Raw genomic sequence first — 576,716 nt, 5'->3', positions numbered from 1 at the left:
GGTTCAAATAAACGTTGTGGAAACGTTGATACAACCACACGTGATAACGATGTAGAAATGTTCTTTAAAACTCATACACAATGTTGTGATAAGGTTGTGGTCTGGTAGTGAAAAACACAGCACTGTCACAACGTTGTGACATAGTTAGATATATTAGATATTAGATATATCTATTGCTTGGTTTAAATAAACGTTGTGGTAATTATTGTATTACATTTATTTGTGTTTTCAGTTTTATTATTATTGTAGTATTCAAGCCTAGATCTTATTCTTGAAAAATGTAATATTAGTTTGGTTTACTGGTTTGATAATTGGTCCTAAAGTGTTCCATTGCACACTCCTCGAGTAGTATCAATGCTTGCGCACCTGTCAGAGAGCTTAGTAGTGTGAAGGAGAATAAGAGAGAGTGGAGAGATCATTTATAACTCGTAGCTGGAGGGGATCTTCGAGATCCTGAGGTAAATTTAATTATTTTATTTTTTATGATTTAATGTATTGTTATCCATAAATTTTATTAAGTAAAGCGATTTGTCATGGTTAAATACTTCTGAGGTATTAACAAATGGGGTTTTATCATCCCAAATTTAAAGACTTTCAATTTGGTCTCACTCAAAGGGGACAAACATTTAATTAAGGTTCAGAATTACTGTATATGAATTTCTAATATAGATAAGCAAATAGAATACACATTTCGACTGTCATTCGTAGTTAGCTACGAATGTACAGTAGCAATGCCACCTAGCTATAGCTGTACTGAATGCCAGTCACACATATCGGTGTGTGAGAAGGATTTAGCTAATGAGTTATTAAAACAGTTTTTTACCTTACTTATAGCTATCTTTCTTAAGAGGAATTACGGTCCTAAAACACGAATGAGGTATTACTGATAAACGAATATTGTTATTATTTTGAATACTGAATCGTGTCTGGGGAATACAAGAAAAAAAAAGTATTTTGGCTGTTACTTCAGAAACTTTGGAAGTAGCTAAAGTTAAACTTCTCGCATGCCTGCCTACTAACATCACTGTTGCTAGGGGAGGGTACAGGTAACCATGTAAAAAGTATTTCACTGTTGTCAATCAAATGTTTCAAAGCCGTGATTGGGCAGACAAAATACAAGTGGATGGCCAAGAACGGGATTGGTTACTTTCTTTGACGTCACTGTCACTCTCCCATTGGGGCGAGAGTACGACAAGCAGTAAAAAAGCTGTTATTGTTGTTTTCAAGATGGCTGTCCTCCCTCCATGTATTTCTTTAGTCTGGAATTAATTGTTGTGTATTTAATCTTGATCAAATTAGGTTACAGTGTTATTTCAAGCTTAAAGTAATAAGTTGCTTTTCCATTTAAATTAATTAGTCAGTTCTTATATTACTATTGTTGATATAGCTTTTGAGTTTTAATTATTTCCAAGTAAACTCTTTATATTTAGAAATTGTATACGTATGTTTCTATAGACAGGTCGTTGTGTATATAATAATAATTTCCCAGCTGCTGTAATGGTTTTATTTAATCTAATCACATCAGTTAGAGGTGCTGTATTGTTATCATATATCTACGTCTACTCCCCAATGCTAGATGAGGCCAGAGAAAATATTCCAACCTCATGGTTAGATAGGCCTCTCAGTGTTCTTTTTTTGTAGTTTTTAAGTATTAAAGCGGCCGTCCTAAAGAAGAAAGAAAAAACCTCCAAATTAGCGACTGTATATTGATTTATATTGTGTAGGTGACAATACTTCCGTGGCAAACAGCCATAAGTATTTTGAAAAACGATAACCATGAACATGTCACAGAACAACCACATTTTACATAAAATAGGATTTTTGTCATCATTGTCATCCTTTTTCTTATATGTTTGTTTTTTTGTTCTCAAGCAATAATAAAAAACACAATAAATCGACTGAACACAAAAAAGATATACCCCTAGTTATCGAATTATTTGTCTACACAATTTCACATACAATGACCTTATTCTACATCTTTATTTTTTAACATATTGAACATAATACAAACATTTAATCAAATAAGCTTATAATAAAAGTATAAAATATCAGGAAACTGACATGACATCGTATATGCAAAATGTTTATGGAAAACCACATGATCAAATCTACAGAATACAACAGAAAATTAGAAGTTACTACAATAGATTGTAATGGATATAATAACACTATGTAACACAATTTTTGTTCCTGGGTAGTACGTGTTATTTCCTAATTGCTTATGCCTCAAAAGTATAGAGAATGGCTATTATTCCCCACAAACTTTGCTTTTGTGACCAGGACAGTGATATTTCAAAATATCACTATTTCAATGGGAAAACGGGCAAATGTGTGCCTTTTCGTTCACATAAAGTCAGAAAAAAACAACATATGAATCCAAATTAACATGTATTTATACTAAAGTAATACAAAAATGACTACAAAAGATTTAGAAGTGAGTAGTTTTTCGAGATTTACGATTGTACTGCATTTTATATATCCTGATGGTTTTTATATATATTATTTGTTAGAATTAAACAGATGTAGAATATTTAGGTTGCTATATGATAGGTGTTATTTTATTCTGAATACACTACAGCAAAAATTATTATTTGGTGGTTTGCGCAATATTATGCTACTGTTTCTGCTCATTGAGATCTGTGTATTTTAATTTAGTAAACAAAAGAAAAAACTTGTGCCTAAGGAAATAGGGTATGGAGCGAAGAAATCTCGTCTTGGACATTGTTTGAACACTTGGTGAACCCAGTTAAACTTTACCGGCTTACACTGTTATGCTGTCTGCTTGTGCACACGCATTTGCCTTTTATTCTTGGGGGCGTAAGGGACCAGAGTTCGGGTAATCGAATACACAAAAAGGTTGCACTGTGTATTCAAATAGGAAACTATGTCCACTCCTAATCCTAATAATAAACACTATTAAAACAATATTCATAATACAAAAAAATAACAAACATATTTAGAGCGTTGTCGCTTGTGTAGCCTCTCCCAAATCGGCGCCAATCTTGCTGAGTGATACCAACGAGTCCTGGAAAGATTCTGAATGGCATTTTTGACCTGAACACATCGGATCCCAAATAAAAAAGTTAAACAATTTGATTACGTATCTGGATATCCATGGGGGCATCTTACTGTGAGACTGGATATGATCTAAACGAAATGTTGAATTCACAACAAATAAAGCTGCTGTTCTATCTGCAAGTCTGAGAAACTGACGCCAAACAAGGCAAAACGTTATTTTTTTTTTCTCTGTCATAATCAAGCCTCCACCCTAAATGTTCGTCTTCTTTTTTTTTTTTCATAATTACATTCTTTATGATTTATTGATTTCAGCGCTTTCCTTCTGGCTTATTTGTTGCTTAGTTGTAGAAAACCCAATTTTTAAAAGGTTTGCCGCAGGAACGAGTACCAACACAGCACTTCGGTACGCAGTCTCAGATTCTGACTGTACAACACAAATGACTCACGGCGGGAAAGTTAGGATTATTTAATAGTTATGTTTTTAAAAAATGATTTATAAATAAATTTTCAGCTTTTTGACACACTGTCCCATTTTCCTGGATTCATGAAACGGAAGCCATATGCACTATACATATTATACTCGTTAAATGTAACCGGCCCAGTCAGAACAGAAAATAGGAGGCACATTTTTACACAGAGTATTGTGAGGGTCTGGAATCAACTGCCCAGTAATGTTGTTGAAGCTGACACCCTGGGATCCTTCAAGAAGCTGCTTGATGAGATTCTGGGATCAATAAGCTACTAACAACCAAACGAGTAAGATGGGCCGAATGGCCTCCTCTCTTTCTTATGTTCTTATAACTACCACCCAAACTGCGCTCTCTACTGGCCACGGGCCACCGGGCCATGGTTAATGTCAAACCCTGAATATCTGTTATCTCTCTGTCCAGCTCTGTCCCCCTGTCCAGCTCTCTCTCTCTCAGGGTCCCTGTCCATCAGACCTGCTGAGACTTGTGAAAAATAAACTCTATTTTAATTTAAATAAATTCACAACTTTAAAGTACTTGCTGAAAAGTAAAGCATATTTTAATGAAAAACTGAAAGCTATGAAAGCATCGATCTGATTAGTCTGTTTTGCTTCGTAGTACTGTTTTGATTTGTTCTCATGGTCCTTCGTGGGGCTGGGGGGTAGGGTTTACCATCGGAGAGGGAGAGGGAAGCCTTTGTATTGTTAATTTTTGTGTATTAATAAATATGTGTATGGCTCATGCATTTCATTAACCTTATTGTAAGTGTTGTAATTTATGAAGTTATACATTTAGGCATGTATGATATTATATATATATATATAATATATTATATATATGAGATTATATAGGATATTATATATATATATATATATAATAATTATGGTAAGTGAATTTTATTCACTTACATCCATAACACAAAATATTAATATTACTATTGACAATGTAATTACATTAATGTTGCCTTAAAGTGTGTATATATATATATATATAATATTATATATATATATATATATATATATATAATATATATATAGATATATATAATGTATATATATATATATATATATATATATATATATATGTATGTACACATGTCTAATGTTTCATATTACAACAGTCATGTTTACAGTAATGTCTTCAAGAAGTTCTGTATCCAGTAGTAATAATAGTTATATATATATATATATATATATATATATATATATATATATATATATATATATATATATATATATATATATGGAAAAAATTAAGAGACCACTGCAAAATTATCAGTTTCTCTGGTTTTACTATTTATAGGTATGTGTTTGGGTAAAATTAACATTTTTGTTTTATTCTATAAACTACTGACAACATTTCTCCCAAATTCCAAATAAAAATATTGTCATTTAGAACATTATTTGCAGAAAATGACAACTGGACAAAATAACAAAAAAGATGCAGTGCTGTCAGACCTTGAATAATGCAAAGAAAATAAGTTCATATTCATTTTTAAACAACACAATACTAATGTTTTAACTTAGGAAGAGTTCGGAAATCAATATTTGGTGGAATAACCCTGATTTTCAATCATAGCTTTCATGCGTCTTGGCATGCTCTCCACCAGTCTTTCACATTGATGTTGGGTGACTTTATGCCACTCCTGGCACAAAAATTCAAGCAGCTGGGCTTTGTTTGAGGGCTTGTGACCGTTCATCTTCCTCTTGATCACATTCCAGAGGTTTTCAATGGGGTTCAGGTCTGGAGATTGGGCTGGCCATGACAGGGTCTTGATCTGGTAGTCCTCAGTCCACACCTTGATTGACCTGGCTGTGTGGCATGGAGCATTGTCCTGCTCGAAAAACCAATCCTCAGAGTTGGGGAACGTTGTCAGAGCAGAAGGAAGCAAGTTTTCTTCCAGGACAACCTTGTACTTGGCTTGATTCATGTGTCCTTCACAAAGACAAATCTTCCCGATTCTAGCCTTGCTGAAGTACCCCCAGATCATCACCGATCCGCCACCACATTTCACAGTGGGTGCGAGACACTGTGGCTTGTAGGCCTCTCCAGGTCTCCGTCTAACCATTAGCCAGCCAGGTGTTGGGCAAAGCTGAAAATTGGACTCATCAGAGAAGATGACCTTACTCCAGTCCTCTACAGTCCAATCCTTATGGTCTTTTGCAAACCTCAGCCTGGCTCTTCTTTGCTTCTCATTGATGAAGGGCTTTTTTCTAGCTTTGCACGACTTCAGCCCTGCCCCTAGGAGCATGTTTCGAACCGTCCTCGCCATGCACTTCACCCCAGCTGCCGTTTGCCATTCTTTTTGTAGGTCACTTGATGTCATCCTACGGTTGCTGAGTGATATTCGAATGAGTTGGCGGTCATCCCGGTTAGTGGAGAGTTGTTTTCGCCCTCTGCCGGTCTGTAGCTTTGTTGTCCCCAATGTGTGCTGCTTGACCTTGTTCTTATGAACCGCCTTCTTTGAAATTTTAAGGATGGAAGCAACCCGACGCTCACTGTATCCCTCTGCCAGTAAAGCCAGAATTGAGCCCTTCTTTTCCTCACTCAGAACTTTTCTTTTCAACTCTTTGGGCATGGTCAATAGTTATTTGTTGATTCCCTCAGGGTATCCTAGTTTTTGTATTACTCAAGCCTTTTTAACAAGCTTATTGACTTGATAATTGGGCTTAATTGGTCAGGGTTGGCCACCCCTGGTATACAGCATGAAAATATGTAATTCAGCTTGAAATAATGGCTTGTATCTCATCTTATTTAGGGGCAATCATGACATCCCAATCAGGAATTAAACTTAGAGTGGAAGAATGTATTTAGGATACCCTTAAACAGGCACTTGGGAAGTGCAAGAGAAAGGTAAACCTTTATGTGAGCACTCATCTTTAAACAAGCCATATTATTAAAATTGTAATGGAAAATAACCATGTAATAATAATAATAATAATACATGAAATGAAAGACCTATCATATTTTCTTTAATGTTGTACATACTTTTAAAACCTTCATTGACAAATTGAAAAATGACATGTATGACTGTCAAGTTACAGTATCGTTCAGAATTCGACAATTGAGTGGGGACTCACTTCAGTTATTTGCGATGAATTGTGTTCTCAGGGCAGATCTGCCCAGTGTTGCCAACTCCACAAAGCAGCCAGTCAAACTGCAAAAAGTTACATGTCGCCAATTAGACATTCTAAAGTCACCAAAAATGTCGCTAAAAATATTGTTTTTTCATATGTCTGACATAGTTTTTCAAAGCGATAACAAGATTACAACCTTTAAACATTAATGGGAGGAGAACGCATAAAAAACATCTTTGCATACAATTCAGCTTTACAATAACTGCAATAGGTTGGTTGAGTTGTCTTCAACAGGTTTTATCCAGCCTTGAAATTGCAAGTTTTAGAACTGTATGTTAATACCAGCTAAACACTTTATTTTAGATACCTGAAAAGCCACAGCAGTCATCACAAGATTAAGAGAAAAACATGTGATCACGTTCATGTAGCGCCCATTTTTAAATGTCACTAAACTTCACCCGCAGAATACTGCAGATTACAACAGCCCAGTGCCACTCTGCAAACTTGCGGCTAATAACAAATAAAATGACCCAGAGATATAAAAAAATATATAAAATGTTACCTTCATTAATGTATTTATGGTGTTGTTATTGTGTTTATTATGTCTGATTTAAACTAATATATTATGTTTATATGTCTGTTATTATTATTATTTATTATTAATTTTCTTAGCAGACCTTACCCAGCAATTTAGTTTATGTGTTCAGGTTATATTAGTTAATGTGTTATAAACTAATATAACCTGGACCACTACAAGCAATTATCTCCCTTGAGGCTCCCCGCTCCTATTTACTTATACAATGACATGCGGTGAACATTAACATGTGACGATTCCCTGAATGCCTACCTTGTTAATGTTCACCGCACGTCACTGTACTTATGTATGCAAGTTATTTACTCATTCCTGGTGTATAATCAATGTTAAATAGGTTTGTTAAAAAGTAAACGCTGTGCTTGTCTTACTTTGAAAACATTATTGCTTTATTTAAGTAAAATGTATGTATTGAATAGTGTATTATTTCTAAAGACATTTCGACATGCTTCCTCATCACAGAAGCCATACATAATTATATTGATGGTTGTATGCATAATGCAAAACTATGTATCTTTTTAAAGTTGTATAAATAGATTTGAGAATATTAACTAAGTTAAAATACAACGTTGTAGCAACGTAGCTGGGAACTCCATTTTTACGTTGTCACAATGATATAATACTACGTGGTCACAATGTCTCCACAACTTGAAACTATGTTGTCACAGCGTAATTTTTATTAGAATTTTCATTACAATGTTGTAGCAACGAATCTGGGAACTTCATTTTTACATTGTGAACTTCATTTTTACATTTTTACAACGCTGCGGCAATGTAATATTGTTAGCTGGGTTGCAGCTTTGCAGGTAACGTTTTTTTTTACGAATCGTAATCGTAACCAGGTGGTGCATGTGTATTTTCTGTGACGACGCTGGAGAAAACGATAGGTTGCGGATGCAACCCCGGTTCCCTCAAAGAGAAAATAAGCATCAGCGTATGGGACATTGCCGTCAGGCAGTAGGGATTGGCTGAGCTTTATAGCAAAGCTGCTGATAGGCCTCTGCGCGAGCTGCCGTGTAAGCCCGCCCCCCTGAGAGCTTACTATATGCAGTGCGCAGAGACTCTCTTCCTCTTTTGCTCTTCGGGCTGAGAAGGCTTCCAGAGCAACCTCGTGGGTTGATGGTTATTTTCTCTTTCAGGGAACCAGGGTTGCATCCGCAACCTATCGTTCCCTTTCAATTCGAAAATAACCATCAACGTATGGGAACAGTGTACCCAAAGCAGTCGCGAGGGAAGATACTCGGCAGTAGGACAGACTTACGTCATAACGAAATTGCGTAGGTAATACATCTAGGTATATGCGGAGCTGCGCCTCAGCGTCTATGCTCGCAATGACACCTGGCCTAAGGTGGGGTATTAAACACTACATTGGCATCCTGAGGTGCCATAGAGTGTAGTACAGATGCTCCAAATAATGGAGCAGAGGAATCCAGCACGTTTAATCTGTAAAACCTCATAAAGATATGTGGTGTAGCCCAGCTGGCTGCCGCACAAATGACACTGGCACCCCTCTAAAGAGGGCCCAGGACGTTGCCATGCCCCTAGTGGAATGCGCCTTCAACTGGCCTGGTGGTGGAAGGCCTGCAGACTCATAGGCTAATTTAATAGCATCCACTATCCAGTGGGAAAGGTGTTGTTTTGACAACGGCTGACCCAAGGTCTTAGAATCATGGCATATGAACAGTTGTTCTGTTTGCCTCACGGTCGTTGTATGGTCTATATAACATCTCAATGTCCGCACAGGGCAGAGCATGTGTAACCATTGTTCCTCTGGAGAGAAAAAGGGAGGAGGATGGAACGCCATCAACTCAACCGGCTGGTTCATGTGGAATGGAGATATAACCTTTGGTAAAAAGGCTGGATTTGGGCGCATGGAGACCTTACAACCGTCTCCTGCGAAGCGAATACATGAAGGATGCACTGACACGTTTGGCTGACACTACTGACAGCAAAAACACATTTTTTATAGACATGAGCTTCATATCCACTGTGTGGAGAGGCTCGAACGGTGCCTTGGTAAGGGCTTCCAGCACCACGTCAAGGCTCCATGATGGTAAATTGGTCGTTCTTGGAGGTCGCAAGCTTGTTGTGCCTTTAAGGAACTGAGATGCCAGAAAATGGCATCCTGGTGATAATCCGTCAATTTGTACATTGCAAGCTGATATGGCGGCTAAATACACTTTAAGTGTAGAGGGAGACATCCCTTAATCCAACAGTTTTTGAAGAAACTGTAATATCACTGCCATAGGACAAGAGATTGGGTCATGGCCCCCCGCCAGACACCAATCTTGGAACAACTGCCACTTGTACGTATACTGTGACCTGGTAGAGGGCGCTCTAGCCGCCGTCGAAAGCCCTAAGGTTGACAGGCGCTCCCGTTCAGGGGCCAAGCCCATAGCTGTATGAGCTTGGGGTTCGGGTACCAAAGCCGCCTTTGGCCTGGGACAATAGGTCTGCTCGCAGTGGAAGCTACCGCGGTTGACCATGTAGTAACTGCACCAAGCTCGGGAACCATATTCTCCGAGGCCACCGAGGAGCGATCAGAATCACTGTCGCTTGATCTACTCTGACCTTCTCTAAGAGGGTGGGGAGCATCGGAATCGGTGGAAACGCATATAGGAGGACTGGCAGCCATTCATGAGCCAGTGCGTCAACTCCTAGGGGGCTGTCGGGGTCCCTCACCGAGTACCATAGGGGGCAGTGCGTGGTCTCTCGCGAAGCGAAGAGATCCACTTGCGCTATGCCGAACCATTCCCAGATGCGCTCTACCACTTGAGGGTGGAGACGCCATTCCCCTGCAAGAGGGCCTCCTCTGGATAGGCGGTCTGCTGCGTAATTGGCTCTGCCTCCACTGCTCTGAGTTCCAGAACATTGATGCGGGTTGACCTCCAGGGTCCTGACCACACTCTACGGGTCCCTGAGCCGTTCTAGACTGCTCCTCAACCTTGGTTGGAAGTGTCGGTCATAACCACTTCCCTCGGGAAGATGGGATCCAGACGAACTCCCTGGCGGATGTTTGACGGAACTTTCAACCAGTGTAGTGCTTCCCAGCAGGTTCAGGATACCGTCAACCTGCGGTGTTTGTCTCTCTTGAACCAGGCCTGTAGAGGTCTCTGGTGTAATAAGCCCAAGGGAAGGGCTTGTGAGGCGGCAGCCATCAGCCCCAGCATGCGCTGGCACAGCTCCATGCTGATTGTTTCTCTCAACCTGAACAGGGAGAGACACCGTTCCAGCGAGGCAACTCTTTCTGTCGACAAGGTCGCTTCCATGGACATTGAGTCCAGGTGTAGACCCACGAATTCGGTCTGTTGGCTTGGTACGAGGCGGCTCTTCTCTGAATTGACCTTCAGACCCTGCCGCTGAAGATGGTCTGAACCATCACTGTGTGCTGTGCCAGCTGCTCCTTCGACTGCGCGCAGACGAGCCAGTTGTCCTGATAGTTCAGCAGTCGGACACCTTGAGCCCTCAAAGGAGCTAAACTGGCATCCATACATTTGGAAAAGGTTCGAGGAGCTAGTGACAGACCGAATGGGAGAACACAAAACTCGTACACCCTGCTCTGGAATGCGAAACGGAGATACTTCCTGTGACCCGGGCAGATGGGAACGTGAAAGTACACATCTGTCAGGTCCACAGTGGCAAACCAGTCGCCGTGTTGGACTGACTGGATGATGTGCCTGTACGTAAGCATGCTGAACGATAACCGCCGTAGGTATCTGTTCAGTACTCGCAGATCTAAAATAGGGCAGAACCTGCCGTCCTTTTTGGGCACTAGGAAGTATTTGGAATAGAACCCCTGGTCGATCAGAGCAGGGTCTACTTGTTGAACGGCACACTTCCTGAGCAGTGCCTGTATGTCCGCATTCACAGCCAAGGACTGAACTGAGTCCTTCACTGCAGTTACGACCACCCCCCTGAAGGGGGGAGGCTTTAACGGGAACTGAAGGGTGTACCTGGTGGAAATGGTCTTGTGCACCCAGATGTCGTTGGCGCACTGTTGCCAGAACTGGAGGTGTGGAACAGTATAAGGGTGGGCTAATAGCTGCCTGGGTGTCTCAGGGCTGCTTTGGCTGTGCTCGCTCACGAGGGGCCTGCCACCTCTGTCAAGGCACTGCGTTGTAGTGATGAAGTGCCGAGCGTCGAGCAGGTGGCGTCGAAGCGCTGAGCACCGAGCATCGGAACGCCGAGCGTCGAGCACGTGGCGTCGAAGCGGCAAACGTCGAGCACGTGGCATCGAAGCGCCGAGCGTCGGAACGCCGAGCGTCGAAGCACGCGTCGAGCAACGATGCACTTTGCTTCGAGCACCAAGTCCCAAGCGCGAAAGCGCTGCACCAAGCGCGGAAGCGCTACACCAAGTGCCGAAGCGCTGACACCCCGCAGAGTGAGTACCGAGCGTCAAGACGCTAGCACAAGACGCCTAAGCGTCAGCTGACCCGCAGAGCGGAGACGCTAGTGCTGGTACAGTGTCTTATCTGGTGTTATATACTTACCTTGGTGCTAAGGGAAATGTGATTGGTGGTTGTCTTCTTATGGTGAAAAAAGTTTTTTTTTTTTTTTTTTTTTTTTTGGGACGCTGCAGCAAGTGCTTGGTGTACTGTAGAGGGCTGTAGGGCAAACCGTACAGCTACCATGCGGTGGGGAACACACAGCAGTGGAAGATTATAGCGGGCTGCAGAGCAGACTCCACACACACATGGTTTAGACAGGCAAGACCGAGGCTGCAATACGCGCGTGGCCAAGCCAACGACGCGCGTCCTAAGAAAAAAAATATACATATATCTGAAATATAATATATATACAACCCAAAAACACAATAAATAATAATATTATAAATAATAAGAGAAGACGAAGACCACGAGGTTAAACAAAAACGCGATGCTGAAGCAAAGCGTGAAAGGATATATAAGTAATATATAAAATATATATACACAATTATATAACCAATACCAGTAATAACATAACTGAAATAAACTCGGAGAAGGGGCAAAAACCAGCTTCTGAAGCCTAAGCTTTGTGAGTACAATCAGTCACAAGCTCAAGTACCTACCGCTACCGATGCTGAAGACAAAAGAGGAAGAGAGTCTCTGCGTGCTGTGTATAGTAAGCTCCCAGGGGGCGGGCTTACACGGCAGCTCACGCAGAGGCCTATCGGCAGCTTTGCTATAAAGCTCAGCCAATCTCTACTGCCTGGCGGCAATGTCCCATACGTTGATGGTTATTTTCGAATTGAAAGGGAACGTGTTATGTGCCCCAACCGTTAAATGCAGGAATAAAAACAAAACAAAGCAAGACAGTGCATATGTTACAGCCTTATGTTTCAAGTACTCATGGTTTAGTTTTGCTAAGGTTATTGTCCACGTTGTTAAAAAAATTAAGCAACGAGAGTGACTCGTGTCATCTGTGGCTTGATGTGTGCCTCGTCCTGTGTGATGCACTTGTCTACGTTAACCTATTTCGCTACAATATTTTAAACTTTCTTTATATGATTTAATATGATAATACAAATTTTATAGGAGTATGTGACGGAAAGATGAGTTCTGGTGATGAATCTTCCTCCCAACCTGTGAGGGCGCTAAAGAACGAGAGGAGAAGTATCTGGAAGGGGTGGCCTGACAGTTCGTTTCGGGGTCAGGGAAGTGGGTCAGCCTGGAGGGAAGCGCGACGCTGTTGTAAGACCGTATTGATTTGAGAGGTAAACGGGAGGCAGCTGCAAGTAATAAGGCAGCTGCAACCGTTTATCTCGATATCATGCGGGATTACATATAGGGGCCAGGGTAACGCTGGTCTTCTCCTTCGTTTGGGTTAACGCTTGGAGAGAGAAGGATCGAGAGAGGAGCTCTCGTTGTAAAGAGGAATTGCGTGTTTGTTTTGTAATTGTCTGCGTTTTGCACCACCAGACAGTTAACTCACCTATCCGGAGCTGTCGACCAGGGTCAGCACAATCCGGATCACCACTGCACGGAACCGTCACAAAATACAGTGTCTTCACCCACCACAAGCACGTCTGCACTCACCCAGGACTGGTGACCGTGTGTTCGTTTTGTTCGGGACTGTGCCCTATTATTGCTATCCCCGTGCTTTACACATTGTTGTGTATAGCCAGGGATTTATTATTTAACAGTCACCAGACCTGGATTATAAATAAAAGCACCTTTTCACTGGAAACTGTTGTCTGCCTGTCACTCCTGCATCACATCACTGCTATACCTGTTCCCCTCCACTAGCCACTTTGCCACGTGTGGTGTCAGAACACGGGACTATGGACCGCAACGCGCTGGCGGAGCTGCTGCAGGCACTGGAGACCAGACGGGATGCAGAGGAGAGACGGAGGGAGGAGCGCTATACGGCGCTTATTGAACGGGTAGGGCTGATCGTTGCAAATAATGGCAGTCTCAGCCACACACGTAAACGTGGCAGAAAAAGGGAAAAAGGAACGGATTGGTGATGTGTTTCCTTTTCATACTGAAATGTTTTCCCCTCTGTTCTGTCCTAGAAAAACAAATAAGGAGAGATGAACCGCGAAATGGGAGAGAGCGTCTTTGAGACAAGGCTGGGGTCTGGTGGGAGAGTGCTGTAATGGTAACAAACGCCAGTCGATGGGAGTGGGAACGCAGTGTGACCGAGAGAGCGAGGTTACTGGGCCGACTAGGGCAGAGGTTATTCCAGCCCCTCTCAATATACCGGACCCGTGGTACTCAAGCGCATACCTAGTGTGGGGCCAAAAGAATGACCCGTCACTGGTGCACGCTTGGGGGCAGGTCCGGTCCATTGAAGGTAAGGATGTTGATGGCGCTGGGCCGCTAGTATATCCACATTTCAGTATAAAGGGGCAATTACTATATAGGGTAAACCTAGCCGCGGGCACAGGACAGCCTGTAACACAATTATTACCGTCTTGTCGGACCGAGTTCATGAGGCTGGCGCATGATATCCCTTTTGCGGGGCACCTCGAAGCCGAGAAGACGAGGGAGCGAATATTGGCTCGATTCTATTGGCTCGGTCTTCATACTGATGTGTCGAAATATGTAGCCACATGCCCAGACTGCCAGCGAGTAGCGCCAGGTCGAGTGCGCCCCACTCCTTTGATCCCACTGCCGATTATTTCCACTCCGTTCGAGCGCATTGCAATGGACATAATGGGCCCGTTGCTACCTTCTGACTCTGGGTATATGCATATATTAGTTGTGGTGGATTATGCAACGCGATACCCAGAGGCAGTTCCATTGAGGTCCACTAGTGCAGCTGCAATAGCCACCGAGTTAGCGCAGATTATGGCTAGAGTAGGGATCCCCAAGGAGATTTTGACTGATCATGGAACCAATTTTTTGTCCAATACGTTACAGCAGGTGTACAAAATATTAAAAATACGTCCCATCAGGACGTCCGTTTATCATCCACAATCGGACGGTTTGGTTGAACGTTTTAATCAGACCTTAAAGTCGATGCTGAGGCGATTTGTAACACAGGAGCAGAAACATTGGGCATCGCTTCTTCCCTACCTCCTTTTTGCGGTGAGAGAAGTGCCGCAGAGTTCAACGGGGTTCTCCCCCTTTGAGCTCCTGTACGGCCGGCAGCCTCGCGGCATTCTCGACCTGCTGAGAGAGGGGTGGGAGGAGCACAAAGGCTCGTCCAAAAATGTAGTGAAGTATGTGCTCCTACTACGAGATCGGCTGGATTTGGTCGGTCGTTTGGCCCAAGACAACCTCAGATCGGCTCAGCACTGACAACAGCAGCATTACAACAAAAATGCACGGATTCGAACCTTTCGACCAGGGGACAAGGTAATGCTGCTACTTCCCTCATCTGAATCGAAACTGTGTGCTAAATGGCAGGGGCCGTATGAGGTGATTCGGGCTATAGGGAAAGTAAATTATGAAATTAGACAGCCCGATCGCCGAAATGAACGTGAAATTTATCATGTCAATTTGTTAAAGCCCTGGCAGGCAAGGGAGGTCTTATTTATAGCCCCAGGCAATATGGAGGATGATTTAAGTCCCTGTCCAGAGACCCCAAGCACAAGAGCGATTTCTATGGGGGAACAATTGGTTCTGGATCAGCAAAGAGAGCTGCGTAAGCTTACTGAAGAGTTCAGCGATGTTTTTTCTGACGTGCCCGGCAGGACAAACTTAGTTGAATATGACATTATCTCTCCACCAGGTGTCACAGTGCGAGAAAGACCGTACCGGATCCCGGAAAGTCGACGAAGTGGCGTTCGCAAAGAGGTATGGGATATGCTCGAGCTTGGGGTGATTGAGCCTTCCAGGAGCGAGTGGTGCAGTCCGATCGTCATAGTGGCTAAGAAAGACGGCACCAACCGCTTCTGTGTGGATTTCAGAAAGGTGAATGCTATTGCTAAGTTCGATGCATATCCTATGCCTCGGGTCGACGAACTTTTAGACAGACTGGGAAAAGCGAGGTTTATTTCCACTCTGGACCTGACGAAGGGATACTTAGCTCCAGAGAGAAAACCGCATTTTCAACACCAGAAGGGCTGTTCCACTTTAAAACCATGCCGTTTGGGCTACATGGCGCGACCGCTGCCTTTCAGAGACTGATGGACCAGGTTTTACGCCCACATCATGAATATGCAGCAGCGTATATTGATAGTCCGGCTGACAGCTAACTTGAGGAAATGTGCGTTTGCCAAAACAGAGACTCACTATTTGGGATTTTTAATGGGGAATGGAAGGATGAGACCTGTAGTCACCAAAATCCAGGCTTTGGTTGATGCAGCGATCTCCAAAACCAAGACTGAGGTGAGGTCACTACTGGGCTTAGCCGGTTATTACCGCCGCTTCATCCCCGAGTACGCCACAGTGGTTAACTCGTTAGTCGACCTCACCAAAAAGAGTGCTCCAAATTTAATTAAATGGTTAGCTGAGTGTCAGGGAGCGTTTGATACTATTAAGCGTACACTTTGCCAGGCCCCCACTCTTATCACACCGGATTTCACCAAGAGATTCATCCTCCACACCGACGCATCGGATGTAGGTTTGGGTGCAGTCTTGTCCCAAAAAGTAGCTGGAGTAGAGCACCCGATATTATACCTCAGTAAAAAATGTTACCTCGGGAACGCAACTACTCCGTAGTCGAAAAAGAGTGTTTAGCCATTAAATGGGCTACTCACTCTTTACGATACTACCTGCTGGGACACTCATTTGATCTGGTCACAGACCACGCCCCGCTCAAGTGGTTAAGCACAATGAAGGACAGCAATGCCTGGATAATTCGGTGGTATCTGGCATTGCAGCCCTTCATGTACCACATGGTACACCATTTAGCCGAGTGTTCCTTCGGCTCCACTCTGAGGGTGGGATATGTGACGAAAATATGAGTTCTGATGATGAATCTTCCTCCCGACCTGTGAGGGCTCTAAAGAACGAGAGGAGAAGTATCTGGAAGGGCTGGCCTGACAGTTCGTTTCCGGGTCAGTGAAGTGGGTCAGCGTGGAAAGAAGCGAGACTCTGTTGTAAGACCGTATTGATTTGAAAGGTAAATGAGAGGCAGCTGGAAGTAATAAGGCAGCTGCAACCGTTTACCTAGATATCATGCGGGATTACATATAGGGGCCAGGGTAACTCTGATCTTTTCCTTCGTTTGGGTAGAACGTTTGTAGGAAGAAGGTGCGAGTGTTTTGTGATATACGTGTTGTGTTTGTTTATTAACTGTCTGTGTTTGTTTCACTGTAGACAGTTAGAGCACTACTCCGGAGCTGTCGCAAAGGGTCAGCACTGTCCGGAGCACCCCTGCACACCACCGTATCTGTGTATTCACCACGCACCCTCACGTCTGCACTCACCCAGGACTGGTGACCGTGGGTTCATTTTTGTTCTGGACTGTGCCCTGTTTTGTTATCTCCGCGCTTTACACTTTGTTGTGTATCGCCGTGGAGTTATTATTTTACGGTCACCAGACCTGGATTATAAATAAAAGCACCTTTTCACTGGAAACTGTTGTCTGCCTGTCACTCCTGCATCACATCACCACTACACCTGTTCCCCTCCACTAGCCACTTTGCCACAAAAACAAACAAACATAACAGTAGAGTGCAACAACTCGATGGTAGCAGTGAAAAACTGACAGAAGTTAGTTTTTTATATGTACAATGTAAGAACTAAGCTTATACACAAATGATTTTGGGAAACTTAATTGCAGTGTCTGTTGTTTAATTTCGGAAGTTTAAAGGTCTTGTGCATACGTGAGTAGTAAAGGCATCACAGCACCTGTCACTTTTGTACCCCCTCAATATATTTTACCTTTGTAGACGTGCTGTGTGTGTGGAAGCGCTGGTCAAGGACGGAGAGACCAGCGGGAAACAACGAACAAGCCAGAGAGTGACAGCGGGGAACCCTTGGGCAGACCCCAAAGGCAGGGAGCCGCCAGAGTAGGACGGTGATCCGGGTTGTGCGGGTAGCGGCGACCGTGATAGCGCTGCCGAGTGCAGCACCTTTTATTTGTAGTTTTATTACAGTTTTATTTTCCCTTGTTCTTTTCGACTTCTGTTGTCTATATTAGTTTGAGCACCCGCCCGCAGTTCATTCAATTTACCAGCTTTGGTATTTTCGTGGTGCTGTTTATCATTGTTGACAGGCAGCCCACGGACAACAGTGCCCTCTGCGGGTAAACAGTAAAATTGCTGAAAATAAAACTGGGCACCTGGGCGGTGTTCCAAGTACAACTGTTCTGTCTCGTGTGTCAGTGAATTACCCACCACCCTTCCACATGTGGTGTCAGTGGTGGGATTCACTGGCATTGCCCGTAAAAGCAGTGCACCCACCGAGCCAGGACACAGAAGCTATGGATGCCACCCAATTTGCAGCCCTGATGGACCTCCTGCGCCAGACTCTCACTGCCGCGTTGCAGGGGCGGCTAGACCCGCAGCTCCAGACCACTCCATCCAGAGACCCACTAAAATGACGGCCGAGGATCGACCTGACGCCTACTTGGAGGTGTTCGAGGCTATGGCGATCTCAGCCGGGTGACACCAAGTCCAGTGGGCTAGCTATGTGTTGCCCCAACTCACCGGGGAGGCTCAAGCAGCTGCGAGGACGCTGTCCCCGGAGCACATGCTGGATTACCCCCTGCTGAAGGCAGCCATCCTACAAAGTGTGGGGGCCACACCAGAGGGCTACCGGAAGAAATTCCGGGAGGAGCAGTTTGCGGCGGGGGAGCACCCCCGAGCCATTGCCCACCAGCTCAAGGGTTATGCCATGGGCTGGCTGAACCCGGACGCAGTCACCAAAGCCAGGTTGGTGGAGCTGATAGTGGTGGAGCGGTTTCTGGAGTGTCTGGCCCTGGGACCTCGGCTATGGGTCCAGCGACAGGCACCAGATACTCTGGATCGGGCGGTCGAACTGGCGGAACAGTACCAGGGGAGGAGCGCAGCTACCGGAACGACCCCTCAACTGGCCCCGGAGAGGGCGAGGGGACTGAGGGAAATGGATAGTCTAGGATTTGGTCGGGGGGTGTTGGCGGGAGCTCCCGGCCCGGGAACTGGGGCAGGGTGGGGATACCCATGGGCTGCTGCAGTGTCAGACCAGGGTCTCGCGCGGACCCCTTATCGGCTTTTATGGCTCCATTGTTTCCCCCTGTTGCCAAAACTTTGGGGAGAGAAACCAGCCCACTGAGGTGTTGAACGTGCAGGGAGGTGGGTTACCTCGCCCGGGACTGCCCCGTGATGGAGTGTGACCTCAGCCGACCAGGTAGGCACATTCAATTAGTCACTTCAGCACACAGGTTTTGTTATTCCTGTGACAGTGGATGGTACAAAAACCCAGGCTCTCCTGGATTCAGGGTGTGGTCAGTCTTTAGTATAGGAGAGCCTAATCTCACCGGGGCATAAACGTATATTGGGAGGGGTGCATATTAAATGTATTCATGGGGAAGTCTGCTCCTATCCCAAGATCAATGTGTGTATGACTATTGGCCAGCAGGTGACACAGGTGCAGGTAGGATTATGTCCTCGATTGCCGGTACCAGTAGTTCTGGGACGGGACTGTGAGCAGTTTAAAGATTGGTTGGCTGCCCTGACAGCCCCGTCCTCTTTATTGGCTAAGAAAGAGGAAGTAATTGAAGAGATTTTTCCCTTTCGCGATCCAGAATGGTTTTGCCATAAATTTAAACCCTGTAAAACTAAACGGGAGCGCCGGATCGCTAAGAATGAGGGCAGGCAATGGAGGTGGGGGCAGTTGGTGAAGAGTGCGGGGGGGAGGTCGCAGAGCCAGCGCAGGGGTCTGGCTCGGCTGCCTCTGATCAGGATCGACCTGACCCCGAGTTGGAAGCCATGGGAGCTGATTTCTTAGCTCGCTCCCGTGACTTCCGACTCGAGCAAGGGCGTGACGACGTGATGGGCAGGCTCTTTGACCAAGCAGCGGTGGTTAATGGTCGGGTTGTCGAGCCCAGACGCGCCGCCACGTACCCTCACTTCAAAATTAATCGAGATCTGCTGTACCGTGTTGATAAATTACCCCAGACCGGTGAAGTGCATTATCAGTTGTTCATTCCTCAGCCCTTTAAGGAGGATTTGTTGCAGCTGGCTCACGCTATTCCCCTGTCTGGTCATTTGGGAAGGGATAAAACTAAAGCAAGGCTTGTGTCACGGTTCTTCTGGCTGGGGCTGGATGGCAATGTCGAGCAGTTTTGTGAGCATTGTGGGGAATGTCAAAAGGCCAGCCTTAGAGCCGTTCCACGAGCCCCACTGGTGCCTTTGCCCCTAGTGGAAGCTCTGTTTGAGCGTATTGGGATGGACATAGTTGGGCCATTAGAGAGGAGTGCGGCAGGATACACCCACCTACTTGTCATTCTGGATTACGCTACGCATTATCCAGAGGCTATTCCCCTCCGATCTATGTCCACTAAGTCTGTTGCCAACGAGCTTAAGGTTTTCTCCCAGGTGGGGATTCCCAAGGAGATACTAACCGATCAAGGCACCAATTTTATGTCCCGGCTAATCCGCGGAACATGTAAGCTTTTGGGAATTAAGACCATTAGGACCTCGGTGTTTCATCCTCAGACCAACAGTTTGGTGAAACGCTTTAATAAGACCCTTAAGAGCATGTTGCGCAGGTTTATTCGTAGTGATGTGCGTTACTGGGACCAGCTGATTCCTCCCCTTCTCTTTGCAATCAGAGAGGTTCCCCAGGCTTCCACAGGGTTTTCACCATTCAAGCTGCTGTATGGGTGGAGACCCCGGGGCGTGCTCGATCTGGTCAGAGAGATGTGGGAGGAGCAGCAGGACAATTCGACCAATACCCGGTTGCGCACATTTCAGCTGGGTGATTTCTGTTATTACAAGGTTCTGAGTCAAAGCTCTTGGCTAAGTGGCAAGGACCCTTTCAGGTTACACGCCAGGTTGGGAAGGTGGACTATGAGATCTGCCAGCCGGAGCAACGGAGAGAGAAACACATTTACCATATCAATCTCTTAAAGCCTTGGTTGCAGCCAGAGGCGTTGTTAGTGGCGCATGCAGATGACGTCACAGACCTGGGACCTGATCTTTCTGTGTTGGCAAGAAAAGGATCGGTACAGATTGCTGAGAATCTGACACCAATGCAAAAATGTCAGGCTCATGGTCTGGTGGCAGAGTTTCCTGACGTGTTCTCTTCTGTCCCGGGGCAGACTCGAGTAGCCCATCATCACATTGATATTGAGCCGGGGGCGCTAGTTCGCCAGAGGCCGTACCGTATACCTGAGCGTAAAAGACAGGTAATAAAAGCGGAAATTGACAAAATGCTGAGACTGGGGGTAATAGAAGAGTCCCAAAGTGACTGGAACAGTCCATTCGTTCTAGTTGATAAGCCAGACGGGTCAACTCGATTTTGCATTGATTTCAGACGAATCAATGAGAAATTGAAATTTGATGCTTATCCGATGTCCCGGATAGATGAGTTGCTGGAGTGTCTAGGCACAGCTCATTTTATGACGACACTGGATTTAACGAAGGGGTACTGGCAGATACCCCTGACTCCGGAATCTAGAGAGAGGATGGCGTTTTCGACTCTCTTCGGGTTGTACCAATTTAGGACCATGCCTTTTGGGTTGCACGGAGCACCCGCCACTTTCCAGCGGATGATGGATCACATCTTGAGGCCCCATCAGCAGTACGCCGCTGCTTACATAGATGATGTGGTTATCCACAGTGAGTACTGGCCGAGTCATCTGTGTAAGGTAGCGGCGGTGCCATTAATGCAAAAATATAAAAAGCGTTTTTTATTTACATCAAATGTTTAGGACAAGATGGAAGTGCAATTGAAGTGCAAGCATTTCAGTTAATCCAGGGCTATCCTGGGAGCTATGTGACCGAACCACACATCAAAATTAAATAAAAGTTGAGGCAATTAATGTACATGCAGCATCCCAGCTAAAAATAAGCAGTGATTAGGTTCAGACAATTTATTGCACCTGAAATCGGACCAGATAATGAATACATGATTTAACCAGTATTTAAAGCATTTAAGACATTTTGAATGCTGGAATAGATATAACAAGAAAAAAGGTCAAGTATACACGTTAACTTCACTATAACGAACCCCCCGTGGGACCAGGAGAAATGTTTGTTATATATCAGGGTGTTCACTATAATAGGGTTTGGCATTTTTCTGTATCAGAATAACGACAAAATGGCAAATTTCAATTGAACATCAATACGTAGTACTTTTATGAAGATTCCTTCAAATTGATCAACATTTAAACGGTATTATGACAAGGTAGTTGTGTCACATGTGTAAATACATTGCAAGACAGAGAGACATGGGTGTTGGAGTTGAAACACCAGCACAGGCCCGCAGGATTTATTAAACATAAAACTGAAAGTAAACAAACTGGTCATATGAAGCTAACCAAGTGTGCCATTGGGAAGTGTGAGTCAGAGTATTTGGGGAATTGAGTAGGGGGCGGTCAGATCAGACTACTAGTTGCTAAGGTGAAAGCCTTGGCTGACTGGTCGGTTCCTACAACCAAAACCCAGGTGCGCTCTTTCTTGGGACTAGAGGGCTATTATAGAAAGTTCATCCCGAGCTTCACTACACTCGCTGCTCCCTTGACAAACCTCACCCGGAAGGCTGCCCCAAATACGGTTCAGTGGACGGAGTCATGCCAGAGGGCCTTTGTTGCCTTGAAGCGGAGGCTGTATAGTAAGCCAGTGCTATGCAGCCCGGATTTTGGTAAGAGGTTCACCCTGCAGACGGATGCGTCAGAGACAGGTCTCGGGGCAGTGTTGTCGCAGGAGGTTCGGGGAAGCAAGCACCCAGTCCTGTACATCAGCAGGAAGCTCCTTCCCCGCGAGAAAAATTATACCACCATCGAGAAGGAGTGTCTAGCAGTAAAATGGGCAGTCGAGTCACTCTAGTACTACCTCCTGGGGCGACACTTCACCCTGGTTACAAATCATGCCCCCTTAGCATGGCTTCACCGGATGAAAAATAGCAACGCCAGAATCACACGGTGGTACTTGGCCTTGCAGCCCTATGCCTTCAGGGTAGTCCACCGAGCAGGAAAGTTGCATCAAAACGCAGACTTTTTCTCTCGGGAAGGCATGGGGGTGTAAGATTTTCGAATGAACCGGTGGTGTCATTCTGAGGGGAAGGATATGTAACAGGGAGAGATCTGTGATGACTCTGCTGGCGTGTTCACAGGGCTGCAGGAAGAGGGCAGCAGTCATCCAACAACCGTCTGTCATGGCAGTGACACGGGGAGGTAGGAAAGTGGGTGTGTGGACTTTCCCCCTCTCTGAATGGCTGAGAGGTGCGTCTTGGGAGATTGTTGGTCCTATAAAATAATGCTCTGCTGTTTCCTCAGGTCTGCCTTTGTAGACGCGCTGTGTGTGTGGAAGCGCTGGTCAAGGACGGAGAGACCAGCGGGGAACAACGAATAAGCCAGAAAGTGACAGCGGGGAATCCTTGGGCAGACCCCGAACTATTGTTTAGAGTAGGCAGGGAGCCGCCAGAGTAGGACGGTGATCCGGGTCGTGCGGGTAGTGGCGACTGGGATAACGCTGCCGAGTGCAGCACCTTTTATTTGTAGTTTTATTACTGTTTTATTTTCCCTTGTTCTTTTCGCCTTCTGTTCTTTATATTTTTTTATGCACCTGCGAGTGCGCCCGCAGTTCATTCAACTTACCGGCTTTTGTATTTCCATGTTGCTGTTTATCATTGTTGATAGGCAGCCCACGGACAACAGTGCCCTCTGCGGGTACAACAGTAAAATTGCTGAAAATAAAACTGGGCACCTGGGCGGTGTTCCAAGTACAACTGTTCTGTCTCGTGTGTGAGTGAATTACCCACCACTCTTCCACAATGTTTCACACAAAATTCCTCGCTCCTATCAGGATTTGGCATGCAGCACACAATTCCTTTGTCCTTACCCCCTAAAACTGTCCCCTCTCTCAGTTTAGCCAATGGATAGCAACTGTAGGGCTTGATTGCCCCCTCCGTTGCATTTGTTATGTTCATCTCAGACTAGATTTTATGATCTAGCAAGCATTTCATGGTTGAGCACACATTCCACTTCTACTTCTACCCTCCTCCTAGCCCCGGACAACTGACCTAACCAAATGGTGTACTGGAACATTCTGCTCTTCCCCCCTCCTTTCACAAATTCCTCACTAAACATGCAAAACCGCACCCAATGATTGTTGGTTGATCCTGTTATCCTGTTTGGTTCCTTCAACCAGGTTATTGTTTTTATTTTTAAAAACCTCGTGAGGATGCGTGACTGATCAGCTGCTGATTATTTAACTAGCTGACAGTCACGCACCCTCATTTAATCTCGTGCAGACTGTGCCAGAGGGGTAATGAGGTAATTAATTAATAGCTAGTTAACCCCTCGGCCAGAATATAAAAGCCTGCATCTGTCTGCACTCAGGTTTGTGTGAGTTAGAGGAGATATGTAAGTCTGTGGAGTAAAGGAATCAAATGCTATATGTGCTGGCTAAAAACCAGCACGATACTTGTTTTGGTGCTGTTTATTTGCAACATGCCTTCTTGTTTGTGTTGGTTTCGTTTACATCTTTTATTTTCTGTTTATCATTTAATAAATATACTGAGTGCCACAGTTCAGTTTTCATCCGCCATTACGTGTTTTGTTTTCTGTGTTCTTCCGGGTCTGACGTCACCACTACAGTCATCCTGGTCACAGAGCCACAAATGCATTAAAAGAGCTTGATCGTCAGTATATAATATTATAGGCTATTACATGGAAAAGCGTATGCATTAATCTTTTGACATCTCAACAGCATTCTATGACAATAGCCTGAGCCATTATCATGCAGAGAGCTCCCGTTTACACCACAGTTTCATAATCAGCATTCACTGAGAATTAACCTTAGGAGATGTGGCCCTCTGGTGGGTATTACAGCCTTCCCATAGTCTTGCCTTTATAGCGGTCTCATTATTTTCAAAATAAGATCTAAAAACCTATTTAAAGTTAATTTAGAAGTTAACAAATGTTACCACTACATTCTTTGGGTTAATAGGATTAATCCATAAGATAAGACCATAAGAATAATTTTAAGAAAATAAGACATAATTACAAAAACGGGTCATCTTGTTCTGTTAAAACTGAAGATATCATTGTTAAGGTAATGTAAACATCTTTATAGCTGCTTTTGCTACCAGGTATATGTGTTTAGAGCTGTATAATCTAACGGATTGACTACTGAGAAGGTGCCTTTACCATGACACAGACTCTGTAATATTTGTGAGTAAACCCAGCAATTGGAATTCTCCGTTAGGTGATTATCTAGGGTAATTGACCAGCGAATGTAAAATACATGACAGAATTTGTTTCAGGGGGGCCCAAAACATACAGCTATAAAACAAAGGATGGAAAAACCTGTCTGAAAATTAAGGCCATAACCCTTAATTACTAAAATTCCAAAATCGTTAATCTCTCATCTATGAAAGATTTGGTTCACCTCCTAAATAAATCTCGATTGAAGGGACCCAAATTCATTGAAATAATTGTTTCATCTAGAAAGAGACCACACCAAGAGTATTGAAATCTGATTACACCACCCTGCCCTATGGATACTGAAGGAGGTTTTGATGTATGCCTTTCCATCCCTTTCACTGCTATCATATCAGGGGGCCTTCTATTTCAGGGAAAAGCTATTTTGTGAAAAAACTTTTACAAAACTCTTCACAGATTCTGTCACAGGTTCCTGAGAATATACTGTTATAGCTGCTGGCAAAAATTATACAATGAATTAGCTTGTAAATTTCCCAATTTAAAATTTGTTGAAGGTATACCACCCTCTCTCTGTGATGATTCCTTATTCCCCCCTAACAAAGTCAATTTAATCATTATTGACAAATTGATGGAGGCGGCTAGTGAAAATGACAAAATACAGAAAGCCTTTACAAAACACACTCATCATAGGAATTTATGTATATTATATCTAGTTCAAAGTTTGTTTTTTCAGGGTAAAATGAGTTGTGTATAAGCACATCTTTGTTTTAAACCTTCGTTGACCCCTACTGGATCTCCAACATAAAGACGTGAAGTCTCACTTCTAGCCAGTGCTAACACTACCTAACTTTGACAAACCCTTCACAGTTCACACAGATGCTTCAGACACTGGAATTTGGGCAGTGCTAATGCAACAAGACAGCAGCATGCTAGTAGGACCTGACGTAGGGCTGAAAAACCATACTCCACTTCAGAGAAGGAGTGTTTGGCCATGATATGGGCAGTGGAGAATTTCAGGCCTTACATAGCAGTGACTGTGTTCACTGTGGTAACAGACCACCCATGCACTGCAGTGACTAATAAACAGCCCAGACCCATCAGGACGTCTAGCTCGCTGGTGCTTTAGACTTCAAGAATTTGATTTAAACATTATCCATAGACCCGGAAAGCAGAACTTGGTTCCGGATGCGCTTTCCAGAAACCCTACACAAGAAACAATGGAGACCACTGATGTTCTGCAGAACTATGCCTTGATATGTAGTCTTAACCCACATACCCAGGGACTTGTTGTTTTGGAAGATAAGAACCAGCTAAGATCTTTACAGTTACAGGACCCCATTACTCGACCCATTCTAACTGATTTTGAATTTTGCGAAACTAAAAATGGTGATAAAGGCAAAAACAATGATTGTAGAGAGAAAAAAAACAAGTATAGTCCTAAAATATATAGATTAGCTCTGCACTTTAAGGTTTGGAGCTCTTGTGAGACTGATGTCAAACTCCACCTCCCAGAGGAGGAGAGGCAGTGTGTGTTGTGTGTGTGTATGAGAAGAGAGCGGAACAAGTACAGCATGGCGGTTAATAGTTGTGCAGGGATATGGGAACTCTTACAATAATGTGCATATATTGGCTATCTGCGGCTTGTGTAGTCGATTGTGATGATGGAGTAACAAAGTACGTGTTGGAAAATAAACTGAGGCCTTTCCAAATATCTGCACTTCTGCGTATTCACTCAAGGACTCTTTCCTACACTGTTACTCTGGCAGAAACCTTAAAAGTGTCACCCAGACAAACTTAAACCTTGGACAAAGTGATTGCATTTTTCCTGAACCTGCAAAACCGCAACAAGCTGGTAGGGTAGCCGCACACTCCACTAGAGGGTTGGCTACATCTTGGGCCTTTTTCAAAGGTGCCTTGATGTCTGGCTAGCTGGGCTATGCCGCATAATTTCTCCAGGTTTTATCATATTAATGTGATAGACCCTGCTTTGCCTTCTGTAGGCACAAGGGTCCTTGAGGGTGTAAGTACATACCGCTAACCTCTGGGTTAGACAGTGTTGTGCATCCCTCATATGCTGCTGTTCCTTCTCCCTCACAATGGCTTTGGTATACATTATCCCGTACCTAATGTAGTGGTGGTCGTCTTCGAATTGAAAAGGAACGTTAGGTTACTTACCGTAACCCTGGTTCCCTGAAAGAGAAGATGACCACCTCCCGCGCTGTCGCTTCGGTCGCCCTTACGTGTTCGATGGAAAAGAAGAGAGTCTTCCGGTCAGTGACAGTTTTATTCCCTCGGTAGGTGGGATCGAGTGCGTTATCCCAGGACGGGGTCTTTCGGCAGCTCTGGTATAGAGACCTCAGTAATACCTACCCGAAAGGCAGGAATATCCCATAACTAATGTAGTGGTGTTCATCTTCTCTTTCAGGGACCCAGGGTTATGGTAAGTAACCTAACGTTTTCAGTTTTATACAATTATAATTTATGTGCTGTGTACCGTTGCTATGTGCACTGCGTGGATACAAGTGCAAACCCTAGCCTCGTTTTATCTTCACATTTTCATAGCTCAATAGAAAGATTACCTTTATTTCTTTATTTGGCATGAGATATGTGTTACTATAGAAAATAGGAGATGCACGGCAATGCGAAACAGTACTATTTGGTATAATAATAATTATTATTGTTGTTTGCTTTGCTTAATTTTAATTACTTTCTGGGTGTATATGTGTATCACATTGTTTTATGAGCACTATTAATTTTTCTTTATTTTTTATTTTTTCTTCCCCTGTAAAGTCTCTCTTTTTTTCTGCAAACGTGGTTGTTTAGGGTTTGCACACATCGGTGTATGGAAATTTCCTTGCATTGGGGTGTGTGAATCTTTGGCAGCAGCTGTATATTATCTTTATGCATTATTTATTATTTTGATTGGGCCTGGGGTCACTCACAGTTGTGCAACTTGTAATTTGTATAATTGATTAATTGCAGTTCAATCACTCAATGTTTTAATTTTCACTGTCACGCTGCCTATTTCAGTTATGTTTTTTATTTTTATTTTTTAAAAGAATACAGTACATGCTCATTGCTTGGTGTGCTGGTGGGCATTTATGGTATAATTGTAATGGATACAATATCATCTTGTAATTTTAAGTAGATTAGGAATAGCAGAGGACCTAATACTGATCCCTGTGGTACACCACTGGTTACCACTCTCCATTCTGAGGTTTTTCCTCTAATCAGTACTTTCTGTTTTCTACATGTTAACCACTCCCTAATCCATGTACATGTGTTTCCTTGAATCCCAACTGCGTTTAGTTTGAGAATTAATCCTTTGTGCGGGACTGTGTCAAAAGCTTTCTGGAAATCTAAATAAACCATGTCATATGCTTTGCAATTATCCATTATCGGTGTTGCATCCTCAAAAAAATCAAGCAAGTTAGTAAGACACGATTTCCCTTTCCTAAAACCATGTTGACTGTCTCCCAGGACCCTGTTACCATATAGGTAATTTTCCATTTTGGATCTTATTATAGTTTCCATAAGTTTGCATATAATAGAAGTCAGGCTTACTGGTCTGTAGTTACCTGGTTCAGTTTTGTTTCCCTTTTTGTGGATCGGTATTACGTTTGCAATTTTCCAGTCTGTCGGTACCACCCCTGTGTCAAGAGACTGCTGCATGATCTTGGTTAGCGGTTTGTAAATTACTTCTTTCATTTCTTTGAGTACTACTGGGAGGATCTCATCTGGCCCAGGGGATTTGTTTATTTTAAGAGCTCCTAGTCCCTTTAACACTTCTGCCTCAGTTATGTTAAAGTTATTTAAAACTGGATAGGAACGGGCTGACATGTTGTCAGTATCTTCCTTTGTAAAAACTTGTGAAAAGTAATCATTTAATATAGTTGCTATTTTTTTTTCTTCATCTACGATTTTGCCATTTGTATCTCTTAAACATTTAATCTCCTCTTTGAATGTTCTCTTGCTGTTGTAATATTGGAAAAACATTTTGGAATTGGTTTTAGCTCCCTTAGCAATGTTCATTTCTATTTCTCTCTTGGCCTTTCTAACTTCCTTTTTGACTTGCGTTTGCAGTTCTGTGAACTCTTTCTGCGTACTTTCTTTTTGGTCCTTTTTTAATGCTCTGTAAAGTGCCTTTTTTCGCTGAATATTTTTTTTAATTGATCTATTAAACCATTTTGGCAATTTAGTTTTACATTTAGATTTGTCTACTTTAGGGATGTAATTGTTTTGCGCCTCTAGTACTACATTTTTGAAGAACAACCATCCTTCTTCTGTGGGTGTTTTCTCTATTTTACTCCAATCTACTTCTGTTAGTCTCTGTTTCATACCTTCATAGTTTGCTTTTCTAAAATTGTAAACCTTAGCTTTAGTCATTACTTTTGGGGTTTTAAAAAACACTTCAAATGAGACCATGTTGTGGTCTGAGTTTGCCAGTGGTTCTCTGACCTCTGTTTTAGTTATTCTATCTTCGTTATTTGAAAAGACTAAATCAAGGCATGCCTCCCCTCTAGTCGGTGCCTTGACAAATTGTGTTAGGAAGCAGTCATTTGTCATTTCCACCATTTCAATTTCATCCTTCGTGCTACCCACCGGGTTTTCCCATTTTATATGGGGGAAGTTGAAATCCCCCATTAGTATGGCTTCTCCTTTGCTACACGCATTTCTAATGTCATTGTATAACAGATTATTTTGCTCACCGTCTGAATCTGGCGGTCTATAGCATGCTCCTATTATTATGCCCTTTTGAATTTTTGTCCGTTATTCTGACCCATATTGATTCGGTTTTATTTTCTTTGTCCAGGTTTAACACCTGGGCTTCAAGACTGTTTCTTATGTATAGTGCTACCCCTCCTCCTCTTCTGTCCTGCCTGTCTTTCCTATACAGTGTATACCCACAAATATTATATTCGTCCCCATCACTCTCAGACAACCAAGTTTCTGTAACACCTATCACATCATAGTTACTTGTTAGTGCAGTAGCTTCAAGTTCTAGAATTTTGTTTCTGATACTTCTAGCATTTAGATAAATACATTTAATGGTTGTCTTACCTGAGTTGTTGTTCTTGTTTTGATGCGGTCTCCCTTCTGTTTTTTTTTTGTTGATTTCTCCCCCTTCCTTTCTAGTTTAAATGCTTCTGAACCTGCTCGAGGATCTTTTCTCCAAGTAGACTGGTTCCCTTGTTATTTAAGTGCAGTCCGTCCCATCTATACAGATAGTCCTCGTTGTAGAATGTGGTCCAATGATCAAGATAGGTGAAGCCTTCCCGTGTGCACCACATCTTCAGCCATGCGTTTTGATTAATTATTTCCAGTTGTCCATATGGTCCTTTGCAAGGTGCCGGTAGTATACCAGAAAATACCACAGTTTTGGTTTTCTCTTTTAATTTCCTTCCTAGCTCTCTGAATTTGTTTTGCAGGGATTTTGGTCTGTCTCTTCCAATGTTGTTTGTACCGTTCTCAATATGGAGTCCCCAACAATCATGACCTCCCTTCTTTTTGCTGTCTGGTCACCACTGTCAATAGGGTCCTGGATGTTGTTCCTTCTTTCATTCTCTTGTTGTTGGTTCTGCTCATCAAAATTCTGAAGTGACTCAAATTTGTTGGTTGTTTTGATTTCTGGTTGTTGTGTTTGACGAAGTTTCTTTTTTTCCCTGCTTCTGCCTACCTGAACCCAGCTGTTCTGACCTTCTATCTCCTTGGTGGCTTTCAGTCTGTTAGGGGTGATGCAGACTTCCATGAATTGTGGGTGTGCCAGTTCCTCAAGATCCTGTTGCTGTCGCACTTCTTCCAGCTCCATTTCTAGCATACTTACTAGTATGCAAGTCCTGGATCGCGCGACACTTTACGCACACTTGGTTTAGCTCCGTTGGGTTTTCTCGGATTTCCCACATCAAGCAGGTGTCACAGATTACTGGCTTGAAGACCATGTTGAATTACTGTCTTTCCTATTATTATAGCTCTCAGTTGTTAGACTTGGTGTTGGTAATAATAGTACTATTATTACCTACCCATACAGAACTTCTTAATGACATTTAACTGATGCACATACTTTGTATATGTATCAGTTAAATGTCATATATACCGTATTACTTTAATTAAAAGATGCCCTCGTATTGACGCCGTGAATAAAAGTCGCTGTTAATAAAGAAACATTAAGGTATTTTTTTCTCCCCCTACTAAAAAAAACCCAAAAAAACACAGTAAACAAATAAATGCCTAACATTGATTATGTACATGTAACGCCCCTGAAGAGATTGGAGCCTCAAGCACGTAAATTACAAACTAATGTACACACACATAGTAAGTACATTTTATTTTTTCTGTAGTACATTGCTGAAAGAAAATGCAAGATAAACTATGCACTGAACAGCAGTCCTTCCGAAGTTCTTATTTGTTTTACTGTTTTGATTTTAGTTCAATTGTAATTCCCGTACTAATCCTATACAAACAAAATCAATGTGCTTACTTTAATATCTATGAGAAGATTTAGTTTCAGTTTCGCTTGTTGAGAAATTATAGACAAGTTTCAGTGAGAGAAAAATAACCGAATAGGATATATTGTAGTTTGTACAGAAATCAAGCTGATGTCCTGAGGTAATTTTTGGTGCAGAAAAACATCTACGTCATACTCTTGGACTTAACTGCCACACTAGCATTGTCCCACCCCAAACCAATACACACTCCTGATTTTCTGATTCAGCACTCCCCTGGCCTTCCAACTCCGATCTAATAGGGTCTGGTAACTGTCACTGATAAATGTACGGTAGTCATAGGCAGTGGGGAGGTTAAACCTCCCCAAAATTAATTGCCCAAACGCTCACAAGAAATTGCTTTGACCAACACAAAAAATATTTATGAGAGAAGATCGATTTGTTTTTTCCCCACAAGCGCGCAAAGCAGGTCTAGCAAACATATTTCTTGTTTTTCTACTGCGCAACCGCCAGACCGCAAGGGCAGCTGGGATATCAAAATCAACACTGTCGTGTAGACACAGGATTTAGGTGCATTTCAATGTCATTGGAAGAGGCAATGCTTGGCTGGTTTAATGTCAATTCTTCCTGCTGAATTGAGCCCCCCATACCATTGCAGGAGGCAGCCTATGAAAAATCTGACCCCTTTTCACTCATTCCTTTGCCTGGAACATGCTCTTCACAATTTCTACACTTATTCAAATTGTTGTTATCTATACAAACAGCTTGATCCGACTCTGATTTTACAGAACTTTTGGCAAAATATTTTTGTAGCATACTGTTTTGCTTAACGCACCTCCATTTTGTGAGAATTTTATAACTGATGCTACAGTCAGAACATACTTTCTTCGACTGTTTGAATAAATGCTACCTTTCAGAACACTGTTTGTGGTGCCAGATTATGAATGTTAATGATGCTTTTTCTTTAGATTTTTCCAGTCATTCACTCAATTTTGGGTCTGGGTCTTTTGAACTTCTGAAAAAGTGTCTGCAAGGAAAGTAGAAAACCAGATCTGCCTGCTTACTGTACTCTATATATGAAAATGTATTTTAATATTCTGATTAAAATGAATGTTTTTGCTTACCAAAGACAGTTTTCAGATACACAGGTAAACGAGGCTTTGATGGTCCTGTTGCAGTATCACCAAGGTCCAAAATACAGGATTTAGTTGCATTTCAATGTCATTTGAGGATACAATGCTTGGCTGGTTAAATTTTTCTTCCCGCCAATCTGAGCCTCATAGATATTCAAAGGTTTATGGTAAGAGTGCAGTTATTTTCTATTTTTTTGCAAATGTGCTTTATGAAATATGTTGAATGCCTCTTGATTATAAGTACGATAGTAAGTGCGTGTTTAGAAGCTTAATAGTTCGTATTAACAATTGATTTAAATTGGTCTGAAGTGATGGAAATGGTGTTCGAAATTGGTGTAGGTACTGTAGGACTGCAGAACAGGTTAACGGATTTAAGTTTTAAAAAACAGTGCAGCTTGTTATCCTTACTGTTTTTCTAATTTGCTTAAATAGGCATAACATGATTTTAAAGTACAAGCTAAAAAAAAAAAAAACTGTTGAATATATATGTAGTGGTTTCGAGGTCTATTTTGTGCTATAAATTCTACAAGTTCTCAAAAAGAGGCAGAAGAATCAATCCAGTTTACAGCTTTTATTTGTATCGTCAGTCATCATATCCAAGATGCTGAAATAGAACTGCATCTTCATGCTCTCTTCTGCAGTAACATGCAACTGAGTTTCTTGATTTTCATCAATTCTGGTGGACACTCGATGTCTTCACATTTCTTCATATTCTGCTATGATGCCCAAGGTGCTGGCAAGGGCTTTAGCTTTTGAGAGAAACTCTGCCCACCTTTCATTATTTCTCAAGTCTTGGATGTTGGTTTTCAGGCTGCTGATCATATTGTTAGCATTAAGGATGTCAAGGTTGGAGGACTGTAGCACCTTGTTAAGTTTGTCTATATCTCCCATCACTCGATTGAGCACAACCAGGCACATGATGAATCTGAATTTATTATGCACTCTGTGAGCCCAGTCACTGTGCCTCTGAGTATTCCATCATCAGCACTTCCCTCTATTGTGCAATATAGCTGCTCCACAATGCCAAAAAAGTCAGAAGCAACTTTATTTCAGGCAGTGGGCATGGCAGTGTGGCTATATGGCGTTGGCATTTTTAGAACCTATTCTTGCTTGAACACCCTGTACCTTCCCCTTCATATTAGTGCCACCATCATATCCTTGACCAACAACACCTGACAGATGAAGCCCATGTTCCTCAAAGTACTAATGAGTAGGTCACTCAAATGCTCTCCAGTGACATTATCTGTGTCAACGAGGGACAGCAATTGCTCTTTGATGACTGGCCATTCTTCCTCCTTATGGAACACATATCAAACATATATGGCAACCTGCTCTTTTTTCTGTAGTCTCATCCATAAGAACAGGAAAAATTGGGCTTCCTTAACTTCCTTTAAAATTTCTGCCTTGATTGCTTTTGCTATTGTACTTATTTCATTTTGGATCTGAGGGCTCAGATATGTGGCATTCTTTGCAGCTGTGTCCAGGTGTCCTTTCAAAACTTCATCATCACTTTCTGCTAGGAAATGCACTAACTCTTTAAAAACTCCTTTGTTTATGGAGGCTTCACCTTCATGGTGACCACGGAAAGGAAGTGACAACTTGCCTAAAAAGCGAATAACGTTAAAGAGTCGGGTCACAACTGTTCTGTTCTCTTCTATTTTTTTTTTTTCTTTTGCTGTCAAGATGCTGTTTATTTGCATCACTGAGCTGGCAGTCCACTGGTTTGTTTTTTATAAAATCATGATGAGCCCTGATGGACATCATAGTGCCTTGGAAATTTCATGGCCTTTTAAACCACGATCCTTACCACCAAGTGCATTTTTCCAGGAATTTAATCCCTCCACTGAAAAAGTGAGACAGGAACGGTTGCCGACAGTACCAGGAACAGGAAAAAGCCGACAGTAGAAGCAGAAAGCCTTCTCATTCTTCAAACTGTACTCCAGCCAAATAAATTGTTCATACCTAAAAAGCAAATAATTTGGGTATTCATTTTTGATAATGTTCCATGCATGTTTTTCTATTTTGAACAAATACAGTACACATGTGCACAACATATCTAGACATTTTTCAGAGAAGGGTGAACTGCAACCTTGGAATTTTCAAAAATCATTAAGTTTACTGTGTTTACTATTTTGGGGGTTTTGCCCGAATGGTCCTGTAATAAATTATTTTTTAATAATTTAAGAATGTGTTGTTGTCACAAAGACGGCTGGTGTGGGTGGCGTCAGACCAGAAACAGGAAAATAAACAGAGAGGTGGAGTTTGGTTGAGCTGAGCGAATGCTTTCGCTCAGCATTTAATAAATAAACAGAACAGAAAATAAACGGTGGTCAAACAGAAACACAAGGACACGGCACATTCGCCAAAATAAACAGACAAACAAAACGGACTAAACAAAACATGGTGAGCAGATATTTTATGATTAGTATTATACTTATTATTCTCTTTACCTCCGTCTCCTATCCCGTTCTCCACTCATCGAACACCCAACCCTGAGTGGGTGAAAACATGTTGCTTTTATGCAGCTGTACCGAGACTCGATTGCTAATCAATCATTCAATTGCAGTCTCGGTACAACTGCACATGAATTAATAAAGTGCAATTCCCCGTGCTTACATATTATTACTTTTTACTTGCACGTGAAGTGCTGTGCAATCCTCAAGCCTAAATACAAATATACATTTTAAACACTTGTGTTACACAGACCCGTTTATATCCCTTGTACCAGTGACTATACACCAACTTTTAACACACCACATGCAACATATAACAGATAATATACACAGGGGAGGGCACTTTGTCACAATTGTACATTAACTTATTTATATTTTGCATTCTATCATATCAAGACTTTTATTTTATTTATTTTAGATTATTATTAATATTATTTTTGTTATGTTTCAGTTGTAGCATACTGTTGTAGCAAACTTTTAGTACACTAGGTGCTTAGAATAGAAAACGCCCATCATGTTAAAAATATTGATAAAGGGATTTCCAAAGGGATTTTTTAAAAACAAATCAAAGCACAAATCAAATAATAAAATCACTCATTTCAGTGACTGGCTTTTCAGGTAAACCAGGGTGCTGTGATTCGTGTTGATTTTTAAAAAAAAAATATCCATCTGTAAAAAATAATTATCACGGCCACAACCCCCTTCTGCAGCATGGAACTACATTTTGTAAGTGACCAAAAATGGTGCCCCTACCTTAGGAATCCACTTGTTGATCTATGCGTGGAGGGTTAATGTCCAAATATTTTTTATACATTACTCCTGCTGTGAAATCTGTTCATTCCGATAAGTAAGTTATACCAGTATTTCCTTATTTCTGTGGCTTGTTGCTTATATATGGCCTAAATTAAGCAAATCCTATTTAAAGTATATATATATAAACAAACACTCTACCGGTCAAAAGTTTTAGAACACCCCCATTTTTCCAGTTTTTATTAAAATTTAAGCAGTTCAAGTCCAGTGAATAACCTGAAATGGTACAAAGGTAAGCGGTAAACTGCCAGAGGTTAAAGAAAAAAGTTTAGGTTACCAAAAACTGAAAAATAATGTACATTTCAGAGTTATACAAAAAGGCCTTTTCAGGGAACAAGTAATGGGTTAACAACTTACAGCTGTTCTGCAGCAATGGAAGTAAATTAAGCTTTGAAAGTTGATGCTAACAATTCTTACAGGTTTCCCAACTTTTGTTGATTACTTACAAACCCTCTGTCTGTATAAAAGCAGTGTTGGAACAGACTGTGTTACTATACCCTCTTAAGCATTATTTAGACAGTATTGTACTGCAGGAAGTAGTATATTGCTATCATAATGGTGAGAAAAAGGCAATTAACAAAGGCAGACAGACCATTATGACCCTTAAGTGTAGGTCTTTCCTTTAGAGAAATTACAAAGAAAGCCAAGGTGTCAGTGAGTACAGTTTCCTACACCATCAAAAGGCACTTGGAAACTGGAGGAAACTCTGACAGGAAGAGGTCTGGCAGACCCAAAGCCACAACAGAATCAGAAGACAAGTTTCTGAGAGTCAACAGCTTGCGTGATCGGCGGCTCACAGGACAACAGCTTCAAGCACAGCTTAACACTGGTCGAAGTAAGCAAGTCTCAGTTTCAACTGTGAAGAGAAGACTTTGAGCTGCAGGTTTCGCAGGTCGAGTGGCAGTAAGAAAGTGTGGCAAAGTGGCTGGTAAGAGGAACAGGTGTAGCTGGATGCGAAGCAGAAGTGATGAACAGACAACGGTGATTCAGTGAACAAGTGCTTTATTGCTCTTTTTCAAGGTCTGGCGACCGTCAAATAATAAATCCCCGGCAATACACAACAATGTGTAAAGCACGGGGATAATGAAAACAAGGGCACAGTCCCGAACAAAAACAACGTCACAGTCACCAGTCCTGGGTGATCGAAAATGTGCAGGTGCTCAATGCAGTGATGCTCCTGATAGTGCTTTCCTTTCGACAGCTCTGGAGGTGTGCGTTAACTGTCTATTAGTGCGACAAAGACAGACAATTACAGACAGACAGAAAATAACAACACGTATAACACTCTTCACAAATACTCTGAGAGCTCCTCTCAGTTCTTCTCTCCTAACGTTAACCCAAAAGAAGGAAAAGATCAACGTTACCCTGGCCCTATATGCAATCCCGCATGGCATCTAGGTAAACGGTGCAGCTGCCTTATTACTTGCAGCTGCCCCTCGTTTACCTTTCAGGTCAATACAGTCTTAAAACAGAGTCTCGCTTCTTTCCAAGCTGACCCACTTCCTGGTCCTGGAAACGAACTGTCAGGCCAGCTCTTCCAGATACTTCTCCTCCCATTCTTTCGCGCCCTCACAGGTCAGGAGGAAGATTTATCACCAGAACTCATATTTCTGTCACAATCAGCCATACTGTTCTATGTTTAAAAACAAAGTTGGTTTAAAATGTAAAAGTCAACTGTTAACTGTTGGCGGGTAATGCATTTTTATTTCTCCAGGGGGCTACTCTGATTGGTTGGATATATCAACCATCAAAATAGCACTCTGGCGAATTTTTTTTTTTTTTTAAATTGCATGGGGCGACTGGGGCGACTGCCACACTTGGCTATATCTTGGCTATGCTAGAGTTTGGGTACAATAAATTCAAGGGGAAAGGTGTGGAATAGCCTCCCCAAACGAAAGACTTATGCGCCGCCTATGACTGTAGTCAAAGAAGGTTAGCCATACATGCTGCTACATACAGGTAGGCTACCGTATTACAGAAAATAACCAACAGCAATACTTGTAAAATGTCATCAATCATGTAATAAAATATTGAAGCATTTGAAAATCGTAGTATTATTAATAAAGGTCGCCCTCATATAACAGCCGTCTTCTTTTAAGCAGTTATTTTGATAAATTTAAAATAAGCGATGTGGCGCCAAATTGAAGTAATATGTGTGTGTGTGTGTGTGTGTGTGTGTGTGTGTGTGTGTGTGTGTGTGTGTATATATATATATATATATATATATATATATATATATATATATATATATATATATATATATTAGGTTGTGTCAGGTTAACCCGAAAACTGAAATCGATAATTGAGCACCAAAATATCAAATCGATCGATAAAAATTCGATAGAGTTGTTTTTGTTTTACCTACAATACAAAATAAGACACCTCTATATTATACTCTTACAATTTTTTAGTATCTTCGCAGCCCTTCATGTTTAGAAAAACATCTGCATCTCCCAGCAATGGGTGATGGCAACTGGATGAGGGTCAAAAGTCAAACTAAAATAAAAATGCATTATAAAAGAAGTGTGTATATATGGTTACTCAGGTACACAAAATATAAACTTCCAAATGAAAAAATATGTAAGTTAATGCACAGTAAGTTACTTACTGTGTGTTGTCCTTAGGAAATGTCCAACTTGCCCACAGAATTGTAAATCCAAAAATAAACAAAAACTATGTATATCCAATCCAGTGTCCTTTCAAACGTATGTGTTTTAAATGTTGTTTGCCAGGGGTAATGCAGCAGCAGCAGAGGTTTGTTGAAGAAACGTTGTCATTAGTGGCTGTTTAGGACACCAAAGCCCAGCCATTTCTGATCCCTCCTCCTTACCGTTTATTTTGCTGCACTCGATGGGGTAGTGTTTTTCCAAATGGCTTCTCACGTTCATTGTATTTGAATTGTAGGGGAGTTCGCGTTTGCATAATTTACATACAACATTTTTTTTTATTTTCAGTCTGTCCTCCAATCGTCCAAAATCCAAGAGGATACCAGTATTTGCTTTTCATACTGGGTGGTGTAACAATTGTCTGCTCAGAAGCACTTCTACCCATCGTGTTATCACTTTTGTCAGACATCTTTCAATTATGAAAATGAACCGGAAGAGAATTAATCAGTTTCACACTGCACTTGAGGGTATTATTGTCGGTGTTTACAGTAGCCATCTTGGTGGCGTCCTGTAATTTAAATGCCAAGATAGGAAGTTCGGTGCAACATTTAGCTGATAAATTTCAGAAATGTAATAAACTTTGCCATTATCGATGATCCAGTTTTATTATCGATTATCGTAATAAGGAGGAAAATCGATAAAAATATCGATTTTTGATTTTATCGTTGCAGCCCTAATATATATATATATATACCATTTCAAGCTTTCTTAGGTCTGAAAGCAGGTTTATTGTGTATGTAGGAGCATGAGTATCTGAGTTGTACTCAACCTGTGCAAGATGCACAGTTCTGATATTGCAGTTTTTTGGGTGTGTGTACATCTTGTTTGGGGAGGTGTTATGGGGTGGGAGACTCCTCTTCCATAGGAGTTGAGGTGGGACGTGTTCGGTCTTGAGGTTGTCGTGGAATTTTTTTTTTTCACACAAACACCTATATATCCTTGCTTTTTGCAACTCTTCAGTACTCTGAAAGGGGGGTATGTTTACTTATCCAATATTTATTTATTTTTCACCCTTATCAGTGAATGGTAAATAGAAGGGTTTCTGCGGGCAAGCGCCCTATTAACTTTATCACCTGGAATGTCAAAGGCCTCAACCACCCAATTAAAAGAAATAAAGTATTAAGCCATCTTTTACATCTAAAAGTGGGTATAGCTTTCCTCCAGGAAACTCATTTTCTACTGACCTATTTTGTATTCGTAGGGGGCGGGTGGGGCAGCTGTTCCACTCTAAATATCATTCCAAATTCAGGGGGGCAGCAATATTAATTAATAAAGATATCCCTTTTACTGTTGACCAAGTAATCGCTGACTCTAATGGAAGGTATGTGATTGTGACAGGCAATCTCTGTAATACTCCGGTGATTCTGGCCAACATTTACACTCCTAAATTACTTTCATCTTTGCCAGACATTCACACCCACCATTTAATCCTTGGAGGTGATTTTAATTGTGTGCTCAATCCTTATCTTGATCGCTCATCTACAAAATCTGCCTCTCCTTCCAAATCGGCCTTAGCCTTATGTTCCTTCCTTTACCCATGGAGATTTGTTTCCTACAGCTAGGGACTACTCTTTCCTTTCTCCTGTCCACCACTCTTTCTCCCGCATAGACTATTTCATTGGTTAAAACTTGCTCCTATCACAGCATTGTGATCTCTGACCATGCCCCTGTATCAGTAGAGCTATCCTTCTCTGACTTATTTTTCTCGTAAGACCTGGCAGTTTAACCCTGAAGTAAATTTTAAAAATGATGGTGATTAAGTAGATTCAAGAAAATGCAGAGTTCTTTTCTTCAATCAGTTGCCAGGTTTATTGAAATATGCAGGGAGTCTGGTTCCAGGTACAGGACAAACAGAATACTCATCATTACAATGTTTGCATGACATTAAATACCCTTCTGTATAATGGTCCACCTCCCCTTTCTCTGACACTTAACCAATTGCAAAGGTCATTTAATTTATTGTGTGTGTGTGTGTGTCTGTGTGTAGGTTAGTGTGACAACCTCTGAACTCAGTGCATTCTTCACACTCCTGGAGACAAAAGTTCCATACATCTGCCTTTTGTTATCTTCTTGGGACCCCCTTTGATCCTAGTGGCATTATCTCTTTCGATCTCTCTGAAGTCTTTAGAGCTTGTGCTAATTGTAGTCCATAGCATTGTTATCTCGTTAGCTTGCAGTCAATGTTGGGCAAGAGCTTGTAGACGCAACACCTCTATCAATGGTTAGCAGTACATGCAATTTGAACCAAACAGTCTGCTATCTGCAATATTAGTCTCTTTTCAGAAAAGAACACCAGTATAGCTCTGCCAGTCCACATGCGTAGCAAACTCCTAATCAATTCTCGATCCATGTTTTCCAACAAACCCCCTCTTGCTTTCCGATGAAGAATTTGTCCAGTTTATTTCTTCTGAAATCATTTTTTTTGTTGAAACTAACTCCAGCCCAGAGATCTCCAATTCCACTTTATGGGAAGCTCTCAAAGTCTATCTGCATGGGCAAATAATCTATTACACCTCTAGAATAAAAAAGCAAGAATCTGCCAGACTTTCTGAACTTGTCTGAAATTATCTCTCTCCCAGAGATAAAACAAACCATCAGATCTATGCAAAAAGGCAAATCCCCTGGTCCAGATGGATTTCCTGTGGAATTTTACAAGAAATGATCTGCTTCTCTTTCCCCACTGCTTTCTTATGTTTTAAGAGATTCAATCTCTTCATGGCTCCTCCCTCCTACACTTTCTCAAGCTTCTATGTCTTCTTTTTGGTCAATTTTCCCTTCTATCCTGACAAGTGCCCCAGTCCCTGCCAATAACAAACATCCCCATAACATGATGCTGTCACCACCTAGCTTCACAGTAGGGATGGTGTTCTTGGGTGATGCACCATGTTGGGTTTGCACCAAACATAATGCTTTTCATTTAGGCCAAAATGTTCAATTTTAGTTTTGTCAGGCCACAAAACTTTTTTGCCACATGGCTACAGAATCTCCTGAGTGTTTTATTTGCATACTTCAAAAGGGATTCAAGGTGGGCTTTCTTGAGTAATGGCTTCCTTTTTGCCACCTACCATACAGGCAAGATTTGTGGAGTGCTTGGGATATTATTGTCACATTCACACTTTGACCAGTCTTGATGATAAAAGCCTGTAGCTCTTGCAAAGTTGCCTTTGGCCTCTTGGTAGCCTCTGATCAGTCTCCTTCTTGCTCGGTCATCCAGTTTGAAGGGATCTAGGCAGGGTCTTGGTGATACCATACACCTTCCACTTCTTAATACTTGTCTTGACTGGCCTTTCATATTTTTTTATACCCATCCCTTGATCTGTGCCTTTCAACAACTTTGTCCCGGAGTTCTTTTGAAATGCACTACCCAGTAGCAGGAATCTACAGGAACCGTTGAATTTATCCTGAAATCATGTGAATCACCACAATGTAACACAGTTGGAGGCCACTTAACCTGGTAAATGACTGCTTCCTAATACAATTTGTCAAGGCACTGACTAGAGGGGAGGTATACCTTGATTTAGTCTTTTCAAATAACGAAGACAGAATAACTAAAACAGAGGTCAGAGAACCACTGGCAAACTCAGACCACAACATGGTCTCATTTGAAGTGTTTTTTAAAACCCCCAAAGTAATGACTAAAGCTAAGGTTTACAATTTTAGAAAAACAAACTATGAAGGTATGAAACAGAGACTAACAGAAGTAGACTGGAGTAAAATAGAGAAAACACCCACAGGATGGTTGTTCTTCAAAAATGTAGTACTAGAGGTGCAAAACAATTACATCCCTAAAGTAGACAAATCTAAATGTAAAACTAAATTGGCAAAATGGTTTAATAGATCAATTAAAAAAAATATTCAGTGAAGAAAGACACTTTATAGAGCATTAAAAAAGGACCAAAAAGAAAGTACACAGGAAGAGTATACGGAACTGCAAACGTAAGTCAAAAAGGAAGTTAGAAAGGCCAAGAGAGAAATAGAAATGAACATCGCTAAGGGGGCTAAAACCAATTCCAAAATGTTTTTCCAATATTTCAACAGCAAGAGAACATTCAAAGAGAAGATTAAATGTTTAAGAGATACAAATGGTAAAATCGTAGATGAAGAAAAAAAAATAGCAAATATATTAAATTATTACTTTTCACAAGTTTTTACAAAGGAAGATACTGACAACATGCTCCACATGTCATCCAGTTCCTATCCAGTTTTAAATAAATTTAGCATAACTGAGGCAGAAGTGTTAAAGGGACTAGGAGCTCTTAAAATAAATAAATCCCCTGGGCTGGATGAGATCCTCCCAGTAGTACTCAAAGAAATGTAAGAAGTAATTTACAAACCGCTAACCAAGATCATGCAGCAGTCTCTTGACACAGGGGTGGTACCGACAGACTGGAAAATTGCAAACGTAATACCGATCCACAAAAAGGGAAACAAAACTGAACCAGGTAACTACAGACCAGTAAGCCTGACTTCTATTATATGCAAACTTATGGAAACTATAATAAGATCCAAAATGGAATATTACCTATATGGTAACAGGGTACTGGGAGACAGTCAACATGGTTTTAGGAAAGGGAGATCGTGCCTAACTAACTTGCTTGATTTTTTTGAGGATGCAACATCCATAATGGATAATTGCAAAGCATATGACATGGTTTATTTAGATTTCCAGAAAGCTTTTGACAAAGTCCCGCACAAAAGATTAATTCTCAAACTGAACGCAGTTGGGATTCAAGGAAACACATGTACATGGATTAGAGAATGGTTAACAGAAAACAGAAAGTACCGATTAGAGGAAAAACCTCAGAATGGAGTGTGGTAACCAGCGGTGTACCACAGGGATCAGTATTAGGTCCTCTGCTATTCCTAATCTACATTAATGATTTAGATTCTGGTATAGTAAGCAAACTTGTTAAATTTGCAGACGACACAAAAGTAGGAGGGGTGGCAAACACCGTTGCAGCAGCAAAGGTCATTCAAAATGATCTAGACAAGATTCAGAACTGGGCACACACATGGCAAATGACACTTAATAGAGAAAAGTGTAAGGTACTGCACACAGGAAATAAAAATGTACATTATAAATATCATATGGGAGATATTGAAATTGGAGAAGGAATCTATGAAAAAGACCTAGGAGTTTTTGTTGACTCAGAAATATCTTCATCTAGACAATGTGGGAAGCTATAAATAAGGTTAAAACAAGATGCTCGGATACATTGTGAAAAGTGTTGAATTTAAATCAAGGGAAGTAATGTTAAAACTGTACAATGCACTTGTAAGACCTCATCTTGAATATTGTGTGCAGTTCTGGTCACCTCACTATAAAAATGACATTGCTGCTCTAGAAAGAGTGCAAAGAAGAGAGACCAGAATTATTCTGGGCTTAAAAGGCATGTCATATGCAGACAGGCTAAAAGAATTGAATCTGTTCAGTCTTGAACAAAGAAGACTACGTGGCGACCTAATTCAAGCATTCAAAATTCTAAAAGGTATTGACAGTGTCGACCCAAGGGACTTTTTCAGCCTGAAAAAAGAAACAAGGACAAGGGGTCACAAATGGAGATTAGACAAAGGGGCATTCAGAACAGAAAATAGGAGGCACTTTTTTACACAGAGAATTGTGAGGGTCTGGAATCAACTCCCCAGTAATGTTGTTGAAGCTGACACCCTGGGACCCTTCAAGAAGCTGCTTGATGAGATGACTTTATTAATGACAAGGATCTCGACTTTTTGTGCCTGACTGAAACCTGGCACAAACAAAATGACAAATTTTTGCTTAATCAGATTGTACCCCCTGGCTTTGGGCTGTTTGAAAAATGCCGCTCTGTGTGCCGTGGTGGTGGGCTTATTTTAGTTTATAAGCTAGAATTTAGCCTGAGTCCTATTCTTACTCCCAATTACACTTCAGTCGAGTGCCTGTCTCTAAAAGTCTCTGCTCCCTAGCCCTTGGTTGTTATTACTGTCTACAGACCTCCTAAACACAATGCTGCCTTTCTAGGTGAATTTTCTGATCTGTTATCTTAGTTGTGCTTTAAGTTTGACAAGATTGTAATTCTAGGTGATTTTAATATTCACATTGACTCTGATCACTGTTACCTAGCATGAGGTTTTCTAGCCTTCCTGGACTGTTTTGGCCTTAAGCAGACAGACCATGCTCCAACTCACACAAAGGCCACATACTGGATTTAATTATCACTATCTGTCCTTCAGCTTCTTTCATGAGTAACTTAGATTTAGGAATATCTGATCATCTGGCCGTTTTATTTGAATTGGAATTCATTGTCCCTCTTTCTACTCCAAAACGTACAGTCAACTTTCGAAACTGTCGCTGTTGATCATGTTTCTTTGAATTTGTTCTTTCTTCACTCTGTCTTTCCTATTCCTAATACATTGGATGAGAAGGTACAGTCTTTGAACAGCTCCTTAGTTAATACCTTAGACTCCCTGGCCAGGGTCAAGCCTAGGTACGTCTCCTACACCTACCGTGCGCTGTGGTATAACATGGAGCTGCACTCTCTTAAGGCTGGCTGTCGTAAAATTGAGCTATGCAACAGTTTTTTTAGTCTAAGGTTGACAATATCCGCCTCTTCAGACTCCTGCACAGTCTCTCGGTCTGATTGGCTTTGCGGGGTCCTCTATCCTGTTTTACACCTGTCACTCTTAATTATCTTACAGACCTGGCCCTTAAAATGAAAGCCACCTGTTGTCTGTTGGGTCCTATCCCCTCTGTTCTTTTTCAGTCCTGTTTTGAGCTGCTCTGCCCCTTGGTCTTAATTATTATAAATGAGTCCTTGAATTCTGGTGTGGTTCCGGTTGCTTTTAAAACTGCTGCAGTAATGCCTGTGCCTAAAAAACCCCATATGGCCTTGGATAATATTAATAATTTTCACCCCATTTCAAATTTGCCCTTTCTAGCTAAGCTTCTAGAACGAGCTGTCACTAGACAATTAAACCGGCATCTCATTGCTAACAATCTTTTTGAACTCTTTCAAATCTTCATAGCATGAGACTGCCCTGGTCAAACTCACAAATTATCTGTTAATGACTGCTGACTCAGGTGCGTTATCAATTTTAATCCTCTTGGATCTTAAGTGTGGCATTTGACGCTGTAAATCACAAGATCCTACTTGATAGATTAGAGAGTTTATTTGGTCTCTCTGGCACTGCCCTGAACTGGTTAAGATCATATCTAACAGGATGTCAGCAATTTATCTCCCTGGGTGGGTTTAGTTCTGAGGTTGGGCCAGTAATTTCTGGTGTCCCGCAAGGCTCTATTCTTGGCCCCCTGTTATTTAGTATTTATGTTTCCCCTCGGCTACATTTTAAGGTCTCATGGCATACACAGACACAGAGGATACTCAAATCTATATTAATTCTAAACCTGATATCAGTGTAGTTGTCTCTGCCTTAACTGCCTGTATCTCTGATATAAAAAGTTGGATGTCGCAACATGTTTTACACCTTAACTGTGAGAAGACTGAAGTAATGCTATTAGGTACTCCCCGCCAGCTAAGTAAAACCAGTACTTTAAATCTGTCTGTTGATGGAACCATGCTTGAGATCAGATCTAAGATGAAAAATTTGGGTATGATTTTCAATCCTGGGTTAACTTTTGAATCGCAGGTGTTGAATACTGTCAAGGTTTCTTTTTTTCACCTTATATATATTATATATATATATATATAGAAATATTGCCAGACTGCGTTCCATGCTATCTCTACCTGCAGCTGAAAAACTGGTTCATGCTTTTGTTTTCTCCAGGATCGATTACTGTAACACCCTGCTTGCTGGGGTGTCTAATAGCATCCTCACTAAAATTCAATTCGTTCAAAATTCTGCAGCCAGAATTTTGTTTCGGTCCCGCTTAAGAGATCAAATTTTATTGCTGACATATAAGGCTGTTCATGGGCTAGCTCCGTATCTGTCAGATCTTTTATCTTTTTACACTCCCACTCGCAACCTCCTCTCTGCTGATCTCAGACTGCTGTGTGTCCCGCAAGCTCGCCTGTGCTCTATGGGCAACAGTGCCTTCTGTTGTTATGCCCCCAAATTATGGAACTCTATTCCACTAGAGATCAGGGACTTGGCTTCTTTGAGTGTTTTTAAAGTTAATTAAAAGACTTACTTTTTAGAAAGGCGTTTTTATAATTTTTATGATTATTTTATCTTCTTGTGTTTTTTATGCATAATCTGTTTATTTATTGTAGTACTATTAATTGTGCTTGTGACTGCTTTTAAGGGCGCTATACAAAATGAAGTTTTTTATTATTATTATTATTATTATTATTATTATTATTATTATTATTATTATTAATATAATAATATCACGTATCTGTTTGACTTTATGACGGTGAAATACGCCAAAAAGTGCACACACACACACACACACACACACACACAAAGCAACCCTTGCACATACACATACACACACACAAACAAAACAACCCCTGCATGCACACGCACACACTATCCAAATTCTCTCCCCTCCCCTTTTATATTTGTAATTAATTTAGAATAATTTGTAGATTTTATTTTTCACTTTGACATTATGGACTTTTTTTGTGTTGATCAATGGCAAAAACTCCTAATTAAATCCATTTTGATTCCATGTTGTAACAATGTGGAAAAGTCCAAGGGGGTGAATACTTTTGAGATATATTATAAAAATGCAAGCTCAACAAACATTGTTTTTAGTCTTGTTTTAAAAACAGATAGTCTCAGCTTCCCTCACATGTGCTGGTAGCTCAATCCAAAGTTTGGGGGGTCTATAACAAAAAGCCCTTCCTCCCCATTTAACATACTTTATTTTAGGGATTACCAGCAATCACATGTTCAGGGATCTAAGGTTATGATTGGGGATATATGGGGTAAGCAGTTCTCCTAAATAGGATGGTGCAAAGTTATTTAGTGCCTTATAAGGTAATAACAGTATTTTAAAATCAATTCTAAAATTTACAGGAAGCCAATGCAAAGAAGCCAGCACTGGGAATATATTTGCTATTTTTTTCTTCATCTACGATTTTGCCATTTGTATCTCTTAAACATTTAGCCTCCTCTTTGAATGTTTGCTTGCTGTTGTAATATTGGAAAAACATTTTGGAATTGGTTTTAGCCCCCTTAGCAATGTTCATTTCTATTTCTCTCTTGGCCTTTCTAACTTCCTTTTTGACTTGCGTTTGCAGTTCCGTGTACTCTTTCTGCGTACTTTCTTTTTGGTCCATTTTTAATGCTCTGTAAAGTGCCTTTTTTCGCTGAATATTTTTTTTAATTGATCTATATAACCATTTTGCCAATTTAGTTTTACATTTAGATTTGTCTACTTTAGGGATGTAATTGTTTTGCGCCTCTAGTACTACATTTTTGAAGAACAACCATCCTTTTTCTGTGGGTGTTTTCTCTATTTTACTCCAATCTACTTCTGTTAGTCTCTGTTTCATACCTTCATAGTTTGCTTTTCTAAAATTGTAAACCTTAGCTTTAGTCTTTACTTTTGGGGTTTTAAAAAACACTTCAAATGAGACCATGTTGTGGTCTGAGTTTGCCAGTGGTTCTCTGACCTCTGTTTTAGTTATTCTGTCTTCGTTATTTGAAAAGACTAAATCAAGGCATGCCTCCCCTCTAGTCAGTGCCTTGACAAATTGTGTTAGGAAGCAGTCATTTGTCATTTCCACCATTTCAATTTCATCCTTCGTGCTACCCATCGGGTTTTCCCATTTTATATGGGGGAAGTTGAAATCCCCCATTAGTATGGCTTCTCCTTTGCTACACGCATTTCTAATGTCATTGTATAACAGATTATTTTGCTCACCGTCTGAATCTGGCGGTCTACAGCATGCTCCTATTATTATGCCCTTTGAATTTTTGTCCGTTATTCTGACCCATATTGATTCGGTTTTATTTTCTTTGTCCAGGTTTAACACCTGGGCTTCAAGACCGTTTCTTATGTATAATGCTACCCCTCCTCCTCTTCTGTCCTGCCTGTCTTTCCTATACAGTGTATACCCACAAATATTATATTCGTCCCCATCACTCTCAGACAACCAAGTTTCAGTAACACCTATCACATCATAGTTACCTGTTAGTGCAGTAGCTTCAAGTTCTAGAATTTTGTTTCTCATACTTCTAGCATTTAGATAAATACATTTAATGGTTGTCTTACCTGAGTTGTTGTTCTTGTTTTGACGTGGTCTCCCTTCTGTTCCTTTCTAGTTTAAATGCTTCTGAACCTGCTCGAGGATCTTTTCACCAAGTAGACTGGTTCCCTTGTTATTTAAGTGCAGTCCGTCCCGTCTATACAGGTAGTCCTCGTTGTAGAATGTGGTCCAATGATCAAGATAGGTGAAGCCTTCCCGTGTGCACCACGTCTTCAGCCATGTGTTTTGATTAATTATTTCCAGCTGTCCATATGGTCCTTTGCAAGGTGCCGGTAGTATACCAAAACTGGTATTTTCTGGTATTCTCCTTTAATTTCCTTCCTAGCTCTCTGAATTTGTTTTGCAGGGATTTTGGTCTGTTTCTTCCAATGTTGTTTTTACCGATGTGGACGACTACTACCGGGTCATCTCCTGTTCGTTCTAGGAGCCTGTCCACATTCTCAGTGATGTGCTTGACCGAGGCTCCCGGAAGGCAGCACACTGTTGTAGTAAGGGGGTCCAAACTGCGAATTGAACTTGCTGTGTTTCTCAATATGGAGTCCCCAACAATCATGACCTCCCTTCTTTTTGCTGTCTGGTCACCACTGTCAATAGGGTCCTGGATGTTGTTCCTTTCATTCTCTTGTTGTTGGTTCTGCTCATCAAAATTCTGAAGTGACTCAAATTGATTGGTTGTTTTGATTTCTGGTGGTTGTGTTTGACGAAGTTTCTTTTTATCCCTGCTTCTGCCTACCTGAACCCAGCTGTTCTGACCTTCTATCTCCCTGGTGGCTTTCAGTCTATTAGGGGCGATGCAGATTTCCATGAATTGTGGGTGTGCCAGTTTCTCAAGACCCTGTTGCTGTCGCACTTCTTCCAGCTCCATTTCTAGCATACTTACTAGTTTATGCAAGTCCTGGATCGTGCGGCACTTTACACACACTTGGTTTAGCTCCGCTGGGTTTTCTCGGATTTCCCACATCAAGCAGGTGTGACAGATTACTGGCTTGAAGACCATGTTGAGGGTTTTTTTTTTTTTTTTAAGTTTAGTTTCTTCTGCAGCTGTCAACCTGCTTTCAAACTGCTTCTAAACTGCTCTGCACTTTTCCACGCCTGTACTTCTCCCACTCGCTGTCGCTGGGAAGACTGCCTCATTTAACTGTGTTGTTCTGCTGTGCTGATGGCTCCTCCCCTCGCTCGTGTCTCAGAACATAGCGGTGCGGAGGCAAGGAAACCTGCCTGTGTATGTTTTGAAGGGAGAGGGAGTAGTAGGGAAGCACATCCTACACCGGAACCTACTGAAACCTTGCACCTTTATCCCAGAGGCCCCAGAAGACATTCCCTCTAGCACCCAGCTGGATCAAGAACCCACAAACATCGAATCAGAGACAGTGGGTGGACTGGAAAGGGGAGGGGGACCACGAAAGTTATAATGACCCAGGTTCTACAGATAGTTCACATAGAAATTACCCAGAAATCCCAGAAAGAGCAGTAAACAATCCAGGGACCACACTGCTGAAACATACCCAAAGATCCACCCTAGTTACAGGTTTCCTAATAGGGTCCCTGTAGCAGGGGGAGATCTATGCTGACTAGGCTGGCGTGTTCAGCTGCAGGAACCGCCTGCGAGTCATGGCAGTGACACAGGGAGGTGGGAAAGTGGGTGTGTGGACTTGCCCCCTCTCTGAGTGGCTGAGAGGCGAGTCTTGGGGAGATTGTTAGCCCTATAAGTTAACGCTCTGTTGTTTCCTCAGGTCTGCCCTTTTAAACGCGCCGAGAGTGCGGAATCGCTGGTCCAGGACCAAGAACCAGTGGCGAGAACAAAACGGAGTGTTTCAGAGCGAGACAGTGAGGGCGGGGAACCCTTGGGAAGACACCTGAATATTATAGCCGAGCAGGCTAGTTAGCCGGCAGCGTAGGTCGGTGATCTGGGTCGCATGGGCAGAGGCAACCAGGATATCGCTGCAAAGTGCAGCACCTTTTCTTTGTAGTTTTGTTACCGTTTTATTTTCCCTATTTCTTTGTGCCTTTGATTTGTGCATTATTGTTTTGAAGCACCTGCGAGTGCGCCTGGACTGTTTACCATTGCTTGGTATTCCCATGGTTCTGTTTACCATAGTTGGTAAGCAGACCACGGACCCACAGCACCCTCTGCGGGCTAAAGAAACCCAAACACCCCTGAAATAAAACTGGGCACCTGTGCGGTGTTGTCAAGTTCACTTGTCTGTATCCTGAGTCAGTGAATTACCCACCACCCTTGCACAGTCCCTGACACAGCAGGCCCTTCAGAACTCATAGCTAGTGGAAATGATGGGAACGTGACAGACTAACTGCCTTGACGAGGAAGTTGAGACCCTGAAAGACACACCTGAACCAGACCGCTCTACAGAACCTCGCCCTGACCTGAAACTCCCGGAGGGTACAAAGGGCACCTGTCAGACTGTCATTATCATCCCAGATGCTAAAAAGGGCAAACTATCGCCCACAAGAGTACAAGAAGAAAGTTGCAGGAGGAAAATAAATTTGGGAGCAATATAAGAGAAAACAGAGACTGATCCAAACTCTGGACTGAAATAACAATAACAGTAGTAAAGAAATATTATTTAGTTTGTTCCAGTCTATGTAAGATGTTAGTGGCTGTGCAGCCATTTTGTAAACCACAGGAGGGTGTAACAAGGGTAGTTTTAAATTATTTATTATTTCTACCTGGTGCTACTATAAGAATATTAGAGAAGGTGGATTAGTGTATTGCTGTTAATATCTGGCTGGTATCCTGCCCTTCGGGCCATTCATAATTACTGCCCTGAGCAATCTGGGAAAGCAAGATCCTCCCAGCTTGCACAGGCACCGATAAGCAGACCCACGAGTCTGGTATCAAGAGCTAAATGCAGCGCCTGTCGTTCCTGTAAAACTAGTGAACACCTTGTTAAACAACCTCTTGAACTATTTATTTGTAGGGAATAAAAACACATTGCGACAAGTGTTCAAAGAAGTACAGTCCTGAGGTTTAGATAGGGACAGAAACGAAAGCTTTTGTATTGAACCAGTCCCCATACCTACCCATTCCTTAGCTTTCAACTATTATTAGACCTCACCAGCTATTATACTAATGCCTTTAGCATTAATTATCTGGAATTTGGTCACTAGATTAGATAAACACCAAGTTAAAGGAGTAAATGCAGGAAGGGTTGGTAAATATTCGTTACAAATGCAATAGCAACCATTCTGTCAAAACCAGTGAACTGATGAATTATGGCTCTAACAATTACAATACTCCTCCTTTGTAAGGCCTCTTCATAGTGCAGAACCAGTTACAAGGTGGGATAGTCCTGGCTCCTATTTGCCCTATAATATCACTCTCCTCACACTTTCATCCTCACTATAAGTCAAAACACAAATATCACTGTTTTGTAACTATGGGTCCCAACTGTAGCTCTATAAAGGGGGTGCACTGTACGAAACTAAAAATGGTTCATACCTAGCATTCACAAAACCAAAACAGTTTAGCAGTGTGGCAGAGCAAAGCTCTGCCCTTTAAATTGGCAGAGATGGGGTTAACTTCCCCTACCTGCCTGGGTTTATTATGTTCAGGTGGCTGGGGTTGATTAGTTGATTAGGTTAATTAACGATCAATCAGCGCCCAGCCACTTGATATAAAAGGAGGCCTCTGCTTCTCATTTGGGGAGAGGGAGCTGAGGAAGCAGGTTGGGTTTTTTTTTTTGGTTGTTTGGAGAGCTTGAATCCAGTGAAGGCATTGCCCAGCCTGGAGATTGTTATTTTTGTAAATTTTGCTTTTTGTCTTTCTTTGTGTTTAAATTGTTTTGTTTTGGCCCTTGTGCCCTTTCATTTTGTGTTTATTTATAATAAAATAGTTATTTTTTTGAACTGCAGTCTGTCTCTGGGCCTCTATCCACTCGCCAGCCTGCCACAAGCAGATACTCATTTTTAAAATGAATCCTACTCTAAAACATAAAACACTACACAGAGGGCTGTCTGTAGGTTGGAGATGTTTCATATACTGTAAATCAATCTTGTTAGGAAGTGGTAGGAAGGAATAAGCAATAAAGCTCTAAATCAAGCACTAAGTAGTAAGGAGATGTGATAGGTACCTGGCTAAGGGGTTGTCCATAGGGGCTACCAGGAAGGCCTGCTCACCATGTCTGCCAAACCTTCCTGGCTTTACAGACAGTTTTATTTAAAAAAAAAAGAAAGTATAATATATATAAGTATATATTGTCAGTTACATTATTTATTCTATTTGATTAATTATTTGTAAATTATTTCTAATATATTCAGTCAGATTCCTAACACCCCTCGGGAGTGTGATTATCTCACATTATTGTTACACTTTACACTGTGTCATTCTTTGAAGTTTAATTGATTGTGCGATACAGATACTACAGTTGTGATAAATCACAACAATATACTTTAGCACCATGTCTATACTATCTTATTACAAGTCACCAAAATCTGATAAAAATCTTAAATTACCATAGATTATGTGTGATTTTTGCATCTTAAGTTTATTAACTGATTTAGGGCCCTATTTAGCAGATAATTTATAGGCAATAGCAATTTTTTTAATGTAATTAACACATTTTAATAGTATAAAACTAACAAGAATAAATGTATAAGCAGATACAGGTAGGTGTAGGTAATTGTTGTAGCTTTATACTGTCAAAATAGACTCTGCACGCAGTTAAACGAGGCAGTCTTCCCAGCGACAGCGAGTGGAAGCGACAGCGAGTGGGAGAAGTACAGCGTGGAAAAGTACAGAGCAGTTTCGAAGCAGAAAGGAGAAATTGCATCTTGAATTGCTTTAATCAGAAAACAGAGGACATTGGGGAAACACAGCCGCGTGTGTTTTTCTGATAACAAACAAGCTGAAACTCGGAGCAGCTGATTCAAATTCAGCGCCGTTTTGAGACACGGGCGAGGGGAGGAGCCGACAGCACAGCAGAACAACGCAGTTAAACGAGGCAGTCTTCCCAGCGACAGCGAGTGGAAGCGACAGCGAGTGGCAGAAGTACAGGCGTGGAAAAGTACAGAGCAGTTTCGAAGCAGTTTGAAAGCAGGTTGACAGCTGCAGAAGAAACTAAACTTCAAAAAAAAAAAACCCTCAACATGGTCTTCAAGCCAGTAATCTGTGACACCTGCTTGATGTGGGAAATTCGAGAAAACCCAGCGGAGCTAAACCAAGTGTGCGTAAAGTGCCGCGCGATCCAGGATTTGCATAAACTAGTAAGTATGCTAGAAATGGAGCTGGAAGAAGTGAGACAGCAACAGGATCTTGAGGAACTGGCACACCCACAATTCATGGAAGTCTGCATCACCCCTAACAGACTGAAAGCCACCAGGGAGATAGAAGGTCAGAACAGCTGGGTTCAGGTAGGCAGAAGCAGGGAAAAAAAGAAACTTCGTCAAACACAACCACCAGAAATCAAAACAACCAACAGATTTGAGTCACTTCAGAATTGTGATGAGCAGAACCAACAACAAGAGAATGAAAGGAACAACATCCAGGACCCTATTGACAGTGGTGACAAGACAGTAAAAAGAAGGGAGGTCATGATTGTTGGGGACTCCATATTGAGAAACACAGCAAGTTCAGTTCGCAGTTTGGACCCCCTTACTACAACAGTGTGCTGCCTTCCGGGAGCCTCGGTCAAGCACATCACTGAAAACGTGGACAGGCTCCTAGAACGAACAGGAGACGACCCGGTAGTAGTCGTCCACATCGGTACAAACAACATTGGAAGAGACAGACCAAAATCCCTGCAAAACAAATTCAGAGAGCTAGGAAGGAAATTAAAAGAGAAAACCAAAACTGTGGTATTTTCTGGTATACTACCCGCACCTTGCAAAGGACCATATGGACAGCTGGAAATAATTAATCAAAACGAATGGTTGAAGACGTGGTGCACACGGGAAGGCTTCACCTATCTTGATCATTGGACCACTTTCTACAACGAGGACTATCTGTATAGACGGGATGGACTGCATTTAAATAACAAGGGAACTAGTCTACTTGGAGAAAAGATCCTCGAGCAGGTTCAGAAGCATTTAAACTAGAAAGGAAGGGGGGAGAAATCAACAAAAAAACAGAAGGGAGACCGCATCAAAACAAGAACAACAACTCAGGTAAGACAACCATTAAATGTATTTATCTAAATGCTAGAAGTATCAGAAACAAAATTCTAGAACTTGAAGCTACTGCACTAACAGGTAACTATGATGTGATAGGTGTTACAGAAACGTGGTTATCTGAGAGTGATGGGGACGAATATAATATTTGTGGGTATACACTGTATAGGAAAGACAGGCAGGACAGAAGAGGAGGAGGGGTAGCGCTATACATAAGAAACAGTCTTGAAGCCCAGGTGTTAAACCTGGACAAAGAAAATAAAACCGAATCAATATGGGTCAGAATAACAGACAAAAATTCAAAAGGCATAATAATAGGAGCATGCTATAGACCACCAGATTCAGACGGTGAGCAAAATAATCTGTTATACAATGACATTAGAAATGTGTGTAGCAAAGGAGAAGCCATACTAATGGGGGATTTCAACTTCCCCCAAATAAAATGGGAAAACCCGGTGGGTAGCGCGAAGGATGAAATAGAAATGGTGGAAATGACAAATGACTGCTTCCTAACACAATTTGTGAAGGCACCCACTAGAGGGGAGGCATGCCTTGATTTAGTCTTTTCAAATAACGAAGACAGAATAACTAAAACAGAGGTCAGAGAACCACTGGCAAACTCAGACCACAACATGGTCTCATTTGAAGTGTTTTTTAAATCCTCAAAAGTAAAGACTAAAGCTAAGGTTTACAATTTTAGAAAAGCAAACTATGAAGGTATGAAACAGAGACTAACAGAAGTAGATTGGAGTAAAATAGAGAAAACACCCACAGAAGAAGGATGGTTGTTCTGGCAAAAATGTAGTACTAGAGGCGCAAAACAATTATATCCCTAAAGTAGACAAATCTAAATGTAAAACTAAATTGCCAAAATGGTTTAATAGATCAATTAAAAAAAATATTCAGCGAAAAAAAGGCACTTTACAGAGCATTAAAAAAGGACCAAAAAGAAAGTACACAGAAAGAGTACACAGAACTGCAAATGCAAGTCAAAAAGGAAGTTAGAAAGGCCAAGAGAGAAATAGAAATGAACATTGCTAAGGGGGCTAAAACCAATTCCAAAATGTTTTTCCAATATTACAACAGCAAGAGAACATTCAAAGAGGAGATTAAATGTTTAAGAGATACAAATGGCAAAATCATAGAGGAAGAAAAAAAAATAGCAAATATGTTAAATGATTACTTTTCACAAGTTTTTACAAAGGAAGATACTGACAACATGCCCCACATGTCATCCAGTTCCTGTCCAGTTTTAAATAACTTTAGCATAACTGAGGCAGAAGTGTTAAAGGGACTAGGAGCTCTTAAAATAAACAAATCCCCTGGGCCGGATGAGATCCTCCCAATAGTACTCAAAGAAATGAAAGAAGTAATTTACAAACCGCTAACCAAGATCATGCAGCAGTCTCTTGACACAGGGGTGGTACCGACAGACTGGAAAATTGCAAACGTAATACCGATCCACAAAAAGGGAAACAAAACTGAACCAGGTAACTACAGACCAGTAAGCCTGACTTCTATTATATGCAAACTTATGGAAACTATAATAAGATCCAAAATGGAAAATTACCTATATGGTAACAGGGTACTGGGAGACAGTCAACATGGTTTTAGGAAAGGGAGATCGTGCCTAACTAACTTGCTTGATTTTTTTGAGGATGCAACATCCATAATGGATAATTGCAAAGCATATGACATGGTTTATTTAGATTTCCAGAAAGCTTTTGACAAAGTCCCGCACAAAAGATTAATTCTCAAACTGAACGCAGTTGGGATTCAAGGAAACACATGTACATGGATTAGGGAGTGGTTAACATGTAGAAAACAGAAAGTACTGATTAGAGGAAAAACCTCAGAATGGAGTGTGGTAACCAGCGGTGTACCACAGGGATCAGTATTAGGTCCTCTGCTATTCCTAATCTACATTAATGATTTAGATTCTGGTATAGTAAGCAAACTTGTTAAATTTGCAGACGACACAAAAGTAGGAGGAGTGGCAAACACTGTTGCAGCAGCAAAGGTCATTCAAAATGATCTAGACAAGATTCAGAACTGGGCAGACACATGGCAAATGACATTTAATAGAGAAAAGTGTAAGGTACTGCATGCAGGAAATAAAAATGTACATTATAAATATCATATGGGAGATATTGAAATTGGAGAAGGAATCTATGAAAAAGACCTAGGAGTTTTTGTTGACTCAGAAATGTCTTCATCTAGGCAATGTGGGGAAGCTATAAAAAAGGCTAACAAGATACTCGGATACATTGTGAAAAGTGTTGAATTTAAATCAAGGGAAGTAATGTTAAAACTGTACAATGCACTTGTAAGACCTCATCTTGAATATTGTGTGCAGTTCTGGTCACCTCGCTATAAAAAAGATATTGCTGCTCTAGAAAGAGTGCAAAGAAGAGCGACCAGAATTATTCCGGGCTTAAAAGGCATGTCATATGCAGACAGGCTAAAAGAATTGAATCTGTTCAGTCTTGAACAAAGAAGACTACGTGGCGACCTAATTCAAGCATTCAAAATTCTAAAAGGTATTGACAGTGTCGACGCAAGGGACTTTTTCAGCCTGAAAAAAGAAACAAGGACCAGGGGTCACAAATGGAGTTTAGAAAAAGGGGCATTCAGAACAGAAAATAGGAGACACTTTTTTACACAGAGAATTGTGAGGGTCTGGAATCAACTCCCCAGTAATGTTGTTGAAGCTGACACCCTGGGATCCTTCAAGAAGCTGCTTGATGAGATTTTGGGATCAATAAGCTACTAACAACCAAACGAGCAAGATGGGCCGAATGGCCTCCTCTCGTTTGTAAACTTTCTTATGTTCTTATGTTCTTATGGTAAATAGGGCCCTTTGTGTCTGTTTGGTACAGGTAACTTTAAAACCTATTTGCCTTTCAGTGGAGATAATTAAGTCTCCTGTAAACTTTTCTATCAGACTTTTCAATTGGGATATGACGTTTTTCCAAGGACATCCCTCAATTTGTATTAACTTGTGCAAAAGCATGTGCCACACATACAGCATTGCTGGTAAAATGTGCAGAAATTACCTACAGGTAGGAAGATAAATGTCTGCACATCCCATTATCGTTAAGTACCTTGGCAGGACACAAAGAAAATGTGAAGATCCTGTCTAATATTGATCAATCAAAGTTCTACTGGTATAATTTTAAAATAAATAACGTTTTTAAATGTAATGTTGTTGGAATCACCTTTTAAAGAATAGTAATCTGCTCCAATGGACACTGAAATTTACCTGTGAAGATAACTTATTGGTAATTTAAAGTTCCACACTGAAAACATGGACAAAAGGAAATTGGGCAAAATCAATAAGAACACTCGCTAGAAGTAATTGTTGATGCATCTGTGGGAGAATTCACTGACATGAGAGACAGAAAGTTATTTTGAAACACCACTGGGGTGCACAGTAGATGGTGCTGTTATGCTGTGGTCTCAAATACCGACAACGGTAAATGGGGTAGCATGCAGTGATTAGGTATATTTCGTTTCACAGTCCCGACTGCACTCGCAGGTGCTGAAAATAAACCACAACCAAAAGGCGAAAGAAAAAATGGAAAATAAACACATTAACAAAACTACAAATAAAAAGGTGCTGCTCCTTGCAGTGTCCCTCAGCCTCTGCTCTCTGATACAGCTTGGGTTATAGACATACTCTCCTGATCCCTCACTAACACTCAAAAGGTTGTTGTCCAATATTCCCCAGCTAAACTGACCACATCCCATTTGGGTACGTAATAAAGTAATAATAAATCATACAGAATGATGTACGCATCAGACAGTCAGCACAGACCTTGCCCTGTCACAGGATCATTTTAAAACTATCATAAACACAAACAAAATGAGCAATCTCTTCATAGTTTAAATATATTTCTTTAACTTTTCATTATTTTAATCTAGCGAGTCCCACCAACTTTAAAATTCCACAACAACCACACAAGCAAAAAATTCATCTGACTAACTCTATGCTTGTTTAAAAAATGTCACATATCTCATGTGCATCCCCTGCTTTCTATTTAAATGATGATTCCCCTGAGTTTTCAGATAGTTCAGAGGGAGTGGTGGGATAGCTGTAGTGTTCATAGACAGTGTCCAGATGTTCTGTCTCAGTATCTGTTTGGGAAATGGGAAGTCATAGGAAAAAATAAGTCAGGTTACCACAACCAGGCTTTGCTTTCCTGTGTTTCTCTTTCAATTGATCACCTTTGGAAATGTTTGGTATGGAAAGTTTTTGGCATTTGTTTTCATAATAACTAGCGTTTAAAATGATGCACTATGAACAGCATTTTTATCCCCACGGCTAAGTAGGCCTCAAGATTAAGAGCATTTTTGAAATGTCTAAATAAAAACTTTGAAAGATCCCCAAGATTAACTAAGAACATAAGAAATTCAAGAATGAGAAAAGGCTTTGGTACCAGCATGGTCTGCTAGCACTCAGGAGAGGAAAAACAAAACCCCCTAACATAGTTCCATATTCAAATACAAGAGCTGACTTTTTCACTCATCTTGCTCATCTGTATATTTAATTGAAGTGTTACAAGCCCCTACAGTGTTTACAGGAAACACATAACTTTACCTTTCTGTGTCCTATGTTGTGTATAACGCAGCATTCTTTTCAACATCTTTCAGATTGTTTTTATATTTATTTCAATCAGACATAGTACCGATAATAAGTGGCATATTATGGGAACAGAAAACCAGCACTGTTGCAGAAGGAGTGTGATCTGGATACTTTCTCCTGGCGAATGCTCCCGTGTAATATTGAAAAATGTATTCCTTAGTTGATTTATGACCCTTGATATATTATTACAAATTTCAAAAGAGACTAGGTGCACACAACAGCACATTGGATATAGGCACTGTAACTCTTAAAAAATGTGGACTTCAAGTTTGAGAAAACTCAAGTAATAATATATATATATATATATATATATATATATATATATATATATATATATATATATATATATACACACACACACACACACACACACACACACACACACACGCTGGTGCCTGACCACGGACAGTAGTAAGTCGGGATTAATGAATAAATAAAACTTATTATAATTATAGATTAATTTTCTTACCACCTACATTCTGTTTAGGTGGTTAGACAACTAAAAAATGATTGATACATTTGTTATTTGTTTTAAATGTTTATGTAATTCTTTATGTTTTATTAAACAAGCAAAAATAAGTAAATGTGCACCAATCTGTGTTTATCAGAATACCTAATTTATTGATGATGCCCTATACCAATTTTGTTCCTACAAACACATTTTAAGCCATGCTAAAATGCAAATGTGTGTCCTTAGATGATTTTAAATCAGTGCCAGGAACTGTGTATGACTGGATACCGGATTGCTGAAATATTGTCCATTAAGGTGTCCACATGATGATGAAAAAGAGTGGTAAGTTTGTACCAATCAAGATGATTCTTGTGTGTCTACCAAATGTTTACAATTTGTGTACCAAGTCCATATAAAAATCCCCCAAAAAATTATTGTTTATCCAAAGATCTAGATGTGTTTTTATGTTTCGCTAAAATGATCTACAGTATTTTAAACAGTATATTCAACAGATTTAATAAAGAATAAATCTGTGAATTACAAGCCTTTCATACTGTATTGTACTCTTTATATATGAGATTGTGTTGCCTCTGGTGTGTATGATCATGTCTCAGCAGGTGTTGTGTTTCCCAACAACAAATTGCATCGCGTCCGCTGTAAGGAGGCCTTTGGCTAAGTGACCAAACTTCTGATACCAGGGTCAGAATGGGAGAGAAAAAGTATATGAGGGAGTCTCCAACCCAGAGAAAGCGAGCAGATGGTAAAGAATGAAATTATTCCAGACACAGTTCTACATAATCATCAGATTGTGGACAGAATACATGAAAATGTCTGTTTTGAAGCTTTTCATAGGTCCCATACTCTTCAGGGTTGTGTAACTCACATCGCACGACGCCCAGGACAACAAGTTATGTGCGACGGACAAGTTTTGCTGTTATACTTTGTCTGTTGGACAAGTAGTTTTTATTTATTTTATTTATTTTTCCTATGTTCGCTCTGTTGCTAGAAAGACACTCCGGGTATATTTGTAGAGAGTCACACAAGTTTATGACAACTGAATTGTGGAAGTCTAGCACCAAAGCACAAAAACTTTAAAAACTGTTTACGTCCCATCCGTATCACGCCCAACCACTAACTAAAATCATGCAACAGTCTCTTGACACAGCAAAAAAGCGAAACAAAACCGAACCAGGTAACTACAGACCAATAAGCCTGACTTCTATTATATGTAAACCTATGGAAACTATAATAAGATCCAAAATGGAAAATTATCTATAAGGTAACAGTATCCTAGGAAAGAATCAGCATGGTTTTAGGAATGGAAGATCGTGTCTAACTAACCTGCTTGATTTTTTTGAGGATGCAAAATTGACAACGGATAATTGCAAAGCATATGACATGGTTTATTTAGATTTCCAGAAAGCTTTTGACAAAGTCCCGCATAAAATGTTAATTCTCAAACTGAATGCAGTAGGGATGCATTATACTATCATATGTGAGATACTGAAATTGAAGAAGAAATCTATGAAAAAGACCTAGGAGTTTATGTTGACTCAGAAATTTCTTCATCTAGACAATATGGGGACCAGATATATGCTTCAAGATGCTCAGATATATTGTGAAAAGTGTTGAATTTAAATCAAGGGAAGTAATGTTAAAACTTTACAATGCATTAGTAAGACCTCATCTAGAATATCGTGTTCAGTTCTGGTCACCTTGCTACAAAAAGGATATTGCTGCTGTAGAAAGAGTGCAAAGAAGAGCAACCAGAATTATTCTGGGTTTAAAAGGCATGTCATATGCAGACAGGCTAAAAGAACTTTATTCAGTCTTGAACAAAGAAGACTACGCAGCGATCTGATTCAAGCATTCCAAATTTTAAAAGGTATTGACAGTGTCGACCCAAGGGACTTTTTCCGCCTGAAAAAAGAAACAAGGACCAGGGGTCACAAATGGAGATTAGACAAAGGCGCATTCAGAACAGAAAATAGGAGGCACTTTTTTACACAGAGAATTGTGAGGGTCTAGAACCAACTCCCCAGTAATGTTGTTGAAGCTGACACTCTGGGATCCTTCAAGAAGCTGCTTGATGAGATTCTGGGATCAATAAGCTACTAACAACCAAATCAGCAAGATGGGCCGAATGGCCTCCTCTCGTTTGTAAACTTCCATATGTTCTTATGTTCTGATTGGCTAGCTATGGATGAAGCTGATCCTCCATTGGTTAAAAAGAAACCCAAAAATGACTGCCAAGAGAGCGTCTGGCAACGCAGAGACTAATCTTAAGTTAATATTTGTTTTTTGAAAATTAGCAAAGTGATACTGCTTTCTTAATACATGAATCTGACCTTTAAATGCTGCAATCTAGTAGAGTTACAAAAGAAACCCCCCACAGCAGATTAGCAGATTAGAAAAAACAATTGTGTTGTGTAAATTTATAACACTTCATAGTCAACGTACTTTTGGGATGTTTTTAAAAAAATTAAAGTTTATTTTAGAAAAAAATGTAATTACTTTTTTCTTTCGATTTTAGTGTTGCTAACCTTTGATATTTATCATATTTACTTTTTTTTTTTTTTTTTTTTTTTTTTAGATCAAAACGCTATATTTAAAAAAACATTTTTTTTTTTTTTTTTTTAAACTAGATTTGAAACTAAGCGATATTAGTTATTTATTGGACAGGCACAATCCAATCCATTTAAATAAAATCCGACAGGTGCCAAGGTTGCCCATATTGTTTCTAACTTGTATCAAAAACATAAGCCAAGTTAGTAGAAACTATTGGCCAACCTTGACCCCCACTGATTTTACAGTTGTGCCTTTTTGCTTTCTGCTGGGCAAGGTTGCCCCAGTGGTCTCTTGAAACATGGCATGTGTTTTTGATATCTCCACTTTAAATGGCTTGGCTCTTTTGATAACTTGACATTTTTTCACATTTCCAATGTGCTTTTGTTTCAGATGAGCTAGACCTCAGTATCAATCTAGGGACTGCTACTCTGCATATGCGAAAGGGCTGTATTCTAGGCTAGGCTAATTTCTGGATGCCATGCTGAAAAGGGCAAGCAAATACGTATAATGTCGGCAGAGGTTTTTCCAAACAACTCCATTTTATGCTAAGTCACCTCAGCCGTGAGGAATCTCAGCTCCTTCTCAGAAAACTTTTATTTTCTTTTCTGTGCGTCAAGCGGACTTTGCTGCCCTTACTCTAACATATATATATAAGTAATCGATCCTGCAACCCACACAGTTCGTTGCCCCTTTAATTCAGACCCAAGACACCAGAAATTGAGTTTAAGCGCTTACGCGCTATTTTTAATACACAAAATAAAACACAAACAAAATAAACAAAACAAACACCTAGCTCTTTCTTGAGCACTAACTACTACTCACAGGAACCTAATTAACTCACAGGACGGCTAAGCCGTTTACCTGTCACACAAACAAATCATTGTACTTTTCTTTTGACTGCTCGGAAACAGAGCACACCTTCTGTCTCCCTCTACTCAGCAGTCCAGAGCAGTTTAGCTACCTCAAATACCCTGCACCTGGGTTTAATTTAACAATAGCTACCAGGTGCAGGGGATAATTAATAATAAAACAATTAATAAACTGTACATACACATGTTTTCTGCAGGGAGGATATTAACCCCCTCCCTGCTGTATTACTAATATATATAATGTAGTATTTCTCATACAGCAAAACTACAGTTCTTTGTACTAATAATTTAGGCGTATGCAGCTGCAATTATTTGCGCCTATACTTCCATAACACCCTTAGAGACATATTTTAAGTCACATGCATATGTCTATTTATATTGTAATTATACTGCTGTTCTTATTGCTAATGTTTGTATGTAGTAACTTTGCAAATGTGTAGTGGCCACAGTCCCAGTTAGTTGGGAGTTTTGCTGTAATAACTGGCAAAAGTTAAGGACTCCAAGTGTGCGTTAGATGTTAATAACATTTTTGTTTTCCTTTCACAAAAAGTGGTGCAATTTGTATTTGAGTCTTTGCTAGGGTCATAGTCTTAGTTCAATGCAATGAGAAAAGACTCTCCCCTACACTTATGAAAAAACATTGTGAGTTACTGAGAAAATAAAATGAAAAAAAATCACATATGCTGACTCATGGCCTTGTTTTTGGCTGACGCTTATTGTTACTACATTTAGCAAATGACTAAAAATGGCAAATAGACTGAGCCGATGGGGGTGGGTTTCTAGATTGTGTGTGAAAAACAATCCAGACAGCTGGATTTTCTTGAGGGTGCCATAGGTTTTGAAAATACTACAATTGTGATCTATAACCTGGGAGCCAATTTCAGCCTAGATTGGCCTAATAAGGACCATTAAAGAGTCGATTTCAGTTCAAGTGTGAATAAAGGGATGATAAGATTAAAGTATTGTTCAGTATGCTAACAACCTTCCTAATCTGATTGTAGTTAACCAAATTACTTAAATCTTAACCTCTTGTGCACTTCTATTCATTGTCTCAAATGTGCAATTTCTAAAGAAGTACATGTTACAGTAAACAATTTTATTTAAAAAATTGTATGCAGTAGAACATCTGGTTAAAAGAGACCTTTGATATAAATGCTTTTACCTAGTGTTGCACATGCTTGGTCATTTCACCGGCAGGGAGAAATTGTCCACACCCCTCAATTACTTCTTTCCTGTCAAACAAAACAGCTGGTACCCCTACATTATGTACTGACATGCTTTCAGACAGTAATCTGCTTTGACCCAGAAGATACTGATAAGGTGAAATAACCTAGGATGTTTCAGTGTAACAGATGACCTGAAAACAAGGCATAGAAACTGAGAACTTAGTTTAACCTAAAGTAGTACCATGTTTTAAACAGAAAATATATGTCTGCGATAGCATGTTTTTCTTTTAAAACTACACATTTAAACTAATGTAATTTTTGGATCTTCCCCACCTCTCCATCTCAGATGCTTTTAATATTGCAAATGGAAGTACCTTGAAGGGTTTTGGACGAATCCCATGAAATTAGCTCTCAGCTCTCATTATTGTTTAAGTTATGGGCCTATAATGGGAGAGGTGCCTGTGACAGAAAAAGGTGCACTGAACAGGGGCCAAAGCTTTCAAGACATCTTCTTCATTCTTGCTACACACAGAGAATTGCTCTTGTAATTTAATAATGTGTCAACATATTATCTACTGGTGACCATAGTTGTTAATGCAATAGGAGGTAAATGTAGAAAAAGTCCAATGACAGTGTCACCCGGATGGCTTGTAGGTGACGTCAGACCAGTAGAAACAGACAATACTGTGGGTGGAAATGCTGGTGCACGTATTTAATAAATGAAACGATTGTAGCAAAACAAAACACTGAATACTAAATAAAAGGAGATGTGGCCAAAACAAACAGACAATAAACAAGCAAGTTTCGTGCTAAATTTGACCATATTCTCTTGTATATTTACTCACGTTGTCACATGAAATAAGTTAGCGTTTGCCTTTTTGAGCATTTCTATGCATGCGCAAATCTTAGAGCTTAAAGGCAAGGTTCTCTGTGTTCATCGAAAATTACAGGACGCAATTAGTGTTTTTTCTTTTTGAGAAACAAAAACAAGTTTTGCATTGCAGACAGTAATTTTTGTTTAAATATGTTATTTATCGAAGTGTATTGCAGACAGTATTTATTTTTTTTTTTTAAGGTTACATTTATAGTAATGTATATTTAGATTTAATTTGTATTATAAATACATTTTATCTTCAGGAAATTGCTTGCTGTATTTTAGTTTTTTTTAACAAATAAATATTTTAAAAACATTACTTTATCGGTACAATTTATATCTATGCATAGTTAAAATCACTACTTGCCAAATGTGTATTTCCTTTAAAATAAATGTCGTTTGTGAACAAGTCATACTGTGGTGTAAGCAAATAAGTGTTTAACAAGTGTTTATGTAAGCTCACTTTAACAGTTATACTATTTTCATGGGAAATTGCTTGGTGACTTTGAACCTTTTCAATAAACTGAGTGGTAAAGTGGGACAAACACTTTTCTTCATGTAGAGAATAATGTTTTTGACGATGTAATTAAGTTTACGTGGGATATCTAAACCTGTTAATATAGAAATCATACACAGTTTTAGTGGAAGATGGTGTTTTAAGGTGTATATATAATTTGAGAAATGCACAAAACGATTGGCTTCCTATACATACCGTCCTAAAGTGCAGTTATATTATTTATATGAACATATGTAATCCGAGTTGACATACTGTACAATACTAATAATTCAGATCTCTCCAATTTAATGTAGTACCCTGTGCAAATCTCTGATCCTCACTTCTACAATAAAAGTCCCCAACAGTCACTGTATTTCAGGAAAGATAAATCGTCAAAGGTATTATACTTTTTACTTGTAGATTATTATGTGAAACTCCATGTGAGAACCTGCTCTTAACGTTATCTGATTTGTTTTAATTATGTTTTACACCAGATCTGATTAATCAAAAATATATATCATGAATATAATGTAGATATCATACGGCATTCATTGCATACCATACAATAATACTATATATATTTCTCCATAACAAAATAATTAAAAAACACACTTTAATAAAACAATCCACACAATACATGTACACAATCCAAAATATACAATACAAAACAATATATAGAAAAAAAACAAAGGTGTAGGGGTGGTTAACTTGAAGCTACTGCACTAACAGGTAACTATGATGTGATAGGTGTTACAGAAACGTGGTTATCTGAGAGTGATGGGGACGAATATAATATTTGTGGGTATACACTGTATAGGAAAGACAGGCAGGACAGACGAGGAGGAGGGGTAGCGCTATACATAAGAAACAGTCTTGAAGCCCAGGTGTTAAACCTGGACAAAGAAAATAAAACCGAATCAATATGGGTCAGAATAACAGACAAAAATTCAAAAGGCATAATAATAGGAGCATGCTATAGACCGCCAGATTCAGACGGTGAGCACAATAATCTGTTATACAATGACATTAGAAATGTGTGTAGCAAAGGAGAAGCCATACTAATGGGGGATTTCAACTTCCCCCAAATAAAATGGGAAAACCCGGTGGGTAGCGCGAAGGACGAAATAGAAATGGTGGAAATGACAAATGACTGCTTCCTAACACAATTTGTGAAGGCACCCACTAGAGGGGAGGCATGCCTTGATTTAGTCTTTTCAAATAACGAAGATAGAATAACTAAAACAGAGGTCAGAGAACCACTGGCAAACTCAGACCACAACATGGTCTCATTTGAAGTGTTTTTTAAATCCCCAAAAGTAAAGACTAAAGCTAAGGTTTACAATTTTAGAAAAGCAAACTATGAAGGTATGAAACAGAGACTAACAGAAGTAGATTGGAGTAAAATAGAGAAAACACCCACAGAAGAAGGATGGTTGTTCTTCAAAAACGTAGTACTAGAGGCGCAAAACAATTATATCCCTAAAGTAGACAAATCTAAATGTAAAACTAAATTGCCAAAATGGTTTAATAGATCAATTAAAAAAAATATTCAGCGAAAAAAGGCACTTTACAGAGCATTAAAAAAGGACCAAAAAGAAAGTACACAGAAAGAGTACACAGAACTGCAAATGCAAGTCAAAAAGGAAGTTAGAAAGGCCAAGAGAGAAATAGAAATGAACATTGCTAAGGGAGCTAAAACCAATTCCAAAATGTTTTTCCAATATTACAACAGCAAGAGAACATTCAAAGAGGAGATTAAATGTTTAAGAGATACAAATGGCAAAATCGTAGAGGAAGAGAAAAAAAATAGCAAATATGTTAAATGATTACTTTTCACAAGTTTTTACAAAGGAGGATACTGACAACATGCCCCACATGTCATCCAGTTCCTATCCAGTTTTAAATAACTTTAGCATAACTGAGGCAGAAGTGTTAAAGGGACTAGGAGCTCTTAAAATAAACAAATCCCCTGGGCCGGATGAGATCCTCCCAGTAGTACTCAAAGAAATGAAAGAAGTAATTTACAAACCGCTAACCAAGATCATGCAGCAGTCTCTTGACACAGGGGTGGTACCGACAGACTGGAAAATTGCAAACGTAATACCGATCCACAAAAAGGGAAACAAAACTGAACCAGGTAACTACAGACCAGTAAGCCTGACTTCTATTATATGCAAACTTATGGAAACTATAATAAGATCCAAAATGGAAAATTACCTATATGGTAACAGGGTACTGGGAGACAGTCAACATGGTTTTAGGAAAGGGAGATCGTGCCTAACTAACGTGCTTGATTTTTTTTGAGGATGCAACATCGATAATGGATAATTGCAAAGCATATGACATGGTTTATTTAGATTTCCAGAAAGCTTTTGACAAAGTCCCGCACAAAAGATTAATTCTCAAACTGAACGCAGTTGGGATTCAAGGAAACACATGTACATGGATTAGGGAGTGGTTAACATGTAGAAAACAGAAAGTACTGATTAGAGGAAAAACCTCAGAATGGAGTGTGGTAACCAGCGGTGTACCACAGGGATCAGTATTAGGTCCTCTGCTATTCCTAATCTACATTAATGATTTAGATTCTGGTATAGTAAGCAAACTTGTTAAATTTGCAGACGACACAAAAGTAGGAGGAGTGGCAAACACTGTTGCAGCAGCAAAGGTCATTCAAAATGATCTAGACAAGATTCAGAACTGGGCAGATACATGGCAAATGACATTTAATAGAGAAAAGTGTAAGGTACTGCACGCAGGAAATAAAAATGTACATTATAAATATCATATGGGAGATATTGAAATTGGAGAAGGAATCTATGAAAAAGACCTAGGAGTTTTTGTTGACTCAGAAATGTCTTCATCTAGACAATGTGGGGAAGCTATAAAAAAGGCTAACAAGATGCTCGGATACATTGTGAAAAGTGTTGAATTTAAATCAAGGGAAGTAATGTTAAAACTGTACAATGCACTAGTAAGACCTCATCTTGAATATTGTGTGCAGTTCTGGTCACCTCGCTATAAAAAAGATATTGCTGCTCTAGAAAGAGTGCAAAGAAGAGCGACCAGAATTATTCCGGGCTTAAAAGGCATGTCATATGCAGACAGGCTAAAAGAATTGAATCTGTTCAGTCTTGAACAAAGAAGACTACGTGGCGACCTAATTCAAGCATTCAAAATTCTAAAAGGTATTGACAGTGTCGACCCAAGGGACTTTTTCAGCCTGAAAAAAGAAACAAGGACCAGGGGTCACAAATGGAGTTTAGAAAAAGGGGCATTCAGAACAGAAAATAGGAGACACTTTTTTACACAGAGAATTGTGAGGGTCTGGAATCAACTCCCCAGTAATGTTGTTGAAGCTGACACCCTGGGATCCTTCAAGAAGCTGCTTGATGAGATTTTGGGATCAATAAGCTACTAACAACCAAACGAGCAAGATGGGCCGAATGGCCTCCTCTCGTTTGTAAACTTTCTTATGTTCTTATGTTCTTATGGGAAGGAGGGATATATTTACAGAAGGTGTGGTTTAATTCCATGGAGGTTTTTAAGGAATATATCATTATCAGTGTCATTCATATGACCAGCACCCCACCTAAAAAGCCCAACTTGATTAAATGTCAGGATGCCGAATTCCATCCCCTTGCAAAATCCAAAACTACGTTGTTCACCCCGTTACGTTTTCTATTTATTTTTTAATTTTTTACATTTACATTTTTCCAAAGACGTGGCTAGGTGATACAAGGCGATTTTCTCTTTGGTAACTTCCAAAGTTCCTGTGTGTGAATATATGCACACAGACATACACACCCACCATTTTGGTCAAACTATTTTAATAGTAAGCAGCAAAAATGTCTGTTCTCAATAATTTAAACATGGAATCATGCTTTGACTGTGTTACAATAAGCTATTAGTGTGATTTCTTTCATACTTTTTGAAAATGTATGAAAGTGTATTTCATCGTTCGTTTTATTCTAGTGCAGTTCTAAATCACTCAGTGAAGAATTTCACTGCTTGAAATAGGAAAACTAACTATACAAATTAAGCGTCTGATACTTGACCGGCACTTCAAAACTGACTGATAGCTTTAAACACTCTCTTATGATAGCAGTATATAATTGCACATCAAAATAAATCGCAAGACAAATGCATAATGGTTTCTGATACAGTATGTCAACAAGTACAAATTACACATGTATTTATTTCTCTTTCGCTGTATTATTTGTACCTAATATAAATATCCGGGACGATTACAAATTTAAAATGACAATTCTGGTGAGAGTTTGTCACGTCTTTGTAAACTGGGAATTAAACTTAAACACCTATTAAATAATAGATAATATGTCATATTAAAAACTGTTATCACAAATATAATTACACACAAAAATAAATCGTACGACAAATGGTAAATTTGTGTTTATGTCATTACCCATATACAAAATAATGCATGCATTGTATTTATTTCTCTTTTGCTAATACTTGCAAATATACTGCAAGTACAAACCTATAATGTAAAGTAGCCAGCGATTAAATAAACTGTGTAAACTACGTAGATAAAGTTAACCTATTATTAAATAATATGAAAAACATGTTATTAATATCACAAAGCGTGTTTCCGATGTTTACCACATATACTGTAGCTTTAATAAAGATCCTGACAACATTAAGAGTAAAAATTTACTAGTCACATTGGAAACATCGCAATAAGTACACAGACAGAAAGTTGACTTTAACCTTGCCTTTAAGCTCTAAGATTCGCACATGCGTAGACAGGCTCAAAAAGGCAAACGCTAACTTATTTCACAGCTAACTTATTTCCCGTGACACCGTCTTGTTCTTACTCCCAGAACACCCAACCCTGAGTGACAGAGCCTTGCCTCTTATGCAGCTGTGACTGGGCTCGATTGCTTGTTAATCATTCAATCAAGTCCAGGCACAATCGAGGGGCACAAAGACCCCTAAGCAGTAAAGAAAAGGTATCCCCGGGCGTTGACGAGCAGGCATCTTCAGGCACTGCTGACTTGGCAGCCCTAGACGTTGCAGGCTTGGCAGCCCCAGGTGTTGCTGGACTGGGCAGGACTTGACCCTCAGGAAGTAGCTTCAGCCCCTCTGGTGGTGAAGGGGGGAGCAGCAGGTTGTCTCCCCCTGGCGGCAGAGGTGGGAGCAGCAGGTAGTCTCTCCCTGGCAGCAGAGGCAGGAGCAGCGGGTAGTTTCCCTCTAAAACTAGAGACCGGTGCGGCTCTCCCTCGGTTGCTGGGGACTGGTGCGGCTCTCCTCTAGGGCCTGGTGTGGACATGTCTACTGCCTGTACAGCTGGAGTAGGTGTAGCGCCTCCTGATGGGACTGGAGATTGTGGAACCCCTCCCATATCTGCAGCCAGGTAATTGAGTACCATAGCTGAGATATGTGGGAGGGATGCTGGGTGATGTTTCTGCTCCCATTCCTCTCCATCTCTGGCCCACATCAAGTTGATTACCATTGGGAGGTCCTCGTTGATACTTCCCTCAGGGTCCAGTAGCCAGTCCCATATCTCCCTCGTGGGCATTGGATGGTCGTGTTCACCCCCCCCCCCCCCCCCCCCCCCCCCGACCCTAACACCAAAGACATAAAACACCCGTGCACAAATACATACATTTTAAACACTAATAACACCACACCCTGTGCACCAATACATACATACAAACATTTAAATTACAAAAAAAAAAAAAACACAAAATCCGTACAGGACTGGTGTGTACCTCGTCACAGACAGCAATACAAATATCATATTGTACATGCAAAAACTTAACCACTGTAGTTACTGCTTCCTCTATAGTTCCTACAGGTTATTTACCAACAACAAAGACTATATGCAATGTCAGTGTCACAGGGCAAACCAGCACTAAAAAACAGTGAATATGGCATTTAGAACAATAGTAATGTGCCTGTATGTGTGCATGTTTCTTTAAGTGTAAGGTATTTTTTGTTGCATGTTGTATTTTGTATGACCTGTATAGGTAAACATTTTACACTAGGCATGTCTTATTTTATAACTCTTGTAATTGTAATATATAGAGAGAGAATACTGCATGGGATAGTATGTAGTATGGAAATTTAACGCCCACCTGAGGAGTGGGATGCCACTTAAACCCTAAATGCAAAGCCTGAGGGGTTTATCAATCAATTAATCTATCTTTATTTTATATAGCGCCTTTCATAGTGGAACACCATCACAAAGCATTTTGCAAGATAGAGAATACAAGAAAATCCATAATACTTCAAATACAGAGAAATTCATTATACATGACTGTGGCAGGGTAGCCACAGAGGGAAGACTCAGAGTCAGGAAAATGCAGTGAAACAAAATAAAATTAACCAAACCAAAACACAAAATAAAAAAGGCACAAGGACCAAACAAAAGATACAAACACAAAAACACTGGAACCAAAATAAATCAAATTAAACAAGTATTGAGAGGAATGGTAGTTCCTCGGACAAGTTAGAAAAACTTGTTTGAAACTACCATATGTCTCTACAGCTCCAAGAGTTTTGCTGTTTTCACCATGTTGCAGTGACAAAACTAAATCACTTAGAATTACCATCTGTACTAGTACCAACAGACTGAAACTTTCTTACATCAAATGTGAAAAAAACATAAATATCTCTTTTACACAATGATATACAAGTCAAACTAAGGTAAAATTATTATTCTTCTGTTTACTTTAAGTGTTCCACTGTTCAAACAGAAAACTGGACATCTACCAATCATGCGATTCCACATGTTGGTCAACATCAAAATAAACCAGGGAACACAAGCAGTTTGATATCCACACCATTTATATTAAACAATCTGTTTTAAAACAGCACATATCGCAGAAAATATATAAACATATGCAGCTGGCTTTTTCAGCTTATATATATATATATATATAAAAAAGTATTTTTTACACGTGATATGTTTGTTTTTAAAACATATACATATATATATATATATATATATATATATATACACACACACAAACATACATACCTGGGTTTGAACTTGTAACGCGACATCCTTGAAGAGAACACGACCTTAGCTCGCTGCGCCACTGGGCAATTGTTGAACTGTCTTAATTGTTTAACCTTACATCCATGCCTGATCAGCTTTTGCTACAAAAACGTTTCTGCTCGATTCTAGAAATGCTCTATTTCCTATTTGAAAAAAAATCTAGTTTCCCATTTGGTAAACTGTAGTGCTCCAGGCAGATTGTTCCCCCAAGTACTGATCTAGGATCAGTGAGAGAAACAAAAAACGAAAAATACCTTGTCATTAAGTCTAGATAGAATAAGAACATAAGAACATAAGAAAGTTTACAAACGAGAGGAGGCCATTCGGCCCATCTTGCTCGTTTGGTTGTTAGTAGCTTATTGATCCCAAAATCTCATCAAGCAGCTTCTTGAAGGATCCCAGGGTGTCAGCTTCAACAACATTACTGGGGAGTTGATTCCAGACCCTCACAATTCTCTGTGTAAAAAAGTGTCTCCTATTTTCTGTTCTGAATGCCCCTTTTTCTAAACTCCATTTGTGACCCCTGGTCCTTGTTTCTTTTTTCAGGCTGAAAAAGTCCCTTGGGTCGACACTGTCAATACCTTTTAGAATTTTGAATGCTTGAATTAGGTCGCCACGTAGTCTTCTTTGTTCAAGACTGAACAGATTCAATTCTTTTAGCCTGTCTGCATATGACATGCCTTTTAAGCCCGGAATAATTCTGGTCGCTCTTCTTTGCACTCTTTCTAGAGCAGCAATATCTTTTTTATAGCGAGGTGACCAGAACTGCACACAATATTCAAGATGAGGTCTTACAAGTGCATTGTACAGTTTTAACATTACTTCCCTTGATTTAAATTCAACACTTTTCACAATGTATCCGAGCATCTTGTTAGCCTTTTTTATAGCTTCCCCACATTGTCTAGATGAAGACATTTCTGAGTCAACAAAAACTCCTAGGTCTTTTTCATAGATTCCTTCTCCAATTTCAATATCTCCCATATGATATTTATAATGTACATTTTTATTTCCTGCGTGCAGTACCTTACACTTTTCTCTATTAAATGTCATTTGCCATGTGTCTGCCCAGTTCTGAATCTTGTCTAGATCATTTTGAATGACCTTTGCTGCTGCAACAGTGTTTGCCACTCCTCCTACTTTTGTGTCGTCTGCAAATTTAACAAGTTTGCTTACTATACCAGAATCTAAATCATTAATGTAGATTAGGAATAGCAGAGGACCTAATACTGATCCCTGTGGTACACCGCTGGTTACCACACTCCATTCTGAGGTTTTTCCTCTAATCAGTACTTTCTGTTTTCTACATGTTAACCACTCCCTAATCCATGTACATGCGTTTCCTTGAATCCCAACTGCGTTCAGTTTGAGAATTAATCTTTTGTGCGGGACTTTGTCAAAAGCTTTCTGGAAATCTAAATAAACCATGTCATATGCTTTGCAATTATCCATTATCGATGTTGCATCCTCAAAAAAATCAAGCAAGTTAGTTAGACACGATCTCCCTTTCCTAAAACCATGTTGACTGTCTCCCAGTACCCTGTTACCATATAGGTAATTTTCCATTTTGGCTCTTATTATAGTTTCCATAAGTTTGCATATAATAGAAGTCAGGCTTACTGGTCTGTAGTTACCTGGTTCAGTTTTGTTTCCCTTTTTGTGGATCGGTATTACGTTTGCAATTTTCCAGTCTGTCGGTACCACCCCTGTGTCAAGAGACTGCTGCATGATCTTGGTTAGCGGTTTGTAAATTACTTCTTTCATTTCTTTGAGTACTACTGGGAGGATCTCATCCGGCCCAGGGGATTTGTTTATTTTAAGAGCTCCTAGTCCCTTTAACACTTCTGCCTCAGTTATGCTAAAGTTATTTAAAACTGGATAGGAACTGGATGACATGTGGGGCATGTTGTCAGTATCTTCCTTTGTAAAAACTTGTGAAAAGTAATCATTTAACATATTTGCTATTTTTTTTTCTTCCTCTACGATTTTGCCATTTGTATCTCTTAAACATTTAATCTCCTCTTTGAATGTTCTCTTGCTGTTGTAATATTGGAAAAACATTTTGGAATTGGTTTTAGCTCCCTTAGCAATGTTCATTTCTATTTCTCTCTTGGCCTTTCTAACTTCCTTTTTGACTTGCATTTGCAGTTCTGTGTACTCTTTCTGTGTACTTTCTTTTTGGTCCTTTTTTAATGCTCTGTAAAGTGCCTTTTTTCGCTGAATATTTTTTTTAATTGATCTATTAAACCATTTTGGCAATTTAGTTTTACATTTAGATTTGTCTACTTTAGGGATATAATTGTTTTGCGCCTCTAGTACTACGTTTTTGAAGAACAACCATCCTTCTTCTGTGGGTGTTTTCTCTATTTTACTCCAATCTACTTCTGTTAGTCTCTGTTTCATGCCTTCATAGTTTGCTTTTCTAAAATTGTAAACCTTAGCTTTAGTCTTTACTTTTGAGGATTTAAAAAACACTTCAAATGAGACCATGTTGTGGTCTGAGTTTGCCAGTGGTTCTCTGACCTCTGTTTTAGTTATTCTATCTTCGTTATTTGAAAAGACTAAATCAAGGCATGCCTCCCCTCTAGTGGGTGCCTTCACAAATTGTGTTAGGAAGCAGTCATTTGTCATTTCCACCATTTCTATTTCGTCCTTCGCGCTACCCACCGGGTTTTCCCATTTTATTTGGGGGAAGTTGAAATCCCCCATTAGTATGGCTTCTCCTTTGCTACACACATTTCTAATGTCATTGTATAACAGATTATTGTGCTCACCGTCTGAATCTGGCGGTCTATAGCATGCTCCTATTATTATGCCTTTTGAATTTTTGTCTGTTATTCTGACCCATATTGATTCGGTTTTATTTTCTTTGTCCAGGTTTAACACCTGGGCTTCAAGACTGTTTCTTATGTATAGCGCTACCCCTCCTCCTCTTCTGTCCTGCCTGTCTTTCCTATACAGTGTATACCCACAAATATTATATTCGTCCCCATCACTCTCAGATAACCACGTTTCTGTAACACCTATCACATCATAGTTACCTGTTAGTGCAGTAGCTTCAAGTTCTAGAATTTTGTTTCTGATACTTCTAGCATTTAGATAAACACATTTAATGGTTGTCTTACCTGAGTTGTTGTTCTTGTTTTGATGCGGTCTCCCTTCTGTTTTTTTGTTGATTTCTCCCCCCTTCCTTTCTAGTTTAAATGCTTCCGAACCTGCTCGAGGATCTTTTCTCCAAGTAGACTGGTTCCCTTGTTATTTAAATGCAGTCCATCCCGTCTATACAGATAGTCCTCGTTGTAGAAAGTGGTCCAATGATCAAGATAGGTGAAGCCTTCCCGTGTGCACCACGTCTTCAACCATTGGTTTTGATTAATTATTTCCAGCTGTCCATATGGTCCTTTGCAAGGTGCGGGTAGTATACCAGAAAATACCACAGTTTTGGTTTTCTCTTTTAATTTCCTTCCTAGCTCTCTGAATTTGTTTTGCAGGGATTTTGGTCTGTCTCTTCCAATGTTGTTTGTACCGATGTGGACGACTACTACCGGGTCGTCTCCTGTTCGTTCTAGGAGCCTGTCCACGTTTTCAGTGATGTGCTTGACCGAGGCTCCCGGAAGGCAGCACACTGTTGTAGTAAGGGGGTCCAAACTGCGAACTGAACTTGCTGTGTTTCTCAATATGGAGTCCCCAACAATCATGACCTCCCTTCTTTTTGCTGTCTGGTCACCACTGTCAATGGGGTCCTGGATGTTGTTCCTTTCATTCTCTTGTTGTTGGTTCTGCTCATCAAAATTCTGAAGTGACTCAAATCTGTTGGTTGTTTTGATTTCTGGTGGTTGTGTTTGACGAAGTTTCTTTTTTTCCCTGCTTCTGCCTACCTGAACCCAGCTGTTCTGACCTTCTATCTCCCTGGTGGCTTTCAGTCTGTTAGGGGTGATGCAGACTTCCATGAATTGTGGGTGTGCCAGTTCCTCAAGATCTTGTTGCTGTCTCACTTCTTCCAGCTCCATTTCTAGCATGCTTACTAGTTTATGCAAATCCTGGATCGCGCGGCACTTTACGCACACTTGGTTTAGCTCCGCTGGGTTTTCTCGGATTTCCCACATCAAGCAGGTGTCACAGATTACTGGCTTGAAGACCATGTTGAGGTTTTTTTTTTTTTTTTTGAAGTTTAGTTTCTTCTGCAGCCGTCAACCTGCTTTCAAACTGCTTCTAAACTGCTCTGTACTTTTCCACGCCTGTACTTCTCCCACTTGCTGTCGCTTCCACTCGCTGTCGCTGGGAAGACTGCCTCGTTTAACTGCGTTGTTCTGCTGTGCTGTCGGCTCCTCCCCTCGCCCGTGTCTCAAAACGGCGCTGAATTTGAATCAGCTGCTCCGAGTTTCAGCTTGTTTGTTATCAGAAAAAACACACGCGGCTGTGTTTCCCCAATGTCCTCTGTTTTCTGATTAAAGCAATTCAAGATGCAATTTCTCCTTTCTGCTTCGAAACTGCTCTGTACTTTTCCACGCTGTACTTCTCCCACTTGCTGTCGCTTCCACTCGCTGTCGCTGGGAAGACTGCCTCGTTTAACTGCGTTGTTCTGCTGTGCTGTCGGCTCCTCCCCTCGCCCGTGTCTCAAAACGGCGCTGAATTTGAATCAGCTGCTCCGAGTTTCAGCTTGTTTGTTATCAGAAAAACACACGCGGCTGTGTTTCCCCAATGTCCTCTGTTTTCTGATTAAAGCAATTCAAGATGCAATTTCTCCTTTCTGCTTCGAAACTGCTCTGTACTTTTCCACGCCTGTACTTCTCCCACTCGCTGTCGCTTCCACTCGCTGTCGCTGGGAAGACTGCTGACGGGCAAATTGACGCAATTATCCTAGAAGTCTAGAATGGAAACTGTACCTAACCCTAACCCTCGGCTTAACCTTAGCCATAACCTTGTACTATTATATTCTGAAAATCGTTTTCTGTGTTTTTCTCTTACTGATCCTGGATCAGTACTCAGGGGAACAATCTGCCTGCACTTAATGCAGTTCCTCGTTTAACACATTTTGACGGGTACATTTTAAACAGCTTCGATATAAAAATGAAACGCAAACTATCAGATACAACTCAAAATATTTATTTATGAACATCATATCTAACATTTGCATAGCAGAAACACCGTATTTAAATGAAAAAAATAAACATAAAAGGCTTTATTTTCGAAATTCACGCATATAATGCATGACGTAAAAATATAAACATTTCAAAAAAAGATAGTGTAAACAGGTGTAAACTGAAATGTGCCTACAAAGTTATAAAAACGAAGTAATTATTTACAAAAATAACAAGCTTTTTTTTTTTTTTCACATTAGCCTACTGCATAGCACAACTTCAAAAAATGAACTATAAAAAATATAACAAAAGAAAACATTGTGTAACCAGCTGTAAACTGGTTATATGTAGGCCTACATACAGAACTGTAAAATCGAAATAATTACTTAAAAAAAGAAAACAACTTTGTTCACATTGTGTAACGGGAATGGGCAAGTAGCAGGCCTTATTTTGCGTTTCTTTAAAAAAAAAAAAAAAAAAAATCAGTCCTGGATTAGTCGTTCTCCAACAGCTGTTTATTGAGTTTACCGTATCATACGGTCTGTCTATGTGTCTCAAGGCAAAAGAAAAGAAAACGATTAACTAAGTGGCCCTCCTTCAATACCACACCTACATACAAAGGAAACCAATTCATTTGCTAGACAAAAATAATATAAAACAGTATATACGTCCATAAAAAATAACGGTTATTACTTTATACAGTGTTCATTCACACACATAGAACACACACATTCAAATGTGAACTGCACGCGCATCTACCGCTAGCGGTTGATTTATAAATATACTTTTTAACTGTTTTCTCATTGTAATTTTCCATTTTTACAGAACATTTACTATTAAACAAAAAAGTATTGTATTTTATATACATTGATATTTATTTGCGTTAGTTTTATTTGCTAAACAGATTCGAGAACAATAATAAAAAAACTAAAAACTAAAAACAAACCTTTCCCACTACATATCACAGTATACAAACACAATAATAACGATATGTACAATAAGTAAACCAATTTATAATAATAATAATAATAATAATAATAATAATAATAATAATAATAATAATAATAATAATAATTACCAGACAGATACAAGAGCAACATGGGGGGAAAAAAATGAATAAATACATTTAGAAATAAATATGTTTAAATAAATACATGTAGAAATGAATACATATTCATATTGTGACGGGCACGGTTTGACTGACTCGCCTTTGCCACCTTTTGGCACCTGCCACCAGTTTTCTATATTGGTTAATGCGTAGCAGAGGATGCTAGGAGTGAGAAATATGGTAGGGGAAAGATGAATTACACTATGTAACACAATTTTTGTTCCTGGGTAGTAAGTGTTATTTCCTAATTGCTTATGCCTCAAAAGTATAGAAAATGGCTATTATTCCCCACAAACTTTGCTTTTGTGACCAGGACAGTGATATTTTGAAATTGACCTATTTCCAATGAGAAAACGGGCGAATGTGTCTTTTCGTTCACATAAAGTCAGAAAAAAAACATATGAATCCAAATTAACATGTTTTTATACTAAAGTAATACAAAAATGACTACAAAAGATTTACAAGCGAGTAGTTTTTCAGGATTTACGATTGTACTGTAAATCACTTTCACAAATCAGCTCCTAAATGTAGTCTCCCATCATGTTCTCGTTATACTGTCCTTGGTAGTGGCATTCAAAGTCCAGTATATCCTGGTGGAAGCGCTCGCCTTGCTCCTCCGAGTACGCTCCCATGTTCTCCTTGAATTTATCAAGATGAGCATCAAGGATATGGACTTTGAGGGACATCCTACAGCCCATTGTGCCGTAGTTCTTCACCAGAGTCTCAACCAGCTCCACATAGTTTTCGGCCTTGTGATTGCCCAGGAAGCCCCGAACCACTGCGACAAAGCTGTTCCAAGCCGCTTTCTCCTTACTAGTGAGCTTCTTGGGAAATTCATTGCACTCCAGGATCTTCTTTATCTGTGGTCTGATGAAGACACCGGCTTTGACCTTTGCCTCAGACAGCTTAGGGAAGAAGTCTTGAAAGCACTTGAAGGCTGCCGACTCCTTATCTAGAGCTCTGACAAATTGTTTCATAAGGCCCAATTTGATGTGCAGTGGTGGCATCAGCACCTTCCGGGGGTCCACCAGTGGCTCACACTTGACGTTGTTCCTCCCCACAAAGAACTCGGTCCGCTGTGGCCAGTCCCGCCTGTGGTAGTGCGCCTTGGTGTCCCTGCTGTCCCAAAGGCAAAGATAGCAGGGAAACTTGGTAAAACCACCTTGGAGACTCATCAGGAATGCCACCATTTTGAAGTCTCCTATGACCTCCCAGCCGTACTCATCATACTTCAAAGCGTCCAACAAGGTCTTGATGCTGTTGTAATCCTCTTTGAGGTGCACCGAGTGAGCCAGGGGAAGAGACGGGTACTTGTTACCATTATGGAGCAGCACGGCTTTGAGGCTCCTGGATGAGCTGTCAATTTTAAAAATTAACAAATTTTATAACATAAAATTCCGAGCAACAATTGTCCATCTTACCTTCCAGAGTTTTTTTGCAGTGCTCGCAGGTGAAATGAGGTGCCCAGAGTTTGTCTTGATCCCTGACAGGCATGCCGAAATATGCCTTGTAGGCCTCACACATCTTAGCAGATGCTTCCACGGAGTACTTTTTTGCTCTTGTCTTGATAAATTGGCCGCAGACATAGCAAAATGCGTCTGCCGGATGCTTGCAGCCTCTTGATGCCATCTCAGAAAAATGCATATATGTATCCACTTATGCAGCTGGAACTAAACTGAACTGGTGGGCTTAAGGCCCCTGTATTTATACTACTATTTATATTACTGGAAAGTTCTAGAAGATACTCCAAGTTTACTCAGCACTGAATCTATCTGGAATGTTCTGGAAAATAGGTAAATTTCAAAATATCATTGTCCTGGTCACAAAAGCAAAGTTTGTGGGGAATAATAGCCATTTTCTATACTTTTGAGGCATAAGCAATTAGGAAATAACACTTACTACCCAGGAACCAAAAAAATAATAATTGTTACATGGTGTTATTATTGTTGTGTTTCATTATTAGTTTCTGTAACGTTCCGATGTTGCTAAGTGCATTATCCTGTAACTCATTACCCTTCCGATGTTATTTGTGTAATATGTGGATGTCACCTTGAGAGACAGAGTAGTGCTCTAGCGTGGGGAAGGTCTGTCTGTGTGTATATCGGTGTGTGCGGATGGTGTTGACATGCTGTTAGCTGCATAATAAACTGCATTAAACGTGAGATCCTTTTGTGTGTCTCGCCACTAATTCTCCTGCTCGCTACAGTATTATAAATGTATAAAATATTTAAGAAATGTATTTTTCTAGATTGCTATATCACATTAATTGGTTTGGCCGATACGTTTATCCACAGCAATTGACGTACCTATATAAAAAGTAAATAAACTAGCTGTTTTTCCACCATCGTGTTGCCGATTGCAGACGAAAAGATGTATTGTACATTCAGAAAGGAATACCATTTAATGGTCCTTATTCATCACATACCTACGGAAGCGTATTGCTTGCCACCTTAAAAAAAAAAAAAAGGAATCCAGGAAGTTAGTCTTTTTTTTTTTTTTTTTTTTAGGTGGCAGCATTACCCTTCGGGGAAAAAAAAGTCCGAAAATTAACTTTGTAGTCTTTTGAACAAGTACTTTGTAGTTTTCATTGGGCCAATGAGAACGGGAGTCTCTTGTTCGATTCAAGCTTAAGTTGGTCAGTACTCGAGAACTTGTCTGAAACGAGCTGTTCTGCATAATCTTTCCAGAGGTTGATAGCCCCTAAATATACTCAAAACACTGTGTATAAATAGTATTTGTAGAATCAAAACAGTCTAGATTTTCTGAATGTCACAAAATATTGTATTTGTTTTTAATGAGAAACCTCATGGTGGACGTGGGGTTGAGTTAGTTTCCCCCCCCCCCCTTTTAAACATACCGTAGCCTATTTAAGAATATCACTGAAATCTGAATTGGTCAAGTATGTTTTAATTATCCCTAGGTAGCTAGCAGTAGAGAAAAAAGCCTGGGTTGCAGGTAGAACCACATACACGCAAATGTTTGCAATAATCTGAAGGCCAATTAAACGTATGCAGGCCTACTTAATTTGAAAAAAATGTGCTGTAGTTTACAAAGTAAATGTGCTGTAGATTACTGCCTAAGTATGTATGGATACGTTATGTGGAGTAGGCCTACCACCAGGTCTGGGAAAACTGAAATTAGGGATAGATAGCTGATACAGCGAAGGAATGAAATGTTTTCAAATGTAACGTATTTTTTCATAAATAAACATTACATATTTTCAGTAAAATTCAAACGCGTTATTTTTGTTTTGTACATTAACAAATGTAATTAGTGAAGTGGCGGCCTACAAAACTATATATATATATATATATATATATATATATATATATATATATATATATACACACACACACACACACACACACACACACACACACACACACACACACACACACACACGGGTGTAACTTTCTTTTGAACATGGGGGTGGGGGGGAATTCTTGAAACCATCTGGCAGTCCTTGTGGGGGAAAGATGCGTCTGGAATAGTATTACGAGTATTATAGAGTTATGTAATAAAGAAATTAGTATTATAGAGTAGAATTTATATTACGTAATGAAAAAGGATAAATCATATGCAGATAGTCACGCAAACATAAAATTATACTTCTGCTATACTATTAAAAGAACATGTTTCAATACACCATTTCAATGTTCTGAAACCCCAAAGTGAGGTGTTAAGTGATAAATGGATATGTTATGGATGTGTTTCAAAGCACTACTTTTGTCCAAGTGAACTTTTAAATGTTGAAATGAAACACCAACTCAGGTGTATGTAAGGAACTGGTGGCTGCCTATAAATGCATATAACTTTATAATATGCACATGTCCCAGCATGCATTGCAATAGAACAACTGAAATGATTAATATTCATGTTTTTGGGGGGTTTAAATGAGTACAGGTAAACTAATGTTGTATTTAAATCCCACATTATCAGTGTCCGGGGTTTCGCTGTGGCTCGTCACTCTCCTAATTTGTGAATATTTTTGTAAAGTGAGGACAAAAAAAAATGTGGAATCGTCACTAGTGCCGATCGTTTCTGTTTTACTGTAAAGAATCCCCTTTGTTAAAGTCACACACAACGCCTCTCCTCAAAAAAAAAAAAAAAGGATCGCTAAACCAGTCACTGCTGCTGATCAGATCAGCGTCTCAGCCTCTATTCATTGACTCTGCAATGTTCTCATGGCGTTCTCAGATCGCTTTGAGTCTGTAGGAGGTGCTGCTGTAGCTTTCAGCCTCACATTATTCTTTGCAATCTGACAGTTTCTGCTGCTGCGCTTTCAAGACTACAGAGAGCTCTGCTCAAACCATTGCAACCGCAGTGAAAGCGGAAAGCTTGTGCGCGCGAATTAAAAAACAAAACTGTTAGCCAATACTATAAAATGTCGCAGAAGAAAATCCACTCGTTTTTTCAGCGCGGCCACAGCAAGAGTGAAATAGAACAAACAGAACAACAAGTTGTAGAAGATGAAGACTTGGATTCGGAACACCAGAAAGAACAAACAAAATTCACAAGCGTCAGATAAAAGAAAAAAAACAAGCAGCAAAGTTTCAGCTTATTGGAAAACTCTGTTTCCATGGGTTGTAGATAATATTATAACTTTTTTTATTTTCTTTTTATTGTAAAAGACATACAAGTACATGAAAATAGTCAGTAAACAATTACATTTTTAATGTTATTGTATACCATAGACTGGTAGAATTTAGCTGAAGCGTTAACAACATTCTTTAATATTGTACTTTCTTAGGAAACCTGAAATGAATATAGAAATAAGTTTGTTGATTATGAAATATTGACTTATTTGTGTACCATTACCTTATGAAATGTTGCAAAAAATAAAAAAATAAATAAATCCTGGTATAAGTACTTCATAATGCATTCTGTGTCTATATGTAGCTTTTCTGGGCAAATAAATCTGGTTCTTGAGTTTTAAAGTTCTAAAAGTTTCCAGATATAAATGACCATTTTATTTAAATTGTAGATCATTATTAAAATGGTTTAATTAAATAACTGTTTTGGTCAATACAGTGATTTAAGGTATACAATAAAAACAGCATTCATAACACCCTTGAAGACTTGAGCTGTGAGTAATGAATATCTGGAGTGACTAATGTTTTTAGAAAGGATTAGTCACTAGTGACTACAAAAATCTAGAACCCAGGGGAAACCCTGATCAGTGTAACAATAAATAGTCAAATGAAAGTGTTTCAATAGTTTGCATCATTCAGATCTATGTGCATGTTTGTAAAGTGGCTGGAAAATATATCCTACAATTGAAATTGAACAATAAACAAATGCATAAAAGACTAGGAGATGTTAGGTAGAGTTTAATGTTGTTGTCATGGGGCATTTTATTTACTCAGTGAACAGACTAACCTGGAGGGTTGGTATGAGTGCCAAAAAAATAATAAACCTCAATAATGTTATGACTATGAATTATAACTAATTCCAATTTCTCCTTCCAGTCTCTCTACATTCTCCTCCCAAATGAGCTGTCCCACTGTTCCCTAAAATCGTCTCCTTCCCCTTGTACTGTTTTACCTCAATAATGCTGAGCTACATTTTATTCTGTTTACCAACATATGAACCCTGATAATAAAACAACCATGTAGCAGATTAGAGTATATATAGACTATATACAGGGCAGACAAACACTTGCTGACAGGACTTTTTTTTCTTTACACAATTACCACTGGTCAGTAGTATTCATCTCCACAGGGGAGATACACCCGGGTAAACAGATAACTAAAATAACACATAGAGACAACAACGAATAAACGTTGCGGGCCCAAGCAGTGCTACCGTGCGTGGTGGTAAAAATATTAAAATCCCGTCAGGCAGGGTAGTACTGTCGACTACGTCCAGTAAATTGTATTTACCGTCGGTCCAGAGGAGATGGCGATGGAATAAAGAGCTCTCAGCAGCCTCTTTATTCTCCCTCTATCGGCAGAACTCAGAGCTTGCCGGTCGCCCCGAGCGCTACCGATACAGAGGAGAGTCTTCCAGACGACGTGACAACAAAAAAAATAAAACAATACTATCTGGTATCTACACTAAAACAATGGGAATTTAACAAGGGTAAGTACAAGGCATATAAAAAATAAATTAGAATTTATAACCGTGTTGGCTATATTAGAAATCAAACCTCTTTCGCTACACTCGTTTTTGTTTCTTCTCTTTCCCACGATCACCTCATACTCCCTCTTTTTCGCGCTCCTGCTCAGCCACGCCTCCTCATACTTTCTTCGTTCTGATACTGAGCATCAACATTGTTTTCTCCTCTGTCTGCTCTATAATTTATAGTAACCGTCACATACATTATTGGGGGGGACGGACTGAGCTCCTTTAAATATTGGGTGGGACGTCCCCCCCAGTCCCCCCCAGTCCCCCACGTAAATTACGCCCATATATATATATATATAAACAAACAGACAGACAGACAGACACACACACACACAAGTTAAATGTAACCGGCCCAGTCGGGCCTGTAGTGCTTCATACCTACCGGCCCCGGGGTTAATGTCGAATCCTGCTGCTAGATTGTGCATGCTTATTGATTCATTAGTGAAACAGCTTTATTTTGTGCGGGGGCGGTCCGGTCCGGTATTTTCGTATCTCAAAAGGTGGCTACCCTAGCCTGAGGTGATGGTACGAGCGTAGCTTGCAGACATTCTTTGCTATCTAAAAGTAACGTTTCCTCTTCCTTGAGTCGGTCACTCTGACTGCTGTCTAGATATTTTATTTTATTTTGTTGATACAACCGATTTAACCATCAATCATTTGAACTCACGTCGTTTACTTTCTCAACGAAATACCAGTTTGTCCATCTAACGTTAGTTTTCGCCACGGCCGTTAACTTTTGTGATTGTCTTTCCACTTCACAATCATCTTCTACCACTCATGCTCTTTTTGCCGGTCTGAAGAAATGAGTATTTTTTCCAGTCTTGTCCATTGCGACTAAAATTTATCTTTCTCCTTCAAATTCCCCGCCTACTCCCCTCCGAATCCACTCGACCACTCAGTGACACCAGAGGCGGTAGTTCACTCGACTTGCCTCACTCTATTGTCGCTACTGCTGACTGCAGACTTAACGTCATGCATGAAAATGCAAATACACTACTTGTTTCGCCCTTCCAAAAATAGGCTTGTATTGAGACGATTTATATGCAATTTTCGGGATTTTATCTTGGGCGGCTCGAAATAACGCTTAGGCTGTTCGCCCAAGATTTTACATAGCAAAAAAACCCACTGAATACTGAATAACAACAACACAACCCTGAATAACAACACAATACTGAATAACACAGCAGAAATCCGTTTTGACTGAAAGCCACATGGGAGCCAGTGCACTAACTATTAATAGAAAAGACAATATAAAACTAACTAATATGTAATTCTTTAAAAAGCCACTATTATTCCTACATACACATCTAAATTGTACAGAATTAATTCCTAAAACCTTGAGTTATAATTATCTTTATTCTTAATACAGTTGTCCTGGCATTTATTTGTTAACATACAAATTATTATAATTTTACCTGTTAACTATATACTTATCCCTGTCTAACTACATGCACACAGAATGATATCCATAGTCAGACATAACATAATGCATCACACCTAAACCCAAGCCTTTGTAGCATTGTCTTGGAAAAGTCAACTACCAAGTCCAGTTAATCCAGTTGGGTTGAAAAAATTGCCCCAACTTTCCAAACAATAAATGGAGTTGAAACGTTGCTCTCACAAATACCAGTAAGTTTAATAAAAAAATAAATCAGATGCTCAGTTGTCCTTTCTTCCATTTGCCCTGGGTCCAAATTTGGGGTCTTAATTGCCTTGTTCAGGGGCCAGGACATATTATGGGAGACTGGTATTATTGAGAAGATTTCAGAATGTCATTTAATGGAGGCTTTTTGAATCACAGACAAGATTCTCTTAAAGCAAAGGATAGTTAACAGTTAGATTAGTTACTGGGCATGAAGCAACCATTGCCCTTTGTAAATGACTTAATTTGAGATGTGTGCACCCCCATGTAGAAGGAATCACAAACCAGGACTGAAGTTGTGATCTACACCTGCTCCTTGCCAAATCCCCTTTACACCTATGTCATTGAAGGCCAACAGATGAATGTCAAAACCTCTTTAACCAAGTCTACCTTATTGTGGAAGGCATCTCCAGGTGCCTTGCCAAGGCTGACAATACTGTGCATAGGCTTGGTGTCTAATGGAATGCTCCTGCCTTATTATGTTTCTTATGTAATGTTAAAGTACCTTTTAAGGTTCTTTAAGAAACATGGCAAGTGTCCATATTCACTTTTTAAATAAGGTCAGGTGAGGTTTGTCACCTTATGAAGGCTGAGGTTGAGGCCTAGACAAGCTCTGAAGGCACATTTTATTGGTATAGTAGTAAACCATACAAAAATCTTGAGACCTACAAACACAGACTAGATTCCATTCCAGGCCAAACGTAAACAGGTGGCAATCTCAGAAGTCAGGTATTGTTCAGTCACTTTGTTATGATTGCAATGCAATGTCATTAATAGTTTTGAAGAGGCTGGGAGATTTCCTGAAGAATATATATAAAGAAAAAAAAAAAAAAAGAGGTCTTGCAAGACCAGTCCCTTATGCGGAGTCTGACATTGAAACAAGGTAGTATTTTTAAGCCTACCTCAATGTAGTACCAACAGTGAGAAGTTAGTAAGTTTTGCAGCCTTTCTGCAAATATTAGATTGAACTGACTCCATTGAAAAAGTACTACATTAAGATGACTCTAGTCACTGTAGCATTTACTATAAACAATTATCTCCCCCCCCCCCCCCCCCCCCATTGTCTTTGCTGTAGATACCATTCTCACTGGTGGCAGATGTAAGCAGCTGAACTTTAATTATGATAATGTTGTATTCTGAAACACTTTCAATCATCATTTTGCAAGGTTTTCAAAGTTTTAAATATACTTTGGGGTCATGTAAAAATGGGTATAAAATAACTCCTGCACTCAAATAACAAAGTACCCCTTTGTCTGAGAGACTGAGAGTTCATTGTGGAAGCAGCCTTACACCACATGCTCTTGAGGCAGCAGACACTGTAATTCCAAAGTCTCGACTGCTGTTTTCGTTTTGGGCTGTGCGGGTCCCAAGAAAAGCCTCCCTTTGTTTAATGGAAAATCATTCTGAAACTCTATGCTGAGGGTTGCAGGGTGAGTTTGAGTAAAGAGACCCTGTGGTACATTCTTTCTCTTACTCCTTCATTTCATCCACTTATTTAATCTAATTTAACTTGTCCCAAAAATCTTGCTTACAAGTTGCATATAAGGATAAATAACCCTTGCAATATTTCTCCTTGCACATGGAGGTATTAATCAGACACGTATTTCAAAATCATATGATCTCAGTGCCATACTGATGCCTTTAAGGTGAATGTAACACATTCCTATTACAAAGTGAAATTATGTTTTCTGGCATCATCCCAATGAATGTTAAAACCTATAGCACATAAAATAGAGTGCCAAGTTTTAGTGACTGAGGAGCCAAAGAAGAAATGCAGTTTAAATGAACAAGTGGTATTGCACCTTCACAACCCCAGTGTTTCCACAAACACTTCTCTGATGCCCAAGTCCTTGGAGTGATAGTATGCATAGAGGAGTGGATGACAAGGACGGAAAGATATTCCCGCCCACCCTTCATGTACTAGCCAGCCCTGCTCATGGAGTAAGCCAAGGGGCCATAAATCCATCAAACACAGACTGGAAAAGAAAATCAGTGTTTTCTGCATGCAAAGATAATCGGTAGGATGAATAACAAAATAATAATGAATTAATTAATTTATCTACAAGTTTATTACAAAATATTGATTTCATAGTTTAACACTTAATCATATCAAAAAAATGTTATAGATACACAAAATACACATACATAAAATATGTAAATCATAGTATTTACAGAATCATAAAATAAACATATTTTCTGGAGGATGGACATATTCTGGGTGTATTCAAAGGGGGCTCAAGATCACCAGGGACCAGAAATTTAAATATCTAAAAATGATCTGGTCAGTTCTGTGTTTTCTTTAGCAGCAATAGCAAGCTGATCTTTCAGTTGTTTGTTTTCAGGAACTAGGGCTAAAACATCCAATGGCTATTGTGCCCTTAAAAAAAAAAATGTCCATTAGACTAATGGCATTTCATTGTTCATATTTTAAGACACCATCATTCATGCAGAATATCGAGATACCAACAAGCAATGAAACACAATGTGGAGATATCAGCTTTCCGAAAGAGACCCTGTGACAGAAATACAATGATTATGGGTTGTAAATCTCCGGCCCAACCTTTGAAGGCACTAAGCAGCGAGAACAGAGTTCCCTTGACAGGTTGGTCTGACAGTTATTTCCCAGGGTTCAAGGGAAGTCGGCCAGACAGGAAGAAGGGTGAGAACATTGACCCGGAAGGGAAACTACATGGCAGCTGCCGACTGGAGAGGCGGTTGCACTTGTTTACCAAAGGGTCATGGGTGACAGCATAAAAAGGGATGGAGAATCATAATCAGTTCCTTCGCTTTGATTGGCATGGAGAGAACCGAGAAGGACTGTGAGAGACGACGTTTAAGAGTATTGTGAAACAGTATTGAGTGTTTTTTGTTTGTCTGTGTGTAATCGTCTTGTTGATAACACTACACTACACAGCTAAAACGATTCCGGAGCTGTCGCTGGGGGCCAGCACAAAAGCCAGAACATCACTGCACTACTGTTATAAAACTGTATAAACTGTATCACCCACCCTGAGCACTACTTCACTCCCCTAGGACTGGTGACTGAGTGTGTATAATTGTGGGGCTTCTCCCCGGGCTTCTCTGGCACTATGAGGCTTCTTAGAAACTGTAAGTTGTACTCCCTACACATTCAGTAACATAGTCACTTGTTTTTCCACACTTATATTGTTTTCTGTGACAAAATGTCCAAGTCTCTCGACATAAGTATTCCATTGTTCCACATTTTCATCAAAGGCATCAATATGCCTTATGGTAGCTGCCATCTTACACTCTCTCAATCCTGCTGCCCTTGTGGATATTCAAATTCCTTTTAGAAGCTGTGTAATACACTTTTTTAAAAATACAGAATCTTGATCAAATACCTTGTCGCCAGTTTGTATTATGTATACATTAACTAAATTACTATTGCACTAGTAATAATACGACATAGTAGGTGGATGTTGAATTAACATGCTCTCTTTTTCCATTACCTATCTTACTAACGCTCCCCAGGCCGTAGTGCACAACTAGACAACATTAAATACTGCCCCCAAGTGGCAGTAGGTACAAAACGCATAATCAGTTCCAAATACATAACAGCCTAATTTGCCATGGTCAAAGTTAAAATGCATGGTCTTATGGATTCCAGTCAGTGTTGAAAATTAGTAAGCACAATAAATACAATACATTTTACTAGATTTAAGAAATGTGATTTAAACCAAAATACTATTGTTATAATAATATATTATTATTACTGCTGTCAAGCAAAACTAAAAATACGGTAATATAATCTTATTAATTTATGACAATTTTCACAAATCTTTCTATCTTTCTTGTTGGTATCTAGCCCGTGAGTTCTTGGGCGGCCTCTTCCTCTTTTGCCACCGATCATTCCAAGCCCTTCTCAAGCGACTTGCCTCGCATGATGTGATCAAAGTAGGAGAGCTTTTGCTTTGTTATCTTGGCCTCCAGTGAGATTTTCGGTTTGATCCATTCCAGAACTGCTTGGTTAGTTATTCTGGCTGTCCACGGAATGCGTAGTAGACGTCTCCAGCACCACAGTTCAAATGCATTGACCTTTCGCAGCCATATGTTGCTATTGGGAAAACTATCGCACTGACCAATCTGCATTTGGTTGCCAGGCTGATGTCTTTGCTCTTCCAAATGTTGTTCATACTGACCATTGCATTTCTTCCAAGTGCTTGATGTCAGGGGTGCAGTCGCCATTGCGATCAATTTTGGAACCAAGAAAGATGAAATCTTCAACCACTTCAATTTCTTCATTGTTGATCTTGATATTAACGTTCTCATTTTTTGCTGTTGTCATGATCTTTGTCTTCTTGATGTTCATGTACAGTCCAACCTTCTCACTTTCTTCTTTGACTTTCATGATCAGATGTTCGAGATCCTTCTTGTTTTCAGCCAGCAGGGTGGTATCGTCGACGTATTGGAGGTTGTTGATGTTTCTGCCACCTATTTTCACGCCAATCTTGGACTCATCCAGGCCTGCTTGTCGCATGACAGCTTCTGCGAACATGTTGAAAGCTGCTGGTGACAGGATGCATCCTTGGCGTGTATCCTTTCCGATCTTGAACCAATCCGTGTCTCCTTACGGCGTTCGGAATGTAGCTTCTTGATCTTGATAGAGTGATCTTATGAGCTCGGTCAGGTGTGGTGGTGTGCCCATTTCCTTCAGGCAGGTCCAGAGTTTGTTGTGCTCAATTACATCAAACGCCTTCGAATAATCGATGAAACACATGTAGCGATCTTTCTGATACTCCCTGGTTTTTTCCATAATCCATTGAAGGTTGGCAATGTGATCATGAGTGCCTCTGCCTTTCCTGAAGCCAGCTTGCACATCTGGCATTTCCCCATCGACGGTTGTACTCAAGCGTTGTCGGATGATCTTCAGAAGGATTTTGTTTGTGTGTGGTATCAGGGCTATGGTGCGGTAATTCGAGCAATCCTTCGTGTCACCCTTCTTCAGAATTGGGATGAATACTGATCTTTTCCATTCTTTTGGCCACTCACACATGCTCCACATGCTTTGACATAACGCTGTTAATGCTGCCGCTGGTATGGGCTTGAGCAGTTATGCTGGTATGCTGAAGATTCCTGGGGCTTTTCAGTTGGCTGAATGCTTCATTGCCCATACGACTTCTTCCTCCAGAATATCTGGCTCCAGTTCTAGTGTCTTATTCTCCTCCGCCAGATGGTTCTAATGTTCACTTTTGTATAACTTCTCTGTGTATTCTTTCCACCGATCGAGTATTGCTTGCAATTCCTGGCCATTGCTTATATGAACACAGCTACATCTAAAAACGAAGGTACAGGATTTAAATGTTTTGATTTTTTTGTTCTTTTTTTTTTTAAAAAGGACAGAATTCTTTTTTTTGGATGTCAAATAAATACATATATTCTTACCTTGGTGCACACACACACATTTATATATATATATATATATATATATATATATATATATATATATATTATACACACACACACACACACACACAACACACAAACACACACACACACACGCACATACATACATACATACATACATATACACACACTACCAGTCAAAAGTTTTAGAACACCCCCATTTTTCTAGTTTTTATTGAAATTTAAGCAGTTCAAGTCCAGTGAATAACCTGAAATGGTACAAAGGTAAGCGGTAAACTGCCAGAGGTTAAAAAAAAAGTTTAGGTTACCAAAAACTGAAAAATAATGTACATTTCAGAGTTATACAAAAAGGCCTTTTTCAGGGAACAAGTAATGGGTTAACAACTTACTTCCATTGCTGCAGAACAACTGTAAGTTAAGCCTTGGAAGTTGATGCTAACAATTCCTACAGGTGTCCCAATTTTTGTTGATAACTTACAAACCCTCTGTCTGTACAAAAGCAATGTTGGAACAAACTGTGTTACTACACCCTCTTAAGCATTATTTGGACAGTATTGTACTGCAGGAAGTAGTATATTGCTATCATAATGGCAAGAAAAAGGCAATTAACAAAGGAAGACAGACAGACCATTATAACCCTTAAAAGTGTAGGTCTTTAGAGAAATTGCAAAGAAAGCCAAGGTGTCAGTGAGTAGTTTCCTACACCATCAAAAGGCACTTGGAAACTGGAGGAAACTCTGACAGGAAGAGGTCTGGCAGACCCAAAGCCACAACAGAATCAGAAGACAAGTTTCTGACAGTCAACAGCTTGTGTGATAGGCGGCTCACAGGACAACAGCTTCAAGCACAGCTTAACACTGGTCGAAGTAAGCAAGTCTCAGTTTCAACCGTGAAGAGAAGACTTCGAGCTGCAGGTTTGACAGGTCGAGTGGCAGTAAGAAAGCCATTGCTAAGATGGCAAAATAAGAAGAGGCTTGCCTGGGCCATGAAGCACCGCCAGTGGACTACTGAAGACTGGAAGAAGGTCTTATGGACCGATGAATCAAAATTTGAAATCTTCGGTTCATCACGCAGGGTTTTTGTACGCCGTCGAGTAGGCGAAAGGATGGTTCCTCGGTGTGTGACACCAACTGTCAAACATGGAGGAGGAAGCGTGATGGTCTGGGGCTCTTTTGCTGGATCCAGAGTCGGCGACTTGCACTGAGTGAGTGGCACCCTAAACAAAAATGGCTACCACAGCATTTTGCAGCGCCATGCAATACCCTCTGGTATACGTCTAGTTGGTCAGGGGTTCATCCTACAGCAAGATAATGACCCAAAACATACCTCCAGGCTATGTCAGAACTACCTTAGAAGAAAAGAACAAGACGGTAGGCTTCAAATCATGGAATGGCCAGCACAGTCTCCAGACTTAAACCCCATCGAGCTGGTTTGGGATGAACTGGACAGAAGGGTGAAAGCAAAGCAACCTACAAGTGCAACACATTTGTGGGAACTTCTGCAACAGTGTTGGGAAGAACTTTCCGAAACAATATTTGATTTCCATTGTAGAAAGAATGCCACGAGTGTGTTTGGCTGTTATATCTGCAAAAGGTGGCTACTTTGAATAAAAAATTTAGATAAAATTAAATTAAAGTTAAACAAAACAATTCCATGATTTCTTTTTTTATCTTCAATTGTTTATTTGTGCTATGCTTTAATTTCAGAGTACAAACTCTGTAAATGCATAATTTTCACAAAAATTGAAAAATTGAAACTTTTCTAACTCCACACGATTTTGAAAACTGGTGTGTGTGTGTGTGTGTGTGTGTGTGTGTGTGTGTGTGTGTGTGTGTATATATATATATATATATATATATATATATATATATATATATATATATATATATATATATATATATATATATTATGCCTGTTCCCATTAACTACATTTAGCTACATTTAACTGGTTGAGGATAGCTGGTCGGACTGGACTCTGGAGTATGGGCATTCTTTGCAGGGGCCATCATTTTTTTCTATGAGGAAAAATATATAAATATATACGGTTACCTTTATAAAAGTATAATGATGATGATTATTATTATTAATTGTATTTCAATATTATGATTATGGTAGTTAAAAACACAAACACTTTCACCAACTGTACAAACCATCCAGCAAAAGCAGCAGATTTCAAATAATTTTGATTTATGCTATTGCTCACTCAATAACAAATGTCAGGATTCCATAGGTGGAATTCCGCCCCAGGATTTAGTTATTACTAAGGAGATACCCGGTGTCTGTTATCGTGTGACCCTGAGCAAGTCACTTAACCTCCTGGTGCTTAGTCTTTCGGGTGAGATGTTCTTGTAAGTGACTCTGCAGCTGATGCATAGTTCATACATCCTAGTCTCGTATCTTGTAAAGCCTTTGTGATGGTGGTCCACTATGAAAGGTGCTATATAAAAATAAAGATTATTATTAACTGAATTTTGTGCATTGATAAAATAAATTAATGAATTCAAAAAGGCATAACTGACTTATTTAAATTGCCTGTGCTGTTTTCCCCTGACACTTAAAGATAACGCTGGGTTAAAAGTGCCAGCATTTGAAGAGAAGTGGGGGTTTCCTGTAGTTGTTAGAACATAAGAACATAAGAAAGTTTACAAACGAGAGGAAGCCATTCGGCCCATCTTGCTCGTTTGGTTGTTAGTAGCTTATTGATCCCAGAATCTCATCAAGCAGCTTCTTGAAGGATCACAGGGTGTCAGCTTCAACAACATTACTGGGGAGTTGATTCCAGACCCTCACAATTCTCTGTGTAAAAAAGTGCCTCCTATTTTCTGTTCTGAATGCCCCTTTGTCTAATCTCCATTTGTGACCCCTGGTCCTTGTTTCTTTTTTCAGGTCAAAAAAGACCCTTGGGTCGACATTGTCAATACCTTTTAGAATTTTGAATGCTTGAATTAGGTCGCCGCGTAGTCTTCTTTGTTCAAGACTGAACAGATTCAATTCTTTTAGCCTGTCTGCATATGACATGCCTTTTAAGCCCGGAATAATTCTGGTTGCTCTTCTTTGCACTCTTTCTAGAGCAGCAATCTCTTTTTTATAGCAAGGTGACCAGAACTGAACACAATATTCAAGATGAGGTCTTGTACAGTTTTAACATTACTTCCCTTGATTTAAATTCAACACTTTTCATAATGTATCCGAGCATCTCGTTAGCCTTTTTTATAGCTTCCCCACATTGTCTAGATGAAGACATTTCTGAGTCAACAAAAACTCCTAGATCTTTTTCATAGATTCCTTCTCCAATTTCAGTATCTCCCATATGATATTTATAATGTACATTTTTATTTCCTGCGTGCAGTACCTTACACTTTTCTCTATTAAATGTCATTTGCCATGTGTTTGCCCAGTTTTGAATCTTGTCTAGATCATTTTGAATGACCTTTGCTGCTGCAACAGTGTTTGCCACTCCTCCTATTTTTGTGTCGTCTGCAAATTTAACAAGTTTGCTTACTATACCAGAATCTAAATCATTAATGTAGATTAGGAATAGCAGAGGACCTAATATTGATCCCTGTGGTACACCACTGGTTACCATACTCCATTCTGAGGTTTTTCCTCTAATCAGTACTTTCTGTTTTCTACATGTTAACCACTCCCTAATCCATGTACATGTGTTTCCTTGAATCCCAACTGTGTTCAGTTTGAGAATTAATCTTTTGTGCGGGACTTTGTCAAAAGCTTTCTGGAAATCTAAATAAACCATGTCATATGCTTTGCAATTATCCATTATCGATGTTGCATCCTCAAAAAAATCAAGCAAGTTAATTAGACACGATCTCCCTTTCCTAAAACCATGTTGACTGTCTCCCAGGACCCTGTTACCATATAGGTAATTTTCCATTTTGGATCTTATTGTAGTTTCCATAAGTTTGCATATAATAGAAGTCAGGCTTACTGGTCTGTAGTTACCTGGTTCAGTTTTGTTTCCCTTTTTGTGGATCGGTATTACGTTTGAAATTTTCCAGTCTGTCGGTACCACCCCTGTGTCAAGAGAATGCTGCATGATCTTGGTTAGCGGTTTGTAAATTACTTCTTTCATTTCTTTGAGTACTACTGGGAGGATCTCATCCAGCCCAGGGGATTTGTTTATTTTAAGAGCTCCTAGTCCCTTTAACACTTCTGCCTCGGTTATGCTAAAGTTATTTAAAACTGGATAGGAACTGGATGACATGTTAAATAGTAAGTAATACGGTTCGAAAAATGTAGCCCTTACATCCCCATGTGCTGCTACAACTGTTTAAATAAAGTACCTGTCATTTCTTGTCATTGTTAACACCCTGACAAATTTTTACACTTGTAACTTAAAAATCTATTTCAAAACAATTTTCAAAATGGCCTCTGAGTGCACATAGGTAACACAGCAATAACTATCCATAATGTGGTACGGAACAGAAAAGCCAGGGTTGTTGTGTTTTTTTTCTTTTTTTTTCACTTTTTTCTCTTCCAGCAGTGATTTAGAGGTCAGATATCAAACCCTAGTGCATTAGAGCGGACATTTTGAAAAGAGCTTTGAAACATACTTTGGAAGGATGTTAACAATGAAAAGAAAAATGACAGGTACATAATTTAAACAGTTGCAGCAACACATGGGGACACATGCTAATTACTCTTTACCTGGTTAAATACAGCTATCCAGATATTAGGGTTGCCACCTGGCCCCATAATTCCGGAACACTGAGACAGAACAGGATTTTGAAGTTGCCTAAACTGAAGGAAATCAACATGTGAACTGAGCCCTAAACCTTTGCTAAATTGATTCTGGTGATTAATTATCTTGAGGCAGCATGACAATACAGTAGCTTTTAACAAATGAAATAAATAAATAAATACATCATCAATATTTATTTATTTTATTAATAGTTTTAAATATATATATATATATATATATATATATATATATATATATATATATATATATATATTATATTTTAAAGTTTCTTTATAGTTTCTAATAGTATATCGCCTTCTTCCACTGCAATCATTAATACTGAACAGCTGTTCCCTATTCCCGACACCAGACAGCGTGAACACTGGATCAGTTGTTATTTAATTGGGAGAGTCAATGTAAATTAGGGCTATATATTACTAATTAATAGGATATAGATAGCATCTTTTAAATATTGAGAACTGAAATATTTTGTACAAAAAAAATATCTTGAATAAACCTACACACATGTTTATTCCAGATTTTTTTTATTTTGTTAGATTTGTATTATCACAATGATTCAGTTAATTAAGAAGCAGTACAAATTAAGCAAGTGCTTAGTGCTCAATTCACGTGTTTATTGCTTTCAGTTTAAGGGCAACTTAAAAACCATGTCCTGTCCCAAAGTGTTCCGGAATTATGGGGCCAGGTGGCAACCCTAACAGATATAGAATGAAATGCTGTAGCCCTAATATATAAAAAAAAAAAAAACACACATTTATTAAAAAGTAAAGAAAAGTGAAATACTGTTGTATTTCTTGCTGCCACAATATACAGAAAGGGGGATGTTTCAAACTATTCACTATTCAAGGCATATCAGAAACTAGTTATGTTTAACCATATAATACCCTGAATTAGCACATTAGTTTTACCTTTACAGTGCCATTCCATCCCCAAAGCTGTGAACTGCCTAGGAATCTTCCAGTCAGAACCAGGGGGCTAGTTCTTATATAAACAAACAGACTTGTTTCAGACATATGGGATACACCATCCGGTTGTAATTTGTGGCCATCAATCTTAATTTTAGATATCAGAACAAAGTCCCAGCATAAATCCATCTGGCAGCTCAGTAGGAATTTTTGTTTTGGTTAAGGAACACTGATGAAAGACCCTGTTGGCAAAATACAGTCAAAGTAGTGTCACTTTGTTTGTCATTCCCAAAGGCTACCAGTGTTTACCTAGAGGAATTTACAGGAGCAAACACAAAAGGAATGTAAACCTCAGGTCAGTCGTTTAGCCCTGGCTTTACCCATGGCCAGACACATGCAGAGTATGCAACCACTGGATAGTACAAGGGATATCTTTTTAAAAATCCGTCATTCAAACCTGGAAAACCCAGAATAATCTACAGTTGTGGCCAAAAGTTTTGCATCACCCTATAGAATTAACAAATGTAATTATTTTCATAAAACCGAATGAAACCTGTTGAATAATGTTACATTAAGATGGTGATTACATAGAACTTTGTAGTTGTCCATATACTTAATGAAAAACTCATGAAAACGGTGACATTTCGAAATCTAATATGAAATACTGTACTAATATTATGGCTTCCGGTTTTGCGACATCATTTTGTAGCTTCTTTGAAGACAGACTGGAATTAAACCACATATTTGCGAGATATAGTGAAACCATTACTAAAGACCACCTCTATAAAGGACCACCTGCCTACAATGACCCCATGACTCCCCAGTACTGTACTGCACGCAGGAAATAAAAATGTACATTATAAATATCATATGGGAGATATTGAAATTGGAGAAGGAATCTATGAAAAAGACCTAGGAGTTTTTGTTGACTCAGAAATGTCTTCATCTAGGCAATGTGGGGAAGCTATAAAAAAGGCTAACAAGATACTCGGATACATTGTGAAAAGTGTTGAATTTAAATCAAGGGAAGTAATGTTAAAACTGTACAAGGTTTCCATCTTGAATATTGTGTGCAGTTCTGGTCACCTCGCTACTTGATATTGCTTTCCAGAAGAGCGACCAGAATTAAAGGTTTAAAAGGCATGTCATATGCAGACAGGCTCCAAAGTCTTGAACAAAGAAGACTACGTGGCGACCTAATTCAAGCATTCAAAATTCTAAAAGGTATTGACAGTGTCGACCAAGGGACTTTTTCAACTGAAAAAAGAAACAAGGACCAGGGGTCACAAATGGAGTTTTTCAAAGGGGCATTCAGAACAGAAAATAGGAGACACTTTTTTACACAGAGAATTGTGAGGGTCTGGAATCAACTCCCCAAAATGTTGTTGAAGCTGACACCCTGGGATCCTTTCAACAGCTGCTTGATGAGATTCTGGTAACACAGCTACTAATGATCCATGAGGTATGGGCCGAATGGCCTCCTCTCGTTTGGAACTTATTGTTCTTTATCCTCATAGACGCCAAATTGGCTACTTAACAGACCTCTAGTTAACATCGCGGGATTACACACTTCGTCTGGGAGCTCAGGAAGGATCTGGCTTGACTTGACGTGAACTCCACATAGGTGATCGTAAATTTCTCTCATTCCATCGCCTCGCCACAAGTTTTTACTATATGCAACCTGTAGGTGTACACAACGATTTTGACAACGGTTTTATAAGTAATTTTTGTATTGATTTGACAAAAAAAGTAACATGTGTAGGACTTTTTGACAATTGTGAATATTGAAATTTGTTAATTTAGAAACCTTCGAGAAAAGTTTTCCAGACGATATCACGTTGACTATCAAATTGGCTATATGATGCACTGATAGTTTAAGGAGACATTGTCAAACAACTTGTTGATATGTTTTTTTGTTTTTTTTTTTTTTTTTATTGCCCTTCCTGCAGTGATTTAGGATGACAGATCTCAAACCCCAGTGTACTTAAGCTGCCATTTTAAAAAGAGCTTTGAAATAGATTTAAAAGTTAGTGTAAAAAGTTGACAACAATAAATACAAACAGAAATGATGGGAACATATGAGGAAATCAGAAAGTAAGCACCATTGGTATGTTAAAATAAACACACTGTTTTGACTACAGGTTTTCTTTTCGTTGTAGCTTCTACAAAGTGCATGCTATTAAATACTGCAGCCCATTATTACATATGTTCCATGCACAGTTGAGATACCCACCCTATATCTGTATGCTATGGTTGTGAAGAAGTCACTGGTAGCAAGATATTTGTGAGAAATAACAAAAATTAAAATAAAAAAAAAAAAACAGATTGCATTGAAATGATTACATTTGGTTGTCCTATCTGTACTTCTAATTTTGTTTAGCAGCCAATCTGACACTCACGTGCCTCTTTTCCACTGTACAACTCAGCCGCACCAGGGCCAGGGGTTAAGAGGTGACTGGGTTGTTTTTCCACTACAGAGCCGAGCAATGCTACTGACGCCACATGCAATGAAAGACAGCTGTTGTTAATTATTGTTATTAATTAATTCTGTTTGCCAAAAGATGCAAAAGCAAATGGTGTTCAAAAATGAATAGACCAATGGTAAAGCTGTATCTTGTACTGCTATATTTTGTAAATATATTTAGGAATTTCTTTTTAATCCACAAATGTTACGATTATATCGACTTACTATAGTGTAATAAGTTCTGTCGAAGGGGGAAAAAGTTTTAAAAATATGATTTGCCAAAGATATCCTACTTAAGGATAGTAGTTGTTTTTTCTAAAAAAAAATTTTGTTTGGGCGCTTAAAAAAGGCAGCTGCGCGATCGTAACGAGAGCTGTAGTTGTGTGTGTGGTACAGCTGTACAGTATTTTTGTAAATAAGTTTAGAATTGTTTTATTTCCTGCATGTTTCTTTCTTTATAGTAATATAATAAAGGTAAAGGATGAGAAACTTGGGCTGGTGGGAGGGCCAACAAATTTAATTAAAAAGGGATATCTGAAATTTCTGAATTATCGGCATGACTTAAAGTTGTGTACCATTCCAGGTATTGTCTTCAACAAGACGACTTTAATTAGGGACCAACAATACAGTACAGACATTCAACATGAACTCAAGACTGTGCTGTGTGAGCACCGACAACAAGCTTACTTTCATGCTGAATGGGGAACTGCGTTACTACTAAACATTCCCTCCAGTAAATGCTATCTCACAAACCTTATGTTGATTCCATTTCAGTACATTCAAAAGGAATTAATAAAAAATCTATGAAAAAAGAGTTTGTTGACTCAGAAATGTCTTCATCTAGACAATGTGGGGAAGCTATAAAAAAGGCCAACAAGAGGCTAAAAGAATTTAATCTATTTGGTCTTGAACAAAGAAGACTATGCGCGACCTGATTGAAGCATTCAAAATTCATTCTAAAAGATAGACAATGTCAACCCAAGGGACTTTTTCGACCTGAAAAAAGAAACAAGATCAGATAAAGGGGCATTCAGAACAGAAAATAGGAGGTACTTTCTTACACAGGATTGTGAGGGTCTGGAACCAAACCCCAGTAATGCTGAAGCTGACACCCTGGGATCCTTCAAGAAGCTGCTTGATGAGATTCTGGGATAAATAAGCTACTAACAACCAAATAAGCAAGATGGGCCAAATGTCCTCTTTTTGTTTGTAAACTTTCTTATGTCTAATAACAAACAGTACATTCTTTAAACACAAAATAAACAAACAAAATACTCACGATAATAACTCAAGTCTTTCCTTCCGGTTTCGCTCAACCATAACAATGATTGCTGGGGACTCCATATTGAGAAACACAGCAAGTTCAATTCGCAGTTTGGACCCCCTTACTACAACAGTGTGCTGCCTTCCGGGAGCCTCGGTCAAGCACATCACTGAGAACGTGGACAGGCTCCTAGAACGAACAGGAGACAACCCGGTAGTAGTCGTCCACATCAGTACAAACAACACTGGAAGAGACAGACCAAAATCCCTGGAAAACAAATTCAGAGAGCTAGGAAGGAAATTAAAAGAGAAAAACAAAACTGTGGTATTTTCTGGTATACTACCGGCACCTTGCAAAGGACAATATGGACAGCTGGAAATAATTAATCAAAACGCATGGCTGAAGATGTGGTGCACACGGGAAGGCTTCACCTATCTTGATCATTGGACCACATTCTACAACGAGGACTATCTGTATAGACGGGACGGACTGCACTTAAATAACAAGAGAACCAGTCTACTCGGAGAAAAGATCCTCGAGCAGGTTCAGAAGCATTTAAACTAGAAAGGAAGGGGGGAGAAATCAACAAAAAAACAGAAGGGAGACCGTATCAAAACAAGAACAACAACTCAGGTAAGACAACCATTAAATGTATTTATCTAAATGCTAGAAGTATCAGAAACAAAATTCTAGAACTTGAAGCTACTGCACTAACAGGTAACTATGATGTGATAGGTGTTACTGAAACTTGGTTGTCTGAGAGTGATGGGGACGAATATAATATTTGTGGGTATACACTGTATAGGAAAGACAGGCAGGACAGAAGAGGAGGAGGGGTAGCGCTATACATAAGAAACAGTCTTGAAGCCCAGGTGTTAAACCTGGACAAAGAAAATAAAACCGAATCAATATGGGTCAGAATAACAGACAAAAATTCAAAGGGCATAATAATAGGAGCATGCTATACACCGCCAGATTCAGACGGTGAGCAAAATAATCTGTTATACAATGACATTAGAAATGCATGTAGCAAAGGAGAAGCCATACTAATGGGGGATTTCAACTTCCCCCAAATAAAATGGGAAAACCCGGTGGGTAGCACGAAGAATGAAATAGAAATGGTGGAAATGACAAATGACTGCTTCCTAACACAATTTGTCAAGGCACCGACTAGAGGGGAGGCATGCCTTGATTTAGTCTTTTCAAATAACGAAGATAGAATAACTAAAACAGAGGTCAGAGAACCACTGGCAAACTCAGACCACAACATGGTCTCATTTGAAGTGTTTTTTAAAACCCCAAAAGTAATGACTAAAGCTAAGGTTTACAATTTTAGAAAAGCAAACTATGAAGGTATGAAACAGAGACTAACAGAAGTAGATTGGAGTAAAATAGAGAAAACACCCACAGAAGAAGGATGGTTGTTCTTCAAAAATGTAGTACTAGAGGCGCAAAACAATTACATCCCTAAAGTAGACAAATCTAAATGTAAAACTAAATTGCCAAAATGGTTTAATAGATCAATTAAAAAAAAATATTCAGCGAAAAAAGGCACTTTACAGAGCATTAAAAAAGGACCAAAAAGAAAGTACGCAGAAAGAGTACACAGAACTGCAAACGCAAGTCAAAAAGGAAGTTAGAAAGGCCAAGAAAGAAATAGAAATGAACATTGCTAAGGGGGCTAAAACCAATTCCAAAATGTTTTTTCCAATATTACAACAGCAAGCAAACATTCAAAGAGGAGATTAAATGTTTAAGAGATACAAATGTCAAAATCGTAGAGGATGAAAAAAAAATAGCAAATATATTAAATGATTACTTTTCACAAGTTTTTACAAAGGAAGATACTGACAACATGCCCCACATGTCATCCAGTTCCTATCCAGTTTTAAATAACTTTAGCATAACTGAGGCAGAAGTGTTAAAGGGACTAGGAGCTCTTAAAATAAACAAATCCCCTGGGCTGGATGAGATCCTCCCAGTAGTACTCAAAGAAATGAAAGAAGTCATTTACAAACCGCTAACCAAGATCATGCAGCAGTCTCTTGACACAGGGGTGGTACCGACAGACTGGAAAATTGCAAACGTAATACCGATCCACAAAAAGGGAAACAAAACTGAACCAGGTAACTACAGACCAGTAAGCCTGACTTCTATTATATGCAAACTTATGGAAACTATAATAAGATCCAAAATGGAAAATTACCTATATGGTAACAGGGTCCTGGGAGACAATCAACATGGTTTTAGGAAAGGGAGATCGTGTCTAACTAACTTGCTTGATTTTTTTGAGGATGCAACATCGATAATGGATAATTGCAAAGCATATGACATGGTTTATTTAGATTTCCAGAAAGCTTTTGACAAAGTCCCGCACAAAAGATTAATTCTCAAACGGAAACACATGTACATGGATTAGGGAGTGGTTAACATGTAGAAAACAGAAAGTACTGATTAGAGGAAAAACCTCAGAATGGAGTGTGGTAACCAGCTATGTACCACAGGGATCAGTATTAGGTCCTCTGCTATTCCTAATCTACATTAATGATTTAGATTCTGGTATAGTAAGCAAACTTGTTAAATTTGCAGACGACACAAAAGTAGGAGGAGTGGCAAACACTGTTGCAGCAGCAAAGGTCATTCAAAATGATCTAGACAAGATTCAGAACTGGGCAGACACATAGCAAATTACATTTAATAGAGAAAAGTGTAAGGTACTGTAAGCAGGAAATAAAAATGTACATTATAAATATCATATGGGAGATACTGAAATTGGAGAAGGAATCTATGAAAAAAGTTTTTGTTGACTCAGAAATGTCTTCATCTAGACAGTGTGGGGAAGCTATAAAAAAGGCTAACAAGATGCTCGGATACATTGTGAAAAGTGTTGAATTTAAATCAAGGGAAGTAATGTTAAAACTGTACAATGCACTAGTAAGACCTCATTTTGAATATTGTGTTCAGTTCTGGTCACCTCGCTATAAAAAAGAGATTGCTGCTCTAGAATGAGTGCAAAGAAGAGCAACCAGAATTATTCCGGGCTTAAAAGACATATGGTCATATGCAGACAGGCTAAAAGAATTGAATCTGTTCAGTCTTTAACAAAGAAGACTACGTGGTGACCTAATTCAAGCATTCAAAATTCTAAAATGTATTGACAGTGTCGACCCAAGGGACTTTTTCAGCCTGAAAAAAGAAACACGGACCAGGGGTCACAAATGGAGATTAGACAAAGGGGCATTCAGAACAGAAAATAGGAGGCACTTTTTTACACAGAGAATTGTGAGGGTCTGGAATCAACTCCCCAGTAATGTTGTTGAAGCTGACACCCTGGGATCCTTCAAGAAGCTGCTTGATGAGATTTTGGGATCAATAAGCTACTAACAACCAAACGAGCAAGATGGGCCGAATGGCCTCCTCTCGTTTGTAAACTTTCTTATGTTCTTATGTTCTTATGTTTCAAGTTAGAATCACAAGGTTATTTCCAGGTAGAAGAGTAAGCAACCCGAGGGCTCGGTCATGTTTCAAGTATAACAAAGAAAAAACATATTGATGTTTTTTTGTAATCCGATGAATGGTTGCCTGACAACGGGCTGTTATCCTTATAGGATATTCCTGCCCATTGGGTAGGTATTGCTGAGCTCTCTATACCAGAACTGCCGGTAGGCCCCTTCCTGGGATAATGCACTTGGTCCCACCCACCAAGGGGATAAAATTATCATCCAAAGGAAGCCATTTCTCTTTTTCCATCGAATCCATGAGGGCAACCGATGCGACCTCACAGTTGGTGGTCGTCTTCTCTTTCAGGGAAACAGGGTTATGGTAAGTAACCTACCATTATTTTCAATTTGAAGACAACCACCAATGATATTACATCTGGGATAATGTATACTAGAGCTGTCGTGAAGAAGAAGGAACGGCAGCATATGAGGGATGCACAAGCATTGTCTAACATAGAGGTTCGTGGTGTGAACTTACACCCTCAAGGACCCTTGTGCCTACAGAAGGCAAGGCAGGGTCTACAACATTATGACGGTAGAACCTTGAGAAGGTATGTGGGGTAGCCCAGTTAGCCGCAGTACAAATATCAGACATTGAGGCACCTCTGAAAAGGGCCCAAGATGTAGCCAACCCTCTAGTGGAGTGTGCAGCTATCCTACCAGATGGGGGCAAGCCAGCAATATTATACGTAGTCAAGACTATATCCTTAAACCAATGTGACAGACGCTGCTTAGGGAGGGGCTGTCCTAGGGTCCGTGTCCAGTGACAGACGAAGAGCTGGTCAGATTGACGCAGAGCGATCTGTCCTATGCAAGTAGCATCTCATTGCCCGCACTGGCCAGAGGAAATTTAATCTGTCGTCCTCCATTGAAGCAAACTGAGGTGGATGGAAGGACTCTAGTTCCACAGCCAGATTAACGTGGAAGGCTGTGATCACCTTGGGGAGGAAAGTAGGGTTGGTGCGCAGAGACACCCCGCTGCCATCCTCCCAAATACTTAGCAGAGGTGATAGCCCAGAGGAAGGATATCTTCATAGGCAGTTACTTCAGTTCTATGGATTGTATGGGCTCAAAAGGGGCCTTCGTGAGAGCCTCCAGTACAATATTAAGGCTCCGTTCGGGGAGAAGAGTCCTCCTGGGAGGGCGTAGCCAAAAAATGTGCATCCAGAGACATTGAATCTATGGGGGAATGGCAAGCAGAGATAGCCTCTAAATACACCTTCAAGGTGGAAGGTGACCTACCAGCATCAAGCAGTTCTTGCAGAAACTATAAAATGACTGGCATAGGGCAAGATATGGGGTCATGGCTTCTAGCCAGACTCCAAGCCTGCAAATAACTCCACTTATAGGTGTACAAGGACCTAGTGGAGTCTGCCCTGGCACTCTGCAACGTACTCACAACCACATCTAATAGCTCTAGGGCTAACAAGCGGTCCTTTTCAGGATCCAGATCCAAGCCGGAACCTGACAGGTTCGGGTTGCCAAAGAGACCCTTTTGCCTGACTGAAGACATCCATGAGAAGTGGAATCTCCCAGGGATAGCCATGCAACAGCTGGCAGAGTCGAAAACCAGACTCTCCTGAGTCACTTGTGGAGGGGGCAATGTGTCGTCTCTGCCGAGGCAAAGATATCGACCTGAGCCTTCGCGAACCGTTCCCAAATGCGCTCCACTATCTGAGGGTGGAGTCGCCACTCTGACGGATGCAGACCATTCCTGGAGATGAGGTCCACTGCCCAGTTCACCACTCGGGGAATGTGCGTCTCCCATAGAGACAGCAAGTTCCTCTGAGCCAGTGGCAACAGCCTGAAGGCCATGCGATGCAACCCCCGGGACAGTAGACCACCCCGGTGGTTGACACACGCCACCACTGTCATGTTGTCTGTCCAGATCAACAAATGCGTACCACTCAGCACTGGGAGAAAGTGGTAGAGAGCAAGGGATACCGCTTGCAACTCCAGCATGTTCAGCTAGGGTCCACGTACTATTCTGCCTTCCCAAACCGCTGCCCAACCCAAGCTGGAGGTGTCTGTCATCCCCAGTTGGTGGGTCAACACTACTCCCATTCACACACCTTGGCGCTGGTCACGTCCTGCATTCTCTCTACCTGGTTGTTTGCTGCTGGTGTGTCCTGTAGGTGATGCCTTCGGTCACCCAGCGGAGTGATGGGGACTGGAACTGTTCTAGTGACAAGCCGCGTCTGAGAAGCTTGCCAGTGGTTCAAGCAGCCAAGACTTATCAGCATCAGGGACTCTGGCTTGTGACAGCCACAGCTGCCTACAAGCCCTTATCAAGCTAGTTAGCCTCCGGCCAACAGCTTGGCCTTGGAGACCGGCGTATTGGACAGGAGACATAACTCGGGGAGCGGGGCCTCGTGCAGTACACCATTCATGTAAGCATTAAGCACTCTAACGCCTCTTCTGCGTACGCCCACTTGAGATGCGTTTCCGTCACCTTACGTTGAGGGTTTGGGCACGCCGGGGCTCTATCCAACCCACCCACCGGCAGGGCCCTAACTAGGGCTGCGATGGTGGAGTCTACCGGGGGGAACACCATTAGGCCAACCTTATTCGCTTTGCCTTCTAAGGAGGCAAGCAGTGCGGCCTGTTTTAGCACTCTAGGACCTGAAGCTGGATGACCCCAGGAGGAGGGTTCCTCCTCCATGAAGTCTGGGAAGGCAGGGAACTTCTAAGGGTGGGGAGCCATCGTCTGCGTCCGGAAAATGGACAGCGGGGATGTGGCAAGACCTAGGCCTACGGAGGCGAGCGCGGCTAAAAAAGTCAGTCAACAGAGGCGATACGGCAAGGCCTAGCCCCGTGGAGGAACTGTGTACTCTCAGAAAGAATGGACAACCACTCGCGGATGACTGCACAGGCAGTCGCTCACACACGATAGACAGATCCATAGAGCAGCCTACCACACAAGTGAGGAGGCCACTGAAAGACAGAACGGCAAAAAGGCTCTGTCTCTTCAAAGTAGTTTTTTCTAGAAAAGCGGCGAGCCAGCTTTCAGCACGAATGCAAGGGAAATACAATCGACTCGAGAAGCTGTTTTCTATCAACACGCTCGGCTCAACACTTACCGTCTTATATTACCGTCTTGAGAAGGAAAAAGAGAAATGGCTTCCTTTGAGTGGTTGGGACCGATTGCATCAGGATATCAAGCCTGAATTAACCCGCTTACTTCAAATGGAAACGTTAAGTTCTTCTAAATACAACAGAAGGGATAGTTAAGGTTTCTGGTTGTTGGGGTTTCTTTCTGAGCGGTCCGCTTGCCTTTAATGTTGTAATTAGCGTCCTTAAACCATCTCAGTTTCATAAGTTAATCATGGAAAAATGATAATGACAAAAAAAGCTAAACTATTTTTTTTTACCTATACATTCCTAAAACGACAGTGATGATCACTTTACCGTCGCTGCTTGGAGGTTTTAGCTATACTGTTTCAAAAAACAAAAGCTTCACCCTCGCTAAACTACTCAAATAAAATGAATAATGGTAGCAGTGATTAATTATGTGTTTGCATTATAAGAGCACTACTTAAAATGCAGAGCAATTTATTTTATTCCGCACATTAAGTTATTCACTGGAGTAGAGAAGTCTTAAAAGTCGGCACAAAACATACTTAAAGGCAGGTACATTGTCAGAATAAATTGCAAAAAAGATTAAATAACTATATTAAATTGACAGTATCCTACTGCACACATCAATCACACATAATAGTAAAAATGTTGAAAAAGACAGTGGTTATAGATATCAGCGAAACTCTAGGATTCATGTATGCACACGAGGGATTAAATGCATTTTATTTTGTGGCAAAGTAATGTATAAAAGAGCCTAGATAAATGATTATTCCTATGATGTTTTTACCAAGGCCCATGCCTCGGGTGCCTTGGCCTGTTACGGCCTTGAACACTCACTAAATATTACTTTACATTGACTCACAATGTGCTTGTCCCTAAAATTGAACTCAACTACACCTTATGAAGTATATTAAGTACTGCATGTGCACATAAGATTCAGGGTTACGGTAAGTAAACTAACGTTCCCTTTCAATTTGAAGACGACCACTGAGGGGTTAAAACTATCATCCAAAGGAAGCCATTTCCTTTTTCCTTCTCAAGACGGTATGGTAAGATGGTAAGTGTTGAGCTGAGCGTCTTGATAGAAAAGAGCTTCTCCAGTCAAATCGAGTCATTGTATTTCCCTTGCATTCATGCTGAAAGCTGGCTTGCTGCTTTCCGGGAATCAACGACTTTGAAAAGACCAAGCCTTTTTGCCTTTCTGTCTTTCAGCGGCCTCTTTGCTTGCATGGTAGGCCGCTGTTTGTATCTATCTGTCCTGTGTGAGCGACTGCCTGTGCAGTCACCCGCGAGTGGTTGTCTATTCTTTCTGAGAGTACACAGTTCCTTCCAGCCACACTCTCCTCCATGGGGCTTGGCCTTGCTGCATCCCCACTGTCGAGTAGACGCTGCCGGCTGTGTAGGCCCACCCACCTTGGTGAGTAGGGCCTTGTAAACAAACAGAGTATTCTCCCCTATACTATCTTTCTACTGTATTTTTATTGTCTGCTTGAACTCGCCCACCGCGGCTTCGGCTTTGTGTCCCCCCTGGTCCAGTGTGCACACGGTGCTCATGGTGCTTGGTACCCAGTACTACAACGCTAATGCGGGAACACACAGTGCTGCATGGTACACGGGGCACACGGTGCTTGGTTCTACACTAGTGCACGGGCATACGGTGCTGCACGGTACTCAGTGCATGGTGTACAGTGTTAGGTACCCTCTGCCACAGCGCTAGTGGATGAGCATATGACGTTTGCACTTAGCCAGTTCTTGAGCACAGTGATAGTGGTGTTTAGTGCACGGCATATGCACAATACCAGGCCCGTGTTAGTCGTGGTTCCACCCCTGCACAGCCTGCAACACCAATATCCCGCAAGAGGATCCTCTGTGCGTGGTGTTTGGGCGCTCAACATGCCACCTTGGCTCTCGAAAAGCGATAAGGGTAAAGCGTTCCAAGCAGGCAAGGGACATTATGGACCTCAAGGCCCAGGTGGTCCAAGTTTTAGAGCTCTTGGCTAAGCAGGCGCCGGCGGCCCAGGCCCCGTTGCAGCCCCAATTGCCATACCCGCTCCGACAGGGGAGTTCATGGTGGACGGGATGAGGGGTCTCAGCTGGTGCAAAAAGACATGCTCTCCATAGCGGCCTCTGGGGAGGGGGCCTCCTTCCCCTCTGACATTCCCCTGCTGAGGAAGAACCTGGCGTCAAGGTAGCCTCGGAAGCCAGTGACCCCCTGTTTTCCAGCTCTGTTTCGTTACTTATTGGACATGCTGCAATGATGGCTCCCAGCCCGCAGAAGTTCCCGGCCTTCCCAGACTTCATGGAGTGGAGCAGGGAAATAATAAACTGATCTCGACGACAAGTTCCCAGTTGCGAGAGGGAGTACTGGCCCACATGGCGGTTTTGACGGAGCATCTGGTCAGGCTGGGCCTCACTATAAATGATGCAAAGCTTTGTTTTACACCAGTGCAGTGCACCACGTACCTTGAGCTCCGGCTGGACTCCACTATGATGCGCGCATACCTGCCGGACGACAGAATTGCAGCTATTCAGGGGTGCCTTTCCATGTTTCGACAGGGTTCGCAGGTCACCCTCAGATTATGCCAAAAGCTACTGGATCTGATGGCTGCAGCTATCTCTGCCATTCAGCTGGGTCAGCTCTGCATGCAACCGTGGCTCAATGCGTTTCACCTCAACGACAAACGCGACAGACAATGTTGGCTGACTGTGTCTTACACGTGCTCAGCAGCCCTACGCTGGTGGAGGGTTCCCTCTAACCTGCGGAAAGGTGTGCAAATGAGTGTAGTACTGAACCGCCAAGTGGTGATGACAGACTCTTCCAATCTGGGTTAGGGAGCAGTCTGGGAAGGCAGAGGAGTACGCAGATCCTGGTCGGACTGCTGGACATCCCTGCACATAAACGTGCTGGAGTTGCAAGCGGTATTCCTTGCTCTCCACCACTTCCTCCCAGTGCTGAGCGGTACACATGTGCTGATCCGGATGGACAGCACAACAGTGGTGGCGTATGTCAAACACCAGGGAGGCCTACGGTCCCATAGATGGTGTCATGCCTCTGTAGATTCTATGTCTCTGGGTGCGCATTTTTTGACTACTCATTTCCTTAAAGGCGCATGCCGATTACAGAATGCCTGTGATATTGGATAAGATCTTTTCGTCTGTCGAGGGACACAGACCCTAAGACATCCTCTCTCTAAGCAGCATCTGTCACATTGGATTGTGGATACAGTCTCCACTGCCCCCACCTGGTAGGGTAGCCACACACTCCACTAGAGGGTTGGCTACATCTTAGGCCCCCTTCAGAGGTGCCTTGATGTCTGATATTTGTACTATGGTTAGGTGGGCTACGCCACATACCTTCTCCAGGTTCTACCGTCTTAATGTGGTAGACCCTGCTTTGGCTTCTGTAGGCACAAGGGTCCTTGAGGGTGTAAGTTTACACTGCTAACCTTTGGGTTACCCAATCCGCTGGTGTTTTGGCACTCCGACGTAGCCAGTGGGATCCCACCCTCGAGAGCTCAGCGATACCCACCCAATGGGCAGGCATATCCCATACGTAATGTCATTGGTGGTTGTCTTGTCTTTTAGGGAACCATGGTTACAGTAAGTGATATAAACAAAATCTGAAATTCTAATTTGGATTAGGCTTGAACCATAAGGAAATGTTTACAGTGTTTGGGTGGAATCTGTGCAGTATAACACTTAGAGGAAAGTACCAATGTTTTTTAGTTTTTATTTATTTATTTATTTATTTTGTGTGTGTGTGTGTGTGTGTGTGTGTGTGTGTGTGTGTGTGTGTGTGCTCTACATGGCAGCTATAGGCTTCCGTAGTACTGTATACAAAATGTCTCCCAAGTTAAAAAAAAAAAAAAAAAAACACATTCAATGTTTTTGGAAAAAAAGCCTGCAATCAATTCATTCCACAAACATTTAACCAAAACCAGATGTTGAGACATAGTCTGGAAGCGCCATAGAAAATTGAGAAAAAAAAAACATAACGCATTAACTGTTTGGAGACAGAAAAGAAAGTAAAGTGCCTTTCAGATATTTATTTTTGTTGCAGTGATGTAATATAAATAACTTGTTTAAAGTTTTGTTGTTCGGATAAAAGCTGCGTCACTGAACGGGGAGGAGGGAAGTGGGGGGCTGGAGAGAGACACAACACACGCACACAGACGCGGTGTGGGAGAGAGGGGATTTAGATGTGAATTGCAGAGCTCAAAATACTATTATCTGTTACTTCTGATTTGCTACGACTGTAAAAAAGTGAAGGAAAGAAAAAAAAAAACCTCGCTGGATTGTCTGATACATCATTTTTTTTTTTTGGGGGGGGGGGTTAAAATAACGCAGATTGGATGTCAATCACCGGCAAACGAGTCTTTTCTACTTACTAATGTTTGATGTGTCACAGGATGGATTTGTAATTTTTATTTGATGCAGATTTTCTTTTTGAAAAGTCGAGATAATTAGAGAGCTGGGAACTGACCCAGGGATTTTTCAGAACTATTAATTGGACATCGAGCTCATTTTTGAGGGGCGTATTGCGTTTTTCAATACGAATGGCAGGCTTTGTCCCATGTTTACTTTTCTCCTTTTTTACTCTTTTGGGAGTGGTGTGGAGTGCATCATACCCCCAGAGATACAACCTTTATACAGGGCAGCTCCAGGCAACACAGCCCCAGCAGCAGAATGGGTTGAGGGCAGCCAGCAGACACCGGTAAGAACAGACCACATTTGTTGCAGTTATTCAATGAAACCAAGTTTACCATAAATGCTGCTTAACATCAGTCATTACCTCATTAAAATACCAGTGTATTGAAAAAACACCAATCAACAGTTAAGGTAATAAAAAGCCTACACAAACTATTATATTACCAAATAAGTATGGATCAATAAGCTACTAACAACCAAACGAGCAAGATGGGCTCCTCTCGTTTGTTACCTTTCTTATGTTCTTGTGTGTGTGTGTGTGTTTATACATACACTACTAGACTGTTGCATCTCTCATATTTAGAGACTAAGTACATTTTCAAGACTGTTAGGATTAAAGAGTAAATGAAAATCTGCTTTTTCGTCGATTCCTTAAAAATACAGTCGGGAGTACAAAACGAGACCAAGTAACTTCGTTTTACTGCTTTAGCAGCGCATTTCTGTAAAACTGATTTGAAGATAAGCCTATGTTCTGACTGAATATATTATAAAATTACAGTTCGTATGTATGCGTAAATATATATTTAATTCCTACCAGTTGTAAATAGCCAAATGACATGGTTTCCACAAATTCCAATATACAAGCAATGTCAACGTGTGAGATGTGCTCTTGTTCGGTTTAGTAGAAGCTCGTAAAATAAACCAAACCACCTAGCAGAGCCAGGCGGTGACGACAGAACGCCAGTGATATCGGTGTCTCACCAAAGGTGATGAACGGATGTATTTTCTTCTGTTTTGTTTTAATGAATGTCATGTTATAAGTTCTTTGGTAAACCTTTGTGGCAAAATTCCTTATTATTCCTGTGCTTTTTGCTGATGGCAAGTTGAACTAACTGACAAGGAGAAATATATAAATAATCCACACATTCTTGGACTGTAGCTTCTAGACTTCTTTTATTTGGGAACCTCTTTCATTTATTTATTTGGAAATTCTTTAATTAGAAGTTCCTGAAATTAGAAGTTCATGAAACTGCACACACATTTCATTTATCATCTAAATATCACTCTCTATGTGAAACGGAATGCTAGATGCTGCCAAGGAAGATGAGGAGGAGCGAGCTTGAGCCTAATGAAGTGATAATAAGTGATAGCGGAGCAAGTGACACTCAGGATTAATAAATAATAACAATAGAAAATTAGGCCAGGTACAAACCTCTTGGTGTATTGTAGCGATCTCAGTTCCTGCAGACAGGCGCCTCACACAGGGCAAGGCAATCCACACACAGGTGGAGGGCGGGCACGAACCCGGGATCTTTCGCACTGAAGTTTAGTGCTGATACCGCTGTACAAAAGAGCTGGCTCCTTTGCAAGGGCTTATGTCTTTGTATGTGATTACATCACCTACCAGCCCTGCTGCTGCCCTCCCCCGTGCACGCTACAGTATTTTAAGTGTAAGCCGCAGTGCAAATGTCAGACATCAAGGCACCCTTGAAAAGGGCCCAAGATGTAGCCAACCTTCTAGTGGAGTGTGTGGCTACCCTACCAGCTGGGGTCAAGCCAGCACCATTATTCGCAGACTGTGTCCACAATCCAGTGTGACAGACGCTGCTTAGAGTGGGGCTGTTCTAGGGTCCGTGTCCTATGACAATCGAAGAGCTGGTCAGACTGACACAGAGCTGTTGTCCTATGCACGTACCATCTTAATGTCGGCACTGAGCAGAGGAAATTCAATCTCTCATCGTCTATTGAAGCAAATGAAGGTGGATGAAAAGACTCCAGTTCCACAGACTGGTTAATGTGGAAAGCTGTAATCACCTTGGGGAGGAAAATGGGGTTGGTGCATGGAGGAGCTGTGCACAGACAGCGCCTGCAGCTTGCTAATCCTCTTAGCGGAGGTGATAGCCAAGAGGAAGGCTGTCTTCACAGACAGGTACTTCAGCTCTATGGAGTGTAAGGGCTCAAACGGGCCCTTTATGAGAGCCTCTAGTACAATATTATGGCTCCATTTGGGGAGAACAGTCCTTCTATAAGGGCGTAATCGGCGTGCGCCTTTAAGGAAACGGGTAGCCAAAAAATGCGCACCCAGAGACAAGGAATCTGTGGGGGCATGGCACCATCTATGGGACCGTAGGCCTCCCAGGTGGTTGACATATGCCACCACTGTTGTGCTGTCCGTCCGGATCAGCACATGTGTAACGCTCTGCACTGGGAGGAAGTGGTGGAGAGCAAGGAATACCGCTTGCAACTCCAGCACATTTATGTGCAGGGATGTCCAGCAGTCCGACTAGGATCTGTGCACTCCTCTGCCTTCCCAGACCGCTCCCCATCTGAGATTGGAAGCGTCTGTTGACACCACTTGGTGGTTCAGTACTCTCATTTGCACACCTTTCTGCAGGTTAGAGGGAACCCTCCACCAGCTTAGGGCTGCTGAGCACGTGTAAGACACAGTCAGCCAACATTGTCTGTCGCGTTTGTCGTTGAGGTGAAACGCATTGAGCCACACTTACAGCGGGCGCATGCGGAGCCGACCCAGCTGAATAGCAGAGATAGCTGCCGGCCATCAGACCCAGTAGCTTTTGGCACAATCTGAGGGTGACCTGTGATCCCTGTCGAAACAGGGAGAGGCACCCCTGAATAGCTGCAATTCTGTCGTCCGACAGGTTTGCGTGCATCATAGTGGAGTCCAGCTGGAGTCCAGGGTATGTGGTGCACTGCACTGGTGTAAAACAAAGCTTTGCATCATTTGTGGTGAGGCCCAGTCTGACCAGATGCTCTGTCAAAACCGCCATGTGGGTCAGTGCTCCCTGTCGCAACTGGGAATTGATCAACCAGTCGTCGAGATAGTTTATTACTGTGATCCCCTGCAGCCGCAGGTGAGCCAGGACAGCGTCCACACACTTTGAAAACGTACGTGGAGCTAAGGAGAAGCCGAATGGCAGCACGGCAAAATCGTACGCACTCCCTTGAAAGGAAAAGCACAGATACTTACTGTGCTCTGGACGAATGGGAACATGAAAGTATGTGTCCCGTAAGTCCACGGTTGAGAACCAGTCGCCCGGCCGGATGGACTGGAGGATGTGACGGTAAGCCAGCATTCGGAACCTCTCTTTTAAGAGCCTTATCCGCATCCGGGATTCTGGCTTGTGTCAGCCATGGCTGTCTACAAGCACAACCAAGCTAGCCAGGCTGCAGCCAAGGGCTTGCCCTTGGAGACCGGAGATCTGCAGCAGCGTGCTGGACAGGAACATAAGAACATAAGAAAGTTTACAGATGAGAGGAGGCCATTCGGCCCATCTTGCTCGTTTGGATGTTAGTAGCTTATTGATCCCAGAATCTCATCAAGCAGCTTCTTGAAGGATCTCAGGGTGTCAGCTTCAACAACATTACTGGGGAGTTGATTCCAGACCATCACAATTCTCTGTGTAAAAAAGTGCCTCCTATTTTCTATTCTGAATGCCCCTTTGTCTAATCTCCATTTGTGACCCCTGGTCCTTGTTTCTTTTTTCAGGCTGAAAAAGTCCCTTGGGTCGACACTGTCAATACCTTTTAGAATTTTGAATGCTTGAATTAGGTCGCCACGTAGTCTTCTTTGCTGAAGACTGAACAGATTCAATTCTTTTAGCCTGTCTGCATATGACATGCCTTTTAAGCCCGGGATAATTCTGGTCGCTCTTCTTTGCACTCTTTCTAGAGCAGCAATATCTTTTTTATAGCGAGGTGACCAGAACTGCACACAATATTCAAGATGAGGTCTTACTAGTGCATTGTACAGTTTTAACTTTACTTCCCTTGATTTAAATTCAACACTTTTCACAATGTATCCAAGCATCTTGTTAGCCTTTTTTATAGCTTCCCACATTGTCTAGATGAAGACATTTCTGAGTCAACAAAAACTCCTAGGTCTTTTTCATAGATTCCTTCTCCAATTTCAGTATCTCCCATATGATATTTATAATGTACATTTTTTTTCCTGCGTGCAGTATCTTACACTTTTCTCTATTAAATGTCATTTGCCATGTATCTGCCCAGTTCTGAATCTTGTCTAGATCATTTTGAATGACCTTTGCTGCTGCAACAGTGTTTGCCACTCCTCCTACTTTTGTGTCATCTGCAAATTTAACAAGTTTGCTTACTATACCAGAATCTAAATCATTAATGTAGATTAGGAATAGCAGAGGACCTAATACTGATCCCTGTGGTACACACTGGTTACCACACTCCATTCTGAGGTTTTCTCCTCTAATCAGTACTTTCTGTTTTCTACATGTTAACCACTCCCTAATCCATGTACATGTGTTTCCTTGAATCCCAACTGCGTTCAGTTTGAGATTTAATCTTTTGTGCAGGACTTTGTCAAAAGCTTTCTGGAAATCTAAATAAACCATGTCATATGCTTTGCAATTATCCATTATCGATGTTGCATCCTCAAAAAAATCAAGCAAGTTAGTTAGACACGATCTCCCTTTCCTAAAACCATGTTGACTGTCTCCCAGGACCCTGTTACCATATAGGTAATTTTCCATTTTGGATCTTATTATAGTTTCCATAAGTTTACATATAATAGAAGTCAGGCTTACTGGTCTGTAGTTACCTGGTTCAGTTTTGTTTCCCTTTTTGTGGATCGGTATTACGTTTGCAATTTTCCAGTCTGTCGGTACCACCCCTGTGTCAAGAGACTGCTGCATGATCTTGGTTAGCAGTTTGTAAATTACTTCTTTCATTTCTTTGAGTACTACTGGGAGGATCTCATCCGGCCCAGGGGATTTGTTTATTTTAAGAGCTCCTAGTCCCTTTAACACTTCTGCCTTTGTTATGCTAAAGTTATTTAAAACTGGATAGGAACTGGATGACATGTGGGGCATGTTGTCAGTATCTTCCTTTGTAAAAACTTGTGAAAAGTAATCATTTAATATATTTGCTATTTTTTTTCTTCATCTACGATTTTGCCATTTGTATCTCTTAAACATTTAATCTCCTCTTTGTTCTCTTGCTGTTGTAATAATGGAAAAACATTTTGGAATTGGTTTTAGCTCCCTTAGCAATGTTAATTTCTATTTCTGTCTTGGGCTTTCTAACTTCCTTTTTGACTTGCGTTTGCAGTTCCGTGTACTCTTTCTGTGTACTTTCTTTTTGGTCCTTTTTTAATGCTCTGTAAAGTGCCTTTTTTTGCTGAATATTTTTTTTAAATGATCTATTAAACCATTTTGGCAATTTAGTTTTACATTTAGATTTGTCTACTTTAGGGATGTAATTGTTTTGCGCCTCTAGTACTACATTTTTGAAGAACAACCATCCTTCTTCTGTGGGTGTTTTCTCTGTTTTACTCCAATCTACTTCTGTTAGTCTCTGTTTCATACCTTCATAGTTTGCTTTTCTAAAATTGTAAACCTTAGCTTTAGTCATTACTTTTGGGGTTTTAAAAAACACTTCAAATGAGACCATGTTGTGGTCTGAGTTTGCCAGTGGTTCTCTGACCTCTATTTTAGTTATTCTATCTTCGTTATTTGAAAAGACTAAATCAAGGCATGCCTCCCCTCTAGTCGGTGCCTTGTCAAATTGTGTTAGGAAGCAGTCATTTGTCATTTCGACCATTTCTATTTCATCCTTCGTGCTACCCACCGGGTTTTCCCATTTTATTTGGGGGAAGTTGAAATCCCCCATTAGTATGACTTCTCCTTTGCTACACGCATTTCTAATGTCATTGTATAATAGATTATTTTGCTCACCGTCTGAATCTGGCGGTCTATAGCATGCTCCTATTATTATGCCCTTTGAATTTTTGTCTGTTATTCTGACCCATATTGATTCGGTTTTATTTTCTTTGTCCAGGTTTAACACCTGGGCTTCAAGACTGTTTCTTATGTATTGTATACATCCTCTTTATACATCCTCTACGTCGAGGTACCGGTGTCCCGAAGTCGCCTCGCCCCGGATATTCCGCGTCACGTGGGGTAGGTTTATTCGCCCAGTGGCGTGTGAGCGCGACAAAATCAGTTCACTCAACGGATGCGAACGGGCGGACGTATCCGCCGCTGCATTGTTAAGCGAGTTCTGTGCTTCTGGCGTAAGCTCACTTTAAATGGGTCTGCATTAGGGTTCGGGCACACCGGGTCTCTAGCAAGACCACCCACCGGCGGGGCCTTAACCAGGGCCGCGATGGTGGAGCGTACCGGGAGAAAACCTGCCAGGCCGAGCTTGTCTGCGCCTTCCAAGGAAGCGAGCGGTGCGGTCTGTTTTATCACACTAGGCCAAGAGGCCGGACAGTCCCTGGAAGAGCGTACCTCCTCCATAAAATCTGGGAAGGCCGGAAACTTTTGAGGGTGACGAGCCAGTACTGTGTCCAGAAAACGGACCTCTTGGTTCTGCCACTGGCGTCCCTTCCCATCTCCCCTGCTCTCCGTTGGGGGAGGGGGCTATGGCAATTGGGGCTGCAGCGGGGCCTGGACAGGGGCCTGCACTGGCATCTGTCTAACCAAGAGCTCCAGGACCTGGGCCTTGAGGTCCATAATGTCCCTCGCCTGCTTAGAACGCTTCACCTATCTTGCTTGCGGAGATGGGGAGCAACTGTGGGTGACTTGCACATTGGGAATGTCCGACAGAGTCCTGGGACGAGTCGTCCCTAAAGTAGACAAATCTAAATGTAAAACTAAATTGCCAAAATGGTTTAATAGATCAATTAAAAAAAATATTCAGCGAAAAAAGGCACTTTACAGAGCATTAAAAAAGGACCAAAAAGAAAGTACACAGAAAGAGTACACGGAACTGCAAATGCAAGTCAAAAAGGAAGTTAGAAAGGCCAAGAGAGAAATAGAAATGAACATTGCTAAGGGAGCTAAAACCAATTCCAAAATGTTTTTCCAATATTACAACAGCAAGAGAACATTCAAAGAGGAGATTAAATGTTTAAGAGATACAAATGGCAAAATCGTAGAGGAAGAAAAAAAAATAGCAAATATGTTAAATGATTACTTTTCACAAGTTTTTACAAAGGAAGATACTGACAACATGCCCCACATGTCATCCAGTTCCTATCCAGTTTTAAATAACTTTAGCATAACTGAGGCAGAAGTGTTAAAGGGACTAGGAGCTCTTAAAATAAACAAATCCCCTGGGCCGGATGAGATCCTCCCAGTAGTACTCAAAGAAATGAAAGAAGTTATTTACAAACCGCTAACCAAGATCATGCAGCAGTCTCTTGACACAGGGGTGGTACCGACAGACTGGAAAATTGCAAACGTAATACCGATCCACAAAAAGGGAAACAAAACTGAACCAGGTAACTACAGACCAGTAAGCCTGACTTCTATTATATGCAAACTTATGGAAACTATAATAAGATCCAAAATGGAAAATTACCTATATGGTAACAGGGTACTGGGAGACAGTCAACATGGTTTTAGGAAAGGGAGATCGTGCCTAACTAACTTGCTTGATTTTTTTGAGGATGCAACATCGATAGTGGATAATTGCAAAGCATATGACATGGTTTATTTAGATTTCCAGAAAGCTTTTGACAAAGTCCCGCACAAAAGATTAATTCTCAAACTGAACGCAGTTGGGATTCAAGGAAACACATGTACATGGATTAGGGAGTGGTTAACATGTAGAAAACAGAAAGTACTGATTTAGAGGAAAAACCTCAGAATGGAGTGTGGTAACCAGCGGTGTACCACAGGGATCAGTATTAGGTCCTCTGCTATTCCTAATCTACATTAATGATTTAGATTCTGGTATAGTAAGCAAACTTGTTAAATTTGCAGACGACACAAAAGTAGGAGGAGTGGCAAACAACTGTTGCAGCAGCAAAGGTCATTCAAAATGATCTAGACAAGATTCAGAACTGGGCAGACACATGGCAAATGACATTTTAATAGAGAAAAGTGTAAGGTACTGCACGCAGGAAATAAAAATGTACATTATAAATATCATATGGGAGATATTGAAATTGGAGAAGGAATCTATGAAAAAGACCTAGGAGTTTTTGTTGACTCAGAAATGTCTTCATCTAGGCAATGTGGGGAAGCTATAAAAAAGGCTAACAAGATACTCGGATACATTGTGAAAAGTGTTGAATTTAAATCAAGGGAAGTAATGTTACAACTGTACAATGCACTAGTAAGACCTCATCTTGAATATTGTGTGCAGTTCTGGTCACCTCGCTAATAAAAAAGATATTGCTGCTCTAGAAAGAGTGCAAAGAAGAGCGACCAGAATTATTCCGGGCTTAAAAGGCATGTCATATGCAGACAGGCTAAAAGAATTGAATCTGTTCAGTCTTGAACAAAGAAGACTACGTGGCGACCTAATTCAAGCATTCAAAATTCTAAAAGGTATTGACAGTGTCGACGCAAGGGACTTTTTCAGCCTGAAAAAAGAAACAAGGACCAGGGGTCACAAATGGAGATTAGAAAAAGGGGCATTCAGAACAGAAAATAGGAGACACTTTTTTACACAGAGAATTGTGAGGGTCTGGAATCAACTCCCCAGTAATGTTGTTGAAGCTGACACCCTGGGATCCTTCAAGAAGCTGCTTGATGAGATTTTGGGATCAATAAGCTACTAACAACCAAACGAGCAAGATGGGCCGAATGGCCTCCTCTCGTTTGTAAACTTTCTTATGTTCTTATGTTCTTATGTTCTTATGTCTGGGGTACCCAGAGCCGCTGACGGTCCGGCCGTGGAAGACGCGGAGCTCGCCCTTTTGGCTCTCAACAAACAGGCCTCTTTCAGTCGGGGCTGAAAGGTCTCACAGACAGTACATGCCCTGTCCCTCTCGAGGGCCACGGTGTTATGTGGGACACCCAAGCACCAGGCAGAGGGAGTGTTTGTCCTCCTGAGGGATGCTGGCATTGCAGGGCAAACATGGATGGGAACCCGACATGGACCTGGCTTTGTGCATTAGCACTGAAGCACTGCTTACACTGTGTTGAACACTGGTAAGTGTTAACGTATCGTGTACTCCCACTAGCGTCGCAGCAAGGTTATTAACATTGCGTGCCGAGTACGTGGGCACCTTGTGCACTGTGTGCTGTGTACCAGTTTACGTGTACACCGTGTATCCTGTTTTATTCCAATTAAAAACGTGTCTTGTATATATAAACTTACTGTCAAGAACATAATCTGTGTTGTTCTAAAAGTTACTGAGAATATGCGTCTGAACAAATAGAGGATAATGATGCAGAGATCAAGGGTAACCTGCTTTGTTAATGTATTTTATACATATTATTTTGTAGCTGCCTATTGAGCGAAACTAGTAATATTTAGCTTGACTACATTGTCAGGTGCCGCTGTTTCAGAAAGGTTTTTTTTTTCTGTTTTGAAGCAATACACTATCTGCAACCTTTTTCATGTTTGATTGCTGTCTGTCTAAATGCCACTGGATCGTGGCTCAATGTATGTGATCCAGTGAAACATTGCAGTTTGTACAAAATTTGCCACCTGTAGAATGCACAATTATTGTATATTTTTTAAATACACTCGCAAAACGTTCACTCGCTTAACAATATTAGTTGAGATCTCCTAGGATATGTGACCAGGCTGGCCGTAATTTGGGTTCGTGCCCCTTTAAAATGTGACCCAGAGATAAAAAGCTTTGATTTTTAGCGTTGACATGCACTTTGATTCAAAATACAAATAAATGAAACACAAAAAGAAACTAACAAACCCCTAGCTCCCTCGAGCAACAACTAAATATTGGCAGTTCCCTGACTAACTCTCTGGACAGCTATGCTGTTTACCTGCCAAACAAAACATAACACACTTTTGACAACCAAAAAACAAACCTTTTAAACCAAACCTAGATTTTACCTCTATATCTGCACCAACAATCAAGCTCTTCACTCTACAAACACACTCCAGAAAAAAAAAAAACTGGCTGCACTCTTTAAATACCCTGCTCCTGGTTCTAATTTGCAATTACCTCCAGGTGCAGGGGATAATTAACAAATAATACAATTAACAATTAAATTAAACAAAAACAATTAAATTAAACAAAACATGATATATATTTTTTTTTCTTCTGAATTTACCGTTGTGTACACTGGAAATCAGATTTTATACAAAACAAGGCAAAGGCTAGTGATGGCAGGACTATGAAAACTGGAGATTGCTATATTTAAGCAATGTATTTATCAGACATGTCTTAAAAGATCGAGATTTGTCTGAATGAGGTTTTTTTATGCCATGTTCTATAAAAGAGGAGTTATTGTTCCTTTTAACTGTTACTGTGAGGGAAGGTTTTAAAACATTTTTTAAGCATTTTAACTTGATAATGATCGATAATTGTCGTTAAAATTTGCACTATAATCGATATCAACGTCAGGGTTCGATTTACAACACTAGTATCTATTTACTTCCTGTGCTGAAGGTCATCAACCACTCATTTAACACTGGCTCTATTTACAAAGAAAAAATTATTTTAGACAAAGAAAAAATGTGACTTAAAGATGTGACTTTCAATAAATAAATCAAGGCCTCCAATTGTGTTATTCATGAGTTGTTGACTAATTTAACAACAATAGTTTATTTTACTCTACATATGCTTATTATTTGTCCACTGGTACAATATAAGACCAGTGGTGGCTGGTGGCTAGGGGTCCCCTTAAGCCCCCAGCAGCAGCAGAATTTTGTTATTGTATTCTAACTGATAACACTTTTCATATCTGCTTAACATTTTGCCCAGTTTGTCTGTGTGACATGAAATGGCGTTGAGGTGACGTCAGGCCAGAAGCCGGAAGAATAACACACAGGTACTGCAGTTGCAAAAAGACGTGGCGCACGCCGTTTATTAAACACAAAAAATAAATAAAATATTTAAACAAAACACTGCTCACAGAGAGAAAATAAAGGTTTTAAATAAAACAAATCACGAACACAAAACAAAATAATAAGCTCCAGGTCAGGCTGGGCAAATCGCCTTCACTGTTCCTGTATATTTTTTATAAATTCTCCTCTCTCTCGCTCCTCGCTCGCTCTCATACTCTCCTCCGTACACCCACACCCTGAGGGGAGAGAGCTGCAGGTTTATATACAGGTGACCATCACTTAATTCAGGAAATGACCACCTTCTGAATAAAAACAAAACAATAACAAAACTAACACAGCTACACCGTCATTTAAAAATACACACATTTCCAAAACAATAAGAAACACATGGCGGTTCACCGTCATATATAAACAATAAACACAAATAAATAAATAATAATACAACATACAAAATAACCTGCACAGGGGCGGAGGGGGAAACCCCGTTCTAAAAATAAATACTGTACAGGGCTGCTCGCCCTGTTACAGGCTGTTAAACGCATTTCCCCTCTAGCCAGCAGAGAAAATAAAACAGTAGCTCTTTTACACACTGCCAGCATATGTTTAAAAACACAGTGTATACAACATTAATATAACATTTAGATTTCAAGACCAAGTCACTAACATACTTTGCATAAAATAGTTATTAACTAAGTAACAGGCAAAAGAAAGGCAGACAAAAATCAAGCATATACTGTCAACTTAATTAGCTAAACTTAAACAAATGACCAACAAAATAATTGTGTGGTACCGTTCTGTATCAGTGGCACAACTACAAACCTGTTGTTTCATCAATCTGTCATGGGAAAAAAAAGGAGCCATACTTTGTCCATGTGAGCTGATTACCACAGTTCATGAAAAGTAAACAGGGCCAGCAAAACAGTTATTAGCTGCACCCCTAGCCAATCCACTTTCTCATACTAACTACTCTGAAATGACCTGTTCTTGTTAGAATTTTCTATTTTTGGTAGTGGCCTCTCTTCAGATTTTATACAAAGTTTTTCTGTGTAATCTAGTCTTCATCAACTGGTCAACAGTGTTACTTTCTATACACTGCAAATTTGTGTGGGCGAATTTAACACTGTGAGTGTTAAATTCAACACTTTTGAAGTGTATATATGGGAACCACCACCTTACTTATGTTGCCTTATGCTAGTTGGTCAGTGATAATCTAAAAGCTAAGTTTATAACATTGCAGAAGTTACAATTTAGAACACAGACAAGTGGAATAATTTTAGAACATTTATTATGAACCGGGGCAGAATTGTGAACAGAACAGCACTGAGTAATAACATAAATCCTCAAAATATATGCTCTTCACATGTCATATGAGATGGTGGACATTTAAGTTCTGTTTTTTTGCAATTCTGCATTTTAAGCCATATCTACAATGGCTGCACAAATGTAATTTTTAAAACTGCTTTTTACCATATTCAGTTATCCACAGCGAGTCAATAGCATTCTAGAGATGAGTCGAATAATGGTGAGGTATCAGCCACAGTGGTAAAATTAACTTAAGCCTGGATTTAAACAGCCAAATTCCCAGGGAAATGTTAAGACCAACATATTTTTCCTGACTTCCTATTTAACCTAAACTGCTTTTCTGACTAAATTGGCATCATTGGCCGAACAAGCATATTCAGAGTAATTGAAAAATACATTTCTGTAAATCTGGCTGTTTGAATCCAGGCCTTAGTGTACATTGAATATTACACAACATAAAACAATGAGTCATTTCCATATGACATCTGTAGATCAAAAGGTTTATAATATCTCAAGTTGACCTGTTTGGCCACTGACACCTGTTTCTCCTCATTTTCCACAACATTAAATGTGTGAAGATTCTCAACCAGCTCTAATACCACAAAAAAAAAATCTGATTGCTTTGCAAAACGATATCAATTATTTTGCAGAACACCGGCATTTTATCTTTATTGTCTGTACAAATTGCAAGACCAATGCGATATTCAACTCCATTGAATCTGACCCAGGGTGTAAGACGTATCTCGCTTAAAAGACCAAATTGTAGGTTTTCAGAAATCAAGTCACAGTTATCCATCTCATTCAAGCGCTGTGTTTTAAATGGCCCACACTCAATATGTTTGATGGCCATTGTCTCCCAATGGTAGGCTAAGGCTATTTGATGTTTTTTTGCAAGTTTTTGAAGTTCATAATGCTGTTCTTAAAGAATTTGTGTTTCGCTTCAAACCTCATGGTCCAGACTTGCAGCAAAGGACCAATTCTGTGTATGCACTCTGGATAATGTATTGTAGCGATCTCGGTTCCCGCAGGCAGGCGCCTCACACAGAGCGAGGAAATCCACACACAGGCGGCGGGCGGGGAACCCGGGACCTCTCGCACTGAAGCATAGTGCCGATACATAAGAACATAAGAACATAAGAAAGTTTACAAACGAGAGGAGGCCATTCGGCCCCTCTTGCTCGTTTGGTTGTTAGTAGCTTATTGATCCCAGAATCTCATCTAGCAGCTTCTTGAAGGATCCCAGGGTGTCAGCTTCAACAACATTACTGGGGAGTTGATTCCAGACCCTCACAATTCTCTGTGTAAAAAAGTGTCTCCTATTTTCTGTTCTGAATGCCCCTTTTTCTAAACTCCATTTGTGACCCCTGGTCCTTGTTTCTTTTTTCAGGCTGAAAAATTCCCTTGGGTCGACACTGTCAATAGCTTTTAGAATTTTGAATGCTTGAATTAGGTCGCCACGTAGTCTTCTTTGTTCCAGCTGTGTGACAGATGTACAGCGGTACACTGTACAAGAGAGCTCGCTAGATTAACATAAACACTTGTGTAGTCGGTGACGGAAGATGTCACGTGTACCCAGCCCTGAGCAGAGGTCACCTTGCATTTGTTCTGCACTTTCTCCCGTGCACGTTGCAGTATCGTAAAATTATGCTTTGGAATTAGGTTATTGAGAGGGTACAACTCTTTAAACAATCGGTGATGCTCAGGGTGCTTAAGATAAATAGTCATTCCTTCAGAACACAATGGGGAGAACACAATGTTGATTATGTCCAACAACAACAATAGTAAATGTCAATGTCTGTTTCCTTCAGGCACAGTATCTCCAAATATAAGAGGTATGTTTTTAATTAAACACATTGTTTGGGTAGCATTAAGGCCAATACCATTGCCAACCTGCTGCAACTTTATCTTTGTTGGACGATTCTTTTTCACCAAATAGCCATAGTTAAATGCATAAATTCTACAGAATTCTAAATTCTCCCTTGAGATGAAGTTTTTAACCAAATATTCAAAGAGCATTTTTATTTCATACTTTCCCATCCCCTCCATGATGTCATGCAAGATGTCAAACACAAAATTGTCACACATTGAAATATGCCAAGATGTTTAGGATGCCGTGGCACTTTATGCCAAAGCATGACGTTGCCTCAGGATTTTGAGCAAGGTGGCTGTAATGCTGGTCATTCAACAATTTGCTACTAAGGTAAGGCCAGCATCATCCTCACTGAACACAGATTGAGATAAAACCTTGTCAATTAAACAAACCCTGCAAAAGTAGTTGGCACTAAAAGATTCCATAAACCCAAGAATGCTGTACATGCCTAAATTGTCAGTGGTGACATGTGCAATTGTACCGTAAACAGGCTGCTCAGAAAATGGAACATCCATTCCACTACGTTCTAAAACTTTCACATGCTCAAGAAAAGGCCCTAGTATCCTGTCAATTCCAATTTTTTTTTTTTTTTTGGCATCTTGAGAGTGAAATAAAGAAATAAGATGAATATTCATAAGAGGTGAATTCAATTTGGGGGAAAGATTTCTGAGAATGAAATATAAACAACCAGTTTTATGAATACCTTGTTTTGAGCCCAAAGGATTAGCCGTTTTGAAGTCATGTCACAAAGACGCCCGAAGTGGGTGGTGTCAGAACCAGGAAAAGGAATAAACACAACAGACAGGACGGATGAAATGAAATGATGATGATGCCTGCTGGCGCCGGTTTATTGAAAGTAAAAGGTTTAAACAAACAGAAACAGGACACGGCACTCCACGCCAAAATAAAGTAGACGAACAAAAACGGACTATGCAGACAAACACGGTGCACGGACAGACACGCTAACAAACATGGTGAGCTGATAAATAAACAAGTATCGTGCTGGTCCCACCAGCACGCAATAGCAATTGTTGACAAATTATTTCTCCTCCTCTCTCTTCCGTTCTCCACTCACCGAACACCCAACCGCGAGTGAGTAAAACGTGCATCTATATATACTGTTGTGCTGAGATTCAATTACTAATTAATTATTAACTTGAATCCCAGCACATGAATTAATTATGTGCAACCTCGTGCTCACATATTAACTACTTTAAATGTACGTGAAGTGATGTACAATCCCGTGCCTAAATACAAATATACATTTTAAACACTCGTGTTACAGACCCGTTTATATCCCGTGTACCAATGACTATACACCAACATTTAACACACCACACGCAGCATATAACAGAAAATACACACAGGGGCGGGCACTTCATCACAAGTCATCATTGAGTTGACTTAACATTCCGTTTGTAAAAAGTAAACTTTTTCAATTGAAAAAAAACAATGGATGTTTTTTGAAATGGCTCCCATCGCAGAAATCCTAATACATATCACTTTGACAGCAAGACTGCATATAACTGCATACATCTTCCTTCTTAAATATGAAGTTTATAGTTTTAAGTAATGGGGCATATATGAATGTATCATTTACAGACTTGCTCATAAACTCCAGATGTTCTATTTCTCTTAGTGTCGTATCTTATGCCTAAAGGTACCTCTACAGGCTCAACAACACCCTATTTGTCACTATTTTACAGTATTTTTTAAATTTGCCATCAGTATTAAAGTTGCTGAAAGGATTGAGTAAATTCTCAAAAAATTCTTCTAAAGATGGTCTGCTGGGATTGGAAGGGGGGGGAGTAAGCTCAAAACTTGACTGTTTATACTTGAGTGGAGTTCATTCACATACTCTTCCATGTTTTCAACTACTGACAGGATTATGTTGTTGCTACACCACTTCCCTGCAATTTAGCAGCATTGATGCACACATTTGTTGGGTTTGCACGTTAGTCATGTGAGAATTCAGGTTCTTCAAACAGTTCTGATTGGGTTGCATCAGAGAGGCCTGTTTGTAATGGAACGCCACATCTGGAACTGTTGGCTTTTGTATAATCAAATTTCTTGACATAATACGCTGATCACCATGAATGTTTTTAAGATTCTTAGCTGTAGTGCTATAGAGTCCTTTATCACATACGAATTTCGTCTTCTGTGATGAGGAGAGTAAGCTGTCTGAGTCACTGTCTGGTTGAGTGTGATTGTGACACCATATCAGTCAAGGTGGGAGAGGAACTGGCAAGGGGAATACCTGGGGAAGATTAACACAAATTAGGAGCAACTAATTCAAATTTACCAAGATCATCACGAATGACAAAACATATGTCTTTCATGGCCACAACATCAGGGAACACATCTGCATCTACTTCAGTGCCAGTTTCATCCATTACTTCATGGTTTGTCTCACTTGGTATGGAGAACTTCTCCTTGACTTGAATGGCAGTAATAAAAGTATACTATGAGAAACTAATTACAAATGGCAAAAATGTTACAACACACAGAACTGGGTTTATAACTAAATGACTATAAACAATAATGTTCAACCAATAAATATTTTTTCGAATTAGCCACCAACAAACTAAAATATACACACCAAAAAAAAAGGATAACATTAGACATTGTAAAACTTGCTTTCTATGATTAATAAATTGAAGCAGGCCTCTGGGAGTTTATTTTCTGTTATTTCTGTATTGCACTTTCACAAGAACGTCAGCTTTGTTGTAAGTCTACAAAATGAACATGGTCTGAAAAATAGCATTTCAATGTCTCTCACCAAGTCAGACAAGCCTGCCCATCGATATTTTAAAACTTATAATTAATTTGTCTTGAAGGACTAAATCAATATGAAACCATATTTGTAAACCTAACCAAGTAGCTACTTAATCCAATGACTAATTACTAACGTTAATTAACCTCAAACTTCAGACAAGAACTACAGTAGACTCTGCTTCAGTTTGGTACACCATCTCTGCATACTTGCTCACTGAAACTTAGAAAATTGCAACACACAGTCAACCTTGAGCTTGGATAGTTAGCTAGCTAGCTAACATTAGCCAATTTCAATTTCAAATAATATAAAAATGAAAATCAACTTGACTGAACCTCATAACTGCTAACATAACTTATAACAATTTGGAGTTCTGCCAATGGATAACAAAAGTGGACTTAAGTTATTGTTCTGGTGGCCATTAACAGTAAACAATAACAGTGTTTAGCTCAAGTTGATTAGTTAATTTTAGCTCATAGAATTATAACAGTTTGAATTATAACAGTTATGTTCTGCATTATTGAAATAGTTACTGGAAGAAAGGGTCTTCATGTGGCAGGGCGGTAGGAGAAAGCCCTGCACATGTAAAAGGGGGCGGGGCAAAGCCGTGCTGTTAAAATATATTGTTTGTTTGTTTTTGAACTGCGTACCCCAGCCCGTGTATAGTTTGTATTATTATTATTATTATTATTATTATGATTTATTGTTTAAAATAGAATGAGGAAAAGCTGTGCATTTTGTTACTGTGTTTTACATAAGAACATAAGAAAGTTTACAAACGAGAGGAGGCCATTCGGCCCATCTTGCTCGTTTGGATGTTAGTAGCTTATTGATCCCAGAATCTCATCAAGCAGCTTCTTGAAGGATCTCAGGGTGTCAGCTTCAACAACATTACTGGGGAGTTGATTCCAGACCATCACAATTCTCTGTGTAAAAAAGTGCCTCCTATTTTCTCTTCTGAATGCCCCTTTGTCTAATCTCCATTTGTGACCCCTGGTCCTTGTTTCTTTTTTCAGGCTGAAAAAGTCCCTTGGGTCGACACTGTCAATACCTTTTAGAATTTTGAATGCTTGAATTAGGTCGCCACGTAGTCTTCTTTGTTCAAGACTGAACAGATTCAATTCTTTTAGCCTGTCTGCATATGACATGCCTTTTAAGCCCGGAATAATTCTGGTCGCTCTTCTTTGCACTCTTTCTAGAGCAGCAATCTCTTTTTTATAGCGAGGTGACCAGAACTGCACACAATATTCAAGATGAGGTCTTACATTGTACAGTTTTAACATTACTTCCCTTGATTTAAATTCAACACTTTTCACAATGTATCCGAGCATCTTGTTAGCCTTTTTTATAGCTTCCCCACATTGTCTAGATGAAGACATTTCTGAGTCAACAAAAACTCCTAGGTCATCTTCATAGATTCCTTCTCCAATTTCAGTATCTCCCATATGATATTTATAATGTACATTTTTATTTCCTGCGTGCAGTACCTTACACTTTTCTCTATTAAATGTCATTTGCCATGTGTTTGCCCAGTTCTGAATCTTGTCTAGATCATTTTGAATGACCTTTGCTGCTACAACAGTTTTGTTCGTTTTTAAAAACCTTGTGCAGAAGGTGACCATCTGTCGAGTTAATTCATTGATTAATTGTTACTAATCGGGAGATGGTCACGTGTATAAAAAGCCTGCAGTTTTCTGCGCTCTGAGTGGGTGTTCAGAGCAGAGCAGAGTGAGCTTAAATAGAAACTACAGGATCAGTGAAAGCGATTGCCCAGCCTGACCTGAGTTTTATTGAGTTTTGTTGTGTTTGAAATTTGTTTTGTTTGAATATTTATTTTGCTCTGTGAGAAGTGTTTTTTTGTTAAAACTGTTTATTTGTTGTTTAAAAATAAATGGCGCCACAGTGCCTTTTGCACCGCATTACCTGTGTCTCTGCAGTTCATGCTTCTGGCCTGACGTCACCACCTCAGCCATCCCTGTTACAGAGACAGATTACTACTGTGTGTCTTGTGGGGACATTCCTTTATCTGTAGACTATAATTTGGAGCCTGAAACACTGAAACGGGATAGTAGGATAAATTGTTATGGAGAAACTTTTTTTCTGCGACTTTTGTACCTTTTTACATTTTACCATGTTCTGAATTCTGAAACAGTTTGAAAATTCTTTAACTTTTAAGCTTTTAAATCATATATAGTGTTATGGTGATTAGATAAAATTTCATCATTACAGTGCATTTGCTAGAAGCTGCGAAAATATAATTTGCCGACGTGTCATTAAAACTGTACCGCATGTCAAAAATGTTAGCAAATTTTTTATATTGTTTGGATTTTGTGTTAATAAGACGCAAAAGATGGACGGTGCTCGACCACCCGCACATAGACACAGTATAATAATAGTAATAGCAACAAAATAATCAGAGGCAGGACACTCCGCCACAAAACTCCATGAATGTCACAATTAGGAACCAAAGTCAAATCACTACATCTGTGCTAACCACGTATCACTGCACCACCAAAATCAAAGAAAACCCCTGTCAAAATACCTGCTGTCATGAAGGATACTGAAGACATCAAGGTGTCTTGTCATATCCTCCAGTTTATATTAATTTGCACTACAAACCAGCTATTTTAAACACCATGCTGTTTTGTTATTTTATTTTATTTGCCTACATACCAGTCATTTTCTGTAACTTCGGTGCGATCTAGTTGTCAGATATTCAGTTTTATTTTACTCCTTTTATTTGGTATCAGCCGTCGTTTTGTGAAACTGACTATATTATTTTTTAATTGTGGATATTTTTATATTTTTCAACAGTATTTACATTACTGCACGCGATGTCTTAACCACCCGACTCTCGCCTTTCTTCACTCTCTCTTCTCCTTACTACCGAACACTCACTCTTTACAGGTACAAAAAACTTGAAATGAAATTAATACCACACTGTGGAAGGGTGGTGGGCAACACCATTTGGGTACACTATTTATTTATGTCCACAAGGTGGCACTGTTGTCCTGTTTTTAACCAGCAATGGTATAAGGCTTCACACAGAGTACTTTGGGTACACACGCAGGTGCACGAAACAATAATCAAAACAGAAGGCACAAAGAAAAAGAGAAAATAAAACACTGTTAACAAAACTACAAAACAAAGGTGCTGCGCTCTGCAGCGTTTCTCCGACCGTCGCTACCTGCACGGCCCGAGGCTCCGACCTACGCTCTCCAGTTCCCTCAACTGCGTAGTTTAAAAGTATACCTTTGGGGCCTGCTCAGCTTCCCCGCTACTGCTATATTTCTTTTCTTATTTGGTTTCTCTTTCTTTTGTTCGTGGGTGGTCTCCTGGTTTTTCTCTGTCTACCGCCAAGCTACCGCTGGCTTGTTTACGTATTATAGGGCAGCCCGAGGAAACACAGAGCGTAGTCTTTATAGGGCCAGCAATCCCCCAAGGCCCGCCTCACAGCCACTCAGAGATAGGGAAAGCCACACACCCTTTCCCACCTTTTCGTGTCGCTGCCGGAAAAAGCCAAAAAAAAACTTTCAATGGCCGAGTGAGACTGATAGGAGCCGAATGAAGCCGGAAAAAATGGCATGTCTGATAAACCCATGCACCACAGAGATAACATAGACATAAACAAAGGAGGTAGCTGCTTCTGCATCCAGCGCTCAAAGAATATCACAGACATTTGCAGAGCTTTTTGAGATGTTATAGTAATAAAATAATGACTTGGATCGCATTATTGAGGAGTTTGGTGATAAAACAAGTGATAAGGAGAGGATTTACCAGTATGCACGTCTATAAAGAGGTGTGTAAAAAAATACAGCGAACAAGGGGTGGGGCTTGGCTGGAGATGCAGTACTGAGTGTACTTTTGCAATTCAGTGCCTTTTTAAACCGGTTTTACTATAAAAAAAAATAAAAATTAAACAGTGAGTGTAAAATAAACAGCGCATGTGAAAATAAATTGGACCTGACGTGTCTGACAAGCACTGAATGAATCGATCGCTAAGGGTTAAATTAATTATTAAATTAATAATATTCATCCCAACAAAGCATCTTAAACTCTTGTGCTATTAGAGTAAATGGGAGTGAATTACACACGGGAAAATCCACACCCAGTTTTGCATGGAAACCCGCATTTCACATGTAAATGTTAATGAACGTGTTTATCCTTAACTATAAATATTGCAAGGGAGCAGGTCAATTATTACTGTGGATTCCAAGATGGCAGAGAGTAGTGGCTGATGGGTGATTTTATGGTTAGCAGTGCTGTAGTCCACTTTACTGATAATGCGGGTGGCTTTTTTTATTTTTGTTTGTTGCTGTGTCTGGACTGTCATGTTCTATATCTCTTGTGGTTTTACAGTTCTGTGTAAAACCACTTACCGTGAACTGCGTTATAAGAACATAAGAACATAAGAAAGTTTACAAACGAGAGGAGGCCATTCGGCCCATCTTGCTCGTTTGGTTGTTAGTAGCTTATTGATCCCAAAATCTCATCAAGCAGCTTCTTGAAGGATCCCAGGGTGTCAGCTTCAACAACATTACTGGGGAGTTGATTCCAGACCCTCACAGTTCTCTGTGTAAAAAAGTGTCTCCTATTTTCTGTTCTGAATGCCCCTTTTTCTAAACTCCATTTGTGACCCCTGGTCCTTGTTTCTTTTTTCAGGCTGAAAAAGTCCCTTGGGTCGACACTGTCAATACCTTTTAGAATTTTGAATGCTTGAATTAGGTCGCCACGTAGTCTTCTTTGTTCAAGACTGAACAGATTCAATTCTTTTAGCCTGTCTGCATATGACATGCCTTTTAAGCCCGGAATAATTCTGGTCGCTCTTCTTTGCACTCTTTCTAGAGCAGCAATATCTTTTTTATAGCGAGGTGACCAGAACTGCACACAATATTCAAGATGAGGTCTTACTAGTGCATTGTACAGTTTTAACATTACTTCCCTTGATTTAAATTCAACACTTTTCACAATGTATCCGAGCATCTTGTTAGCCTTTTTTATAGCTTCCCCACATTGCCTAGATGAAGACATTTCTGAGTCAACAAAAACTCCTAGGTCTTTTTCATAGATTCCTTCTCCAATTTCAGTATCTCCCATATGATATTTATAATGTACATTTTTATTTCCTGCTTGCAGTACCTTACACTTTTCTCTATTAAATGTCATTTGCCATGTGTCTGCCCAGTTCTTAATCTTGTCTAGATCATTTTTGAATGACCTTTGCTGCTGCAACAGTGTTTGCCACTCCTCCTACTTTTGTGTCGTCTGCAAATTTAACAAGTTTGCTTACTATACCAGAATCTAAATCATTAATGTAGATTAGGAATAGCAGAGGACCTAATACTGATCCCTGTGGTACACCGCTGGTTACCACACTCCATTCTGAGGTTTTTCCTCTAATCAGTACTTTCTGTTTTCTACATGTTAACCACTCCCTAATCCATGTACATGTGTTTCCTTGAATCCCAACTGCGTTCAGTTTGAGAATTAATCTTTTGTGCAGGACTTTGTCAAAAGCTTTCTGGAAATCTAAATAAACCATGTCATATGCTTTGCAATTATCCATTATGGATGTTGCATCCTCAAAAAAATCAAGCAAGTTAGTTAGGCACGATCTCCCTTTCCTAAAACCATGTTGACTGTCTCCCAGTACCCTGTTACCATATAGGTAATTTTCCATTTTGGATCTTATTATAGTTTCCATAAGTTTGCATATAATAGAAGTCAGGCTTACTGGTCTGTAGTTACCTGGTTCAGTTTTGTTTCCCTTTTTGTGGATCGGTATTACGTTTGCAATTTTCCAGTCTGTCGGTACCACCCCTGTGTCAAGAGACTGCTGCATGATCTTGGTTAGCGGTTTGTAAATTACTTCTTTCATTTCTTTGAGTACTACTGGGAGGATCTCATCCGGCCCAGGGGATTTGTTTATTTTAAGAGCTCCTAGTCCCTTTAACACTTCTGCCTCAGTTATGCTAAAGTTATTTAAAACTGGATAGGAACTGGATGACATGTGGGGCATGTTTTCAGTATCTTCCTTTGTAAAAACTTGTGAAAAGTAATCATTTAACATATTTGCTATTTTTTTTTCTTCATCTACGATTTTGCCATTTGTATCTCTTAAACATTTAATCTCCTCTTTGAATGTTCTCTTGCTGTTGTAATATTGGAAAAACATTTTGGAATTGGTTTTAGCTCCCTTAGCAATGTTCATTTCTATTTCTCTCTTGGCCTTTCTAACTTCCTTTTTGACTTGCGTTTGCAGTTCCGTGTACTCTTTCTGCGTACTTTCTTTTTGGTCCTTTTTTAATGCTCTGTAAAGTGCCTTTTTTCGCTGAATATTTTTTTTAATTGATCTATTAAACCATTTTGGCAATTTAGTTTTACATTTAGATTTGTCTACTTTAGGGATGTAATTGTTTTGCGCCTCTAGTACTACATTTTTGAAGAATAACCATCCTTCTTCTGTGGGTGTTTTCTCTATTTTACTCCAATCTACTTCTGTTAGTCTCTGTTTCATGCCTTCATAGTTTGCTTTTCTAAAATTGTAAACCTTAACTTTAGTCTTTACTTTTGGGGATTTAAAAAACACTTCAAATGAGACCATGTTATGGTCTGAGTTTGCCAGTGGTTCTCTGACCTCTGTTTTAGTTATTCTATCTTCGTTATTTGAAAAGACTAAATCAAGGCATGCCTCCCCTCTAGTGGGTGCCTTGACAAATTGTGTTAGGAAGCAGTCATTTGTCATTTCCACCATTTCTATTTCATCCTTCGCGCTACCCACCGGGTTTTCCCATTTTATTTGGGGGAAGTTGAAATCCCCCATTAGTATGGCTTCTCCTTTGCTACATGCATTTCTAATGTCATTGTATAACAGATTATTGTGCTCACCGTCTGAATCTGGCGGTCTATAGCATGCTCCTATTATTATGCCTTTTGAATTTTTGTCTGTTATTCTGACCCATATTGATTCGGTTTTATTTTCTTTGTCCAGGTTTAACACCTGGGCTTCAAGACTGTTTCTTATTTATAGCGCTACCCCTCCTCCTCTTCTGTCCTGCCTGTCTTTCCTATACAGTGTATACCCACAAATATTATATTCGTCCCCATCACTCTCAGATAACCACGTTTCTGTAACACCTATCACATCATAGTTACCTGTTAGTGCAGTAGCTTCAAGTTCTAGAATTTTGTTTCTGATACTTCTAGCATTTAGATAAATACATTTAATGGTTGTCTTACCTGAGTTGTTGTTCTTGTTTTGATGCGGTCTCCCTTCTGTTTTTTTGTTGATTTCTCCCCCCTTCCTTTCTAGTTTAAATGCTTCCGAACCTGCTCGAGGATCTTTTCTCCGAGTAGACTAGTTCCCTTGTTATTTAAATGCAGTCCATCCCGTCTATACAGATAGTCCTCGTTGTAGAATGTGGTCCAATGATCAAGATAGGTGAAGCCTTCCCGTGTGCACCACGTCTTCAGCCATTCGTTTTGATTAATTATTTCCAGCTGTCCATATGGTCCTTTGCAAGGTGCGGGTAGTATACCAGAAAATACCACAGTTTTGGTTTTCTCTTTTAATTTCCTTCCTAGCTCTCTGAATTTGTTTTGCAGGGATTTTGGTCTGTCTCTTCCAATGTTGTTTGTACCGATGTGGACGACTACTACCGGGTCGTCTCCTGTTCGTTCTAGGAGCCTGTCCACGTTCTCAGTGATGTGCTTGACCGAGGCTCCCGGAAGGCAGCACACTGTTGTAGTAAGGGGGTCCAAACTGCGAACTGAACTTGCTGTGTTTCTCAATATGGAGTCCCCAACAATCATGACCTCCCTTCTTTTTGCTGTCTGGTCACCACTGTCAATAGGGTCCTGGATGTTGTTCCTTTCATTCTCTTGTTGTTGGTTCTGCTCATCAAAATTCTGAAGTGACTCAAATCTGTTGGTTGTTTTGATTTCTGGTGGTGGTGTTTGACGAAGTTTCTTTTTTTCCCTGCTTCTGCCTACCTGAACCCAGCTGTTCTGACCTTCTATCTCCCTGGTGGCTTTCAGTCTGTTAGGGGTGATGCAGACTTCCATGAATTGTGGGTGTGCCAGTTCCTCAAGATCCTGTTGCTGTCTCGCTTCTTCCAGCTCCATTTCTAGCATACTTACTAGTTTATGCAAATCCTGGATCGCGCGGCACTTTACGCACACTTGGTTTAGCTCCGCTGGGTTTTCTCGGATTTCCCACATCAAGCAGGTGTCACAGATTACAGGCTTGAAGACCATGTTGAGGTTTTTTTTTTGAAGTTTAGTTTCTTCTGCAGCCGTCAACCTGCTTTCAAACTGCTTCGAAACTGCTCTGTACTTTTCCACGCCTGTACTTCTGCCACTCGCTGTCGCTTCCACTCGCTGTCGCTGGGAAGACTGCCTTGTTTAACTGCGTTGTTCTGCTGTGCTGTCGGCTCCTCCCCTCGCCCGTGTCTCAAAACGGCGCTGAATTTGAATCAGCTGCTCCGAGTTTCAGCTTGTTTGTTATCAGAAAAAACACACGCGGCTGTTTGACTTTGAGCTGCTGCTGCTGTGTTTCCCCAATGTCCTCTGTTTTCTGATTAAAGCAATTCAAGATGCAATTTCTCCTTTCTGCTTCGAAACTGCTCTGTACTTTTCCACGCCTGTACTTCTCTCCAGTATTAAAGCAGTTATTTGAGAATATGCTTGCTGTAAAAATTACGCCAAATTTAAACACGAAGAGCAAGTGAGCTACTTAAATGAAACTAAATTAATTCCCGTCCTTTTTTTGATCCCAGCTATGTCCAATGACAACGCATGTCGTGTTGTAATCATCAGATGTAGTGCAGTTAATTCTCTTGGATGCTTTTTGATGATATCTTTCAAAATGGTTTCCATATGAGCCCAAACCTCAAACTCATCATGGCGAGTTGAATTAGAAATTGTTGCATAGGACTGACAGCCTGTGGATGTGTATGCTAAAGACGTGGATCTCCGAGTTATCTGATTTAACACTTTTACCAGGTCCGACACGGTGAAGGACGTTGATTTTTTAACAAAATTGTTGTAGATCTGAACTCCCTTCGAGACTGATTCCCTGTGCCACTGTTGCCAAGAGATATTTTCTGAAGGATCCAAGTCATAAAAAGCAACTTCGTTGTAGCAGCATTTTATGCATATGCGGTACATGCATTCCTTATTGTTTGTATCACAAGCAATTATTGAAAGCAGCTCAGAGATGCTTGTTGTTTTTAGTATCCCCTTCTGACAAAGTCTTTCAACAACAAGCTTGACGTTTTCATGATCCATACATGCACTTGTGTTGCGGTCACTTGATTTGGCTTGGTGATGTAGATTGGCGATAAGGCAGTGAAAATGGTTTACCCACTTCAAGGCAGTACTGAACATGTAGCTCAGTTAGAGATTTTGTTAGTACCCTTCTGTGGTGGAGTGTCCCGCCCCTTTATGTTTATAAGTGCTTTATGTTGTATGTAGTGTGTTTAATGTTGGTGTTTATGTATAAAATACACAGGATGTAAATATGGGTTACGAGCACAAGTGTTTCAAATGTATATTTTTGTATTTAGGCACGAGGATTGCACAGCACTTCACGGGGAATTGTAGTTTTATTAATTCACGTGCAGTTGTACCGAAACTCCAGTTGAATGATTGCTTAGCAATCGAGTCTCGGTACAGCTGCATAAAAACAGAATGTTTTCACTCACTGGGGGTTGTGTGTTCGTGAGTGGAGAACGGGAGAGAGAAGGAGTTTTTTGGGTTTTGAGATAACAATTGTGTGTGCTGGAAGTGCCAGCGCTGTACTTGTTTGTCTGTTCGTCCACTGTCTTGTTTAGTGTGATCCATTTTGTTTACCTTATTATTTTGGCTCAAGTGCAGTGTCCTGTTTTGTGTGTTTTGTTTAACCTTTTTGTTTATTATTATTTGCAATAAAACTCACCGCCATTCATCAGTGTTGGTGTCTATTTCTCGTCTGACGTCACCTCTGCAAAGCCATCCTGTTCACACCTTCTCTGATATTTTTCAGTTTAGCACATCTTTCTTTCCTGGTAAAATACGGCTGTTCGTATCTCGCAACAGGAACTGAACAACATTTTGTCTGTGCTCTTCTGCAAGTTTTTTGCTTACTTAAACTCTTTGAACCTTTCATTTTCAATCGCTCATTTGTTTCTGTAAGTTTTTTTTTTTTTTTTTTACATCTGACAGTTCTTTTGTAAATTTTTTTTACTTTGTATAGAAGCCTTTTTTCATTCTGCAGTTTATTATGCTTCTTTGTTGGTCTGGGCTCAGCTTTTGGGGTTGAAGATGCTGAAGGTGAACTTTCCCTTCAGCCACCTTCCTTCGATAACTGAAAAAACAACATGCATGGCTAGCCTGGGGTTCACAGCCTTTAGCAGATAAACACATTGCTAGTGCTCATTTTCATACAATTGTGAGACTTTGCATTCTGCAACTTTAGGTGCTCAGCATTTTCTGATATAGTGCCAATTGACGTTCCTAGAAAGGGGTTGGGGTAATGTTTTTCTCAAAATTATTACTTTTTTTAAATGAAAATATTATACATACTTTTATACCATTTATTTATGCAATTGTAGAGTACATTACAGAAAGCTAGTGCAGTAACATAGAAAATGCATGTAGTAGTTGTTATGCATTTTTGTGACTGCTTCCCTTGTCAATTCAACAGCTGCTTTACTGTTTGCTATATGATAATCCTCCCATTCATGTAAACATTATGAGCCTTAACTGACCTTTTATTAATTAAATGGTCAAAAACCTTCAGCTGGTAAATTGTTTATGCTGTCCACAAGATGGCAACTACAGGTGGTCCCTAGGGGGCAATGATCAATTGCCATGATAGCAGAAAGTGTTCAGATCCTCAAGTTGTATTCAAAGTTTCACATTTGAAAAATGTGCAGTCTTGCCTATCTGTTGTGCTTATTAGCAGGACTATAATGTGTTGTCAGATTCTGTATCATATCATATTCTGTATTATAAAGTGAAAAACATGAAAAAGCACCTTGATCGCCTTTTGGAAAGATAGGTTGCTCTTGCTATAGGGTCTTCATTAACACAGGCTCTATGTTGAGCTACCTTTTCCCTGCTTGACAAGGGCATCTGAAAATGAAGAAAAATTAGAAAAATGTATATGTGTGTCAATTTAAACTTGGCTATTCATAAAAAAAAAAATGTTTATTGACACTTCATAATAAGTAATCAATAAATCTGTTAAATTGAGAGAGCATGCCTAAAGTTATACGGTGTAACCAGCAGGACATTTTGGTGTACCCTAATTCTGGTGTATCCTAATTCTGGTCAGGCCAAAGGACATTTTCCATCTAATGCTAATGTAACAGGCAATTATTAGGCCACCTATGCAAAGCAATGACATTGAAGAAATTCTATAACAATCAAATATCTAGAGAGATGTTGATTTTTAAAATATTTCTTTGTTATCACCTTATTCTGTGAGTTACACTGAAGGACATGCTATTATTTCCATGTCCTATAAAGAGCCATGAATATGCATTTTCTTAACATGTGTGAGAGACATACTGACCTTGCTCCACATGTGCTGGGTCCCTTTCTGACTTCCTCGTATACTGAGGTCGTAGGTCACATGGAATCTTCAGGCAATATGGTCTAAAATGGCTGTTCAATGTTGGTTACACTGTAGGACATTTGAGGACATCAATTTCTCGGGCAAAAGTATTTCTCGTAAAAAGCTCATTATGAATTTAAATAATCAGACAGCATTTCTCCTTATAACAAAAGACCCTCAAAGAATCATGCCGGTGTATTTCATTAATTGTTTAATTCTGAGTTTTATCTTTTTTTTAAGTTTATGAAAATGCAGGCGCTTTCGGACAGTAACACCGAAGGACACTTTTTTACACTTTCAAAGCTCAAAAACCACAAGTATGATAATAATTCATGATAAATACAGTTGCTTTATAACTAAAATATTGTACATTTATTTTATATATAGTACATTTTTATATTAATTGTTTTATAGACGTGATTATCATTGGACAGCAAAATTGACACATCATATCATCTGCCCCATTACGGTCTGAGAAGCGGGGCTCTAGCATTAGTTTTGATTGTGCACATGAGATTTCTTTGGCTCTGCGTATGTGTATTGCTTTCGATAAGGTTAGATCGGAGACAGTTAAAAGTTTCTCTTTGAGATGGGAGTCCTTTGTGCTAAAGACTATTTTGTCTCTTATAACATTGTTTCTTCATTTGTGCCAAAAACACAGTTTTTTGCTTTTACCCTGAGTTCAGTTACATATTTGTATATGGTATGTGAGTCTAACCACTCATGTGCCTAGAATTGGTGTCTTTCAAATATTTCATTGCTTTTAGGTTCACAGTAAGCTTTCAGAGCATTTAGCACCTCACCCGAGGTCTGTTTAGCTGGGTCTGCAAAGTCAATGCACAGCCCATTGTAAATGTCAAGACCATCTTGCCCTATCATGTTGAATTTCATCAGGTTTCTTGTTGAGACCTGAAGCAATTGAATATATTTTGAATCGCTGATGCCATTGTTTCCAATTTTCTGTTAGATTTCCCCTAATGTCTAGAGGAGGGGGAGGTGCTAATTGTTCCATTGTAAGTTAAATGGAAAACAATAACACAAATTAGTTTGCCTACGCCTTAATTCAACAACTTAGCGAATGATTTACATGTAAGGGATACAACAACATTTATAGTTCATGATGAATGTCATTTCTTTACGTATCAGAGTCTGTGTTGCCAGCCTCCCATCTGTGCTAGGTTGCAGTCTGGTGTTGTCCAACGCGGTTCTGCGGTGTCTCGTCTCCGATGTGGCTCTGTATTAGTTCTGCCTCAGGGTTGCAGCAGCTTGTGTGCGTTGTTCGTGTATTGTAGATCAGTCGAAGCTGTTTTGCAGGGGCTGCTCCCTGTGCTGTCGTCTGTGTCTGGTCTGTCTGTGGTTCGACTTTGGGTTTGCATTGTGGAAACGTTCAATTTTCAAAAGAAAAATCTGTCTTGTGCTCCGGTTTTGTGATGAAGGGGTCTGACCTGTTTCACTTCTGGCACCATGTCATGTTCTACGTGACCACGTGGCAAACTGCGATAGTCTGCTAAGGCCCTCTTTGTTCCGTCTGGTTTCCGGAGGCTCTCCGTTTTGCTATTGCAGGTTCTGGAAATCCAACTACTGCTCCGGAAACAGGACTCAGGACAATGGTATGTGCCAATCAGATTTAACTTTATTACATGCACGTCCAATAGTGACGCTGCTTATCAATAGTGCAAAACGCATGATACGACAATGCGTGTCTGCCCTCCATGTTAATAAATATAGTTGGTGAACTGGGTGTCATGAGCCAGTTCGATCGCCCAAAACAGCGCAGCACATCCAACAAGTTGTTGATGCCCTCTCATAACTGATCAAATAAAATTGCAAATGAACGTATTGATTGTGTTTGATTTGTTTGCATCATTAATATTTAACACAACAGTAAATCCAACACAACTTAAAAAGACGGCATCTCTGACAGCACGAGCCTCCTTAGATCGCTGCTGTTCAATTGAAACTGGCGGCTGAGGTAACTTTCACAGTTTCAAAGTCCTTCACAGTTGCCAAGTTATAATACTTGGAATTTGGCTTGTTTTTTGAGTCACAGGTTGTAATTTGCATAAACACCCACTCTAACATGGGTTCCCCTTGTTTTGGGCTTGTTGTGAAAGGCAGTGCCGCTTTTTTTTTCTCGTGAGACTGTAACCTTCCCCTTCTGTCTCACAGACAGCCACTGATTCCTCAACACCTCATTTTGTTTTTGACAAGAGTTTGTGCAGGATACAGCAGGCAGTGGCAATTTTGGGAATTAATTAATGTACAGTCTGTTTCATCAGTGCCTGTCACCTCCCTTTCAAGTACCCACTGTCCGTATTTGCCCAAGCATGGTGGTGTATGCTTCCTCAGCAGCTGTCAGCCGTCTGGACGGGTAGGGTTTCTAAGCCAGGGTTGTATATGCAGCATCACCTGATCCCTTATATCAGGGGTGTCAAACTCAAGGCCCGCAGGCCGAATGAGGCCCTTGGAGGTACTTTATCCAGTCCCACACAAAGTTCATTCATTACAGTGTAATTTGGCCCGGCCCAGTTTGAGTCTACTGGGTTATTACACGTAAGAACTCCAAATCCCATCAGCCATCAGAAAAGTAGCGGGAAGCTCAGAGGTAAAGAAACGGAAGACAGTGAGAGACAGCCAATCATATCTCGTGCTTGGTGTTTAAGGCGTGTTTTCCGTTAGACGCTGTAGGCTACTGGGCGTCAAAAACAGTAATATAATTCAAAATGTACAAGAAAAGAAAGATCAATAAGGAAGGCAGATCGTCTTCTTAAATATTTATTTGTAGTGCAGCAAGAAAACCCAATTTGCTTAGTATGTAAGGGAAGTGTTGCAGTGATGAAATAATTCAATTTAAGGTGCCACTATGAAACGAAAGAAAGAAAAATATGGCGAGTTTGAAGGAAAGCAAAGGCAAAAAAAGCTGGCCGAATTAAAAAGAACCCTTGATTTACAGCAGAACATGTTTAAAAAGACAAAAAGTGAAAGTTACCTTGTATCGGAGCTAATCGCAAAGTTGTCAAAGCACTTTTCTGAGGGTGCTTTTGTAAAAGACTGCATGCTTAAAATCACAGAAATAGTTTGTCCTGAGAAAAAGCGTGTATATTCCAATGTCAGTCTTTCAAGAAATACCGTGGCTGAAAGAGTGGATGTCCTGGCTACCGATCTTCAAGAATGCTCACCGAAAAAGCAAGCGATTTCGTAACCTTTTCTCTAGCCGTTGACAAGAGCAGAGATATTACTGGTACTGCTGTGTTATCTATTTTTATTCGGGGTGTTGATGCAGACTTCACTATTACCCAAGAGGTTTTGGATGTTGCAGCTATGCACCTCAAAGCACAGCAAACTATATATTTCAACAGCTTGAGAAGTGTCCCCACAACATTAAATTACAGTGGGAGAAATTAGTTGGATTGACAACAACAGACGGAGTGCCTCCCATATGTGGTGAAAAAAATGGGCTTGTTGCTTTGGTGTGCAAAAAACTACAGGAGGTGAATTGTCTAACATCACTTATAACGTACCACTGTATTCTACACCAGCAAGCGATGTGTGGAAAGGTGCTGAAAATGGATCATATAATGGTCACAGTTGTGAAAACGATAAATTTCATAAGGGCGAAAGGTTTGAATCACCAGCAATTCCAAAAGTTGCTTGACGAGCTTAATGCTCAATATGGTGATCTGCCTCACCACACCGAAGTTCACTGGCTTAGCCGCGGTGCAGTACTTACAAGGTTCTTTGAATTGCTTCAAGAGATAGAAATTTTCATGCACAATAAAGGGAAAGAAATTAGACACCTTTCAGGTGCAAAGTGGTTGTGTGATTTCTCTGTGATATAACCAAACAGCTCAACAATTTAAATGTGAAACTGAAATCTTGTAATGTGAAAATGAAATGTATGATGATGTTAAGGTGCTTTAGTTAAAGTTACATGTGTGGGAAAAACATACGCAACAAGGAAACCTTTCCCATTTCTTAACATGCAAAGCTGTATCTAAAACATCAACTGTGTAAAACTCCACGGTCTCTGGTATTTATTTTCACTAGTCCCGATGCTAATTGACTGACCAAAGCAGCGCAGCAGGCAAGCAGGCACAAGCCTGCAAAAGGCTGATTGAAAACAATAGACTGTCAGTCATTCACTCAGGCAGAGAGTAGAGACTAATCTGATTACAGCTAAACACATTGTGGACTGGTAATTAAAAATAATAAAAGTAAAATACCATTCTGTATAATTAAAATGGAGTTGTTTTCTGTGTGACCATCAATGTGACTGTTCCCGGGGATCTTAAGTATAATGTAATATATCTCCTTTATTTCTGCACTCCCGCGTTTCCTGCTTTTTGAGAATATTTAATACATACGGACAGAAAGGTACATGAAAACGCAGCCCCATATGTGTTACACAACTGGAGAAAATCACATTTTAAAACCAAAAACTACAAAGTGTTAACTGGTGGGAATCAATTATGTATTGTATTTCACATAATATATACATACCCTTTCTCAAGAGTGAATTTTCTGTTTTAGCCAGTCACACAGTTTACTCAAGGACAAGGGTGAGTTGGACATGGTTACAGGATCCACCAACAAGTATAGGGACAATATTATGATTACGGCACATCATATAAAACTGTTTAGATTGGAACAACTCATTGACTTATAGAAGTTTCCCATAGTAAAAGCATAGCAAAGTGTGTTAAATCATAGGTAGAAGTATGTGAAAAAATGTATATTGAATATAAATAAGTAAGATTTACAGAGAAAAACAGATTAATTTCAGTTGCATAAGTATTCAACCCCTTTGCTACTGCAGCCCTAAATCAGCTCAGATGCAAATGATTTGTTTGAAAGGTCACACATTTAGTGAAATGGTTTCAGCTTTTCTGACTTCAAAATGGTTTAACTTGTAGATAATTTCCCTCAGGTATAAAGACTTTCAAGCTGCAACTCACATAGTGATCCAGCAAACCAACCTTGAAGACCAAGGAGCTTTCGAAACAAGTGAGGGATAAAATGTTAGAGAGGAGGCACAAATCAGGAGAAGGGTAAAAGCAAATTTCAAAGGCGCTGATTACACTATGTAACACAGTTTTTGTTCCTGGGTAGTAAGTGTTATTTTCTAATTGTTTATGCCTCAAAAGTATAGAAAATGGCTATTATTCCCCACAAACTTTGCTTTTGTGACCAGGACAGGTAAATTTCAAACTACCACTACTTCCAAAAAATTTCTTACACGGTGTTATACCTGTCAGCACAGTGAAGTCATCATTAAGAAGTGGAAGTGTATCATACCACCCAGACACTACCCAGATCAGGTCGCCCTCCCAAACTGAGCAGCCAGGCAAGCAGGAAACTGGTTCGGGATGTCACAGAAGCCAACAATGACCTTGAGAGATCTGCAGAGTTCTGTTTCTGAGATGGGAGTCAGTGTTCGCACATCAACAATAAGCTGGTCCCTTTACAAAGCTGGCTTGTATGGATGGTTGGCAAGAAAGAAGCCATTACTCAAAAAGCCTCATCTTAAAGCATGTATGGAGTTTACGAAAAAGCATGTAGATGATACTGCAGTCATGTGGAAAAAGGTTTTGTGGTCAGACGAGACAAAGATTTTACTTTTCGGTCTAAATTCCAAGTGTTAACTTTGGCGCAAGCCCAACACTGCACATCACCAAGTCAACACCATCCCAACTGTCAAGCTTGGTGGTGGCAGTATCATGTTATGGGGATGCTTCTCTTCAGCAGGGACTGGGAAGCTTGTCAGGATAGATGGGAGAATGGATGGTGCAAAGTACAGGTGAATCTTTGAGGAATACCTGTTTGAGTCAGCCAAGACTCTGAAACTAGGGAGGAAATTCACATTGTAGCAGGACAGTGACCCGAAGCACAAAGCCAAAGCTACACTGGAGTGGTTGAACAAGAGAATTAATGCTCTGGAGTGGCCCAGTTAAAGTCCTGACCTGAATCCAATCCAAAATTTATGGCGAGACTTGAAGATTGCAGTCCATCGACGATCCCCAACAAACTTATCAGAACTGTAGCAATTTTCCTGTGAAGAATGGGCAAAAATTTCACCATCCAACTGTGCAAAGCTAGTAGAGACCTATCCAAAAAGACTCATAGCAGTAATTGCTGCAATAGGTGCTTCTACCAACTACTGACTTAAGGGGCTGAATGCTAATGCAACCAGTAAATTTCATTTTCTACATTTTCTTTGCAAGTTTTGCTGACATTTAACATTATCCTCATATTACAGTGTTGAGTTTAACCACTACAGCTTTGAATTAAAAAAAAAAAAAAAAAGTTAATTTGGAATACTGTGCAAACATTATTTGTAATTCAACAAAATGTGACATTATTGGTAGGGGGTGAATACTTCTGCAAAACACTGTATATTTTTTCCAAATTACCCTTTTTATTTTAGATTATGAAAGTTTATGTTGTTTTTAAATTTGATTTTTTTTATACCATTTTATTTTTACAACAGTCAGTGTGCAAATAACTCAACAAACATTGATTTGTGTTTGTTTGAATTAGAATTTTAATCAACATAATAGGCTCTGTATTTCTTTTTTGCTGTTTTATGAATGAAGTCGCCTTGGCACCCTTGGGTTAGATTATGTTCTGCCCTAGAATTGCCTTGGTGCCCCTGAATTTTCATGCCAAGAAGGCAACATTGCCTTGCCCTTTATGACCTTAAGTTCATGCCCTGTGAGGGTGGTCATTAAATTACAGGAAATATCAACAGGGTGAGCCCATTGAAAACATTGCTCACCAGTTATTTTATGAAGCAATAACAATCTGAACTGTTTTCTTTCAATGGTGATTTATTGACCCCCCTTATTAAATAACTGAAGGTAATAACACAATGGGTGTAATGCAATATCGTTTATCGCTGTGGAAACCACTATAATATAATATACGTGTCAAGACAATGTGGGGAAGCTATAAAAAAGGCTAACAAGATGCTCGAATACATTGTGAAAAGTGTTGAATTTAAATCAAGGGAAGTAATGTTAAAACTGTACAATGCACTAGTAAGACCTCATCTTGAATATTGTGTTCAGTTCTGGTCACCTCGCTATAAAAAAGATATTGCTGCTCTAGAAAGAGTGCAAAGAAGAGCGACCAGAATTATTCCGGGCTTAAAAGGCATGTCATATGCAGACAGGCTAAAAGAATTGAATCTGTTCAGTCTTGAACAAAGAAGACTACGTGGCGACCTAATTCAAGCATTCAAAATTCTAAAAGGTATTGACAGTGTCAACCCAAGGGACTTTTTCAGCCTGAAAAAAGAAACAAGGACCAGGGGTCACAAATGGAGTTTAGAAAAAGGGGCATTCAGAACAGAAAATAGGAGACGCTTTTTTACACAGAGAATTGTGAGGGTCTGGAATCAACTCCCCAGTAATGTTGTTGAAGCTGACACCCTGGGATCCTTCAAGAAGCTGCTTGATGAGATTTTGGGATCAATAAGCTACTAACAACCAAACGAGCAAGATGGGCCGAATGGCCTCCTCTCGTTTGTAAACTTTCTTATGTTCTTATGTTCTAAAATATGAATATGACTAGCTAGCTGCTTGTGTTCTACTGTTCGCTTTTTAATGGAGTTCCCTGAATCCCAACAGTAAACCTTTCTCCCCCCCTCACAGGAACTACTGTGCATATGTAGTAACTCGAACAGTGAGCTGTGTGGTGGAGAACGGTGTAGAGACCTATGTGAAGCCAGACTACCAGCCATGCTCCTGGGGGTCGAGTCAGTGCTCTCGTGTAGTTACGTAAGTATCTCCTGTTCTTACTGAAGTGAATGCTGATTATACCTAATTTAGCCAATTTCATACCAATGGGGAAATTCCAACACCCTCCATATTTTTTATTTTTCTTGTAGGTATTTATTTATTTATTTATTTTTTTTACACACCACAAATTCTAATTTCCAATAATTGATGTGAAAACACCATTATAGGATTATTGAGTATTTATTTGTATTACTTGCAATTTACACTGCTAAATTAATTCATAGAATGTGTTAGGATTTCAACTTTATAGATCTTTCAAGTTCAGTTTATTATTATTATTATTATTATTATTATTATTATTATTATTAGTAGTAGTAGTAGTAGTAGTAGTATTAGTTAAAAAAAGAAATAAGGTATATCAATGTTCAATATGGATATGCTGAATAACAAAAAAAAACATATTGGGCACTTTTTTTGCACTCATGAATATATGCTTTTGGGATATTCATTTGTTAAGAGTGTTTATCGAATGATGTTTTTGCTTATGTGTTGTTTTGCATGCATTTGTACTAAGTCTTGAGACACAGGCATGTTTTTTTATAGAAACATTTTCATACTTGTGTACTTAACATCCATTAAAACATTTAATTGATTCTTATGATTAATGTTCTGTAAGCTATTAACATTTAAAAGTATTGAGTAATTATAACTGTGCGATAGTGCCATTATAAGTAAGAGCAGCTGGCAGAATCATGTTTTGACTGGTATGATTTTTTTTTTGTCCAGGTTTTGTGAAAATCTGCAGTAGTTTTTAGGTTACAGAATCACCAAAAATGTGTTTTTCACAAATTAGTCTGAGTTTTGTTTTTTAAATAACTAAAAAACGGCTGCGTGTTTAAACACCATATCGGACAGGTGGGTAATACTCATTACTACGAGCGCCTTTTTTGGAACTGAAAAAATTGATATATTTAGCGAGTTATGCCAGGGGAGGTTAGTGGGTTGTTTGATGTATATCATTTACCACCCCTAGATCTACAGTTACATGTGAGTAACCCTCATTTCTAGAGACGTGGATCCACACTATCCACACTTATGGCAAACTCCTAGCAGTTCTCTGGGTGGAGGGGTAAAGGCGCACACCCCTTATTTAGGAAAAAGAGAGTGCAGAACCAAGGCAGCAAGACAAGCATCCCAGAGTAACTCAAGGTCGATTTGGTAATGGGAGGTACAGGTGTGTGCTGACTTCCAGGTAGCAGCCCTGCAGATTTCTGGATAGGAATTTCCCTGGAAGCAGCCCTTGAGGCAGCATTATATCTGGTGGAATGAGTCTTAAGCCCTGTTGCAGGCTCCCTACCAGCCAATGCTTTGCAATACTAGAAAATAGTAATAGTGCATTGAGACATGTCAGTTACTTTCTGCATGCATAGAGATCAAAAGTGCATGCAGATGTAGTTGTATTTTTGTAAAGTTGATATGGTTCTGCAGCCTGACGTGGGTGTACCATGTGTTGAAGTGCGCATGTATATCCATTACTACAGCACTGGTGGACCATGATGATGGAGGTGTTCCATACACAACTGCTGCATTTTACCACGTTTTATTAGACATGTTAATGCAAAGAGTGCAAACTCCGTAATTCTAGCAAAATAGTAAAACAACGTTGATCATTTGTATCTACATAGTCTTTGAAATCTATGACGCATAATTGTTAGCTGAGAAATTAAGTGGAATCACACTAGACAACATAAGCGACTTAATGTAGTAGCGCTTCATCAGGTTCATTTCAAAAGGTCTCAAAATGCCTCTTATGTTTTGTCAATAAAACCTCTTTAATTAGTACTATTAATGAAACATTTAATAATCTTCATTAACAGTAAACAAAAAAATCATGAACGTGCATGAAACATACATATAAATCATTGTTTTTACAATTCAGAGCAAGGATTTAACATATGAATCATTCTTCACTAAAGTCAGAACCTTTTTAAGTGATTCTATTAAATGTACTGTTAAATTGCAGTTAGTGTGATTTTACTGTAGTGTGGTGTTAGACTGCAGTTCCAAAAAAAAAGTGGGACAGACTCCTAGAACAAAAAGTGGACAGGCTCCTAGAACGAACAGGAGATGACCCGGTAGTAGTCGTCCACATCGGTACAAACAACATTGGAAGAGACAGACCAAAATCCCTGCAAAACAAATTCAGAGAGCTAGGAAGGAAATTAAAGGAGAATACCAGAAAATACCACAGTTTTGGTTTACTACCGGAACCTTGCAAAGGACCGTATGGACAGCTGGAAATAATTAATCAAAACGCATGGCTGAAGACGTGCACACGGGAAGGCTTTACCTATCTTGATCATTGGACCACATTCTACAACGAGGACTATCTGTATAGATGGGACGGACTGCACTTAAATAACAAGAGAACCAGTCTACTTGGAGAAAAGATCCTCGAGCAGGTTCAGAAGCATTTAAACTAGAAAGGAAAGGGGGAGAAATCAACAAAAAAACAGAAGGGAGACCGCATCAAAACAAGGACAACAACTCAGATAAGACAACCATTAAATGTATTTATCTAAATGCTAGAAGTATCAGAAACAAAATTCTAGAACTTGAAGCTACTGCACTAACAAGTAACTATGATGTGATAGGTGTTACTGAAACCTGGTTGTCTGGGAGTGATGGGGACGAATATAATATTTGTGGGTATACACTGTATAGGAAAGACAGGCAGGACAGAAGAGGAGGAGGGGTAGCGCTATACATAAGAAACAGTCTTGAAGCCCAGGGGTTAAACCTGGACAAAGAAAATAAAGCCGAATCAATATGGGTCAGAATAACGGACAAAATTTCAAAGGGCATAATAATAGGAGCATGCTATAGACCGCCAGATTCAGATGGTGAGCAAAATAATCTGTTATACAATGACATTAGAAATGCGTGTAGCAAAGGAGAAGCCATACTAATGGGGGATTTCAACTTCCCCCATATAAAATGGGAAAACCCGGTGGGTAGCACGGAGGATGAAATTGAAATGGTGGAAATGACAAATGACTACTTCCTAACACAATTTGTCAAGGCACCGACTAGAGGGGAGGCATGCCTTGATTTAGTCTTTTCAAATAACGAAGACAGAATAACTAAAACAGAGGTCAGAGAACCACTGGCAAACTCAGACCACAACATGGTCTCATTTGAAGTGTTTTTTAAAACCCCAAAAGTAAAGACTAAAGCTAAGGTTTACAATTTTAGAAAAGCAAACTATGAAGGTATGAAACGGAGACTAACAGAAGTAGATTGGAGTAAAATAGAGAAAACACCCACAGAGGAAGGATGGTTGTTCTTCAAAAATGTAGTACTAGAGGCGCAAAACAATTATATCCCTAAAGTAGACAAATCTAAATGTAAAACTAAATTGCCAAAATGGTTTTATAGATCAATTAAAAAAAATATTCAGCGAAAAAAGGCACTTTACAGAGCATTAAAAAAGGACCAAAAAGAAAGTACGCAGAAAGAGTACACGGAACTGCAAACACAAGTCAAAAAGAAAGTTAGAAAGGCCAAGAGAGAAATAGAAATGAACATTGCTAAGGGAGCTAAAACCCATTCCAAAATGTTTTTCCAATATTACAACAGCAAGAGAACATTCAAAGAGGAGATTAAATGTTTGAGATACAAATGGCAAAATTGTAGATGAAGAAAAAAAAATAGCAAATATATTAAATGATTACTTTTCACAAGTTTTTACAAAGGAAGATACTGACAACATGCCCCACATGTCATTCAGTTCCTAGTTTTAAATAGCTCTTAAAATAAACAAATCCCCTGGGCCAGATGAGATCCTCCCAGTAGTACTCAAAGAAATGAAAGAAGTAATTTACAAACCGCTAACCAAGATCATGCAGCAGTCTCTTGATACAGGGGTGGTACCGACAGACTGGAAAATTGCAAACTTAATACCGATCCACAAAAAGGGAAACAAAACTGAACCAGGTAACTACAGACCAGTAAGCCTGACTTCTATTATATGCAAACTTATGGAAACTGTAATAAGATCCAAAATGGAAAATTACCTATATGGTAACAGGGTCCTGGGAGACAGTCAACATGGTTTTAAGAAAGGGAGATCGTGTCTAACTAACTTGCTTGATTTTTTTGAGGATGCAACATCGATAATGGATAATTGCAAAGCATATGACATGGTTTCTTTAGATTTCCAGAAAGCTTTTGACAAAGTCCTGCATAAAAGATTAATTCTCAAACTGAACGCAGTTGGGATTCAAGGAAACACATGTACATGGATTAGGGAGTGGTTAACATGTAGAAAACAGAAAGTACTGATTAGAGGAGAAACCTCAGAATGGAGTGTGGTAGCCAGCTATGTACCACAGGGATCAGTATTAGGTCCTCTGCTATTCCTAATCTACATTAATGATTTAGATTCTGGTATAGTAAGCAAACTTGTCAAATTTGCAGACGACACAAAAGTAGGAGGAGTGGCAAACACTGTTGTAGCAGCAAAGGTCATTCAAAATGATCTAGACAAGATTCAGAACTGGGCACACACATGGCAAATGACATTTAATAGAGGAAAGTGTAAGATACTGCACGCAGGAAAAAAATGTACATTATAAATATCATATGGGAGATACTGAAATTGGAGAAGGAATCTATGAAAAAGACCTAGGAGTTTTTGTTGACTCAGAAATGTCTTCATCTAGACAATGTGGGGAAGCTATAAAAAAGGCTAACAAGATGCTCGGATACATTGTGAAAAGTGTTGAATTTAAATCATGTGAAGTAATGTTAAAACTGTACAATGCACTAGTAAGACCTCATCTTGAATATTGTGTTCAGTTCTGGTCATCTCGCTATAAAAAAGATATTGCTGCTCTAGAAAGAGTGCAAAGAAGAGCGACCAGAATTATTCCGGGCTTAAAAGGCATGTCATATGCAGACAGGCTAAAAGAATTGAATCTGTTCAGTCTTGAACAAAGAAGACTACGTGGCGACCTAATTCAAGCATTCAAAATTCTAAAAGGTATTGACAGTGTCGAGTCTTGAACAAAGAAGACTACGTGGCGACCTAATTCAAGCATTCAAAATTCTAAAAGGTATTGACAGTGTCGACCCAAGGGGCTTTTTCAGCCTGAAAAAAGAAACAAGGACCAGGGGTCACAAATGGATATTAGACAAAGGGGCATTCAGAACAGAAAATAGGAGGCAATTTTTTACACAGAGAATTGTAAGGGTCTGGAATCAACTCCCCAGTAATGTTGTTGAAGCTGACACCCTGGGATCCTTCAAGAAACTGCTTATAGAGATTCTGGGATCAATAAGCTACTAACAACCAAACAAGCAAGATGGGCTGAATGGCCTCCTCTCGTTTGTAAACTTTCTTATGTTGTTATGTTCTTAAGATTCTTCCACAAAAGCCTGTCTACTGCGTCCCTCATCCATGATGCTCTGGCGTATTTTCTAATTTCATCTTGCCATCTTCCTGAAGCTCTTTTTCTTTGGTGCTTTATATCTCTTGGGATCCAGTCTAGTATCTCTCTTGTCCAGCGATGTTCTGTTCTTCTTGCTACATGTGTGGCCCACTGTCGTTTCAGTTTTTTTGCTTTTATAATAAAATTGCATACTTTTGATTGTGCTCTTATCCTTCCTTTTCCTGTCTCTTCTTGTTATTCCCAGAATGCATCTTTCCATACTCTGTTGAGTCGTTTGTAATTTTTAAGTCATTTTTGCATTGAGGGTCCAGGTTTCGCATCGGTAAGTTAGCACTGGCAGCACGCATAGGTCGAAGACTTTTCTTTTAAGGCATAAGGGAAATTTCCCTTTCAGATCCATGCTTAATCTTCCAAAGGCACACCAGCCCATTTTTGCTCTTTTGTTGATTACGCACGTTTGGTTCTCCGTTACCGAAACTAGCTGTCCTAAGTATACGTAGTTACTGAGTTCTTCTAGCTTGGTCCTATAGACCTAATTACCTGTGGAGTGGTATATTTATTGAACATGACTTGAATGTTCTTCAAGTTCATTTTCAAACCCGCTTTGATGCTAGCTTCGTGTAGTTCTTGTATTCTTCTTTGTAATTCTTCTGGGCACATTGTAAATATGAGGAAATCATATAATTAGAGCTAGTGGTGATTACAATGCTCTGTGAAATGCTGGGGTGAAAAGTAATGTCCGGGTTAATGCTGGCTTGTACTGCAGCTCCGGATAGTCTGATAGTCTAAAAAGACAAACAACAGTTGCAGCCGACACTACAAACACAAAACAAACACTCACGGCTCTCAGCAATACGTTTACTCCTTTCAGGTTAACACATTGTAACTATGAGGAGATCATACGCTCAATTGATCTTCAGCCCCTTATTTTCCCATTCCAGTTTTTGAAAATGTCTTCTAGGGTGGCCGTGAAGAGGAAATTGTATCTCCTTGACAAATTCCTTTTTCAGTCTTGATTTTGTTGCTGTTTTTATGGAGTCTTACTGTGGATGTTGCATTCTTTTATATGGTGCTGATCAAATCTCTCTACATTTTCTCAATCCCTTGTTTTTTCAGGGAGCTTAATACAGATCTTGTGTAAACTGTGGCTCATACAGTCTTTGTCATCAGAAATATATTCCAAATGTCATGGATATTGTATATTTTAACAGAAAACTAAATTTAATTTAATCTAATTTGTCTAGCTTTGCCTGGCGATAACGATCTATCTAACACGTTAAATGCATGAGGCGCCCAGGAAACAAAAGGCTAATCAAACCCGTCTCTGCGACTGAATTCCCCTGTCTAGTGAGAGAAGGGTGGTTAACACAGAGTCTGAAAGAAAGAGAAAAATTAACACTTTAAAATTAGCTTAACCACCAACTCCAGATGTAAAAATGAAGCCCCTTCCTAGGTACCTGTGGCAACGTGGTGAGTGCAGTGCTGTGCAGGTACAAAACGAAACCTGTAAATAATAAATGCTGGAGTGATACAGCGGCATGTATCACTCGTAACTGTAATCCCCAGCTTTGACCCGCAACCAGAAGTCCAGGTTTTATACAGACCCACAATAAACACAAAACACAAACACAAGACAGTGAGTGAAATTATGTGCTAGTGGTGATTACAATACTCTGTGAAATGCTGGGGTGAAAAGTGCTGTCCGGGTTAACGCTGGCTTGTACTGCAGCTCCGGATAGTCTGATAGCACCGTGTAACAATTTTTTTTTTTTTTTTTTTTTTTTTGTTCCTGGGTAGTAAGTGTTATTTCCTAATTGCTTATGCCTCAAAAGCATAGAAAATGGCTATTATTCTCCACAAACATTGCTTTTGTGACCAGGACAGTGATATTTCAAAATATCACGATTTCCAATGGGAAAATGGGCAAATGTGTGTCTTTTCGTTCACATAAAGTCAGAAAAAAACAACATATGAATCCAAATTAACATGTATTTACTAAAATAATACAAAAATGACTACAAAAGATTTAGAAGTGAGTAGTTTTTAGGGATTTACGATTATGCTGTAAATACGGTAATAGGTATGTCGCCATATTTAGCTTTCGCTAAAAACTATATAAACTATAACTAAACAAGTAAAACTAACAATAAAACAAAAAATAAGAATTTTAAACACTTAAAGGGGAGACCTGTGCTGACTCTTCTGGTGTATTCATACTGCTGCAGGAAGAGGGCAGCAGCTGTTCAATATCCGCCTGTTGGTCATGGCAGTGACACGGCGAGGTGGGAGCTTTCCTGTGTGGGCTCTCTCTAAGTGGGTGAGAGGCGGGTCTTGGGGGGATTGCTAGCCCTATAAAATAATATTCTGCTGTTCCCTCAGGTCTGCCTTTTAAGACGTGAAGAGCGTTCGGAAGTTCTGGTCCAGGTCCGAGAATGTCTGGGAGAGAAAACCCCGGGAAAGAAATCAGAAAACTAAAAAAAAGTAGTGTTGGCGGGGAAACCTTGGGCAGACCCCATTCGTGTGTTGTTAGCAGGCTGAAGGAGAGTAGGACAAAGACCCAGGCTGTGCGGGTAGCGACGGTCGGGGTAACTCTGTCGAGTGCAGTAGTTTGATTATTGTGTTTTATTTTCCTTTTTCCTTTCACCTTTTGTTTTTGATTACTCTTTTGAGCACCTGTGAGTGCGCCCACACTTGAACTTTGTACCGTCTCTGGTATTTCTGTGGTTCTGTCTACCATCGTTAGTAGGCAGACTACGGTCAACAGCGCCCTCTGCGGGCTAAAACGTGGAAGCACCCACCTTCAATAAAACTGGGCACCTGTGCGGTATTTCAAGTTCATCTTTTTGTCTCCCCTGTATCAGTGAATTACCCACCACCCTTCCACACGTGGTGTCAGGGTGGGATTCACTGGCACTGCCCACTTAAAGCAGTGCCCAAAAAATGGATGCCACCCAGTTCGCGGAGATGATTGATCTCCTGCGGCAGACCCTGACTGCTGCGGTGCAAGGGCAGGGTTTGACATTAACCGTGGCCCGGGGCCAGTAGAGAGCACAGTTTGGCCGGTAGTTATGAAGCACCACAGGCCCGAATGGGCCAGTTACATTTAACTAGTGTAATATATAGTGCACATGGCTTCCTTTCATGAATCCAGGAAAATGGGCGAGAGTGTCAAAAAACTGAAAATTAATTAACAAACCATTTTTTAAAAACATAACTACAAACTAATCCTAACTTTCCCACCGCGCATCATATTTTTGTTGTACAGTCAGAATCTGAGACTGGGTACCGAAGTGCTGTGTTGGTACTCGTTCCCACGGCAAATCTTTTACAAATCGGGTTTACTACAACTAAACAACCAGTAAGCCAAAAAGACAGCGCTGAAATTAATAAATCATAAAGAATGTAATTATGAAAAAAAAGGAAGACGAACATTTAGAGTGGAGGCTTCATTATGACAGAGAAAAAAAAAAAACTAACGTTTTTTTGTTTGGTGTCAGTTTCTCAGACTTACAGATGAAACAGCAGCTTTATTTGTTGTGAATTAAACATTTTGTTTACATCATATCCAGTCTCACAGTAAGATGTCCCAATGGATACCCAGATACGGAATCGAATTGTTTAACTTTTTGATTTGGGATCTGATATTTCAGGTCAAAAATGCGTTGCAAAAATGACTCTTTCCAGGACTCGCTGGTATCACTCAGCAAGATTGGCGCTGCCTTGGGAGAGGCTACACAAGTGACAACGCTCTAAGTAGGATTGCCAGTATTGAGTCATTCACTCATGTTGAACAAACATGATTTATGAACTTTTGAACAGTCTAGAATATGGTCTATTTGGAATCTCTTTATCGCCTAAAGTTTTTGGAGGTCCCTTAATATAATGCAATAGTACCCACAAAACAAAGTCAAAGGCATTTTCATAGTTGATGAAGCAGTGGTAGTTCGTACTCGTTGCTGATTTGAATCACTTACCATACAACTTAAAGATGATCCATTCTGCTAAATCCACTCCTGAATCCTGCTGACTCATCAAATTTATCTTGAAGTCTGTTGGTGAATGTGGCAGGGTGGAGGACAAGCCCTGCGCATATGAGAGGCAGCGGGGGAAAGCCCAGCGCATATGAGAGGCGGCGGGGGAAAGCCCAGCGCATATGAGAGGGGGCGGGGGAAAGCCCTGCGCATATGAGAGGGGGCGGGGGAAAGCCCTGCGCATATGAGAGGGGGCGGGGGAAAGCCCTGCGCATATGAGAGGGGGCGGGGGAAAGCCCTGCGCATATGAGAGGGGGCGGGGGAAAGCCCTGCGCATATGAGAGGGGGCGGGGGAAAGCCCTGCGCATATGAGAGGGGGCGGGGGAAAGCCCTGCGCATATGAGAGGGGGTGGGGGAAAGCCCTGCGTATATGAGAGGGGACGGGGGAAAGCCCTGCTGTTTAAATGTACTGTTTGTTCATTTTAGAACAGGTGATTTAATTAATAACTGTGGTGTATTGTATTATTATTATGTATTGTCCAGATCCGACATTACAATTTTCCCTTTCCAGTCCGATGTTGGACCGTGTCCGACATCATCAAAAAGACGTAAAGCACAGGTCTCTAGTTGTTTTTTCTTTGTTAAAAGCCGAGAAAACCTTTCAATGGCCGAGTGAGACCGACAGGAGCTGAATGAAGCTGAAAAAAAGGGGCGTATCTGAGCAATACAGATAGCCCTATGCACCACAGAGATAACACGGACACTAACAAAGGAGATAGCTTCTTCTGCATCCAGCACTCAAAGAATATCACAGACATTGGCAGAGCTTTTTGAGATGTTATAGTAATAAAATAATGACTTGGATTGCATCATTGAGGAGTTTGGTGGTAAAAATGGTAAAATGGAAAATTTTATCAGTATGCATATCTATAAAGAGGTATGTGAAAAATACAGTGAACAAGGGGTGGGGCTTGGCTGGAGATGCAGTACAGTGTCCTTTTGCTGTGCAGTACATTTTAAGCCTGTTTTACTCTGAAAAAAAATAGAAATTTAAATAGCGCGTGTGAAAATAAATTGGACCTAACGTGCCTGACAAGCGCTGAATAATCAATCAATCAATAAATCTTTATTTTATATAGTGCCTTTCATGAGAACATAAGAAAGTTTATAAACGAGAGGATGCCATTCGGCCCATCTTGCTGGTTTGGTTGTTAGTAGCTTATTGATCCCAGAATCTCATCAAGCAGCTTCTTGAAGGATCCCAGGATGTCAGCTTCAACAACATTACTGGGGAGTTGATTCTAGACCCTCATATAGAATTCTCTGTGTAAAAAAGTGCCTCATATTTTCTGTTTTGAATGCCCCTTTATCTAATCTCCTTTTGTGACCCCTGGTCCTTGTTTCTTTTTTCAGGTCGAAAAAGTCCCTTGGGTCGACATTGTCAGTACCTTTTAGAATTTTGAATGAATCAGGTCACTGCGTAGTCTTCTTTGTTCAAGATTGAGTGGATTCAGTTCTTTTAGCCAGTCTGCATAAGACATGCCTTTTAAACCTGGAATAATTCTGGTCGCCCTTCTTTGCACTCTTTCTAGAGCAGCAGTATCCTTTTTGTAGCAAGGTGACCAGAATTTAACACAGTATTCAAGATGAGGTCTTACTAATGCATTGTACAGTTTTAACATTACTTCCCTTGATCTCGATTCAGCACTTTTCACAATATATCTGACCATCTTGTTAGCCTTTTTTATAGCTTCCCCACATTGTCTAGATGAAGACATTTCTGAGTCAACAAAAACTCCTAGGTCTTTTTCATAGATTCCTTCTCCAATTTCAGTATCTCCCATATGATATTTATAATGTACATTTTTATTTCCTGCGTGCAGTACCTTACACTTTTCTCTATTAAATGTCATTTGCCATGTGTGTGCCCAGTTCTGAATCCTGTCTAGATCATTTTGAATGACCTTTGCTGCTACAACAGTGTTTCTCACTCCTCCTATTTTTGTGTCGTCTGCAAATTTGACAAGTTTGCTTACTATACCAGAATCTAAATCATTAATGTAGATTAGGAATAGCAGAGGACCTAATACTGATCCCTGTGGTACATAGCTGGCTACCACACTCCATTCTGAGGTGTCTCCTCTAATCAGTACTTTCTGTTTTCTACATGTTAACCACTCCCTAATCCATGTACATGTGTTTCCTTGAATCCCAACTGCGTTCAGTTTGAGAATTAATCTTTTGTGCAGGACTTTGTCAAAAGCTTTCTGGAAATCTAAATAAACCATGTCATATGCTTTGCAATTATCCATTATTGATGTTGCATCCTCAAAAAAATCAAGCAAGTTAGTTAGACACGATCTCCCTTTCCTAAAACCATGTTGACTGTCTCCCAGGACCCTGTTACCATATAGGTAATTTTCCATTTTGGATCTTATTATAGTTTCCATAAGTTTGCATATAATAGAAGTCAGGCTTACTGGTCTGTAGTTACCTGGTTCAGTTTTGTTTCCCTTTTTGTGGATCGGTATTACGTTTGCAATTTTCCAGTCTGTCGGTACCACCCCTGTGTCAAGAGACTGCTGCATGATGTTGGTTAGCGGTTTGTAAATTACTTCTTTCATTTCTTTGAGTACTACTGGGAGGATCTCATCCGGCCCAGGGGATTTGTTTATTTTAAGAGCTCCTAGTCCCTTTAACACTTCTGCCTCAGTTATGCTAAAGTTATTTAAAACTGAATATGAAAAGGTTGACATGTGGGGTGTTGTCTGTATCCTGCTTTGTAAAAACTTGTGAAAAGTAATAATTTAATATATTTGCTATTTTTTTTTTCTTTGTCTCTGATTTTGCCATTTGTATCTCTTAGACATTTAACCTCCTCTTTGAATTTTCTATTGCTGTTGTAATATTGGAAAAAACATTTTGGAATTGGTTTTAGCCCCCTTAGCAATATTCATTTCTATTTCTCTCTTGGCCTTTCTAACTTCCTTTTTGACTTGCGTTTGCAGTTCTGTGTACTCTTTCTGTGTACTTTGCTTTTGGTCCCTTTTAAACGCTCTGTAAAGTGCCTTTTTTCGCAGAATATTTTTTAATTGATCAATTAAACCATTTTGGCAATTTAGTTTTACATTTAGATTAGTCTACTTTTGGGATGGAATTGTTTTGCTCCTCTAGTACTACATTTTTAAAAAACAGCCATCCTTTTTCTGTAGATGTTTTCTGTATTTTACTCCAATCTACTTCTGTTAGTGTCTGTTTCATATCTTCATATTTTGCTTTTCTAAAATTGTAAACCTTAGCTTTAGTCATTACTTTTTGAGTTTTAGAAAACACTTCAAATGATGTGGTCTGAGTTTGCCAGTGGTTCTCTGACCTCTGTTTTAGTTATTCTGTGTTCGTTATTTGAAAAGATGCATGCCTCCCCTCTAGTTGGGTTTTACCAATTTATATGGGGGAAGTTGAAATCCCCCATTAGTATGGCTTTTCCTTTGCTACAAGCATTTCTAATGTCATTGTATAACAGATTATGTTGCTTGCCGTCTGAATCTGGCGGTCTATAGCATGCTCCTATTATTTTGCCCTTTGAATTTTTGTCAGTTATTCTGACCCTTATTGATTCGGCTTTGTTTTCTTTGCTCAGATTAACCCCTGGGCTTCAAGACTGTTTCTTATGTATAGCGCTACACTCTTCTGTCCTGCCTGTCTTTCCTATACAGTGTATACCCACAAATATTATATTTGTCCCCATCACTCTCAGACAACCAAGTTTCTGTAACACCTATCACATCATAGTTACTTGTTAGTGCAGTAGCTTCAAGTTCTAGAATTTTGTTTCTGATACTTCTAGCATTTAGATAAATACATTTAATGGCTGTCTTACCTGAGTTGTTGTCCTTGTTTTGATGCGGTCTCTCTTCTGTTTTTTTGTTGATTTCTCCTCCCTTCCTTTCTAGTTTAAATGCTTCTGTACCTGTTCGAGGATCTTTTTTCCAAGTAGATTGGTTCCCTTGTTATTTAAGTGCAGTCCGTCCCGTCTATACAGATAGTCCTCGTTGTAGAATGTGGTCCAATGATCAAGATAGGTGAAGCCTTCCCCTGTGCACCACATCTTCAGCCATGCGTTTTGATTAATTATTTCCAGCTGTCCATATGGTCCTTTGCAAGGTGCGGGCAGTATTCCAGAAAATACCACAGTTTTGGTCTTGTCTTTTAATTTCCTTCCTAGCTCTCTGAATTTGTTTTGCAGGGATTTTGTTATGTCTCTCTGTGGTAAAATTCCCACCCCTGTGTGTATTTTGTATTGTATGTTGTGTGTTAATGTTGGTGTATAGTCATTGGTACACGGGATATAAACAGGTCTGTGTAACACAAGTGATTAAAGTGTGTATTTGTATTTAGGCACAATGATTGCACAGCACTTCACGTGCAAGTAAAAAGTAATAATATGTAAGCACGGGGAATTGTACTTCATTAATTCACGTGCAGTTGTACCGAGACTCCAATTGAATGATTGATTAGCAATCGAGTCTCGGTACAGCTGCATAAAAGCAGCTTGTTTTCACTCACTCCGGGTTGTGTGTTCGGTGAGTGGAGAATGAGATTGGAGAAGGAGGTAATAATAATAAGAATAATAATAATCGTTAAAAAGATCAGCTCACCGTGTTTGTTTAGTGTGTCTGTTTTGTTTCATTTCTTTGTTTTGACAAATCTGCTGTGTCCTTTGTTTTTGTTTGTCTTGCAACCTTTTATTTTCTGTCTGTCTGTGCACTATTAAATGCTGAGCGAGACCATTCGCTCAGCTCCACCAAACTCCATCTCTGTTGTTTATTTCATGGTTCCTGGTTGACGTCCCCCACTCCAGTCGTCTTTGTGTCACATGGTGTCAGAACCGGGATTACCAGCGCTGCCTAGACGCAGACCAGAGCAGGGACCTCAGTTTTTTTGAAAAAAAAAAATTTTTTTTTTTTTGTGTGTGGGGGGGGGGGGGGGGGGGGGGGGGGGGGGGGGGGGGGGGGGGGGGGGAATAAAAAAAAAAAAAAAAATAATAATAATAAAGAAATGGGGAGAAGAAGCAGGAGACGAAAGTGGCAGCAACGACTGCAGGAGGAGGAGGAGGACACAGATGAGTTCTGCCTGAAGGCTAGGAATCCAGGGCGATACAACCAGCCGTCGCCAGTGTGCCCCCTCTGCGAACAGGGGCATCGCTTTTCAAACTGTCCCTTCCGAAGTTATGAAGAGGAGGAACTAGAGCCCAGGAGGGAGGAGACAGAGCCTTTCCCGTCCTCTGAGGAGATGCTGGACTGGGTGTCGGACCCATAGTGGAGCGGGGAGGACCTCCCACTGGTTGTTGACCTGCTGTGGGCCAGAGATGGGGAACGCTGGGAACAACATTTCTGCCCAGTGCCCTTTGTGAACCCAGCAGTCGTGGTGATCAGTTACTTTGCTGCCGATATGGTACTGCCCTAGCAGGTTGAATTCCAAGTGGGAGGAGCCTACATTGGGCTGAAGGGAGATGACTTGCAGCTCCCATCTCCACCAGCAGAGGGTGAATGTCTGCTGGGTCCCCGTCCACCAGCAGAGGGTGAATGCCTGCTGGGTCCCCGTCCACCAGCAGAGGGTGAAAGCCTGCTGGTATCACTTCCCCTACCAGCAGAGGATGAATGCCTGCTGGTATTACATCCCCCACCATCACGAGGAGAGGAACTGGAGCTGCTTCTGCCTCCATCACCATCAGGGGGAGAGGAGCAGGAGCTGCTTATCCTTTCACCAGAAGGACCAGGAATAGATGATGGCGGTCCTCAGCAGCCCTTACATATGCTGCTGAGGGAAGCACGGGGAAGAACCGCCTGGCCGTAATTTTCCGAGAAGAGGGCCAACACCCGCGCCCCAGCTTGTCCTGGCTCCCTGCCCTGCTTCGCCCAAGGATGCCTGCCCCGCTTCGCCCAGGGATGCCTGCCTGGCATCGCCCGGGGTTGCCAGCTGCTCCCCATCGCCCGGGGTTGCCGGCAGCTCCCCATCGCCCGGGGTTGCCAGCCGCTCCGTATCGCCTGGAGTCGCTGGAACTGCTTTGCCAGGGGTTGCAGTCAGCTCTGCTTGGCTGCAGGGGTCAGTGTGGCCGGAGCCCCAGAGTGAGCTGCCGGCTATGAAAAAGGGGGGAGAGGTCAGGAGACTACTTTCCCCCGCAGCAGTTTTGCTGCCTGAGATCTTGGGGGAGGTCGGCAGACCACCAACCCCAGCAGCTTTTCCACTGCTGGATTTACCCCGGCTGAAGGAGTCAGTCTGGGAGCTGTCGGCATGTCTGCTGACAGCCGCACCATTGGCAGCATTTCCGCTGCCAGTGGTACAACGGGAAGAGAGATTCGCCCCATTGTCAGCACGTCTCCTGACAGTATGGCCAGTAGCAGCCTGGCTACTGGCAACATTGCCGCCCATCAACCCCTTAAAGTCCCTGTTCTTGGCCCAGGACTTTGAGCGAGACTTTGGGGATTTTAAGGAGGGAGATGGCCATTGAGGCCATGTGTGCTTTGCAAAAGGTGGGGTATATGTGACAAAGTTCCCACCCCTGTGTGTATTTTGTATTGTATGTTGTGTGTTAATGTTGGTGTATAGTCATTGGTACACGGGATATAAACGGGTCTGTGGAACATGAGTGTTTAAAATGTATCTTTGTATTTAGGCACTCGGATTGGACAGTACTTCACCTGCAAGTAAAAAGTAATAATATGTGAGCACGGGGAATTGCACTTTATTAATTCACGTGCAGTTGTACCGCGACTCCAATTGAATGATTGATTAGCAATCGAGTCTCAGTACAGCTGCTTAAAAGCAGCATGTTTTCATTCACTCAGGGTTGTGTTTTCGGTGAGTGGAGAACGAGATTGGAGACGGAGGTAATAATAATTAGAATAATAATAATTGTTAAGATCAGTTCACCATGTTTGTTTAGTGTTAATCCGTTTTGTTTTGGCGAATGTGCCGTGTCCTGTGTTTTTGTTTGTCTTGCAGCCTGTTATTTTCTGTCTGTCTGTGTACTATTAAATACTGAGCAAGACTATTCGCTCAGCTACACCAAACTCCATCCCTGTTGTTTATTTCCTGGTTCCTGGTTTCTGGTCTGACGTCCCCTACTCCAGCCATCTTTGTGACACTCTTCCAATGTTGTTTGTACCTATGTGGACGAGGGTCATCTCCTGTTCATTCTAGGAGCATGTCCACATTCTCAGTGATGTGCCTGACAGAGGCTCCTGGAAGGCAGCACACTGTTGTAGTAATGGGGTCCAACCTACGAACTGAACTTGCTGTGTTTCTCAATATGGAGTCCGCAACAATCATGACCTCCATTCTTTTTGCTGTCTGGCCTCCACTGTTAATAGGGTCCTAGATGTTGTTCCTTTTGTTTTCTTGATGGTGGTTTTGCTCATCAAAATTTTGAAGTAGCTCAAATTTAGTGGATGTTTTGATTTCTCGTGGTTGTGTTTGACGACGTTTCTTTTTTTCTTTTTCCCTGCTTCTGCCTACCTGAACCCAGCTGTTTTTACTTTCTTCTATCTCTGGTGGCTTTCAGTCTGTTAGGGGTGGTGCAGACTTCCATGAATTGTGGGTGTGCCAGCTCCTCAAGATCCTTTTGCTGTCTCATTTTTTCCAGCTCCATTTCTAGCACACTTACTAGTTTATGCAAGTCCTGGATCATGCGGCACTTTACACACACTTGGTTTAGCTCTGCTGGGTTTTCTTGGATTTCCCACAGTGGAACACCATCACAAAGCACTTTACAAAATGCAGTATATACAAGAAAATCCATAATACTTCAAATAGAGAAATGCATAATACATAGTACACTAAATACAGTGAAAACTGCATAATACATGAAATAATACAATAAAGTGGAAAGTGCAGAATGCATGAAATAGTACAATATAGTGGAAAGTGCAAAATACATGATAGTAACAATACGTGAAATAGCAGCTGATAACAGATATCTGACTTAAGGAACATGGAAAGCAAGAGAGAACAGGCGGTTTTTTAGAGTTGATTTAAAGCAAGCTACTGTCGGAGCATCATGAGCCAAAGCTGGGAGAGAGTTCCAGAGAGTCGAAGCCATGAAGCTAAATGAGCGTTGTCCAAGTGTGGTGCGCTTTTACTTGGGGATAACAGGTAAGCCCGAGTCGGAGGACCTCACCTTGCGGGCAGGGACATAGTGAGTCAGCAGGTTGATGAGGTGGTTGGGACCTGTGTGATGAAGGGCATTGTAGATGAGCAGGAGAGTTTTGAACATAATCCTAAACTTTACAGGCCAGTGCAGCTGAGCAAGACAGGGGGTGATGTGATAATATTTTGTACATCTGATAAGGATCCTGGCAGCAGCATTCTGAACCAGCTGCAGTCGGTTTATGGTGCGTGTCGGGAGAGCCCCATATAGAGAGTTGCAGTAATCGAGAGGAGACAAACGCATTACAAAGTATCTCCACATCTGGGAGGGAAAGGTAGATGGTAGAAGGAAGATTTAACCACAGAGGAGATGTGGGCATCAAAGGAGAGGTTTCTGTCCAGAAGTACACCAAGGCGTCGTACTGTGGGGAAGGCAGCAGCAGACAGTTTCCGAGTTTCAGGGCAGCTATGTTGAGGTTCTTAATTTGAGTTTTAGATCCTACCAGGAGGAGTTCAGATTTGTTAGTGTTCAGATGCAGCGAGTGCATGTCATTTACAGAGTTCCAGGTTTCAGCTAGACAGAGATTATCAAGATTGGTATTGGTTATAAGTTTGCTGAGAAGCAGAGATTTGTTAGTCAGAGAATGACAATTGAAAAAGGAGAGTTTCAAGTTTGTAGCAGGCAATATAGGGAGAGAAGCAGTTAGTAAGGGTATGTGGCACAGGTACTGGGAGTTGAATATACGAAGTTAAGTACCAAATGTATGCAAAGCCAAAACAAAAACAAACACACCTGGACTGCAAAAGGTTTAACGGGGGAAGTTAGTGTGTGTGATTTAAATGTATTTCGTGTTTATTCACACCGCATGTTTTCTTTGTTATTGTTTGGTTTGGATGTGGTCTGGCAGATGCAGTGGTAGCAGCTCATATGTGCCAGATATCTTGTGAGAATGTGGCTGGTGCCATTTATTGAATTATTGTTTAAGTGTTTGTAATTATTTTGTTAAATGCACCAGTATATAAACCTGTATGTTTCCGTGTTCGAGGTGGAGTGTTTTGGAGTGAGGGAGATGGAACTAAAAAAAAAGTAAGGATCAGTGATCATAACTCACCACACTGGCCAGGCGGGTTGGCGAGCTCCCCTTCCACTTCGGCCGAGTTTGTTACTCAAGCTTTCACAGCATGGTTGAACCTGCCAGAGTCAGGGGACCCCGCTGTATTTCGTCTTGAGAACCCGTTGTCACCCTCCTGCCACTTAGAGGCAGTGGAAGTTGGACTTTAGGAGAATATATATGTGTGTGTGTGTGTGTGTGTGTGTGTGTTATATATATATATATATATATAAAACAAGATTGTCATTTGTGCACTGCAACGCTTACTATTGAAGAGGTGCTGACCAGTTATAAGATCATTGTAGTGAAGGTAGAGCCTCTATGATAATACATAAGTTAAAAAGTGTTTGAGCCAAACATTCAGTTTTAACCGTTAATGGTCCATTTATTCAGTGCTTGTCAGGCGTGTCAGGTCCAACTTATTTTACAAGCACTGTTTAAAATATTTTTTTTCAGAGTAAAGCAGGTTTAAAAGGCTCTACGTCGCAAAAGGACACTCAGTACTGCATCTCCAGCAAAGCTCCATCTCTTGTTAAGTGTATTTTTCATGTACCTCTTCATAGTCGTGCATACTGATAAATCCTCTCCCGATCACTCGTTTTATCACCAAGCTTTGTGGTGTGGAGCCCCCAGGCAAAGGGCTGTCAGGAACTGCCAGGTCAGTCTGTCGGATGTCTTCCTCGGTAGGGAGCCAGCCGGTCCTGATGCAGGGCCACCTTGTGCCCTCTCTGTGGCAGCTGCACCCGGTATACTACCTCCCCAGTCCTCTCCAGTACCTGACAGGACCCGAGCAAGTGGCTGTCCAGTTTGGGGCAATGGCATTTCCTCTTGGGGCTATAAACCCAAAACAGCTCTCTGACATTAAAGAGGCACCCCGTAAATCTGCAGTCGCAGTCCTGTTTCTCTAATACATCCAGGTGTCCCTTTCTATGGATTTGCTGACCTGGTACAACTGGAGGAGGGCGTGCAAGTGGCCTGGGGGTCCTCTTTGAGCAGAGCAGGTGTCACAGTGCCAACAGTGGTCCTCTATGTCGTCCCTGCCTCCAGTAGAAGTACTGGTGGAACTGCTGTAGCGTCTTCATCACCCCGACATATCCAGACCCTGGAGCTCCATGGTGGGAGTCGATCACCTCCCGGCACAGTGTTTGGGGGAACTACTACCTGCCACTTGGGTGCGCAGTGCTGACGTGACAGGATGTCTGCATTAGCATGTCTCTCCCCGGGCAGGTACCATAGTCCCTCAGACAAGACGACTGATGGCCGCAGGCTGTAAACCTCGACAGCAGCGGGCAGCAACCTTTTTCAGCAGCGGTGGGGCAGTGGCTGAGGTTCCTGATTCCGGTTGTTGAGTGGCCTGAGGGAGGGCTGAGGTCCCACAGTGGTGTGCAAAGGGTGGGGTTGGTGCATGTTGATGTCCTCTGCGGCGTTGGGCCCATCTTGAGGCTGCGTTGTCCTTGTCGATTCGATGGTCTCAGGGTGGCAGACCCCCTGGTAGGCTAAGGTCAATACCGGGCCCCCCTGCAGGTGCAATGTCCCGGTCCTGAAGTCTAGTTGCCCATCTGTGTAGCGCAGGAAGTCCAGGCCCAGTATGCAAGGGTTCGGGACAGTCGCTACCCAGACAGGGTGGTGTGTTTTCCGTCCAGCTACTTCAATGAGGGTGACCATCTCTGTAGACCAGGTGGGGGTGATGGTGCCATCTGTGGCTTCCTCTTCACTGGTTCGGGCCAAGCTAACGGCTGGATAGTTTTGGCACAAATGACACTCCATGGTTTGGACTGCCTTGCTTTTGAGTGGTGGCTGTGTGTGTTTTGTTAGCGCCGCCCCCCTGTCTCAGAATGGTGCCGAGTTTGAATCAACTGGCCTTCAAGTTTCAGCTTATTATAAAAACTTTTTAGAATTTAACCTGTAGTAATTTCCCAGTGTTCTGTGTTTTATGATTAAATCAGTTCAAGATTTAATTTCTCTTTACTGATTGTTAGTAAATAGATAATATTTGGGATGTCACAGCACTTCTGGGACATCTTAATCAATAAAGTCTTTTGCATGAACGGTATTTGATGAAGAAAATGTATCTGTTCAGGTATACCCAGAAATTACTAAACACAAGGTCTGAATGTAGTATTAAAGGCAACAAATTCCCCATTTAGTTATGTGTCTCAACACTTGTTTTAATGATGTTTGAGATGACAAGAGACCATTGGACTAAACAATAGATTGTATTGTTTTCCTGAATAATAAAAGAGAATACAAATAATTAAATACATTCCATGTGATGTCATCAAATTGTAAAAGCCACTGAGTTTTGGGAACACCTTTCTGACGGTCTGGGTAAAGGCTGGCTATTTCATTTTACAGGACGCGCCAGTGAGCACACAGCAATATTGTAACAGTGGAGACGTGTGTATGCGTTTCGCTGCTTGATTGACAGGAACATAAGAACATAAGAACATAAGAAAGTTTACAAACGAGAGGAGGCCATTCGGCCCATCTTGCTCGTTTGGTTGTTAGTAGCTTATTGATCCCAAAATCTCATCAAGCAGCTTCTTGAAGGATCCCAGGGTGTCAGCTTCAACAACATTACTGGGGAGTTGATTCCAGACCCTCACAATTCTCTGTGTAAAAAAGTGTCTCCTATTTTCTGTTCTGAATGCCCCTTTTTCTAAACTCCATTTGTGACCCCTGGTCCTTGTTTCTTTTTTCAGGCTGAAAAAGTCCCTTGGGTCGACACTGTCAATACCTTTTAGAATTTTGAATGCTTGAATTAGGTCGCCACGTAGTCTTCTTTGTTCAAGACTGAACAGATTCAATTCTTTTAGCCTGTCTGCATATGACATGCCTTTTAAGCCCGGAATAATTCTGGTCGCTCTTCTTTGCACTCTTTCTAGAGCAGCAATATCTTTTTTATAGCGAGGTGACCAGAACTGAACACAATATTCAAGATGAGGTCTTACAAGTGCATTGTACAGTTTTAACATTACTTCCCTTGATTTAAATTCAACACTTTTCACAATGTATCCGAGCACCTTGTTAGCCTTTTTTATAGCTTCCCCACATTGTCTAGATGAAGACATTTCTGAGTCAACAAAAACTCCTAGGTCTTTTTCATAGATTCCTTCTCCAATTTCAATATCTCCCATATGATATTTATAATGTACATTTTTATTTCCTGCGTGCAGTACCTTACACTTTTCTCTATTAAATGTCATTTGCCATGTGTCTGCCCAGTTCTGAATCTTGTCTAGATCATTTTGAATGACCTTTGCTGCTGCAACAGTGTTTGCCACTCCTCCTACTTTTGTGTCGTCTACAAATTTAACAAGTTTGCTTACTATACCAGAATCTAAATCATTAATGTAGATTAGGAATAGCAGAGGACCTAATACTGATCCCTGTGGTACACCGCTGGTTACCACACTCCATTCTGAGGTTTTTCCTCTAATCAGTACTTTCTGTTTTCTACATGTTAACCACTCCCTAATCCATGTACATGTGTTTCCTTGAATCCCAACTGCATTCAGTTTGAGAATTAATCTTTTGTGCGGGACTTTGTCAAAAGCTTTCTGGAAATCTAAATAAACCATGTCATATGCTTTGCAATTATCCATTATCGATGTTGCATCCTCAAAAAAATCAAGCAAGTTAGTTAGGCACAATCTCCCTTTCCTAAAACCATGTTGACTGTCTCCCAGTACCCTGTTACCATATAGGTAATTTTCCATTTTGGATCTTATTATAGTTTCCATAAGTTTGCATATAATAGAAGTCAGGCTTACTGGTCTGTAGTTACCTGGTTCAGTTTTGTTTCCCTTTTTGTGGATCGGTATTACGTTTGCAATTTTCCAGTCTGTCGGTACCACCCCTGTGTCAAGAGACTGCTGCATGATCTTGGTTAGCGGTTTGTAAATTACTTCTTTCATTTCTTTGAGTACTACTGGGAGGATCTCATCCGGCCCAGGGGATTTGTTTATTTTAAGAGCTCCTAGTCCCTTTAACACTTCTGCCTCAGTTATGCTAAAGTTATTTAAAACTGGATAGGAACTGGATGACATGTGGGGCATGTTGTCAGTATCTTCCTTTGTAAAAACTAATAGAACTAATTTTTAAAAAATAAAAAGTAATCATTTAACATATTTGCTATTTTTTTTTCTTCCTCTACGATTTTGCCATTTGTATCTCTTAAACATTTAATCTCCTCTTTGAATGTTCTCTTGCTGTTGTAATATTGGAAAAACATTTTGGAATTGGTTTTAGCTCCCTTAGCAATGTTCATTTCTATTTCTCTCTTGGCCTTTCTAACTTCCTTTTTGACTTGCGATTGCAGTTCTGTGTACTCTTTCTGCGTACTTTCTTTTTGGTCCTTTTTTAATGCTCTGTAAAGTGCCTTTTTTCGCTGAATATTTTTTTTAATTGATCTATTAAACCATTTTGGCAATTTAGTTTTACATTTAGATTTGTCTACTTTAGGGATATAATTGTTTTGCGCCTCTAGTACTACATTTTTGAAGAACAACCATCCTTCTTCTGTGGGTGTTTTCTCTATTTTACTCCAATCTACTTCTGTTAGTCTCTGTTTCATACCTTCATAGTTTGCTTTTCTAAAATTGTAAACCTTAGCTTTAGTCTTTACTTTTGGGGATTTAAAAAACACTTCAAATGAGACCATGTTGTGGTCTGAGTTTGCCAGTGGTTCTCTGACCTCTGTTTTAGTTATTCTATCTTCGTTATTTGAAAAGACTAAATCAAGGCATGCCTCCCCTCTAGTGGGTGCCTTGACAAATTGTGTTAGGAAGCAGTCATTTGTCATTTCCACCATTTCTATTTCATCCTTCGCGCTACCCACCGGGTTTTCCCTTTTTATTTGGGGGAAGTTGAAATCCCCCATTAGTATGGCTTCTCCTTTGCTACACACATTTCTAATGTCATTGTATAACAGATTATTGTGCTCACCGTCTGAATCTGGCGGTCTATAGCATGCTCCTATTATTATGCCTTTTGAATTTTTGTCTGTTATTCTGACCCATATTGATTCGGTTTTGTTTTCTTTGTCCAGGTTTAACACCTGGGCTTCAAGACTGTTTCTTATGTATAGCGCTACCCCTCCTCCTCTTCTGTCCTGCCTGTCTTTCCTATACAGTGTATACCCACAAATATTATATTCGAGGGGAGGTTGGTGTTGACATGTCACACAGGCTCACAAGATTTATTTCTTAAACAAACATAGACAGCTCACGTGGCACTACCAGCGATAGTAGAGCATGGAGGACACAGATTAAAATGTACAAAAAGGCAAAAATAAAACAAATAAAAGGTGCCAACACAGTCTTCATGCCACTCTCATTGATCCTCTTCATGATTTGCTTTGCTATTTTCTACCTACCTCCCCACTTGGCTCCGAAATCTTACTCTCCATCCCTCTTGACACTAAAAACCTCCCTTCTCTTGTGCTATCACAGAGACCACAACCCAACCCAGACCAGAAACTAGTGACTACAGGGGTTAGAGTGACCTGGTCACTTGGAAAATTAGCCAAAAGTTTTACAGGGGCTACCCTCCCAGGACCGCTACAATATCAATATTTAAAAAATCTGCTTTTCTCCATATTGCTCCACATTTAATTTTCTGTTTCCTTCCTGTGAAAAAGTTAATTGACATCAGCCCAAAGTGTCTATGGATATGTTACTGCTGTAGATCATTCCAAGAGAAAAACTTCCAAGAAACAAATTACTGTAGTATGGTATTTAGGAAAACAATTGGATAAGACAGATGGGGTAGAATTAGTCTGTGTGTAGTGCACCTGGTGCCCATAAAATAGATGACTTTGCCTAGAAGTATATTTTTGCACAAAGAAATAAATACTGTAGGAACAATTCAGTAATTAATCATTTAATATCTGGGTTGATTAGTTCTCTTACTAACAATATTTAAATTGATGTATTCTAAGATCCACGATTTACTGTGAACACACATTCATGTGCAGACACAAGGAATGATTAATCAATAGTAGCATTTTATTAAGTACACAAATAATAAGCAGAAATCAGAAAAGTTAGAAAGTTAATCTCTTACTCTCTAAGCACAAAACACAATTAAAAAAACTCTCATTGCACTCATGCTTGACTAGCAGACAATTGAAATATGACACTGTCTGTCTCCTAACACGTCAGCAGCCGCCAGCAGGCACACAGGCTGTGACATAGCTAGTCCCGCACACACACACAGACACCCACATCCAATCCACAGAATACATCTGAGATAAGGCAGACAATCTTAAGAATATATCACATTAAGCTTATTAATGGTATATAGATCAAGTATATGGAAAGTTTACTTTTAAATAAGTTCTTTATACAGCAATATGAGGTAGATTACTTATAGTTACTTCATTAAGTTTCACTAAAAGTTATTTCACACGCAAAGTGTGCAAACTAAATAATTAACAATTCAATTCTATGTGAATGTGTTAAAATTAATTAATTTAGTTTTGTGAAATGAAAATGCAACTGGAATTATACTCAACGATTCCTTGAAGCTTAGACTTTTAGTCCGCTGGTTTGGAAACTCAATCTGTTGAAGTGTCCGGTACAACTCTCCTCTCAGCAACAAAGTCTTAATCCCACTTTTAGATCAAACTTGGCAACAAAGATTCAATTCTCGATAGAGTCAACAAACAGCTGCAACAAAGTCTCCAGTCCTCGGTATAGAATCCACAACAGCGCCTGTCCGCTCTGTCCTCGCTGAATCTTTAGCTACGCAGGTAGTAGGGTACAGTTTCTTTTGCATACTGTGGTTTTAGATGTACAGCAGACTGAGACTGGTTTGTCTGATAACAGGCGCTGTAAGTTTTATGGCAGTCTTCTCGCCAGGCCTCAGTCTCGTTGCTTGTAGCAGTTGACTCATTTGCAGCTTGCTTCCTTGTTTTGGGTCCGTTCCAGTCAGAGTCCTGTCTTGGTTCCATTAAGGCAGAGTCCCGAATTTGCAGCTTTGCTTAGCAGAGTGACAGCACATTGTTCAGCACATTGTTCGTTTGTAAACTTTTTTATGTTCTTATGTATGTTCTTTTCCACCGGGACATCGAAAGTTAATGTCTTCCTTGCATCAAAGTGATTGTTATTGCATGTGTGAAATAGCTATACAAAATTCAACTGTCCACACAGCCTAATCCAGTTCAGGCGCCAGTCCACTAATCAGTAGGTCATTAGTTCAGTATGTCTGCAAACCAGAGGCCCCCTTCAAGTCACAGCAGTTTGCACTGTTTCTCAAGACACACAGTTTCATTAATGAATCCAGTTACATTTCTAATACACATTCATGTATTATCAAATTTAGGAAATATGTCCTACAATACCTAATAGTGGGTTTGGTCTCCATTGAAATATTTACGACTTGTGGATGATATGAGAATAAGAAAACAATGCTTAGCGTCAATACATCATTGTGGTATTTACTTGCAAAGACTTTTAGCCTCAGAAATGCTCTGCTTGTTATTCTAGGAACAACATTTTTTAAAAAAACAACAACACATTTGCCTGCTATTTTTTTGGAAAAGAAGACTGACTCAAAAAAAAAAAGTCTTGATGGCTTGTCCAATAAATATTACGTTGAAAGCATACACGAATATATGGTAACAGGGTACTGGGAGACAGTCAACATGGTTTTAGGAAAGGGAGATCGTGCCTAACTAACTTAGTTATTTAGATTTCCAGAAAGCTTTTGACAAAGTCCCGCACAAAAGATTAATTCTCAAACTGAACGCAGTTGGGATTCAAGGAAACGCATGTACATGGATTAGGGAGTGGTTAACATGTAGAAAACAGAAAGTACTGATTAGAGGAAAAACCTCAGAATGGAGTGTGGTAACCAGCGGTGTACCACAGGGATCAGTATTAGGTCCTCTGCTATTCCTAATCTACATTAATGATTTAGATTCTGGTATAGTAAGCAAACTTGTTAAATTTGCAGACGACACAAAAGTAGGAGGAGTGGCAAACACTGTTGCAGCAGCAAAGGTCATTCAAAATGATCTAGACAAGATTCAGAACTGGGCAGACACATGGCAAATGACATTTAATAGAGAAAAGTGTAAGGTACTGCACGCAGGAAATAAAAATATACATTATAAATATCATATGGGAGATATTGAAATTGGAGAAGGAATCTATGAAAAAGACCTAGGAGTTTTTGTTGACTCAGAAATGTCTTCATCTAGACAATGTGGGGAAGCTATAAAAAAGGCTAACAAGATGCTCGGATACATTGTGAAAAGTGTTGAATTTAAATCAAGGGAAGTAATGTTAAAACTGTACAATGCACTTGTAAGACCTCATCTTGAATATTGTGTGCAGTTCTGGTCACCTCGCTATAAAAAAGATATTGCTGCTCTAGAAAGAGTACAAAGAAGAGCGACCAGAATTATTCCGGGCTTAAAAGGCATGTCATATGCAGACAGGCTAAAAGAATTGAATCTGTTCAGTCTTGAACAAAGAAGACTACATGGCGACCTAATTCAAGCATTCAAAATTCTAAAAGCTATTGACAGTGTCGACCCAAGGGAATTTTTCAGCCTGAAAAAAGAAACAAGGACCAGGGGTCACAAATGGAGTTTAGAAAAAGGGGCATTCAGAACAGAAAATAGGAGACACTTTTTTACACAGAGAATTGTGATGGTCTGGAATCAACTCCCCAGTAATGTTGTTGAAGCTGACACCCTGGGATCCTTCAAGAAGCTGCTTGATGAGATTTTGGGATCAATAAGCTACTGACAACCAAACGAGCAAGATGGGCCGAATGGCCTCCTCTCGTTTGTAAACTTTCTTATGTTCTTATGTTCTTATGTTCTTATTACTTTGCCAGGTATTTAATTGTATCGTGTTTTTTCATATTATAATTATATTTTATGTTTGAGAGAGATAGGTAACTTCCAAAGGCATCTGGTCATTTTTTAATCAACTGAATAACTAAAATATAATTAAAATTAATACTGTAGTTTACTTTTTAAGATTCTTCTCCAAGTAATAAAATAAATGATGGTGCCTGTCTCTTTGTCTGATAGGAACTTTGATACAGCACCTTCTCACACTGATCAACCTCTAAATTTCCATGTCCTTCTCTTACCAGGTACCAAACATATATGAGACCTACGTACAAAATGGCTTACAAGATGGTTACTGAGATGGAGTGGAAGTGTTGTCATGGTTACTCAGGAGATGACTGCAGTGAAGGACCCACAGGAGGCCAGTCACAAGGGACCCAAATCTCCACAGTTAGGCCCCGACCCAAACCAATACGCCTAGGACAGACTGGTTCCAGCTCTGGGAATGTACAGATAGAAGGAGAAGGTAATATATAAAACTAAGGATGTAATAAAACAAATACCCATCAAATGCATTCAAAGCTGTGCCTAGGTGAAAGTGTTTTATCAGGTAGATGGGAGGATTTATTTTTAATGTGCTATTGTGATATTATGGTAAACTATGTAGGGAGGTTAGGTATATAACTAGAGTTATATTTTACGGACAAACCCCGAAATGCAGGACATTCGCAGATTGCCTGGATGATTCATGAATTGCACGCTGAATTTGGGTAATGCTCAAAATAAAAATTAAAAGAACTTGACCGCGATCTGCCGACTGCTTCTCGGGCAGAATCCAAATCACTCCCTATGTTCTTTCATTCCTGTTCTGTGTGACAGGCAGACCTTCTCTGAGGATGCAACATCGATAATGGATAATTGCAAAGCATATGACATGGTTTATTTAGATTTCCAGAAAGCTTTTGACAAAGTCCCGCACAAAAGATTAATTCTCAAACTGAACGCAGTTGAGATTCAAGGAAACACATGTACATGGATTAGGGAGTGGTGAACATGTAGAAAACAGAAAGTACTGATTAGAGGAAAAACCTCAGAATGGAGTGTGGTAACCAGCGGTGTACCACAGGGATCAGTATTAGGTCCTCTGCTATTCCTAATCTACATTAATGATTTAGATTCTGGTATAGTAAGCAAACTTGTTAAATTTGCAGACGACACAAAAGTAGGAGGAGTGGCAAACACTGTTGCAGCAGCAAAGGTCATTCAAAATGATCTAGACAAGATTCAGATCTGGGCAGACACATGGCAAATGACATTTAATAGAGAAAAGTGTAAGGTACTGCACGCAGGAAATAAAAATGTACATTATAAATATCATATGGGAGATACTGAAATTGGAGAAGGAATCTATGAAAAAGACCTAGGAGTTTTTGTTGACTCAGAAATGTCTTCATCTAGGCAATGTGGGGAAGCTATAAAAAAGGCTAACAAGATGCTCGGATACATTGTGAAAAGTGTTGAATTTAAATCAAGGGAAGTAATGTTAAAACTGTACAATGCACTTGTAAGACCTCATCTTGAATATTGTGTGCAGTTCTGGTCACCTCGCTATAAAAAAGATATTGCTGCTCTAGAAAGAGTGCAAAGAAGAGCGACCAGAATTATTCCGGGCTTAAAAGGCATGTCATATGCAGACAGGCTAAAAGAATTGAATCTGTTCAGTCTTGAACAAAGAAGACTACGTGGCGACCTAATTCAAGCATTCAAAATTCTAAAAGGTATTGACAGTGTCGACCCAAGGGACTTTTTCAGCCTGAAAAAAGAAACAAGGACCAGGGGTCACAAATGGAGTTTAGAAAAAGGGGCATTCAGAACAGAAAATAGGAGACACTTTTTTACACAGAGAATTGTGAGGGTCTGGAATCAACTCCCCAGTAATGTTGTTGAAGCTGACACCCTGGGATCCTTCAAGAAGCTGCTTGATGAGATTTTGGGATCAATAAGCTACTAACAACCAAACGAGCAAGATGGGCCGAATGGCCTCCTCTCGTTTGTAAACTTTCTTATGTTCTTATGTTCTCTGTTCTTTCATTCCTGTTCTGAGTGACAGGCAGACTTTCTCTGGGGGCGGGGCCAGGGTGGGAGGGGGTGGGCAGTGAAAGAAACAGAGATCTTTGCAACCCCCTGCAGGCAATCCATGACAAGTCATGAACATGCTTACACTTTGTGGAAGCAGTTGTCAGGATAATATTGTATATCTGTGGTTGTCAGTAGGTAGATGCAGAGTCTGCGTCATAGATTGACGTACTCCCTAGCAATGCACGGAGGGGAAACTAGATTTTTGCCATAGTGTTGTCGTTTCTGTGCGACTGAGAAACCTGTTTTACCTTTCAAAACATTAAGAATGTACTACGATTATGTGGATATAATTAGTGCTGTTTTTATTCTTCTTTCAAAAATAGCATAAATCTTAGGTTTTCTAAACTTTGTTTTAATCACGACTTGTTTTTTTTTTTTCAATCATAGCCTACTGCGTAATAGTTTCTGCATGCGAGCTGTATTATATTATTAGTAGTTAATACTATAGGTTACCTATTGATTACTAAAAAAAAGCTATACTGATAACTTACATTATCTCACATTTTAAGTATTCTAATACACTTTACTGTGATCATGGGATTGAGGAGTCTTGCTTTTGTTGTCATTGTTCCGATATATATGTTTGTTGCACCATTAAGACGTAACTTACACTTGATCACACGTGTGCTTGCAAGAATAAGTTTGTCACTGTTGTTCCATAGCTAAGGAATATACAACATAAACATTTTTTCCACTTATCACAAGTAAAACTGGACATGTACTGTACCCCACCTTTTCTATTTTAAAACCTACATAATATATGAAAATCTATATATGGGAAAGTCTATTTATCTATTTTAAAATTGTGGAACTTTTAATTTTTTTTCTAAAGACCTTGAAATAAAAGAATGTCAAAACTGTTTGGCATACACATTACTGTTCTTCGTCTGAACGACTTATTTATTTAACCCAGCTTGTTATGCTACATTCCCGCTAGCCACTCGCCACAAACGTTTTCCCTTGTGACTCAACTATTTTCTGAAGTTTGCCACAGTGGCGAAGGCTTTGAAAAATGTACTTGTGTAGACTGGCAGCTCATTCAACGTGTGCTGGTCGATGAGTCAATGCAGACTGTTTAGTTTGATTTAATTTTGCCAAAGCTCTTGATCACGTCACATATGCATGCCACAAATGGGAGGACAGAGGCTCTAAAGAAACAATTAGCAGACAGTGCTGCTTGTAAAAAACAAACAAACAAAAACAAAAAAAACCCACTTGGCATCCAAATGGGGAAAAAAAAAGTTATAAAACATACTGTACAGACCAATTACCAGAATCTGTTACGAAAGATGTAGCCCAAAGAATACCAGCCACCCATGGACACAACTAAAATATGACCATGATATTAGTCACAGGGAGGTGAAGCAGTCATGGTTTCAAACTTACTCTCTGATCACAAAAGAACATTTTCAAATACAGCAAGCCAGAAACACACAGCTTCAAGATTACAACTAAGTTTTTTTTTTTTTTTTTTTTTTGCTCTTGCTTTAAAATGTCGTCTTCTTCTTTTTCACAGCCTTAGTCCCAGACTGTCCTGGGGTCAGCTGCTTTGGTTGCTCTTCTCCACTTGTCTCTGTCAAGCACATCTTCCTCACTCACTTCACATACCTCCATATCTTTTCTCACACAATATCCATCTCTTTCTAGGCCTGCCTCTTCCCCTGTTACCTTCCACCTCAAATTCCATTACCCTCTTTGTTACTTCCTCAACATCCATCCTCATGATATGTCCATACCACCGTAACCTCGCCTCTCGCATCTTCTCAACCTCATCCACCACCCTACATTGTCTACGGATTTCTTCATTTCTGATCTTATCCTTCATTGAAATCTGCAGAATCCATCTCAACATCCTCATTTCAGTTCTTCTCATCAGGTTCTCTTCCCTCTTTCCAACTGCCCAGCATTCAGCTCCATATAGTAGTACAGGTCTAATCACAGTCTTGTACATTTTGCACTTTAACTTTCTAGGAATTTTCCTGTCACAGATTATTCCAGTTATTTCTCTCCACTTGTTCCATCTAGCTTTCACTCTTTGTTTTACTGCCTCCAGTGTTTCTCCTCCCTTTACCAGTTCTGATCCAAGGTATTTAAAGCCATCAACCTGTTTCAGTTTTCCTCCATTTGTCTCCTCAACATTGGTCATAGTATCTCCTCTTCTCTCCATTACCATTATTTCAGATTTTTCTGCATTAATTTTCAGTCCACCCTTTTCCAGACTCCTCTGCCATTTGAACACTTTCTTCTGTAGTTCTACTTCTGAATCTGCCATCAGTGCCACATCATCAGCAAAGATGAGTTCCCAAGGCACTTCTGTTCTTGCCTCCTCTGTCAGTGTGTCAATAATGTTTATAAAAAGGAAAGGACTTAGTGCTGATCCTTGGTGTACTCCAACTGTTTCAAACTCTTTTGTCTCTCCCCGTTGTGTGATCACCTTCGTAGTTTCATCTCTATAGGTTGCTTGAACTAACTTCACCATGCTTTCTGGTACTCCTTTCTTCCTCAAGCACCAATACACCACCTCTCTGGGCACACGGTCATATGTCTTCTCCAAGTCCAGAAAGGCCACATACATCTTTTTCCCTTTCTCTAGTGTCTTCTCCTGTAACTGTCTCATCACAAAAATGGCATCTGTTGTGCTTTTCCCCGCTGAGAATCCAAATTGTGAGTTGTGGATCCTGACTATCTTCCTGAGTCTCTTGTCCAGAATTTTTTCCAGGATTTTCAATCCATGTTCCAGAAGTTTTATTCCTCTATAGTTTTTACACTCCATTGGGTCTCCTTTCTCCTTGTAGATGGTAACCATACTGCTTTTTGTCCATTCTTCTGGAATTCTCTCTTCCTTTGCAATATTGTTTAGCAATCTCGTCAGCCACTGAATCCCCTCTTCATCGAGGTTCTTAAAGTGTTCTGCTGCTATTCCTGATGGTCCAGTTGCTTTGCCCACTTTCATCTCTTTGATAGCTTCTGTCACTTCCTTTGCTGAGATTTCTTGGATTGGTCCACACACTACTTCTGCCTCCATTAGGTTCTCCCTCTCATTTTCTACATTTAACAGGTTTTTGAAGTACTCCAACCATCTTTGCTTGATCTACGCTTCTTTAATCAAGACTCTGCCTTCTCCATCCTTGAGTATTGCCACCCGGATAATATCTTTTTTCTGTCTCGCTCTATGTTTAGCAGTCTTGTAGATTTGGTCCTCTCCTTCCTTTGTTTCAAGTTTCTCATGCCATTCTTTCCAGGCTCTTTCCTTTGCTCTTGCAACACTTCTTTTTGCTACCTTCTTTAGTCTCTTATATTCTTCTAGTTCTCCAGTGCCATCTTTCAGTGCTTTTTTCTTTTCCTTCAGTGTTTCCTGAACTTCCAAATCCCACCACCATTCTTCAGTTTCCCTCGGTCTGCCTCCTCTTGTCTTTCCACAAACCCTGGTAGCAGCCTCTTCTAGGATGTGGCTCATCTCAGTCCACTCTTCTTCAACTGAAGGCTCCTCTGTTTCCTCTGTGTTGTTTTTCATTTCTCTCACCAGCCTGTTGAAATCTACTTTGTTTTCTCTCAGTTTCCACACTTTTATTCGTGGTGGGCGTTTTCTCTGCTTTATTCTTCGCTCCTTCAATATTGTGATGTCCATCACTAGTAGCCTGTGTTGTCTGGTAACAGCCTCATAGGGCAGGACTTTAACATCTTGGACTTTTGCTCTATCAGTTCTTCTCACTCATATGTAGTCTATTTGGGTATCATGGCCTCCACTCCTGTATGTCACCTTTTGCTCATAATTCTTCGTGAACCCTGTGTTCACTGCAGACAATTCAAGAGCTTGGAGTGTTTCTAGTAGCCTTCCTCCTTCTTCATTTTTCTCTCCTAGCCCTCTCTGACCATGTTCATCTGGATAATCTGGGCATTTCTCTCCTAAATGTGCATTGAAGTCTCCTCCAGTTACCACCATTTCATTTCCTGGGATTCTGCTAACCACTTCTTTGAGATCTTCCAAGAAGCTATCCTTTTCCTCCTGTGGTCTTCCTACCTGTGGTGCATATACAGAGATGATATTCCACAACCCGCTCTCAAAGGCCGCCTGTACATTGATAATCCTGTCTGAGTGTCTAACCACCCTCACTATCTTGTCTGCTAGGTCTTTGCACACTATCACACCCACTCCATTCATTTTTGTACTCTTTCCACCGTATAGAATCTTGTATCCCTCTCCTAGGTGTCTTGAGCTGTTTCCTTTCCACTTGGTTTCTTGCACACACAAGATCTCCACTTTTCTCCTTGCCATAGTTTCAACCAATTCTCTCCCTCTCCCTGTCATGGTACCAACATTCATAAGAACATAAGAACATAAGAAAGTTTACAAACGAGAGGAGGCCATTCGGCCCATCTTGCTCGTTTGGTTGTTAGTAGCTTATTGATCCCAAAATCTCATCAAGCAGCTTCTTGAAGGATCCCAGGGTGTCAGCTTCAACAACATTACTGGGGAGTTGATTCCAGACCCTCACAATTCTCTGTGTAAAAAAGTGTCTCCTATTTTCTGTTCTGAATGCCCCTTTTTCTAAACTCCATTTGTGACCCCTGGTCCTTGTTTCTTTTTTCAGGCTGAAAAAGTCCCTTGGGTCGACACTGTCAATACCTTTTAGAATTTTGAATGCTTGAATTAGGTCGCCACGTAGTCTTCTTTGTTCAAGACTGAACAGATTCAATTCTTTTAGCCTGTCTGCATATGACATGCCTTTTAAGCCCGGAATAATTCTGGTCGCTCTTCTTTGCACTCTTTCTAGAGCAGCAATATCTTTTTTATAGCGAGGTGACCAGAACTGCACACAATATTCAAGATGAGGTCTTACAAGTGCATTGTACAGTTTTAACATTACTTCCCTTGATTTAAATTCAACACTTTTCACAATGTATCCGAGCATCTTGTTAGCCTTTTTTATAGCTTCCCCACATTGCCTAGATGAAGACATTTCTTCATTCCAACTCCCCACTCTCATTGACTTAACATTCCTTTCAGGCCCCTTCACCTTGTTTCTTTTCTGTAGACCCCACTCTACAGTTTTCCCCTCAGTAGCATAATTTCCATTAGTACCCCGTTGGGACACAGCACTAATGGCAGCCGTTGTTAACCTGGGCCCCGACTGATCCGGTATGTGATTTGTGTTCTTTGCAACCATGGTTTTGGCAAGATGGTTTTACGTCAGATGCCCTTCCTGACACAACCCTTTTAGTTGCCTCTTACGACAGGCAGGGATACCCAGGAGGTATTCTGATCCCCCTCCTGAGGGAAAATGTGTTGAAATATATTTTGGAAATAATAACAAAGTGGATTCGAAAGAGGAATAATTTAATAAAATAATAAACACATTTATTATTTTAAAAAGAAGAAGGATTAATCTTACTATGATTTATTGAGTTTTAATGTCAGAATCGATGCAATATATTACTGTCAGTAGTCACAGGTGAAAGAACACGGTAAAAAAAAAAGTTTTGCCTTTGCAGCTGTACAGTTCTACTAATATTATTAATCCCATTAGTACAATCTTGTGTAACGAGAGCTGCGGTTGGTCAGGGAGGCATTAGTATTAGCATACACTAATAGCACTGTCTACTGACAATTCTGCTTTACCATTCTGTAATGGAAAGAAAACCGCATCACAATCAAAATAATGTAAAGGATTATGCAGTACATGAATATCAATGCAAACCTATTCAGAATTTAGGAAATACGTAACGTTTTTTCACATGGGACTAAATTTGGCATTTATTAAATGGGAATCAGTTATAGTGCAAATTAAATGTAACATTTGTCTATTGTAAATGGTAGGGTCTGGCATTATATGGCAAACATCTGCATGTTTTCAGATAAAATACACGTCTTTTGCCTTGCTGAAACAGTATGTTTATAACTTATTTATAGTATTGTTAAGTAAGTGGCTAAAGTTTTTCCAGTGTGGTTAAAAAAATGTTAAGTTACTTTAGCCACAGTGGCAAACTAAATGAAAACCTTACAGAGAACGTAGTTATGGTATAATAAAGATATGCAACAGTGTTGCTTGTTACAGAGCTGTGTATCAGGGGCTCACCCAGCATCTAGTCTCATCTATCAACAGGGGGGAATGTGCTACTAAAGTTCAGTGTAGTTCAATCTCGTCTCCATGTCGCATACATTACACACACCAAACTAAAGAACATGCCCTCACAACCAACCCATTGAAGAGTATTGAGAGCTGAAACAAGTATTTTAAGCAAACCAATTTCTCACATAAAGGAATAATCAACAATTTTTCAAAGGATTATGATTTTTTGGCTGTTACGCAAACTGAATCGCATCTTGAATTTACTGTCACGAAACTAACTTGAATAGCAAATCGTGACTTGGTTGTACAATATGTTCTTGTAACAGGGATCTTGCCTGTGGGCGTGTGCATTTACTGCTGAGTGACAGGCAGGAGATCTAGACAGAGGTTGAAGTTGACACAACCCGCAGGTGCGCAGGATTTATTTACACAAACACACAGTGAGAACAGTTCACGTGACACTACCAACCATGGCAGCTCTCTGAGTACCTACGGCCAGCGTACAAAAACACAATACAAAAAACTATAAAATAAAAGGTACTGAAAAAATGGCGTGCGCTACTTCCTAATGCATGGCGGTCCCGCTTGCTCACCTAGCTATAGTTTATGGGGATCTACCATCCCCGAACTAATCTTTATGTATCAAAACAATGCCGACTGGTGGCCTTCAGTGGTTTTGGCAGGTTCTTTTGGCTCCGATCCCGGCGGTCGGAGGATTTCAGCAACATTTTTCGGTCTCTATGGTCAGGTAGTGTGGACGATCTTCAGCCCGTTGTGCTTGGCTTTGCAGCAGACCCAAGGTGAACAAACAGGACCTCTTTAACCTGACGCTGTGCTGGAACACACCTACCTGCTGATTTAGGATCACACACAGCAAGCAGGCTCTCCCAGGAGCGTCAGGTACTGCATTATTGAATTACAAAAATTACACACATTTACACAATACTATTTACAATGTATGCACAAAACCCAATCTTCATGTGCAGGGCTCCTGCCCTGCTACAGTGCCTTTAAAAACACCATCTCTCACTGTAAACCGTTTGTTAAAACTGCAGTAAAATGCGTAGGAGTCATTTTAAAAGGATAATTTTTTCTTTACAACAGAACATGCATTAAAGTAAATTAATTTGTGCCCCATCTGAGCAACTTGAGACGGTCGCTTCAAAAGTACAATATCTTCTTCAAAGTTGTGAATAGGACGTGCATGTTTGGCTTCATGAAATGCAAGTAGAAAAATATTTTTAAGAGCATTGTACTATACTTCATTTATTTTTTTGTTGCCATCAGTCAAGTGGCAACTTTACTCAGGACTGAGATTTGAAGCTGACATAGCTTGCAAAACTTTTTTGTGTTCCTGTGACAAAGTGCCCTCCCCTGTGTGTATTTTCTGTATATGTTACGTGATGTGTTTTAATGTTGGTGTATAGTCATCGATACACGGGATATAAACGGGTCTGTAACACGATTGTTTAAAATTTGTATTTAGGCACGAGGATTGCACAGCACTTCACGTGCAAGTAAAAAGTAATAATATGTGAGCACAGGAAATTGCACTGTATTAATTCATGTGCAGTTGTACCGAGACTCCAATTGAATGATTGATTAGCAGTCGAGTCTCGGTACAGCTGCATAAAAGCAGCATGTTTTCACATACTCGGGGTTGTGAGTGGAGAACAGGTGTGGAGAGGAGAGAATTAAGAACGAGAAAACTTAACAAAGTAATTTATATGACCGTTGTTTTCACTCATCTTGTGTTAGTCCACTGTTTGTGTAAGTGTTAGTCCGTTTTGTTTGTCTGTTTATTTTGGCTTCACGCGCCGTGTGCTGTTTTTGTTACAACCTTTTTATTTTCTGTTCTGTTTGTTTATTAAATGCTGAGTGAAGCCATTCGCTCAGCTCCACCAAACTCCACCTCTCTCTTGCCACCCTAATCCAGGGGTAAAGGAAGGGAGCCTCAGATACACATCCTGCTCTGGGTGACGCCCGCGCCCGCTCTGGAAACACTGTCAAGACTCTTGAGAAGAAAAAAAAGTTTTATGACTTTGCGTTTTTTTTTTTTTTTTACTACACCTGTAGTTAGTGCTGGTTTTGTTAGCAAGGCTTGGGTACGAACAACAAAACACGTCACATTTCTGTCCAGAGGGTTAGTTTCTATCCACTGAACTTCATTAAGCCACTTCTCACAAAACTCTTCTTTTTTTTTGCACTCTACATCAGTTTGTCCATTTTTGGAGGAGGAAAACCAAAAAAAAATCATTGAGTTTGTTGTTTTTTTGGCATTGTGAATTTTATATGTTAGCCTATTAAGTATGGTTCAGGGGGCGGGAACTAGGCTCGCCTTTGATCTCCTATCATCAATCAAATCTACTTCCTATTTAAACCATTAGTCACACCATATACTTCCGTCTTGCGTTTTTTCGTTTTTGGTTGTGAACCTAAGCAGGCTAGCAAAACCCCCAGCAATCTCTTTCAGAGTAAAGTATTAAAGAAACAATGTGAGTATGGAGTACTTACCGCACACCTGTTCCTCAGATTCTGAGGTTTTCGAAGATCACTTCATGCCTGTATTAGGGCACTTTCTGACAGCTTCAGCCCACCACTCTTTCCTCTATCAAGCGTCTCAGAAACATCTGAACAAGTGCCTCCCGAGCAGGATACCATACCACTACCCACCATTCAAGCGGCTCCAAACTCAGGATCTCTCCTGAACATCTGTACTTTAAGGGCTGGACTTTCAACAAGCTCATAAACAGCTACCCCTTCAAGCTACCCCTGCTGCCAGCACGTCGTCACGCCAACAGGCAGCTGCTCCAGCTAGCAAAACTCAACAGGAACATTCTCGTATTTACTCGTCCTCTCTCTACCATTCACTACTCACAAACACCCAACCAAGAGTGACTAAAACATGCATCTATATATACTGTTGTGCCGGGATTCAATTACTAATTAATTATTCACTTGAATCTCAGCACATGAACTAATTTGTGCATCCCCGTGCCTAAATACAACTATATATTTTAAGTTACACAGACCCATTTATATCTCGTGCAGCAATATCTATATTGAAATCCAGAGACCCCAGATTACTGAAGAATCTTACCCTGGGGGAATTCATCCTTGCCTTTGCTATATTTAGAGATGTGCTATGTCCTGTATACCTGAACTGGATTCTTATGAATTCTACATCGTGGAGCTGTGTGTCAAGTATGGAGGGACCATGTTTTTTTGACTATCACGAATCCTTTTCAGCAAAAGCAGCAGCTATTTTGGCATCAGATAACCATATCATCCATTGGGAACAACCTGATTTAGACCTATTTCGGCGGTCAGAGCCAACGCATCTAAAATCCACAGCTCTTCTTGAAATGTACCCAATAGTCATGGCAGCATATCTATGTTGTCATCTTTGGTCCAAGAAGTCAAAGTTCATATTATCGATAAAGGCCTTTCCAGTTCACCTCTTATTATGCAACTATTGCGGCGACTAATATGGATTTCTAATCCAAGTCCGCTATCTACCGGGCATTTATAATAGTGCAGCTAACACTCTTTCTCATTTAGAGATTTTCAGATTTCACTGTCTCGTCCATACAGCTCTGCTAACTCCAGCAGTGACACCCCATTTCAACCAGCTAATTTTCAACTAAATTCATCCATCGGTGGACTACTCAATACAGCGTAAGCATATATGACTGCAGCACTTGCTTCTTCCACCAGATCCTCTTATTTCACTGGCTGGACCACCTGTTTGACTTTCTGCTCCCAGAGCAGGATTAATCCTACCCCATTCAACCAGAACTGGATTGTGGTTTTTATAGGTCAAAATGCAAAGGACTCTTTACATCTTGCACCAACTACAACCAAATCCTGTCTGTCAGGAGTACAATATCAATTTCGCTTGATGATCATTACCTCCCCAACTCTCCTATCAATACCAGCTGTTCGTTTTCTCCAGCATGGAATCTCTTTAAGAGCTCTCCAACTGCTTCTCCTCATCTGCCTATCTCTGTAGATGTTCTGAGCAATTTGATTTCATTTTTCTGTCAAGGCTGCTTCTGTACATTTGATGATCTAACATATATATATTGTGACAAATTTGCTGCCATCTACCAGGTTAATGATGCTGTGTGATGTAGAATATAAGAATAATTCCAAGCAAAAGCCATATTTATAATGAAACATGCAGGGGCGTGGCTTTATTTGAAAAACAAAACAGCTGCACTGATGGTGCAACAAAATAAAAGAAAGGCCTAAACCCATTTTGGGTCTAACTAAACACTAAAGGTGTCCCTCTTTAAACGGAGACAGGCTACTCCTGTTTACCCCAAGTTACACACGCAAAACTTATCTTTTCTTTCTTACTTTCGTTTCTTTGTGTTTCACTACGTCCACTCAGGCTCACAGCAAGTCCTCCTCACATTTCCCCTCCCCCTACCATCTCAACTTTACCACTTTTAACTGTCAGACAATTAGACAATTAAACAATTAATGTACATTGGAGATAATTCTCAACATCAGTATGCTCCCCAGGGTCTTAATGCCTCCAAATACCCTTTCTGACATAATACTTTTTTTTCCAACAAAACATAACATTGCTTCTTTTAAACCCAAGTCTGTGATTTAACCCAGTACATCAATCTGTTTATTTGATTTTTTTCTCAATTTGATGGTGGGAAATTTGGTCTGCATCTGAAATTTGAGGGTGTCTTAAATTCAAAGGAATACGGCATATTTAGGGATATTTGGGAGATTTTATCAACTGTAATAATTTATAAAAGCGAAAACACGTGCAGTGCTGTGTTTCCGATTTTGACATCTAAGTAAATAAATCAAAATATTGAGAAGGGTCAAAATGTGAAGACAAATTGCAGATATAGGTTTTAGCCAAGGTCACAGCGTACCTGCTTACATATGAGCCACTAAAAACCCAGAAATAATGTCCCAGTAACATGGTGAGGAGCCCTGTACATGATTGTTTATTTATTTTAGAACGGGGTACCCTTCCGCCCCTGTGCAGTTTATTATTTTGTTTTTGTATTATGATTTATTTATTAAACTTATGACGGCGTAGCCATGTGGTGCTATTGTTTTTTTTCTGGCTGAGGCGAGATTAGGCAGCTCGTCCTCTGCCAGTGTGTAATTAAAAACCTCAAGCAGAAGGTGGCCATCTTCCGATTTAATTAAGTGATTAATTTAAAATTTCCTGTAGGAACAGTGAAGGCGATTGCCCAGCGTAACCAGTCATCAGTTTTGTGTGCGAGACGTGTTTTTGTTTGCCTTTTTATTTTCACTCTGTGACAGTGTTTTGTTTAAATATTTATTTTCTTTTTGTTATTTAAATAAACGGCGCTGCAGTGTCTTTTGCAGTATTGTGTTGTTTTTTCTTCATGCATTCTGGCCTGATGTCACCACAAAGCCAACCTTGTCACAGTACCATTTTTCTAACCTCTGTGTTGTTCGTTATTGATCTTAAATGTTCAACAAATATGATGCCAAAAAAATGAATAATCTAGTAAGTTAATTTATAAATTAAAACTCAACTTTATTGCTTCTCTCCGTGTATTTGAATACTGCAGGAATATCTCACCCTCTTTCGTGCCTGAGTATTGATTTTTTCATTACCGCAACTTGCTAAAACCTTCACGCATTCCCTGTTTATTTCAGTAGCTTACCAACATATTCTCGCCCTGGGATTCAAAAGCATAAAACAAAACACTTTATTAGGGTTGTTAAACACATTAGCTTGACAGCACAACAGTATTTATAAGGATATAACTATGCTTACTACTTTTCAAATTAATCGCTAAAGCTTGTTAAACGTCAAATGCTTTAGGGCTGTCAGACGCGGTTGTGAGTACTCTGCAGACTGCTAGGGCACATTCCACTAGGCGTACGCCTACAAGTGGAAATATTTCCAAGATTGGTGCCGTACTAACGGTCCTCTCTTGTCCCATGCCTGTCATCTTGCAGTTTCTGCAAGATCTGCTTGAGGGCTGGTAGATCACCTTCCACATTGAAGATATACCTAGCGGCAATTTCTGCTTGCCATGCCCCGTTGACTCAGTGTCCCCGGGCGCGTGTTTTCTGGCTACCCGGTTTCTCCGAGGCGCTCGGCAGTTGCGCCCTCCTAGGAGGGCTACTCTCCCCGAATGGAGGTTGTATTTGAGGCTCTCCACACAGGCCCCGTTTGAGCCTATATACTCCATTGAGTTGAAGTATCTGTCTATGAAGACAGCCTTCCTCTTGGCTATCACCTCTGCAAAGCGGGTTAGTGAGCTGCAAGCGCTGTCTGTGCATAGCTTCTGCATGCGTATTTGGGATGACAGTAGCAGAATGTCACTGCGTGCAAACTCTGCTTTCCTCCCCAAGGTGGTTACAGTCTTCCACATGAATCAGTCTGTGGAACTGCAGTCCTTTCATCCTCCACTGTTTACTTCGGAGGAGGATAAGAAGTTGAACTTCCTCTGCCTGGTTCGGGCATTGAGATGTTATGTGGACAGGACGAGAGCGCTGTGTCAGTCTGACCGGCACTTCGTCTGCCATGTACATGGACCCTGAGACAGCCCCTTTCGAAGCAGCGACTGTCGCATTGGATTGCGGTCACAATCTCGACTGCTTATGATGGTGCTGGCTTACCCCTGCCTGGGCGGGTAGGTGCACATTCCACGAGAGGGTTGGCTACGTCATGGGCCCTCTTTTGAGGTGCCTCCATGGGTGAGATTTATGATGCAGTTAGCTGGGCTACCCTGCATACTTTTTCCAGGTTCTATCGCCTATACGTGATAGATCCCTCATTGCCTTCAATGGGCACAAGGGTCCTTGAGGTTGTACGCTCGCATTGTTGACCGTTGGTCAGGCAAGGCTAATGCGTCCCTCGTATGCTGCCATTCTTCTCCTCGCGAAGGCTCTGGTACTCGTTTTCCCATAACAATGTTTTTGGTGGCTTATTACCACAACCCTGGTTCCCTGAAAAAGAATTACAGCCGTTACCAAATGGGAAGAGCCCTCTCTGACCATCAATCACTGAGCATATATAAAAAAGCTTCCCTATCAGGGCCCTGCTGTGAGGAGGAAGTCCCTCCCACCTCCTGCTGAAGAGTGTTATCCTCACAGTAGCATATTGTCATTTTCTTTCGAAATCAGAGGTCAGCTGGGGACATGACCTCGAAGGGTAATGGTTGTCATTCTTTTTCAGGGAACCAGGGTTATGGTAATAACCTAACGTTCCCTTTCAATGGAATAACAACCATTACCGAATGGGAAGCTGTACCAAAGCTGTCGTGGCTCCAGATTACCAACATTACATCCTTGCGCCGATAGCCTCAGAGCCCTCATGATGCCTAAGGGCTTGCCGCCTGAAACAGCCTAGAGCCCAGAGAGGGCCTCACTCAGTTTGCAACATCAAGCGATAAAATGTGCAAATGTCTGACTACCTGTCCATGTAGCAGTATTGCAAAGCTCATCCAGGGAGGCGCCATGAAGGAAAGCCAAAGCCACCGGTTGGTTAATATGGAATGATGAGACCACCTTTGGCAAAAAGGCTGGATTTGTTCGTAATGTTACCCGCGAGTCATTTCCAGTGAAAGCCATACATGTGTCATCGATGGACATCGCATGAAGCTCACTTACTCCTCTGTTAGATTTAATGGCTATTAAAAGTGTCACCTTCAAGGAGACAGGTAGCAGCTCTGTTGACGCCATGGGCTCAAAAGGGGGGCCCATAAGGAGCCGCAATACCAGTTCCAGATCCCATTTGGGGCCATGCTTTTCATGGGAGGACAAAGCCTACGAGCCCCTTTGAGAAATTGCTCTGCCAGGAAGTGTGCCCCAGGGAACACAGAGTCAATTTTGTCGTGGCACACCGATACTGCTGCCAGGTATACCTTCAGAGTGGAAGGGGATTTTCCCACATCAAACAGATGTTGTAAGAAGGTTAATATTGTCTCAATAGGGTATGTCACTGGATCGTGACCTTCAGCAATGCACCAGTTTTGGAAAACTTTCCATTTGTATGAATACGGGGCTCTAGTGCTCGGCGGCCTTGGTTGACTATAGTGTCTCTACCACTGCATCTGCCAAACCTCGTCTGGATAGACGGCTCTGTTCAACGGCCAGACCCAGAGTTGGGCTGTGTGTGGGTGCCATAATAGCCCCTACACTTGGCTCAGGAGGTCCTTGCGTAGTGGGAGCTGCCATTGTTGACCCGACAGCATGTCGGAGAGGAGAGCAAACCAGGGGCACGTCGGCCATCTGGGTGCAACCAACAGAACCTGTGCTCTTTCCACCCTGATCCAGTGTTAGGGGTAATAATGGTAGCGGAGGGAGTGCATACAAGCGTCTCTGTGGTCAGGGGTGGGCTAGCATGTCTACTGCCAGGGGCCCCCGTCTCTCTCCATAGAGAACCATAGGGTTAATGAGTGGACTCGGCTATGGTGAAGAGGTCGACTGGTGCAGTACGAAATCTCTGTTTCACCACCTAAGGATGCAGTCTCCATTCCGAGCTGTCTGGAGCTCTTCTGAACAGGAGGTCTGCTGCCTTGTTGTCCACACCGGGGAGGTGAACCGCCCTGATGGAACGCATGTTTCTGTGTGTCCAGGACAGGAGTCTGTGCTCTGTGTGGTGAAGGCCTGGTGAAAGTAGACCACCGTGGTGGTTTATGTAGGCTACCACGGTAGTATTGTCCGTTCGGACCAGCACATGTTTGTGTGCTAGCTGCTGGCGAAAATGAGAAAGCACCAGTGCTACTGCTTGCAGCTCTTGAGCATTTATATGCACTTTCTGCCAATGTCCCTTCCACTGATCACTTATTCCCCCCATTCCAGACCATTCCCCAGCCTATGCTGGAGGCGTCCGTAGTGACCAATTCCCTTCTGTGAGGGGAGCCAAGGGGAGATCTGAGGCGTAAATTGCCAGGACGGAGCTACCACTCCAGTGTCTTCTGGCATTATCTGGACACTCGCACCACCTGTGCCGATCGCGGACCGGGTGCACCCTGAGCGTATTTAGCCAGGCTTAAAGTGGGCGCATTCTCAGCAACCCTAGTGGAAAGATTCTCAAGGCGGCTGCCATCAGCCCCAACAATCTTTGATATGTTCTGACCTGTAGAAGGGCATCCTCTCTGAATTGGAAGAGCCAACGACCGAATCCTGCCTTCTGACAGTGAGGCAAGCATGCTCACAGAGTTCAGTTTGATCCCCAGGAACACTGTGGACTGAGACGGTACGAAGTTGCTCTTCTGTTGATGTATCGAGAGTCTTAGCTTCATCACGTGATCTATGACCTGTTTTGTGTGCGCCTCGCTTTGGAACGCGCGCAAACTAGCCAATCGTCCAGATAGTTTAGGATCCGAATTTTCCGCAGCCTGAGTGGAGCCAGCGCTGCATCCATGCACTTTGAAAATGTGCGGGGCGCAAGCGAGAGGCCAAATGGCAGCACGCAGAATTTGTACGCATTGCCTTGAAAGGCGAAGCGCAGATACTTTCTGTGCGCAGGACGGATCTGAACATGGACATAGGCGTCTTGCAGGTCGATCGATGTGAACCAGTCACCCGGCTGGACGGACTGGAGGATACGCTGTGCTGTCAACATGTTGAACTTCCTTTGTTTGAGGAATACGTTGAGGACCCTGAGGTCCAGAATAGGTCGAAGCCGCTGAGATCATCGCTTGGGTTTACCAAGTGCACAACGCTCTTCTGTTGAAGATTGGCAATCACATATTGAAGGAGTATCACGCTCGCTGGATCAACGGTGGTAAAGAGCACACCACTGTAGGGTGGCGGACCTAAGCGGAATTGTAGATCGTATCCGTGTCTCATTGTCGATAGTACCCAGGAGTCGCACCCAGGAGTCCTGAGTGCAGCCTTGCCATGGGTCGTGTCCATTGGTCAGTCTGGTTGTGAGTGAGGTTGGTGGTAGCCGGGGCCCCTCAGGGGTGGTCACCCTTGGGCTTGGGAGAGGGTGGATCTTTCTTAGGCCCTTGCCTTGGTCTCCAGCCGGAGAACCTGTTACCACTGGCCGGTGGTGGTTCCTTGCCGCCGGCTCTTTCTCTGCCTGCTTGTTTGTTCTGGGGTGGGGGGCGGCATTCTGGCCCAGTTCCCCCTGCAGGCTGTGAAGGCCACCTTGGGCGTTGGCGGTAGGCGCATGAATTTCGACGCGACCTCCATGGCCTTGTGGGACCTCTCAAGGCTCACATCAGCGGCCGCTCCGAATGTCTGCCCCGGTGTAATGGGGGCATCTAATCTTCTCTGTCTCGACGACCTTGGCCTGGGTTAGACAGAGGTGTCTGTGAGCGGCTACCAGCGCCGCTAGAGACCTGCCTGATGTCTGACCTAACTCCCCCATTAGGTAGGTCATTGCTCTTGTTACCGCCAGTAGCTCCCCTGTGTCTGCCTCCGTTGCCCGCTCCTGCAGCCTCTCAGCCAGCTGTGTCTGGTACAGGACCAGTATAGCCACTGCATTGGACGCCCTGGCTGATAGTGCCACTGACACATACGCCTTTTTCACCATGGCGTCAGTCATTCTGCTAGGAAACCCGAGGCTTGAGAGGGACGCGCAGGCCCAAGCTGGAAGGTCGCAGAGGCCGAGTAAATCGGCGTAGAGGACCACAACAGCTTAAACGACGGTAAAAACTACACGAGGTAGTGAAAATGAGAGGGTAATGGCTGCTTACCAATCTCCAAGAGGAGTCAAAACCAGCTCTAATCAGTAATCTCTGCTTTAATTGAAAAATAAAGTTCCTGTAAATATACCTTTCTTTTGATATGAAACTTGTCAGTGTTCAATGCAGGCAGATCAGAGCTTTAATTATTCATTTGATTCACAGTATCGTTATTTAGTCCTATAGACTTCTGTATTACTTATTTTGTTTGAAATCTTTCAATTTTCTTAAATATATTTTCTACTTTAGCCTATACCAGTCCTTCCAGGGCCTTTTAGCAGCCAGGAATATTTTTTATCTGGTTTGCTAAAAGGCTCTTCCTTTGAAGCAAAGGTGTTGTAGAATTGTGGTATTTATACCTTAATTTTATGCCTTGTGTGATTTAATAGTGAATAGTAACTACAATGACAAGTATTGATTAAAGTATATTGAATCATAGTTTATTTAATAGCTACGTTATTGCATAGTGTGATATAACAGCAAACAATTTATAAGAAATATATTCTTATTAAACATTAAAAAAAAAAAAACGGTAAGACATGACAATTTCTGAAAAAGATGGTAGACAAAGAGGAGGAGATGTGATACCTTTTGAAAAAGATGGACAATTGTCAAGTACAGTGGCTCTCAAAAGTATTCACCCCCCCTTGGACTTTTCCACATTTTATTGTGTTACAACATGGAATCAAAATGGATTTAATTTTGCCACTGAAAAGTCCATAATGTCAAAGTGAAAAATATAATCTACAAATTGTTCTAAATTAATTAGAAATATAAAACAGAAAATAATTGCTTGCATAAGTATTCACCCCCTTTGCTATGACACCCCTAAATAAGCTCTGGTGCAACCAATTGTCTTTAGAAGTCACATAAGTAGTTGAATGGAGTCCACCTGTGTGCAGTTAAGGTGTTTCACATGATTTCAGGTTAAATACACCTGTCTCTGGGAGGTCCCACAGTTAGTTAGTACATTTCCTAACAAAAACTACATCATGAAGACGGAGGAACATTCAAAGCAAATCCAGAATAAGGTTCTTCAAAAGCACCAATCAGGGGTAGGATATAAGAACATTTCCAAGGCATTGAATATCCCCAGGTGCACAGTAAAGTGCATTATTAAGAAATGGAGAGAGTATGGCACAACTGTGAATCTGTCTAGAACAGATGGGCCTCAAAAACTGAGTATCCGGGCAAGAAGGGCACTAGTCAGGGAAGCCACCAAGAGGCCTATGGCAACTCTAAGAGTTAGTCTTCCACGGCTGAGCTGGGAAACACTGTGCATACGGCAACAATAGCCCGGGTGCTTCACAAAACTGGCCTTTATGGGAAAGTGGCAAAAAGAAAGCCATTGTTGAAAAAAAACATCAAGTCTTGGCTAGAGTTTGCCAGGTGGCATGTGGGAGACTCTGAGACCAAATGGAAGAAGATTCTATGGTCTGATGAGACCAAAATAGAGCTTTTTGGCCTCAACGCTAAGCGCTATGTTTGGAGCAGGCCTAACACCGCACATCATCCTGAGAACACCATCCCTACCGTGAAGCATGGTGGTGGCAGCATCATGCTATGGGGATTCTTCTCTGCTTCAGGGCCTGGAAAGCTCGTGAAGATAGAGGGCAAAATGGATGCAGCAAAGTACAGAGAAATCCTGGAGGAAAACCTGCTGAAGTCTGCAAGAGATCTGGGACTTGGGAGAAGATTCATCTTCCAGCAGGACAATGACCCCAAACATACAGCCAAAGCCACACCGGATTGAGAATATGTGGAGAGAGTTGAAAATTACTGTTCACCAAAGGTCCCCATCCAACTTATCCAAATAGACTCATTGCTGTAATTGCTGCCAAAGGTGCCTCTACCAAATATTGACTCAAGGGGGTGAATACTTATGCAATCAATTATTTTATCTTTTGTATTTGTAATTAATTTAGAACAATTTGTAGATTTTATTTTTTACTTTGACATTATGGACTTTTTTGTGTTGATCAGTGGCAAAAACTTCTAATTAAATCCATTTTGATTCCATGTTGTAACACAATAAAATGTGGAAAAGTCCAAGGGGGTGAATACTTTTGAGAGCCACTGTAAGGCCCCCACTGCGCCTGATCTAAGTTCTGACAAGGCTTTCCAGCACACACTGCTTAACTGGTACAGAAGGTCCACAACATGTGTAGTCACTGGGCAGGTGAGGTCTAAAACCAGAACAATCAGGGTTGTTTTCACATTATCATAGAATTAAATATGAATTGGAAAAGCTAATTTGCTAATATTTCTAAACTGGTAATTAAAAACAGTTATTAAAAATAATAATTTTAGTTCAAGGCATCTGTGTCATTTGATTGCTGTAGTTAAATAAGGATATATTATTTAAAACACAGCAGAACTCATCAGTGCAGTGGTACCAATTGTTTTATGCAGTGCAATTATCTCAATGCACAGTTATTCATATGCAGCAATCAATGTACAACATTTACAGTTTTGAATTCAATAAATTCAGTGTCAGTAGGTTTCACAAATAATACAAAATAAACAGCATAAACAAAATGTGTTCTGAATTGAAACTTGTAACCAAACTTGATCTTAATCCCACAATGAAACTACATCATTCAGTTCGGTCCAACACAAACACGTGTAAAAAAAATAAAAATAAAAATAAATAAATAATAATAATATATATGGCAAAAATATATATTGATTGTGTACTGTTGCAGGAGTGGTGCAGTGCATGAAAGAAGCAGACAGAGATAATTGTAGTCCAGTTTGGGAATTGTTTTTATTATTTTGTATTTCTAGGTCTGGCGACCAAACTATAATTCCCTGCCGGTACACACCAATGTGTACAGCATGGGGTATATAATACAAGAACAGCCAGTCCCAAATAATAAACATTATCTGTCCCACAATAATACCAACATGGTCACCAGTCCTGGGTGTGTGCAGTTGTGCTCGTGGTGGGTGAGACAGGTTTATATTTGTGACAAAGGTGCAGTGTTGTCCGGTTTAGTGCTGGCCCTTGATGACAGCTCCAGAACTGTGTTAACTGTCTGGTAACGTACAAGACAAGACAATTACAAACAAACAAAACACATCACATATCCTCCCCCTCTGCACGATCCCATGGGGTCGGTCATGACAATTGCACGACCCTATGGGGTCGGGCATACCAAAAGCAAGAAGGTATGTAAAACATAGAACACATTTCTTATTTTCTGACCTCTTCATATCTCGTGCTGCTTGTGTGCTACACAGACTGCCATAACAATGTCCACTTGTTCCTCCTTTAAAACACAACCACCCACACTCAAGTCCACAAACTTTAATCGTTGCCCCTTCCTGCGGGCGGGCTTGGAGATGGGTCGGTCCCTGTGGCGTCCTGTGGAAGGGACCGCGAACCAACAAGGGGGGACCCAGACGGCTTGACCAGGGTGACTGGAGCGCCGGCTGGCGCCCAGGAGCAAGCAGTGGCAGGCAGAGGTGTGCGACTTCGGAACCGCACAGCGACATCTGGAGCTTCAGGGGAAACAAAGTGAGGAACAGGGGGAGCACACGCGAAGTCTGATCCTCACGTCGTGACGCCTGCAAGTCCAGGTGGTGCGGAGTAGGGGAGCAGGCAAGCAACTGTGCCTGACAATGCTGTGACCTGGGAGTTAGGACCAGCGAAGGGAGGTCTGGGCATTCTGACAGGGGAACCATGACGTTGGGGCAAGGGAGCAGACCACCTGACGCTGGACTGGTTTCCAAGGGGCGGTGGTCGGGGCTGTGGTGGAGGTATCTTCTTCATCTCCTCTGTCTTACTTTTTTTTTCTCTCAGACTCCTTATCTCTTTCATCCTTTGAACTTTATCTTTTTTCTCTTCTTTTTGTTGTTTCTCCCTCAGGCGCTGGAGACAGCGGGGCTTCTCCCTCAGGCACTCCAAATGTGGCATCCCCGGGCAGTGCAAGGCAGGCATCCTTGGGCGGTGCAAGCGTGGCCAACAGTGCAGGAACCTCTGGCCAGGGTGGCAGAGGCCAGACTTCCTCCTCACTGTCGGCCAGTGGAGGCAGTTTCAGCTCCTGTGGTGGAAGCGGGTATAAAAACCTGTTTTCCTCTAGCAGCAGGGCTGGGGCTGAGGTTGCTGCCAGCTCCTCCGACAGCAGGGCTCGTGGTCGGCATCTTCGCAGGGCTCCCTTCAGCAGTAAATAAAGGGGCTGCTGTGCAGCACCAACTTCACGCCCTTGTGCCCCCCAAAAAAAATCTGGGGGTTGGGCCTCCCGTTCCTCCCTCTCCGGCTCACAGGACTGTAGCTCCTCTCCCTCCGTCTCTTGCAGTCCAATTTTCTGCTTCCACTTTCTATTCTGCTCAATTTGGGCAGCAGTGTTTCTGTCTATCATAGCGATCAATTCCTCTAGGCTTTCCATTTTACTGGGTGATAGGGGTGCCCACACACGCTGCCACCATCTATGATGAATTCTGTAACTCTCAAGGTTCGTTGCCCCTTTAATTGAAGACCGAGGACACAGAAATTGCTTCTTCAAGTGCTTACGCGCACTTCTAATAAACAGAAACAGAAATAAACAAAATAAACACCTAGCTCTTTCTTGAGCTCTAACTGCTACACACAGGAGCCTAACTAACACAGGACAGCTAAGCTGTTTACCTGTAACCCACTCTGACAAAACAGAACACACAAAAAAGGCATTCACACTACCTTTTTGTTTCGGTTGGAATCACCATCAACCGGGCTCCTCATACACCAGCAGCTCCGAACAGACTGGCTGCTTTCTTTAAATACGCTGCACCTGGCTCTAATTTACGACGACAGCCAGGTGCAAGTGATAATTAACAATTAAACAATTATGATAATCGATGATCACGCCTGACATCAGTATACTCCCCAGGGTCTTAAAGCCTTCAGAGATCCTTTCTAACATAATACATTTTACAGTTTGTTTACTACCCAGTTGGTTTATGTTGTCTTCACATTTATTATTTTAGTTTTCTTTGAAGCCATCACCACAACCGTTATCCAGATGGAGTGTGCTTTCCTTACAGCAACCGCCTCTCAGCTGACCAATTTTGCTCCGGAATGTACCTTGGTAAACGAGTGCAATCGCTTCTCCAATTTGCGGCTGCTACGTTGTTTCCCTTCTGGGTCAATACATTCTTGCAACAGAGTCTTGCCTTCTTCCAGACTGTCCGACTCTGGGGAAAGAACTGTCAGACCAGCCCGTCCAAAGAACACTGTTCTTGCTGCTTACCACCCTCACAGGTCGGAAATTTACCACCAAGAATCAATGTATTTCTGTCACAACTATTAAAATGGAGTCCGATTGTAGACGTGTACAAATATGGCCGTTATCCTCCACCATCCAATCAGACAGTAAGGTTCTGATAAGAAAAGAAAAGTACAGACCAGTACAAATTTGTAGCTGCTTGCATGCTCCAGTGCAAAGGCTTATGACTAGTCTGCATATACCCTTTTTAATACAGAACACATATTAAAATATTGACCTGTTGATGTAGTAATAGTCAATAAATCAATATTTAGTAAGGGTTATACAAGTATACAGGTATACAGTTGTAGTCAAAAGTGTTTCTAGAAATTTCTTGAAAACAAATAATTATAGGAAAAATATTTAGTAGCAAAAGCTTTGCTTTTTTGGATGAGGAAAAAAAAGTAACAAGAAATAGAATGATTTATTTCAGCATTTTTTAGCAAAATGCCAAAAATGCTAATTCAAAAGTATTCATACCCTGACAAGGAAAATTCTAGTTGAGGCACCTTGGCAATAATAATCACTTTTAAACAATTAGGATATTGATTCTTTAGATTTTTGAATTCTTCAGTGCAAAATTGTTCTTGTTCATTCAAATTCCAAGGACTTCTCCAGCCTTCTTCAACTCATACCAAAGATCCTCAATTGGATTCTGAAGTAGATTTTGATGTGTGTTTTGGATCGTTGTTGTGTTGGAAGTATCCAGTTGCACTTTAAGTTTTGTAGCGCAGGGTTTCGGATGATTGGCCAATATATTTTGGTAGGCTGTGGAATCCATTTTACCATGCATTGAACTAAGGTTCCTGTACCATTAGAAGAAAAACAGCCCCATTAGAAGGATATTACCACCTCTATGCTTGACAGTAGGTATGGTGTTCTTTTCTTTGTACGCCTCACCAGACTTTCTCTAAACGCAAGGACTATCAGCGTGACCTATAGGTCTATTGTCCTTGTGATGTTTTCCTAAGAGTGGCTTTTTCCTTGGTCTGTGACCATTGAGACCTTCACCATGCAATACTCGACCTGTGGTTGAAATGGAAACGCCAGTCCCACTTGCAGCCAGTTCACTTTGAATATCTTTGGCAGTCAATCTCAGCTTTCCTCACAATTCTTCTACTTGTTCTTGGTGAAAGAACCTCTTTCTTCCAGTGGCTCTCAAAAGTATTCACCCTCTTGGACTTTTCCACATTTTATTGTTACAACATGAAATCAAAATGGATTTAATTCTGAGTTTTTGCCACTGATCAACACAAAATAAGTCCATAATGTCAAAGTGAAAAATAAAATTTACATCTTACTTACATCTCAGACAGTGGCGATTCTACGGTATTGCACACAGGGTGGCATCAAGGGGGCCCCAATTTAAATATGGAAGGGCACTTCAGGGGTTCTACAGTGTTTTCGCATGTAATAAAATGTCACACAAAAACAACTGATTAAAAATAAGAAATCTGCAATGGCATAATTTGAAGCAAAACTCAATTTAAATGAAGTGGAAAAAACCACACAAACACAACTGTGTACTTTCCTGCAACTTTGCGAATTCTTAAGTGCCTTGAACCCCCATCACTTTGGTATTAACCTGGACCAGTGGTGTAGCCAGGATTTTGTTTGGGGGTGGATAGACATTTTTTGATGATGGTTAATAACACTGGTATAGAGTCAAATAAATATGTAAATAACATTAAAAAAATACTGACATTAAATGCTGGGTGAGATTGGAGAAGCTGACTGACTACAGAAGCACAAGAAACATGAACGCTGTCAACACATAATTAATGATTTAAAAAAGAACAGAACGGACCCCAAATGCATCTGTATGCGTCATACCATACGCTAACTTACTTGAATAAAACTAGCAGTAAATAAAAAAAGATTTCATATATATATTGTGAAAGATCCTTGCAACTCACACCGTTCGTTGCCCCTTTAAATATAGACCCAGGACTCAGAAAATTGATTTTTACAGCACTGACGCGCACTTTAATAAACACCAAACAAAACAAAAACAGAAACAAAAACGTAACTCCGTTTTGGAGCTTTGACTAAACACCACCGGGAACCTAACTAAACACTCAGGACGGCTAAGCCGTTTACCTGACACAAACACCAAAAACACAAACTCACACGGGCTTCACTCAACACTTCACCTTGAAAACGACTGCTCTCACACACAGTCGTGCTCTTCACTCAGCAGCCCCGAACAGACTGGCTGCTCTCTATAAATGCCCTGCACCTGGGTTTAATTTAACAATAGCTACCAGGTGCAGGGGATAATTAATAATAAAACATTAACAAAATGTGCATATGCACATGTTTTCTGCAGGGAGGATATTAACCCCCTCCCTGCTGTGTGTATATATATATATATATATATATATATATATATATATATATATATATATATATATATATATATATATATATATACACACACTTTGTACAGTAGCTACTTCCATTTATACAGGAGAAGGTATTGTAAAATAACCTTCCTCGTTTCACAAACCCTATTGCCAATTCTAGACTTGAGTGTTTTGAGTTACGGACTCATCTCGGACAATCTTCCAAACCAAAAATAAGCATAACTGACTGCTGTTGCCGATAGTGTTGCCAAGTCTCACAAGAAAAAAACTAAAACAAGCCCAGAAGAAGCCCAACCCTTTTCAGAGTTGGGGAGTGGGGGTACAAATTCATTTCAAATGTTTTAGTAGATCTAGTTATGTTTTTTTTTTTTTTTTTTTTGGGAGTTCTAGTTTTTCTTAGGTGAACTGATGGGGATTGGATGATTCTAAAATTCTAATGACGTGCATATTTATTTTGAGACCAGTCAATCACGCGACCCGCTCTCAAAAGATTAAACCGACGTTTAAAATATATATTTTTTCTGCTTAAATATGACAAGGTATTTGTGGTTTAAACAAACAAGGTCAAGGTTTGTAGAAAACAAATAACTTTTTTTGGGGGGGGAGGGGGGTACTGTTAAGGGCTGTGTGCTTATGGTATATCTCTGGTCGAGTAAAACAAAACAAAAACAAAAAAAGTTAATTAGCTTGACCACTAAAACACGGTGGGAGGACTGGCTTCATAATACATATTTTAATGTAGGGACTAAACTCATTTTGTGAGACAAATACATGCAGCTCTTATGGTTTACATAATGTTTATTTTTCAGTCGAAACAAATTTAAATTGCAGTGAGTTTGTTCTGCTATATCTACATATTAAATACACCACAGCAAGCACGTTGTCATACATTTTCATTAGCACAATCTGAAAGCTAAATTTATTAAATGGCTTATTTTTTTTGTGGTTTGTTTTGTTTTTTTTGTTTACTGCAATTAAGTAAGCTGCAGTACATAGTACACTTCCTAATTACAGTCCCAAGTGTTTCTGTGTGTTCTGCTGTGACATTTTTTAAATGGTCAGATTGAGAAATAAACTTTATTTCTCCTGCAATAGCTGACCCTCCTTTAGTACAAAACTCATGCTACACACTGTTTTACATGATGGTAACGGTGCTTATAAATGACTGTACCTGCTTCTTTGGCTGAAGAGATATTATCAGCTTATCATCTAACTATGGAATCTTGTGCAATTAAATCATACTTAAACTCCTGACGGTAGACAATGTAACTAAATTTATTATATCTGAGATGTAAGACGCAACAGATGAAAAAAATCTATTTGTGTTGACTCAAAACTTTATTTAGGCACTGTACGATTTGACTGCTGAAAGATTTTTTTTTTGGAGTTCACAAAGATAACTTTTTTCAGCTTGGTACGGTAACCGTTTCACTTCCTTTTTTTTGTTTAATTCTTGCACTTTTTGCTGCATTACAGCCCTTCATTAATTAATTTCTTTATTTTAAGTTTCCAGGGCATGTTGTTAATGGCACGTGTGCAATACACAAACCTTAAGTGTATTTGTTGCTGTTCTTGTTTTACGTTTCTTAAATGCAACTGTTAATTTTAATAATGTGATCCAAGTCATTATTTTATTACTATAACATCTCAAAAAGCTGTGCAAATGTCTGTGATATTCTTTAAGCAGCTATCTCCTTTGTTTGTGTCTGCATTATCTCTGTGGTGCACAGGGCTACTGTATTGCTCAGATACGCCCTTTTTTCGGCTTCATTCGGCTCCTGTCGGTCTCACTTGTTCATTGAAAGGTTTTCTCAACTTTTTCCGGAGAAAAATCGACTAGACCTGTACTTTACATCCTTTTGATGATATCGGACTGGAAAAGGAAAATTGTAATGTCAGAACTGGTCCGACATAGGACCACAAAGGGTTAAATGTCCGCTCAGTAAATAATAAGTCAGTTTTACTCAATTAGTTAATTATTTATCAGAACATTGCCTTTTTTTTTTTTTTAAACGAAAATATGGCACAAACAAAATGACTTTCTGGCATTAAATCAGTCAACACCATCTGGTTTTTCTTTTGTGGACTAGCTTTGTTTATCTAAGTGAGGTGGAGGATTGGCTGTTATCTGTTGCTCAACTTTTACATTCACATCAATGCCTTTTCCTGTTGCTACATCTTGTGAATTCTTGGCTGTTAAATTAGTGGCTGATCTACCTGTCTGCATTGGTTTGGTTTGTAGACTACAGCGCTTTATTTTTAACTGTGTTGGCAGAGCAACTTTCATTCTTGCGCACAACCACTGATAGGCTTCTGCTGCTGGGTGATTTTAATAACCACATCAAAACTGGAACTGGTTTACCCACAGACTTTTTGCCATTATTGGACAGTTTGGGGTTTGTGTAACACATTAACACATCAACTCACTTGCGTGGAGATATGCTGGACCTTGTTTTTCTTTTGGTATGACTGTTTGTAATGTGGATGTGACTGATCTAGCTATTTCAGATAACAGTGCTGTGTTTTTTGAAGCACAGCTTTCTGGACAACATGTGAAATCTACACGTTCTCTGACTTTTTGTAATGTGAAAGCTGTGAACCATCCAAGTTTGCACAGGCTGTTTGTTGATCCCCTTAAATTACACAAATTCTTTAACCTTGGTTAATATGCTTAATCAATATAATGCAGTATTGTCTGGTATTTTAAATGCTTTTGCACCTGTCAAAATACGTTTTGTATCTTTTGTGCACTCCTCCCTGTGGTTTACCGGTGAGTTACTGTCCATGAAGGCTGTAGGCAGAGGTTTGGAGCGTATGTGGAGAGCCACTGGACTGTCAGTTCACTATCAAATATGGAAGGATCACCAGCTAGCATACAGAGATGCACTTTCATCAGCAAAATCTCAGTACTATTCTAAACAGATTGAAAATAATTATTTCAACCTTAAATATCTTTTCAATGTAATTATCTTCCCCACTTTGAGCTATCTTTTGAACACTGTAGCATGCTTTTGAATTTTTTTCAAACTGACAGCTGAGAAATTACAGGCCCATTTCTAATTTACCTTTTTTGGCCAAAGTTTTAGAACATGTGGTTGTTCCTCAATTACAGGAACATCTAACTCGATATAACACCTTTGAGCCCTTTCAGTCTGCTTTCCGTAAACAGCATAGTAGAGTTGTAAGTGACCTACTAATGGCTGCTGATTTGGAATGTCATTCCATTCTAGTTTTACTTGATCGCAGTGCAATATTTGACACGGTTGACCACAATATTTTCCTAGAAGGTAAGAGTTGAATTTCAGACATTGCTTTTGATTGGTTTAGATCATATTTGTCCAATAGATGTTACTCAGTTTCTCTTGGTATTTTCACATCTGATTCTGAATTATTTCTGGCATCCCACAGGCTTCTGTGTTTGGCCCGCTACTATTTAATATTTATATGCTGCCTTTAGGTCATGTTTTCAAACGTTTGGTGTAAATTTTCATTTTTATGCCGATAACACCCACTTTTATTTTTCTTTTAAAACTAATTTTGACATAACAGTTTCTCTTCTGTTGGACTGTATTGCTGATATAAAAAAGATGGATGCATGAATTTCCTTCAGTTAAATTCTGACAAATCTGAAATTTTGCTACTGGGATCTGTGAATAATTTGCGCAGAGTCACTTTCTCCTCGCTGTCATAAGATTGTTCTGATATTAAAGTCAGTTGTAGTATTAGGAAACTGTGTTATTATGGATTCCTCCTTAACCTTTGACCCTCATGTACGCAGTGTTGTTAGGACAGCCTTTTTTCACCTCCGCAATGTTGCCCTTTTATGTCCTTTTCTATTATCAGTAGGTGCAGAAAGGTTAGTTCATGCATTCATCAGTTTGAGATTGGATTACTGCAACATTTTGTTGGGTGGCCTTCCTAATAATACTCTTAGAAGGCTCCAATATGTCCAGAATGCTGCTGCTCGTATCCTAACAAGACCCAAATCTCTTGATCATATTTCACCTATACTATGTCAACTCCATTGGTTGCCTGTTAACTTTAGGATTGATTTTAAAATTGCAATGCTAACCTGTAAAGCTCTGAATGGCACTGCTCCTTGATATATTGCTGACCTGCTTACTCCGTATGTCCCTGCTCTCAGCCTCCGTTCCCCTGAGGCTGGTGTGTTGGTTTTTCACCAACTCCAGGCTGCGCACTCAGGGTGACAGGGCTTTTTCTGTTTATGCACCCAGACTTTGGAACACCTTGCCAAATCATATTAAAAGTTCAGACTCTCTGGAGTTTTTTTTAACTTCTTTAAAGACTTACTATTTGAAATTGGCTTTTAACTGTACTCAACTGTACTTTTAACTGGTTTTTAACTGTACCTAACTGTACCTTTTCTTTTTGTTTGTTTAAATCTTGTAAAATTCCTTGGGATACTTGCTGTGAAAGGTGCTATATAAATAAATTGTTGTTGTTGTTGATGTAGAATTAATTATTATAATGCACTTTTTCTGGTGTCCCAAAACATGTGGTATCCCGCTTGCAGCTTGTTCAGAATATCACAGCTGGAAATCTGACTAAAACCAGATAAAGTGAACATATTACCCTGTTTTGGCCTCTTCATTACGCATATTACCCTGTTTTGGCCTCTCTGTGCAGTATAGAACTGATTTTTGCTGTTAACGTACAAGGTCCTGAATGGATTAGCACCTAGTTATTTGCAGGAGTTACTGACCCCATACCTTCTAAACTGCACTCTGAAATCACAGGCTGTGGGTCTACTGTTTATTCCTAGGGTCAACAAAAGCAACACGGGAAGTAGGGCTTTTTTTGTAGAGCTCCTAAATTATGGACTGCTCTGCCTTCGTTTGTCAGGGAAGCTGGGACTGTTACAGTTTTCAAGTTGTAGTGTGGAAGGTATAATTGTATTTGGACTAGTTTAAATTGTAATAATTGAATACCTTGTTTTGAATTCAGGTAGAACTAGACCTTTAACAAAATAATCAGACTAGACCATGTTTCTAGCGAATACAAAGGAACAGTTTTATTAAAAATAAAACAAAATAAAGGAAAAATCAAAGGTGCCACAACTAAATTAAAATAATACAGAAAGGATGAATTACCTAGACTGAACAGTACAGAAAATAAGGTTCAAACAACAACACCCCCACTCCCGCTGCACTATTTAAGACGAAGGTTAGTCTTAACAGGAGTATTGTTAGTAACACAGTGTGGCAGAGCAAAGCTCTGTCCTTTAAATTGGCAGGGATGGGGTTAACTTCCCCTGCCTGCCTGGGTTTATTATGTTCAGGTGGCTGGGGTTGATTAGTTGATTAGGTTGATTAACGATCAATCAGCGCCCAGCCACCTGATATAAAAGGAGGCCTCTGCTTCTCATTTGGGGAGAGGGAGCTGAGGAAGCAGGTTGGTTTTTTTTTGGTTGTTTGGAGAGCTTGAATCCAGTGAAGGCATTGCCCAGCCTGGAGTTGTTATTTTTGTAAATTTTGCTTTTTGTCTTTCTTTGTATTTAAATTGTTTTGTTTTGGCCCTTGTGCCCTTTCATTTTGTGTTTATTTATAATAAAATAGTTATTTTTTTGAACTGCAGTCTGTCTCTGGGCCTCTATCCACTCGCCAGCCTGCCACATTTGGTGTCAGAAGATTGGATAGCGCCACCTAGAGGCTCAGAGCAGTATTTTTGTTTTGTTTTGTGGAATTTTTGGGATTTTTTTTTTTTTTTTTTTTGAAAAAAAAAAAAAATGGGAAAGAAGAGCAGACAGCGGCAAAGGCAGGAAAAAGCAGCAGCAGCTGAAGAAATGTAAGCTGCTGCAGCCACCGCTGGAGGACCCGGCCAGCCTCTTCCCCTGGTGTTCCTGGTGTGGGAAGGAGGACCATCATTGGCGGTCCTGCCCAGACGTGCCACCGGCAAACTGGTGTGGCCGGTGTGAGGAGGACAGCCACAACTGGGCAGGATGCCCCTACAACCAGGCCCAGGAAGAGGTGCCGTGTTCACCCCGGGCATCAGGGGCCACCCCACTACCTCCAGCACCACTACCTTCACCACCGTCCCAGGAGATCTGGGACTGGTTGATGCACCCTGAGGCAGACCTCGTCCACGATCTCCCCATAGTTATCAACACGCTGTGGCGTCGAGATGGGGAGAGGTGGGAACAGTGGGAGGAACAACACCACCCGGCCTCCTTCCCAGAGGTTGCCCTCATGGTGGTTAATTACCTGGCGGTAGACATGGGAGATGCCCCGGTCACTCCAATAAAGAGGGGTGAGCCGCCTTCCCGAGAGCCAGAGAGGGGTGAGCCGCCTTCCCGAGAGCCAGAGAGGGGTGAGGAGCTGCCGTCGTCCCCAGAGCCAGAGAGGGGTGAGGAGCCGCCGTCGTCCCCAGAGCCAGAGAGGGGTGAGGAGCTGCCGTCGTCCCCAGAGCCAGAGAGGGGTGAGGAGCTGCCGTCGCTCCCAGAGCCAGAGAGGGGTGAGGAGCAGAGCCAGAGAGGTCGCCGCCGTCGCTCCCAGCCAGAGGGGTGAGGAGCTGCCGTCGCTCCCAGAGCCAGAGAGGGGTGAGGAGCGTCGCTCCCGTCTGCTCTCAGAGCCAGAGAGGGGTGAGGATCTGCCGTCGCTCCCAGAGCCAGAGAGGGAGGAGGCCGCCTCCGCCTCCGCCACCAGAGGGAGGAGCCGGAGGAGCCGCCGCCTCCGCCTCCGCCACCAGAGGGAGCCGGGCCGCCGCCGTCGCCGCCTCCGCCACCAGAGGGAGCCGGGCCGCCGCACACAGATATTTACTTTTGTTAATATTTGATCATCAAAACCTTGTTAAATCAGTCTCATGTATGTAGTTTTGGTTCAGAAGGCAATTCTCACTCTTGCGAGATAAAGATGCTCTTTGCGTCCAGACAGCCTATTGAGAATTATCAAGATAGCTAAGTTTGGATTCTAGCTTCTAATGCAGAATGGTAATTGCCTTATGAAACACACTTCAATTTGTATAAATCACTTACAAACAAATACTATAGTGTTCATTAACTCAAAGCATGAATTGAAAGCAATAATGCTTTGTACATTCAACTAACACATTCATTTAACTTTAAGGTTTGCTTATTCTCGAGTTCATGAGAGGATTAAAACACTACTCACTGAATACTTAACGGACATGGGCTGCCTCATCTAGCTGATCGTGTCTTCAATAATACAGGCGCTTGAAGGCTCTAATGCTGGCAAGGACAGGTCCAGGTTCTGAGGGTCTGCCTTCCTTGTGTTTCCTCTCCACTTCAGGGTACGAAAGAAATGTCTTTGTAAAGAACTAGAGTCAGCAACTATTTAGGTATTCCACTGAAACAGCAATTCCTCCACCAATGTGTGCGCTCTTCGTCCGGTTATTTCTGGGATATTCCACCACAAACTCAGGCACTGCCAGCTCAATAAATTGAACATATTTCAATTTATGTTGACTTCAAATGTTTATCCAACTCTTTCTCTGGTGATCAATCGGGGCTAAGTTAGAGATTTGATTACAAGTACTTTCAGGATTTTAGACGTCTCACGCAGCGGACTCCCACACCAAGGCAAACACTAGAGTATTAGAGTTTCCGAAAACGGTATCTCTGTTCCAGCTGGTTGCAGGTTGGATCTGCAGATTGTCACAGTTCAAAGACAGGTTTGTGTATTAGAACCTTGGATTTCATGTCGGGGGCGCTGTTTGAGTGTCGCGCACATATTTTTGTAATGTTCTCTTTGTCTCTGTAATTGGATAGTTTAGTTATTTTGGGCGGTGCCTGAGTCCACGTGTAGTGTTTTTCATTGGTTGTTCTCGTTCCAACGCGGATTCTTGTTCTTCATTGGTCCGCTATTCTGCCCCCTGTCGGCTGGATTTATGTGATGGACTGGTTCCTGTCTGGTGTCAAAGCACCCAGAACTGTCTGGCTTGCGGCACCGAAAGAGTCATTCAGTGATCTGAAGTTAAGCTATTTGTCAAGTATTTAGTTTACGACTCTTTTTAAAAGCATTCTTTGTGACCAGAAACCAAGAAGTCACAGAGAATGGTTTAAGATTCCCTCTCTGTATATTTTAATTTGGTTACTTTCATACACAGAATGATATTATGACCCCCTCTGATGCTAAGTCAAGACTAAAAATGCACTTTTATAAAAATGGCTTTTTTATATTAGTGGGGGTTTTAATGTAATTTTAAAATTGCTGCTTTTGTATTATATGTATACTGTTATTTATATGTGTTATTTAAATGTTGTATGTGTGACATGCTATGTACTGTGGTTTGTTCTTTTTTCTGCTATGTACTGTACAGTGCTTTGTGGTACTTTTGTATAGAAAGCTCTATATAAATGCAATAAATAAAATACATAAATACAGACAGTTTATGCTAAAACATAAACAAAACAAAATATTAAAGCATTGGCAAAAAAAACTCTTAGTGCTTTAAGTAACAAAAACTGTACTTCTTTACAGGAAGACATGACTCTGACAAGGTGAAACAGTTAGAAGAAAAGGTCCAGAGTCTGACCAAAGAGCTCCATGACCTCCAGTCCACCCTGCGAGGAATGAATGAAAAGTTTCATGAGGAGATCCGCAAGACCCTGGAGACAGCTGTCAACGGCAAGCAGCCAGCTGACGCTGCCCACCCAGAGATGAAGGAAACCCTCAGTGACATTCAGAGAAGGATACAGCATCTTGACAACCGTACCCAGGTGCATGACAAAGAGCTCAACCACCTGAACAACAAATCTCATACAAATGGTGAAGGGGGTGGAAACTTCATTGAACATTCAGACATTAAAATGAACCAAAAACTCACTGACTTGAAGGGAGAGATCGTGAGGGACTTAGAAAAAAGTCTCCAACAGTCTTGCTCAGCCTGCCAATCGCAAGTGGAGAAATTAAGGAGACAGCAGGGGGAAGACAGAGACAGGATTCGGGGGCTAGAGAAACTCATTAACTCTGTGGACCAGCGGAACAAGCAGGTGATGGACATTGTGCACAAACATGTGTCAAGTTCATCCAACCAGCCTTCAAGGGACTGTTGTGCCCAAGTGGACCAGATCAAACATAAAGTCAGTGACGTTGAGAGGAATCTGCATTCTGTCTCTGAGACGTATTATGTTTTGAATGGACGGCTGGACAACGAGTTGGCCGAGATTGAGAAGGACTGCATTTTGAATAGAGAAGAGAAAATAAGTGCCCTTCTAGAAGACTTGGAAAGCCGCCTAAACATCACAGAGAGGAATGCAGCAGAGTATTGTCTCTTTCTCCAAACCGGCATAAAGGGTTATTTCCATAAGGAGATAGATGACTTGAGGAATGAGTTTAATGATAGGTTTGATGAAAATGGGGCAAAAATATCTAACATAGTTAAAAATGTGGACAACTTAAAGGACATAGTTGTTGAGCATGGTGAAGGCCTTGACAAAGTCTTCATCCTCACATCTGACATGGATACTCATTTGACTTCAGCAGTTAACAGTTGTGCTGAAATCTGTGTCAGTAATGGTCCTCAACTTCCAGAAGATGATAATTCTAAAGTGTCAGATGTAGTGAAAAATTTGGAGTGGAAGGTCATTGTAAATGAAGGAGAAATTCGAAACTTTGGAAACAAGATAAAGAACCTCTCAATCTCTGGGTGGTCACTTAGGAACACAGTGATAGATATTGGCCATGATGTACAGAAACTGAAGACCTTGACAGGACACAATGGTGAACATTTCAATACGATTGTTACTAACATAGAGAACCTTGAGAAAGAACTCGATTCCACTACCTCTACAAGTCTTACCATTTGCAGCTCTGTAGAAAACCAACTTGTTTCTCTGCGGAATGAGACAGAAGACTACTTAGATAAACTGGCTATGGATCTGAATAACATACGTAATAGAGTGGATTCTGGGGAGACAGCTTGTGCCCAAATATGCTCAAACCTACAGGAAGAAGTCGGGAAACTAAAGGAAGTAGAAAAATGCAGCGAACAATGTAAGGTATTCTTGAAGAGACCAGACGAAGGCCAGGCAGGAGGGGATGGTCTAAACCAGCAGAAACCTTTGGATGGCCACAGCGTTATTGGCGGGACTTCCAGTGTCAACTTGAAGTCTATTCAAGGAGAGCTTTCAGAGGTCATTCTGACATTCAGTTCCATTAATGACACACTCAAGGGTCTTGAGCATACAGTGCAGAAGCACACTAGTGTTATCCTTGACCTGGGGACCACTAAGGACAAAATCATCTCTGAGATCAACAAAATCCAGCAGGAGGTGAACGAGCACATTGAGGACAGCAAAGGCAGGTTCGACCATTTCAGTAGGGAGATCCATCAGTTTGGTAACAACTTCATGGTAAAAATGGGTGACTGTAAAGAGTCATCTGACGGCCTGGAAAAGAGGATTTCCAAGATGGAGAACCTTTGCGGAAAGCTTGACACAGTGTCAGGCAGCTTGGAAAGAATTAAGGATGGTCTAAACAAGCATGTGTCCAGCCTCTGGAACTGTGTCCATGGGTTGAATAGCACAGTCATTACCCACAGTGGCTACTTAGACACCATTCAGAACACACAGCTGGAAGGAATTAATCAACGACTAAACGTCTTGAACTCATCCATGCTCACCATATTCAAGGAGTTCCAGGACTTTACCCTTCAGGACTTTATGGGTGTGTATAGTCCTATCAATCCAATCCATGCATACTAATGAGAGTGTTCTGTATATGTTTTAAAATTGGGTTCATTTGTAAAAGCAAAACTGTAAAATTGAATTGGACTCTACTGTCAATATAAGTAATGGTATCTTTCAAAGTAAGCATGCAGTCCATTCTGATCAGCTATTGCGAAACGATTTTGTTAAAACTTTTATAAATTAATTATTTTCAGTGTTGAGTCTGCTGAACAAGAGCAGTTTAGGATTAAAACTTAAACAGTTAATAATTAGAGAACAAGATGGACTGTAGAAACTAGATAGCATTCTTGGCCAGACTCCATCTAGACAGTTAACAGTCTTTCACTGCAAATATCAGATAGTGAGGATAAACAGGTGAACTCTGACCACATTTGCTCTTATCTGGTTATCTGTATATACAACTACAGAACATTCTATTTTGAATCTATTTCACTTCCATCTCACTGTTGTGTTGTTGTGTCATGATGTTGGGCTTCCAGGTCCACCAGTCAAACAGGGAGAGAGAGGACCTCCTGGACCACAGGGGATTCCAGGCAGAGATGGAGCCACAGGCAGACCAGGAGAACAAGGGCCAATGGGACCACCGGGTAATCTTCTAAAGAATTAGTTTGCATTTCTAAGTGGGAGTTTAAGTAGATTTAACCAAAACAGAGTGCACTTCTTACACCTCAAATTGACTCACAAAGTGACCATGTGTTACACAAGATTAGCTGTTAGGGTTACGTTTATCTGAATCGTATGTATGTCTTCAGCTTTACATTACAATTTATCACATCTGAAACAGTATGTATGTATGATGATTAAAAACAAACCGAAAACAAAAATCTTAAGATTTTCCCAGCAAGTCAGTGTACTGTCATCTGTGTTGAGTGTTGTTCTGACTGAGTGGTTGTTGAGTGATTGTCCTATTTACCATTCACTAAGCTGTGGGCATTACTTTGTATGTACTATACTTTACTTTGTAAGGACCATTCACCAGTATATTGCCCTTAAGAGTCTGATAGAATAAATACAAAAGGGCATTGTACTGTGCCATATTTTCAAAGCTTTAGTTAGACTGTTTTTAAAATAACCTTTTTACTGTATAATACATTGTACAATGCACTGTCAACATGGCCTAACAATGATTCACCTGAATTTGTTAATTAGTAATAATGAGAAAGCACTGTATGTGTTATCTTTGGTACTACAAATTGGTACTGTATATTGGTAAATGGTACATTAAAACATACCATATGGTTACTATATTTTCATGTATAGATTATTAAATATTATGTGGATGGAGGGATAGTTGTACTGTGTGTTAGTTAAAATAATCTGTATGTTTTATTCTTTCAGGTATCAGAGGCGAACAAGGTATGCTTTGTCCACTGATCATTATTATTTCATAAGAAAGAAAGTTTACAAACTAGAGGAGGCCATTTGGCTTGCTCGTTTGGTTGTTAGTAGCTTATTGATCCCAGAATCTCATCCTGAAGGATCCAGGGTGTCAAATTTCTGCAACAACATTACTGAGGAGTTGGTTCCAGATTCTCATAATTCTCTGTGTAAAAAAGTGCCTCCTATTTTCTGTTCTGAATGCCCCTTTATCTAATCTTCATTTGTGACTCTATATATATATATATATATTATATATATATATATATATATATATATATATATATATATATATATATATATATATATATATCACACACAGAGTGTACAAAACATTAGGAACACCTTCCTAATATTGATTTGCACCCCCTTTTGCCCTCAGAACAGCCTCGATTCGTCGGGGCATGGACTCTACAAGGTGTCGAAAGTGTTCCACGGGGATGCTGGCCCATATTGACTCGAATGCTTCCCATAGTTGTGTCAAGTTGGCTGGTAGTGGATTTCTACTCCGAATAGCTCGTTCCATCTCATCCCACAGATGCTCAATTGGATTTAAGTAATTTCACTATCATGTTCATGGAACCATTCCTGGACATTCCTAGCCTGATGACATGGGGCATTATCCTGCTGAAAAATCCCATTAGCAGATGGATACACTGCTGCACCGAAGGGATGCACCTGATTGGAAATGATGTTCAGATATCCTGTGGCATTCAAACGTTGTTCCACTTTTATCACAGGGCCCAATGTGTGCCATGAAAACACACACCACACCATCACACCACCACCAGCAGCCTGCAATGTTAACACGCGGCATGATGGATGCATCTGCTCATGTGATTTTCTCCATACCCTAGTCCTCACATCAGTGTGAAACAGCAGGAACTGGAATTCATCAGACCAAGCAATATTTTTCCAATCCTCCAGTGTCCAGTTTTTTTGTTCCTTAGCCCACTGCACCGCAGTTTCTGGTGTTTTGCTGAAAGAAGTGGAACTCTGTTAGGTCGTCGGCTTCGTGTCAAGGTACAATGAGTTGTGCATTCTTTATGGGTCTTTCAGCACCAATGTTGTACTGGACTGTCAGTTGACTAACTGTGGCCTATCTGTTGCTCTGCACAATTCATGTCAGCCTCCTTTGGCCTCTTTCATCAATGAGCTGTTTTTGACCACTGGCCTGCCGTTGGCTGGATGCCCTTTGGGTGGTGGACCATCCTTGATACATACGGGAAACTGTTGAGCATGAAAAACCCAGTTCTTGACACGCTCAACAGGCGCGCCTGGCACCGACTTCCATACCACGTTCAAAGGCACTTAAATCTTTTGTCTTGCCCATTTACCCTCTGATTGGCACACATACACAATCCATGTCTCAATTATGTCAAGGCTTAAAAATCCTTCTTTAACCTGTCTCCCCTTCATCTACTCTGATTGAAGTGGATTTAACAGGTTACATCAATAAGGGATCATAGCTTTTACCTATGATAGCTTTTCACCTCGTCAGTCTATTTCATGGAAAGAGCAGGTGTTCCTAATGTTTTGTACACTCAGTGTGTGTGTGTGTGTGTGTGTGTGTGTGTGTGTGTGTGTGTGTGTGTGTGTATATATATATATATATATATATATATATATATATATCATATTAGGTGGTCTTCGTAAGCAGGTATACATGAATGCAATGCTAAGACAGGTGTTCTACAACAGTATTACTGTACCTGTATTTTTCATGGTTCTTTATTTGATGTCCCCAGGTCTTTCTGGTTTAAATGCTTTGGTACCAAGGGTTTCATTTTCAGCAGCTCTGACATACCCACAAGTGGATGCTGGAACAATCCTTTTCGATAAGGTCTTAGTGAACGACGGTCACTTCTACGATCCTTCTACTGGTAAGGGAAGATAGTAAACTGACAAGGTTTCAATGGGTTACCTAGCCATTCTAGAGTACTAAATTAAAGATTATAGAGCCATTTGTTCAGTATGGGGTTATTCCATGACAAATCACCAAAAATAAATTAGATTTAACAACCTACCATCAGCCTGATTGGGTCAAGGGGTCAGAAGTTATAGAGGGGTCAAAATGTGGTTCATTTTTGTGGTTGACCTTTACTGTTTGAGCTGGAGACTTTATGTCATGTGCTGTCATATGTCTTTTTTTATTGGAAACTGCATGAGAAATCAAAAAATCACATTAAAAACACATTTAACAAATAAGTAAAGTTACCCCTAACAAAAGTTTGACCTTTGACCTTTGACAAATCTGAAAAAAATAGTTATATGGAAAGGTCAAAGTCTGCTTCACATATTCAAAGTTACAGAATATTTTTTTTTGTTTGCTGTAAAACATAACAACCCCCATCTGTCCTCGTTTTCCAGAAAATTCTGAATAATAATGGAAGGAATTCACACCAGTAAATTACACTTTTTTTATATCCGTTTGAATTGTTGGATTTAAAACCCACAAGTTGTGGAAGCTGAAGTGAGACCTGGGCATTGTACATTGTATATCATGTTCTCAAGGAGTATCTACAATTTGTCATCATGCTGCCCTGAACTCCTATGTGGGTGCATTGATTTAATTAATAAAATCAGTCTTCAGATTTTTCAGAGAGGTTTTCAATCATTCCATTCCAAACTGTATCTGCATAGATGCAGGAACAAAACCTCCTTTCCTATATACAGTGGCTTTCAAAAGTATTCACCCCCCTTGGACTTTTCCACATTTTATTGTGTTACAACATGGAATTAAAATTGATTAAGTTTTTGCCACTTATCAACACAAAAAAGTGCATAATACAAATTGTTCTAAATTAATTAGAAATATAAAACAGAAAATAATTGCTTGCATAAGTATTCACCCCCTTTGCTATGACACACCTAAATAAGCTCTGGTGCAACCAATTGTCTTTAGAAGTCACATAATTAGTTGAATGGAGTCCACCTGTGTGCAATTAAGGTGATTTCAGGTTTAATACACCTGTCTCTGGGAGGTCCCACAGTTGGTTAGTACATTTCCTAACAAAAAATACATCATGAAGACGAAGTAACATTCAAAGCAAATCCAGAATAATGTTCTTCAAAAGCACCAATCGGGTAGGATATAAGAACATTTCCAAGGCACTGAATATCCCACGGAGCACAGTAAAGTGCATTATTAAGAACAGTGAATCTGTCTAGAACAGATGGGCCTCAAAAACTGAGTATCCGGGCAAGAAGGGCACTAGTTAGGGAAGCCACCAAGAGACCTATGGCAACTCTAAGAGTTACAGTCTTCCACGGCTGAGCTGGGAGACACTGTGCATATGGCAACAATAACCCAGGTTCTTCACAGAACTGGCCTTTATGGGAGAGTGACAAATAGAAAGCCATTGCTGACAGAAACACATCAAATCTTGGCATTTGCCAGAAGGCACGTGGGAGACTCTGAGATCAAGTGGAAGAAAATTCTATAGTCTGATGAGACCAAAATAGAGCTTTTTGGCCTCAACGGTAAGCGCTGTGTTTGGCGCAAGCCTAACACCGCGCATTATCCTAAGAACACCATCCCTACCGTGAAGCATGGTGGTGGCAGCATCATGCTATGGGGATGCTTCTCTGCGTCAGGGCCTGGAAAGCTCATGAAGATAGAGGGCAAAATGGATGCAGCAAAGTACGGAGAAATCCTGGAGGAAAACCTGCTGAAGTCTGCAAGAAACCTGGGACTTGGGAGAAGATTCATCTTCCAGCAGGACAATGACCCCAAACATACAGCCAAAGCCACACTGGAGTGGCTTAAAAACAAAAGGGCAATGTCCTGGAGTGGCACAGTCAAAGTCTGGACCTCAATCCAATTGAGAATATGTGGAAAGAGATGAAAATTGCTGTTCACATCCCCATCCAACTTGACTGAGCTTGAGCAATTTTGCAAAGAAGAATGGGCAAAAATTGCAGTGTCCAGATGTGCAAAGCTAGTAAGAACATAAGAACATAAGAAAGTTTACAAACGAGAGGAGGCCATTCAGCCCATCTTGCTCGTTTGGTTGTTAGTAGCTTATTGATCCCAGAATCTCATCAAGCAGCTTCTTGAAGGATCCCAGGGTGTCAGCTTCAGCAACATTACTGGGGAGTTGATTCCAGACCCTCACAATTCTCTGTGTAAAAAAGTGCCTCCTATTTTCTGTTCTGTATGCCCCTTTGTCTAAACTCCATTTGTGACCCCTGGTCTTTTTTCAGGCTGAAAAAGTCCCTTGGGTCGACACTGTCAATACCTTTTAGAATTTTGAATGCTTGAATTAGGTCGCCACGTAGTCTTCTTTGTTCAAGACTGAACAGATTCAATTCTTTTAGCCTGTCTGCATATGACATGCCTTTTAAGCCCGGAATAATTCTGGTCGCTCTTCTTTGCACTCTTTCTAGAGCAGCAATATCTTTTTTATAGCGAGGTGACCAGAACTGCACACAGTATTCAAGATGAGGTCTTACTAGTGCATTGTACAGTTTTAACATTACTTCCCTTGATTTAAATTCAACACTTTTCACAATGTATCCGAGCATCTTGTTAGCCTTTTTTATAGCTTCCCCACATTGTCTAGATGAAGACATTTCTGAGTCAACAAAAACTCCTAGGTCTTTTTCATAGATTCCTTCTCCAATTTCAGTATCTCCCATATGATATTTATAATGTACATTTTTATTTCCTGCGTGCAGTACCTTACACTTTTCTCTATTAAATGTCATTTGCCATGTGTCTGCCCAGTTCTGAATCTTGTCTAGATCATTTTGAATGACCTTTGCTGCTGCAACAGTGTTTGCCACTCCTCCTACTTTTGTGTCGTCTGCAAATTTAACAAGTTTGCTTACTATACCAGAATCTAAATCATTAATGTAGATTAGGAATAGCAGAGGACCTAATACTGATCCCTGTGGTACACCACTGGTTACCACACTCCATTCTGAGGTTTTTCCTCTAATCAGTACTTTTTGTTTTCTACATGTTAACCACTCCCTAATCCATGTACATGTGTTTCCTTGAATCCCTACTGCGTTCAGTTTGAGAATTAATCTTTTGTGCGGGACTTTGTCAAAAGCTTTCTGGAAATCTAAATAAACCATGTCATATGCTTTGCAATTATCCATTATTGATGTTGCATCCTCAAAAAAATCAAGCAAGTTAGTTAGACACGATCTCCCTTTCCTAAAACCATGTTGACTGTCTCCCAGGACCCTGTTACCATATAGGTAATTTTCCATTTTGGATCTTATTATAGTTTCCATAAGTTTGCATATAATAGAAGTCAGGCTTACTGGTCTGTAGTTACCTGGTTCAGTTTTGTTTCCCTTTTTGTGGATCGGTATTACGTTTGCAATTTTCCAGTCTGTCGGTACCACCCCTGTGTCAAGAGACTGTTGCATGATCTTGGTTAGCGGTTTGTAAATTACTTCTTTCATTTCTTTGAGTACTACTGGGAGGATCTCATCCAGCCCAGGGGATTTGTTTATTTTAAGAGCTCCTAGTCCCTTTAACACTTCTGCCTCAGTTATGCTAAATTTATTTAAAACTGGCTAGGAACTGGATGACATGTGGGGCATGTTGTCAGTATCTTCCTTTGTAAAAACTTGTGAAAAGTAATAATTTAATATATTTGCTATTTTTTTTTCTTCATCTACGATTTTGCCATTTGTATCTCTTAAACATTTAATCTCCTCTTTGAATGTTCGCTTGCTGTTGTAATATTGGAAAAACATTTTGGAATTGGTTTTAGCTCCCTTAGCAATGTTAATTTCTATTTCTCTCTTGGCCTTTCTAACTTCCTTTTTGACTTGCGTTTGCAGTTCTGTGTACTCTTTCTGCGTACATTCTTTTTGGTCCTTTTTTAATGCTCTGTAAAGTGCCTTTTTTTGTTGAATATTTTTTTTTAATTGATCTATTAAACCATTTTGGCCATTTAGTTTTACATTAGATTTGTCTACTTTAGGGATGTAATTGTTTTGCGCCTCTAGTACTACATTTTTGAAGAACAACCATCCTTCTTCTGTGGGTGTTTTCTCTATTTTACTCCAATCTACTTCTGTTAGTCTCTGTTTCATACCTTCATAGTTTGCTTTTCTAAAATTGTAAACCTTAGCTTTAGTCATTACTTTTGGGGATTTAAAAAACACTTCAAACGAGACCATGTTGTGGTCTGAGTTTGCCAGTGGTTCTCTGACCTCTGTTTTAGTTATTCTATCTTCGTTATTTGAAAAGACTAAATCAAGGCATGCCTCCCCTCTAGTAGGTGCCTTGACAAATTGTGTTAGGAAGCAGTCATTTGTCATTTCCACCATTCTATTTCATCCTTCGCGCTACCCACCGGGTTTTCCCATTTTATTTGGGGGAAGTTGAAATCCCCCATTAGTATGGCTTCTCCTTTGCTACACACATTTCTAATGTCATTGTATAACAGATTATTGTGCTCACCGTCTGAATCTGGCGGTCTATAGCATGCTCCTAATATTATGCCCTTTGAATTTTTGTCCGTTATTCTGACCCATATTGATTTGGTTAGTAGAGACTTATCCAAATAGACTCATGGCTGTAATTGCTGCCAAAGGTGCCTTTACCAAATTTTGACTCAAGGGGGTGAATACTTATGCAATCAATTATTTTCTGTTTTGTATTTGTAATTAATTTAGAACAATTTGTAGATTTTATTTTTCACTTTGACATCATGGACTTTTTTTGTGTTGATCAGTGGCAAAAACTCCTAATTAAATCCATTTCGATTCCATGTTGTAACACAATAAAATGTGGAAATGTCCAAGGGGGGTGAATACTTTTGATAACCACTGTATATGCAAGGCAGTCTTGCAGAATGAAAACATATCCTCTGGTGTTCAAATCTGGCCCTCAATAGGACTGCTTATTTTTTGATTTTTTTCTCTTTGCTATTCCTCTGGTACCATCTCAGTTTTAAGTCCAGATAATGGTGATAAGATTGATGAAATTGTACCAGTCTTTGTATGGCCAGCATAGCCACCACTGAAGTAGTTCATTTTTTGGGCCAGTTTTTCCTTTTGTTGTAGGAAGAGTTTGGATTGAGAGGAGTACACAGCTAATGGTAAAAACCACGTAAAAAACAAGTAAAAACATGCTGAAAACCCAGGACAAAGGTTCAAGACAGAACAAGCTCCCCTTGGAAGAGATTTTATGATATTGCTCTAGTCCCTTGGTTTCACGTGTTACTGGATCTGCTAATATGCATGGCCATACTCTAGATTTAGATATCTCTCATGGCCTAAATATTCAGAACTTGGCCATCATTGATCTTATGGTTTCAGATCACTCTGCTATTATTTTTGAAGTATTAATACCTGGTTCTATAAAACTCCCAGCTCGATGCATTAAAACTTGATCTCACAATTCATCAACTACTGACAGGTTCTTGGAAGCATTGTCCGCTTAATCTTTTACTCAGTCAGGATCAGTTGCTGGTGGAAAATTATAACGATATTCTAGCCTTAGATACTAGTGCACCTTATAAAATTAAGACAGTGGGTATAAAAAGATTATCCCCATGGTTTAATGACACGTATCAACAGACACATGTGTCGCAAGCTAGAACATAGACAGAAAGCTACTAGCCTGCAGGTTCATTATTTCATTTGGAAAGGTAACATTTTGAAATATAGGGCTGCACCATCCTCAGCAAGATCAGCATACTATTCAAATCTCATTGAAATTATGGTGGCCAAAATAAACAAACACAATAATCCAACAAATGTCATGCTGGTCTAAATCCAGCACGAGTAGCAGCTGTTGTGGTAAAGTTCTTCTTCTCTCCTCTCTCCCTCTATGAATGGCTGATACACGTTGTGTATGTGACCATCTCCAAATTGGTAATGACTAAATAAATTTGGAGATTGTCACATTACGCATGAGTTTAGATGGATGGGGAATGTAACCCCATCCACGCTGCAAAACAACAATAACAAAAACATATTTTTTAACAAACACAAAAGAATACATTTAAATATATATATAATTTTTTTTATTGCATTTATATAGCGTGTTTTATACAAAAATGTTGCAAAGCACTGTACAGTAAATAGTAGAAAAAAGAACAAAGCACAATACATTTGTATAGCATGTCACACATACAACTGCCACAATCAGGCCATTTAAATAACAGATTTAAATAGCAGTATACACATAATACAAAAGCAGCAATTTTAAAGTTACATTAAAACCCACTAAAATAAGAAAGCCATTTTATAAAAGTGCGTTTTTAGTCTAAACTTGAAAACTATAACGGTCACAGCCTGACAACAGAGGCAGAGTATTCCATAATTAGGATTGACCATTGACCCATTGACACTTTATTTTCACAAGCACTTTATTTTACACACGCTGTTTATTTATTTATTTATAGTAAAACAGGTTTAAAAGGCACTGATTCGCAAAAACACACTCAGTACTGCATCTCCTATAACATCTGTGGCAAAGTGGCTGCTGACATTGAACGGGTACAGATGTACACTGTTTAATAATAATGGGTTGCAGTCCGAAATAATATTAGCACATCCACAATATACAATACAAGGTCACCAAATCCGTGTGCGTGCTGCAGTGTTCGTGGTGCGTGATAGCAAGTTTAACAGTGACTGTAGTGCAGTGCTGGATTTGTTGTGGCGACAGCTCCGGATCCGTGTTTAGCCGCCTAGTGATTTACAAACACAGACAGTTACTTAAACAGACCCGAAGAAACGAACAAAACGCTGACGAATATTTCTTGTATGCTTTTCTCAGCATCTCACATGGTCCTTCCAGTTTATAACACAAACCTAGTGAAGTAAAATATTTACGATTCTCTGGCCCCTTTATGATATCATGCATGACCCCTTGGTAAACGATTGCAGCTGCCTCTATTGCCTGCAGCTGCTAACTCGTTTACCTTCAGGGTCAATACGTTCATTTACCTTCTTCCAGGCTAACCGACTTCCCGACCAAGGAAATGAACTGTCAGGCCAGCCCGTCCAAAGACTTCCCCTTTCGTTACTTAGCGCCCTCACAGATAGGGAGCTATTATTATGACATTACTTAAAAAACCTAATCTTGATAGTAATATTTTTTCAAATTTCTGCTCAATATCAAATCTTCTGTTTCTGTCTAAGGTCCTGGAGTGGTTGGTTGCTTCGCAGCTGCAGGCACATTTGGCTACAAATGCCCTTTATAGAAGTTTCAATCTGTGTTTAGATCGTCTCATACCAATGAGACTGCTCTTGTTTGTGTTTTAAATGATCTTTTGTTAAACTGTGACTCAGATATGTGTTCTAAACTGCTTCTATTGGATTTGTCTGAAGTATTTGGTACTGTAGATCACAATGTCTTGTTATCGATTGGATCTTGGTAACGATTGGAATATGAACCCCATTTATCAGGGGTGGTTTCAGTGCTATCAGAGTGTCTTACTGAGATTCAAAACTGGATGTGCCAATATTTTTTATAACTAAATGTTAACAAAACATAGGTTATATGAGATGGATCTCATAAAAATTAGCTTTCTCTCTATTAAATGTGACCTCGAGAAGTTGCTGCTTTACTGTTAGCCCCGTCATTAAAAATCTGGTAGTTTTGCTCGAATCTGAATTATGTTTTGATGCACATATTACATTTATTTGTAAATCTTCATAGAAATATTGCACACGTATTATTTGAAACCGTCTGCAGCGGAGACCTTGATCCATGCCTTCATTACTTCTAGGCTTGATTATTGCAATGCCATTCTGGCTGGACTTCCATAATGTGCTTTTTCCAGACTTCAACTAGTCAAAAATTCGGCAGCTAGAGTGTTGACTTGTGTAAAGTCCCATTGTCACATAAGCACCGTTTTGTCCCGTCTTCATTGGTTACCGGTCACTCAGAATAAATTACAAAATGTTATTACTCACATTGAAAGCATTACTGCTGTCTGAGGAGGCTGACCTGCTTAGTGTACCGTCTGTTCGAACTTCCATGTATGGATCGCGTTCTTTTAGCCATCTAGCACCCACACAGTGGAACTCCCTACCTAGGCACATTAGAAGCATCCACTCTCTTTCCCTTTTTAAAACACATATAAACATATTTTTGTTTGATCAGGCTTTTAGTTAAAATTGTTATTGTAGTATTGTTTTTTTCTGTTTTTGTTATTTTATTTTTGGTGGATTTTGAGAACTAAAGTGTTTGTTTTTTGCTTTTTCCTTTGCTGACCTTGTAAAGCGCCCAGTATATTGGGCGCTATGTCAAATGTAAATTTGATTGATTGACTGATTTGAATCGAGCCGGGAGGAAATTAAGGCATGCACCAGCCTCTCTGTATCAGGCCTGGACAAGAAAAATCACCTTAGTGGCATTGCAGATATGAGACTCTAAAGTTAGACTGGGGTCGAAAACCTCACCCAGATTCCTAACTTCAGAACTAGATTTAACTTTGAGCCCATCAATAACCATTCTAAAACAATCACTCTTTCTCAGTTTTCAGGGAGAGCGAAGCAACATTACTTCTGTTTTGTTGCAATTTAGTAGCTGCATAGAATTTTGCCGCATTCATACTTGAATCTCTAAGTACCTAGACAGCCACATTTGTATCGGGTGTAGTCTGAATATATAATTGTGTGTCGTCTGTGTATGAGTGAGAGCTCACACCAGGACGACGTATAATCTGTTTAAGTGGCAGCTTATAGATAGGGGTCTACTTAAATCGCGGTAAATTTTGGTATTTTTCACGGGTAGGTTGCGGAATAAAATTAGGATTTCGCGGACCTGTTTAAACATTAAATAAACCTAAGCAGACAGTATTTCAGAGCACTATAAAGCCTAAAAATAGTGGCACTTCCTTACAAAAAAAGAGTGCTGTCATTTGTTAAAGGCAAGCGTTGACTTGCCCATACATTGAGACTGTACGTCTGCATCCACTGAATTGTTTGGAAGTTAAGGCAAAATTTTGCAAAATTATACAGATGTGGAAATCGATTAGAAACAGTCCCAAAACTTGGTTACCCAAGGGCATCTGGCATAATTTAATAAAGGCAATGTGTGCAGCACGTTCGTTGTCATGTTATTTGTCCCATCCAATAATTAATTTTATTCGTACCGAGTCAAAACAAAGAAAACGTGGCTATTCGGGTCTAAAATTCCAACTACGTAAAAGTAAGCAGCAGGTTGAAGCGAGGGTGGCTGTGCTAGATCATTTTAGTACTGATTTAACTTGCAGACAGGAATACTTTTTGTCTGGGTGGACTTTCCAGTTTGGTTTCTGAAAGCTGTTTATTTTACATTCTGTTCAGCAGCCTCTGTAGTAGCCTTTTGTTTAATGTGTGACTGAAACTAAATAGCGATCGATCGTATTTTCTCCAGACACATTAAGATATGCAAAACAATTACCTCAATCCGCATGTACAGTTTCTTTGGGAAATACTGTATCTTGAAATGGTCATCGTCCGAAATATACTTTGCTTTTTTTGCGTCCATTTCTAATATCTTACCTCCAATGCTGAAAACTAGATTTTAGCAACCTAAATGCAGCACCAACTTTGTCCCATCCCCAACTGCACATTACAGGTCACAGAAAAGCAGTAAAGACGCACTGATAGGCTGATTAAAACTTTGTTGTCATTTGAATAGTAAACAAGAACGTTACCTGCTTTAGAGATTTTTTTTGTAAATGTTATTTGTGCATGTTTTTTGTTTGTTTGTTTGGTTTTTTGCTTAAGTGCAATGCACACAGGTCGGCGAAGGAATTAAAAAAGGCTATCCAGAAGAAAGATAGGTAGTTTCTGTCGCTTGCGTTGTGTAGTACTTCTTTTAAACAAGTTTTTTTTTTGTTTCCTTCTCTGTACTTGTTTGTATGCATTGACCCCTAAAAGAGGTGAATTTCGCGGTGACCCCTCAATTTCACGATTTCCGTGAAATCCGCAAAATCGCGATTTAGTTAGAACCCTACTGTGGTCAGGTACAGTGAATGAATCAGGTCCACACAATCTTTCTCCCAAAAACAGTCTGTGTGTTTTTAATAATAACAAAAATAATACCAAAAATAATAACAACACAAATAAGTCCACCCCTTTACCAGCGATGGTATTGGGGGGTACACGGCAGCTCTCTTAATTGAAATAAAAAGTAAACAAAACGGAACTTTGTCCGTCCCCACGTTCTCCATGCACGCAGTGCTCTTGGTGCTGAGAAGCGTGGTGCCGTGAGTGGTGTGGTGCGGTGCTGTGCTGTGCTGTGCAGTGCAGGGACGTGCTCTGTATTTTGCAGGTCTGCGGCTCACTCCTCCTCTGCAACACAAAACACACGTAATCCCCAAACAAACAAATCAATACAGGCTCCGGCTGTCTGTTTTTATTCTCAGCGCAAGCCGCAGGTTTTGACGTAGCTGCTCCCCTTTGTACCCAGCAAACTCCTCCCCGCAGTCACCGCGTCGCCATGGTTTCCGTAATAGAGGGCTGCCCCGCAGCTGACTGCAATGGAATCGTCCTGAGTACTTGCAGCTACGCGCCCCTCCTAATATGGTCACCTTCCGGTTTCCACCTACCACCGAGGTGGCAGCTTAGGAGGCAGCTTACCTTCCCCCTTACACAGCGCCCTTTCTAATCGGGAGGGAGATTTACAGCATTGATCCTTTCTCTATCACATATCTCACCCCTCAAAGTGATGCTGAAGGAACACTCGGCCAACTCTACATTCCCCAATGGTCCCCCCTCCCTTGAAAAAAAATCTGCATTTTGATGCTCCTTACCTGCACGATGTTTCACTGTATAGTGGAAAGGTTGCAGCGCTAGATACCACAGAGAAATCTGAGCGTTATTCTCCTTCATCGTGTGTAACCACCTTAAAGGAGCATGATCAGTGACAAGAGAGAAAGTACGCCCCAACAAGTAATAGCGAAGAGCGTGAGTAGCCCATTTGATGGCTAAACACTCCTTCTCAATGATAGATAATTTCCCTAGGAGCCATTTTTTTGCTCAAATAAATGATAGGGTGTTCCACTCCGTCAACTTGTTGGGACAGGACCGTCCCCAGACCAATGTGGGAGGCATCAGTCTGAAGGATGAACTCTTTGCTGAAATCCGGTGAAATCAGAGTGGGGGCTTGACAGAGTCGCTTCTTAATCATATCAAATGCTTCCTGACACTGCCCTGTCCATTTAACTAATTTTGGAGCAGCCTTTCGGGTGAGATCGACCAGGGGGTTGACTATGGTGGCATACTCGGGGATAAAACGGTGATAATAGCCGGCTAACCGCAATAGTGATCTCACCTGTGACTTGGTTTTTGGGATCGCAGTCTCCACCAGCGCCTGGACTTTGGAGGCGATAGGCTTTACCCGGCCAAGATACTGGGTCTCTTGTTTGCCAAATGCACACTTGCCCAGCTTGGCTGTTAGCCCGACCCCCCTTAGAGACTGTAGGACGGCTGAAAGGCTGGTCCATCAGTCTCTGAAAGGTGGTGGGAGCGCCATGCAGCCCGAAGGGCATGGTCCGGAAATGGAACAAGCCATCTGGGGTAGAGAAAGCAGTTTTCTCTTTTGAGCTCTGAGTGAGTGGAATCTGCCAGTATCCCTTCGTCAGATCCAAAGTCGAAATTAACTGCGCCTTACCCAGTCGGTCGAGGAGCTCATTCACTCGGGACATTGGATACGCATCAAACAGAGATGGCATTAACCTTCCGAAAATCCACACAGAACCGAGTGGAGCCGTCCTTTTTGCCCACCATCACGACAGGACTGCACCTCTCGCTCCGGGAAGGTTCAATGACTCCAAGCCCGAGCATATCCTCCACCTCTTTGCGAACGGGACCCCTGCGACTTTCTGGGATTCTGTACGGTCTCTCTTGGACCCTGAAACCTGGTGGAGTAATAATAGCATGAGAAATAACATTAGTTCTGCCGGGCAAATCAGAAAAAACATCACTAAACCTTTCCACCAACTGGAAGAGCTCACGTTTCTGATCTGGAAGTAACTGTTCTCCCATCGGAATGTTAGTTGTAGCTAATGGATTGACAGTGGGACCAAAATCCTCTTCTAAACTGTCACCAGCTATAAACAGGGCCTCCCTTTCATTCCAGGGTTTTAGCAAGTTAATGTGATAAATTTCTGTCTTATTTCGGCGATTGGGTTGTCTAATTTCATAATTCACATTACCAATTCCCCGTATCACCTCATATGGCCCCTGCCATTTAGCATACAACTTAGACTCCGATGAAGGAAGTAGCACCAGTACTTTATCACCTGGCCGAAAACAATTCTTGCTTGTTTGTTGTACTGCTGCTCTTGGCGATGCTGAGCTAGTTTTAGGTTTTCTTGTGCCAAACAACCAACCAATTCCAGGCCGTCTCTTAACAGAATTACGTATTTGACTATGTTTTTGGAAGTTTTTGTTTGCTCCTCCCACCCTTCTTTCACAAGATCAAGAATGCCCCGTGGTTACATCCCATACAGCAGCTCAAAGGGAGAGAACCCGGTCGAGCTCTGAGGCACCTCTCTCACTGCAAACATCAGGTAGGGGAGGAGTTTAGCCCAATGTTTCTGCTCTTGGGTGACAAACCGCTTCAGCATCTGTTTTAAAGTCTGATTAAAACGTTCCACCAAACCGTCCGTCTGCGGGTGATAAACAGAGGTTCGAATGGACTTAATTTGCAACAGTTTATACAATTCTTTCAAACACTGTGACATGAAGTTCGTTCCGTGATCAGTGAGGATTTATTTTGGAATCCCTACTCTCGTTATAATTTGTACTAACTCTCGAACAACTGCTGCTAGTGGATCTCAATGGTACTGCCTCTGGATATCTGGTCGCATAGTCCACCACTACCAAAATGTGCGTGTATCCAGAGTCAGACTGGCTCAATGGACCCACTATGTCCATAGTAATGCGTTCAAAGGGAACTGAGATCAGGGGCAGTGGGACCAGCGGGGCCGGGCGAACCCGCCCTGGTGCTACTTGCTGACATTCCGGACACTCCGCTACATATCGCGTCACCTCACTATAGACTCCAATCCAATAAAATCGAGCCAATATTTGTTCCTGAGTCTTATCGCTACCTAAATGGCCCAAACATGGGACATCGTGAGCCAACCTTATGATCTCACATCGAAAAGACTGAGGAACGAGTAATTGTGTTACAATCTGGCTTGTGCTCGTGGCTTGAGATACCCTATACAGCAAATGCCAGACAATAATGTGGTGAGGATATGTAATCGGCCGGTTACCCTCTACATCCTTCCCCTCGATAGACCGAACCTGCCCCCAGATGTGCGCCAGCGAAGGATCATTTCTTTGGTCCAAAGTTAGGTCCACATCTCGGTCCCAGAACTTCGGGATATCGAGCAGAGCGACAGTAGCTTCGTTTTTTCTCCGGAAAAAGTTGAGAAAACCTTTCAGTGCTTTTAAAATAAATTGGACCTGACGCACCTAACAGGCGCTGAATAAATGGACCGCAAAGGGTTAAAACAATAAAATACATGTTAGTGGTGCACCTTTACCAAGAAACTCATATTTAAAGCAGCTTGAAGGGTATCTGTGGTGGTAGGGTCGTTGATTTCCCTATTCCCGAACAGTGCTAGTCTATAGGTGCAGCTAACCCAATAATTTACGACTGCATTTATCCGATTATTATGAATGAAAAAAGTCAAATAGAAGGGTACTGTGGCAAAGTGGTTAGTAGTGTACAACAGTTCCAAAGGTAAATAATGAAGCCTTAAGGCTTAGAAATAATAACACTGACTATACACAATAATAACACTGACTATAGTGTATAGTCAGCAAAACGACAGGGTTCAGTCCCAAAATAATAACAAGAAGCACACACTTTAAGACACCTATATGTTAACCAGTCCAACAGTGAGTGCTTCAAATGGTGTTGTGAATGTGAAACGAGTGCTTTATAGTGGTACAGTGCAGTCTGAGTTTAATGCTGGCTTGACAGCGACCACTCCCGGATCTTTAGCTGTCTACAGTGACAAACAAGACACAGTTAAATAGACAGACAGTATAACACTAAACACTCACCGTTTCTCTTTATTCCTCATGGTCAGTCCATAAAAATAACGGAGGAACAGATTACTGGAGCCACTTACCCTAAGTACCCTCCAGCACACTGTCTTTCAGTGACACGGCCAATCACGTCTCCTCCAATCGGTGACACATCGCCTAGCACATTAACTGACTTCTGGTATCATGGCCCCGCCCCTTTCCTGAGTGGCCAGCTTCTGACTGACCCTGGAATAAACTGCCAAACCATCCATTACTCTACTCCAGTTGTACAATGCCTTCACAGGTCGGGAGATTGTGATTCGCTCTCTGTCACACATACCACAGCTCAGAGTGGAGCTGAAGGAACACTTGGCTGAATCTACTTTCCCCATTACACCCCCCTCCCAGGAAAAGTAATCTGCATTTTGGTGATCTTTTCCTGCACGGTGTTTCATGAATTACATGAAGTTTTGCAGCACCAGATAACACCGAGTTATTTGGGCATTGCAATCCTTGGGGTGTAGTAAGTGACAAGATTGAATGAAAGACCCAGTAGGTAGTAGTGTAAGGTCTGAATGGCCCATTTAATGGCCAGACATTCCTTTTCTATTACGGAGTAGTTATGGTCCCGGGGGAGCATCTTTTTGCTTATATATAGGATGGGGTGTTCTATTTATACAATTCTTTCAAACATCTGGGACTTTGTTTTTGGGATTTCTGCGTCCATCAAAGCCTGGACTTTGATGGCGACGGGTTTCACCTGCCCATGTCCCACAAATCCCAAATATTGTGTTTCTACTTTGGAAAACGCACATTTACCCAAGCTCGCTGGGTACCCTCAGAGACTGCAGGATGGCTGTAACACTAGCCAAATGCTCTCGCCAGGTGGAGCTGTAAATAACCACATTATCAATATACGCTGCAGCATATTCATGATGTGGGCGTAAGACCTGGTCCATCAGTCGCTGAAAGGCAGCGGGTGCACCATGTAGCCCAAACGGCATGGTTGTGAAATGAAACAGACCATCGGGTAGAAAGTGCAGTTTTCTCACGTGATGTGCGGGTTAAGGGGATCTGCCAGTATTCCTTCGTCAAATTCAAAGATGATCTTTGCCGTTGCCAGTCTGTCAAGAAGCTCGTTGACCTGACGCATGGGGTAGGCATCAAACTTGGCAATAGCATTTACCTTACGGAAATCAACGCAGAAGCGGTTGGTGCCATTGTTTTTTGCGACTATCCCAATTGGACTTCACCACTATTTTCTATTCCCCACATTTCACCACCCCTTGATGCACAGTCTTTCTCTGAGTTTTTCTCAGGAATGAGGTTTGACAGTGACCATTAACCGAGAATTAGAGGAAAACTGCTGCTGTAGCCAGTTGCCTCATAAAAAGTTGTTGCTGTTACAATTACATAAGTCTGATATATAAAAAACACTATTTTCTGTTTCCCCTGTCTCTACTTGCATTTCAACCCCATTTCATTCATGCACAATCTTTAAATAATACATTTTAATGCTTATACTTTTTAAATGAAAAATTAAAACCACAGCTAAACAGCTCCTTTAAAAATCCTGTCCTAGTAAGGACATCAAAATCAAACGTATCAGAGTTGTTAACATACACAGAATGTTGAGTTGTAATGTAATTGGTTACATTATTTCATTATTTGTGTTGCCTTCATTATTGCATTGCCTCTGTATGCATAATTTTTGTGTCACAAAATGCCTATATGTTCAATAGAACATTATTAACCCTTGTTTTATTTACATATGGTATGAGTTATGCAATGAATTCCCAGTAGGAGTTTCTTTTTCCAAACTCAATTCTGCTGCAACCCCCATCTGCACCCACCAAGTATAACTGAGCGATAATGGCCTGCCATGGGGTACGTATGGTAGAGCTCAAACAACTGTTCGCTGTGTTCTGGGTTTACACAAAAAGAGTGACCCAGATGATCTAGAGACTTCTAAAACAGTAAGTGCTCTATGGGTTGTGGCTTTAGGCAGCCTGCTGCATGCCATCCTAGAACAATGTTATAAGGGCCTGTGACAAAGTGGTTAGTAGTGCACAGGTGTGGAAGTGATGCAGTAATGGAAATGATGTGACCACACAAAGTTCCAAGGACAAAGGATATTTTTAACAGTAATATGTGGCCATACATGCCACTGTCTCTATATGGTCGGGACAGTCCTGATTTCCTAGCAAATGTCCCTCGTCCTGATGTATAAGAAGAAAGATATTTACCCATAGAAAAAAAAAATCATTTATTCTGCACAGTAGAGTTAGTGAAAACCACACACTGTGCTCTTCGTACGGTCGACACATCTGCTGATCACTAACTTATATAAAGCTAAGAACACTTCAATATGTCTATTTTTACTGTCATGATGGTCATGTTGTGTTGAGTTGAGGGGGGGGGGGGGGGGGGTACATGTATTATATGATAAGTGTTTTTTGCGTACGACTCCTCCCATGTGTTTGATGCATATGTCACCCCCCACCCCCATGGAGACGAGTGTCCCGCTGAACAGTTTTCAAATATTGGCAAGTATGGGTGGCTGATGATGCACAACTAGTGTAACATGTAGCCTAAAAGAAAATAATATTGTATCAAAACAGAGTTGTAAGTAGTACAACACAATACAAACAAAAACAACAAAGTCCAAGTCCACTGGGTGAAAACGCTGTTTGCAACGGGGTTGTTTTGGTGCATTGATTTCCGGGTTGATGCTGGCCTCTTAGCTGCAGCTTTCGGGGTGTAAGCTTAGCAGAAAGGAGTGGAGAGCAGTTTTGGTAACTGGTAGTGGTATGTGTGTGATGAGTTTGATCTTTCCTTCGAAAATTGACACTGTGCTTTTTGGGGTTGACCTTTAACCCCACCTGTGTCCGAAGTTGCAGGGGCTTTGGCAATAGTTCATCATGCTCCTCCTGTGTTTCTGTTGCCAGGAGCAGATCATCTGCATACTGTAGTAAAGTGTCTGGCTTGCTGAATCCTTTTATGGCCGCAGCCAGTCGTCATTTGTGTTATGTGGTAGATGAGTTCCTGTTCAATGGAATGACAACCATTACTGAATGGGAAGAGCCCTATCAGGGCCTTGCTGTGAGGGGGAAGTCCCTCCCACCTCCTGCTGAAGAGGGATGTCCTCACAGTAGCATATCGCCATTTTCTCTCTAACTTCAGTGAGACAGATCACAGATTGCTTCGTGCTTCAAATGTTATTTAATACATGGTAAAATCACATTTTCGAGCGTTAGTGAGAGTGCTCCTGCCTAATTCTTCTGTCAGTTTACTTAAGAGCTGGTTTCGACCCCTGTGGCAGGCTGGTGAGTGGATAGAGGCCCAGAGACAGACTGCAGTTCAAGCAAATATACTTTTATTATAAATAAACACAAAATAAATGTGCACAAGGGCAAAATAAAGGGATTTAAACACAAATAAAGCAATATAAAAACAAAACTTGCAAAATTAAGGTTTCCAGGCTGGGCAATGCCTTCACTGGATTCACAAATACAAAAAACCACAAACACCAACGTGCTTCCTCAGCTCCCTCTTCCCAAATGAGAAGCAGAGGCCTCCTTTTATGTCAGGTGGCTGGGCGCTGATTGATCGTTAATTAACCTAATCAACTGATCAACCCCAGCCACCTGAACATAATAAACCCAGGCAGGTAGGGGAAATTAACCCCATCCCTGCCAATTTAAAAAGGGCAGAGCTTTGCTCTGCCACAACCCCTCTTTTGAAATTGGTAAGCGGCCATTGCTCTTTTTCACTACACGAGGCCTCATCTAGTTTGCTATACTGTGTTGGGAGCGGTTGTGGTGCTGTAAGGAGACACCAGTCCTCTACGCCGATTTAATTGGCCACAGTGAACCATAAAAAAAAACAGCTTTGGCCTTGTGCCCCTCTCAAGCCTCAGGCTTTCCTAGCCTGGCTGTGCTTGCCTTCGGCGCCCACGCCGACTTAATCGGCTACACGGCCTGCCGACCTCAGTCTTGAACCAGCGCCTACCCAGCCCTGATTAACTCAGCACTGGTGTGACCGTCTTCGGCGGCGTCTACAGCCCGGCACCAATGGCGCTCCCAATCGGCAACGACTGCTTGGCACCGACAGCGCTGCTCTACGACGGCGTCCCCGGCCCCAATTGACTCGCCACGGTGTGACCATCTTCGGTGCCATTTATAGCCTGGCACCAACCGCGCTCCCCATCGGCACCGACTGACTCGGCACCAACCCCGGCACCGATGTGACCACCTTTGGCGCCGTCTACATCCCGGCACCGACCTCGGCACTGACTGCTCGACATCGACTGCGCTCTCCCTCAGCAACGACCTTGGCGCCGATAGACGCGGTACCGAATGCTCGGCACCGAGCGCAGCAGCCCTGCCTACGCACACACCATGTCAGTGCAATCCAAGCTGCCGAGACAGGACAAGCATTTGTCCTGCACCAGATGCTTGGGGCCATACCATGCAGCCAAAGCACTGGCAGGTGAGTTGGACTGCTCTCCATGCAGAAAGTTCTTCAATAGAACTAAGCGCAGGAGAGCAGCCCTATCCCCCACGGGAGAGGAACCAAGGTCCTCCGCAGAGGTCCCAGGAGAGGACCCCCCCCCCCCCCCCCCCCCCCTCCCCCCCTCCCCAGTGACCAGGGAGCTCCCCTGCACACCTGGGTCACCCTCCCCTTCTCCACCACCGGTGCAGAGGCACAGGCGCCTCTCAGGGGAGGCTAGATGGTCACCGCCAAGGTGGTACCGCTCGAGGGGGTATTCACCAGGGGGCAGGCAGTCACCGCACAGGTACCTCTCTCCTTCCTCCTAAATAGACAGCCTAAATAGTGAAGGAGTTGACACTCTTAGCTACAATTTGCAGGCTAGTGTTTTATTAAAGTTTAGAACCTCAGGGATAAGAATCAAGATGCTGCTCGGCTGGAACTCTTGGCCACTATGAGAAATGAGGTCATTTTGATGACATCAAGTTTAAGAAAAAAAAATTTGTGAAAATACCAAAAATAATATGAAGCCTTATTTTGTAGCTAATTAGCTTTACTTTTGTTTCAGATTAATTTTACTTAAATGGTACACTTGGTTTTGAAGATATTTGTCAGTAAAAACCTCAAATTACATAGACTCCTATAGTAAATTAAACTCATTTCTTTACATTTTCCTGTTTTTTTTTTTTTCTGAAATTCCAAATTTGTGTGCTTCAGTTTACTAAATTATTTTTTAAATACTAAATTTATACTATTTTAGAAGTATGCATTCAGAAACAACATACTTAAGGAAATGAAAAGCATCCAAAATTGTGAAATAGCAGCATTTTGAAGACCTTATCAAACTAAAAATCAACACAAAATGTTAAATTAAAAATAAATCCACTTAATATTATCATTTTTAAAAGTGTATTTTATGTTTTAACATAGGTCCACTCTGTTTCCTCATCACTGGGTACCAAGAACTGCCCCTCATTATTGTGAAGCATTTGCAGTGCACCCATGTTTACATATAGGAGCACTTGGTCAAGCCACTCATTTTAAGATAGCTGTCATGATTGGAATCCCACATATAACAATGGGAAAAGCAACCATTATGAAAGGAACAAACCAATTTTAATATTATAAACTAATAAGAAAGTATTTAAATTATTTCTACCTACAAGTTGCTTCGTACTATTTAGCCTTTTCCTGTGCACTCATTGCACAAATATAGCTCCAAGACTTTATTTTAATTATCCTAAAAATGAAATAACATACAAAAGTTAAAACACCAAAAAATACCAAGAAATCATTTCCTACTGTTACAATATCCATTCAAACCCATATTTATATGGGTGTAAGGTGTTTTTACGGATGCATTTGACAGTGGGTGGGTGGGCCATAATAGAACATTTTAAATAACAGCAGAAAACTTTTACAGAACATTTTAAATAGACAGATAAAATATACATGTCATATAAATATGATGGTGGAAGCCAGGCTGTTGTGGATGACTTATCTAACCTGTTATATTATCAATAGGGGCACCTAGTGCTGTGTCCTATTGGCCAATCCCTGATTTCTCACACTAAATTTCTATTTGCCCACAATGGACCTAAATTAAGGTAGTCCGTCTACTGGTACAGGCTAGGCAATACACAATAAACGTTTTTGTTTAACAGTGAACAGGAAAATTAACAGTAGTATACTATTTATATGTTTTTCTTTAACCTACATTATTAAATGCTGGGCAGTGGCTGCCAAGTCAAGTCCTCAAAATCCTACAGTCTTCTCTTAATTGTGGGAACACTCAATTTCAGTTTGACCACACCGGTTAGGCTCTGCAGCACATAATGATGCAACGGTACATTTTGCTTTTGCACATGTTTTGCATTTGCAGTACTTTTTCATGGCTTCCTTTGGCTTTGAGTCCTTAAGCATCATAAAGGGTACCAACTTGTCATGCACAATAAGTCTACCAAAATAAGTAGTATCAGGATAAACTGGATCTGTATTGTGAGCATTTCTTGTTTCAGGATCATTATCAGTGCAACACAATTCATCAAACTCAACATAAGAATTAGATTTTCTTCAGAGGCTCTGATGCACTCGAGCATGCCTTTACACCTTCTCTGCATCCTTTTCTGACATGGCCTCTGTGAGCTGAAGGATACTCTGAGAAAGCAGTGACAAGCATTCAAGGTCTTTGTCTGTTCACTTGCCAACCACTTCTCAAAGGATTCCCAATGTAATGCAAACATAGCGCTATGAATCAAGCTATATGCCCTCACCATGGCATGATAATCTCTGCCTTTCATGATGTGATTTGCTGTTCCAGGTGAACAAACATCACCTTCCACAAATATGTCTTCAATATGTCTTCAATACTCATAAAGTATCCAATGGTACCCATAAAGTTAAGGGCAATATGAAATCCATACGAAGTATCACTACTTCTCTGTTTTCTTTTATTGTAAACCAAGGACACGTTATAGATGGCCTGATCACATGACATAATAGTAATTTTTTTTTTTTTCCACACTAAGTTTTGTCGGTGAATAGTGGCAATTATCAAAAGCTGCTTCTCTCCCTTTTTATTATGTGTTTGTACACAAAGCATTGTTTCTTATAGTTAACAGCATGATCCTTTGCAGGCTAACAACAACAGCGAATAACAACGTTTGATTCGAAGCCAACAGTAGCTGTTAGTGCACTATCTTTGTGTTTTGTAAACATGCAGCTGTAGTCAAAAGTTTACATACCCAAATGGAAATTTATAATTTCTAGAAATTACTTGAAAACAAAGAATTATAAAAATAAATTAGCAGCGGTGCTACAACCAATACCGTGTTGGATATGTTGGATGTTTTTTGTATAAACTTCAAATTAACAGGTAATTTATTTAATTGAGTGCTATTTTAAGTTATTTTAATTTGGTTTAATTTAGTTCAGCCTTAGACTTAGGCTAGAGCTGTAAATGTACTGCTATGGTACAGATTTAAGCTAATAGAATACATTGTTAAAGAAAAAAATCAACTTACTTGCAACTCAAATAATAAGGTAAACTGCTGTGAAAGGAAAGCCCTGAAGAGCAAATCTTGGAAGTTGTCTTTTTTCCTTCCTTCTGAGCCAGTGGTTCCCAAACCTTTTTTTCCCCGCACACCCTTCAGAGATTTTTTTTTTTTTGCTCCCTACCCCACCTTCTAATAAACAGTAAAATAAAATTATAATATATATTTAAGATGGATACACCTTATTACCGTCACTATTTGTAATTATATTAACACAATACAAAAAACTAGTCACTTAAATGTTGCGCTTTCGTTTTGTCGTTCTTCATTCCACTTGAGAAAGTAAGGACATGGGTGATTTAAAAGCCCATTTAATTGTTTCACAGCAAAACCCTGTAAATGAAACCGATTTTACTATTATTATTACAGTATTGTTATTACAGTATACCTGTAAATAATGTTAATGCAATGTTAATGTTTGTCCCGCTTATTTTTTTTATTATAACTTTGTTAAACATTTGTTTAATAAAATATTGCACCCTCATTTTCTACATTCTGCACGCAGCAAATCACATAAACCCCCCCCCCCCCCCCCCCCCCCCCCCCCCCCCCCCCCCAAAATTAAATCTAGATTTTATTTTATTTTATTTGTGAACAAAATGTATCTGATATTAAAACCCGCCCTCGCTATTTTTTCAAGTGAAGAAGGGCAGGGCGACAGAAGTGCTGAGCTACAATAGGTCTTTAACGACACAAGCTCTGTAGAAGGCGTTTGTCAGATTAAACGTGATCCATGCCCAAAATAATATTAACCCTTTGCAGTCCAATGTCAGACCAGGTCAGACATTACAATTTTTATTCCCCGTCCAATGTCAGACCTTGTCCGACATCATCAAAAAGATGTAACGCGCAGGTCTCTAGTTGTTTTTTCTCCGGAAAAAGCAGAGAAAACCTTTCAATGAGACCATAGGAGCTGAATGAAACCGAAAAAAGGGCGTATCTCATAGCCCCATCTACTACGAGATAACACGGACTTAACAGATGAGATAGCTGCTTCTGCATCCTTCATCAAAGAATATCACAGGCATTTGCAACTTTTTGGAGGTGTTATAGTAATAAAATAATGACTTAGATCGCATTATTGAGGAGTTTGGTGATAAAATGTGTGGTCAGGAGAGGATTTATCAGTATGCACGTCATAAAGAAGTATGTGAAAAATACAGCGAACTGTAGATACTGTACAGAGTGTCCTTTTGCAATTCAATGCCTTTTAAACCTGTTTTACTAAAAAAAAAAAAAAATTAAACAACTAATGTGTCAAATAAATAGCACGTGTGAAAATAAATTGGACCCAACGCGCCTGACAAGCACAGGTAACATTTTTTTTCGGGTACATTTTTTTAGTTCTGTAACTTTGCGGTGGACTTCTCATTTTGTCTTGTTTGTGGTGAATTATTTTTTGTTTTTAGAGAAATTGATTGTCTGTTTCCAGTTTAACTTTGCTTAAAAATGAATGCGTAATTAATAGTAAATGTACCTCTGTTTGACATTAGGAAAACACCCATCAGATTGTAATTGATTGCACCTGTACCACTTTCTGACATTACATGGGTCGTGTTTTGATACATGTGCCACATTCCGATGCTGTACCACTTTCTAACACTACCATTCTTTTCGTCAACACTGAGCATTTAGTAAACAAGGGCTTAGAACGGGATATAAGAAACAATAAAATCGCCACTGCATTGTTTTTTGGAATCAGCTACACTTGTGAGATAGTCTCATCAAAAGAGAAGTAAGTAAGGAGTCTGATTGAGATAAAAAGGGCAATAAAAGTCTACCCTCTTTCCGTTTCAAGACTGCTCTATAGGTATGGCAGGACGATTTGTAAAATATATTCAGAATATATTTCATATTCATACAAAAATATATCTGGTCTTAATGTTAAAGTATAATCTAGACACTTTCAATTATGTCACTCATATTTTGGAATGAGTATGGATGACAAATATATGCAATATTGCAATATATTTATTTTTTAATTGGGACAGGCAGCTAAAATTCCAGACCTGTACACAAAGTGCTCAAGATTCTCCAGATAAAAAACTACATTTGTGTTTCTTGTTCTGTGTCACTTGACCCTTGAATGTCGTGCTCCAAGGAAAACAGCAAATATTAACAAAAAAGCACAAAACAAAGAGTTTGTATAATAAGGACATAGGAAATTGGGTTTGAATCGTACCTCACAATTTTATAAATCAGATGAAACCTTGAACACCATCAAATGGAATTAATTTAATTTCAACCAGTGTCAACCACCTCTCAAATTAGTTATTTACCATATTCAGTTAGCACTTTAAACCAATTTTTTCTTCTCAAAAATGGCCTGCATCTTAAATTTGAGTATAGGGATGTATTAAAAGATTAAAATCACCAACAAAAGATGTGATTGCCCTAGTACATAAACAGGAACAGGAAAATACACTTGTTTTTTTATTAAATAAAAGATTTAAACAAAAACAAAACACTCAAAATAAAAGGCCAAAACAAGTAGACAAACAAATAATAACTTACAAGTATTGTGCTGGTGTTGAACCAGCATGTGTAGCAATTGTTTCCGTATTGCTTTTGTTTACCTCCTTTCTCCATTCCTGAACACCCTCCCCATATAGCCAAAGCTGTAGGTCTTTTATAGTATGGCTGAGGGATTAACTGGCTATTAATTATCTTATTACCCCTCTGTCGTAGTTTGCACAAGTTTAATAAATCTGCCTGACTGTCAGTTAATTCAACAATCAGTAGCTGATCAGTCACACATTTTCATGAGAGTAAATACAAAAATACAAACAAAACAGTAATGGCAGACAGCTTTTCGTCCGCCCTCCATTTTAAGTAATACAAATACAAAATAAAACAAAACATAATATGCACAGGGGTGGGGTGTACCCCATCACATATGTATAATTGAGTTTGTATATTTGCAAATACGTCTTTATTTTATGTTTTTTTCTCAAAATGAGGATGGTAAATTCAAAGGAATATGGTTCTTTCATGTTCAATGTTATTAATAAATGTACCTCCATTTTTCGATATAGGAATCTTTAAGGCTCCTTATGATGGGCGATACTTCTTCAGTGCCATCTTGACTGGCCATAAGAATGAGAAGATTGAAGCCGTGCTCTCCAAATCCAACTATGGGATTGCACGGGTGGACTCATCCGGATACCAGCCTGAGGGGCTGGAGAATAAACCAGTGGCTGAAACAAAGCCTACCCCAGGCTCCCTAGCCGTCTTCAACATCATCCTCCCGCTGAAGACTGGAGACACTGTCTGTATTGACCTGGTCATGGGCAAACTGGCACACTCTGACGAGCCGCTCACAATTTTCAACGGGGCACTTTTATATGAAGATGATGTGTAATACTACTTAATGTGACAGAGACGACAACTGCTATTTCTTTTTCATCAATTCTTTAATTAAGAGGATAATAAAATGGCTAACAGTGGACTATGAGGTTTTTCCTCAACACAAAAATACATTGAATGGCTGCCACTGAAATTTATTGTTGTCCCACATGAGAAAAGACCTGCTAACTGATTCTGGAAGAGATTAATATAAATTAGTTTTTTATATTGTTTTTTACATGGTCTTTGTCACAAGCGATATATTAGCAAATGTGAGCACAGTAGGAATTAGCCTTCAGTTCTAAAAGATGTTCAACCCAAGCGTACTGACATATATAATGCTAAAATGTTACTATTTTTTACTATTGTTATAATGAATAATCTTTACTTTGCAATTTGTACTGTAAACAGGGATTATGAGGTCTTGCACTTGGCACAAAAAGACCTCTACTTTGTACATCATTCAATGATATTTTAACCTCAAGAACAAAAGCTGATCCAAATGTGTAAATACAATCTAAAACAAAAAAGTAACCCACACACAATAGCAACCAGGAGCAGGCAAACTTGGCTACTTTTTTTCAAAACCTGTAAATGAAGTACTTTGTAAAGCAGCCTCAAGTGTTCAGATACTTGTGACCAGCGTACTTGATTTCACTGTATTTTGACAGAAATAAAGCCTGCCTGTCTTATTTTAATTTGACAATAATGGTTTGTTTTATTTACACAATTGAGTTAAGAATACCAGAGGAATTATCTGTCTTCAGAAGTCTTCAGTTAAATATATTCTAACAATAACCAATCTGTAGATAAAGCTATTCATACAGATTCTCACAATTAAGAAAATATAATACTTGAGAATTCAATTAGTTTTTATCATGCAAGAACTCCAATTTATTATGCTAATGGTTTGAATAGTAAAATTGCCTTTGGGAAATGTAACGCAAATAATAAAAAATAAAAATAACCCCTTAAAAATCCAAGAAGTGTAGTACATATGAAAGACCTTATAGCCCTTAACTGTGCAGAGCATACGTTGTGATATGGTCTACATAAGTGAGCTAATAATATACCTAACTGGAAGCCATCAATTATTTTTTAAACCACATTGACTAAGAAAATTATTTTTGTTAGAAACATATTTGTATATATTTTTTAAACTTTACTGGTCTCTTCCACAAAGATGGGAGTGTGAAAAAGTGCCTTGAGTGAATGGAATCAAGAAACAGGCAGCTATTTATTGCCCCAGTAAAGATGGTTTTAAATTCAAACAAACCTCCAATAAACACCATGCTTGGGTGCCACATGAAGTAAAACTAGGCTAACCACAAATTTAAAGTAAAATACACCCTAGCTACCATGTTGGGTTGCTACAGAGGGATTAGATCCACATTTATCTCTAAACAGTGCAGTTGCCCCACACACCAATGTCTCTGCATCTGGGTGAATTAAGAGTTACTAAGCAGTGTTGACCTACTGCTCAGTAACTATGGCGAATATAGTCTAACTGTAATATGTTTATAATAGGTGAGAACATCTGAGCCAATGAGACAAAACCAAACCCCAGTTCCAAATAATCCCTGCTGATGAGAAAACTCTTAAAGTAACCAACAAGTGGTTTTATAGTCAAGCATCACAACAAAATGATTTACTGCATCAAAATCAGTTTCTACAATGTTCAGCATCTCACAAGTCCTTGTTTGAAATTTTTAGGAGATGAACAAACTAGCAAAAAACAATGTAGTTGCAGTTACATTATAGTGAAAAAATGCTATATAACCTTATGTAATTATACCCATTTAATATATCTTACCTGTGCTCTTACTCTTTTATCATTGTATAATGTTTAATTGGGATATGTATCCTATAAATGAAGGGGCAGTTTCACTACAATGTTACTACATGTTATAGTAATAAAATAATGACTTGGATCGCATTATTGAGTTTGGTGATAAAACGAGTGATCAGGAGCTGATTTATCAGTATGCATGACTGAGAGGTATAAGAACATAAGAAAGTTTACATATGAGAGGAGGCCATTCGGCCCATCTTGCTTGTTTGGTTGTTAGAAACTTATTGATCCCAGAATCTCATCAAGCAGCTTCTTGAAGGATCCCAGGATGTCAGCTTCAATATTACTGGGGAGTTGGTTCCAGATTCCCACGATTCGCTATGTAAAAAATTGCCTCCTATTTTCTGTTCTGAATGCCCCTTTTATCTAATCTCCATTTTTGACCCCTGGTCCTTGTTTTTTTTTCACGTCGAAAAAGTCCCTTGGGTCGACATGGTCAATACCAGGGGTCGGCACCACCAAGTTGCACGACGGACACTTAACAAAATTACCAGACTTAGTGACGGACATAAAATAATCTGGGTCTTTCAAAAATGAAATGTTCTCTTTCCCAAGCTGGGTTGAACAATCTTTTTTTTTAATTTCAACGCCATGTTTTTTTCAATGTTAAGAAAAAGAAAACAGTGCACAACGTGAATGTAACTAACACTTAATCGGATTGTATAACAGGCTTCAGTAGGTGATTCAGTGTCATCAAGATTCTACAGTAACCATAGTTACGGTAGAATATTGTCATTGTCAGTTTACGGGGAGAAGCAGAGGCCAAATCTAGCCTGTTCGCATCACAATTGCAATATGTACATAGATAAATCATGCATTTCTCAACAGAGATTGTAAATCATACTTTTTTTAAATAAATTACCACGGACCTCAAACTTTTTACCACGGACACTGGTGTCCATGTATGGACACCTTGCCGATCCCTGGTCAATACCTTTTAGGATTTTGAATGCTTGAATCAGATTGCCGGGTAGTCTTCTTTGTTGAAGACTGAATGGATTCATTTCTTTTAGCATGTCTGCATATGACATGTCTTTAAACCCAGAATAATTGTGGTCGCTCTTTGCACTCTTTCTACAGCAGCAATATCATTTTTGTAGTGAGGTGATCAGAATTGAACTCATTATTCTAGATGAGGTGTTACTAATGCATTGTAAGGTTTTAACATTACTTCCCTTGATTTAAATTCAACACTTTTCACTATATATCTGAGCATATTGTTGGTCATTTTTATAGCTTCCCCACATTGTCTAGATGAAGAAATAAACTCCTAGGTCTTTTTCATGGATTCCTTCTTCAATTTCACTATCTCCCATATGGTATTTATAATGCACATTTTTATTGCCTGCATGCAGTACCTTAAACTTTTCTCTATTAAATGTAATTTGCCATGTGTCTGCCCAGTTCTGAATGCTGTCTAGATCACCTTCACATCAATGTTTGTCACTCCTATTTTTGTTTCGTCTGCAAATTTAACAAGTTTGCTTACTATACCAGAATATAAATCATTAATGTAGATTAGGAATAGCAGAAGACCTAATACTGATCCCTGTGATACACAACTGGTTACCTTGCTCCATTTTGAGGTTGCTGACTGTCTCCCAGGACACTGTTACCATATAGGTCATTTTCCATTTTGGATCTTATTATAGTTTCGATAGGTTTACATATAATAGAAGTAAGGCTTATTGGTCTGTAGTTACCTGGTTCGGTTTTGATTCCCTTTTTGAGGATCGGTATAACGTTTGCAATTCTCCAGGCTGTCAGTACAACCCCTGTATCAAGAGACTGTTGCATGATCTTGGTTAGTGGTTTGTAATTAACTTGCATTTCTTTGAGTACTATTGGGAGGATCTCATCCAGCCCAGGGATTTGTTTGTTTTATATGTTTATTGTTCATATTACATTTGCAATTCTCCAGTCTGCATGTGACAAATACAGCGAACAAGGAGTGGGGCAGGGCTGGAGATGCAGTACTGAGTGTCCTGTTGATATGCAGTGCCTTTTAAATCTTTTTACTTTGAATAAAATTACTTTTAAACAGTGCGTGTAAAATAAACTGTGTGTGTGAAAAGAAATTGGACCTGATGCTCCTGACAGGCGCTGAATAAATGGACCGCTAAGGGTTAAATACTGAAACTTAAAGAAATACACTAACATGCACTCAAATCCTAATTAAAAAAGAAAAAAAAGTTAACAGTACTTTTGTTATTTTACATATTTTACAGATAAACAGTTCACAAGCCATGTTTGCTTTTGTGTACGAGGTACCTGAACTGAAGAATAGCTCCATGTAAGTAGAAGATTATTTTTATTTAGTTTTGTGTAATTATTTAAGTTATTGGAAATACAAAACATCGTCCACCGCTGGGATTCTGAAGCCTGAGGCTACCAGACCACATATGGAATTCCAAGCAAACCACATTGTTCATGGAATATTGAGGAAAGCATGTGTATTCATTAGCAACAAAAACTTTAAATGTTTTTATTTTTTTTAACATTGCCATTTTCTAATAGCCTTCGGCTCAGGCATTTCACAGCACAAGGCAGACCTTACCAAGTGGTAAAGTCCTCTTTGGGTTATATTGCTTAAGTAGACCCTGACATTGATGTCATACAGCAGTGGTTTTCAACCTTTTCATCTCAAGTACCAGTGTTTCCAGCAGGGATCACATGTGTACGAGTGACTACGTGTAATTTTAAACAGTGTGTAAACAGAGACCTACCCCATTACAATCTCACAACAAATACCTCTCATCATAATTTCTCAATGATTCAGTGGTACAAACAGATTGATACATTACTAGTGTGCTTAAGGGAGTATTGTCATTGAGAAATCCTATTGTCATAAAGAACAACTGCCAGTGCATACATGTGGAGCAGTTTGCGTGACTGTAATGCACATTAAGATAAGACTATAATAGAAGGTAATATAAAGGCAGACAGTAGGAGGAATCTGGAAGCAACATTCTAAAAGCTGCAAAATGTATTCAGTAATTGTCCAACTAACACAATTTGAGTTTAACAAATTAACTTTAATGCCACGAAAGGTAGGCAACATGGTTATATATTTATTGGCTACAGGTTAGTTGTGAGATTGACCATTGGATGAAAATACATGGTACAAGAATGGCAAAATCACCATGCTAATTTACTGAGTAATTTTTACAAGGACTAACTAGACATATAATCTGTACCAATTGTTTTGTTCAACACTCTAAAGGAAATGGTATAATGTCTGCAAGGTAAACTGCACTGGACACTCCTCTTGTAAAATACATTCCTGAAAGGTATTAGTGCCTGAACACTTAGGTCCATATGCATAATACTTACCGGCCTCAAACCCCTAAATCAATTGCAAAACACTTTTGTGGTCAGTTAGCGCACTAAAATCAGGCACATGCATGGGCAAACAGCCTTTGCCCACCTATGTGATTTAGCAATCATATTTTAAGGCCCATCCGGCAAGTCAGCATTAGTGCTGGACATGGGCTGAACTTTAGGAGTGTCCTCATTTACATACAAATGTAACGATTTAGCAAACCATCAACAGTGGTAGCGTTTCAATTGACATGTGAAAACCAGGTCTAAACTGTGTGCAAATTAAATGGTCAAATATAAATACCTCTGAAACCACCAGAGAAGCAGGTAAAGAAAAGAGAGAAAAGAAATATGGAGTGCACACTTTCTACGTGGCCAGCCAAAGAGAGAGGAGGAGGAGGAGACGTCCCCAAATATTTATAAATCATTTGTCTTTCCTTAGCCTGTCTGACAATTTCCCTCAATGCACAACCACTGATATCTGTCAACTGCTTCAGGCTACCAATAAGGGTAATCACTGCACTAACATTTTAAGCCACTGGCTTGTTCCAGTGTACTGCGGGTTACTGTAAAGCATCTGTCTTTTCTTTATTATTATTTTTTAAACCTGACATCTTGATATTTTGGACAACCTCTCTATCTTCCAACATGTCCAGTTTAGAGAGAGACTACTGTAGCCATAACATGACTGTGTAAACAGACAATGCGTGCCACCAATGTCTTAAGTAGGGGATACAGATCATTTGCATATCTCTGACAATTGGTTAGATACAATCTCTCACTAACAATCCGAAATGGTGACTCGTATTTAAAACCATTAATAGTTTTATAAACCATGTGTTCAAATACTGCCCAGCAATTTTATTTAATGGCTGGAAATTATTGCCATCTGGTTGACATTCATTCCATACTCAAAAGACTACAAAATTAGGAACATTGTTCTAGTCATCAAAGCACATTTATTTTATTTTATTTCATTTTTTGATTTTAGGAATTTGAACTTATGCCACTCTTTTAAAGATCCAGGTCCTCAAACAGTAAACTATTAACTCAACTAGTACACCTGGACCCACTTTAGTCAATCTATTCTCAAAGTTATTATCATCCACTGTATATTATTTTAAGTGGTGTCTTAGCAGTTTTTGCTCTGAAGTCATTTATTGTCTTGGCAGCTTCTAGATTGTGGAGTTCCCTTTCTCTCCTGTCATCCATTGTTTCTATGAAACAATCCCATCGTACCCTTGTATGCCACATTTCCTTCCAGCAGTCTGGCAACCAAATGTCAGTGCTTCCTGCAGATTCTTTCCTGCAAATACAAGAAATAAAAGTATGTTCTTTTTAAAACCAATTGAAGCTAAAAAAAAGAAAATAAAAGACAAGCTCACTTGTATTATCAATTGCAACTAATTACAAAATTACCATTTACAGACTTGGGCTGAACACTATGTATTCCTTCATTTATAATTCAGACAGAAATCTAAAATAATCAGAATAATAGTTGTATACATATCTGATTGTCAGCTGCAAGCCCACTTAAGCCTGCCTTTCAATTCAAAGGGCTCCCAAAAAGGTCTCCCCATCTGATATTTTGTTACCTTGATTATTGCACAGTGGTAAAAGCTGAAGTATAATGCTGGCTCCAGGGATCAGCTAATTTTGCCTCCGCAGCGCATCAGCACACACAACGGCTGCAATGCTGGCTCCAGGGATCAACCCAGTGCGGTCTCCCCAGTGCATCAGCATGACAACCGTCTGGATTGAGCTAAGTAGGGTACATCTCTGGGGTCTTCAAGTGGGCACCTTCCATCCTCTGTATTTCGTTGACTAGCCCACGACACCTCAAGAGGGCTCAACAGTGATTCTGGCGTCCCAGCATCACCCCCTCCATCCCCCATTCAGCTCAGCCCAGCTTATTTACCTGTACGTCAGTGTTGCTTTCTTTCTATTGTGCTTGAGATCCCATCCAGAATCTTTCCGTCTCAACAACTTATCTGGACAGGATTTTTTTTGTACAGTCAGCACTCACATATCTGACCCTATAGAATGTTGACTTCAGTGATGGTTAAAAGCATGTGATGCATATCTGATCTCAAAATTGAATGCAGCCTTCTATACCTTCCCTGACATATAGGCCTTGCTCATGAAACACAACAGAACAGTATAAGATAATGACAGACTTGTCCTACCATTAGACAAAGCGAAAATAACTGAAGCGTTGAAGGTATCACCAGCCCCCAAAGTATCCACAATGGCCTCAGGGGGAAAGGCATCTGAATGGACCATTATCCCATCAGGACCCATTCCATCAGCCCCCTTCTCCGCCCAGGCACAGATTAGGGACGCCCTGCGGGAGTGAAATACATATTAACACATCACAATGCAGTCCGCTTTCTCTCAAAGTGTTAAAACTTGTTCACAGAAGATTTTGTTAATATATATTGTATTGGATTAAAGAGTAAGCAGCGGGGTTCCGAAAAATAGTGTCCCCACATGTTGCTACAACTGTTTAAATAACATACTTCTAATTTTTCTTTTCATTGGAAGCTTAGGCTCATATTCGGGGGAGGGATTATTGTATGATTTCTCTCATGATTTTTGTCTCTCTCAGATTATTGAATAATTGCCCATTAGATCGCTGCCAGCTCAAATACAAAAAGCCAACAAAAACTCTATTCTCTAATCGTCCTGCATCTGACCACAAGTAAAGAGACTAACTTTATTAGCAAATTGCCACGTCCAAAAAGAAAGAAACCCCTTCTGTATAAAGATTGTCTGACTCTGAGACCACTACAATTCCTTCACGCAATTAAGGTCCCAATTCCCAGTGGTTCAAGCAGGAAACTATTATTTGATTCACTTTGTAAATTTCCGGCTGCCCATCCTTCAGCCAACACCATAAAAGACAATCAGCCTCAAATTGAGCCCTGCACAATCAATCAGTGAAAGCAATCCAACAGCAGTTTCTTTCTCCACCTGTTTCAATAGAAGCACCATTCAATCAACAGTACTTCAATCTGTTCCTGACGCCCAGCACGCCACATCTGCAGCTCACTTTACAGTCCTGCCAACACAGAAGCCATCCTTGCTCACATGATTATTTTTTCTGCATTTAACAATCAATTTCAATTTAACAAACAGAATTACTGCTATTGAAGCCTTTAGTCAAATCAACATTTCCATGCCTCAATCCTTGTCCTCTGTGCCACCACATGACTCCCATGCCTCTGGCTATTGACTTCATGCCTCCACTGATCAGCGATACCCTCGGCAGGGTCTTTACCAGAGTTGGGTCAGCGACACCCTCGGCAGCGGTCATTACCTGAGTTTGGTCAGTGAATACCCTCAGCAGCGGGCATTACCTGAGTTTGGTCAGTAATACCCTCAGCAGCGGGCATTACCTGAGTTTGGTCAGTAATACCCTCAGCAGCGGTCATTACCTGAGTTTGGTCAGTGAATACCCTCAGCAGCGGGCATTACCTGAGTTTGGTCAGTGAATACCCTCAGCAGCATTACCTGAGTTTGGTCAGTGAATACCCTCAGCAGCGGGCATTACCTGAGTTTGGTCAGTGAATACCCTCAGCAGCGGGCATTACCTGAGTTTGGTCAGTGAATACCCTCAGCAGCGGGCATTACCTGAGTTTGGTCAGTGAATACCCTCAGCAGCGGGCATTACCTGAGTTTGGTCAGTGAATACCCTCAGCAGCGTTAACCACTCCCTAATCCATGTACATGTGTTACCTTGAATTCCTACTGTGTTCAGTTTGAGAACACCATGTAACAATTTTTATTTTATTTTTTTGGTTCCTGGGTAGTAAGTGTTATTTTCTAATTGCTTATGCCTCAAAAGTATAGAAAATGGCTATTATTCCCCACAAACTTTGCGTTTGTGACCAGGACAGTGATATTTTGAAATGTACCTATTTTCCAGAACATTCCAGATAGATTCAGTGCTGAGTAAACTTGGAGTAACTTCTAGAACTTTTTAGAACTTTCCAGTAATATAAATAGTAGTATAAATACAGGGGCCTTAAGCTCACCAGTTCAGTTTAGTTCCAGCTGCCTAAGTGGATACATATCTGGATTTTTCTGAGATGGCATGAAGAGGCTGCAAGCATCCGGCAGACGGAATTTGCTATGTCTACGGCCAATTTATCAAGACAAGAGCAAAAAAGTACTCAGTGGAAGCATCTGCTAAGATGTATGAGACCTACAAGGCATATTTCGGCATGCCTGTCGGGGATCAAGACAAACCCTGGGCACCTCATTTCACCTGCGAGCACTGCAAAAAAAACTCTGGAAGGTAAGATGGACAATTGTTGCTCAGAATTTTATGTTATAAAATTTGTTAAAATTTTTAAAATTGTAAAAGTTTTTAATTTTAAAATGGTTTACAATTGTCAATGTTATTGAAAAAATATATCCTATATGAAAAATGTTGCGAGAATCTCTTACACATTAGTCATGGGTGAAATAAATATATTTTTGTAGGATGGAAAAGAGAGCCATGAAGTTCGCTATCCCAAGAATTTGGCGGGAACCCCCTGACCACTCAAGCAACTGCTACTTCTGAATGGTGGACCCTTCCAAACATCGGACTGGCAAGAATGCACCTGCTATTACGTGTTCGGACCTTCCTTCATCCATCGCCCCGGTGCCACACTGCCATGAGCTCCCCGTACCCACTCCTCCGGAGAGAGAGCATCCGTCTTTAGAAGAGAGCAGCAAGTCAGAGAGCGAGGAAGACGTTGTAGATCCAGATGACAATTTCAGAGGTGGAGCTGAGGAGAGAAACCCATACTACCCCAACCAAAAAGACCTCAATGACTTGATTAGAGATCTTGGTCTCACCAAGTCCAATGCCGAGCTTTTGACATCTAGGCTCAAGCAGTGGAACTTGTTGGATGAAAGTGTGCAAGTCGCAGATCAGAGGAAGCGTCACCAACCTTTTTCCAGCTTCTTCACCCGTCAACCCGGCTCTGCTTCTGCCACAATGTGACCAGTCTGTTCGAGGCAATTGGAATCGCCTGTAACCAGAATGAGTGGCGCCTCTTCATTGACAGCTCATCCAGGAGCCTCAAAGCCATGCTGCTCCGTAATGGTAACAAGTACCCGTCTCTTCCCCTGGCTCACTCGGTGCACCTCAAAGAGGATTACAACAGCATCGAGACCTTGCTGGACGCCTTGAAGTATGATGAGTACGGCTGGGAGGTCACAGTAGACTTCAAAATGGTAGCATTCTTGATGGGTCTCCAAGGCGGTTTCACCAAGTTTCCCTGCTATCTTTGCCTTTGGGACAACAGGGACACCAAGGCGCACTACCACAAGCGTGACTGGCCACAGTGGACCGAGTTCTCTGTGGGGAAGAACAACGTCAAGTGGGAGCCACTGGTGGACCCCCGGAAGGTGCTGATGCCACCACTGCACATCAATCTAGATAAGGAGTCGGCAGCCTTCAAGTACCTTCAAGACTTCTTCCTTAAGCTGTCTGAGGCAAAGGTCAAAGCCGGTGTCTTCGTCAGACCACAGATAAAGAAGATCCTGGAGTGCAATGAATTCCCCAAGAAGCTCACTAGTAAGGAGAAAGCAGCTTGGAACAGCTTTGTCGCAGTGGTTCGGGGCTTCCTGGGCAATCACAAGGCCGAAAACTATGTGGAGCTGGTTGAGATTCTGGTGAAGAACTACGGCACAATGGGCTGTAGGATGTCCCTCAAAGTCCATATCCTTGATGCTCATCTTGATAAATTCAAGGAGAACATGGGAGCGTACTTGGAGGAGCAAGGCGAGTGCTTCCACCAGGATATACTGGGCTTTGAGCACCGCTACCAAGGACGGTATAACGAGAACATGATGGGAGACTACATTTGGGGGCTGATTCGTGAAAGTGATTTACAGTATAATCGTAAATCCCGAAAAACTACTCACTTCTAAATCTTTTGTAGTCATTTTTGTATTACCTTAGTATAAATACATGTTAATTTGAAGTCATATTTTGTTTTTTTCTGACTTTATATGAACGAAAAGACACAAATTCGCCCCTTTTCTCATTGGAAATAGGTAAATTTCAAAATATCACTGTCCTGGTCACAAAAGCAAAGTTTGTGGGGAATAATAACACTTACTACCCAGGAACAAAAATTGTGTTACATAGTGGAATTAATCTTTTATGCGGGACTTTGTCAAAAGCTTTCTGGAAATCTAAGTAAACCATGTCATATGCTGTGCAATTATCCATTATCGATGTTGTGTCTTCAAAAAAATCAAGCAGGTTAGTTAGACACAATTTCCCTTTGCTAAAACCATGTTGACTGTCTCCCAGGATACTGTTAAACTATATAGATAATTTTCCATTTTGGATCTTATTATAGTTTCCATAAATTTGCATATAATAGAAGTCAGGCTTATTTGTCTGTAGTTACCTGGTTCAGTTTTGTTTCCCTTTTTGTGGAACGGTATTACGTTTGCAATTTTCCAGTCTGTATGTGACAAATACAGTGAACAAGGGGTGGGGTGGTGCTGGAGATGCAGTACTGAGTGTCCTTTTGCCACACATTGCCTTTTAAACCTGTTCTACTATGAAAAAATATATATTCTAAACTGCATGTGTAAAATAAACAGCATGTGTTAAAATAAATTGGACTTGACATGCCTGAGAAGTGGTGAATAAATTGACTGCAAAGGGTTAAAGTCTTTCAAAGACCTTTTAAAAATGTCTGCTCTAGTGTACTGATAGAGTAGGGATTATTGCCCACATTTTTTTTTGTTGTTTGTTTTTTATTCACTCTTCCAGCAGTGATTTAGAGGACAGATCTCAAATATCAGTGGACATTTTGATAAGAGTTGAAACAGACTTTAAAGTTATAAGTGTAAAAAGGATGTTAATGAAAAGAAAATTACAGGTAAGTCAAAATGGCAGGTAAGTAGCAACACGTGGGGAAGTATAATGCAATATTTTTCCAAACCCCACTACTTATTCTTTAAATAAGAAAAACACACACACATGAATATATGGATTACAATTTAAAACACATACTGCATAATAAGACAACAAGTCACCATAGGTCCAATTTAAAATATAAGTAATGTAATGGATCTAGCACCTTTGAGCTCACAATCTATAGATTAGAAATGAGCTAGAAAACACTCAATAGAATTGTAAAGTAAGAAACCAAGCCAAGAACGTTTCAGCTAATGATGACTTTAGTGTACTTTTTGTTAACTTGATTTAGGGCTGGACCAAATCAAACCCTGACCGCTCTTGCGAAAGAGTGTATATGCGATAACATTGCTAGTTTCCATATCACATTTTCTTTATCACGAAACCAAAACTAGCCATTTACAATCTGCGAAATGGGTGGAAAGAAGTAGGAATATACACAGCTGTTGACCAATCACCAGTCAGTATGTGTAACATTTTGAAGGGGTGGAAACAAGGCGATAACATGCAAAAAGGCAGATGAAGACAGCCAGGGCAAAAAAAATAAAATAAAATCCTGTGCTGTACTACTGTTTCGTTTGAATATCAGTGAATGAATGCTATTACATACAACTACGACTAGTAGTAATAATAATATTATAATAATATCATTATGCTTATTATTTTTTATTATATTATTATATAATTATATGAATTATTATTATTTCTCTGCTTTTATATTTTATTGTGCTTTAAATATTGAACAAATTTTATAACTTTTTTGACACGTATCATAAAATTTTAATTATACGACTAATATAGATATATATATATATATATTATATATATATATATATATATATATATATATATATATATATATATATATATATACAGTGCCTTGCAAAAGCATTCAGACTCCTGACCAGTTCTCTCATATTACAGAATTACAAATGGTACATTGAAATTTTGTTCTGTTTTATTTTATATTTTTAAACACTGAAACTCAGAATCAATTATTGTAAGGGACACTGGTTTTATGTTGGATAATATTTTTAAGAAAAATAAAAAACTAAAACATCTTGCTTGCATAAGTATTCACCCCCTGTACTGTGGAAGCTCCCAGTTTGCACCGATGAAAGAAATTGCCCTATCAAGGACACAATTACCTTAACATTGGCCTCCACCTGTGAATCATTAAAGTTGCTGTCACATTTTCTGGATAAAAACCTCACTGTTGAAGGATCATTGGTAAGGCAATGAATCTGAAGGAAAATGAAGACCAAAGAGCATTCTACAGATGTTAGAGATAAAGTAATACAAATGCATAGATTATGGAAATGGTACAAAATAATATGTGTTATCCCAGTGAGCACAGTTGGATCAATAATCAGGAAGTGGAAGCTACATCACACCACCCAGGCACTGCCAAGAAAAGTCCGTCCCTCAAAACTCAGCGCTCAAACAAGAAGGAGACTTGTGAAAGAAGCCACAGAGAGGCCAACAATCACTTTGAAGGAGCTACAGAGTTCAGTGGCTGGGAGTGGAGTAATGGTGCACCAGTCAACCATATCAAGAGCTCTGCATAACACTGGCCTATATGGTAAGGTGGCAAGAAAGAAGCCGTTACTCAAAAAGTACCATCTGAAAGCATGTCTGGAGTTTGCCAGAAAGCATGAGTGACCCAGCTGCGATGTGGGAAAAGGTTTTGTGGTCAGATGAGACCAAGATAGATGTTTTTGGCCAAAATTCAAAGCGCTATGTGTGGCGCAAACCTAACACTGCCCATGCCTCAAGACACACCATCCCTACAGTGAAGTATGGTGGTGGCAGCATCATGCTGTGGGGATGCTTTTCATCAGCAGGGACTAGGCATCTTGTTACAATTGAAGGAAGAATGGATGGAGCAAAATACATGAAAATACTGCAAGAGAATCTGCTTCAGTCCGCTAAAAAACTGAAGCTTGGGAGGAAATTCACCTTTCAGCAGGACAATGATCCCAAGCACAAGGCCAAAGCAACATTGGAGTGGCTCAAGAACAACAAGTTGAATGTCCTACAGTGGCCCAGTCAAAGTTCTGATCTCAATCCCATAGAATCTATGGCACTGTTTGAAAATTGCGGTCTACATGCATCGTCCAACCAACATGAACAACCTGGAGCAAATCTGCCAAGAAGAATGGGCCAAAATCACTCTGACACTGTGTGCAAAGCTGGTACATACTTACCCCAAAAGACTTAAAGCTGTTATTGCAGCGAAAGGTTGCTCTACAAAATATTAATGTGTTGGAGTTTAATACTTACGCAAACAAGATATTTCAGTTTTTTATTTTTCTTACAAATATTTCCCAACATAAAACCAATGTCACCTTACAATAATTGATTTTGAGTTTAAGTATTTTGAAATAAAATATCGAACAGAACAAAATTTCAATGTACCATTTGTAATTCAGTAATATGACAGAATTGGTCAGGGGTCTGAATACTTTTGCAAGGCACTGTATATATTAAAACTTGGGGTGAACAGAACTTCCAAAAACCAACGTAACACTGTTGCCAGGATCAGTACCGGTACATATTATATACACTGAGTGTACAAAACATTAGGAACACCTTCCTAATATTGAGTTGCACCCCCTTTTGCCCTTAGAACAGTCTCAATTCATCGGGGCATGGACCCTACAAGGTGTCGAAAGTGTTCCACAGGGATGCTGGCCCATGTTGACGTCAATTCTTCCCACAGTTGTGTCAAGTTGGCTGGTAGTGGATCTCTACTCCGAACAGCTCATTCCATCTCATCCCACAGATTGAGATCTGGTGACTGGCAGGCCACTGCAGTAAGCTGAACTCTCTGTCATGTTCGTGGAACCATTCCTGAACAATCCTAGCCTTGTGGCATGGGGCATTATCCTGCTGAAAAAATCCATTAGCAGATGAATACACTGCTGCCATGAGGGATGCACCTATTGGCAATGATGTTCAGATATCCTGTGGCATGCAAACGTTGCTCCACTTTTATGAAGGGGCCCAATGTGTACCATGAAAACACACCATCACACCACCACCACCAGCCTGCAATGTTGACACGTGGCATAATGAATGCATGTATTCATGTGGTTTTCTCCATACCCTAGTTCTCACATCAGTGTGAAACAGCAGGAACCGGGATTCATCAGACAAAGCAATGTTTTTCCAGTTCTCCAGTGTCCAGTGTTTTCGTTCCTTAGCCCACTGCAACCACAGTTTCTTGTGTTTTGCTGAAAGAAGAGGAACTCTGTTAGGTCGTCGGCTGCCATACCCCATTCGTGGGTCTTTCGGCACCAATGTTGTACTGGACTGTCAGCTGACTAACTGTAGCCCGTCTGTTGCTCTGCACAATTTGTGTCAGCCCCCTTGCCCTCTTTCATCAATGAGCTGTTTTCAACCACTGGCCTGCCGTTGGCTGGATGTCCTTTTGGGTGGTGGACCATCCTTGATACACAAGGGAAACTGTTGAGTGTGAAAAACCCAGCAGCGTTGCAGTTCTTGACACAATCAAACCAGCACGCCTGGCACCTATACTACCATACCCCGTTCAAAGGCACTTAAATCTTTTGTCTTGCCCATTTACCCTCTGAATGGCACACATACACAATCCATGTCTCAATCATGTCAAGGCTTAAAAATCCTTCTTTAACCTGTCTCCCCTTCATCTACACTGATTGAAGTGGATTTAACAAGTTACATCAATAAGGGATCATAGCTTTCACCTGGATTCACCTCATCAGTCTATTTCATGGAAAGAGCAGGTGTTCCTAATGTTTTGTACACTCAGTGTATAAGAAGCTGTAAATGCTATACAATGGCGTGAAAAAAAAATTGCATTTTTTTTTTTTTTAAAAAGGTATTATTATTATTATTATTATTATTATTATTGTAGCGTTTTGTGCTATGGGTGTGAGACAGACTCGGGGGGAGACCAGATGAGGTTCCACGTACTTTTATTTTTTTTAAATAACACCTCGGAACCCTGTTTGGGCCGGGGTTCACGCCAAAATAATAAACGACTGTATCTCTCTCTTTTACACCGCACTCTGTTTCGTCGATAAGCACTCAGTCAGTTCTCCGTCTCTCGCAGTCTCTCTCCGCTCAGACATTCAACCCTGTTCTCCCGCTCGCGGCTCCCCCCCCCTCCTACTTATAGCCTCTGGGGGAACCGCCCACTGTGCGCGCACACACACACACACACACACACACACACTCACGCAGACATACGCTAACGGCGTGCCCCGTTCCCTCACAATACACGGAACCTTAACAGGACGTAACAAACAAGACAAACACAACATCCAGGATGCTGCCATCGCCAGGGTCGTTACACAGCCCCCCCCCCCCCCCCCCCCCCCTTTAGTTCCTCATCCCCGAGGGAAGAACAAAGTCTCGGAAACGACCCGGGAGGCGATGGTGTCTTTGCGGGCGGGAGCCCTGTGTGGAGGACGGCCTCCCATCAGCCACAGGGGACAGGGAAACTGAACCGTCGGGGGAGGAACCCTCAGCCCTGGGGGTAGAAGAACTGTTAGGGCAGAGTGTATCGGGAGGGGGCAGGAGAGGACTGTCAGGAGCTGCTGGGTCGGATGGTGCTGGGTGTTGTCCCAGGTAGGGGGCCAGCCGATCCTGGTGCAGCACTACCTTGCGTCCTCTGTGAGGTAGCTGCACCCGGTAGGCCACGTCCCCGATCCTCTCCAGGACATGGCAAGGACCAAGCTAGTGGCTGTCCAATTTGGGACAACGGCCCCGCAGTCTCTTGGGGCTGAAGACCCACACGAGCTCCCTGGCGGTGAAGTGGCGCCCCCATACTCGGAGGTCATAGTTCCACTTCTACTGTACCCCAGCGGCCTGCAACTGGTCCCTGGCGAAGTTGTGGGCTGATTCCAGTCGGTCCTGTAGTCTCCTGGCATACTCAGGGCCCGGAGGTACACTGGGGCAAGAAGAATGGGGAATCTGGGGGATGACCAAAAGCTAGCTTCGCAGGAGTGCGCAGCTCACGCCCCAGCATCAGCAGGGCAGGGGTGCATGCGTTGGAATCCTGGACAGCAAAGCGGCAGGCCAACAGCACAACAGGCAGGTGGGTGTCCCAGTCCCGCTGGTGGGTGGCGGTGGTGACAGCCAGCTGCACGGCCAGCGTGCGGTTGAACCTCTCCACCAGTCTGTCACTCTGAGGGTGCAGACGGGTGGTCCGCGTCTTCTTGATGCCCCTGCGCTGGCACAGCCCGGAAAAGACGCGGGACTCAAAGTTGCGCCCTTAGTCGGAATGTAACTCTTGAGGGACCCCGAACCGGCTGAAGAACCCCTCCAGCAGTACTTCAGCGACCATCTCCGCCTCCTGGTCTGGCAAAGCGTATGCCTCTGGCCACTTACTGAAGTAATCGAGGGCCACCAGAACGAACCGGTTCCCCCTCTCAGAACATGGAAAGGGGCCTAGTACGTCTACGGCAACCCTCTCCATAGGCCCCCTGACCTGGTACTGCTGGAGTGGGGCGTGCGACCGGCCCTGGTCCTTTCCGGGCAGTGCAGATGTCACAGCGCTGGCAGTGGTCCTCCATGTCTCGCCTGCACTGCCCCCAGTAGCACCACTGGCGGAGCCACCGCAGGGTCTTTGTCACTCCAAAATGACCAGTGCCTGGGTTCCCATGATGGGCCTCTAGCACCTCCTGGAGCATCGCCCTGGGGACAACCACCTGCCACCTCACCTCCCCCGTGGCAGGCACCTTCCACTGCCACTGAAGGACTCTGTCATGCAAGGCCAACCCGCTCCACTGAGCCCACAGCCCCCGAGTGGCTGTGGAAAAAGGGGCCACCTCCTCCCAAGGGGGCCTTGCTGCTCCTCTAGCCATTGTAGTATGGGGCGGAGGTCCGGGTCTCTGTCCTGATGGGCTCTCCAATCCACACTCAGCCGATACTGCCACCCGGCATTGCTCTTCCCCCCGGTGGGACAGCTCCGCTTCCCTCTCCTCCTTTCTGCTGCAATGGGCGCATCCCTCCCAGGCACAGGGACGACGGGACAGCGCGTCCACATTGGCGTGCTTCTCATCAGCCCAGTGTTGGATCCGGTACTGAAACAGAGAGAGTGGCGGAAGAGGCGGACCCCCTCCACCACCTCAAGCAGCTCCCGTCGGGTGATGCAATACCGGCGCTGCGCCTTGCTGAGCGACCGGCTAAAATACGCCACCACATGCTCCCCTTCTGGACCCGGCTGGGATAAGACAGCTCCGATCCCCTCGTTGCTCACATCCGTGTCCAGCAGGAAGGGAGAACGGACATCCAGGGGAGCCAGCACCGGGGACTGGCACAGCGCACGTTGCAGGGAGGCGAACGCCTCCTGGCACGCCAGGGTCCACTCACAGGGCTCGTCTTTCCTCAGGAGGCAGTGCAGGGGGGCAGCGATGGTGGCAAAGCCCTGCTCAAACCTGCGGTAGTAGGACGCAAGCCCTAGGAAGCTTCTAACCTGCCAGGGATTGACGGGAATAGGCCAGTCCCTCACTGCGGTGAACTTGTTCACCTCTGTCTGGATCCCCTCTGCTCCCACTTGGTGCCCGAAGAATGAACATAAGAACATAAGAACATAAGAAAGTTTACAAACGAGAGGAGGCCATTCGGCCCATCTTGCTCGTTTGGTTGTTAGTAGCTTATTGATCCCAAAATCTCATCAAGCAGCTTCTTGAAGGATCCCAGGGTGTCAACTTCAACAACATTACTGGGGAGTTGATTCCAGACCCTCATAATTCTCTGTGTAAAAAAGTGCCTCCTATTTTCTGTTCTGTATGCCCCTTTGTCTAAACTCCATTTGTGACCCCTGGTCCTTGTTTCTTTTTTCAGGCTGAAAAAGTCCCTTGGGTCGACACTGTCAATACCTTTTAGAATTTTGAATGCTTGAATTAGGTCGCCACGTAGTCTTCTTTGTTCAAGACTGAACAGATTCAATTCTTTTAGCCTGTCTGCATATGACATGCCTTTTAAGCCCGGAATAATTCTGGTCGCTCTTCTTTGCACTCTTTCTAGAGCAGCAATATCTTTTTTATAGCGAGGTGACCAGAACTGCACACAATATTCAAGATGAGGTCTTACTAGTGCATTGTACAGTTTTAACATTACTTCCCTTGATTTAAATTCAACACTTTTCACGATGTATCCGAGCATCTTGTTAGCCTTTTTTATAGCTTCCCTACATTGTCTAGATGAAGACATTTCTGAGTCAACAAAAACTCCTAGGTCTTTTTCATAGATTCCTTCTCCAATTTCAGTATCTCCCATATGATATTTATAATGTACATTTTTATTTCCTGCGTGCAGTACCTTACACTTTTCTCTATTAAATGTCATTTGCCATGTGTCTGCCCAGTTCTGAATCTTGTCTAGATCATTTTGAATGACCTTTGCTGCTGCAACAGTGTTTGCCACTCCTCCTACTTTTGTGTCGTCTGCAAATTTAACAAGTTTGCTTACTATACCAGAATCTAAATCATTAATGTAGATTAGGAATAGCAGAGGACCTAATACTGATCCCTGTGGTACACCGCTGGTTACCACACTCCATTCTGAGGTTTTTCCTCTAATCAGTACTTTCTGTTTTCTACATGTTAACCACTCCCTAATCCATGTACATGCGTTTCCTTGAATCCCAACTGCGTTCAGTTTGAGAATTAATCTTTTGTGCAGGACTTTGTCAAAAGCTTTCTGGAAATCTAAATAAACCATGTCATATGCTTTGCAATTATCCATTATCGATGTTGCATCCTCAAAAAAATCAAGCAAGTTAGTTAGACACGATCTCCCTTTCCTAAAACCATGTTGACTGTCTCCCAGGACCCTGTTACCATATAGGTAATTTTCCATTTTGGATCTTAGTATAGTTTCCATAAGTTTGCATATAATAGAAGTCAGGCTTACTGGTCTGTAGTTACCTGATTCAGTTTTGTTTCCCTTTTTGTGGATCGGTATTACGTTTGCAATTTTCCAGTCTGTCGGTACCACCCCTGTGTCAAGAGACTGCTGCATGATCTTGGTTAGCGGTTTGTAAATTACTTCTTTCATTTCTTTGAGTACTACTGGGAGGATCTCATCCGGCCCAGGGGATTTGTTTATTTTAAGAGCTCCTAGTCCCTTTAACACTTCTGCCTCAGTTATGCTAAAGTTATTTAAAACTGGCTAGGAACTGGATGACATGTGGGGCATGTTGTCAGTATCTTCCTTTGTACAAACTTGTGAAAAGTAATAATTTTATATATTTGCTTTTTTTTTTTCTTCATCTACGATTTTGCCATTTGTATCTCTTAAACATTTAATCTCCTCTTTGAATGTTCGCTTGCTGTTGTAATATTGGAAAAACATTTTGGAATTGGTTTTAGCTGCCTTAGCAATGTTCATTTCTATTTCTCTCTTGGCCTTTCTAACTTCCTTTTTGACTTGCGTTTGCAGTTCTGTGTACTCTTTCTGCGTACTTTCTTTTTGGTCCTTTTTTAAAGCTCTGTAAAGTGCCTTTTTTCGCTGAATATTTTTTTTAATTGATCTATTAAACCATTTTGGCAATTTAGTTTTACAATGAGATTTGTCTACTTTAGGGATATAATTGTTTTGCGCCTCTAGTACTACATTTTTGAAGAACAACCATCCTTCTTCTGTGGGTGTTTTCTCTATTTTACTCCAATCTACTGCTGTTAGTCTCTGTTTCATACCTTCATAGTTTGCTTTTCTAAAATTGTAAACCTTAGCTTTAGTCATTACTTTTGGGGATTTAAAAAACACTTCAAATGAGACCATGTTGTGGTCTGAGTTTGCCAGTGGTTCTCTGACCTCTGTTTTATTCTGTCTTCGTTATTTGAAAAGACTAAATCAAGGCATGAGACCTCCTGGTGCGTCAGCTGGCACTTTTCAGAGTGCAGTTTTAGCCCCGCTCTCCTCACGTGCCGGAGCACCTCGTCACATCGTTCACTCGCCGGTAATCGACACAGAAACGCCACTTGCCGTCCTTCTTCTGCACCATGACTACCGGCGAGGTCCAGGGGCTGTCGGACGGCTCAATGATCCCCGCCGCCTTCATCTCCTCCAGCACCTGCTCTGTGGCTTCCTGGAGAGCGAGCAGTTGACAGTGAGGGCGCTGCTTAATGGGGCGGGCGGCTCCCGTCTCGATCTGGTGCTGCACCAGGTGTGTCCGCCCCACGTCATCCGAGGCGGAAGTGAAACTGTGGCGATACTCGTACACCAGTTCCCACAGCTGGCGACACTCTTCTGCGCAAAGCCCTTCGCAGCTCCTGAGCCAGACTGCGTGCACTGCGCTGAGAGCTGGGTCTTTGGTGGCGGAGGTGAGATTGCTGGGGACGTTGAATTACCTCTGACAGTAGGACGTGGCATGGCGGTATCCTCCCGCAGCCCTTGGGTAGCGGTTGGCGGCGCCGGACAGGGTGGCGTGGCTGCCTGGGGGAGGGCTGCATTCCCCTGGACCACACCAGAACTGCAGGAGGGCGGCTGTACACGCTGGCGAGCATTGCGGCCTGAGGGTGGGCGTGTTGGCTGGTGAGCGTTGCTGCCGGAGGGTGGCCGTGTTGGCTGGCGAGTGTTGCGGCTTGAGGGTGGGCGTGTTGGCTGGCGAGCATTGCGGCCAGAGAGTGGCCGTGTTGGCTGGCGAGCGATGCAGCCAGAGGGTGGCCATGTTGGCTGGCGAGCGTTGCAGCTGGAGGGTGGTTGTCGAGACACTGTATTGTCCCTGATGAGACTGGCACATGATGGAGCCTGGGGGTGTGCTGAGGTCTCCCATCTCACTGCAGCGGTCCGTTGTGTCCTCGGCAGATCCCAAAACTGTCGTGCGAAGGGGTCCCGACTCCGACCCAACAGTCCAAGGGGTGAGGCTAAAGTTGAAGCCGGGCTCCTCTGTATGTGCAGTGTCCTGGTCTGCAGGACACTGCACATCGCAGGAAGTCCAGGCCCAGTATACAGGGGTCCTGTACAGCTGCTACCCAGACGGGGTGGTGCACGGTCCGTCCAGCCACTTCAATAGCAAGGTTGCCCTTTCTTGCATGGGGGCTAGCTCTCCAGTCACAGTGCGCAACTGCACGGTGGTGGGCTCCAGCCGGACTCCTGCAGGGAGCACATCGGGGCGGATGAGAGTCACCATGGAGCCAGTGTCCACGAGAGCAGTGCACGGGACCCCCTCAGTGCGGACAGGGACATGGCAGAAGTCTCCGGCAGCGGTCCTTCGTACCGTTATAGTTGGCTGGCACTGTCTGTGGTCGGCTGTTTCCGTGGGGGGTGACGCCCCACTCTGTTGGCTACACGGGTTAGTACTGGTGGCAGCCGCTGCAGCTGGGTGGTCCGCGATTAAGGGGACTGGACTAGGGGCATGCGTCGTCCCGTCTATGTGGGCCCCTTGGCGTTTCCCTGCGGTTGCTGTGTCAGGCGTGGTGGTGCAGCAGCTGCTGCTGGGCAGTGGCGCCGTAAGTGGCCAGGCTGTCTACAGCCCCAGCACAGCTGTGGGGGTGTCCGAGCCGGCTGGGTGATCGCCGCCCTGATGAGGGTGGTAAGCTCCGGGGGCCAGGTGGGGTCAGTGGTGCGGTACGGGGCCTCCTCTTCTTCTGCTTGGGCCATGCGAGTTCGAGGTGGTGTGTGGTCAGGCCGCCTCTTCTGCTGACCACTCTCGCTCCCAGGGGCATGGTCCCGCTCCCTATCCTCGAGCACCGCCTCGACTCGTACGGCGTGAGCCACGGCGAGCTCTAGGGAGGTTGTGGCAGCAAACTGGACCTGCTGACGTACAGCAGTCGGGGTCAGTCCGCGAACAAAGGCCTCGACAGCCAGGTCCTCCTGGGTGGCTGGCGGGAACGTTGGGTACCCCTTCCGGGCCAGGTACTGGACATCAGCAGCCAGTATGCCCAGTTTCTCTCCAGGAGCTCTAGTGCGGTTGGCCAGCTGCAGGCACAACCCGACTGCGGGCTCCACTCTCCCAAAACAGCGCTCGAGAGCTGCGGTTAGCACAAGGTATTGGGCCACCTCGTCTGGGCCCAAGTTCAGCAGAACCTGCAGCGCTTCTCCCTCTAATGCAGCCGCCAACTGTCCTGCTTTCTCTGTCGGCCCCCAGCCATTAATAAGCGCTGCCATCCTGTATTGGAGGTGGTACGCCTCCCACGGCGATCTACCGTCATAGCGGCCTGCTTTCACTGACTGCCGTCTCGCCCCTTGCAATATGTTCCCCCCACACCGCATATTCTCTCTCCCGTAATCGGCACGGGGCCCATGTCGGGGCTTAACGTCATACTCCCTTGTCAGACACATGCTCAGTTCAGCAACCAATGTCCCACAGCTACTACAGCCATTCAGATTGATGGTCGTTAAACAATGTAAAGCCTCTTCTTCTAAACAAGCAATTCAATTACTGGCTTTCTCTCTGTCTGTCCAGTTGTTTATCGTTCCCATCATTTCAAACTGCTTTACAAAGTCTCGCCAATCAGCCTTACCGTTGTACCGCAGACGGCTGTAATAAACCCCCTTGTTGACATTCTGCTGCAGGGCAGCCATGTCCAATGGTGATACTGCCTCTCCTTGACGTGCACTCGCGCTCCTCCTATCTCCGTGGCCAATGACATAAGAACATAAGAACATAAGAAAGTTTACAAACGAGAGGAGGCCATTCGGCCCATCTTGCTCGTTTGGTTGTTAGTAGCTTATTGATCCCAAAATCTCATCAAGCAGCTTCTTGAAGGATCCCAGGGTGTCAGCTTCAACAACATTACTGGGGAGTTGATTCCAGACCCTCACAATTCTCTGTGTAAAAAAGTGTCTCCTATTTTCTATTCTGAATGCCCCTTTTTCTAAACTCCATTTGTGACCCCTGGTCCTTGTTTCTTTTTTCAGGCTGAAAAAGTCCCTTGGGTCGACACTGTCAATACCTTTTAGAATTTTGAATGCTTGAATTAGGTCGCCACGTAGTCTTCTTTGTTCAAGACTGAACAGATTCAATTCTTTTAGCCTGTCTGCATATGACATGCCTTTTAAGCCCGGAATAATTCTGGTCGCTCTTCTTTGCACTCTTTCTAGAGCAGCAATATCTTTTTTATAGCGAGGTGACCAGAACTGCACACAATATTCAAGATGAGGTCTTACTAGTGCATTGTACAGTTTTAACATTACTTCCCTTGATTTAAATTCAACACTTTTCACAATGTATCCGAGCATCTTGTTAGCCTTTTTTATAGCTTCCCCACATTGCCTAGATGAAGACATTTCTGAGTCAACAAAAACTCCTAGGTCTTTTTCATAGATTCCTTCTCCAATTTCAATATCTCCCATATGATATTTATAATGTACATTTTTATTTCCTGCGTGCAGTACCTTACACTTTTCTCTATTAAATGTCATTTGCCATGTGTCTGCCCAGTTCTGAATCTTGTCTAGATCATTTTGAATGACCTTTGCTGCTGCAACAGTGTTTGCCACTCCTCCTACTTTTGTGTCGTCTGCAAATTTAACAAGTTTGCTTACTATACCAGAATCTAAATCATTAATGTAGATTAGGAATAGCAGAGGACCTAATACTGATCCCTGTGGTACACCGCTGGTTACCACACTCCATTCTGAGGTTTTTCCTCTAATCGGTACTTTCTGTTTTCTGTTAACCATTCTCTAATCCATGTACATGTGTTTCCTTGAATCCCAACTGCGTTCAGTTTGAGAATTAATCTTTTGTGCGGGACTTTGTCAAAAGCTTTCTGGAAATCTAAATAAACCATGTCATATGCTTTGCAATTATCCATTATGGATGTTGCATCCTCAAAAAAATCAAGCAAGTTAGTTAGGCACGATCTCCCTTTCCTAAAACCATGTTGACTGTCTCCCAGTACCCTGTTACCATATAGGTAATTTTCCATTTTGGATCTTATTATAGTTTCCATAAGTTTGCATATAATAGAAGTCAGGCTTACTGGTCTGTAGTTACCTGGTTCAGTTTTGTTTCCCTTTTTGTGGATCGGTATTACGTTTGCAATTTTCCAGTCTGTCGGTACCACCCCTGTGTCAAGAGACTGCTGCATGATCTTGGTTAGCGGTTTGTAAATTACTTCTTTCATTTCTTTGAGTACTACTGGGAGGATCTCATCCTGCCCAGGGGATTTGTTTATTTTAAGAGCTCCTAGTCCCTTTAACACTTCTGCCTCAGTTATGCTAAAGTTATTTAAAACTGGATAGGAACTGGATGACATGTGGGGCATGTTGTCAGTATCTTCCTTTGTAAAAACTTGTGAAAAGTAATCATTTAACATATTTGCTATTTTTTTTTCTTCCTCTACGATTTTGCCATTTGTATCTCTTAAACATTTAATCTCCTCTTTGAATGTTCTCTTGCTATGACGTCCTTGCGGCGGCCGAAGAACCTCCTTCTTCCTCGATGACAATGGCGCAGTGCCCCTCAGCCTGCGGGGAAGTCCGTTTGTCTCCTAGCTCCGTCATCTTGATCCCTCTTTCCTCTTTCGCCCAAGGGTTCTCTCCTCCCCATGCAGCGCCCATGCTCGGGTCGCTCCCGACCCTCAGCTCAGCAACCAGCTCCTCCAGTCTGGCTCGCAGCTCGTCTCCTCTCATCTCTCTTGCGTCCGCCATCTTCTCCCTCTTGCTTCTGTTTCACACCTCATGGCAGGCGCTGTACAAATCCCACTCCTGAAACACCAATGCAGCGTTTTGTGCTATGGGGGTGAGACAGACTCGGGGGGAGACCAGATGAGGTTCCACATACTTTTATTTATTTTTTAAATAACACAACGGAACCCTGTTTGGGCCGGGGTTCCCGCCAAAATAATAAACGGCTGTATCTCTCTCTTTTACACCGCACTCTGCTTCGTCGATAAGCACTGTTCTCCGTCTCTCGCAGTCTCCCTCCGCTCGGACATTCACCCGCGTTCTCCCGCTCGCGCCTCCGCCCTCCTACTTATAGCCTCTGGAGGAACCGCCCACTGCGCGCGCGCGCACACACACGCACACACACACACACACACACACACACACACACACACACACACACACACACACACTCACGCAGACATACAATAACGGCGTGCCCCGTACCCTCAAAATATACGGAACCTTAACAGGACGTAACAAACAAGACAAACACAACGTCCAGGATGCTGCCAGGGTCGTTACATTATTATTATTATTATTATTATTATTATTATTATTATTATTATTAATAATAATAATAATAATAATAATAATAATAATAATAATAATAATAATTTGTCAAAAAACCAAAGCAAATTAAAAAAATTCATCTTGGTGTTTCTGAGATGACCTATTACGTAATGTTGTCATTTACACGGATTATACGTTTCGAGGGGTCTGCTTGGCATGCTTACACTATATAGCCAATATGCGCTCCTTTGTACTTGAACGGTGGGCTTGTTCTTACATGCCGAGAATTTGGGCTTCATAATGTTTCTGTGTAGGCCAATACGTTGAAGTACTTTACGAAAGTAACCGAATGTTTAAAACTAAAAGTTAATGTCTTTAAAGTGGTTAACACATTCATACGTTCTTTATTAGAATTCTGTTACAGTTAGCCTTGAGTTTGATCGAAGTGCAGTGTAATGGAGCACTGTGCCTTTAAGAAATTGATAATTTCAACAGAGGTAGCTGACGTCACAGAAGACGTGTAAATATGTCCATGCACTTAAAAAAGTGTAGCCTCTGTAGTTGCAGCTTACTATAAAGATACGAAATAAAAGAAAATATATCTAAAAAGCTTTACCATCACAGAGAGACACCGCTTCAAGCAAACCTCTCCGTCAGTATAAGTTTATTGTTTGTACGTATTAAAGAAATAATACATATTGCTTCATTATAACATTTAACTTCTGTGTCAAAAATAGATAAATAAATAGGCTGAAGAAACGGCCTTGTGTATGTTTCGTTTAAGGGTGCAACAAACATAATTGTTAATATTAATAATACAATTATTAATTTAAAATTATTAAGTGTTGTGTGCAAGTGTGCGATATATGAGGTCAGTGAAGCTTGAGGCATGTACTTTTTTTTTTGCAAACATCAGGAGTGTAGTTTTTTTTTTATTTTATTTATTTATTTATTTATTTATTTTTACTATTTGGTTAGTACGCGATAGCTTTCGACCAAATTGAGTAGATTTGGTCGGGAGATAGCAAACCACTCCCCCTTTCTAAACCCTCTAGTCAACAAGCGATAGTTGTTTTTTGAAGGGCGAAAAGGGCTTGTTTTGGTTCCGCGAGATTTTCCCTTCGCATTTTTCTTGTGTTTTATTACCGCCAATGCTTTCGCGTCCTTGTTCGCAAGTGCTAATTTGCTAATTTGGTCTGACCCTTACTTTATAAGTTTTACCTTAAATTATAATTTAAAATGGAATATGGTTTTCTGCCTTGTGTAGCAAGTTTTATATCAGCTTGTGCAAACTAGCCAGTGTGGTAGATAATATACACAAATAAAGAGTTGAGAATCTAAGGAGGCAGGAAATGTAATACATGTTTATTATTATTATTATTATTATTATTATTATTATTATTATTATTATTATTATTAGTCGTAGTCCTCATAGTACAATTCAGTCTTCATAAAAAGTGAAAGACACAAGCATCGGCCATGCACAATGTGAAACACAACCGGACCCATATGTTACTTATTGTGACAGAGATGTCTTTGTGGTGAGGTCAGACCAGGAAGAGACTGACAACGAAACAGGCAAGTAATGTGGGGCGAGATGCAAATGCGCTCGTTTCTTTATTAAATAAAAGATTTAAACCAAACTCAACCCTGAGGAGTGGCTAATCCGCTTCTTTTATACAGATGTGCCTGAGCTTGATTGTTTGTTAATTATTCAGTCGGCTCAGACGCAGTCTGCATGTGAAGTGAAGTGACAGGGAAGGTAATTCACTTTTTTTCTGCCGACTTTAAACACCCGTGCCCAAATATATACATTAAATTATAACACCACCACACAAACACAAAATAAAATAAAATTACACAAAGGGGCAGGGTGTACCCCGCCACACACACACACACATATATATGTAAACATCCAGACATACAGTAATAAGGTTAGAGGCTTTAAAAGAGCCTTTCTACCATTCAGTAGTTTCTAAACTATAATCTCTACTTACCCCTTTCTTACTCGATTGTACAGACCCCTCAGAGCTTCAGCAGCAGAGTTGTACCCAAAATGTCTGGCCACATCCTTACTGACAAACACCTGGGTGAAATTAAATAGTGTCAGATTTATCATTGTATTTACACCAGAATGTAACTCTTAAAGTGGATGTAGCCAAGGTTAGACTCCTACAGAAAATAGTGAGTGAACTCTATAGGGTTATCCAATGTGTAGCAATGGTGCAAATTCTCCTATGCGCAAGGGGTTTTGGGAAGTTGGGGATTTTTCACAATTTACAGTACCTGTGCAGTCAATTGTACACCTAAAAAGATGAAGAAATTGATCCGTAGATATTATTTGGAGAGCCTGGGTTTATGAAAAACCATAGAGTTAAGCTGCATCTGCACTGGCCGTTACGCTGTTACCTGGTAAAACTCAGTAGTCTTCAATGGGTTGGGTGTGAGGGCATGTTCTTTAGTTTGGTGCGTGTAATGTATGCGACAGAGAGACAAGATTGAACTTCACTGAACTTCCTGTTGACAGATGAGACTAGATCCTGGCAGACACAGCTGTGTAACAACCAATACCAAAACTACATTCCTTCTGTGGCTAAAGTAACTTAACTTTTTTTAGCCACACTGGAAAAACATTAGTCACTTAACAATAATATAAACGAGTTATAAACATACTATTTCAGCAATGCAAAAAGACGTGTATTTTATTTGAAAACATGCAGATATTTGCCACATAATGCCAAACCCTACCATTTAGAATACACATAAATATTATAGTATTTAATTTGCACTATAACCCTTTTAATAAATGCCAAACTTAAACGTTAGATTTAAAAGTTCTAATCCTAAATTATGACTAGGTTACTGAATAGGTTTGCAGAGATATTCATGTACTGCATAATCCTTTACATTGTTTTGACTGTGACACGGTTTTCTTTCCACTACAGAATGTTAAAGCAAAATTGTGCCAGTAGACAGTGCTATTAGTGTATGCTAATATTAACGCCTCCCTGACCAACTGCAGATCTAGTTACACAAGATTGTACTAATATGATTAATAATATTAGTAGGACTGTACAGCCACTACTGTGTTTAAAAAAATCTTTTTTTTTTTTTTTTTTTTTTTTTACTGTGTTCTTTACCTGTGACTACTGATAATAAAATATTGCACCGATTCTGATATTATTAAAACTCAATAAATCAGAGGTGCCTCGATGTCTGATATTTCTACTGTGGTCTAGCCCAGCTAGCGGCATACTTTCTCCAGGTTCTACCGCCTTAATGTGGTAGACCCTGCTCTGCCTTTTTTAGGCACGAGGGTCCTTAAGGGTGTAAGTTCCCACTGCTAACCTCTGGGTTAGACACTTGTGTGTCCCTCATATGCTGCCGTTTCTTCTCCCTCACAACGGCTCTGGTATACACTATCCCATAGGTAACGTCATTGGTGATCGTCTTCGAATTGAAAGGGAACGTTAGGTTACTTACCGTAACCCTGTTTCCCTGAAAGAGAAGGCGACCACCAACCATTGCTTCTCCTCACGGGTTCGATGGAAAAAGAGATATGACTTCTTTTGGATGACAGTTTTATCCCCTCAGTAGGCGGGACTCATCCCAGGAAGGGGCCTTTTGGCAGCTGTGGTATAGAGCTCTGGTATAGAGAGATCAGTGATACCTACCCAATGGGCAGACATATCCCATATGTAATGTCATTGGTGGTCATCTTCTCTTTCAGGGAACAAGGGTTATGGCAAGTACACTAAAGTTTCCCATAGATTGATTTTCATATAGTATGTAGGTTTTAAAATAGAAAATGTGGGATACAGTACATGCCCAGTTTTACTTGTGATAAGTGGAAAAATATTTATGTTGTATATTCCTTAACTATGGAACAACAGTGACAAATGGGTTTTCCACTTACTCTTGCAAGCACACGTGTGATCAAGTGTAAGTTACATCTTAATGGTGCTACAACCATATACAAAAGCAAAACTCCACAATCACATGATCACAGTAAAGTTTACCTATAACAAAAACATTGTCAATGTAAAAAAACAAGTTAGAAAAACTCAACAGCCGTTTAAAGTGGTGATATCAATTTTGGAGTAGCATTTATATCAAATATCTAATATGAATACGAACATATGGGATGAAGTTAAAAGTACAGTTCTGATCTGAAATTGACCAACTCAAATTTCCAACTGATGAAGAATGCAGGAGCAAAAGGCAGTTAAAACTGCATAATGATCGGGAGGACAGGTTTTCGCAAGAGATCCTGTGACCCCACCCCCACCCCCAATCAGTGTGACAATAAACAGAGAAAACAGTGGAAGTGTTAAACAAAGGTATCTGATGAGAGACTAGAACAGAGGAAGGAAGGAAGATCCTGAGATCAGATCAAAGGAAATACCATTACATGGTTCGCGGGAAAGGGACTGACACTTGAATTTACAACTCACATTTATTCACAGGATGTCACCTTCCAACAGAGAGGGGGCTGTAAATTGGTGTAATTGATATCCTAACACTTTTAACCAAATCACAAGGTCTGCTTAGGATGGTCAAACCTGAATGTATAAAAGCAGGTATTTTTGTTCTGGTTAATTAGTCAACCTGCCAAGGTTGCCTCAGTATATTGTCTTGACAACACAAGTTAATGTATTAATCCGAGCTGAACAGCTCTTGAAGTTGAAATTCATGGGTAAAACGCCAGATTTAATTAATACTATTAAGATTGTTGCAAGTAGTATATTTTTATGGACAGTCCCTCTGAGTTTGTGCCTAAACTAAGGACTGGTGCTATATTCAATTAAACAATAAACTATGTTTTAGAAAAACTTGTTTGAAACTACCATGAGTCTCTATTCAGTTCTAAGAGTTTAGTTGTCTTCTCCATGTTGCAGTGGCAAAACTAAATCATTAGAATTGCCATCTGAACTAGTACCAAAAGACTGAAACTTTCTTACATCAAATGTGAAAAAAAAAACTAAATACCTGTTTCACAATGAGATATAAGTCGTCAAACTAAGGTAAAATTGTTGTTCTCTTTCCTCTTCCATTTACTTTTTTAAGAGTGTGTAGCGACTATTCAAACAGAAAAGCTAAATAACTGGACATCTACCAATCATGTGATTCCACATGTTGGTTAACGTCAAAATAAACCAGGGATCGCAAGCAGTTTGATATCCACACCATTTATATTAAACAATGTATTTATGTTTTAAAACAGCACATATCACAGAAAAAATAAACAAAAGAATTACAGTGGTTTGAACTTTGAGCACATGGCCTTAACCCACTGCGCCACCTGGCAGTTGTTGAAATGCGTTAATTTTTTAAGCTTACATCCATGCCTGATCAGCTTTTGCTGAACACTCGGAAGGTTTTCTGCTCGATTCTAGAAATGCTCTATTTCCTGTTTGAAAAATTCTGGTTTCCTGTTTGGTAGAATGTAGTGCTCCGGGCAGATTGTTCCCCCAAGTACCCAGATAGCCAGCGGCAATGGGCCAGACTTGCATTTCATCGGCACTGTCGGCTCATCATCGGTGTTGGCGATCAGTAATCGGGCCAGCACTGGGTCATAAAAAATACAGCTATATTTTAATTTTGCAATGACACTTTAACTTCTTACTTAAATTCCAATTGCTCACATAACCAACGAATACATTTGCTGTGGATGATTACCCAACTAGGGAAAAAAAGGAAAACAAAATGTCACATGACTGTTCTAAGCGTTCATTTGGTTGGCTGTCTTAAGCGCCAGTTATATTTAGTTAAACCAATCAAACTTGAATGTCAGGGCGGGATGTATATGGACAGAAAACATCTCGCTTTTCTATGTCTATGTCAGTCATACTCAGATGGCGGACCACGGTCAGTGTCCGGACCTACCAAAGGATCCAGTCGCGTCCATTTATGCAAATAAGTCTTGTGAAGAGAGCCGAGTCTTATAAAGCCATATATATATATATATATATATATATATACATATATATGAATACATAAATGTTGGCATGCACTTGGGTCTGTCAGAGTTTCCAAGTGACTTTTGATGGTGTAGGAAGCTGTACTCACTGACACCTTTGCTTTCTTTGCAATTTCTCTAAAGGAAAGACCTACACTTTTAAAGGCTATAATGGTCTGTCTGTCTTCCTTTGTTAATTGCCTTTCTCACCATTATGATAGCAATATACTACTTCCTGCAGTACAATACTGTCCAAGTGATGCTTAAGAGGGTGTAGTAACACAGTCTGTTCCAACACTGCTTTTATACAGACAGAGGGTTTGTAAGTAATCAGCAAAAATTGGGACACCTGTAGGAATTGTTAGATCAACTTTCAAGGCTTAATTTACTTCCATTGCTGCAGCACAGCTGTAAGTTGTTAACCCATTACTTGTTCCCTGAAAAAGGCCTTTTTGTATAACTCTGAAATGTACATTATCTTTCAGTTTTTGGTAACTGTGGCAGGCTGGCGAGTGGATAGAGGCCCAGAGACAGACTACAGTTATATATAAATACTAATTTTATTATAAATAAACACAAAAATAAAGTGCACAAGGGCAAAACAAAAAGGTTCAAACACAAATAAAGCAGGACCAAAAAGCAAAACTTACAAAAATAACAATTTCCAGGCTGGGCAATGCCTTCACTGGATTCAAAATTTCAAAAATCACAAACAACAAAACACCAACCTGCTTCCTCAGCTCCCTCCTCTTAATGGGCATCAAAGGCCTCCTTTTATGTCAGGTGGCTGGGCGCTGACTGATTGTTAATTAAGTTAATCATTTAATCAACTAATCAACCCCAGCCACCTGAACATAATAAACCCAAGCAGGTAGGGGAAATTAACCCCATCCCTGCCAATTTCTAAACGGCAGATCTGTGCTCTGCCACAGTAACCTAAACTTTTTTTTTTAACCTCTGGCAGTTTAGCGCTTACCTTTGTACCATTTCAGGTTATTCACTGGACTGGAACTGCTTAAATGTCAATAAAAACTGGGAAAAAAGGGGGTGTTCTAAAACATTTGACCGGTAGTGTACTTCAAATACAGTACAAGGGTATTTTTCTGATTGTAATTTATTTTTTTCTGCACAGTAAAGTTCCATATTACAGTCTTCTGCAACTCTTCTTGTTTACTTTTCATTCAAGATTATTTCTGCATATTCATCGCCTTTAGTCTTCTTTCACTGATGAGAAGTTGCTATGTTGACAATACACACACACACACACACACAATATACACACACATTATATATATATATATATATATATAGGATGGTATATGTGCACATATATATAAATATATATATATATATGACATTAAAATGAATATAACTGTAATTTTACTTTGTTAAAGTTTCCAAATTACAAAAAAAAAAAGTCAATAATAGTATTTTGATAAGTTTATACAGAAGGTTTTCTTTATCAAATTATCTTAGGTTTTTATAAGTTTCTCAAAATATATCAAATCTATCATATTATATATATATTATATATATATATATATATTATATATATATATATATATATATAGACAAACACACACACACACACACATACACACTACCGGTCAAAAGTTTTAGAACACCCAATTTTTCCAGTTTTTATTGAAATTTAAGCAGTTCAAGTCCAGTGAATAACCTGAAATGGTACAAAGGTAAGCAGTAAACTGCCAGAGGTTAAAAAAAAGTTTAGGTTACCAAAAACTGAAAAATAATGTACATTTCAGAGTTATACAAAAAGGCCTTTTTCAGGGAACAAGTAATGGGTTAACAACTTACAGCTGTTCTGCAGCAATGGAAGTAAATTAAGCCTTGAAAGTTGATGCTAACAATTCCTACAGGTGTCCCAACTTTTGTTGATTACTTACAAACCCTCTGTCTGTATAAAAGCAGTGTTGGAACAGACTGTGTTACTACACCCTCTTAAGCATTATTTGGACAGTATTGTACTGCAGGAAGTAGTATATTGCTATCATAATGGTGAGAAAAAGGCAATTAACAAAGGAAGACAGACAGACCATTATAACCCTTAAAAGTGTAGGTTTCTTTTTTTTCCCCTTTCCTTTAGCAAAGAAATTGAAAAGAAAGCCAAGGTGTCAGTGAGTACAGTTTCCTACACCATCAAAAGGCACTTGGAAACTGGAGGAAACTCTGACAGGAACTCGCTGTCCTTTCTCCACTCGCTGTCGCTGGGAAGACTGCCTCGTTTATAACTGCGTTGTTCTGCTGTGAGGTCTGGCAGACTCAAAGCCACAACAGAATCAGAAGACCAGTTTCTGACAGTCAACAGCTTGCGAGATAGGCGGCTCACAGGACAACAGCTTCAAGCACAGCTTAACACTGGTCGAAGTAAGCAAGTCTCAGTTTCAACTGTGAAGAGAAGACTTCGAGCTGCAGGTTTGACAGGTCGAGTGGCAGTAAGAAAGCCATTGCTAAGAAGGCAAAATAAGAAAAAGAGGCTTGCCTGGGCCATGAAGCACTGCCAGTGGACTACTGAAGACTAGAAGAAGGTCTTATGGACCGATGAATTAAAATTTGAAATCTTTGGTTCATCACTCAGGGTTTTTGTACGCCGTCGAGTAGGCGAAAGGATGGTTCCTCGGTGTGTGACACCAACTGTCAAACATGGAGGAGGAAGCGTGATGGTCTGGGGCTCTTTTGCTGGATCCAGAGTCGGCGACTTGCATAGAGTGAGTGGCACCCTGAACCAAAACGGCTACCACAGCATTTTGCAGCGCCATGCAATACCCTCTGGTATACGCCTAGTTGGTCAGGGGTTCATCCTACAGCAAGATAATGACCCAAAACATACCTCCAGGCTATGTCAGAACTACCTTAGAAGAAAACAAGATGGTACGCTTCAAATCATGGAATGGCCAGCACAGTCTACAGACTTAAACCCCATCGAGCTGGTGTGGGATGAACTGGACAGAAGGGTGAAAGCAAAGCAACCTACAAGTGCAACTCATTTTTGGAAATTTCTGCAACAGTGTTGGGAAGAACTTTCTGAACAATATTTGATTTCAATTTTAGAAAGAATGCCACAAGTGTGTTTGGCTGTTATATCTGCAAAAGGTGGCTACTTTAAATAAAAAATTTGGATCAAATTTTGTTAAACAAAACGATTCCATGATTCCTTTTTTATCTCCAATTGTTTATTTGTTCTATGCTTTAATTTCAGAGTACATTGAGACATTAAACTGCGTTAAATTTCAATAAAAACTGGAAAAATGGAGATGTTCTAAAACGTTTGACCGGTAGTGTGTGTGTCTAAATATATATATATATATATATATATATATATATATATATATATATATATATATATATATATATATATATATATATTATATATATAAATTAGCAACAATATATACTAGCAACAATAATCTTAATGTGTGGAGTAATGATTTGTATTTTATATTACAGCAACCTATGACTTAGCTCGCCAGAGGCTGTCAAGGACAGAGGTCACATCAGACTTAACTTATGGTCAAATTGATAATGAAATGCCTGCCTGTAAGAGGAGAAAGAGGTAGGTTTATTATACATACATTCAAGAATAAAATATCCAAGATCCTAATTATTCCCATGTGACATGGCCTGTTTGTTGAAATTAACAATTAACAAGTTCATTATTCTCCTCATATTACATACACACACATTTTATATATATATATATATATATATATATATATATATATATATATATATATATATACATACACACAGTACTGTGCAAAAGTTTTAGGCAGGTGTGAAAAAATGCTGTAAAGAATGCTTCCTTCAAAAATAGAAATGTTAATAGATTATATTTATCAATTAACTAAATGCAAAGTGAGTGAACAGAAGAAAAATCTAAATCAAATCCATATTTGATGTGACCACCCTTTGCCTTCAAAACAGCATCAGTTCTTCTAGGTACACTTGCACAAAGTCAGGGATTTTGTAGGCATATAGTCAGGTGTATGATTAAACAATTATTCCAAACAGGTGCTAATGATCATCAATTCAATATGTAAGTTGAAACACTATAATTAACTGAAACAGAAACAGTTGTGTAGGAGGAATAAAACTGGGTGAGGAACAGCCAAACTCAGCTAACAAGGTGAGGTTGCTGAAGACAGTTTACTGTCGTCATACGCCATGGCAAGACTGAGCACAGCAACAAGACACAAGGTAGTTATACTGCATCAGCAAGGTCTCTCCCAGGCAGAAATTTCAAGGCAGACAGGGGTTTCCAGATGTGCTGTCGAAGCTCTTTTGAAGAAGCACAAAGAAACGGGCAACGTTGAGGACCGTAGACGCAGTGGTCGGCCAAGGAAACTTACTGCAACAGATGAAAGACACATCATGCTTACTTCCCTTTGCAATCGGAAGATGTCCAGCAGTGCCATCAGCTCAGAATTGGCAGAAAACAGTGGGACCCTGGTACAGCCATCTACTATCCAGAGAAGTCTGGCAGCAGGTGCTCTGGAGTCAAAATTTGAAATATTTGGCTGTAGCAGAAGGCAATTTGTTCGCCGTAGGGCTGGAGAGCGGTACACGAATGAGTGTCTGCAGGCAACAGTGAAGCATGGTGGAGGTTCCTTGCAAGTTTGGGGCTGCATTTCTGCAAATGGAGTTGGGGATTTGGTCAGAATTAATGGACTCCTCAATGCTGAGAAGTACAGGCAGATACTTATCAATCATGCAATACCATCAGGGAGGCATCTGATTCCCCAAATTAATTTTGCAGCATGACAACGACCCCAAACATACAGCGAAAGTCATTAAGAACTATCTTCAGCGTAAAGAATAAAAAGGGGAGCCCTGGAAGTGATGGTATGGCCCCCACAGAGCCCTGATCTCAACATCATCGAGTCTGTCTGGGATTACATGAAGAGAGAGAAGCAACTGAGGCTGCCTAAATCCACAGAAGAACTGTGGTTAGTTCTCCAAGATGTTTGGGCCAACCTACCTGCCGAGTTCCTTCAAAAACTGTGTGCAAGTATACCTAGAAGAATTGATGCTGTTTAGAAGGCAAAGGGTGATTAGTGATAGTGATTTGATGTAGATTTTTCTTCTGTTCACTTACTTTGCATTTTGTTAATTGATAAATATAAACTATTAACATGTCTATTTTTGAAAGCATTCTTACTTTACAGCATTTTTTCACACCTGCCTAAAACTTTCCCCCTTAAGCAGGGTCTTGTCCAGGATTTTTCATTTGGGGTGACAGATGTTCCCCCCCTGACCCATCTAAATAAGGTAAAACCTGGCTAGCTATTGTACATTTCGTTTCTATAAGCCTATTTTCCCTTTCTTCATGCAATATACAAGAATATGTTTAGAATATTTATACTTTTAATATTATAATCTGTAGTGCAATTGTTACATGGATACTTGCCTACAAGCTAATCATTTTGAAAATCTTAAAATGGTAGCTAGCTAGTTAAAGAAATGTAAGACATGCCTTCCAGCGCATTACTAATGCAACGAAAAAACAATGTTGTAGGTGTGGAACATGTGGAAAATAAGCCATCCATAAATAAATAAGTCATTAAATTTAATATTAAATAAGGTTACTAATTGATTAATTCTAAGCTAATATTTTATTTCTCAGCCTCACTCATCAACACTGTAAGCAAACACCTAAGTAGAGGACATAATGAATCTGAATGGCTAAATACAACTCAGCAAGAGGATTATATATATATATATATATATATATATATATATATATATATATATATTATATATATATATATATATATATATATATATACTGTACATAGAATGTGATTTTCTTTAATAATACTACCCTTCCCTTAAGTGTTCCCAGAGTGTAAGGTGATTACAAAGCGGTTGCACAAAGCCGCTCAAACACACTGAAGTCAATACAGCTGGTTAAGGGGAAACACGTTCTATTTCATACTTAATTTATTTGATAATTAAGGTGTCTTATGCAACTGGCCACAGATCTTGAAACAGTGGTTCCCAACCTTTTTTTAAAGGACCATTTTGGTATTTAGATTTTCTATGGTATTTAAAGAAGTATTAGATTTTTTGGCGTACTTAGACCACTTTGGTATGTGTTTCTTATGGACAATTAAAATAAAAAAACACATCCTTCTTATATTAAAAAACATAAATAAATAAAGGGCATCTATGTATAACTACCTTTGGAATGTGAATAGTAAAAGTTATCACAATAAAAACACTTAGTTGTTTTGTTCACTTACGTCTCACACAGACTACAGTGAAGTCTAAAGGCTCACAGTTTGCCTGTGCTGCATTGTAGCCAGGCTAATAAAAAACGTTTCAACTGATTCCTGCCTGGTGTTCATTGTTGGATCTCACAGACAAGGATTATCACAATATTTAGATGTCAACTCTGGGTTAAAAGGGGGGTCATATGCATGGGAATGAACTGTTCTTGTTGTTTTGTGAAATTCTGAAATTAACATAATAACCTTGGTTTATGGTATCACTAAATCTGTACATTTTTTATTGCTATTCTGTATTCTTGTAGGTGTACAAAAGGAGATTCTGGTGGTGCTGGATACCATAAAGGAACAGTAAAAACAACATCCGGCCTTGCTGAATCAAATGCTAACCCACCTATTTACAAAGGGCAGGACTGCACCAGAACTGCCAGAAGACACCCCTCGGTGATATCTCCTCCAGAGTAGAGTTGGAGGAGAAACTGAGGAGTAAAACCGATCTGAAGAAGAACTTGGTAATTTTAACCATAAAGAAATATATATACATTTCCGCCATTTTTAATTATGTTAGATAATGTTGTTTGTGTGCCTCTCAATTAGAATGATAGTATACTCCAAAACAGTGATCTTCACGCCTGGTTTTGAGAGCTGCATGGTTTTCACTTCAACCAAGCCGCTTTAGTAGCTTAACTTAACCAGTCATTGCAGTCTTGAAGTTGCGTATAAAACCTTAGGACCAGGAGTGACGATCACTGCTCCAGAAGTTCTCATAATCTGCCATATGGATTTCATAAAAAACTACTACTGTTAATATCAAATCTGCGATAATTAACTATTACGGTTCTCTCTTGTCGCACCTAATTTTATAGATTTCTTATCTTGGGATGATTGGGGGAACAAATGTGAAGGAAACTGTCTGGAGATTGCTCAGCAAGACCATCAACAATGTCCTGGCTCAACAAATGAACTGGACTGGTGTAAATGGAAAGAGAGCTTTTAAAATTTTAATATCATTAAAGGATGTTGTTTTTGGTAAGTGTGTTTAAATTGTTTTGTAAGGTAACCAGAGCTCCCATGATAATGCATTCAGTCTTACAGAGCTACAGGTATAAACATAAATAATTAAGTAGACAGTTTTTTAATCCAGTTAGAATCATTAATTAAATTGAATCTTTAAAATCATTGCAATGTTTTTTCACTTTATATAACTGTAAATTGTAAATACATTGTGTTGTTTATTCACTGGGTGGCATGGTGGTGTGGTGGTTAGCGCTGCTGCCTCACAGCACCAGGGTCCTAGATTTGAATCTGGCCTAGGGGAGAACTGTGGAGTTTCCATGTGGGTTTTTTCCGGGTATTCCGGTTTCCTCCCACAGTCCAAAGTCATGCTGTTCAGGTTGATTGTCCTCTGTGTGGTGCCCTGCGATGGACTGGCATCCCGTCCAGGGTGTAGTCCCACCTTGCGCCCTGTGTCTGCCGGGTTAGGCTCTGGCTCACCACAAACGGATTAAGCGGTTAATGATAATGGATGGATGTTTATTCACTGTGTGTCTTACACTTTCATTTCTTGAATACATGAAAAAACCCTAAAGGCACTATACTACTGGCCCAGGAGTCTTACAATTTTCATGTTTTAATTTATTAATGTAACAAATAACTAATGTACACTTGCATTGTTTTTGGTAAAACCAATTACATAGTTTTTTTTTTTTTTTTTTTTTCTGTGGGGACAGGGAAGCTTTATGGATACTTAATCTTAACATATTTTTGAGTTTAATGCTAATGAGTAGGCATTTTAATACTGAGAGAAATATATTTAGGATTAAAATTTATAAGCTGGTTACATTATTTGAAACGTAATCGGGCCAGAATCACAGTCGTAATCGGCCCAGTTCTGGTTCGACAGAACCGGGCCTAGTCTGGCTGCCGGGTCCACCCGGCTCCCTCGGACCGACAAAGGGCCGTAATACAGTTTGACATCAGACCGATTCCGGCAGCCGGAATCGCGCCAGAATCACAGCCGTAGTCGGGCCAGTACTGGGCCAGAATATGTGTGCTATCTGGGTAATGATCTAGGATAGGTGAGAGAAAAAATAAGAAAAATACCTTGTCATTAAGTCCTGGTAGTGGGAAGGCAGTACTCGGGGGAACAATCTATCAGGTACAACTCAAAATATTTATTTACGAACACCATATCTAACATTTGCATAGCAGAAACACCGTATTTAAATGAAAAAATAAACATAAAAGTCCTTATTTTCGAAATTCGCGCATATAATGCATGACGTAAGAAAATTTAAAAACTATAATAAAATAAACATTTCAAGAAGATATTGTGTAAACAGGTGTAAACTGATGTATGTACACACAAAATTATAAAAACATAATAATTATTTACAAAAAAGGCTTTTTTTCACATTAGCCTACTGCACGACTTAAAAAATGAAAACTAATAACATAAGCAATTCAAAAGAAACTATTGTGTAATCAGTTGTAAACTGGTTATATGTAGGACTACATACAGAACTGTAAAATCGAAATCATTACTTATAAAAAAGAAAATAACTCACTTCACATTGTGTAACGGGAATGCACATTCAAGGGAACATACTTCAAAGTAGCCCCCATATTAGCACAATCCACACAGATGTAACGCTTATCAACTTGTCGTGTGCATTTACCACATACTGCTCTTTCACACTGGGCACAGATATCAGACGTTTTATTTTTATTGCAATTAGTTACTTGTCATACCTCTCCTAAGGTGGAGTAGTAAACACTATATTGGCATCCTGAGGTGCCATAGAGTGTAGTACAGATGCTTCAAATAGTGGAGCAGAGGAATCCAGTACGTTTAATCTGTAAAACCTAAAAAGTATGCGGTGTAGCCCAACTGGCTGCCGCGCAAATGTCAGAAACTGGCACTCCCTTAAAGAGGGCCCAGGATGTCGCCATACCCCTAGTGGAATGCGCCTTCAACCGCCCTGGTGGTGGAAGGCCTGCAGATTCATAAGCTAATTAAATAGCATCCACTATTCAATGGTCCAAGGTCTTAGAACCATGGAATATGAACAATTGTTCTGTTTGCCTCACAGCCGTTGTAAGGTCAATATAACACCCCAATGCCCGCACAGGGCAGAGCATGTGTAACTTTTCTTCTTCTGGGGAAGAAGAAGGAGGAGGTTCATGTGAAACGGGGATATGACCTTTGGTAAAAAGGCTGGATTTGGGCGCATGAAGACCTTAGAACCGTCTCCTGCGAAACGAGTACATGAAGGATGCACTGACAGTGCATGTAACTCGCTGACACGTTTAGTTGACACCACTGACAGCAGAAACGCAGTTTTAATAGACACAAGCTTCATATCCACAGTGTGGAGAGGCTCAAGTGGTGCCTTGGTAAGGGCTTCTAGCACCACGTCAAGGCTCCTTGACTGTAAACTGGTCGTCCTTGGGGGTCGCAAACGTCTTGCGCCCTTGAGGAACTGCGATGCCAGAAAATGGCAACCTGGTGATAACCCGTCAATGCGTACATGGCAAGCTGATATGGCGGCTAAATACACTTTAAGTGTAGAGGGAAATTTCCCTTCATCTAACAGTTTTTGTAGAAACTGTAATATCACTGCCATAGGACAAGATATTGGGTCATGGCCCCCCGCCATATCCTCCGAGGCCACCAAGGAGCGACCAGGATCACTGTCGCTTGCTCTACCCTGACCTTCTCTAAGAAGGCGGGGAGCATTGGAATAGGTGGAAACGCATATAGGAGACCTGGCTGCCCTTTGTGAGCCAGTGCATCGACTCCTAGGGGGCTGTCAGGGTCCCTCACCGAGAACCGTAGGGGGCAATGTGTGGTCTCTCGCGAAGCGAAGAGATCTACTTGCGCTATGCCGAACCATTCCCAGATGCGCTCTACCACCTGAGGGTGGAGACGCCATTCCCCTGCAAGAGGGCCTCCTCTGGATAGGAGGTCCGCTGCGTAATTGACTCTGCCTGGTAGGTGAACACGGCTGTGCCCATAGCAACAGCCGTGCTACCATTCGGTGAAGGCGGGGGGACCGTAGGCCACCCTGACGGTTGATATACACCACAACCGTGGTGTTGTCTGACCACACCAACAAGTGCTTGTCTGGAAGCACTGGCAAGAAGTGCCGGAGGGCGAGGTCCACTGCTCTGAGTTCCAGAGGATTGACGTGGGCTGACCTCCAGGGTCCTGACCACACTTCGCGGGTCCCTGAACCGTTCCAGACTGCTCCCCAACCTTGGTTGGAAGCGTCGGTCGTAACCACCTCCCTCTGGAAGTTGGGACCCAAGCGCACGCCCTGGCGGATGTTTGACGGAACTTTCCACCAGCGTAGTGCTTCCCAGCAGGTTTGGGATACCGTCAAACTGCGGTGTTAGTCTCTCCGCGGATGTAATGCGAAGGCATTGAACCAGGCCTGTAGGGATCTCTGATGTATTAAGCCCAAAGGAAGGGCTTGTGAGGCGGCAGCCATCAGCCCCAGCATGCGCTGACACAGCTCCATGCTGATTGTTTCTCTCAACCTGAACAAGGAGAGACACCGCTCCAGCGAGGCAACTCTCTGTGTCGACAAGGTTGCTTCCATGGACACTGAGTCCAGATGCATACCCAAGAATTCGGTCTGTTGGCTTGGCACGAGGCGGCTGTTTTCTGAATTGACCTTCAGACCTAGACGCTGAAGATGGTCTGTAACCATCACTGTGTGCTGTGCCAACTGCTCCTTCGGCAGCGCGCAGACGAGCCAGACGTGGCCTGCCACCTCCTCTAGGGTGCCACTCTATGCGCCGCGGTCTTGCAAACACAGGTTGGCTGCGCGCTGCTGGACCTACGGGGGAGGTCCTACTACCCTGTGGTTGTGCCTGCTGCTGTGGTGGTGTTCTGCGCCATGGCTGTTCCTGAGCCCGCTTTGGCTGGAACAGCTTATTCGGCCACATTTTAGCCATTTGCTGCGACGCCTCCCACGCCTTGACAGAGCGTTGCAGCATCTCCTCCACTGCCGGACCAAATGTGTGTCCAGGTATAATTGGGGCATCCAGCAAAGGGGCCTTATCAGGCTCCTGCACTCTCGCCTGCGAGAGCCAAAGCTGTCTTCTGGCCACCACCAGAGATGCGATGCTCCTGCCCTGAGCCTGTGCGTTGAGCTGGGCTAGCTTCACCAACAGCTGACTGACCGTGACTAGCTCGCTTCTGAGAGCCGCAGAAGAGCACTCAGGTAAGTCTCGAAGGAGTGCCTCCTGGTAAACTGTCAGTAAACTGGCTATATTAGACAGTCTGACTGCCTCCATGGCCACAGATTACCCCTTCTTCAGGTGTACCTCTGTGGTCCTGCACTGTTTATTGGGGTATGCAGGGTCTTTTGTAAGCCTGGATAATGTCGGCGTCTTGACTAACGCGGGGAACGCAGCATCCACCTGTGGAAAGGACGCTAAACCAGCTTCACTGGCCCCCTGCATAGTAAAGGCCGAAGCCTTGCGAGAAGTCACAGGAGTAGAGGCCGGAGCCCCCCAAGTAGACTGCACCTCCTTAACAAAGTCCGTGAATGCCGGAAGCATCCTGGACTGATGGGACTGGGCTGAAGGCGACTCAAACAGAGATCGCCGGGGAAGCTCTGTCTTAGGCCAATCGATGCCCAAGTGGCGGGTTGCTTTCTCAACCACAGACCACATAGAGTCATCGGTATCCAGCACCTCGGACTCAGCGTCCTGATCCGAGTGCTGGGAGGCTACCTCAGCCTCTATACTGTCCCCTTCCAGGATGTCAGATGCATCCCTGGAAGCCGCATCGATATCCCAGTCCTTCTGAGGTTGCATTGGAAGGGAGGCGACTGGTGGAGGTTGTGGAGGAGCCACAGGCTGGCTAACGACGGACCCAGTTGGTTGTTCTGGGGCTCAGGGCACCGCATTGGCTATGGACATGAGGATGGACTGCTGCTCCATCATAATCTCCATGAACTGAGACATCTTGGAGGTCGGGGGTAACTCCACCACCCCCGACCTCTCTCTGTATTGCCTATCGCGATGAGGGGAGCGAGAGCGTCCTCTGCGTCGAGGCAATCTGGAGGGCGACCTAGACTCCCGACGAGGGCATACCCTAGAAGGGGAGGGGCTGCGTGCCCGAGCGTGTCTGGTGGAGGACCTCTGACCAGCTGTAATCTGGGAGGCCGGGCTCGTGGAAAGCTGCAGCCGCCCTGGCGGCGTCACCATAGACGACGGCGGGGCTGAAATGGTGTTGGAAGATCCCGAGGAAGGAGAGTGCCCACCCACTGATTTCTTAACCCTTTGTCGAAGGGTGCGTGTCTGGAAGCCAGCACAAATGTGGCAAAAGGCCCTATCCGCCAGCGCGGATGCGGCGTGCTCTGGTGCGAGACATGCCATGCAATCATCATGTGGGTCACTGGCAGGCAGCTTTGCCTGACAGGACGTGCAGCGATGGAAGCCCGACATTTCCGTCGAGCACGGCACAACAAACATCGAAGGTGCGTAGAGCATCAAGCGTCTAGCGTCGAAGTGCTGAGCATCGAGCGTGTAGTGTCGAAGTGCTGAGCATCGAGCATGTAGCGTCGAAGCGCCGACGGGTGGAGCGTGTAGCGTCGAAGCGTGGAGCGTGTAGCGTCGAAGCGCCGACGGGTGGAGCGTGGAGCGTCGAAGCGCCGAAGCGCCGAAGCGCCGACGCATGGAGCAAAGCATGAAGTATATATATATATATATATATATATATATATATATATATATATATATATACACACACACACACAATTATGTAAACCAAAATACCAATAATAAGCGCAACTGAAATAGACTCAGAGAAGGGGCAAAAAACAACTTCTCAAGCCTAAGCTTAATGAGTACAGTCAGTGCGAAGCTCTAGTACCTACCGCTACCGATGCTGAAGACAAAAGAGGAAGAGAGTCTCTGCGCGCGGTGTATAGTAAGCTCCCAGGGGGGCGGGCTTACACGTCAGCTCACGCAGAGGCCTATCGGCAGCTTTGCTATAGCTCAGCCAGTCCCTACTGCCTGACGGCAATGTCCAATACGTTGATGGTTATTTTCTAATTGAAAGGGAAGTAAGTTTTGCGCAGATGGTGGAAACTCTCTTTCTCGCTTTGTTTACTGTTCCAACCAGGCTGTGTTTTTTGTCAACTGTTTTGCTAATTACAGTGAACTAAAAATTGTCATTTCAGTAAAGTCGTTACAAATTCATGCTGCCAATGCAAAATATCTGTAACTGCTATCAAGATAGCTCAAAAAATTCTTGTAATAGTAATATTATAAGGCAGCAGACTCTATGCTCACATAGACAGCCAGACAGCAGTTCTCCAAGGAATTGATAAGATTACAATAGATATTTGGGTAACACATATATAGACTTCAAGAGCAATATTTTATAAACTCAGCAGAGGTAGAGATAACAAACGGACTTGTAAACATATACAACATTGCGTATTGTAGATTATATTGACAAAAGCATGTATTGTAACACGCCGTCAAAATGAATACTTTTGGCGGTTCTAAGTGCTTATAACTTTTTATTTTTGCGATTCTGACTTTCAAACGCCATCAGGATATTTAATATATCTATTTAGGAATAGATATATTACTCACACACAGAGTACTGACGGGCACGGCTGGACTGACTCGCCGTTGCCACCTGTTGGCGAATGGAGTGCCGTACTCAGAGCCAGTTTTCTACACTTAGGTTAATGTGTAGCAGAGGATGCTGGGAGTGAGAAATATGGTAGGGAAAAGCTGAATTATTATTGTTGTGTTTCATTATTAGTTATTGTCAAGTTCCGATGTTGTTAAATGCATTACCCTGTAACTATTATTACCCTTCCGATGTTATTCGTGTAATATGTGGATGTCACCTTGATAGGCAGAGTAGTGCTCTGGGGTGGGGAAGGGCTGTCTATGTATATGGAAGTGTGTGCAGATGGAATGGGCTGAATTGAATAAACTGCATTAGACGCGAGATCCTTTGTGTGTGTCTCCCAGTAATTCTCGTGCTTGTTAAATGTATAAATAAATTAAGAAATAGCAAGCGAGAAAAGCACACGTCATATTGATTGATTTGGCAGATTTGATTTGGCCTATGCATTTATCCATAGCAGTTGACATGTATATACCTATATAAAGTACAAGGTTTATGTAAAAGTATATATAAGAGGAACAGTAGTTTCTCATACAAGTTTCTCACAACATTTGCTGGAAGCTGCAGGAAGCACTAGTGATCCTTCAGCATCTGTGGAGTAGCGGTTAGAGCACTGTGCTTCCCTGGAGGGTTGTGAGTTCAGTCACAGGAGTGGGACATGTTGCTGCTGGTCCAGTTAAAAATCTGACTGTATAAATGGGTAATGTATGTCACAACTGTAAGTTGGCCCGGATAAGTGTGTCTGCTAAAAATAATAACACAATTTTTGTTCCTGGGTAGTAAGTGTTATTTCCTATTTGCTTATGCCTCAAAAGTATAGAAAATGGCTATTATTCCCCACAAACTTTGCTTTTGTGACCAGGACAGGTACATTTCAAAATATCACTATTTCCAATGAGAAAACGGGCGAATTTGTGTCTTTTCGTTCACATAAAGTCAGAAAAAAACAACATATGAATCCAAATTAACATGTATTTATACTAAAGTAATACAAAAATGACTACAACAGATTTAGAAGTGAGTAGTTTTTCGAGATTTACGATTATACTGTAAATTTCTCTTTGGAAATAGTGATATTTTGAAATGTACCTGTCCTGGTCACAAAAGCAAAGTTTGTGGGGAATAATAACCATTTTCTATACTTTTGAGGCATAAGCAAATAAGAAATAACACTTACTACCCAGGAACAAAAATTGTGTTACATAGTACTCACTTCTACTCTCCTATGATGTGCAAATCCTGTGTTCTACACTGGAAGTAGCCTAAATCTGGACTTAGTGAAATTAGAGGTTGAACTGATATTTAAAAGTTATACGATTATTTGCAAACGTTTTGTGTTGTTATATAAAGTGTAAGTTATATAGACTGATTCCAATAAGCAGTGTCTTTTGTTTGGTTTTATTTTAGAATTATTAAAAGGGCAGTTTTGCTGTAAAGTTCTAAATAAAATTAAAAAAATAATTATCAGGGGCAGCTGCAAGTTGTAGACAGTCTAAAAAGTGTAGCTCTGAATGTAATTGCTCTTCCAATGATAAGACTGACTGTGGATATCAGTGCACTGAACAGGTTAGTGAGATTTTATGGGTTTATGTCTCACTGAATGTAACCAAGTGTAAACCTGTGACTCCCAGTTTCTGCGCTGAACCAAAACACACAGAGACAGATAAATTGTTTATTTGTTTTAACTCCTTGACTGTTATATTAAGTAAGCCACTTAATAACCAAAGTAACAGGGTTAAGTTTAATAAATAATAAATAGAATAACACACCTGATGTCATATTACAGGTATAACGGTAAAGAGAACACTGGCACAGACAGGGAGGTTTTACAATGTTATCTAATTGAATTCAAATACACTTTCTCACTGTTATTGTTTGGTATTGAAAACATACTTACATTTCAAACTTTGCATATGATTTGTATCAAATTAGCTTCATACAGGGCTTATTTGTATCCAGGTATCTCACAGGGAGCTTAAAGCAACCCACAAACACATATGAGTGAGTCGACGGGGCTTAACTATCCTTAATTTAAGAGTGCAGAAAATATAACCTGTGTTCACAGTGCTGTATGCTGCATAATCGTAGAACTGTATAAGAACAATAACCACACAGATGGACACACACACACACACAATGTTTCTCACATTTTTATCTCTATCTCTATGAAGGGTTTAAATGCAAAACGCAATATACACTATTTGCACCAAAACTGAGCTAAAAGTAGGATAATTGATCTCACGTTAAATACAACTCAAATGATCGTTTCCTTCCATAACTTGCTATACGTCAGGCTTCTAATTTAGCAAAATCCAACATATCCACTGAACCAATCGGCGTACAGTATCAGTCGTGTGACCCTATTATGGCAGAGCCCAGGAGGAGTATGATAGCGTATTTAATCTTGTAAATTGTGATTTTATAATTAAATGATGAATTTAAAAATAATACAGGGAAGTCAGTTTTCTAACAGGGTGTAGCAATGGTGAATAAGCATTCACAAATAATGCTTAGAAAACTGTCACTCCATTAGAACTGTGAAACCTCCCGTCATCTCCCTTGCAATGCCAACCCCACTTAATGGTGTTTTCCGTTTGTGTTCTCCTTCTGCGTGGGATGAGAAGTTTACTGTTTTAAATTTACTGAAACCTGTTGCATCTTTAGAAGTAAGTGTAAAGTAATTTTACAAAAATGTGGAGATTTATACTTGGTTATGACCCTGACTGAAGATGTCGTTAGCAAAGGGGGCCGGTTGTACTAACAAGGTCAAACAATAGGTCATGTTTTACTAAACATTTTAAAACTAATAAACAAACAATTACCATAATGAACACTATTGTAGTATGTTGCTTAAAACACAATATTCATAATAAAGTTGGGTTCTTATTTATAAACAGTAACACGTTTAAAGCTTGGGACTCTGTGTCTGTAGTTTGGTGTTGTTTACATTGTCTTCAGCGTATTTTAAGTGAATGAAAGCGGAAATTACTTTTTAAAAAACACACTTTTCTTATACCAATACAGTATTGGTAAGCGATAATCAGTTTGTTTGAAACTGAGCCTTTAATCACTGATAATAGGTGCATAGGTGGTGATTCTGTGAATGCTGCAGGGTCAAGCACCAATGAGAGAAAATAAGGTTCTGCACAGTGCAAATAAATCACCCGTACCTTTGAACATTTATGCACAAATTTTGAAATCATGGACAGAGTCTACATTGTTTAGAGAGCACTTCCCAATCATTGGTGCTCATTCAATCACAATTCACAAATGCCAGTGTAAGACTCTAAAAACAGTTAGGATGGATCTTGGTAACTCCATTTCCTCCTATGGACAAAGTTTTGTTGCACTTTCCAGAGCTACATCCTTAAGCGGTGTCCACCTTACCAACTTTTTGATCCCACCTGCATTTAGGCACCTCAAACTGCAGTCACAGAGTCCAATAGGCTCAGAGGGATTTATTGCCCTAAGTTGATAAGCTTGAAGGAGCAACACACAAAGGGACACAAGATAAAAGATTGAGTGCATTTCATTCACCGAGCCATCACTAATGTTTAGGAACAGCAAAAGCCTCAATCTTCTAAGAGAAGACTTGCACTTACACATCCATTCAGTGGCTTGAGCAACCCCAGTTTCACCTCATGCTATGCAAATGCAACATTGCAGTTCCTTCTTCACTTGCAGCTTCTGAAGGTTAATTAAAACACAGTCAACAAGAGTCTATTAGGAGCTTTGTTTACCACTATGATCACTTGCCATCCACTGCATCTCTAACTACTGGGAATATTTGTCACTTCTTAGGAGACCTCTTCAATAGAGATGAGCAGCAACATGTTGCAGTTTCTCACCAAATTGTCTGAAATTTGTCCTGAAGTATCTTGCATTGTTTCAGTCACAATAAGTGAACTTATTCAGTCAACAGGAAGAATGATTGTAGTGCAAACCAGACAGTACCCTTACAAGCGACACAATACCAAGTTTACTGCTGTGCAGAAGAGCAAAATTACTGTGGACAACAGGAATGACCAGTTTTTCGTTATCATACACCAAGGACAGGGTTGTTACTTCAGGACACTGTGTCTTTTCTTGCTGTGTGTGCTACTGGCAAATGGGGGCATGCAAATGATGCACTCGTTCAAGTCAAACCATGGCCAACACATGCAAAGGACATGGAGATGGCCTTTTATCAAGAGATCGAATGCTTTAAAAATGCCTTACAGTGGCCTAACTTCATAATACCTGTATAACAAGGAGAATAATATTTTTTTCAGCATTAAAATGGGTTAGTATACTACCCAGAATCTAAGTCACTAATGTAGACTAGGAATAGCAGAGGACCTAATACTGATCCCTGTGTGTACTCCACTGGTTACCTCGTTCCATTTTGAGGTTTCTCCTTGAATCGGTACTTTCTGCTTTCTACACGTTAACCACTTCCTAATCCATGTGCATGCTTTTCCTTGATTTGTGACTGCATTCAGTTTGAGAATTAATCATTTATGAGGGACTTTGTCAAAAGCTCATAGCTCCTTACATTGTGCTTTTTGGGGACTGGTTGCTATTAAACACTAATAGGAAACTGCCAATGGTCTGTCTGAAAATGCTGTTGAATTTGACCTTTGACCTTTCGATACTGGTCAAACTGGACAACGAAACACTATAATAGCTTAAATCTCCTTAAAAACTACAGATACAATCATATTTACCATTGAGCACGTATAGGAAACCAACTAAGAGCTTTCTAAAAATGTCTTGGACTTTGACCTTTGGTTCATGGTCAAACTGGACAATAGAGTGCTTTAACAGCTTATATCTCCTTACAGACTGTAGATACACTCATGTTTACTGTTCAACTGATTTCCACGTGGCTTGCAAGTGGTCAAATTTGTCACCCCCTTCTGAATAGCAAGCATCTGCAAAGTTTAACACGTCTTTAATGTGCTTCAGCTAATACATAAGTTGTTTTATTGTAATGGAAGCTGTGTAAATCCAGGGGTGTAATCTCATAAAGAGGAAGAGGGAACAAACAAAACTACATGTCTAAGTTATTACTAGTTTAAACTGTTTGCATGTGTATGGAGGGAGTGTTTTGTTATTTTAGTGGATGGGTGCAAACATCCATTGAAATAATGACTCGGTTTCCTGTTACAAAAACAAGGTAAAATCATCAATAATATCATAGTTTTAACCATTTGCGATCCTATGTCGGACCAGGTCCAACATTACAATTTTCCCTTTCCAGTCCGGGGGACAATGCATCTAATGGGACAATGCATCGAATCATTGGAATAACCAATGATTTCACTGTGTAACAATTTTTTGTTTGTTTTGTTTCCTGGGTAGTAAATGTTATTTCCTAATTGCTTATGCCTCAAAAGTATAGAAAATGGCTATTATTCCCCACAAACTTTGCTTTTGTGACCAGGACAGTGATATTTTGAAATTTACCTATTTTCCAGAACATTCCAGATAGATTCAGTGCTGAGTAAACTTGGAGTAACTTCTAGAACTTTCGAGTAATATAAATAGTAGTATAAATACAGGGGCCTTAAGCCCACCAGTTCAGTTTAGTTCCAGCTGCCTAAGTGGATACATATCTGCATTTTTCTGAGATGGTATCAAGAGGCTGCAAGCATCTGGCAGACGCATTTTGCTATGTGTGCGGCCAATTTATCAAGACAAGAGCGAAAAAGTACTCAGTGGAAGCATCTGCTAAGATGTGTGAGGCCTTCCAGGCATATTTCAGCATGCCTGTCGGGGATCAAGACAAACCCTGGGCACCTCATTTCACCTGCGAGCACTGCAAAAAAACTCTGGAAGGTAAGATGGACAATTGTTGCTCAGAATTTTATGTTATAAAATTTGTTAATTTTTAAAATTGTAAAAGTTTAAAATTTGAATTTTAAAATGTTAAAATTTTCAATGTTATTGAAAAAATATATATGAAAAATGTTGCAAGAATCTCTTACTCATTAGTCATGGGTGAAATAAATGTATTTTTGTAGGATGGTACAGAGGGGAAAAGAGAGCCATGAAGTTCGCTATCCCAAGAATTTGGCGAGAACCCACTGACCACTCAAGCAACTGCTACTTCTGCATGGTGGACCCTTCCAAACGTCGGACTGGCAAGAATGCACCTGCTATCATGTATCCGAACCTTCCTTCATCCATCGCCCTGGTGCCACACTGTACCCACTCCTCTGGAGAGAGAGCAGCCGTCTTTAGAAGAGAGCAGCAAGTCAGAGAGCGAGGAAGACGTAGATCCAGATGACAATTTCAGAGGTGGAGCTGAGGAGAGAAACCCATACTACCCCAACCAAAAAGACCTCAACGACTTGATTAGAGATCTTGGTCTCACCAAGTCCAGTGCCGAGCTTTTGATGTCTAGGCTCAAGCAGTGGAACTTGTTGGATGAAAGTGTGCAAGTCGCAGATCAGAGGAAGCGTCACCAACCTTTTTCCAGCTTCTTCACCCGTCAAGATGGGCTGTGCTTCTGCCACAATGTGACCAGTCTGTTCGAGGCAATCGGAATCGCCTGTAACCAGAATGAGTGGCGCCTCTTCATTGACAGCTCATCCAGGAGCCTCAAAGCCGTGCTGCTCCATAATGGTAACAAGTACCCGTCTCTTCCCCTGGCTCACTCGGTGCACCTCAAAGAGGATTACAACAGCATCAAGACCTTGCTGGACGCCTTGAAGTATGATGAGTACGGCTGGGAGGTCATAGGAGACTTCAAAATGGTGGCATTCCTGATGGGTCTCCAAGGCGGTTTTACCAAGTTTCCCTGCTATCTTTGCCTTTGGGACAGCAGGGACACCAAGGCGCACTACCACAAGTGGGACTGGCCACAGCGGACCGAGTTCTCTGTGGGGAGGAACAACGTCAAGTGGGAGCCACTGGTGGACCCCCGGAAGGTGCTGATGCCACCACTGCACATCAAATTGGGCCTTATGAAACAATTTGTCAGAGCTCTAGATAAGGAGTCGGCAGCCTTCAAGTACCTTCAAGACTTCTTCCCTAAGCTGTCTGAGGCAAAGGTCAAAGCCGGTGTCTTCGTCGGACCACAGATAAAGAAGATCCTGGAGTGCAATGAATTCCCCAAGAAGCTCACTAGTAAGGAGAAAGCGGCTTGGAACAGCTTTGTCGCAGTGGTTTGGGGCTTCCTGGGCAATCACAAGGCCGAAAACTATGTGGAGCTGGTTGAGACTCTGGTGAAGAACTACGGCACAATGGGCTGTAGGATGTCCCTCAAAGTCCATATCCTTGATTCTCATCTTGATAAATTCAAGGAGAACATGGGAGCGTACTCGGAGGAGCAAGGCGAGCGCTTCCACCAGGATATACTGGACTTTGAACGCCACTACCAAGGACAGTATAACGAGAACATGATGGGAGACTACATTTGGGGGCTGATTCGTGAAAGTGATTTACAGTATAATCGTAAATCTCGAAAAACTACTCACTTCTAAATCTTTTGTAGTCATTTTTGTATTACTTTAGTATAAATACATGTTAATTTGGATTCATATGTTGTTTTTTTCTGACTTTATGTGAACGAAAAGACACAAATTCGCCCGTTTTCTCATTGGAAATAGGTAAATTTCAAAATATCACTGTCCTGGTCACAAAAGCAAAGTTTGTGGGGAATAATAGCCATTTTGTATACTTTTGAGGCATAAGCAATTAGGAAATAACACTTAATACCCAGGAACAAAAATTGTGTTACATAGTGTTTTTAACCATTGATTAAAAAAAAAAAAAAAAAAAAAAGAAAAAAAAAAAGAAATGCATTAAGGACCGGTTTTTATTAGGACCGGCAAAATGTAAATCTACACTCTATTCCTTGCCTTTCCTTTGGTTCCTTTAAATAATAATAATAATAATAATAATAATAATAATAATAATAATAAGAGACTTAGAGGTAGACTAGAGGTAGGCTCAAGATCAGATTTTGCTAGTTAAATTGTCGATTTAATTTAATTTTAAATAATGCCGTCAGATGTTTGGCAGTTTTTTCTTTTACAAAAAAAGGTAAAATGCTCTGGCAATACCGCCAACCTGCGTTGTCTTTAGTAAGACAGCACCCGACAAGACAGCGGGAAGACAAGTAAAAAACTAAAGGAAGCAACACCTTCAGTGACAGCTTATTTTGGAAAGAAAGTTGATCCGAAGTGGCAGAGCAACAGAAATAACAAGCCTGATAGTAGACAAGATACCATACCTGTTAGTACAGTAGAGGAAGCAGCGTTTAAAAACCTGACTGAGAATTTTATTGCGGGCTATGAAATGCCCTGTCAAAAGATAATCTCCAAATTCATTACTCTGGACCATGAACGTGCAAAGGAAAAGCTTTGACAGGATTTAAGTGAGGAGTGTAATTCAATGTCCATCACTTCCGATGTATGGACAACTTGGCACAGGAAGCGTTTTTAACAGTCACCTGTCATTACATTAAGCAAAACCAGAAACAAGTCAAAAGTATTAGCGACACGAAAATTACACCAGAGACAGACAGCTGTGAATTTAGCAGAAGCAATCAATCAGATAAACACAGAGTTTGAAGTGGCTACAAAAGTAATAGCTTGTGTTCATGACAACACCGTCAACGTGTGCAGAGCTCTGTCTTTGCTTTCTGCAAGCGAGCATGCTGTGTTACTTTTTGGTGGCATGGCAAGTGTGAGCTGCGCAGGGCACAATGTAAATCTATGCATTCAGAAAAGCTTGGAGGATGTACGACAAGTCCATACATTAGTGGCAGCAGCAAGGAGACTGGTTGCACATTTTAAAAAGAGTGAGATGGCAACAAGTGATTTAAATAGGAAACAAACAGAAATGCTGAACACAGAAAAAGCACCACTCAAGTTAATATAGGATGTACAAACAAGGTGGAACATGGTTTATTATATGTTTTAACACCTTCTTTAATTAAAATGTCCAGTTATTGATTTAGTGGAAAAATAACCAGGCACACGTTCCCAACCTAGCAGCCTTGGCAAAGAGCATGTTAAGTATCCCTGCAACATCAGTCCTGAGCCAGCGTCTGTTCAGCAAAGCAGGGATGATTGTGAACAAATAGCATTCTTCTTTGAAACCGGGGAATGTGGATGCCATGATATTTCTGAATAAAAACAGAAAATAAGCTCTGTAGAGAGCACAGACTTTGTTATGTTGGACTTGCAAATAGTTATTCTTGTGTTCCCCATGTTTCCTCTAATCCAGTTGCTGTCAAGACATCTTAAGGTAAGAGTAATATTTGTAATGTTTTATTAACTTTTTGTGGGGAACCTCGCCGACAGTGTGACTAGACATAAATAATTAGAAATGTTTAGTTTTAAGTTCAACTGGAGAAACGTTTACTTTTCGTAATTAGATTTGATGAAAATACACCACCCACACTATATATCGCGGGTGTCGGGGTCCAAAATAAATCCTATATGCAACGTGCTTTTTCTCCTTTTTCATATAAAAAGCAGCACATCATTTTAATTCGTACAGCGGACGGTAATTGCTTCTCATCAACTTTAATCTCCAATTAATTTCCTGAGTCTTCCTCTCCTTTCTCAAATGCACAAACCCGCTGCATTGAAAGAATCCATTCCCAACAACAACACAGGAGGCTTGTTGCTAGGGAGCTGACGTCACTGCCTGGTGGCTTTTGCTAGTGCACTGTTGCTACTTGTGAACACCTCCTTGGCTAAAGTAAAAATCGCTTCAGCAAGTAGATATTTAATTTGATTAATTGTGCAATATGTGTGCATATGATAACAGTACAATACTAATGCTTTGTTTTTAATTGTTTTGTATATTTTTGTTTATGATGTGCAGTACGAAATAAAACAAACAGTAATTCTAAGTGCATATGTATCTTGTAGCTAAGGCTTAAGCAGTTAGACAGTAAAAATTGGGAGCCAACTTCAGGACCAGTCCGAATCCACAGTACACCAAGGGGTGATAACTAGTTGTGGGGCCATAGCCCTAGTCCGACATCATCAAAAAAATGTAAAGCACAGGCCTCTAGTCGTTTTTTCTCTGGAAAAGACGAGAAAACCTTTCACTGGCCGAGTGAGACCGATTGCCTGTAAAACGTAAGGTGTCATTAATAAATGCTCGCACAAAATAGCATTAATATCAATTGTATTTCACTACAATTGCATATTATAGCAAGCGGGTGTGATAATCGATTAACCCTTTGCGGTCCTATGTCGGACTAGGTCAGTCATTACAGTGTTACCTTTCCAGTCCAATGTCGGACCCTGTCTGATATCATAAAAAAGACATAAAGCACAGGTAAAAAGCCGAGAAAACCTTTCAATGGTCGAGTGAGACCGATAGGAGCCGACTGAAGCCGAAAAAAAATAAAAGGGCGTATCTAAGCCTCATGCAACACATAGATAACACAGACATAAACAAAGGAGATCGCTGCTTTTTCATCCAGCGCTCAAAGAATATCACAGCTTTTTGATATGTTATAGTAATAAAATAATGACTAGCATTATTATTATTGAGGAGTTTGGTGATAAAACGAGTGATCAGGAGAGGATTTATCAGTATGCACGTCTATAAAGAGGTATGTGAAAAATACAGCGAACAAGGGGTGGGGCTTGGCTGGAGATACAGTATTGAGGGTCCTTTTGCAATTCAGTGCCTTTTAAACCTGTTTTACTCTGGGGAAAAAAACATGTATACAGCGTGTGTGAAAATAAATTGGACCTGCAAACGGTTAAAATAATGAAAGTAATAAAAATGGCACTTAACGTTTGTTTTTGGAGTAATTTTTGACTGCAGACCTGGAAGTCGATCTTGCAGTGACATCCCCGATGTGAAATCGTGCACTTTCGTCAGGCTCGTCAGGTCCAATTTATTTTCACCCGCACTGTTTATTTTACAAGCATTGTTTAATTTTTTTTTTCCCAGAATAAAACAGGTTTAAAAGGCAGTACATCCCCACCCCTTGTTCGCTGTATTTTTCACATACTTCTTTATAGACGTGCTTACTGATAAATCCTCTCCTGATTTCTCGTTTTATCAACAAACTCTTCAATAATGCTATCCAAGTCATTATTTTATTACTAAAACATCTCAAAAAACTCTGCAAATGTGATATTTCTTTGAGTGCTGGATGCAGAAGCAGCTCTCTCTTTTGTTTATGTGTTATCTCTGTAGTGCATGGGGCTATGAGATACGCCCTTTTTTTTTGGCTCCAATCGGTCTCACTCCGGAGAAAAAACGACTAGAGAGCTGTGCTTCATGTCTTTTTGATGTTGTCAGACAGGGTCTGACATTGGACTGGAAAGGGAACATTGTAATGTTGGACCTGGTCCGACGTAGGACCGCAAAGGGCTAATATACAGTTACTGTTTGTGATGTTTAAACAATGCGCAAAGGGGGGTGGAAATTGCCATTTTATGAATTTTTAATTGCCAATGAAAAAGTAATGTTAGCATGGTAAAGGATCAATACTGGATGGTCATAATTGTTAATACTCTTGCTGTTCTCATGGTAATGATTGAGGAGCTACCCATATGAAAGGGCAGAATAGCTTAGTCAAGTAGGTAGTAAAGAAAGGCTGGAGGATAGCAAACAGGTCCTCTGGGGTAGCCTTGTGCTTTATCTGCCATTATTTATATTGGTAAGAAGTTCATTTAAAAGTCCTGTTCTTGACTTTGTTGTTTGGAGAAAATAAAATTCACCAATGTCTGTTGTCCTGCGTCCTGCCTACTCCAATAACCACTCCGTACTACAATAACACCCCAACACAGCATGTGAAGTTCAAATATCTTTCCTATTAGATGTGTAAAAGAACATTTCTGGAAAAAAATAGATTTGAAATCTTCTTAGCTTTTGTTGTACTACAATGGCAAGCTTTACAAATATGCTCCTGTAAGTCAGTGTGCTTACATACTCATTTGTTGATACAGAAAGATCAGACAGCATATGTTATCAGTGCTGAATAAGGGATTATTGGAACTCACATAGTTTCCTATGAGCAGCAAGTGTAAGTCCTATTTATTGTAACACAGGAAGTGAATTTGAAAGTAAAAGTGAAGTTACCACGTCTGCGTGCTCGAATAGCTGGTACAGCTCATCCCTGGTTTTCTCAATCTCCACAGAGATGGTGATTATTTGATCTGCAGGTATGGTCAAGTTATACTCCTGCACTCGCTTTATCATCTTCACCTGCTCCCCGGCATTCCTGCCCTGTAATCAGAGCTCAGGTTAGCCCTCCCAACAACGGCTTTAAAGCTTTCCATACACACCCGTATAAAACACCACACTGAAGTCAATCGGTGTTGAAATGTGTAGCTACTGTATGTTGCAGGAACTTTGTTAGAACTGCAGCTTATGTGAACTAGGAATATGATTTTGTTCATTTATTTACCAATTTAGGACAAGAACAACACCTAAACATTTTCATTGCACATTTTGTATTCTGCGATTCGCATTATATTAAAAACATAATTCTAATGACAGAGAACTAGCGGGGGGGGGGGGGGGGGGGGATTTACTTATCTTTTCAAATAAAAGAAAAATGGTAAAAGCATAATCAATACCCAGTTAAGCCTGGCAAATCAAAGACAAATACTGTAAAGCAGGTACAATAAACAGAATACATTTAATATAATTCAGTCTGCTTCACCCAACTACTCAGTCAGCATGAAAGAATGACAGCATCAACTATTCTGAAACAAGGACACCTATAAAGAAAACTAAGTGTGATTTCCCATAACCTGTCCCTCACCTCCCAATGGATCCACTTGTACTGGGACAAATCCACATTGTGGAAATCATCTGCTGTTACATCAGGCAGGTTCCTGCACACAATAGAAACATAGAATTTAATTCATTAAATCAACAGCTGTTACATCAGGCAGGTTCCTGCACACAATAGAAACATAGAATTTAATTCATTAAATCAACAGCTGTTACATCAGGCAGGTTCCTGCACACAATAGAAACATAGAATTTAATTCATTAAATCAACAGCTGTTACATCAGGCAGGTTCCTGCACACAATAGAAACATAGAATTTAATTCATTAAATCAACAGCTGTTTTTGTTTGTTAAATTATATAAAGTTGTACATGTGCAATTTTTTTCTAAACTGTAGTTAAATAAATATATCAGCCAAGCTTTATTTAAAAAAAAAAAAAATCTAAAACAGTCTTTGGCTTTGCAAATTAGGCCCAGTAATTCAATTAAATTGTATTGTTAATATTTTCTACTGGGATTCAATTTTATATTTTACTTATAACATCACAGTAGTGTAGTGGAATGGCATAGAGAGTGACATTATTTGATGGCAACATTATTTTGAATCATTGAATTACCATATATGCCAACAGTCCCTATATGGTTGGGACAGTCCCAATTTCTTAGCACATGTCCAGAGTCCTGCAGCATAGGAACAAAATCCTGGTATTTACAGACAGAAAAATAAAAAAAAATTATTCTGCACAGAAGAGTTGGTAAAAACCACACGCTGTGCTCTTCGTGCGGCTGACACATCTGCTGATCACTAACTTATACAAAGGTAAGAACGCTTCATTGTGTCTGTTTACTGTCATGCTGGTCGTGTCGTTTTGAGGGGATACGTGTATTATTATATGATGATGAGTGATTTTTGCGTATGACCCCTCCTATGTGTATGATGCGTATAACAGCCCCCTGAGGAAAAAGGAAATCATTCATAAAAATTGTCAAATACTCTTCTTTAAGTTTAGTAAAACTTTTGAGAGTTATATATTATAATAATTATTGAGCAATTTAACAAACAATATTACTGATTTATATACTGCTGGCACTTTATTACGGCAGATATCGTTGGATTGAAATATGTGTCAGTGTCACAAAAACGACCGGAGTGGGTGGTGTCAGACCAGAAACAGGAAAATAAACAGAACAAGAGAGGTGGAGTTTGGGGGAACTCACCGAACACCCAACCGCGAGTGGGTGAAAACATGTTGCTTTTATGCAGCTGTACTAAGACTCAATTGCTCAATCATTCAATTGGAGTCTCGGTACAACTGCACGTGAATTAATAAAGTGCAATTCCCCTTGCTCACATATTATTACTTTTTACTTGCACGTGAAGTGCTGTGCAATCCTCGTGCCTAAATACAAATACACATTTTAAACACTCGTGTTACACAGACCCGTTTATATCGGGTAATATAAAATAAAATCAGGAGAGATTTATCAATATGCACGACTATGAAGAGGTATGTGAAAAATACAGCAAACAAGGGGTGGGGCTTGGCTGGAGATGCAGTACTGCGTGTCCTTTTGCGATGCAGTGCCTTTTAAACCTGTTTTTCTGTGATTTTTCTTTTTTTTTTTAAAACAGAGAGGGTAAAATAAACAGCGCATGTGAAAATAAATTGGACCCGACGCGTCTGACATGTGCTGAATAAATGGACTGCAAAGAGTTAAGGCTCCTTGGGTAAGCCAAAAAATGTGCACTCTGAGACATAGAATCTATGGGGGCATGGCAAGTAGAGATAGCCACTAAAAACACCTTCAAGGTGGAAGGTGACCTTCCAGCATCAAGCAGTTCTTGCAGAAACTGCAAGATGACTGGTATAGAATGAGTGATGGGGTCATGGTTCCCAGCCAGACACCAAGCTCGAAAATACTTCCACTTATAGGTATATAAAGACCTAGTGGAGTCCGCCCTACCTCTCTGCATCGTACCCACAACCGCGTCCAATAGCCCTAGGGTTAGCCAGTGGTCTCTTTCAGGTGCCAGACCCATAGCTGGAAGCTGACCGGTTCCGGGTACCAAAGAGTGCCTCTCACGTGACTGAGGAGATCCAAACGAAGTGGCCCATACGGACAGCAGGTTCCTCTGAGCCCATATCAATAGCTTGAAAGCTATGCAATGCAACCCCAGGGACCGTATGCCTTCCTGGTGGTTGACATACACCACCACTGTTGTGCTGTCCGTCCAGATCAGCACATGTGTACCGCTCAGCACTGGGAGGAAATGGTGGAGAGCAAGGTGTCACAGACTGTTCTGGCACATCCCTTTTCTGCTATAATTCATTAGATCCTTTTGCATGAAAGGCCTTGGTTGCAAGGGTGTGCGGTTCTTTGATGGACCCAGATTCAGTTAAAATGTGTTTGCCCACTGACAATGGGAATGAGAATGTAGAAATAGGAGCCCAGCGAACAAGATTTAAGTTTTTGCAGGTATCAGGCTTTTAAAGACTGTCACCCACACCTGTGAGCAGAAACTGACTCACTGAGAGCAGAAACTGACCCTAGACTGTCACAGCTACTGGAAGCAGGCTGATGTTTGGGAAACAAATTGAACATTTGTGAAACTGCAACAAATATTGTAATAACTGTAATGTGTTTTAAAGAATATACAACCACTAGAATATTATTAGCAGATCTGTGTAAGGCCTGTGAGAAGAAGTTCATTGCACTGAAAGTCACTGGCCTGTGAAAGTTCCAAACCTCCCTTATCAGGCAAAAGCCTCTTTTTTAATTGGACACAGTCTCACAACATTTTAATCCACCGAGAGCAGAATGGCACAATCTATGGAACGCAGTTAATATGCTAGAAGAAATCAAACTTGGTTTGACAATACTAAGAAAAAAATAAAGTATTTAAATAAATAAAAAACCTAATGTAATAACATCATTAAGTAAATGTACACGCAGTTTTAAGTTTAAATATTCAATTAATATTAATAATTAAAAATTAGCCTTTTGCCTTCTGTGTATGTTAGTGAAGTAAAATAGAATTGCAGTTTATATGAGATTGCTATATTGACATATCTGAATTAGAACTACATGTTATAAAATAATTTAAAGTATAAAATGTAACTCTAACAGTAAACTTACTAAAGGAATGTAACCTCGTTCTCACCTGATTGTAGTACAGGCAGTGTTGAAGATGACTCACTGGTTTTGGCTGATGAAGTGAGGATTTTTGATGGTCAGCGATTTAACAGCAAAGGTCCTATCTAAAATGAGCGATCTCGTTAATATTAATGAACGAAAATACCTTTCGGATAAAAGAATATAGTTGTTTATATGAATCATTTTCTGTATATAACAGAAATTAATTAGAACCTGTCAGGAAGAGATGGGAATGGGAAGCGTAGGACATGTTAATACGTTAAGTTAGATATTGGTTTGAAATAATGAGTATTGAAAAATGCTTGTGATGATAGTGTTTCATATTAATCAATCCTAAAATTGGCAAAAACCAAAGGTTGTCTTTAAAACCTGCTTTGACTGGATTTTGTATGAACAGTGAAGAAGGTGAGACATAGTCTCACTGTAGCACTACGGCATTCTGGTGTATTAATGCCAGCCTGTATTTAGATATAAATAACTGGACCTTCCATTGAAAACTTAAAATCTTTATCAATGGAGTAAAATTATATTACAATTTCTAGGATACTGAAGTAAATTAATTAGAAATACATCTTATAATGTACAATTAACAACACACTGAAAAGGTAACCTAATAAGAGACATATATTTTTGACCCAGCTTAATATAATCAAATAGAGCTTGTTACATATTAAAAACATCTCCCATATATACACATATACTTGTATTGTATTTTGGTAGCAAGGACCCTGTGAACTTTGGTTTACCTGACTTTTTAGAAAAAGGAGGAGTTGGAAAAAGACATTGATGAAATCATGTTCTAATATTTTTGGTAAGAAGTTATATCCAATCAGTTTTGAAAAATGAGTTGACCAGATCCTTAACTCAAAGAGAAGAAATGTCAAGGCCGAGTGATGATAAGATTTACTTGGGACTTCTGATGTATTCAATGGAGGCAAAATCCTATATAAGCCCAGAGCAAGACCCCATTTGATAACGCTCAACTTGCAAACTAAAAGTTATGTGATCCATGCTCTAAAAATCTCTGAAAAAATGATTGCTGTTTGATCGATGTCAAGTCTCTGCCTTTTGAAGACAGTTCTTATTTTTCAATATATCCTACACTACACTTCCATATACTGGAAGGTAAACATATCTTTGAATTTAATATCTGTTTTATATTGATGCATTGCTAGAGGGTATAGAAATTATGTTTTAGTCTTAAGAGAGTGATATATATATATATATATATATATATATATATATATATATATATATATATATATATATATATATTATATACACACACACACATACATGCACACTGAGTGTACAAAACATTAGGAACACCTTCCTAATATTGAGTTGCACCCACTTTTGCCCTCAGAACAGTCTCAATTCGTCGGGGCATGAACTCGACAAGGTGTCGAAAGTGTTCCACAGGGATGCTGGCCCATATTGACTCCAATGCCCACAGTTGTGTCAAGTTGGCTGGTAGTGGATCTCTACTCCGAATAGCTTGTTGCATCTCATTCCACAGATGCTCAATTGGATTGAGATATGGTGACTGGACAGGCCACTGCAGTAAGCTGAATTCACTGTCATGTTCATGGAACCATTCCTGGACAATCCTAGCCTTGTGGCATGGGGCATTATCCTGCTGAAAAAAATCCATTAGCAGATGGATACACTGCTGCCAGGAAGAGATGCACCTGATTGGCAATGATGTTCAGATATCCTGTGGCATTCAAACGTTGCTCCACTTTTATCAAGGGGCCCAATGTGTGCCATGAAAACATACCCCACACCATCACACCACCACCAGCAGCCTGCAATGTTGACACGCAGCATGTCCCTAGTCCTCCCATCAGTGTGAAATAGCAGGAACCGGGATTCATCAGACCAGGCAATGTTTTTCCAATCCTCCAGTGTCCAGTGTTTTCGTTGCTTAGCCCACTGCAACTGCAGTTTCTTGTGTTTTGCTGAAAGAAGTGGAACTCTGTTAGGTCGTCGGCCGCCATACCCCATTTGTGTGAAGGTACGACGAGTTGTGCATTCTTTTATGGGTCTTTCGGCACCAATGTTGTACTGGACTGTCAGTTGACTAACTGTCGCCTGTCTGTTGCTCTGCACAGTTCGTATCAGCCTCCTTTGGCCTCTTTCATCAATGATCCATTTTTGACCACTGGCCTGCCGTTGGCTGGATGTCCTTTGGGTGGTAGACCATCCTTGATACACACAGTAAACTGTTGAGCGTGAAAAACCCAACAGCGATGCAGTTCTTGTCACAGTCAAACCGGCGTGCCTGGCACTAACTACCATACCCCGTTCAAAGGCACTTAAATCTTTTGTCTTGCCCATTTACCCTCTGAATGGCACACATACACAATCCATGTCTCAGTTGTGTCAAGGCTTAAAAATCCTTCTTTAAGCTGTCTCCCCTTCATCTACACTGATTGTGGATTTAACAGGTTACATCAATAAGGGATCATAGCTTTCACCTGGATTCACCTCATCAGTCTATTTCATGGAAAGAGCAGGTGTTCCTAATGTTTTGTACACTCAGTGTGTATGTGTGTGTGTGTGTGTGTGTGTGTATATATATATATATATATATATATATATATATATATATATATATATATATATATATATATATATATATATATATATATATATATAAAATGTTATTCTAGAATTTAGCAATGCCAATTTTTAGCATTATGCATGCATAGTCTGATAGCTAAATACAGTGGCTTTCAAAAGTATTCACCCCCCTTGGACTTTTTCACATTTTATTGTGTTACAACATGGAATCAAAATTGATTTAATTAGTTTTTGCCACTGATCAACATAAATAAAGTCCATAATGTCAAAGTGAAAAATAAAATCTACAAATTGTTCTAAATTAATTACAAATACAAAACAGAAAATAATTGATTGCATAAGTATTCACCCCCTTGAATCAATATTTGGTAGAGGCACCTTTGGCAGCAATTGTCTATTTGGATAAGTCTCTACCAGCTTTGCACATCTGGACACTACAATTTTTACCTATTTTTCTTTGCAAAATTGCTCAAACTCCGTCAAGTTGGATGGGGACCTTTGGTGAACAGCAATTTTCAACTCTTTCCACATATTCTCAATTGGATTGAGGGCTGGGCTTTGACTGGACTATTGCAGGACAGTGACCTTTTTGTTTTTAAGCCACTCCAGAGTGGCTTTGGCTGTATGTTTGGGGTCATTGCCCTGCTGGAAGATGAATCTTCTCCCAAGTCCCAGGTCTCTTGCAGACTTCAGCAGGTTTTCCTCCAGGATTTCTCTGTACTTTGCTGCATCCATTTTGCTCTCTGTCTTCACAAGCTTTCCAGGCCCTTCACGGTAGGGATGGTGTTCTCAGGATGATGTGTGGTGTTAGGCTTGCACCAAACATATTGCTTAGCTTTGAGGCCAAAAAGCTCTATTTTGATCTCATCAGACCATAGAATCTTCCTCCACTTGGTCTCAGAGTCTCCCACATGCCTTCTGGCAAAGTCTATCCGAGATTTGATGTGCGTATTTTCAACAATGGCTTTCAGTTTTGTAAAGCACCCTGGCTATTGTTGCCATATGCAGTGTCTCCCATCTCAGCCGTGGAAGACTGTAACTCCTTTAGAGTTGCCATAGGCCTCTTGATGGCCTCCCTGACTAGTGCCCTTCTCGCCCGGATACTCAGTTTTTGAGGACGGACTGTTCTAGACAGATTCACAGTTGTGCCATATTCTCTCCGTTTCTTAATAATGGACTTTACTGTGCTCCGGGGGATATTCAATATGAAATGTGCTTATATCCTACCCCTGATTGGTGCTTTTGAAGAATCTTATTCTGGATTTGCTTTGAATGTTCCTTTGTCTTCATGATGTAGTTTTTGTTAGGAAATGTACTAACCAACCTTGGGACCTCCCAGAGACAGGTGTATTTAACCTGAAATCATGTGAAACACCTTAATTGCACACAGGAGGACTCCATTCAACTAATTATGACTTCTTGGTTGCACCAGAGCTTATTTAGGTGTGTCATAGCAAAGGGGGTGAATACTTATACAAGCAATTATTTTCTGTTTTATATTTGTAATTAATTTAGAACAATTTGTAGATTTTATTTTTCACTTTAACATTATGGACTATTTTGTGTTGATCAGTGTTAAAAACTCCTAATTAAATCCATTTTGATTCCATGTTGTAACACAATAAAATGTGGAAAAGTCCAAGGGGGTTGAATACTTTTGAGAGCCACTGTATATAATAACCATATTCGTATTACTATACTGAAGTACTAATGCTGTTAAACCTGTAAAGCACTGGATTGCCCAGACTGCGTTTTACTTGGGATTTATGGTGGTCTGCGCAATCAATTAATCAATTTTTAAAGCATTTAATAAACCAAAAGAGTACTAACACTGCCCTGATTCTTAAAAATTCAAATTAAATGAGTCTGTCTTTTCTTGAATATTAGAAAGTTGTCTGGACATATAGCCCGCCCAGTGCACGAACAAAATCACTACAGGAGTTTAAAACATTTCGGTCTTCCTTGAACATCTCCCCTGAGTTTAATAGTATACTCCTAGCGTATATATTAATAAATAGAGTATTTATTTATTTATACTTGCAACTCCAGCATGTTTATGTGCAGGGATGTTCAGCGGTCCGACCAGGATCCGTTTACTCCTCTGCCTTTCAAGACCTTTCCCGAACCCAGGTTGGAAGTGTCTGTTGTCACCACTTGGCGGTTCAGGGAACCCTCCACCAGCACAGGGCTGCTGAGCACGCTTAACACACAGTCAACCGACGGTGTCTGTCGTGTTTGGCATTGAGGTGAAACGCATTGAGCCACGCTTGTAGCGGACACATGCGAAGCAGAGAAAGACAACCCTGGATAGTTGCAACTCTAGTCCGACAGGCATGCGCGCATCGTAGTCCAGCTGGAGCCCCAGGTATGTGGTGCTCTGCCCTGGTGTAAGCCGACTCTGCATCGTTTATGGTGAGGCCCAGCCTGGCTAGATGCTCTGTCAGAACCACCTTCTGGGCCAATGCTCCCTCTCGTGACTGGGAACAAATGCGCCAGTACTGCAGCTGTTGTGCCGATAAAGGGGTCTGAGAAGACCAGCCTTCAGGGGCCCTGCTCGGGCTGCTGAGGCTGGGGCTGGGCAATCTGGGCGCTGGCCCTGAAAACTCATCCTTTGATGCTGGTTTGTGGACTTTTACCATGATCTGCGTTCCCTCTGCCTGCCAGTTGGGCTCGGTTACCTGTTGATGTTCCCTGTAGGCGACACCTTAGGTCACTTAGCAGAGCTGTGGGGACTGGGACTGTACTGGTGATAGTTAGAGTCTGGGGAGCTCGACCTACCCCATGCCATTTTGATTGCCCTGTAGGTCGACTCTCCCTTAGGGTCACTCCTAGCAGAGTCTGTTGGGGCCTGGGACTACTTACTTACAGGCTTCGAATAGTTCAGAGAGGCACGGGGAGGGAGCAACGCAGCCAACTGACAGGACACCTCGCATTCCCGGTGTGATTTTTGTAATATCTCCTTATGCCTTGTGGCGGAGTGTCCTGCATTATATTTAATATATTATATATATATATATATATATATATATATATCTCTAATATATATATATATATATATATATATATACGTACAAAACAATAAACACAACATTGTATAACAATTGTTTGTTTTGTTATTATTTTGGTTAGTATTATTTGTAATATATATATATATATATTTGTGTTTTGTGAGGATGGATGAAGCCTGTTGTTAAATCCCTTCATAAAAACCTCGTGCAGAAGGTGACCATGTCCCGAGTTAATTCATTGATTAATTGTTGCTAATTAGGAAGGAGGTGGTCACCTCTATAAAAGCCTGCAGCTTTCTGCGTGGAGTGTCAGAGGAGAGACTATGGCTGGAGCCCAACAAGGAGGAGGTGCCGGCTATGAAGAAGGGGGGAAATATCAGGAGACCACCTTTCCTCAGCACTTTCGCTGTAGGGAATCTGGTGGCTGGAACCCCACAAGAGGGAGCGGCCAGCTACAGAGAAGGGGGGTAGTCAGGAGATCACCCCCACAGACAGCTGGGCGGCGGCCAGGATTGCCTTGGCCAGAGGAGCCGGCCTGTGTACGGTCGGCTACAGTTGTTGAGGTGGGAGGAGGACCTCCCACCATGGCCACCACTCTTGGCCCATTGTTGCCCTGTTCCTGGGACGGGACTGTGAAGCAGAACTTTGGGGACTAAGCGAGGAGATGGACTTTTAAGGCCATGTGTGCTGCACACAAGTGGGGTGGGGTGGGGCATATGTGGCAGAGTATCCCGCCCCTATATATATGGCCACAGGCTTGAGGAGTGGGGCCTCGCACAGTACACCTCTCACTTTAAGTGCGTTTCCGACACCCTGCATTGAGGGTTTGGGCACGCCGGCTCTCTAGCAAGACTACCCACTGCCAGGACCTTAACTAGGGCCTCGATGGTGGAGTCTACCGGGGGGGAACCCCACCAGGCCAAGTTTATCTGCGCCTTCCAAGGAGCCAAGCGGTATGGCCTGTTTAAGTACGCTAGGGCCCGAAGCTGGGCGATCCCAGGAGGATCGTACTTCCTCTATGAAGTCTGAGAAAGCCGGGAACCTCTGAGGGCGAGGAGCCAACGCCTGTGTCCAGAAAACAGACCAGCATGGTTCTGCTGTTGGTGTCCAGAGGACCTGCAAAAGCTGCAGCACGTCCCATGAGTGCCGAAACCGAGCTGGACAAGGGGTTGGTGCCGGCTTCTGAGGCACTCTCAAAGCCAGGCTATTCCTCAACAAGGGTCTCACCCACTTGCTCCATCCCCCAAGGCCGCTATGGATAGTGTGTCCCAAGGGCCGTGCACACTGAGTGCCGTGCACTGTGTGCATAATGTACCGTGCAGCACCACACCAGTGTGGTAGAGGTACTAAGCATTGTGCGTACCGAGCACCGTGTACCGTGCAGCGCTATTGTGTCCTACCGCTGAGGCACTGGACATCGTGTGCCGGTAACACTAAGCACCGAGATAAAAATATAATGGTTATGTGTGCACTGTGGTACCGCAGCACCAGGGAGGCTGCTTTGCAATGTGTTTACCCTAACCGCGTGTCAACACACACACCTGCTCACCACGTAGCATGTACCAGGGTGGTATGTGGGGCCAAAGCCACGGTGGGTGAGTTTAAGTGGACAGTAAAACACAGTAGAAAGATAGTAAAGGAACAGCAAGTACACTGTTTGTTTACAAGGTCCAACTCACTCGACAGTGCGGATGCAGCAAAGCCTAGCCCCGAGGAGGACACGTGTACTCTCAGGAAGAATAGACAATCATTCGCGGATGACTGTACAGGCAGTCACTCACATACGACAGACACCTTTAAAAAGCAGCCTACCACTCAAGTAGGGAGGCTGCTGAAAGACAGACAGGCAAAAAAAGGCTCTGTCTTTTTTAAATCGTTGATTCCAGGAAAGCGGCAAGCCAGCTTTCAGCATGAATGCAAGGGAAATACAACCGACTCGAATCAACTCGAAGCTCTTTTCTATCAACACGCTCAGCTCAACACAGAGGTCTTACCGTATCATCTTGAGAGGGAAAAAGAGGAGGATCTTCCTTTGGATGACGGTTTTATTCCCTTGGTGGGCGAGACCGAGTGCGTCATCCCAGGAAGGGGCCTGTCGGCAGCTCTGGTATAGAGAGCTCAGTAATACCTTCCCCAAGGGCAGGAGTATCCCATACCTAATGTAGTGGTGGTCATCTTGAATTGAAAGGGAACTCTCCACGCTTTGCAAATTTGTGGGCATTGGGCAATTCTGAAAAACTCTGCCAAAGTTATTAAAAGTACAAAGTAGAGGTTTAACATTGAGCACCCAATTCAACCCTACTAAAGTGGCACTATCACTAATGTAGGTTTTGCTCAAAAGAGCCAACTTCCCAAAATATTGGTATGTTTACATATCTTTGTCAAGGGAAAATGTGTTTGAAAAGAAACAGCGAAGGTACTTACAGGCTTTGGATGTCATGGCAACTATAATCATTTATTTCTATTTAAATGCATTACTGTGATTGGGATGTCATTCACCACATACTGTAGTTGATGATGTAATGATCTATTATTCCTTTCTATTTAAACCTTCAGGCATCATGGTGCTGAGTTTATTTATCCATGTATTTTCTTTTAGTCTTCTATATTGTACATTGTCTAATTAAATTTTTTCTAAAACTATGAATTTTAGGTCATTCATATTATGCTTGTTCTTTGTAAAGTACTAAACCACTGGTTCATTTACTTATGAATTTCTTATGTTTGATAGGTGATTCTGTATGTATTTGCATAATGTTGAACCTGTCTCTCCTACATATTTAATTTTATTAATATGCCATAAACAAGGTTGCTAGTTTTGCTGCTATATTTACTATTTTGCAATAACACCACAGTCGAAGAAAAAAGAGAGAACTAGTAGGTAGGGATGCACCGAATCCAGGATTCTGTTTCAGATTCGGCCTGAATACTAACTTTTTGAGCAGAGTTCAGATTCGGCCAAATACTTAGGATTCTGAACCGAATCCGAATCCTATATCAGCCCAGACGCACATCCATTTTAATACATCCCTCCAATATATGCAGTTCTTTAAATAAAAGACACGAATCTGGTACTGAACTTAACTTTTGTATTTAATAACAAGAACATGTTTGATGAACTCTGTCGCAGCTCTCAACTCCCAAAATTACTGATGGCGCATGCACTAAACAGTCACGCAGCTGCTGAATGCAAACATACCCCAGAATACAACAGCACATTCACATTTCAATTTTCATTGATTAAAGTTATGCAGTAAACCTGTAATATATAGTAACGGCAAACTGTTGTAGACTTTTGTCTAGAGATCATATTGCGATAAAAAAAATCGTTGCACAGAAATATATATTTTTTGGAACTTTACAATCATCTGTGCAAGACGTTGTTGAACAATAGGCTTTAGTAAATTAAATTACGTTATTGTAATGTGCCAATACAAGTCTATTTATTTGGGAATATTTTTTTTTAATGTGTTTTATTGAAATATTTTTTAAACTGTTTCGTAGTCTATTTGATATGTGTTACACACACAGTGCATTTAATCAGCGCAAGTTTTATTTTGCAAGGAGATTCAGGTCACTCATCACGATAATGTTTCCTTATACAGTGCTGTGAAAAAGTATTTTCCCCCTGTCTGATTTTCTGCAGTTTTGCACATTTTTCACTTTGAATTTGGTCAGATCTTTTTGTGGGTTGTAGTAGTATATAGAGGGAGTCTGAGAAAAAAAATGACACCAAAGTTTGGTGCTTCTTTCATTTGTTTGGTGTGCAAGGTAATCAAACATGCAATCTTCAGGTGTGAAAAAGTTATTGCCCCCTGTGACAAAGTGCCTGCCCCTGTGTATATTATCTGTTATGTGTTGCGTGTGGTGTGTTTAAATGTTGGTGTATAGACATTGGTACACGGGATATAAACAGGTCTGTGTAACACAAATGTTTAAAAATGTATATGTGTATTTAGGCACGAGGATTGCACAGCACTTCACGTGCAAGTAAAATGTAGTAATATGTGAGCACGGGGAATTGCACTTTTTAATTCACGTGCTGGGATTCAAGTGAATAATTAATTGGTAATTGAATCCCAGCACAACAGTATATATAGATGCACGTTGTCACATACTCGCGGTTGGGTGTTCGAGAGTGGAGAACGGGAGAGAGATAGAGATAGAGATAGAGATAGAGATAGAGATAGAGATAGATAAGTGTAAATATAGATTTCAATTGTTTGTGTAGCGTTCGTCCACTCTGTGTTTTGTCCGTGTCTATTCGTTTTGTTTGTCTGTTTATTTTGGCGCGAAGTGCCGTGTCCTGTGTTTTCATGTTTGTTTAAACCTTTTATTTTACAATAAACCGGCGCCAGCCAGCGCCATCATCATTTCATTTCATCCGTCCTGTGTTTTGTGTATTTCATTCCTTTTCCTGGTTCTGACGCCGCCCACTTCGGCCGTCTCTGTGACACCCCCCTAGTTAACTCAACCCAGTTAAAGGGTTAGTTAGAGTCAGCTGTTTGAATACTTTGATGAACAATCAGGCCTGATTTGCGCCGGCCCTGCCCAATATAAATCTGACTAACTTTGGCCCTTACCATCAAGTGAAGCTGTCAGCACACAGGTTCTAGAGGCACATCATGCCACGATCAAAAGAAATTCCTAAAGACCTCCAGAAAAAAGTTGTTGATACCTATCAGTCTGGAAAGGGTTACAAAGCCATTTCTAAGGCTCTGAGGCTCCACCAGACCACAGTCAGAGCCATATTGTCCAAAGGGAGAAAGTTTAGGACAGTAGTGAATCTTCCCCGGAATGGCTGGCCAGACAAAATCTCTCCAAGAGCAAGGTGTAAAATCATCCAGGAAGTCACAAAGAAAACTATAACAACATCCAGGGATCTGCTGGCCTCTCTCCCCTCGGCTAAGATCAGTGTTCAGGACTCCATCATCAGAAAGACACTGGGCAAAAATGGGTGTCATGGCAGAGTAGCAAGACAGAAACCACTGCTCACTAAGAAGAACATGAATGCTTGTCTCAAGTTTGCCAAAAAGCACCTGGATAATCCTCAAGAGTTCTGGAACAATGTTCTATAGACAGATGAGTCAAAAGTGGAACTTTTTGGCCAACATGGGCCCCGTTATGTCTGGTGAAAACCAAACACTGCATTCCACAGTAAGAACCTCATACCAACGGTCAAGCGTGGTGGTAGTAGTGTCATGATTTGGGGATGCTTTGCTGCATCAGGACCTGAACGACTTGCCATCATTGAAGGAACCATGAATTCTGCTCTGTATCAGAGAATTCTACAGAAGAATGTCAGGCCATCCGTCCATGAGCTGAAGCTGAAGCGCAGTTGGGTCATGCAGCAAGACAATGATCCAAAACACACAAGGAAGTCTACATCAGAATGGTTGAAGAAGAAGAAATTTAAAGTTTTGGAATGGCCTAGTCAAAGTCCAGACCTAAACCCCACTGAGATGTTGTGGCAGGACCTGAAACGAGCAGTTTAAGCTCGAAAACCCACAAATGTCACTGAGTTCTGCATGAAGGAGTGGGCCAAAATTCCTACACAGTGCTGTAAGAGACAATAACTACAGGAAGTGTTTGATTGCAGTTATTGCTGCTAAAGGTGGCATAACCAGTTATTGAGTCTAAGGGGACGATTACTTTTTCACACAGTGGCATTGAGTGTTGCATAACTTTTTTTAATAAATAAATGAAATAAGTATCAAATTTTTGTTCACTCAGGGTCCCTTTTATCTAATATTTGATTTCGGTTGATGATCTGATAACATTGTGTCAAAAATATGCAAAAATGCAAAAAATCAGACGGGGCAAATACTTTTTCACGGCACTGTAGCTCTCAGATAGGTTTGTCAACAGGCTAAAGAACCTCGGGACACTAAGGCAGGTCAGGTTTTTTAACTCACCTCTCTAAACTGCAATGTTATTGACATGTAAAGTGAGTGTGAATTGTTTCAGCAGTACGGTATAGTAAATGTATTCTATTGTTTAATTATGGTGGCGATTCTATCCAGAGTAACAACGATTAATCGTATTGCTTCCCAGATAACATGGAAAGGTTGGGCCAACGTTGGGTTTTGGTCGGATTCGTCGGCCACATTCATGATCGGCAGTCATCATTGGGCCAACAGTGGTTTGTGGTCGGCATGTCTCTGTTGGCAAAGCAACAACGACCTACTGTACTCAAATACAGTATGCGACTACGTGCGAGCAAGCTTCTTCTCCCGCTCGATACTCCAGAGCAAGGCTGGCTGCAGAGACAGGCAGTTCGGCTAACTCTATGAGTTGCGAGAAATCTTTTCATTTAAAAATTGAATTTATGTGGTTTTAATAACCCGTATCTGTTTCACAGGTCACTTTTTAAGCATACTGTTATTTTGTACATTTAGTTTGTTATTGTTGTTCAAATTTAAATTGTGTGAGCTGGCGGGATTGTCTCTGCCCTGCATGCGCAGCATTACTTTGAAGCAGCACCCCCCCCCCCCCCAATATATTTATTGTTTTGAAACTGTCATTTCATTTTAAGTTAACTGCTGTCAGAGAACAGATACTGTGTCTGTGTTGCTGGTGATCCATTGAAATAGTTAATGAATGTCAGTCTGCATCCATTTGTTTTACAACTTGTGAATAAAACTATAGAGTTGTTGCTATAGCTGCTGATTAACACTATTTTCGATTGAGTTTAAAAAAAAAAAAACACTATTTGCTATAGATACAGTAGCTAGGAAGTAGACAGACTGCGTTCAGAGTGTGTGTACAATACAAATGCAGGTCTGCAGGACGGATGCTGTTCTCTGTAGGAATTTACATTCTTCTAAGCACACTGACTATGCACAGAAACTACTGGATTTGTTTGTTGAACATTTCTAAAACCTGTGTGGGAAGGAAATGGTTGTATATAACATACATTCAGTCCTTTACTTAGCTGATGACGTAAAGATGTTTGGGCATTTAGATAACATTTCTGCATTTCCGTTTTCTGGGACAGCTGAAGAAAATAGTGAGAAAGCCATCATACCCAGTCCAGCAGGTGGTACGCAGACTGTCAGAAATGACAGGAAAATCAATACAAAATGGACAAAAAAGAGAGTTCCTAAAAAAGGAACACCATGATGGTCCATTGCCTACAGTTTGCATGTTCATTGCAATACAAAGAGATTGAGTTCAATCAAGTCAGCTTATCTATTTCCATGGGAAACAACTCTGTCAAAATTGGCAGTGATGTTGGCAAGCTACGCAACCTGCTTCTGCACAGCAGTAGAGCAGTATATGTGGTGTTTGAGAAGTTCAGAACAGTCTGTAACTGCTTTGCATATCCATGTAGCTCTTTTAGGGATCTACCAGGTTTCACAACTCGCTAGTACTTTTGAAACGTTCCCTCTGTAAGCACATGGCAAATTACATTTAATAGAGAAAAATGTAAGGTACTGCACGCAGGAAATACAAATGTGCATTATAAATATCATATGGGAGATACTGAAATAGAAGAAGGAATCTATGAAAAAGACCTGGGAGTTTTTGTTGACTCAGAAATGTCTTCATCTAGACAATGTGGGAAAGTTACAAAAAAGGCCAACAAGATGCTCGGATACATTGTGAAAAATGTTGAATTTAAATCAAGGGAAGTAATGTTAAAACTGTACAATGCATTAGTAAGACCTCATCTTGAATACTGTGTTCAGTATTCACAACAAAAAGGATATTGCTGCTCTAGAAAGAGTGCAAAGAAGAGCGACCAGAATTATTCTGGGTTTAAAAGGCATGTCATATAAAGACAGGCTAAAAGAATTGAATCTGTTCAGTCTTGAACAAAGAAGACTACACGGTGACCTAATTCAAGCATTCAAAATTCTAAAAGGTATTGACAATGTCGACCCAAGGGACTTTTTCGACCTGAAAAAAGAAACAAGGACCAGGGGTCACAAATGGAGATTAGACAAAGGGGCATTCAGAACAGAAAATAAGAGGCACTTTTTTACACAGAGAATCGTGAGGGTCTGGAACCAACTCCCCAGTAATGTTGTTGGAGCCGACACCCTGGGATCCTTCAAGAAGCTGCTTGATGAGATTCTGGGATCAATAAGCTACTAACAACCAAACAAGCAAGATGGGCCAAATGACCTCCTCTCACTTGTAAACTTTCTTATATTCTTAAGTGTGACAGCTAAATATGTTCTCTTCCCCGGCAGACATTCTCAGCACACACAGTGATATGCCGCTTGCTCATCACACTTATTGCAAGGCAGAAATAAGCATAAATAAACATTTAATTGATATGCAATTGAATATTTAATTAACCCTCAATCAGTTGTTAATGTTTAAGTACAGTATCAATGTTCAACTAACTGGAAATTATGTTCAACTAACTACATGCCATTATCTTACTAACATTTCAATTTATAAATACTGTGATGTTCCAAGAACCTGGACAAGTTCTAGTAGGCATTTAACAATTGTTTTACCGATGTGAGGGGTAAATATATATTGACAAATCCCAGGAAACTGTCTTAATGACATACTCTAATTGAAAGTTTTATGAATGGCAGCAGTTTGCTAAATTAAGAAGTTGTCAAAATTGTCAAAATTAAAACTATTATGAATATCTAATTTATGTTGTTATCTTGAAGATCAATCCAGAAGTATGCTTCATCATCATCTGTTGAGGAGGAGTCTCCAAATCAACCAAATAGACAACTGCTAACTCAACTCTCACCTCCACCTGTGCCACCTGTACTTCAAACTCCAGCAATTACAATTCCATTAACCCCTTGCAGAGTCCCTCCACAACAACACTGCTGACATCCAACCAGCCAAGAATGGGTAACAACTAAATGTTTTTGCAATCGAAAACTTTTCTACCAGAATCATAACTGAGTATATCTTAATTTACAGAAGTGGGACAAAAGTAACGTTATAGTTATTACATATAGAACATTATTTTAGACTGTCATTTTGAATCCAAAATGTACGAGCAGAGGGACATTGTTTTTAACATGCGCCTGTAAACAGATCTTTCTTCTGAAAAGTTTACTTTTTTCCTTTCAGATATCTAAATTCTCAGTAATCGGTGGTACGGACCTTAAAACCACATGTAACAGGGTGATGTGTTACATGTGTGGGTAGTCACTGGAAAATACAGACACAGAGCACTGGTGTTGATACGCCGCACAGGCGAGCAGATTTGAACACCAAACTGACACTAGGGTACCAGCGAGGGTAGCCCTAGTGTCACATTTAATAAAGAAATAAAAACAAAAACAAAAGCTAAAAATAAAAGGTTGCCACACAAGGTGACGAGCGCTAGTCCCACTACAAGGAACGTCCTGCTCCAGGAACCTACTACTCTACGGTAACCCTCTCTGTACTGTTTTGGGATCCACATCCCCTAAGCTGACCTACTTCTGTTCTGTTGCTTCCGAAGTCCCAGCCTCCCAGCAACTCTGGGCTTTTCCGATGGTCCTGGCTGCGCAGAGCCTTCACAGGCACTGTCTTACAGTTTAAAGGGTCCAGTGGTAGCAGTTCCTGCAGAGCAGACGCTCCCCGCTTCGATGTAAACAAACACAGCGCCCATCTGTGTGTCAATGATGTTGCAATCGACACCTCCAAGGGACTGAGACACGGCAACAGGAGACCCGACTTGCGTCGACAGGGCGACTGGAGCGCAGGCTGGTGACCAGGCGGCTGCAGCTGTCGGCAGAGGCAAGAGCCTCAGCGACAAAGTAGTGACGTCTGGTTCACCAAGGGGAGCGAAACAGGAGTCTGGGAGAACAACTGTGCCTGCTGATGCTGCGACATGGGACCCCTGCCTAGCGATGGGAGGTCCAGACATCAAGGTCGTGTCTGGAAGCATGGGTCAAGGGCTCTTACCCACAAGCGGTGGACTGTTGCCCAGGGGTGGAGACAGTCACCTTCTCAATGGCGATTAGGACAGTAGCTCCTCCTTTAGCCCTCCGGACAGCAGTTCTTCCTTTATGGAACGGTAGCTGCTCCTCTGTCGGACATCAGCTCCTTCACTTGGACAGCAACTCCTACATATATATATATATAAATAATTGTAACAGGGTGAGTAGCCCTGCACAGTATTTATTTTTAGAATGGGGTCTCCCCCTCTGCCCCTGTGCAGTTTATTTTGTGTGTGTGTTATGATTTATTTGTGTTTATTATGTATTTGTATAAATGTCGGTTGTTTTTGTTATTGTATTTATGACGGTGAGAGCTGTGTGTTTGTTTTTAAAACCTTGTGGTAATGTGTGGCTGTCGGCTAATGCATTGTTAAACTAGCTGGCAGTCACACATAATTAATAAACTTGTGCAGATTGTGGCCGAGGGGTAATAGAATAATTACTAGCTAGTTAAACCCCTCGGCTTGTTGTTTAATAAACAGTGCACATAGCTCGTCTTTTCTCTGCAGTACTTGCCTGCGTTTTCAGCTCCTGCTTCTGGCCGGATGTCACTGCTCAGCCATAACCTGTCACATGGTTATATATATCAAAATGTCAAAGTAGTATGCTGATTAACTGGTGTCCACTTTGCCTTTTTTTGACTAATGGTAGATAAAGCCTACTGTGGCTACAATCCAAAAAAGATCAGACCTCCTTTGTCCACTTTAGTTCAATATATATGTATTGCTTGTTAAACTCTGCCACTCTGTCTCCTACAATTTAAAAGTTAAAATTAATGAAAAGCAGAACTGATGAAATACAAATTACTTCCGATATGTAAGGTCTACATGTACATTATTTCAGGAGCTGTAAAAATAAATCATTTTACCAAGCAAGTGACTGAAGATGCCTTTGGTACGGCAGCTAATGTGTGAAAGATATGCTAGGGATAGAAATGGAGGGAGGCAGCGCAGATCTGAAACTACGACAGACAGAAGCCAACGAGATGGGTTTCAATATAGTGTGTGTGTATATATATATATATATATATAATATATATAAATTTACATAAATAGAATAGTCAAAATATAATATTTTTAGTTTCGAATGTCGACAGCATAATGAAGACAACATTAAGACATTAAATGGGAATGACAAGGGGAATTTTATGCATTAAGTGATGAGTAGAAAGAAACATTTAAACACTATTACAAAGTTGGTCCAACATAATAAACCAGCGTTGGCCCAACATCACACACCAACATTGATCTAATGTGGGTGGCCCAATGTTGAGCCGATGAGCAAAATTACATTGGGCCAACATTGGCTTATGATGATGTTGGGCCAATACAAATGGTAGCAATGGACCAATGTTGGCCCTATATTCACATGTTATCTAGGTTGATTTTTTTTTTTTTTTTTTATACAGTAAACAATATCTGTCAAAATATTGCAACACCATTGTTATAGATAACTTTGCACTCAGCTGCATTCTTTCATTTAACCTTATGACAGCATGTAAAGTTTCTATTTGTTTAATATTTCTCAGAGACTCAAAAAGCCAGTTAGCTGCTGCATAGGTCTGATTGATGGAAATGGCCCTGGCAGGCTTGTGTGTGCTTTTGGTAACAACTAAGTAAAACAATTCAATTAATTTAGTGGCATTTTGCACAATTCATACTCACTTTACTGAATACGTAGCAGTTTAGAGAGGTGAGTTACGAAACCTGACTGTAATTAAAGTGTCCTGAGATTCTGGAGCCTGTTGGCAGACCTACTCTCAAATCAGGTGTCACAGGTTGAAACATAGTGGGTTATGGCAAAGATGCAGCTCTCCTTTCTTGTAAAGGTAAAGTAAACAGTTCTGTATTTTTTTTCTATTTGGGGGGGGGGGTGGTACGTTTCAAACTCATATTTCTATTTTGGGGGGGGGGGGGGGGGGGCTAGCGGTATACTGTGTACGTTTCAAACTCTAATCTTATTCAGGGATATATTTCCATTTGGTAATACAAATACTACTAACTAAAAGATTCAAAACTATAGATTGTGGGCGTCCCTTGTTATTAGCTGGCAACGAAACATCAGGACAGTTTTATTAAAAATGTGATTTAACAACAGGTACATGTGATAAATGCTAGTGAATTAGTTGTGACAACCCTGATTAATTACACTGAACAAAGTTCAGTCAAACAGGCCTGTGATATGATGAGACAGCACATGGCAAGCACAGTGTCAGATGTTGTGAGTGATCTTAGAGGGAAGAGTCCCGAGACATGTAATGCCAGTGTTACGTGCTGCTTGTAACAATGGTTGTGTAAAAATTCACTGATTGTCCAAGATATTACTTTTTGTGAAAAGGCTGTACAGTAGTCTCCCAATATAGAAACACCTCCTAAGAGAACACTTCGTCTAAAGCAATGGTCCTCAAAGTGGTGCCTGCGGGAAAATTCGTGCTTGCAAAGCCAGGCCATCATGCCCGCGGCAGCTATTCTTAAAATATGGGTCATGAACACATTTCTAGCAGGTCGTAGATTAGGAAAATAAATGCCTGTAAAGCTTTACCACACTCCATTCTGAGGTTTTCCAACAAAAGCACCACAGCAGTCTTGTTGACAGTTTGAGAATTAATCTTTTGTGCATTGGACAGTTGTCAAAAGCTTTCTGGAAATCTCGTCACAATCTTATGTTAGCCACGATAGCTTCCCTTGTCTAAAACACATGAGTTGTCTCCCAGTACCCTGTCACTCCAGGTAATTTTCCATTTTGGATAATTACATTTTTTTTTCCATAAGTTTGCATATGAAGAAGTCATTTACTGGTCTGTAGTTACCTGGTTCAATTTTGTTTCCCTTTTTGTGAATGACCTTTACTGCTTTGCAATTTTCCACTATGTCGGTACCACCCCTGTGTCACTACTGCAATCATAAGTTAACTGGTTGGGACAGCAAATGTCTGTTTCAGTTGCAGGTACTGACAGTAAGTTTAACCAATAGGAGAGTCAAATATCTGCGCCGGGTGAGCACTGAATTTCGCCGACTGTTATTGATAAAAATAATACATTTCAGTATTTAGAATTTAATTCTCTCTATATATATATTTTAATTTCCCCAGACAAGGGAAACACCGTAGTAGATTTAGTTTCGAATCCACTTTCTTTGAATAATTGTACTACAGGTGAGCGATCTATAAATGGAGATTAGACAAAGGGGCATTCAGAACAGAAAATAGGAGGCACTTTTTTACACAGAGAATCGTGAGGGTCTGGAACCAACTCCCGAGTAATGTTGTTGAAGCTGACACCCTGGGATCCTTCAAGAAGCTGCTTGATGAGATTCTGGGATCTAAGCTACTAATACCAAATGAGCAAGATGGGCCGAATGGCCTCCTCTCATATTCAATCCCCTGTCAGAAGCACTGTGCTGGATCCTCCTTAATAACTACCGCATTCCTTTTGTGCTGACTCTCCTGGATGATTTTCTTCAATTTGATTTTCCCCATGCTTCCCTGCCCAGAAAATAACGATCCTCATATCATTATTTTCAAACCTCGGCATCCCACTAGCATCAGGAAAGACCTTGGGTCCTCTCACTTCCATCGAGTTTTTAAGCTTCACCCTGGATTCCCAATCTTTCTCAGCCTAGGGGAGCAAACGTATTGTTTCTATTTCCACTTTTCTGTCCAGTCGCCCTCCTACAAATGCAATCTTCTGTCTCTCCTAGGCCATTTAAACTATGCAATGAGGATAATTCCTCAAGAAAGAGCTTTCATCTCTTCCCTTCTCTTGATCACTTCTGTTGATTCCCTCAAAGATGTCATACTCATGGATCCTTTTTTTTATTACTTTCTTTTACGTCCAGTGTCTCCTGCTGCACGAAGACATTCAACTGTTCACAGATGCAGCTCTCTCTCTCGGCTTTGGGGGATACTACAAGGGAAAATGTTTTTCTGCTCCATGGCCTGAAGAATTCTTCAGCATTCCTATCCCTGATCACTCCTCGTCATTGTACGAAATTGTTGCTGTAGCCGCATTCCTTTTGGGGGTCTTCCTAGGCCCAAAAAAATCCATTCTTCTCCACTCAGATAATTCAGCTACAGTCCAAATTAACAAAGGTTGTTCATTCTCCCACCATATAATGATAATATTCAGAAGGATTATTTGGTTACCTGTTACTCATCAGTTCTGTCAGAGTTCAACACATTCTTGGCCAACTGAATGTAATCACCGATTCTCTTTCTTGTTTCCAAATGCAGAAATTCAGAGCATTAGCTCCTGAAACTGACTTCCTTCCAATTCAGTTTCCTCCCTTTTCAGACATGATATTCATATGAGCCACCCATTGCATTCCCTAATTCTGCAGGCTCAAGAAACAACTCTTCTCAGCATCACTCCCCGCTCACTGCAAATATACTGGTCATCTTGCAATTGTATTCTGTTCCCTTCATTTTCAATGCCTGTACTATCATCCTATGTTATGTCCCTTAAGAATGGTGCTAGGAGAGTTTCCTCCATTAATATTTCAATTTCCGGCATCCAGTTTTTCTACAAACTAATTTTCGGCATCCCAGCTCTACACTTGGCAACTCACACATTTCTCTAATCCTGAAAGGGCGTCAAAGATCAAAATCTCTTTCTCCCCCTGCTTGCTTACCTATCACCATCAATGTACTCTCTTGGTGCCTCTCATCTGCTCCAGCTAATCCTCCCAGTTTTTAGATCAAATTTAAAGCCCTTTTCTTTTAGCCTTCTTGGGTTCCTTAGGTGCTCAGAGTTTACATTGCTCTCAAATTCAACCCCCATATTCACCCCTGTATCTCCGACCTTGCAATTTCCTCATCTGATACCTTTTCCTTCCTGCTCAAAAGAAGTAAAACTGTCCACAAAGATTAGGGAACCCTTTGTATTTCATTTATAAATAAAACTCCCATGTTAGCCCATATGACCCCTTTCTCTCTTGTCCATCTCCATGTTTCTCAGGGTGCATCACCCTCAGACCCGCTGTTTATTAACAAAAATGGAACAATCATCACCAGCCATTGGTTCTTCTTTCACCTTCGCCAGATTCTTTCCAGGTCCGGATTCACAGCTGAGCAGTTCACCCGTCATTCCTTCAGAATCGTAGTAGCTTCCTGCCATGGAGTTCCAGGCTCCCTTGTCAAATGGTTAGGTTGTTGGTTGTTCAGTGCTTACTAAGTTTACATTAGAACAAATTATGGATCCTAAAAATGCTTTTACAAAAATGTACTCTTAAGTGTTAGTAGCCTGCCCGGAGGAAGGGCAATCGAATCAGCCAAGGTTTATTTCCCAAAAATGGGTTTTGTTTTCCTCTCCTGTGTGCTGATGATCATTTGTTAAAGGTTGGCTAAACCTTCAAGTGGGCTATATTTTATACTAATCGCAGCGTTGAGACCTGCTTGATCTTTTTGAGTGTCTCCGCCTCGTCCATTCGGCCAGGCAGCGAGCCCCCAAACCAAGTTAGGTTTGATGCCAAATGAAAGCATATATACAACATAATTCTCTGTAATTAAGATGTGATTTGCAGGTGCAATTTCTCTGTGCACTTGCACTTTAGCACTTGATGCATATGTAATTCTGGGGCGTTTCTGAATGAAACCGCTAAAATTGGGAGGGGGGTTTGCAAATTAGGTCTATTAAATATTCTGTCGAATTTATTAAATCTGCCTGTAATAATGGGCCTCGTATTTGCTTGATTATTTTAAGAACTCTGAAAAGCAGGCGTCAATTTGCCGCAGTCAGACAGTAGGCTGTATAAAAGGCAAGGTGATGTGGGAGACTTGTCTGTAGCAGAAAGGATACATCATTTTCAAAGATAAAGAAACATTTAATTACATTTTGCAAAGAGCTAATTTTTTTTTTAACCCTTCTGATCAAGTCAGTTTGTAAATTACGGTTTATAATACCGGTACCATATTGTTTTGAAAAGTCAAATTTTCAATACATGTTTCATAGCTTACATCACAAAACATAGTCTGCAAATAGAGAATATAGAGTCCATGTAAACATCATTCTTAGAAGCACCTAAAAAAGGTCTCCCCACAGAGGCAAAGCAAGGTTCTAATGAAGCCTTTAGATTAAGAAAAGATGGAACGATATTCCGAGGTGCACGAAAGAAAGTCTCATATACAATGAGGGCTCATCCTCCACCGTTATTTTAGTAATGCCTACAGAATATTTTTTGTAATATGGCATTCTACCCGACCACAGACAGCCTTCGCCCAGCTTGTACTGATATTACGTGACTTAACTTATATTTATTAAGATACCTGTTGCCATAGTTGGGCAATATCGAAAATGCATGTAATTAAAATACTTATTTTCATTACATTTGTATTTTGTATCAAATACATTTCCTGAGAATTTTGTGATTTCAAAATACATTCTCAGTAATAGTTTAAATATCAACATGCACCTGTAAGAAATTTAATTATACTGATCGCGTATTTGATTAAAATAAAAATGCACACGCACGCGCCAGTTCGTCTTGGGAGTAACTTTAAACCAACAGGACAGTCTAGCGAAATCGCAGATGTTGGCGAAAGTTTGAGAGAGACGGGTGACTAGATATAGTATATACAGACAGATATATAGACAGATTTAGATAGACATATGTAGTATTTTTTTAATGTATTTATTAATATTGTTATTTAAATGTTTTCACTGATTAATTGTTTATTTATTCATTTGACTGAGTCAAATAAACGAGATACAGCACAGACATCAATGTGCTTCACGTGACATTTTTCAGTGTAAGGATATATTGTGCAATTTAAGTGGTTAAGTGGTAAAACATGTATAACTATATAACTTGGGAACTGGAAATAATTAATTATCGTGTTAAGTGACGACAATTACAAGTAGTTAAATTTACTTTTGATAAATGTGTCTGTGTACTATAAAGCATTGATCACCGCTGTCGATTTTTCAATTTTATTTTCCAATTCAGGAGGGCAGGTGGTTATTGCTCAACATGTAAAATATATCTTACATTTTTAGACCCAGTGGTATAGTGGTTGGCCCTCGGCAATCTGTAGCCTCCTCACAGGTGTGCTTGCAGTTCAGCTTTGCGAGTGTCCTTTCGCAACTAACAAACAACCAATAGAAGAACACTCACACACAAATAGAAAAGGCAGTACAGTGGCCACGCCCCCACGTACTTACATGTATATGTAGGCCTATTATTAAAATAATGTATTAAAAAATAACAATTTGTGTTTACCTCAGAGACTGAACATTCTACCTGCGAAACAAGGGCGCTCGCCTTTTTGTTTACCCTACCTAGGGGCCTAGGCACTTAACTTTGTAAGACGCTAGCCTTTTTGACTTTGCCTCAGTCAGAGCGGCCCGTGCTGCTGACAGTTTTCTGACAGCCTCATGATAATAGTAAACAAATATTTACAATAACCAATATTTCTTGAATATTCGTTTTCCCTGCCATTAACAATCCCAGCACCCAGCGTTCTTTAAGCTAATTTACATCAATCTGCTCAGGCAGAGGCAGACCCAATTCCTAGTGCTAGGTGGCTTTGTTCCACACATGCAGTGCAAAGAAGAGCGACCAGAATTATTCCGGGCTTAAAAGGCATGTCATATGCAGACAGGCTAAAAGAATTGAATCTGTTCAGTCTTGAACAAAGAAGACTACGTGGCGACCTAATTCAAGCATTCAAAATTCTAAAAGGTATTGACAGTGTCGACCCAAGGGACTTTTTCAGCCTGAAAAAAGAAACAAGGACCAGGGGTCACAAATGGAGTTTAGAAAAAGGGGCATTCAGAACAGAAAATAGGAGACACTTTTTTACACAGAGAATTGTGAGGGTCTGGAATCAACTCCCCAGTAATGTTGTTGAAGCTGACACCCTGGGATCCTTCAAGAAGCTGCTTGATGAGATTTTGGGATCAATAAGCTACTAACAACCAAACGAGCAAGATGGGCCGAATGGCCTCCTCTCGTTTGTAAACTTTCTTATGTTCTTATGTTCTTATGCATATAATATGTTACATAATGTTGGATAGCTGTGATCCTGCAGGACAAGTTTATCAGTTAAATGTATAATTATTTAAATTATGATGACTTATTTGTTTATATGGAAAGCAAAGATGTTTTCCATATAAGTACTCCCTTAACAACAAACAACAAAGCTGAGCTAGAGAGCCTTCATTTTTTTGAAGACCCAAGGAAGGATGTGGCATCTTTAGAGCAATACCCTTTCATAAAGAAGCTGTTTATATGCTTTAATACCATTCTTCCTTCCTCTGCTCCTGTTGAGCGTCTCTTCTCTCTTGCTGGCTTGATTTTCAGTCCCCAGAGAAATCGGCTGTCGGATGACCTCTTCTAGAAATTTGTTTTGCTGAAGGAGAACTGATAGAGAACTATACTGTGCCACACATCAATCTAGTACATCAATGTGTAACTAAAACTACACTAATATTAGACATTAAATAAATACTGTTTGAATATTCAAAGGTTTTTGCTTGCTACATAATTACCCCCTTACTCCCCACCAAAAAAAGTTGTAAAACTTCCTGGTGTTGAAACTCTACATATTTCCTAAAGAGCAACTGTGAAGGGTTACACATATAAACAACCATCCAAAAGCATTACAAAATGTTCAGGTTGAGGCCTTATTTAAAATATAGATTTTTCTTTTTTTTTGGGGGGGAATGGGGGTGAACTATATAAAAAATAAAAAAATTCTGTTTTGTTATAAAATGTACTTTGTAATTCCAAATTTCATTTTGTATTGAAAATATACTGATTCCAAAGTTATTTGTATTTTGATACATTGTTTTCTGAGTATTCTGCATTGAAAATACATTTCCTGAGTGTTTTGCCCAACCCTGCCTGTTGCCTGTGGAGATGGTGCAATCCCTCTCCAGATAGGAGTCAATCCACTCTCTGGTGGTGCAGCCAGAAAGAACTTCATCAACAAGTAGAATCTGCTTCTTAAGAAGTTAAGGACTGTCCCCTCATGTGTTTAGATTTGGCTATTAAGTTGAGAGGATGCAATAATTAAAAACATTCTTATTATTTCATTTGGCCAACGTCTCAACAAGGAGACTTATGGCTGTTACAGGGCAAATATGTTTGGCTATTAAAGTTGAGATAATGAAATCCCTCCTAACCAGCATAAGTATAACTATATGCAATGATTTACCAATATTTTATTATTATCCTTTGGTAGACATTTTACATGCTGATTTACAAATAACATAGCCCCCTGGACCTTCAGACTGTCTCTCTGAGTTGTATTTATTTACTGGTGCCTTACTCACCTATTTGGTTGTGGTACCTGTTCAGGTCTGTGTTCTTGCAGTTGCGAGAGGTGAACTCTTCTCATCCCAGCCTCAGTATACATGTATGCAGTCAATTTCCATCTGCCCCCTTAGGTTTTACTGGTACTGGAACCATACTCACCTATTTGGGTCTGGTACCTGTTGAAGTCTATGTTCTCCCTCCTTTTAGAGGATTTATTATCCCCTGCATCAGTGATGTTACATGAATTGTCCCCTCAGGACTCTGTATTTGACGTTCGGGAGAGGACGAAACCATGATCACATCGTCAGCCCCAAACTGTGTATAGCATGCAGCATCCTCAGGGCAGGAGTCAGTGACATCACCTGGACCGGACCCTGAAGGCAGAAAGTATCGCTGCTTGTCTGTGTTTACTGCGGTACCACCGTTACTAAGTTACAGATGTTACAGGTGTAGGAACAATTCAATAATCGATAATTTAATATTTCAGTTGATTAATTCTCTTACTAACAATACTGAAATTGACATGTTCTAAAGATTGACGATTTACTATGAGCACACATTCACGCGGAGACACAAGGAATGGTTAATCAATAGTAGTATTTTATTAAGTACACAAATAATAAGCAGAAATCAGAAAAGTTAGAAAGTAAATCTCTTAGCCTCTAAGCACAAAACACAATTAAAAAAACTCTCACTGCACTCATGATTGACTAGCCGGCAATTGAAATATGACACCGCCTGTCTCCACACAAGCTGCAGCTTTAACAGCAAGCAAGCAGGCTGTGACGCTTATAGTTATTTCATCAAGTTTCACTAAAAGTGTGCAAACTAAATAATTAACAGTTCAATTCTACGTGAATGTGTTACAGTTAATTACTTTAGTTTAATTTGGTCCACTGGTTTGAAAACTCAATCTGTTGATGTGTCCAGTACAAAACTGTCCTCTCCGCAACAAAGTCTTCAGTCCCACAGACTCAAAACTTGGCAACAAGGTTTCAATTCTCGATAGAATCAACAAACAGCTGTAGCAAAGTCTCCAGTCCTCGATATAGGATTCACAACAGAGCCCACCCGCTCTGTCCTCTTAGTTGAATGTTTAGCTATGCAGATAGCAGGGTAGTTTCTTTTGCATACTGTGGTTTTAGGTGTACAGCAGACCCAGACTGGTTTATGTGATAACAGTCGCTATAAGTTTTACGGCAGTCTTCTCACCGGGCCTCAGTCACGTTGTTTGTAGCAGTTGACTTGCTTGCAGCTTGCTTCCACGTCTTGGTTCCATTTTTAGGCAGTCCTGGAGTTACAGCTTTGCTTAGCAGAGTGACAGCACCTTGTTCAGCATTCGATGTGGAGTTCAAAATGTTCAATTCCGCTTTGATTTTTATAGTCTTTTTCACTCTGCTGATTGGCAACTTTCATGAGGTCATTAGTGTATCTTTGCTCTTTAAACTCCAAGTCCTTTGATGTTTTAATGTTGTTTTCCACCGGGACAATGCTAGTTTATGTCTTCCTTCCATCAAAATGATTGTTGTTGCATGTGTGAAATATCTACAAAATTCAACTGTCCGCTCAGCCTAACCCAGTTCAGGCGCTAGTCCTCTAAGCAGTAGGTCATATAGTTCAGTATGTCTGCAAACCAGAGGCCCCCTCAAGACATAGCAGTTTGCCCTGTTTCTCAAGACACACAGTTTCATTAATTAATCCAGTTACATTTCTAATACACTTATGTATTATCATATTCAGGGAATATGTCATACACAGGTAACCATTCTGGGATTCTGTGGTACAGCATTGCTGACTTACCCCACATAGCCTCAAAGGGGCTCCAGACTGCCTCATGGAAGGGGAAACCTTCAAGGCTTGCCTATCTTTTGCATTCAGTGATGCTTACAAAATCACACAACCACGCTGTGCTTCGTTTGTTATTTTTGTGCAGTGGCCATGCTTATCTTGTCTTGCAGTTCTGACCCCTTGTGTTTTGAGGATGACCATCTTTGTCTGTGCTCCCCCCGTCTGGGCGCTGGACGCTTGTTCTCCCCCAGTCTGGGCGCTGGTGTTGTGGCTGCTGCCTTTTTCCGATTTTTTTCCGCAAAACAAAAAATTATCACCCACCGTATCCCTGGTCTGACACTTGGAGGCGCTGTTGCCCCGGTTCTAACACTATATGTGACAAGCAGCTGTAGTGATGATGTCAGACCCGGAAGAAACACACAGTACTGCGAGGTGAAATGTGAATTGTGCTGTTACGCAGTTTAATAAATGAACAAAATAAAAGGTTTAAACACAAACAGAACATGGTACTTGAGGCCAAAATAAAATAGAGAAAGTACGTTGCTGGTGCTTCCAGTGTTTGTGCAGTACCTGTGCCTAAATACAACTATATATTTGAAATCACTCGTGCTACACAGACCCATTTATATCCCATGCAGCAATATCTATACACCAACATTAACACTCCACACGCAACACAGAACATATAAATATGCACAGGGCAGGCACTTGGCCAAAAGGGGGCAGCTACATAAAAGAAGCATGACTAACCAAGCTAGAAGGGCACAAAAAATAAGTGTGTGTGTATTATTATTATTATTATTATTATTATTATTATTATTATTATTATTATTAATACATTGAAAAAACAAACAATAAACAAAAATGTAAGCGTCTATACTATCTCTGTACCCAAGCGTAATGTAGGAGAAATTTGGACAATGACTGATTATGACGAGTGCTTTTATGGAGGAAGTGAAAAAGATACAAAGAGGATCTCTGGGAAAGAGATCAGTTTATTTCTCCTGACCAAGCAATATGACCAAGCAAACTTGTGTGTGGAGTTCATCATACAGGGTAAGAAATACTGTTTTAAGAACTATATAACATGTAATCAAGTCTGTATAATTAAGAATGCTTCTTTTTGTATCACACCTCTTAAACATGTATACATGAGAAATATGTTTTTTCCCTCTGTTCCAAAGAGAACAAAAATTCAATGCAACTGGTACATATGATTTTAATAAGCTTTGTGTGAAATTCCCAGAAATTACAGATAGATTGAAACAAGTATTGGGAGAGGAAGTGGAGAAAAGTACATTTGGCAGAAATACAGATTAAAGTGGATCCTCATCAAGAAAAAAAAAAAAAAACTTTATATATGAGAGAAATTTATAATTTCTGTACAAAAACACATTCTGGGATTATCTGTTTAATGGATCTGTAACTTTGAGTTTGATTATTTTTAAATAACCCTTATGATGTTTATATATCTTCATTGGATTCACAAGTATGATGGTGAAATAATTTGCATTCACACAAAAAATGTCTATCTTAAGGAACTGTTAATTATAGGAATTATTGACTGAATAACCCTAACGAAAGCAGGTATCCAACGACGGGTAAGATCTGTAATGAGCATCTAGAGAACGCAAGACAGGAACAGAGATTAAATTAAAATTGTTGAACAATTCCTTATAAACTACTACTTTTAGTTTATACTACAGTGCTCCCTCACTATAGGCTCTCGGTTATAACGCGCCTCGGATATAATACTCCTACAGCATGTCCCCCAATTCCCTATACTAGGGATTCATGCAGTATTTCTACCGCTGTTGTTCAGTCAATCAATCTTTATTTTTGTATAGCGCTTTTAATGGGGGTCGCCACAAAGCAGTTTACATGTATAATGAACACATACAGATATATAGAATCAGCAAAATAAAACACACAAATATATATATATATATATATATATATATATATATATATATATATATATATATATATATATATTTTTTTTTTTTTTTCACGAGGCGTGAGCTGGGGAGTAGAGATAGGGCAGAAGAAGTAGAAGGGAGCGGTAAGTAGGACAGAGTGCCGGCTAGAAAGGACCGGACCTAGGATAGAAGAGCAGGCGAGGCCCACTCTAGTAGCAGACCAGCGAAGCTGGACATGGAAGCTAGGATAGAAGGTGGTCACTGACTGAGGGCGGCGATGCCGACACGAGCCCAGGGGCGAAGGACCCAGCAACCGAAGACAGGATACAGAAAGTGGTCACTGACTGAGGGCGGCGATGCCGACACGAGCCCAGGGGCGAAGGACCCAGCAACCGAAGACAGGATACAGAAAGTGGTCACTGACTGAGGGCGGCGATGCCGACACGAGCCCAGGGGCGAAGGACCCAGCAACCGAAGACAGGATACAGAAAGTGGTCACTGACTGAGGGCGGCGATGCCGACACGAGCCCAGGGGCGAAGGACCCAGCAACCGAAGACAGGATACAGAAAGTGGTCACTGACTGAGGGCGGCGATGCCGACACGAGACCCAGGGGCGAAGGACCCAGCAACCGAAGGCAGGATACAGAAAGTGGTCACTGACTGAGGGCGGCGATGCCGACACGAGCCCAGGGGCGAAGGACCCAGCAACCGAAGACAGGTTACAGAAAGTGGTCACTGACTGAGGGCGGCGATGCCGACACGAGCCCAGGGCCGAAGGATCTAGCAACCTAAAACATATATGAGGGTTATGACTCGGGGAGTCGCCCCTCAGAGGAAGACAGTCCCGGAAGACCGGGACACAAAAGGAGAGAGAGAGGGAGAGGTACCCAGCGTCTGAGACTTCTGTAAAGGGGCGCTCGTTAGACCCCCAATTGGCCAAGACTTCACGCTGCCTGGGACTTGAGATAAGAACAAGGCATAGAGGTTAGTATGGGATTCGAGCATGAGTAGCCATGTCCCGAACTGAGACAGAGTACAGAACAGCCTTGAGTGAGGCAAGATAAGTGCAGGAGCTGCGAAAGAACAGAGTGTGGCCGGGGGTCCGCTCTGACTCACATGGTGAGAACCCCCCTGAAGTCAAGGAAGGCTGAAGCCTGCCCTGATAACATGGATTCCGAAAGTAGAGGCAGAAGGAGAGCTGAAACTGAGGGCTGAGGTGGCAGCTGGACTGAACGAACATGAATCGGCTACTGGGGAAGCACGGTGCCTTTGCGCCCCATATTCTAGAAATGACGGCAGAGATGAGATGCTGCCTTTCTATGTGTTAGTTAATACAGGATCGATCAGCGGTTTGCTACTATCATGTCTGCTTGAAATGGAAAAGGTAAACTCACATTCAGAGATTTGGGTTTCGCAACGCCAGTTATTCTCTTAATAGTGGAAATCCTTAGCTCATAATCAAGACAGATTTCCAGTCTCATACCACGTCTCAAACCAAGTATTGATGCTGTAACATTTGGGAGGATGAGCAGAGATATGAATAGGATTGCTGAGGAACTGCCCCGTATTTTGATTAGATGGAGATTAGCGTTAGCTTTGATTGTGGGAATGCTGCCACGATCTGCGTATTGCAGAAAGGCTGGAGCATTGTAGGCTCTGGAGAAGTGCAGTTGCAGATTTAAACAGTAAACTAGAGCGACTTTTGCGGCTACAGTAGTGAGCTGACCTGAAGTGATTCCGCCCCCTACTGATTAACAGTAGGGGGCGGAATGTGCTTAACAGAGCAGAGGTCTGAGGAAGAAAACAATGGAATGCTGTCAGTAGTGTGCAGAGGCCCAGCTGTGAGAGCAGAGATCTGCAATAGAGAACGGAGGACTACCATCGGTAGAGTGCGGTGGTCTGTTGTAGAGAGTAGGGATCTGCTGAATGCAGTAGATATTGGTCTTTCAGCGTTAAGGCAGATTTAGATGGAGCCAGAGATGGGGCTGCTTTTGGGCAGAGATGAAGATTGCAGAGATCTGAGACCGCTGCAGAACCAGAGAGGATGAAGAATGTGTTGCTCCGAGGCATCTGCAAAACCTATTGATTGGTCGGGAGCAGTTTATTGTCTGTAGGGGGTAGGAGGACATTGACTGGAACGTTGATAAATAGTACAACATGGTTGCATGACTGACTAGCAGCTCTCGCTGATGAAATGATGACTTTGAAGCTGGTCGGACTGGAGAAGCAGCACCAAATGAGGAAACAAACCTGGGAACAGGAATAAATCACAGGAATGGATGCGTAATGCAGGGAAGCAGGACGTTACTATGATGGAGACTGAGCATCTCAAAAACAGCTGAGTAAGGTTGCTTCATGACCAGGTCCTTGAAGAGGGGAAGAGTTGAAATTGGAGAATGTCAGTTGCTACAAGGTTGAGGAGGAGGGGGACTCCTACGAATCCCTCTGAGTGACAAGAAACTGCAGCAATGTACAGAAAAGTTGGAGCTTGCGAGCTTCACAGTGATAGCAAACCAGCTTAGAGACTGTATAAAATTTGTGGTGTTATACTGCCATTTAGCGGTTATGATTAGAATTAACCATTGGCTTGAGTGAAACCGGGTAGAATATTTGGTTATTGTGATTAAAATCCTTGTCGGTGTAGAACAATTGTGTATTCTTTTAGATTTGAATAACTTCGTTACATGTTTTAGGACAGTTAGTCATGTATATAAATACGTTAACACAGTATTTAGATTACACAATTCGGCGAGTTGAACGAGCCCTCGCTGATTGTGAAAGCACAGCAGCAGCAAGCCAGAAGATTGCAGTACTGAGGCACAGAGCTTGCAGTGCCAGATGAAGATGTCTGGTCACCATGGCTACTTACCACTCCCCGCAGTCACGCAATGAGGGCGTTGCCGTGGTAGCCACGGACTGAGAGGCGCCGGTGGAAAAGTTGCAGAACAGCAGTGTTGTTGGAGCTTGTTGTGACCAGTCGAAAGCACAGCCGCCACACTTTGAAATGGAGTATGAAATTGACTGGATAGGTCTTTAAAATGTTGAACGTAGCTAATATAAATCCCAGGCAGGATCTTCTGAAGGAATGATAATTTGTGCTGGCTCTGGGAGCGGAGGAGGGGCGCTTGATTGCAAGCGAAGAGTAAAGGAATGTTCAGCTGACAGATCTTTGTGGTGGATTAAAAAGAGGAATTATGGCAAGGCAAACGATGACGACGGGAATATCGATATCTTGTTGAAGGAGCTTTAGAGGTTTTAGTGGAGAGCCAGTCTGTCTAATAAAGACACAGACGAGTTGAGAAATGAAGCTGCGGTTTGGACGGTGCTGTTGCTGGGCTGGAGAATGGAAAGAGCAGGAAAGACTAATGCTGGAGCTCCTGCAGCCGAATGGAGGAGCTGAATGACGAGAAGCAGCACGGAACAGGTAAGAAAATATTTGATAATATCTTGGGAGCACTGCGCAGAGAATTGATTGCCAGTGAAAGGCAACAAAGTGTAGATTAGCGGTGACGCACGAAAAGACGGCATCTGAGCGTTTGCTACAAAAACGAAACGCTAGACAGCAAAGGTGCAAGTGATCAGGGCTTAAATAGAAAATAGGTACTAATTGACAGTAAATTGGAAGCCCCCTGCTGCATGCCTCCTGAACTACACAAGCTAACATATAAAATAAATAATCAGCAATAAAATACACATACAAAATAAATAAATACATTAAATAAAATAAAAATGTAGAAGCGAGAGAATATCATTTTAAAAACTTGCATAATACAAGTGTGTTTTTAAACAAGATTTAAAAGCACTGGCAGAAGGAGCGTCCTCTTTATAGTGCTAGGCAAGGCGTTCCATAATTTCGGTGTAATGTAGCTGAAGCATCTACCACCTGAGTTTTGTTTCTTGGTATGCAAAGTAGCCTAAATAAGGTGGAGCTAAGACATTTAGGGCCTTATAGGTTAATAACAGCACCTTAAAATCTATCCTAAATCAAGCAGGGAGCCAATGCAAGGACACCAGCACAGGGGTAATATGATCTTGTTTCTTACTCCCAGTTAAAACTGTTGCAGCAGCATTCTGTACAAGTTGAGCCGAGATATAACATTGTTACTAATAAGAACAAAAAGGCTGTTACAATAATCAATCCTTAAAGATATAAAAGCATGCACCAATTTCTCTGCATTCTGCTTGGAAAGCTTACCTCTCAGTCTAGCTGTGTTTCTTAAATGAATGATAAATAAGAGAGACTAGAATAGAATTTGGCCATGAACCTTAAAAGATAGTATTTTCAGCATTCTGTTTTTTCACAATTAACATGAAATTACCAAAAATGGTTGCAATACTACCACCTCTTCCCATTGGGTGCGTCTTGTGACTGAAGGAGAAACCTGTGGGACAGGCCTCTACCAGAGATACATTTTCATCTTGCTTCAGCCATGTCTCAACTCAAGTTAAAAAAATCTAAGTTTGTTTCAAGAATAAAGTAATTCATTAAAACAGCCTTGTTAGCCAAAGATCTTATATTTAATAAGGCAAAACAAAGTGGATGGTGCAGAGCACGCTGAGTTCACAGTGGATGTTGTACTAACTTTGATTAAATTCTTAGTACATGAGCCGGGGGAAAAGGCTGAACATTTTAAATGAGTGACTGATATAACTTGAACTGGAGAATTCTCTTCAGGAATTTGATCAAGTGGCTGGAAGGAAGCATTCAGTCAGAGATTTGTATAATTGTTCTCTATATTTTCTGCTAATCTGAATGAACCCCTCCTGTTTGGATGCAGACCGTCTTTCTTAAAGAACCCTGGTCTTTCCCATAAACTGTCCGTTATCAATGAAACCCAGATTCTCTAAAGGCACACCACTTAGCTAGCCAGCTATTAAGAGAAAAGTAAAAGCTTCACACCCCCTCCTAATGACAGGCATAGGGCCTGAGACAATTGTATTCCTACCCAATGTTTTTAATTTCTGACGATTTAAAGTGTTTCTTGAGTGTCTCAGATTCTCTAAGTTTAATATCGTTAGTGCCCACATGGACAATCACAGTGGACACTTGTATATGGTTCTCAACTAAGTTTTTCATCAGCAATATCAAGTACTCTTGCGTCTGGAAAACATTTAACAGTCATTTTCTTAGTATTCCTGAAAGCTGTCCTGACATTTCTAATAATGGAGTCACCAACTAAGAGTATTTCACCAGAACTGGGTTCATGTTTGTTACACTCAATAAGGGCATTAAATCTATTTCTGACCACAAGTTTAGGGGAAATAAGTAAAGGAGCTTTGGCCTTGGATCCCCTTCTAACAGATACCCAGTGATCGTCACCTCTCTGGGGTGAAGAAAAAACACCATGGCCCCCCCTGGGAGTAGTTCAGTTTGCCACAATGGCAGGTTCACCCAGAAACGGAACAGGGCCTGCAGGTTCCCCCAGAATCAGTACAGAGTCTGTGGAACCAGAGGTCCCCCCTGCCCTTACACCAGTGCCAGTGAAAGGCCATATTGTTGAAATGTTGTTAAAGCTGTAGTCAATAATTTGCTCAGACATTTCTCTGAGGGTCGATATATGTCTTTCTGGATCTCTTGTTACAGTGAATGGATTGCTGGCCTCTATAAGCACAGAGCCTCCTTTATGTCTGGAATCTATTGTTGCAGTGAGTGGATTACTGGCCTGTGAAGAACAGAGCCTCCTGGTCTGGATCCAGGCTATAAGGCAACAAAAGGTGAACATTTTGAAAAGGGGTGGATGCAGGCCCCTGAGAGCCCAGAGTTTCCTGCCACCTGAAGCTGAAGGATCCTGGAAATAGAGGGGTGAATGGAGGTGGATTACAGGAGCCCAGAGCTTTCCTGTCATCTGAAGCTGAAGGATGCTGGAAATAGAGGGGTGGATGGAGGTGGATTACAGGACTCTGCGAGCCCAGAGCTTTCCTTTCATCTGAAGCTGAAGGATCCTTTGTGAGGAAAGAATCAATTCTAGTCAGTGTCTCAAGAGTCTGTTAAAACAACAAGTGATGATTGTAGAATGTATGGTCAAGTGTGTCACACAACCAAACATACAATAGGCCCCAGAAAGACCAGGGTTTTTCCTGCAGAGCCTCCTTCTGATCTGGGATCTGTTGTTGCAGTGAATCTCTTGTTGCAGTGAGTGTATTGCTGGCCTGTGTACAACAGAACCTCTTCCTGGTCTGGATCTCTTGTTACAGTGAATGGATTGCTGGCCTTTGTAAGCACCAGGATCCAGTATTCGCCTATTTATTTCTCTTCCCCCATGAGTGCCACTCACCCAGACAAACCCTATATCCCTCAGCTCTAATTATTTCCTCTGCTTGATCTCGCTCTCTTCCTCTGTGTCTTTCTCATAATTTTTTGGTCTTGCTTTCCACTGCTTGCTCTCTCTCCCCTGCTATGCCCTGGGTCTTTCTCGGGCCCTCCACTGCTCTATGTATCTATTACTTGCAGGTAGAGCAGGTGGGGCCTGTAAACAACTTCTCAGTCTAACTTCTGTATCTGTCTCTCCCTTTTGATACAGTATCTGAACTGAAGAAAAGCTGCACTGGCACTTCATAACACAGACATCTTATTCAGCATTCATTTTATAACTAAATAAATATTAGGACTATTACGTGGTTATTTTTTCAATGCATTTACTTTTTTGCTGTGAGAGGAGGTGCGGCCTTCTCTGGGAGACGAGATGCTTCAGCTTTTCTTTAGCCCTGCTGTGGCAGCCGAACCTGGGGCGAGCCCATTCCCTCTTCTCCTCTCCCGCTCCCCTCTCCTCTCCTCTCCTCTCCTCCTCGCTCTAATTTTGCTTGTCTGTCACATCGAACTGAACTCCCAACCACCGTTTAGCCAGGCTAATTATAGTTTAAAAACTGCATTGATTGCATGGTGCTTTATGCATGGTTAATTCATAGAAAGTTATATTTTTGCTTTATAGTGAGGGAGTTATTTTATTTGGTATTTTGGTCAGATGTGTGTTGTTATGAGTCCCGCAGCACCCCTCCCCCTCTCCCCTGTTTTTTTAAACAAATTTAGAGATCATTCTTTTTCTATTTTTGATTTATTGTTATTTAAATTATTATATATTATTAATTCTCACAGCCAAAGTTTTATGAATTATTTGTGGAAATACAATTGAACATTTTACATTGGAGTTGCATGCAGAATTTAAACCGTGCCACAGCAGAGATACCATTTCCTTCATACCTAGAATAATCTTTCAAGCTATGACACTGCAGGAACCTTTTAACACTGCATAAATAATACTAGGGTTAGGTCCTGAACACCACCTATTAGGTCACCAACAGCATTAAACTGTGCAAGAACTTAAAAGCACACCAAGTTTTACTCAGTTTCTCTGAATTCAACTAGGATAATAGAAACGCTTATGGTAAGCCTGTCAATATTGTGTATTAATACAACAGACAGTCAAGACAATGCTAACTCAACATAAATCTGCAAGGAATTGTTCTGGAGGTATATGTGACCATTCTTCAATGATTTTTGCTCAAAATTCTTTTAGGTAGAAAATTGCAATTTTTTTTTACCCTATTTTGAAATGTAATTTCAGCATTCCTGGAGTGAAATATTAGACACTTTATATTTCTGTATTTTGTCCTTCAGAGCTCTTTTTTTTTGTATTTTAGAACATTGTCAGTGCCGACAAACCCCATTATTGAAATACAGGACATCTCTGCAGTGGCACTGGGAATTAGACTCGATCAGATTCTTTGGTCATTAGAAGTGCAAACAGTGTGTGTTCTTACGTGTCAGAGAGGACCACCGTGCGAGAACCACTGCCGGTACATACGATGCAGCAGGCACTGGGTGTCACCCCTTCACTCTGCCACACCAAGGCAGACACGTCCACACCACGCCTCATGAAATCATTCACTATGAAACTTTCAGAGAGAAAATACAAAGATTTTGGTTTTTGGGCTTAATAAAAAAAAAAAAAAAAAGCTGGAAAAATGGGGTAGTGGGGTTAAGTTTCATAGTTAAAGTGCCTGCCAATCTGTTAAAAAAAAAAAAACTAGTTAGGAGTAAGTAAGAGCTTTTGTGATATGTCCCCCTGGTGATGAATGGAACACACAATAAATTACCCAAACTAAGGAAATCCCAAACTGCAGCACAGTACTTTGAAGAGCTATCAATGGGAGAGGGATTCATCGACTCCCTGTCAGAACAGAAAGGAAACAACACAACAAAACAGGCCTACATAACACACCCACTTCTAAATAAAGAATTCAGATTTTCTGATAAATTGATATTGACTTCACATACAGTGAAACACAAAATATTTGTGAGCAAGACATTTCACAAATTTTGAATTTATTAAAAATTTGCAAAATACGTGTCCTAAAATTTATAGTAATAGTGCTTATAACTTGTATAGTAACATATTCACTCCTTAGTTTTAACTTTCCAGGAACCCCTGACCCAAATGCAGAGGAAACACCATCTGAAGCAGAGACAATTAAGTCTTCTAATAAAAATGTGATTCAGGCTGCCAAACAATCATGGAAAAGAGGCCAATATGATGTATATTACCTTTCACAAGTCCGACATTTAAAAAAACTATAGGTGGAAAACTTGAAGAAAGGTGAGGAGGTTGTAAGTCTCACCAGATTCGCAGTCATGCTTGATGAATATGACAACTATATTGAAAGGAACGGTAGTTCCTCGTACAAGTTAGAAAAACTTGTTTGAAACTACCTTCTCTATACAGCGCCAAGAGTTTTGCTGTTTTCACTAAGTGGCAGCGGCAAAACTAAATCACTTAGAATTACCATCTGTACCAGTACCAAAAGTCTGAAACTTTCTTACATTAAATGTGAAAAAAAAAAACGTAAACACCTCTTTTACACAATGAAATATAAGTCGTCAAACTAAGGTAAAATTGTTATTCTCCTTCCTCTTCCGTTTACTTTAAGAGCGTGTAGCATCTATTCAAACAGAAAAGCTAAATAACTGGACATCTACCAATCATGTAATGCCACATGTTGGTCAACGTCAAAATAAACTAGGAAACACAAGCAATTTGATATCCACACCATTTACATTAAACAATGTATTTATGTTTTAAAACAGCACATATCACAGGAAAAAAACATGACGACCTTGAAGAGCCCACTGTGCTACTGGGCAGTTATTGAAATGTGTTAATTTTTTACATCCATGCCTAACCAACTTTTGCTGAAAACAAAGGTTTCTGCTCGATTCTAGAAATGCTCCATTTCCTGTTTGGTAGAATGAGGTGCTCCGGGCAGATTGTTCCCCCAAGTACTGATCTAGCATCAGTGAGAGAAACAAAAAGCAAAAAATACCTTGTCATTAAGTCCAGATAGCAGGAAGGCAAACTGTACCTAATCATAACCTAACCCTAACCTTAACCTTAGCCATAACCTTTACTATTATAGTCTGAAAATCGTTTTTTGTGTTTTTCTCTCACTGATCCTGGATCAGTACTCAGGGGGACAATCTGCCTGCACCGAATGTAGTTCCTCGTTTAACACTAGAACCGCTGGGTTTATGCTACTAACCGCCAGCAGTAGTCATTTTGACAGGTACATTTTAAACAGCTTCGATATAAAAATGAAACGCAAACTATCAGATACAACTCAAAATATTTATTTGTGAACATCATAGCTAACATTTGCATAGCAGAAACAAATGAAGTAATTATTTAATTTTTTTTCATATTAGCCTACTGCATAGCACAATTTCAAAAAATGAAAACTGTAATAAAATAAACATTTCAAAATTGTGTAACTAGCTGTAAACTGATTATATGTAGGCCTACACACAGAACTGTAAAATCGAAACCATTACTTATAAAAAAGAAAATAACTCAGTTCACATTGCGTAACGGGAATGCGCATTCAAGGAAACATGCTTCAAAGTAGCCCCCATATTAACACAATCCACACAGATATAACGCTTATCAACTTGTCGTGTGCATTTACCACATACTGCTCTTTTACACTGGGCACAGATATCGGATGTTTTATTTTTATTGCATTTAGTTTCCTGTCATTGTTTTCTGTTGCATGTGTCACTTAATGTGCAATGTATCTAGGTGGAGCTGCATTTTCCTGCCGCTTTGCAGCTTTCTGATCTGTTTCTTTGTTTCTGCCAAAGCTCCGTGGCTACCATCATAAGATGATATTTTCCCCTGTGCATTCATTGTACAAAATGAAGAAATTGACGGCTGCCATGTCAGTACATTGTAAAATACAACAACTGGACACCGGTGATTGCTTTCACGGAGAACTAAGTTTTGCGTAGATAGTGGAAACTCTCTTCTCGCTTTGTTTACTGTTTTGCTAATTACAGTGAAATAAAATTGTCAAAACATTCATCCCTCTTTCGAAGCACGGTTACATCAACCTAAGTATCACATTGCCACCAAGTCTCTGACCAGCTGGACGAGTTTCATCTTTGCACAGGTAGGGGTATGGTCCGCTGCCAGTCAAAACTTGATCCCTAATTTGACAGGCTTGTTTGACATGTATTTGTCCACTGACACCGTGCTTTATGTGAAATAGCTGCTTGTCCATGTATTGTTTTATGTTTAGCTTGAAACAGGCAATGCTGTTTTCAGTGAAGTCGTTACAAATTCCTGCTGCCAATGCAAATATATCTGTAGTTGCTCTCAAATCAAAATGCAAAAATATCAAGATTTCTCAAAAAATTCTTGTAATAGTAATATTATAAGACAGCAGACTATGTGCTCACATAGACAGCCAGATGGCAGTTCATCAAGGAATTGATAAGATTACAATAGAGATTTGGATAACACATATCTAGACTTCATGAGCAATATTTCATTCAAATACATACTGCTGTAAACTCAGCAGAGGTAGAGATAACAAATGGGCTTGTATACATACACAGTAGTGCTCTGGGGTGGGGAAGGGCTGTCTATGTGGGTGTGTGCGGATGGTGCCGATTTGATGTTAGCCGCATAATAAACGCGAGATCCTTTGTGTGTGTCTCCACTAATTCTCGTGCTCGCTACAGTGTTATAAATGTATGAATAAATTAAGAAACAGCAAGCTAGAAAAATGCATGTCATATTAATTGATTTGGCTGATGCGTTTATCCACAGCAATTGACATTTATGGGTGATTCTTCAACTAAAAGCATTTCAACTACAAGGAATATTTGATTAATAATGTGTTACATATATAATGTCAATAATGCCAGTAATAGAAGGTTTTTCTCATCTATGCAAATTCATATTTTTTACATTGTGTTAATATTTTGTTTATACTTTTTTCTGTAAATTTAATTGCTTTGTACTTGTCACGTCTCTGATTTTTCCATTTGTTTTGTAATTTTTTGGGGGAAAATATTGCAGTAAACATTCCATCATGTTTCTATGTAGAGTTAATAATATATTAAACAATGTTGTATGAATTGTTTGGACAGTATGTGGTTTTCTTTATTTTTTATCAAAAACATGGTTGTTCCTTAATTTTGCCAACATTACCATTACAAAGCACACATTACAGAAAAATAAAGTTCTATAAAAATGTATCTATTTGGTCACATGGAAATGAGGAAGACACAACAAAGCACATTGAGCTGATGGAGGGAGCTTCTTCATTTTATGTCTTTACCATGCAGAAAAATTAAGGTAAATATTTTCAATTATGGGGTTATGTTTATTACACAAGAACATAAGAAAGTTTACAAATGAGAGGAGGCCATTCGGCCCATCTTGCTCATTTGGTTGTTAGTAGCTTATTGATTCCACAATCTCATCAAGCATCTTCTTGAACGATCCCAGGGCATCAGCTTCAACAACATTACGGGGAGTTGGTTCCAGACCCTCATGATTCTCTGTGTAAAAAAGTGCCTCCTATTTTCTTTTCTGAATGCCCCTTTGTCTAATCTCCATTTATGACCCCTGGTCCTTGTTTCTTTTTTTCAGGTCAAAAAAGTCCCGTGGGTTACGTCCCTTGATTTAACTTCAACACTTTTATATCCGAGCATCTTGTTGGCCTTTTTTATAGCTTCCCCACATTGTCTAGATGAAGACATTTCTGAGTCAACAAAAACTCCTAGGTCTTTTTCATAGATTCCTTCTTCAATTTAAGTATCTCCCATATGATCTTTATAATGCACATTTTTATTTCCTGCGTGTAGTACCTTACACTTTTCTCTATTAAATGTCATTTGCCATGTGTATGCCCAGTTCTGAATCTTGTCTAGATCACTTTGAATGACTTTTTCTGCTGCAACACTGTTTTCCACTCCTCCTATTTTTGAGTCATCTGCAAATTTAACAAGTTTTCTAACTATACCAGAATCTAAATCATTATTGTAGATTAGGAATAGCAGAGGACCTAATATTGATCTCTGTGGAACACAACTGGTTACCTTGTTCCATTTTGAGGTTTCTCCTCTAATCATTACTTTCGGATTTCTACATGTTAACGACTCCCTAATCCATGTACATGCATTTCCTTGAATCCCGCTGCGTTCAGTTTGAGAATTAATCTTTTATGCAGGACTTTATCAAAAGCTTTCTGGAAATCTAAATAAACCATGTCATATGCTTTGCAATTATCCATTATCGATGTTGCATCCTCAAAAAATTCAAGCAGGTTAGTTAGACAAGATCTCCCTTTCCTAAAACCATGTTGACTGTCTCCCAGGATATGGTTACTATATAGGTTATTTTCCATTTTGGATCTAATTATAGTTTCCATAAGTTTACATATAATAGAAGTCAGGCTTATTGGTCTGTAGTTACCTGGTTCAGTTTTGTTTCCCTTTTTGTGGATCGGTATAACTTTTAAATTGGCAGGGATGGGGTTAATTTCCCCTACCTGCCTGGGTTTATTATGTTCAGATGGCTGGGGTTGATTAGTTAATTAGATTATTAGTTTAATTAACGATCAATCAGCGCCCAGCCACCTGACATAAAAGGAGGCCTCTGCTTCTTATTTGGGAGGAGGGAGTTGAGGAATCAGGTTGATGGTTTGTTTGTATTTTTGAAAGTTTGAATCCAGTGAAGGCATTGCACAGCCTGGAAACCTTGTTTTTGTAAGTTTTTTTTTTTTTTGTATTGCTTTATTTGTGTTTAAATCCCTTTGTTTTGCCCTTGTGCACGTTTATTTTGTGTTACAATAAAATTTGTATTTTTTGAACTGCAGACTGTCTCTGGGCCTCTTTCCACTCGCCAGCCTGCCACATTTATGTTTGCAATTTTCCAGTCTGTCAGTACAACCCCTGTGTCAAGAGACTGTTGCATGATCTTGGTTAGCAGTTTGTAAATAACTTACTTTAATTTACTTTGAGTACTATTGAGAGAATCTCATCCAGCCCAGGGGATTTGTTTATTTTAAGAGCTCCTAGTCCCTTTAACACCTGCCTGCCTTGGTTATGCTAAAGTTATTTAAAACTGGATGACATGTGGGGCATGTTGTCCATATCCACCTTTGTAAAAACTTGTGAAAAATAATCATTTAATATATTTGCTATATTTTCTTCATCTATGATTTTGCCATTTGTACCTCTTAGACATTTAATCTCCTCTTTGACTGTTCTCTTACTGTTGTAATATTGGGGAAAATAACATTTTGGAATTGGTTTTAGCTCCCTTAGCAATGTTCATTTCTATTTCTCTCTTGGCCTTTCTAACTTCCTTTTTGACTTGCGATTGCAGTTCTGTGTACTCTTTCTGCGTACTTTCTTTTTGGTCCTTTTTTAATGCTCTATAAAGTGCCTTTTTTCGCTGAATATTTTTTTTAATTGATCTATTAAACCATTTTGGCAATTTAGTTTTACATTTAGATTTGTCTACTTTAGGGATGTAATTGTTTTGCGCCTCTAGTACTACATTTTTGAAGAACAACCATCCTTCTTCTGTGGGTGTTTTCTCTATTTTACTCCAATCTACTTCTGTTAGTCTCTCTTTCATACCGTCATAGTTTGCTTTTCTAAAATTGTAAACCTTAGCTTTAGTCATTACCTTTGGGGTTTTAAAAAACACTTCAAATGAGACCATGTTGTGGTCTGAGTTTGCCAGTGGTTCTCTGACCTCTATTTTAGTTATTCTATCTTCGTTATTTGAAAAGACTAAATCAAGGCATGCCTCCCCTCTAGTCGGTGCCTTGACAAATTGTGTTAGGAAGCAGTCATTTGTCATTTCCACCATTTCTATTTCATCCTTCGCGCTACCCACCGGGTTTTCCCATTTTATTTGGGGGAAGTTGAAATCCCCCATTAGTATGGCGTCTCCTTTGCTACACGCATTTCTAATGTCATTGTATAACAGATTATTGTGCTCACCGTCTGAATCTGGCGGTCTATAGCATGCTCCTATTATTATGCCTTTTGAATTTTTGTCCGTTATTCTGACCCATATTGATTCGGTTTTATTTTCTTTGTCCAGGTTTAACACCTGGGCTTCAAGACTGTTTCTTATGTACAGTGCTACCCCTCCTCCTCTTCTGTCCTGCCTGTCTTTCCTATACAGTGTATACCCACAAATATTATATTCGTCCCCATCACTCTCAGACAACCAAGTTTCTGTAACACCTATCACATCATAGTTACCTGTTAGTGCAGTAGCTTCAAGTTCTAGAATTTTGTTTCTGATACTTCTAGCATTTAGATAAATACATTTAATGGTTGTCTTACCTGAGTTGTTGTTCTTGTTTTGATGCGGTCTCCCTTCTGTTTTTTTGTTGATTTCTCCCCCCTTCCTTTCTAGTTTAAATGCTTCTGAATCTGCTCGAGGATCTTTTCTCCAAGTAGACTGGTTCCCTTGTTATTTAAATGCAGTCCATCCCGTCTATACAGATAGTCCTTGTTGTAGAATGTGGTCCAATGATCAAGATAGGTGAAGCCTTCCTGTGTGCACCACGTCTTCAGCCATGCGTTTTGATTAATTATTTCCAGCTGTCCATATGGTCCTTTGCAAGGTGCCGGTAGTATACCAGAAAATACCACAGTTTTGGTTTTCTCTTTTAATTTCCTTCCTAGCTCTCTGAATTTGTTTTGCAGGGATTTTGGTCTGTCTCTTCCAATGTTGTTTGTACCGATGTGGATGACTACTACCGGGTCGTCTCCTGTTCGTTCTAGGAGCCTGTCCGCGTTCTCAGTGATGTGCTTGACCGAGGCTCCCGGAAGGCAGCACACTGTTGTAGTAAGGGGGTGCAAACTGCGAATTGAACTTGCTGTGTTTCTCAATATGGAGTCCCCAACAATCATGACTTCCCTTCTTTTTGCTGTCTGGTCACCACTGTCAATAGGGTCCTGGATGTTGTTCCTTTCATTCTCTTGTTGTTGGTTCTGCTCATCAAAATTCTGAAGTGACTCAAATCTGTTGGTTGTTTTGATTTCTGGTGGTTGTGTTTGACGAAGTTTCTTTTTTTCCCTGCTTCTGCCTACCTGAACCCAGCTGTTCTGACCTTCTATCTCCCTGGTGGCTTTCAGTCTGTTAGGGGTGATGCAGACTTCCATGAATTCTGGGTGTGCCAGTTCCTCAAGATCCTGTTGCTGTCTCACTTCTTCCAACTCCATTTCCAGCATACTTACTAGTTTTATGCAAATCCTGGATCGCGCGGCACTTTACGCACACTTAGTTTAGCTCCGCTGGGTTTTCTCGGATTTCCCACATCAAGCAGGTGTCACAGATTACTGGCTTGAAGACCATGTTGAGGGTTTTTTTTTAAAGTTTAGTTTCTTCTGCAGCCGTCAACCTGCTTTCAAACTGCTTCTAAACTGCTCTGTACTTTTCCACGCCTGTACTTCTCCCACTCGCTGCCGCTGGGAAGACTGCCTCGTTTAACTGTGTTGTTCTGCTGTGCTGTTGGCTCCTCCCCTCGCCCGTGTCTCAAAACGGCGCTGAATTTGAATCAGCTGCTCCGAGTTTCAGCTTGTTTGTTATCAGAAAAACACATGCGGCTGTTTGACTTTGAGCTGCTGCTGTGTTTCCCCAATGTCCTGTGTTTTCTGATTAAAGCAATTCAAGATGCAATTTCTCCTTTCTGCTTCTAAACTGCTCTGTACTTTTCCACGCCTGAACTTCTCCCACTCGCTGTCGCTTCCACTCGCTGTCAATAGGGTCCTGGATGTTGTTCCTTTCGTTCTCTTGTTGTTGGTTCTGCTCATCAAAATTCTGAAGTGACTCAAATTTGTTGTTTTTGATTTCTGGTGGTTGTGTTTGATGACGTTTCTTTTTTTCCCTGCTTCTGCCTACCTGAAGCCAGCTGATTTGACCTTCTATCTCCCTGCTGGCTTTCAGTCTGTTAGGGGTGGTGCAGACTTCCATGAATTGTGGGTGTGCCATCCCCTCAAGATCCTGTTGCTGTCTCATTACTTCCAGCTCCATTTCTAGCACATTTACTAATTTATGCAAGTCCTGGATAGTGTGGCACTTTAGGCATACTTGGTTTAGCTCTGCTGGGTTTTCTCGGATTTCCCACATTATGCAGGGGTCACAGATTACTGGCTTGACGACCACGTTCATTTTTTTTGGAAGTATCTTCTGCACTTTTCCACGCCTGTACTTCTCCCACGCTGTCGTTCCAGTCGCTGTCGCTGGGAAGACTGTCTCTTTTATAGCTGTGTTGATCTGTTGTGCTGTTGGCTTATCGCCTCCCCCGTCTCTAAGAACAGCGCTGAATTTGAATCAGCTGCTCAGAGTTTCAGCTTGTTTGTTATCAGAAAAACACACGCGGCTGTTTGACTTTGAGCTGCAGTGTTTTCCCAATTTCCTGTGTTTTCTGATTAAAGTAATTAAAGATGTAATTTCTCCTTACTGCTTCTAAACTGCTCTGCATTTTTCCACGCCTGTACTTCTCCCACGCTGTCGCTTCCACTCCATTGTAACTTGTGTAAATTAATTACAATTTTAAATATATGGTATATTGTGATAAAATTTAAGTTTACCAAGAGATACTTGTGGAGTATTATGTAGTAGGCCTGAAATCCTAGGTTTTAGGCCTAAAAAAGTGTTAAATGCCATTACCACAACAATCAAATTTTTGGGATAATTAACTTATTTATGCTTCTAAAATACCTTATGTATCATATCCATGCTAAAAACCACCATGTAAATATTAAGGCAATATTAAACAAATATAAAAAGTGTTATCTTTAAATTAAAAAGTATTTTTTTAATGCAGTATCCCTTATTTTTACAAATAAACTGTTTCACTCTTTATTACATTAATTCTAATTTTGTATATTTAATTAAAATAGACTTTTAGAATTGTGATGGTGATGACTTTTTTTCTCAAGGACTTTATGAAAATGGCTTAAAATGTATACATTCTAAAATGAATAAGTCACTGCTGTTCATAGCATCCTTTTTGTAATAACTGTAGCTAAATATTTGAATGGATATACACTGTTTTGAACCACTTTGATTTGTAATCATTATGTGGTGGCCAAAATGCTTATAGTTGAAGAATCACCCTTATATACCTATATAAAAAGTAAAAATATAAGTTTTATGTATATATATTAAGAGGAATGGTAGTTCCTCATACAAGTTAGAAAAACTGCTGAGATTTAGTTATACAACAAGACACTAGTGATCCTTTTTTGAGAGAAGCGATTAAAAAAAGGCGCCAAGTAAGAAGCAATAATTGTGTGAATCTTGGGCCCCAGCACCTTTCCAATTGTGCCTATCTGCTTGATGCTTGACAAGATCGGCCTAATTGTTTCTCCTAACTTGGACTTTTGTGTTTGATATCACCGCTTTAAATGGCTGTTATGTTTTTGTAACTTATTTTTTTACATTGACAATGTTATAGATACTACCTACTTGGTCAAAACACAAATATTTGTTGACGTAAATAGGTCCACAGTGAGAAATCTGCAAAATGAACTTATTGCAAACATTTCCTATTTTACAGTACTGTATACCCAAACGTAACAAGTGTGAATTCTTGGAGTGTGAGGTGTGTTGAATATAACTTGCATTAGACACCTCAGAACCTTTCACCAACCAATTAGACTATCTATTAAAAGGGCACTACAGCATGATATATGACAGAGGAGCATTCAAATTAAAAAAGATAAAAAGTAAAATATTACTGAAAAGGTAAATATTTGTAACTTAAATGTTTACAATTGGTTTCATAGACGTTAAAAGCACTAAACTTAGACTACCTTTCCTAAATTAACGTTCCAAGATTAGTGCTAATCAGGGTCTGTAAAAACCTGAAGGTAATGTTACATTTAAATGTTTAAAATAGCAATAAAAGGCACTGATTACTATTTTCTAATTACAGTAAAAACCCTGAATATCATGAACGACTAGACAATAGGCCTTCTTATCAGGATTCTTTTGCTAAAGTAAAACCTAGAGTGGCTTAAACTGGTATGTATGGGAGTCTTACTTCTTATCCTCACCACAACACTTTACTTGTACAAAAACAACCAACAACAAAGGGGATTAGCCACAGACAAGACAAAAATAAGGGTTCTCAAAGAAGATGTCATAAAATGGGTAAGTTAAACACGACACAGTTATAACTAACTTGGTACACCTTAGTGATGTGAGCTCATAAGCTTTAAAAAGGATTTGTATATACAGTCACAGTAGTTTTTATATCAGCCGTTAAGTTACATCCACACTTGCCAGAGCGATGCAAGCGAAGTCGCCGAATGTCAATCCACACCAGATACGACTTGGAAATGATCTAAAAGACTGGAAATAAATACATGACCCTGCCTATGAATTCCTATTGGACATACTAGAGATGGGCTGTCCCATTACAAAATAGGTCTTGTTTGATTACCACCCTGACCTCCAGCAATTCCATTGTAAAATAAAGGTTGGACTTGTAAAATCTATAGATCAGAGTTATTGAACATCCCTATATAGCCAACAGTTTTGTTGTTATCATTATTATTAGTAGTAATTCTACAGTAGTCGTAGTATTTTTTTTTTTTGTGGTAAATAGTTTCTTGAACAGAGTTCCAGCTTATGCACATTCACCTAGGATGCAGATGCCAGCTGGATATACTTGGGCATGATGGTGACTCTCTTGGCATGAATGGCACACAAATTGGTGTCCTCAAAGAGCCCGACCAGATAAGCCTCGCTAGCCTCCTGCAGTACCATGACAGTAGAGCTCTGGAAGCGCAGGTCGGTCTTGAAATCCTGGGCGATTTATTTGATGAGTCGTTGGAATGGCAGCTTAGTGAATTTTTGACAGTGGCGGATCTCCCTCAAAGCCACGGTCCCAGGCCTGTAACGATGAAAATGTTTTACATCGCCTTTAGCAGTGGCATTCTTTTGGGCAGCTTTTGTAGCAAGCTGCTTCCAGGGCACCTTTCCTCCAGTAGACTTATGAGCGGTTTGCTTCAGTCTTGCCATCTTTCCCTGCTTTCCATCAGTGACTGCTGATTAAAGTTCTGTTTAGTAGTGCTATTTATTGCCCATTAAGGGACCATTTTAGCTGTCAAGTGACAGCTGGAAAAATAATTCTACTTAGCAACAAGGACATGCAATTAACTATGACAAAAAAAGGGCTGTAAATTAAATATTGAGAGAAAAGGCGGGGGGGGGGGGTGCAGAGCATGCCATTTACTGATTTGAAGCCTGGTAAATCTCTATCTGTCATAACAGCTGGACAGTAGGAGTATAGTTGAACTGATATTTTCAAAAAATTATTTTATTCTTATACATTTTACTGCAATCTCAATTGTGTTTCTTTACAAATTCCTTCTTTGATCCTTTTTGTTTATTAATTTTAAGTATTTTAAAGTACATACATTATTATTATTATTATTATTATTATTATTATTAAAAAATACATAATCACCATCTTTATTATTGTTATTATTATTATTATTATTACCCATGTTATTAAGCACAGGTGATCACTTACCTTGTATTATTATTTACTTTTATTTACTTTTTCCTTTTATAACAATCTGGTGAACTTGATGGAAAATACTTTATAAATATGGCTCAATCTTCAAAACTAATTATGGGCTTGATCATGCTGGGATTAGAGATGAAACAATTTTTCAATAGTACGATATATCATGATTACAAATATTCGTGATAATCGTATTGTTAACTTTTTTTAACTATTCGATAATCGTAGAAAATGATAGTCACACTCACTAAATGTGGCTGGAAGCAGAAAAGATGCTTTTCTCTTCAAATAAATTGATCTTGTACTAGGGCTGCTACGATTAAATCAAATCAATTGTTCGATCGAATACATTCCTCATTATATACATGGATATATATACTGGATAATCAATTTAACAATTACATTTTTGTAAAGCGCATAGTTAATAACATTATGTAAGTTCATCAACGAAACTGCACCAAACGCCCTGCCTTGCTATTCACAGTATTTTTGCCACAGACAAGCAGTGGGCGTGATCAGTGGGTGTGCTGTTCTTCGCCTTCTTGTGTTAACTAGTATCTGATTTGCTGATCCCATCCTACCAGCGAATCAGTTTTGAAAATTTTTGGTAAGTACACCTCTCTGTTTACTCACTATGCAAAAAAAAACAAAAAAAAAAACGTGCCACGTTGTATCCAGAGCAGGACGACAGACTTGTATTCCTGGCATACAGCCTGTAAATAAATTGTGCACATTGAAAAAAAAAATACTGTATATAGTTTGCGCTGCTTTGGAGTTTCAAAATGAACTGTTACATAATTAATATTTAACTATTCAATAACGTTAAAAATAAATAAATAAATGATGGGATGTTAAATGCAATTTTGGAGTAAGGATCAGCTAGCGGGTATGCAATTTGTGGTAAGTAAATACATTTTATTTTATTATTATTATTATTATTATTATTATTATTATTATTGTTATTATTACAGTTGTCCCGCATTATACCACCCCTCTTTATAACGGCACCCTCGCATACCGGCAGCTCTTCTCTCTGAACAAATGTCACCAATATAAAAACAGTGCTATTTTTACCCATTATATCACCACCCCGCTGTCTGCCATCCGCCAACTTCCCCAGCCAAGCAAACATAAATATAAGCATTGTAGTTTCCTTCATTGTAGTGCCAGCGAAATAATCATGGTCAATTAAAACAACAAAGCTATGCAGTTAACCTTTGACTCGTTTTCCTAATTAGTTGTTAACTGAACGTTTATACCAATGTCATCAACACTCCCGCTCCCAAAGCAAAACAGGAAGTACAACATGGTGAGTCGACCCTACATTTAACACCAGAGCAAAAGAAACAAATCTGCATGTATGCATCTGAAAATAAGAAAGCAAGACATCACAAATGTCTTGAATCTAGCAGTCTAAAATAACTTTTATAAATTCACAGTCACAAAACATTCATATATATATATATATATATATATATATATATATATATATATATATATATATATATACACGGTAATTGGTTTGTTTACGTGCTAGTGTTGTACAAATGAAGGCTTTGTAGCATCCTCTGGGGAAGACCTGCTCGATGCTGTCCGAGTCAGGACTTGATGGTGCCCGGAATCCACTTTACTTTCTCTCTGTAATCTCGAGTCCAGACTACTTGTCCATCCTGTAACTCTCGGATTTGTGCTTTACATCTGAGCTTGCTCTGATCAGTCTGTCTGTCAATCACATATTGTCGAAGGTCAGGTTTCAAAAAGTCCAGTCTACATCTTAAATTTCTTCCTAAAAACAAGCTGGCTGGACATTGTTTAGTTGTTGAGTGTACTGCATTTCTATAAGAAAGTAGAAAGTTGGAAATCTTGTATTGCAGGGCTGCTTGTTGTTGCCTGCACAAAACGTTTGGCCAAACCGTTAGTGGCTGGGTGATATGCTTGATGCCATTGCTTTTGACAAAAGTTTGGAAATCAGCTGACACAAATTGTGGGCCATTGTCACTCACAATCTGAGTTGGCAAACCTGTGCAAGCAAACAGGTCTTTCAACACTTCTATGGTCTTCGTGGATGTGGGGCCTTCATCTTCACCACTCCCAGGTGCCCTGTATGCAACTCTTCAAGAACCTGCACACGTATCTTAGCTGGAACAGTCACCCGACTTCCCCACATGAGACATCTGTGGTGCATAGTGATTTGATCTTTCCACCCCTTCATTGTAGACTCATAAACTTCAGCCAGGACAGGATCCTTTGTAGTGTCTCTTCTCAGTGTTGCATATGTCTTTGGCAACTGGCTGATCTGAGACATATTAAACACATCTACAGCTGTTGATTCTTCTTGCTGTTTAGCATGGGGCTGTTTAAAAGGGAAGGCGCGATAGTCCATTGGCATTGCCATGTTGCTTGGTGCCTTTGCATTGCACATCATAGGTGTGAGCACCTAAAAACAGCACCCATCTCTGGATGCGTGCAGCTGCCATTTCAGGAATCCCCTTTTGTGGATTGAAAATTGAAGCAAGTGGTTTATGATCAGTCAGAAGGACAAATTTCCTTCAATATAGATACTGTCCAAACTTCTTAACTCCCCAGACAGAACTTAAGACCTCCCTGTCAATCTGCACGTAGTTTCATTCTGCAGAAGAGAGTGATCTAGAGGCTATTCGTTTTTCACAGCTGTCTGGCATTACATGGGGGATTACTGCACCAAAACCATACGGCAAAGCATATCGTGCAAGTCATATTTCTAATGTAGTATTGTAGTATGTCAAAACTTGTTCTGAGGTAACTGCCTGCTTTGGTTTTTGAAATGACTCTTCACAGCGTTTCTACCACTGCCACTTCCTTTCTTTTTGTAACAGCTGGTTCAGTGGGCAGAGTAGTTAACAAATTGGGTAAAAAATGGTGGTATTCATTTACCAGTCCAATAAATTATCTAAGCTGAGACACTTTTAATGGACGTGGTGCTTTCAGAACTGCTTCTACCTTATCTGAAGATTTGTGGAGTCCGTCAGCATCAATTACATGTCCACAATATGTAACTGAGACTTTGAAAAACACTTACTGCGGTTTATTCTCAACCCATACTCCTCTAGTTTCTGGAGTACTTGTTTCAGGTTTCTCAGATGGTCTTCATCATTGATTCCAGTGACAATGGTGTCATCCAAATAACATCTGCAACCAGGTATGCCTTGGAGCACTTTATCCATTGCACACAGCCACAAAGCTGGAGCTGAAGCCACCCCATAGACAAGCCGATTGTATTGAAGAAGGCCCCTGTGTGTATTAATGGTAAGAAACTTTCTAGACTCCTCCTCTAATACCATTTGAAGGTATGCTTGTGCAAGGACTAGTTTACTGAAGTGTTTGCCTCCTGACAACTGCTGAAAAATCTCGTCAATGTGAGGAAGCGGATACTGGTCAGTTTGAAGAACTGGGTTGATAGTTACCTTGAAGTCACCACACACCCTAACAGTACCATTTTTCTTTACAACTGGCACTATTGGGGTTTCCCATTCACTCCACTTGACCTTGTTCAAAATACTGAGCTGCTCAAGGTGATCCAACTCCTCATCTATCTTCTCTCTGTAGGTATTTGACATGCCTTGTAGAAACGGGGAGATGCTCCTTCTATTGGGACAATCTTGGCCTTTATGCCTTTAAGCGTGCCAATGCCGTCTTTGAACACTGATGCTGCCTCTGCTAATACCTTTTCAAGTTGCAGCTGTGTGTTTTCAGCTGATTATGCATAATTGGCATGTAGGACCTTAACTGAGGCCCAGTCCAGCTATATCTTGTTTAGCCATTCCTGACCAAATAATGCTGGTCCACCCTTTTCAATCACGTATAAGTCAAGGTGAGTCCTTTGAAATGCTCACTGAAGTCCTTTTTAGCTATTACTGACACAGCTGAACCTGTATCCAGCTTCATCTTCAGTGACTACCGTTTAACATGGAGGGGCGATCCAGATTGCTTGTTGCGTTGTATTGGCCAGGCAAGCAAGTTCTAAACAACTAATGCTTATATCTCCCAAGTCACTGTCACTATTATCACTGTGTTCCTGGACAGCATGTACTGTTCTGAAACCTTTGATCTCTGCACTTGCTTCTTTGGAATTGCACGGCATACTGTCTGAATATGTCATCGTTTTCCACATTTTCTGCAGTGTTCATTCTGAAAACTAACCCATTTTGAATCACTACAATTCTAATGTAAGGAAAAAAGCTGCATGGCACACACACACACACAAGATTCAAAACTGTGCAGACACATGGCAAATGACATTTAATAGAGAAAAGTGTAAGGTACTGCACGCAGGAAATAAAAATGTACATTATAAATATCATATGGGAGATACTGAAATTGGAGAAGGAATCTATGAAAAACACCTAGGAGTTTTTGTTGACTCAGAAATGTTTTCATCTAGACAATGTGGGGAAGCTATAAAAAAGGCTAACAAGATGCTCAGATACATTGTGAAAAGTGTTGAATTTAAATCAAGGGAAGTAATGTTAAAACTGTACAATGCACTAGTAAGACCTCATCTTGAATACTGTGTTCAGTTCTGGTCACCTCACTATAAAAAAGATATTGCTGCTCTAGAAAGAGTGCAAAGAAGAGAGACCAGAATTATTCAGGGCTTAAAAGGCATGTCATATGCAGACAGGCTAAAATAATTGAATCTATTCAGTCTTGAACAAAGAAGACTACGCGGCGACCTAATTCAAGCATTCAAAATTCTAAAAGGTATTGACAATGTTGACCCAAGGGACTTTTTTTGACCTGAAAAAAGAAACAAGGACTAGGGGTCACAAATGGAGATTATACAAAGGGGCATTCAGAACAGAAAATAGGAGGCACTTTTTTACACAGATAATTGTGAGGATCTGGAATCAACTCCCCAGTAATGTTCTTGAAGCTGACACGCTGGGATCCTTCAAGAAGCTGCTTGATGAGATTCTGGGATCAATAAGCTACTAATAACCAAATGAGCAAGATGGGCCGAATGGCTTCCTCTCGTTTGTAAACTTTCTCTTATCTTCTTATATATAAAATGGGTTCTTTTTAACAGGAAAACATAGTGTCTCTTTTTTATACGCATACTCTGTTATAGCAGATGGAGATTACATCAGCAATAGTTAACCCTTAACCTTCTGAACAATAACATAACAATCTCCAGCTTTAGTACGGTACTGCAGATTGTGGTTTGTTTTGGTGTGTTTCCAAACAGGAACTGAAGAGGGCCGGGGGTCAAAATCTGAGCGATTGGTAGAATTTTTTTTTGTAAAGGTTGTTGTTTTTTTTTACTATATAAAGAAGAGACCGACAGACTGGAAAATTGCAAATGTAATACCGATCCACAAAAAGGGAAACAAAACTGAACTATAGACCAATAACTGTAACTATAGACCAATAAGCCTGAGTTCTATTATATGGAAACTACAATAAGATCCAAAATGGAAAATTACCTATATGGTAACAGAGACCTTTGAGGTCTTCAAAGCTTGTGAATAATTATTATTTAATTAGTCCAATAAAATGTATCACTTCTCCTTCTCTTAGTCTATCATCTCTGGACTAATACGGTTACCATTTCATCTATCTACGACTATGGAAGATAACAAAACTCGACATCTAAAGTGGAAACTTACCACATGAGAAAAAAGGAAGCAAAACTGGACAGCAATATTTTCTTCCTAACTAGATGCAAGAAACTGAACTTAATACCAAAAGGGCTCATCATCTATAATCCTTTGAACACTACATTCAAATCTATGTATGCAGAACATCTTTGTACAAAGACTTCAGAGAAACTAAGAAACCACCTAATACACCTAATATGTGCAAATAAAACAGCTTTAAAGAAACAGATTTAAACACTGTATATTAACCTGGACACAAAAACCAGCACAGCAGCAAACTTTTATACTAAATGTAAGGAACATTACAAGAAACATCTACAGGCAGACATGCAACAGAAAATTAAAAAACTGGACAAATTACAGAAATCTAAACCAATAAGAGACACTTCTATTAACCAACTCAGCGTCGTAAACCTTTCTAAAAACAATTTAACTCAAGCAGAAACCTCAGTTTTATTAAAAGGTTTTGACATTTTGCCCGTTACAAAACCTGGACAAAATAAAATTCTAAAACCTCTGACTGGAAACCACCAAGTGGACGTAATGCCAGCCTAGAAGCTTACATCACCACCTTCCGTCAGAAAGTAAGTTCTCAGATTATCCAAAAACAACTAGATATCCCTAACAATGTTTCAAATATTGAAGGAAATGCTATATTATCATTAAAGAATAATCACGATATAGTAATTAAACAAGCAGGTAAGGGAGGTGCTGTAGTCGTACTAAACACCACCGATTACATTGCTGAAGCAGACCGTCAACTCTCTGATGTACTCTATTATAAAGAACTTTTAGAAGATCCTACTAAAGAATACATACAAAAACTAAACAACAAACACAATAAAATGTGTAAATAAAGCAGGTGTAATAAAGCTTGCAGTGCCATTTTGACAGATTTAAATACTGTACTGTAAAGGGATCATTTTTTGTAACTATTAATGGTAATATAAAGACAATTTCATTAAGATTATTTTTCTTCCACCTCTGTGGTAGTAATTTCTTTTTTCACTCTTGCTAGAATCTTGCTCTTTTTTAAAGTCTGTAGCTTCTCTGTGTTGCAGACCATATACCACAGAGAAAAAAAGACAGAACTTTTTTTTTTTATTGTTCAGTTAAAAAAGTAATTGAAAAATAACCGTTACCTATCGTGATAATTGGTGCATCGTGAAAGAGGCTCTCAACTATTTGTATCATGGAAATTTATTATCGTTTCATCCCTAGTTGGGATGTGTCACATAGAATATAAACGTGTTGCTGGCTTTGTTTTACAAGTATAGAATAGCAGGACCCCGATAATATTTTGGTTTGTTTGGTGAATCTCCACAAAACTTTGCTTTATACATATGTAAAGACCTTCTTGTCATGGATTTGTTCCACAGGACAATTTTCTGAACAAAATGTTATTTATCTTAAAAACAAACAAACATTTTTTTTTAAAAAAGCCATGGCTTGAAATTACATCAATGTTCAAGTTGTGTGAATACAGGACTTTTTTGGTGTCATTTTAAAAGCAAGCAAAAAAGTCACATATTTCATTTAAATGCTGGATATGTAGACTGCATGTATGCTCCAGTTTATTTTTGCTTATTAATAAATCTATTTTTATGCAGCTTGCATAATCAGAAAGAAAATATCTCGGTGCTGCTAATACACTACCTGTAAGCCACCAAGACACTGTCTTTCTTTTGGATGTCTTCATAGTCGTTCAGTTTGCAGGATACTACTACACCTCATAAATTAACTTTTCGTCGTCCACGATGAACTTGTTTTGAGACACGACGTGTTTTGAGGCGTGTGTTTGACTTGTGTCAAGGGTGTCAGTTTCATTCTAGTCATGCGATGAAAAAAAAAAATAGAAACAGATTCTATTTTAGTGATGCAAATTTTCTCAAAACTACATTGCTCAACATCACACCTGCGGTGTGGCTTCTAATTAGTCACTCACGTTCACGTTGGTTCCACGTAACGCATAAAGAGACCTCAGTGATGGAGTTAACTCTTAGATATTATAGATCTAGCTACTTACATCAGATGAATATTATATATAATATATATATATATATATATATATATATATATATACATATTAGCCATAGAAAATGTTCAAAATATAGCTTTTTGATCATATTTATGACAGGGATAGAGTAAGACTTCCAGACTTGCCCATTTCAAATTTCACTATGGGCTTAATTAATTTCTGGAGTTGCTATTAAAGGTGTCAGTTAAACCTGTAAAAGCTAAAACTGAAATGAAATATGAGTCCTTTTTTATCCCTGTACAAGATTACAACAGATAATCCCAAATATTTTACAAATACCAATATAGTAAATACAGATCTTTTGTCATGTTAAGGATTCATCTATCATTAAGTGATGAACCTGTCAGGATTAAGCCTGGCATATACTACATACTGGCACTCCACCGGTTCTCATGACATTGTAAGGGATAGAAAAAAAAATGTGATTGAAGCAGCAGTCTTATTTCTCAGCCTGTCAGAAAGACTAAGAAGCAAATGCCACTTCAGTTAGCCTGCAGAGTTAAAACCTCTAGTCCTACAACCAGTCCTTGTTTGACCGTAAATTATTATTGAGCAACCAGGCCACTATTAAATACATGTGTCCTCCGATTTAACTGCATGAACAACTCAATAGTAAACCTAGACTGTCCTTTAGAAGTTTATCATGGTAAATATGCACTGTATTTTATCAATTTCCTTGTGCTTTTCCCTTGGTTAAACATTTACCTTACATTACCTTGGTTTTCCATGTTTTTAAATATGCTGTCCCATACCTCCTGGGCTTACAATGCTTACCCCTGCTTTCACTATGCTTTATTAAACTTTGCTATGTTTTTACTATGATAAACTTTATAAGACTTACTCATGTTGTGATAAATGTGATCTGTTCACAGCAGACTTTGGAGTGGCCTGATTTCCTGGCACCTGATCAATTTAACAATACACCTAAACAAGGGACGTACATGATTGGTGGCAGGACTAGTGACACTTTATAACCCTGCACTTTTTAAACTGAGCTTGTAGTTGGAGAAGGAAGCCTGCTACTTACTCTGCAACGCACCCTGGTGCCAGTGACCCCATGAAAGCACAAGGCGCCCCTAACAGTGAGATTACTGTACACGAGTTGGACGCATTGCCACCCCGCTGCCATCTTTGGGACAAACACCTGGGAAAAGAACAAACATAAACAGAATTTTAAAATATATATATTTTAAATCAATGCTGGATTGCCATTGTTTCGCTTGCGATTGCTCATAGAGAAGCTCTTACTGGTAATATGGGGTCAGTATTTCTAATTTCATTCTGTTACATGGATAAAATTTCTTCGATGTGATGTGACACAGTTTTTAACCGAACTAAAGCCTGAATGAATGCTAGTGCTCTGATACATCCAGCAAATTTAAAACAATCTGTGAAGCTTTTGTTTCAGTTCAACGAGGATCGATAATAAAAAATAAAAAAAATATTTTGAAGCTTTATTACTGTCTCGTGTTTCATGGATTAAATTTCCAGATTAAAACACTGGGCTGATTGTCTGCCTTTACTTACCTTTGTTGTTTCATTCTTTTGTCCATTAAAAATGCTGGTACAAATGAGATAAGGAACAGAAAATCTGAGATTCTTAAAGAGGATTTTAAATCATTAGCAAGACAGCTGAAAAAGTTAGGATGCAGAATTATTCTCTCAGGTCTACTACCTGTTGTTGGTAGTGGGAATGAAGTATTCAGTAGAATTAGGGTTTAAATACTTGGCTAGCTGGTTGGTGTGTGTAAGAAGGGCTGGGATTTATAAACTGGGATTACTTTTGGAAAATAAATTGATATTATAGGAAAGATGGACTCCACCTAAATAGGTTAGGGGCAAGCAGGTTTTAGCTGATAACATCAAACATCACCTAGCAAGGTATTTAAACTAGGAACTGTGAAGGGGAGGGAATCTAAAGAGGCATGTAAAATTCAGGTTAAAGTATCCTGCCATTCCTGCTACCTGCTGAGTAACACAGAGGTGTGTTCTACAGTAACCTTCGTCAAATTCCTATTACCCCTGCTCAACCACATGCTCTTGATTGGACCAATTTACACCTAGGTTTGTTTAATGTCAGGTCACTGTCTAATAAGGCTGTGTTAATTAGTGATTTTTTTTCAGGACATTTATATTCTCTCTTTAACTGAAACTTGTCTTGGATTGAATGACAATGTTTACCTGATTGCAGCTTCTCTACCTACTTCTTTTTTTTAACCAGAAAGCTCGCTTTACTGGGCAGGGAGGTGGACTTGTTATTGTTTTCCGTAGTGAACTTGAAATCAAACAGGAAATTGTTGAAGGTTCTTCATCTTTTGAAGTTTTAACCTTGACATTAAACAGTCCTTTACCTAATAATATTGTAATTATTTATTGACCACCTAAGTCAAACCTGCTATTTCTGGCTGAATTTGGGAAACTGCTATCTATATTGACAGTCAAATATGATCTTTTATTGGGTGATTTTAACCTTCATGTTGACATTGATTCTGATTCTAACGCCTTGGAACTTTTGAGGCTACTGGATTCCTTAGATTATATCCTGCATGTAAAGGTCCTACGCATAATCGTGGCCATACTTCAGATCTGGTAATTTCTTGTGGTTTAGCTGTTAAGAACATCATAACCCTAGACCTTACTATTTCTGATCATCTTTTTGAGGTGAATCTGCCAGTATCTGCAAAGACTGTGGACCATACATTTAAATCTCAGGTAATTAATTATTCAACTGCTGTTAAGCTTTCTAATGTCTTGAGCTCATTACCACTCTCTGGGTCCTCATCAGTAGAGCTGGTTAATACCTACAACACCATCTTGACTGGTATCTTAGATACTGTAGCGCCAGTCAAAACTCGGAGAGTGTCTTTTAAAAAAAGCTTACTGTAAACTAGAACAGAGATGGCCAGAATCTAAACTGCATGTTCATTCCATTGCATGGAAGGACCATCTGGTTAAATACAGGAAGGCTCTGGTGTTGGCTAGATCGTCACATTATTCTAATTTAATTGAAACAAATAAAAATAATCCTAGATTTCTTTTTGCTGTCCTAGACAAATTAATTAATATTTCCCCTAATAGTCCTACCCTTGACATTGGCTCATCTCACAGCTGCAATTACTGTAGGGCTAAATTATGGAATGCTCTGCCTTCTTTTGTCAGGGAAGCTGAGACTGTTACAGGTTTCCAGTCAAGACTAAAATGCACTTTTATAAAATTACTTTCTTATCTTAGTGGGTTTTATCTTATCTTTATTTTTGGGTTTGAATGTAATTGTAATTGCTGCTTTTTCATTATTTGTATACTGTTATTTAAATATGTTATTTAAATGATCCGATTATTGAGTTGCACGTGTGAGATGCTATACAAATGTATTGTGGTTTGTTCTTTCTTTTGCTATGTACTGTACAGTGCGTTTACGATACTTTTGTATAAAAAGTGCTAAATAAGTGCAATAAATACATTTATTATCTTTAAACCAGTAGTGCCCACATTTTTTATATGCCGCCCTCCTTAAAAAAATGTTTTTACACTTGATGAGTCAATATTTAGCAACACTAAACATTTCTAACAAATAAATCAGTGAAAAATACTTGTAACTTAAATCTTTTTGTTAAACTTGGTGATTCAACATTGACCTAACAGATACATCTGAAAAACATTATCATTCAGTAATTAAATCTGACAAAATAAATCTGGGTTTTCACAAAATAAATATTTATTTTGCTAAATTGGAAGCTAAATGAAGAGTTTGATTTGGCATTATATGCTGCAAAGCTACCAATGTCTCCGCATTTGGAAACTGTTCATCAGGAAGCTTGTCTCCCAGGGGAACTACTGTCAACTTCATCTGTGTGCACCCACACGTTCAAAGTATATATATATATATATATATATATATATATATATATATATATATATATATATATATATATATATATATATATATGGTAGGGGAAAGCTGAATTATTATTGTTGTGTTTCATTATTAGTTTCTGTAACGTTCCGATGTTGTTAAATGCATTATCCTGTAACTTATTACCCTTCCGGTGTTATTCGTGTAATATGTGGATGTGACCTTGATAGGCAGAGTAGTGCTCTGGGGTGGGGAAGGGCTGTCTATGTCTGTGTGGATGGTGCTGATTTGTTGTTAGCCGCATAATAAACTGCCTTAAACGCGAGATCCTTTGTGTGTGTCTCCAATAAGAGCTACAGTATTATAAATGTATAAATAAAGAAATAGCAACTAGAAAAATACACATCATATTAAGTGATTTGGCTGATGCGTTTATCCACAGCAATTGACATATATATATATATATCTATATAAAAAGTACAAGGTTTATGTAAAAAATATATATATATATATATATATATATATATATATATATATATATAAGAGGAACGGTAGTTTCTCATACAAGTTAGAAAAACATGTCGGAAACTGCTGAGATTTAGTTATACAACGAGACACTAGTGATCCTTCGCTTGCAGCATCTGTGGAGTAGAAGTTAGAGCACTGTGCTCCTGACTGTAGGGTTGTGAGTTCAATCACAGGTGTGGGACACATTGCTGCTGTTTCAGTTAAAAAGTGCAGGTAATTGTGTGTTACAACTGTAAGTTGGCCTGGATAAGTGTGTCTGCTAAAAATAATAATAATATGCGTGACATGGTTAGTATTTGGATGGGAGACTGCCTTGCAATACCAGGTACTTTGGAGTTTTACTCAGTGGTGTAGTCGAGGGTATATGCAGGTAAACGGCGTTTACGCACTTTGAATTTGGGCAATATATTATTTACCCACTTCTCATATAAGGGATACAGAGTTTACTCACTTCTATTCTCCTATGATGTGCAAATCCTGTGTTAAAGACAATGTATTTTAACGGCGAGAGTCTGTGTTGTGTTCTGAGAATGTAAGCGGAGCAAAGCGGTGACAATTCCATACACCCCTCATAATAATATCTTCTGCTCTTTCTTTCATTCTGCTCTGCTCCCCCGCTCCAGACAGAATGGTATATATATATATATATATATATATATATATATATATATATATATATATATATATATATATATATATACAGCTCTGGTAAAAATTAAGAGACCACTACAAATTTTTTCTTAAATCAGCATCTCTACATGTATGGTAGCCGTTCCATTCCAGTGTCTGTTGAATTCCAGCACAGGCACACCTCATTCTACTGAATAGGAGATCACCTGAACCAAATCTTATTTAACGAGGAAAAGTATAAAAACCACTCCTGTGGTCATCACTATCATCTTGCAATAGGACCAGCTGGATGGCAAAACAGTGCTAGCAGTACCTCAAAAGTAATTGGAATCCAAAAATAACTATTAACCATGCCCAAAGAGTTGAAAAGGAAAGTTTTGAGTGAGGAAAAGAAGGGTTCAATTCTGGCTTTACTGGCAGAGGGATACAGTGAGTGTTGGGTTGCTTCCATCCTTAAATTTCAAAGACGGCGGTTCATAAGAACAAGGTCAAGCAGCACACATTGGGGACAACAAAGCTACAGGCCGGCAGAGGGCGAAAACGACTCTCCACTGACCGGGATGACCACCAACTCATTCGAATGTCACTCAGCAACCGTAGGATGACATCATGTGACCTACAAAAAGAATGGCAAACGGCAGCTGGGGTGAAGTGCATGGCGAGGAAGGTTCAAAACAGGCGCCTACGGGAAGGGCTGAAGTCGTGCAAAGCTAGAAAAAAGCCCTTCATCAAGGAGAAGCAAAGAAGAGCCAGGCTGAGGTTTGCAAAAGACCATAAGGATTGGACCATAGAGGACTGGAGTAAGGTAATCTTCTCTGATGAGTCCAATTTTTAGCTTTTCCCAACACCTGGTCGTCTAATGGTTAGATGGAGACCTGGAGAGGCCTACAAGCCACAGTATCTCGCACCCCCTGTGAAATGTGGTGGAGGATCGGTGATGATCTGGGGGTGCTTCAGCAAGGCTGGAATCGGGCAGATTTGTCTTTGTGAAGGACGCATGAATCAAGCCAAGTACAAGGTTGTCCTAGAAGAAAACTTGCTTCCTTCTGCTCTGACAATGTTCCCCAACTCTGAGGATTGTTTTTTCCAGCAGGACAATGTTCCATGCCACACAGCCAGGTCAATCAATGTGTGGATGGAGGATCACCAGATCAAGACCCTGTCATGGCCAGCCCAATCTCCATACCAGAACTCCATTGAAAACCTCTGGAATGTGATCAAGAGGAAGATGGATGGTCACAAGCCATCAAACAAAGCCGAGCTGCTTGAATATTTGCGCCAGGAGTGGCATAAAGTCACCCAACATCAATGTGAAAGGTTGGTGGAGAGCATGCCAAGACGCATGAAAGTTGTGATTGAAAATCAGGGTTATTCCACCAAATATTGATTTCTGAACTCTTCCTAAGTTAAAACATTAGTATTGTGTTGTTTAAAAATTAATATGAACTTATTTTCTTTGCATTATTCGAGGTCTGACAACACTGCATCTTTTTTGTTATTTTGACCAGTTGTCATTTTCTGCAAATAAATGCTCTAAATGACAATATTTTTATTTAGAATTTGGAAGAAATGTTGTCAGTAGTTTATAGAATGAAACAAAAATGTTCATTTTACCCAAACACATACCTATAAATAGTAAAAACAGAGAAACTGATAATTTTGCAGTGGTCTCTTAATTTTTTCCAGAGCTGTATATATATACACACACACACAGTGCTGTGAAAAAGTATTTGCCCCGTTTGATTTTCTGCATTTGTACATATTTCTGACATTGATTGTTATCAGATCTTTGACCAAAATCTAATATTAGATAAAAAGGACCCTGAGTGAATAAAGAACACACAATTTTGATACTTGTTTCATTTATTTATTAAAGAAAGTTAAACAACACCCAGTGCCCCTGTGTGAAAAAGTAATCACCCCCTTAGACTCAATAACTGGTTACACCACCAATAAGTGCAACCAAACGCTCCCTATAGTTATTGATCAGTCTCTCACAGCATTGTGGAGGAATTTTGGCCCACTCCTTCATGCAGAACTGCTTCAACTCGATGACATTTGTGGGTTTTAGAGCATAAACTGCTCTGTGGCAGAGCAAAGCTCTGCCGTTTAGAAATTGGCAGGGATGGGGTTAATTTCCCCTACCTGCCTGGGTTTATTATGTTCAGGTGGCTGGGGTTGATTAAATGATTAACTTAATTAACGATCAATCAGTAAAAGGAGGCCTCTGCTTCTCATTGAGGAGGAGGGAGCTGAGGAAGTAGGTTGGTGTTTGTGGTTGTTTGTGATTTTTGAATTTTGCTAAATCCAGTGAAGGCATTGCCAAGCCTGGAAACCTTATTTTTGTAAGTTTTGTTGTTTTTACATAAGAACATAAGAACATAAGAAAGTTTACAAACAAGAGGAATTCTCAAATTTCTGTTATTTTGCCTTTGTGCACGTTTATTTTGTGTTATTTATAATAAAATTAGTATTTTTTTTTTAACTGCAGTCTGTCTTTGGGCGTCTTTTCACTCACCAGCCTGCCACATTTGGTGTTAGCTGTGGGATATAGTGCTTCCAGGAGGCTCGGAGCAGTACTGCAGCATTTTTTTTTTTTTTTTGGGGGGGACAATTTTTAAAAAAATTTTATAAATAAATTAGGAAAAAAAAAAAAAATCAAACAACCACAAACACCAACCTGCTTCCTCAGCTCCCTCCTCCTCAATGAGAAGCAGAGGCCTCCTTTTATGTCAGGTGGCTGGGTGCTGATTGATTGTTAATTAAGTTAATCATTTCATCAACTAATCAACCCCAGCCACCTGAACATAATAAACCCAGGCAGGTAGGGGAAATTAACCCCATCCCTGCCAATTTCTAAACGGCAGAGCTTTGCTCTGCCACATGCTCGTTTCAGGTCCTGCCACAACATCTCAATGGGGCTTAGGTCTAGACTTTGACTAGGCCATTCCAAAGCTTTAAATTTCTTCTTCTTCAACCATTCTGATGTAGACTTGCTTTTGTGTTTCGGATCATTCTCTTGCTGCATGACCCAGCTGCACTTCAGCTTCAGCTCATGGAAGGATGGCCTGACATTCTCCTGTAGAATTCTCTGATACAGAGCAGAATTCATGGTTCCTTCAATGATGGCAAATCTTCCAGGTCCTGATGCAGCAAAGCATTCCCAAATCAAGACACTACCACCACCATGCTTGACCTTTGGTGTGAGGTTCTTACTGTGGAATGCAGTGTTTGGTTTTCGCCAAAATAAGGGCCCACGTTGGCAGATAAGTTGCACTTTTGACTCGTCTGTCAATAGAACATTGTTCCAGAACTCTTGAGGATCACCCTGGTGCTTTTTGGCAAACTTCAGACAAGCATTCATGTTCTTCTTAGTGCTACTTAGAACATAAGAACATAAGAAAGTTTACAAACGAGAGGAGGCCATTCGGCCCATCTTGCTCGTTTGGTTGTTAGTAGCTTATTGATCCCAAAATCTCATCAAGCAGCTTCTTGAAGGATCCCAGGGTGTCAGCTTCAACAACATTACTGGGGAGTTGATTCCAGACCCTCACAATTCTCTGTGTAAAAAAGTGTCTCCTATTTTCTGTTCTGAATGCCCCTTTTTCTAAACTCCATTTGTGACCCCTGGTCCTTGTTTCTTTTTTCAGGCTGAAAAAGTCCCTTGGGTCGACACTGTCAATACCTTTTAGAATTTTGAATGCTTGAATTAGGTCGCCACGTAGTCTTCTTTGTTCAAGACTGAACAGATTCAATTCTTTTAGCCTGTCTGCATATGACATGCCTTTTAAGCCCGGAATAATTCTGGTCGCTCTTCTTTGCACTCTTTCTAGAGCAGCAATATCTTTTTTATAGCGAGGTGACCAGAACTGCACACAATATTCAAGATGAGGTCTTACAAGTGCATTGTACAGTTTTAACATTACTTCCCTTGATTTAAATTCAACACTTTTCACAATGTATCCGAGCATCTTGTTAGCCTTTTTTATAGCTTCCCCACATTGCCTAGATGAAGACATTTCTGAGTCAACAAACTCCTAGGTCTTTTTCATAGATTCCTTCTCCAATTTCAATATCTCCCATATGATATTTATAATGTACATTTTTATTTCCTGCGTGCAGTACCTTACACTTTTCTCTATTAAATGTCATTTGCCATGTGTCTGCCCAGTTCTGAATCTTGTCTAGATCATTTTGAATGACCTTTGCTACTCTGCCATGAATCCTATTTTTGCCCAGTGTCTTTCTGATGGTGGAGTCATGAACACTGACCTTAGCCAATTTGAGAGAGGCCTGCAGATCCCTGGATGTTGTTCTAGGGTTCTTTGTGACCTCCTGTACGTTTTTACGCCTTGCTCTTGGAGAGATTTTGGCAGGACGGCCATTCCTGGGAAGATTCAATACTGTCCTAAACTTTCTCCCTTTTGACAATATGGCTCTGACTGTGGTTTGGTGGAGTCCCACAGCCTTAGAAATGGCTTTGTAACCCTTTCCAGACTGAAAGGCATCAAAAACTTTTTTCCGGAGGTCTTCAGGAATTTCTTTTAATCATGGCATGATGTGCCTCCAGAACCTGTGTGCCAACAACTTCACTCTGATGGTAAGGGCCAAAGTTAGTCTGAATTTAACTCAATTGGGTTGAGTTAACTAGGGGGGTAATAACTTTTTCACACCTGAAGATTGCATGTTTGATTACCTTGTACACCAAACAAATGAAAGAAGCATCAAACTTTGGTGTCATTTTTTCTATCAGACTATCAGACTTTTTTCTGTCAGACTCCCTCTATATAATACTACAACCCACAAAAAGGGTTTTGTGAGTTTTCACAAAATGTGAAAAATGTGCAAAAATGCAGAAAATCAGCGGGCAAATACTTTTTCATGGCACTGTAATAATAAGTAAATAAACTAGCTGTTTTCCCCATTGTGTTGCCGATTGCAGATGAAAAGATGTATTGTACTTTCAGAAAGGAATACCATTTAATTGTCCTTATAAATCGCATACCCTGACCCAGGTAAAAAAATAAATAAAAATAAAAACAGCTATGCAAAAAAGCCGTCAAAGTGCTCAGAGAAGTTGTAGCGGTGGCTAAAAGATTAGCTGCATTACTGTGTGTTTAAAATGAAAGGGACTGCTACTTTAATGATCCTCCCGGCTCCACACCCTAGAGGGCAGAGGTCTGTTTACCAGCAAAAAAGGACTGCTTGTGTGAGTGCACGCTCTCTTTCTGATTCAGCAGACAAGCAGCGCAGAGCAGTGCAGGAGAGCCAGTCACAGAAACAAGTGAAACCAACCAAACCAAATCAGGCACCCCAAAGGGAAGCTAGGAAGATTTCAGAGACAGTGTTAGCCGGCAGGGAAGTCCAGGAGCCACAGCTTAAGGAGTTAACTAATTAGACCAGGAGTTGAGAAGGACAGTTTCCTCTTGTTTGATTTTATTTTAGAATTATTTAAAAAATGCTGTAAAGAAATAATTATCAGGGCAGCTGCAAGTTGGAGACAGTCTAAACAAGTGAAACTCTGAATGTAATTGCTCTTCCAATGATAAGACTGACTGTGGATATCAATGCACTGAATAGGTTAGTGAGATTTTATGGGTTTATGTCTCACTGAATGTAACCAAGTGTAAACCTGTGACTCCCAGTTTCTGCGCTGAACCAAAACACACAGAGACAGATAAATTGTTTATTTGTTCTTAACTCCTTGACTGTTATATTAAGTAAGCCACTTAATAACCAAAGTAACAGGGTTAAGTTTAATAAATGATAAATAGAATAACACACCTGATGTCATATTACAGGTATAATGGTAAAGAGAACACTGGCACAGACAGGGAGCTGTTTCAAAGTTATCTAATTGATTTGAAAGGCACTTTCTCATTATTATTGTTTGGTACTGAAAACATGCGTACATTTCAAACTATGCATATGATTCGTATCAAATTAGCTTCATACAGGGTTTATTTATATCCGAATATCTCATGGGGAGCTCAAAGCAACCCACAAAAACATATGACTGTGTCAACAGGGCTGACGGACCACCCTGGTTGTATTAGTTTATGAACTATCCTTAATTTAAGAGTGCAGAAAATGTAAACTGTGATCACAGTGCTGTATGCTGCATAAACATAGAACTGTATAAGTCCAATAATCGCAGACAGATGGACACACACACACACACACACACACACACACACACACACGTTTCTAACATTTTAATATGGCACTAAAGCAGCTCCACAATCGGGAATATATATATATATATATATATATATATATATATATATATATATATATATATATATATATATATATATATATGCCTATAGAAAATCTACACCCCCTTGAATTGAGAAAAAGATTATATATTAAAAATACAAAACTGAAAGCTCATAATTGGATAAGTCTCCACCCCCCTGAGTTGGTGGAAGCACCTTTGGCAGCAATTACAGTTGTGACTCTGTTGGGATAGGTCTCTACCAACTTTGCACACCTAGATTTGACAATATTTGACCATTCTTCTTTACAAAACTGTTCAAACTCTGTCAAGTTCCTTCAGGAATGTTGATGGACAGCAATCTTCAAGTAATGCCACAAATTTTTGATTGGATTTAGGTCGGGGATCTGACTGGGCCACTCAAGGACTTAAGTTTTTGTTCCTTAGCCACTACAGTGTAGCTTTGGTTGTGTGCTCTGGGTCGTTGTCATGCTGAAAGGTGAACTTCTGACCAAGTTTCAGCTTTCTGGCATAAGATGATGCTGCCACCACCATGCTTCACAGTAGGGATGGTGTTCTTTGGGTGATGCGCTCTGTTGGATTTGAGCCATAACGCTTTGCATTTAGGCCAAAAAGTTCAAATTTTGTTTCGTCAGACACAAAACTTTTTGCCACATGGCTACAGCATCTCTTGAGTGTTTTTTTTGCATACTTCAAATGAAATTCAAGGTGGGCACCCTACCATACAGGCCAGATTTGTAGAGTGCTTGGGATATTATTGTCATCTGCACACTTTGATCAGTTTTAGTCATAAAAGTCTGTAGCTCTTGCAAAGTTACCATTGGCCTCTTGGTAGCCTCTCTGATCAGTCTCCTTCTTGCTTGGTCATTCAGTTTGGAGGGACGGCCTGATCTAGGCAGGGTCTTGGTGGCGTCATACACCTTCCACTTCTTAATAATCGTCTTGACCGTGCTCCAAGGGATATTCAAGGCTTTTGATATTTTTTTATACCCATTCCCTGATCTGTGCCTTTCAACAACTTTGTCCCGTAGTTCTTTTGAAAGCTCTTTGGTGCTCATGATTGAGTCTTTGCTTTGAAATGCACTACCCAGCAGAGGAAACCTACAAGAACTGCTAAATTTATTCTGAAATCATGTGAATCACTACAATTTAACACCGGTGGAAGCCACTTAACTTGATGTGTGATTTTGAAGGCAATTGTTACACCCGAGCTAATTTAGGATTGCTATTACCAGGGGGGTGGACACTTATCCAACCAAGTTATTTCAGTTTTTATTTTTAATTAATTTTCTACAAATTTCTAGAATATTTTTTTCACTTGGAAGTTGTGGAGTAGGATGTGTACATAAGTAAAAAAAAAAAAACAACTCTTTTAATGTATTTTAGTTCCAGGCTATAAAGCAACAAAATGTGAAAATTTTGAAAGGGGGTGTAGACTTTCTATAGGCATTGTATATATATGAGTTTAGATGCAAAACACGATATACGCTATTTGCACCAAGACTGAGCTAAAAGTAGGATCATTCATCTCACAGTGCCTATTTTCTGATGTTCAGTGTCATTTGTTCTCAAAACACTGTATACACCATGTTAAATACAACTCAAATGATCGTTTCTTTCCATAAGTCGCTATACACCAGGCTTCTAATTCAGCAAAATCCGACATATCCACTGAGTCAATCGGCGTGCAGTATCACAGTAATGTGATCCTGTTATGGTAGAGCCCAGAAGGAGTATAGTCATGTATTTAATCTTGTAAATTGAGATTTTATGATTAAATGATGAATACTTAATGCAGGAAAGTCAATTTTCTAACAGGGTGTAGCAATGGTGAGTAAGCATTCACAAATAATGCTTAGAAAACACATACTAACACAATATTCATAATAAAGTTGAGTTCTTATTTATAAACAGTATCACTTTTAAAGCTTGGGACTCCCTGTCTGTAGCTTGGTGTTGATTACATTATCTTCAGCATATTTTATGTGATTGAAAGCTGACATTACTTTTTTAAAAACACACTTTTCTTATACCAATACAGTATGGGTAAGCGATACTCAATCAGTTTGTTTGAAAACCAGCCTTTAATCACTGATAATAGGTGCACAGGCAGCGATTCCATGAATGCTGCGAGGCTCAAGCACCAATGGGAGAAAATAAGGTTCTACATAGTGCAAATAAATCACTTGTTCTGTCAAATGCTTCACAAGCAGAGCTGTTACTGCAGCGTTTAAAAATATAAAATCCATTTATACAAAGACTCCCAGCTTTCTAGAAAAGATCTGCATTTCCCTTGTTTTTCTTTTGTATTTGTTTTGCTCTCATTAGTATCTACAGTAGATACAGCGTCCATCAGTTCTGGCAGATTCTAAGAACATAAGAACATAAGAAAGTTTACAAATGAGAGGAGGCCATTCGGCTCATCTTGCTCGTTTGGTTGTTAGTAGCTTATTGATCCCAGAATCTCATCAAGCAGCTTCTTGAAGGATCCCAGGGTGTCAGCTTCAACAACATTACTGGGGAGTTGATTCCAGACCCTCAAGATTCTCTGTGTAAAAAAGTGCCTCCTATTTTCTGTTCTGAATGCCCCTTTGTCTAATCTCCATTTGTGACCCCTGGTCCTTGTTTCTTTTTTCAGGTCGAAAAAGTCCCTTGTGTCGACATTGTCAATACCTTTTAGAATTTTGAATGCTTGAATTAGGTTGCGGCGTAGTCTTCTTTGTTCAAGACTGAACAGATTCAATTCTTTTAGCCTGTCTGCATATGACATGCCTTTTAAACCCGGAATAATTCTGGTTGCCCTTCTTTGCACTCTTTCTAGAGCAGCAATATCTTTTTTATAGCGAGGTGACCAGAACTGAACACAATATTCAAGATGAGGTCTTACTAATGCATTGTACAGTTTTAACATTACTTCCCTTGATTTAAATTCAACACTTTTCACAATGTAGCCGAGCATTTTGTTGGCCTTTTTTTATAGCTTCCCTGCATTGTCTAGATGAAGACATTTCTGAGTCAACAAAAATTCCTATGTCTTTTTCATAAAAACCTTCTCCAATTTCAGTATCTCCCATATGGTATTTATGATGCACATTTTTATTTCCTGCATGCACAACCTTACACTTTTCTCTATTAAATGTCATTTGCCATGTGTCTGCCCAGTTCTGAATCTTGTCTAGATCATTTTGAATGACCTTTGCTGCTGCAACAGTGTTTGCCACTCCCCCTATTTTTGTGTTGTCTGCAAATTTAACAAGTTTGCTTACTATACCAGAATCTAAATCATTAATGTAGATTAGGAATAGCAGAGGACCTAATGTTGATCCCTGTGGTACTCCACTGGTTACCACACTCCATTCTGAGGTTTCTCCTCTAATCAGTACTTTCTGTTTTCTACATGTTAACCACACCATGTCATATTCTTTGCAATTATCCATTACCGAAGTTGCATCCTCAAAAAAATCAAGCAAGTTAGTTAGACATGATCTCCCTTTCCTAAAACCATGTTGACTGTCTCCCAGGACCCTGTTACCATATAGGTACTTCTCCATTTTGGATCTTATTATAGATCCAAAACTTGCTGAGGTGGTTTTCATCCACTGCTAATTAAAAAAAAAAATAGCCACCTAGCTATTTCATCTCGAGGGCTCAACCTGCGTTATGCCTACTGTAGATGCCTGTAACCAGATCCAAACTGCCGTGCTTGATCGTATGCCTGGAGAGGTGTCACAAAGACGGCAGGAGTGGGTGGCGTCAGACCAGAGCCACGAAATGAATAACAAGAGAGATGGAGAACAGAACAGACAGAAAATAAACAGTTGTAACATTCAACATGGCACTTGTCGCCAAAATAAAAAGACAAACAAAACGGACTACACAGACAAAACACAGTGAGCAGATATTTTAATGATTATGATTATTATTACAATTATTACTATTATCTCTGTCTCCAATCCCGTTCTCCACTCACCGAACACACAACCCCGAGTGAGTGAAAACATGCTGCTTTTATGCAGCTGTACCGAGACTCGATTGCTAATCAATCATTCAATTGGAGTCTCGGTACAACTGCACGTGAATTAATAAAGTGCAATTCCCCGTGCTCACATATTACATTTTACTTGCACGTGAAGTGCTGTGCAATCCTTGTGTCTAAATACAAATATACATTTTAAATACTCGTTTTACACAGACCCGTTTATATACTGTGTACCAATGACTATACACCAACATTAAAACAAAACACATAACACAGAATACACACAGGGGCGGGCACTTTGCCACAAAAGGACATTCATCTTATGGACTGTGGACTGCCCTTTTAAATTCCAGAGATATGTGCTGAAAAAGACTAACACCTACAAGGCTGACTGCAGTTGTTACAGCTGGTCTGGAAACTACCACACAAGTCAAAATAGGCTGCAAAGTGGTGCTTTGCAAGAACATTGACATTGTCACTGGTCTCATCAATGGGGCAATAGGAAAGCTTCAAGCTGTTTCCTACTATCTGGAAAACACAAGTATGGTCAAAACCATAACCATCTCATTTAACAATGGAGTCACCCGTACCTTTGAACATTTACGAACAAAGTTTGAAATCATGGACAGAGTCTAAATTGTTTAGAGAGTACTTCCCAATCATTGGTGCTCATTCAATCACCATTCACAAATGCCAGGGTAAGACTCTAAAAACAGTGAGGATGGATCTTGGTAACTCCATTTCCTCCTATGGACAAAGTTTTGTTGCACTTCCAGAGTTACATCCTTAAGCGGTGCCCACCTTATCAACTTTTTGATCCCACCTGCATTTAGGCACCTCAAACTGCAGTTGCAGAGGGAGGGCTCAGAGGGATTTATTGCCCTAAGTTGATAAGCTTGAAGGAGACCAACACGCACAAGGGACACAAGGTAAATGATTAAGTGCATTTCATTCATCGAGCCATCACTAATGTTCAGGAACAGCAAAAGCCTCAAGCTTCTAAGAGAACGCTTGCACTTACACATCAATTCCGAGGCTTGAGCAACCCCAATTTCACTTCATGCTATGCAAATGCAACGTTGCAATTCCTTCTTCACTTGCAGCCTCTGAAGGATTCATTAAAACATAGTCAACAAGTGGCTATCAGGAGCTTTGTTTACCATCACTGCATCTCTAACTACTGGGGATATTTGTCACTTCTTAGAAGAACCCTTCAATAGAGAGAGAGAGGTGAGCAGCAAAATATTGCCGTTTCTCACCAAATTGTCTGAAATTTCTCCTGAAGTATCTCGCATGGTTTCAGTCACAAAAAGTGAACTTATTTGGTCAAGAGGAAGAACGATTGCAGTGCAAACCAGACAGTATCATTACAAAGCGATACAATGCCAAGTTTACTGCTGTGCAGAAGAGCAAAATTACTGTGGACAACCAGAATGGCCAATTAGCTTTCATTATCGTACACCAAGGTCAGGGTGTTACATCAGGACACTATGGGCCCGGTCTTCGAAAGGTTTGCGTACCACGCAGAGGGGTATGCCACTCACAAATGGCCGTTGTGCTGAAATTATGCCAAGTTGCCATATATGAAACGTCCTTTTGCGCATCACAATCCATTCTGCGCCGTGCAGAAATAAAATGTATGCATCACGCAATATGGGGGGAGTGGCCGACAATATGTGTGATCCTGGTATATTTGAAGGTAAGCACAAAACCAGGTTTGTGATGTGCATAATAAGGATTGTAAAAGGACTGCGTTAACTCCACGCACACTACCATTCCAGTAGTGGGAAATTTGAATAGCTCTTCCATGCCATGTAAACAGTGTATTCCGAATGAATCTGTCGGTATTCTGGATACCAGTATTCCAAAAACGTGATACCAAATACCCACTTAGTATTAGGATACTATCAGAATATTAGCCCTTCTAGACACCTTTTCAGAAAACCAGTTTTTTTTTGTTAGTCACATGAGGTGTCGTTTTATAATCGATAATATATCAGACGATGGCTTGTGTGCCTAACAAAACATTCACAATTGTGTAGATTATAAATATATATATATATATATATATATATATATATATATATATATATATATATATATATATATATATATATATATAATTGCGATGTCCAATAACTGTCCACTCTGGAGTTGGGTACAATAGTACAAATGTACCATAGTACAGACCCCCCCCCTCCTCCCTCCCCTGCACACACCGGATGGGCAGATTAGTTATGTGTTTTATTACTGTATTGATATGATAGACAGCGATAGTGACTGAGACACACACACACTGAGACTGTGTGTTGTAGTGTGTGTGTGTGTGTGTGTGTGTGTCTTTGTGTCTGTGTCTGTCTCAGAGCGTGTGTGTGTGTCTCTGTGTGTGTCAGTGTGTGTGTGTCTGCCTCTGTGTGTCTCAGTGTGTGTCTCAGTGTGTGTGTATCTCAGTGTATGTGTGTCTCAGTGTGTGTGTGTGTGTGTGTGTGTGTCTGTCACTTCAAGTCATACAAAGAGCATTTCAGGTGGAGCGTTAAAGTGGAGAGAAGCGATCAAAAAAAGGTGCCAAGTTAGAAGCAAGAATTGTGTGAATCTTGTGCCCCAGTACCTTTCCAATTGTGCCTATTTGTTTGATGCTTGACAAGACTGACCTAATTACTTCTCCTAACTTGGACTTTTGTGTTTGATATCACCTCTTTAAACAGCGTTTACATTTTTCTAACTTGTTTTTTTACATTGACAATGTTTTTGTTATAGATATAGTAATACATAACAGAAGACATACTAGATACTGTACTTTATAGAACACTGATTCTATCCATTTACCATATATTTATTATACATTTTTAGATATCTGTTCAGGATTCAGACATGTATTTGAATATTGTTAATTAGCAAAATATTATTACAGTCACTATATGTAACACTGTTAAAGTTGAAAAAAATTCCAGAAGTAAAGACCTTACTTTACCCTTGTGAATTAATTTCAAAACAAAGTATGCCAAACAGTTATGTTAAAATATAAAATAATAATAATAATAATAATAATAATAATAATAATAATAATAATAATAATAATAATAATAATAATAATCTTATAGTACATGGGCCAGGCAGGTATGAGCCAGGACCCAAATTTTGGCCGATTGGTACCAAATAAAACAATACTTTTCTTAAAGCTTATTATCTGTAGATTCCAAATATGTATGCTGGACATCTATACCTTGTAGCTGTTTGTAGTAATTTGCTTCCAAACAGAAGCACTGTCGAACAATATCAGAAGTTTTTGGTGGATGTGTGGGGTTAACAACTCATACTTAAATCTGACTATCTTATGCAATATGCTTCAAATCATTATTAACTATGCACCACTCTTCAAGCTCAAAGGCCTATGCCCGCTGGCTCAATAATCAAAACGCTATAGTGATGGAATAAAAATATTTTTCAGTTTTGAACCTTTAAACATTAATGGTTGTGTGTGGCAATGTGCCGCGCCCCTGTGTGTATTTTGGTGTTTTATGTTGTATGTAGTGTATAAATGTTGGTGTTTATGTATAAAGTGCACATGTTATAATGTGGGTTATGAGCACAGGTGATATAAAGTGTAATTTGTAGTTAGACATGAGGATGGCACAAATCACTTCATGTGCAAATTAAAGGGGTATTTGTATGGAAACACGGGAAGGGCACAAATTAGTTCACATGCAGATGTACCGAGATTGCAATTGAATGATTAGCAATCAAGTCTCGGTACAGCTGCATAAAAGGGGCACGTTTTTACTTCTAGGTTGTGTGTTTGTGAGTGGAGAACGGGTGGAGTTAGAAGAGTTAAAAATTTATCTATTACGGTACTTGTTTTCTGTTCGTCCACTTTGTTTGTCTGTCTATTTACCTTGGCCAACGCATTGTTGTTTGTTCAGTCTGTGTTTTCTGTTTTGTTCAACATTTTTATTTACAATAAACTGGCGCAAGCAAGCGCCTTCATATCATTTCACCTCAGTACTGTGTGTGTTTCTTTCTGGCCTGACGTCACTACTCAGCTACAGTGGCTTGCGAAAGTATTGACCCCCCCTTGGCATTTTTCCTATTTTGTTGCCTTGCAACCTGGAATTAAAATTGATTTTTATTTGGATTTCATGTAATGGACATACACAAAATAGTCCAAATTGGTGAAGTGAAATGAAAAAAATAACTTGTTTCAAAAAATTCTAAAAAATAAATAACGGAAAAGTGGTGCGTGCATATATATTCACCCCCTTTACTATTAAGCCTCTAAATAAGATCTGGTGCAACCATTTACCTTCAGAAGTCACATAATTAGTTAAATAAAGTCCACCTGTATGCAATCTAAGTGTCACATGATCTCAGTATATATACACCTGTTCTGAAAGGCCCCAGAGTCTGCAACACCACTAAGCAAGGGGCACCACCAAGCAAGCGGCACCATGAAGATCAAGGAGCTCTCCAAACAGGTCAGGGACAAAGTTGTGGAGAAGTACAGAACAGGGTTGGGTTATAAAAAAATATCCGAAACTTTGAACATCCCACGGAGCACCATTAAAGCCATTATTAAAAAATGGAAAGAATATGGCACCACAACAAACCTGGCAAGAGAGGGCTGCCCACCAAAACTCACGGACCAGGCAAGGAGGGCATTAATCAGAGAGGCAACAAAGAGACCAAAGATAACCCTGAAGGAGCTGCAAAGCTCCACAGCGGAGATTGGAGTATCTGTCCATAGGACCACTTTAAGCCGTACACTCCACAGAGCTGGGCTTTATGGAAGAGTGGCCAGAAAAAAGCCATTGCTTAAAGAAAAAAATAAGCAAACACGTTTGGTGTTCGCCAAAAGGCATGTGGGAGACTCTCCAAACATATGGAAGAAGGTACTCTGGTCAAATGAGGCTAAAATTGAGCTTTTTGGCCATCAAGGAAAACGCTATGTCTGGCGCAAACCCAACACCTCTCATCACCCCGTGAACACCATCCCCACAGTGAAGCATGGTGGTGGCAGCATGCTGTGGGGATGTTTTTCATCGGCAGGGACTGGGAAACTGGTCAGAATTGAAATAATGATGGATGGCACTAAATACAGGGAAATTCTTGAGGGAAACCTGTTTCAGTCTTCCAGAGATTTGAGACTGGGACGGAGGTTCACCTTCCAGCAGGACAATGACCCTAAGCATACTCCTAAAGCAACACTCGAGTGGTTTAAGGGGAAACATTTAAATGTCTTGGAATGGCCTAGTCAAAGCCCAGACCTCAATCCAATTGAGAATCTGTGATATGACTTAAAGATTGCCGTACACCAGCAGAACCCATCCAACTTGAAGGAGCTGGAGCAGTTTTGCCTTGAAGAATGGGCAAAAGTCCCAGTGGCTAAATGTGCCAAGCTTATAGATACATACCCCAAGAGACTTGCAGCTGTAATTGCTGCAAAAGGTGGCTCTACAAAGTATTGACTCTGGGGGGGTGAATACTTATGCACGCTCAAGTTTTCTGTTTTTTTGTCTTATTTCTTGTTTGTTTCACAATAAAAAATACTTTGCATCTTCAAAGTGGTAGGCATGTTGTGTAAATGAAATGATACAAACCCCCAAAAAATCCAATTTAATTCCAGGTTGTAAGGCAACAAGATAGGAAAAATGCCAAGGGGGGTCAATACTTTCACAAGCCACTGTAGCTGTGTCACATTGTGCCACATGAAATACCCAAATTTCTGGAGTGATACAAGTAACATATTTATTATATAATTATGCAAGTAACAGCATCCCTCTACACAAAACAACATTTTTCAAGTTAAGAACCATAATCTAACATTTGTTGGTTAAATAAAACTGTAAGCAACAAAAATACATTAACACCATTATGGATTGATATAGATTAATATATGTAACAGAACATTTTGAACATTCACTACAAAATGTCTTTTCAAAGACCAACACATTTGTAAGTCCATTTCTCATTTACAGGGTCAGTTTTTAGTCAGATTCATCTTCACTATCCTCATCATCAAGTATAACCTGTGTTGAATCATCTTCGTTGGCATCCATCAGACAGGCACTGGCAGCTGGGGCGTTGACAGGTACGAGAGCATTTACACAATATGAACTCCAAGATGACCTGAGGTTCAGGACAGCCAGCCATCCATTTAATATCAAGCTTGCCACCATCTCCCGCTGTCCATCCGTGGTTGTTCTGGGGAGCTGGCACATCTATAGCTGTTACCAGACTATGCCTCCATATGGCATTTTGGTAGTTGGCTCTCAGAGCATGTTGGTAAAGACTATCTTCACATGGAGGCAGCTGTCCTGATTCTGCTGTCCCTTTCTTTGCGTTTGTTCATTCATGTGACAGATAGGAGTATGAGCAGCGTACAATCTCACTATAAATTCCTGGAGAACTGCAAATAGGGCACTTGATCAGAAATTAATGGGTGACAATAGCACATTCGCAGAGTTATCAGAACAACTGCCATGCAAAGTTGTCTTGCAAGTGAAAGAATTGATGTGGTCGATCACTTCTATCCCCATACCAACATATAAACAGATTTACACAAATATAGTTTTACACGTGTTGTTGGTTTGAGAGTTCTTCATTGGGTTTAAAGGTTTCATTTTTACCAGTCTGCCTTCTTTACGGATTTGTTACTGCAGGATTTGTTCTTTCTCTGCCATAACCATTGAATTGTATAACTATTTGTGACAGGGCTAAGAGCCCTGCACATAAAAAAGGGGGCTGGGCAAGGCCCTACTGTTTTAAATGTATTTGTTCATTTTAGCACAGGTGACTGTTATTGGATTATTTAAAATGTATTTGTGTATTATTTAAAAGAATGTATTGTTTGGGAATTGGTTATTGTTAGTATTGGTTTGAGGGTATTTTGTGTTGATTTAAAAATACAATGTTTTGTTATTTGATTTAGTATGTACATAAAGAGGATGGCAAAAAGCTGTGTTGTGTTTATTGTTTGGCAGCATGGATGGGGAAGCCCCATCCACGCAAAAACCTTGTGCAGAAGGTGACCACCTCCTGACTTAATTAATTGATTAATTGTTGCTAATTCGGAGATGGTCACCTGTATAAAACCTGCAGCTTTCTGTGTTCCGGGTGGGTTGTTCGGAGGAGGAATGTGTGTGAGAGAGAGACGGGAGAAGCAAAGGAAAGTATTTGTTTAGTTAGGATTATTTTGTGTTTGTGAGTTGCTTTTGTTTACCTTTTTATTTTTGCTCTGTGACCATTGTTTTTGTTTGAATCTTTTATTTTATTTTTGCGTTTAAATAAACACAGTGCCGCGGCACCTTTGCAGCTCAGTACTTGCCTTTGTGCTGTTCTTGCATTCTGGCCTGACTTCACCACACATCCATCCCTGTCACACTATTGTATTCTTATGTGTTAGCAGAGCTAAACGTTGTGTTTCAGTATTACAAAAGCAAAGCAAATTGTAGCAAACAAAACTGAAGCACACAAAGAAGAAGAAAACTGAACTGAAAAATCTCTGTGCTTTCTCTTTCAAGTGAATTAAAAATAGACATATTACAAATAATAAAAAATACAGTAATTTTACATTCAGTGCGTTTATAAATTGGCTAATTCTCGCTATAAGTGGGAGAAGTGGCAGGTCCTCAAGGGCCTTGAGTTACAGGTGAGCTCAGCAAGAGCAATACAGAGACGCAAAGATTTACACCAGTCAGAACAAGACGCTGATATTAATATTAAGAATGTTCGTCTTGGAGAATGAATATCCGCACACATAATGCGATCTACAGATATTTAAGACAGGAAACACTTTAACTGCATGTGTTGTAAGCATGACTTGGATCGCAGAATCTGACAATGTTAATCACCAATACAATCAGCATACTCATTGCTAAGCTTTGCACACAAAGCACATTTTGGTGGTTCGTGGAATGATGCGATATCTGTCGTGACCGGGGTTCTGTCCTCTTTGCAATGTTCGTACACATAAGCAGTACAGTAAAGTACCATATTGTGTGCTTTCCCTGAGTCAAGAGCACCAACAGTAACACAATAAGCGTTGACTTTATGTGCTTTTAAAAAGAACATTATATTGTATGTTTTACTGATAATATTTTTTAATCAGCTTGTAAAAGCTACTTAACAAAAATTGGCTTTTTAGCACTGGTGTTTGTCGTTGTTTTCTTGGTGTTAATGAAGTGCGATTTTCTGAACTCGTACCATAAGGTATGAAAATTGTATCTTTCTTGTGTATTTTCAAAAAAATTACTAATGACGGTAGTTTTATTAGCCATAGAGAAGGGATATGTTGACGCCACAGCAGCCAATGAACTGAGTTTCACTTCATTTGAGCTGCTAATACTGTCGATTTGTACATTTTGCACTGAGTATCTGCTATTTACCATCACAGCGACACCTATTCTGTGCCTAGCCTTCACTAGCAAAATCAACCGTGACATCTACATGCAGTGAGGTACAAAGAACAGGGCTAGGCTCATCAGTATCAACAAGCTATCTGCTCAAATGAAGTGAAACTCAGTTCACTGGCTATGAAATAACATCTGCCCTTCCTTGTTAAGATTGCATGCATTCACTGGATGTGATACTGGCAGCGTCTTTTCAGGACAGTGCAAACTGTCTACAGAATTGAAGCTCATTTGTCAGTGCCAGGCATTTCAAGATGCCTTCACAGCATTGAGAGAGAAATGACACTTGCCACATGATCTCAGGCAAGTACACTTTTTTGATAGAGCATATATGGGTTCATATATGTGTTCCCAAGTAACCATGACCCTAATTGCACTCTCCAAGGAGTTATAAGCTAGCTTTACATTTGACCATGACAGGTCAAATAAAATCTACAAATTCTTCTAAATTAATTACAAATATAAAACAGAAAATAATTGATTGCATAAGTATTCACCCCCTTGAGTCAATATTTGGTAGAGGCACCTTTGGCAGCAATTACAGCCGTGAGTCTATTTGGATAAGTCTCTGCCAGCTTTACACATCTGGACACTGCAATTTTTGTCCATTCTCTTTGCAAAATTGCTCAAACTCTGTCAAGTTGGGTGGGGACCTTTGGTGAACAGCAATTTTCAACTCTTTCCACATATTCTCAATTGGACTGAGGTCCGGGCTTTGACTGGGCCACTTCAGGACATTGACCTTTTTGTTTTTAAGCCACTCCAGTGTGGCTTTGACTGTATGTTTGGGGTCACTGTCAAACAACTCACTCAAAACCAGTATTTAGTTGCACTGCAAGACAGTACAGCAGCCATACAAGAAATTTCCTAACGAGAAAATAAAAAATTCACATTTTACGCATCGGTTTTCAATGTTTAAAAATCGGGACAAATAGCATCCCGACAATACCTCAATTGGTACATGGGACAAAGCCCGTAATAACGGGACAATCCCGATTTTATCGGGACATCTGGTCACCCTACTGCCAGACCATGTGACCAATCAACTTCTCTTGAACAACCGTAAATGTAGGCCATGAGGGTAGTCCAACTTCACCAAGTTCCACATCTCTGCGATAAGCGGTTTCAGAGAAGATTTTTTTTACTTGTCCAAAATTCTTGAAAAATCCAATATGGCCACAACGCCATGTGACCTATGACCTTCATTTTCGCTCTAACACAACTTCCCTTAGGTGCCTACCACCCTACTAAGTTTTGTGAGCTGGCGTGCAACGGTGTTGACTTTAGAGATTTAAAAAAAAAAAGAGCGGAAGAAAAAAAATTATAAAAATCCTAACAGAAACAATAGGCTTATAGCCTAAAAATCACAGCAATAACAATAAGCTTCCCAGCCACTCTGGCTGGGAAGCCTAATAATAACTAGAGTTGAAAGCAACTTTATGGCTTCCTAGTTTTTATCATGAAATTTACATGTATAGATTAGTCACCATCCATGTGAACAATCATCTTCATTCAATTGCTGGCATTACTTCACATAGAGTACTACAATACAGCAACCTAAAGCGAGGTCACAGGCATCAGAACATATATGGTATGTCCATGCTGAGACCAATGAGCACCATCTAGTGGACAAGTTTTTGATAGGTTACTATATGTGTTCCATACATGGGTTTGTTCCACTGTAACCATGGCCCTATCTGCACTCTGCAGGGAGTTATTAATCAGTTTTTTAAGTTGATGAGGTCACCCAACGTGGCCACCATATTATTATTTTTTGTTATAGCAACGTTCCTTGAACAATGTTTACAAGTCAATCACACTAGGATCATGTTAAAATGAAATTTTAACAATCTCCGCAAAATCCAATATGGCTGCCGAACCATGTGACCTATGACATTTGTTTTTGTTTCTGGTACACTGTCCCATGGGCATCTACCAAACTACCAATTTTCGTGAGTTTTTGAGCAACTTTGGAAGGAAAATAAATAAATAATAATAACCAGAGTTGCCAGCAACTTTACAGCTTCCAGTAACAGTACCAGTACCGAACGCTTTAGCAAATAACGCAAAATGCCAGTACCAGTACCAGTTCCAAACATTTTAGCAAATAGTGCAGAATGGCATTTTTATAGAGTAATCATGCCCCTATGTGCACTCTATTATGAATTTGTCTAAGAGAGGTCAAAGGTCACAGGCAAATTTTTTGACAGAGCATTCATGGGTTACTATATGTGTTACATAGTAACAATGACCCTATCTGCACTCCATTAGAAGTAATGAGACAGTTTTACATTTGACCTTTAAGAGAGGTCAAACGTCACAGGAAATTACATTTTTTGATAGCGCATACATGGGTTACTATATGTGTTCCATAGTAACCATGGCCCTATCTGCACTCTATAAGGGGTTATTAGCCAGTTTTGTCTGTTGATGATGTCATCCATGTTTTTTCTATTGCAGCAACTTCCCTTGAACAACCTAACCCTTAGCTGTCCATTTATTCAGCGCTTGTCAGGTATAATTTATTTTCAAACAAACTGTTTATTTTACATGCACTGTTTAAAATAAAAAATTGAATGTAAAACGCCCTGCATAGCAAAACCATCAGTACTGCCTCTCCAGCCAAGCCCCACTCCTTGTTCGCTGTATTTTTCACATACGTCTTTATAGTCATGCATACTGATAGATCCTCTCCTGATCACTCATTTTATCATCAAACTCCTCAATAATGCGATCCAAGTCATTGTATTATTACAACATCTCAAAAAACACTGCAAATGTCTGTGATATTCTTTGAGCACTTCATGCGGAAGCAGCTATCTTCTTTGTATGTGTCTGTGCTATCTCTGTGGCACAGGGGCTATGTGTATTGCTCAGATATACCCCTTTTTCAGCTTCATTCAGTTCCTATCAGCCTCACTCGGCCTCCGAAAGGTTTTCTTGACTTCTTCCAGAGAAAAAAACGACTAGAGAGCTTGATGTCTTTTTGATGCTGTCGGACAGGGTCCGAAATCGGACTGGAAAGGGAAAATTGTAATATCAGACCAGGTCCGACAAAGGACTGCAAAGGGTTAACCACACTAAGTGTGCCAGTTTTTGGTTCAGTCGGACTAGCGATTTCAGAGACAAATGTTTTTGTAAGCCAGTTTTGTATGTTGATAATATCATCCAACATGGCCACCATGTTTTTTACCGTAGCAACTTCCCTTTAACTCCCTTTAAAGAAAACAACACTACAATCATACAGTATGTGCCACTGGGTTTGTTTCAATCGGACTAGCGGTTTGGGAGAAGAAGATCTTTGTAGAAACTTGGTTATCCGAGAGATGGAGATGAATATAATATTAGTGGGTATAGACTGTATAGGAAAGACAGTCAGAAGAGGTGGAGGGGTAGTGCTATATATCAAAAATAGTCTTGAACCCCAGGTATTAAATCTGGAAGAAAAAACAACGCAGAATCAATATCGGTAAGAATAATGGACAAAAATTCAAAGGTCATAATAATAATAAGGGCATGCTATAGACCACCAAATTCAGGTACCGAGCAAAATAATCTGTTATACAATGACATTAGAAATGGGTGCAGGAAAGAAGAAGCCATACTAATTTGGGATTTCAAATAAAATAGGAAAACCCTGTAGTGAGCACGACAGACGAAATTGAAATAGTGGAAATGACAAATGACTGCTTCTTAACGCAATTTGTCAAGGCACCGACTAGAGGGAAGGCATGCCTTGATTTAGTCTTTTCAAATAACGAAGACAGAATAACTAAAAAGAGGTCAGAGAATTAGGCGCTCTTAAAATAAACAAATCCCCTGGGCTGGATGAGATCCTCCCAATAGTACTCAAAGAAATGCAAGAAGTTATTTACAAACCACTAACGAAGATCATACAACAGTCTCTTGACACAGGGGTTGTACCAACAGACAAGAATTGAAAACGTAATACCGATCCACAAAAAGGGAAACAAAACTGAACCAGGTAACTACAGACCAATAAGCCTGACTTCTATTATATGCAAACTTATGGAAACTATAATAAGATCCTATATGGTAACAGTATCCTGGGAGACAGTCAGCATGGTTTTAGGAAATGAGATAATTAACCAACTTGATTTTTTTGAAGATGCAACATCGACAATGGATAATTGCAAAGCATATGACATGGTTTATTTAGACTTCCAGAAAGCTTTTGACAAAGTCTTGCATTAAAGATTAATTCTCAAACTGAATGGATTCAGCAAAATGCATGCACATGAATTAGGCAGTGGTTAACAAGTAGAAAACATAAAGTACTGATTAGAGAAACCTCAAATGGAGCGAGATTTTCATTATAAATACCATATGGGAGATATTGAAATTGCAGATGGAATCTAGAAAAAGACCTAGACAAAGATCTAGACAATGTGGGGAAGCTATAAAAAAGGTCAACAAGATGCTCGGATATATAATGAAAAGTGTTGAATTTAAATCAAGGGAAGTAATGTTAAAACTTTACAATGCATTAGTAAGACCTCGCCTAGAATATTGTATTCAGTTCTCATCACCTCACTACAAAAAGAATATTGCTGTTCTAGAAAAAGTGCAAAGAAGAGCAACCAGAATTATTCCGAGTTTAAAAGGCATGTCACATGCAGACAGACTCAAAATCTCAAAAACGAATCAAATCTATTTAGTCTTGTACAAAGAAGACTATGCAGCGATCTGATTCAAGTATTCAAAATCCTAAAAGGTAATGACAAATTCGACCCAAGGGACTTTTTCGACGTGAAAAAAGAGACAAGGACCAGGGATCATAAATGGAGATTAGATAAAGGGGCATTCAGAACAGAAAATAGGAGGCATTTTTTGTTTTACAGAGAATCATGGGAATCTTGAACCAGCTCCCATGGTAATGTTGTTGATGAGATTCTGGGATCAATAAGCTACTACCAACCAAACAAACAAGATGGGCCGAATGGCTTCCTCTTATTTGTAAACTTTCTTATGTTCTTATCGAGCAATTCTGGCACAAGAAAATAACAATAATAAGAAGAAGAATTTCAGCAATAACAATAGGCTTCCCAGCCTATGTCCTGGAAGCATAATAATAATAATAAATAATAATAATAATAATAATAATAATAATAATAATAATAATAATAATAATAATCCTTACAACAACAATAGGCTTCCCAGACATTCTGTTTTGTAAGCCTAATAATAATCCTAACAATTACAATAGGGCTCCAATTTAATATATTTATTTTTATATAGCGCCTTTCATTAGGGACCACCATCACAAAGAGCTTTACAGAGGTAGGCTGTGAACTGTGCATTATATACAGAGTCACTTAGAATAGGACAGGCAAGTCAAGCAGACATAATCTCAGAAAAAAAAAATTCTATCAATGCATTTAACACACAAACTCTTTTGACTCCATTTCTCTTCTAGTATAGTATGTAGCCCCTTTTGTAAAACATATGTTGCTATTTATAGAGACCAAGCCAAACACTTTGACTGGTTAACTGTTATGCCTTTAATCTCCTCCTTCTTGTACCCTGTAACCTACGTTTTAAACTTTATGTGGTACAGGCAATACATATAATAATACATATAATACAATATAATTAGGCTTTCTACTTTTCAATAGTAATCGGTAAAGCTTGTTAAATGTCAAATTCCCCCAAAATTTAAGTTTAATTGAAATAAATTTATATAGGATAAATGTCGGTATAACCATGCACTATTTTTTTTCGTGCCAAAATTAATTTAGAAATCATCTATAGTTTATTTAGTTTTTGTACTTACTGTCTGTTCTACTCTGAATGGCTAGGGGTCGCTGTCAATCATCTCAGTGATCTGTTAGTATAGTTTCACTGTCACTGTCATTTCACCCAGTTCTGACAGACCTTGTTGACTGAAGCAGCACCAGAATGCTCTCATTCATTTAAATGACTGTCAATAATCAAGACCTGTACCGACTGTACGCTTTCCTTTGCCAGCTCAAGCACCTGTCATTCATTGAAATTAGCGGGTCAAGGTGTAGGTAGGCTTTTGCTAGGTATACGGTGGCAGTTATATTTTGATTTGAAAATGGGACGCAAGAAGAAAACACTTAATGAGTATTGTGCACAATCCCCTGACTGATGTCTCCACTGCTGGACGAAGCAGGCCCATCTGCCTTACCTTCCAGTGACTCCAGCTGTGCTGAAGAATATGCAAGTTAGTTCTGTTCAACTATCTAATGTTTTGTTCTGTTTATATTATTTTTACTCGTAAATTTATACTATTAAATTTTGTGCAATACACTTTTATATGCTGTGTTTTCTATGGTTTATTTGAGACAATGTTTTAATTTGTGTAGGATCTTTACAATAGCTCTGCTGTGACCAAACATTATTTCAATTAAAATGTTGAATCATGGTTTTGTTGATGATAAAGGGGCTTCGCTAAATGAGAAGTTTCTCAACGGCACAAAACGTCTGTGATTTTTTTTTTAAAGCATAAAGGTCGACTACACTCATTCGCTGCTTGAACTGAAAAATAAAGATAGAAACATTCTTTCTAAAATAAATGTCGATATTAATCGTCAATTTGGCAAAAAAAAAAAAAAAAAAATCGAATAGTAGCAAGCCTAAAGATATTTAAGTAAAATTAATGGTTTATAGAGCCATATATGGTTAATTATGGGATTTAGTACTTATTTTACTTTTGTAAATGTGTTCTTCATTGGGCTAACAAAAGTTTCAAGCTTCTATCTTAAATATTTTAATAGATACCGTATATAGTATAGTGTTTATCTAAACTTTTTTTGATCTACTATAACATTGTACTTCAAGAAACAACTAGGATGTGGAATTACATTGTTTAAAATGTAAAAGTACATTCCGTGTTTGTTTTAGAAACAGGAAACTATGAATACAGACCCTATGTAAGAGATCGTGCCTGTCAATGAAGGATATGTAGTAGTTGACAGTGACTGGAGTTATGCGTCCCTAGGCGAAGGCGAGGCCGCAAAAGTCAAGGTCAATTACCACATGGTAGAGCCTTAATGGAGAGGGCACTTTCGCTATTAGAAAACTTTTTTCTCATTATTTTCTTTAACACAACACTTCTAAACCTATATTTACCATGAGCTTGTAATAGTTCATCAGGTAGCCTTCTGCTGAAAAAATGTATAGGAAAATAATCCAGAAAATGTTTATAAGGGATCACATACATAATTAAAGAAAAAAAAAAAAAAAACTTTACTTGTCAGAGCTGCTTACAGTTTATCTGAACAGTGCCAGATATCAGAATATAGCAATATTACTGAACTGTCCGTGTCTCGGTTTGTTGAAAGATGCTGCGCTCATGTGACAGGCTGTGATTGGCTGACTTGGCAGTTGTGGGTACAGGACTGGATGCTTTCATTGGTGCAAAGTATTGATTGGCTGGTTTTGGTGGATAATAAAATTAATTTGTCCCAATTGTGTTTTTCTTTAGTATTTGCTGTCCAATATCTGTTATTAGCTGTTGTGTTGTTGCTACTTTTTTTTTCTCTCACATGCACAATATTTTAGAATTCTTTTTACACCCTAGCCTTGTATTTAAAATAGTATGCATTGTTTTTCACTGTATTTTGTGTATTATGCATTTTTCACTGTATTTAATGTATTAGGCATTGTTTGGTTTTTTTTGTTACTGTATCGTGTAAAGAGCTTTGTGATGGTGGTCCACTATGAAAGGCGCTATATAAAATAAAGATTGATTAATTGATTGATATATGGAAATTAGCTTTCATTACAGCAAGTCAAAATGAAAACGCTGGTACTTACACAGATTGATTTTAAATTTGATTCACAGTTGATGCCATGATGTTCCAGAGGTCATCTACTGTCAGATAAAAGCCTGTAGAGCTGGAAGCCGATGGTACTGGATAGTTTTCAGTACCATCAGCATCAGCCCCCTGACCCCCAATAGATGTCACATTTTAGAGTTTTACATAATTCTAGAGAGTACCAGGAATAGAAAAGGATGAGCTCAACTTTCATCGGACCTGGGATCGGCTTGAACAGGGTTGCTAATTGGTGTGGTAGTCCACCGTGCAAGACATCTAAAATCCTAAAAGTACTTTGAATCAAATCTCTAACTTAGCCCCGATTGATCACCGGAGGAAGACAGTTGGCATATCATTTGAAGTCGACTGAAATATATTCAGTCCATTATTAAGCTAGCAGTGCCGAAGTCTGCGGTGGAATATCCCAGACAAACCCGGATGAAGAGTGCACGTCGTGTGGAGGATTTACTGTTTCAGTGGAATACCTAAATAGTTAATGACTTGTTTTTGCAAAAACTTTTCTTTCGTCCCCTGGTGTGGAGAACCTGGACCTGCAGGAGAGCCTTTGAGCACCTGTTTTACATGTCATGGAGCAGCTGGAAGAGGCAGCAAAAGTATGTTAAGTATTCAACACGCAGTGTTTTATCCTCTTATGAACTTAAGAATAAGCCAAGCTTAAAGTAAAATTTATGTTTTGTTTGAGGTAGAATGTAAGAAAAGTAGTATTGCTTTCAATTCATGCTTTCAGTTAATGAACACTATAGTAACAGTTTTGTTGTATGTGATTCATATAAATTGATGTGGGTTTTACAAGGCAATTATCATTCTGCGTTTAAAGTTAGAATCCAAATTATATTAATTGTCTTCATATTAGATAATTCTCGAAAGGTTGTCTGTACGCAAAGAGCATCTATCTCGTAAGAGTGAGAATTGCCTTCTGAACCAAAACGAGACTGATTTAACGATGCTTTGATTATCAAATATTAACGAAAGTAAATATTTGTGTTACTAACAATACCCCTGTTAAGACTAACCTTCATCTTAAGTAACTGTCAGGAATGTGTTTGTAACCTTTAAGGGAATCTGACATAGATTGCTCTGGATCACTAATCGGACACATCAGGAGTGGAGTGTCGTTGTTCATATTTTCCTTTCTGTACTGTTTAGTTTAGTTAATTCTTCCTTTCTGTACTGTTTATAGTTCATTCTTGTAATGGGTGTGCAATGTGATTTATTTACTTTTCTTTGGTGTAATTTTTGTTTTATTTTTTTATGTATGTTTATGTACTTTGAAATGTGGTACGGCCCCTTTAAATCTCCCGAAAACTTGTTGGTCTCCACAGTAACTGCACTGCTAATTCCTAATTGGGACAGGTGTATAAAAACACATCAGGTCAACCAAACAAGAAAGCTACCGGGTTTGGAAATTGTGTGAGCTGAGCGGCATGGGTCTGTGAACTACCATTTGGTTGGTTAAGTTTAAACTATAAATTGTAGTACTTGCATGCCCTGGTAACTGACTGGTGCTCTAGATGCTAATGGTAAACGTCTTGCTATTCCCGTTGAGTAGTTTGGTCCACCCTATATTAGAGTGGTTTGGTATAGTAGCCCTCGTGCTGTCAGACCATGGTAGCTATTTTGTATGTGTCTTGTCTAAACAAAAGAAAACTGCTCGTTTTAATTGTGAAAGAAATACCTAGATGCCTTCTTAACTACTGCTGTCCTCGGTATACAGTCGTAGTTTGTTTGAATCTATGTGCATTATGTCTATGAGTCCTGTGTATAAGCGTACTTTAAATTTGCAGAACAAAGTCTTTTTCTTTACTATTCTTTGATTCTTGTTGTTTATCCAGTATACAGTACATGTTTGCTACTCGTATTTTAGCAACATGTCACTGATTAAATAGTGCCTACAGGAGTGTTTGGAATTAGCAGTTTAAAGTTATATGGTGTTTTGTGCCTGTTCTAGTACTATGAAATTAACAACTTGGTGCTATTTTTGACATGTGTTATTTAAAAGTATCTGAAGTTGTATTTATCTCTGAATTGTGTGTGTGAAACTCTGTTTTTTTTTGTTTTTTTTTTAAGTGTTTGTGTGAAACGTACTTTTTAAGGCACTATAACACTTTTTGGCCCGATTTGCGGTGCTATTGTAATCTGCTGCTGTATTTGACAATCTGTATGGTTTTTGCTATCAAATTGCTGAGTGATAATTATTGTTATACTGTTAGTAGTGTTTTCTTGGATGGAAATTAAGTACTAAAATTAGACTAGTTTTTAATGAGTTAATTGTCTACCCTACCTAAATAAAATCTGTTACTTTTTACTTTGGTGTCGCCGTTACTTTATACACTTGCCTCTCTTGATTGTTAAAGAACCTGCTGTTCTTTGCCGGTATTTGCCTAAATAATGCCTACACTTCCACCAAGAAAGTAGGTAAATGCTGTTTTCGGATTTTACCATCGTTTTAATTGAATGTATTGTAACAGGCACGGCTGGACTGACTCGCTGTTTGAGCTGGACTCCCATCAGTATGCTAATTAGCAGCAGAGGATGCTGGGAGTGGAGATATTTGTGTGGGGTGGGGGGGACTGTCTGGGTTCTTTACAATTTTCGTTTTCCTTTCCGATGTTGAACCCGGTCTGACAACTTCAAAAAGGGGGCGGATCTGAGAAATACACACAGTCCCTAAACCATATGTCTAGCACGGACATAAACAAACAAGATAGATGCTTCCGTATCCAGCGCTCAAAGAATATCACGGACACCTGTACAGCTTTTTTTGAGATGTTACAGTAATGAAATAATGTCGGATCGCATTAAAGAAGAGTTTGCTCATAAAACGAGTGATCAGGAGAGGATGCATCAGTATGCATGATTATGAAGAGGTATGTGATAAATACAGCGAACAAGGGGTGGGGTGGAGCGGGGCTGGAGATGCAGTACTGAGTGTCCAGATGATATGTGATGCATTTTAAACCTGTTTTACTGTGAAAAAAAAGAAAACTACTTTTATAACAGCATGTAAAATAAACGGTGCGTGTGAAAATAAATCGGACTTGACGCGCCTGACAGGCGCTGAATAACGTTCGTCCCTGAGGTAGGGGCTGTCTAACGGCCGTGGCTGGATTGACTCGCCATTGCCGCCTGTTGGCGGATTGAGTGCTGTGACCGGAGCAGACCCTTCATCAACATGTTAAAGTTTTGATATGACGATGTACCACTTTCTAACACTTCACTGGTATCCTGAAATGTGACTTCACTTAGTGCAAGTAGCGTATAAAGTGATTAACTAATACTTTAGTGTGTGGTGTTTGCCAACGAGACCATGATTGGTATGTATAGGGTTTGTTTTATATTAATATAAAGTAAACTTAATTATATTGCGTTCGTATTTTCAACAGTATTAGAAATAAAAAAAAGTATGTTTATCGCGATGTGGAAATTGTTATCAAATAAATTCAATTTTTACAGAACTGCAATGTCATTGTAAATCATGTTGATATACTATTTTAATTAAACTGATAGACTGAATTGGTAATTTACAGCTGTGGCGGGATAGGATTGCTGCTAACATACATATCTTTCCTAAATAAGTTAATATAAATGACCTTTCTATACTATGAAAATACCACATACCAATAATGCAATTTTCATCTACAGTAATGCAGCAGGGCTTGATAAGCATGGACGTGGTAACAGAATATGCAACCTTTGTCCTGTTATATAACGCTGAATCAAGCCCAGTGCTGACAGTGCATTTCTACTAAAAATTAACCAAAGTACTTAGAGAAAAGTATAATCTAGTATGAGAAACATACTACATTAGAAACGCTAATAGACCTTAATACTCCAGTAATAATAATAATAATAATAATAATAATAAATTGCAATGTAGTGGGCTGGAAGATATTATTATTTATTTCTTAGCAGACTCCCTTAGCAGGGCGATTTACAATCCCACCTGGGATTAAACCCACAATCCTCCAGTCAAGAGCCCTTACCACTCACTACACACTGCTGCTAAAGAAATACTGTTTAGGTCTCTAAAAAATGACTGTGAAATATTAACTTGTCTGCTGCAAAACCGTCAACATGTCTCACCTGCTGTCAGTGTCCTCCTCTGGATATGTATCCACCACGTTGATGATATCCAGGCACACTAAACCGATACACAGGATCTTATTTCCCCCCATGATCAGGCTTCACCAGTGTGACAACTGTCCGACAATAAGGATTTTGTTACAATATTGCAGTGTGGTTTGGATTTAACCTCGTTTGCAATCAGACCAGGGGCAGTCACGCCTCCACCCTTCAAATGTGACATGTTTGGCTCACGCTGTTGCAGGAATTCTTCAGACCTGTATCAGGTGTAGAGGGTTAAGTTAGTTACGCCATGATCATGTGGGTGTTTTTGTTTTTTCAGTCAGCAGTATCATCGAGCAGAAAAGGCATTTTTTATGGATGATATCTCATGCCAAAATGGAAAATTGAATGAATGAATGAATGAATAAATAAATAAATAAAATAATGAATAAATACATGTCTAAATAAATAAATAAATACATATATAAATGTCTATGTACTTATTAATTTATTTTCGATATTTAATTAATTATTCATGCATTCATTTATTTATTTTTAATTTTGTCATGAAATGTCCTCCATATTTGTTGGCACAGAACGAGCGTTTTGAGATAATGTAACAATGGAATACTGTATAGTCAGATCGACGAACTGTACTACGAATGTATTTATAGCCACATTAGTTGGGCAAAAATATTGAACTTAAGGATAGTGTAAAAAAAAAAATAGTTGCATCAATATTTATTTATTACTTTAATCTTTTTATTTATATATGTTTTTAGTCCATTTTCTTTCTTCAGTTGCTGACTACTTCATATTTGACCGTGATACTGCCCAAGATTTGCTAATAGGTCAGTTTTCCTCACGGACTTCACAAGCATAGACAAACTCAAGTAACTGCGGTAAAGTGAGCACGCTGTTTTAATTCTGGGTTGAAATACTTTTCACGTATTTGGATTGCGGTATTATCACACACGAGATAAATTACGATAACAATTTACAATAAGATTGTGAACAAGTATTCTAAGTTTTCTGCACTGATTGCTTATGCTTATTTTTATTGTTTTCTCCATTATCTAATGTTTTGTTTTGGTTTTCTTTCGAGGGAATATTTGTTAATATTGTGTAGGCTGCAATTTCACACACTTGGTACATCGGCTTGTTGCTTTTTCTCAAGTGTCACACACTACAGCTGCTGCAACGCACCCGAGGATTCCCTTCAATATTTCTTTTGGTGTCATAAAATGAAAGACTGTTTCGTGGGGAGACATTGGGTGGAGTAGTTCTTTTAAAAGTGTGTGTGTGTGTGTATATATATATATATATATATATATATATATATATATATATATATATATATATATATATATATACACAAACACAGTGCCTTGCAAAAGTATTTAGACCGCTGACCAATTCTCTCATATTACCGAATTACAAATGGTACATTGAAATTTCGTTCTGGTTGATATTTTATTTTTAAACACAGAAACTCAGAATCAATTATTGTAAGTTGACATTGGTTTTACGTTGGGAAATATTTTTAAGAAAAATAAAAAAACTGAAATATCTTGCTTGCATAAGTATTCAACCCCTGTGCTGTGGAAGCTCCCAGTTTGCACTGATGAAAGAAATTGCCCTAACAAAGACACAATTACCTTACCATTGGCCTCCACCTGTGAACCATTAAAGTTGTTGTCACATTTTCTGGATAAAAACCCCACTGTTGATGGATCATTGGTAAGGCTGTGAATCTGAAGGAAAATGAAGACCAAAGAGCATTCTACAGAAGTTAGAGATAAAGTAATACAAATGCATAGATTAGGGAAAGGGTACAAAATAATATCCAAGTGATTGGATATCCCAGTGAGCACAGTGGATCAATAATCAGGAAGTGGAAGCTGCATCACACCACCCAGGCACTGCCAAGAAAAGGCTGTTCCTCAAAACTCAGCGCTCAAACAAGAAGGAGACAACAGTCGCCTTGAAGGAGCTACAGAGTTCAGTGGCTGGGAGTGGAGTAATGGTGCACCAGTCAACCATATCAAGAGCTCTGCATAACACTGGCCTGTATGGGAGGGTGGCAAGAAAGAAGCCATTACTCAAAAAGTACCATCTGAAAGCACATCTGGAGTTTGCCAGAAAGCATGAAAGTGACCCAGCTGCGATGTGGGAAAAAGTATTGTGGTCATGTAGACCAAGATAGATCTTTTTGGCCAAAACTCAAAGCGCTATGTGTGTCGTAAACCTAACACTGTCCATACCTCAAGACACACCATCCCTACAGTGAAGTATGGTGGTGGCAGCATCATGCTGTGGGGATGCTTTTCATCAGCAGGGATTGGGCATCGTGCTACAATTGAAGGAAGAATGGATGGAGCAAAATACAGGAAAATACTGCAAGAGAATCTGCTTTTGTCCGCTAAAAAACTGAAGCGTGGGAGGAAATTCACCTTTCAGCAGTGCAATGATCCCAAGCACAAGGCCAAAGCAACATTGGAGTGGCTCAAGAACAAAAAGGTGTATGTCCTAAAGTGGCCCAGTCAAAGTCCTGATCTCAATCCCATTGAGAATCTGTTTCACTATTTGAAAATTGCGGTCCACAAGCTTCGTCCAACCAACCTGAACAACCTGGAGCAAATCTGCCAAGAAGAATGGGCCAAAATCACTCCGACACTGTGTGCAAAGCTGGTACATACTTACCCCAAAAGACTTAAAGCTGTTATTGCAGTGAAAGGTGGCTCTACCAAATATTAATGTGTGGGGGTTGAATACTTATGCAAGCAAGATATTTCAGTTTTTTATTTTTCTTCAAAGTATTTCACAACATAAAATCAATGTCACCTTACAATAATTGATTTTGAGTTTAAGTGTTTTAAAATAAAATATTGAACAGAACGAAACTTCAATGTACCATTTGTAATTCAGTAATATGAGAGAATTGGTCAGGGGTCTGAATACTTTGTCTAGATGAAGACATTTCTGAGTCAACAAAAACTCCTAGGTCTTTTTCATAAATACCTTCTCCAATTTCAGTATCTCCCATATGATATTTATAATGCACATTTTTATTTATTTTTTTATTTCCTGCGTGCAGTACCTTACACTTTTCTCTATCAAATGTCATTTGCCATGTGTCTGCCCAGTTCTGAATCGTGTCTAGATCATTTTGAATGACCTTTGCTGCTGCAACAGTGTTTGCCACTCCTCCTATTTTTGTGTCGTTAACAAGTTTGCTTACTATACCAGAATCTAAATCATTAATGTAGATTAGGAATAGCAGAGGACCTAATACTGATCCCTGTGGTACTCCACTGGTTACCACACTCCATTCTGAGGTTTCTTCTCTAATCAGTACTTTCTGTTTTCTACATGTTAACCACTCCCTAATCCATGTACATGTGTTTCCTTGAATCCCTACTGCGTTCAGTTTGAGAATTAATCTTTTGTGTGGGACTTTGTCAAAAGCTTTCTAGAAATCTAAATAAACCACGTCATATGCTTTGCAATTATCCATTATCGATGTTGCATCCTCAAAAAAATCAAGCAAGTTAGTTAGACACGATCTCCCTTTCCTAAAACCATGTTGACTGTCTCCCAGCACCCTGTTACCATATAGGTACTTTTCCATTTTGGATCTTATTATAGTTTCCATAAGTTTGCATATAATAGAAGTCAGGCTTACTGGTCTGTAGTTACCTGGTTCAGTTTTGTTTCCCTTTTTGTGGATCGGTATTATGTTTGCAGTTTTCCAGTCTGTCGGTACCACCCCTGTGTCAAGAGACTGTTGCATGATCTTGGTTAGCGGTTTGTAAATTACTTCTTTCATTTCTTTGAGTACTACTGGGAGGATCTCATCCGGCCCAGGGGATTTGTTTATTTTAAGAGCTCCTAGTCCCTTTAACACTTCTGTCTCAGTTATGTTAAAGTTATTTAAAACTGGATAGGAACTGGATGACATGTGGGGCATGTGGTCATTATCCTCCTTTGTATAAACTTGTGAAAAGTAATCATTTAATATATTTGCTATTTTTTTTCTTCATCTACGATTTTGCCATTTGTATCTCTTAGACATTTAACCTCCTCTTTGAATGTTCTCTTGCTGTTGTAATATTGGAAAAACATTTTGGAATTGGTTTTAGCTCCCTTAGCAATGTTCATTTCTATTTCTCCCTTGGCCTTTCTAACTTCCTTTTTGATTTGCGTTTGCAGGTCCGTGTACTCTTTCTGTGTACTTTCTTTTTGGTCCCTTTTTAACTCTCTGTAAAGTGCCTTTTTTCGCTGAATTTTTTTTTTAATTGATCTATTAAACCATTTTGGCAATTTAGTTTTACATTTAGATTTGTCTACTTTAGGGATGTAATTGTTTTGCGCCTCTAGTACTACATTTTTGAAAAACTGCCATCCTTTTTCTGTGGATGCTTTCTCTATTTTGCTCCAATCTACTTCTGTTAGTCTCTGTTTCATATCTTCATAGTTTATAACTCCTTACAGTGTGCAAACAGATCCATAGTTAGTATTGAACACTTATAGGAACCACTGTGTGCTCTATAAAAATAAGTCTTGGACTTTGACCTTTCCAGAGCTGGATACTGAATGTTGGCAATTTGCTGATTCTTACTTTTTTTTTTACTTGTAACTCCTTACATAGTGCTTATTGGGTCATAATCAATATTGATTATTTTACAGTGTAGTTTTGGAATTAAATAACTTTAAAAGCACATTGCATCATTTGTCACAATGGGAAAATGCAACATGGAGAGTTTTGTAACACTTTTATCGCAAGTTTATTAAAAGGTGTGTTGGATATTCAAGGGATATATGAAGGGAATCCTCGGGGTGCGTTGCAGCAGCTGTAGTTTGTGACACCTGAGAAAAAGCAACAAGCCGATGTATCAAGTGTATGAAATTGCAGCCTACACAATGTTAACAAATATTCCTTAGAAAGAAAACAAAAACAAAACATTAGACATCAGTGCAGAAAACTTCTAATACTTCTTCATAATCTTGCAAATTGTTATCGTAATTTATCTCGTGTGTGATCATGCCGCAATCCAAATACGTGAAAAGTATTTAAACCCAGAATTAGAACAGCGTGCTCACTTTACCGCAGTTATTTAAAGCCGTACAGTAATTATGTATCACCCACATGGAACAGAATTGCAATATTTAACATATCAGTAACATATTTTTAAGTTATATGTAACAGGCTATATGTATACTTGTGTCAAAGTATGCTTTTAGTAGCCAATGCTACATATTAGTAGGCTGTAGCATGCATGGGGTAGGGGTCATGACTGGTAGGTGACGCATCAACAATATTGATAAACTCAACACGGGGGAAGGGAGCAACACGGCTACTTGCCTCGACACCTCGCGTTCTCGAAGAGACCACTGCAGGATCTCCTCCACTGCTGGACCAAAGGTATGGCCTGGCCATATAGACACGTCCAAAAGCGCGGCTTTATTGGCATCAGGCACCTGCGACTGTGACAGCCACAGATGTCTGCGTGCAACCACTAGGCCCACCAGGCTCCGGCCCAGCATACTGGATGTATTAGCCAAGTGGGTACTCTGGGCCCCAGCCACGTAAGCCCTCCGACATGTGTCTCCGTAACCCTGCATTGCAGGTTTGGGCACAAAGGGTCCCTGGGCATACCTCCCACCTGTGGACCCTTCACCAAGGCTGCGATGGTGAAATCTACAGGGGGAAACCTGGCCAGGCTCAGCTTCACCGCCCCTTCAGTGAGGCCAATTGAGAACCATCTCTCAACTGAGCCAGCACTATGGCTGGGTGGTTCCAGGAAGTGCGCACCTTCTCCATAAAAGCAGGGAAAGCGGGGAAGGGTTGGGGTCAAGGAGCCACGTCATGCGGCCAAAAGACGGGAACAACGTGGCTCTGCCTCTGCTGTCCAGGGGACCTGCAGGTACTCTGCTGCATGCCCCATGAGCGTGGGCATCGACCCTGACAGCAGCGATGCGCTAGTGATCAAGGAAACCTCGGAACTAGGGACCACGTCCGTAGGGAACTCAGGCTCCGCCTCGACCTCCATCTCTGCTGGAAAAGCGGACTCCCCCCACGAGGCGGCGATGGAGAGCACGTCCTCGTCTGAGCAAAGCGCCCAGTGGACCCGCTCGTCCTGCTCTCCCACGTAGAGGTCAGCTATGCACGGTGCCTACCCTGACTGCATGGGCACACACCTGAGCAGCACATAGCGTACAAGAGGGGGGCAGGGCCAAAGCCGCGGTGGCCGATTGACTCGTTACAACACAGTAAATATAATACAGTATACAATAACAGTATATATTACAGTACAGATGGGGGAGAGCACATGGTCTGTTTGATTGTAAGGCCTACACACGTGGTGAAAGGCCAACGCAGCTTGCGTACGTCTCAACTCAACAATGGGGAAGATTTGGTGAGGAGTATATGGCTGGTCCGGCTGTAAGCTGCAGCTAGTCCTCTGTGCAAGCACAAGGATGCGCAGCTACAATCAAAACAAGGCCCGACCGGTGGCACGCAGACGGCTGGTGGGCTAACTCGACAGCGGGGACAAGGCAGGCCCAGCCCCGTGGAGTAACAGCACTCTCCCAAGTAAGAAAGGAGTGAAAATACACACAGTTCTTAACAATAATACTTAACGGCAATCGACTAAAAGACGACAGAGAGAAGCAGTCTGACATGTGGAGCAAGCAGGTGCTGATAGAGGAAACAGAAAAAAGGCTACGAATTGAGAGCTACTGATTCCGGGAAGGCGTCGGAGCCAGCTTACAGCAACTCAACGTATCGCTTTTTAAGTAAGAAAAAGGCTCAATGCAACAAAGAGGTCTTACTGTACCAATCTTGAGAAGCGAAAAGAGGTTGAGGCTCCCCTGCGTAACAGTTATGTACCCTTGGTAGACGGGACCGAGAGGGTCACCGAGGGTAGGGGGCCTATCGACAGCTTTGATAGAAAGAGCTCAGTGGCACCTACCAATAGGCAGTCGTATATCCCATAACGATGTTTTCATGGTCATCTTCGAATTGAAAGGGAACCACACTTTTAAAATATCATTTGTACCAATCGTTCAGATTTTGAAACCCCGGCCCTCTTCAGGTCCTGTTTGGAAGCACACCAAAACAAACCACATCCTTAGTATCGTACTAAAGCTGGAGATCAGCTAGTCCCCAACTTTGTTCCACGTCTTTTTTCGTTGCAATTGGTATTAAGTTAGTACGCAGCTGGGGATGATCCTGAGAGTACCGTACTAGCTGGTATGCAACTAAGTACGTAGCTGCATACTAACTCTCTGCAATTTTGTTGCAATTGACCATAGAAGTTTTGTTTCTAGCTTTCAATTGATAAAGGAAGGGGATGCAGTATATCATATTGTGGCAAAGCGTAAGCCTTGCACAATGAAATATGTAGTTTATTGTATGTTTTTGTGTTAATTGTTACAATTGATTTAATTGTTTAGCTACTGTGGCGCTCCGCTGGGGACGATTACCCGTCTGCATGGAGCAGCAGCTGAAAGCAATCAGCTGTTCCAGCAGGCAGGTGGGCGTGTCTCAACAGAGCATCAATATAAAAGCATGGCGATCGCTGTGATCGGGGCTGCTGCAAGGCTTTCCGTTTTCACGGCACCTTTTGAGTTATAGTTTGGGGCATTGTGTTTTATTTTGCACTTTTTGTACAGTTTGCTGTATTTGTCCTCTGTGCGTTACCATCGCTGGTAACGTCACATGACCGCCTTTATTTTACTTTCGTTTTCTGTTTGTTGTTAATAAATCCTGCGCGCCTGTGCCGGTGTTTCAACACCACCTCAGTCTCTCTGTATGCTTGAACAGCGGCTACCCACACACGTGACTCGAGGAAGACCCTGTCACACATATCTATAACAATTGTCAATGTGAAAAAACAAGTTAGAAAAACAACATCCGTTTAAAGGGGTGATATCAACACAAAAGTCCAAGTTAGGAGCACAATTAGGCCAATCTTGTCAAGCATCAAGCAAATAGACACAATTGGAAAAGTGCTGGGGCCCAAGATTCACACAATTCTTGCTTCTAACGTGGTGCCTTTTTTTGATCGCTTCACTTGAAATACTCTTTGTATGACTTGAAATGACACACACACACACACACTGAGACACACACACTGACACACACATACACACTGAGACATACGCACACTCTGAGACACAGACACTCACTAATACACACACTGAGACACACACACTGAGGCACACACACAATCTGACACACATACACTGAGACACACACACTGAGACAAACACACACACTCTGAGACACAGACACACTGACACATACACACACCCTGAGAAACACACACACTAGTCTCAGTGTGTTTGTCTCAGTCACTTAAAGTCATACAAAGAGCATTTCAAGCGAAGCGATGCGATAAAAAAAGGCGCCAAGTTAGAAGCAAGAATTTTGTGAATCTTGGGCCCCAGCACCTTTCCAGTTGTGCCTATTTGCTTGAGGCGTGACAAGATTGGCCTAATTGCTTCTCCTGACTTTTGTGTTTGATATCACCCCTTTAAATGGCTGTGTGGCAAAGTGCCCCATCCCCAGGCAATTTATTTGTGTTGTATATTACATGTAGTGTGTTAATGTTGGTGTATAGTCATTGGTACACGGGATATAAATGGGTCTGTGTAACACGAGTGGTTTAAAATGTATATTTGTGTTTAGGCATGAGGACTGCACAGCACTTCACGAGCAAGTAAAATGTAATAATATGTGAGCACAGGGAATTGCACTTTATTCATTCCGTGCAGTTGTACCAAGACTCCAATTGCATGACTGATTAGCAATCAAGTCTCGGTACAGCTGCATGAAAGCAGCATGTTTTCACTCAATCTGGGTTGTTTGTTTGATGAGTGGAGAACGGGAGTGGAGAGGAGAAAGTAAAAAGTAACTGTGTTTGTCTCTAGTTCGTTTTTGTCTGTTTTGGGTGCCAGTGCCTTGTCCTGTGTTTTGTTTGTCTTTACAGCCTTTTATTTTCTGTCTGTTTCATTATTAAATGCTGAGCGCAAACACTCACTCAGCTTCACCAAACTCCACCTCTCTGTTGTTTATTTGTTGGTTCTTCTAACTTGTTTTTTTACATTGACAATGTTTTTGTTAAATATATCACTTCTTTTTTTACTTTCCTTCTTTAAATAAACGCTTTACACACAGGATGCCATAGCGTGTTTATTGCTTACAATATTAAAAGGAAAATAAACAAAACAAAACAAAGCCTAACCCATTCTCGGGCCCCAGCTGTACAGTTTTTCCTCTGTCTATAACACTATGTAACACAATTTTTGTTCCTGGGTAGTAAGTGTTATTTCCTAATTGCGTATGCCTCAAAAGTATAGAAAATGGCTATTATTCCCCACAAACTTTGCTTTTGTGACCAGGACAGTGAAATTTTGAAATATCAACATTTCCAGTGAGAAACCGGGCGCTTTTGTGTCTTTTCATTCACATAAAGTCAGAAAAACAACAACATATGAATCCAAATTAACATGTATTTATACTAAAGTAATACAAAAATGACTACAAAAGATGTAAAGTGAGTAGTTTTTTGAGATTTACTATTATACTGTAAATTTACAGTATAATTGTAAATCTCAAAAAATTACTCACTTCTAAATCTTTTGTAGTCATTTTTGTATTTAGTAAAAAAAAAAAAAAAATTGTTACACGGTGTAATGAGGCAGGCTAAGCCTTTAAGAACGTAAGAACATAAGAAAGTTTACAAACGAGAGGAGGCCATTCGGCCCATCTTGCTCGTTTGGTTGTTAGTAGCTTATTGATCCTAGAATCTCATCAAGCAGATTCTTGAAGGATCCCAGGGTGTCAGCTTCAACAACATTCCCTCGTCGTCAAAACCAATTCACAGTCCAAATCGTAATTCCAAATTCCTTTTCCAATAGTTCATTGCATTCCTAAACTAAACGGTAAAATTTTAAGTGAGCAATATATATGTTGCAGTTACATTGTCATATTTGCTGCGTCTTATTTGTTATACAATAATACATAAATAATATAAATCGTGTGTATATTAACAATTACCATTTTGAAATCGGACAACGGTATCAGTATCTACATTTAAATAATTCATAATTTATATATAGCAGCTTAGTCGTGGTTGTGGGTGTCGCCATCTTTCTGTTGAGCAGCTCAGTCAGTGAGTTCGTTGAGTCAACGCTGCACGTCACTAGCTCTCAACGGTGAGTTTAGAAATGATTTTAAGAGTTGTTGCTTCTCAGCGTTGAATTTAGGATCGCAGCCTATGATTGAGTGCTAGACGGGATGATCCGGTTGGCTGATTAGGATTAAGAAGGCGGGAGCAGTTTCCAGGTTGACCGAATGTTTGGGGGTCTCTCGAGGCGTGACGGTTGGAAAAATGTTAGTTGGTAGAGAGGTGTGAGAGGATTAAGAGTGCATTGTGTGTATGTCTAGAGTTATTTGAATTATTTTTTTTTTATTTGTTTTGGCGTGGCCACGAGATTTGTGTTTATTTAATAAATATTGAATTTACTTAAAAATACCTCAGCCTCTGATTTTTACAATCATTACAATATATATTTGTTTTAAATGATATGCTACTTGTGTACACATTACACAGGGATATACAGAAAGCGATTGTTTTTTTTTATTATTATTATTATTTTGTCAGTTATAACAAAAAACAGCCTTTCATGGTTATATTGTCACAGTGCTGCAGAGTAACAGTTTAAAAAAGGTAACGAAATAACAAAATATGGTAATCGGTTTTCAGCAGCCAATTGTAATCCGGTGAAAAGTGCTTTTATTGTATTCCAGGTCTGGTGATCGTAAAATAATAAATCCCCGGCAGTACACAACAATGCGTAAGGCACGGGGATAACAAAATAGGGCACAGTCCCGAACAAAAATGGAACACACGGTTACCAGTCCTGGGTGAGTGCAGCCGTGCTGGTGGCGAGTGCAAACACAGGTATTTCATGACGGTAGTGCGGTGGTGATCCGGATAGTGCTGAGCCTCGGCGACAGCTCCGGATGTGTGCTTTAACTGTCTGGTTATGCAAAAACACGGACAATTACAACACAGACAAACACAACACGTAACATGTCTTCCTTTTTTATGAGAGCTCCTCTCAGTCCTTCTCTCCACTGAGCTTTACCCAAACAAAGGAAAAGATCAGCGTACCCTGGCCCCTATATGTAATCCCGCATGACATCTTGGTAAACGGTTGCAGCTGCCTTATTGCTTGCAGCTGCCCCTCGTTTACCTTTCAGGTCAGTACGGTCTTACAACAGAGTCTTGCTTCTTTCCAGGCTGACCGATTTCCTGGCACCGGAAACGAACTGTCAGGCCAGCCCTTCCAGATACTTCTCCTTTTGTTCTTTAGTGCCCTCACAGGTCATTATATTTCTGTCACAGGCTGTTCACGGGGCAATCCTCATGGGATTTGGTCGCAGGCAATAAAAGTTGCTAGTAAATTGACTCGTGTAACAAGGGCTTTACACTGCCTACTTCCTGACCATCTTGCTATTAGTGTTTCCAGCTTGCTATTTATTGCTGTGGCATAACTAATCAAATATGTAACTGGCTTTTTTCACCTATTTCCGACCAGCTGGAACCACCAAACTTGGCATGTGAGATGTATTCGATGTCACCTACATTTCGGTACCATTCGATGGTACAATTAATAAGGACAATTAAATGGTATTCCTTTCTGAATGTGCAACACATCTTTTCATCTGCAGTTGGCAACACGATGGGGAAAACAGCTAGTTTATTTACTTATTATTATATATCTTTTTTTAATACCATGTGAGTGGAGCGTGCCTATTTTGTCTGGAGCTGGGGAGCGGGGTGGGAATTACAAGGAGTGAAGCGGAATGAAAGACAGAGACGAGGGGAGCAAAGAAAGAGCAGAGCGGGGGATATTATTATGAGCGGTGAGCGGAATTGTCACCCTTTTGCTCCGCTCACATTCTGTGAACACAACACAGACGCTGGGCGTTAAAATACATTGTCTTTAACACAGGATGTGCACATCACATGGGAGTAGAAGTGAGTAAACTCTGTATCCCTTATATGAGAAGTGGGTAAATGATATACTGCCCAAGTTCAAGGTGGGTAAACACCGTTTACCTGCATATAGGCATACCTTCGACGTACACCACAGCAAAACTCCCAAGAAAAGTACCTGGTATTGTAAGGCAGTCTCCCATCCAGATACTAACCAGGCACACATATTATTATTATCAGACACACTTATCCAGGCCAACTTACCATTGTGACACACAGTTACGCATTTATACAGTTGGGTTTTTAACTGGACCAGCAGCAATGTGTCCCACACCTGTGACTCAACTCACAACCCTCCAGGCAGGAGTACAGATGTCTTGTTGTATAACTAAATGTCGTCAGTTTCCGACAAGTTTTTCTAAGTTGCATAAGGAACTTCCGTTCCTCTTAACATATATATATATACTTTTACACAAACCTTAATGTCAATTGCTGTGGATAAACGCATCAGCGAAATCAATTAATATCATATGTATTTTTCAAGCTTGTTATTTCTTAATTTATTTATACATCTCTAATACTGTAGCGAGCATGTGAATTAGTGGCTAAACACACAAAGGATCTCATGTTTAATGCAGTTTATTAGGCAGCTACAGCATGTCAACACCATCTACACACACCGGTATACACACAGACAGCCCTTCCCCACGCTAGGGCACTGCTCTGCCTCTCACGGTGACATCCACATATTACACCGGAAGGTTAATAACAGTTACAGGGTAATGCCTTTAACAATATCAGAACTTTACAATAACAAATAATGAAACACAACAATAATAATTCAGCTTCCCCCTACCATATTTCTCACTCCCAGCATCCTCTGCTACACATTACCCTAAGTGTAGAAAAGTGGCCCTTAGTACGGCTCAAAGTACGGATATCTGTGCCCAGTGTGAAAGAGCAGTATGTGGTAAATGCACACAACAAGTTGATAAGCGTTACATCTGTGTGGATTGTGTTAATATGGGTGCTACTTTGAAGAAGGCTATGATTCCCTGAGTGCGCATTCACGTTACACAATGTGAACTGAGTTATTTTCTTTTTTTATAAGTAATGATTTCGATTCTACAGTTCTGTATGTAGGCCTACATAAAACCAGTTTACAGCTGGTTACACAATATTTTCTTTTGAAATGTTTATTATAGTTTGCATGTTTTGAAGTCGTGCATGCAGTAGGCAGTATGCAGTAGGCTAATGTGAAAACAAGCCTTGTATGTTAAATTTGTAAACAATTACTTTGTTTTTACAATTGTGTATGTACATATAGCAGTTTACATAATACATTTTTTTAAATGTTAACATTATAGTTTTTCATTTTTTTACGTCATCCACGAATTTCGAAAATAAAGCCTTTTATGTGTATTTTTTCATTTAAATACGGTGTTTCTGCTATGGAAATGTTAGATATGATGTTCATAAATAAATATTTAGAGTTGTATTTGATAGTTTGCGTTTCATTTTTATATCGAAGCTGTTTAAAATGTACCCGTCAAAATGTGTTAAATGAGGAACTGCATTCAGTGCAGGCAGATTGTTCCCCTGAATACTGATCCAGGAACAGTGAGAGAAAAACACAGACACCGATTTTCAGAATATAATAGTACAAGGTTATGGCTAAGGTTAAGGTTAGGGTACTGTTATGTACTGTTTGCCTTCCCGCTATCAGGACCTAATGACAAGGTATTTTTCGTTTTTTGTTTCTCTCACTGATGCTAGATCAGTACTTGGGGGAACAATCTGCCCGGAGCACCTCATTCTACCAAACAGGAAACCAGAAATTTTCAAACAGGAAATAGAGCATTTCTAGTAGGGATGGGCGATACCACTGATTTTCTTTTCGATCCGATACCAAGTAATACCAAGGCTAGTATCCCAATACCAGTACCGATACTTTTAAAAGTCTTCTTATGTACATAAAAATGGGAAATCTTTGTGATTTCTACAGTGAAAATTGGTAAATGCAGACATCAAAAATGATATTTGAAAGCCTTTGCATTAGTATTAAATAAACTACCAATGATCAGACTTCTCTTTTGTTTTCTGTTTAATAACAGCAATTATAAAACACATGTTCAATAACGTTCAACAAATCTTCAATTATATTATTACCCTTTTCAGATGTTATTCTTCACATCACTTCAACTGAAAATTTGGGCTAATCAGATACCCTGAAGTGAAATCAACAACATAAAATAAAAATCTCTTAAGAAAAGAAGAATAAATGCTGCTCTGATTTCTAGGAACACATAAATTTAGCTTTATCTTTTAATTTAGCTTTTCATTTTTAACACATAAACTTCTTACAGCACCAGGGAGGATGCACTTGAGGTCAACACTTGAAATGTAGGCTACATAAAGTGATTGTCAACCTCTACCTTGACTCTTTCCCCATTTATAGGTTTCTGTTTAGAAACAACAGCATGTTGGTATTTTCCCCCTTCAGTCTGTTTCTTCTTTTGCTCACTAACTCTCCTGCCTTTGAAAAAATTATTTCTTAGGGTACGGAAGAAAGCAATGAATCCTGGGTATTTTGCTGCAAGTCTGCTTAGGGATGGGAATGTTTGCTCATGCTCTTGCCATCAATGTAATGGGTCCTCCTCCCAGGGAATTAACTTTTCCTCTAAGTAACGTCGCATTTCAATGAGTGCATCAGTACCTGTTGAGTGGTGCTGTTGGGCAGACAGAACTTGAATGTCAAAATCCGCCCATATCCCTCCATTTGCTGCAGCTGGGGCAGAGCTTGGGGTAGATGCAGGAGTCACTGGTGAGGCAAATCTTAACACAGGTGCAGAGGCAGAGCTTGGCACAGGTGCTGAGGTAGAGCCTGGCGGTGGTGACTCTGAAGTGGGCTGATGGACTTCCTGCATTTCAGTGAGCATTCGCTTTTTCATAATTTCCACATTTTCTGTCACGAAATGCAAGGTTTTTAAACCTTATGTCCAAGAACTTGCTGGCAGCGAGACTGTGAAAGGTTTCAATGACTGTGAAAGGGCTCAGTGGCTGCAGCTGCTCTGCGAAGTAGTGACACAAGGGGAATCACTTTTGAGACATAAACATGTTTTTTGGCTGAAACTTCCCGCGTTGCCTCTTCGAAGGGTCTCAGGGCCTCAGTGGTAAGATGGATCATGGATAGCTGTTCATTGCTTAAGCATAGCGTGGTCTTTCCAAGTAGACAGTAACTGCTTTCCTCTGCTCATGGAGTCTCTCCGACATGTAGAATGCAGTATTTCACTTTGTTCCTACTGACTGAATCAGTTTATGCTCTGCTGCCTTCAGTTGCTTTTGTATTTGTTTGAGCTTCTCTGTTGCTTTTGTGCTGTGGTGGAAAAAAGATACAACACTACTGCATTTTTCCAGGAGCTGAACAACTTCAGGAACAGCTTTAATTCCATCTTTTACCACCGTGTTTAAGGTGTGGGTGAAACAGTGGTAGTGCTTCCACCCAGCCTTGTGCACTGCAGAAACCATATTTGCACCATTGGCTGTAACAACTGCTACCACTTTCTGAGTTATGCCCCATTCATCTGTTATTCTTTTTAGCTCTAAACTAATGTCAGCTGTATGCTGTCCATAGAAACCACAGGTTTCTAAAACAAACTCCTGCATTTGTCAGTTGTCAATGAAATGACAGTACATAGTCAAATATGCATCACTGGACCTTGAAGTCCACATGTCTGTTGTGAGAACCACACTGTGTGCACGCTGACAATTTGCCCTTACTTTGTCTTGACAGTCTTTATACATGTCGGCAATTGTACCCTCCATCAAGCGTTTGCGGCTTGGGATTTTATAGTGCGGATCAAGGGTCTTGACAAATACATTAAAACCTCTATCTTCAACAATTGAGATTGGCTGGAGGTCCCTCACAATCATCTCTCCCAGGCTTCTTGTAATCTCTGCAGCTCTTTGGGAGTCATCTATGAAAAATAAAAATACTTATGTCCTACAAGCTACACTACATGCAGTTATGCCTTTTTACAGTATGGACAGTTTATGGGAGTAACTCTCATTCAGCCTAGAATAGTTAGACTAAGTAGCTACAGGCAATTACTTAATATTTAAAGTGTGTAATTTAATTAATGTATGAAGAGTTTCATTCCAAAATGCATTATCCACCATTTGATAAAAGTGACACATTTGTGATAAAATGATGGCTGGCATAAGAGTTATATTCACCAGATGATTCCTGAAGGTATTAGCAACCTGAGATCTTTACTTACATTTTATAAGATATAATCTATGTTTTAGAAATCCTGAGCAATGCATACCCATTTTTCCACAAAATTGATATAATGCATTCAGATATTGTTTGAAAATGTGCCCAATCTAGCAGCCTATTGAGTGTGTTTACATGCACAACAAAACACCGACTGGAAAAAATCAGGTTATGGCAATAATTCGACTGAAGTGTTTACATGCACAGCAATACAGCGATTACACAAAAAACCTTGTTTACATGGGATCGGTGAAATAGTGGGGTTTCTCTTTATAAAGGACCTGGCGCTGGTTATGTAGTCAGGCATGAACGCATTTAAAAAACACATAGAAATCTGACAAAGCTGATAACATGCCCAGATTAATCAAAGCGTTGGCCAGAAATCTTGGTGTATTACTACTATTAAGACCGCGATGAAAGTAGTATTAGTGAGTATTAGTGTATATGTACATGCACCCACTGTAATATTATGCTCCTCAAGAAATAAAAAGTATTAACTGATTTCTGTTCAAATTATTAAAATAACCTAATATTATCACTTAGATAACTGGATAATGCCCGCCTCTCTGAAAGGCTTCTGTCAGAGAACTCTGTCACTAGACGAGGCGGTATTTGTCTGTGTTCTCTCCCCCTCCTCTAATCGCCTCCGCTGCAACTCGTCATGCTCTCGTGTGTGACTGATTTTTATGTGTTTTAGAAGGTTTGTGATATTGCCACAATATCTTACACACTTTTGACATATGTCACATTTTGCTTCATTGCTGTTTATTGGAATGAAATGACTCCAAACGATGCTTCGTTTTCTTTCGGTCATGAAAGCAGAGCAGCACTGGTAACCGTGTTCAACCTCGTTTATGTGACTGACTGACTGAGTGACTGCGTGTGTCTCGGCGTGCCAGTGTATAGGCTATATGAGGAGCGAAGGGAGAGGGCGGAAGGAGAAGTAGTTCCTATCCTAAACAACAATGTGCTACATTTCATTTTATTTTACTTTCACTTTTCAATATCTGATACACATTTAATTAAAAAAAAAAAAAAAAACTCTGGCTAAAGAAAGCACCTGGTATCGATATTTTTATGTGAGGATCGATTCTCAAAAATGAAACGGCAGGATCGGAAGTATCGATCCGCCCATCCGTAAAGAATCTTGCAGAAACCTTCGTTTTCAGCAAAAGCAGATCAGGCATGGATGTAAGCTTTAAAAATTAACTGCCCAGAGGCGCAGTGGGCTAAGGCTTTGTGCTTTTTTCAGTGACATTTTTGTTCAAAACGTGGTAATTCTTTTTTTTTTTTTTTCTTTTCTGCGGTATGTGCTGTTTCAAAACATAAATACATTGTTTAATATAAATGATTTGGATATCAAACTGCTTGTGTTCCCTGGTTTATTTTGACGTTGACCAACAGGTGGAATGACACGATTGGTTATTTAAGTCCAGTTATTTAGCTTTTCTGTTTGAGTAGTCGCTACACACTGTTAAAAAAGTAAAAGGAAGAGGAAGGAGAATAACAATTTTATCTTAGTTTGACGACTTATATCTCATTGTGTAAAATAGGTATTTACTTTTTTTTTCACATTTGATGTAAGAAAGTTTCAGACTTTTGGTACAGGTACAGATGATATGATAATTCGAAGTGATTTTGTTGAGAGGTTCTTTGCGCTGGCTAGGCTTGTGTTCATTGCAGTATTTACATGACAGCACATATTCTTTTACATCATTTGCAATCCCTGGCCACCAAACAGGCTGTATTGTTCTCTGCATTTGGTTAGGCCTTGGTGACCTTGGTGTATCTTTTCTATCATGTCTGCTCTCATGCTGCAGGGAATAACAATTTGACTGCCTCGTTTTAGAAATCCATTCAGTTCAGTCAGTTGCCCTCTTTCTGCAAAGTATGCTTTTGCTGGTTTGGCTACATCTCTAAAGTACTCAGGCCATCCATTTAGCGTGTAGTTCAGCACACACTGTAGCTGACTGTCACCCAGTGTTTCCTGTTTGATCTGTTCTTGTACAGATTTTCTCACTAGTCAATGTTCTTCGATGGCGTTGACATACGCTTGTATTTCTGCTTCTAGTTCTGCCGGTTCTATGTTTTATCTTGGCTGTCTCGATAGCGCATCTGCTATGAGCAAGTGCTTCCCTGGCACATATTCAGCAGCTGGATTGACTTCATCATTCTGATCAGCAAGCGCTGACATCGGATTGGTGCTCTGTCCAGATCCTTGCTATTTATTAGTGTCACCAATGGCTTGTGATCTGTTATAAGTCTATAGGTCTCCAGTCCACATAGATATTGGTAGAGTCGTTCTGAAGCCCACACACAAGCCAGGCACTCGTTCTCTATTTGTGCATATTGCTTCTCTGCATCCGTAAGGGTACGGGAACAGAAAGCTACTGGTTTCAGTTCCTTACCATGTTGCTGGAGAAGGATACCACCTATGCCATAGCTACTGGCATCACCACTTACTACTATTGGTTTGTTCGGATTAAAGAACTCCAGAACAGGTGCAGAAGATATCATGGTTTTAACTCTGTTGAAAGCTTTGTCTTGAGGTGGACCTCATAACCATGCAGTATCGGACCTGAGCAGCTCATTTAAAGGATATAAGACGTTGGAGAGGTTTGGTAAGTATCGGCCTATGTAGTTTATCATTCCTAGAAGTCTCCTTAGTTTTGTTACATTTCGTGGTGGCTCCAAAGTTGTAATGGCTGCAACCCTCTCTGGACTCGGTGTGATGCCTTCTTTGCTGATCATTTGTCCCAGAAACTCTAGCTTAGGTTGGCGCAGTTTACACTTTTCTTTGTTGAGTTTCAGCCCTGAAGCTCGAATGGTCTCCATGGCTTTATGCAGTCTCATGTCATGCTCTTGTGTTGTGCTTCCAAACACAAGGCTGTCATCCACGTAGACGACTGTGCCTTCCTGGTCATGTAGCAGCTCAGACATTTTGCGTTGAAATATCTCAGGTGCTGAGGTGATGCCAAATGGTAGCCTTATAAAGCAGTAAGCAGTAGTGTGATGAAAGTGGTTAGTTTTGCAATTTCCCTCCTTCCAGGGGAATTTGCCAAAATCCACTTGCTGCATCTAAACATGAAAATACAGTACTGCCTGTTAGCTTTGGCAATATATCATCCAGCGTTGGCAAAATGTATTTTTCTCTTTTAACATTTGCATTCAGTTTTTTCAGGTCCACACAAATTCTTATTTTTCCATTTTTCTTTACTACAGGTACCATAGGCGCGTACCATTCAGTTGGTTCAGTCACTTTTTCTATGATCCCGTTCAATTCCATTCTTCTCAGCTCTGCTTCAACCTTTGGCAGTAAGGGAATTGGGATCTTGCGAGGTGTAGTGATGCTGTAGGGTTGTGCATTTTCTTTCAGCACAATTTTGACTGGTTTACCTTCTAGTATTCCCATGTCACCATAAAAACCAACTTCTTCAATGCGATGTATCAGCCCCAGTTTTACCCCAACAGCTCTGCTGAGTAGGTTGTCTCCTTCAGCTTTCACAACTACGACTCTGAAAAAGTAATCTCGCCATTTGCTTTGACATTTTATCTTCGTTTTTGCAATAAACTGCCCTCTAGTGGTCACGGCTTCTCCTGGGCTATGCAAAGCATTCTTCACATTCTTTAACTGTGGTTTTTCAGCTAGCTTATTGTAAGTGACTTCAGTTATGATTGATGTATCTGCTCCTGAATCTATCTTGAAGATCACAGGTGTTCCAGCAATGTTCAGAGTAGTGTGCCACGGAGGCTCATCGTCATTGATAACTGTGTCTACGTTCTGATTGTTGTCTGTAACTGAGCCCAGAAACAGTGAGTCTGCATCTTCTGTGTGCGTAGTAACCTCATTATTTAGTACGGCAGACTGTTGCAAAGTGTCCGTGTTTGTGACATTTATTGCATTTCTTGTCTTTCGCTGGGCAAATGTCTGTGCCTGCATGATTGCGGCCACATCTCCCACACTTTTTATTTTCTCATGCTGGTTTTGCATGGTGAGTATTGTACTGACGCATGTTTCTTGGCTTGTGTGATTTTTCTTTACTCATGAATGCCTTCAGACCTTCCACTCCCTCAATATCCGTTTCGGTATTCTGCTTTTTAACAAGCTCAGAATGTCTTGCCATTTCTGTTGCTACACGGAGGGTAAGGCCGCTTTTCATCTGTAACTTTTGTGACAGCTCCTTGTCTGTAATGCCAATCACTAGCCTGTCTCTTATTTGCTCCTCTTTCTGGAGTGGTGGCTCCGTCCTGGCAATCTGTGCCTCGGATCTCCCCTCGGATCCCCTCACAGAAGGGAAGTGATCAGTACAGAAGTCTCCAGCCTGGGCTGGGGAGCGGTCTGAAATGGGAGAGGAATAAGAAGTCAGTGGAAGGGAGATTGGCAGCAAGCGCACATAAATGCCCAAGAGCTACAAGCAGTGAACCTAGCGTTATCTCATTTTCGCCAGAAGTTAGTGCACAAACACTTGCTGGTCCAGACGGACAATACTACAGTGGTAGCCTACATAAACCACCAAGACGGCCTGCGCTTGCAAGGCCTTCACCACGCAGTGCACAGATTCCTGTCCTGGATGCAGAGAAACTTGAGTTCCATCAGGGTGGTTCACCTCCCCGGTGTGGACAACTTTGAGGGTCCCCAGCTGACCTCTTTTTTCGAAAGAAAATGGCCATGTGCTACTGTGAGGACATCCCTCTTCAACAGGAGATGGGAGGGACTTCCCCCTCACAGCAAGGCCCTGATAGGGCAGCTTTTTTATATATGCTCAGTGATTGATGGTCAGAGTAATGGTTGTCAGATATGGCACCTTATTTTCAGAGGTATATAAGTCACATGTTCAACGTGTCCAAACAAAAACTTATGCCTTCATGCAAAGTACCGTATCAATTCAATAAGTTTGATCCTATATGCCACTGTAGATGGCGACATTTAGCAAAATAAGAGTGTTCTTACATTTTCGCCTCTGGCATTTTGAAGATTAACATCAAGCGTTGCCTTATATTACTGTTTATGTAGATATTGTTGAAGGTAATAAAGATTAAAAAAAATAATAAACTTCATAGTTAAAAGTATATAGATTTCAAGTATGATGTCACAAAGCTATGCTCGTAAAATATTTCGTAGTGTAGGGGCCAAATCTATGGAGGATAATTTGTGCCAAAATTAATTAAATAGATAAATAAATAAATAAACAAAATAAATAATTAAGTAAATAAAAAAAAATGAAATAAATAAATTAAAATATAAATTAAAAAAATATATAAATATAAAACTAAATAAATAGATTGAAATATATTTAATAATTTATTTTGTGATTTATGTACATATTTAGTTTTTTATTTCTGTATTTATTTATTTTTTATTTCATTTTTATTTCTTTATTTCGTCTTAATTTTGACACAATGTTTTCACCAATGTATTTCGAGCTAGCGTCAATCATGGGCGGGACAATAAGTGAATCGGGGATCTACTAACTTTGCCTGGTCGTGGTGCTTTTGTTTATGGAATCTACTTTTCTCTGTATTGTTAGTGTCATAATGTTTGTATTGTTAAGAAAGGCTCAGACATGTAATATGCCCATTTTATTTGTTTTTCAAATAATGAATACATCGTCATTGCGTTCTAAATAAACCATTTAATCATCATTACATTTAGAAAGGCAGTATCAGCTAATGCACATACGTTTCCATATAATATAAAAAAGCAGCAACCGTTAATTATTTGCGGTTTGTAATGTATGTAAAATAAATTTAAAAAGACAATCTGCAAGTATTGCTGGGAATGGTCTCGACGTCAGCGTATTTAAAAAATATTGCTTAATGCTCTCTGATTAATATACTGCCCTCCGCTTCTTTGGAAACTGTTCAATTATATATATATATATATATATATATATATATATATATATATATATATATATATATATATATATATATACACACTACAGGTCAAAAGTTTTAGAACACCTCCATTTTTCCAGTTTTTATTGAAATTTATGCAGTTTAATGTCTCAATGTACTCTGCAATTAAAGCATAGAGCAAATAAACAATTTGAGATAAAAAAGAAATCATGGAATCGTTTTGTTTAACAAAATTTAATCTAAATTTTTGACTTATCAAAGTAGCCACCTTTTGCAGATATAACAGCCGAACACACTCGTGGCATTCTTTCTACAGTCTTCCCAGCGACAGCGAGTGGAAGCGACAGCGTTGGAGAAGTACAGGCGTGGAAAAGTGCAGAGCAGTTTAGAAGCAGTAAGGAGAAATTGCATCTTGAATTGCTTTAATCAGAAAACACAGGACATTGGGGAAACACTGCAGCTCAAAGTCAAACAGCCGCGTGTGTTTTTCTGATAACAAACAAGCTGAAACTCGGAGCAGCTGATTCAAATTCAGCGCCGTTCCAAGACCCGCTCTGGACTCCTCCCACAGCACAGCAGAACAACGCAGCTAATAGAAGTACAGGTGTGGAAAAGTGCAGAGCAGTTTAGAAGCAGTTTAAAAGCAGGTTGACAGTTGCAGAAGATAAACTAAACTTCAAAAAAACCATCAGCATGATCTTCAAGCCAGTAATCTGTGACACCTGCATGATGTGGGAAATCCGAGAAAACCCAGCAGAGCTAAACCAGGTGTGTGTAAAGTGCCACGCGATCCAGGACTTGCATAAACTAGTAAGTATGCTAGAATTGAAGCTGGAAGAAATGAGGCAGCAACAGGATCTTGAGGAGCTGGCACACCCACAATTCATGGAAATCTGCATCACCCCTAACAGAATGAAAGCCACCAGGGAGATAGAAGGTCAGAACAGCTGGGTTCAGATAGGTAGAAGCAGGGAAAAAAAGAAATTTCGTCAAAGACAACCACCAGAAATCAAAACAACCAACAAATTTGAGTCACTTCAAAATTCTGATGAGCAAAACCAACAACAAGAGAGTGAAAGGAACAACGTCCAGGACCCTATTGACAGTGGTGACCAGACAGCAAAAAGAAGGGAGGTCGTGATTGTTGGGGACTCCATACTGAGAAACACAGCAAGTTCAATTTGCAGTTTGGACCCCCTTACTACAACAGTGTGCTGCCTTCCGGGAGCCTCGGTCAAGCACATCACTGAGAACATGGACAGGCTCCTAGAACGAACAGGAGACGACCTGGTAGTAGTCGTCCACATCGGTACAAACAACATTGGAAGAGACAGACCAAAATCCCTGCAAAACAAATTCAGAGAGCTAGGAAGGACCACAACTACCGGCACCTTGCAAAGGACCATAGGGACAGCTGGAAATAATTAATCAAAACGCATGGCTGAAGACATGGTGACACGGGAAGGCTTCACTTATCTTGATCATTGGACCACATTCTACAACGAGGACTATCTGTATAGACGGGATGGACTGCACTTAAATAACAAGCGAACCAGTCTACTTGGAGAAAAGATCCTCAAGCAGGTTCAGAAGCATTTAAACTAGAAAGGAAGGGGGGAGAAATCAACAAAAAAACAGAAGGGAGACCGCATCAAAACAAGGACAACAACTCATGACGACAACCATTAAATGTATTTATCTAAATGCTAGAAGTATCGGAAACAAAATTTTAGAACTTGAAGCTACTGCACTAACAAGTAACTATGATGTGATAGGTGTTACAGAAACTTGGCTGTCTGAGAGTGATGGGGATGAATATAATATTTGTGGGTATACACTGTATAGGAAAGACAGGCAGGACAGAAGAGGAGGAGGGGTAGTGCTATACATAAGAAAGCCCAGGTGTATATATCTTGAAGTCCAGGGTCAGAATAACGGACAAAAATTCAAAGGGCATAATAATAGGAGCATGCTATACACCACCAGATTCAGACGGTGAGCAAAATAATCTGTTATAAATGACATTAGACATGCGTGTAGCAAAGGAGAAGCCATACTAATGGGGGATTTCAGCTTCCCCCATATAAAATGGGAAAACCCGGTGGGTAGCACGACGGATGAAATAGAAATGGTGGAAATGACAAATGACTGCTTCCTAACACAATTTGTCAAGGCACTGACTAGAGGGGAGGCATGCCTTGATTTAGTCTTTTCAAATAACGAAGACAGAATAACTAAAACAGAGGTCAGAGAACCACTAGCAAACATGGTCTGATTTGAAGTGTTTTTTAAAGCCCCAAAAGTAATGACTAAAGCTAAGGTTTACAATTTTAGAAAAGCAAACTATGAAGGTATGAAACAGAGACTAACAGAAGTAGATTGGAGTAAAATAGAGAAAACGTCCACAGAAAAAGGATGGTTGTTCTTCAAAAATGTAGTACTAGAGGCGCCAAATAATTACATCCCTAAATTAGACAAATCTTATTGTAAAACTAAATTGCCAAAATGGTTTAATAGATCAATTAAAAAATATTTAAATATTTACAATGTCAACCCAAGGGACTTTTTTGACCTGAAAAAAGAAACAAGGACCAGGGGTCACAAATGGAGATTAGACAAAGGGGCATTCAGAACAGAAAATAGGAGGCACTTTTTTACACAGAGAATCGTGAGGGTCTGGAATCAACTCCCCAGTAATGTTGTTGAAGCTGACACCCTGGGATCCTTCAAGAAGCTGCTTGATGAGATTCTGGGATCAATAAGCTACTAACAACCAAACGAGCAAGATGGGCCAAATGGCCTCCTCTCGTTTGTAAACTTTCTTATGTTCTTATGTTCTTACAATGGAAATCAAATATTGTTAGGAAAGTTCTTCCCAACACTGTTGCAGAAGTTCACACAAATGTGTTGCACTTGTAGGTTGCTTTGCTTTCACCCTTCTGTCCAGCTTATCCCAAACCAGCTCAATGGGGTTCAAGTCCTCAGACTGTGGTGGCCTTTCCATGATTTGAAGCCTACCGTCTTGTTCTTTTCTTCTAAGGTAGTTCTGACATAGCCTGGAGGTATGTTTTGGATCATTATCTTGCTGTAGGATGAACCCCTGACCAACTAGGCGTATACCAGAGGGTATTGCTCTCTGGATCCATAAAAAGAGCGCCAGACCATCACGCTTCCTCCTCCATGTTTGACAGTTGGTGTCACACATCGAGGAACCATCGTTTCGCCTACTCGACGGCGTACAAAATCCCTGCGTGATGAACCGAAGATTTCAAATTTTGATTCATCGGTCCATAAAACCTTCTTCCAGTCTTCTGTAGTCCACTGACGGTACTTGATGGCCCAGGCAAGCCTCTTTTTCTTATTTTGCCATCTTAGCAATGGCTTTCTTACCGCCACTCGACCTGTCAAACCTGCATCTCGAAGTCTTCTCTTCACAGTTGAAACTGAGACTTGCTTACTTCGACCAGTGTTAAGCTGTGTTTGAAGCTGTTGTCCTGTAAGCTGCCTATCACGCAAGCTGTTGACTCTCAGAAACTTGTCTTCTGATTCTGTTGTGGCTTTGGGTCAGCCAGACCTCTTCCTGTTAAAAGTGCCTTTTAATGGTGTAGGAAACTGTACTCACTGACACCTCAGCATTCTTTGCAATTTCTCTAAAGGAAAGGCCTACACTTTTAAGAGTTATAATGGGCTGTCTGTCTTCCTTTGTTAATTGCCTTTTACTCGCCATTATGATAGCAATATATTACTTCCTGCAGTACAATACTGTCCAAATAATGCCTAAGAGGGTGTAGTAACACAGTCTGTTCCAACACTGATTTTATACAGACAGAGGGTTTGTAAGTAATCAGCAAAAGTTGGGACACCTGTAGGAATTGTTAGCATCACCTTTCAAGACTAAATTTAATTCCATTGCTGCACAACAGCTGTAAGTTGTTAACCCATTACTTGTTCCCTGAAAAAGGCCTTTTTTTATAACTCTTAAATGTACATTATTTTTCAGTTTTTGGTAACCTAAACTTTTTTTTAACCTCTGGCAGTTTACCGCTTACCTTTGTTCCATTTCAGGTCTTTCACTGGACTCCTTAAATTTCAATAAAAACTGGAAAAATGGGGGTGTTCTAAAACTTTTGACCGGTAGTGTGTGTGTATGTATGTATGTATATATATATATATATATATATATATATATATATATATATATATATATATATATATATATATATATATAATATTCTACACCATCAATGTAAAATTCTGTGTTACAATAATGCAGTACAACCATAATAATAGTATAGCTACACTATAGAACCATGGTACATTTTTACAGAGGTGTAGCTTCACACAATGTACATTTACTCAGTCTTATTGGTTCAATTAAGAATAATGTGTGTCATTGTCATCTTACTGACAATGTAAAATTGACATGCTTACATATCTGTACATGTTAGCCTAGGTATATGCAATAAAACATAGGAAGCTGAATTCAGGTAGTTTAGTCACTCATTATTTGCAACCCAGTTTCTTTTAAGAACATAAGAACATAAGAAAGTTTACAAACGAGAGGAGGCCATTCGGCCCATCTTGCTCGTTTGGTTGTTAGTAGCTTATTGATCCCAAAATCTCATCAAGCAGCTTCTTGAAGGATCCCAGGGTGTCAGCTTCAACAACATTACTGGGGAGTTGATTCCAGACCCTCACAATTCTCTGTGTAAAAAAGTGTCTCCTATTTTCTGTTCTGAATGCCCCTTTTTCTAAACTCCATTTGTGACCCCTGGTCCTTGTTTCTTTTTTCAGGCTGAAAAAGTCCCTTGCGTCGACACTGTCAATACCTTTTAGAATTTTGAATGCTTGAATTAGGTCGCCACGTAGTCTTCTTTGTTCAAGACCGAACAGATTCAATTCTTTTAGCCTGTCTGCATATGACATGCCTTTTAAGCCCGGAATAATTCTGGTCGCTCTTCTTTGCACTCTTTCTAGAGCAGCAATATCTTTTTTATAGCGAGGTGACCAGAACTGCACACAATATTCAAGATGAGGTCTTACAAGTGCATTGTACAGTTTTAACATTACTTCCCTTGATTTAAATTCAACACTTTTCACAATGTATCCGAGTATCTTGTTAGCCTTTTTTATAGCTTCCCCACATTGCCTAGATGAAGACATTTCTGAGTCAACAAAAACTCCTAGGTCTTTTTCATAGATTCCTTCTCCAATTTCAATATCTCCCATATGATATTTATAATGTACATTTTTATTTCCTGCGTGCAGTACCTTACACTTTTCTCTATTAAATGTCATTTGCCATGTATCTGCCCAGTTCTGAATCTTGTCTAGATCATTTTGAATGACCTTTGCTGCTGCAACAGTGTTTGCCACTCCTCCTATTTTTGTGTCGTCTGCAAATTTAACAAGTTTGCTTACTATACCAGAATCTAAATCATTAATGTAGATTAGGAATAGCAGAGGACCTAATACTGATCCCTGTGGTACTCCACTGGTTACCACATTACATTCTGAGGTTTTTCCTCTAATCAGTACTTTCTGTTTTCTGCATGTTAACCACTCCCTTAATCATTACTTTACATTTCCTACGTTACCACCACATCCCTAATTCCTGATAGGACCCCATTTGGCCCATCTTGCTCGTTTGGTTGTTAGTAGCTTATTGATCCCAAAATCTCATCAAGCAGCTTCTTGAGGATCCCAGGGTGTCAGCTTCAACAACATTACTGGGGAGTTATTCCAGAACCTCACAAATCTCTGTGTAAAAAAGTGTCTCCTATTTTTCTGTTCTGAATGCCCCTTTTTCTAAAATCCATTTGTGACCCCTGGTCCTTGTTTTTTTTTTCAGGCTGAAAAAGTCCCTTGCGTCGACACTGTCAATACCTTTTAGAATTTTGAAGTGCTTGAATTAGGTCGCCACGTAGTCTTCTTTGTTCAAGACTGAACAGATTCAATTCTTTTAGCCTGTCTGCATATGACATGCCTTTTAAGCCCGGAATAATTCTGGTCGCTCTTCTTTGCACTCTTTCTAGAGCAGCAATATCTTTTTTATAGCGAGTTGACCAGAACTGCACACACAATATTCAAGATGAGGTCTTACTAGTGCATTGTACAGTTTTAACATTACTTCACTTGATTTAAATTCAACACTTTTCACAATGTATCCGAGTATCTTGTTAGCCTTTCTTATAGCTTCCCCACATTGCCTAGATGAAGACATTTCTGAGTCAACAAAAACTCCTAGGTCTTTTTCATAGATTCCTTCTCCAATTTCAATATCTCCCATATGATATTTATAATGTACATTTTTATTTCCTGCGTGCAGTACCTTACACTTTTCTCTATTAAATGTAATTTGCCATGTATCTGCCCAGTTCTGAATCTTGTCTAGATCATTTTGAACGACCTTTGCTGCAGCAACGTGTTTGCCACTATTCCTGCTACTTTTTGTGTCGTCTGCAAATTTTAACAAGTTTGCTTACTATACCAGAATCAGTAAGTCATTAGTGTAGATTAGGAATAGTAGAGGACCTAATAATGATCCCTGTGGTACACCGCTGGTTACCACACTCCATTCTGAGGTTTTTCCTCTAATCAGTACTTTCTGTTTTCTACATGTTAACCACTCCCTAATCCATGTACATGTGTTTCCTTGAATCCCAACTGCGTTCATTTTGAGAATTAATCTTTTGTGCGGGACTTTGTCAAAAGCTTTCTGGAAATCTAAATAAACCTTTTCATATGCTTTGCAATTATCCATTATCGATGTTGCATCCTCAAAAAAATCAAGCAAGTTAGTTAGACACGATCTCCCTTTCCTAAAACCATGTTGACTGTCTCCCAGTACCCTGTTACCATATAGGTAATTTTCCATTTTGGATCTTATTATAGTTTCCATAAGTTTGCATATAATAGAAGTCAGGCTTACTGGTCTGTAGTTACCTGGTTCAGTTTTGTTTCCCTTTTTGTGGATCGGTATTACGTTTGCAATTTTCCAGTCTGTCGGTACCACCCCTGTGTCAAGAGACTGCTGCATGATCTTGGTTAGCGGTTTGTAAATTACTTCTTTTCATTTCTTTGAGTACTACTGGGGAGGATCTCATCCGGCCCAGGGGATTTGTTTATTTTAAGAGCTCCTAGTCCCTTTAACACTTCTGCCTCAGTTATGCTAAAGTTATTTAAAACTGTATAGGAACTGGATGACATGTGGGGCATGTTGTCAGTATCTTCCTTTGTAAAAACTTGTGAAAAGTAATCATTTAATATATTTGCTATTTTTTTTTTTTCCTCTACGATTTTGCCATTTGTATCTCTTAAACATTTAATCTCCTCTTTGACTTGTTCTCTTGCTGTTGTAATATTGGAAAAACATTTTGGAATTGGTTTTAGCTCCCTTAGCAATGTTCATTTCTATTTCTCTCTTGGCCTTTCTAACTTCCTTTTTGACTTGCATTTGCAGTTCTGTGTACTCTTTCTGTCTACTTTCTTTTTGGTCCTTTTTTAATGTTCTGTAAAGTGTCTTTTTTCGCTGAATATTTTTTTTAATTGATCTATTAAACCATTTTGGCAATTTAGTTTTACATTTAGATTTGTCTACTTTAGGGATATAATTGTTTTGCGCCTCTAGTACTACATTTTTGAAGAACAACCATCCTTCTTCTGTGGGTGTTTTCTCTATTTTACTCCAATCTACTTCTGTTAGTCTCTGTTTCATGCCTTCATAGTTTGCTTTTCTAAAATTGTAAACCTTAACTTTAGTCTTTACTTTTGGGGATTTAAAAAACACTTCAAATGAGACCATGTTGTGGTCTGAGTTTGCCAGTGGTTCTCTGACCTCTGTTTTAGTTATTCTATCTTCGTTATTTGAAAAGACTAAATCAAGGCATGCCTCCCCTCTAGTGGGTGCCTTCACAAATTGTGTTAGGAAGCAGTCATTTGTCATTTCCACCATTTCTATTTCATCCTTCGCGCTACCCACCGGGTTTTCCCATTTTATAAGGGGGAAGTTGAAATCCCCCATTAGTATGGCTTCTCCTTTGCTACACGCATTTCTAATGTCATTGTATAACAGATTATTTTGCTCACCGTTCTGAATCTTGCGGTCTATAGCATGCTCCTATTATTTTATGCCTTTTGAATTTTTTTCTGTTATTCTGACCCATATTGATTCGGTTTTATTTTCTTTGTCCAGGTTTAACACCTGGGCTTCAAGACTGTTTCTTATGTATAGCACTACCCCTCCACCTCTTCTGTCCTGCCTGTCTTTCCTATACAGTGTATACCCACAAATATTATATTCGTCCCCATCACTCTCAGACAACCACGTTTCTGTAACACCTATCACATCATAGTTACCTGTTAGTGCAGTAGCTTCAAGTTCTAGAATTTTGTTTCTGATACTTCTAGCATTTAGATAAATACATTTAATGGTTGTCTTACCTGAGTTGTTGTTCTTGTTTTGATGCGGTCTCCCTTCTGTTTTTTTGTTGATTTCTCCCCCCTTCCTTTCTAGTTTAAATGCTTCTGAAACCTGCTCGAGGATCTTTTCTCCAAGTAGACTAGTTCCCTTGTTATTTAAATGCAGTCCATCCCGTCTATACAGATAGTCCTCGTTGTAGAATGTGGTCCAGTGATCAAGATAGGTGAAGCCTTCCCGTGTGCACCACGTCTTCAACCATTGGTTTTGATTTATTATTTCCAGCTGTCCATATGGTCCTTTGCAAGGTGCGGGTAGTATACCAGAAAATACCACAGTTTTGGTTTTCTCTTTTAATTTCCTTCCTAGCTCTCTGAATTTGTTTTGCAGGGATTTTGGTCTGTCTCTTCCAATGTTGTTTGTACCGATGTGGACGACTACTACCGGGTCGTCTCCTGTTCGTTCTAGGAGCCTGTCCACGTTCTCAGTGATGTGCTTGACAGAGGCTCCCGGAAGGCAGCACACTGTTGTAGTAAGGGGGTCCAAACTGCGAACTGAACTTGCTGTGTTTCTCAATATGGAGTCCCCAACAATCATGACCTCCCTTCTTTTTGCTGTCTGGTCACCACTGTCAATGGGGTCCTGGATGTTGTTCCTTTCATTCTCTTGTTGTTGGTTCTGCTCATCACAATTCTGAAGTGACTCAAATCTGTTGGTTGTTTTGATTTCTGGTGGTTGTGTTTGACGAAGTTTCTTTTTTTCCCTGCTTCTGCCTACCTGAACCCAGCTGTTCTGACCTTCTATCTCCCTGGTGGCTTTCAGTCTGTTAGGGGTGATGCAGACTTCCATGAATTGTGGGTGTGCCAGTTCCTCAAGATCCTGTTGCTGTCTCACTTCCTCCAGCTCCATTTCTAGCATGCTTACTAGTTTATGCAAATCCTGGATCGCGCGGCACTTTACGCACACTTGGTTTAGCTCCGCTGGGTTTTCTCGGATTTCCCACATCAAGCAGGTGTCACAGATTACTGGCTTGAAGACCATGTTGAGGGTTTTTTTTTTTTTTTTGAAGTTTAGTTTCTTCTGCAGCCGTCAACCTGCTTTCTTACTGCTTCGAAACTGCTCTGTACTTTTCCACGCTGTACTTCTCCCACTCGCTGTCGCTTCCTGCTTGATTTCTGCCCTTTAAGCTGATATTTCAATTGATTTATCAAAGATGAATGATCCCTTTGTTTAAATCCCTTTGGTTATATTAAGTTAACCTGTTTTTTGTCTGTGAGTATCCCACACGGATCATCCCTTCTGCAAGTGCATGTAACCTGGCCCAACGTGGCACACATGACAAATAAATAAATAAATAAATAAATTCTATAACTGTTAATTTGCAGCAGTGAATTAGATATAGGGTATATTCACCCCTGCACATATTCACATAAATATACCAGCATGTGGATTAGTGTTTAGGGCTCTGGACTCTTGACCAGAGGGTTGAGGGTTCAACCCAGGTGGGTCACTGCTGCTGTACCCTTGAGCCAGGTACTTCAGATTGCTCCAGTAAAATACTCGCCTCTATAAATGGGTACAAATGCAAGTCACTTTGAATAAAAGCATCAGCTAAAATATTATAGAAATTTAAGTCCATGTGTGAAACACACAATACAGCAGCTTATTGTGTAGTCACATAGAGATGGTGATTAAATGGGTCTCTTTAAGCAAGGTGCAGTTGTATTGAAGTGAAAGCAATTGCCTATAGGTGCAGTTGGTGGCTAAAAGTGGAACTGAAAACAAACCAACCCTAACCTTAACCCCAAACCCTAAAGAACAAGCTGTGATGCATATAAAAATCCAACTATGGCCTTGTATTAAAGATTATAATCATTGAATACATCTGTGATGTTTGTTGGTATAGAAATTAATTAGTAGAGGGAGTGGATTTTATCTGTTCCTATTAAAATTGGAAGCTTTTTTTGATAGTGGTAGTAGTGGTTAGGGCACTGGACTCCTGACCAGAGTCGTGAGTTCAATCCCAGGTGGGGGACACTGCTGCTGTACCCTTGAGCAAGGTACTTTACCTAGAATGCTCCAGTAAAAACCAACTGTATAAATTTATGTAAAAAAATAATGTGATATACTGTAACAATTGTAACTAACCCTGGATAAGGGTGTCTGCTAAGAAATAATAATAACAAGGAGTTCTTAATGAAGAACTTGATTACAGAAATTTACTAATTCATTTATCATGTAGATTAGGGATTGTAGATAGTTTGTGGTGCGGTGGTTAGCACTTCAGGGTCCCAGGTTTGATTCAGGGGAGTTTGCATGTTCTCCCCATGTCCATGTTGGTTTGCACCAGGCACACCAGTTTCCTCCCCTCATCCAAAATGATGTTGATTTATCACTCTAAATTGCCCTCTGTGAGAATTGGCCAGTGATGGCCAGTGTGAGAGTTGGCCTGCCTTGCACCGTGTCTGCCAGATTAAGCTCCACCTCACCGTGACCTTGTTTTGGATGAAGTGTTAAACCATTGAAACTATTTTTTTTATTTTCAATTAGCTATATTTGTCCCAGGTCTGTTGGGAAGTCACCCTTGCTGTTTCCTATATTTTCATGCTGCATGCCACAGTCCTGTGAGCAGAACCCAATGAAAGATTGGTCACTATAGAAGCCCATGAGGCTTCCTCTTTTACCGTTACCTTCGTAACCTGGTGGAGTGTCTTTAAATGTGGTGCTGCAATGCAGGCACTCAGAAATATAAAAATCCTTGTAATACAATAAATATGTACATATAAATTGTTCCTGTTAGGCAAGAATCATCATTAGGCTTCAATAAATATGTGTTCATGAATCATTACCAACACATAGCCATTACTATTACATGGTAATTTGCTAATACACCTGTAAGACCGAAAACAAGTCTCTCTTAAACTCGCTAATACATAAAAAATTGATTTTCACTTTTAAACAACTTGTAAAGGAACAGACAGTTAATCAGGGGCGTCATAATAACACAAGCCATTCATGAATAAACCATGCAGCCCATCTGCCTTGCTTGATTTATATGGCTAAATTAAAGCAGCATAAAACATTCTACTTAACAGGAATATATTTTTACTCAATGGAAGTATTGAAAAGTATTATCAATCTAATCTTACTGTCAAGCCATGCAAATTGGCATAGTCTTCTAAACCGCTGTGTCCCTACATAGCTCTGAATCTTTCACATATTAAGGAGAGATTCAAATATGCAGGATCACTCTCCTCCAGCAAAGACTCCATTAATATTTTTCTAGAATTTCTTCCAGAATCTGTCAAAACAAAAAATTTTAGATTTTTTTAAAACTTAAAATAAAAACGTACTTATTTCTGAAAGAATTTTACAAGTGATTAAATGCCATTGTCAGTGTACCCATTTTAGTTATTTTACATTGTGAATTATGTTGTTATGGCTTTCAATAGGAAACTAATTTTTCAATGTCAACCATGTACCTGTAACAGATACAAGTCTTGCAGCAAACACTGCCCTTGATTTGGGAGATGATCCTATTAAAAAAAAAAAAAAGAAATTGAACAGCAATACTACAGTTTTGGTTAACTTGACTGTTTTACATGAAATTGTAAAACTGCATGAGCCTCAGACTGTATACCCTCACCTTTGTGGTACTGGCCTGGATTTCTTTTTCTAAAAAAAAAAAAAAAAAAAAAAAAGTACAGAAAAAAGAACAAGTATTAGACTTAAATCTAAAAAACAATCTTACTCCAGATACTAGATTTATTATGTTCCACTGACAAAAATAATGTACAAGATACATTTTATATTTTCTGCAATGCATGGCTTAACTGTGCATTTCTTTTTATGGACATCAAGCAAAAAAATCTGCCTTCCTGTTGTCTCTCCTCATGGGAAGTGTCCACCATGGAGGCCTGGTTTTCTTTGGTAACATGTACAATCTGCTCCTCCACCCCTAGCAACATTTCATTAGCATCGTCTGGCCAATGAGCAAAACGCTTTCATGCCTGTTAAATGCAAAGTGCAAATATATCCTTCACAACTCCAAACACAGGCACTCATTCACCTCCTATATATCATGCAATCGTAAAAGTAAAATGCTATTTTTATTTTATAAATACGTTTTTCATAAACCTGCATATACTTTTTCCATTAACTTTGCCGTTATACACTAGAGAAAAAAATGTATACAATTACAATACAAACCTAACGTTGATTTTACTACATGTCCTGCAAAAAAATATTTTTCAAAAGACTAAAATAAATCATCTATATGTTTGAAAAAATATATATTTGTAAGGTACAGTAATAACCATACTGCATGGGAGATGATAGCCACTTAATTTTTTTTAAGGACACATTTGTTGATAGTAGGTCTCAAGACAAGGCAATTACAATTGAGATACAGATCGAGGTTCTCAAAGTCACACAAAGTACCCCATGGAACTAAAGCTTTACCTCCCGAGACTCAAGTTTTCCATTAACAGCTAACACCACCACTTTTGTATAGGAGGGCATGTCTTGCTAGCAAAATAAAATATCTCCACTGCAAGAATCCACATGACCCATTTCCAATTCTTCTTGTATGGTAGGCAATTCTGTACTTTTCATAGTTCTGAAGAGTTGTTTTGGGGTTTGGAAAAGGTGCCATTGAGCAGCACACTTATGTGGATAAGACATGTGTGGCTTTGCACAAGGGCAGTGCCAGCAATTGGTTTGGGAATAGTAGGTTACGAGAACTCTCCCCAACTGACTAATGCTTTAGAGAAGGCTCATATATAGATAAATAGTTTGTTGTTGTCTGATCTCCAGTTTCACATGAACAGAGGGATATTTTCATTCATAGCTGCTCTTTGCCTTGCCAAGCGGTCTTTTTTCTTCACTAAACCATTTTCGATTAACCATTTCAATAACAATATCTTCCTGTAGACATTCTGGGATTTGTTCAGAAGAGCAGAACTCACCAGATTTTAAGAGGCTGCACTGAAAGGATCGTGATCCCCTTCGAAACCGGAAGGACTGGATGTTCTGGCAACTTTTACTTTCACAAACAACCCTTGTGTTTTGCCCCACTTTTTTTTTTTTTTTTTTTTACTGCAATGGTTCACATGATCGTTTAAATGACTTGGCCACTGCAAATATGCCATTAACTGCATCTACACTCCGGGAAGCAAGGTGTGAGGCACTTGTAATATCTCATGCAATTTGTGTTTTCAACTGATGTGTCTTGCAAAAGTGTGTCTTATTTATTGTCAGCTGACAGTGTGGACATTGCACACTAACTGTTTTTCTTTGAACTCTAAGTGGGGCAACAACAGAACTTCAAAACAGAAGCTGTGAAACAATTCACAAGTGGTCTTTAAATTAAAGTTGTTTTGAAAATACTAGCTGCTGTGGTGGGGGATATCAAGCACTTTTAATTGCCGCTGGGAGGTGGTGTGTATATGCAATATGTTATTGTATTTCACAAATTATTCTTAGGCTTCACAGGTAAAACGGAGACTGTGTAACAATTCAAAATTGGTATTCGTTACATTACAGTTGTTTTGAACGTTGTAGCTACTGTGGTTGGGGAGATAAACCCCTTTTTCATTCATGTCGGGTTAGCGTGAGGCGTATATCAAACAAATATAGAACGTCAAGCCAAATTTACCGCGGTAAATTATTTACCCAGTATTGATGGCTGGTTGCAAAACAGTCGCCATCAGTATCAGGTTTGCAATTTGCGATTCGCACATTGGCCAAAATTTAGAATTGGTCCAGCTCCAAACAGGAAGAAAAACAGCAACTAACTAGCCTTAAACTTCAGTTCGGGCATCTACACTAGCCCCAATGTAAATTATTGCTGGAAACAGGAGCAGGACTTGGAAAAGAACTTACACTAGGTTCCCGTTCCAAAATGCTTCTCTCAAAACTTGCGAAATAGGTTTTGCCATTGTTGAGAATTAAACTGATCCTCAAATCTGACAGACCATTTACACCAGTTAGGCGCCCTGACTACACACCTCTCTGCACCACGACCATGCAAAGTTAGATCACCGATTCACTTATTGTCCCGCCCATGGAGAATGATTGACGCTAGCTCGAAATACAAGGGTGAAAAGATTGCGTCAAAATTATAAGACGAAATAAAGAAATTAAAAACGAAATAAAACATGAAATAAAAAAATAACTACAAAATGAAATTAATACAGAAATAAAAACTAAATAAATACATAAATAAATCACGAAATAAATAATGAACTATATATTTTTATTTATTTCGTTTTATATTTATTTATATTTGTATTTATTTCGTTTTTTTATTTATTTGCTTAATTAATGATTTATTTCGAAATGTATTTTGTTTTTATTTTTTTATTTTGGCACAAAGTATCCTCCATATAAATCTGTCTGCTAGCCTGGTCAGGAAAAAAAAAAAACACAGCAAAAAACAACTTTAAAACCTATATTTACCTTGACGTTATGATATTTCGCCAGGTAACATTCATTTGAGGAAAATGGGTGTTGGGAGAATGGGTGTTGTTTGGATCCAGCCGATGACAGAATTGTTGACCAATCGTATCTTCCCTATTGATTTGCTGTCCAGGAGTTGCGAGTTGAGCTTCGTTACAGTGTCCTGTCACAGACATGAGTTTGCTTGTTAGTAGACCAGGGTCAGAAAGTATGTTTTAGCTCTTTATGTTATCAGATTAGTTGTAGATTAGAATGTTAAGGGAAAAAGTCTGTATTTATCCGCGGAATAATTTTATTATGTAATTAACAGTTAAGCACTTCAATAAAATAGAAGCCCGCTAGATCTGGAAGCAGATTGGCTGTTCGCACTCAACCGTTTTCTAATTGTATGTATTATGTAATAAAAACTAAATGTTATGTTATTTTATTATTTTCAATTACTATTCAATTATGTTTTTATGTATTTGTGTAAATAAATTACATTTTACATTACATTTTTTACGTTCACAAACAAATGCACCGTCTGCCTTTGATAGTTACGATTATGTAATGAGCAAGGTAATTTCAGCATTAGTTAACGGTACAAATATTACTTTGTTTGCAGTTTCAGCATGTTTTAAAATGAACTAACTTTAAAAAGTATAGAAATTACTATACTGTCATGAATTAGTTATCGCATATTTTTATTCGTTTCTATATTCCTTCAATACATGTTTTTTAACCTCTCAATCGGTAATGATTTATTATACAACTATACCTCCAACTTGAGGTTCGTAACCCTTTTTGAGCCAGGGGGAACATTTAGAACCGACTTTTTATGTAATTTTATGTGTGCTCTATAAGGGTTAAAAACATTTATTTTGTTGATTTAATTTGAAAGCCCCCGTTTTGGTTAAGACAAAGGGTGGAGCAGCACTGAGGGCGGCTTGTATACATTCTCCATGGAGACCGCGTTGCTATGTTGCCTAGATACGAAAGAGAAATCAATACTTGAAGGTCGGAGACAGTCACATAGAGCAAATTGGAAACAGAAAGGGAGCAAACTAGAGAAACTGCAAATTGTTCTAGTAGTAGCCTCAGAACCATGATCTCGAACCCTGCACAAGGTCTACCTTTTCTACCGGGAAACACATTCAGAGATCCCACAGTGAGTATGCTACAAAAACAAAGAATAAAAGGCTATGGCTACTTTGTTTAGTTCCCTTAAGAACTGGAACTACGCGTGTCACATGTCTTTAAAACAGTGGTTGGCACTGTAACTTTTTACAAATGTTTATAATCTATCTGATATAAATTGAATTTGTCGGTGATTTCAGTTATTACGATAAATTGTTAAATGATATCATGAAATGTGTGCATGTTTATTAAAAACAAAAACACAAAGCATATATACATATAAAAAATATAAGTAAAAGTGATGTCACATATAGAACACCATTACATCATGTAAGAATAAATTATGGATTTGAATATAAACAATAACCAATGATATAATAATATATATATATATATATATATATATATATATATATATATATATATATATATATATAGAAACAACATCAATAAGAAAAAAGAAAATGATATTTTAGGTACTTAAAAAAAGTATATATAATAACACCATCAGATCTGTGTGCAGCTTATTTGTGTATGGGTGAGAATTTTTTTATTTTTTTTATCACAGTGTAATATGAAGTCATACTATTCTAACTACAAGGATATAAGCAATAATGTCACAACATTGAAAGCTTGAGTACCATTTGATTTTGGTTAACCCTGCTTGAGCATTTTTGTTATTGCAGTATATTATACTCCATATGCTATGGTGACTGATACTGTACACCGTAAGTGTGTTGTCCTCTTATGTGGATACCTGTATGTTATCTACATATTGACCGTCTTTGTTATACTGAACATTAGCATATAGGAGGAACAATGATAAGAAGCAGGATCACTACATTAACTGAAAAAAAAAAAAAACATTACTCTTTTAATTGACATAAACATTAGCTGTTTAATTATGTTTGTTATTATATTTAAAATTTAAAAAAAATACCCAAAGCATTATATATATAGTTTGTGGCATTTTAATTAAAAGAAAGAATATGAATGTAAAGTTCACAGTACACCTTTTGTTGTGAATCAAGTATCAATATTATCTGTTAGAATTAATGTACTAATATATTTAAATAATATTCATACAAACAACTGCAATGTGTGTACTTTGTTCATCTTTCAACTGAACCGTACAATATTCAATAGTGCTAATCATACACATTTTCTTGAACGAATAGAGAAATGTGGAGAGTGATGAAGAATTGATCTGTTTCTAAAATGGACGGTAACTTTCAATAGCTGCATTTCTATTCAATGTTTTCTTTGTAATTTTTTTTTTTTTTTTTTTTTTTAATCAAAAATGAAATACTGATAATGTCCTTTTTTTATACAGTGGAACCAGGCACATCATACTGATTTTCTTGTGTAACGAAAAAAAAAAAAAAATCTGTTTTGTACTTCCATAACTAAATCCTGCATATTTTATACCAGAGATCCAATGTAGTCATCATTTTTGTTTCTTATGAAACATTTCTGCCGTCATGGATATGGAAAAACCTGCCAACTGTGTCTTTTAGCCCTCTATCAAAGTATTGCCCATCATGACTAAAACCATCATGGAACAGGGATAATGGAGCTTTTATATCTCTTATTATATAGTCCAGGTATTACAGTTAATCAGGCAGGTTAGAGAGAACCCATTTTCACAACAGTATAGACTGCATTGTATTGGTTTTAAAAAATGTTGCCGTCCTACATGTAGCTGGGTATTTGCTCTGTTGTTCTGTTAAACATAACGTGACCCACACTTGGAGGTGTGTAGATATATTCAACTTGTGATGGGTCAGTATCAAATCGGTAAGAAGGGGTTGAACATGTTTTAAACTGTAATACTGTAACAGGTAAAATAAATTACATGGATAAGGTGTTATAAAATATTGTAAACAAGACAGACATTAAACATTCATGCAGGAGAGGTGTATATTTTCATTTTTTATAAAAAGACTGCCAGGGACTGGACCAAAGTTCTGTGCATTAGTTCAAGTTAGGTTCAACAATATTTTTTTCTCATTCTAGAAGTCATTATATCACCGGCCTCAGACACTGGGCTATAAGAATGGTTATTCTTTGCCACGGCGACCTGTGGTAGGGATTGGACGGGACCCCCTCATTGTCAACGAGCTCACTCATACTGAACTTGACCAACTAGCCAACCAGCGGCCAACCCTCACCTATGGACAGGCCCGTCCTGCACCCCCCCAAGACTTCATCCCTTCACATGTTGCCTTCGACAAGAAGGTAACCGACTTATCTATCTGGTTTCAGCATGACACAGTCTGAGATGAAAGACAGGGCACTTTAACAACTTCTACATGTGTTCTACATTTAAATGCATACAGTCACAGACAAAATTATTGGCTTATTGTACCACACTTCAAGGTAACAAATTAAGGACAAGCATTTAGTAAATTGTTTTTTAATAAAACAAAAGGTAAAATACACAATTTCAGCGTCAGATTCCTGTTCTTATTTCTTGAAAGTTTGGTTTATGAATTTTTTTAAAAAGTGGTTTGCAGTGAGGTATTAATGCATACAAGTCTTCTGTGTTCAGGTGCCTTTGTACAGTTCTTTCGTGCACTATTAGGTTTGATACTTCTAAATCTTTCTTTAAGTCCTTGGCTGTTAATTTTGGATTTTTTTATTTTGCTGCTCGGACTATTCTCTTACCTGCTGTACCCGTAATTTTCTTTGAACATCCACTTCTCTCAAGCATTTCAGTTGAATTTGTTCTGTGGTACTGTACTTCTTGATTATTGCTCTGATTGTGAATTTTGGTATTCGATATTTCTTTGACACTGTTCTGTAGCAATTTATTTTGTTGTAGTTTGCCACGAATGTTTTTTCTCAAAACTTGAATCCAACACATTGATCTTCATCTGCTGTGCTGCCAAACCGTTCTTCAAAAGATGCTGAAAATAATTACTTACTGTAATTACTATAATTACTTTTCTGGCTGTTGTTAATGCAGCTTAGTTACTGTGTAATGGTTTTCAATCAATGTATCGGTACATATTTTTTAATTAAATGCGTACCGACTTTTAATGTAAAGTTGCCAATACTTTTATGAACACATATTTGAAATTTCTTAAGTGGTTTTGTTTTCATTGCATTGCATTGTTTGTTAAACTACCAGAAATTGTGTATTTCGGTCTTTGTCATATTAATTGGTGGCTAGTGGTGCTAAATGCTTGTATTTAACATGTTTTTTTAAATTGTATTAAGTGTAGGGTGCCAATACTTTTGTCTGCGACAGTACATAGGGGTTAGATAGGGATTCTACCAACAGTAGTATTTTTTCAAATAGAAAAGGAAAAGATTTGTAGTGATATGAAAGTGAAAATATTAAGGGCCAATTTTAGTGATCTAAACAGTGCCAGATTTAAATACTCGTTAAATTTCAATCCTGCTGGTGATTTCCCTCAAAGGGGTATTCGTTGATGTTCCTATTAACATTACTAAATACAATAAAAAAATAAAGTGGAAAGATATATCTGCATAATATCCAGTTTTTAAATTTTAAACAAGCAGCATTCATATTTGTGTCTGTTTAGACCATAAACTCTTTGCACACGGTCCTTTATAATTTCAGACACAATGCTGTAACAAGTATGTTATTTTTTTTTCTTCTTCAAAATTAACATAAAAACCTTCGTCAGACTTCAGACAATCAACCAAAATAGTTAGTCCGGTCTGTAGGTCAAGATCTTTTATTTTATATTTTTTGCATTTATTTTATATTTTTAGCTTTTATTTTATAATTTTCTTCTACTGAGAGATTCGGTGACCACAATGTGTTCAAGTACAAATAATTATCTGACAGCAAAACAAAACATTTAGGGTCTAATTCACTAAATGGTTGTAAATGACCAGAATGACCGCTTAGCAGGGGAAAGCCGCACCATGCGCAAAAATGAACCAGCAGTAGTGCTATTCACTAAGCTAATTATATGCACAAATAAAGCAAGCTAAGTGATTAATTTCCAAGTTGTCACATCGCACGAAATTCAGCACGCAGAATTCAACACACGGAATTATGCACAAGGTTTATGCACACAGTATTATATATATATATATATATATATATATATATATATATATATATATATATATATATATATATATATATATATATATATATATATATATATATATTATATATCCACGAGCTTAGTCTTTTCCATCACAACGGTTATAGGGTGCTCGAAAGAAAAGGTAAGTACGGTTCTGAGTTTGTCACAATGGCAGTGACAAAAGAGGACAGAGTGAGGAATCTAAGTTTACAGACCAGGAGCTAAATGTATTAGCAGAATAAGTGGTGGAGAATTATGACAGTTTTTTTTGGTGCTGAATCAGCGAGAATGTTAACTTCAATGAAACATTAAGGACAAGGTAAATGTGCTCTATAGTAGGAGAGTGAGGGTCTTGTCCCAAATCACAGCATCCTGCGAGACAGTCAAAGCGGAGAAAGTAATTGTTGATGGAACATTTATGTTTAACTAAATATTAAATAAATATTTGTTTGTTCAACTTGAGCTCACTCTGATTTGCTTTGTAATATTAATCAAAAGTTAGTAAAGCACTCGCTCAGTAAATTAAAAGTTCACTGTTTACATTCAAAAGGTGTTTGGCAAAACATCACTTTTTAACATTAGATTTCGTTTGATTGCTTGTATTTATGATTATATCTCAACTCACTCTGTGTAAATTCATTTATTGGACATTTACAGTTTCTTTTGTATATTTTAAACCTATTTAAGCACAGTACTTAAATATCACACGTACACGGTGACTATATAAATAAGAGCATAAGAACATAAGAAAGGTTTCAAACGTGAGGAGGCCATTCGGCCCATCTTGCTCGTTTGGTTTTTATTAGCTTTTTGATCCCAGAATCTCATCAGGCAGCTTTCTTGAAGGATCCCAGGGTCTCAGCTTCAACAACATTACTGGGGAGTTGGCTCCAGACTCTCACAATTGTCTGTGTAAAAAAAGTGCTTCATATTTTCTGTTCTGAATGCCCCTTTATCTAATCTCCATTTGTTACCCTTGGTCCTTGTTTCTTTTTTCAGGTCAAAAAAGTCCCATGGGTTGACATTGTCAATACCTTTTAGAATTTGGAATGCTTGAATCAGATTGCCGCATAGTCTTCTTTGTTCAAGACTGAATAGATTCAATTCTTTTAGCCTGTCTGCATATGACATGCCTTTTAAACCCAGAATAATTCTGGTTGCTCTACTTTGCACCCTTTCTAGAGCAGCAATAGCCATTTTGTAGTGAGATGACCAGAACTGAACACAATATTCTATTTGAGGTCTTACTAATGCATTGTAAAGTTTTAAGATTACTTCCCTTCACTTTTCTCTATTTATCTGATCATTTTGTTGGCCTTTCTTATAGCTTCCCCACATTGTCTAGATGAAGACATTTCTGAGTCAACAAAAACTCCTAGGTCTTTTTCATAGATTCCTTCTCCAATTTCATTATCTCCCATATGATATTTATAATGCACATTTTTATTGCTTGCGTGCAGTAACTTACACTTTTCTATAGTAAATGTAATTTGCCATGTGTCTGCCCAGTTCTGAATGATGTCTAGATCATTTTGAATGACCTTTGCTGTTGCAACAGTGTTTGCCACTCCTCCTATTTTTGTGTCATCTGCAAATTTAACAAGTTTGCTTACTATACCAGAATCTAAGTCATTAATGTAGATTAGGAAGAGCAGAGGACCTAATACTGATCCCTGTGGTATTCCACTGATTACCTTGCGCCATTTTGAAAGTTTCTCCTCTAATCAGTACTTTGTGTTTTCTACATGTTAACCACTCCCTAATTCAATCCATATGCATGCATTTCCTTGAATCCCTAATGCGTTCAGTTTGAGAATTAATCTGTAATGCAGGGCAATGGCAGAAGATGCCATCAGGCTAAGGGAGTGGATCCAGGACAGTGCTGGGCTGGAGGCCCAGTCCATGCCCATAGCCATCCGGGTCCTGTGGCTGATGGACAGGGAGCGATGGGAGGCGTATGAGAAGGAACACACCCCAAACTCCCTGGAGGAAGGTGTGGAGTTAGTCCTCTGCTACCTGGAGGCAGTTATAAACAGAACAGCAGCCTAGGTAGCAGGGTCTCCAGCGCCCAGACTGGGGGACTGCGAGAGTCCAGTGCCCAGGCGGGGGGACCGCGGGAATCCAAAGCCCAAGAGGGAGCTGTTCCTACTTCCACCAGCAGAGGAAGAATGCCTGCTGACCCCATCTCCACCAGCACAGGAAGAATGCCTGCTGTCCCCATCTCCACCAGCAGAGGGTGAGTGCCTGATGGTATCACTTCCCCCACCGTCACTACCTGGAGGAGAGGAGCAGGTGCTACCTCTGCCTCCATCACCTTCCCCTGCCTGTGAGGGAGAGCCTCACCAGGAGACTACACGCCGCTCCCACCTCCGCCGCCAAGAGACTGCACGCCGCTCCCACCTCCGCCGCTAAGAGACTACACGCCGCTCCCACCTCCGCCGCCAAGAGACTACACGCCGCTCCCACCTCCGCCGCCAAGAGACTACACGCCGCTCCCACCTCCGCCGCCAAGAGACTGCACGCCGCTCCCACCTCCGCCGCCAAGAGACTGCACGCCGCTCCCACCTCCGCCGCCAAGAGACTACACGCCGCTCCCACCTCCGCCGCCAAGAGACTACACGCCGCTCCCACCTCCGCCACCAGGAGACTAGGAGACTACACGCCGCTCCCACCTCCGCCGCCAAGAGACTACACGCCGCTCCCACCTCCGCCGCCAAGAGACTACACGCCGCTCCCACCTCCGCCACCAAGAGACTACACGCCTCCGCCACCTCCATCGGCAGGAGTAGAGCAGCAGGAGCTTCCTCTGCCTCCGCCACCTCCATCGGCAGGAGTAGAGCAGCAGGAGCTTCCTCTGTCTCCGCCACCTCCACTCCCAGGAGCAGAGCAGCAGGAGCTTCCTCTGCCTCCGCCACCTCCACCGCCAGGAGCAGAGGAGCAGGAGCTGCCTCTGCCTCCGCCACCTCCATCGGCAGGAGCAGAGCAGCAGGAGCTGCCTCTGCCTCCACCACCTCCACCAGTGAATGCCTGTTGAGTCCCTGTCCACCAGCAGAGGGTGAATGCCTGCTGGGTCACTTTCCACCAGCAGAGGATGAATACTTGCTGGTATCACTTCCCCCACCTCAGCAGAGGATGAATGCCTGCTGGTATCACTTCCCCCACCATCACGAGGAGAGGAGCTGGAGCTGTCTCTGCATCCATCACCATCAGGGGGAGAGGAGCAGGAGCTGCCTCTCCCTTCACCAGAAGGACCAGGACTAGATGCTGGCAGTCCTCAGCAGCCCACGCATAGGCTGCTGAGGGAAGCACTGGGAAGAACCGCCCGGCCACAGTGACCGAGAAGTGGGCTAAAACCCACACACCAGCTTGTTCTGACTCCCCACACATCTTCGCCTAAGGATGCCTGCTTCTCTTCGCCCAAGGATGCCTGCCTGGCATTGCCTGGGGCTGCCTGTTGCTCCGCATCGCCCGGGGTTGCCAGTTGCTCCGCATCGCCTGCCGTTGCCTGTTGCTCCGCATCGCCTGGGGTTACCTGTTGCTCCGCATCGCCTGGGGTTACCTGTTGCTCCGCATCGCCTGGGGTTACCTGTTGCTCCGCATCGCCTGGGGTTGCCTGTTGCTCCGCATCGCCTGGGGTTGCTGGAACTGCTTCACCAGGGGTCACAGTCAGCTCTGCTTGGCCGCAGGGATCAGTGTGGCCGGCTATAAAAAAGGAGGGAGAGGTTCAGAAGACCACCTTTCCCTGCAGCAATTTCACTGCAGGAGTTCTGGGGGCTGGAGTCCCCCCAGTGGGATCTGCCGGCTATGAAGGGGGGAGAGGTCTGGAGACCACTTTCCCCCGCAGCAGTTTTACTGCTGGAGATCTTGGCGGAGGTCTGGAGACCACCAATCCCAACAGCTTTCCGCTGCTGGACTTGTCCCGGCTGAAGGTGTTAGTCTGGGAACTGTCAGCACGTCTGCTGACAGCCGCACCATTGTCAGCATTTCCTCTGCCAGTGGTACAGCGGTATGATAGATTCGCCCCACTTTCAGCACATCTGCTGACAGCATGATACATTGCTGCCTATCAACCCTTTAAAGTCCCTGTTCTTGGCCCAGGACTTTGAGCGAGACTTTTGGGATTTTAAGGGGGGAGGTGGCCATTGGGGGGGGGGGTATATGTGGCAAAGTGTCCCTTCCCTGTGTGTATTTTGGGGCTGTGTGTTCAGTGAGTGGAGAACGGGTGTGGAGAAGGAGAAAGTAAAATGATAACTAAACGTAAATATATAACCGTTGTTTTGACTCACCATGTTTGTCTGTTGTGCACTGTTGGTTTAAGTTGGTTTAAGGCTAAAATAATTGAATCTGTTCAGTCTTGAACAAAGAAGACTACGCGGTGACCTAATTCAAGCATTCAAAATTCTAAAAGGTATTGACAATGTCGACCCAAGGGACTTTTTCGACCTGAAAAAAGAAACAAAGACTAGGGGTCACAAATGGAGATTAAACAAAGGGGCATTCAGAACAGAAAATAGGAGGCACTTTTTTACACAGAGAATCGTGAGGGTCTGGAATCAACTCCCCAGTAATGTTGTTGAAGCTGACACCCTGGGATCCTTCAAGAAGCTGCTTGATGAGATTCTGGGATCAATAAGCTACTAACAACCAAACTAGCAAGATGGGCCGAATGGCCTCCTCTCGTTTGTAAACTTTCTTATGTTCTTATGTAAGTGTTAGTCCGTTTTGTTTGTCTATTTATTTTGGCGTCAAGTGCTGTGTCCTGGTTTTTGTACTGTTTTATTTTATAAACCGCGCAGCAGCGCATCCATTTATCATTTCATCTCATAGTAAGTACTGTGTGTTTCTTCTGGTCTGACGTCCCCACTATGCCGTCTTTGTCACATGCACTAATTACCATACTCCCTAAACCCGACATGAATCCCCAGGAATGCGCAAGTTACAGGCCTGTTTCTTCAATCAATGCGGACATTAAAACATAGGCTCGAGTTATAGCTCTCCATTTGGAAAATGTTATTAATGGTTTGATTAATCCTGACCAAACTGGTTTTATTAAGGGTCAATTAGCATCCGACAATATTCGTCGCTTATTACATGTTATTGCTGAAGCTTAAAAATAGAAGTCACCGAGTGGACTATTATTTGTCAATGCTGAAAAAGCTTTCAACCGTTTGGAATGACATTATTTATGGTGTGTTTTGAAGAGATTTGCTTTCAGTCCAAATTTTATTAGATACAAGTTTTGTACTCTAACCTATCTGCAAGTGTTTCCACAGGTGGAATCTTTTCAGACTTATTTAGTATCTTTCGTGGATCCAGACAAGGGTGTCCTCTCTCCCGTCTACTTTTTGACTTGTCACTAGAACCCTCAGCTCAATTTATCTGCCAAAACTCCTTAGTTTCTCCAGTAAAAATTGGATCGTCCTGCCACTCAGTTTCGCTATACACTGATGATACACTTTTATATGTGTCCAATTTAGAGTGCTCTCTTCCAAATATACTTAAGATTGTTGAAGATTTTGGTTTAATAGCTGGTTAAAAAATTAACTGGTCAAAATCAGTGTTAATGCTACTTAACGCGTAGGCAGGCAGAGTTAATATCCCCCCCCCATCACTCCAGTCTCACATCAGGTAACTTATTTGGTTATTGAGATACGTCCCTTCATATCAACAATTGCTAAAAATAATTACACAAAAGCGTTAAAAAAAATTGAGGGGGATTTCATCATTTCCTGCCCATATTGCCTTGATAAAAATTAATATTCTCTCGCATATTAATTTTATTAGTTCAATGCTCCCATTACCTCCACCGGTGGACTACTGGTCAAAACTTGATTCCTTGTTGAGAACATTTGTCTGGAATGGTAAGCGCCCTCATATTAAATGGTCTTTATTACAATGCAATAAAGCACAAGGCGGTTGGGCCTGCCCAAATTTTATATTTTTCCACTGTTCTTTCTTATTACCTATACTAAGCCATTGGATGAACCCAACTGTACACACTTCTTGGAAGGAGACAGAATAGGAAATATTATCACCAATTAGAATACAAGATATACTGTTATCTGGTCTTACTTACAAAAAGTGTTCACTGCACTATGGCCCCATAATTGCATACACTGTGCAAACCTTTCGGGTAGTGGAAAGAAATTTGGGTCTCAAAATTAAGTGGCACAGACATTCGGCCATTTGTAACAATGTTAATATTTTAACTGATGGTAAACCCTTTTCCTTGGACTCGTGGCCCCGGAGGGGTATACATGTGTTGAACGATGTAGCCGGCCAGGAGTCTATACTAGAGTTCCAGGACCTAGTGTCTCGCTGTAGTATCCCTACCACCTCTTTGTTTTGTTTTTTTATTTGAGACTGAGATCTGCTTTAAAAACATATGGGGTTCCCTGGGGTTCCAACTTAATCTATCACCCACTATTGGATTGGGTCCTGGGGGCAGCACCTAAGGGCTTAGTCTCCCATATATATAAACATCTCACTGCACACTCCCCAGCTCCTCTCTCATGTTTAAAACTATGGGAAAAGGATATAGCACAGTCAGGAGGGATTATAGATTGGGAAGCATTGTGGGTTAGTGTTTTTGGAGCATCTAAAAATCCAAGTCACTAATTTATTCACTTTAAAATGTGCCACAGAACTTATTTGACCCCTCGTAAGAGACTATTGGACTGCCCAGATGATCAACTTTTTTGGGGGCAGGCAGCTGATTCAATTTCTGCTATTATCGCAAGGCGCTTCCCACTGGATCCTGCACCCTGAACCTTTTTCTCCTGGGTGATGTTTCTAAATTTCCTCTCTCTGAGAATGAGCGTAGATTGTGGCTGGCAAGCATAACAGTTAGAAAGAAAACGATTGTGTGGCACTTGCTCCCTCCTCACCAACTCTCCATGCGGCACTGGCTACAGGTGTTTTTAGACATTATTTTTTTGGAGATGTCTACAGCCACAGTCAATGGAGCCAAAGCTTCCACTCTGCTGATGTGGAGAGACTCAGCAATTGCAATTAAAGAAGTTACTATTGTTCTGATCAATATGCACTGCTCATTTATTTGTAGTCAACCCATGTAAAGAAGGGGTGAGGGGAGGGGGGTGAGGAATCTTTCCAATGTCTTTCTGTTCATTTTGTATATAATTTTTCAATAAAAATTACAAAAAAAAAAATTAAAAATAAATAAAAAGGTCTGTGTTGGCTGCACAAAAAGTAACAAGCAGACAAAATAGATTTTTTAAAAACAACCTTGAATGACATATTCAGGTACCTTTAAAACCTTTAAAACTTATGTTGATACATTAATTACAATTACAACAGAGGAGAAACGTTCACTGAAATCTGAAATGACAAAGCCAAAGCTTTTGTGTTTTTCTTTATACACACTGTACATGTCTACATTGCTTTTAATTAGCAATGGGAGAAAACGTTACATTATTACCATAACCCTGGTTCCCTGAAAGAGAATGACAAAACGGGAAGAGCCTCCCTGACTGTCAATCACTGAGCATATATAAGAAAACTTGTCATTCCTGTTGTCCACAGTAATTGCTCTTCTGCACAGCAGTAAACTGGGCATTGTGTCGCTTTGTAACGGTACTGTCTGGTTTGCACTGCAATCATTCTTTCTGTTGACTGAATAAGTTCATTATTGTGATTGAAACTATGCGAGATACTTCAGGAGAAATTTGAGACAATTTGGTGAGAAACTGCAACATCTTGCTACTCACCTCTATTGAGGGGTTCTCCTAAGAAGTGACAAATATTCCCAGTAATTAGTGATGCAGTGATGGTAAACAAAGCTCCTGATAGCCTCTTGTTGATTGTGTTTTAATGAATCCTTCAGAGGCTGCAAGTGAAGAAGGAACTGCAATGTTGCATTTGCATAGCATGAGGTGAAATTGGGGTTGCTCAAGCCTCTGATTGAGGCTTTTGCTGTTCCTCAACATTAGTGATGGCTCGGTAAATGAAATGCACTCAATCTTTTATCTTGTGTCCCTTGTGCGTGTTGCTCCTTCAAGCTTATCAACTTAGGACAATAAATCCGCCTGAGCCTATTGGACTCTGCAACTGCAGTTTGAGGTGCCTAAATGCAGGTGGGGTCAAAAAGTTGGTAAGGTGGACACCGCTTAAGGATGTAGCTCTGGAAAGTGCAACGAAACTTTGTCCATAGGAGGAAATGGAGTTACCAAGATCCATCCTAACTGTTTTTAGAGTCTTACCCTGGCATTTATGAGTGGTGATTGAATAAGCACCAATGAGTGAGTACTGCTCTTGAACAATGTAAACTCTGTCCATGCTTTCAAACTTTGAGCATGTGGTATGAGTGACTCCATTGTTAAATAAGATGGTTATGGTTTTTGCCATACTTGTGTTTTCCAGATAGTAGGAAACAGCTTGAAGCTTCCTGTGAGCAGGATGGCTTTACAGGGGTGAAGTCAGACCAGAAACACAGACTCAGGGAGTAGCTGGTAAAACTGAGGCACAGGGATGCTCAGTGTTTTATTAATAAATAATAAACAAAATAAAGGTTTAAACAAAAAGGCACGTTGGCCAAACAAATAACAAGCACGCTGACAGTCTGACAGTCTGACAGTCCTCTCACCTAATGAGCCTGGAGTGCATCTTTTTATAGTCTTTGGCTGGAGCCTTAATTAACTAATTTGATATAATGTTTACCTGAAGGCTCCAGCCACATTCCCATGAGGGTATTTAACTCGATCCCCACCGACTACACAATATAAAAACCGGCTTTTCGCCGGTCTCAAAACAGTAAAGAAGACGGACGGTGCTCGACCGCCCACTCATAAACAATATCATAATAATAATAACAAAATAATCAAAGGGACGGGACACTCCACCACATTTCCCTATTGCCCCATTGTTGAGACCAGTGGCAATGTCAATGTTCTTGCGAAGCACCAGTTTACAGCCTATTTTGACTCGTATGGTAGTTTCCAGTCCAGCTGTACGACTGAAGTCAGCCTTGTAGGTATTTATTTTTGTCAGCACATTTCTCTGGAAGTTAAAAGGACAGTCCACAGTCCATAAGAATGTCCTCTCCAGGCATACGATCAAGCATGGCAGTCTGGATCTGGTTACAGGCATCTACAGTAGGCATGATGCAGGTTGAGCCCTCGGGATGAAATAGCTGGGTGGCCATTACTTTTAATTAGCAATGAGAGAAAACGTTACGTTATTACCATAAACCTGGTTCCCTGAAAGAGAATGACAACCATTACTGAACGGGAAGAGCCTCTCTGACTGTCAGTCACAGAGCATATATAAAAAAGCTGCCCTATCAGGGCCTTGCTGTGAGGGGGAAGTCCCTCCCACCTGTTGAAGAAGGACGTCCTCACAGTATCACATCGCCATTTTCTTTCGAAAACAGAGGTCAGCTGGGGACACGACCTCAAAGGGTAATGGTTGTCATTCTCCTTCAGGGAACCAGGGTTATGGTAATAACCTAATGTTACCTTTCAATTCGAATGGCAACCATTACCTCGTGGCTCCAGATTACCGACAGTACAGCCCCACAGTGATAGCCTCAGAACCCACATGAAGCCTAAGGGCATGCCGCCTGCAAAATTCTAGAGCCCAGAGAGGGTCTCGTTCGGTTTGTAACATCAAGGCGGTAAAAACGCACAAAGGTCTGACTACCTGTCCCTGTAGCAGCTTTGCATAACTCATCTAAGGAGGCGCCATGAAGGAAAGCCCACGAAGTTGCCTGGCCCTTGGTAGAATGGGCCGTAATGTCCCCCAGTAACAGTGGGTCCGTCTGTTCATACGCCAAGCGTATCGCATCTGTCACCCAGTGTGCTAGTCATTGGTTTGATAGGGACTGACCTCTAGAGCGGGACCCATAGCAGACAAACAGCTGGTTGGACTGTCTACAGGACGCCGTCCTATCCAAATAACAGCACAGAGCCCGAACTAGACAAAGCGTGTGTTGTCTACGGTTCTCCTCTGACTCGTGCGGGGAGGTCTGAAACTTTCCAAAATCATTGATTGGTTAATATGGAATGAGGATACCACTTTAATGTTATCTGCGAGTCACCTTCAGTGAAAGCCATATATGTGTCATCCATGGACAGCGCATGAAGCTCACGTAATGGAAGACGTAATGGCTATTAAAAATGCCACTTTCAATGAAACAGGACACAGTTCTGCTGACGCCATGGGCTCAAATGGAGGATCCATAAGGGCCCGTAGTACCAGTTCTAGATCCCACTTGGGGACCATACTTTTCATGGGAGGACGAAGCCTCCGAGCCCCTTTAAGAAATTGCACTTCCAGGAAATGTGCCCCAGGGGACACCATCAGTTTTGTCATGGCACACTGATGTTGCTGCCAGGTATACCTTCAAAGTGGATGCTGATTTTCCTGCATCAAACAAGTGTTGTAAGAAGGTCAATCGGGTAAGTCACAGGATCGTGACCTTCGGCAAGGCATCAGTCTTGGAAAATTTTCCATTTATATTTGTACTGGGCTGTAATATTCGGCACCCTAGCAGACTGTAGTGTCTCTACTACTGCATCTGGCAAACCTCGTCTAAATAGACGGCTCCATTCAATGGCCAGACCCAGAGTTGGAGCTGGGCTGGGTTCGACTCGTGCCGGTCAAAACCTCTCCCAAATCTGTATCACCACCTGAGGATGCACTCTCCACTCCGAGCTGTCTGGAGCTTTTCAGGAACACTTTGGACTGAGACGGTATGAAGTTGCTCTTCTGTTGATGTATTGAGAGCCTTAACTTCGTCACATGTTCTATGACCTGTTTTGTGTGCGCCTCTGCGCATGCTTTTGAATGCGCGCAAACTAGCCAATTGTCCATATAGTTCAGGATCCGAATACCCTGCAGCCTGAGTGGAGCCAGTGCTGCATTTGTGCACTTTGAAAAAGTGCGGGGTGCCAGCGAGAGGCTAAAAGGCAGCACACAGAATTTGTACGCGTTGCCTTGAAAGACGAAGCGCAGATATTTTCTGTGCATGCGATCGATCGGGACTTGAAAGTAGGCGTCTTGCAGGTCGATCAATGTGAAGCAGTCGCTCATTTGGATGGACTGGATGATACACTGTGCTATCAACATGTTGAACTTCCTCTGTTTGCGGAACAAGTTGAGGACCCCGAGATCCATAATTGGTCTAAAACCGCCGTCCCTTTTGGGCACCAGGAAGTATCTGGAGTAAAAACTGCTGAGGGCAGCGCTTGGGCTTACCAAGCTTACAGTGTTCTTCCTTTGAAGATTGGCCATCTCCTGTTGAAGGAGTATTGCCCTCGCTGGTTCGACGGTGGTGAGGAGCACACCCTTAAAGGGTGGCAGACTATGCGGAACTGTAGAGCATATCCATGTCTCATTGTCGATAGCACCCAGGAGTCCTGGGTGCAGCCTTGCCATTGGTTGTTGCCAATGGTCAGTCCAGTTGTGGGGGGTGGGGGGGGTCTTTCTTAGGCCCTGGCCTCAGTCTCCAGGCGGAGAACCGGTTACCTCTGGCCTGCGGTGGTCCCCTGCTGGTCCCCTGTGGTCTGCCTGCTTGTCTACTCTGGGGTGGTGGGCGATGTTCAGACCCTTTCACCCCAGCAGACTGCAAATGCCACCTTGAGCGCGGTAAGCTGGATGGCGCGAAAACTTAGAGGCGAACTCCGTGGCCTTGTGGGACCTTTCAAGGCTCACACTAATGGTCACTCCAAAAGTCTACCCCGGTGTAATGTGGGCATTGAATAGCACCACATTCTCAGTCACCACAACTTTGGCTTGTGTCAGCTACAAAAGCTGCCAGCAACCTCGCTGCTGCCTGTCCTAACTCCTCCATTAGGTCGGTCAGCGCCTTAGCTACCACCTGGAGTTCCCCCTGCCCCCTTCTGTAGCTCTTTCTTGCAGCCTCTTTGCCAACTGGTTCTGGTAGAGCAAAAGTATGGCTAAGGTCTTTGCTGCTCAGAATGACAGCGCTGCCAATGCGTAAGCTTTTTTGAGCATCACATCCCTTGTCCTGCAAGGCTTAGATGGACAGGTTGGGTCCTTATCCCCCTTGGTGAAGGTGGAACTTTGCACCAAAACCTTGACCGTGTTCCTGATAGTGGGGAATGTGCCTAGGTCTGCGTCTCTCGGCACTTGCAGTATGAAGCAGAGACTCTGCTGTTCTGGAGGCAGAGGGTGCAGATGATGGATTGCTCTAGGAAGTCCTGGCATAAAGGGAGGGCATGATGTGGGTGCCCTTTCTGTTGGAGGAAGCGGTTCCCCTTTCCCTCCTGTTCTGCTGGCCAGGGAACGTCCGTGGCTGCAGCTACACGCTGCATCAGGGCCCTGGAACTCTTCCCTCTGCGACATGGGTATGAGATGACTAATGAGAGACAAGGGCGGTAAGGAGCCATGAAGGACAGCTCGCCTGGGCTAGGGGGCCTAGGCAGAGGGGATGGGGAACGAGACTGTGAGGGCTGGGGCGGCCCGGTGATAGTGGGCAGCGTGCCCTGAGATTTTAATAGGGTCTCCAGCATGGTCTGCTGAGCCCTTACAGACTCTGCCAGCTCCTTGAAGTGCCGCTCGGCCAAGCTTGGACACTTCGAGGTGACTGTGACGGTGATCAACAGAAGTGCGGATACCTCTCAGGGGAGGTGAGATGGTCACCGCCAAGACGGTACCACTCAAGGGGATACTCACCAGGAGACAGACGGTCGACGCGCAGGCACCGCTCCCCTTCCCCTGGGGACAGGAGGTCACCATGAAGGGAGCGCTCCCCTTCCCCATGTAGGATCCCCTGAGAGGTATCCGCACTTCTGTACCGATGGTGGGGAAGAGGAGGGTGACCTAGTTGTGCGGGAGAGTTCCCTCGTCACTGTAGGAGGGGGGTCCTGGACGACCACTGATCTCATTCTCCCATGGTTTGAGGAGAGAGACTCGGCTGGGGATACGGTTGCTCTCCGTTGCTTAGTTCTCCTCGAAAACTTCCTACATGGAGAGCAGTCCAGGTCACCTGCCAGTGGTTTGGCCGCATGTTCTGGCCCTAGGAATCTGGCGCAGGATCGGTGCTCGTCCTGCCTGGGCAGCTTCGCTGCGCACTGGTCACACTGGTGGAACCCAATGGAGGACCCAGTTGACTGGACCGACATGGCTTTGCAGGTGAAGCTGCTGCGCTCATTGCCGATAGCGCAGTCAGTGCCGGGTTGTAGATGCTTTAGAGTGATTCACCGGTGCCGAATTAGTTGGTGCCGGGATCGGCGTTGAGGCAAGAGCTGTCGTTGCCGAGTCAATCGGCGTCAAGGTCGTTGCCGATGTGTAGTGCATTCGGTGTTGGGCTGTAGACGGCCCCAAAGCTATTCACTGGTGCCGGGATTGGCATCGAAAAGAGCACGGTCGGTGCCGAGTCATTCGGTGCATAGGTTGGTGCCAACGTGTAGCACGGTCGGTGTCAGGCTGTAGACGGCTCTGAAGAGGTTCACCGGTGCTGAATCAGTCAGTGCTGGGAATGGCGCAGCGGAAAGCGCTGTCAATGCCGAACAGTCTGTGCCGAGCCGAGTGGACCTATTCCAAGGTCGGTGCCGATAGTAGGCATGGTCGGTACCAGGCTGTAGGTGGCACCAAAGATATTTACACCAGTGCCGAGTCAATCGGAACCGGGTAGGCGATGTTTTTCTCAACCTCGCAGTTGGCAGGAAAAACCACGGTCGATGCAGGGGTATGCAGCCGATTCAGTCAGCATGGTCACCGACGGCAAGCACAGCTGCGCTAGGAAAGCCCGAGACTTGAGAGGGGCGCTAGGCCCGAGCTTTTTTTGTTTTGTTTTGTTTTTGGTCGCTGTGAACGATTAAATCGGAGTAGAGGACAACGCCACGAGCCCGCAGAGTCTCCTTACAGCACCACAACAGCTCCTCACACGGTATATCACTGCACAAGGCCCTGTGCCGTGAAAAAAGAGTAATGGCTGTCGCCAATCTCAGAAGAGGGATCGAAACCAGCTCTAGTCAGTAAACTGATGTGAGAATTAGGCGAGAGCACTCTTTAGTAATGCTCGAAAACGCAATTTTACCATGGAATTTTTATAAATTTGCCGGTGAAACCCAACAAACCAGCCAATTTCGGTTCAAGAAAGCAAACGCAATCTGACCTGTCTCAGTGAGATGAGAAAGAAAATGGCGATGTGCTACTTTGAGGACGTCCTTCTTCAACAGGAGATGGGAGGCACTTCCACTTCACAGCAGGGCCCTGATAGGGCAGCTTTTTTATACATGCCCAGGGATCGACGGTCAGGGAGGCGCTTTCTATTCTGTAATGGTTGTCATTCGAATTGAAAGAGAACCACTTCAAGTACAGTAGAATCTGCCAGAACTGACAGACGCTGTATTTGCTATAGATACTAATGAGAGCAAAACAAATACAAAAGAAAAACAAGGGAAACGCAGATCTGCAAGAAAGCTGGGAGTCTTTGTATAAATGGATTTTATATTTTTAAACTCTGCAATAACATTTGTGCTCGTGAAGCATTTGACAGAACAGATGATTTATTTGCACTGTGCAGAACCTTATTTTCTCCCATTGGTGCTTGAGCCCCGCTGCATTCACGGAATTGCCGCCTGTGCACCTATTAGTGATTAAAGGCTGGTTTTCAAACAAACTGATTATCGCTCACCAATACTGTATTGATATAAGAAAAGTGTGTTTTTAAAAAAAGTAATTTCAGCTTTCATTCACTTAAAATATGCTGAAGATAATGTAATCAATACCAAGCTACAGACAGGGAGTCCCAAGCTTTAAAAGTGCTACTGTTTATAAATAAGAACTCAACTTTATTATGAATATTGTGTTAGTATGTTTTAAGCAACATACTACAATAGTGTTCATTATGGTAATTGCTTGTTTATTAGTTTTAAAATGTTTAGTAAAACGTGACCTATTGTTTGACTTCATTAGTACAACCACCCCCCTTTGCTAATGATATTTTCAGTCAGGGTTATAACCAAGCATAAATCTCCACATTTTTGTAAAATGACTTTACTTTTATTTCTAAAGATGCAACTCTTTCAGTAAATTCAAACGACAAACTTCTCATCCCACGCAGAAAGAGAACACAAATGGAAAAGACCATTAAGTGGGGTTGGCATTGCAAGGGTGATGATGGGAGGTTTCACAGTTCTGATCGAGTGACAATTTTCTAAGCATTATTAGTGAATGCTTATTCACCATTGCTACACCTTTAGAAAATTGACTTCCTTGCATTTTTTAAAAATTAGTCATCATTTAATCATAAAATCATAATTTATAAGATTAAATATGCGGCTATACTCCTCCTGGGCTCTGCCATAATAGGGTCACACGACTGATACTGCACGCCGATTGACTCAGTGGATATGTTGGATTTTGCTAAATTAGAAGCTTGGCATATAGCAAGTTATGGAAAGAAACGATCAGTTGAGTTGTATTTAACGTGAGATGAATGATCCTACTTTTGCTCAGTTTTGGTGCAAATAGAATATATTGCGTTTTGCATCTAAACTCTTCATAGAGATAGAGATATTCCCGATTGTGGAGCAGCATTTGTGCCATATAAAAATGTGAGAAACATCGTGTGTGTGTATGTGTCCATCTATGCGGTTATTGATCTTATACAGTTCTACATTTATGCAGCATACAGCGCTGTGAACACAGGTTATATTTTCTGCACTCTTAAATTAAGGATAGTTCATACACTAGTACAGCCAGGGTGATCCGTCCGCCCTGCTGACACACTCATATGTGTTTGTGGGTTGCTTTAAGCTCCCTATGAGATATCTGGATACAAATATGCCCTTTATGAAGCTAATTTGATACAAATGATATGCAAAGTTTGAAATGTAAGTATGTTTTCAATACCAAACAATAATAATGAGAAAGTGTATTTTAATTCAATTAGATAACATTGTAAAACCTCCCTGTCTGTGCCAGTGTTCTCTTTACCATTATACCTGTAATATGACATCAGGTGTGTTATTCTATTTATTATTTATTAAACTTAACCCTGTTACTTTGGTTATTAAGTGGCTTACTTAATATAACAGTCAAGGAGTTAAGAACAAATAAACAATTTATCTGTCTCTGTGTGTTTTGGTTCAGCGCAGAACCCCATAAACCCATAAAATCTCACTAACCTATTCAGTGCATTGATATCCACAGTCAGTCTTATCATTGGAAGAGCAATTACATTCAGAGCTACACTTGTTTAGACTGTCTACAACTTGCAGCTGCACTGATAATTATTTCTTATTTTTATTTAGAACTTTACAGCAAAACTGCCCTTTTAATAATTCTAAAATAAAAACAAACAAAAAGACACTGCTTACTGGAATCAGTCTATGTAACCTATACTTTAAATAACAACACAAAACGTTTGCAAATAATCATATAGCTTTTAAATAAAATCAGATCAGTCACTGTCATTTCACTAAGTCCAAATTTAGGCTTCTTCCAGTGTAGAATGCACTAATTCACAGTCACAGCGGTCCACGAGCTCACTGAACATTTTAATTTAAGGCCTTTTTAAATATAGCAAACTGTCTTTCTCAACTCCTGGTTTATTTAGTTACCCAGCTCCTTAAGCTGTGGCACCTGGACTTCCCTGCCGGCTAACACTGTCTCTGGAACCTTCCTAGCTTCCCTTTGGGGTGCTTGATAAACTTTAGCTGAGTTTGTTTGGTTTCACTTGTCTCTGTGACTGGCTCTCCTGCACTGCTTGTCTGCTGAATCAGGAAGAGAGAGTGCGCTTACACATGCAGTCCTTTTGTGCTGGTAAACTGACCTCTGCTGTCTAGGGGGTGGAGCCGGGAGGATATTAAAGTAGCAGTCCCTTTCATTTTAAATACATAGTAATGCAGCTAATCTTTTAGCCACCGCTACAACTTCTCTGAGCACTTTGTCAGCCTTTTTGCATAGCTGGGTGGTTTTTTTTTTTTTTTTTTTTGTTTTTTTTTACTTGGGTCAAGGTATGCGATTTATAAGGACAATTAAATGTTATTCGTTTCTGAATGTACAATACATCTTTTCATCTGCAATCAGCAACACGATGGGGGGAAAACAGATAGTTTATTTAATATATATATATATATATATATATATATATATATACACACACACACACACACACACACACACACACACATGTATATATATAATTTTGTCTGGAACAAAGAAGCGGAGCGGAATGAAAGAAAGAGCAGAGTAGAGCGGAGGATATTATTATGAGTGGAATTGTTACCGCTTCACTCCGCTCACATTCTCTGAACACAACACAGACGCTCACAGTTAAAATACATTGTCTTTAACACAGGATTTGCACATCACAGGAGAGTTGAAGTGAGTAAACTCTGTATCCCTTATATAAGAAGTGGGTAAACAATATATTGCCCAAATTCAGAGAGGGTAAATGCTGTTTACCTGCATATACCCTTGATGTACACCACTGAGTAAAACTCCAAAGAAAAGTTTAAAATACCTGTTATTGCAAGGCAGTCTCCCATCCAAATACTAACCATGCAAACGTATTATTATTATTAGTATTCATTTTGACGGCGTGTTCCAATACATGGTTTTGTCAGTATAACCTACCATATGCTATGCTGTGTATGTATACAAGCCCTTTTGTTATCTCTACCTCTGCTGAGTTTACAGCAGTATGTATTTGAATAAAATATTGCTCTTGAAGTCTAGATATGTGTTATCCAGATCTCTACTGTAATCTTATCAATTCCTTGGAGAACTGCAGTCTGGCTGTCTACGTGAGCATATAGTCTGCCATCCTATAATATAATATATAATAATTATATTATTAGTATTACAAGAATTCTTGATATTTTTGCGTTTTGATTTGAGAGCAACTACAGCTATATTTGCATTAGCAGCAGGAATTTGTAACGACCACTGAAAACAGCATTACCTGTTTCAAGCTAAACATAAAACAATACCTGGACAAGCAGATGTTTCCGACAAAAGCATGGTGTCGGTGGACACAATACACGTAAAACAAGCCTGTCAAATTAGGGATCAAGTTTTGGCTGGCAGCGGACCATATCCCTACCTGTGCAAAGATGAAACTCGTCCAGCTGATCAGAGACTAGGTGGCAATACTTAGGCTGATGTAACCATGCTTAGGAAAAGGGATGAATGTTACCAATGATAATTTTATTTCACTGTAATTAGCAAAAATTGAAGAAAAACAAAACACAGCCTGGTTGGAACAGTAAACAAAGTGAGAAGAGAGTTTCCACCATCTGCGTGAAACTTAGTTCTCTGTGAAAGCAATCACCGGTGTCCAGTTGTTGTATCTTACAATGTACTGGACATGGCAGCCAGGTTTAGATTAGATTAGGGAGTGGTTAACATGTAGAAAACAGAAAGTCCTGATTAGAGGAGAAACCTCAGAATGGAGTGTGGTAACCAGTGGAGTACCACAGGGATCAGTATTAGGTCCTCTGCTAATCCTAATCTACATTAATGATTTAGATTCTGGTATAGTAAGCAAACTTGTTACATTTGCAGACGACACAAAAATAGGAGGAGTGGCAAACACTTGCAGCAGCAAAGGTCATTCAAAATGATCTAGACAAGATTCAGAACTGGGCAGACACATGGCAAATGACATTTAATAGAGAAAAGTGTAAGGTACTGCACGCAGGCAATAAAAATGTGCATTATAAATACCATATGGGAGATAGTGGAATTGGAGAAGGAATCTATGAAAAAGGCCTAGGAGTTTTTGTTGACTCAGAAATGTCTTCATCTAGACAATGTGGGGAAACTATAAAAAAGGCCAACAAGATAATTGGATACATTGTGAAAAGTGTTGAATTTAAATCAAGGGAAGTAACGTTAAAACTGTACAATGCATTAGTAAGACCTCCTCTTGAATATTGTGTTCAGTTCTGGTCACCTCGCTATAAAAAAGATATTGCTGCTCTAGAAAGAGTGCAAAGAAAAGCGACCAGAATTATTCCAGGTTTAAAAGGCATGTCACATGCAGACAGGCTAAAGGAATTGAATCTGTTCAGTCTTGAACAAAGAAGACTACGCGGCGACCTAATTCAAGCATTCAATATTCTAAAAGGTATGGACAATGTCGACCCAAGGGACTTTTTTGACCTGAAATAAGAAACAATGACCAGAGGTCACAAATGGATGTTAGACAAAGGGGCATTCAGAACAGAAAATAGGACGCACTTTTTACACAGAGAATCGTGAGGGTCTGGAATCAACTCCCCAGTAATAATCAACTCCTCCAAGAAGCTGCTTGATGAGATTCTGGGATCAATAAGTTTCTAACAACCAAATGAGCAAGATGGACCGAATGGCATCCTCTCGTTTGTAAACTTTCTTATGTTCTATGTTTTTATGTTCTGTGGGATGACAGTTGTCTTGATCAGTGGCCTTGTCCCATACAACGCAAACAGACTTGGAATAGTTCATTTTTTCATTTAATTATTCTTCGTGTTCTGCATACACTTTAAGGAGATACTCTCGTCTAAGTGTGTTACTGTTAGGCACAGCTCCACAATTCAGGATTTTTTTCATTAAAAAACTTTATAATATTTCATTGACCAGCCATTGTATCATTACGTTTGCTGCACAAAGGCTTCCACTAATTCAAACGTGTGGACATTACGTGTTTCTACACTTTATGTTCTCTTTTTAAACAATCCTGTGATTGTGACCTGCTTGTTTGATAATTATTTAGCCTGAACTTCAAGTCTGATGTTCTTGTTTTTGTGTACTGCCTGTCAAGATGCTTGTCAATAGTAGCTTTTCTTAGATGAGCCAAAGACAGATTACAACTTAAGCTCGAACGCAATCTTATGTTGAAATTAATTTAGCTTGTCAGCTGTATGTCTTTTTAATGTTAATCATACACTGCAATCTAATAAATCAACACTAGCATTCACTAGCCTCTGACTTGAATGTTACGTCATTGTACAGTGTGAGGAATTCACCACTCAGTATTTGTTTGATCCCGTTGCAGTAGTAACCAAATTGCACATTGAGGCCCTTAATGTGGTGAAATATCTGTGAGACACACTTCAGGCATGACAAACCAAACAAAATGGTTTACCAGTAGAGTTGAGTTTGTGAAACAAGCCCATTTTATAAATATACTAATGTGTATACGGATAGTACATTGTATAATTGTTTAGTGTAGGATAAGTTACACTTACAATAATGCATCAGTTAACTTTGCTGTTAATGTTACTGTTACTTATTATTATTATTAGTATTATTATTGGTTCCTTTTTCATTTTGCCATTAATGAATTTGGTCCAAATGTAATATATTACTTGTGTAGCTATTAATTAGTTATTATAATGTAGTATTTATATGGAAAACATGTTGTTTAAACATTTTATGGACAAAGTGTACTTTTTAAATATTTTTCTGAAAAAAATGTTGAAATCTGGTTATTTTTTTATGTTTGTTGTTGCTCAGAGATTATTCATGTTCTAACATATGTATGTACATAAGCATACTGACAGTTGTTTTTAAAGCAATTTAAAAAAAGAAAAAGTTGTGCATGTTTTTTCTACTTTTGTTTTTGTTTTCTATTTAGGTAAATTTATATTTTACTTAATGTCAGAGTGTAAATGGATATGCTGTATACACTAACTCACATAATAAACTAAGACCCTGCTAATCACGTCTGAAAAAGTAAAAACGCGCACCTGTCAAACAATTGTGTAAAATCAATATTTTTTTTTTTCACATTCAAACTATGTCACTGTAGGGTATACGTAATCATAGAATGAACCCATTATGTATTTAGTAATCTGCAGAACAACAGCTTTTTAGAAATGTATAATATTGTATGCTTTAAGCCCAAAAGTTAAGTCATGTCCACTGGTGTAGTCGAGCCGGAACGCGGCAGTACGCACCAGTAGGGTACCACCTGTCCCTAATTCCCGATCAAGTCCAGGTCCCAGGCTTCAACCCTCCGGGACTGCATTTGTCCCGAATTCGTAGACACAGTGCAATCTTACAGTTTAGAGCCACAGTCAAACCATAACATACCTGTTTATAGCGCATCATAGCACCGCCCCTGCCACATTATTTTGCAATGCCCGACATTCACCAGTTTTTTTGTTTTTTTTTAAAAGAAAAAAATGTATATATCCAGGTGCACTCCCAGAAATCTTTCACATGGTACGCACAACTGAACCACACAACATCTCATCTCATGCCGATAACAACCCTGCATCAACATGCTGTAAAGTGTTTCAGTCAGAGTGCGGCATTTCTGTTCTTTCCTGAGTTTCCCTTTTTAAAAATGAATAAACACAGCGCGATGCCACAAGACAGAACAGCAACTGCAGTGACAACCAAATAGTCCAGAACAATAAAAGCTACAAATAAACCTATTTGAAATACAGACTTAAAGGAAAAACTAGCTCAAAAATATTTTATTATGTTTATTAATTATATTTTATTATAGTTTATTAATTATATTAATATTTTATTTTGGTTATACTCTTGCAATCACTACAAGTGAGACACACACACAAAAAAAAAAAAAAAACAGAAATGTGTACCGTTTTTACATTTTGAAAAGGTGGTCACCCTACGCACCAGAGCTCCATTCCGATACCTTTTTCTATAGGCAGATTTAAGAATTAACTTAAGACAAACCTTACCAATTTGTTATGAAAATGCTTAGGGCGACGGACGCTCTATTTTCGGTGCACTAATGAAGCGATCTCTTCCGTAGGGAAATCAAATGAGTCTTTCTGCGCCTTGCCACTAGGAACAAAACAGTCAGTGTCTGGTTACCTACATACCAGTTTTCTTATAACCAGCGCGTATTTTAAATGTTTGCAAGACACCACACATCTCCAGCAGAATTGTCTGGTTCGTCCTTGTGATGCATTGAAGAGAACATTAAGAACATCTATTACAAACTACATTACTACTTTAAGAAGCCTAACAATTTGTTTTTGTAAAAATGCTGACAAAAACACAACAAAGGTGCACACTATTTGACATAATGACGGGTTTAAAGCTGCTTTGTATATTGGTCTGTGCAGGGACCCGGAGATTGGAATGAACGACTGATCTTGCAGTGGGATTAGTATGGTATTTTGTGCACTGGGGGTAACATTGTAAATTTGCAGGGGAAAATGTGTATGTTAAGTATGATTTGGTGGGGTAGGAATGAGGTGCCGGTGGGCTGGAATGTGCATCCATGTTTTTCCTGTGTCTTTGACTTAGCTGGGGGAGGTTAATCAAGGGCAGGCCTGACAGATTTTTTTTTTTTTCTTTTTGCAACATCCTACAAAATTTTGCAAGTAGCCAAATTGTATTTTTTTAGCTCAGCCAAAACTGCACTTACATTTTACAAAAAATTACAAAAGGCATAAATATGTACTACACATTTGTTTAAAATAAAAAAAAAAAAAGATGAGTAACGTTATAAAGTATTTATTTGTCTGCTTTGTTTGTTGTTTTCTCACAATTCAGTACCAGAACTGTTTTTTTATCTGGTTAATCAAATGCAGTAGGTCCAGGGGAAAAACAAATGTATTCAGAATGTAGTGTAACATTAAATTGTCCACAGCTGTCGGCAGATAGTCTTTATAAATTAATTTAAAAATAAAAACAATTCTAATTGTACTGATACAGTTCTTAATTTGGTGACGAATAAAAAAGGAGTGTTTGTGTGATTAGTAATTTGCTTGGATATGTCCTTATTCTTTTCTGTGTACTAATTTACACTGCTACTAGTATCTTTACTAGGTATGGATATTTATCTCTTTCTGCTATGTTATAAAACTTATTTAAATCAAACATTTAAATGTATACTGTATGTAATATAACCAATGATAGGAAATGTTAAACACTGTCATTCAATCTATGGAATCTGATGTGGATTTCTCCACCAGATCTCCTAGATGGAATTATGCAGAGTTATATATAATAGGATGGAGAGATAAATACAATTGTAACAGATAATAAAACCTGTTGTTTTTTAAATTGTAAATGAATGGTAAGTGAAACTTTCCCAACCTTTCTTGACAGGTGCTGCGCTTTGATGGGTACTTCAAACAAGTGATTTCAGTTTCACCCGGGGAGGAATATCGGGTTCGCCCTGTGGTATTTTATTACTACCTGGAGGATGACAGCATCGCAGTGGTGGAGCCTGTTGTGGAGAATTCTGGGATACCACAAGGCAAATTGATCAAGCGTCAGCAGCTGCCCAAGAATGACCAGGGCGAGATCTATCACTGGAAAGACCTGAACCTGGGCAATGATATCACAGTATACGGGACAACATACAGACTCACCAGCTGTGACAACTTCACACAGGTTGGGGTTGATCTTTATATTAACTCAAAACAAACATGCTTCATGTCAATATCAAACAATTGCATATATGTATCTGTGATGAGTCAAAGGGGTTTCGGTCTGTGATTCAGCCTCCCGACAGTAGGTGGCATCAAACCAACTCGGGACTTCCCTTACCAAGATCTCGTGACCATGGCAAAAGTCATCTTTTGAGGGGCGGCACCTTGGTGAGGGGCGGAAGTACGAGTATGTAACTTCCAGCCACTGGAGTCAAGTGAAGGAGAAGGACACGTGTCGGTTGGGGATTGGTGTTCCACTGACTACAGAGGCGGGACATTACATACTAAAGGGAACGTACTACTGTGTTCGGGGTTGGTCCGAAAGAAAAAGTAGGAGGAGTAACGGGTGAAGGGAGAGACTGGTTTTGTGCAGCGGGTTTTTTTGAAATACTAACATTTCTTTTGTCTTTTTTTTTGTTTATGGTCACCACGAAGACAAATTAAAGACGAGTCATCAGTTTGTTTTGGATTTCACCCCTGCACTCCTTCCCTCACACCATTTTGTTTTTCGTTTGTTATTTAATCCTTTTTGTTGTGTATAGAAAATAAAAATAAATTATTTTATTTCTGTACACATAAATTACTGTCTGGACATTCCATTTAATACACTCTCGCCTCACAGTATCACAGTTCTATATAATTTCCATTTATAAGGTCCTTCACCTGCAATACCTAATCTACTATTTTGTTCCTCCTTCAGACCTAGTTTGTAAAGACTCTAGTGGCAGATGATAAAAAAAAAGAAATACCATACCTAAAGTATGGAGTTGGACATGGGCATTTCATCAATGGAGTACGAAAATGTGGAACTACATAATACACCATTTTTTATCTTTTAATTACTGTAATTCTGTATCTCATTCCATCAGGAGTATCTGGAGAGTGAGGGTGTGATTGTGAATGACCCTGAGGAGATGCCTTGTGATCCATACTCTGAGGGACGTGTCCAGCCTCTCCGCTCCTACGTCACTCCTTCTGATTTCGACCGGCTCAAACAGTTTCTTACCATGGACCGCAAGGTACCTATCCACTTGATGTGTGTTTGTGTGTCTGAAACAAGACTGACAATTATTCAGATTTACTTTTTTATATATAAAACACCAAATGGAAAGGTGATGTTCTTTTTAATTTCTGAGCTTTATAATAGAGCTTGAAGATTTAAATGATACCTTGATCTTCTGCCATTCATAGAAGAATTGTACCTATTTGTTTCACAGAGTGATGTATTGGTCTGCGATTTCAAGGGTGGAAAAAAAATCAACTACCAAAATTATACCACTCACATAGAAGTGTGCTATCGTTGATTATCCTTGCTTTGAAGAAACTGTGACTCTTTTTTTTTTTGCTATGTTAATCTCAGATTCTTCTATTCTGCCTTTTGTCTACACCTCTTTTTAAAGATGACAAATTGTAGCAAATCTGCATAATTGACAAGGTTGTACACTGAATAATGTGTATATAAAATATGTTAGATTTTGTAGGTGATTAAACGTGTGTCTGTGGCTACCTTTTTTGTGTTTTATTTTGTATAATCTATGTGTGTTTTGTTGTACAACTTCTCAGGTGCTGAGGTTTTATGCACTCTGGGATTACTCAGACTCTCTGTATGGGGAGACACGTCCTGTTATAATACAGTACTACCTGATGGACAATTCTGTGGAAATCCGTGAGGTCCATGAACCCAACAATGGCCGGGACCCCTTCCCAGTGCTTCTGCGAAGGCAGAGACTGCCAAAACACACTCATCCTTGCAGCGGTAAGGTGGCATTTACAGAACACATAAGCACATTCATGTCTTACTATATTTTTGAGAAACATGTGCTGACTCTCATAAAGTGTAGATTTACTCATCCAAAATCTGCACAGACCGATCTAAATACTTTACAGCGATGGCCAAAAGTTTAGCATTGCCCTATAGACTTAACTCATTTTGCTCATAAAGTCAAATGAAACTTTTTGAATAATGTTACGTTAACATGTTAAATTACATACTGCTTTGCAGTTTTTCAAATACTTAACGAAAAACTGACAAATTGAAAAAAAGTGGCATTTTGAAATCTAACATGAAATACTGTACTACTATTATGGCTTCCAGTAGACTTCTGTGATATCATTGTGTCGTTTTTTGGATTACATGGTGTTACCTAAAAGAGCTACATTTTGTTCATATAGTTTGTTCATAATATCTCAATCCTAAAATTCTAGATGTTTGGCCATAGCTGTATACACACACATCACAAAAAAATGCCAGACCTAATAAATAATTAGTTTAATAATTAGAATCGCTGTTGGTCACAATCACACAGACACAGAATTTTTTTCCCCTTTCAGATACCCGGTTCAACACAGACAGTAATAGTAGGCTACTAGCCTTTTTCCCCCTTTCTTTGTGAATTGGCACAGTGTGATAACGAGGATGCTACAGGATTTCAAACAAATCAGTAACTATGTTGCAAAAATCATACTTTAAACATATGGTTCTATCTTATAACAATAAATTAAGTATATAGGTACTGGTATAGTTAAACAAGGTTCTGTGTTTTGCTGCAGCATTTTTTTTCATTTAGCAAACAGGGTTTTTTTTGTGTACTATCACAAATACCTTCAGGATTAATTGAAGCAGAAGTATGCTGTATATAATACACGATTTTGAAAAAATATATCTTGTTTGGATGAGAAGCAGAAACCAAATTGAAAATTTCTCCATGTAATACTCCAGTATACACATTCAGTTGATCATTATTAAACAATGTTAAAAACCTTAGCTGTACTTTTGCTTATTGATCTATCCTACTCATATAGAAATATTTTCCTACTGTTTCAATGATCGGCAACAAAGCTTTGGACCATTTAGTACCGTATATAGAGTTCTTATGTATTCAACCAGGACAGCAACATAAGTATATGAATTGCAGCCATCTGCTGGTAGAATTGCTTGAGTTGTGTACTGTACAATATCAGTGCAAAGACACATTTGACTTTACTTTCTGTTTCATCTCAAAAGACATTGAAACTGTTTATACAAATTTTGTTTTTTATTACAGTGAATCTAATTTGCAGTTTTTTTAAACATTAATGGTCCACCAGTCCTTAAATTGCACTAATCCCATGGAGGCAGCTTTTTAAGCTCAATTGTCTTTTCAGCTCAGACACCAGTGACTATGTCAAGGACTTGGAGAGTCCCTATGCGCAGTGGTGCATCCCCTGTGTGGACCTTGTAAGCAGGGAGGCAAAGACCAAAGTTTGGGGACTTAACAAACTGACAAGTGCACTAAAGAGGGCCAAACTTTCCACATGTTGTGCCACAGAAGTAGTTTGACGTGATTCTGTGCTACATGTACCTTGACTTTTTTTTCTATTAAATAAGGCAGTTTGTATTTCACTGGCTTGCTATATTGTTTCGTAAAAAGTACTTTTATACTTTTAAATAAGAACATCAATGTGGCACATTTGTTTTTTCACATTTAGAAGAGTTGTGGACCATGTTGTGTTCTGGATAAAAAGGATTCCACAAAAATAGGTTTGGTATGAAAGGTCCAAGGAACAATATTTTTTTAGGTCTAGCCAAGAGAGAAACAACTCGCTCCTCCTACAGACAAATACAGTTAAATCTAATCCAGCCCCTCTACAATCTGGAATTTTGTATAATTGGGCATTGTTTTGGGGTCCCAACTAAATCCCTATTGAAGTAATATAGATATTAATTTAAAACAGTTTTCCTAAACCCCAAAAGTAACTAGTGGTTGGTTATTGAAAGAAATGGCTAGCAGGAGTTTCCTCAGCCCCAGCACTCCTATCCCCATGATATTTATTAATTGTTTATATAAAAAGTAGGAACTATTGGTATATGAAAAAAGACATTTAAGATAAAATGAGACCTGGTGCTACAAACTGGACAGCAATTCACATAAAATTGAATTCTTAATTCTTAATAAAAACTTTTCTACAGAATAACTCAGTAGGCTGAGCAAGCCACAAGCATGTGTCTCAATCACTGCGCCTGTCTCCTCCCCTTCAGCATCGTTCCCCACCTGCGTTATGGAGATCTCTGACCAGGAAGTGGAGGAATATTACCTCCCAAAGGACTTCAAAGTGGGAGAAACCATGATTGTGTTGGGGCGCCACTTCTTCCTTTATGACTGTGACGAGTTCACCAAAAACTACTATCGGGATAATTTTGCGGAGAGCTTCACCAAGGTTGAAGTAGACAAGAAAGATAACAACAAAGTCACAAAGGTGAGCCTGATGTTTTACCAGGAGAGCTATGAGGGTGAACAGCTAATTCTGCTCAGAATTCCTTTGCGTTTATCTTGCTGGGGGTGTCCTCTCCTCAGTCCAACAAGTGTGCTAGAAAAGCAAGTTTCTAACTGTCTGCTAATGTTTATTGGGCTTGCACTGCCAGGAATTTCTGTCTTCTTTCTCTACATGAATATGTGTAACTGGTTAGATCAGCGAATGTGTCTTCTTAAAGCACCATCTGGTGAACTGCCACTTAGAATTACATTTATTTTTGTTTTGCTTACAAACATACATTGCACAAAGTGTTACTGGCTCTTACTAATATAAAGACATGTTTGGCAGATCTGGCCAACATTACATGTGTCTATGGCAGGAAATTACAATTGAAGAGAAGCTCCTGAAAGTCAAAGCATCTTTACACAGACATAACAGCCAATAAAAAACAATATTTCAGGGCTTGAGTTTCAGCACAGGAACCATGTAAGTTGCTTCCGCATATCTGCAACTTTCAGTGCGGGAAAGATATTTTAAGACATCAAGCTACATATTGAGGTTCAATAGTGTAGTGTTTTTTTGTTTTTGTTTTTCTCTCAACGTCTATGATTACAATATATACAGCAGTGACCAACGATTTTTTGGAGAAGCGTTTTTTTTTTACACATATTCTCATCTCTGTCTATAGTATGCCTGAAAGGACATTTTGTGGCCTTTAATTTGATATGTTACCTGCATGCAGTACACACTATCCAATAGTTAAACATACATAAATGAAAACAGTGAAAACAGGCGGAAATAGGGCTAAGTGTAAAAAGTTAAAAAAAAGGAACACTGGTTTTTTAACCAGTTTTCCTTTTTCTTCTGCTGCATGCAAACAGACACTTCACAGCAGGCAATGGCAAAAGCAATGGAGAGTGCTGTGTCTCACAGTGATGAACAGCTGTTAGGTCTCCTAACAACAGCTTATTTTAAAGCAACAGCAGTGTTACTGATGATGCAGTAAAATATATAGTTTTTTAAATGAAATTCAAACCCTGATATATGCTAAATTACTATAAGAACTACTCAACTATTCAACTCCTTTGCTACTGCAGCCCTAAGTCAGCTCAGGTGCAAATGATTTGTTTGAAAGGTCACAAAATTAGTGAAATGGTTTCAGCCTGTGTGTACTCAAAGTGGTTTTGCTTATAGATAATTTCCCTCGGGTATATAAAGACTTTCAAGCTGCAACTCACATAGTGATCCAACAAAGCAACCATGAAGACTAAGGAGTTTTCAAAACAAGGTCAGGGATAAAGTGCTTGAGAGGCACAGAGCAGGAGAAGGGTACAAGAAAATTTTGAAGGCGCTAATTATCCCTCTCAGCACAGTGAAGTCCATCATTAAGAAGTGGAAAATGCATCATACCACCCAGACACTACCCAGATCAGGTTGCCCTCCCAAAGTGAGCAACCGGGTAAGCAGGAAACTGGTTTGGGATGTCACTCTGAAGCCAACAATGGCCTTGAGAGATCTGCAAAGTTCTGTGTCTGAGATGGGAGTCAGTGTTCACACATCAACAATAAGTCGGTCTCTACACAAAGCTGAACTGCATGGACGGGTGGCAAGAAAGAAGCCATTACTCAAAAATGTTCATCTTAAAGCCTTTAGTTTGCAAAAAAGTTTGCAAAAAAGCATATAAACGATACTGCAGACATGTGGAAAAAGGTTTTGTGGTTAGACAAGACAAAAATTGAACTTTTTAGTCTAAATTCCAAGTTACATTTGGCGCAAGCCCAACACTGCACATCACCTAGTCAACACCATCCCAACTGTCAAGCATGGCGGTGGCAGCATCATGTTATCGGGATGCTTCTGTTCAGCAGGGACTGGGAAGCTTGTCAGAATAGAGGGGAGAATGGGTGGTGCAAAGTACAGGCGAATCCTTGAGGAAAACCTGTTTGAGTCAGCCAAAACTGAGGAGGAAATTCACATTTCAGCAGGATAATGACCTGAAGCACAAAGCCAAAGCCACACTGGGAGTGGTTGAACAAGAAGAGAATTAGTGTTCTTGATTGGCCCAGTCAAAGTCCTGACTTGAATCCAACTGAAAATTTATGGCGAGACTTGAAGATTGCAGTCCACCGACAATCCCCAACAAACTTATCAAAACTGGAGCAATTTTCCCATGGAGAATGGGGAAAAAGTTCACCATCCTACTGTGCAAAGTTAGTAGAGACCTATCCAAAAAGACTCATAGCAGTAATTGCGGCAAAAGGTGATTCTACCAAGTACTGACTTAAGGGCTGTAAATTTAATTTTATACATTGTCTTTGCAAGTTTTGTTGACATTTAACCTCCTCCTCATATAACAGTGTTCAGTTTAACCACTACAGCTTTGAAAGTTTAAAAAACTGTGCATACATTATTTGTAATTCAACAAAATGTGACATTATTGGCAGTGGGTGAATACTTCTGCAAACCACTGTACCTGCTTTCTCCTGACAGGAAATTCCCCCATACAATGGCTTTGGTTCTCTTGAGGACAGCCTGCAGAACTGCCTGTCCCTCATCCCACAGCCGCCAAAGAAAGATTTCATCAAGATGCTGGAGAATGACCACAAAGTGCTGAGATACCAGGCCAGACTGGTAAGCAACTATTGGGTGTCAGTTTTGTAGTTTAATAGTGAGAGCTGCATAGCCATGGTGACTGGCTTATAGCAAATATATGTTTGTGTTACACATATAATAAGAACATAAGAAAGGTTACAACTAGAGGAGGCCATTTGGCCAATACAGTAGCTTATTGTTCCCAGAATCTCATCAAGCAGTTTCTTTTAGGATCTCAGGGTGTCAGCTTCAACAACATTAATGGAGTTGGTTCCAGACTCCCACAATTCTCTATGTAAAAAAGTGCAACCTATTTTCTGTTCTGAATGCCCCTCTAATCTCCATTTGTGACCCCTGGTCATTGTTTCTTTTTTCAGATTGAAAAAGTCCCCTGAGACAATGTCCTCGACATTGTCAATACCTATTGGAATTTTGAATGCTTGAATCAGATTGCCGTGTAGTCTTCTTTGTTCAAAACTGAATAGATTCAATTATTTTAGCTTGTCTGCATATGACATGCCTTTTAAACCAGGAATATTGTTGTGAGGTGACCAGAACACAATATTCAAGATGAGGTCTTACTAATGCATTGTATAGTTTTAACATTACTTCCCTGGATTTAAATTCAACACTTTTCACAATGCATATGAGCATCTTGTTGGCCTTTTTTATAGCTTCCCCACATTGTCTAGATGAAGACATTTCTGAGTCAACAAAAACTCCTAGGTCTTTTTCATAGATTCCTTCTCCAATTTCATTATCTCCCATATGATATTTATAATGCACATTTTTATTTCCTGCGTGCAGTACCTTACACTTTTCTCTATTAAGTGTCATTTATCATGTGTCTGCCTAGTTCTGAATCTTGTCTAGATCATTTTGAATGACCTTTGCTGCTGCAACAGTGTTTGCTACTCCTCCTCCTATTTTTGTGTCATCTGCAAATTTAACAAGTTTGATTACTATACCAGAATCTAAATCATGAACGTAGATTAGGAATAGCGAGGACCTAATATTGATCCCTCTGGTACTCTACTAGTTACCACACTTCATTCTGAGGTTTCTCCTCTAATCAGTACTTTCTGTTTTCTACATGTTAACCACTCCCTAATCCATGTACATGTGTTTCCTTGAATCCCTTCTGCGTTCAGTTTGAGAAGTAATCTTTTATGCGGGACTTTGTCAAAAGCTTTCTGGAAATCTAAATAAACCATGTCATATGCTTTGCAATTATCAATGTTGCATCCTCAAAAAAATCAAGCAGGTTAGTTAGACACAATCTCCCTTTCCTAAAACAATGTTGACTGTCTCCCAGGATAATTTTCCATTTTGGATCTTATTACAGTTTCCATAAGTTTGCATATAATAGAAGTCAGGCTTACTGGTCAGTTTTGTTTCCTTTTTTGTGGATCGGTATTACGTTTGCAATTTTCCAGTCTGTCGGTACAACCCCTGTGTCAAGAGACTGTTGCATGATCTTGGTTAGTGGTTTGTAAACTTCTTTCATTTCTTTGAGTACTATTGGGAGGATCTCATCTGGCCCAGGGGATTTGTTTATTTTAAGAGCTCCTAGTCCCTTTAACACTTCTGCCTCAGTTATGCTAAAGATTTTTAAAACTGGATAGGAACTGGATGACATGTGGGGCATGTTGTCCGTATCCTCCTTTGTAAAAACTTGTGAAAAGTAATCATTTAATATATTTGCTATTTTTTCTTCATCTATGATTTTGCCATTTGTATCTCTTAGACATTTAACCTCTTTGAAGGTTCTCTTGCTGTTGTAATATTGGAAAAACATTTTGGAATTGGTTTTAGCTCCCTTAGCAATGTTCATTTCTATTTCTCTCTTGGCCTTTCTAACTTCCTTTTTGACTTGCGTTTGCAGTTCTGTGTACTCTTTCTGCATACTTTCTTTTTGGTCCTTTTTTAATGCTCTGTAAAGTGCCTTTTTTCGCTGGATATTTTTTTAATTGATCTATTAAACCATTTTGGGAATTTAGTTTTACATTTAGATTTGTCTACTTTAGGGATGTAATTGTTTTGCGCCTCTAGTACTACATTTTTGAAGAACAGCCATCCTTTTTCTGTGGATGTTTTCTCTATTTTACTCCAATCTACTTCTGTTAGTCTCTGTTTCATACTGTCATTGTTTGTTTTTCTAAAATTGTAAACCTTAGCTTTAGTAATTACTTTTGGGGGTTTAAAAAGCACTTCAAATGTGACCATGTTGTGGTCTGAGTTTGCCAGTGGTTCTCTGACCTCTGTTTTAGTTATTCTGTCTTTGTTATTTGAAAAGACTAAATCAAGTCATGCCTCCCCTCTAGTCGGTGCCTTGACAAATTGCATTAGGAAGCAGTCGTTTGTCATTTTCTCCATTTCAATTTCATCCGTCGTGCTCCCCACTGGGTTTTCCCATTTTATATGGGGGAAGTTGAAATCCTCCATTAGTATGGCTTCTCCTTTGCTACACGCATTTCTAATGTCATTGTATAACAGATTATTTTGCTCACCATCTGAATCTGGCGGTCTATAGCATGCTGCTATCATTTAGCCTTTTGAATTTTTACTCGTTATTCTGACCCATACTGAAACTGTGAAAATGTCCAAGAGGGGTGAATACTTCCTATAGACACCGTATATAGACCCTGATCTCCCAGATAAAACAAGGGAGTGGTTGTACAATTTATTTGTTAGCCTATTTGTTTTTCTATGGGTCTCTCGCTATATCGCGGCCCTCGATATATAACAGATTTATATTGGACCTCGACACCCACGATATATCAAGTGAGTGGTGTATCTCTAAAAGGAAATTATATTACGGACAACATGCCCCACAAGTCAACCTGTTCCTAAGAGTTCTTAAAATAAACAAATCCCCTGGGCCGGATAAAATCCTCCCAATAGTACTCAAAAAAATGAAAGAAGTTATTTACAAACCACTAACCAAGATCATGCAACAGTCTCTTGACACAGGGGTTGTACCAACAGACTGGAAAATTGCAAACGTAATACCGATCCACAAAAAAGGAAACAAAACTGAACCAGGTAACTACAGACCAGTAAGCCTGACTTCTATTATATGCAAACTTATGGAAACTATAATAAAATCCAAAATGGAAAATTACCTATATGGTAACAGTATTCTGGGAGACAGTCAACATGGTTTTAGGAAAGGGAGATCATGTCTAACTAACCTGCTTGATTTTTTGGAGGATGCAACTCAATAATGGATAATTGCAAAGCATATGACATGGTTTATTTAGATTTCCAGAAAGCTTTTAATAAAGCCCCGCATAAAAGATTAATTATCAAACTGAACGCAGTCATGATTCATGGAAATGCATAACCCTGGATTATGGAGTGGTTAACATGTAGAAAAAAGAAAGTACTGATTAGAGGAGAAACCTCAAAATGGAGCAAGGTAACCAGTGGAGTACCACAGAATGATATAGATTCTGGTATAGTAAGCAAACTTGTTAAATTCGCAGACGATACAAAAATAGCAGGAGTGGCAAACACTGTTGTAGCAGCAAAGGTCATTCAAAATGATCTAGACAAGATTCAGAACTGGGCAGACACATGGCAAATGGCATTTAAGAGAGTAAAGTTTAAGGTACTGCACGCAGGAAATAAAAATGTGCATTATAAATATCATATGGGAGATACTGAAATTGGAGAAGAAATCTATGAAAAACACCTAGGAGCTTTTGCTGATTCAGAAATGTCTTCATCTAGAAAATGTGGGGAAGCTATAAAAAAAAGCCCAACAAGTTGCTCGGATATATTGTGAAATGTGTTATTGTGTGAAAAAAATTTAAATCAAGGGAGGTAATGTTAGACTGTACAATGCATTAGTAAGACCTCATCTTGAATATTGTGTTCAGTTCTGGTCACCTTGCTACAAAAAGGATATTGCTGCTCTAGAAAGAGTGCAAGAAGAGCGACCAGAATTATTCTGGGTTTAAAAGGCATGTCATGTGCAGACAAGCTAAAAGAATTGAATCTCTTCAGTCTTGAAGAAAGAAGACTATGCAGCGACCTAATTTAAGCATTCAAAATTCTAAAAGGTATTGACAATGTCGACCCAAGGGACTTTTTCGACCTGAAAAAAAACAAAAACAACTAGGGGTCACAAATGGAGATTAGACAAAGGGGTATTCAAAACATAAGATAGGAGGCACTTTTTTACACAGAGAATTGTGAGAGTCTGGAACCAACTCCCCAGTATTGTTGTTGAAGCTGACACCCTGGGATCCTTCAAGAAGCTGCTTGATGAGATTCTGGGATCAATAAGCTACTAACAACCAAATGATCAAGATAAGCCGAATGGCCTCCTCTGGTTTGTAAACTTTATTATGTTCTTAACCGAAATCTTGATGCATTTAAATGGGATTTTATATCCTTTGATTTGCACAACCTACTCAGCACTTTCAATGTATGAAAAAATGGAGGGGGAGGGGGTTAGGGTTAGGGATGGGGGTGAAAAAACAAATCAATTAAAAATAAAACCTGAAAAGTCTTCATTAGACTTCATTAGTCTTCATATTTAACCCCTTTGCTATGACACTGCTAAATAAGCTCAGGTGCAACCGATTGCCCTCAGAATTCACACAATTAAGTTAAACGGAGTCCATCTATGTGCAATAAAAGTGGTTCACATGATTTCAGATTAAATACACCTGTCTCTGTAAGGTCCCACAGTTGGGTAGTGCATTCAAAGCAAAGATACTACTGTGAAGACCAAGGAGGTTTCAAAACAACTCCAGGATAAAGTTGTGGAAAGGCACAGATCAGGAGGGATATAAAAAGATTTCAGAGGCATTGAATATCCCTTGGAGCACAGTCAAATCGATCATTAAGAAGTGGAAGGTATACGGCACCACCCAGAATCTGCTTAGATCAAACCGTCCTCCCAAACGGAACAGCCAGATAAGAAAGGCATTAGTCAGAGAAGCCACCAAGAGGCCAATGACAACTTTGAAAGACCTGCAGCGTTCCACGACTGAGATAGGAGAAACTGTCCATGTGTCAACAATAGCTGAGGTACTCCACAAATCTAGCCTTTATGGAAGAGTGTCAGGAAGGAAGCCATTTCCGAAAAAAGCCCATGTAAAATCCCACTTGGAATTTCCAAAAAGGCATGTGGGAGATTCTGAAAAGATGTGGCAAAAGATTCTCTGGTTCAGTGAAACAAAAATTTAACTATTTGGCATAAATGCAAAGCGTTATGTCTGATGCAAACCCAACACAGCACATCACCCAGATAACACCATCTCTACTGTGCAGCATGGTGGTGGCAGCATCATGCTATGAGGATGCTTTTCATCGGCAGGGACTGGGAAGCTTGTCAGGGTAGAGGGCAAAATGGATGGAACTAAATACAGGCAAATCCTTGAGGAAAATCTGCTTCAGTCTGCAAAAGACCTAAGACTGGGACGGAGATTAACCTTTCAGCAAGACAATGACCCCATGCACACAGCCAAAGCAACACTGGAGTGGCTTAAAAACAAGAAAGTGAATGTTCTAGAGTGACCCAGTCAAAGCCCGGACTTGAATCCGGTTGAGCATCTGTGGCAAGACTTGAAGATGTCCGCCAACGATCCTCATCCATCTTGACAAAGCTTGAACAATTTTGCCAAGAAGAACTGGTGAATATTGCACGATCCAGATGTGCAAACCTGGTAGAGACTTACCCCAAAAGACTGACAGCTGTAATTGTTGCCAAAGGTGATTCTACCAAGTATTGACTCAGGGGGTGAATACTTATCTAACCAAGACATTTCAGTTTTTTTAGGTTGTAATACAACAAACTCTTTTTTCTCTTGTCCATGGTGGCTAAAGTAACTTAACAATTGTGGAATAGCCTGGACTCGAATCGTCGACCTCCAGGCTATAGGGCGCATCCTGCGCTCCACGCAGAGCGCCTTTACCAGATATGTCACTCGGGAGCACTTTTTGTTTTTTAAAGGATAGAACATTTTAAATAAATACATAAATGACAGCTTATTAGTCCAGGTCCTTACCTTTCAAATGAGCTGTTGATGATCATTCTAGGGCTTGTACAACCGGAGAAATTATGTTTGAAGTGGTGAGTGTGAGTGATACTGCAGTGAACATGATGGCTACCATGTGCGGGATGACAAGTGTAAAAAAAAAAAAAAGCACTAATGTTTTAATAGCTGCTTTTAACAGCAATAAATTAAACAATTACTTAATCGGGAGATGGTTACCTTATCCACAAGGATTTTAATGTGGCTCCATGCTGTAAAACAATAACAAAACATACAGCTACGCCGTCATATATATATATAATAAATCACAAATAAGCAATAACAAAACACTGAAGGATGGCACCTTCCTCATCCTATATAATTATACATAAATCATAAAACACAAATACAAAATAACACAAATGAGACACAGGGGCAGAGGGTAATTCACTGACACAGGAGACAGATAGGTGTACTTGAAAACACCACACAGGTGTCCAGTTTTATTTTCAAGCTGCGCTTTTTATTTTTAGCCCGCAGAGGGCGATGTTGTCCGTGGTCTGCTTACCAACTATTGTAAACAGAACCACAGGAATACCAGAAGATGGTAAACAGTTCAGAGTGCAGGCGCACTTACATGTGCTCCAAAGAATAATCCAAAAACAGAAGGCGAAAGAAAAAAGGAAAATAAAACAGTAATAAAACTACAAATAAAAGCTGCTGCACTTGGCAGCGTTATCCCTGTTGCCGCTACCCGTACGACCCGGATCACCAACCTACTCTAGCGACTCCCTGCCTGCTCTAAACAATATTTCGGGGGTCTGCCCAAGGGTTCCCCGCTGTCACTGTCTTGTTTGTGGGTTGTTGTGGTTCTCCCGGCTGGTTCTCGGTCCTCGACCAGCACTTCCGCACATACAGCGCATCTAAAAGGGCAACTCTGAGGAAACAGTAGAGCATTATCTAATAGGGCTAAAAATGTTCCCAAGTCCTGCCTCCCAGCCATTCAGAGAGAGGGAAAGTCCACACACCCCCTTTCCCTCCTCCCTGTGTCACTGCCATGTCTCACAGACAGTTATTGAACCACTGCTGCCCTCTTCCTGCAGCACTATGAACACGCCAGCAGAGTCAGCACAGATCTACCCCTGCTACAGGCAGCATATAAAAAGTTTGCGCACCACTGCTCTACGCAACCCACTTTTTCTCATTTTTCATATAAAAAGCAGCACACTGTATTAATTTGTACTGCAGAGGGTAATTGCTTTTCATCAACTTAAGTCTGCAGTTCATTTCAGGGGTCTTCCTCTCCTTTCTGAAATGCACAAACCCGCTGCATTGAGAGAATCCATTCCCAGCATAGGAGGCTTGTTGCTAGGGAGTAACTTCATTACCATGTGGCTTTTGCTAGTTCATTGTTGCCACAACTGAACACCTCGTCAGCTAAAATAAAAACTGCTTCAGCAAGTAAATATTTAATTAGGTTTGTGTTATTGTGAAATGCATATGGACGTGATAACAGTACGATATTAATGCTTTGTTTTTAATTGTTTTATATATTTTTGTTTGTGATGTGCAGTACAAAATAAAACAAACAGTAATTCAAAGTGAAATTGATATGTATATTGCTGCTAAGGCATGCGCAGTTAGACAGTAAAAATGGGGAGCCAAGTCCAGAACCTCAATATAGCCAAATCTGCAGTGGGGTGATCCAACAAGGGGTGGGTGTACCGGTATATTTAATTTATTTGCACAAGTTATTAGTCATGACGACCTACTTAATTAATGAATTCTGGGTTTTGATTGCTACTGAAGGCAAATCAAATTTCACAAGAAGTTATTCAACTGAATGGGAATGTATGTAATTGTTAGTCCATCTTCCCATATGTCATACTTGAAATTTATAGCTTTATATTTTAAGCCTCCCGTCGAATTGCAATGAACCTTTGAATTGGCATTCATTACAACAATTTTTTAAATTCTTAGGATCTTTCTCATTAATTTCACAGAATTTTCACTAATAAAGACTATCTCCTAAGAACCATTCATCTGCATTTGATCAAACTTTGTGTTTTTAAATATATTGTCCATGTAAATCACACAACATTAGAAAAGCTTTTCTATAAGGTTTTATTTGTATCCTTTGTAGGCAATGATGTCTGGTTTTAAGTTATATAGTACACGTGTGGTTGGTGTATGGGCAATTAATTTCTTCACTGCCAACAGCTAAAGAGTATGGCAAGTTAAATGTGTAATATTCCCACAGGACACCCAGAATGTCGAAGACCGTCAGCGGATCTTCGTCCTCTCCTATTTCCTGTCCAATGATATGATCAGCATTTTTGAGCCACCCGTCCGGAATTCTGGAATCATCGGGGGGAAATTCCTGGAGAAGACACGTATTCCAAAGCCTGGCAGCACGATAGATAACCCGGTTTACTACGGACCTGCAGATTTTGCTATTGGAACCACAGTGGAGGGTAGGCTTCCATATTTTTAAGTGTCATGCCAGACATGTGAGGAATGCGCATGAGGTAAAACTCCAAGCATGACCATGCAAAAATGTATAATGCTCATGGAATGGACTACCAAAATGATGCAGTCTTGATGAAGTGGAAGGAAAGTTAAGGAAGTGATGTTTATTATTTTTTAGATTTTGTGATTACTTGCTTGAACTTCACTCTGTAGGGAAGTGTGGGATGGCTGTTATTGTATACAAGATGTGAGAGAGAGAGCTAACCAAAGTTTTTAAAATCCATCATAATTTTGATGTAGTAGTAAGAGGTACTTGTATCTGAAATTCCAGGTATTTTTATTGGTAGATTTATAATGTGCATACACATAAGAAATGTCTCGTCTTTTAAAAAATGAATACATGGTAACCTGCTTTCTGAATTCTATTTATGTGTCTGACCAACAGTCTTTGCACACCGATTCATACTGACAGACGCGGATGAATATGTGAAGAAATTCCTTGAGGCAAATTCCAAGATCATCCCATCAGAAGTTTTGAATTCAATGCGACCAAATGATTCATCGGCAACTACTAGTTAAGCATAAATGTGTAAGTGTTCCAAAGCTAAAATGTTTTTTTTTTTTTTTTTCATAAATAGATGGCAAGCCTATGAAAAGCCAAAGAGCATGTCCACTTGAACTTTTGGCATAACCTCTGCAGTTTAAGCAGAAAAGGTTGTTTTTAAAAAAATGCATAGATTCTGAAGTAGGATGAACATTATGGTTCTGCAGGAGGAAAAATATAATGTTATGTCTTCCATCATTCATGGATAATTCTTCCATTATCTGCACAAAAAGGTAAAGACAGGATGGGCTGTCACTCAGCAGGGTTCTCGCCAGTGCTGTTGAGCGTAACGAGCTGCTGCATTGTTACTTGTTATCTACGTTACGCTGGGTCAGGTGTTACGCTGTGTTTTCAGTTTGCCTAACGGCCAAAAAATAATAATAATCCTGTGAATAAATAATAAACATTGTTTATTTTTCCTTTATGTGTGAAATCGGTTTGCTTAAAATACTTGTTTCAGCTCTCAATATTCTTCAGTGGGTTGAACTTCACTGAACTTTATTAGCGCATTCCCCCCTGTTGATAGATGAGACTAGATCCTGGGTGAGCCCCTGATACACAGCTCTGTAACAATGAAACACCATTGCAAATCTTAATTATTATACCATAACTACGTTCCCTCTAAGACTTTCATTTAGTTAGCCACTGTGGCTAAAGTAACTTAACAATTTTTAACCACACTGGAAAAACTTTAGCCACTTAACAATACTATAAACAAGTTATAAACATACTGTTTCAGCAAGGCAAAAAGACATGCATTTTATTTGAAAACATGTAGATAGTTAAGTGTCAGACCCTACCATTTACAATACACAAATATTAGATTGAAATTGCACTATAACTCTGATTCCCATTTAATAAGTCCCACATGAAAAAACATCATTACAGATTTCTTAAATTCTGAATAGGTTTGCAGAGATATTCATGTACTGTATAATCCTTTACATTATTTTGACAGTAATGTGGTTCCCTTTCAATTCGAAAATAACTATTAACGTATGGGACATTGCCGTCAGGTAGTAGGGATTGGCTGAGCTTTATAGCAAAGCTGCCGATAGGCCTCTGCGTGAGCTGTCGTGTAAGCCCGCCCTCCTGGGAGCTTACTATACGCAGCACGCAGAGACTCTCTTCCTCTTTTGTCTTCAGCATTGGTAGCGGTAGGTACTAGAGCCTGTGACTGTCTGTACTCACAAAGCTTAGGCTTCAGAAGCTGGTTTTGGCCCCTTCTCTGAGTTTATTTCAGTTACGTTTATTATTGGTTACTGGATTTTATAATTGTGTTATATATTTTTTATATATTACATTTATATCCTTCACGCTTTGCTTCGGCATCGCGTTTTTGTGTAACCTCGTGGTCTCCGTCTTCTTCTGTTATTATAATTATTTATAATTATTTATAATTATTAAATATTATTTATACTGTGTGTTTTTGGGTTGTATATATTATTTCTCATATATATATACATATATATATACATTGTTTAGGACGCGTGTCGTTGGCCTTGGCCACGAGCATATTGCAGCCTTGGTCTTGCGTGGCTAGACCGTGTGTGCGTGTGTGGAGTCTGCTTTGCAGCCCGCTATTATCTTCCACTGCTGTGTGTTCCCCACCATGTGGTAGCTGTACGGTTTGCCCTACAGCCCATCTACAGTACACCAAGCACTTGCTGCAGCGTTCCAGGATAATAAAAAAAAAAAAATCCCTTTCACCAGAAGAAGACGACGACCACCAAGCACATTTTCCCCAGCACCAAGGTAGGTATATAAACACCATATAAACACCGTACCAGCACTGATGTCTCCGCGCTGCGGGTCAGCTGACGCTTAGGCGTCTTGAGCTAGAGTCTCCACGCTCGGTACTCGCTCTGCGGGGTGTCAGCGCTTCGGCGCTTGGTGTAGCGCTTCCGCGCTTGGTGCAGCGCTTCCCCGCTTGGGGCTAGGTGCTCGAAGTCGACGCTCGACGCACGCACCTCGACGCTCGGTGTTCCGACGCCCGGTGCTCAACGGCAGCTCTCCACGAGCCCAGCCTCCCAGATTACAGCTGGTCAGAGGTCCCCCACTGGATGCGCTCGGGCTAGCAGCCCCTTCCCTTCTAGGCACGCCCTCGTCGGGAGTTTAGATCGCGCTGTAGATCGCCTCGGCGTAGGGGACGTCATGATAGGACAGCAGTCCCTGCTTATGTCCCTGGCTACAGCAGGACCTCGAGCCCCAGAGCAGCCCGCCGGGCCCGTCTCCAGCCAACCAACGCCCCCCCCTGAACCTCCATTGGCTAGAACCCTCCCAATGCAGTCGCATAAGGTATTGATGCCGTCTCCAGAGATGCTTCTGACAGCCTGGAAGGGGACAGTGTAGAGGCTGAGGTAGCCTCCCACCACTCAGACCAGGATGTTGAGTCTGCGCTGATGGACACTGATGACCCTATGTGGTCTGTGGTCTGCTTCTGCGACGTCTCGCAAGGCTTCGGCCTTTAGAACATAAGAACATAAGAAAGTTTACAAACGAGAGGAGGCCATTCGGCCCATCTTGCTCGTTTGGTTGTTAGTAGCTTATTGATCCCAAAATCTCATCAAGCAGCTTCTTGAAGGATCCCAGGGTGTCAGCTTCAACAACATTACTGGGGAGTTGATTCCAGACCCTCACAATTCTCTGTGTAAAAAAGTGTCTCCTATTTTCTGTTCTGAATGCCCCTTTTTCTAAACTCCATTTGTGACCCCTGGTCCTTGTTTCTTTTTTCAGGATGAAAAAGTCCCTTGGGTCGACACTGTCAATACCTTTTATTTTGAATGCTTGAATTAGGTCGCCACGTAGTCTTCTTTGTTCAAGACTGAACAGATTCAATTCTTTTAGCCTGTCTGCATATGGCATGCCTTTTAAGCCCGGAATAATTCTGGTCGCTCTTCTTTGCACTCTTTCTAGAGCAGCAATATCTTTTTTATAGCGAGGTGACCAGAACTGCACACAATATTCAAGATGAGGTCTTACAAGTGCATTGTACAGTTTTAACATTACTTCCCTTGATTTAAATTCAACACTTTTCACAATGTATCCGAGCATCTTGTTAGCCTTTTTTATAGCTTCCCCACATTGCCTAGATGAAGACATTTCTGAGTCAACAAAAACTCCTAGGTCTTTTTCATAGATTCCTTCTCCAATTTCAATATCTCCCATATGATATTTATAATGTACATTTTTATTTCCTGCGTGCAGTACCTTACACTTTTCTCTATTAAATGTCATTTGCCATGTGTCTGCCCAGTTCTGAATCTTGTCTAGATCATTTTGAATGACCTTTGCTGCTGCAACAGTGTTTGCCACTCCTCCTACTTTTGTGTCGTCTGCAAATTTAACAAGTTTGCTTACTATACCAGAATCTAAATCATTAATGTAGATTAGGAATAGCAGAGGACCTAATACTGATCCCTGTGGTACACCGCTGGTTACCACACTCCATTCTGAGGTTTTTCCTCTAATCAGTACTTTCTGTTTTCTACATGTTAACCACTCCCTAATCCATGTACATGTGTTTCCTTGAATCCCAACTGCGTTCAGTTTGAGAATTAATCTTTTGTGCGGGACTTTGTCAAAAGCTTTCTGGAAATCTAAATAAACCATGTCATATGCTTTGCAATTATCCATTATCGATGTTGCATCCTCAAAAAAATCAAGCAAGTTAGTTAGGCACGATCTCCCTTTCCTAAAACCATGTTGACTGTCTCCCAGTACCCTGTTACCATATAGGTAATTTTCCATTTTGGATCTTATTATAGTTTCCATAAGTTTGCATATAATAGAAGTCAGGCTTACTGGTCTGTAGTTACCTGGTTCAGTTTTGTTTCCCTTTTTGTGGATCGGTATTACGTTTGCAATTTTCCAGTCTGTCGGTACCACCCCTGTGTCAAGAGACTGCTGCATGATCTTGGTTAGCGGTTTGTAAATTACTTCTTTCATTTCTTTGAGTACTACTGGGAGGATCTCATCCGGCCCAGGGGATTTGTTTATTTTAAGAGCTCCTAGTCCCTTTAACACTTCTGCCTCAGTTATGCTAAAGTTATTTAAAACTGGATAGGAACTGGATGACATGTGGGGCATGTTGTCAGTATCTTCCTTTGTAAAAACTTGTGAAAAGTAATCATTTAACATATTTGCTATTTTTTTTTCTTCCTCTACGATTTTGCCATTTGTATCTCTTAAACATTTAATCTCCTCTTTGAATGTTCTCTTGCTGTTGTAATATTGGAAAAACATTTTGGAATTGGTTTTAGCTCCCTTAGCAATGTTCATTTCTATTTCTCTCTTGGCCTTTCTAACTTCCTTTTTGACTTGCGTTTGCAGTTCCGTGTACTCTTTCTGCGTACTTTCTTTTTGGTCCTTTTTTAATGCTCTGTAAAGTGCCTTTTTTTCGCTGAATATTTTTTTTAATTGATCTATTAAACCATTTTGGCAATTTAGTTTTACATTTAGATTTGTCTACTTTAGGGATGTAATTGTTTTGCGCCTCTAGTACTACATTTTTGAAGAACAACCATCCTTCTTCTGTGGGTGCTTTCTCTATTTTACTCCAATCTACTTCTGTTAGTCTCTGTTTCATGCCTTCATAGTTTGCTTTTCTAAAATTGTAAACCTTAACTTTAGTCTTTACTTTTGGGGATTTAAAAAACACTTCAAATGAGACCATGTTATGGTCTGAGTTTGCCAGTGGTTCTCTGACCTCTGTTTTAGTTATTCTATCTTCGTTATTTGAAAAGACTAAATCAAGGCATGCCTCCCCTCTAGTGGGTGCCTTCACAAATTGTGTTAGGAAGCAGTCATTTGTCATTTCCACCATTTCTATTTCATCCTTCGCGCTACCCACCGGGTTTTCCCATTTTATTTGGGGGAAGTTGAAATCCCCCATTAGTATGGCTTCTCCTTTGCTACACACATTTCTAATGTCATTGTATAACAGATTATTGTGCTCACCGTCTGAATCTGGCGGTCTATAGCATGCTCCTATTATTATGCCTTTTGAATTTTTGTCTGTTATTCTGACCCATATTGATTCGGTTTTATTTTCTTTGTCCAGGTTTAACACCTGGGCTTCAAGACTGTTTCTTATGTATAGCGCTACCCCTCCTCCTCTTCTGTCCTGCCTGTCTTTCCTATACAGTGTATACCCACAAATATTATATTCGTCCCCATCACTCTCAGATAACCACGTTTCTGTAACACCTATCACATCATAGTTACCTGTTAGTGCAGTAGCTTCAAGTTCTAGAATTTTGTTTCTGATACTTCTAGCATTTAGATAAATACATTTAATGGTTGTCTTACCTGAGTTGTTGTTCTTGTTTTGATGCGGTCTCCCTTCTGTTTTTTTGTTGATTTCTCCCCCCTTCCTTTCTAGTTTAAATGCTTCCGAACCTGCTCGAGGATCTTTTCTCCAAGTAGACTAGTTCCCTTGTTATTTAAATGCAGTCCATCCCGTCTATACAGATAGTCCTCGTTGTAGAATGTGGTCCAATGATCAAGATAGGTGAAGCCTTCCCGTGTGCACCACGTCTTCAGCCATGCGTTTTGATTAATTATTTCCAGCTGTCCATATGGTCCTTTGCAAGGTGCGGGTAGTATACCAGAAAATACCACAGTTTTGGTTTTCTCTTTTAATTTCCTTCCTAGCTCTCTGAATTTATTTTGCAGGGATTTTGGTCTGTCTCTTCCAATGTTGTTTGTACCGATGTGGACGACTACTACCGGGTCGTCTCCTGTTCGTTCTAGGAGCCTGTCCACGTTTTCAGTGATGTGCTTGACCGAGGCTCCCGGAAGGCAGCACACTGTTGTAGTAAGGGGGTCCAAACTGCGAACTGAACTTGCTGTGTTTCTCAATATGGAGTCCCCAACAATCATGACCTCCCTTCTTTTTGCTGTCTGGTCACCACTGTCAATAGGGTCCTGGATGTTGTTCCTTTCATTCTCTTGTTGTTGGTTCTGCTCATCACAATTCTGAAGTGACTCAAATCTGTTGGTTGTTTTGATTTCTGGTGGTTGTGTTTGACGAAGTTTCTTTTTTTCCCTGCTTCTGCCTACCTGAACCCAGCTGTTCTGACCTTCTATCTCCCTGGTGGCTTTCAGTCTGTTAGGGGTGATGCAGACTTCCATGAATTGTGGGTGTGCCAGTTCCTCAAGATCCTGTTGCTGTCTCACTTCTTCCAGCTCCATTTCTAGCATACTTACTAGTTTATGCAAATCCTGGATCGCGCGGCACTTTACGCACACTTGGTTTAGCTCCGCTGGGTTTTCTCGGATTTCCCACATCAAGCAGGTGTCACAGATTACAGGCTTGAAGACCATGTTGAGGTTTTTTTTTTTTTAAGTTTAGTTTCTTCTGCAACTGTCAACCTGCTTTCAAACTGCTTCGAAACTGCTCTGTACTTTTCCACGCCTGTACTTCTCCCACTCGCTGTCGCTTCCACTCGCTGTCGCTGGGAAGACTGCCTCGTTTAACTGCGTTGTTCTGCTGTGCTGTCGGCTCCTCCCCTCGCCCGTGTCTCAAAACGGCGCTGAATTTGAATCAGCTGCTCCGAGTTTCAGCTTGTTTGTTATCAGAAAAACACACGCGGCTGTTTTACTTTGAGCTGCTGCTGTGTTTCCCCAATGTCCTCTGTTTTCTGATTAAAGCAATTCAAGATGCAATTTCTCCTTTCTGCTTCGAAACTGCTCTGTACTTTTCCACGCCTGTACTTCTCCCACTCGCTGTCGCTTCCACTCGCTGTCGCTGGGAAGACTGCCTCGTTTAACTGCGTTGTTCTGCTGTGCTGTCGGCTCCTCCCCTCGCCCGTGTCTCAAAACGACGCTGAATTTGAATCAGCTGCTCCGAGTTTCAGCTTGTTTGTTATCAGAAAAACACACGCGGCTGTTTGACTTTGAGCTGCTGCTGTGTTTCCCCAATGTCCTCTGTTTTCTGATTAAAGCAATTCAAGATGCAATTTCTCCTTTCTGCTTCGAAACTGCTTTGTACTTTTCCACGCCTGTACTTCTCCCACTCGCTGTCGCTTCCACTCGCTGTCGCTGGGAAGACCATGCTATGAATGGGGACAGTGAGGCCGGCCTAGCATCCTTTCCACCTGTGGACGCTGTGTTCGCCGCGTTGGTGAAGATGCCGGCACTGTCTGGCTTACCAAAGACCCAGCGTGTCCTAACAAGCAGTGCAGAACCACAGAAACACACCTTAAAAAAGGGTACTCTGCAACCACGGAGGCAGTCAGGCTGTCTAATATAGCCAGTCTACTAATGGTGTACCAGGCGGCACTGATAAGGGAATTACCTGAGTGCCCTTCTGCGGCCCTCAGAGCCGAGCTGGGTACTGTCAGCCTGCTGGCCCAGTTAAACGCATGGGCGCAAGGCAGGAGCATTGCTTCCATGGTGGTGGCCAGAAGACAGCTCTGGCTCTCGCAGGCGAGAGTGCAGGAGCCTGATAAGGCCCCCTTGCTGGACGCTCCAATCAGCCCGGACACACGTTTGGTCCGCCAGTGGAAGAGATGCTGTAACGCTTCGCCAAGGCACGGGAGGCGTCACAGCAAATGGCCAAAATGTGGCCAAGTAAGCAGTTCCAGCCGAAGCGGCCTCAGGAACAGCCTTGGCATAGGACACCGCCACAGCAACAGGTACAACGTCGGGGTAGCAGGACTTCCCCCGCAGGTCCATCAGCACGCAGCCAGCCTGGTTTTCCAAGACCGTGGCGCATGGAGTGGCGCCCTAGAGGTGGTGGCAAGTCGCATCCTCGTGGCGCTACCCAGGCCCCTCATGAGTGAGCCCAACCAAAGCAGCCCTGAGACATCCAGGCAGCTATTAGCTCACCCCTACACCGTTCCACAGATCCAGTTCTGGCAACAGCACATCAACGACATCTGGGAGCACAAGACCATCTCCACCGGGTACACCCTTCAGTTCCGGTTAAAGCCTCCCCCCTTCAGGGGGGTGGTTGTAACTGCAGTGAAGGACTCGGTTCAGTCCTCAGCTCTGAATGCGGAGATACAGGCACTGCTCAGGAAACGTGCCATTCAACAAGTAGACCCTGCTCTGATCGACCAGGGGTTCTATTCCAAGTACTTCCTAGTGCCCAAAAAGGACGGCGGGTTCCGCCCTATTTTAGATCTGCGAGTACTGAACAGATACCTACAGCGGTTATCGTTCAAGATGCTTACGCACAGGCACATTATCCAGTCAGTTCGGGAGGGCGACTGGTTTACCACCGTGGACCTGACAGATGCGTACTTTCACGTTCCCATCTGCCCGGGTCACAGGAAGTATCTGCGTTTCGCATTCCAGAGCAGGGTGTACGAGTTTTGTGTTCTCCCATTCGGTCTGTCTCTAGCTCCTTGAACCTTTTCCAAATGTATGGATGCCATTTTAACTCCTTTGCGGGCTCAAGGTGTCCGACTGCTGAACTATCTGGACGACTGGCTCGTCTGCGCGCAGTCCAAGGAGCAGCTGGCACAGCACACAGTGATGGTTACGAACCATCTTCAGCGGCTGGGTCTGAAGGTCAATTCAGAGAAGAGCCGCCTTGTGCCAAGCCAACAGACCGAGTTCGTGGGGTTGCATCTGGACTCAGTGTCCAAAGAGTTGCCTCGCTGGAACGGTGTCTCTCCCTGTTCAGGTTGAGAGAATCAATCAGCATGGAGCTGTGACTGCGCATGCTGGGGCTGATGGCTACCGCCTCACAAGTCCTTCCCTTGGGCTTATTACACCAGAGACCTCTACAGGCCTGGTTCAATGCCTTCGCGTTACATCTGCGGAGAGACAAACATCGCAGGCTGACGGTATCCCGGACCTGCTGGGAAGCACTGCGCTGGTGGAAAGTTCCGGCAAACATCCGCCAGGGCATTCGCCTGGGTCCCATCTTCCAGAGGGAAGTGGTTACAACCGACGCTTCCAACCAAGGTTGGGGAGCAGTCTGACGGCTCTGGGACCCGCGGAGTGTGGTCAGGACCCTGGAGGTCAGCCAACATCAACTCTCTAGAACTCAGAGCAGTGGACCTCGTCCTCCGGCACTTCTTGCCAGTGCTTCTGGGCAAGCACGTGTTGGTGCGGTCGGACAACACCACGGTTGTGGCGTATATCAACCACCAGGGAAGCCTATGGTCCCCCCGCCTTCACTGAATGGTAGCACGGCTGTTGCTATGGGCATAGCCGCACTTGACCTCTCTGTGCACGGTTCACCTACCAGGCAGAGTCAATTACGCAGCGGACCTATCCAGAGGAGGCCCTCTTGCAGGAGAATGGCGTCTCCACCCTCAGGTGGTAGAGCACATCTGGGAATGGTTCGTGAGAGACCACACAATGCCCCCTATGGTTCTCGTGAGGGATCCCGACAGCCCCCTAGGAGTCGACGCACTGGCTCACGATTGGCCACCAGTCCTCCTATATGCATTTCCACCGACTCCGATGCTCCCCACTCTCTTAGAGAAGGTCAGGGTAGAGCGAGCGACAGTGATTCTGATCACTCCTTGGTGGCCTCGGAGAGTATGATTCTCGAGCGTGGTGCAGTTACTGCATGGTCAACCGCGGGAGCTTCCCCTGCGAGCAGACCTATTGTCCCATGCCGAAGGTCGGCTTTGGCACCCGAACCCCAAGCTCATGCAGCTATGGGCTTGGCCCCTGAGCGGGCGCGCCTGTCAGCCTTAAGGCTTTCGACAGCAGTGATCTCGACCATTCAGAGCACCAGAGCGCCCTCTACGAGGTCGCAGTACACGTACAAATGGCAGTTGTTCCAAGATTGGTGTCTGGTGGGGGGCCATGACCCAATATCTTGTCCTATGGCAGTAATATTACAGTTTCTGCAGAAACTGTTGGATGAAGGGAAATCTCCCTCTACACTTAAAGCGTATTTAGCCACCATATCAGCCTGCCATGTACGTTGTGGCAGAGCAAAGCTCTGCCCTTTAAATTGGTAGGGATGGGGTTAATTTCCCCTACCTACCTGGGTTTATTATGTTCAGGTGGCTGGGGTTGATTAGGTTAGTTAACGATCAATCAGCGCCCAGCCACCTGTTGGTGGTATTTGGTGTGTGATTTTTGAATTTTGATAAATCCAGTGAAGGCATTGCCCAGCCTGGAAATTGCTATTTTTTTGTTAGTTTTGCTTTTTGTCTTTCTTTTTGTGTTTAAATCGCTTTGTTTTGGCCCTTGTGCCCTTTTATTTTTGTGTATTTATAATAAAATAATAATTTTTTTGAACTACAGACTGTCTCTGGGCCTTTATCCACTCGCCAGCCGGCCACATACGTATTGACGGATTATCACTGGGTTGCCACTTTTTGGCATCTCAGTTCCTTAAAGGCGCAAGACGCTTGCGACCTCCAAGAGTGACCAACTTACTGTCATGGAGCCTTGACGTGGTGCTAGAAGCCCTTACCAAGGCACCGTTCGAGCCTCTCCACTCAGTGGATATGAAGCTCCTGTCTATGAAAACCGCGTTTTTGCTGTCGGTAGTGTCACCAAAACGCGTCAGTGAATTACATGCACTATCAGTGCACCCCTCATGTATCCGCTTCGCAGGAGACGGTTCTAAGGTCTCCATGAGTACAAATCCAGGTTATATCCCCGTTCCATATGAACCAGCCGGTCGAGTTGATGGCGTTCCATCCTCCTCCCTTTTCCTCTCCAGAGGAACAACGGTTACACATGCTCTGCCCTGTGCGGACATTGAGATGTTATATTGACCGTACAAAGTCCATGAGGCAAACAGAACAACTGTTCATATGCCATGGTTCTAAGATGTTGGGTCAGCCGTTGTCAAAACCACGCCTTTCCCACTGGATAGTAGATGCTATTAAATTAGCCTATGAGTCTGCAGGCCTTCCACCGCCAGGGCAGTTGAAGGCGCATTCTACTAGGGGTATGGCAACGTCCTGGGCCCTCTTTAGAGGGGTGCCAGTGTCTGATATTTGCGCGGCAGCCAGTTGGGCTACACCGCATACCTTTATGAGGTTTTACAGATTAAACGTGCTGGATTCCTCTGCTCCATTATTTGGAGCATCTGTACTACACTCTATGGCACCTCAGGTTGCCAATGTAGTGTCGGATACCCCTCCTTAGGACAGGTGTCATTGCGAGCATAGACGCTGAGGCGCAGCTCCGCATATGCCTAGATGTATTGCCTACGCAATTGCGTTATGACGTAAGTCTGTCCTACTGCCGAGAATCCTCCCTCGCGACAGCTTGGGTACACTGTTCCCATACGTTAATGGTTATTTTCGAATTGAAAGGGAACGATAGGTTGCGGATGCAACCCCGGTTCCTTGAAAGAGAAAATAACCATTAACCTGCAAGGTCGCTCCGGAAGCCTTCTCGGCCCGAAGAGGAAAAAAAAAAGGAAAGAGGAAGAGAGTCTCTGCACGCTGCGTATAGTAAGCTCCCAGGGGGGTGGGCTTACATGGCAGCTCGCGCAGAGGCCTATCGGCAGCTTTGCTATAAAGCTCAGCCGATCCCTACTACCTGACGGCAATGTCCCATATGTTAATGGTTATTTTCTCTTTCAGGGAACCGGGGTTGCATCCGCAACCTATCGTTTTCTTTTCACTACAGAATGGTAAAGCAGAATTGTGTCAGTAGACAGTGCTATTAGTGTATGTTAATATTAATGCCTCCTTGACCAACCGCAGCTCTAGTTACACAAGATTGTACTAATGTGATTAATAATATTAGTAGGATTCTACAGCCACTACCTTGTTTAAAAAAATGTTCTTTCGCCTGTGACTACTGACAATAAAATATTGCACTGATTCTGACAGCTCAATAAATCATAGTGAGATGAATCTTTCTTTTTAAAGTAATAAATGTGTTTGTTTTATTAAATTATTCCACTTTTGAATCCACTTTGTTACTATTTCCAAAATGTATTTTAACACATTTTAAAGAGATAGCAAACGATTAGGGGGGGACTTAGTTGTGATCTTGAAGCGTCTTGTTTCTGGCTTGCCGTATTTGAAAATGTTCTTTTGTGATCAGAGGGTATGTCTGAAACCATGACTGCTTCACCTCCCTGTGACTGGTATCACGGTCATATTTTAGTTGTGTCCGTGGGTGGCTGGTATTCTTTGGGCTACATCTTTCATAACATGATTCTGGTAATTGGTTTGTACAGTATGTTTTATAACATTTTTTTTCGTTTGGATGCCAAGTGGGGTTTTTTTTTTTTTTTTTTTTTTTTTTACAAGCAGCGCTGTCCGCTGACTATTTCTAATTAGAACCTCCGTCGTCATGCCAAACATAATGTCTGTGATATTCATGTTACGTGATCAAGCTAAAGAGCTTTCATTGGGCTTAATGAAATCAAACTAAACAGTCTGTATTGATTCATCGACCAGCACATGTTGAATGCGCTAGCAGTCTTACCAAAGTATATTTTTCAAAGACTTTGCCATTGTGGAAAACTTCGGGGAAAAATAGTTGAGCCACAAGGGAAAACGTTTCGTTTGTGGCGAGCGGCTAGCGGGAACATAGTATAACAAGCTGGGTTAAATAAATAAATAAATCGTTCAGATGAAGAACAGTAATGTGTATTCCAAACAGTTTTGACATATTCAATCTTTTTTTATTTCAAAGTCAATTTCACAATTTTACAAATCCTTTTGTATGACTTCAGTACAGTAAAGTTTATTAGTATTTAAAATGTGCGATGATGCATGTTATTAGTATAGCTTGCTTTAGTAATCAATAAAATAATATAGGCTACTTAACTACAAATAATACAATACAACTCGCATGCAGAAACTACTACTATGCAGTAGGCTACGATAAAAAAAAAAAATGTTTAGAAAACCTAATTTTTTGCTATTTTTGAAAAAAGAATAAAAACAGCACTAATTATAGCCACATAATCGTAGGCCATTCTTAATGTTTTGAAAGGTAAAAACAGGTTTCTCAGTCGGACAGAAATGATAACACTATGGCAAAAATCTAGTTTCCCCTCCATGGAATGGTGTCCATACGTTGCTAGGGAGTATGTCATCCAATGATGCAGACACTGCATCTACCTACTGACAATCATAGATATAGAATATTATATATGCTGACAACTACTTCCACAAAGCGTAAGCATGTGCATGGCTTGTCCTGCCTCACTGCAGGGGGTTGCGAGGATCTCCATTTCTTGCCCAACCCCCGCTCCCCGCTCCTCCCACCACCACACTGTGAAAAATTCTTGGAGAGAACACTGCTCAGGAGTAAGCTGCCCTCCTGGACAGGGATTATTACCAGTTTCTTATCTTTCTGTCTCTTTGTAGATCAGCTCAGCCACTTGAGGAGGGAGCAGCAGCGCCGTAGCCTCGGTACCCGTCCCCACGAAGATCAGGATCCTCTGCCACCTCACAATCGGAACCTTTCTTTACACCCTTGATCAGGATGATATTTGCATGCTAATTTATGTTTAAATCTACAAATTGTTCTAAAAAATAAATAATAATAGTAATAAAAAAGCAGTACTTGTGTGTTTTAAAGTACCTATGTACTGGAGCAACATTTCCCAAAGTGGGGGTCGTGACCCAATTGTGGGTCGAGGCAAGGTTTCTGATGGATCGCCAAACAATCTACAAAATATGAAGTTCAGTGCACACTATTAAGATTGTGTTTCACTATACAACTTGACTATACACTGTGCAATGTTAGCAGTAATTATGTAAACAATGTATTTTTTTATTACCAGTCTTCTGCTTTAAATATGAACCACAAAATAAAGCATAAGAGGGCATTTTATTTGCAGTTACCTACGATTTTGAAAACAGTTGTTAAAATGGATGCAAAATGAAAAATGTCTAATCCTACTTGCAGCTCAAAGAAACAAAAAAATTCTCACAATTCCCTACTTTCTTATATTAACTTTGTTTTTTCTTACATTGGAAACGAGGATAATCTGCATACTCAGTCTGTCGTTTGTTGTGTAGTATTGGCTCACGAAAGCCTTAAGCCATCCAAACTGAAGCGACTCTTGAGACACGGCATCCAGATTGCATTGAGAAATGACACAAGCTTTTCCAGAAGAAAGCTGATCAATTCGCTAAACAGCAAGACGTTCTTAGAAAATCGGTCACTGTCTCAGAGACGGCAATGAATGTGTCCTTCCTGGTTGCAATGCATATTGCAAAAAACAAAAACTGCACACAATTGCTGAGGAACTAATATTACCAGCAGGAATCGACATATGCAGAGAAATCCTGGTCACCAGTGCTGCAGTAAAGTAATCTCTGGCCTGTAAAAAAATGTCTGATGAACTTCATAATGTTTTAAATGCAGCAGTTAAGGTTGTGAACTATATTGAGGCCGGTGCTTTAAATGCACATTGCTTTTATGCTTTGTACTGTGAATTAGGAGCAGTTCATCAACAGCTATTAACCCTTAGTGGCTCATTTATTTAGCGCTCGTCAGGTCCAATTTATTTTCACACACGCTGTTTAAAATAATTTGTTTTCAGAGTAAAAAGGGTTTAAAAGGCACTGAATCGCCAAAGTAAACTCAGTACTGCATCTCCAGCCAAGCCCCACCCCTTGTTCACTGTATTTTTCACATACCTCTTTATAAACGTACATACTGACAAATCCTCTCCTGATCACTCGTTTTATCACCAAACTCCTCAATAATGCGATCCAAGTCATTATTTTATTACTATAACATCTCAAAAAGCTCTGAAAATGTCTGTGATACTCTTTGAGTGCTGGATGCAGAAGCAGCTGTCTCCTTTGTTTCTGTCCATGTTATTTCTTTGGTGCATGGGGCTATCAGATACACCCTTTTTTTTGGCTTCATTTGGCTCCTATTGGTCTCACTCAGCCATTGAAAGGTTTTCTTGGCTTTTTCCAGAGAAAACTGCAGACCTGTGTTTTACGTCTTTTTGATGACGTCAGAAGGGGTATGACATCGGACTGGAATGTGGTCGAGGGATAAACTAGGTAAGTGATAGCCAGTTAATCCCTCGACCACAATATAAAAACCTGTAGCTTTTGTTGATAGGGGTTGGGTGTTCAGGGAGTAAGAACGAGAGACGTGAGTGAAACTATAAAGAAAAACAATTGCTACTCGTGCTGAATTAACTCAGCACGATACTTGTTTAGATTTCACTGTTTTGTGTGTCTGTTTATTTTGGCCACCATGCTGTTTTATTTTTGTGGTGTTTTTTTCTGTTCTGTCTAAATCTTTTATTTATAATGGAGGGAAATAAATCTGACAAATTATTTTTGTATCAAAAACACTTTATACGTATAAAAGAAAATAACGTTAATACAATCGTATAAACATTAGATACGAGCAAGCAAAGACGCGCAGGTCACAGAATGCCCTAATGTATACTTTTTATATCATAACACAGACATCCTTGGAGTCAAATCAAAGAACTGACTGACAATTCAAACAAAAACATTACATTAAATACTGTGAATATATTAGCATTTCCACCCCATTTCTTATACTCTCTTCCAATCTACCCAGCTCTCACACACCTTCAACATACAGTGCAGTGAAAAAGTATTTTCCCCGTCTGATTTTCTGCATTTTTCTGACACTGAATGTTATTAGATCGTCAACCAAAATATAATATTAGATAAAAGGGACCCTGAGTGAACAAATAACACAAAATTTGGATAGTTATTTCATTTATCTGTTAAAGAAGGTTATGCAACACCCAATGCCCCCTTGTGATAAAGTAATCACCCTGTTCGACTCAATAACGGGTTACGCCACCTTTAGCAGCAATAACAGCAACCAGACGCTTCCTGTAGCTATTGAGCTATTGTCTCTTACAGCGCCATGGAGGAATTTTGGCCCACTCCTTCATGCAGAACTGCTTCAACTCAATGACATTTGTGGGTTTTCGAGCATAAACTGCTCATTTCAGGTCCTGCCACAACATCTCAATGGGGTTTAGGTCTGGACTTTGACTAGGCCATTCCAAAACTTTAAATTTATTCTTCTTCAACCATTCTGATGTAGACTTCCTTGTGTGTTTCGGATCATTCTTACTGCATGACCCAGCTGCGCTTCAGCTTCAGCTCACGGACGGATGGACTGACATTCTCCTGTAGAATTCTCTGATACAGAGCAGAATTCATGGTTCCTTCAATGATGGCAAGTCATCCGGGTCCTGATGCAGCAAAGCATCCCTAAATCATGACACTACCACCACCATGCTTGACCGTTGGTATGAGGTTCTTACTGTGGAATGCAGTGTTTGGTTTTCGTCAGACATAACAGGGCCCATGTTGGCCAAAAAGTTCCACTTTTGACTCATCTGTCCATAGAACATTGTTCCAGAACTCTTGAGGATCATCCAGGTGCTTTTTGGCAAACTTGAGACGAGCATTCATGTTCTTAGTGAGCAGTGGCTTCCGCCTTGCTACTCTGCTGTGATCCCATTTTTGCCCAGTGTCTTTCTGATGGTGAAGTCATGAACACTGACCTTAGCTGAGGTGAGAGAGGCCTGCAGATCCCTGGATGTTGTTCTAGGGTTCTTTGTTACTTCCTGGGCGATTTCATGTCTTGCTCTTGAGAGATTTTGGCAGGATGGCTACTCCTGGGAAGATTCACTACTGTCCCAAACTTTCTCCATTTAGACAATATGGCTGTGGTTTGGTGGAGCCCCACAGCCTTAGAAATGGCTTTGTAACCCTTTCCAGATTGATAGGCATCAACAACTTTTTTTCCCGGAGGTCTTCAGGAATTTCTTTTAATCATAGCATGATGTGTCTCTAGGACCTGTGTGCTGACAACTTCACTATGATGGTAAGGGCCAAAGTTGTTACCAAAGTATTCAAACAGCTGACCCTAATTATCCCTTTAATTGGGTTAACTAGGGGGTGTCAAAGATGGCTGCAGTGGGTGATGTCAGACCAGAAACAGGAACCAACACAAAATAAACATAGAGGTGGAGTTTGGTGAAGCTGAGCGATTGCTTTCGCTCAGCATTTAATAATGAACAAACAGAAAATAAAAGGTTGCAAAGACAAACAGAAACACAGGGCACAGCACTGGCAGCCAAAACAAAGAGACAAACAAAACGGACTACATATACAAACACGGTGAGCTGATATTTTAACTATTATTATTATTGTTACCATATGCAAACTATAATAAGATCCAAAATGGAAAATTACCTATATGGTAACAGTATCCTGGGAGACAGTCAACATGGTTTTAGGAAAGGGAGATCGTGTCTAACTAACTTGCTTGATTTTTTTGAGGATGCAACATCGATAATGGATAATTGCAAAGCATATGACGTGGTTTATTTAGATTTCCAGAAAGTTTTTGACAAAGTCCCGCACAAAAGATTAATTCTCAAACTGAACGCAGTTGGAATTCAAGGAAACACATGTACATGGATTAGGGAGTGGTTAACATGTAGAAAACAAAGTACTGATTAGAGGAAAAACCTCAAAATGGAGTGTGGTAACCAGCGGTGTACCACAGGGATCAGTATTAGGTCCTCTGCTATTCCTAATCTACATTAATGATTTAGATTCTGGTATAGTAAGCAAACTTGTTAAATTTGCAGACGACACAAAAGTAGGAGGAGTGGCAAACACTGTTGCAGTAGCAAAGGTCATTCAAAATGATCTAGACAAGATTCAGAACTGGGCAGACACATGGCAAATGACATTTAATAGAGAAAAGTGTAAGGTACTGCACGCAGGAAATAAAAATGTACATTATAAATATCATATGGGAGATACTGAAATTGGAGAAGGAATCTATGAAAAAGACCTAGGAGTTTTTGTTGACTCAGAAATGTCTTCATCTAGACAATGTGGGGAAGCTATAAAAAAGGCTAACAAGATGCTCGGATACATTGTGAAAAGTGTTGAATTTAAATCAAGGGAAGTAATGTTAAAACTGTACAATGCACTAGTAAGACCTCATCTTGAATATTGTGTGCAGTTCTGGTCACCTCGCTATAAAAAAGATATTGCTGCTCTAGAAAGAGTGCAAAGAAGAGCGACCAGAATTATTCCGGGCTTAAAAGGCATGTCATATGCAGACAGGCTAAAAGAATTGAATCTGTTCAGTCTTGAACAAAGAAGACTACGTGGCGACCTAATTCAAGCATTCAAAATTCTAAAAGGTATTGACAGTGTCGACCCAAGGGACTTTTTCAACCTGAAAAAAAAAACAAGGACCAGGGGTCACAAATGGAGTTTAGACAAAGGGGAATTCAGAACAGAAAATAGGAGGCACTTTTTTCACACAGAGAATTGTGAGGGTCTGGAATCAACTCCCCAGTAATGTTGTTGAAGCTGACACCCTGGGATCCTTCAAGAAGCTGCTTGATGAGATTTTGGGATCAATAAGCTACTAACAACCAAATGAGCAAGATGGGCCGAATGGCCTCCTCTCATTTGTAAACTTTCTTATGTTCTTATGTTCTTATGACTGATATAACTTGAATTGGAGAAGTCTCTTCAGGAATTTGATCAAGTGGCTGGAATGAAGCATTCAGTCAGAGATTTGTATAACAGTTCTCTATATTTTCTGCTAATCTGAATGAACCCCTCCTGTTTGGATGCAGACCATCTTTCTTAAAGAACCCTGGTCTTTCCCAGAAACTGTCCCAGTTATCAATGAAACCCAGATTCTCTAAGGCACACCACTTAGCTAGCCAGCTATTAAGAGAAAACAGTCTGCTAAAAGCTTCACAGCCCCTCCTAATGACAGGCAGAGGGCTGAGACAATTATATTCCTACCCAATGTTTTTAATTTCTGACAAAGGGATTTAAGGTGTTTCTTGAGTGTCTCAGATTCTCTAAGTTTAATATCGTTAGTGCCCACATGGACAATCACAGTGGATGCTTGTATATGGTTCTCAACTAAGTTTTCCAACTAAGAGTATTTCACCAGAATTGAATTCATGTTTGTTACAATCAATAAGGGTATTAAATCTATTTCTGACCACGAGTTTAGGGGAAACAGGTAAATAAGCTTTGGCCTTGGATTCCCTTCTAACAGATACCCAGTGATCTCCACACCTCTCTGGGGTGTAGAAAAAACACTATGCCCCCCCCCCCCCCCCCCCGAGAGTAGTTGAGTTGGCCACAGGGGCAGGTTCCCCTAGAATCAGTACAGAGTCTGCGGAACCAGTAACAATAAGCTGGTCCCTACACAAAGTTGGCCTGAAAGAAGACATTATTCAAAAAGCCTCATCTTAGCCTTTTGTGGTCCTGTGTCGGACCAGGTCCGACATTACAATTTTCCTTTTCCGGTCTGACGTTGGACCCTGTCCGACATCAGCAAAAAGACGTCAAGCACAGGTCTATAGTCGTTTTTTCTCTGGAAGAAGCAGAGAAAACCCTTTAATGCCCGAGAGAAGCCGAAATAAAAGGGGGCGGATCTCTGCAATACACATAGCCCCTTCACCAGAGACATAACAGGGACATAAACAAACAAGATAGCTGCTTCCACTTCCAGCGCTCAAAGAATATCACATTTGCCAAGGTTTTTGAGCTGTTGTGGTAATAAAATAATGACTTGGATCACATTATTGAGGAGTTTGGTGATAAAACGAGTGATCAAGAGAGGATTTATCAGTATGCACGACTATGAAGATACTTGATAAATATAACAAACAAGGGGTGGGGAATAAAATTACTTTTAAACAGCGCATGTGATGCGCCTGACAGGCACTGAATAAATGGACTGCAAAGGGTTAATGTTCGTAAATTTGAGTTCACAAAGTACATCGTTTTTAGAATATTTAATATATTTTCCCTTTGAAGGCAGTGTTAATTAATTTCAACTTGAACCACCTCCATTGTCCACTAGATGGTAGTATTACTCAATTTTTGACCAGATCTCTTATGGAATTCACATTCAGAGACACAATGTCTACAAGAACTTTACATGGTCCTGTTATCAGTTTCAAGATGCAAGGTGTAAACAAAAATATGTTTTGAAGTTCAATACTTAGTTCTAATAACAATCTAAATGTTCTTAAAGTCAAGCCTAGCCGATCTTCACAGCAGGGGATTTTCTCTAAACAAATTAAAAACCTAATCTGGTGTCTATCTTAGGTGCAAATAATACAGGCAGTTTCCCCTTAAACATTAACAATGGTTTATCCCTTTAATGGGAAAGAAGATTATAGCTCAAAGGGTGACTTGCTACTGTCTACTGAGGTTTACAATTTCAGTGTACCAATTAAGACCACAGTGTCAAATGCCTATGTCAACTTTAGCATACCAGCACTGGCTTAGTTAGCCCAATTTGCAGTTTTTACCGTGTGGTTTTGTTGTGCTGTTTCTTTCATCAGGACTGCTTTTTCTTTGCATTCATTTGCAGAGATATCTGAACAATTGAATCTGTAAATCTGCTTGAGTTTTAAATTGGGATACATATTTTGTTGTCATACAACTTTCAGTAAATTAACATTGTTTTTAAAGAGAATGAACACAAATAATTGAATAAATCTTACCTTTTGCACTTCAATTAGCTACATAGATCTCAAAGTTTTAAAGGAATACATGATATAGCAAACATATTTCCCATTTTAAAAAGACATGTGGTACTATATTAGGTTTTCACTGTGCTTGCCTATCCTTCCAGGAAGTCTGTTACTGCGTTACCTCAGTCATTTCACCCCAGCAGTATCTTCTGGGTGAAAGCATGTTACTTGCTGAGAGTATGTCAGGTAGTAAGGGAAGTAGCTGACTGGTTATTGACATTAAAAGAAGCCTACTCATTTTTAATGTAACTTTTAAGTTAGCAGGCAATTAGCAGGCAAGTGATGAAATTCTAAACCACTGCAATGTTAAAATGTTAACATTTAACGACTTGTTACACAGATCCCGATTAGCACTAAGGTCGTCCAGGATTAGTGCTAATCAGGGTCTGTGAAACCAGACGTAAAAGTTTAATGGTGTGTTTGTCTGTTTGCTAACTGATCCAATGTACCTGTCTCTTGATCTGCATTGCCCTAATTCTAAATTATTCTGTATGGACGCCACAAAGAACAAGATTTGCAACATTGCTGCATAATGTAATATTACAAAAATAATAATAATAAAAAATGAAAAGTACTTTTAATTTTTAATTTTAAATGAACATGCATACTAAAGGCATGTGTAAGCTGCACAAATGTCTTTAAAATCAGATCTAAAATAAACCAGCACTGTTTTTGGGACTATTTAAACTAATAAACTGGCTCCACTGTTTGGAACATTGGAGTAGGGTTACGTTAGTTTTACAATGTATCTGTGTTTATATGGGTTTTAGTTGGCCTGTGCACGTGTATATGTGTCAGAGACGCGGCCATAATGCTTTAGACTGCTAGGCCAGACTCTATTCTCAGATTGTATCATTCCTGCACACAAGTTTCTTGAAGATCAGTCCTCATTTACAACTGTATGTTTTGTCTCTTCAACAAGGTGAACAAGAATCACTTTTTTTTTGACTGCCCATCTCCTCATACATCCCCAGTTATTAAAATATTATTTTGTAGGTCATGTTAAGAGTATAATAGAGCTGACAAAAACATTAAATGCTGCTGAAACAATTGGGATAGCCATAGCAGTACCTTACATTTCCCATAAAGTTTGGTCCTGTATACCTCTAGGTAATTAATGTAGTTTTCTTCCACCTGTTATTCTAACTACATTTCTAATTAAAGTGACTAGTGTGACTCCCAATCTGAACCCCCTGGGCTTTATCATCAGCTCTAAGATGAAAGTGCAGTAAAATACCACCCCTATTTGATTTAAATAAGCAATCTGAGTCCAGAGTATGTTAGATGATACATCTCTAATATTAATATACAGGATTATATAAGTTAACACAATCATCAATAAATAAGAATGACAAATACATTGTTAGAGAATGAACACAAGGGTTTACAAAAACTTCAGTACTAGAGCAACAATCATAACATAAAATACAATATAAAAGTAAATCAAAAGTAGACAAATGGACAGATCCTGTAATTTTATGAACAAAACCGTGTCCAATATATTTCACAAAACAGATGACACACTTTGTGACAGAGAGCGAATGAATCCTAGTCAACAATCTTCCTCCCGATCTGTGAGGGCGATGTTTAACAGGAACAGGAATTCAATTTAAAAGGTTAAAAAAGTGGTCAAAATGTAAAAAAATAAAAAATAAATAAAAAATGAAACAATACACGCACCTTACGTAAACAGTTGTAGCAACACATGGGAACATTTAACACAATAAAATAAAAAAAGGTCCTTATGTACCCTTTAACGCTAGAAGCCCCGCGGCAGTCATTTTGTCGGTTTTTGGTTTTAAAATGTAATTTTCTCCAGGCGTGTAACACATATGGGGCTGCGCGTTCTTGTACCTTTCTGTCTGTATGTATTAAATATTCTCACAAAGCATGACATGTGGGAGTATAGAAAGAAAGCAGATATATTACATTAAAAGCCTCGGGAGCAGTTACATCGACGGCCACACAAAAAAAACTATTGTATTGTGATTATACAGAACGGTGTTCTACTTTATTATTTTTACTACTCTCTGCCTGAGTGAATGACTGTTAGTCCATTGTTTTTCAATCAGTCTTTTCAAAGGCTGGCGCCTGCTTGCTAACTGTGCTGGTTTGGTCAGTTGATAGCATCGGGACTAGTGAAAAAAAAAATACCAGAGACCATGGAGTTTTCTAATGCATGAAAATATAGAGTTGATGTTTTAGATCAGATGGCACAGAAGTATTCTGTGAAAGCTGGCTCCCAACGGTTGTTTGTTCAGGTGTTTTACAATGTACTGGACCTAGCAGCCATCAACTCCTGGGTACTTTACAAAGAATGCACAGAGAAGAATTTACCAAGGAGAGAACATATTTTACAGCAAGGAACTTCGCAAAAAGCATTTGGAACAGAGGAAGCCGGCCAAGTGTGTACCCACAGCTGAAGCTGGCAAACCCCGCTGAGAGCTGCAAGAGACGCCAATGCCAGGTTGGCAAGTGCAATAAAAATAAAACTTCGGACAGCTGTGCCCTATGCAGAAAGGCAGTGTGGAGAAGCGCATTATCTGTATTGATTGTGAACAGCCTTAGACTCAATGTAAAGGAATACCATTTTCTCGAAAAAAAGAAAAATTATACTTGTTGTTATAACTTCTTGTGCTGTGCGCTTCTGTAAAATGTTTTCTAAGTTTATTTATCTACTTTGTTCTGTTGCTTTTGCACATATGATAATAAACCGATTGCTGTTGAAAAGTAAAAAATGTATTGCTATCGTTTCAGTTTTATAAATATGTGCAGTATGTTGTAAATCAATATCTGTTCAGATGTTTATTTATTTACATTTTCTTGATTTTGATTTGTAAAATAAAATGTTCATATATATATATATATATATATATATATATATATATATATATATATATATATATATATATATATAATGCACACACACAGACACTATGCTTTGTTTTAAAACATTCATAAACATTTTTCAGATGTTTATGTAACAATAAAAAAACAACTAATTACTCCTTTCGTTATACTATTTACAGTGTTTTGAATAAAGCTGTCAGAAAGACTGCTGCGGGGCTTCTAGGTATGAGTATGTTTCTGATCCTTCTAGTGTTAAGTTACTAGTGCCTTTATAAGTTCTTAAACATTATTGAGCTATGAGTCATTGTAGTAAAGTTCAGTGCAGCAAGTCATTGTAGTAAAGTTCAGTGCAGTGGGTGTGTGTGACAGTGACAAAATTATTCTTGGCGATAAATCTCTCTCCTGACCTGTGAGGGCGTTGTATAAAGGGAACAGAGTGCCCCGGACTGGGTGACCTGATAATTCATTCCCAGGGTTAGGTGGAAGTCTGCCATCTAGAAAGTGGGCACAGCCACATTAAGTCATTGCCCAGAGGGAAAGCGATGTGGCAACCATGGATTGGAGGAGAAACAGCTGCACTCGCTAACCAAGGGGGCATGACTGAAGGTACAAATAGGGGACATGGTTCCTTTGTTTATGGTTAAGAGAACCACTGAAGGATGAGTGTAAAATAACCGTGAGTGTTTTGTTTGTTTGTATCATCTAATTGTACTGCTGGTTATTAATTAGATGGCTAACACGATCCGGAGCTGTCGCTTAAAGCCAGCACAAACACGGACAGCATTGCACCACTGTTCATGGATTAAAATTGTATTTCACCACGAGCACTTGACCATGTCTGTGTTTTGTGTGAGTATTTAACTGTCTATTGTTTAGGAACTGAAACCCGTTGTTAATTGAACTGTGCAATACACATTGCTGTGTATTGCCAGCCCTCCATTTGTTTACTGTTGTCATCAGAATTTGGGTTATAAATAAACTGCCTTGCCACAGTGCGTTAAGCAACTGAGCGGCTAAGAGTACTTATGAAACCTGCTCTGCAGTGGTCTGAGCTGTTTAACAGGTAAAGAACTGAGCATGCAGTCAAGTGGGTTCTTGCATGGATCATCTCACTTACTTAACGCACCCGCTGTTAGTGTGAGCTTTCTGGAAAAAGTGATGTGCAACGTAGAAGCCTCCATAATGGTACAGATTCCATGTTAGCACTGACTGTTGCTGTTTATGTTTCACCATATTATCTTTTTTGGTGATAAGGTTATAGAACAAAAACAAAAAAACATTTATTTTGTATGTTTTTTTTTGCTGGTTTCACAGACCCCAAATTCTTTTAAAAGTGTCAGCCAAAAAGTTTGTCTATTCCCTTTAGAAGGTGCACAATGACCTAGCCAATGAATTAAAATGTACTGTAATCATTTATGAATCTGAAAATAGTCATACCGTATCTGCTCAATTAAAGTGAATATTTACCTTAATTTTGTTTAATATTCCCATTACTTCTTTAGGCTCGTATAAGCAATTTTAGCATGACAATTTGAACCATCTCTTTACAAAAACTGCAAACAAAATATCCCCTGTGAAACATGATTGCACAATGTTTCTTACTCTGATGTAATGTTTTGCTGACAGAGCCTGGTCTCGTGCAAATTGATCCCTTAGCGATCAGGTGGGCGTGCACAAAATTATGAGAAATTACTCGCCGGCAGAAAAGCTAAACAGCTCTTCAGTCCTTCTGCAGCGCCCGTGCTTCTAAAAAAGCCTATATTTAAAATATGTTAATATATTTAAACTTTTCCTTGTTTGGGATCTGCATAACATTTATCTGATGTGGAGACCGGCTGGAACTTTCTGTATAAATGTTAACTTTAAGCAACTTGCCTGTGTAGTAATTATAAGATGATGTCATTTTGTACTCTCTAGCCTACAACACAAATATGGTATTTTTTTTTTTTTATAAAAATAAGTTAATTTACAAATACAAGAATATTGGAACTATATCTAATTTGTATTTGCATAAGTCTATCTCAATACCAGAATAACAACGGCTGGACGATACATTAATATTATGACATGTAAAGGGACTGAATCATGCAGCAAACCTTTCAACGAAAGGAATAATGTACTACATGCCACTCATTATCTTCATTAATGTGTAGGCCTTTACATGGGCAGACCTGTCATATAACACAAGTTTAACACATTTCAAAACGATTTCATATAGTTAAAAGTTCTACCATACCGGTATATAATGTTGCAGACACGACTCAAATGTTATGATGTATTATTAAAAACAAAAGTGTTACAAAGAGTGAGCGTGTACTACTTTAACTTTGCAAATGCAATGTTGTCTGAGATCTTAATGCGTTTTTCACAAATCACTTGAAGTCCAGTGACTGAAGGACACCAGTTTGTGAACGACAAAAAAAACTGGGCAAATCAACATGATCGGCTTTCATGATAAATCAATGCAAGGAAGACTGGCCTGTGGAAAAATGTACCTTATCAAACTGCAGCTGTTAATACAATTTTGGAGAAAATTTGAAAAAGTTCTTCAACAAAAAAAAAAAAAAGTATACATTTAAAAAATTTTGCTCAGTGGTGCAGAAATGACTGACGAGCTGGCTTGCTTTTGCACTTTACTGTTTCAGTAAAACTTGTTTCAAACTGGTCAGTAATGCCTTGTTCCCCAGATATAGGTGAGCATGACGATCTGTGTGAGGTGTAGCTGGAGGATATTTCCACTTCTATACCTTAGCTACACATCAGACCATACAGTTCCGTATCTTGTACCCAATGGGGCCAAACTGTGTTGTATGGAAGCAGGTCATCGAAAGGCATGTGCTAAAGAAATAAACTGTTCAGAACAATGGCGGTTGTAAGAGAAAGCTGTGTAAAAACAAACCTGACGAAGTTGTTGCTTCCTGGGATGCAGAACAAAAGCTCTCCTCAACATCTGGACGGAAAATCACATTCAAGAGCAGCTGACAGCACAGTTAAAAATTTGGACAAAACAGTGGAAATTCTGAGGCAGCATGGTATCGATCGCACTGCTCTTCAAAGTCAAGATCATTGCTATTGTAAAAACAAGTTTTACAATATTGTGAATGAAAACATAGATTTTCTTTTTTTTATGTCTTTTCAAATTTAGTTTACATACAGAATCAAAATACTGGGTATCAGCTAGGGAAACAACAGCTGAACCTTCTTGGAAACTAACTGGAGCTTGAGATTTCTAATGATGACGATTAAAACTTTTACACTCAATTGAGTTTGACTTAATTCTCATTACTTATGCATGAGCTTTTCATAAGAAAGGTAAACAAAATAACCATGTTCAATATAAAAGAATAAAAAAGCTAAAAATTCATGCAAAGCAAAACATCTGGGTTCTTAATTGATAAAACACATTTGCACCCCCCTAAGCCAGAGAGCCATACACATCACCCTTTTTCATGCCACAGTTAAATATCCAATCCAACTAGAAACAGTTGGAACCTGACCCTGTTCAGATTAGTGGTTTGGGGATACTGGTTAGGCACCAATTTTTGTTTTTGATATTTACATTTCCATGAAACATCAGTAATAATTCCTTGAATATAAAATAGCAAGCACTGTAAAAGACTTACGATCTCTTCTGATTAAGACAATTATAGTAAGTTTTTCAGTCATAAAATTCCACTGCACATAGAATACATAGCTGTCTGACTCTGGGGTGTGCTACCAGTCATCCTAAAACATGGAAATAATCTTAAAATAAAAAAATGTCATTCACATTAACAAAAAATAATTTTCAGCAGACTCAACATTGTTTTCAGTTGGAAATGTTTGTGTTTGCAATTTTGTTAGTTATCTTCCAGCTAAATCGTAGTCTCTTCACTGCCCTGCCATAGCTCTTAGTACAGTACAATACAGTGTTGGATTATCCATTGAGAGATACCTTTTTGAAGGTCTATTTTATTCCAAACTGTCTACAAATCCATTTACACAAGCTGCCTTCTTGCCCCTCCAGCCCTGGGCTCCAAGCTCTGTGGCCCAGGCTCTGATTTTGGGGTAGATGTGAATTGAGGTTCCACTCCCAATTTAGACATGGGGTCCCTCCTGCTCAACAAAGCTCTGAACCCTGGGGGTTTACCACTTCCCCTGTATTTTCCTGCATCACCTGCAATGGGGCTCAATTCAGCAAGTTGGGACGCTAATGTGCTGTCCCCTTCTCCTCCACCCTCCCTCTTTGGGAGTTCTTGGGCTGGCCCATCAGGTGACTGGGGGTCTGCGCTGAAGTATGTTGTAGAGCTGCAATCTGTGGGGCTTTCTTCTTCATTGCAGGTTCTAGATTCTTGATTCTGGAATTCAGGATCCTCCAGTAACTCCACAGATCGTCCTTCTGGGCAGCCCCTCTTGTATTCACCCCCTGGGGTAAGTCCTCTTTTCCTCTGGGCCTCCAAAGGGTTGGTCTGAAGACTAACATACTGGGAGGTCTCCCCGGTATCTTCATCTTCTGAAAATGGAACAACAGCATGATCCCATTTGGTTACAGGGGCCAGTAGGAGAGGAAGTCTTAACTGTGGCTGATCCCTTTCATCTTTCCCTTTCCCTTCTTCCTCCTTATCCTTCTCTTCCTCATCCATCTCCCTTTCTTCTTCTATCTTTTTGTGCTCTGCCACACCCAAGATAGCTGTAGCCCCCCCAACACCGTAACTCCTGTGGATTTTCTCTAGGTCTCCTGTCTTCAGAGCCAGCCGGAGCAGTAGCCAGTGATGGTGCCCTTCGTCAATGGATGTTCCCATAATGGGAGGCTCCAGAGCAGATATTCCACCTTGTTCTAGATCAGTTTCTGTTACTCGAGTGGGAGAGCTGGTACCATAAGTTTGGAGGGGAGGAGAGAAGGCTGCATCTTTATCTCCAGGGGAAAATGAGGGTGACCCTTTATCCCAGCATACACTGCTTGGTTGGCCGCTTTGGTAGCTGAGGGAGATCTCAGTCGATTTAGGGTGGAGGAAACGGTAATATAAGACTAAAGCTGTGCTACCTGTAATAGACAGAGAGACACAGAGTGAGAGAGAAGATGAGAGCTTAGAGGTGATGCAGACAGTAATGACATGCGTATTTAAACAAGTTATATTTTATTTTTTATTGAAACTTAACTGGGTGCTTAGCTGTCACTGTAACTAGCCTCTCAAACCTTTCACCAGGAGAAGCAAGCGTTCAAATCTGTTGTCACAGAAAATTCGTAGACAGTGAAAAAAATTGATATCATCTACACTGGCGCATGCGCAAATTTCAAGGGAGGCTCTTTGGAAAATCAATGGAGATTGTCATCTTATCTATCTAGATTTAAAGTAAATAGTTTTTTTCTCATTCTTTAACAAATGGCTGTATTTCAATATTTAACAAAATGTGTTTTCAGCGAAAAAATAACAATTTTTTTTTTTTTTTAAATTACATAATTTATATTTGCGTGTTGTTAAAATCCCTCCTTGACAAAAGTTTACTTTTTGTTTAAAAAATATTGTTCATATAACTGTAAGCAAGTACTTGTTTCTGTAGCCTCCCTTAAACTAAGTTACCACAGTACATCTGCACAGTGATTATTTCAGTTTTCCATAGTTATCCTGTGCAGTTATCATGTTTTTAATATGCAGCACTACGTCTGCACATGTTTCTATGGTAAACATTTATAAGCGCTGTACTAACTGTTATTGTGATTAGGGTTCAGTAAACAATAACTCAGCAGGGGTGAGTAGCCTTCAGATAAAACATGATTTTATTTCTTTTTGCTTGCATGTTTGTTTTAAATCCACCATAACAATACTCTAATTGGACTGTCATACAATATGTGTAATACATATATTACCGAAAATAATTAATACATTATTTCCACTCAACTATTTAGAAGAGGTAATACAACTTCCTGTTCAATTTTTTTAAAAAAGTGAACACAATGGCTTTTGTCACAAAGAACAGTGCTCTTTCTTCACTTCACTAAAGCAGTGGTTCACAGCCCTGTCATGGGGACCTCTTGTGACGGCTGGTTTTTCTTCCAACTGAGCTCTCAGTTACTAAAATGAATACTCAATTGAAATAACAACTTGGTTAATCAAATTTCTAAGCTTATATTCAGCTTATAAGAAGTTGGAAATTAAAAAGTTCTGTTTAATTTCATACATAACTTGAAATCGCCACCTCTTTCAAATCATTCACCAGCTCTGATTAGGCCAATTGTTAGTTTAACTGAGTGTTCAACAAAGAAACCGAGCTGGAAAAAAGTAACAGCAGACACAGGGGGGTCCCCAGGACCAGGATTGAGAACCACTGATCTAAGGCATATTAGGCTGTTTCAGAGAACTTTTGACTCCTCAGCAACCCACTGACCTGCCCAGTGGTGGTGACTATCTGTGCTATCTGAGGTGAACCCACCTACTGTACATCTTGTCAGAACATGGGTGAAGTAAGAGTGCAGTGGCGGCCTTACCTGACCATTTCCCATCTTTTCCGGCTTTATCAGCTCCTACTGTTACTTAAAACGTAATTTTTTGTTTTTAATTTCCATTGTTTTTTTTTTTTACTGGCATGCCGAGTTAAAATATCTGTATACATATGCAATGGAAAGTACATCATTTTTGTTTCCATTGTATGTTTCTTTGTGTAAGTTTTAGGTTTGCAAACCATCTTCATATTTGCAACATTATCTATTATTAAAGCAAACATTTCCAGTATGATCACATTTTAAATATATTATACACTTATACATAGACTTCTCATTAACAGACAGTGTATTTGAAGTTTGTGTTTTACTTCTGTGGAGTCTGTGCAATGATATTGAATAATAATAATAAAACAAAAAGTTGAAGGGAACAATCCTTTACAGATGCATCAACTAACTTCTGTAAAAACTGACTTGCAATATTAGTACACAAATATATAATTGATTGGACTATTCCATTGTTCATGTTAAGCTTTGTATGTAAGATGAACTAAACCACACATGCCAGGAAATGAAGTTAACATGCAAAACAGTACACAATGTAAATAGAAGCAGAATAGAAGACAAGCTTACCATAAACGTTTGCTTTTCACATTTAATAATGCACTTATTTTCAAGCCACGTGTACTGAACTGGCTTTTTTTGTTGTTGTTGCATAGTACTGTATAATTGAAACACATTGCATTCACATTTTCCTCCGTGCTGTCAGTTTAAGTTTCAACAGTTGTTCTACTATGTGGCTTTACATTATTTGCATGGCCAGCACTTGACTACCTAAAGTTTGATTAAACTTTCTTTTTTTTTTTTAATTTGCTCATGATCTCTGCTTAGCTGTAAACAGCTGTGACCTTAACGTGAACAGCACAGTGCCATATGGGATATCGAGGTTTCTTAAATGAAATTGGGTAGCTGGTGATAAAAAGGGGGTTGCTAGTCTTGTACATCTGAGTTTTAGAAACTGACTGGTTATTTTTCTTGTTTTTAATTTTCTCCAAATGCAGAATTCTGTTAAACGCGACTTTTAAAAGCTTTTCACTCCTGTCAGTTTTCCATCTTCAAAATGTTATTTTTTAATTACACTGTGTAACAATTTTTTTTTTTTTTTTTGTTCCTGGGTAGTAAGTGTTATTTCCTAATTGCTTATGCCTCAGAAGTATAGAAAATGGCTATTATTCCCCACAAACTTTGCTTTTGTGACCAGGACAGTGATATTTCAAAATATCACTATTTCCAATGGGAAAACGGGCAAATGTGTGTCTTTTCGTTCACATAAAGTCAGAAAAAAACAACATATGAATCCAAATTGACATGTATTTATACTAAAGTAATACAAAAATGACTACAACAGATTTAGAAGTGAGTAGTTTTTCGAGATTTACGATTGTACTGTATTTATAAGGACGTTATAGCGAGGGTGTACTGTCTCTGTGTGTGTGGTGTGTATATATATATATATATATATATATATATATATATATATATATATATATATATATATATATATATATATATTATATATACACACACACACACACAGTCAAGCTGGGGGAAAAAAAGGGCAATAAGCAAAGATGGTGTTATAGTGAGGGTCCAAAAATAAAAAAATAAACATTAATTTAGTGTCAAATCACTGAAACAACAATTCCATAAAAAAAAAGCGTACAGTTTTGGTCATTTGAACTTTACTGTTTGAGGCACGACTGTAAGCCTGCTGAACACTATCCCCCATTGAATGATGCCATCTATTTATTTCACAAAGCAATTTAAGCACAACAGCATTCTTTAAGCAGTTAAAAAAAACAAACAAACAAACAAAAAACACATTGACATACAGGCAAACACTTATGTTTGGCGCAAACCCAACACAGCACATCGCCCAAAGAACACCATTCCTACTATGAAGCATGATGATGACAGCATCATGTTATGGGGATGTTTCTCATTGGAAAGGGAGATTGTGTCTAACTAACTTTTTGGAGAATACAACATCAATAACACCGTGTAACAATTTTTTATTTTTTTTTGTTCCTGGGTAGTTAATTGCTTATGCCTCAAAAGTATAGAAAATGGCTATTATTCCCCACAAACTTTGCTTTTGTGACCAGGACAGGTAAATTTCAAAATATAAATTTATAGTATAATCGTAAATCTCGAAAAACTACTCACTTCTAAATCTTTTGTAGTCATTTTTGTATTACTTTAGTATAAATACGTTAATTTGGATTCATATGTTGTTTTTTTTCTGACTTTATGTGACCGAAAAGACACAAATTCGCCCGTTTTCTCATTGGAAATAGTGATATTTTGAAATTTACCTGTCCTGGTCACAAAAGCAAAGTTTGTGGGGAATAATAGCCATTTTCTATACTTTTGAGGCATAAGCAATTAGGAAATAACACTTACTACCCAGGAACAAAAATTGTGTTACATAGTGTAATGGATAATTGCAAAGCATATAACATGGTTTATAGATTTCCAGAAAGCTTTTGACAAAGTACCGCATAAAAGATTAATTCTCAAACTGAACGCAGTAGGGATTCAAGGAAACACATGTACATGGATTAGGGAGTGGTTAACATGTAGAAAACAGAAAGTAGTGGCAAACACTGTTGCAGCAGCAAAGGTCATTCAAAATGATCTGGACAAGATTCAGAACTGGGCAGACACATGGCAAATGACATTTAATAGAGAAAAGTGTAAGGTACTGCACACAGGAAATAAAAAAGTGCATTATAAATATTATATGGGAGTGTGGAAGGGTGGTGGGTAATTTACTGACACAGGAGACAGACAGGTGGATTTGGCAACACCGCACAGGTGCCCAGTTTTATTTTGGGGTGCTCTTTTTATTTTAGCCCGCAGAGGGCGCTGTTGGTCCATGGTCTGCTTACCAACGATGGTAAACAGAACCACGGGAATACCAAGCGATGGTACACAATACCGGCGCTCTTACAGGTGCTTCGAAACAATAATTCAAAACAGAAGGCACAAAGAAACAGGGAAAATAAAACAGTAACAAAACTACAAATAAAAGGTGCTGCACTTGACAGCTATATCCCAGTCGCCGCTACCCGTGCGACCCGGATCACCGACCTACACTGCGGCTAACTAGCCTGCTCCGTTACAATACTCTGGGGTCTGCCCAAGGGTTCCCCGCTCTCACTGTCTCGCTGTGAAACTCTGTTTCTTTTTTTCTCCCGGCTGATTCTCGGTCCTGGACCAGAGCTTCCGCACTCTCGGCGCGTCTAAATAGGCAGACCTGAGATAACAACAGAGCGTTAACTTATAGGGCTAACAATCTCCCCAAGACTCGCCTCTCAGCCATTCGGAGAGGGGGAAAGTCCACACACCCACTTTCCCACCTCCCCATGTCACTGCCGTGACTCACAGGCGGTTGTTGGACGACTGCCGCCCTCTTCCTGCAGCACCGTGAACACGCCAGCAGAGTCAGCACAGATCTCCCCCTGCTACATATCCTTCACCTCAGAATGACACCAGCGGTTCATTCGAAAATCCTACACCCCCATGCCTTCCCGAGAGAAAACGTCTGCGTTTTGATGCAGCTTTCCTGCTCAGTGGACTACCCTGAAGGCATAGGGCTGCAAGGCCAAGTACAACCGTGTGATTCTTTCATCCGGTGAAGCCATGCTAAGGGGGCATGATCTGAAACCAGGGTGAAGTGTCGCCCCAGGAGGTAGTACCGGAGTGACTAGACTACCCATTTTACCGCGAGACACTCCTTCTCGATGGTGCTATAATTTTTCTCGCGGGGAAGGAGCTTCCTGCTGATGTACAGGACTGGGTGCTCGCTTCCCCGAACCTCCTGAGACAACACTGCCCCGAGACCTGTCTCTGACGCATCCGTCTGCAGGGTGAACCTCTTACTAAAATCTGGGCTGCATAGCACTGGCTTACTACACAGCCTCCGCTTCAAGGCGAGAAAAGCCCTCTGGCATGACTCCGTCCACTGAACCGTATTTGGGGCAGCCTTACGGTGAGGTCTGTCAAGGCAGCAGCGAGCTTAGTGAAGCTCGGGATGAACTTTCTATAATAGCCCGCTAGTCCCAAGAAAGAGCGCACCTGGGTTTTGGTTGTAGGAACCGGCCAGTCAGCCAAGGCTTTCACCTCAGCAACCAGCGGTCTGATCTGGCAGCCCCCTATTTGATACCCCAAATACTCCGACTCACTCTTCCCAATGGCACACTTCCTTGGGTTAGCAGTGAGCTCCGCCTCCCGCAAGGATTGCAGCACTGCCGCCACCTTACACAGATGACTCGGCCAATCCTCACTGTGGATAACCACATCATCTATGTAAGCAGCGGCGTACTGCTGATGGGGCCGCAAGATGCGATCCATCATACGCTGGAAAGTGGCGGGTGCTCCGTGCAACCCAAAGGGCATGGTCCTAAATTTATACAACCCGAAGGGAGTCGAAAACAGCGTTCTCTCTCTAGATTCCGGGGTCAGGGGTATCTGCCAGTACCCCTTCGTTAAATCCAGTGTCGTCATAAAATGAGCTGTGCCTAAACGCTCCAGCAACTCATCTACCCGGGGCATCGGACAAGCGTCAAATTTCGATTTCTCATTGATTCGTCTGAAATCAATGCAAAATCGAGTTGACCCGTCTGGCTTATCGACTAAAACGATCGGACTGTTCCAGTCACTTTGGGACTCTCCTATTACCCCCAGTCTCAGCATTTCGTCAATTTCTGCTTTTATTACCTGTCTTTTCTGCTCAGGTATACGGTACGGCCTCTGGCGAACTAGCGCCCCTGGCTCAATATCAACATGATGATGGGTCTGCCCCGGGACGGAAGAGAACACGTCAGGAAACTCCACCACCAGACCGTGAGCCTGACATTTCTTCGTTGGTATCATATTCTCAGCAATCTGTACTGATCCTTTTCTTGCCAACACAGAAAGATCAGGTCCCAGGTCTGTGACGTCATCTGCATGCGCCACTAGCAACGCCTCTGGTTGCAACCAAGGCTTTAAGAGGTTGATATGATAAATATGTTTCTCTCTCCGTCGCTCCGGCTGGCAGATCTCATAGTCCACCTTCCCAACCTGGCGTGTAACCTCAAAGGGTCCTTGCCACTTAGCCAGGAGTTTCGACTCGGTTATACTGTGTCTCCTGTCTGTGCTGTGCCTGCTTCAAATTGTCATGCGCCCATTTCCCAACAGACTCAAGACGCTTGCACAGGTCCAACACATACCGGACGGTATTGGTCGAATTGTCCTGCTGCTCCTCCCACATCTCTCTGACCAGATCGAGCACGCCCCGGGGTCTCCGCCCATACAACAGCTCGAATGGTGAAAACCCTGTGGAATCCTGGGGTACCTCTCTGATCGCAAAGAGAAGGGGAGGAATCAACTGGTCCCAGTAACGCACATCACTACGAATAAACCTGCGCAACATGTTCTTAAGGGTCTTATTAAAGTGCTCCACCAGGCTGTCGGTCTGAGTATGAAACACCGAGGTCCTATTGGTCTTAATTCCCAAAAGCTTACACATTCTGCGATTTAGCCGGGACGTAAAATTGGTGCCTTGATCGGTTAGTATCTCCTTGGGAATCCCCACCCGGGAGAAAACCTTTACAAGCTCGTTGGCAACAGACTTAGCGGACATAATCGGAGGGGAATAGCCTCTGGATAACGCGTAGCGTAATCCAGAATGACAAGTAGGTGGGTGTATCCTGCCGCGCTCCTCTCCAGTGGCCCAACTATGTCCATCCCAATACGCTCAAACGGAGCTTCCACTAGGGGCAAAGGCACCAGTGGGGCTCATGGAACGGCTCTAGGGCTGGCCTTTTGACATTCCCCACAACGCTCACAAAACCGCTTGACATCGCCATCCAGCCCCAGCCAGAAGAACCGTGACACAAGCCTTGCTTTGGTTTTATCCCTTCCCAAATGACCAGACAGGGGAATAGCGTGAGCCAGCTGCAACAAATCCGAAGGGCTGAGGAATGAGCAACTGATGACGCACTTCACCGATCTGGGGTAATTTATCAACACGGTACAGTAGGTCTCGATCAATTTCAAAGTGGGGGTACATGGTGGCATGTCTGGGCTCGACCACCCGACTATTAACCACTGCTGCTTGGTCAAAGAGCCTGCCCAGCACGTCGTCACGCCCTTGCTCGAGTCGGAAGTCACGGGAGTGAGCTAAGAAATCAGCTCCCATGGCTTCCAACTCGGGGTCAGGTCGGTCCCGAGCAGAGGCAGCCGAGCCAGACCCCTGCGCTGGCTCCGTGACCTCCCCCCGGACTCTTCACCAACCGCCCCCACCTGAAACTTCTCCGACTCCCTCCATTGCCAGCCTTCATTCTTAGCGATCCGATGCTCCCGTTTAGTTTTACGGGGTTTAAATTTATGGCAAAACTATTCTGGATCGCGAAAGGGAAAAATCTCTCCAATTACTTCCTCTTTCTTAGCCAATAAAGAGGACTGGGCTGTCAGGGCAGCCAACCAATCTTTAAACTGCTCACAGGCCCGTCCCAGAACCACTGGTACCGGCAATCGAGGACATAATCCTACCTGCACCTGCATCACCTGCTGGCCAATAGTCATACACACATTGATCTTGGGATAGGAGCAAACATCCCCATGAATACATTTAATATGCATCCGTCCCAATATACGTTTATGCCCCGGTGAGATTAGGCTCTCCTGTACTAGAGACTGACCACACCCTGAATCCAGGAGAGCCTGGGTTTTTGTACCATCCACTGTCACAGGAATAACAAAACCCGTGTGCTGAAGTGACTGAGGTAATTGAATGCGCCTACCTGGTCGGCTGAGGTCACACTCCATCACGGGGCAGTCCTGGGTGAGGTGGCCCACCTCCCTGCACGTCCAACACCTCTGGGCTGGTTTCTCTCCCCGAAGTTTTGGCAACAGGGGGAAACACTGGAGCCATAAAAGGGGCTCGCCGATAAGGCGTCCGCAAGAGACCCCGGTCCAACACTGCAGCAGCCCGTGCACCTCTCCTGTGAGCTGAGGCAGCAGGTAGCTAGCCCACTGTGCTGGATCCCACCCGGCCGAGGTCGCCATGGCCTCAAACACCTCTAAATAGGCTTCGGGTCGATCCTCGGCCGTCATTTTTGTGGGGCATTGTAACTGGGGGTCTGGAGCTGCTGGTCTAGCCACCCCCTGCACTGCCGCAGTGAGCGGCTGGCGTAGGAGGTCCATCATCGCGGCAAACTGGGTAGCATCCATTGCTCGTCTGCTCCTTCTGTGGATGCACTGCTTGGGCAAAGCCAGTGAATCCCATCTGACACCACGTGTGGAAGGGTGGTGGGTAATTCACTGACACAGGAGACAGACAGGTGGATTTGGCAACACCGCACAGGTGCCCAGTTTTATTTTGGGGTGATCTTTTTCTTTTAGCCCGCAGAGGGTGCTGTTGGTCGTGGTCTGCTTACCAACGATGGTAAACAGAACCACAGGAATACCAAGCGATGGTACACAATATCGGTGCACTTGCAGGTGCTTCGAAACAATAATTCAAAACAGAAGGCACAAAGAAACAAGGAAAATAAAACAGTAACAAAACTACAAATAAAAGGTGCTGCACTTGACAGCTATATCCCAGTCGCCGCTACCCGTGCGACCCGGATCACCGACCTACACTGCGGCTAACTAGCCTGCTCCGTTACAATACTCTGGGGTCTGCCCAAGGGTTCCCCGCTCTCACTGTCTCGCTGTGAAACTCTGTTTCTTTTTTTTCTCCCGGCTGATTCTCGGTCCTGGACCAGAGCTTCTGCACTCTTGGCGCGTCTAAATGGGCAGACCTGAGGAAACAACAGAGCGTTAACTTATAGGGCTAACAATCTCCCCAAGACTCGCCTCTCAGCCATTCAGAGAGGGGGAAAGTACACACCCACTTTCCCACCTCCCTGTGTCACTGCCATTACTCACAGGTGGTTGTTGGACGACTGCTGCCCTCTTCCTGCAGCACCGTGAACACGCCAGCAGAGTCAGCACAGATCTCCCCCTGCTACAGAGAGTTACTGAGATTGGAGAAGGAATCTATGAAAAAGACCTAGGAGTTTTTGTTGACTCAGAAATGTCTTCATCTAGGGGGTCACAAATGGAGATTAGACAAAGGGGCATTCAGAACAGAAAATAGGAGGCACTTTTTTACACAGAGAATCGTGAGGGTCTAGAATCAACTCCCCAGTAATGTTGTTGAAGCTGACACCCTGGGATCCTTCAAGAAGCTGCTTGATGAGATTCTGGGATCAATAAGCTACTACAACCAAACGAGCAAGATGGGCCGAATGGCCTCCTCTCGTTTGTAAACTTTCTTATGTTCTTATGTTCCCTTGATTTAAATTCAGCACTTTTCACAATATATGTGAGCATCTTGTTGGCCTTTTTTATAGCTTCCCCACAATGTCAAGATGAAGACATTTCTCAGTCAACATAAACTCCTAGGACTTTTTCATAGATTTCTTCTTCAATTTCAGTATCTCTCATATGGTAGAAGACTGCAAGTTCACTGATACAGAGGACATAAATGGGATATCATATTCCAATGAAAATACAAAAAAATGTATTGATTTGACTTTCTCGTGGAAGAATGGTGCTGCATCCCTCCTGCAGAATTCCAGAGGCTGGTAGACTCTATGCCACGGCGCATACAGGCCATACTGGCTGCACGTGGTGGCCCAACGGCCTATTAAGTGACTTTACATTGGTGTTTACATTTTTTTTGTCCACTACCTGTATATTAAATATATGGATGAAGACTATATTTGCCATTTGAAAAAAAAAAGCATAATACCACAGTAGTCACGTCAAAAAGTGATTCTTTTTGAGGAATTCTTCTAGAGGAAAATATACTTGAACTTTGACCCATTCGACTCCTCGAGACCATCACTTTCGATTCAGACAAAATGTCTTGTTTTCAATCACTCAACAACACCCAAGTACAGAAATGTTCATTAATGATCAACAAAATGAAAATACTGTAAATAAAAATGATGTAAAGCTGGTACATTTGAATCTCAGAAAAAAAAAAAAACTGGAGAGGACTTATTTTTTACTTAATACCTACATAACACATACCAAAGGTCTGACGTCTCAGGAAATAGTTTATATTACAAACATGATTTAAATCAATTAAGACTGTGAATTCATCAAATATCTCCCTGTGGTTTGAGCAGCGCAAAGTAGCCAAGACTGAAAATGTATGGTGCCGAGTGAAGCAAGGCTAACATTTTTTGCAGTTGTGACAGGGATGGCTTTGTGGTGACGTCAGGCCAGAAGCAGGAACAAAAACAAAAGGCAAGGTAACTGCAGTGCAAAGGCGCAACAAAAATAAAAAAAAATAATAAATAAAATAAATATTTAAACACAAAACACATTGCTCACAGAGCAAAAACAAAACAGACCCTAGGTCAGGCTGGGCAGCTGCCTTCACTGTTCCTAGACTGTTTCTCCCGTCCTCCTCTAAACACCCACCTCGAGTGCAGAGAGCTGCAGGTTTATATGTTGGTGAACATCTCCTGGTTAGCAACAAATGAATCACTTAATGAATTCGGGAGATGGCCACCTTCTACACAAGGTTTTCAAAATTGTGGATGGGGCTTCCTTTTTTTTTGAACCTAGTTTGATTATCATGATGGCAGATTCAGCACACAAGTAAAGAAAACAAATGCCTCCAGGTAACGTTAAAAATTTTGTTTTGTTACATTCATACATTTGGTGGCACCTTTTTATGAAAGTAAACGTTCTCAAATTAACACATGTTTAAATAAGAAAATATCCATATTATTTTATAGGAAAACTACATAATGTATTAATAATGTATTCATATACAAATTACAAAAGGTGTATTTTTAACTCACTGGGGACCCACTAGATATTTAAAAACTCGCCTACACCGTATTTTTTTCGTTCTAACCTCTGTGACTTACACTGGCGGTTGTTATGCTGCTCAAGTAAACATTTGATAAACTACAATCACTTTTTATGTTTATTTATTCGGCCAAAAAATCACGATTATCATCATAATTTACAGATGATGGAAGATGAGGAACAGCCGGGAACTTTCATTCACGTGCTTAGCAATGGCACCAAAGGGGAAAACAATCGTCCATTCCCCATAGAGTCCCTGTGTAAAAGTTCTTCTGTGTTTCTTAAATATGCTGAAATCTTGCTGTATCGTGCAAAAAAAGGCACATGCCTATACTTTTACTTAATACCATCAGAGGTAACAGAACCAGGGAGAAGGCAGCTTTGCTGCAATCAGTAAGAAGTAGTAAGTAAGACTTGGCTATCAGACCACAACGGCAGCCGGCCTCAGAATATGCATACATTTGCAGCACCCACTTCATCTCTGGTATATAGTTTTATGAATATTTTTATAGTAATTTTTTAACTATAAACAGAGCATTTCCTTGTGATTAAGGTTGGTTAAAGAGAATATTTTGGTAAACATAGTACGTGTGAAGCAGAACTGCTCATTCGACTGTAGGCAACCAGCACACAGCGGTAAAAATATTCTGGAAGGAGCCGCAGAGCTAGCGCCTCAACTCTGATAACCAACACCAAGCTAGATAAATAGTTTATATTACATTTTTCAATCCTAACCAAACACAATTAGCCTCATATCTTCTTTTAGGTGAAACATCAAGACTTTCTACGTAATCATATGCCATATCTGCCGCAAAAAAAAAAAAAAAAGTTTTCTTAAATCCGAAAGTACGTTTATCTTTGGTGCAAATCTATGTAAACTCAATGTAAACTATGCAGCCTGCTTTTGTTTTCCACTCCAAGAATAGCGGCGGCGCATTGCTAGGCATATACACCACATAAAATAAAAAAAATATATGATCTGAAATCAAATTAACTGAAGCACAATTTCATAAATGCATCATTGCACTACAGACTTAAATAAAGTGCAAATGCAATGAAAGTGAAATATAACTTTTCTGTTTTGCTAAATAAATAATACTAAATGTATTATTTAAGAACACAATCTATAAACAGTTCCAGCAATGTTTAAATCAGATTGGCAGATTTTACATGAATTAAAGTCAAAGTAGATGCTAGTCAGAGGTGAGAGTAACTTAAATTTCTTACCGGTTTATGTTTTTTTCAGGTGTGTACTGTTTTCGGTCTTTTACCTATTACATATTTTCCAGACTTTTACACTGTTTTTAATATAATTTATCATTTCCACCATTGTGAAAATAGTATACAACCAACATATGCAATACATTGGGTCTTGTAATTTTTTTTACTTGTGCAACTTTGCAGTGGATGTCTCGTGAATAGTTTTTTCTTTAGAGAAATTAATTGTCTGTTTCCAGTTTAAGCTTGCAAAAAAATTATGTACAATTAAATGGTAACTGCACCTCTTTTTGACAATAAGAAAACACCCATCAGATCGCAATTGATTGTACCCGTACCAAAGTATGATAGCATACTACTTGCAGTCTGACAGCATACCACTTTGACATCACATAGGTCAAGTATTGTTACATGTACCACATTCTGAGACGTACCACTTTCTAACACTGCACCAGCTCTTACAGTCCAGATCACAGCTTCTATCAAAGTGAAAAACAACATCCCCAAACTTGAACTTGAAGCTGATCTACAAACGTCAGTTACTTTCAAACAATACTCCAATTCCAAAAGAAAAGAGTGACAGACATGCTGAAAAAGGTTTGCAAATAGAATAATCTAGCTAGAATAAATTAATCTTTTTATTATTTGTGCATTTTTCCTGAGGGATATCATACAACGTGTGTTAGGTAAACTGTTCCCCCACTACTACCACTAGTTTAATGAAAATGGATTTGAGTTTGCTTCAAGGACTCGTGACTTGGACTTGAGGTTTGAGGACTTGACTACAAGTCTGTTTAATGATAATAAATAATAACACAAAATAGTCTATTATACCAATTAATTTAACCGTGTGTCATATTAAAAAGTGGTATTCTTAAAACAATGAGATTTATGTCTGTAGCGTACACTAGACAAACATTTTCAAATAAAATGCAGCATTTAATAAAGATTCAGAAATTAATTTCAGAAATTTGCGCATGCGCAGGAAAGGCTATACCTACTTTTTTCACGGCCTTTGACACCATCTCAAAATCTTTAAGTCGCCTTAAATAAGCACTACATTTTTTTTTTTTTTTAGGTTAAACAAAATTAAATTAAAAAAATGAATGGGAAAGACTATTGTGTTTCCATATTGATAACCAGCCCTCTCTAATCTCTTACCAACAAGGAAACTACACAGAACTGCTGTGGATGTCCCCATGCTGTCCCACGAAGTAACCTGCAGAAAGTCTGATGCAAAAAGCAAGAGGGTTGCATTTTCCAACAGCATGACCTAGTGGTAGAAAGGAAATGGACAGGCGAGTCATTCTATTGAAATGCTGCAAAAAATGGAGGGGGCAAGAGCAGTTATTCCATAACATAACATAACATAACATAACCTCTAAGGTTTCAATGCATCGTTGCTGAAGACAAAAGTGCAACAAAGATGACATAATCTGAGAATATCTACATATGGTTTTAATGCCAGGAGGGAGGGAGGGAGATTTATTTAGGACTTGTAACCAGGTTCAAATCACCGGTTTAAATCCCACCCTGCCACTTACTGTGTGACCCTGAGCAAGTCACTTAACATTCTTTACGGTTTGCTCAGATGGACAGGGCTGACAAGGCGGTTGAATTCTTGGTGAAAAGTGGGTTATTGCCATCAATACTATGTTAAACTGTCTGCTACATTACATTTCATTTACTATTAAAATATAGCAATCAATAAAGTTTGTATGTAAATTGTCGTGTAACTTTTGTTACTGTTGCTAGTGTTATGGTACTGACAGCTTATTTATTTTGCTTAAATGTGTGCCCTAGAAAAAAAAGGTTAGCGTAGCGCCCTGTGCAAGCATCTTACCGCATAGAACGCAGACATGCGGAATCTGGACGGGCCGTACTTCACATTTAAGAAACAAAAAACATGAACAGCTCCCAGTGTGCAGTTGAAGAGACGCCAGTGCCAGGGATTCTTAAAAATATCTGACTGCTGCATGACGAGCCAGAAGGAGGCAGCCAGCCAGTGCAGACCTGTAATAAAACACACACACACACACACACACACACACACACACCAGTTATTCACAAGCTTATGATCCCTGGAGTACAGTTGTTTTATAAAAGTCAAAACATAAATGGCATAGGGGGAGCATGTATTTATCTATACAAAGTGCATCTACGTAGTGCTTTTGGTCCTGTACACGAAACACACCGCTATAACAATATAATGAAATGATGTAAAGGAACTACACCCACCCCTCATTAATGTCGCCCTTCCCTATACTGCGTATTTGGATATATCGTGGTCCTGGAGTTGGCTCCCATTTTTTACAGTCTTGTATGCCTTAGCTTTGTTTTATTTCGTACTGCACATCACAAACAACAGTATACAAAACAATAAAAAAAAAAAAAAAACATTAATGTCGTACTGTTATTACATACACATGTATTGCACAATAACACAAAGCAAATTAAATATCTACTTGCTGTAGTGGTTTTTATTTTACCAACGAGGTGTTCACGTGTGGCAGCAATGCCACAAGGCAGTGACGTCAGCTCCCTGGCAACAAGTCTCCTGTGTTGCGCTGGGAAAGGACTCTTTCAATGCAGCGGGTTTGTGCATTTGAGAAAGGAGAGGAAGACTCAGGAAATTAATTGGAGACTGAAGTTGATGAGAAGCAATTACCCACCGCTGTACAAATTAAAACGTTGTGCTGCTTTTTATATGAAAAATGAGAAAAAACAGGTTGCGTAGAGGATTTATACTGGACCCTGACGCACCCGATAAAACGAGGGAGCAGTTGTACAGTATTTGTTAGCCTATTTGTTTTTCTATGGGTCTCTCGCTATATCGTGGCCCTTGATATATAGCAGATTTATATTGGACCCCGACACCCGCGATATATCGAGTGGGTGGTGTATTATGATTCACTGATACACAATTAATCCTTGTTTCATCTTTGAGTTCTGGTCTATCAGCCCCAGATTACTTACTTACCTCCAACACCGAAGACCCACCAATGATATGCCCTGGCGAAGAGGACCAGCGTGGTGACTCGTGACCACAGCATGCCAGCCCTCCAAAGCAGCTGGCAGAGCAGGGCGGCAGGCGGCATGCTGAGGTGCCCGGGCAGGATCAGACAGGCGGCCCGGCTGTGCAGCACCAGGGCCCAGGACAGGGAGAGCAGGGACAGGCTGGAGCACAGCGCCGCCGCTGTGAAGAGAGTCCAGGAATATTACATTTGTCCCTATCTTAGCTAAGGTTACAGTTAATCATAACAGATTCTAGGCTTTTTGTTCCCTCATCGCTGGCATACCCTCAGAGTATTTGAACTGACATTACTTATTAAATAATGTACCCACCGTGTACCACAATGATATGATATATATAAGAACATAAGAAAGTTTACAAACGAGAGGAGGCCATTCGGCCCATCTTGCTCATTTGGTTGTTAGTAGCTTATTGATCCCAGACTCTCATCAAGCAACTTCTTGAAGGACCCCAGGGTGTCAGCTTCAACAACATTACTGGGGAGTTGATACCAGACCCTCACAATTCTCTGTGTAAAAAAGTGCCTCCTATTTTCTGTTCTGAATGCCCCTTTGTCTAATCTCCATTTGTGACCCCTGGTCCTCGTTTCTTTTTTCAGGCTGAAAAAGTCCCTTGGGTCGACACTGTCAATACCTTTTAGAATTTTGAATGCTTGAATTAGGTCACCACGTAGTCTTCTTTGTTCAAGACTGAACAGATTCAATTCTTTTAGCCTGTCTGCATATGACATGCCTTTTAAGCCCGGAATAATTCTGGTCGCTCTTCTTTGCACTCTTTCTAGAGCAGCAGTATCTTTTTTATAGCGAGGTGACCAGAACTGCACACAATATTCAAGATGAGGTCTTACTAGTGCATTGTACAGTTTTAACATTACTTCCCTTGATTTAAATTCAACACTTTTCACAATGTATCCGAGCATCTTGTTTTTTTTTATAGCTTCCCCACATTGCCTAGATGAAGACATTTCTGAGTCAACAAAAACTCCTAGGTCTTTTTCATAGATTCTTTCTCCAATTTCAGTATCTCCCATATGATATATTTATATATATAGTTGTAGTCAAAAGTTTACATACTCCAGTGAAAATGTATAATTTCTACAAATTTCTCAAAAACAGAATTTTAGGAAAAATCTTTTGTAGCAAAAGTTTTGCTTTTTTGGATGAGGAAAAATTTACAAGAAATAGATTTCTTGTAAATTTAGATAGACAATTATTTATTTCAGCATTTTTTTTGCAAAAAAATGCTAATTCAAAAGTACGCACACCCTTTGATGCTATGATAATATTGTCTACAAGGTGCTAAAAATTTCAATATGATAATGCAGAACCTAATTCTAGAAAAGTCTAGAAAATGCTGGATTGTAGGTGAACATTCTTTTGGAGAGTATAAAAGGGTTAGGCAAAGGCTGTCATTACCAATAAGTTAATACAGGAAAAATTAAAGTGGTAACTTCTGAACCATCCGGGTGGATACTGAGTAAGGAATCAATAGTGGATGAGGTTGCAGAGGAAATTGAGCCATTCACGTATTGCAGATAACAGAAAAAGTGTCTTTGTGGTAGGTGAAACTTCTGGGAGAGTTGGTAAAATGATGACAAATTATTGTCAATTTATAAATTTCTGAGTGACTTCATACCATTTCTGTACCATACACTAAAAGCAGAATCTACCATTGAGGGAGGGAACACATCGTTTACGTCTACAGGGGCACAATGTAGACCGAATTTCCATTAAACTGCGCCCAAATCCAGAGGGATTGACACACCAGTAGATTAACACTAAACTGAGATATAGAGAGGGGAAGGGAGGAACATAAAAGAGCTGGCAGTGAAGTACCCTACAAGAAGCAGCTTTCATGACCAGACATGCAGGCCTGTCTAGTTGAGGATGAGATTGCAACCAGTGCAATAAATTCTGAAAGTTAACCGACCAATAATAAAGTTGAAAACTAGGTAACTAGGTAAGGAAAACTGGAGGAAGTCCTTGAGGATTCTGGGATGTTTTTTAGTCTAAATAAATGAGGGAACAGTTTTATCCAGGGTGTTGAAGACATTTTTGGTGATAAAAACAGAAATACATTGAAAGAGTAATTTATGGAGCGTGTTCAACTTGACAGTTAATGTGACAGGTCTGACATTACGATTTTCCCTTTCCAGTCCAATGTCGGACCGTCCAACATCATCAAAAAGACGTAAAGCACAGGTCTCCACTCATTTTTTTCTCCGGAAAAAGCCGAGAAAACCATTCAATGGCCGAATGAAACTGGAAAAAAGGGGAATGTGAACAATAGCCCTAGCAGCTGCACCACAGATATAAGCGGATATAAACAAAGGAGGTAGCTGCTTCCGCATCCAGTGCTCAAAGAATATCACAGACATTTGCAGAGCTTTTTGAGATGTTACAGTAATAAAATAATAACTTGGATCGCATTACTGAGGAGTTTGGTGGTAAAACGAGTGATCAGGAGAGGATTTATCAGTATACACGTCTATAAAGAGGTATGTGAAAAATACAGCGAACACAGTGTGGGACTTGGCTGGAGATACAGTGGAGGCTGAATAAATGGACTGCAAAGGGTTAATGCGTTCTAGTAGGGGCGTAAAATTAGATATAAAAGAACTCGTTGTCTGAGTGGGTAACTGAAATACCCAGGTAGGTGAAACTATTGGGTGCAATTTTGAAGGGGAAATTATCAAGGGGGCACCAGTGGGCTGCCGCATTGATAGGGAAGAATTCACTCTTGTGTAAATCAGAGTTCATACACTTTTTCAACATTCAAATTCCATATCTTTTCCATACTTCCATTTGTTTTCCCAGACTTGTGTTTTAGTTAGTTTCTACTAGTTTTTGGATAGTTATCCACATTAGGCGGGCAGCCGCAGAGCATTAGAGAGTTTTAATCCAGCTCAGAAGTTGCTCCTGGTTTTCTAAAAGTATTTGTCAGAATCTTGAGGTGGATACCTAGCAAGAGACAATGCAGGTATGCAAAAGAGAAGTAACATACAATCTAAGAAATGTCCAATATTTGAGAACTACGTTGCATTATTTACAAAAAATATATAAAGTTGTACAATGCAAGTATACTTGTGCCAAAATAGGATAGTATAATGAAATACTGAAATCAGACAATTTTGGCACAAGTATACTTGCAGTGTATTACTTTTTTGTAAAAGGTGATATTGGATTCTGATCCAAACTTCTTACATACAGTACTGTGCAAAAGTTTTAGGCAGGTGTGAAAAAATGCTGTAAAGTAAGAATGCTTTCAAAAATAGACATGTTAATAGATTATATTTATCAATGAACTAAATGCAACGTGAGTGAACAGAAGAAAAATCTACATCAAATCAATATTTGGTGTGACCACCCTTTGCCTTCAAAACAGCATCAATTCTTCTAGGTACACTTGCACAAAGTCAGGGATTTTGTAGGCATATAGTCGAGTGTATGATTAAACAATTATACCAAACAGGTGCTAATGATCATCAATTCAATATGTAGGTTGAAACACAATCATTAACTGAAACAGAAACTGCTGTGTAGGAGGAATAAAACTGGGTGAGGAACAGCCAAACTCAGCTAACAAGATGAGGTTGCTGAAAACAGTTTACTGTCAAAAGTCTACACCATGGCAAGACTGAGCACAGCAACAAGACACAGGGTAGTTATACTGCATCAGCAAGGTCTCTCCCAAGCAGAAATTTCAAGGCAGACAGGGGTTTCCAGATGTGCTGTCCAAGCTCTTTTGAAGAAGCACAAAGAAACAAGCAACGCTGAGGACCGTAGACGCAGTGGTTGGCCATAGAAACTTACTGCAGCAGATGAAAGACACATCATGCTTACTTCCCTTCGCAATCTGAAAATGTCCAGCAGTGCCATCAGCTCAGAATTGGCAGAAAACAGTGGGACCCTGGTACACCCATCTACTGTCTGGAGAAGTCTGGTCAGAAGTGGCCTTCATGGAAGACTTGTGGCCAAAAAGCCATACCTCCGACATGGAAACAAGACCAAGCGACTCAACTATGCACGAAAACACAGGAACTGGGGTGCAGAAAAATTTTGGAGAAGGTGTTCTGAACTGATGAGTCAAAATTTGAAATATTTGGCTGTAGCAGAAGGCAGTCTGTTTGCCGAAGGGCTGCAGAGCGGTACATGAATGAGTGTCTGCAAGCAACAGTGAAGCATGGTGGAGGTTCCTTGCAAGTTTGGGGCTGCAATTCTGCAAATGGAGTTTGGGATTTGGTCAGAATTAATGGTCTCCTCAATGCTGAGAAGTGCAGACATACTTATCCATCATGCAATAACGTCAGGGAGGCATCCGATTGGCCCCAAATTTATTCTGCAGCATGACAACGACCCCAAACATACAGCGAAGGACATTAAGAACTATCTTCAGCGTAAAGAAGAACAAGGAGTCCTGGAAGTGATGGTATGGCCCCCACAGAGCCCTGATCATCAAGTCTGTCTGGGATTACATGAAGAGAGAGAAGCAACTGAGGCTGCCTAAATCCACAGAAGAGCTGTGGTTAGTTCTCCAAGATGTTTGGGCCAACCTACCTGCTGAGTTCCTTAAAAAACTGTGTGCAAGTGTACCTAGAAGAATTAATGCTGTTTTGAAGGCAAAGGGTTGTCACACCAAATATTGATTTGATGTAGATTTTTCTTCTGTTCACTCACTTTGTATTTTGTTAATTGAAAGTATTCTTACTTTACAACATTTTTTCACACCTGCCTAAAACTTTTGCACAGCACTGTGTGTGTGTGTGTGTGTGTGTATATATATATATATATATATAATATATTAATATATATATATATATATATCTGTGTGTGTATATGCGTTCATCTATATTAGATATAATAATACCGCTATTATCATAATAATAATAATAATAATATAATAATAATAATAATAATAATAATAATAATAATAATAATAATGAGTGTGTGAATAAAAGCATAATTACAAGTACAGGATTTCCATTACATGAGAGTAGATGTTAAACTTCATGCTGATTTGAACTCGGCTCTCGCCAAGATAAGCACCAATGAAGACATAGCTTTGCAGTAAACTAATGTGATCCATCTGCATCTCCATTAATTTGCGTTGTTTTCCATCTGATGATGTAGATATCCTTCTGTCTGGTGTTGATTGCTGAAGTGTAATGCTGGCTCCAGGGATCAGCTCATTTTCCATCCCCAGCGCATCAGCATGACAACTGTCTGGATTGAGCTAAGCAGGGTACGTCTCTGGGGTCTTCAAGTAGGCACCTTCCATCCTTGGTTTTTCGTTGACTAGCCCACACCACCTCAAGAGGGCTCAACAGTGATTCTCGCATCCCAGCATCACCCCCCTCCATCCCCCACTCAGCTCAGCTCAGCCAGTTGCTGCTCCTTTCTGCTGCTTCAGATAAGTTCTTCACTGTGCATCGCAACTCTTGGCCACTGAACCCGACATCTCTGAGAATCTGGGTCGTAGAGTGTGCCACAAATCCTCGACAACCCACCTCCACTGGGTAAACTTGGACTCTTCATCCTCGCTGTTCCGAGGATGAATGTTAACATACTACATTTATACACACCATAGGGGATAAAGAAAGCTTTTTTTTTTTTTTTAAGTGCGTAATGATAAATACCGATTTTTTTTTTCCTGGGTTGGGAAATAATGTTAATTGTTTAATAAAGGTAACAACAAGATAACAAAATGTGAATCTTGGTGAGCAGAGTGCAGTAGCTCATAATTCCAGTCTGTAATTTAGTTTCAATAATAATATCCTTCAATATAAACGTATGTACTTTGGCTGTCTGTAACAGGGTGCCCGCCCCCCTTATATATTTGTATTATGATTTATTGTTATTATTATTTGTACTGTATATTCTGCTGTTTGAAAACCAGCTATGTATTAGTTAAAATGCAGTTGCATTAGTGTTTGGCTAGGATAGGATTAATTCCCATCCAGGGATGATTGATCAGGTGCAGGTGGTTAGGAGTTTATTGATTGTCAATTGTGCAATTAACTCCTAACCACCTGCTATTTAAGCCCAGCTCCAGTCTCATTAAGATTGTTTGGAGTTAGGAGAAAGAACAGAAACAGAGTTTGCAGGAGCCATACAAGAACAGAAACAGAGTTTGAAGGAGCTAGACAGCACTGTGAGAAAACAACTGCTACCTTTTTTTTGTTGAGGTATTCGTTGTTTTTGTTTTCTGTACTATAGCTGTTTTGTTTGGCCCTTGTGCCCTTTTATTTTGTGTTTTGAAAAGTCTTTACTTTGTTATTTAATAAACACTGCACAGCTATGCAGTGTTTGCCCCGCATTCCTGCTGTTTGTGTATGGCTTTCCTGGTCACACACATCACCACATCAGCCATCCTGCCACACTGTCATAGTGTCCATTTTACCCTTCATTTCACTAGAGCAGAGAGTCATGTGACATACCAGTGTGCTGGCTGGATAGGATTGCTTGAGTTGCTTGACTGGATAGAATTGCAGGATGTTGTCAAGGGTGTTACACGGGGCAATCCTCGCAGGTTTTGGTGGAAATCAATATAGTTGCTACTAGTAAACTGCCTAGACAGCTGCCGTAGAGCTGCTGACCCACTTTCGAGATCAATTATTATTAATAATAAAAAAATCGCAGAATTATTTTAATTCTCTCATAATACCAGTAAAATTGCAGACTTTTTCAGACTTTCACAACAGACATGGTTTTTCAAGCACTTTCAAGACCTGGAAATCAGTTTGTCGTTTTTTCATACTTTTTCCAGACTTCCCATCTATAGCACAACTGTAGCGTGTCTGCCTTTAGCGGCAAGGGTCGGCCGTTCCAGATCGTATCACAGTGAATGTAAAAATAAAAAAAGATATAATAAATAAAAAGCGTTACACAACATATAATGCACAAGAAGTGAGCCTGGAATTTATTTTGTGTCTTTCATGCAAACATATAACACTTATGACTCCTTATGAACAATTATTTTAATTTTATTTATTTTTCACATATTTAGGGCTTCTGGGGTTTTGCCATTTTAAAAAAATCATTCAGGGGGGGGTTTCCATGCAGGTCAGTGTGAAATGGTGGCTCATGCATGTTTGGGAGAATTACTTAAATCAGGTTTGTGGCCGAAAAAAACGGCCAAAGAGAGGGATAGGGTAAATCTCATTTACTCATGTAAGTAACAACACACACAGGAAAATCCACGCCCAGTTTCGCATGGAAACCAGCATTTCACGTATAAATGTTAATAAGCGTGTTTATCCTTAACTATAAATATTGCAAGGGAGCAGGTCAGTTGTTACTGTCGTCTCCAAGACGGCAGAAAGTAGTGGCTGAAGGGTAATTTTATGGTTAGCAGTGGTGTAGTTCACCTTAATGATAATGAGGACAGCTTTTTTTACTATTGTTTTTTTGCTGCGTCTGGACTGTCATGTTGTATATCTCTTGTGGGTTTACAGTTCTGTATAAAACCACTTACCATGAACTGCGTTATGCCCTTGTTATAGTATTAAAGCAGCTGTTTGAGAATACCCTAGCTGTAAAAACTATGTTAAAATTAAACATGAAGTGCATGTGAGCTGCTTAAATGTAAGTTAATTAATTCCCGTCCTTTTATTACTCCCAGCTATGTCCAAAGACAACGCGTGTCTGCCCTCCACGTTAATAAATATAGTTGGTGAACAAACATTCATGCCCTCTCAGAAATGACCAAATAAAATTGCAAATGAACGTATTGATTGCGTTTTATTTGTTTGCATCATTAGTGTTTAACACAACTGTAAATCCAACACAACTTAAAAGAAAGGAGAGAATCTCTGACAGCATGAGCCACCTCAGATCGCTCCTGTCCAATTGAAACTGGCGGCTGAGATAACCTTCACAGTTGCCAAGTCTGCTTATAATAAGCTGAATCAGGATTATTTTTTGAGTCGCTGGTTGTAATTTGCATAAACACCCACTCTAACATGGGTGCCGCTTTTTTTCTCATGAGACTGTAACCTTCCCCTTGTCTCACTGGCAGCCACTGATTCCTGTACACCTCATTTTGTTTTTGACAACAGTTTGTGCTGGATACAGCAGGCAGTGGCAATTTTGGGAATGCACTAATGCTGTACTTCAGTCCATTTCATCAGCATCTGCCACCCTCCTTTCAAGTGGGGTTGAGTGCTTCCTCAGCAGCTGTCAGCTGTCTGGACGGGTAGTGTTTCTAAGCCAAGGTAGTGTAGGAGATGACATTCTTCATAAAGTATTAATTATGTATTTTATTATAAGTTTCTTCTATGTTAAAATGTTCATATTTGTATGAGTTTTTATATTTTCATACAACTTAAAGCACATGCAACTAGCTAAGCAAAGACTGCAATATTTTTGTCTCTCTAAAAACTAGACATTTTCAGTCTCTCGTATCTTGGCATCTGGACAGAGAGCCAAAGTAAGCAGGCCCCTTACCAGGAGGTGTGTTGAAGGTGTGTGATAGCAGGGTGGATCCATACTGATTGGAAGAAACAGGAGTGGAAATGCTAATATATTCACAGTATTTTATGTAATGTTTTTGTTTGAATCGCCAGTCAATTCTTTGATTTGACTCCACGGACGTCTGTGTTATGATGGAAATGTATACCTTAGGGCATGCTGTGACCTGCTAGTCTTTGCTTGCTTGCATCTAATGTTTATACAATTGTATTAACATTTTTTCTTTGCGCATAATATATTTGATAAAAAAAATAATTTGTAGATTTCTTTCACTACAGTAGTATATTCAGCATCACCTGATCCCCTATATTCTATATTGGACAGTTTTCAGTCATGGTGATCTGCAATACCTATTGGTAACAACCAGGCACGAGGTATTTTACTTTATTGCAGCAGCTTAGATTCATTCGTGTACCAGTTCTCTGCGCACCTTTCCCATTCATTTGCATGGCGTCGGGTGAAAAGACCGGTTTACTCGAGTAAAATAAACTGAGCGAACGGAAACCCAAAAAAGCATTTTACACAAGACATTTCTCGTGCAGTCTCGTTTAAAAAAAAAAAAAAAAAAAACTTGCATGGAAACCCCATGATTGACAATCGTTCTAGATGTTGCAGAAAATGTAAGTGTATGTGTAGCAACAACAAACCAGATACAAACTGACGCAAGCAGCCGCCTCGTGCGCATTCCTTCTAAACGGGATGTTGAGAAATGGAGTTTGAAATCTGCGATCAACTCTAATTGATTAATCGGAGCAGCCCTAATTTTTTATATATGTACAAAATGTTAGGAACACCTTCCAAATATTGAGTTGCCACTCATTTTGCACTCAGAACAGCCTCAATTCGTCGGGGCATGGACTCTACAAGGTATCGAAAGCGTTCCACAGGGATGCTGGCCCATGTTGACTCCAATGCTTCCCACAGTTATGTCAAGTTGGCTGGTAGTGGATTTCTAATCCGAATAGTTTGTTCAATCTCATCCCACAGATGTTCAATTGGATTGAGATCTGGTGACTTGGCAGGCCACTGCAGTAAGCTGAATTCACTGTCATGTCCGTGGAACCGTTCCTGGACAATCCTAGCCTTGTGGTATGGGGCATTATCCTGCTTTAAAAATCCATTAGCAGATGGATACACTGCTGCCATAAAGGGATGCACCTGATCAGATATCCTGCTGCATTCAAACGTTGCTCCACTTTTATGAAGGGGCCTAATGTGTGCCATGAAAACACACCCCACACCATGATGGACGCATGTACTCATGTGGTTGTTGTACTGGACTGTCAGTTGACCCTAACCCTAACCCTAACTGTAGCCCGTCTACTGCTTTGCACAATTCGTATCAGCCTCCTTTGGCCTCTTTCGCCGTGTTCGACCACTGGCCGGCCGTTGGCTGGATGTCCTTTGGGTGGTAAGTGTGAAAAACCCAGTTCTTGATACACTCAAACCGGCGTGCCTGGCACCTACTACCATACCCCGTTTAAAGGCACTTAAATCTTTTGTCTTGCCCATTTACCCTCTGAATACACACATACACAATCCATGTCTCAATTATGTCAAGACTTAAAAATCCTTCTTTAACCTGTCTCCCCTTCATCTACACTGACTGAAGTGGATTTAACAGGTTACATCAATAAGAGATCATAGCTTTTGTGGTCTGACTAAACTAAAATGGAACCTTTTGGCCTACATGCAAAGCATTATGTTTGGCACAAACCCAACACAGCATATCACCCAAAGAACACCATCCCTACTGTGAAGCATGGTGGTGGCAGCATCATGTTATGGGGATGTTTCTCATCAGCAGGGACTGGGGCACTTGTCACGATAGAAGGGAAAATGAATGGAGCAAATTACAGAGAAGTCCTTGAGGAAAACCTGCTACCCTCTGCAAGAAAGCTGAAACTGGGACAGAAGTTCACCTTTCAGCATGACAATGACCCAAAGCACACAGCCAAAGTTACACTGGCGTGGCTAAGGAACAAAAATGTAAATGTCCTTGAGTGACCCAGTCAGAGCCCCGACCTAAATCCAATAAAAAAAATTTGTGGCATGACTTGAAAATTGCTGTCCATCAGTGCTCCCCAAGGAACTTGACAGAGCTTGAACGGTTTTGTAAAGAAGAATGGTCAAATATTGCCAAATCTAGGTGTGCAAAGTTGGTAGAGACCTATCCCAACAGACTCACAGCTGTAATTGCTGCCAAAGGTGCTTCCACCAAGTATTAATTCAGGGGAGTGGAGACATATCCAATTTCGATCTTTCAGTTTTGTATTTTTAATGTACAATTTGTTTCTCAATACAAAACTTTTTTTGTGGAGTATGGTGTGTAGATAAATGGAAAAAAAATCCTAATTTAAATGAATGAAACTCTGAGGCACTGACACAACAAAATGTGAAAAATGTGAGGGGGTGTAGACTTTCTATAGGCACTGTATATCATGTCAAATAGTTTAGTAGTACAGAACATTAACAAAAAAAAAAAAAAAAAAAAAAAAGGGGGGGGGGGGGGGGGGGGGGGGTAATTATCCAGCAGAGATGACAGAATGAACGTTGAGCTGGGGTGCCACATGAAAAAAGTGTCATACGGAATAATAAATAATAAAGCAAACAGTAATTCCAAATGTGTAAATCATATTCCAGAGTCATTTTGAAGTATTGATTATAGCTGCTACATCAGAAGTGTGTAGCTACAGTATATCCAAACTCTCAGTTCTTCCATAGGCGTACTATCTGAGTCAGCTTGCGGGCTCAGGGTACTAAAAGCAATCTCGCCTGCTGCTAGACTGGGTAGATGAGCTCACGTCAATTTCCATCAGAAATGGGTTGTAGAAAATGAAAGGTGCTCTCCTTTGCAGAATACTCGCAGTAAATCAGAAACGACGAAATACTCTTGGATTGTAATGTCTTTCGAACCTCATGAAAGCTTTAAGATGCTGAGAGGTAATAGTACTGTAGTCGGCAAATAAGCAGAGCTCCCTATTTGCACAGTAAATTGTGCCTGTTTCTCCTACCCCCAGAAGAATGTCTTGTCAATCATTGTAGCGCAGAACTTTAAAACTCATGGTCCAAGTTTTTTCAGTACCATTTGGCCTCCCGCTGTAGGTCCAATGAGCTCTCTCTATCTCTATAGTATTGCACGCAATGGAAGGAGCATTTGCTGTAGAAACCCTATTGGGTCGCTTTCAGCCCGACCAGTCTGATGTTATTGCACCTTGAATGATCTTCCAGATCTGCGATCTTGAGTTGCACCTTATCCAGGTGAGAGATGCATTGGTTGAGGTCACGTTTGTTTCCACTTGTTTTGGCTTGTACAGAATCCACTTTAGATATCTACTTTTCAGTAACTGCAGCGCATCCTTGGTATCTTGAAGCATAGTGTTTAATTTCTCGACAGCTTGACTCAATATTAGTAATTAGTCTCGAGCGAGCTTTGCTGCTTGAGTAGCGCTTCAGAAATGGCATCTGCAACATGGGCCTCAAAAAATGTCTGAGAAGATTTAATACGCTTCCCTTTAGGCGATGAACCAGGCAAAGCCGCATTTTTCTGAGACCCAGGCATCTTTGAAGAAGTAAGAACGCCAAAAAAGAAGATGAAAAGTAAAAGCGAAATATAAAAATCAGCTGAAACCAGGGTTAGGGATCCGGAGCTCTAGCGAACAGCGACCATCACGCCCAGGGGTCACGTGATCTCTGTATTTTCAGAACATCTATTCTCGCCCTAGTCTGTTGAAAATAAATGCACATTTTCTGCAAAATGAAACATAGCTCAACAAAATACATCAGACTGGGTGAACATCTTTTTAAAACTGTAGATAAAAGTCCATCTTTCTGAAACTAGTTTCTTAGACACTGTATGGTGTCTGCCTCTGTGCTCTGACCAGTCTACTTACTTAGTGCTGTAGCCCACTCAGAAACAATCATTCACAATATAAATGTCTCATTATTATTCAGGAGAAAGAAAACGGTTTAATTTCAAACACGGTAATAAAAACAGTTATTTGTCACATTGGTGTATATTTTTCATAAATATCGTAGCAACCTGCAGACTGTAGAGGGTGCTGAGCTGTCTGCCGGGTGCTGTTGCCGGTGAAGTTAGGGGACTAGAGGGTCCATCAATGTTGGTACCTGGACCTGAAGCCTGTACTGCAGTGGCTTTAGGAGGGAAGGAGACCCCGCTGGGAAGAGGTTGCCCCATTGTCACAGGCAGTGACAGGACTGTGGGCCCAGTGACCCGGGCTTGCACTCAGAGATGGGCTGCTGCAATGGCACCGGATGGTCCCCAGGAGGTTGACAGAAGTAGTGCTGGTGAGACATCACAGGGCGCCAGGCACTGGGGGTCACCAAGACGCTGCTTCGCCTTCGCCAGGCCTTCTATTGGGGCTGGGACGCTGAAGACTACTGTCGCAGTTACAATACCTGCACCGCCCAGAAGGGCCTCCAGGGTCAGTCTTGAGCCCCTTTGCATCACTATCAGGTCTGCGCCCCGATGGAACATGTGGTGCTGGATGTACTGGGCCAGTTTCCACGTTCGACCAGAGGGAACTGGTTTGTCTTAGTCAGCTTCAAACTTAGTCAGCAAAAGCAACATGGGAGGTAGGGCTTTTTTTTTTGTAGAGCGCCTAAATTATGGAATGCTCTGCTTTCATTTGTCAAGGAAGATGAGACCATTACAGTTTAAGTCAGACTAAAAATCCACTTTTATAAAATGGCTTTCTTCTCTTAGTGGGTTTTAATTTAACTTTAAAATTGCTGCTTTTGTATTGTGTATACTGTTATTTAAAATGGTCTGATTATAGCAGTTGAATATGTGACATGCTATACAAATCTATTGTGCTTTGTTATTTTTTCTGGTATGTACTGTAGAGTGCTTTGCAATACTTTTGTATCAAAAGCGCAATATAAATGCAATATATAATGTTTATAGTCGTCTTTACATTTTTCAAACAAAGAGATTTAAATTTCCAGCCTCACGCTCTGATTGGCTAGTTTGTGCCTGAATGGGGCTTGCAAACTTGATTGTTTGCCCCCCCCCATCCTTTTCTTGCCTGATGAGTTAATTATCATAATTTAGAAAAGGGAAACTTTTAAACATAACGTTTGCAAAATGATTCTGATTTTACTCTGAATTCCAGTTATTTTTACTCAAGAAATTACATTTTTTTAGACCAAATATGTCAGGATGCGACTTTGGTTGGATGTCGTACAGTTTCAATTTACTTAGGGTTTTTCTACCTGCTTTATTCTGTGCTTGTTAGGCGATTTAAAAATAAAAAAGGTTTACATTTTGTAACTAGTGATTTTAAATCAATGTAAAATTGTTTCAAATCTGGTTTTCTTTAAGCTGACTTAAACTATATTGTTTTTTCTTTCTATTTGTGTGTGTTGAGTAATTAGCAATGCTCTTAAGCTTACATAGAGCGCAGTGCAAAATAACTGCCTGGGTGATAGGCAATTTGGATTTTGCAGCTGCAATTGTTTGCACTGCGCCTATCCTTACATCAGCCCCTTAATGTGTGATTTATAGTACTTACACATTGTCAAACGGTTCTGTTAACAGAGAAAAAGAGAAAAAAACATATGACAGTGCATGAATGCTGCCTGATAAACATTTAAAGGTTTAAACTACCTTTAAAATTCCCGGCTAGTGACGAACCTTCCAACTTTTGAACACAGTCCTACAAAATTTAGAGTGGCATTATCACATAAGACAAAGCCCATATTTACACATCATAAACTACAGGAGACAATTAGCTGCACAAGGAATGTTCAGCATTGTTTTGCCTAGTGGCAATCCAGTGGCAAGTGATAATCCTACCTGGAGTGATAAGGCTGATCTCGGTTGTCACCAACAGATAGCTCTGCAACAGTGTCTGAGGCAGAGAGAGTAAGAGTGCCTCCAGCAGGTGCAGGGCTGAAACGTCTCCCTGCTGCATCACCATGGCTCCCAGCCCCCCTGCTGTGTGTTGAGCCAGCACCATGGACCGGGCGCAGTCCCAGTACCTGCCATAAGAGGGCAGCAGCAGTCAGCACCAGCATATGGTTTGTTCAAGGACCTACACTAACTCACACAGTTTGTCACTGTCATTCTTAAGAAATGCAAAAAATACAATAATGTATTGTCAGTGAGAGGCAAGAATTATAATTTTATTTTTATAAAAAAATTTAAACCTTGATTATTACAGTTTTAAAATTATTAATAAAATCTTTCCTACTTAGGGTAAGAAGGTTATAGTTAAAGAAAAAGTAGCTTGATGGTCTTACCTTTATGATGTTTGAAATTATTATGAATGGTTCCCATTGCAAACAACAAAAAAAAAAAAAGAAGTCTGGTGCTTTGTCCTGAGATCAGAAGCTGCTCTTTAATTGCCAGCCATACACAACAGTAAGGCAGGCTCAAAGTGTCTCTATAGTAGTGTCAGAGCCATGTAGTGCACACTCTCTCTACACTGTCAGTAACAAAAAAAGGTCTCACTAGTTGTTTGGAACATTTTGGAACTGTGCTAGCTGTCTGGTAATGTGCAAGACAAGACAATTACAAAAACAAAACAAACAAAACACTCACGGTACTTTTATGAAAGAGGAACATGGTCTCTCACAGTCCTTCTCAGTTTATTTACACAAACCAAAGCAAAGGAACAAATTTAAGATTCTCTATCCCCTTTTATGCTGTCACACATGACCCCTTGGTAAACGAGTGCAACCACCTCTCCAATCTGCAGCTGCCACGTTGTTTCCCTTCTGGGCCAATCCGTTATTGCAACAGAGTCTCACCCCCTTCCTGGCTGGTCGACTTCCCTAACATGTGGGAAAGAACTGTCAGCTCAGCCCGTCAAAGAACTCTGTTCTCGCTGTTTAGCACCCTCACAGGTTGGGAGGATGATTTTGTATTTCTGTCACAGAGGGAAATACACTTAATAGCACCATCAGGAGTCTGTAGTTCCCTTTCAATGAAATAACGATTACCCAGCAACCGGGGAAAAAAAAACAAAAAACAAAAAACAAATTAAAAACAGCTCGGGCCTAGCACCCCTCTCAAGCCTCGGGCTCTCCTAGTGCGGCTGCGTTTGCCCTGGGCGACTGAATCGGCTATGAAGAGGAAAATTATTTAATTCTGACAAACTTTAAATCTTGTGTGTTGTGTGCACCCTGCATTTCTATATACATTTAATTTAACACAAAATGCTTTTCAAACTCTAGTGAGTTTACTAGAGTAACTCTAGTGCATCAGCTGCAGTTGGCCTTTGAAAGATGATGATATTGATTGTGATCAATTAGAGGAAGCAGCAGCTATATATAGGGAGGATTGGGAAGATTATGATTATGATACAAACCCAGAAAGCGATGGTGATAATGAAGGTGATAATGCAGGTGCAGGGAGCAGTAGAGCCAGTGAGACTGGCGAAGGAAGGAGTAGTAGGGGAGCTGGGTCAAGCTCCGACCCGAATCACGGGCCGACAACTTGGTCACTTACAAAAGAAACAGTAAAAGTAAATCCCATTCGCACTTGAATAAAAAGGGACAACAAGGAGGAAAAAATTGTAGTGCCATTGACAGTACTAGAAAAGGGAACACTGCATAAATTGTTGCCATCAATTAAGATAAAGCAGGGTACTGATGATTATTGGATAAAAATGCAAGGTCTAGCTACGAGTTATGGATTGACTGATACCGATGTTTGGAGGCTCACAATGTCAGCTTGTGAAGCGGCAGTAATGGTAAAATTGGATGATAATATTATGACAGGTACTTATCTTATTGATGCTAATGTAGACAGATTAGATCACTTAAAACAGAGTATATTAAAAGCTACGGGTGGGCCCCATATTGACTGGCCTCGAATAATGGGAGTTAGACAGAAAGAAGGAGAATCAGCACAGGACTATGGGACACGTAAGTGGGAAGCATACAGGGATTATTCTGGACTCCCGGGGCCAAAAGAGGAGGACCAGGTATGTGGGCAGACAGTTTTGAGCAGTCTTGGACTGCATCTGCAAAAGGCATTAGAGGTTGCAGTTAATCCAGGGAAAACATATGATGATATTATGAATTGGGCAGGGAGCCTGAATGAGAAAAGGAAGGAGGGAAAAGAGGAAGCCTCTGTGTCTGCTGTGCACTTCATAGGCATGTGTCATGGGTGTGGCAAGCAGGGACACAGACAGAGTGAGTGAGGTCAGTTAGAGATCAAAGGACTAAGCCTGGGAGATAAATATGTGAACTGCGGTAAACCCGGCCACTCTAAAACAAGTTGCTTTCAGCCGGGAGGGGGAAAAGAGGGACAGTGGTCCTCCAAGGGAAACTTTCCTCCCCTGCCACCTGCAGCCACCACACAGCCCTTACCCTCAGCACCACCAATGTTCACTTATGAAAAGGTGATGCAGATGATGGGTGAAGTTAGGAAATAGGACAATCCGGCCCCCATAACAGTGGGTTGTGCTGTGAGGGAAGGAGGGCGTTGGTATTTGCAAGCACAATTAGGGGGCCGGTTGAACAACATGCTAATAGATACTGAAGCCGCCGTCTCGATAACTAACCTGCCGATTCCTGTTACCAGGGAATATGTAATTATTGAAGGTGTGGGCGGTGATACAAAATGTGCTTTTAAATCTGGACCAATATTATTAGACGTCGAATGCATGGATGCAGTTATGGAATTTTATGTATGCAACACAAGTGAAGGAACGATCCTAAGCAATGACGTGCCAGGACAATCAGGGGCTTTAATAGGCTGCAAAAAAGGGGAAATGAGATGCACTGAAGGGGGAGGGTAACCTTGCTCGCCTCAGGGGCAAAACAATCTACTCGTGTTAGCCCTATTAAGCTGTACAATTTGAATGACCCAATGATGGGTGGGGTCAAATTTGTAAGTCGGTGCCTGGGGTGTGGGCATCGTACAAACAAGACTGTGGAAAAATAAAAAAATGAAATGGTTACTATACCAGGGCTACCTGGACCGCCGCAGAAACAATATCCAATCCAACCAGAATAATGAAATTGACTCTGATCAAGGCACCCACTTTACAGGTAAAGTTATGAAGGAGGTGTGCAACCTCATGGGAGTTAAGCTAAGGTTCCACATACCATACCATCCGCAGAGCTCTGGTATGGTGGAACAAATGAACAAAACGCTTAAAGAACCCATAAGCAAAGCCATGGCAGAAAAGGGGGTGGGGTGGGCCATGGTGCTCCCTTATGTTCTAATGAGAATAAGAGCAAGCCCCTCTAGAGCTACTGGTCTGACCCCCTATCAATTAATGACAGGAAGTCGCATGCGATTACCAACTGACATATGGACTGGGAAGGAGTCAGACTTGTTATTAGCGAATTCATCCCTTCAGTCAGCAGTTGTGGCAATGTCAAAACACTTCCGAGAGTTATACAAACAGGCTCAAAATCAAAAGGAAATTACTGACGCACAAAATCGACAAAAGGAGGGTGAGGCACCCTCCAGACCTGAACCTGGTGACAAAGTAATGGTAATGATATACCCTCGAGCAGGAGGAATGACAGCACAGTGGCATGGACCACATGATCTACTCAGGACCACACACACAAGCGTGGCAGTAAAGTTACTACATGGAGTCAAATGGGTTCACTGGTCTAAGACTAAACGATATAAGCCAAGAGACACAACTGGGTTCACCTTGGCCGAGTTCCCACAACCATTAGATAACTATGTTTTGACTTCACAGAATCTAAGGAAAGCAGCAGCACTAAATTCTTCTTGTTGCAGGTATCACAGGATCGAGATCGCGGGCCCCTTCGCAGGACGACACACAGTGAATAATGAAAGCCCTGGGAACAATGATTCCATAGATTGGAACTACTGTAGGTGGTTCATTAGACAGCCAGGAAATACTAGTGGAATAGATTGGCCTTGTGGAACAGATAGGATCCAGTTAATACAGGGCAGAGAGATTGGTGATGCTAGGTACAACTTAGCTTTTGCCATAACATACGATCAGCCCCCAAAGGGACTAAACTTGACAAAAGATGACTGTTACTACCAATACCATAATGAGGGCTGGATTATCCACAAATTACCATATGAAGGAACTATACAGGGTGAATGGCAATATGGTTGTTGGCATGGGAGCTGGAGAGCTATTCCAGAGGGAGACATTACACAAATAAATAACTATAGATTATGTCTAGCTCACCCTTGAATAAGACACAACTTATTTTGTTTGAATTGACACATGGCAGAGGAGGAGTGTACACAGGCGACATATCTGGGACCCAAAATTAAATTGCCTAAATCAGAATGCTCCGACGTATGGCCAGACCCCCAAGATGGGCTAGTTCCTGTGGGGCCCACCAAAACATTATACACAGAGATAACATGGCACAAAACATTGGTAAAAGTGGACCTGGATAGTACTGCTAGACAATACTATATCCAGTGCCCCAAATTCAAAAAATTGCAAAAAATAGTAAATGACACACTAAAAAGGGAAGCAAATTATTACAGGGCCAATGCAGGAGCAAGGACCAAACAAAGGCTCCTTGATGATGTCGCAGGCTGGTTTGGAGCAATTAATTCAGGGTTCAACTCAATTAATGGAGCTGTGCAAGAGTCACGAGAGAGGAGCCAGTTCACCTCAACCACTGACGCGATCCAGAAACTGGCTTCTGCATCTGAAAAGGTGGATCAAGGGACACAAATGACTGTAAATATTGTTAAGAAGGTGTTGATTGCAATAGAACAGGATGCTAGTCAAACTGCTAGGGAAGAAAACTGTTATAGGTTCGGTTTTGCTTTGACACGTGATGTAATGTTTGCCATTAGGGATTTAGACAGAGGGTGGCTCCCCCACTAAGGAGAAATGATGTATTACAACAACTAGAGAAGGGCGGATACCCAGCATTAACCACTCTGAAGGATAACATTGTAATTAATACTGAACGATGTGAAGAACTATGTTTTACAATAACTGTACCATATATGGTGGGAAAAGAACTCAAAGGCAAGGCCATTAGGGTCGAAAGTGTTGGAATATTTATGGGAAAACGAGTGGCTGTTCCAGATGAGGCATGGGTGGGGAACACCACACGTGGGCTCACTGTATATCTGCGAAATGCAGAATGTATTGAATTTGGGGTAAATATTTTGTGTGATCACTTACGTAATACTAATTCCTCTAAAATGAATATGGGAAGGGTGCACAAACAAGAAACGGTACTTGGTTTGTATGTGTTTTACACCCAAGGGGATTGTGCAAATTGGATATCTAACAATATATCCAACAATAGCAGAGAATAAATCCAGCGCATACCCGGCCCGATTAACTCGGCATCAGTGTAACTATCTTCACCACCACCTACAGTCCGGCACCGACCGCGCTACTCATCGGCACCAATTGACTGCACCGACAGCATTCTCCTCAGCGCCGATTGACTCAGCACCGGTGAACACCTTCGGCACTGACTACCCATAAGCACCAACCTCGGCACTGATCGCACTCTCCCTCGGCACCGACCTCGGTGCCGATAGACACGGTACTGTATAGTAGGCACCGATCGTGGTTCCTCTCGGCACCGAGCACAGCAGCCCCGCCTACACACACGCCATGTCAGTGCGTTCAACTGGGTCCTCCTCTGGTTTCCACTAGTGCGACCAGTGTGCGGCGAAGCTACTCAGACAGGACGAGCACCTGTCCTGCGCCAGATGCTTAGGGCCAGACCATGCGGCCAAAGCACTGGCGGGTGAGCTGGACTGCTCTCCGTGCAGGAAGTTCTTGAAAAGAACTAAACGTAGGACAGCAGCCCTATCCCCAGCACAGTCTCTCTCCCCGAGCCATGAAAGAATGAGGTCCGTGGTCAAGGGTCCTTCACAAAGGTCCTCTAGGGGAAATGAGATGCACTGAAGGGGGAGGGTAACCTTGCTCGCCTCAGGGGCAAAACAATCTACTCGTGTTAGCCCTATTAAGCTGTACAATTTGAATGACCCAATGATGGGTGGGGTCAAATTTGTAAGTCGGTGCCTGGGGTGTGGGCATCGTACAAACAAGACTGTGGAAAAATAAAAAAATGAAATCAGACCCAGTTAGCATAAAAAGAATTAATCTTTTGTGTAGGACTTTGTCAAAAGCTTTTTGGAAATCTAAATAAACCATGTCATATGCTTTGCAATTATCCATTACCGAAGACGCATCCTCAAAAAAATCAAGCAAGTTACTTGGACATGATCTCCCTTTCCTAAAACCATGTTGACTGTCTCCCAGCACCCTGTTACCATATAGGTACTTTTCCATTTTGGATCTTATTATAGTTTCCATAAGTTTGCATATAATAGGAGTCAGGCTTACTGGTCTGTAATTATCTGGTTCAGTTTTGTTTCCCTTTTTGTGGATCGGTATTACATTTGCAATTTTCCAGTCTGTCAGTACCACCCCTGTGTCAAGAGACTGTTGCATGATCTTGGTTAGCGATTTGTAAATAACTTTTTTCATTTCTTTGAGTACTACTGGGAGCACCTCATCCGGCCCAGGGGATTTGTTTATTTTAACAGCTCCTAGTCCCTTTAACACTTCTGCCTCAGTTATGCTAAAGTTATTTAAAACTGGATAGGAACTGGATGACATGTGGGGCATGTTGTCAGTATCTTCCTTTGTAAAAACTTGTGAAAAGTAACCATTTAATATATTTGCTATTTTTTTCTTCATCTACGATTTTGCCATTTGTATCTCTTAGATGTTTAACCTCCTCTTTGAATGTTCTCTTGCTGTTGTAATATTGGAAAAACATTTTGGAATTGGTTTTAGCCCCCTTAGCAATGTTCAGGAAGCAGTCATTTGTCATTTCCACCATTTCAATTTCATTCGTCGTGCTCCCCACCAGGTTTTCCCATTTTATATGGGGGAAGTTGAAATCCCCCATTTGTATGGCTTCTCCTTTGCTACACGCATTTCAAATGTCATTGTATAACAGATTATTGTGCTCACCGTCTGAATCTGGCGGTCTATAGCATGCTCCTATTATTATGCCCTTTGAATTTTTGTCCGTTATTCTGACCCATATTGATTCGGCTTTATTTTCTTTGTCCAGGTTTAACACCTGGGCTTCAAGACTGTTTCTTATGTATAGCGTTACCCCTCCTCCTCTTCTGTCTTTCCTATACAGTGTATACCCACAACTATTATATTTGTCCCCATCACTCAGACATCCGAGTTTCTGTAACACCTATCACATCATAGTTACTTGTTAGTGCAGTAGCTTCAAGTTCTAAAATTTTGTTTCTGATACTTCTAGCGTTTAGATAAATACATTTAATGGTTGTCTTACCTGAGTTATTGTCCTTGTTTTGATGCGGTCTCCCTTCTGTTTTTTTGTTGATTTCTCAACCCTTCCTTTCTAGTTTAAATGCTTCTGAACCTGCTCGAGGATCTTTTCTCCAAGTAGATTGGTTCCCTTTTTATTTAAGTGCAGTGCGTGGACAACTACTACCGGGTCGTCTCCTGCTCGTTCCAGGAGCCTGTCCACGTTCTCAGTGATGTGCTTGACCGAGGCTCCCGGAAGGCAGCACACTGTTGTAGTAAGAGGGTCCAAACTGCGAAATGAACTTGCTGTGTTTCTCAATATGGAGTCCCCAACAATCATGACCTGCCTTCTTTTTGCTTTCTAGTCACCACTGTCAATAGTTCTGGATTTTGTTCCTTTCCTTCTCTTGTTGTTGGTTTTGCTCACCAAAATTTTGAAGTAACTCAAATTTGTTGGTTGTTTTGATTTCTGGTGGTTGTGTTTGACGAAGTTTCTTTTTTCCCCTGCTTCTGCCTACCTGAACCCAGCTATTCTGACCTTCTATCTCCCTGGTGGCTTTCATTCTGTTAGGGGTGGTGCAGACTTCCATGAATTGTGGGTGTGCCAGCTCCCCAAGATCCTGTTGCTGTCTCATTTCTTCCAGCTTCATTTCTAGCATACTTACTAGTTTATGCACATTTGGTTTAGCTCTGCTGGGTTTTCTCGGATTTCCCACATCATGCAGGTGTCACAGATTACTGGCTTGAAGACCATGTTGAGGTTTTTTTTTTTTTAAGTTTAGTTTCTTCTGCAGCTGTCAACCTGCTTTCAAACTGCTTATAAACTGCTCTGCACTTTTCCACGCCTGTACTTCTCCCACGCCGTCGCTGGGAAGACTGCCTCGTTCATAGCTGCGTTGTTCTGCTATGCCTTTGGCTCCTCCCCTCCCCCTTGCCTCAGAACGGCACTGAATTTGAATCAGCTGCTCCAAGTTTCAACACGCGGCTGTTTGACTTTGAGCTGCAGTGTTTCCCCAGTGTCCTGTGTTTTCTGATTAAAGCAATTCAAGATTTAATTTCTCCTTACTGCTTCTAAACTACTCTGCACTTTTTCACGCCTGTACTTCTCCCACGCTGTCCCTTCCACTCGTGAGGCTGCAGGAAAAATCCATGGAGGCAGAGATAGGGGAGCTCCAGGTGGTAGCAAGGACGATGACTGCCCTAATGGGGGAGTTAGGCTAGGCATCAGGGAGGTCGCTCGTGGTGATGATGGCCAAATTCTCGCGCCTTCCGGCTTACCGTCAGCGCCCAAGGTGGCATTCACAGCTTACAGGGGCAAAAGGGCCTGAACACTGCCCCCCACCACAGAACAGACAATCAGGCACAGGAAGAGCTGGCAGCAAGGGACCACCGCAGGCCAGGAGCAACCGGTTCTCCAGCTGGAGACCGGAGGCCAGGGCCTTAGAAAGACCCGTTCCCTCACAAGACCAAGGGAGACTGCCCCTGAGGGACCCCGGCTGCCACCAAACGCCCCTACAACCAGACTAACCATCAGCAACGACCTATTGCAAGGCTGCACCCAGGACTCCTGTGAAGCACAGATACGCTCTACAATTCCGCATAGGTCCGCCACCCTTCAAGGGTGTGCTCCTCACTACCGTCGAACCACCAAGGGCAATACTCCAATCTACAAAAGGAAGAACACTGTACGCTTGGTAAATCCAAGCGATGCCCTCAGCGTCTTTTACTCCAGGTACTTCCTGGTGCCCAAAAGGGATGGCAGTTTCAGACCAATTATGGACCTCAGGGTCCTCAACTTGTTCCTCAAACAGAGGAAGTTCAATATGTTGACAGAACAGCATATCATCAAGTCCTTCTAACCGGGTCGATTGGTTCAGATCGATCGACCTGTAAGATGCCTACTTTCATGTCCCGATCCGTCCCACGCACAGAAAATATCTGCGCTTCGCCTTTCAAGGCAATGCGTACAAATTCTGCATGCTGCCTTTTGGCCTCTCACTGGTGCAGCACTGTCTCCACTTAGGCTGCGGGGTATTCGGATCCTGAATTATCTGGACGATTGGCTAGTTTGTGTGCATTCAAAAGCATGAGCAGAGGCACACACAAAATAGGTCATAGATCATGTGACAAAGTTAAAGCTCTCAGTACATCAACAGAAAAGCAACTTCATACCGTCTCAGTCGTGTTCCTGGGGATCAAACTGAACTCTGTGAGCATGCTTGCCTCACTGACTGAATACAGGATTCGGTCGTTGGAGTCCACGCTCTCCCTATTCAAAGAGGACGCTCTCCTATAGGTCAAGGTATATCAAAGGTTGTTGGGGCTGATGGCAGCCGCCTCGACAATCCTTCCACCAGGGCTGCTGAGAATGCGCCCGCTTCAAGCCTGGGTAAATATGCTCAAGGTGCACCCGGTCTGAGATCTGTACCGGCTGGTGAGAGTGTCCAGACAATGCTGGAAGACACTGGAGTGGTGGCTCCTTCCTGCCAATCTGTGCCTCGGATCTCCCCTCGGATCCCCTCACAGAAGGGAAGTGATCACTACAGAAGTCTCCAGCCTGGGCTGAGGAGTGGTCTCGAATGGGAGAGGAATAAGGGGTCAGTGGAAGGGGCATTAGCAGTAAGCGCACATAAATGCCCAACAGCTGCAAGCAGTGAACCTGGTGTTATCTCATTTTTGCCAGCAATTAGCGCAAAAACATGTGCTGGTCCGGGCGGACAATACTACAGTGGTAGTATAAACCACCATGAACCACCACGACGGCCTGCGCATGCCAGGCCTTCATCATGCAGCACACAGACCGTTGAACGGAGCAGTCTACTGAGACGAGGTTTTCCAGATGCAGTAGTAGAGACACTACAGTCTGCTAGGGTGCCGAGCACTATAGCTCATTACTCATACAAATGGAAAGTTTTCCCCCAAGACTGGTGCATTGCCAAAGGTCATGCTCCTGTGACCTGCCCTATTGAGACGATATTAACCTTCTTGCAACACCTGTTTGACGCAGGAAAATCAGCATCCACTTTGAAGGTATACCTGGCAGCAATATCAGTGTGTCACGGCAAAACTGACTCTGTGTCCCCTGGGGCACATTTCCTGGCAGTGCAATTTCTTAAAGGGGCTCGGAGGCTTCGTCCTCCCATGAAAAGTATGGTCCCCAAGTGGGATCTAGAACTGGTACTGCGGGCCCTTATGGGTCCCCTATTCGAGCCCATGACGTCAGCGGAACTGCGCCCCGTTTCCTTGAAGGTGGCGTTTCTAATAGCCATTACGTCTGCCAGACAAGTAAGCTTCATGCACTGTCCATCGATGACACATGTATGGCTTTCACTGGCAGTGACTCGCAGTTAACATTAAGAACAAATCCAGCCTTTTTGCCAAAGGTGGTATCTTCATTCCATATTAACCAGCCAGTGGTTTTAGAAACTTTCAGTTGGAGCCACAACAACTTTGGTACAGCTTTCCCATTCAGTAATGGTTGTCATTCCATTGAAAGGGAACGTTAGGTTATTACCATAACCCTGGTTAACTGAAAGAGAATGACAATAATTACCCTTTGAGGTCATGTCCCCAGCTGACCTCTGATTTTGAAAGAAAATGGCAATATATTACTGTGAGGATGTCCCTCTTCAGCATGAAGTGGGAGGGAGTTCTCCCTCACAGCAGGGCCCTGATAGGGCAGCTTTTTTACATATGCTCAGTGACTGACGATCAGAGAGGGCTCTTTTCCCATTTGGTAATAGTTGTCATTCTCTTTCAGGGAACCAGGGTTATGGTAATAACCCATTGTTCTGAAGGTGGGTGAGCCAGGGAGTTAGAGAACCAAAATAGCCTTTACATTCATTCCATTCTCAGTTTTGTTTGTCTTACAGCTGGTACAAAAACGTCAAAAGAACTAAAAGTGAAAGAGCTCCATTACTCCATGCATTTTTTGAGCCAGAGAAGTGACAGGCAGGAGATTTTGGTTTATGTTTTTAAAAACATTGTGGGTTCTTTGCTTTTCCCACTACAGCAAGTGGCAGCTTGTGTGAGCCAGTGGCATTAGAGCAGGCAAGCAGCATCTTCCTTTGCTCATCTTGTAACCAGGTGTGTTTTTTCTCTCACTGTTGAGGCAAGGGTCTTAGACAGCAGCGCTTTCCAGTAAAGTCCAGTTTCAGCAGAATTGAAGACTTTTTCTACTGAGCTCCTCTCGCTGCAGGAGTGCAGCAAAGTCTGCTTTAAATGTATCAGCAGAATCATTACTGGCAGACATTTTCTCACCTTCAATTCGTTTGGTCACCGTTTCATTTTTAAACCACTCACTGTTGTTTTTCCAAGCACAAACTCAAGAGCCAGTTTAGTGACAGATTCAGATTTCACCATTTCCAACTTCTTGTCAAAAGCCAAAATGGTCCTCTTTCTTTTAGTCACCATCTTTCTTGCATACGTAATACACCACATGTAATTCACCTCGTGATTACAAGTGCGTTCGGTTGATTAGACAGTACGGTTGATCAAAGATTGACTACTGTATTCATGTATAATTGACTCTACTGTATTCATATTTAATAAAGCACACTAAATCTAGGCCCCCCACCCCAAAAAATACCACAAGACCTGTTAAAAGTAGCCCAAAAACTAGCTACCGCAACTCCCATCTTTTCCAAGTAGTCAAATTCCACAGTAAAACATGGCAACTCTGCTCTCCTTTCTCAAATGCACAAACTGCTGCATTGAAAGAACCCAATCCCAACATGGGAAACTTGTTGTGAGGTGTCTTCACTGCCCTCTGCCTTTTTTTTGTTATCAATTGTTGTTTACAACAGAAACAAAGCATGAAAACAAACAAACAAACAAACAATAAAACAAAGTATTTACAACACTGCCAATATGCTTGCACATAAAAACAACAAAATAACCTTACCACAACATTGCAATCCAAAAATAAAATCACATCCCAAAAACAGAAGCCTGTATGAAGGCAATGGAAAGGAAGCCCATGTATTTTAAATATCAGCGTAGCCAAAACGACAGCAATTGCACACCACGCCTGTATATAGTTGTCAGACGTGCCTTATTAATCCTGGCTGTGGAGCATTCCAAAAAAACAATGCTTCTAAAGTCCGAGAGACAGGTAGCAGGAGGTGTAGGGTCTATCCAAAGCCGTAAAATGGATTTCTTGGCTGCAGTTAATCCTGCCAGAAGTATCCTCCTCTGGTGTAGAGAAAGGCCCAGGGAGGAGTCATCATCCAATAGAAATACAACCAGATTTTTTATGATCTGAACCTCCATCAGCTAAGTAATAGTTTGAGATACACTGTCCCAGAACGCAGCCACAGTCGGACATTCCCAAAACATGTGTAGGTATGCGCCCACTGCACCAGCCTGACAAACTGCACAGAGCGGACTAGGGGACCTTTTCATTTTAAAAAGTATGTATGGAGTAGCATATGCTTTATGGATAAGTTTAAAGCGTATTAATTGGTGAGCTGGGTTTTTGGAAGCTAAAAAAGTATTATTCCAAACATTGTCCCAATCAGGAGAAAAGCCCAGCTTTTCCATTTCATGCTCCGAAATTTTTGTAACTGGCAGAGTATTACATGCTTGTTAGCAAGTGACCATAGATAGTTAAGACTGTCCCTCGTGAACAGCTGTCTGTCACCAGCCAGTCTATCAAAGGATGAGGACATACATCTAAGTCCCAAGGAACCCCACAGGCACGTAAAGCAGTGTCTTAAATATAGAAAATAAGAGAAATCTGGGAGACAGAAGTCTTCCTCGAGTTCCTGGAACATTCAAAGGCCTTTACTGTTAAAAATACCTTTAAAAACATGCACACTGCTATTTGACCAGGCAGGGTATATAAAAGGCTTACCTCCTGTCAGTAAATGATTATTATTTAAAATAGGAGACGAATGAGAAAACTTAAATGGACCGCCCATAAATTTCTCCACATCGTACCAAGTTTTTAATGAATTTGCAACAATAGGACCAAATTTGAAATTTAAGTTTTTCTTGGGGATGCCAGTAAATAATAAGTCCTGTAGTCTATGTGGATGAGCTATAACTGCTTCCAAATTGTGCCAGGTAACCTTTGAGTCTATGTTGGTCCATGTTTTTAAGGCTCTAACTTGAAAAGCCCAATAGTATAGATTAAGATCAGGAAGAGACAATCCACCATTGACCTTTGTGCGTTGCAGTACTGTTAGATGAATGCAGGGACGTTTTTCATTCCAAATAAATAATAGAATTGGCTTCTTTAAAAAAAGTTGGATAGCTGTAACATAGAAAATAAATTAACTCTTCGTAATATGTTCATTTTAATCGTGGCTATCCTGCTTTGTAAAGATAAATGCAAGGGAGACTGTCTCTGCAGGTCTTGTTTAATTTTGTTGAAGTAGTGTAATTAACTTTGTTTATACTTTGCAGAGGGGTGAATCTGTATTCCAATATATGTAAATGTATTATCAGTTGGGATTGTAATAGGAAGTACTGCATTCTTTGCAGCTAGATTTTAAAATTGATTTAGCCCAATTAATTTTACAACCAGACATACTGCCAAATTTAGTAAATAGTGCTAGACAGCGAGGAGTTGGTTCTGAAATATTTGAAAGATATAAAAGAATGTCATCTGTGTAAAGAGAAATGTAATGTTTTGAGCCTGTGGTTGTTACTGGAGAGATATCTGTACTTTGTCTAACAGCTTGAGCTAGCGGTTCCAACAATAGAGCAAATAGCAATGGGGAGAGAGGACATCCTTGACGTGTTCCCCGTTGAAGATTAAAAGGGGACGATTGACATCTACCAGTCACATAGATGCCAAAGAATTGTTAAATAGTACTTGCACCATATGAATAAAACCTGGACCAGAGGTAGTGCAACTAAATTCAATTGAATGCCTTTTCCACATCCAAGGAAAAAACTGCACAAGATTCAAAATGGGAGGCAGCATCACAAATGACATGTAGTAATCTACGAATATTGTCAGAAGCTAGACGCCCTCTCATGAAGCCTGTTTGATCAAAGTGGATCAAACTACCAATATATTGTTCTAATCTAGAAGCCATGACCTTAGCACAGAGCTTTGCATCCGTGCATATATGGGAAATTGAACAATAACTGGAACATTCACTTGGATCTTTATTTTTTTTCATTAATAGTGAGATAAGGCTGTATTTGATATGAAAAGAGCCTGTTTCAACAGCATAGTTTATAGAGTTCAATAACAGGACCAGCTATATCCCATATTGCTAGCAAGAACTCAGGGGGGAGGCCATCTATGCCCGGAAACTTATGCTTTTGCATAGATTTAATTCCCTGTTTTAATTCTTCTAAGGTAATAGATGCATCAAGAAGTTTACTTTGATCAGGATCCAGTTTAGGTAGATCTAGTTAACTTAGAAATTTTTTACAAGCCGTATGATCTGTAGTGGTCTCTGATATATATAATTTGAAATAATATTCTTGAAATGTCTTATTAATTTCTTTAGGGTTTGTAACCAATACATTATTTACAGTTTTAACCGTGCTAATTGCTGCCAAACATTCATTATGCTTTAGTCTCAGAGCCAGTAATCTACTAGGTCTTTCCCCATGGTAATAATAATTTTGTTTGGTGCGATGAATGAGGAATTCTGCTCGTGACCACGTCAACGTAAATTGGGTTTTGAGAATATTTAATTGTTTTGCTCTATCATCAGAAAAAGTCTGCTTCTGTCCTTTCTCTAAAACTTGAATTTGAGTTTCAAGGTTAATAATTTGTTGTTTCTAGAGGTGTGTATATGGGAAGAAAATCCAGTGCAATTACCTCTTAGAAAACACTTAGTAACTTCCAAAGAACCTTAGGATTCTTAGCAGAATTGAGATTAAACTTAATAAATTATTGTAGTTTATTATTAGGTTGTGTAATAAGCTCTGAATTTTGTAAAAGAGAAGTATTAAAACGCCATCTCTTTGCGCGTGGAGGGCGTATTGTAGGTAATATATTTCACAGTACAGGTGAATGATGCGAAATTAATATTGGCAGTATGTCCATTTTTGTCACATATTCAATAAGTCTAGATGAGGTAAGAATATAGTCAATCTGAGAATAAGTTTTGTGCCGAGCAGAAAAGAAGGTGTAGTCCCTTGCATTATTATTCTTCAAACACCAAATATCCTGCGAATTAGTATCTCTAATAAAATTATTAAAAACCACTGACGAATTCAGACAATTATCCACTGAATTGGGATTAGAGCGATCTAAAACCGGATTACTTACAGCATTGAAATCTCCTATTATTAACTGGTGCTCTGAGAAATCTAGACAAGCATTCGCTATACCAGGAAGAAAGTGAATATCATAGTCATTAGGGGCATAAACAGAAACAAAAGCAAATTTAACATTGTTCAAGGAACCAAGCAAATAAACAAAACACCCTGAGTCATCACCCCCAGATCCTTCAACAGAAAGTTTTCATTTCCTATTTACAAATATATAGAACCCCCTTAGTTTTATTAGTTGCAGAAGAGTATGCTGCAACACAAAAGTGTTTATTTTGAAAGAGGTGAATGTCCTCAGATTTAAGATGAGATTTCTGTATTAATGCAATCGATATCCTTTTACGGTGCAAAAAATCTAAACATTTTGTGCATTTAACAGGAGTATTTACGCCACGGACGTTCCAAGATAGAATATTCGTATCAGCCATCATGATGGATCAACACACGAAAACCTCTGTCTCAGGAAAACAAACAAAATTAAGACAAACATTGGGTGCATTCTACTACTTTCAGCAAAGAGCATATTGTGTGAAAAGATAATATACCATTAAAATAGATACCGGATGGATATGGTATGCAAAACAGTACAATATAATTGTAGGCAAGCACTGGCAAATAGAACAACAATAAAGAAGAGATTCGTAGAAAGTCAAGACTGAGACATAACAATAAACACAAGGCAGTCAGCAGAGAGGTAGAAATTACTCTCTTATCTGCCAAAAACATAAAACTTTGCTGATTCATGACCCCTCAACACAGCAAGGTAACGCTCTTATCTTTAAACCCCCGCTCCGACTCCAAGTCAACCACAAGACAAAAAATATCTGTATATCTGCTTATTATTTTAAACTATTTACTAGCCCTGAAAAAAAATAAAAACACAACAACTTTACAGTATAGCACAAATGAAACCACGTTAACAAATAATTCAATAAGCAATCTGTACATAAGAACATAAGAAAGTTTACAAACGAGAGGAGGCCATTCGGCCCATCTTGCTCGTTTGGTTGTTAGTAGCTTATTGATCCCAAAATCTCATCAAGCAGCTTCTTGAAGGATCCCAGGGTGTCAGCTTCAACAACATTACTGGGGAGTTGATTCCAGACCCTCACAATTCTCTGTGTAAAAAAGTGTCTCCTATTTTCTGTTCTGAATGCCCCTTTTTCTAAACTCCATTTGTGACCCCTGGTCCTTGTTTCTTTTTTCAGGCTGAAAAAGTCCCTTGGGTCGACACTGTCAATACCTTTTAGAATTTTGAATGCTTGAATTAGGTCGCCACGTAGTCTTCTTTGTTCAAGACTGAACAGATTCAATTCTTTTAGCCTGTCTGCATATGACATGCCTTTTAAGCCCGGAATAATTCTGGTCGCTCTTCTTTGCACTCTTTCTAGAGCAGCAATATTTTTTTTATAGCGAGGTGACCAGAACTGCACACAATATTCAAGATGAGGTCTTACTAGTGCATTGTACAGTTTTAACATTACTTCCCTTGATTTAAATTCAACACTTTTCACAATGTATCCGAGCATCTTGTTAGCCTTTTTTATAGCTTCCCCACATTGTCTAGATGAAGACATTTCTGAGTCAACAAAAACTCCTAGGTCTTTTTCATAGATTCCTTCTCCAATTTCAATATCTCCCATATGATATTTATAATGTACATTTTTATTTCCTGCGTGCAGTACCTTACACTTTTCTCTATTAAATGTCATTTGCCATGTGTCTGCCCAGTTCTGAATCTTGTCTAGATCATTTTGAATGACCTTTGCTGCTGCAACAGTGTTTGCCACTCCTCCTACTTTTGTGTCGTCTGCAAATTTAACAAGTTTGCTTACTATACCAGAATCTAAATCATTAATGTAGATTAGGAATAGCAGAGGACCTAATACTGATCCCTGTGGTACACCGCTGGTTACCACACTCCATTCTGAGGTTTTTCCTCTAATCAGTACTTTCTGTTTTCTACATGTTAACCACTCCCTAATCCATGTACATGTGTTTCCTTGAATCCCAACTGCGTTCAGTTTGAGAATTAATCTTTTGTGCGGGACTTTGTCAAAAGCTTTCTGGAAATCTAAATAAACCATGTCATATGCTTTGCAATTATCCATTATCGATGTTGCATCCTCAAAAAAATCAAGCAAGTTAGTTAGGCACGATCTCCCTTTCCTAAAACCACTGCAATGTCAGTGTTGTCAAACCGTAAGTCCCGGTTAACGTTAGACATCGCTTCACAGTTCAGATCCCTTGCTGAGTTGCGTCCATTGCCGAAATAGGACCCGCAGACTCCAAAGAGACCGCGAAATCTTCAACTTCCATAGGTGTTTTAAATAGCCGGTCCCCCCCCCCCCAGGAAACACCTTAACCAGAGCTGTATATATCAGGAAAGACTTGATCCCCTGCTGAATCAGACGTTTCCTGGCTTGCACCATGTCCCGTCTCTTCTGAGCTGTGACATTGCTGTAATCCGGAAAAAAGCGAAGTGATCAGCCACCGTGCTGCAGGGTGGAGCTGGTCCGAGCTCCAGCGAGAATGGCCTGGTGGTCGTTGTAACACAGCAGCTTGAAAATCAAGGTGCGCGGCCTATTTCTACGGCCTTCCTTTCCGCTGTAGATGCGGTGGGCTCTTTCGATCTCAATAAATGCCCTCCAAAGCCGGAATCCATTTAGCAAGATTGCGTTGGAGGAATATGATAGGGTCATCCTTCTCTTCCCCCTTGTCTAACCCAACAAGCCTTACATTATTTTGGCACTGTTTGTCCTCATACTGGACCAGTTTCTCCTGCAATCTATCAACATTGAGTCTGGTTTCAGCTGACTCCTGTTTGACCGCCCAAACAGTTACCTGCATATTGTCAAACTTAGAAGTAAATGTTTTAAAATCTTTTTCCAAGGATCCGAGCCTCTCCGTTAAGCCGCGATGTTCTTCCCGAATCACTTGTTTCATTAGGGGCTGCAAATCCCAGAGCTGTTGTCTCGGCAAATCTGCAACGGTAGCATGCAGCTGTGACTCGGGGATTTTGGTACTCATATTCTTTAACTTTTTCTTTAATGGTGAGGAACTCATGTCTTTATCACGTTTCATTGCCATAGCCAATATTTTATATCAACCTTTATTGAATTAAGTGGCTGAAAAATGCCTGGATAAAGTTTAAAAGAAAAAAATAAATGTCTGGTGGAAGGGAACAGCAGACTCAGGCCCTCTGCCTTTTGTTACATTGCTGCATGCTACAACTGAACAACTTCTTGGCTAAAATAAAAAGCACTTCAGCAAGTAAATATTTTATTTTTAAAATTTTGTATATCTTTGCTTGCGACGTGTATCGTGCAGTACAAAATTTAATTAATTAACAGGAAATGCTAATTATATATATATATATATATATATATATATATATATATATATATATATATATATATATATATATATATATATACACACACACGAGAAAGTTTGTGAACCCCAATGATAATTATGGAAATTCCATAGTTTTACCATAATAGCCTTCTTGAATCAAACCTCATTCTTGAGTCTTTTCTTAAATATCTAATAGAGTTTATATTAACCAATTCCATGTCTTTGAAACAAAATGATGTATGGATTAGACAAACATCGAGTAATTAAGATTCAGGATATGTGAAAAAGTAAGTGAACCCCTGGTTTTATCAGCTCAATTAAGGGGATAATTAGAATCAGGTGTTTAAATAATTACTTAGATCTTCAGGGTTGAGTTTAGGAGGCCCCAGCCTATATAAAGATCAGAAAATTTGCGAGTTTGGTCATCACCATCCAGGTGTGTGGAAACATGTCATGCCACAATCAAAAGATGCTCATCACTCTAGAAAGGAGCCCCGAATGCTTTTCTAAGGATTTGGGGCTCCACCAATCCAGTGTCAGACAGATGGTCTACAAATGGAGCAACTGTCCTACCAAAATCTCCCTGAGAAGAAACTGGAAAATCATCAAGGAAGTCACAAAGAACCCCAGAGTAACATTCAAGGATCTGCAGGCTACTCTCACCTTGGCTAATGTGGTTTTTCAACTATCACAAAAAGACTGAACACAAATATTGTTCATGGAAGGAAAGCCAGGAAGAAACCACTGCTGTCTAAAAAGAACATTGCTGCCCATCTGAAGTTCGCCAAAGAACACATAGATGACCCACACAACTTCAGGAACAATGTTCTCTGGACAGACGAGTTAAAGGTAGAACTTCTTGGCCTCAAGGAGAAACGTTATGTTTGGCAAAAACCCAACACTGCATTCGAACAGAAGAAACTCATCCCAACCGTCAAGCATGGTGGTGGGAGTGTGATGGTTTAAGGCTGCTTTGCTGCCTCAGGACCTGGACGGTTTGCCATCATTGACATAACCATGAATTCTGCACTGTATCAGAAGATTCTAGAGGAGAATGTCAGGCCATCCGTCCGTGAGCTGAAGCTGAACTGAAAGTGGGTCATGCAGCAGGACAATGATTCTAAACCTACAAGCAGATCTACAAAAGAATGGCTACAGAAGATAATTCTGCGTTCTAGAATGGCCTAGTCAAAGTCCAGACTGAAAACCTATCAAAATGTTGTGACAGGACCTGAAGTGAGCTGTCCATGCAAGGAAGCCCTCAAATGTCATGAGTTGAAGCAGTTCTGTATGGAGGAATGGGCCAAAATTCCAGTGAGACTGAAAACGCCAGAAATAAAAGGTAACATTCTGTACTTTTGCCTCATATTCACCTTTTACTCATATTTTCATATTGCTTGAGTGTACAGCAAAAACAGCAATTTTAACTTCACTTTTAACTATAACGTCACCAATATTTATGGAGGACACTTTATATATATATATATATATATATATATATATATATATATATATATATATATATATATATATATATATACAGTGCCTTACAAAAGTATTCAGACCCCTGACCAATTCTGTCTTATTACTGAATTACAAATGGTAGACTGAAATTTCATTCTGTTTGAAATTTTATTTTTAAACACTGAAACTCAGAATCAATTATTGTAAGGTGATATTGGTTTTATGTTGGGAAATATTTAAGAAAAATAAAAAACTGAAATATCTTGCTTACATAAGTATTCAACCCTTGTGCTGAGGAAGCTCCCGGTTTGCACTGATGAAAGAAATTGCCCTAACGAGGACATAATTACCTTACCATTGGCCTCCACCTGTGAACCATTAAAGTTGCTGTCACATTTTCTGGATAAAAACCCCACTGTTGAAGGATCATTGGTAAGGCTGTGAATCTGAAGGAAAATGAAGACCAAAGAGCATTCTACAGAAGTTAGAGATAAAGTAATACAAATGCATAGATTAGGGAAAGGGTACAAAATAATATCCAAGTGTTTGGATATCCCAGTGAGCAGAGTTGGATCAATAAATCAGGAAGTGGAAGCTGCATCACACCACCCAGACACTGCCAAGAAAAGCCTGTCCCTCAAAACTCAGCCCTCAAACAACAAGCAGACTTGTGAGAGAAGCCACAGAGAGGCCAACAATCACTTTGAAGGAGCTACAGAGTTCAGTGGCTGGGAGTGGAGTAATGGTGCACCAGTCAACCATGTCAAGAGCTCTGCATAACACTGGCCTGTATGGGAGGGTGGCAAGAAAGAAGCTGTTACTCATGAAGTACCATCTGAAAACACGTCTGGAGTTTGCCAGAAAGCATGAGATTGACCCAGCTGCGATGTGGGAAAAGGTTTTGCGGTCAGATGAGACCAAGATAGAGCTTTTTGGCCAAAACTCAAAGCGCTATGTGTGGCGCAAACCTAACACTGCCCATGCCTCAAGACACACCATTCCTACAGTGAAGTATGGTGGTGGCAGCATCATGCTGTGGGGATGCTTCTCATCAGCAGGGACTGGGCATCTTGTTACAATTGAAGGAAGAATGGATGGAGCAAAATACAGGAAAATACTGCAAGAGAATCTGCTTCAGTCCGCTAAAAAACTGAAGCTTGGGAGGAAATTCACCTTTCAGCAGGACAATGATCCCAAGCTCAAGGTCAAAGCAACACTGGAGTGGCTCAAGAACAAAAAGGTGAACGTCCTACAGTGGCCCAATCAAAGTCCTGATCTCAATCCCATTGAGAATCTGTGGCACTATTTGAAAATTGCGGTCCACAAGCATCGTCCAACCAACCTGAACAACCTGGAGCAAATCTGCCAAGAAGAATGGGCCAAAATCACTCCGACACTGTGTGCAAAGCTGGTACATACTTACCCCAAAATACTTAAAGCTGTTATTGCAGCGAAAGGTGGCTCTACCAAATATTAATGTGTGGGGGTTGAATACTTATGCAAGCAAGATATTTCAGTTTTTTATTTTTCTTCAAAGTATTTCACAACATAAAACCTGTCACCTTACAATAATTGATTTTGAGTTTAAGTGTTTTAAAATAAAATCTCGAACAGAACGAAATTTCAATGTACCATTTGTAATTCAGTAATATGAGAGAATTGGTCAGGGGTCTGAATTCTTTTGGAATGCACTGTATATATATATATATATATATATATATATATATATATATATATATATATATATATATATATATATATATATATATATATATATATATATAAATATAAATATAATATATGGACTGGAGAGGAGGGCTATAGTGGAAAATTACTGACCCGAGGGAAGACTATGCCCAAAGCCACAGGTAACAATAGTCTTCCTGACTAATAAATAATTAATGAATAATTATCCACTATTAGCCTGCAGTACATATTTAATATGAGTCTAAATAATGAGAGGCAAGGTTGGATCGTAAATATTACTTTATATACTGTAAAGACAAATATTTGCAAGCCTTTTATGTGTTTTTCGCTAGGAAAAACACAAAAATTTTTGGCACAAATATCTTAGTGCAGTAAATATAATGAAGTAATATAAAAGACTACCAGTGTCGCCAATATTTCTGTAGCAAAATAGCTTTTCTGAGTGTGATATTTATGGTTTTACAGCATTTTGTTTAAATAAGAACATAAGAACATAAGAACATAAGAAAGTTTACAAACGAGAGGAGGCCATTCGGCCCATCTTGCTCGTTTGGTTGTTAGTAGCTTATTGATCCCAAAATCTCATCAAGCAGCTTCTTGAAGGATCCCAGGGTGTCAGCTTCAACAACATTACTGGGGAGTTGATTCCAGACCCTCACAATTCTCCGTGTAAAAAAGTGTCTCCTATTTTCTGTTCTGAATGCCCCTTTTTCTAAACTCCATTTGTGACCCCTGGTCCTTGTTTCTTTTTTCAGGCTGAAAAAGTCCCTTGCGTCGACACTGTCAATACCTTTTAGAATTTTGAATGCTTGAATTAGGTCGCCACGTAGTCTTCTTTGTTCAAGACTGAACAGATTCAATTCTTTTAGCCTGTCTGCATATGACATGCCTTTTAAGCCCGGAATAATTCTGGTCGCTCTTCTTTGCACTCTTTCTAGAGCAGCAATATCTTTTTTATAGCGAGGTGACCAGAACTGCACACAATATTCAAGATGAGGTCTTACAAGTGCATTGTACAGTTTTAACATTACTTCCCTTGATTTAAATTCAACACTTTTCACAATGTATCCGAGTATCTTGTTAGCCTTTTTTATAGCTTCCCCACATTGCCTAGATGAAGACATTTCTGAGTCAACAAAAACTCCTAGGTCTTTTTCATAGATTCCTTCTCCAATTTCAATATCTCCCATATGATATTTATAATGTACATTTTTATTTCCTGCGTGCAGTACCTTACACTTTTCTCTATTAAATCCCATTTGCCATGTGTCTGCCCAGTTCTGAATCTTGTCTAGATCATTTTGAATGACCTTTGCTGCTGCAACAGTGTTTGCCACTCCTCCTACTTTTGTGTCGTCTGCAAATTTAACAAGTTTGCTTACTATACCAGAATCTAAATCATTAATGTAGATTAGGAATAGCAGAGGACCTAATACTGATCCCTGTGGTACACCACTGGTTACCACACTCCATTCTGAGGTTTTTCCTCTAATCAGTACTTTCTGTTTTCTACATGTTAACCACTCCCTAATCCATGTACATGTGTTTCCTTGAATCCCAACTGCGTTCAGTTTGAGAATTAATCTTTTGTGCGGGACTTTGTCAAAAGCTTTCTGGAAATCTAAATAAACCATGTCATATGCTTTGCAATTATCCATTATCGATGTTGCATCCTCAAAAAAATCAAGCAAGTTAGTTAGGCACGATCTCCCTTTCCTAAAACCATGTTGACTGTCTCCCAGTACCCTGTTACCATATAGGTAATTTTCCATTTTGGATCTTATTATAGTTTCCATAAGTTTGCATATAATAGAAGTCAGGCTTACTGGTCTGTAGTTACCTGGTTCAGTTTTGTTTCCCTTTTTGTGGATCGGTATTACGTTTGCAATTTTCCAGTCTGTCGGTACCACCCCTGTGTCAAGAGACTGCTGCATGATCTTGGTTAGCGGTTTGTAAATAACTTCTTTCATTTCTTTGAGTACTACTGGGAGGATCTCATCCGGCCCAGGGGATTTGTTTATTTTAAGAGCTCCTAGTCCCTTTAACACTTCTGCCTCAGTTATGCTAAAGTTATTTAAAACTGGATAGGAACTGGATGACATGTGGGGCATGTTGTCAGTATCTTCCTTTGTAAAAACTTGTGAAAAGTAATCATTTAACATATTTGCTATTTTTTTTTCTTCCTCTACGATTTTGCCATTTGTATCTCTTAAACATTTAATCTCCTCTTTGAATGTTCTCTTGCTGTTGTAATATTGGAAAAACATTTTGGAATTGGTTTTAGCTCCCTTAGCAATGTTCATTTCTATTTCTCTCTTGGCCTTTCTAACTTCCTTTTTGACTTGCATTTGCAGTTCTGTGTACTCTTTCTGTGTACTTTCTTTTTGGTCCTTTTTTAATGCTCTGTAAAGTGCCTTTTTTCGCTGAATATTTTTTTTAATTGATCTATTAAACCATTTTGGCAATTTAGTTTTACATTTAGATTTGTCTACTTTAGGGATGTAATTGTTTTGCGCCTCTAGTACTACGTTTTTGAAGAACAACCATCCTTCTTCTGTGGGTGTTTTCTCTATTTTACTCCAATCTACTTCTGTTAGTCTCTGTTTCATGCCTTCATAGTTTGCTTTTCTAAAATTGTAAACCTTAGCTTTAGTCTTTACTTTTGATGATTTAAAAAACACTTCAAATGAGACCATGTTGTGGTCTGAGTTTGCCAGTGGTTCTCTGACCTCTGTTTTAGTTATTCTATCTTCGTTATTTGAAAAGACTAAATCAAGGCATTTTCTGATTAAAGCAATTCAAGATGCAATTTCTCCTTTCTGCTTCGAAACTGCTCTGTACTTTTCCACGCTGTACTTCTCCCACTCGCTGTCGCTTCCACTCGCTGTCGCTGGGAAGACTGCCTCGTTTAACTGCGTTGTTCTGCTGTGCTGTCGGCTCCTCCCCTCGCCCGTGTCTCAAAACGGCGCTGAATTTGAATCAGCTGCTCCGAGTTTCAGCTTGTTTGTTATCAGAAAAACACACGCGGCTGTGTTTCCCCAATGTCCTCTGTTTTCTGATTAAAGCAATTCAAGATGCAATTTCTCCTTTCTGCTTCGAAACTGCTCTGTACTTTTCCACGCTGTACTTCTCCCACTCGCTGTCGCTTCCACTCGCTGTCGCTGGGAAGACTGCCTCGTTTAACTGCGTTGTTCTGCTGTGCTGTCGGCTCCTCCCCTCGCCCGTGTCTCAAAACGGCGCTGAATTTGAATCAGCTGCTCCGAGTTTCAGCTTGTTTGTTATCAGAAAAACACACGCGGCTGTGTTTCCCCAATGTCCTCTGTTTTCTGATTAAAGCAATTCAAGATGCAATTTCTCCTTTCTGCTTCGAAACTGCTCTGTACTTTTCCACGCTGTACTTCTCCCACTCGCTGTCGCTTCCACTCATTTACTTATGATATATACAGCTGATATATCATAAGTAAATAACATAAAATGTTTTTGAAGTTCTGTGGCAATATCGCCCATGTGTATTTTGGTGCTTTATGTTGTATGTAGTGTATAAATGTTGGTGTTATGAGCACAGGTGATATAAAGTGTAATTTGTAGTTAGACACGAGGATGGCACAAATCACTTCATGTGCAAATTAAAGGGGTATTTGTATGGAGCACGGGAAGGGCACAAATTAGTTCACATGCAGATGTACCGAGATTCCAATTGAATGATTGATGAGCAACTGAGTCTCGGTACAGCTGCTTAAAAGGGGCATATTTTCACTCCTTCGGGGTTGTGTGTTCGTGAGTAGAGAATGGGTGGAGTTAGGAGAGTTTGAAAAGATAAATATAACAAATGCTATTCATGCAAGAGGACTTGCACGATACTTGTTCGGTTCGTCCACGTCTGTTTTGTTTGTCTGTTTATTTGGCCAACACACCCTTTATTTTGCAGTGTTTTTGTGTTTTACAAACTGTTTATTTTGTTAATCAAAGCACTAAGCGCCGTCGTTTCACCCACCAGCAACTGTGTTTTTGGTATCTGGTTCTGGTCTGCTGTCACCCCTACAGCCAACACTGTCACATATGGTGTGCAGAAGTGAAGTGGCGTTCACAGCCCAAGAGAGAGAAGGCAGAGCGTCCACAGTCCAAGTCATCACCAGCAGAGGAAGAGTGCCTGCTGGTCCGATCACCAGGAGGAGAAGAGCAGGATCTGCCTCTACTGCCTGGAAGAAGGGAAGCCTCCCTCCGCCTTCTCGAAGCCTCAAGTTGGTGCCAGCTCTGCGAGGAGATGGGCCTTTGCATTCGCAACTGCCCCTGGCCTGGAAACTTCACATCAGGGTTTCATTCTGAGAATAAGTTGTACATTGACAAAGCATGACTGGTTTTCTAACATAAAAACAAATATTGTCTGTGAAACTGAAAAAACGCAAGCTCACTGTAAAATTACTGCAAAAGAAGTGGAACTTTTGAATATTAAACATTTGGACACAATTTTTTTTTACGTAAATTGAATGTAATTGCAAAAAGAAAACTACAAAACAAAAACAAAAAAACACAACCATATGGCAAACGCTTAATATAACCTAAACAACTTTGTTGCTTCTTTATGTTAAACTACAGTAAATACACGAGTACTATACTGCAGCCTATGCACCACACAAGGAAAAATAAGCTTGTATATGTATATATCTGTTCCCATGGCATTTCTATTGTAAAAAAGGGTAGTTTTAATAGAAGGATAAGGCAGTTTATTTGATTAAACTGTGCAATGTGCAAACCTGTTCCTATACAACAACACACTTTTTTTTTTTTAAACCTAGTTTGATTCTTTTAATGGCAGATTCACAACACAAGTAAAGAAAACAAATGTTTCCATGTAAGGTTAGCAATTTTGTTTCGTTATATTAATACATTTGGTGGCACTTTATGAAAGTAAACGTTCTCGAATTAACATGTAAATAATATATGTATTTTATTAATTTATTAATATACAAATTATAATAGGTGTATTTTTATACATTTGTTCAGGGCACCCACCAGAAAATTAAAAACTCTGTGCCTATACTATCTAGTTTTTTTTTTTTCTTCTAAACTCTGTGGCTTAGACCGCCAGTTGTTATGCTGCGCAAGTACAAATTTGATAAATTACAATAATATTTTATGTTTTACTTATTCGGCCAATAAAATCAAGATTATCATGATAATTTACAGACTATAATCGATAGTATTGTAATTAATGGTAATTATCGTCCAACCCTACCAGGTACATATGTATATTACAGGACATCCGAGTTTAATGACAATTAACTTATTTTGTCAAAATGTAAATTTACCAGGGACCGCACTTACCGTGACATCTATATCATTTATATTAAATTAGTTTTTTCTGTTTTCAAATGGAAAATGTACCTGAAATTTTTTTTTAAAAAGGTCTGACACACATGGGATTTGAAACTATAACCTTCAGTTTCCAAGCGTGTTGTGTTACTGTCAGTGCTACACGATTAGTTTAGGCAATAAGCGAGGGTGGTGTTATATAGGATCTAGGATATCACACACACACACACACACACACACACACACACACACACACACACACACACACACACACACACACACACACACACACACACACACACACACACACACACACACACACACACACACACACACACACACACACACACACACACACACACACACACACACCACACACACACACACACACACACACACACACACACACACACACACACACACACACACACACACACCTATGTTTGCAATAAATTCAAACATTTTATTTTTTAGTTATACAATGAGTTACTTGTGAGGAAAAGTTTAGTTTATATTATATATATATATATATATATATATATATATATATATATATATATATATATATATATAGTAGATAAATCACAGATTTAATTCATTATATAAAACAAAAAAAAAAAAGTACTAATTTTTTTTTTTTTTTTTACTGTACTGGTCATTTGAATTTTACTGGTTTGTAGCAGGACTGTAAGACCGCTGAATACTATCCCCTGTTGAATGATGCCAACTATTTATTTCACAAAGCAATTTAAGCTCAACAGCATTCCTTTAAGCATTAAAAAAATGTTTAATATGTACAGGCAAACTTTTTAAAAAATTCTGCCGTTTACAAAACTGATGCTTTAGTTTAAGTCAGCCTTCATTTGTGTAAAACTTGCACTTAAACAAACAAACCTCCTACCATACTTCTTACATTTTTTTTAGCATTTACTGTATAAGTCACTGATTTTAGACTGCGTCAAGCCTTTTTCAGGTTAAGCAAAATAAACCTGTTCCATCAAGGTAAACCACTTGTTTTTTCATTACAATGTCTCCAATTGTCCTTTGATAAACAGTATATGCCTCACTTAGGCGAGAAAACATTTGTGATGTCTTGCTGAACTGCTTTCTTATTTTCAGATGCATACATGCAGATTTGTTTCTTTTGCTCTGGTGTTAAATGTAGGTTCGACTCGCCATGTTGTAGTTTTTGTTTTGCTTTGGGAGCGGGAGTGTTGATATTGGTATGAACGTTCAGTTAACAACAAATTAGGAAAGCGAGTCAATGGTTAACTGCATAGCTTTGCTGTTTTAATTGGCCATGATTATTTCACAGGCGCTACAATGAGGGAAACTACAATGCTTATATTTACATTTGCTTGGCTGGGGAAGTTGGCGGGTGGCGGACAGCGGGGTGGTGATATAATAGGTAAAAATAGCACTGTTTTTATATTGGTGACATTTGTTCAGAGAGAATAGTTGGCGGTATGCGAGGGTGGTGTTATAAAGAAGGGCGGTATAACGCTGGACAAGTGTATTTCGAAAGATGAATGCAACCAGCTGAGAATTCTCTGGACTGCGTAAGATTTTTCTAGTCATGACTCATCATCATTCTGACATTCTGATCTTGATTTCTGAAAAATGTGGTTTCCTGTCAGTGCAACGCTCAATGTGGTCCCTACTAGCGCAAGGAAGTACAGTTCCTCTCGATATACTGGCTGATGACAGTAATGCTACTTGTGGTCCCCACTGGACAAAAAAAAAGAACGTTCATTTATGAGAATCATATATGCTGAAGGAAAGCCAGTATATTTGGTAAAACAAATACATTAATAAATATTGAAATACATTAATAAATAAATCAGTACATAGACATTTCTTTATCGACATGGACATGTATTTATTTTTCACTATCAGGTATAAAAACACTGACATTTAAGAAACATAAAGTTTAGAAACGAGGAGAGGCCATTCAGCCCATCTTGCTGGTTTGGTTGTTAGTAGCTTATTGATCCCAGAATCTCATCAAGCAGCTTCTTGAAGGATCAACAACATTACTGGGGAGTTGATTCCAGACCCTCACAATTCTCTGTGTAAAAAAGTGCCTCCTATTTTCTGTTCTGAATGCCCCTTTGTCTAATCTCCATTTGTGACCCCTGGTCTTTGTATCTTCAGGTCGAAAAAGTCCCTTGGGTCGACACTGTCAATACCTTTTAGAATTTTGAATGCTTGAATTAGGTCGCCGTGTAGTCTTCTTTGTTCAAGACTGAACAGATTCAACTCTTTTAGCCTGTCAGCATATGACATGCCTTTTAAACCCGCAATAATTCTGGTCGCTCTTCTTTGCACTCTTTCTAGAGCAGCAATATCTTTTTTATAGCGAGGTGACCAGAACTGCACACAATATTCAAGATGAGGTCTTACTAATGCATTGTACAGTTTTAACATTACTTCCCTTGATTTAAATTCAACACTTTTCACAATGTATCCGAGTATCTTGTTAGCCTTTTTTATAGCTTCCCCACATTGCCTAGATGAAGACATTTCTGAGTCAACAAAAACTCCTAGGTCTTTTTCATAGATTCCTTCTCCAATTTCAATATCTCCCATATGATATTTATAATGTACATTTTTATTTCCTGCGTGCAGTACCTTACACTTTTCTCTATTAAATGTCATTTGCCATGTGTCTGCCCAGTTCTGAATCTTGTCTAGATCATTTTGAATGACCTTTGCTGCTGCAACAGTGTTTGCCACTCCTCCTACTTTTGTGTCGTCTGCAAATTTAACAAGTTTGCTTACTATACCAGAATCTAAATCATTAATGTAGATTAGGAATAGCAGAGGACCTAATACTGATCCCTGTGGTACACCACTGGTTACCACACTCCATTCTGAGGTTTTTCCTCTAATCAGTACTTTCTGTTTTCTACATGTTAACCACTCCCTAATCCATGTACATGTGTTTCCTTGAATCCCAACTGCGTTCAGTTTGAGAATTAATCTTTTGTGCGGGACTTTGTCAAAAGCTTTCTGGAAATCTAAATAAACCATGTCATATGCTTTGCAATTATCCATTATCGATGTTGCATCCTCAAAAAAATCAAGCAAGTTAGTTAGGCACGATCTCCCTTTCCTAAAACCATGTTGACTGTCTCCCAGTACCCTGTTACCATATAGATAATTTTCCATTTTGGCTCTTATTATAGTTTCCATAAGTTTGCATATAATAGAAGTCAGGCTTACTGGTCTGTAGTTACCTGGTTCAGTTTTGTTTCCCTTTTTGTGGATCGGTATTACGTTTGCAATTTTCCAGTCTGTCGGTACCACCCCTGTGTCAAGAGACTGCTGCATGATCTTTGTTAGCGGTTTGTAAATAAGTTCTTTCATTTCTTTGAGTACTATTGGGAGGATCTCATCCAGCCCAGGGGATTTGTTTATTTTAATACTGTATGAAATGAAAATAAATATTCAACAGTTCTTGTTCAATTGTATATTAGTGAAGATGTTTGTACATAAAAGGTCATCATGCTTTCATATAGTTTTACTTTAAAATTTAAAATATATATATACCGTAACGACCCAGACAATTGCTTTGTCACAGGATTTGTTGTCTGTTCAGTTTGTCTTGTCCGTCTTTTACATTACATGTATTGTAAGGTGAACGGGTCATGTCGTTGTTTAGCATGGGATGGGGGAGTGAGTGAATGAGAATGCGAGTGAATGAGTGGGGAGAATGTGTGTTGCGGTTTTCAGGGGATGCAGAGCATGGATCTGACTGGTTGATGAAACAGACAGTGGACGGAAACAATGGGAGGTTATATAATAAGGGGGTGCATGAGCCTTGGGACTGGAGGCTGGAGAAAGTCCAGCGCTGAACTTGAATGAGAAACTGTGGGTGCGACTGAATGAGCATGTGAGCTGTGAACGGAGAGAATATGCAGTGAAAGTGCCAAGACTAAAACGTAGGGTTATTATTTTGGTGCCGTGAATTCTGGCTCCTCTGTAGTTTCAAATAAAACAAACATTTTGAGAATTCAACACTGTCTCCGAGTACTACTTCCTAAACATGACACCGTTACAATACCAGTCCTCAAGTCCACCCCAAAAAAAGTGCTGGAACGCTCTATATCATTTCAACAACAGTTACAAATGAACTAAGAATAACACACAGTAGAAGCCAGTTAATCTGAACAGCTGAGGAACATAGCAATGGTTTGTATTAATGACCGTTTACATGTTTACAAAAACAGCAAAACACTTACATATATTGCATGCTAAAGGTTTAATTTAAAATTAATATTTTTCTGATAGGCCCAGTATATAACATCACTCTGGAAAGCACAATGACATTTTATTTTATTTACTTATTTATTACAGAGGCTTGTGAGGGCCTGGAACCAACTCCCCAGTAATGTTGTTGAAGCTGACACCCTGGGATCCTTCAAGAAACCGCTTGATGAGATTCTGGGATCAATACGCTACTAACAACCAAACAAGCAATATGGGCCGACTGGCCTCCTCTCGTCTGTCAACTTTCTTATGACAGTGGTAATGAAGCGTTATATACAAGTATATTAAATGCAAAACTGATTCAAACAAGTGAAGCACTGTTTTTCATTTGTATGCACATACATATAAAACTGGCATCGTTAAAAATTGAAGATTATATAACATGGCTAGGCAAAGACCTGCATACAGCTCCCAACAATTACTAGGCACGAAAACCCCCGACCCGGCACAAGCAGATAACTAAGAACCTGAATTCGAAGCATATGTGGAAGCGACTAAGTGTAAATCAGAGTCAGCATATACTTGGATAGAAACAAAAGCCATATCCCTCTTCCCACCGTATATAATGAGTAAAACTTAAATACATTAATGTTATGTTTAACATTTGCTTTTGTAATTTCTAAACATTATGTACATACAGTGCAATTAGAAAGTCACACCCCCTTTCATAATGTTCACCTTTTGTTGCCTTATAGCCTGCAATTAAAATGCTTTTTTTTTTTCATTGATCTACACATCCTACCCCACAACACAAGTGTCCACCCCCTTTGTAATAGCAATCCCAAATTAGCTCAGGTGTAACCAATCACCTTCAAAATCACACACCAAGTTAAGTGGCCACCACTTGTGTTAAATTGTAGTATGTCACATGATTTCAGGATGAATTCAGCAGTTCCTGTAGGTTCCCTCTGCTGGGTAGTGCATTTCAAAGCAAAGACTCAACCTTGAGCACCAAGGTGCTTGCAAAAGAACTCGGGGACAAAGTTGTTGAAAGGAACAGATCAGGGGATGGGTATAAAAAAAAATATCAAAGGCCTTGAATATCCCTTGGAGCACGGTCAAGACAATTATTAAGAAGTGGAAGGTGTATGGTACCACCAAGACCCTGCCTAGATCAGGCCATCTCTCCAAACTGGATGACCGAGACTGATCAAAGAGACTACCAAGAGGCCAATGGCAACTTTGCAAGAGCTACAGGCTTTTATGGCCAAGACTGGTCAAAGTGTGCATATTAAAAAAATATATCCCAAGCACTGCACAAATCTTGCCTGCATGGTAGGGTGTCAAGAAGGAAGCTATTACTCAAGAAAGCCCACCCTGAATCCCATTTAAGTATGCAAAAAAAACACTCAGGAGAGTCTGTAGCTATATGGCAAAAGGTTTTGTGTTCTGACAAAACTGAAATGGAACTTTTTGGCCTAAATGCAATGAGTTATGTTTGACGCAAACCAAACAACGCTCACCCAAAGAACACCATACCTACTGTGAAGCACAGTGCTGGCAGCATCATGTTATGGGCAGGGACTGGGGGACTTGTCACAATAGAAGGGAAAATGAATGGAGCAAAGTACAGAGAAGTCCTTGAGGAAAACCTGCTGCCCTCTGCAAGAAAGTTGAAACTGGGACGGAAGTTCTCCTTTCAGCATGACAATGACCCAAAGCACACAGCCAAAGCTACATTGGAGTGGCTAAGGAACAAAAAGGTAAATGTCCTTGAGTGGCCCAGTCAGAGCACCGACCTAAATCCAATCGAAACTTTGTGGCATGACATGGATTGCTGTCCATCAATGCTCCCCAAGGAACCTGACAGAGCTTGAACAGTTTTGTAAAGAATGGTCAAATATTGCCAAATCTAGGTGTGCAAAGTTGGTAGAGACCTATCCCATGTAATTGCTGCCAAAGGTGCTTCCACCAAGTATTAAATTATAATTATTTTCTCAATAATAACTTTTTTCCCCTTAACATGGTGTGTAGATAAGTGGGGAAAAAAATGCTGTTCTGGTGCGTTCTGCCAGTACTTGAGCACTGTACAATACACTAAATGAACAGATCAAGCTTATTATTATAGCTTGCAAAATCAGATAAATGTTTTCAATACAAATCAGGATAATACATTATCATTATTATTTACAAAATATCGTTCGTCTCGTTACTTGTTAAAAACTATAACTTTACTGCTATGCTACTTGCAAATGTTGTAAAATAGAAGGACAAACTTTCTGGTACAAAAGCTTGCACATTGGAGGCATGTCTTGGGTTTGATTGCTGCACAGGGTTTATATTGCAAACTATAAAATAATAATAATAATAATAATAATAATAATAATAATAATAATAATAATAATAATGTGTACAAACACATTTTAATGTGAAAAATGTTTTGCTGATGTGAATGATATATAAATAAAAAGCAGGATTTGAACCCTAATTAGTCATATTTTCACTCCAACTACATAACCGCATGCTACACAGATTCACATCATAACCCTTTCAACAGACTAAGCTACCATTTACATTTACCCTATCCAAACAACAATACATTGTCTCAGTATAGGTTGAACAATTATGCTATTCCCATAATGTGTGTGTGTTATTATCAGTAATGTGTTAGAACAGTTAATTGCTTCAGCATTTCACATCGTTTATCAAGTCACTTCTCCAACTGCGTTTGAAACGCAATTTTACCAGACATAACATGAAAGTTGTAGTGTTATGTTTTGTTGGATTTGATGTAAACACCAACTGTTACAATCGATCACTGATTCTTCCATGGCATTAATTTGTGCGTCACAAAGTTCTGAATTGCACACAAATCCGACATGGAACAGCCCTCCAAACCAATTAGGTCAGTCGCACAGTAAGTACAAATAATTATATGTTTTTACTTTGCTGCATTCCAATCTGATATTGCAATGTCATTTTATGCAACATTTTGTTAAACACACTTCAACATTGAGGGACAGTGCTTAATGAAAGGGGCTTTATACCAGGAGCCCGGTTTAAATCCCAGCTCAGCCACTAACTCACGGTGTGTATTCCTGATGAGCAAGTCTTGTAACCTTCTTGTGCTCCGTCCTTCGTATGAGACGCAAAACACAGGTCCTATTGTAAGTGACTCTGCAGCTGCAGTTGTTAATGCATCGTTCACCCACCCTAATCTCAATAAGTCTCTTTGGACAAAAGCGTATGGTAAATGACTAATTACTATTCTATTAAAACAAACCAAAGTTTTTTCAATTACATATTATTTATTCATATTATTATTATTATTATTATTATTATTATTATTATTAATAATAATAATAATAATTTGTTTAAAAGACACCCTTATCCATCATTACTGATGAGGTGCCAATAAAGACTCAACATCTCACTTCTGGGGAATTTGCTACAGCTTCCATCTGTGCATCAGAATCCACCTTTTGTGCCACCTACTCAAGAGGAACTGCACAAACTGACTGGCTCTATGGGATCTGTTGAAAGTGTTCACATATAATGAACTCACAATTAATATATGCCAGAAGCAGGACTGGGTTTATGCCAATCTGCTTAACTGTGTCAGACTTGGAGCCACCAACAAAACTGAACATATTTCGTTGAGTAAACAACTGGTATCAATCAAGGGAGGAGATATTTACAGCTGCAAAAAAGAAATTATCCAACACATGAAACATTTAGATGACAAAGATGGAAGTTCAACCTGCCTCATGCCTGCAGCATCATCTTGTGGTGATACTTGACTGCATTTCTTCCCACCAGGAATATGTGCTGAAAAAACTGATATAAGGCTGACTGCAGTCGTAGAGCTGGACTGCAAACTAGCATACGAGTGAAAATAGGCTGCAAGATGATGCTTTGAAAAAATAATCACACTGCCACTGGTCTCATCAATGGTGCAATAGGAAAACTTCAAGCTGTTTCCTATTATCTAGAAAAACCCATGATGGTGAAAACCATAACCATCCATTTTAGAAATGGACACACATCCTTTGAACACTCAAAGTCAAAGTCTGAAGTCATAGACAGGGCCTACATTGTTTGTGAGCAGTTTCCAGTCATTGATGCACACAGAGTCACCATTCATAAATGCCAGGGCATGATACTCAAAACAGTGATGATGGACTTTTTCTCCTGTGGCCAAAGTTTTGTAGCACTTTCTAGAGTTACTTCCTTAAGTGGTGCCCACCTATAAACTTTGACCCCACCTACATTAAAGCACTTCCATTTGCAGTTGCAGACTACAGCAGGCTGAAAAGTCTTTACTGCCCTGAGTTGATAAGGAGGTAAAGTGCACCACACTCATACAGCGCTCTTTTAGCGTCATGAACGCGATTCTCTGGATTTAGTGCTTGCAGCTCCCACAATCGCACTGGAACGATCACTCCACAGGAACATAAACATATAGAGCAACGCTTCGCAAAGTGGGGGTCCCGGCAAGGTTTCTAATTTACTTTCACTATACAACTTCTTATGCTTATATTCAACATAAATATAATCTGCATACAAATCATTAGCAGTAATTATGTAAACAATGTATTGTTTTATCACCAGTCATGGGGAGTCCCTTGCTGAAGGCGTTACTATGGTAACCACAGCTTGATGAGGCACCTGCTGGATTTACAGCAGTTAGAATTTGTGTGATTTTAATTTGTTCAATAATGGCTTTAGCTGAATCTGATATTATATGCGACCTGAGGAAATAGGAAAAGGTTAAATATTTTTTAATGGAGTAAAACTATCCAGTTCTTGCTATGACATGACAAGCTGCCTTGTTCGTTTTGAATGAATGATTTTGTGATATTGTATTTGTGTCTTTATAGCGAATGTTCCACGCTGGTGTCACATACTGACTTGTAGAACTAAATAATACATGGTTAAGGTTCTGATTTGCCAATTGATTATTAACACTTGTATCCATAATTCTGTAAATTGGGTGTTGTTTACAGTGCTAATGTTTTTTAATTGAAGTCCCACCACCCATAATCACAATGCACCCACATAGTCCATTAATCCTCATGAGGGCTCTCCTGCAAATGCATGTCTGCGATCAGCTGCAGTCCTGTTGTCCGCGCAAAGGACCCTTAACTCAAAAACCTGGGCTGGCTGTAGTGTGAGAGAATGTTTGTAGAATTTGGGGTCGTGGGTTCACTGCGTTCATTTGGGTCGCTAATCAAAAAGTTTTAAACATTTTTTTTTTTTTTTTTTTTTTTTTTTTTTTTTTTTACAAATCGAGCTGGGCACTTAATTGGGAACCACTTGATTTCACTAGACATCGTAAAGCCACATACATTGTGGGGCAAGCTGGGTCTCCTTACCGTTTGTAGATTCCCAGTTGCAGGATATGTATGACGACCAGGGAGCAGCGCTTTCTTTCACCATCCACGCTAAACCAATAGAAACTCAGCAGCTGGACAGCACAGGCTGGTAAGGTGAGGGTAAGGGTCAGTCCCGCCCACAACTGATGCCCAATAACAAAATAGTGTAGGATGCTATATGTCACTGTTAAAAGACATGAGAAAACAGGAACAGAATTAACACTTAAGAAGTTACGATTAGCCTGGGAAAAGTCCAAAGACACTGTCAGTATTAATGGCTGCACTCGACTAAATACTAAATACACAAGCCAAGCTATTTTTATTTCCATTGTACTTCATGTGCTAAACAGTGCTAAAAACTCAAAATCCTATTGCTGTAAATAGTAGCAATAGCATGCCTGCTTTGATAACTGAGTGATGCAGCTAGAAGGTTTTGAAGGTAGCTAAAAACTACTTCTAGGAAATTACACACGTCTGCCAAAAAAGGGTTGCTTTCCTTCCGATGTAACACTGCTGAATTATGGACAATATAGGAAACAGACAGAGTAAAATGGAATGATTGATTAGTATCCCTAATTCCACCACCAGGCACTGTAGCAGTGCATAAGAAAACACACCATCGCACCATGGTGCAATACAGCCTGCCCATATTAATGGTTCTTTTGAGCATGATCCTCCCCTGTGTACCCCAAATCAGAAAGAATGCGAGGGCAGGGAGGGGTGGTAAATTCTCCTTCATAGCAAAAAAGGCGGTAAACTAGCAGACTGCAGCACCATGTAGATAGTTACTTATATTCTGTACAACTCAAATGTCTCACTATCTTTCATACAAACACATACGTATTCTTTTCCGCTACCGGTCTCAGTACTTTAGCATTAAAATAATGCATATGAACCAATTCAGTGTTTTTTTGTTTGTTTGTTTTTTAAGTTTTCATTTAAGTCAATATAAATTAACAGCAGACTCACGCGCGGCTCTTTCTGCAAACAGGATAATTGCCGACCAACCGTATAGGAGCATTTCGGAACCACCAACACAGCACCTCTCGCGCTGCGTACCTGCCATCGTTAAATGATAACTGATTTTTTCTATAGTGTTGGCTACTAATATCTCGTAATCTTTTTTTTTATCTATCTATGCGGACACGCATCCATCCTCTGCAGCACTCCTCCTAAATTACCACCGCAGTCTAAGTTAGTTCCGACACGGTAATGCGCAGTCTCTCATTCCAGTAGTTTTTTTTTTTTTTCATTCACTGCTCATACTGTCATGCGCAGTCTTTCCAGACCCCCCTACATACTTGGGTCTACGGAAACGCTTAAGGGACATGGTGTGAATTAAAACAAATAAGTGAGTGTCTCGTGCACATGGGTTAGTGCTTAATAATATTACAGTGCTTAATAATACTACAGTGGTAATCCAGGATCAGTGAGAGAAAAAAACATAAAATAGTACAAGGTTATGGCTAAGGGGTTATGGCTAAGGTTAGGGTTAGGGTACGGTTAGGTACAGTTTGCCTTCCTGCTATCAGAACTTAATGACAAGGTATTTTTCTTTTTTTGTTTCTCTCACTGATCCTAGATAATTACTTGGGGGAACCATCTGCCCGGAGCACTACATTCTACCAAACAGAAAATAGAGCATTTTTAGAATCGTGCAGAAACCTGTTTTCAGCAAAAGCTGATCAGGCATGGATGTAAGCTTAAAAAGTTAACGCATTTAAACAATTGCCAGGTGGTGCAGCGGGCTAAGGCGGTATGCTCCTTCAGGGACGTCATGTTGCAATTTCAACCCCGGCATTTTTTTTTTTCTGCGATATGTGCTGTTTTAAAACATAAAGACATTGTTTAATAAATGGTGTGGATATCAAACTGCTTGTGTTCCCTGGTTTATTCTGATGTTGACCAACATGTGGAATCACATGATTGGTAGATGTCCAGTTATTTAGCTTTTCTGTTTGAATAGTTGCTACACACGCTTTAAAAAGTAAACGGAAGACGAGGAGGAAGAATAATTTACCTTAGTTTGACCACTTTTATCTCATTGTGTATAAGAGGTATTTACATTTTTCACATTTGATGTAAGAACGTTTCTGACTTTTAGTACTGGTACAGATGGTAATTCTAAGTGATTTAGTTTTGCTACTGCAACATGGTGAAAACAGCAAAACTCTTGAAGCTGTATAGAGACTCACGCTAGTTTTTTCTAACTTGTTCCTCTCAATCAGTAGCGCGTGCTACAGTATGTAGATTAGTCCACCAAAAGCGTTTATGCCTGCTTTTGGTAAAAAAAAAAAAAAAAAAAAAAAAATCACCAAAAAAATAAATGCAGTTGGTACAGTAACTTTGCTGTTTGTATCTTCAATAAAACAACTGAAATGTTTGTTTGTTACCGATTTTTTTTTTTAAAACAAGTATGTTGAAGTTTTACACTCTGTGTTTACTTTATGTGGAAATGTAATGTCTGCATCTTTAAATATGTTAAAATGCTTTAAACTGAAAAACTAAAGTAAAATTGAAATGTTTATTGAAAATTGTGAGACATGCAGCAGCTTTATCCTGTTATCTGTTGTATGTCGTCAGCTATGAACTTTAACCCACAATGAAAGGACTGAATAATGGGGTTCCTTTAATCCCCATTATGTACATACTTTAATGGGTATTTATCCCTCAAATTCATCGTTTAATAGTGAGTTTCAGAGGTTTATTAAGGGTCTTCCCAGTCATCATTGGGCCGGAACGGTTTGACATGTCACTAATTATTCCCTAGGATTTAAATTTCTTGACAGCTGCAATGCAGAATGAATGGTTTAAACACTTTTAATAATCACCTTGTGTTCCGTCTGTGGCAGTATATATATATATATAGTATATATCATATATTATATATATATATTATATTATTATATATATATATATATAAGGAATGATATTGCCTCAATAAACCCCTTGAAGTATGCATGTAAATTAAGGGAAAAAAATAAAAAAGTAAAGTATGATTGAGGCCAATTGAGAAAGTAAGAAAGCAATTAATGTAATGTTAGTGCTTAATACAGAAGTGGTCTGCCTGCACCGAATGTAGTTCCTCGTTTAACACTAGAACTGCCGGGTTTATGCTACTAATTGCCAGCAGTATTTTGACGGGTAACAGCTTCGATATAAAAATGAAACGCAAACTATCAGATACAACTGAAAATATTTATTTATGAACACCATATCTAACATTTGCAGAAACACTGTATTTAAATGAAAAAATAAACGTAAAAAAATAAAAACTATAATAAAACAAACATTTCAAAAAAGGATATTATGTAAACAGATGTAAAACTGCTATATGTACATACACAATTGTAAAAACAAAGTAATTATTTACAAAAATAACATAAAAGGCTTAAAAAAAAAAGAAAACTAATAAAATAAACATTTTAAAAGAAACTATTGTGTAACCAGCTGTAAACTGGTTATATGTAGGCCTACACACAGAACTGTAAAATCGAAATCATTACTTTTAAAAAAGGAAATAACTCTGTTCACATTGTGTAACAGGAATGCACACTCAAGGAAACGCTAGTTTACCTACCATAAACCTGGTTCCCTGAAAGCGAAGATGGCCACCAAACATTGTTATGGGAAACATGTACCAGAACCGTTGCGACGAAGAAAAGAAAGGCTCCATATGAGGGACATTAAGTCCTGCCTGACCAAGGTCAGTGGTGTGAGCGTGCAACCTCGAGGACGCGCCCACAGAGGGTAATGCGGGATCTACCACATTCAGGTGGTAGAACCTGGCAAAGGTATGCAGGGTAGCCCAGCTAGCCGCATCACAAATTTCTGCCATGGAGGCTCCTCAGAAGAGGGCCCATGATGTAGCCACTCCTCTTGTGGAATGTGAGGCTATCCACCTAGGTGGGGGTAAGCCAGCACTATTATATGCAGTCGAGACTGTGTCCGCAATCCAATGCGTCAGCAGCTGCTTGGAGAGGGGCTGTCCCATGGTCCGTGTTCCATGGCTGACGAAGAGCTGGTCAGACTGATGCAGCGCTCTTGTCCTATCCACGTAGCATCACAATGCCCGAACTGGGCAGAGAAGGTTCAACTCTCTATCCTCGTCCATTGCAAACGGAGGAGGATGGAAGGACTCCAGTTCAACAGACTGATTCACGTGGATGGCTGTAACCACCTTGGGGTGAAAAGCAGGGTTTGCACTCAGTGGCACTCTGCTACCATCATCCCAAATATGCATACAGGAGCTATGCACAGACAGCGCCTGCAGCTCACTAACCTGCTTTGCGGAGGTGATAGCCAAGAGGAAGGCTGTCTACATGGACAGGTGCTTCAACTCAATGGAATATATAGGCTTAAACAGGGCCTGCTTGAGAGCCTCCAGTACAATCTCAAGGCTCCACTCGGGGAGAGTGGTCCTCCTATTAGAGAAATATTGGAGAAATTGGGTAGCAAAAAAATGTGCGCCCGGGGACACAGAGTCAACGTGTAAACCTTCAGTGTGGAAGGTGATCTACCAGCCTCAAGCAGATCTTGTAGAAACTGCAAGATGGCGGGCATGGGACAGGAGATTGGATCATGACCGTTTCCACTTACAGGCATACAGTGACTTAGTTGAATGCGCCCTAGCATTCTACAACGTACCCATGACCACGTCTGAAAGCACTAAGGCTGACCAGCGGTCCCTTTCAGGGGCCAGACCTATAGCTGGAGCTTGTCCGGCTCCGGGTGCCAAAGTGTGCCTCTCGACAGACTGAGAGGATCCCAGCAAAGCGGGATTTCCCAGGGAGGGCCGTTCAATAGCTAGCACAGGGATGAAAACCAGATTCTCCTGGGCCACCTGATGGCGACAAGGAGAACTGACGCCTTCTCGAGAAAGGCCGGGAGCAATGGCAGAGGCGGGAATGTGTAAAGGAGCTCTCTGGGCCATACG

General features: G+C 40.3%; 4 protein-coding genes across 6 annotated transcripts; 2 read left to right on the top strand and 2 right to left on the bottom strand.

Annotated features, from left to right (window-relative positions):
- The first annotated feature begins 111,968 nt into the window (after positions 1-111,968).
- Positions 111,969-242,250, top strand: LOC121317149 (EMILIN-1-like). The gene is made up of 8 exons (XM_041252789.1): positions 111,969-112,701; positions 148,595-148,720; positions 176,480-176,700; positions 211,111-213,297; positions 213,800-213,907; positions 214,659-214,676; positions 216,446-216,580; positions 241,243-242,250. Exons 1-8 carry the CDS (start codon positions 112,544-112,546, stop codon positions 241,566-241,568), a joined length of 3,279 nt encoding a protein of 1,092 aa, XP_041108723.1. The 5' UTR covers positions 111,969-112,543; the 3' UTR covers positions 241,569-242,250.
- A 3,330-nt stretch (positions 242,251-245,580) lies between these two features.
- khk (ketohexokinase) lies at positions 245,581-395,218 on the bottom strand. 2 transcript variants are annotated; one of them, XM_041252787.1, is made up of 8 exons: positions 395,055-395,218; positions 360,540-360,656; positions 339,746-339,880; positions 300,393-300,465; positions 299,705-299,851; positions 269,778-269,866; positions 248,912-249,069; positions 245,581-248,031 (listed from the first exon to the last, which is right to left on the bottom strand). In XM_041252787.1, exons 1-8 carry the CDS (start codon positions 395,144-395,146, stop codon positions 247,943-247,945), a joined length of 900 nt encoding a protein of 299 aa, XP_041108721.1. In that variant the 5' UTR covers positions 395,147-395,218; the 3' UTR covers positions 245,581-247,942. The 2 variants fall into 2 exon arrangements, with proteins under 2 accessions (XP_041108721.1, XP_041108722.1); XM_041252788.1 differs by lacking the exon at positions 339,746-339,880 and having other exon boundaries at positions 395,055-395,216.
- Positions 393,524-489,933, top strand: efhc1 (EF-hand domain (C-terminal) containing 1). Of its 2 annotated transcripts, none has more exons than XM_041252786.1 (10): positions 393,524-393,838; positions 435,196-435,417; positions 460,263-460,550; positions 461,458-461,607; positions 462,152-462,344; positions 464,607-464,824; positions 467,312-467,452; positions 475,664-475,877; positions 476,318-476,461; positions 489,742-489,933. In XM_041252786.1, the coding sequence occupies exons 1-9, from the start codon at positions 393,821-393,823 to the stop codon at positions 476,449-476,451; spliced, it is 1,578 nt and encodes a 525-aa protein (XP_041108720.1). In that variant the 5' UTR covers positions 393,524-393,820; the 3' UTR covers positions 476,452-476,461; positions 489,742-489,933. The 2 variants fall into 2 exon arrangements, with proteins under 2 accessions (XP_041108720.1, XP_041108718.1); XM_041252784.1 differs by lacking the exon at positions 393,524-393,838 and adding an exon at positions 432,751-433,210.
- Positions 489,934-502,322: 12,389 nt separating this feature from the next.
- Positions 502,323-573,024, bottom strand: xkr5a (XK related 5a). The gene is made up of 7 exons (XM_041252783.1): positions 572,750-573,024; positions 571,781-571,964; positions 534,671-534,855; positions 520,331-520,546; positions 519,194-519,363; positions 518,512-518,623; positions 502,323-504,810 (listed from the first exon to the last, which is right to left on the bottom strand). The coding sequence occupies exons 1-7, from the start codon at positions 572,844-572,846 to the stop codon at positions 503,765-503,767; spliced, it is 2,010 nt and encodes a 669-aa protein (XP_041108717.1). The 5' UTR covers positions 572,847-573,024; the 3' UTR covers positions 502,323-503,764.
- Between the last annotated feature and the right edge of the window lie 3,692 nt (positions 573,025-576,716).

The sequence above is a fragment of the Polyodon spathula genome, chromosome 6 (assembly GCF_017654505.1).
Source record: "Polyodon spathula isolate WHYD16114869_AA chromosome 6, ASM1765450v1, whole genome shotgun sequence".
Lineage (NCBI taxonomy): Eukaryota > Metazoa > Chordata > Actinopteri > Acipenseriformes > Polyodontidae > Polyodon > Polyodon spathula.
Note: the sequence above shows the minus strand (reverse complement) of the source record. Positions and strands in the feature narration are given on the sequence as shown.

Coding starts and splice junctions, on each gene's coding strand:
- khk (XM_041252787.1), bottom strand. CDS start 395,146: ATGGGGGGAAATAAGATCCTGTGTATCGGTTTAGTGTGCCTGGATATC. Junction 360,657..395,054: donor GAGGAGGACACTGACAGCAG/GTGAGACATGTT, acceptor TTCTTTTCCCAG/GTGTTTGTCCCAAAGATGGC. Junction 269,867..299,704: donor TATTCGAGCACGCAGACGTG/GTAACTTCACTT, acceptor AATTTCACCCAG/GTGTTTGTCAGTAAGGATGT.
- efhc1 (XM_041252784.1), top strand. CDS start 433,148: ATGATCTCGAACCCTGCACAAGGTCTACCTTTTCTACCGGGAAACACA. Junction 460,551..461,457: donor GCTGTGACAACTTCACACAG/GTTGGGGTTGAT, acceptor TCATTCCATCAG/GAGTATCTGGAGAGTGAGGG. Junction 475,878..476,317: donor TATTGGAACCACAGTGGAGG/GTAGGCTTCCAT, acceptor TCTGACCAACAG/TCTTTGCACACCGATTCATA.
- xkr5a (XM_041252783.1), bottom strand. CDS start 572,846: ATGGCAGGTACGCAGCGCGAGAGGTGCTGTGTTGGTGGTTCCGAAATG. Junction 571,965..572,749: donor GTTTGCAGAAAGAGCCGCGC/GTGAGTCTGCTG, acceptor GTCTTTTAACAG/TGACATATAGCATCCTACAC. Junction 520,547..534,670: donor GATCAGCCTTATCACTCCAG/GTAGGATTATCA, acceptor CTCTCTTCACAG/CGGCGGCGCTGTGCTCCAGC.
- LOC121317149 (XM_041252789.1), top strand. CDS start 112,544: ATGGCAGGCTTTGTCCCATGTTTACTTTTCTCCTTTTTTACTCTTTTG. Junction 148,721..176,479: donor CAGTGCTCTCGTGTAGTTAC/GTAAGTATCTCC, acceptor TTCTCTTACCAG/GTACCAAACATATATGAGAC. Junction 176,701..211,110: donor TGTACAGATAGAAGGAGAAG/GTAATATATAAA, acceptor ACTTCTTTACAG/GAAGACATGACTCTGACAAG.